Source organism: Mustela putorius, unplaced genomic scaffold (assembly GCF_011764305.1).
Source record: "Mustela putorius furo isolate JIRA1106 unplaced genomic scaffold, ASM1176430v1.1 tig00003899_pilon_pilon_pilon, whole genome shotgun sequence".
Classification (NCBI taxonomy): domain Eukaryota; kingdom Metazoa; phylum Chordata; class Mammalia; order Carnivora; family Mustelidae; genus Mustela; species Mustela putorius.
The window spans coordinates 14870592-15390012 of NW_025422048.1; the positions used below are offsets into that span (position 1 = coordinate 14870592).

General features: G+C 44.5%; 7 protein-coding genes, 2 non-coding genes and 1 pseudogene across 31 annotated transcripts; 3 read left to right on the forward strand and 7 right to left on the reverse strand.

The window, feature by feature from the left end:
• Positions 1-44554: 44554 nt before the first annotated feature.
• LOC123388505 lies at positions 44555-44661 on the forward strand. Its single transcript, XR_006603002.1, has one exon. It is a non-coding gene; the product is annotated as a U6 spliceosomal RNA (small nuclear RNA).
• A 44779-nt stretch (positions 44662-89440) lies between these two features.
• Positions 89441-119545, reverse strand: VGLL1 (vestigial like family member 1). 5 transcript variants are annotated; one of them, XM_004773657.3, is made up of 4 exons: positions 119452-119545; positions 106947-107177; positions 97072-97491; positions 89441-91157 (listed from the first exon to the last, which is right to left on the reverse strand). In XM_004773657.3, the coding sequence occupies exons 2-4, from the start codon at positions 107146-107148 to the stop codon at positions 91117-91119; spliced, it is 663 nt and encodes a 220-aa protein (XP_004773714.1). In that variant the 5' UTR covers positions 107149-107177; positions 119452-119545; the 3' UTR covers positions 89441-91116. The 5 variants fall into 5 exon arrangements, with proteins under 5 accessions (XP_004773714.1, XP_044924097.1, XP_012901854.1 ...); XM_045068162.1 differs by lacking the exon at positions 119452-119545 and adding an exon at positions 112809-113157; XM_013046400.2 differs by lacking the exon at positions 119452-119545 and adding an exon at positions 111994-112119.
• A 12600-nt stretch (positions 119546-132145) lies between these two features.
• HTATSF1 (HIV-1 Tat specific factor 1) lies at positions 132146-149739 on the reverse strand. 2 transcript variants are annotated; one of them, XM_045067995.1, is made up of 10 exons: positions 149494-149738; positions 149047-149304; positions 147142-147322; positions 146448-146495; positions 145509-145663; positions 143241-143404; positions 142183-142282; positions 136516-136605; positions 135265-135402; positions 132146-134408 (listed from the first exon to the last, which is right to left on the reverse strand). In XM_045067995.1, the coding sequence occupies exons 2-10, from the start codon at positions 149230-149232 to the stop codon at positions 133167-133169; spliced, it is 2304 nt and encodes a 767-aa protein (XP_044923930.1). In that variant the 5' UTR covers positions 149233-149304; positions 149494-149738; the 3' UTR covers positions 132146-133166. The 2 variants fall into 2 exon arrangements, with proteins under 2 accessions (XP_044923930.1, XP_044923931.1); XM_045067996.1 differs by lacking the exon at positions 136516-136605 and having other exon boundaries at positions 149494-149739.
• Positions 149740-153873: 4134 nt separating this feature from the next.
• Positions 153874-159284, reverse strand: BRS3 (bombesin receptor subtype 3). Its single transcript, XM_004773661.3, has 3 exons — positions 158725-159284; positions 156772-157123; positions 153874-155504 (listed from the first exon to the last, which is right to left on the reverse strand). The coding sequence occupies exons 1-3, from the start codon at positions 159156-159158 to the stop codon at positions 155091-155093; spliced, it is 1200 nt and encodes a 399-aa protein (XP_004773718.1). The 5' UTR covers positions 159159-159284; the 3' UTR covers positions 153874-155090.
• A 2796-nt stretch (positions 159285-162080) lies between these two features.
• Positions 162081-162152, reverse strand: TRNAE-CUC. The gene has a single exon. It is a non-coding gene; the product is annotated as a tRNA-Glu (tRNA).
• Positions 162153-209752: 47600 nt separating this feature from the next.
• ADGRG4 (adhesion G protein-coupled receptor G4) lies at positions 209753-312114 on the reverse strand. The gene is given in 24 exon segments (XM_004773685.2): positions 209753-209978; positions 212328-212495; positions 213409-213510; positions 218451-218731; positions 221079-221157; positions 224359-224627; positions 227800-227921; positions 229798-229901; positions 231564-231609; positions 235689-235808; positions 240562-240696; positions 250939-251101; positions 252074-252290; positions 260833-260951; positions 262410-262542; positions 264135-264298; positions 266378-266438; positions 267897-267928; positions 268928-268992; positions 270634-270759; positions 272168-278025; positions 294229-294843; positions 311921-311999; positions 312061-312114. Coding segments are annotated over 24 exon segments (9297 nt in total). The 3' UTR covers positions 209753-209793.
• Positions 232183-232984, forward strand: LOC106003841 (annotated as a pseudogene).
• Positions 312115-328657: 16543 nt separating the features above from the next.
• Positions 328658-382033, forward strand: MAP7D3 (MAP7 domain containing 3). 11 transcript variants are annotated; one of them, XM_045068196.1, is made up of 21 exons: positions 328658-328758; positions 329060-329126; positions 341433-341621; positions 357269-357367; positions 357463-357546; positions 358612-358775; positions 359654-359768; positions 360460-360564; positions 364050-364145; positions 365761-365886; positions 368793-369760; positions 370479-370606; positions 370865-371070; positions 372605-372734; positions 373889-374021; positions 375035-375139; positions 376104-376157; positions 377375-377477; positions 378510-378708; positions 379774-380045; positions 380630-380772. In XM_045068196.1, the coding sequence occupies exons 3-21, from the start codon at positions 341588-341590 to the stop codon at positions 380635-380637; spliced, it is 3129 nt and encodes a 1042-aa protein (XP_044924131.1). In that variant the 5' UTR covers positions 328658-328758; positions 329060-329126; positions 341433-341587; the 3' UTR covers positions 380638-380772. The 11 variants fall into 11 exon arrangements, with proteins under 11 accessions (XP_044924131.1, XP_044924129.1, XP_044924130.1 ...); XM_045068194.1 differs by lacking the exons at positions 328658-328758; positions 329060-329126; positions 341433-341621 and adding an exon at positions 352842-352999; XM_045068195.1 differs by lacking the exons at positions 328658-328758; positions 329060-329126; positions 341433-341621 and adding an exon at positions 352842-352999 and having other exon boundaries at positions 370868-371070.
• A 3520-nt stretch (positions 382034-385553) lies between these two features.
• FHL1 (four and a half LIM domains 1) lies at positions 385554-448295 on the reverse strand. Of its 8 annotated transcripts, none has more exons than XM_045068205.1 (8): positions 448159-448294; positions 425018-425090; positions 390151-390332; positions 389649-389823; positions 388903-389072; positions 388256-388442; positions 387429-387628; positions 385554-387035 (listed from the first exon to the last, which is right to left on the reverse strand). In XM_045068205.1, exons 3-8 carry the CDS (start codon positions 390304-390306, stop codon positions 386952-386954), a joined length of 972 nt encoding a protein of 323 aa, XP_044924140.1. In that variant the 5' UTR covers positions 390307-390332; positions 425018-425090; positions 448159-448294; the 3' UTR covers positions 385554-386951. The 8 variants fall into 8 exon arrangements, with proteins under 8 accessions (XP_044924140.1, XP_012901846.1, XP_044924141.1 ...); XM_013046392.2 differs by lacking the exon at positions 448159-448294 and adding an exon at positions 427067-427084; XM_045068206.1 differs by lacking the exon at positions 425018-425090 and having other exon boundaries at positions 448159-448295.
• Positions 400552-448813, reverse strand: LOC123388467 (basic proline-rich protein-like). The gene is made up of 4 exons (XM_045068084.1): positions 448752-448813; positions 448000-448588; positions 401034-401207; positions 400552-400692 (listed from the first exon to the last, which is right to left on the reverse strand). The coding sequence occupies exons 1-4, from the start codon at positions 448811-448813 to the stop codon at positions 400552-400554; spliced, it is 966 nt and encodes a 321-aa protein (XP_044924019.1).
• Positions 448814-519421: the final 70608 nt, after the last annotated feature.

The following is a 519421-nucleotide window of genomic DNA, read 5'->3' on the forward strand; positions in this document are numbered from 1 at the left end:
GCTCTGTTCCCCCAAATCCGAAAGGGGTAGTAGCACCCGCCTTGCCTATCCCACAGGCTTTGGCCAAGATCAGATAAATATGTGCATGGAAGATCTTTGACACATGTTAAGCAATAGACCAACAACTTATCCTGAATTGGGGGGGGGGTCTGTTTAGCCAAAGATAATGAGTTTTCCAAATAATGGCCACCTCCTGACATACTCGTAAAAAAAACCAAAAAAACAACAGCAACATCAAAAACACCCCAAGTTTTGGCAATGAACTGAATCATTGAGGCATGTAGGATTATGCATTTCTCAATGGCTTTTGTGTCCTCTTATCAGATCGCCTTTGAAACAAAAGCAGCCATGGAAATCCCTACCCCACCGTCCAACCTGGTCTAGAAACCATGATAAGATCACTTTGGTGATTCCTATAAAATTGTTTTGAGAGACAAATAGGAAATGTAACAAAATGCTCTGGTAGGCACACTCTCGGTATTGTTAGCACCTGCTCTCTTCCCTCCCACGCACCTGCATCCTGTCCTGGGCCCAGAGCTGGGGAGCTTTTCACTACATCTGCCAAGTAGGTGGCTTCAATGCACGTGATAAACTTTCATCAGTCAGGTCAGAAGCTTCAGTTCTTAGACAAGTAACCTGAGTACCACTGAAGGAAAATGATCACGAGAGCTAAAATGGGCTGGAGGACTTCCCTAAAGCCTGTTTCATACAATTACAGAGGACGCTGAAGGGACCACCACAGAGAAGCAGACAATGTCAGTACTTGTTCACGTGACCACCATCCAGAAAGAGTTCTCGTCCATTCTCCCTGCCTCCCAGCCTCCTGCAGGCTAACTTCCGCCCCCACATTCCCCAAAATGGTTTCCACCATGATTAGCTCAATAGATTGGGCTGAATACTTTTTAGGGTTCATTTCTAGTGACCTTTCTATTTGTCTGTTACCCTATGATTCTGTTGTCCCCCTTCTGAAAGCTTTCTCCCCTCGCCTCTTCGAATACTTCTTTGTGTGATTCCTCTTTTCCTTTTGGTATTCCTGGGGCACCCGGGTGGCTCAGTGGGTTAAGCCTCTGCCTTCGGCTCAGGTCATGATCTCAGGGACTCCGGATCGAGCCCTGCATCAGGCTCTCTGCTCAGCAGGGAGCGTGCTTCTCCCTCTCCCTCTGCCTGCCTCTCTGCCTACTTGTGATCTCTCTCTCTCGCCGTCAAATAAATAAATAAATCTTTAAAAAAAACCAACAAACTTTGGTGTTCCTTCTCCTCATCCTCACTTCCCCTCCCCCACCCCTTCTCCGCTCCTCATTCTACATGTTTTCCTCAGGAGAGTCCCATCACTCTCATGGTTTTCACTATCACCTTTGTTGTGATAAATCCCAGATCTGTAACTACAACATTGAACTTCAGATTTGTAAGTACAGCCACCTCTGAACATCTCCACTTGGATAGCCCAAAGCCGCCTCACATTTGCTTGCCCTACACTTAATTCAGCTTCCATCCCAGACCTGTTGTCCCTCGAGCTTCTTCCTATCTCGGAGTACGATGTTCCTATACCTAACTAATCATCCTGGAAGCCATCCATGACTCCTCCCTCTCTCTTGCCCAGATTCCTCCCCAATCCCAATGGCTTCTTCTTCCCCAAAGCTTCTTGACGCCACCACTTTTTTCATGCCGACATCAGAGTCCAGGCCCACATCCCCTCTCTGCTAGATTGCTGACTTGTATTCTCCTAATTTCTCTCTTTAATTCCCTTCCTGCCCTACCCCATCTAACCTTCATACCACCAGAAGAATGTTAACTCTTATAATTAAGAATTATTATAACATATAATTCTTATGGTAAATCTTACAAGTGACCTTATCTAATCTGCCTTGATCCCCTAAGACTCTGCCCCAGACGCAGGGAAACAGAACAACAGAGTGCCCTGGCATGTTCAACAGGAATGGGATTAGCTCCAGAATAGTCAGCTTGAACTTCAGTCTTTGAAACCTTATCTTTCTTCTGTCCTTCTTCTGCCTCGTCTTCTTCAACAATTGGCTATCTTTCCAGCTTCAAACTTGGGCTCTATTTTCTGATTTCTGATTCTCAAACAAACAAGCTTTGGGTCAGGATGACCCATACCTGTCTCTCCTCCAAGAAGGAATGTCCTTGCCCCTGGTGTTGGGCTCCCTTTGAAAATCTTCAGCTGCTTAACGCATCTGGAAGTCATTCTTGACCTTAGTTGCCGAGAAATCTGTAGATCTATGGAGTGCACAAAAATGCCTGCATCCAAAGTCAAATGTTGACCATCTTTTTCTTCATTAACAGAAAGAAGGAAGTTAATGCATTGAATTGTTTCAGTTTTTAGTTTTTCTTATGCAAAATTTTCTGAAATCTCTGTCCCCCCCCCCTTTTTTTTTACTACTGCTTTCCTGCAAGCTAGTGATTGAAATACAGCAAATAAGTATCAAGGGAAAAGTTCAAAAAACAATGGATCAAACTTCAACGGTTTGTTTTTGGTGTGACTATGCTTGTGGTTGTGATTTTATATTGATAACCTAGAACACAGTCATAATTTCTGCTAGGAAAATTATTTCCAGTACATACGAAAGAGTTAAATATATCACCATTTTTTTTTTGTTCTACAAATGGCCTAGTGGAGACTCTTTTCCCTGAATGTGTCTAGGAAACCATAGCCTAGAGCACAGCACCCAATTATTAGCACAGAACACGATTTGTTCCCTGTCCACTTTTCTGTCTTCATCTCTCATAACTTGGTCCTGCTCAACCCTGAGCATCAGCCATATCAATCTAGGCTTATTCCCCTAAATGTACTGTGCTTGGTTAAGCTGTTCGCTGTGCATGCCCCCCCCCTTTATCCATTATGGTTGATGAAGAGACATCCCCTCCCAGCAGACAAGCATTTGCCACATTACCTCATAATTGACTTGTTCGATTTCCCTACCATTAGCTCGTAGTGGAAAGAGACAATTAGAAAAAAAATCGCAGAATCTTTGCTTCCTGACACATGGGAAGGAATTAGTAAAATCTCTGCCAATTTACTGAATTTTCTTTTAAGGAGATCAAAAGGGGAGCTGTACAACATTCTAATCTGATGTAGTAGCCCTAGCAAGCCTCTGTGACACAAATCAGAATATATTTAAGTTTTCTTCTGGTCTTCTAGTTATCTTTCTCTCCTCTGGCATCAGTTCCCTTTGTTTATTTTGGTCCTTCTCTTTCATGTTGATCGTTTCCCTCCAATGTCTGATGACCCTTTGTTGTCTGGTCATATTTATATATGAAAAACCAAGTTTATTTTTATGGGTAGATAGCACGGGTTTCCTCTGCAATTGTACTGATCTGTTTCCCCCCACAAAGCTTTCTCCGGAATGGGAGGGCTGACTGCGGGTTCTCTTTCAGTGGGTAGAGTCTGTCAACAGGCGGGCTTCCCTTTAGGTTATGTGGGTGGAGAGGCAGGAAGGCCAGGGACCCCCACAACTGATAAAGCAAGGAGGGCTTTTCTCTGGGGGTGAAGCCCTTTAGAGGGTTTCACTCTTGACTGATGCTGGTTTTCCTTTTGTTTTCTTTTTCCTGTCTTTTGCAGAGGTCTTAACATCCTCCCTAGAGCCCTCCTCAGGCACTTCAGCCTGAGGGCAAAGGCCAAATACTCCTGCTAACAAAGAGTTCCTGGGGGAAGGGAGAGAGAGAGAGAAAAGAGCCCACCTGTCCCAGCTGTTTCCACTGCAACTCATCAAGAGTCACCATAATGATTACCTCTCAGCCTACCCCTGCTCTTTGCATTCATTGTCGCTGGGATTGGTGTTTCCTTGGGAAAACCCACTCTTACCTCTGAGTTCTGAATTGCAATGTTCTCTGCTCTGATTTCTCTTCTAGTCCAAGTTCATTGCCTTTCTTACTTGTTGGTACCACTCAAAATTTTTTTCACACTGATGTCACATTTTCTTGTTTCCCCATGGTTGCAATTTCACTTTTTTTTTACATTATTTTTGGCCAAATAATACAGTCACATGGTTAAAAAGGTAAATGATATGAAAAACTGTGCAGTGTAAAATCATCCTTCCACCTCTTTCTCCCAGTCCTCCATGGTCAACTAGTGTTGTCGATTTCTTCTGTATCTCCCAGAGATGATTTTCTTCTCATTCAAGAAAGTTCATATTCTCTTCACCCTTTTTACACACAGTAGTATACAACACACTGTTCTGCATCTTTGCTTTTCCATTTAACAGTTTATTTTGGAGATTATTCCATGTCAGCAAAGTGCTTTACACTCTCTCTCCCTCTTTTTACAACTGCCTAGTATTCCACTGTATAATGACATACCACAATGTATTTAACTAGTTCCCTATTGATAAACATTTAGGTTGTTCCCAGTCATACAGTATTGAACAATGCTGCAACAGGGGCACCCGGGTGGCTCAGTTGATTGAGCATCTGTCTCTTGGTTTCCACTTGGGTCATGATCTCATGGGCTGGGAGATTGAGCCCCCAGCCCCACTCTGAGCTCAGGGGGATGTCTGCTTGAAGATTCTCTCTCTCTCACTGCCCCTTCCCCCTTTGTTCTCTCTTCATCTTTCTCTCTCTCAAGTAAATAACTAAATCTTTTAAAAGCATAATAATGCTGCAACAAAAAGCTTGGTACTTATTCATTTTATTTAAAGTTGCTTTTCAGACATTTCTATGAAATCTGGAAGGCAAAATAAATCACATTTTTTTAAGACACTGAACAGTCAACATGTTAGCCTAAACACATCACACTCAAAGGAAGAGACTTTAAAAGTCATTGTTTATTTTCTGTTAGTCAACAGAAAATGAAAGTTTCCATTATCAATGCACAGTAAATTATTTGTGTTATATATCCTCTTCAAAGCCAGGTATTGCATTTTAAATCTTCCAACACAAAGTTCTATCTGGCCTTGAGAATTTTTGTTGCCCCATGTGGGATTCTCCATGTAGAATTGCAGCAAAGAGCCAGGAGCTCCCAGTTCAGAGCAGCCAACCAATACATGAGCCGACAAACATAAAACAGTGTGAGAAGTGCCACGGTAGAGAGGAACACAGACTGCTGTGGGAACATTTAGAAGGAGAACCTAGCAGGTGGCTGGGGTAAAAAAAATATCAGGGAAGTTTCCCTAGGAGAAGAGATACTTGTCATAACATTGAATCCTGGCTTCTAGCACTCTACCAACAAATTCCAACATTCAGTGTCCATCTACTTTGGCTTTTCTAGTCCAGAATCTTCCAACTCTTTTCATTCTGCAGTAATCTTCTCATTGACTGTATTAACTCTGACACTCCAAAGTCTCAGGAGGAGTGAGGTAGGAGGGGGTTGGGGATAATCATCTCCAGCATAGATGAATGATGTTGGCGACAGGGATGTTTGGAATATTGGCCTGGTTTTAGGTATTAGTTTTGCTAGCGTGACCAGAATCCTCAATCTCTGTTAACTACAAGTCACCTATCTCCATCCCAGATCCCCAAAGTGAATTTTGTTGACAAATGCTCACTCCTTGTTTCTGACTTGTAGGTACTCTGTCTCCACTCCCCATTTGTATAAGAAAAATAAAGCTATATTTATCCGTATGCTTAGATGGACAAGAAACACAGGTAACACTGATTACCACTGGGAAGTATGAAGCGGGAGGTGGGGAGGCAGCTTTTGCTCTTTGCTCTATACCCTCTGTACTTTTTGCATTATTTTTTACAATGAACATATTTTACATTAATAAGAATTTTTTAAAAGATTTTATTTATTTATTTGACAGACAGAGATCACAAGTAGGCAGAGAGGCAGGCAGAGAAAGAAGAAGAAGCAGGCTCCCTGCGAAGCAGAGAGCCCAATGTGGGGCTTGATCCCAGGACCCTGGGATCATGACCTGAGCCGAAGGCAGAGGCTTTAACCCACTGAGCCACCCAGGCACCCCTAAGAATTTATTTTTAATAAACTTTTATTGAGGTAAAACTTTACATACAGAAAAATGCACAGATCATAAGCTTAATGGATTTTCATGAAGTAAACATACCCATTGTAATCATCACCCAGATGTAGACCTTTATACTCCTGCTGAAACCCCCCTCTTGTCTTCTCTCAGTTACCTCTAGTTCTCACAAAGCTAACCACTATTCTGCTCTTATCACCAAAGATAGTTCTCACTGGGAGTTCCAGTTGCTTCTTATCTTTACTAGCACTTGGTATCATCTGTATTATTTATCTTAGCCATTTTAACAGGTCTATAATATTATTTCATTATAATTTTGATTTGTGTTTCCCTAAAGGTTAATGATGTTGCACATCTTTGCCTGGGCTTCTTTGATACCCACATGTCCTCTTTGTTGCTAACATTTTTCAAAAATATAGAACACAATCATCTAAAACAATTACTTGAAAAGAATAATGCCATTAACTTGACTACAGAAGAGTCCTTGGGTGTCACAATCCTAATGAGAGGCAGATGAGGGTGATGGAAATAGCCAGAACTTGGTAGCAGATATTCCAGTCTGTTCTTGCTGTGGGTTCTTAGCTGAACTATTTAATCTTTTTGTGCCTTTGTTGCCTTGTCTATGAACCAGAGGTGACAACAGTTCCTGCTTCATAGGGTTGTCCTCAGAATTAGATGAGAAAATTACATAAGGCAATCTGCTCCAAATGTTCATCAGTGTTCTCTCTACCTGTCTGGCCAAGCCTGGAAAGAGGCCAAGGGAGAGAAGTTCATCTTGAGGTAGTCGGCAGCTTAGTATATGACAGAGAATGGGTAAGTAATTCCTCTTTTTCTGGATCTAAGGATTAAAAACCCTAGACTTGTATTCTAGCTGCAAGATTCTGTCCCCTCACTCCCTTCTGTGCTCAACCCCAAAGAACAGGAACAGCCTGCTTTGAGGAAAATTCTAGAAGAAATTTCTAGTCATAACTGGGCTCTTGGATGCTGTTGCACCCCTTGGATGAGTTTGACACCTCTTTCCTACTGTATGTCTAGCAGAAAGACACAAGTCCCATGACATCTTTTGGTATAATTTCCAAGGGTTTCCCCATTGTCTTCTGTGGCAGGACTGCTTGAGGTGTCCTGTGGCTGACACCAAGTAGGCAACATCCATGTAGCAAATATTTGCCCAGCAGTTAGGAAGCACTAGTCTCTCTGATAGGTCTGGGGAGCCAAAATGAAAAAGAAAGAACTAATAGTTTAGGAGATAGGAAGGCAAGGAGTCACTGGGGAGGCATCACAAAAGGGCAAGTAGATGGGGTTTTAGGAACATGCAGGATGAGTGAGGGTGAAGTGTTAGAGGATCAGAGAAGGTTCCTGGAAGAAGTAATGTTAGAGCCCGGAGGGAATTTTGGATCATGTTGGATCAAAACCCTGCTCTGGGCTCTGTACTGCACCCCAGTGTCTTCCAATGGACCCTTAAGGTAGAACACAGAATATTAAGACTTTATAGTAAAAAAAAAAAATACCCTTTGTTCCAGAGTGAAGGATCTCTGGGATCAAGTGCTCTATGGGTGAGTATATTATCAGCACCCATTTTCCTTCAGAGATCAGCCTGATATGAGTGAACATCTAAGGCTTGTCTCTGTGGTTGTAGCCCATTTTTAACCTCCCTCATTCCAAACTTAGCCAGCCTTCTGCATCTCCCCTGGAGCTACAGAACTCTGGCAGGCTGGCCCCTAGGTCCAATGCTTCAAGACCCCACCACACAGCCTTCCCTTGGGCCTCTCTTACTTACTCCTACCCAATCCCTCTTCTTGACTTCTCAGGCTCAGGGTCCTCTCCTGTCTCTCCCCAACTTATAACTACAATTCTCCGGGCTGTCCTCTTTAGTTCTGACCCTAGGGTTGAGCAGTCCCTCTCTGATTCCTCCCTGTGGTTCATTCCTGGGGCTGTTTCTGAAATAGTGCTTCTGCTCCTAACCCATTTCCTCCATAACCCCACAGGAGACTGTCTTCTTAGCAGGACCTCACTCAGAGGACCTCTAGTTCTCCTGCAGGGTCTCCTAGGGCCTGCAGCATGTTTTCCTAAGTGGGGAAACTGAGGATCAGAGAAAGGGGATGACTTACCAAAGTCACGCAGCAAGTTAGTAGCAGAGTAGAGACTAGCCCGGGCCTCCACACTTCCAGCCAATGCTCTTTATCGGGAATCAGGCTGCCCCTCACAAGGCTCAGGGCTTCTAGGCACCATCAGCTCCCACCCACTGAGTGCAGCGCACCATCTCCGTTAGCACTTCCTTCCTGAGTCAGTTCATTAAGACTGCAGCTGGCCCGTCCAGGCTTCTGACTCAGCAGCCCACCAAAGAACATCCAACCATGTCTGCATATAATTAAGGAAATACCTGGGGCAGGAAGCATTTTTTTTCCTGGCAGAGTGGGGGTGCAAAAGGAGGTGAAGAGATTCAATTAAATGGTAAGATGTCAGGGATCATGATGAGGGTGGGGTGAGGAGCAGAAGGGTTTAGGATTAGTGGTTTAACAAATTTTGGTTCAGAAGTATATTTACTGGCTTAAAAGGACCCTTGGGATACACTGTTAGTGCAAATATCATGACAAAAATAGACTGCTTCCATAGTTCCACTTGTGTAAGTTGAGAGTGTTCCCAAAGCACCTATGAGTACTAATTACAAATGAGCTATATGCAAGGGAAACAGTCAACAAAACCAAAAGACAACTGACAGAATGGGAGAAGATATTTACAAATGTCTTATCAGATAAAGGTCTAGTATCCATAGTCCACAAAGAACTTATCAAACTCAACACCCAAAGAACAAATAGCCGAATCAAGAAATGGGCAGAAGACACGAACAGACACTTCTGTAAAGAAAACATCCAATGGCCAATACACATGAAAAAGTGCTAACATCACTCGGTATCAGGGGAATACAAATTGAAACCACAGTCAGATACCACCTCACACCAGTTAGAATGGCTAAAATAAACAAGTCAGGAAACAACAGGTGTTGGTGAGGATGCAGAGAAAGGGGAACACTCCTCCACTGTTGGTGGGAATGCAAGCTGATGCAGCCACTCTGGAAAACAGGATGGAGGTTCCTCAAAAAGTTGAAAATAAAGATACCCTATGACCCAGCAATTGCACTACTGGGTATTTATGCTAAAGATAAAAATGTAGCGATCTGAAGGGGCACATGCACCCGGATGTTTATAGCAGCAATGTCCACAATAGCCAAACTATGGAAAGAGCACAGATGTCCATCGATAGATGAATGGATAAAGAAGATGTGAGAGATATATATATATATATATATATATATATATATATATATATTCATTCCATTGTGTATATATATATATATGCATACACACATAATGGAATACTATGCAACCATCAGAAAACCTAAATCTTGCCATTTGCAATGACATGGATGAAACTAGAGGGTATTATGCTGAGCAAAATAAATCAATCAGAGAAAGACAATTATCATATGATCTCACTGATATGAGGAATTTGAGAAACAAGACAGAGGATCATAGGGGAAGGGAAGGAAAAATGAAACAAGATGAAACCAGAGAGGGAAACAAACCATAAGAGACTCTTAATCTCAGGAAACCAACTGAGGGTTGCTGGAGTGGAGGGGGGTGGGAGGATGGGGTGGCTGGGGGATGGGCATTGGGGAGGGCATGTGCTATGGGGACCTCTGTGAATTGTGTAAGACTGATGATTCACATACCTGTACCCCTGAAACAAGTAATACATTATATGTTAGTTTTAAAAAAGAAATGAGCTGTATGCTCCCTTCTGTCCTGTGCACCCATGTTAATTTTTGCCCACAAGTTAATAATTGGAAATGATTACCACACTTTTGAGAGTGGCTGTGACTCAAGGTTCACCTGCAAATACATGGAGTTGAGGACTTTTCTCCTTCACAATGTTCCCTGGTGACTGTTGCCATCTTGCTAAGTGTAGACTTAGAATAGCTCCCACCAGAGCACATCTATGTCTCATCCAGCATCTAATCCAATCAAGGATTTTTAGAATCCTTCTAAGAGAAATAGTCCCAGGGTACCTTCATTTCTCATAAGTCATAACAAGTCATCTCTACTCCCAACATGGGGCTTGAACTCACAACCCTGAGATCAAGAGCCATGTGCTCTACCAACTGAGCCAGCCAGGTGCTCCTCCAATCAAGGATTTTGACACCAAGATGTTTTTTGCCTTAGAGGAGCAGGAAGCCCTGGGTATTGTGACAGGGTCATGGATACCCTGAGACTGCTCTCATGACACTGAAGAACCAACCACATCTGAGGCATGTTTAGATAAACAATGGGGTTGACACTTGTGCTGGGTCCAATAGCATCCCCCCCAAAATTCTTGTCCACCTGGAATCGGTGAATGTGACCTTATTTGGAAACAGAAGCTTTGCAGATAGTAGTTGAGTTCAGATGAGGTCATCCTGAATGAGGCTGGGCCTTATCCAATGACTGGTGTCCTTATAAGAAGAGGATAATTTGGTCACAGACACACACCGAAGGAAGATGGCAATGTGACAGAGGCAGGGACTGAAGTGACACTGCCACTAGCCAAGTAGTGTCAAGGATGGTTGGCAACCAGCAGAGGCCAGAAGAGGCAAGAAAAGATTCTTCCTTTAGAGCCTTCAGAGGGAACAGGGACCTGTTGATGCCCTTGAACTTCTGGCCTCCGGAAATGTGAGAGAATAAATATCTGTTGTTTTAAGCGACCTGATTCGTGGTAGCTTATGTGTGGAGTGCGCAAGCTTGCTGTAGGGTTATGGAAGCCATTGGAAACGAATACAACTCCTGTATGGAAAAAGTTGGCTCCATCTTGGGAAATGCTATGCCAGTCGTGACATGAAGAGAAAGACGCTCACCAACAGAGGGCATACTCTCAAGAATAAGGACTGTGTGACCCCTCGGATTATGCTCTACATTGGTCTGCACATGCAGAAAGAAACAAGCCTGGAAGGTCCCACCAGACACGTCTCGGAGCAATAAATCCTGGAAGGTTTTTATCTACTTGCTTTAACTTGTCTGTATTTTCTAAGTGTCCCACAATGAATATGCATTACGTGGGTAAAAGATATGTGTCTCTATCTACCTGTCATCTATTTATTCACCTACCTATCTTGGATTGCTAGTACTCTCATGCACTCACAGAATCCTTCTAAGAGAAATAGTCCCAGGGTACCTTCATTTCTCATAGGCCTGAATTTAAGAATCACTCCCTAAAATTCCCACAGGAATGAAGGTAGACAAAAATGAAATAATATATATATATATATATATTTTTTAAAGATTTTATTTATTTATTTGACAGAGAGAGGCAGGGGGTGGAACAGGCTCCATACTGAGCAGAGAGCCTGATGTGGGGCTCGATCCCAGGACCCTGAGATCATGACCTGAGCCAAAGGCAGAGGCTTTAACCCACTGAGCCACCCAGGCGCCCCGAAATCATATATTTATATGGTATTTGATACCTACTTGCAGGGCATACTTTCATATCCATCCACCCACTCAACCTCAATCCCCTCTGACTGGTAAGAATTCTCAGGCTCAGAAAGCTGTTAAAGACCTTGTCCAAGGTCTCATGGCTAATAACTCATGGGACTATGACTGCACTCAGGGTCCTGACACATTTTTCAGTAGCAGGTTCTAGAATGTAAGGGACAATTAAGTCCTTGTCCATAGGGACAGCACTTGCTTCCTGTCATGTTCCCTGAACACTAATATCTCCAACCCTGAGAATGGTGCGTGGCATAGAGTAGGTGATCAGTACATTTTCCTTGAATGAATATGACAAATGAAAGCTGCCTCCTAGAAGCATTTTCTGCTACTAGGAACATTTTTGTTCAAGCCAAGCCTCTGTGCCCTGCAGAAGACCACAGCATTGCTGAAGGGATCCTATTTTTTTTTCTCAATCTCTGTCCCTCCACAGTCTGCTCCTCCACCCACACCCCTACCCCCAGGCAAAGACTAGCTACTAGGGATGACTTCTCATATCACCTACAAGAGGGCATCTATATATTCCAATGCAAGGTGAGTCTACAAAGAGCTCCTTGGGGCACCTGGCTGGTTCAATCAGTAGAGTGTATGACTCTTGATCTCGGGGTTGTGGCTTCGAGTCCCACGTTGGGTGTAGTGATTACTTAAAAATAAAAGCTTTAAAATAAATAGATAGATAAATAATACAAAGAGCTCCTTGTCAAAAACAGTACCACCCAGCAGAAAGATCCAGGACCAAGGGGAGGGCAGGCGCTGCAGATGGGTGGGCTTCTCAGTTGCAGAATGATCAATTCAAGAAACGCCAAGACACAGAGATAGACAGAGAGAGGAAATGGCAGCCAAGTGGTTACCAAAGGGTCTCGGTTCAGGAACAGAAAAAGAGATGTGCTGAAAATGTCCAAAAGGAAGTCAAAAGGGAAGACTGGTTGCAACACATAGGAAAAAGGAAGTGAGGTAGGGCAGACAGAAGACACCTCCATCCCTGGCTGTCCCTCTAGCCCAACCCAGTTCTCCTGCCTTCTTCTAAGTATATCCCCCTCGGCCTCCACACAGCTGATACCTTCCCACCATTCCCACAGGCCTTGTTGGGTGGAAGGTGCTCCCAGAGGGGAAGCTTTGTATCCAGGTTTTCTTTTTCAAGGACAAAGTCCCAGGAAGCTTTAAAGCTACAAGCTGCCCCGTCCGGGGAGGGGTGGGGGGTGGCGGGTAATGTGGTTAGTCTCAGTGCCAAGAACTGGGTCTCTGGAAGCTGGGAAGTTAGCCAAGACGTTGGAGAAGGGGAGGAAGGAGGGTCAGGGGTCTCCGAGCACTGGGATTGGGAGCAGAGCTCTGGGGACCCTGTAGGATTTCACAACTCTTCTCTTTCCTGGCCTCTTTCACACACACCAGGACAGGAAGGGGAAGCTGAAGGAGGATTATGAGGCAATTAATTGTAGGTAAGGAAGTTGCTTTAAAAAGGAAAGCTCGAATCACGATCTTAATTAAGGACCATTCCTGGCTAATTTGCTAGACAGGGAGAAGGTGCAGTTTTGATAGCAAAAGATTTTGAGAGATCATTTCTGTGTCCAGGCAGAGCCATGTGTATCCTGGGGAAGGAAGTCTTCCAGGCCTTTGAGCTATATGGGAGGGGAGTTGTGAGAGAGTTTCCTTCTTTTCCAACACCACAAACTTCTGCCCCAGCATTGCAGGATTCACAGCATTAGGAGCCTCTAGATACAAAATGTCAACCCAGGATATCACTCATGTGGCTAAGCCCAGGAATTAATGCATTCTGTCGATTGCCAATGTTCTTATTTTCATAATTCTTTTTTTAAAAAAGATTTATTTATTTATTTATTTGAGAAAGAGAGAGAGAGAGTGCACAAGTAGGGTAGAGGGAGAAGCAGACACCTCACTGAGCAGGGAGCCCGATGTGGGGTTTGATCTCAGGACCCTGGAATCATGACCTGGACTAAAGGCAGATGCTTAACTGACGGAGCCACCCAGGCACGCCTTATTTTCATAATTCCTAACAAAGACTTATCTCAAAATCTACTCCCACCTAGGAGCAAAATGTTCATTTACAGCTCAGGACTCAAGAGAACTTTCTATAAGTGGGGTGGGTTTGGGGAGTATCCCTCACAAAGCTGGTGAACAATGAAAATTACTGCCTCTTCAGAGTTAGCTCCTCTGAAACCGGAAATGTGAACAGAGCTGACTTAGTACTAATACTTTCTCTTACTCCTGTAAGAAAGAGGAAAGACGGTGCTCAAAGTAGCAATGATGTGCGAAAACCACAGTAGAGGTTTTGTAAAGAAGAGCAATTGTGGCTTTTGCACAAGTTATTCCTAAACCGAGGCTGGCGACAGCATATGACACTTTTCAAAGTAGCTGCTGGACTGGTATTTCACTGAAATGAAGACAATCTTTGAGCAAGACCGGAAGCCAAAAATCTACATTTCATGACCTCTGCAGGAAAGTAATAGTTGCATTATGGAACATTCTAGAACGGCAGGCTCAAACCATGGCCCGGAAGAAATGTTGGCCTTTTTAGGTAGGAGGGGGGAGGCAGGAAAAATCTAATTCCCAAAGAAGGTTTCTGATAGTTTTCCACTCTCTCCCCACCCCCTCACCTGGTTCCGTGGCTCTTCTTTAACCATCTCTTCTAGCACAGGAGATCTGATTCAATAGATGGGGAAAAGGAAGTAGAGGAGACAGAGAAGAAAAATTAATTTCAGTTTCAGGAAGTCCAGAACATTTTTTTAAAAGATTTTATTTATTTATTTGACAGAGGGAGAGGGAGAAGCAGGCTTCCTTCTGAGCCCTTAAGGAGCCTGATGCAGGGACCGATCCCAGGACTCTGGGATCATGACCTGAGCTGAAGGCAGATGCCCAACCGTCGGAGTCACTTTGGTGCCCTGTGTCCAGAATATTTTTAACTCAAAGGTTGCCTGAAAATGTTAGCAGAAAAGAGTAAATGACAAAGATTAGAGAAGAAATAAATGAAATAGAAAATCAATAGAAAAAATCAATAAAACTAAGCTGATTTTTTGGAAAAGATAAAATTGATGAACACCTTGCTAGACTAAAAACAGGAGTGTGCAAAGACTTAAATAAATAAATCAGAAATGAAAGAAGGGACATTACAACAGATGCCATGGAAATAAGAAGGATGATAAGAGACTAATATAGGAAGAATTATACACTGACTAACTGGATAAACTGAAAGAAATGGACAAATTCCTAGAAACATACAACCTACTAAGAATGAATCATGAAAAAAAAAAAAACAGAAAATCTGAACAGACCAATTTGAGTAAGGAGATTGAATCAATAATCAAAAACCTCCCAAGACAGTAAAGCCCAGAACCAGATGGCTTTACAGGTAAATTCTACCAAACATTAAAGAAGAATCAATTCATTCTCCAACTTTTGCAAAAAGTTGAGGAGAAGGGAGCACTTCCAAACTCATTTTATGATGTCAACACAATGATATCTGATACCATAAGGAGATGATAGGTCATTTAATGACTATAGAAGCAAAAATCCTCAACAAAATACCAGCAAACTGAGTTCAACAGCCTTTAAAAGTCTTAACTACCATGACCAAGTGGGATTTGTCCCTAGGATACAAAGATGGCTGACTATACACAAATCAACCTATATGATATTCCACATGAGTAGAATAAAGGATAAAAATCACACGATCATCTCAATGGATGCAGAAAAAGCATTTGACAAAATTCAGTATCTTTTAATGATAAAAACTCTAAATAAACTATGAATGGAAGGAAAGTACCTCAACCAAAAAAAGGGCATATACAACAAGCCCACAGCTACCATCATACTCAATGATGGAAAGCTGAAAGCTTTTACTCTAAGATCAGGAACAAGGCAGCGATGCCCACTCTTGCCACTTCTATTTGCCATAGAACTGGATATTCTAGCCAGAGTAATCAGTCAAGAAAAAGAAATCAAAGGCATCCAAATCAGATAAGACAAAGTAAAATCAACCCTGTCTGTAGATGACATATCTTATATATAGATTTAAAGATTCTTTTAAAAAAACTGTTAAAACTAATAAGCAAATTCAGTAAAGTTGTAGGATACAGAATCAATATACCAAAACTACTTGCATTTCTATATGCTAGCAATGAACTCTCTCAAAAGGAAATTAGGAAAACAAATCCATTTATAATAGCACAAAAAAGAGTAAAATGCTGAGAAATAAATAAAAGGCTTGTCTGCTGGAAACTACAAACCACTGATGAAAAAATTACGCAAGATACAAACAAATGGAAAGACTACATTGCATGTTCAAGGACTGAAAGACTTTATAATGTAAAAATGCCTATACTACCCAAAGCAATCTACAGATTCAATGATGCTCTGACAAAATTCCAATGGAGTTATTTACAGAAATAGAAAAAAAATCCTAAATACCATGTGGAACAATGAAGCACCCTGAATACCTGAAACAATCTTGAGAAAGAACAAAGCCGGAAGCCTCATATTTTCTGTTTGAAAATATATTAAAAAGCTACAGTAATCAAAACAGCAAGACACTGGCGTAAAGACAGTCCTATAGATCACTGAAAGTGAATAGAGATCCTAGAAGTAAATCCACATATATACTGTCAACTGATATTCGATAAGGATGCCAAGAATCCACAATAGGAAAGGGATAGTCTCTGTAACAAATGATGTTAGGAAAACTGGCTCTCCACATGCAAAAGAATGAAATTGGACCTTAACATACACAGAAATCAACTTAAAATGAACTTAAGACTTAAATGTAAGACCCCAAACCATAGAACTCTTTAGAAGAACACATACAGGAAAAGCCTCATGGTATTGGTCGTGGTAAGGATTTCATAGTATGACACCAAAAGCACAGGCAACAAAACCAAAAATAAGCAAGTGGGACTACATCAAACTAAAAAGCTTCTGAATAGCAAGGGAAACAATCAAGAGAGCGAGAAGGCAACCTACAGAAAGGGAGAAAACATTGGTAAACCTTATACCTAATAAAGGGTTAGTCTCTGAAATATATAAGGAAATTTTATAACTCATAGTAAAAAACAAACAAATAAAAACAAATAACAACTCTATTTAAGAATGGGCTAAGGTCTCAAATAGACACTTGTCCAAGGAAGACATAAATGGCCAACAGGTATATATATAAAAAAAATGCTCAATGTCACTCATCATCAGGGAAATGCAAATCAAAACCACAATGAGACATCACCTCACACCTATCATGATTGCTACTGTTAGAAAAAAAGGTGACAAGTGTTGATGAGAACATAGAGAGACTGGAACCCTTGCACGTGTTGCAAAACGGTGCAATGCTATAGAACACCGCATGGACATTCCTCACAAAATTAAGACTAGAACAACCATGTGATCCTGCAGTCTCACTTCTGGGTATTTATCCAAAGAATTGAAATTAGTATCTTGAATAGATATTAGCACTTCTGTGTCCATTGCAGCAATAGCCAAGATGTGGGAACAACTTAAGTATCTACTGAAAGATACATACACACAGTGGAATACTATTCAGCCTTAAAAAAAGAAGGATGGCTGAACCCTGAGGAAATTATGCTGATGGAAATAAGTCAGACACAAAAAGACAAACACTGCATGATTCCATTTATATAAGGTACCTAAAATCGTCAAACTCAGGGGCGTCTGGGTGGCATAGTTTATTTCGGCTCAAGTGATCTCAGGGTCATGAGATCAAGCCCCGCTTCAGGCTCCCTGCTGATTAAGACTTTCTCTCCCTTTGTCCCTCCCCGTCCCTGCTCTCTCTCACACTTTCTAAAAGAAATAAGTAAATCTTTTCAAAAATAATAAAATAAAATAGTCAAATTCATAGAATCAAAGACTGGAATGGTGTTTGCCAGGGGCTGGGATGGGGGAAACGGGGAGTTACTAATCAATGAACATAAATGTCCAGTTTGATCAAGATGAATAAGCTCAATAGATCTGTTGTGCACCTGCGTGGCTCACTCACTAAGCGTCTACCTTCGGCTCAGGTCATGATCCCAGGGTCCTGGGATGGAGCCCTGCATTGGGCTCTCTACAGGGCGGGAAGCCTGCTTCTCCCTCTCCCACTCCCTCTGCTTGTGTTCCCTCTCTTGCTGTGTCTCTTTCTGTCATATAAATAAATAAATAATCTTTAAAAACATTTTTTTGTTGTTGTTAAGAATAGGGGCTCCTGGTGGCTCAGTGGGTTAAGCCTCTGCCTTCAGCTCAGGTCATGATCTCAGGGACCTGGGATCAAGCCCCACATCAGGCTCCCTGCTCAGTGGACAGCCTGCTTCTCCCTCTCCCTCTCTGCTTTCTCTCGCTCTCAAATAAATGAAGTCTTTAAGAAAAATTGCTAAGAAGATAAATATCAGGTGTTCATACAATGATAAAATAAAATGTAGGGGCGCCTGGGTGGCTCGCTGGATTAAGCTGCTGCCTTCAGCTCAGGTCATGATCTCAGGGTCCTGGGATCAAGGCCCACATCGGGCTCTCTGCTCAGTGGGGAGCCTGCTTCCCGCCCGCCCTGCCTGACTCTGCCTGCTTGTGATCTCTCTCTGTCAAATAAATAAATAAAATATTTTTAAAAATAAAATAAATAAAATATAAAAACCTGCAAATGAGCATAAAACATTAAACTGCCTATCATCAGTCTCACACATAAATATTTATTGAAACTCTGCCAAGTAAAATCTCAGTAAAGGAAATCGAGGAGTATGTTAATATACCTTCACCAAGGGGCACCTGGGTGGCTCAGTGGTTTGGGCTGCTGCCTTCGGCTCGGGTCATGATCTCAGTGGCCTGGGATAGAGCCCCACATCGGGCTCCCTGCTCCGCAGGAAGCCTGCTTCCCTCTTTCTATCTCTCTCTCTCTCTCTCTCTCTCTCTGCCTGCCTCTCTGCCTACTTGCGATCTCTGTCTGTCAAATAAATAAATAAAATCTTTAAAAAATATATATATCTATATATACCTTCACCAAGAAGGACCCATTCAAGGAATGCAAGAATGTTTTAATATTAGAAAATCTGTTAATCAAGTTCATATTAATAACAGAACAAAGAAAAAATACTATTGTAATCAATCCATGGTGGAAAAGCCAAAAATTCACCATCAATTCCTGACAATGCTTTTAGAAAAGGAAGAACATTGACATTCTTCATTCATTAGGTACATGTATCTTCCAATCTTATTATCTCTATGACCTTGGGCATCTGGCATCACCTTTGTGCCTCAGTTTCCAAATATTTTCAACAAATCACAGGACACAAACTGAGGATTGCTGGAGGGAGAGGGGGTAATTGGGTGATGGACATTAAGGAGAGCATGTGATGTAATGAGCACTGGGGGTTATATAAGACTGATGAATCACTGACCTCTACCTCTGAAATCAATAATACATTATATGCTAATTAATTGAACTAATTTATTAATATAATTATATTTATAAATATAATATAAATTATATTTTATATAAACATTATTTATATAATTAACATAATTCAATTAATTAATTGAAACAAGGATAATAGTATCAGCCTCTAAGTGTTATGAGGATTCGGCAGTGTATATGGAAAGTACTATCACACGGTGCCATTTCTTCCCACCCCCTTACGTGTCTTATTTTCTCATGTGTCTATCACTCATTAACACTGTGTGGAGTGCCCTAAGGGAAGTGATGTACTATCATTTTTCTGTTCTCCTGATTTCTTTTGTTTGCACCAGTGGATGTACGATGTTTTTTTTTTTTTTTTTTAAAGATTTATTTATTTATTTATTTGACAGAGAGAAATCACAAGTAGACGGAGAGGCAGGCAGATTGCTGTCCTAGCTTGTGTTTACTCAGGCATGGTCTTGTCAACCAAGTAACCCTCTTCATGCCCACCCCTCCATGCCAACTCCTAGACCCCCTTAAAGGAAGATTGTACTAATTGGCTTTACTGGTATTAAGCCAATGGTTCCCAGCCCTGGCTACCCATTAGAATCACCTGAGCAGCTTTGTCACGTGGTCCTACCGGGGGTAGCTCGACTTCCAAGCGGGTGCAGTTCCGACACATTCACTCCTTTTAAGCATTGACCTGTACGCCACCTAATTTTGAAATTAGTTTTGATTCATTGCTCCAAAGTGACTGACTGATTCCGTAATCCCATAAAAGACCATTCGTTAGAGTGGGTGCACTTGCAGAAAGGAAGGGGACAGTAAAAAGTGGGCAGAGAGGAAGTAACCAAACCTTAGGAGAATCTCAAAATTAGGTAAAAGAAAAAAGAGAAGTAAGGAGGGGGTCGAAAGGGAATGGGGACTGGGTGGTACCATAGAAACCCAGAAGCAGCGTCCACCTTCGCACTCAAGGAAGGCTTTTCCTGGGTTCATCTGCTTGGACGGACCCTCAGCACCAGAACCACTCTGCCTAGCTTCCCAGTTCCAAGCACACAACATCAGACAAGTTAGTAAATTCATTACGTCTTCATCTCATCACCTACAAAATGGAGACAATGGTCTCTGCTCCTAGGGCTTTTGCAAGGCCTACGCAAGGCACCAGGAACAGCACCTGGAAAGAGTATACATTGTGTCGCGTATTAGCTATCATTTTATATATCTATATTATTTTATATGTAACATATTAATCTATATTATATATTTTACAATATGTTTATATATTTATAATGTATAAGGTTAAATGAATATGTAATTATATATAAATATATATAGTTAAATAGCCCCATTATAGACCTTTTTAGCACTCTACATTCCCCTTCTGTAATGTTTATCCCAATTGTCATCTGACAATTTCTTCTGCTGATTAAGTCAGCTCCACCAGAAGAATCTCCCTTTTGAGGACCCCAAAGCCAACTGATCTGAGACCTTCATTATAGCTGCAGAACCCTTCCCCTTCACCATACAGGGGTAACATAATGACAGGTTTAATAGCCCATCATACTCCTAGGTCCCGCCCACATGCATGTGGAGGGGATTATACAAGGCACGAACCTCAGGGGGTAGGAATCTCCAGGACCATCTTAGAATTGTGCCTACCAGAGTGATTCTCTCCCACTAGATCATAAAGTCCACAATGGGGGAGGCCAATTCTGTTTTCTGGAATGAATGAACAAATGAACAAAAGACGAATGAAGGAGAACTAAGGGAAAACAGTGGTGGATATCTGTGTTTTGAGTCATAGAAAGCCTTACCACTGTGTTCAAGAAGTTGAGGGACCTCTCAACTTCTTCACAGAAGGTTCCGGAAAGCTATAGAGCATATAAACCAGGTAGGCATCAGAGCTGAACCCCTCTTTGGTGCTTGTCGTGCTATCAGAGGCAATGGGGGTGTTTCCTGGGGCTTCTGCCGGCCTGAGCCGTTCCCAAAGCACAGGGTCTCCACACACCCAGCTAGCTCTTGGCCGGCACCCAGAACCTAACACCTGGCACTCCTACCATCTGATCTCGAGTGTTTATAAAGAGATCAAGGGCATTCTGCGTGAGGGAAGGAGGGGGGAGAAATGGCATCTAAGGCCAAACCGAAGAACTTCAGAGAATGAATTCGAGACCTCGCCTTAAAGGAACCCAGGTGTTTTTGCTTGGTGTGTATGAAGTTTTGCAGCTGATAAATAGTTTTTCCTGTGCAGCATTCTAGTGTCCTGCCGTTCCCTTGCCTCATTCCTCTCCTGGCAACAGGGCCCCTGTTCTGGACCAGGACCCAGGATGGGCCCCAGGGGCTTCAGTACTTTTTTAAAAACTTTATTTATTTATTTATTAGAAAGAAAGGGAGAGGAAGTGGGGAGGGGCAGTGGGAGAGTCAGAGACTCTCCAGCAGACTCCACACTGAGTGCAGAGCCCAACATGGGGCTCGACCCCAGGACCTGAGATGGTGACCTGAGCTAAAATCAGAACTCAACACTCAACCAGCTGAGCGACCCAGGCACCCCACCTCATTACTTTTTGTAACACCTTTAACAGGATACAAATCCCATACCGTATAATGCCCCCATTTAAAGTGTACAGTTCAGGGGTGCCTGGGTGGCTGAGTCCACTCGGCAGCCGACTCTTGATTTCAGCCCAGGTCATGATCTCAGGGCTGTGAGATCGAGCCCCACATCAGGCTCCACCTTCAGCGGGGACTCTGCTTGAGGGTTCTCTCTTCCTCTCCCTCTGCCCCTCCTCCCATGCATGTTCTGTCTCTCAAATAAATAAATCTCTAAAAAATAAAGTGTACAGTTCAATGGTTTTTTTTAGTATATTCACAGAGTTGTGCAACCAATGCCCACTCTTCAATTCTAGAACATCCCCTTTGGCACTCATGCCCTACTCCCTCCTCCCATCACCACTCAGTTCCAACAAAGGCACGATTCCTGACCCCCAGGCTCTCCCAGTCTTGTGCCACATCACTGGGCTCTGGGTGGGGCAGAAGGCCAAAGTTCAAAGTTCAAAGTCCTGGCTGTGCTGTTGACCAGCTGTGCCACTGTGCGGCCTTCCCCGTTTGGGTGTCAGGGTTTTTTTAGATGTAAAATGAGGGGATTGGGCCTCAAAATTTCCCCTGAGGGACTCTGCTGTTTTTATATTCTACTCACAAACTACTGCTGTACGCAAGGTATGACTTCAAGCCAACAGCCCAGCCTCCATTATGCCTCCACTTGCATTCACCTCCCCTGCAATATCTTCCTCTCTTTCCACCCACCCCCCCAACTCCTCTCACCAAGACTCAACCCTAGCTTTACCTCCTCCAGGAAGCCCCCTAGGTTTCTCTCTTTTCTCTAAGCTCCTGTGGCAGCTAAACCATCTACTGCCCCAATTGGCCTTTCCTTTTAGAGAGAAAGTCTGTGCTTCTGGTATGGATGGCTAGGGATGGATCAAATATTTGTACCGCATCCCACATTACCATGCCCTTTCTTCCTACCCAATGCCTTGTGTTACTGTTTCTGTGATTCTTTCCTGTGTGACCTCTGGCAAGATACTGCAATACTCCAGAACTTGGGAGGACAGTGGGAATAAAACAGGATGGGACTAGCATAGCTGGCGTATTTTTGATATGCCCACTCCATGCCAAAGATTTCATATGCTTTATCTCACCGGAGGCAGCTTGTGGGGTAGCACTGAAGCTGGGAAGGGTCAAGTTACTTGGCCAAGTTAGTAAGCAGCACCGAGTGGATGAAAATCCAAATTTGATTCCTGTGTTTGTGCTTTTAACCTCTGTGCTATGACGGCTTTCACTACATTAGGAAATGCAGGAGGAGGCATGGTCTGAAAAAATCCGAATTCCTCCCATAGCTAATGGGGTCTGAAATCTCTTGCAACGGAAAGAGCGACCTGTGCAGCCCCATCACACCCAGTGCAATGCTGGGCATGCCATAGGTTCTCAGCTCCTGCCTGCTCAGGCCCTGGGTGATTGGTCAAGACATTAGGGCAAGTTTGGGAGGGGGGCGGTGGCTGCGCCACTAGATCTCATCGGAAAAAGTTTACCTGAAAAAGGCTGAATTTCTGTGAAGAATTCATTTTCAATTAGCCAGAGATGTCTTTAAAATTGTTCTTAAACCCATTGTATTATTTTCACGTAGGGTTCTTCATGTTAGAATGCTTCACCGACTGAAGCCTGATGGAGCTCTAGTTTTCTGATGACAAAACAGATAAGTGCTCATTGTGGGAAACTTTAAAATGCAGAAAAATATAAAGAAGGAAACAAAAAGCACCCGCAACCCCAAGATAACCACTGATAACATTTTGGAGTATTTCCTTCTAGGCTCACAGGCTTACATGCACTCTCTCTAAAGAAAGAAAGAAATACACATGCCTTTTGCATCACTGGATTCGTAGCGGGCATACAACTTCATACCACTTTGCCCTGAACATTGGGTGGGGTGAGTGTTTTTCTATTTAAGTCGTTCCCAAACATGTTCCTATTAGGAACTGATTTTGTAAATGAAGAAAATGATTTTAGCACTGCCTCTCAGAAGCATGTTCTGGGGGCACCTGGGTGGCTCAGTGCGTTGAGCCTCTGCCTTTGGCTCAGGTCATGATCTCAGGGTCCTGGGATCGAGCTCCGCATCAGGCTCTCTGCTCAACAGGGACCCTGCTTACCCCTTTCTCTCTGCCTGCCTCTCTGCCTACTTGTGATCCCTCTCTGTCAAATAAAAAAAAAATGTTCCATAACTATTAAATACCAAATCTTAATCCAGAGCCCAGAGTGTAGCAGAGTACTTTGGAGGCTGTCCTGGTAACCTCAGAGTGCTGTTCCATTCATATGACCCTTAATTTCATAGCACCAGGCACTGGCACCTAACTGGGCTTAACACACGCTAGGTATTAAACTTCTTTGGTGCTTTGACCCCTCACTCTCTACATTTAAAAAAAAATTGTAGGATCAACTCAAATGTGCTTTTGAAATTGTGTGTGTGTGTGTGTGTGTGTAGGTAAAAGCAGCCCTCCCAAAAAGATTTTGGTGAACCTGGTGATTCACTTGATGATCTGTGGGGACAGGAAAGGTTCTAAGTGGCAAGCCTAGCCACAAAGGTCATCTTCCTTCCCAGGAAGAGGAGGCACCTTTTTTTTTTTTTTTTTTTTTTTTTTTTTTTTTTTTTTTTTACCCAGCATGCTCCATTGTCATCTCCTCATTTCTGGCCCATCCACGATGAGCCCAGATCAGGGACTTCCAATGACTCTTTATCCTCCCTGAGTCTCAGCTTTTTGTAACCCAGCTGGCAGGCACACAGAAGCATGGGTTGTACCTGGCCTCTGTTTAAAAGGATAGATAGGAATGAGGCTGCTGGACCTTGTTTCTGGGATGACTCAGTTTCTCCAGGTCTACTCACTGAAGCCAACAGCCCAGCTGAGCCCCTCTCCCAGGCAACCTCTTTAGAATGAAGATCTGCTCATTCCACTGAGATTCTCAGTTTCTGGAAGATTGGGTTAGGCAAGGGAAAAAAAATCGACTCATGCTTTCAGCTTGGAAACTGAACTTTGTAATAACCAGACAAAACCCCCTCTTTTATCCAAAAAAGTATTATTTCGTGATATTGTCAAAAAAAAAAGAGAAAAGGAACAAAATTACTCATAAACCTACCTTCCTAGCCTAACCATTATTGTCATATTTCCTTCTAGTCTTTCCTTCACATTAAATTTGTCATACTTGTGATTATAGAATCTATATAATCACTACAGGGTGCTTTTTTCACTTAGCTTTTCTTAAGCTTCATTGGGGTGTAATTGACAAATAAAATAATAAGATATGTAAAGTGTGCTTTGTGATGATTTGATGTATGCACACTGTGGAAGGATGCCCCCATCGAGTTAATTACCACATCTGTCACCTCACGCTGTTGTGTCCACTTAGCATTTTCTACTAAACATCTGACGTTGTTTCACGTTCTAATAACCACAGATTTTTAAAAAAGATTTATTTATTTATTTTAGAGGGGGGCCATGCAGAGGGAGAGAGAGAGAGAACCTCAAGCGGACTCCCCACTGAGCACGGAGCCCAATGTGGGGCTTGATTCCACAACCCTGAGCTCATGATCCGAACTGAAACCGAGAGCTTGACACTTAACCAACTGAGCCACCCTGGTGCCCCCTAACCACCATTTTAAAAGGCAACTTAACAGAATGCTTTCTTTTTAATAACATCACATCACTGTGAGATTGTGGTTTTTCTCCTACTCGCTTGCAAAAGGCACAGGGTTAGGAGATTGGAGACATGGCAACTGCTCTCAAAGAGCTTTTATTTTACCTGGTGAAGACACTCATTTCTTCCAAGACCCTTAAGTTGGAGCCCCCAAGCATGAATATCATCAAAGTCGGGACTGTCTAAACAGATACCCCTCCATGAGCAATGGAGTACATATGGGTGTAAATAGATAAGCCATTTTCAGTGGCTCAAGTTTACCACCCTCAAACTCAGATTCTATATTGGTGCCTCTATCACTTACTCCTAGCTAAAGAGATGTTTCAGGGGCCTTGATGTGGAGTCTGTATGTGTGGAAGCCCCTCCCACACCCTTTTAATCTGGCTGGTTGGTTTGATGCAGAGTGTACCCTGATGAGTTTACACCTTACTCCGTGGTAACCTAGTGAGAAGATTCTAGCATCTTGGAGGGCATCAAATGAAACCCTAAGGTGAGCAGCAGACTCTTTCTGACTTTAAGTGGCTCAGCTGATGAAGGTGTTACCCAGACTCTATAGTCCTGATAAGCGTTACTGCATTTTGTCACGTTGCTGAAAACTTCTAACCCTAAGGTTTTATTTAGAGACTGGTAAATGTTTGGAAATTTTTGCAATCTGTAACTTGTCTTTGTTGGTTTGCACAACAGTATCAATCGAAATCATTTGCATTGTGAGCTTCTTTTAGAGGTAGAGACCCTCATTATTATCGTGGATTCCATGGGAAAAAAAAAAGTATGATCTTGATTCAAGAAAATCTTCCTCATTGGCTGCCAATGGTCAGGAAATAACAAAGCTACCAGCACCAGTGTATTCTCAAATGAAAAGAGCCATTTGAACATTTGGTGGTCTTAGAAGTCAAAATGGCTGTGGTCAAAAGTACTAAACTGACTTCTAAACAGGGTACCACTCATTTAGCTAACACTCAGTTTTGCTGAGAATGAGTTTTCTTTTCTATCTCCATAGCATGTATTTATACTGAGTCCAAGATCACGTGTGTTTGTCAACTTACTATTGACTTTGATTAATAGTATCTGGCACTAGTTGAAATAAGCCTTTCCCTAAGGCACAAACCCAGATCATCTAGAAATGAAGGTTTAAATATTGAGTTATAGAAAGAGCATATAAACAGATGTTACAGAAGGGCCCAGGATATCATCCTTCAATGCCATTCCCTACAGCCTGTGATAGTCTCGAATATTCATATTTTCTCTTCTTCTTTAAAACTATCTTTCTTGTATCTCCCTGATAAAACACGGCAGATTGTACCCCACCTTGGCAAACAAACAAACAAACAAACACATTTTCCCATTTGAACTGCCTATTTGACTTCCTCAATAAAATATTTTAGTACTTTTGTCCACAGCCATTAGTCTTCCTCTAATTGCTCTGACTCAAATGGAGATTGACTTTGTGGTTGGAAATTTTGTGACATTACCAAGAAAGCTCAGTCAGTACCAAGACTCTTCTCAAACTCCTGTTTGCAAACCCAAGGAAAGACCTTTAAGCAGGAAAGGCCAAAATACTGATATGCAAAACAATTATGTGATGTTTGGTAGAACTTAAATGATTAGTGAACCCTTCTCTCCATTGTTTTTTTTTTGTTTTGTTTTGTTTTTTTGGTCAAAGGAACCCATTCAAGGAAATTTTTAGTGAGGCTACCCATGATTATTTGTGTCCATGAGGGCCAAACAAGTTCTGGAGAATTCAAAGCCAGACAATATCAAAAGTTTATGTTAAGTCAGTAGTCTCAAACTTATTCCCCACCAAACCTTTATTTTTGCTTTTCTCCTTACTTAAAAATACAAATATGGCTTATAAGCTAAAAACCCTTGAGGACATCACCAGCTACACTAAGTAGTAAGCAAACTAGCTAGCAAACTAGTAGCTAAGAGTAGCAAGAAAATTATCCTAGTTCTAAGCAGATAAGGGGGATAGGCAGAGTGGATAATAGGTCATAGACTTGTGAGATGTTGAGTTTTAGAGACCTTGGGGGCACCTGCGTGGCTCAGTCGGTTAAGCGGTTAAGCATCTGACTCTTGGTTTCGGCTCAGGTCATGATCTCACAGGTTGTGGGATGGAGCCCGGTGTCAGGCTCCATGCTCAGCAGGGAGACTGCTTGAAGATCTGCTCCCTCTGCCCCTCCCCCATTCTCTCTCTCTCTCTCTCTCAAATAAATAAATCTTTAAACAAATTAAAAGACCCTGGAAGGACAGAGTTTGTTAAGATGCAGATTCCAAGGCCCCAAGATAGGAGATTCTGATTCAGTGGGTCTGGGGTTTGGCCCAGGAATTTACTGGAAACAAATGTCCCAGATGATTGTGTTACAGCTGGTTCATACCAATTCCACCCCGAGAATCTCTGTCTTAGCAGGAAGGGGGTACAGGTATGAATGAAGAAGCCCTGAGAGGCTAGGTAATTCGTTCAAGGTTCTTGAGAAGAAGATTAAGAAGTTAGGTTTCTCAACCCAAGGCCTTTCTCTTTCTGCTGTGGCTCTAGAGTGGGTTCTTTTTCCTTCTTCTGTGCTCATTACCTGAGCCTATGCCAGTGGCCAAGGCGGTCAGGCCTATCTTTTCCAAATTGGGGCTGGTACCTCTTCACGGTAGGCCTCAGACGATGTGGGCTGTAATCTCAGGAGAGGAGCATCCGGAAAGTGGATCTGGCCCCTTAGCTTTGTTGTTCCCCAGAAACAGAAAGAAATAAGACACGGGCTTTCCTGGTGCCAGAATGCTGGATTGTAAGTACAAAGGGCTTAGGTCTATAGTCACTATTGGTTAAGCCAACCAGCTATCGCACCTTGGTGACGCTGACCTCTGGAATATATCTGTGCCATTGAAGACTTGTCCCAGGATACCTGGCCCCTCAGCATATACAGGTTATTAAAAATTTGGGTCCTTGATCACCTTATCTGTCCAAAAAGAATAATATTAATTGCCCATACATGTAGTGTATTAGTTTGCTACGACTGATTTAACAAAAGACCACCCACCATACTGGGTGGCTTAAACAATAGAAATTTAATGCCTAATGGTTCTGGAGCCTAGAAGTCCAAGGACTTTAAAGACCCTGTCTCCAAATACAGCCCTATTCTGAGGTACCAGGGCTAGGATTTCAACACCTGAGTTTTGAAGGACACAACTCAAACCATAGCAGGTTGTCTTTCTTCGTTTCTACAATAAATAGGGCTGAGCAACTGACGGTGGAAGTGGGATGAGTAGGGAGGAGGGAGTGGCGAGGAGCGGAAGGGTGGAAAGAAATCTGAGCACAGGGCTGCCTAGTGAAGGGAAAGTGTTAAGTAAGAGAAGTCAGATATCAGGGAGGCAACACCACCAACTCGATACTAAAAGCATGTACCATATACTTCTCTTTGCGCAAAATACGACATTTCATAAGAACAGATGAATGTTTCATGAAAACTCTTCATATGCATGCATTGGTCTTATAGTTTACTGATAAAATGTGCTCTTCTGAATAAAAAAAAAAACCAACAATGCCTTTAATCTTTTGGAGTTTTCTATACATATGAATTTCCCCAATCTCTCTTTTTTAAAGATTTTATTTTTAAGTAATCTCTACACCCAGGGTTGAACTCACAACCCCAAGATCAAGGGTCATATGCTCTACCAGCTGAGCCAGCCAGGCGCCCCTTCCCCAAATCTCTTAACCGTTAAAGAAAAATAGTTAATAGATTACCTCAGAAATTTATTTATTTATTTTTAAAGATTTTATTTATTTTATTTGACAGAGAGAGATCACAAGTAGGCAGAGAGGCAGGCAGAGACAGAGGGGGAAACAGGCTCCCTACTGAGCAGAGAGCCCGATGTGAGGCTCGATCCCAGGACACTGAGATCATGACCTGAGCCGAAGGCAGCGGCTTAATCCATTGAGCCAGCCAGGCGCCCCTTCCCCAAATCTCTTAACCGTTAAAGAAAAATAGTTAACAGATTACCTCAGAAATTAAAAAAAAAAAAAAAGATACAAAGGCATCCAACATTTCCAACTGAGACCATAAGCAGGGATGTTACAGTCCTATTCAGATGCTCCTACGATGTGGTTTGCTATGGCTGACTTGGGAAAAAAAGAGAGGTCATGGCTATCAGGGGTGGCCTGGCAAGAGGAAGGGGTGGAAAAACACAAATCTTGGCTCAGTCCTGCAGATCACTAATAAAGATTAGGGAGCTATTGTAGGAGGAGTTGATGTGTTTTGTGAATGAGAGCTTAAAGCAACTTGACCCCAGCCGAGGTAGGCTCGGCTCCATCAGAATCCCAGAATGGAAAGGCCTGTAGCCTGAGCGATGTCTCTGCCAGGAGCCCCGCCCAGCCAGGTTCCTATACCAAGGACCCTGAGTGCCAGGGAGATTGGAGGAGGGAGACTCTGAAAGAGTGAGAGGGGCTGCCCTGTTATACGGGGCTGTGGTTTGGGCTAGCCTCAGGCTTCAGTGCTAAGGGGGAATTAAAGCGAGTGCTGAGTCACCCCAGCAGAGTTGCTAGAAGTCAGAGGTGGGCACTTCTGAGTTTTGGTGGTCACACAGTGTGGCTTCTGGTGGGCCACAATCCATCTACGCTGGAGCTCATCTGAGTTTTGGTGGTCACACAGAGTGGCTTCTGGTGGGCCACAATCTGTCTACACTGGAGCTCACCAACAAACAGTGGAAAGAGGAAAGAGAACTACTCGATGCCGGAAGTTGTACCTTCCAGGCTTAACCTTCAACTTAACTGCCTCTGCTTTGTCTATTGGGTGCCCTATCCACGAGCCAGGTTGTCATCACAGGGTCATTTCTTACTGCAAGCAGCATAATAACTTGTGCAGGGGTTACTACATGCCATCTTCTGTTTTAAGGGCTTCACGAATAAGAACTCATTTAATCTACACAGCAGGTGAGGAAATGGAGGGCACAGAGATGAAGTATGGGCCTAAAAGTATAGTGCTCAAAAGTGGCAGAGCCAAGATTACAACCACAGCTGCCTGATGTGAGAGACTACCCTCACCATCCCTGCAACTGACCGCGGCCTCGTCCCTGTGTATAAGGGAGGACAGTGGAGGCAAGTGAGCCCGGCGATCAAGAACCGACGGAGTGGAGAGGGGGTGGGGATTCTTCCACAGAAGCTCATTTTCCATATAACTGAAGGCCAGCCCTTTATGTGTGTGGGAATGTACCAGTGACAGTGTAGTTGGATAGAGATCTTTCTAAAATTTACTTTCCAATAGAAGACTCTAAACATGTGGTCACCCTTTCTGAAAGTCAAATGGCTTCATTGCCAGCATTATTCACACATTCCCCACACACTTACTGATTGCTCGTGCTGTTGATGCCAGTGGCGATTGCGTGGGACCTGGGCTGAATGAGCTTTCTACTCTGTATGGGACGACAGAGCCCTAGTGCTCTAGCAAGATGCTGTAGTAGGCTGCTGGGTATGTCCTCAGCTGGAAACAAATGCCTTAAGGTTCCCTCCAGAAAGAGGTAGACTCAGCTGATTCCCATTTAAGTGGTCCTGCCACCTATTTGCTTTGTGACCTTGAGCAAGTCATTGAGCTTTTGTAAAGCTCTGTAAAAGGGGGATAAAGAGACTTCCTACCTCAAGCGTTAGGAGAACCCAAGGAGATAATGCAGCCTTTCCCAGTCCTGAGCTAGGCCCATCTGACTGAGAAAAAGAACATAGGCGATTGGTTGACACAGCTCGAGAGTTATGCCCATACTAAGTAGGCACTCAGCAAGTGGCAACTGGAATGGAATACACAGTAGGCCACCTCGCTGGTTCAACTCACCCACCTTGGCTGTGTTTCACTTTCTCCACCTGCACATAGATCTAATAATACTTGCCACCTACGCACCTTACTGTTGTTGTCGGGGAGCAAAAATTCCTATCCCCTTCAAGGGTCCTTCCAGCTGGACTAAGAAGCCACTGACTTGAGACAGACTGATAGGAGAAAATCACATTCAATGGCATACCTACAGGGAATCCACACAGATGTGGAAATTCTGAAGACAGACAAACGGAGGTCTGTGTGTCATCCTAAACTAAGGAGAAGGGAGTAGAGGTCTGAGACTTCAGAGGAACGGAAAGTACTTCACAGGGCGATGAGAAGAGCAGATACTGGTAATTCGATGTTTGTTCTGCTATCCAGATGGGTCACTCAGATAAAATGTATCTCTGCTAATAACCCTTATTCTGGAAAGACCTTCCAGTTTAGATTCTTCTGGGTAGTTAAGGGAGGAGCAAAAATTTCTCTTGAGCCTGCAGGGTCCTGATTGCCATGGGCTCAAAATAATCCAATAACCCTTATTCTGGAAAGACCTTCCAGTTTAGATTCTTCTGGGTAGTTAAGGGAGGAGCAAAAGTTTCTCTTGAGCCTGCAGGGTCTTGATTGCCATTGGCTCAAAATAATCCACATGCCAGAGTGGCACATTCTGGGGGGGAGGGGACTGTTCCAACCCCTTCACTGTTGTGAGGGTTATCGTAGACAAATGCCGTGGAGAGCGGGGAGTCATTAGAAGATGGACATCTAACAAAGTAGAAACCTTTGAGCTTTCAGAGCTATGGGGTTGTCATGTGGAGACCTGCTCTCTTCATCTTTCAAATTCCTCTTCAGCATTTCAGTTACGTTAGAAGTGAAGTGCTCCCATCTGGGCCCCAAGCTGGTGTACACGTATCTAGGAAAGTGTTCTGGCCTCTGGCAGCCCAAATTCCAGCTTACCTCTTGCCAAAAGTCCTTTGAGTGACAAAATAACTTCTTATTACTGCCACAGCCCTGTGCTATTTAATGTACAGGGAGCACAGGACAGTCTTATTCGCTCTGTTAAGAAAAAATTACGAGGTCTGAACTGTCAAAGACTATGTGAGGAGATGAATAATTTCCTTCCAGGAAGACTTGCTAAAAAAGCACTTCAGTTCATTATTCCTTTATTTACTTCACAAGTGTTTATGGAGCACCTATTATATGGAAGACCCTGTTCTGGGCCCTAAAGGATTTAGGAGTGGACGAACCAGACAAAGTCCCTGTCCTCATGTATAGTACATTCTTCAAAGGGTAGACAGACAATAATCAAATAAATAGATCCATTAACAAGATGATTTCAGATAGTGATAAGGATTATGAAGAAAATGAGAGGGGGTAATTGGTTAGAGGTTGACTATGGCGGGAGAAGCAGTTTAATTGGGATACTTGAGAAAAGTCTTCTCCAAACCCATTCATCTTACTCTGACTAGAAGTCCCAGGGCTCAGGTGTCCACCACTAGAGATTTGTCACTCTACCAGGGATTCCCTTCAAATCGTAAACCCTACTACCCAAAGGGGTCACACTTACAACCGCTAACACCTTAAAGTGGATTTGGTGTCAAATCCTTTCCTCCCCATCCTGAGCAATGAAGCCCTTGGGGGCCACGGGACGGAGCGGAGCGTAGGATGGGGTGGGGGTAGAGGGGAGCCCTTTGCAGTTTCTGCGTCATCATTTCCGCCTTCTCATCAAGGTGCTTTACCCCTCAGGAAAAATCTTTAGATGACGAGTGACTAGAAATCGGTTTGAGAGGTTTCCAAAGCTGTAGATCTTGTGATCACTGTTGCCATACCTGCATTCTTCCCTTCCTATCAACAAACACTGGAAAAGCTCTGATTCATGGCGTCGGGCTTGCCATGCGGGCTTCTTGTTCTGAGTCAGAGTGGAAGAGCTCAGAGGCCTTCGGTTGGTAGGGCTTAGTAATGAGGAAGGAAACGGTTACTAGGAAATGAAGAGTTGCACTCATCAAAGTGATCGGTAACCAAAGAACGGTGACTTGGTTCTTTGTTACATGGTGGAATAGAAAAGAGTAGGTGTGTGACAGAACCAGGCCCAGATGACCCCGCACTGCTCAAAGGGCCAATGCCAGCTTCCTATGAAGCCGCCTAGGAAGTAGGTGGGGACGGCCCCAGTGGTACCTCCATATTGTTTGTTTTTGCTTTTCCCGAAATAAGCAATTTCAATCTTTCATTTCCATGTGGGAACACTCCCACTTTCCCCTGTCCCCCATATGTGGGTGTGTAAAGAAACTAGACTTTGCGGGCGCTGATCAATGACCTGAATCTGGAAGTTTTCCTCAGAGCAGCTCTCCTCTCACCCACCTTTGAAGTGCCCTGTCCTTAATGACTGCTCAGTAAACTGGCATAACACCTGAGGTTGGTAGAACATTCTAGAAACATTTAGAACTCAGAAACAATAGGGATGCCTGGGTGGCTCAGAGGGTTAAGCATCTGCCTTCAGCTCAGGTCATGATCCCGGGGTCCTGGGATAGAGTTCCACATTGGGTTCTTTGCTCAGCGAGGAGCCTGCTTCTCCCTCTGCCTCTGCCCCTCCCCCTGCTTGTGCTCTTTCTCTCTCTCTCTCTCTCTCTCTGTGTCAAATAAATAAACAAAAACTTAAAAAAACCCTCAGAAACAATAATATATAGCACTTAGCACGTGCCTAGGAGATGTGCTGTTACAGTTTTCTTTTTTAAAAAAGATTAATTTATTTTAGAGAGAGAGAGCGCACGCATGCTTGAGAGCGCAGAGCAGGTTGAGGGGAAGAGGGAGAGGGAGAATCCTGGAGCACATTCCCTGCTGAGCGCCAAGCCAAGGACACAGGGTTCCATCCCAGGACACTTGAGATCATGACCTTGGTCAAAATCAGGAGTGGGCCACTTAACTGACGGAGCCCTCCAGGCATCCCTATAATTTTCTATCTAATTACACACTTCCTCTTGCAGTAACTCCATGGGGTACCTATCCTGTTATCATCTCCTTTTTCCCGATTAGGAGACTGAGGCCTGAGGAGATGAACTAAGTTGCCTGCCGTGGAACGGCATGGCAGGATCTAAATGTAGACAGCCCTCTTCCTCTGCCTGTCGCGTAATCATTATGCTATTCCCGTTTGTTCCATGGTCTGCGACAAGTGTTACCCAGCTCTCGGTGTTCCTGGCTGCTCTGTGGGTTTGAGTAAACTCTGTCTCTGTTGCTCACTCCACATATTATCTCCTTCCTAACTCCTTCCAGAAAAGATCAGAGGTGGTCACTTAGCCCCTAAGGGATTCAACCCCCTTAGAATAGTTCACCAAATGTTTCCCAGCTGACTTATAATTATTTGTTCCCCACCACACATTTCCCCCCTGCTCCTTCCTCAGAGAATCAGGGCTCCGAACTGCTGAAGCCCAAATGAGCACCATATAGCATTTTCTGGAAACTCTGAGTTGGGAGGCCCCATGCCCAGAGATGGCTTTGGCAGATATTCCGCTTTCAGAAATGACTGATTTCATTTTCAGACACTGAGCCAAGGCAAAATTTGGCCGAACACTTATGAGGACCCAGAGTTTGGTTATTATATATGTTGGGGGCCCTCAGAGAGAGCAGTTGGATCGAGGGCTTGATGGGCTTAGCTGTGCCTGGTTAGCGGGTCTTAGCAGTGTGCTTCTGATGAGAGCGCCATGAGTTTGTGTCTTGCCCCTCCAGACCTGCGCTGAGGGGGAAAATCTGAAATCTTCCAACCAAAGATCCATGCACATTCCCTGAGGAATGGGACAACACGGTTTCAGGAAGGAAGGTGCCAAACGTGTACTCATTCACCATGATCTGCAGGTCCATTTCAAGATGTCTCCTACAGAAGACAACAGTGCAGCCCTAGATTCTCCCACTGCTCAGGCCATCTGGCAGTTTTCTCTCCCTTTTCGACCACACTTTTCTTCTCAAACCCTTTCTTAAAATTCACTGATTCCATGCTAATAACCCATTAAAAGGGTTTTTACCTAGGGGAGGATTAAAAGCTTGCCTTCTTTTCCACAGGAAGAACAAGAGGACATAAGCTCACAGTTAAGCAAAGGGGATTTGTCTGATTACCACAGACTCGCTCCCAACATCCCCTCCGCTCATTAATTAGGTATTACTTCAGCACCTGAATCACTGATTTCCAGTTTATTACTTGGTACGTAGCCGTTCGTTGCTTCAAGATGGCTGTGTCTGAGTTTTGTTTGCTTGAATGTTTGCTGTTCCTGACAAAGTCTTCAAAGGGCTTCTTACAAACTTAGGTCACATTTGAAATATTCAAAAAGGTTGAATGACATGAAACAAAAACCTAGAGGCATTGTTCTCCAGTTTACAAGGGCAAACGTTACACATTCCCATCTGGGACAGAGTCGTGCATGGTTTGTGGTAGTGGTGGTTCCCGGGGCCTATGGCGGCCTTGCAGTGAGCCCTTTACACCACCGTGTGCTCTAAAAGCACTGAGAAGAGTCTAGAAAGCTTGAGCCGACTGAGGGCCGGCACTCTCTAAAGACGCTAGTCTTCACTGCGTAAGAACCACCCCCCTCACTGAACACTGGAGGGGAAGGCCCTTCATCTGAGCACTCCAGGAAGTCAAATGAGAGAGGAAAATGGTCTCCATTTACTGAGCACTTGCTGTGTTCAAAGAAGTTCACATGCATTATCTTTTTTCATTGTCACAGCAGCTCTGTGAGGTAGAAAATGTTAGGAACGGGGCACCTGGGTGGCGCAGTCGGTTAAACCTCTGACTCTTGGTTTTGACTTGGGTCCTGACCTCAGGGTCATGGGATCAAGCCCCATGTTGGGCTCTGCGCTCAGCAAGAAGTCTGCTTCTCTCCCTCTCGGTACCAATACCCCCACCCCCGCTCACACGCCCATGCACACTTTCCCTCTCTCTAAAATAAATAAAAGCTTAAAAAAACTGTTGTGATCATCCTCATCTTACAGGAAACCAAGGATCAGAGGAATTTGAAAACTCTCCTGAGCTCATTCAGCTTGTAAGTGGGATAGCTGTGACTCAAAGTGAGGTCATAAGAGGCCACTGCCTGTGCATTTTGTCACGGCCCTATTCTGTCCCTCGCAGGACCCAGTGCAAGAAGGTGGGACTGAAATTGGACTGTAGGGATGGTTTAACCACCCCTTGGGTTTCCTCAATTTTAAGATCCCATTGGGTATCTAAGAGGCACCACTCATTTAGAGATAGCCTTGGGAAAGAACACAAACGCAATGGTTTTGGTAAATTGGACGCCAGTGTCACGGTCAAGATCATGGCTATGACCACCTCTGCCTCTTTATGGATGCCTCAGTCTCCTCAACTCTCAAAGAGGGGATAATAACTGAACCTAACTCACAGGGTCATAAACAAGTTCATACAGATAAGGTACTTAGAAGAACACCTGGCACATTCAGTTGTGTATAAGTGTTAGCTGTTAGCATTACATCATCATTATTATTATTTTAGCTGCATCACCACCATCATAATGATACATTCTGATTTCAGAAATAATCCAATGTGGAAAATGTCCTTTTTGAAAGTGAAGAAATACAGTGAAGAAATGCCGTGACTGCTGGCATGGGTTACGTGGATTGTCTGACAGTATCATTATCGATGTGACCCAAGCCTTAGCCACTTGTGTCACCCCAGGAGTGTCTCTCTCTCTCTCTCTCTCTCTCAAATCCTGGGGATTTTACATTTACCCCTCAGTCAGGCGTTCACTGGGCAGCGAGATGTGTGTGGTTCTATCCCCTGTCCGGGGGCCGATCTCAGCCATTCTTCCCTATGGGCCACTGCTCACGGCTGAACTTGGCACCGCGTGGAGCTCCTGGACAGCGGCCATGGGCATCAGCTCCAAGCTGAACAAGGAGCAGGCTCTCCTCCCCTTGTAGCCTTTGCAAATTCGACCTCGCAGAGTTCTGTAGGAGTATCCAACTTCAGCGGAGGGCTGGGGCGAAGGGTAACTGGAGAGATTTCAACGAGGGACGGACGATGTGAACTATACATTAAATGTACTTTTTGCTTTTGTGTTGTGCAGCAGAGAAGCATGAAAGAATTATCTCCCACAAGGGTCTTTTGTGGACACATTGGGTTCCCGGCCTTGCTCTCCCCTATTAAAGGCTGTGCACTTCTCAATAAGGCTTCCATTTCCAAGGTGGGGATGACTGCCTTCCTATTGGGAAATCCCACCCCAGAATAGTAAACTTTAAGCACTGTAAGCTCCTTGTCGGTATTAACTACTGCACTTCATAGATTAGGAAATGTGCACACTTCTTTTTTAAATTTTTAAATTTTTTTGGAAATGTGCACATTTCATATTTTAACATTTACGAAAGCAGGGTGTCTCAAAAGCAAGGTGTTCAAGGTGTGTAGAGTTTAAGGGGTAACCTGCCTTTTCTTTTTGAGTGGTACATAAATTAATGGTCTATCTTACAACCGATGATGTCTTAGGGTCAATGAGATATAACAATTTAATCCTCACGACTCCATCATGGTGGAACCTTTTCTTTGAGATTTAATTTTTAATTTTTTTTTAGCTCCAGTGTGGAGCCCAATGTAGGGCTTGAGCTCATGACCCTGAGATCAGGACCTGAGCAGAGATGAAGAGTTAAACCCTCAACCTACTGAACCACCCAAGTGCCCCACTGAAGATTTTATTTTTTTTTAAGATTTAATTTATTTATTTGACCCAGAAAGAGAGAGCACAAGTAGGCAGAGAGGCAGGCAGAGAGAAAGGGGGAAGTAGGCTCCCTGCGGAGCAGAGAGACTGATGCGGAGCTTGATCCCAGGACCCTGAGATCATGACCTGAGCTGAAGGCAGAGGCTTAACCCACTGAGCCACCCAGACGCCCCTGAAGATTTTTTTAAATAATCTCTACACCCAATGTGGGACTTGAACTCACAACCCAGAAATCAAAAGTCACGTGCACCACCGACTGAGCCCACCAGGCGCTCACCGGGGACTACTTTTATCAACATTTGACAGATGATGTATTTGAGGCTCTGAGAGGTTACGCAGCTTGTAACCTTAAGGTTACTCAAAGCCCCACGGTTGGTAAATGGTTAATGTGAACGTAGGCAGGCTGACTCAAAAGCCCATACCCTTAGAAGGTGATCAAATCCACAGGGATCAACATGTCTCCCATGGGGCCCCATTAATTATTAAGGACCATCCAGTCCAATTCAAAGTGAGAAATAGAAACACTTTCCAAAGGGTCACAAAACCTGCCAGGTTCTCCCTGCCAAGTAATATTGTTAACACAAAGCAAGTGCTGGTGTTTTCTTTCTCCTGCATTCAGACTGTGTTCCAGAGGCAAAGAAGTAAACCAACCACAGAGCCACCTACCCCAAGAGTTGGCAGAAGCTTTGAAGTGGAAAATTTCTTGCTTTCTTTTGGAGGCTAGGTCAGCTTCAATCTCTGCAAAGGGAAGCTGGGCGAGGATTTACTAATTCTGCACTAACACCATCTCTGGGGTGACACAGCTTTGTGACACCGTTATTTTTCTTGTCTTGTCTATTCAACAGGTGTATTTCGACCACTCGTTTCCTATGAGCTCGTGACAGAAAGGAAGAAGTTTGACACCAGAAACAGAGATTGATGTCTTCAATCTGTGTCTGCATCGAACGAGCAAGAAGCCAAAACACTTCAAAGTGAGAGTGGCCCAGCCCTGCCCCACTTCGAAAACTCGGAGGAAAACAGCGTTAGAAGGTCAAATAATGCACGAGTCTTAGAGGAGTGTGTTCTAAGAGTTTCCAAATGCCGCCAGTTGTGCAGTGTGCATTCTTCCCTTTGGGACACAGGCCTTTGTAAAACAGGATTTTCTTATCATCGGGTAGCCAAAAGCAAGTTAGGAAATAATAGAAACAAAAAAAGAAATAAACTTCATACTATATCTGACATGGAGATCAGGAAACGTCATTCCTCGTATCAAGTGCATGTTGCGGGGGAGTTTTGTTTGTTTGTTTGTTTTTAAGAATGCCTCACTGTTCTCATTTCCACATGTTTTGTGATACATGTCATATTTTATACAAAAACTTAAATATGAGAGTGCCTGTGTGGCTCAGTCGGTGAAGTGTCTGCCTTCCCCTCAAGTCACAGTCCTGGGGTCCTGTGATCAAGCCCTGCATCGGGCTCACTGCTCGGCGGGAAGCCTGCTTCTCTCTCTCCCTCTCCCCCTGCTTGTCATCTCAATAGATGCATAAAAAAGTGACAAAATTCACCAATTTCTTGATAAAAACACTCAATATTCCATGAATAGAGGGAATTTCCTCATCCTGATAAAAGGAGTCTATGAAAGACTTACAGCTAATATTATAAATAATGACAAAAGACTAAATACATTTCCCTTGAAATAAGGAACAAGACAAGGATGTCCGGTCTCACTGTTTATGCTCAGCTTCGTACTGTAGGTTCTAGCCAGGGCAATCAGGAAAGAAAGAAAGAAAGAAAGAAAGAAAGAAAGAAAGAAAGAAAGAAAGAAAGAAAGAAGAGGAAGGGAGGGAGGAAGAAAAGACATTTAGGGGCGCCTGGGTGGCTCAGTGGGTTAAGCCTCTGCCTTCGGCTGGGGTGATGATCTCAGGGTCTTGGGATCGAGCCCTGCATCGGGCTCCTTGTTCAGAGCAGAGTCTGCTTCTTCTTCTGCCTGCCCCTTCCTCGCTTATACACGTGCACATTCCCTCTCTGACAAATAAATTAATAAAATCTTTTTTAAAAGCCCATAAATATGAATTGCTTTACCTTGTTCTCTGTTGTAATTTTCAGTGTCAATTAAAGTGATTCAATCTCCCTGTTTTAAAATTGTGTAATAAAGGCTATGACTCACATCTTGGTTGTTTGTTTGCTGTTTGTTTATTTAGCACCAACTAAAGGTGGAAACCGTGTTTTGCTCTTTGCTATTTGTATGAGCTCTCTGTGAGCCCGTGTTGTGTGATAGCGATAGGTTCTCATTTTATTTTATTATTATTATTTTTTTATTATGTTATGTTAGTACAAGATATATAATAGTTAAACACATTTAAAAACTTCTAACAGGGGCGCCTAGGTGGCTCAGTGGGTTAAAGCCTCTGCCTTCAGCTCAGGTCATGATCCCAGGGTCCTGGGATGGAGCCCCACATCAGGCTTTCTGCGCAGCAGGGAGCCTGCTTCTTCCTCTCTCTCTCTCTTTGCCTGCCTCTCTGCCTACTTGTGCTCTCTCTCTGTCAAATAAATAAATAAATAATCTAAAAAAAAAAAACTTATTAACAGAGGGTGCCTGGGTGGCTCAGTTGGCTAAGCAACTGCCTTCGGCTCAGTTCATGATCCTGGAGTCCCAGGATTGAGTCCTGAATTGGGCTCCCAGCTTCCCAGGCAGGTCGTAGGGAGGTCTGCTTCCTCTGACCTTCTTCCCTCTCGTGCTCTCTCTCACTGTCTCTCTCTCAAATAGATAAATAAAATCTTTTTAAAAATGTTTAAAAAATAAGTAAAAAATAAAAACTGCTAACAGAGACGCTAGACTTCTAAATTGAGAGCTAAGGAACACAGACTGACCTTTCAGAAGGTCAGACTCGGCAAAGCTATCCCCACAGTTGGTTGTGCCCCCCATGATACGCCCTGTCTGTCCTGCTCTTTTCCTTCTATTTCTTTTCTGCTATTAGTTTTGGAAGCACAGCGCTGCTCTGCTTATCTTTAAAATTACTTGGAGATAATATCCTGAAGTGCGACAAGTGCAGCTGTGGTTTGGAAAATCACTCGTTGGTCATTCCAATGAGTTGGGCCATTTTCCACTTTCTGAAAGAAATTCTGCCCTCCTGGCCACCGTCTGTCCCACGTCTAAAGGCAACACTTCCCACGGGTAAAAGCAATCGTTCTGTTCACTGTAACCACTCTTTGGGAAGGACTAATGCTATCTCCCACACGCCTATCCCCTCATGCTTTTATTCTTAAAAGTAGTGGCAGAGAATTGTGCGCTCTGGGGTGGAGTTTCACTACCACGCTTGACCACCTCTGTTGGGATTTGTGTCTCCGTGTGTGTCATGACTCATCTCATGATGAGACAACACTAATTGGAAGTTAAAGTGTCTAATATTTCTCCTTCGCTTGAACGATTTCTCACCCGTCCGAGAAAAGGGATGTTCGCAGTTCTGCCCTGTTGAGTTCTGGGGAGATGTGAATTTTAGTGTGTTCAGAGAGAGGTGCAACCGTCGCCAGAGTTCATCTTAGAAATGTGGGATTTTCATAACCTCAAAAAGAAACTCCATGCCCTTTAGCTCTCACTTCCCTTCCCCCACTCCCCACCACCCATCTTAAGCTTAACCACCAGTGTTCTCCCTGTCTCTACAGATGTCTCTCTCCTGGGCTTCCACACGAACGGAATCACAGAGTGTGTGGTCTTTTGTGACTGGCTTCTTTACCTTAGCACGTTTTCAAGGTTCCTCTCCGTTACAACATGTTCGCTAGTTCCTTCCTTTGCATGGCTGAACACATCATGAATTTACATTTTCTTTTAGTGATGGGACTGAGTGGGGACCAGTGAGTAGGGGCTAAGACAAGGTGTCAGTGGGCAGAATGAACCTTTGGACCTGACGATTCTGGGATTCTCTGAGAATAGATGGGACACATGGATATTATGTAGGATTTGTAAGTCCTTATCAGTGGACAGAGCCCTTTGGTCTGGGTTCGCATCAGACCGCAGTTTCCAGGCTTGCTGTACTAGACATGCTAATAATTTGCCTGCTTTTCCACAGAGAATCTGCATGTTGCTTCTGTGAGCCTAAATGTCTGTGGGACCCAGCCCTTCCCTATGTTGTCTGATCACAGCGGGATGGGTGGGCATTGGACCAAGGATGGCCGTTTCATAGGAAGGTCAATGCTCTCTGTGGAACTCCGTGGCCTGGCTTCAGAAGATAAACTTGAGCAATCAGATTCCTTTCTCGGGCATAGGGTAGAGGGCCGCGGAGACTCTGAGCCACCATCTGAGACTGAAAGGCTCTAAGAAAGATGCGGGATGGGGTCAAAGGTGAGGGACCATGTATGAGCAAAAGTGAGGAGAAAATCAGTCAACAGAAAGAAGTGAATGGAGCAGACCAGAGACTGGGAGAGATCCTGAGCTTCCTGTCCAGGGCTAAACGTGTGTGTGTGTCCACGTGCATGCACACACATGTGTGTCTGTGTGTGGTAGGTGTGGGTGCATTGTGGGGGGACACTAACAACAAAATCTTCACCCCAAGGTCAGATGCATATGTAGATCCTGGAGACCAAGTGGCATGAGGGATGGTCAGGCTCAGTGGGCAATGGGAGTACTCCAACCCCAGCCCTGTAAAGCTGTGCCTTTCATTAATCATTGGTTTTCTGTTTTTGAAATGCCTGTTGGGGAAAGCAGCTGTTATCAAGCAGAAAGAAACTTGGGGAGGTGGGTAAGAGAAAAGGGACTGATAAAACTATTTTTCTGGATTTTCTTCTTTCAGTATGCATCTATAGAGACCCATACGGACTATAGTCATGAACTTATTGAAGTCTCAAAACAGTGACTCCAAACTCCTTGTGATCCCACAGCCTACTGACATGGGTAAGGCTGAATGTCCAGTTTCTTTACCCAAAGTTAGCTGAAAGCATTTCCCTTGAGGCTGGCACAGGGAGGGAACTTCTGAAGTTTGAACCCCAGGGTAGCCTCCTGCTTGGCGGGGGGGGGTGTGGAAAGCAAGATTTGATACCTTTTAAAATGTTCTTTTCCAAAGGTAAAATGCTTTTCTCTTCCCTAGTCCACACATACTACATGTCATGCTGGAAAAGAAATCAAAATATACACAAAAGTGCACAGAAGACTGAAAAACTATCTGCAGTAACCCCACATCCAGATATGCCACTGATCACATGGCGCTGTGTGTTCATTGAAGCCTTGCTTGCTCTGTTCACATCATGGTCCCTGGCATTCCACCAGCACAAGCCAGCGTGCCTGTGGGCTCCGAGGCACACCAGCATGGCAGAGCCAAGCACAAGTTGAATCAACCCTGCCACCTGCTGCCCAACCTAATCTCCTAAGCAGCTTTTTGGCCCTTGAAAGCTCATTTTCTTTTCAAAATCCCTATTATTTCTATTTTTGTAATCCAAGGTTAATGTATGTTTGCTATACAAATTCAAACAGAAGAGAAGCTGACGTCAAAAATGAAAGTCCCCTTTCCATAATCACACCCCCCAGAGGTACCCCTATGACCAATTTAGTGCATATCCATCTTGATCTTGGCATTTACATGCCTATATATGGGTCATTCATTCATTTATTCAAAAAACTTTTTTTAGGGTCTCCTGTGTGCCATGCTAGACACCAGGGCTGGAGCTGTGGGAAAGAAAAAAAAAACTCTTCCTTTTCAAGTTCCTGGGTGGCTGAGTTGGTTAAGCATCTGCCTTTGTCTGGGGTCGTGATCCTAGGGTCCTGGGATGGAGCTCCCTGCTCAGCGGGGAGCCTGCTTTTCCGTCTCCCTCTGCCTGCCACTCCCCCTCTTTGTGCTTTCTCTATCTCTGTCATATAAATAAAGTATTTTTTTAAAAAAAGAAAATATTTTTTAAAAATCTCTTCTTTTTTGGAGCTTACATGTTAGTGTAGGGAGACAGGTAGTAAAGAAACAATGGATCCATAATACGCTAGGTAATGAAATGGAGAAAATAGGATGGAGTGAGAGAGCTGGGGAGTGCCCTGCAGGGTGTAGACAGGGTTGCTATTTTATAGAAAAGGAAAGACTCTCAGGGAAGGTGACATTTGGGCAGGGTCCTTTAAAAAGTGAGGCAATAATCAATGTGGGTATCTGGGCCAAAACCAAAGGGCTGAGGCAGAAATAGACCTGAGAAACATCAAGGAGGCTTGCTGGCTGGAATAGAGTGACTCCAGGGGGAGGACAATAAGAGACAAGGTCACAGAAGTAACAGTGTTGAGGTAGGGGGAAGTGACTCCTTGGCATAAAGGTGCAAGGAGAGAAAAGAACAGTCCAGAAGCCCCATGAGAACTGAACTCTGGAGGAGGGACCCTGTGACTGCAGACACTGGAAAGTTTTGAGGAGAGAAGAGAGGCAGGATCTAACCTAAGAGTTTTAAAGGATCACTCTGACTGCTGTGTTGAGAATAGACTAAAGAAGTTAGAATAGTAACAGGAAAGTCAGTCAAGGTAGACAGCAGAAGTTGAATCTGGGGCACACCAATGTGCAGAAAGAGAAAAGGAATTGAAGGGGCCCAGAAATCTGTATTTTTTTTAAAGCACTATCACAGGTAATTCTGATGCAGGTGCCTATTCCTGCCACTTTTATTCAACACAGTGCTGGCAGTCTTAGCCAGAACAGTCAAGCAAGAAAAAGAGGTAAGAGGCATCTGAAGAAGTAGTAAGAAGCAAAATTGTAAGTGAAGAAAAAAAATTGTGTATATTTGTAGACAACATGATATTAAACATCGAAAACCCTAAGGACCATAGTCAAAAAAACTGTCAGAAATAATAAAGAAGTTTAATAAGGTAGGATACAAAGTCAACATATAAAAGGCAGTCGTTTTTTTTTCAAGATTTCTTTATTGATTTTAGGGAGAGAGTGAGAGTGCGGCAGGCAGAGGGAGAGAGAAACTTCAGCAGACTCCCCACTGAGCGCAGAGCCTGGTGCGAGGTGGGGTTCCATCTTACAAACCTGAGATCATGACCTGAGCCAATATCAGAAAGAGAAATTAAGACGACAATACCACGGCGCTTGCTTCGGCAGCACTTATGCTTAAATTAGAACGATACAGAGAAGATTAGCATGAACCCTGTGCAAAGATGACATGTAAATTCATGAAGCAATCTGTATATTTTTAAAAAATATTTTATTTATTTGTTTGACAGAGAGAGACACAGTGAAAGACGGAACAGAAGTAGGGGGAGTGGGAGAGGGGGAAGCAGGTTTCCCGATGCGGGGCTCGATCCCAGGACCCCAGGACCATGTCCTGAGCTGAAGGCAGACGCTTAACGACTGAGTCACCCAGGCTCCCGCATTCTCTATATATTTTTTAAAGATTTTATTTATTTATTTGACACACAGAGATCACAAGTCGGCAGAGAGGCAGACAGTGGGGGGGGGGCAGGCTCCCTGCTGAGCAGAGAGCCCGATGCGGGGTTTGATTCCAGGACTCTGAGATCATGACCTGAGCTGAAGACAGAGGCTTAACCCACTGAGCTACCCAGGTGCCCCTCTATATTTTTTTAAAATAGAAAAATAATAAAGCATTCTAAAATACCTCAAAAAATAAAACAATACCATTTATAACATCAAAAAGAATAAAATACATAGGAATAAATGTAACCAAAGAGGTAAAAGATCTGTACACGGAGAACAGTAAGACACTGATGAAAGAAAATAAAGAAGACACAAATAAATGGAAAGATGTTCTGTGCTCATGGATTAGAAGACTTAATATTGTTCCAATGTCTATACCATCCAAAGCAATCTACAGAGTCAGTGTAATTCTTATCAAGATTCCAATGGTATTTTTCACAAAACCAGAACAAATGATCCTCAAATTTGTATGAAACCACAAAAGACTCTGAATAGCTAAAGCAATTTTTAGAAAAAAGAGGGAAGCTGGAAGCAGCACACTTCCTGATTTCAAACTGTATTACAAAGCTTTCGTAGTCAAAAGCATATGGTCCTGGCATAGAGACAGCCACGTAGTTCGATAGAACAGAATGCAGAGTGCAGAAATAAACCCATGCATCTATGGTCAATTAATTTTTAATTAACAATTAATTAACAAAGGAGTTAAGACTACGCAATGGGGAAAAGGACAGATTCCTCAGTAAATTGTGTTGGGAAAACTAGACAGCTACATGCAAAAGAATGGAACTCGACCCCCGTCTTAGAGCACACACAAAAACCAACTCAAAATGGGTTAAAGACTTGGCCATAAGATCTGAAACCATAAAACCCCAAGAAGAAAACATAGGAGAATAAGCTCCTTGACATTGGTCTTGGAAATAATTTTTTTTTTTTACAGCAAAAGCAAAAATAAACAAATGGGACTACATCAAACTAAAAAGCTTTTGCACAGCAAAGGAGACATTCAACAGGATGAAAAGGCAACCTACAGAATGGGAGATAATATTGGCAAACCACATACCTGATAAAGGGTTAATACCCAAAATACACAAGGAACACATACAACCCAGTAACAGAAACAAAAACGAAAAAAACATATAACCCAATTTAAAAATGGAAAAGGACCTGAATAGGCATTTTTCCAAAGAAGACATCCAGATGGCCAACAGGCACATGAAAAGATGCTCAACATCACTCATCATCAGGGAAATGAAAATCCAAACAACAGTGAGATTCTACCTCTAACACTGGTTAGGATGGTTATTATCAAAGAGACCAAAAAACCCCACAAAAACCCCACAAATACTGGAGAGGTTATGGAGAAAAAAATGATCCTCATGCACTGTTGGTGGGAATGCAAATTGGTACAACCACTGTGGGAAACAAGATGGAGTCTCCTCAAAAAGTTAATAGAACTACGATGTGATCCAGCGATCCTTCTTACCAAGTACATATCCAAAGGAAATGAAACCATTATCTAGAGGAGATATCTGTACTCCCATGTTCATTGCAGCATTATTTACAATAACCAAGGTGTGGAAACAAGTACCTGTTGATGGATGAAGGCATAAGAAAACGTGGTATATGTACAGATAAAATGGAATTTGATTCAGTCTTTAAAAAGAAGGAAATTGTGTCATTTACAACATGGATAAATATTACAGGATATCGCTAATATGTGAAGTCTAAAATGAAGAAAGAAAAAGAAAAAAGTCAAATTCATAGGAACAGAGAGTAGAACTGGGGGTTGCCAGGAACTGGGAAGTGGGGAAATTGAAAGGGGCTAGGAAAGGGATACAAACTTCCAGTTATAAGATGAAGTAGTTCTAAAAAAAAAAAAAAAGAAAGAAGGAAACAGTTCTGAAGATCTAATGTATAACATGCTACCTAGCTGATAATACTGTATTGTATCACTGAAATTTGCTGAGAGTAAAACTTAAGCATTCTTGCAAAAAAAAAAAAAAATCACTGTGAGGTGATGAATGCATTAATTAATCTGATAGTGAGACTCCTTTCACAGTGTATCCAACCTCCATGTTGTACACTATTTTTTTAAGATTTTATTTATTTATTTACTTGGGAGGGAGAGGACAGGGAAAGGGATAAAGGGAGAAGCAGACACCCCACTGAGCGGGGGGCCCGATGCAGGACTCGATCCCAGGACCCCGGGGATCATGACCTGAGCCAAAGGCAGATGCTTAACTAACTGAGCCACCCAAGACCCCTACACTTTAAATATACTACAATTTAATTGTCAATTATGCTTCCATAAAGATGAAAAAAAAAAACAATCAAGCGAACACACCCGCACACATCATTAGACATTTGTATTGTTTTGTAAGCTCACACTTTGTAGGAAAAAGTGTTTCACGAAGCTACATTTCCCCCATACAGCAAATGACAGAAAAAAAAGTTTTCCAAAGTGGAAGGGTAGTAAACACATGTGTTTATTTAAAGACCAATGAAAAGGGTTGGAGTAAGCCACACCCATGCTGCCTTGACTTCCATCATTATGTTTATCATGTATACTCGTGCTTTAGAAACAGAGTAGGTCAATCTGAGTCCTGCTAGGCGCTTCTTTATGAGTTCTCTTGTTGTTTGAGGCACACAGTTGAGGTAGGGGTGCAGAATGGGGATATTTGGATTTGTGTCACAACAAAAAAAAATGTCTTTCCAGTTGCCAAACTATGGAAAGAACCAAGATGTCCTTCAATGGACGAATGGATAAGGAAAATGTGGTCCATATACACTATGGAGTATTATGCCTCCATCAGGAAGGATGAATACCCAACTTTTGTAGCAACATGGACCGGACTGGAAGAGATTATGCTGAGTGAAATAAGTCAAGCAGAGAGAGTCAAGTATAATATGGTTTCACTTATTTGTGGAGCATAACAAATAGCATGGAGGACATGGGGAGTTAGAGAGGAGAAGGGAGTTGGGGTAAATTGGAAGGGGAGGTGAATCATGAGAGACTATGGACTCTGAAAAACAATCTGAGGGGTTTGAAGTGGCGGGGGGTGGGAGGTTGGGGTACCAGGTGGTGGGTATTGGAGAGGGCACGGATTGCATGGAGCACTGGGTGTGGTGCAAAAATAATGAATACTGTTATCCTGAAAATAAATAAATTAATAAAAAAATAAAATTTTAAAAACTGTCTTTCCATTCAATGACATAAATAATTATAAACCAACAACAAATAACCTTCTGAAGTTCTTTCTGATTGGCTTATTTTTGCACAAAATGATGTGTTAGGTGACAGGGATGAAATAGATTTGAAATATCGGTCAATGCAAATCTTTCCCCAGGAATTACTAGTAAGCTCTTATTTGGTGAAGGATTTATCTGATTGGTAAATTTGTGAAGAACAGACCGGACATGCTTAATTTTTAAAAATATGGCTGATAGGCAATAGAATTTTCCCTCCACACCAGAAATTGAGCAAACATGAGGATTTCAACAGTTCCTTGCATCTCATTCAGCCTTGTCCTTGGGATACGGTGAGAGGCTTTTATGTTACCGTGAAGGGAACAAAACAGACAATCCTGAGCAGAAAGAAGAAAGCTCTCCAGATGATCTTGAAGTTTCCATTTCAAAGATGAAAGTAATGGTAACGGTAAGAAGTCTTTGCTCCTTGAGAAGCAGAGCTGGGCTGTCTTTGTCCACTCTGCAGTGGGCAAGCTTCACTGTGAATGAGGCCCCCTTCTGAGGAGTCACAGAATGGGAAAGCCCTGGAATTTGTAGCCTGTTCAGAGAATCCAGATCTGCTGGTTTCAATCTGTAGCATTTCTAACAGTCCTAACCAATGGCCATGTGAATAAGATGGTCACAAATTGTGTTGATAATGGGTAATATTATGATTATTTGATTCAATAATTGAACAGTGTCATGGTATTTGCTTCCAAGAGTCTTTGCCCAAGTTGACAAGATCATCTATGTTTTCTTTGAAATTACAATGATTAGCCAGCTGATGTTGCTGGAAGCTGGTTGGTATGTTAATATGTAGTTTGGTAGAAAGGCAAAAGGTTGGGAGGTGGGCAACACCAAGATGTCTTGAGAATGAACTAGTTGACTCCAGTAAGAATCAGAGACCAATCACTTACACCATCTATTAATGGGGAGCTGTGAACACATTTTCCACTTCTGTTTTTTCCAAGAAAGGGGGAGCTTAAAACATAGCACCCAGGCACCTGGGTGGCTCAGTAGGTTAAGCTGCTGCCTTCGGCTCAGGTCATGATCCCAGGGTCCTGCATCAGACCTCTGCTCAGTGGGGAGCCTGCTTCCCCCTCTCTCTCTCTCTGCCTACTTGTGATCTCTGTCAAATAAATAAGTAATAAAATCTAAAAAACAAACAAACAAAAACCAAAAACAAAATAGCACCCAAAAACATTCCATTCAGATTCTGCTATTGCATACATTCCCTTTAAAACTGGAGTTTTGTTTTTCTTTGTTTTCCCCTAGGAAGAAAAAGTTACAGAAGAGACTGGTCGTCCTATCAAGCACCCCGGGATCCAGCCCCCCACCAGGATCTCTGCTCGGCAGGGAGCCTGCTTCCTCCTCCTCTCTCTCTCTGCCTGCCTCTCTGCCTACTTGTGATCTCTCTGTCAAACAAATAAATAAAATCTTTAAAAATAATTAAGATGAGGTCATAGTGGATTGGGGGGGATGCCTAAAGCCCATGAGTGGCATCTTTATAAGAAGGTCATGTGAAGACACAGACCCACACGGAAGACAGATATGCAATAATGGAGGCAAAAATTGAATCCATTTCTGTGGTTTCAAGCCACTATTTTGTGGTAATTTATTGTGGCAATCCTAGGAAACTAACACATATGGTCAGGGGAGGCTGGGGGGGAAGATACTGAGGTCTGATGAATGAGCCTCTTTAACTTTTCCCCTGATCTCATTTCTGCACTCATCCGATATTTGACCTTTCATGGTACGTCCACAGAGCAGCCGGCATCCAGCCTCCACTGAGGAGCCTCCCATGCAGGCAACTTTATTTTCAAATTTCTATTGAGTTTAGTCTTTCAGGTTTTCTCATGGGGATTCTGCTGTCAAGGATTCCAAGGGGACGGCCACACTCCCTTGATGTTCTGAGCGTCACATGGACTCAGGACCAACAAGTAGAACAAGGTCAAGAGACCCTGCCTTCTTGGGGTGTCTCAGCTCAGAGTCGGCTTGAGACTCTTTCTCCCTCTCCCTCTGCCCTTTCCCCTCCCTCATAAAAATAAAAAATCTTTGCAAAAAAAGAAGCCCCGCATTCTTGTTGCAGCATTTTTGTTGCACATGTTTCTGGGTGAACAAAAACATGGGTGCATCTGGACCCTCGGTGTCATCTTCTGCTCTGCCTTCATACTGCTGAACAGTAGCAAGGGGAGATGTAATATTGGATTTAAGAGATGAGCTTTGTAGCACTATTAGGCTTTGTTGATTAATTTATTAGTGGAGAGGCGCCTGAGTGGCCCAGTTGTTAAACATCTGCCTCTGGCTCAGGTCATGATCCCAGGGGCCTGGGATCAAGCCCCGCATTGGGCTCCCTGCTCAACAGGATGCCTGCTTCTCCCTCTTCCACTCCCCCTGCTTGTGTTCCCTCTCTCACTGTCTCTCTCTATATATCAAATAAATAAATAAAATCTTTAAAAAAATTTGTTAGAGGATATCGTCAAAAGATGAAAGAGGAAGAGTTAAAAAAAAAAAGACCTTGACCTTCCTTAACCAGGTGGCCTGAGAATATAGCGATATATCATCAGACATAAGCTGTATGACAGGGACATCAACTTGTAGGGAAGGACCAGGGATGTGACCCGAATATCCTGCTTTTAGATTAAGCACGTATTTTATAATAGCCTCCATTCTTCCAATCATTTGATTTCAAACATCCAAGGAGACTGTTTTCAAAATAACTTTTCAAATCTGTAAGAAATTTCGCATGAATTTTTTGGACGCTTCAGATCCAGGCTAGGCAATACGTATCTGTAGAATTGATTTCATTAGAACTGCTAAGTTTGTGAATTCCAGATTTCTGCTTTTAAGTGAATATATCAATAACGGACAATGTGGTCCTTGCTGCGAGAAACAGCGTGGTTGGAGGTAGCGACCCTAACTTAGGTGGGCAGTGTAGGGTAGAGGCTAGGAGCTCTGGCTTCTGAATCAAACAGATCTGTCTTCAAAACCCAGCTGTGCCAAGTGCCTACATTACTGAACTTCTCCTAGCCTCCCTTCCCCATATGTAAAGTGGAGAGGATGGATTACCGACCTTATAGAATCCGTATGAGTATTTCATGTGATAATGATAGCTCCAACCTTCTGAAATTCTCATTTCTGTAGGTTAAAAAAAAAAATTAAATACTAGCATTTTGCATCTTTTAACCTCTACACATCAAACATTACAAACGATTATTCCAGTGATCCGGGCTGCAACTGAGCTCCCGGGATCACTGGAGGATGTTAATTTTGCCCAGCACAGGGTGGGTATGAACTTCTGGAGGGCAGAGAACTTTGTGTTCTTTGTTGCTGTTTCCTCAGTGCACGGAAGGGTCGGCGCCTGGCACACAGGAAGGGTCCAGCTACTGATTGTGACTGAGCGAATGAAAGCACAGTCAAGGCCAGATAAAGGGGTAACTTGGTCCTAACTCACATACTTTTTGGCCTTTCCTCTTTCCAAGGCTGTCGAGACCAAGCTGGGGTAAATTGCTCCAGAGTGAGTATCCACAGTGAGGACGGATCGGACTCACAAGGTAATTGCTTGCTGCCTCTTCATTTTACTCGAAGAAATAGTTGGGGTGCTTGCTCAGAAGAGTCAGACACTTGGGGCACCTGGGGGGCTCAGTGGGTTAAAGCCTCTGCCTTCAGTTCAGGTCATGATCTCAGGGTCCTGGGATCGAGCCCCACATTGGGTCTCTGCTCAGCGGGGAGCCTGCTTCCCCCTCTCTCGGCCTGCTTCTCTGTCTAATTGTGATCTCTGTCTGTCAAATAAATAAAATCTTTAATAAAAAAGAAGAGTCAGACACTCCATATTTTTCCCCAGCTCAAGAAGCAATTAAAAGGACTAGAGAAAAAGGTCGAAATGACCGAATCACTATCACTGGAGAGGTAAAAAGGGTCTGCTATAAGCCTTTTGAAAAAAACCTGTGGAAAAACAAGAACATTTCCCGTAAAGAAAGGAAAGGAAATTTTCTACATCGTGGGAAGAAAGATAGTGTTATCAAGAATCTGAGTTACAGTGCAAATACAGTTTTTGCGGCACCGCAATTTTAGAAAGGCTATATTTTGACAAGTATTCAGTTTCAGCATTTCCCCGGGGTAAGAGGCTGATGGTAAAATACTGAATACAAAATAATAAATGAGAATTCTTACCATAGTGCACATCCCTTAACCATTCTGGGGAGGTGTTTAAAGTCACTAAGCTGTTACAAGATTTAATCTGACAGTCACTTTTAAAGAAAATGTGACAACTGCTGATCTTTTTTTAGCACAATACAAAATGTGGTAGAAAAATTTTCTTTTGGGATAGACCTGTGGTCAAATAAAATTCACTTAGAAAGCAAGCAGAAAACCGATTTCTTCTGGGTCTATCCATTATGCTACTGCAGGGGACAATTTCACTGGTATCAGATGTTAGGATGATAGGGTCGGGGGAGGAGGGAGTCCAAGGAAGGACAAGGTCCTATCTATCCGCTCCCGCCCCTAGGATGACCATCTTCACAAACCAGTTTAAAAGGAATTTCCAGTGCAGCTTTGGTGGGGAAAAAGGACTTATAGAAGATCAGTGTAGTTTGAGGGATAGAGAAAGAACTTGAGTGGACAGTGCATATGTTCATTGGTGTGTTTTTATCTGTCTCAGGTTGGGGGGGGTGTTTTTTTAACTGCACTAGAGCCTTCTCCTCCATCTCATTGAGAGGTGGCCCAGAGCAACTTTCTCACTGGTTGAAAAGGCAATGGAGGCCCAAGTCAGACCATGTTGGTTACTGCTCATTGGCCTTCCTACCTCCAGGTCTTTCTTGACAGCAGAACCCTGACTCTCAGGCCTTCAAGCCAAGAGCTCTTGATCTCACGGAAGGTGTCCCTGGCCACTGTCATTACTGCTCCAAGCCAAGCATGGTGATCCCACGTCTCTTGCCACCTTTATGGCTGGTCATGTGGCCTAGATCGGTCAGTGACACAAAGGAGAAGTCCACTGACGGGTTTGGAGGGAGGCTTCTGAGAAAGGTTTTCCTCTCTGATCAAAGAAAGAAGCATACAGAAAGTCTCCTCCTCCCACTCACTTCCTGCTTCTGGAAGTTGCTTGTGTGATGTGTGGAGCTGCTTTGTACAGTGCTGGATGGAAGACTTTGCTTTCCCACTGAAGGTGACAGAGTGGAAAGACAGAACTGAGGGCTTGAGCTGCAGTCCCTTCTCTAGAACCACCTGTTTCCAAAATTATTATTATATGAGAAAATTAAATGTATTGTTTAAACGGGTGTTAGTTACTCTACTATATGAAGCCAAAGGCAACCTAAGCAACAAGACAGATAAACGGAATGACATGTTCAAGAGCACTGAAGTCATAGCGGGCAGTGCAAGGGTCAGGTGTGGAGTGAGTATGCTGTTTGAAATTAAATAGACCCATGTTCAAATCTCTGCTTCCCCGTGTGCTCTAGAACAAGGTCTGCCCTGTTGCTGGGCCTGTTTTCTCCCCAGCAACATGGGGATAACATGGGCAATGGGAGGGTTAAGCGAGACTGTATCATGTGACTGATAGTCAATAACAGCTTTTCTTCTTCTCTTTCCTCCCTGATGCTGCATCCAGCGCCATCTTTTTTTTTGTTTGTTTAAAAGACGGACGTATTTTAGGAAAATCAATGTTAAGAATTTTAACGCAGTGACAATGTTTAAATTCATCTTATTATTATTATTTTTTACAAAATGCATCTGAAAGAGTGCGATCTTTGGACCGCCTTATCTTTCCTCTAGAACTATATGAGCCGTTGGATGTTTGTGATGAAATAGTACTTGTGTTCCATCTCAGAGTGCCTGAAGGACTAACGTCCCTTCATTGTGAACATTTCTGTGTATTGACAGTGTGTCTCTTCTCTCAAAGTCCCCCAGACACTAGAGTAGTGAAGATCTGGCTCTCTTGTTCTGAAAAAATGTTCGGCTGCTGGGAATGCAGTGTATCATCTTGAAAATCTTTAAGTGCTTTTTAGAAAGTATCCTTAAGTCTATTTTTGTACTGCTATTTCAGACCCTCATGACAAAAAGCAGATGAAATGAGTGGCTCAGTTGTTCCTACCTGTGATTGTTGGAAAGGAAATGACATCTAATGACATCTAAATAACAGGGATTTGGTAGCAGGCCATGGTGTCTCTTCAACACGGATGTGGACAACTTCACCCTCGAGCGGACGCTCTGTGCTCCATTTTTTTCCGGGTGGCATCTTACTAAACGGTGCCAACAGCTTTGGGGTAGATTCTATCCTTCTGTTATTTCCATCCAAGGACAAGAACACTGAAATCTGGGGTACCTGGGTGGCTCAGTGGGTTAAAGCCTCTGCCTTCGGCTCAGGTCATAATCTCAGGGTCCTGGGATCAAGTCCCACATCAGGCTCTCTGCTCAGCGGGGAGCCTGCTTCCTCTTTTCTCTCTCTCTGCCTGCCTCTCTGTCTACTTGTGATCTCTCTCTCTCTCTCTGTCAAATAAATAAATAAGATCTTTAAAAAAAAAGAATGCTGAGATCTGAGGAGTTTAGTGGTCTGTCCAAGGTCACATAGCCAGTGAGAGAGGTATGGCGGGGACTGAACCCCAATTCTGGCAGACTCAGGAGCTCATGCTCTTGATTGCTACACTGTACTGCCTGTTTTCCTGAGTTGTCACACTTCCGTGAACAACTGGACACAAACACGTATCATTCTTCGTAATACCCATTAGAACTTATTGAGTACTTACTATATGCCAAGTCAATGGTCGTTTCATCATCAGAACAACCCTGAAGGGTAGGTATAATTGCTAGACTAATAAATTCTTTCTTATAATAAATACCAACATCAATATCAGTTAATGTTAATATTAATTATTAATGTTAATATTAGTAACAATACTGATTAATAATATTAGCCTTGATTAATGATGTTAAGTTAAATACTAATTGACAGCATGAATTATTTGCTATTAATTAAAATGCTAATGGTACTTATCAATAACATGATTAATACATATATTATTAATTACAATAACTTTACAGATGAAGAGAATGAGGGACAGCGGTGGGCTGCAACTTGTCCAGGTTTGCACAGTTGGTGAAGTTATTTCAATTCCACCACCACTTGATTCCAAAGCCTGGGTTCTTTCCAGTCTATGGTATAGCTCCCTATTGTAAGAAGAGTCAGCCACCATGGGAAAGCTCCTGCATGTTTACAATGGAAAACATATTGGGGCGCCTGGGTGGTACAGTGGGTTAAACATCTGACTCTTGGTTTGGGCTCAGATCATGATCTCAGGATCGTGAAATTGAGCCCTGTGTAGAGCCCCAGCCCACGTCGGGCTCACACGCTCAGCACCAAGTCTACTTGATCCTTCCCTCTCCCTCTGCCCCTCCCCCTACAACATAAATAAATAAACCTTAAAAGAATAGAACAGGAAACATATCTACAGAAATGTATTTTAAGGGTCTCAGAGGCCTTACTTGTTTTATTCCACAACTTGAGCAACACTGGGTACCTACTAGGCACTCAGTGATTAATTGATTGGCCAACGAACTGATGGATAACAAGCAATAGCTTACTTGCACACATTTCCCTCTGAAGAATTATTTAAGGGCCTGACAATGATGTGAATCTCATCATCATTTGCAAAATACCTATTATGCTTTCTTTTTTTAAAAAAGAATTTTATTTATTTATTTGACAGACAGAGATCACAAGTAGGCAGAGAGGGGCAGGGGAAACAGGCTCCCTGCTGAGCAGAGAGCCCACTGTGGGGCCCTATCCCAGGACCCTGAGATCATGACCTGAGTTGAAGGCAGGCACTCAACAACCGAGCCACCCACGCGCCCCCTATTATACTTTCTTAATGGCTGCAGGAAACTTCCACAGCCATAACAATTTCATCAGTTTGTGGAAGTCTTGAGGATGCAATTATCAAAATGAAAGCTGGTTGCATCATTCTTTTAAAGGCCAAATACAGCAGAAGTTTTATAAGAGGAAACATAAAAAGGCTAAGGACCTCATCTTTCATTAGACTTTCATGCTGAAGCTGAGAATTGAATATGAGTCAAAGTAGTTTGCAGAGCTAAAATTTTAAGTGTCATGGCCATTCTCTCCAGCAGGTACATCAACTGAAATTCCTGACATTTTCTGAAATCATTAACTTGAAAGGACAGAATGAGTGGGAGCAGAGGTTGATGTATACTCTGTGAAGAAAACAAAGTGTGGTTTTTTTTTTTTTAAATGCCCTGCAATTTCCTTTATATAATTTCACATTGGGGAACTGATGGAAAACTAATGAGTTAGAAGAAATGAACAAGACCAGAATCTAGTTCTGGCTATGTTGCTGGTTTACTGTGTGACTTTGGGAACATCATCTCATCCCCTCTCTGGAGCCCCATTTCCCCAACTGTGCAATGAGGGCTTGACCATGTGATCTGTAAAGCCCTTTTCATGTGCAAGTCAGCTCCTTCTCTTTCCTTTTACACCCTCCCCAACCTCTTTTATTGCCATGGGAGAAGGAGTGGATGTTCTTGAGTTTAGAGCAAAGTCCCTTGAGTAGTAAATGCCTTGTCTCATGAACCTGGAAAGCACTATGGAAAGTGAAAAAAAGCCAGACACACAGAAGGACAAATGCTATATGATCCCACTTAAATGAGGAATCTAAAATAGTCAAACTCTTAGAAGCAGAGAGTAGAATGTTGGTTGCCAGGAGCTGGGGGCTGGTGAAACAGGGAGATATTAGTCAAAGGGTACTAAGTTTCAGTTGTAAGATGTGTAAGTCCTAGAGATCTATGGTCCAGCATGGTGCTTATAGTTAACAATGCTGTATTGTACACTGAAATTTTGCCTAAGAGGATAGATCTTGTGTTTAAGTGTTCTTATCACAAAATAATGATGATGATGGTGGTGGTGATGATGGTGATCATGATAAAAATAAAGAGGGTAGGAGGAGCCTTTGAAGGCGATGGATATGTTTATGTCAAAGATTATAAAGGGCGTCTCGCTGGCTCAGTTGGAAGAGCATGTGATTCTTGATCACATGAGTTTGAGCCCCACATTGAGTGTAGAGATGACTTAAATAAGCTTACAAAAAGATTATGATGCTTGTTTCACAGGTGTATACTTATCTCCAAACTCATCAAGTTTTATATGTTGATATTTAAAGTATAGCTCTTCATATGTGAATCATACCTCAGTAAAGTGGTTTGAAAAGGAAAATACCTTGTCTTGAGCAGAAGGTACGTGAAGGCTTAAGGCTCTTCACTCATTTCCAGAGCTAGTAGCGTGTTCCATGTGTATATTAACTCAAGATTCTTGTGGTTGCCAGTGACTTAACCCCAGCTGGAATTTTGCTTATACAAAAAAGAGAGACCTACTCATTCACATAATCAAGCCATGGGAAGGGCAGATACAACTGGAACGAAGGACCCAAATAACTGACAGGATTCGCTCTCTTGCCCTTTGCCTCCCCCTTTCTTTTTCTGACTGCCATCTCTGCCTCTCTGACAGTCAGCTTCATTCTCAGAAAATTTCTTCCACAGTGCTGGACATAGGGAAGCTGGCCACTTCTGTGCTCATACCTCCCAGAGTTTCTGCAAGAGAAGAATTTCTTCTCCCTCTTTCTAATGACAAGTATTAAAAGATCCTAGGAAGGATCGGCCTACCTTGGATCAGGTGCCCGTGTCTATCTATATCAATCCCTGTGTCCAGGTAACAGAGTTCTCTAACAACGTAGCTGTAGTGCTTCCGGTGCATGGCTGGAGCAGAGAAGAGAGCATTTCCCAGAAGGGGAGCATTGTTCTGAGTAGACAGAGCCCAGATAGCCACTGTGGTGAGGCTCCACTGTCTGGGATGGAAGTCTACTGAGTACGGCCCACAGTAACACAGAAAGGTTCTATGGCATTTTCATAATCAGGAGATGCTACAGACTGAATGTGTGTGTGTCCCCCTCAGAATGCATATGTTGGAATCCTAACCCTCAATGTGATTGTATTAGAAGATAAGACCTTTGGGAGGAGGGTAGGTCATGAGCTGCAGCCCTCGGGAATGGGATCTATGTCTTTATCACACACCCCCAGAGAGCCCTCTCAGCCTTTAGCCATGGAAGGACATAGCCAGAAGATGGCCATTTATGAAGCAGGAAGTGGGATCTCACCAGACACCAACTCTTCCAGTGCCTTAATCTTGGACTTCCCAGTCTCCAGAACTGTAAAGAGTAAGTTTCTGTTGTTTATAAGTCACCTAGTCCATGGTAATTTGTCACAACAGCTGGAATAGACTAAGACAGGAGAGTCTTGGAAAAGCAAATATGTTGCATGTTGAATTCAAAGGATCGAGGGACTGAATATGCTTTATCAGTCTCTTTTCTCCAATGCACACATGCAAGAGACAACCATTTTTTATAGTGTCACTCAAGGAGTGAGCAATAGAAACTTCATCCATTTTTTATTATTCATAACACTACTTGATACTTACACAGATGGCATTTTCATCAAAGGATTTCAGAACATAAAATTAGCAAGTATTAGTCAGTTTTCAGATGGGAAGTCAGAGGTGCTGAGAAGACAAAGCCAGGCACTGTGAGTCTGCCTGGGATGGTGAACTTCTGGAAAGTACCTTTTCTTTCTTTTTTTTTTTTTAAAGATTTTATTTATTTATTTGACAGACAGAGATCACAAGTAGGCAGAGAGGCAGGCAGAGAGAGAGAGGAGGAAGCAGGCTCCCCAGTGAGCAGAGAGCCCGATGCGGGGCTTGATCCCAGGACTCTGGGACCATGACCTGAGCCAAAGGCAGAGGCTTTAACCCACTGAGCCACCCAGGCGCCCTGGAAAGTACCTTTCCTAACCCTGGCCCAGTCAGTCAGTTCAAAGGTGACTTTTCATCCAATTCATAAGCCCTATTCCAGTCAGAAGGTAATTAAAGATGAAGGTCAAGCTTTCAGGGAATCAGAAACTCTCAGATTTGGAAGAGAACTTGGCAGCAAGATGCAGGCCAACCTCTCATCTCTTTCTAGAATATCCTCTTTCTAGAGTGGCCATGCAGTGTCTAGGGGCAAAACACTACTTAGTTTACTAAGCAACACATTTTATTGTTACAGCAAGAAACTTATTCTTTAAGTTGGAACCTGTCTTCCTCAGGGCAGTCATTCTTTTTTTTTTTTTTTTAATTCATCCTTCAAGGCCTATTCTGTGAATGACACTCACCGAGTGTAGGGATTCAGAGGTAAGAGCTGGTCCTCATTCTCCAGGATTTCAGCGCCCAGTGGAAGACACAGACAATTTTGTATATGGTCTATTCTTTACTGAAGTTGTGAACATGGAATCCCAAAAGGAGAAATGCTTATCTCTCTCCAGAGAGGTCAAAGTTCTCCTGAAGGAGCTAACCCCACAGCTGATTTTTTAAAAGAACAGTATGAATCTGCCAGATGAACTAGAATGGATTCTGCATCAGACAGAGGTGATATCTACATATACAAAGGCTCAGAGACGAGCAAGGGAATGGCCCATGAAGGGAAACCAAGGTCTGTTCTGTGTGACTGGAGATAGGGTGTTGGAGGCATAAAAGGTCAGGCTTTAGAGTTAGGTGGAGCCAAATGATGGGCTCCCATATCACAGCAAAGCCGTGCTTGCCCTATAAACTTGTGGGTCTTAGCACTTGTAGGACCACCAATTACTGGGGCTCTGATGGAAGGTTAGCAACCCAGTCTCCAGAGAAACATATGGACACAGAGGCACATGTGCACAAGTGTCACACTCATACACACACACCATATTTCTTTTTATTATTTTTAGTTTCAGAGGTAGAGCTCAGTGATTCATTAGTCTTATATAACACCCAGTGCTCATTACATCACGTGCCCTCCTTAAAGTCCAGCACCCAGTTACCCCGCCTCTCCACCCCCCTCCCCTCCAGCAACTCTAATTTGTTTCCTATGATTAAGAGACTCTTAATCTTACAAAAGAAACTGAGGACTACCAAGGGGAGGGGGGGGTGTGGAGAGAGTGGTTGGGTTATGGACATTGGGGAGGGTATGCGCTATGCTGTGAAATTTATAAGTCTGACAATTCACAGACCTGCACCGCTGGGGCAAATAATACATTATATATTAATAAAAATTATCAATTCTTTTAAAAAGGAAAAAAAAAGTCTCTCATGGTTTATCTCCCTCTCTGATTTCATCTTGTTTCATTTTCCCTCTCTTTCCCTATGATCTTGTTTTGTTTCTCAAATTCCACATATGAATGAGATCATATGATAATTGTCTCTCTCTGATTGATTTATTTCACTTAGCACAATACCCTCTAGTTCCATCCACATCATTGCAAATGGCAAGAGTTCATTTTTTTTATGGCTGAGTAGTATTCCATTGTGTATATATACTACATCTTCTTTATCCATTCATCTGTCGATGGACATCTGGGCTCTTTCCATAGTGTGGCTATTGTGGACATTGCTGCTATAAACATATGGGTGCACATGCCCCTTCAGATCACTACATTTGTATCTTTGGGGTAAATACCCAGTAGTGTGATTGCTAGATCATAGGGTAGCTCTACTTTCAATCTTTTGAGGAACCTCCATACTGTTTCCCAAAGTGGTTGCACCAGCTTGCATTCCCACCACAGTGTAAGAAGGTTCCTCTTTCTCTGCATCCTCTCCAACAACTGTCGTTTCCTAACTTGTTAATTTTAGCCATTCTGACTGATGTGAGGTGGGTGGTATCTCATTGTGGTTTTGATTTGTGTCTCCCTGATGCCAAGTGATGTGGACCACTTTTTTTTTTATGTGTCTGTTGGTCATTTGTATGTCTTCTTTGGAGAAATGTCTGTTCCTATCTTCTGCCCATTTCTTGACTGGATAATTTGTTTTTGGGTGTTGAGTTTGATAAGTTCTTTGTATATCTTGGATACTAACCCTTTATCTGATAAGATATTTGCAAATATCTTCTCCCATTCTGTCAGTTGTCTTTTGGTTTTGTTGACTGTTTCCTTTGCTGTGCAAAAGCTTTTGATCTTGATGAAGCTCCAATAGTTCATTTTTGCCTTTGTTTCCATTGCCTTTGGAGATGTGTCTAGCAAGAAGTTGCAGCGACTGAAGTCACAGAGGTTGCTTCCTGTGTTCTCCTCAAGGATTTTGATGGATTCCTGTCTCACATTTAGGTCTTCCATCCATTTTGAATCTATTTTTTTGCATGGTGTAAGGAAATGGTCCATTTTCATTCTTCTGCATGTGGGGGTCCAATTTTCCCAGCACCATTTGTTGAAAAGAAAATGTCAGGCGCCTGGGTGGCTCAATGGGTTAAAGCCTCTGCCTTCAGCTCAGGTCATGATCCCAGGGTCCTGGGATCGAGTCCCACATCAGGCTCTCTGCTCAGCAGGGAGCCTGCTTCCTCTTCTCTCTCTCTCTCTGCCTGCCTTTCTGCCTGCTTGTGATCTCTGCCTGTCAAATAAATAAATAAATAAATAAAATCTTTTTTAAAAAAGATACTTTGACCATACTCCTGCTATCCCTACTACCTCAGAATGTAACCTTGGAAATAGGGTCTTTAAAGAGGTGATAGTTAAGATTAACTCATTAGGATGGTCCTAATCCAACATGAGGAGTGTCCTTATAAAAAGGGGAACTTTGGACACAGAGACAAGCACACTGGGAGAACACCATGTGAACATGAAGGCAGAGATCTGTATGATGCCTCTATGAGTTAAGGAACGCCAAAGGTGGCAGTAAACCACCAGAAACTAAGCAAGAGGCCTGGAACAGATTTCTTCCTCACAGCCCTCAGAAGGAACCAACACCACCCACGCATGATCTCTGACTTCTAGTCTCCAGAACTGTGAGACAATACACTTTTGATGTTTGAGCTACCCAGTTTGTGGTACCTTGTAACAGTAGGCTTAGAAACATAACACAAGCAGCGAACAAGGAAAACCTAGATGCTGTCCTCATGGAGCTTATACTTTCATGAGAAAGAGAGATAATGAAACAGATACAAAAATGTATGCCACACACTGTGAGAGCGAGAGCACAGGGATTTATGGGAATACATAGAGGGGGACCTAACTTAATACAGGTGGTCAGAGAAAACAACCTAGAAGAAGTGTCCTAAAGGATGAGTAGAAGTAAGTCATGTCAGAAGGGTGATGAGGTGAGAAGTGAGTCATGAAAAGAGAGAACACCCGTGTACAAAGGTTCAGAGGTAAGAAAAACACGAGGATGAATTCCAGAAACAGAAAGAATGTCAGTATGGCTACAGTCTAATGTGTAAAGGGGAGAAAGGTCAGGGATGAGGATGTAGAATTAGGATCAGATCTTGGAGAGTCTTATAGGCCAAGTTAAGGAACTCAGACTATATAGTAAGAGCAATGAGGAATCACTGAAGAGCTTTAAGTAGGGGAATTGAGATCAGATTAACAGTTTAGGAAGATCACTCTGGCTGCATTTGAGAACACCAAGAGTGGCCACAGAGAGACCAAGTTAGGAGGCTTTTACGAGGGTCCAGTGAGCAATGCTGATGGCTTGGGCCACAGCCACAGCAAGTGGAGGTGGAGCACACTGAATGGATTTGGGATAAAATTTTGAGTTACAGCCAATAGCACCTTCAGGCAGAGCTATCCTGCATGTAGTTTGAAATATCTGTGGGGATCCCTTCTTTAATTCATCACCAATTTCTCTCTTTCTACTGCATCAAAGCCATGAGCATACAAACATACTCTAATAATTCCAATCTTAAAAAAATATACCCTTTGATTCTATATGCCCCTTCAGCTTTTCCCTCTCAAAGCAAAATTTTTGCAAAGAATTTTTGCAAAAAAAATAGTCTATCTTCTCTTTTTTCATTTCTCATTCACTCTTTTTTTTAAAAAAAAGCTTTATTAAAGATATAATTCACATTTCATACAATCCATCTATTTTAAGGGTACCTTTCAATGGTTTTTTATTATACTCATAGAGCTGGAGCATTTTCATCTTCAAAAATATTTCTGTATCCTTTACTATCACCCTTTACCTACCAAGCCCTAAGCAACCATTAGTGTACTTTCTGTTTCTGTAGAATTGCCTAGTCTGGACACTTCACATAAATGAAACTATATAATATGTGATATCTTGTGACTGGCTTCTTTCACTTAGCATAATGTCTCAAATGTAGCATGGATCAATATTTCATGGCTGAATAATACTCCATTTTACAGATATGCCACATTTTGTTTAACCACTAATCAGTTGACCTATCCACTCTTCAATACTGTCTAATTGGGCTTTCATCTCCACCACTCCACTGCAAACACATCTGTCAAAGTCATTAATGACGTCTACATTGCTTGATTCAATAGTCACTTTGCTATTCTCATATTATGCAAACTCTTAAGCATTCAACATGATTGAACATTCTTTCTTTTTTTGAAATAATTACTTCTCCTGATTTCAGTGACACCATAATTTCCTACCCAAATTGCTTGGTTCCTTCAGTTTTGTTGCTGTTTTTTTCCCTTTAATTTCATCTATAAATGTTGGTGTGTTCTAGAATTTTACCTTGAACTCTTTGATTTACCGAGGCTTTCTAAGTGGTTTCATCCAATCCCATAGCTTTATGTATTGTCTATGTATGTTAATGACTCCAAAGTTTTTATCTTCAGTCCAGACCTCTTCTCTGAGCTCCACATTCATATATACTATCTCCTGCTTAACCACTTCTTTAGATGTATAATAGATATCTCAAATTTAACATGGCCAAATAACACTTGATTCCCTATCTTCTACCCCATCCTCACAAACCTGATCCTCTCACAACCTTCCACATCTCATTGAATGGCACCATAGTCCAATAGTCATTCAAGCAAAAACCCCAAGAGTCATTCTTGATTCTTTACTTTCTCTTCATTCTTTATATCCACACCCTCAAAAATTCCAATGGACCATGTCTAAAAAGTATTCCAAAATTTTATGACTTCTCATGACCTTCATCATTACCCACCCCCCTAGTTTAAATATGGTTCAAAGAAACTGGCCATCCTTGCTTGGATCACTGTAATGGCATCTTCATTGGCTTCCCTGATTCTATTCTTGGCTTTGTTCCAAATCTCTAAATCACAGCTAGAGTGATCATTCTAAAATGTGAATCAGATCATGTCTTTCAAACTCTTTTTCAAGTCCTCCAATGCCTTGCTACCCATCTGAGTGAAATCACTTAGAATTAAATCCAAAGTCCTGATGATGGTCTATAGGATCTTCTAGGACTAACTCTTATTATTCTCTCAGATCCCATCTCTTACAACTTGCCCCATGGCTCATGCTGCTGCACCCACACTGATTGTTTTGTTGTTCCTCAAGCACACTTAGCATGTTCCCATCTCAGAGCCTTTGCACTTCTGTTTCCTTTGTCTTGTTATTCCCCCTAGCTCCGTTCTCATTGTGTCATCTCAATTCAAATGTTACCTTCTTTAGAGATAGCATTCCTTGACTAGTTTGTCTAAAATTGCACCTACTATTTTGTTTATGATGGAAGGCAAAGTAATTTTTAAACATGAGAATCTAGGGGCGCCTGGGTGGCTCAGTGGGTTAAAGCCTCTGCCTTCAGCTCAGGTAATGATCCCAGGGTCCTGGGATCGAGCCCCATGTTGGGCTCTCTGCTCAGCAGGGAGCCTGCTTCTTCATCTCCTGTTCCTCTTGCTTATGTGCTCTCTTTCTCTCTCCCTCTGTCAGATAAATAAATAAATAAAATATTTTTAAGAGTTCTAAAAATTATAAAACATGAGAGTGTAGAAAATTTGTATATTATTACTCTTCTTAGTCCAGCAGAAAAAAATATCTTTGAAAATTCTTGGTTGAAGTTAAAATGTATTTCTTTACAATAAATATATTTTTTAAAGATTTTATTTATTCATTTGACAGAAAGAGACATATAAAGAGAGGGGACACAAGCAGGGGGAGTGGGAGAGGGAGATGCAGGCCTCCTGCCAAGCAGGGAGCCCGATGCGGGGCTCGATCCCAGGATGAGATTATGACCTGAGCTGAAAGCAGATGCTTAATTGCTGAGTCACCCAAGTGCCCCTATGATAGATATTTAAGACGAATTACCATCTTTTCATGAAGCTGACAGAAGAAAGACTGTTTCAGGGTTAATTCTGTAAGAAAATCTGCTAATAAGGAAAAATATGTGCATGACATTTAGGAAGGTATAATTTTCAGCATAGGCCAACTTTAAATAGAGTGGACAAAAAGATCAAAATTACTGTGAGAAAAACCTCTGTAGTTAACATAATTTAAAAAAATACTGGCAGCTGTATTAGCAGAACAGTGGGCTTTGAGCTATATTTCTATGGTCTTGGAAAATTCTAGTTGAATAGAAACCCCTTGGACTTCATAGAAGCTTGGAACACTGAAATCAGTTTTCTTTGGGATTTTCTAAAATCTTGAGAGATGGCCTAAACCCAGAATAGACACCTACAGGGTGAAGGTTCCCAAAGGCTCAGAAAACTAACTTTTCATTGGCACTAGAGTCCACACATGTAGACCAGGACCTACATGCTAACCTAAGCGGGGCAACTACATGATAAGATAGAAGATTTAAATAAAATTAAGAGTGTCTTAACATAATAATCAAAATGTACAGGATACAATAAAAAATTACCTAAGAATCACCTGTCATACCAAATCCAAGAAAATGAAAATCTGAGTGAAATAAAAATCACAATCAACTGAGACAATTCATATGTTGGAATTACCTGACAAGGACTTTAAAACAGATGCCATAAAGATGCTTTAACAATCTATGAAAATTCTCTTGAATTTACAAGAGAAACACATAAAACATCTTTATTATAAAGAGTCCCAAGAAGAGAAGATAGACAGGGACCGAAAAAACATTCAAAGTAGTAATAGATGAAAACTCCCCCATTTTGACAAAAGATTAACTTATGGATTCAAGAAGCCAAGGAAATGTCAGTTAGGATAAATCCACACACACCCCAATTCAAACCAGGACACAGCATCATGAAACTTCCAAAAAGTGAAGACAAAGGAAAAAGTCTTGAAAGCAGCCAAAGAGAACCACAAAATTGTAGATAATTCTATAGAGAACATCCCATTATAATGGGTTTCTCATAGGCCATCCTGGAGGCCAAAAGCAAGTGGCACAACAGTTTTGAGGTACTGAAAGAAAAGACCTGTGAAGCACAAATTGTGTATCCATTGAGGCTGTCCTTCATGAATGGAGAGAAATCAAAACATTCTCCGATTATGGAGGACTAAGAGAATTTGTCACTAGCGAAACTTCCCTGACAGAATAGCTAAAGGAAGATCTCTAAAGAGGGAAAAAATGGTAACAGAAGAAGGCTGTAACCTCCAGAAAGGGAAAAACAACGTGGAATGGATAAACATAGAAGTAAACATTACAGACTAGCCTTCACCTCATGAGTTTCTTTAATAATATTTTATAGCTAAAGCAAATGATATAACACTAGCTGATAGGGGGCACATAGAGAAAATATTGAAGACAATTATATCTGAAAAGTAGGGAAGGTAAAGGGACCTAAATGGAATTCAGGTTTCCATACTTCACTCAAAGTAGTAAAATGTCAATATCAGTAATCTGTGATAATATACTTATGTATGTGGTAATGCTCACAGCAGCTATCAAGAAAGCTATACAAAGCAAGTTGCTCAAAAGCATTATAAGTAAATAAAATGGAACCCTAAAAATGTTTTTTTTTTAAGATTTTTATTTACTTGAGAGAGAGAGAGCAAGCACGAGAGGGGGTGGTGGGGAGGGGCAGGGGCAGAGGGAGAAGCAGACTCCCCGCTGAGCAAGGAGCCTAATGCAGGACTCAATCCCAGGACCCTGGGATTATGATCTGAGCTAAAGGCAGATGCTTAACCCACGGAGCCACCCGGGTGTCCCAGAATACACATTGTTTTTCAAGCACTTTTGGGACAGTCATCAAGATAACTGTATCCCTGTTCATTGAAAAAAACTTAACAAATTTAAAAGAATTGAGATACAGAGTATGTTCTTTGAACAAAATCAAACTAGAAAGCAGTAGCAGAAAGATAAAAGAGAAATCCTTGAACACTTGGAAACTAGGCAACATGCCTAATAATCCATGAGTCAAAGAGGCAGTCTCAAAAGAAACTTGAAAATACACAGAACTAAATAAAATGAAAATATAACATATCAATATGTGTGAGATGCATCTGAAGCAGTACACAAAGGGAAATTTATAGCATTAAATGCTTATATTAGAAAAGGAAAAAACTCTCAAATCCATCATCTAACCTTCTTAAGAACCTGGAAAAGGGGAGCAAGATAAACACAAAGAAAGCAGAAGGAAGGAAAGAACAACAGAGATCACTGACACTGAAAACAAGGAACCAAGAGAGAAAATTAAAGAAACAAAGAGCTGGTTCTTTAAAATAAAAAAAAAAAAAACACCTCAACAAAATTGATAAACCACTAGCCATTTTGAAAAGGTAAAAAAAGAGAAGATACAAATCACCAACCTCAGGACCGAAATAAGGATATCACAGCAGACGCTGCAGCCATCAGAAAAATGAAGGAATGCTACAAACGTCATGGTTCTAAATTCTCGTGCAAGAACTTGTACACAAACGTTGATAGCATCTTGATTCGTAAGAGCCCAAACGGGAAAGTACCCAAATGTCCTACAGGGGGTGACTGGTTACACACACTGGGGGTGGGTGAGGGGGTGGGGTGGGGAGGTCATCCCCGCTACGAGTACTGTGCGGCGATACAAAGGAATGCGGTCCTGAGAAATCCAACAACTTGAGTGAGTTTCAAGGGACTCATGCTTAAGGAGAAAAAAACAATCTCAAAAGAGTGCCTACTGAGGAAGTCCATTTATATAACCTTCTCAGAATGGCAAAAATAGAATGATGACCAGCCTGGTGTTTGCCAGGGATGAGGGGAGGGAATGGGCCTAGCTCTGGTGTAAAACAAGAGAGTTTGCGGATGGTATAGTCGAGTCTCTTGATTGTGGTGGTTTTACAAATCTTCACACGTGACTAAACGGCACAGAGACACACACACACAAACACACACGTGCGAGCACACATACACACTAGAGTGCCTGGGTATGTGTATAACGGGTAGGATTTGAACAAGTTCTGTGGATTTTACTAATGTCAATTTCTTGACTTTGATATTGTACTGGGGTTGTATCAGATATCAACATTAGGGAAAGCTAGGGGAAGGCTGCTTCAGACTTCTCTGTGCATTTCTTTGCAACCTCCTGGGGATTTATTATTTCATCATAAAACGTTATCAAAAAACTTCTGGAGACCAAGTGAGAGACTCCATATATGAAGTCCTTCATCAACTGAGGTCTGTATATATGTTCTTTATTAGTGCTTATTGTTACTCACCTCCCTTCCTGATCCGAACCCGTGCCCATGTATAAGAGCTCCAAATAGTATGGCCACAGAGAGTGGCTTTGCCCAGTGTGGTCAATCCAAGGAAAACCAAGATTCTTTTTTCAACCTGGCTAAAGAATGGGGTCCTCTATGTCTTAGCCAGGTTAAAAGGTGGACAAAAACCTACATTTTTTTCAAGTTTTCAATGATTTTTCTAAGTATAATTTGCTTATGTTCAAAATATGTTTCTGCTGGGAGTACATGATCATACAGTAAATATTTATACCATCATGAATAAGCAGTGTCTATGTGCCATTTGATAATAAAGCAATGGTACTGACAATGATATTCACTCAAGACCTGCCTTTTGATGCTTTTAAAAATTGCTATTGCATGTAGCCCAGGATGTTATATGTAAATAATGAATCTTGGAATACAACATTAAAAACTAATGATGTAATGTATAGTGACTGACATAACATAATAAAAAAAGAAAAAATTGCTAATTATAATATGGTCTTTAATGCTGTTTTTTTTAAATTTATTTTCAGCTTAACAGTATTCATTGTTTTTGCAGCACAGCCAGTGCTCCATGCAATCCGTGCCCTCCCTAACACCCACCACCTGGTTCCTCCAACCTCCCACCCCCCGCCCCTTCAAAACCCTCAGATAGTTTTTCAGAGTCCATAGTCTCTCATGATTCACCTCCCCCTCCAATTTCCCCCAACTCCCTTCTCCTCTCTAACTCCCCATGTCCTACATTTTTTAAAGATTTTATCTGTTTATTTGTCAGAGAGAGAGCACACGCAGTGAGAGCAGCAGATAGAGGGAGAAGCAGGCTTCCCCCCACCCCGAGCAGGGAGCTTGATGCAGGACAGGATCCCAGGACCCTGGGATCACGACCTGAGCCAAAGGCAGACACTTAACCAACTGATCCACCCAGATATCCCAAAACACACTTTTATTAACCCAGTAAGAAGCACTTGCATAAAGGTGAACTTCATGTCTCATCAGAACAAGAATTAACAAGAGCACCAGTGTCCTAAACTTTAGAAAGCATATATGTATATATAATTGTATATATAAGAAGTGTGATATTTGTCATTATTTCTAGGAATCCAGACATAATGGCACTCTGATCTTTTGCTTTGGAAATGAGCTTAGGATGAGTTCAACTATTTCCCACTCTACCTGACCTGGGTTAGAACACAGTCACTGTCAAGGTTAACGTGTCCAAATCCCATCTCTGACACCCACAGGCTATGATGCTCACAAATGTGAGCCATTTGTGTTGAATTCTGTAAGCCCCATTTCCTCATCTATAAAGTGGGGCCACAATCATAACTACCCCAGATGGTTGCTTGCATGAGCCAATGAGAGTTAAAAAAAAATGCTTAACATCACAGCTCCTGGCATCCTGTAAAAGCCCAACGCACAGTGGTGCTACTCGTAGTCATCATTGTGATTGTTATTAGTGGTATCGTTATAATTATTTACCACCCTCCTCCAGTGGTAGCCAAGCCTGTAGAAGCCAGGGTTTGAGAATGCAGTCCTTATTGTAAATCTGAGTAAGGCTGGTCCTTTCTGTCTGCACCCCCCAAAAACTTTTGAGAAAATCTTCAGGTTTCAAGCAAACCTTTACTTCTTTGGGGTCAACACCATGGTTTTGACTGAGTTTCACTCTGATACTTGGGTTTAGCCAAAGGTAGAATTCAAAGTGAAATGTAAAGAGGAAAGGCTCTTTTATGCAAATGTAACTGAAAAAAAAATTCTGCAAAATGGAAAGTGCTGAGGTTTACACAAACCTTGGGTCAGTTGGCTTTCCTACGTTAGACAATTCTGTTGTCTACACCACAAGAGCCGCATGGCTAAGAGAGAGAACTAGCTGGGGGAAGAGAAGAGGCCCCCTTCCCTACCCAGGAGTTGTCTTGGTGAGGGGGTGACAGACAGATGCTGGTGAGAACGGTGCAAATAGGATCCTGTCCGGTGACTCAGTGTTTGCTGATTGATGTATCCAGGCACTTATAGCTGCTTCTGTTCACCGCTCTCAGTCAGAGGCAACTTTGATGAGGCCATAGTGGGTGGGCGTCAGAGCAAATGCCTCCTCTCCCACTTCTCAGATGGGAAGTAACTATGGAAACACAGCAGTGCTCTCGAAAGCACATGACACCTGCTCTGTGAAGTATGAAACACAAATCAACAGTGTTATTAATTTCAGGAAAACGAATCACTCTTGCAATAGACTGAGTGCGTATCCCCCAAATTTATATGTTGAAACCTGCCCCCCAAAAGGTGATGGTATTACGAAAGGAAGCCTTTGAGAGATGAGGAGGTCATGAGGGGGAGTGTTCATGGATGGGGTCAGTTCCCTTCTGAAAGGGACCCTGGAGGGCTGCATTGCCTCTCCCACCACGTGACGACCCAGCAATGCAACACCATCTATCAACCAGGAAAAGGGCTCTCACCAGACGCTGAATCTGCTGGAGCCTTGATTTTGGACTTGCCAGTCTCCAGAACCATGAGAAATACATTTCTGTGCTGCGGTGTAAGGTGTTCTGTTAATACAACTTGAATAAAATAAGATAGTTGCTGGGGAAGCCAAAGAAGTACAATTTTAAAACCCAATAATGTCCCGTTTAAAGCATCTGCACTCCCAACAGCCTTTGGGTCCTGTCATTCCCATGGCTAAGGCCATTCCTTCACCAGTGAAAACTCCTTTCTGGGCTGCCGGCTGGGTATAGCGCTGTCGATGCACAGATCTGAAATGCCATATTGGACGGCATTCTGTCACGAATAGCCAAGAAATAATGTCCTGGGTGAAATGAAAGATCTGGGAGCGTAACCGAGCATTCTGATTGGAGGATCCTGCAAGAATAAAATAGATTTGGAGAAATAAAATCTTTTTTTTTTTTTTTTAGATTTTATTTATTGGGGCGCCTGGGTGGCTCAGTTGTTAAGCATCTGTCTTCAGCTCAAGTCATGATCCCAGAGTCCTGGGATCGAGCCCTGCATCAGGCTCCCTGCTCAGTGGGAAGCCTGCTTCTCCCTCTCCCACTCCCCCTGCTTGTGTTCCCTCTCTTGCTGTCTCTCTCTCTTTCTCTCTGTCAAATAAATAAATAAAATCTTTTATCTTTTTTAAAAAGATTTATTTATTTATCAGTGAGAGAGAGTGACACAGAGAGAGAGAGAGCGAGCACACAAGCAAAGGGAGCAGCAGGCAGAGGGAGAAGCAGGCTCCCTGTTATCAAGGAACCAGATTCAGAACTCTATCCCAGGACCCCTGGGATCATGACCTGAGCTGAAGGCAGATGCTTAATGGACTGAGCCACCCAGGTGTCCCTAAATAAAATCTTTAAAAAGCTGGGGGTGGGGTACCTAGATGGCTCAGTTGGTTAAGCGTCTGCCTTCAGCTCAGGTCTGCCTTCTAGCCAAGGTCCTGGGCTAGAACCCCTTCTCCCTCTGCCCCTCCCCCCATTCGTGCGCTCGCTCTCTCTCTCTCTCTCTGTCAAATAAATAAATAAAATCTTAAAATAAATAAAATAGATCTGGAAGATTATATTTCTACATTGTTTCTGAGTTTTAATTTTCCAGTTTTCATGCTCATTTTGGACTAGATGTGCCACCTTTATCCCAGCTAAAAGCAAACTCCTCTCCTAAGTGTCTCCAAATATCACTTTTATTTTAAGTTGGAGTGCAGTCACCATGTAATATTATGTTGGTTTCAGGTGTTCACCATAATGATGCAACATGTATATACATTATGAAGTGATAAATGTCACTTCTTTAGGGAATCTTTCTCTCTTTTTATTTTTAAAAAGGATTTTATTTGTGTATTTGACAAAGAAAGACACAGAAAGAGAGAAAACACAGGCAGGGGGAGTAGCAGCGGGAGAGGGAGAAGCAGGCTTCCAGCTCAGCAGGGAGCCCCATGAGGGGCTGATCCCAGGACCCTGGGACCATGACCTGAGCTGAAGGCAGATGCTTAACGACTGAGCCACCCAGGTGCCCCTAGGTGGCTTTTTTTGACCCTTCCTCCAGTAGCACTAGGTTGGGATCCTACAGGATCTCCATCTCTGGTTCCTTTCCCTCAGAGGGCACATCATGCTTACGGTTCCACGGCAAAGTGTGCAATGGTGGGTCTGGTGTGTGTGTGTGTGTGTTTTTTCTTCTAGACAGTGCACTTTCTGAGGACAGGGGCTGTGTCCACCTCAGTCACTGCTTATCGGGGACTCCTGGCGCAGAACCCGGCACCCAGTGGGTTTCTTTCCAAGAGTGTAACACGGCAGGGCGAGCATTTCACGTCCGGGTGCTTGGATAACTTGATCCGCCTCCTCTCCGCAGAGACGCAAATGGTTACACCACTCTGCCTCGCCTCCATTCGAGTTTCATTTTTAGGTTGCTAATCTGACCTTTAGTTGTTGTTTTTTTTTTTCTAAGGCCCCAAATGCAAAGAGAGAGTAGGTATTTTCCCCAAGTGTTATTATCAAAACGAGACAACATCATTTCTTAGATTCTCTGTAGGTAAGGACAAGCTCCCAGTTCAAAGGGCCTGATCTGCATGAGTATGCCAGAATGTTCCCGGAGCCAGTTCTTCTGGGATAAGTTAAGCCTTGGTGCTTATAAGAATGTATAGTATTGGGGGGGTGGGAGGTTGGGGTACCAGGTGGTGGGTATTATAGAGGGCAGGAATTGCATGGAGCACTGAGTGTGGTGCAAAAATAATGAATACTGTTTTTTCTGAAAATAAATAAATTTTTTAAAAAAAGAATGTATAGTATTGGGAAGACAATGGTGTGGTCTATGCATTGCCCATGATATGCAAACACCAGACCTCTGAATATAGAATTTAGTAATTACTCCCCCAAACAAGGAATTTGGTCCCATTTAGGTCAGAATCGAACAAATGCGCCCACTTTCTCCACTGCCACCGCCACCACGCCCATATTCAGGCAGAAGTCGGAAGCCCTTGGTCAGGACTGATTTAAAGCAAAGCCCCACATCGAGTGGGAGGATAATTATTACTCTTTTATGAAAAATATACTGGGTAACATATTTTAATATGTAAGAAGACATTACTTTTCTACCTCTGTTTCCAAGAGAGATGGCCTCTCCTAATTATCTTTTGATCTCAGCTTACGTTACCATATCCTGGAGGTAGCTGGCTGGGCTCAGTCATAAAAACATGTGCCTTTTTTTTTCCCCAAAATTTTATTTTTCAGTCATGTCCACACCCGATGTGGGCCTCAAACTTACAACTCCAAGAACAGGAGTTACATGTTCTGCAGCGGGAGCCAGCCGGGTGCCCCAGATATGCAATCCCCGCCCCAGGGTTGTGAGCTGGAGCCTGAACTTGGGTGTAGAGAGTCCATAAATAAATAAATAAATAAATAAATAAATAAATACATAAACAAGCTTTACAAAATAATTCAGCAAGAATTAAAGAAATCATTAAAAAATATATCATGTCACCTCCTCCAGGAAGCCTTCCTTTCCCCCCACTAGGGGTGTCCTCCTCTGTGCTTCCAGAGCATCCAGCCTCCCCCACCCACAGTCCCCAGCAGGGCACCTGACACTACATTTTCTTACACCTGTTTCTTCATCAGTCTCTCTCACTGCACAGAGATGCCCCAAGGGCAAGGAACACATCATTTCTGCCCAGTCTTGCTTCTGGGCCTTGGCTCCTAAGAATCCTTCAGGGGCTTGCTTAAGCACTGGTTTCTCTCTGGAGCCTTCGGGGACACTTCCTCACACTCCCCCGCAGCCTACACTGAAATCACATAGCTGTGGGGCCCGTCGGATTTACCGTAATCACCTATGTGCTAGTCTGTCTCTGGTGCGGCTCTGGTGAATGTTTAATAACTAGTTTTCTGGAAGAAAAAAAGATCCTACGTTCTAACGATGGCTGATTTCCACAATGTTAGTACTCCTGCCATGGCCCATCTTGGGCGACCAATGTGAGGTCCCTCAACACTGAGCTGGGAAGAAATGTCAGCCGCACAACATTATAGGAGATCATATTTTTATATTCTATACCATATACATATTATTATATTCTATACTGCACATATTATTTTCACTATGGAGATCCAAGAGCCATAGATTACCTCAAGAACAGAGAGAATAATAAAAGCAAGGGGGAAAAAAAGGTTAGGAAGTGATAAGCCTCGAGCCCTTGTTACCTTTGTTTTAATTCTATTTTATTTAATGGTAAGTTTATATAATTCAATTTATGACACTGGTGTGTTTCACAGTTGGTCTGCAATATTCCCGAACACTTATTAACCCTCCTGAGCCAGTAGGGGCTGGCGGCAGCTTGTCACCGTCTGTGTCCCCACCTAGACCGTGAATCTCAGGAGGTCTTCAGCTGTGACCCTCCAGCCCTCGGCGCCGAGGACACACACGACCATTCACTGCAGCCAGCCGGCGAATCCATTTTGTCATCCCTCTGAAAAAGTTAAGAGAGAGCTCAGTGTGCTGCGGAACCACAAAGGCCACTTGGCAAAGGCTCTAGAGGAAGCGAACCTGACCTCAGCTAAGAACAAGGTCAAAGCTCTGTTATATATAGCACTTCAAGACCGACTTCCTGCACACAGCGCTAATATGCCACTCCCTGTTGACAGACAGCACAAGGCTTAGGCTTTCCTTAGGGGTGCCCCCCAGCTTGTTTCCTTAACATCCAGTTATTTCAAGACCCGTTACAGTTTGCTGAATTCCAGCCCACTAAGAGAACTGAGACATCTCCCTGAGGGTTCTTGTCATGGTTTTGACTAAGCCAGCACACCAGGCCGGCCACCAGCAGGATAGAACTTTGGGAACGGTCACCGTGTGTCTGAGGCCAAGTCAGCCATTAGTGGCACCCTATGGAAATAAACATCTATTAATCAGAGCAATAGCTGACGTGCCATGGGGGCTTCCTACCTTGGTGCCAAGCCCCATAAGAGGATATCCTCACAGACTCATTAATGAAATGTCCCATGATGTCCTCCACCAGGCACATCCTCATGAAGACTGTCCCCCTCCTGGAGCTGTCGCCCATCCAGTAAGATCGGAGGGCGGTTGGGACCAACAGGTTCTGCTCTGTTATCTCAATGACTCTTTTCTTTTTGGCCAAAGGTGCCATGGGGCTTCCTCAGTAAGTGCATTTGAGTCACCTTGAAGCACTCCACTGAGAAAGAAGCATGACAGGAAGAGGTCCCACAGACTCACTTTTGCCCCTCGCTGACATCCGTTCAGAGTTGAAATCCGTTGGCTTTTCAGGGCACTGGATGACACTACCCACGGTCCCCTCCGGATCTCAATAGGTTGACATTTTACATCATTTGAATAAATCAAAGTAACAGGGGCGCACGAAGTCGCTGAGCTGGGGAGATGATCACAGAGAAGTGAAAAAGACATTTTCATGTTCTCGCTGATGAGCAAAATAAGTCAATTGTGAGAGGAGCCTTCTCGGGGACAGAGCAGCAATGCCACCTCTGTGTTGGCCGGTAATAAACAGGTGGGGAAACGCTTCAACTCCATCCATTGGGTGCCCCCCCCAAAACCCACCATGTAGCATCCACACTCTCCCGGAAAAAAAGACAGCCCTGATTTGGTAGAGTCCTGCCCTTGGAACACAAACTCAGTGTCACGTGGAAAACAGAATCTCATTTCCCTCAACTGAAGCTTCAACTTTGGACGCCATGGTTGTTGATCTCGGTCTTTTCCTCCAAAAGGAAAAAGCAGTTTTTCTACCTGTGGTGGAAACGCGAACTTGAACTTGGGCGCTCTTCTGTATGTGCGCTGAAACGGGCTAACTGCTTTCAAGCTGCATTGTTCCGAATGTGCTTCAAGGATTTGGCAAGTGAAAAGAAAAAGCCAGCAAGCGAGCAAGCAAACAACAACCCTAAATTGTCTGGCAATTTGGGTCAGAAGTTGAAAAACCCAATTGTGAGGACTCATTCAGGAAGGAAGATCTTTTTTCATGCTAATCAACTACTAATTATAAAATAGGTGATAGCTGGCGAGTGAGGAACTACAAAGGAGGGGGTGCGGGCGGTGCAAGTTCATAATTTAGTCACCCTTGATTGGAAAGTGGGCGTTGTAAGATTTTTGGCACCAGACCCCAGCGAGTCACTCCGCAGTGTGGGTTTCTCTCACTTTGGGCTTTCAGTTTGGACACAGGAAAGAGCCAGCCAGAAAGTAAAGCCAGAAGGGAGGATTTTAAGAGGCGAAGCTGCAAAGAAGAGTGGCTTTGGGGGGCTTTTTTGCACATCGAGGTGGACTAATGGGAATAAACTCTTATTAAAGGCCCAAGGGGAAGGAAACCCATGGAGGTGGCCCCCTACTGGGTCCAAATAATGCCCTTGGAGTAGCCTCTATGATAGATCCTGGGCTTAAGAGGAAGTCCTGGGCCAGGGGCCTAAAGCCATTCTAGGACCGAGTCAGAGTCACGACAGTGGCAAGGTCAGCTGGCTGGGGCTTTCTGTGTGAGGCCCGGAGGAGGGGTAAGAGATACAGATGAAGAGGGGGTCGGGAGTCAGGGGGTGAAGAATTTGGATGCTATCCTATGAGCAACAGGGAGCCACAAAAGCAACGTTTCTCTTATTTGGCTACATATTGGAATCACCCAGAGAGCTTGATGCCTGGATTCCCAACCCCCGAGATTACGATTTCATCAGCCTCGGGTGTAACTCGGGAGTCAGGATATTAGAAATCTGTCCAGGCAGGGCGCCTGGGTGGCTCAGTGGTTTAAGCATCTGCCTTCAGCTCAGTGTCCGGGGATCCACCCGAGTCAGGCTCCCGGCTTCTCCCTCTCCCTCTGCCTTTCCCCCTCCTTATGCTTTCTCTCTCTCTCTGTGTCAAATAAACAAAATCTTAAAAAAAAAATATGTCCAGGTGACTCTGATACAGCTAGAGTTAAGAGGCACTGTAGGGTTTCAAGCACTTACTGGGTTTCAAGCACAAGTAGGGCAAGGATGCGGTCAAGTGCCTGTCTTTTCCTCTGGTTTTTTTTTTTTTAAATTTTATTTTGTTTTATTTATTTATTTGACACAGAGAGGGAGAGAGAGAAGCAGGCTCCCTGCTGAGCAGACAGCCTGATAGGGGACTCGATCCCAGGACTCTGGGATCATGACCTGAGCCAAGGCAGTCGTTTAACCCACTGAGCTACCCAGGCACCCCAAAAGTGCCTGTTTTAAAGAGCCCATTGTGACAGCGAGTGGAGGACAGAATTGCAATGGTCCAGATGAGAGATAATCTGGGAAGCAGTAGTAGCAAGACCGGAGCAGAAGGCACGGTTTGGAGACATGTTGGATTTGTTCAACTGGCAGGACTTGGGTGATTAATTAGCTGCATGTGAACTCAGGGAGAGGGAAGAATCAAGATTGACTTTCCAAGAAATCTGACCCTTAAACAAGGCTGGTGGGCGTACTACAGTGCATTCATTTTAGAAAATGATTTAGCAGTTTCTCAAAAACCTAAACATAGATTACCGCATGATCCAGAAATTCCATTTCTAGGCATGCACCCAAGAGAACCGAAAATATTGTTTTTGCAAAAATTTGTAGATGAATGTTCACAGCGGCCAAAGTTTGGAAACAGTCCAAAGGGCCCTCAGCTGATGAATGGATAAATAAACTGCGGTATATCCATACAACGGAATTGTGTTCATCCATAAACCAGAATGAAATTCTGATCCTTGCAAAAACATTACACTAAGTGAGAGAAGCCAGTCACAAAAGACCACACACTGTAGGATCCCATTTATATGAAAAACCCAGAATAGGCATAATCCAAAGAGACAGAAAACAGTCTTATTGTTTTCAAGGGTAGGAAGAGCGGGAAATGGGTAAAGACTGCTAGTGGGTAAGTGGGATCTTTTGGGGAGGGTGTTGAAGAAATGTTCTAAAACTAGATTGTGGGGCCAGTTGCACAGCTGTGAATTTTCTAAAAAGTACTGAATTGAACCCTGTAAATGGGTGACTATGCAGATTACATCTCAGTTTTTTAAAGAGAATGACTTCCAAGTTCTTAACCTTGACTGGCTAGGTTAAGGATGGCTTCACTAAATGATGCAGAGAAAACAAGTGAGGGAACACATTTGGGAGGGGTTGGTATCTGTGGGACTTCTGGGTACCAGTGTCCAGAAGACAGGTGGGTGATGAGTCTGGAGCTCCCGGGAGAAGTCTTGGCAGGGGATAGGGATTCTGGAGCAATCTTCTCGGTCATCTGTGGTCACTGATGTTATGGGAAACAATGCGCTTAGGAAGAGGGATTGTCATGGCTTCCAGAGCACTGAGACAGAGGATGCCATTTCAGTGCTACTGTAGAATTAAGTTCTTGCCCACATTTCCAGGACCAATCCCTACTGACCTTGTTTTGCAGATATGGGTAAGATGAATTTTGTCTGATGATAAATTCTCTGTGGTTTAAAAAATTCTCTTGAGAATTTTCTCAAATTTTTTAAAATTCTTTTTTCCCTTCCCTTTAGCTACAAAATGCATTTACCTCCAGCCAGATAAAATCCTCTAACTGCGTATGTGTGGACGCATTATAAGGATCTTCTTTGACACATGGGCTGTTAGTCAGAGCCAATTCTAATTATTAAAATGTATACCAGGCATTTTTGTCTCTTAAAATAGAATTGAAGCAGACTGCTAACATGTAAGCCCTAAGTCTGGTCATTGACATAAATGTCAGGCGGTTCTTCACCAATGAGTCTGGAGCGACAGGTTTCCCCCATCCCGGTTCAGATAGTTTTTAACAAGAATATTTTACAGCTCTCTCTTATAAGTCCTGATCCCTCTGGCAGTTTCCCCCTGCCCCGGGAGAGGCCGATGTCACCTCTCTAGGGCAGAGTTAGTTCCTCCAGCCTCTGTAGCTCTGTTCTTTCTGCAGGAACTCTTGGAAACAAGAGGAAAAGGTGTCATCCCCCAAAGACTGAAAACTGAGCTGTTTTTCTTCGCATTGAAAAGATGGCGGGAAAGCGGCAAAGAGAAGTAGTTCGCCAGGCTACACAGCTAGAGAGCGGTAGGACTCCAGAGCATTTGGCCTTCACTGTTACCCCTTGGGAGCTGTCAGTAAGCAGCATAAAGCTGTGTGCTGCGGCGAAGGAGTGGGTTCGAAGTCACAGTCAAGGGCAAGCTCTGTAACCCGACAGCTGCCCGCGTTTCACCTGGCAACACGCACCACCTGTCTGAGCCTCACTTTGCCTAATCTATATAATGGGGCTACTCCTATTTGCTCCGTAGCCCTCACTGCTTTGTCGTGATGCTCCAAGGAGATGTGTACTCAGAGGAGAGCTACAACAATAAAACGCCGTGCACGGACTCTCACTCGGAGGCTGACACAGAGCAGGGGCTCAGTACCGCGGCTCGAAAGAGCGCAGAGATCCTGTTCCACACGAAACGCACTTGATTCTAATTCTCTGTTTGGGAAGCTGTTTTCCCCACGGGACTGAGTCTGCCAAGGACAAAGACCAGAACTTGCCATCTCTGCCTCCACGGCACCTCGCCCCGTACCTGGCATCGAGAGAGCACCTGCAAACCCGCAGAGCAGGAGGGAGTGGGAGTGCTCCCGGCCCAGCCGGGGCAGCCCCAGCGGGAGCACCGGGCCCGAGTGCCGGCCGCCGCGCCGACAGCACCCGCCTGCGGCCAGCAGAGAGCAGCAGAGACCCCGAGTCCGGCCCCCTCCGCCCACAAGCCCCCCGCACCCCCCACGCCGCGAGCATCCGGACCGGGCCTCCTTCCATCGCTAACCTTGCGCCGCACTTGGCCTCTCTCCAAAGGGGTGGAAATCGGGCCCGGTTTGACTAAAATGTTTCCCCGAACCTAAGCAGTTTGCAAATTTCGGCCTGAAACTAGGGCAACGGGAGCAGTTTTAGTCAGCAAGGCCATTCCCAGTGTGAACTTAGACGCGGCATCCTTGAGGTCTGAAACTGCGGGGCAGGACAGCTTCCCACTTCAATGCATTTGACAAAAGGTCTTGCAGAATCTGGAAAGAACTCCCGCCTTTAGAAGATTGGAAACTGGAAAGTTCTGCTTTTTTGTTGTTGTTAAATAGCGCTTTCAAAGGTCCCTTCGAGAGGGCTGCCTATCTACATATAATTTGATGTTCTACAGTGAAGTAGAGAGCCAGATGAAAGCCGCCCAGGCCCAGGTTGGGAGTCATTAAAGTGGCTGAATGAACGGTAATTATTTTAGCTGGCGGTGGGAAGAAGGGCCCAGCACACTGGTAAAGTGCATTGCCGGCTTCTGCTAACTGATGGGCCGACCTTATTATCTTTCTCGCTTGACACCGAAAGGCCGCTGGAAGTAATGGCCTTTCAAGGGAAAGCAAAAGCTTTCTATTTATTTACTTTATTCTCTGGCTTTTACAGGGTTCCATTTTAATGCTCCTTAATTATGCTACAGCAGTTGAGTGGAGGGGTTAAGAGTATGGGCTTTGGAGTCAGACAAAACCAGGACCCCCATCCCACCTCCGCAGCTTCCCAGCTGCGTGGGCCGGGTCCCTCGCTTGAGCACTCCGAGTTTCATTTTCTTTTATCTGCAAAAGAGTGACTCTAATTCATGACTCGTAGGCTTATTGTGATGATTCAATGAGCTGATGCGTCTAAGGCACTTAGGCCGGAGCCCGTGCATGGTTAAGTACGCAGGAAATCGGAGCCCTTGCTACTCAAATAGTTGAACAATTGTGCACACATGCACACTCCCACACACTTGACGCATTCACCTGGAGAGTGGGCTGTGGCAGCGGTGATAAGATGCGCTGACAAAGAAACAAGGCTCCGAAGAATGAAGTCAGTGGCCAAAGCTGGTCATAAAGCCCTGGAGACGGACCTCAACCCCTGTGTGTCTGAAGCCGATGGCTAGAACGAAATCTCCCCCATCAACTTTGTTCTAGAGGGTTAGAGTGATCTCTCAGAGCCTGGGTGTCGCGGAATGGCCTGTGCCCCCTCAGGGGGTCAGCTGCGGGTAGGGGCACCGGTGGGGGTCCAAGAAGTATCTGTAAAGTTCATTTGTTGTCCTCGTTGGCCAAGAGTAATAGCATTTTCATTCATTTACTTATTGGACAAAAATTTACTGAACGAAAAAAAATTTACTGAACGAGGTCCCTATGGCAGGCACCGTGCTAGGCATGCTAAAACAGAAATGACTCAGACATGAGGACTGCCTTTCTGAAAGCTGGTTCTTTTCTTTAGGAAGTAGGAGCAGTGATGCTTTTCAGTTTATTCAGAATGATCAAATCGATCATTGTGGTAACATAACATAAGAACTAAGACGGAAGTTGCCATGGTTGGGTTTCTGCCTGGCTTTAACATCCATTGATTATTTGTTCTTTCTACATCACAAAACACATTGGTTTGCAAGTAGGAAAGTGTACCTGAATTTCCAGAACCTGCCGGCATGGTTGTACCTTATGGTATTAGCTAATGAAGTCTCGAAGACCGACCTTCAGCTTTTGAGGTCAAGCCATGTTAACACCGAGGTTTGTTTTTTTGTTTGTTTGTTTCATTTTTCAATTCTAGACTTACGCCTTTTAGAACCTTGACATTTTACACCATAAGTTTGTTCTGCCTGGCTTTTTTTTTTAATATTTTATTTATTTATTTGACAGAGATCACAAGCAGAGAGGCAGGCAGAGGGAGAGGAGGAAGCAGGCTCCCTGCCGAGTAGAAAGCCCGATGCGGGGCTCATTCCCAGAACCCTGAGATCATGACCTGAGCCAAAAGCAGAGGCTTAACCCACTTAGCCACCCAGGTGCCCCTGGCTTTTGTTTTTAAATTGTGTATAATTTCATAATTACAATAATTCTAGAAGCTTCTGGGGATAAGCCAGTCGAATGGACATCTCACCATCGCAATTAGGATTGGACACACAAAACCCCAGCCAAAGAGTTGGAAAATTTTGAAAATGGATCCCAACCACTTTCCCCCAAAGTGCTTTTTGTCATTAGCTAGAGGAAAGCAAGCTAACAGAGAACGGGTTTCGAGTGCCTCCAACCACATACGCTGCTGTTGCCTTCACAACATGAGCAAATCATTACCAGAAATCTGGGTTTTTTGTACCATCTAGTGGTACGTCCCAATACAACGGATACGTAAATGCTTTTTTAAGTTCACGGTTCTTTAAGAGAGTCACTCTCTGAGGGCTCGGGTCAGGAGGCTGTTTCATATAGAGGTTGTTGGGGGCAAGCAGACGGTCAGCTTGCTGTTTCTCTCCCCGCTGTTATTCTGAGCTTTGTGGCTGGATTCCTCACCTGTCCTGAACAGGAGAGCTTCGGGTGTACAATGTAACAGATCTTAGGTGTGCACTAACCGCAAGAGTAAGGACAAGGGGCACACTTAACGCGGTGAGTGTTCGCTCTTCTTCCCTGGACGTTGTTTAAGGGCTCCCAGAACTAAGGGGCTTTTAAAACAATTTTTTAAAAAATGTAGCCCAAAGCATATAACATAAAATTGACTGTCTTAGCCATTTCTCAGTGCACAGTTCAGTAGTATCAAGTACATTCACCAGTGCGGTGCAACAGACCTCTAGAACTATTCATCTCGCAAAATGGAAACTCTTTCTGGGGAACCACAGCTCCCGATTTACCCAGCTCCACTAACCGCGTTTACCAATGGATCGCTTGCAGGCAGATACTCCTCTAAGGGCCGGTGTTTTTACCGTGCTTATTAAATTACAATACAGAAATATGTGAATAATGGATAACTGTCATGAAAAAACAGTCATTATCACAAAAACAAATGGCTCTCCGCCCCACCCCCCACCCAGGGGCCACTACCTCCGGAACAAAAGGATGATTTTGGCAGTCGTGGTGCCCTATCTTTTGTTAACCAAATTTCTGAGCTGAGTTCCTGTTTGCCAAGTTCCCTTGCTCCCGACGCCTAGGAGCTGGAGTTTGTAGATCTTTAGACGCAGGTATCTGTGAAAAGAAAAAGTTAAAATTATTATTTTTTAATTGCAGGATTATATCAAAGGAATTCCAGGCTCACCAGGGAAAAGGTGATCCTGGGGGCTAATGGAGGGAAAGTTTCCCTCTGGGTACCTGCTATAGGCTGCGGGTTTTGTCCACCTCTCCCCCTCCCCCACCCAGGCCCAGCCAACTTCTAGGTTTTAACCTAATCCCTGAGTATTTCGTGATGGTATTTGGAGGTGGGACCTTTGGGAGATGGTTAGGTCCTGAAGATGGAGGCTTCACGAATGGGAACTGTTCCCTTATGTAAGGGACCCAGAGCAACCTTGCCCCTCTCCCCTCCCCCCCAGTGAGGACGCAGCAAAAAGGTGACCATCTATGAGAGAGGAAGCGGGCTCTCACAAGCCTGTGCAGACTTGGACTTGCAGCCTCCAGAACTGTGAGAAATAAATTTCTGTGGCTCATAAGCCACCCAGTCTGTGCTAATTCATTATGGCAACTCTAATGGAGAGAGACAGGGGCCTTGAGGGAAATTATTGAACCGCTGACAGCCTCAATTTCCTCATCTGTTGGATGGGAATAACAACACCTACCTGTCATAAAGATAAAATGAAGTAAATTATATACTGTAACCAGCACATAGGAGGTGATCATTAAACACTCATTCCCTTCCCTCTCCCATTTATGGCAATATGTATACATACCTCCCAGAGCGTCAGTTTCCTTGTCTGTCAATTGCGTGGGTCACTGTGAGGTTCAAAATGCAGCAATGCATGTGAAAGTTACTTCGTAACAGACAATAGATGTTCTTTTAACAAATTCATTTTTATGGGGGCGCCTGGGTGGCTCAGTGGGTTAAAGTCTCTGCCTTCAGCTCAGGTCATGATCCCAGGGTCCTGGGATCGAGCCCCGCATTGAGCGCTCTGCTCAGCGGGGAGCCTGCTTCTTCCTCTCTGCCTGCCTCTCTGCCTACTTGTGATCTCTGTCTGTCAAATAAATAAATAAAATCTTTTTTTAAAAAATTCATTTTTATGTCTATAGAGTTGTAACTTATCAAGAAAGAAAATAATCATTGAATACAGGTAATTAGTATTTCCCCAAGAAGGTTATTAATATTGTCCTGATAAGCAAAGATTTGTCTTGAATCACTTAGATAATGCATGCGTCTGAAGGCAGGGCCCTGGCCTGGCCTGGGTCATCTCTGGAGGCTGTTTCTGACCCGGGGAGTGTATCACTCTCTTCCAGTCTCACAAAAAGAACAGGACTCAAAAAGAGAATGGCTCTGGGTTATCAGGGAAGCTTTGGAAGAACAAAACAGATTTTGCTGCTTCCCAATGATCACACCACTCAGGGAGAACCACTGTTGATTTTCTAAGAATTTTCTGTGTAAAACACGTATGAAAATCATTTTCTCATGAAAATAACACATGCTTGTAAAAAGTGCCAGTGGGGGCACCTGGGTGGATCAGTTGTTAAGCTTCTGCCTCCCACTCGGGTCATGATCCCGGGGTCCTGGGATCGAGCCCCACATGGGGCTCGGTGCTCATAGGGGAGCCTGCTTCTCTCTCTCAGCTCTGCCATTCCCTCCACATGTGCTATCTGGCTCTGTCTATCTCTCTGTCAAATAAATAAATAAAAATTTTTAAAAAAATCCGAACTCTTAAAAAAAAAACAAAAGCCCCAACAGCACAAAAGGGTATAACGTGAAAAGTAAAATGTCCCTGACCAACACCACCACACACAAATACACACTACACACACATCAGCTCCCCAAACCCACTCCACAAAGGAATTCACTGGTGACATATTCTCTGAGATTCTCCCAGTAAATACCCACGCATGTTCTTCCCATGTACAAACACACATATACTGGCTACACATACACATGCTTGCATATGTTTTTCAGAGTCTTAGTCATATAAAAGATCATGATAAGGGCACCCAGGTGGCTCAGTCGGTTAAGCGTCTGCCTTCCCACTTGGGTCATGATTCCAGAGTCCTGGGATGGAGCCCCACATGGGGCTCCTTGGCAGGGGAAGCCTGCTTCTCTCTCTGCCTGCAGGTCCCCCTGCTTGTGTGCTCTCACTCTCCCTCAAATAAATAAAATCTTAAAAAAAAAAAAAGATCATGATAAGGGGCATCTGGGCGGCTTGTCATTAAGCGTCTGCCTTCGGCTCAGGTCAAGATCCCAGTGTCCTGGAATCAAACTCATCATCATTATCGGGCTCCCTGCTCAGTGGGAAGCCTGCTTCTCTCTCTTCTACTCCCTCTGCTTGCATTCCTTCCCTCCTGCCTCTCTCACTGTGTCTCTGTCAAATAAATAAATAAAACCCTGTTTTAAAACAAAGAAGATCATGATAAATGTGAATGATACCCATGAAATTGTGTTAACACTGTGCAAAGCAACAACTTCCGCCTGCCCTGCACACACACACTAACATCTCCTTTTCCAAAAACACACAAAGGGATAACACCAAACTGCCGTTTTGTAGCTTGCATTTCTCAATTAATGATAATTGCTTTCCATTTCGGCGTAGAGAAATCCACCTCTCTGTACCTACTCCCCCGTGTTTGACTGTATAGATGTATTATTTATTTAGCCGATTTGTTTTTGACAGAAACTGGGGCCACTTCCAGGTTTCTTGCTACTATTAATACTGTAATAAATAATTACACCACTTCGAATCATATGCATACATTTTACAATGAGCCTTAAGCCCCTGTGTTTGTGCAGTGCATGTATGGACAGTTTGTGTACTTAATAATATGCATTTTCATGACTAAAGATCTGCAGCATTAGTTTTTAAAAAGATTTTATTTATTTATTTGACAGAGAGAGGGAGATCACAAGTAAGCAGAGAGAGAGGGGGAAGCAGGCTCCCCACTGAGCAGAGAGCCCCAGCAGCATCATTTTTTAAAGGTAGGCTGGTTGGGGTGCCTGGGGGCTCAGTGGGTTAAGCCTCTGCCTTTCACTCAGGTCATGATCTCAGGGTCCTGGGATGGAGCCCCGCATCGGGCTCTCAGGGAGACTGCTCCCTCCCCCCCGCCTGCCTCTCTGCCTACTTGTCATTTCTGTCTGTCAAATAAATAAATAAAATCTTAAAAAAAAATAAAGGTAGGTTTTTTTATTTACTTATTTATTTATGTCATCCCTTCACTCCATATGGGGCTCTAAATCACAACCCCGAAATTGGCATACTCCACTCACTGAGCCCGCCAGCCGTCCCTATAGCATCATTTTTAAAGGCTGTACATTATATGTATTGGATGGATGAAAGATAATCTCTTTAGCAAATGCCCTGCAGTTGGGGGTTTATGCTGTGCCTGATTTTTCATGATCATGAACAATGCAGCGTTGAACACCTATATGCTGCGATCTTGGTGCTTTCATCAAATTCTTTTCCTCGGATACATTCCTAGAGGTGAGGTTGTCAGGCCGAGGGGTATGCCTATGTGGAAGAGCGGTCACTTCATTTCAGGTGGTGGTCCCCGGGGCCTGGGATCGAGCCCCACTAGATTCGACTAGACTCGGGCTCCCTGCTCAGCCGGAAGTCTGCTTCTCTCCCACTCCCCCTGCTTGTGTTCCTGCTCTGCCTGTCTCTCCCTCTGTCAGATAAATAAATAAAATCCAAGAAAGAAAGAAAAGGGAGAAAAGGAAGAAAAAGAAACAAAGAAAGAAAAACGTCCAATTCTGTCCTGAGGATGTGCTACACAGAGTCCTCTCATAGGACAGCCTGGGCAGGGGCTTGGGGTTCTTTATATCAGATAGGTAGGCCGTTTCCAGCTCTCCTGTGGCTGCGAAGGTTAATAGTCCCAGGGAGTTCCAAGTTCTAACCCCAGGACTCTGTGAGTATCTTCAGCAACACGGCCAAGCGGAACTAAGGGTGCAGATGGCATTAAGGTTGCCAATCAGGCTCACTTAAAACAGGGGGATTATCCTGATTATCCCGGTGCCCAAGGGAATCACAAGGATCCCTGACAGTGGAAGAGGAAGTAGGCACTAGAGTTAGGGGTGCGAGCTTCTGGGGGGCTTCAACCTGTGAAAGGCATAAGCAGGGAGGAAGCAGAGGGGAACAGACTGGGGGACCAGGCACTCAGCAAACCGCGCTTCCCGCACCAGCGTGGCACATCTGCCCCCTCCCCCCACCCCCACTCCTGTTCTTCCTACAGCTCCTCCGTTGTTCCGACCCTGGCCTCTTCTTCGAGCCCGGGTATGGCAACTGTTGCTAAGCCTGGTTGTAAATACATTTGTTTCAAAACGTAGACGTCAGCAACGGAAATGACTTTCGGGATCATCTCATTTTCCACATAGAGAAACAGAGACCTGGCAGGGTGGGGGCCTCAATCAAGAGGACGGCGAGCGAGCTGCAGAGTCTGAGCTGCAGAGTCCGGACTGGAACGCAGGGGTGGGGGTTGGGGGTTGCGGGAGGGGGTGGGTCCTCGCTCGGGCTTTGCAGCAGCCTTAGGAGAAGGCTGCCCGGGGGTGCCTGAGTGGCTCAGAGCCTTACGGGTCTGACTCTTGGTTTCCACTAGGGTCAGGATCTCAGAATATTCCGTCTTAGGAGACTGGAAACCCTTGTCCCCTTGTCGGGCTCCCTGCTCAGCGGGGAGTCTGCTTCCCCTCCCCCCCCCCCCGCGCGCGCGCGCGCGCGCGCGCACACACACACACACACACACTCTCTCTCTCTCTCTCTCTCTCCCTAAAATAAATATATTTTTAAAAAGATTTTATTTATTTATTTGACAGAGAAAGACAGCGAAGAGAGGGAACACAAGCAGGGGGCCTGGGAGAGAGAAGCAGGCTTCCCACTGAGCAGCGAGCCTTAACTGGGGCTTGATCCCAGCACGCTGGGATCATGACCTGAGCAGAAGGCCGACGCTTAACGACGGAGACACCCAGGAGCCCCAAAATATTAAAAAAAAAAAGAGGGGCCCCTGCGTGACTCAGTCGGTTGAAGTGTCTGACTTCAGCTCAGGTCATGATCTCAGGGTCCTGGAACTGGGCCCCAGGTCAGACTCCCTGCTCAGCAGGGAGCCTGCTTCTCCCTGTCCCCCTGCGCCTCCCCCATGAGTGCTCGCCCTCCCTCCCTCTCTAATAAATAAAATCTTAGCCCCCCACCCCAAAAAGTCTGCTCATTTGGAACAATTAGTGGAAGGTCACCGTTTTCACCAAAAAAGTAACCATCACTGCTATAAATAGACTCGACTTGCGTCAAAGCCTAATCATTAAAAGGGGAAAAAAAACACAAAAAAACAAAAAACAAAACCAGACTGCTCTTTGAGGCTTAACTTAATCTTAATTAAATTTATTTAAAAATAACGATAAAACTGTAAGCCTTATAAAAATGCGAGAGCCCACTTCATTCCCACTAATGTGTAAAAATTCACAGCGACGTACAGTTTTAGTCTTACACAGTAAAGGCATTGAGATGGGCCATTGCATTATTAACTGCACATGTGGAAGATACAAATGGTTTACTAAATTGTTTTCAATTCATTATATCAAGCTAGGGAAACCATTATGGAAAGGGCAGAAATCGTGTTTGTGGAGAAGAGAGAATGATATTCTAGTTAGCATTTATTTGTGGAGATGACTTTATTTCCAGTACTACCCACGATGCTCATTTGTACAACGGAAGAGTGCTCCAGCACCACTCTCAACTGGATATGCAAACATTCTTACTTGGAACGCTTTTTTTTTTTTTTTAAGACTTTATTTTTTTAAGTAATCTCTACACCCAACATGGGGCTCCAACTCACAACCTTGAGATGTAGAGTCACAGGCTTTCCGACTGAGCCAGCCACGTACTCCTCTTACTTGGAATCCTTAAGATGGTCTTTGCTACTAGAAAAAGGAAGTTGTCACCTTTTTCTTGTTTGTTTGGGGCAGCAGCTGAAGAGTCAGTCAACCATGTCACTTGCCCATTCCCCAAAATTGTACAGAAAGAACCCATCTGCTAATTCTACACCCCTCACCCCCAAACTAGCATCTCACAAGATTATCAACGAGGAGTGTAGATGAACCCCCCAGACAACACACAGGGCCAGCCACCCCAACTTTGCATGCTAATTTTTAATTCCAAGAGCAAAATGCCAAGTGAGTCAAAGAAATGCTTTGCAAGTCAACTTTTTGCAAGTGAGATGGGACTTAAGTCCAGGCTTAAGCAGGAGTTGATCTGGGTGGGGAGTGACTGGTGTATGCTGGCAGGGCAGGGGTCTCTCAGAGGCAGGAGACCTTGCTTCCCTCTTTATTACTGTGGGGAAATGAATTTCAGCTTCATCCAAGAGAGCTTCGGAATCTGCAAGGAAGTGTTATCAGATTTTACCAGGCTGCGGAAGATGCCAACCTTCTTGGAATCATTTCTTCTTTTTCCCCAAATAGCATATTAAGAGTTCAATCCTGATGGTACATATTATCTTTGAGCGCAGATGAATCTTTCCAGCAGCAGCCAAGAGAAGCGCACACTTGTATAATTACACATCACAAGCGCTAGGACCAGCCCCCACCCTGAATTTCTCCAACCAGCACCTAAAAAAGAACATGGCTTTTGAAGGTAAATAACTCTGAAAGAAACTGTATTAGCCAAGTATCTTTTCTCTCACTAAATCTAGGAAACATATGTACCACATTGGGAAAAAACGTAGTCTCGAGACAGTTACTGTATTACACTGCCAAGGTCACACATTCACTCATGCAAGATCTGTGGTCTTTATTTACACAGCAGATGGGAGGAAAAAGATCCAAGAGTCACATTGGCGTTAACCCTCAATAAGTAGTATGATGGGGAGACCTTGTCCCTGACACTGAAAGAGCTAAGGGGAAGGTTTCATTGTTTGTGCAAGCCAGGTGGGCCCCTGGGGGTGGCTGGGAGGGGTCACCAGGGTCCAGCTTAACACCTGCGGGGGGGGGGCGATGCCAGACTCCCCAGCCTCAAAGTGAGGGCAGAAAGAAACTCAGGGAACCGCAACTAAGAAATGCTCTTGGCACGGAACTTAGTCGAGGCCCAGTCTGGAACGGGGCAGTCTGCTAACTAATTTCCAATACGTTCATTCTCAGGTTTCTCAACAACTCCATTTGGAATTACTTTTTTTTTTTTTTTTTTAAGAACGGAGGTATCAAAACTTCCAAGCAAAAGAACTTCATTCACCAGAGCCTTCCCAAACCTTCTCAGCTTCCTTCTAGACTCTGAGGATGCAGGCAATGCCTAGCCTCAACTTCCTCAATGGGTCTTGCCCACCCTGTCTTCATTCTGCCTTTGGCAGAGGCAGGAGTGCGGCTGGCCAGGGTCTGGATTAAGGCTAGAAAGCTGCCGGCCGTTCCTCGTATCTCCTCTGTTCACTGGGCAAATTGGGACCATGACCCCCCCCCCCAGGGTCAGTCTTGGTTTGAAAACCCCTGCTGGTAGAGGGTAAGGGGACTGATTTCTAAGTAGGAGGGTTAGTACAGGGAAGGTGGGAGAGGCAGGCAGGGGTCCGCTACGGTTCTCATCCCTGAACCGCTCTTTTCATGGTTCCCTGTGTTGGTGAGTCACTAAAGTGTGAAAACTCCCACCACAGGACGTAGGTGCCAAAGAAGAGAAGATCGGATTTTAAGGGGAACAGCAACGTTCTTGGCTCGATGCTCTTTAGTGATGGAAAGGAAAAAGGACACTGCCATCTCTAGACTCTGGATTCACAGTAGAAAATCATGAGCAGGTTTGGGAATAGGAGTTCTCTTCTTCGGACTGAGGTTCAATAGAAGAACACATTTCTTCGCTCTGGCGACTGGCCTTCTGGAAAACAGGATAAGCACGATGAGGAAGCAGCCATCTGAATCCCGACCCCACCGCTGCCTCGTTGTGTGACCTTAGGCGAGTTCCCTAGTCTCTCTGAGCCCCACATTCTCACCTGTTAAATGAGGCCGCTAATACCCCTCCCAAGATTCTGGAAAGGAGCAAGTGAATTAAACACACGGAAAGCCCTTCAAACAGGGCCTGGCACATATACGCTCAACCAATGTTAGCTACTATTTTATTAAAGAGGCAGGGTCTTCAGGGCACCTGGGTGGCTCAGTTGGTTAAGCCTCCAACACTTGGTTTCGGCTCAGGTCCTGATTTTGGGGTTGGGAGAGGAAGCCCAGTGCTCACAGGGAGTCTGCTAGAGATTCTCTCTCTCCCTCTCCTGCTGCCCCTTCCCCCAACATGTACACGGGCTATCTCTTTCTCTCTCTCAAATAAATAAAATCTTTATATAGACTTAAAAAAGAGGCACTGTCATTTTATGTAGTAGAGTAGAATTGGCATCGTAGGGAAGACCATGGACTCTGGTACTCACTGACCTTGACGTTGGGCTAATTATTTAACCTCCCTAAACCTCAATTTTCCTGTCCTGTGAATCAGGATAAATATAGCATCTACCTCATAGGTAGCTACTGGTTCTTCTTTTGCTTCACATCAGTGAATCTTACTGTTCTCATCTCAAATGACCTTTTACTTCCTTCTACCCCAGCCAGCCATTCCTACGGCAGGACGCTAGACTCTGTCATTGTCCAAACGCGTGGCACGTGTTTTCAATTTCAAACATCTACTCTCCCCCTCCCACCTCCCATGTCATTGGCATATTTAGTCTTAGCGCTACCTGTTTCCATAACCTAATCCTCCAGTCCTACAACCTCCACTACCCCTTTGGCTCAGGTCACGATCCCAGGCTCCTGGGATCGAGCCCCACGTCAGGCTCCCTGCTTGGCAGGGAAGCGTGCTTCTCCCTTTCCTGTTTTCCTGCTTGTGTTCTGCGTCTCACGGTCTCTGCCTCTCTGTCAAATAAATAAATAAAACAAATAAATAAATAAAACCTTTAATTTAAAAAAGGGAGCTCTGATATTTGCCTTCTATCTGTATGATAATGGGAATGATCAAACAAAGATGAAGAGATCAAATGATGACTGGCGAGGATGAGGATAGCCCCATGGGGAAGGTCACCGAGACCAGAGAAGGACCACGTGGCAGCACGGACATTGTCTGGGAGGAGGGAACACGGTAACACTGAACGGGTCCAAAAGGAGAATGAGGACACAGGTGCACGTCGATTGGCAGGTGTGTTTGTGGGGGGTCAGAAGAGTCCTAATCAGATGACCTCTGTTTTTTCCATCAACTCTGCGGCAAGAGCATCAGCTGAGGGTGCGAATCTGGGGTTGAAAAGTGGGCAAGTATGGCAGTCGTCAGTTTCCTGAGGGCCCAGCTGAAGTTTGAGGTCAGGAGTCGCAAGTACAAACAGCTGGGCGGGGTGATCTTCCCAAGGGCTGTTTGGTTGACGTGAGGCACGGAAGGGAGCCAGCAAGGTTCATGCGGGATGGAGGCTTTGGCAGATGAAGGCAGTGGTTGCAGGGTGGGGTGGGGGAGAGGTGTGGAGAAAAGTTGCTCAGGGAGGTTTAGGGAGGTTAAGTAACTTGCCTCGGCTAGCAGGAGGGGACTGGGCCCATATCGGAGGGGGACGAGGAGACTCGACCTTCCTTCCTTTGACCAATCTCTCAGATGACCTCTGGTGCCTCACACAGGAGATCTTTCAGAACTACTGATTCCTACTGAAAGTCATCCAGTTCACTCTGGATCCAGTTCACTGGTTATCCAGTTCACTGATAAAGACTCATAAAAAATATACAAATAATCAAACGTCTAGAGGCAATGGAGCTCTGTGCCAAATCTACCAGAAGTGAGAACACGGAATCTGTGCCTTTCCCAAGCTCTCCCGTGGTGCTCACCATCAGCCAAGATCTGGAAACTTGAAGAGTAGGGGCTTTGCTGGAGCGCCCAGAAGTGGCCGCTTTCCCAGTCCCCGTGCCCTGCTGCCTCCCTCTGCCCAAGGCCCCAGGGGCCGGACAGCTGACTTGGGACGGTTGGCATAACCAAGTACCCACTCCCCATCTCCCCTCAACTGTTGTTCATGTGCCCGCTTTCCCAGCATTCCCTCCCCTTATTCTAGGACAGTGTCCCGGCCACAGATAGTCAGGGAACCCATAGGCAGTGAAACGATCTTACCAGTTGCCAACTCTCACTGCGGTACACTTGATTGAACTTGGAATTGTTTTTTAGGATTTATGTGTATTGTCATTTATGACTGAAGATGGCTTTAAGATGGAGAGCAAAGAAGCAGCCACCTGCTGCTGTGTGATCTTAGGGCAAGTCCTGTCACCTGTTTGAAACTCTGTCTTCTCATCTACAAAATGAGAATATTCATTCAAACATTATTCCCCGAAGACCTGTTGTGTAAGACACCAAAGACAGGCACATACACAATTCACCAGGGCACTGTGGGCACGGAGCAGGACGGCGGGTGTGGGATCTGGCCCACAAGCCACACCCATACATGTTGTTGCTGCTATTTTTGGCGTAGGAACAATTTTAGACATCAAGTTTTCAGTAATTCTAAGGCTTAACATTGAAAAACGTACAACCTATTCACAAGTACTTAGAGGGGACTTTATAATCCTGACTTTCATTAATTAATTAATTAATTAATCTCAGGTAGAGATTGGTGTGAAGCGTGACTCAGTCACGCTAAAGCTCTTGAACCAGCCCTAAATCCAACTCTTCTCTTGGCCATGGCCAATTAATCACCGACGGTGACTTATGGCTTGTCCGTTGGTCTGTCTTACCCAAGGGCTTCAAACAAAATAATCTGTACCGTGTCAAAGATGTATTTTTACTATTTCCTTCTTCAACGTTCTGTTGTTTCCAGCACTCTCTCAAATACGTATTCCCCTCTGTGCCGGGCTCTGTTGCAGATGCTGGGATGTGGGTACACACCTCTCAGTGCCCTGGCTCTTAAGAAGCTAACATTCTAGTGAGATCTACTACTATGGGCTCCTCACGCCCATAGCCCAGAGCAGCCTGAGGCATACAAGATACCCTCCTCCCCAACGTCACTTTTTTTTTTTTATTTGACAGAGAGAGATCACAAGTAGGCAGAGAGGCAGGCAGAGAGAGAGGGAGGAAGCAGGATCCCTGCCGAGCAGGAAGCCCGATGCGGGGCTTGATCCCAGGACGCTGAGACCATGACCTGAGCCGAAGGCAGAGGCTTTAACCCACTGAGCCATCCAGGCGCCCCTCCAATGTCACTTTTTGATGGCTTACTGCGTGCCAGTCTTACTCTGTGTTCTTGGTGGCTTACTTTTAATGGCATACTGTGGCTAATTAACACTGGAATATAGATCCTAAGCATTTACACCGGGGCACACTATCTTAATCCTCATTTTACAAATAAGCCAGCCGAGGAACGGAGAGGTTAAAGAAACATGCCCAAGTTTCTGAGACTAGTACATCATGAACCCAGATTAGAACCACATTCCCATTTGGAAGTTCCTACTAACACCACTTTCAAATTGAATGTGGAGCCCAGAGTCCTGGCTTTTAGCCTCAGATGGTATTTTCCTGGGCTGCGGAGTTCCGGGGTGGCCCTCTGTGCTGGGCTGAAAACTCAACATCTGGGGCAAGCAAACTAATCTGCATGAATTCGTTCATTTCGCTGAGTCATCTGGGTTAAATCCTGCCCAGGTAAAAACTCCATAGAGCTGCTCAGATTGCAAATTGAGAAAATGGTAAAAAAAAAAAAAAAAAGGTCAAGACATTTTGCAAGGCACCAAGTACATGGGCTCTTTGAGACTAAGATGAAGCAAACTGCAACTATGAAAATACTAAGTAATAGAAATCGGGGTCATACCAGTTGAAGAGCCTGGTTTTCACACTATGAGCTTCTCCTCAAGTTGTGTTCCCAAGCTATAGGGACAAAGTATCAAAGGTAGAACCCCACACCCACTTGCACTTGCAAAGCTGGCATTGCCGGGTCCACCATCTGGGGGAAAATAAGTTTTCTTTTCTAGAAAGGAGGATTCGAAATCTCCAGGGACTCCAAATGCCTGACCCTCAGTTTATTTCTAAAGATTATTTATTTCTTTATTTGAGAGAAAGAGAGAGCGGGAATATGAGCAGGGGCAGGGGTAGAGAGGGAGAAGCAGACTCCCCGCTGAGCAAGGAGGCCGATGCGGGACTCGATCTCAGGACCCTGGATTGACTGAGCCACCACCCAGGTGCCCCCCACCCCTCAGCTGATAGACACGGGGCATATTTCCTCTCATCAGATGTTACAAAAACAGAGAAGTTTCTGGTTTTAAGGTACCTTGGGGTCTCATTCCTATCTCGTTCCCAGGCAGCATTCCTGACTTCCCCAACAGATCCTAGACCATCCAGCCCATGAATACAACTAATGTCAGTGTTAGTAGGAGAGCGTGAAGTTCTCGGTAGTCAGACTTGGTGATAAACATTTCAGAATGTGTCTAGAAGTTTCAGAAATAGGATCACGCCTGCTTCATAATTTTGCCATAATGTGCCTGGCGTATAGTAGATGTTCACTAAATATTTGCTGCATCGGGTTTGAACTGTATAGTCATTATGTTTGGGAGGTGAGGATTTGAGCCATCTGTGTTCTAACCAACTGTTGAAACAGGGCTCTGCTGTGTGTATGCACAGACATATATGGAAACACGGCTGGCCTAAGTTTTCCTCTGAATCCAGTAGGAACAGATTTTTGAGAAAGAGTACAGGGGTGGGAATTGTCATGGGCTTCCCAAGCATGACATTTTTATGATTTACTCTTGAAGCCCATTCCGAATCAAACTCTGGAAATGACAAGAGTGGTATTTTAATGGGAAGTTTGTTTTTGACATTAGGCTGGAACACGGTGCCTGACTTCAGTAGGCTACGCTGAACAGGCCCTTTATGTACTATATATTTAGTTCCACATAAAGGCAACTTCTAGCAATTTCTTTCAGGCATGGAACACTACAACTACAGACACGTGTGAAAATTCGTGCAGAGTTCGGAATGCCAGAGGATGCGGACTTGGCCCCGTGAAACCATCAAATATATATTATTACAAATATTTCATAGGAAAAGCAAATTTTGTAGATTGGGTTGTTCTGTTGGTGAAAGTGTACTTCAGGCCAGTTGTCCCTCAGCCTTTTACAAAGAAGGAAGTCTTGTTTTTTGGGTAGGCATTTGGCATCTAGTAAGCGATGATTAAACATTGGTTGGGTAAGTGAGTGAATGAAGAAGTGAATGAGCCTTAAGGGGGTGGGGGTTAGTTCAGCGGGAGGGGTGGTGCCAGGGCACAGGCGCCCGAGGGAGACTGAGCAGGAGGGGCCCAGGGCACAGGCATGAGCCACAGCCAGCCAGGCACGGTGGCGTCTCCAGGCACCCATGGGACCGCCTCTATGGTGGCTTTGAATTTTAATGCTTGGAGCAGATGGCTGGTATAGATTGCCCTTGTTTCTGCCCAGGAAATAGTCATCACGGCCAGTTGCCAACCTGTCTAGAGGATAGAGTTTGAGCCTGTAGGTATGTCAGAGAATTCTGTTTCCCAAGCAGATTATTTGGTGGCTGATGGCGAGGTGGAGGCAGGATCCTAGGATTTTAGGCAACAGCCTAAATCCTTTTTCTAGACTAAGTCCAAGTCCACAGACTGGGGTGACTATTCGGGGCCAACTAACCCTGAATCATTAGTCTACGGAACACTGCAGCAGAACATTCCATCCCTCCGAAGCCCCATGTCTGAAGAGGCAGCGATTAGCCTTGGCACCCCACCTCGTGGCCAACTCGCTCTTGACGACAGCCAATCGAAGGCGGTCCTCCGAGTATCTGGAGGCAATTTCCTTACCGTGGGCTGAGCTGGGAGGCAAGTCGCAGAGCGATCCGGGGCCTCCGGCTACCTGGGCAGAGCTGTAGTCCTCCCACACGGCAGATTCCTGAGGATGGGCGAGGTGTTGGTCTTGCTGGAGGAGACTTAAAAAGGGCTCATATTTCCCATCGGGCTGGGGTTCTAGAACCATGTGCTCACTGGAGTAGGCGTGAGAGTAGCCAGGCTCTGAGCAGCTGGGGCTGCCCAGGAAGGGGTACTGCCACGGCTCGTCAGACGGATCAGAGGGGCTCCCCGCCAGGGGCACTGGGTACTGATCCGGCATCGGGACACTGGGCCCATTCAAGCTGCAGTTGGTGGCACCATAAGCAAAAGATGCTTCTGACTCTGGCTTTGTCCACTGGGAAGAGAAACGCCACTGATTTGGAGGCATGTCACTATCTGGGAAGGAAAGATTTATAAGACATGTTAGGGGCTTATTGTTTTCAAAATGGAAATAGCAGCATTTTTTCTGGTTACTACAGACTCTTTTTTAATGTGAAGAAAATGTAGAAAAAGTAAAAAAAAAAAAAAAAAAGAGAGAGAGAGAGAGAAAGACCCCCCCAAAACAAAAAAGAAAACAAGCCCCTCTCTTGATTGCAATACCCAGAGACCACCATTGTCTCCCTTTAGGCATACTTCTTTCTGGGATTTGCTTCTATTTAGGTCCACATGGTTTTTTTTTTTTTTTTAAGATTTTATTTATTTATTTGACGGAGAGAGATCACAAGTAGGCAGAGAGGCAGGCAGAGAGAGAGAGGGAAGCAGGCTCCCCGCCAAGCAGAGAGCCTGATGTGGGACTCGATCCCAGGACCCTGAGATCATGACCTGAGCCGAAGGCAGCGGCTTAACCACTGAGCCACCCAGGTGCCCCGGTCCACATGGTTTTCACATCACATAGGATTTTTAAGGCTGCTTTGGCATCATTAAAATATCACAAATATCCGCCCACGGCAACGAGTAGAGCCCGCAGCAGCACAGTGTTTAGTTAAATTAACAAGACTGTGATGAACATCTTTGCACCCATGTCCAACAAGCCCCTCAAGGAAACTTCTATAAGTAAAATCGCTTGATTAAAAAGGTGATTTGGAAAGGAAGGAAGGAAAGAAGGGAGGGAAAGAAAAGGAAAGGTGTTTGTGTTTGGTTGTTGCTGGTTGGTTTGATTTTATAGCTCGTGGTTTGAATACACCAACTAGAACTTTATAAAGGGTTTAATGCTTGGCCATGTATAAGTCTAGGGGTCAAAACCCCATTTTCTAGAGGGACCAGGGACATGGACCAAATTAGCAAAGCAGATTAGTCAGGGTAAGGAAGTGAGTGCTTTGACCTCTTCCTGCAAAAGCAAAATGCTTGAGGTCAAAGTAGTGACTCAGTTTCTTCTTGCAAGGTTCTTGCGCACTAGCAAGGGGGCATGGAGTCTCTTCTGGTCTCAGAGATACTATTCTCATTGTGCCTAGGGTAGCAGCTGAAACCGAGTTTTCAAAAAGTCTAGGGCAGCTCGTGACATGGATGGATGTTTTCCCCATTCGCAACACCCACTCAGGCAAGAAGGGAGGGGGGACGGAGCGCTGGCAGATGGTGCTTAAAGCCTAGAGCCTCTCATCTATGGAAGATAATGAAGGGGGGCGTGGGCGTGGAGACAAAGGAAGACTGGAGGGCTGGAGAGACTGTCTGGTTCCCTTCCCCCCACCCTCCACCCCACGTGCGCCTCTCCCAGCTCCCCCAGTGTTCCACTTCCCTTGATTTCGTACAAGATAAACGCATCTTGAGTGATCTGCAGTGACACTGAAGCACCTCCCCCTCCCACACACCTGCCCTCCCATCATAGCTCGTCGTGTAATCCAGATGAGAGCAAAAGAAGTCCTAACCTACGTGACATGGACATTCTACCCAGCGTTTCACATCACTCGCAATGAGTAAGGAGCGATGGTTGGCCTCTCTTGATGAAACCAAGGGCAGAGAAACATCTTAAGATTTGTTCTTTGGTGATGAATGCTACTTTTGAAAATTGGTATCTGCAGAGCGGTAGCCATGCAGGCCACTGTGCAGCACAAAATGAGCGGTTAAGCTGACTTAGTATAATCACTAGGCATGCTTCACGTTGAGTGAGATAACTGTGCATGCTCTGAGCACAAGTTAGAAACAATGTGTAGCCCCACAAGCGGGCAGTTGCCATCCAAACTGGCCTTACAGATCTCAGATATACGACCTTGCTTGAAATGGACAAGGCAGGGTGCCAGTGGCTTTTGAATATTTAACTGCTTCCTTTCCAGAATTTTCTTTTTTCTTTTCTTTTTTTTAAGCCTTCCAGAATTTTCCGATCAAAACGTTCAGGGGAGTGGGTGGTGTGCCACTGTCCAAGGTTCCACTTGTCACTGTGTGCACCAGAGCACAGCTGGGATGGCGACAGGAAGGAGGCAGCGTCTCACATCCCAAGTTCACAGCAACCGCATGGTGGGCCTTGGATGACTTGAGGAAAGTCATTTTTCCAGAGGAGACTTGGATGTTGGTGCCTTATGGAGTGGAGGCCCTGAATTTTGGGTGGGGGGGGCACTTTTCCCGGCAGCTGTGCTCCCCTACCCTGTGAACCGTGAAAGCATTCTAAGCCACAGCCCTGACTGGCTCAAGGTGGCTGCAGCCGCTGCTAGAAGTGACCTTGGAGACACTTTCTTATCCAAGGTCCCCCCGCTCTTAATTACCTCCAGAGAAAAGAGGGAGGGAGCCCCAGGGAAGACGGCTGCTTTATCAAACCCCAAACTACATGAATGAATGGAGACCAGTCCAGGAACATTTCAGTTCTGGGACACTCAGAGCAGCCTGGATTTTCCTTTCACGTGGAATAAAAAAGGCTTCCATCCCAAACGCTCCCAGCTCTGAGCATCTAGACCATGCCTCCCAGTCCCATCCTAGCCTCGAGAGAGGGTTGGGGAGGGGCGCCGGGGTAGCTCAGTGGGTTAAAGCCTCTGCTTTCGGCTCAGGTCACGATCTCAGGGTCTTGGGACAGGGAGCCTGCTTCCCCCTCTCTCTCTGCTGGCCTCTCTGTCTACTTGTGATCTCTCTCACTGTCAAATAAAATCTTTAAAAAAAAAAAAGAGAGAGAGAGAGAGTGCTGGGGAAGGGGAGAGTCCAGGGCTGAGCGTAAGAGCCCACAGCCACAGCAGCCCTTGAAGGCTGATGTGGAGGGTTGATGGCATGGAAGAGAATTTTCAGAAGCCACTGCTCAGTGTGTGCCCATTTCCAGGAAATGATACACCAGAGGTGGGTAAGAGCGATTGCAAATCCACAAAAATTTTGTTTACTGAGCACTTATCTTGGGCAGGCACTTGGCTCAGTGCTCTGCCCACCTGAGCTCACGTGATCCTCACAGCAACCCAGCTGACAAAATAAAGACTTGGAGTGGCTAAGGTGACTTGCCCAAGGCCACGCAATGCAGCCAGCAAACGCTCTGCCTGCCTGATTCCAAAACTCATGCCCTTAGCAGCTCTGTCTCCCCAGTATTGCAAAGAAGGCAGTGCGCGCGCCGCGTGCTCTCACACACTCCTGCGTCTGGACTGTTTCTGGGGGCAACTGATATGCACCCTTTGATCCAATCATTTCCCTTACAACGATTTAGGGATGTAATCAAGGATGTGTGCAAAAATGTAGCTATGAGGATATTCAAAAGGAGATTTGTAATATAGTGACAAATTGGTAATAATCTGATGTCCAAAAATTATAATAGATTTGGTACATCTATAAAAGATACCCTGGAGCCATTAAAATGATGTTGTAGGGGTGCCTGGGGGGACTCAGTCAGTTAAGCAGCTGCCTTCGGCTCAGATCATGATCTCTGTGTCCTGGGATATTTACATGTATATATACAAGTGTGTATATGTATATATATACACACACACATGACTTATGTACAAAATGATGTCATGGTACAAAACTTAGCATGTATGCATAAGCACCGGTGCTTCTGTCCTGAATGCTTGTCTTTGTTTTCTAATTTTCAAAAAAATAACAGTACTTTTGTGATTAAAACATTTTTTTAAATAAAAACTGAGGAAGCCCCTTGACTCATTAGATCAGAGTCACGGTTGTAAAAGACCAATCCGTAACGGCCAGCTTTCCTTCCACCCATCCTTCCTTCTCGTCCTCCTCCCCTTCCTCTTTCTCTGCCTTTAATACAAATCCTGCTTTATGATGAAGGGAAAACCTAGCACCCTGAGAACACTCCCTTCTTGCACCATGACAGTCCAACCTTCGGCTCGTCTGATCTGTACGCACTGACTCTCCCTTCTCTGCCTTCCTGGCTAGTGGCACCGGCCTCTTATTCATTCACCCCAGAAACAAAGAGGATATTGTTTGTATTAGCTGAGGTTGAAACAACACCAGGGACAGAAGGACAGCTTACAGGACACGGTCCTGTGCCGGGGTGCTAGGGCGCCCTGCTGGGTCCCACTCCCTCCTTTATATCGCCTTCCTGGGGTACCCAGGCGTGTGCTGATTATCCAGAGCCTTTTCCTGGGTGGAAATGAAGACGAAACACAGAACACGGGCAGTGTTTGAGAGTGGCTGAGCGCTCAGGATCGGAGTTGAACTGGCTAGCCTCAGTTTTCTTCCCAAGATAATGGGCACAATGGAAATTAAGCAATAGCTGGTGTGAGGATTCAATGAGCGCATCCATGTGGGAGCCCCCAGCAAAGCGCCCCGCACACAAGACGTGCTCTGTAATTGTTACCCTTCGCGAAAGTCCTTCTAGCAGCCCTTTCCTGAGGCCGGAAGACCCTGTCCTCCGCCTTCTGAAGCTTCTCTGGTTACCTACTCTGAAATCCTCCATGTCCTTTTCAAAGGCAGATAATTCAAAAATGCCTTCAGCCTGCGTTTTCCAAAGTCCAGCCAGTGTGAAATATACATAAGTAAATAAAAAAATAATTTGGATTTGGGGAAAACAGCCAGGAAATTCGATGGCATTTCCTAGCCACATGGGCCCCTGTATTTGGGCTCCACATATTTTGGCTTGACAGAGCGCCCTTAGAAAGTGGCCGAGTCGTAACGGGAGCCTGTGAATGGGGGCCTGTTCTGCTGGGCACACGGTTCAGCCAGGGCTGGGCGGCCTGGGGCTGGCCTGCTGGGACTGAGAGGCTGCTAACGGTCAGTAATGAAAGGCCACTTCATGGATTTCCCACCATTTCCGAAGCTGTGGGGCTCTCACAGAACCCGTCTTGTGGGAACCACTGGGGGACGGGCCTTCTTTCACGGGACCTCCCGTGAGGCAAGAGAACTCACGAGCGATTGACTCTTAACCGTGCTGAGAGGCCTCGAGGAAGACAGGCCTTCCTCTACCCAGTCAGCTGGACCAAACTTTGCCCCACCTGCCCCGCACTCCGTGAGCAAGACATCTTCACCGTCAAGGGAGCCGGGAGATTTTCACAGGGTGAATGCAACCCGGAGACTAAGTGGAGAAGATGGCTGCCTGTCTGTTCGGCCTGGGAAGGTTGGCTTGGGCAAGAAGCAGGGCCACGTCCAAGTTCCCTTCACGCACAGGAACATCACAGAAGAGAATGAAATCAGAAGGCATAGGAAACCATATGGCCGCCACATGGCAGAAGCCCCTAGAAAATGCGTTAGGTGTCCAGGAGGGGCCTGTTGCTCTGCGATCTTAGTGCTTTGAATGCAGGCCCCCCCTATCGCTCTAGCCACTCAAAAACACATCAAGATTTCCTACGACCACACAACCAGAACGAACACCTACATAGCACTATGTGCCAGTGGACATGCACGATCTCATGGACTCCTCCTATAGTTAAATAATACTCCGCTAGAGAGAGCAGGCAGTGGAGGTATGGACAGAGGAAGGGGTGTGCCCTGAGATCACGTCGTTAATCAATGGTGGAGCTGGTTCTAAAGCCACCCGCCCCACTCTCCTCAGTGACTCCATCTACAGCAGACATCTGAATCACGATTTCATTCATTCAGACGATATTTACTGCGCACCTTCCATGTGTCTTGGGAAGTAGCAATTAACGCAGAGGCCCTGCAGGTGATTCAGAGTTTAGACGATGGGAGGAGACAAGAAAGAAAACACGTAAATGTATAATATACTAAAATAAAATAAAATAAAATAAAATAAAAATAGTGTAAGAAGACAGAGGGTGATGGGGGGAGGGTGTTTCTATTTTTTGCACAGATTGTGCAGAGAGGGCCTGGCTGGAGAGGTGACATTCCAATGGAGAGCTGAATGGAGAAAAGGGGAAAGTCATGCAGTTATCTAGGGAAAGAGCATTTCAGGGAAAGGGATGGGGAGCTCCAAAGATCCTGCGGCAGGACTGTACTTGGCATGTTCTACAAATAGTAGGAGACTAGATTGGATGAGATGAGGAGGGGGTGGCTGGATATGAAATCAGAATGAAAACAGGGCCCCATGCAAGACTTTGGATTTGATTCCGGGTGAGACAGGAAGCTACTGGAAGGTTCTGAACAGAAGAGATACAGGATGAGACTTTCCTTTTAGTGATACCATTCTGACTATCTTGAGAACAGACAGAAGGGGAGCAAAGATGCAAGCAAGGAGACCAGTCAGGAAGCTACTATAAAAATCCAGGGGTGAGGGCAACTGGGTGGCTCAGAGGGTTAAAGCTGCTGCCTTCGGCTCAGGTCATGATCTCAGGGTCCTGGGATCGAGCCCGGAGTTGGGCTCTCTGCTCAGCAGGGAGGCTGCTTCCCCCTCTTTCTCTCTGTCTGCCTCTCTGCCTACTTGTGATCTCTGTCAAATAAATAAATAAAATCTTAAAAAATATCCAGGGGTGAGATGGCAGCTTCCTGGACCAACATGATAGCAGCAGAGGGGGCAGGCATGGTCAGAGCATGGGTATATTTTGAAGGTAAAACTGACAGAATTTTTCAAAGGACTGAGCATGGCGTAGGGGACGAAGAGAGGAGTTAACCATGACTCCCAGTTAACCGGAAGGATGCAGCTGCCATGTATTGAGATGGGGAGACAGTGGACAGAACAGGTCAAGGAGTGTAAGAGCTCAATCTGAGCCTCGCTGTTGGTGATTCCTAGTAGACATGTGAAGGGATCAAATACGCAGCTGGATAGACAGGACTGAAATGCAGTCTGGGCTGAAGGTAATGCATTTGGAATGGATACAGATGGTACTTAAGACCAAGAGAGAGAAGAGATCCCTTAGGGAGTGAGTGTGGATAGAGAAATTGTCTGCAACCCGAACACTGGGGTCTCCAAATATTTAGAAGCCGAAGAGAAGAGGGCATCCAGTCAAGAAGACTGAAGAGTAGTAACCTGGAGGGAAGGAGGAAAACCAAGAGAATGTGATGTTACGAGATCCAAGTGAGGGAGGTATTTCTTTTTTTTTTTCTTTTAAGATTTTATTTATTTATTTGAGAGACAAAGCAAGAGAGAGCATGAGAGAGTAGAAGGTCAGAGGGAGAAGCAGACTCCCTGCAGAGCTGGAAGCCCGATGCGGGACTCAATCCCAGGACTCTGGGATCATGACCCGAGCTGAAGGCAGCCACTTAACCCACTGAGCCATGCAGGTGCCCAAGGGAGGCATTTCTAAGAGGGAGGAGCCACTCACTGCAGCCAATGTTGCCGACGGATCAAAAAACAAGATGGAGACGGGGAAAGACCATTGATTTGGCAACTGGAGGTCACTGGCTAACCTCAATGAGAGTGGTTAAAGAGTCATAAGGACGAAAGCCTGAGTGGAGTGAGTTCCAAAGACCAAGAGAGGAAGAGGACAGAGTGCGCGTGGGTGCCATTTTTGAGTCTCACTACCAAATGGGGCAAGAGGCCAAGAGTTGGTTTTATTTCAGGCTGGGGTTTATAGGCAAGCGGGACAGAGGATGTGAGGGACTATAGGTAGATGGCACTTACAAGGGAGCAATTATAATGAATCCAAGCCAGTGTGTTCAGAACTCAGTGAAAGCCACATAACCAAAGTCCATGCCTGTGAAGAGCTTGGGATTCTGAATCTTCCAAGGAGCAGATTAGATCCTCCGAAACCCACTTATCCCGTTTATCAGCTGTTACTACACGTTAATTCCCCCACATGACTCAGTCAGTCGTTGCTGCTCCTGCTCTGAAGTACTCACTACCCTCTTGGACATCACCCCCCACCCTCCAGCCACCCCCATTGTGCCCGTTGCAACTGCAAGCTCTACATAATTTCCTTTAGTGGCCGCTGCTACCACGCCACCTTCCATGTGTTTGCTCAACTCACAAGAGTCTCAGAAAATCATGTCACCTAACGGGAAAAATAATTTCTAAGACACAAGTAAATTCTACAAAGGCGAATATATCGGATATACACACCAACTCCCCATTCAGGCCCAAAGAGTGAAGCTGGAGTGATGGCTCCTGAAAAGAGGTAAGATCATCCCCCACAGGCAGATGCCCCCCACTTGGCATCTTTGTATAAAGCAAACACCCATTTGGAGGCATGTACATACTCCGGTGGCAGCCGGGCATTCAACACGGGTGCTGGGCAACTACAACCGAGAGTTCTTGAAATCAACCAGACCCCGGTCTATTGCACATTTCAAAATGGTGGACGGACTCCCATCCATCTCGCAGGGTGACTTCTCCATGAGGCACAGCAGGTTCAGTACCTAGGGCCCACGGATACTTTTAGGAGCCCATGAAATGTTCTAACATCTTTTAAAATTAGAAGAAAAATGAATATAACAAAACAATGAATACATAAAAAGAATCCAGCCTGAATTAAAGTTGTTTTTATACCACTGCAGTCACAATGTGTCTTTTTTCATAATTGTACTGAGGAAGAGGCCCAGAAGGGTCTAGGGTCTATGAAAGTCCTACTACAGCCCTGCCAGCTTAATTTTATAGTTTTCTGCAACCCTGGGTATTGTAATGAGCACTCCTGGACTCATCTTTCTTGAAATAATTGTTTGGAGATGGAAGAATGCTTATTTATTCATTTATTTTAGAGAGAGAAAGTGTGCACAAGTGGAGCAGGGCAGAGGGAGAGCGAGAGAGTCTTAAGCCAACTCCCCACAGGGCACAGAGCCTGACTTGGGGCTCGTTCTCACGACCCCAAGATCATAATCTGAGCCAAAACGAGGAGTGGGACACTTAACCAACTGAACTACCTAGGTGCCCCGAGAATGCTTGTTCTTTATTTTTAAATTACCAAACAGTGTGTGCAGTTGACGTCCTAATGCTATTAAGGGCGGGGAGAGAGGTGCTCCCCGAGACTCTTCATGGACCCCTCTGGAGCCCCACCCTCGCTCACTAGGTCATCTGCTATTAGTTGAAGGGAGGCTGGGTGCACCTACAGGGGACATGTGGTAGCAATCATGTCCAGTTGTAGCAATCATAATAATACATAACAAAGGCTGGGACACCTGGGTGGCTCAGTCAGTTAAGCGTCTTCAACTCAGGTCATGATCCTGGGGTCCTGGGATCGAGCCTCCCATCGGGCTCGTGCAGGTGAGGAGCCTGCTTTGCCCCCTGCCTGCCGCTCCCCCTGCTCATGCTTGCATACTCTCTCTCTCAATCTCTGACAAATAAATACATAAATAAAGATCTTTTAAATAAATAAATAAATGATGAAGGCTGATAATAGCAAACAGTCATGGCTCTCTTATTATGTACTAAGCAGTGAACCCAGCATTGAATGCAATTAAGGAAATCATGAAACAGGTGACCTAGTTGGATTATGGTGTTGATTTTCACACTAAACCTCCAAGAAATGAGTGCAGTTTCTCACTCACAGTGTGACTTGCCTTCCCAAATACACACACGTCTCAGCGCATCAAAGGCAGGGGAGAATTGGTCTTTCTGTGGTAGCCTTGACCGAGAATTCCAGCCTCCTCCCTCCCAACATGCTCACCATTCCTCAGCATCACGTCTGGGCTCTGGGTTGAGGGGCTCAAGCCCTCGGGGCTCCTGACATTGCGCAGAGCTCTGGAGAAGTGCTCATCCACCACACTGCCGATGTCCCCTTGGAAATAGGTGAAGAGGACACACCGGGGATTCCACTCTGTCTTTATAGGTCTCTGCAGCTGAATACCAGTCTTCTCCATCTCTTCCATGGTGAGCAACACAGGTAGGCGAGGGACAGCTGCGGATCAAACACAAAACGTCACTGGCACAATTTTTTCCAAGGGGCTTGGCTGTGGTTGGGATGAGAGGCACTTTGGGGGCACTGCCGTGCGATGCGGTGCTGGCCTGGGGACCAGGTGTGGAGCCTTGTCTGACCCGCATTCCAGAACAGGACAGAGCTCTACAAAGCGCCGAAGGGACTCTCAAGAGCCACACGGGAGAATTACGTGGCCACTCAGGTAGAAGAACAGTGGGATGATTTAAAAAAAAAAAAAAAAAAAGGCCATTGAAGACAAAAGAGCAACTTGCCTTTTGGGGAAATGCCTTTCTCCTCTAAAACCAAATGAGCCAAGATTGACCCAGAACTGCATGTAGATGCCCCTGGACAAAGGTCTGCAACCCACCACCCCCCGCGCCTACCCGCCCCCCCACTCTGAGAACTTGACTAAGCAATCCAGTGGGTACTTCACTTTTCATAATAAACACTGCTCTCCATGCCATCCTGACCTTTTGCGGGCGAGAGAATAAAACCCATCAAATTCCCGCACTCATTTGTTGGCTAACCCCCTCCCACCACCCCGCCCCACACTAAAAACGGGCAATGGCCAACGACACCAGTCCTCAGGCCTCCAGACAGATTCTGAACCAAATTCAGATCTCAAAGACATTCTCTGTGCTAACATATAGGGCGATATTGGTGAAAAGTTCCTGAACGATTGTCAGATCGCCAACCCCACTGACTGCCACAGCCTCTGCATCTAGAACAGTGCCTGAGACAGAGTGGATGCACGACAGCTGTCTGCCCAGTTGCCTTAAACTTGGCTTCCAACACAGAACCCTAACGGCAGGCTCCTTTGGAGCAGAGTGGGCATTCAAGAGGAGTAGCCTGTCCAGAGGTTTCTTTACCTTTGGCCATCCAACCAGACTTGGCAGTGTGCTCTGGCTTAAGGCACCCTAATTCATTCTTGGGAATCTAATGCAACTGTTTAGAGGTTCATAGTCTCTGTTCCTCTCTAGGTCTTGAGGGTGGGGGCCATTTCTTATTCACTTCCCTACCCCTAGCACCTAGCATAAGTCGGTCAGTAAACAATGGCTGAATGCCTGAGTTCCGTGTCATGCAGAGAAAGCACAATGCAAGGTTTTCCCCAGCTGTGTGATTCTGGGGGAAACACGTAGCCTCTCTGGGATTCAGATTCCTCTTGGGTAAAATTAGGAGGTTGGAGAAAGATGAATTCTGCAGCTCAGTCTTTCATGGTCCTGCTAGAAACGTCGGGAAGGAATCTGGCAGCGAGCAGAGGACCCTTCAGAAAAGGTCTCCTTTCAGACTCATTCTGGCCCCAGCCATAGCTGGGTTCTGCTGCTGTCCAGAGAAGCTTCTGCTGAGCACATCACCCTGTTTCCCCTAGTTGACAGCCATGCTAAGCATAACCAGGCACTACCTGAAAAACAAATCCACTGTATCCTTATTCCAAAAAGCATGCAAACAACAACTCTGTTGGGCAGGTTCTTATCAAGTGAAACACATGCTTATTATACGGCCCAGAAATGCTGCTTTTAGGCATATACAACCAAGAGAAACAAAAACATATGTCCCCACAAAGCCTCATTACGTGTGGTTCCCAGCAGCTATTTAAAATAGCCAAAAAAGTGGAAGCAAGCCAAATGCCCATCATCTAGAAGATGAATACACTAGCTATGACATTGTCATATAATAGACTGTCAGTCAGCAATAAAAAGGAACAAACTACCAATCTACACAACAGCAGGGAGAAATCACAAAGACATTATGTTGGATCGCAGGGTGGGGGAAGCCACACACAAAAGACCACATATTACAGGATTCCACTTACGTGGGACAGGCACAAATCCTGTGGGGACAGAGATCAGAACAGTGGCTGGCTGTGGGGTGGAGATGGGGAAGGGGCGTGAGGAACTCCCCGCGGTGTTGGAAATGCCCTACACCTTGAGGAGGGTGAAGGTTATACATGAATGGACACCTCTGTCCAAACTCATCAAGTTGTACGCTCAAGATCTGTGCATTTCACAGAAGGTAAGTGATTCCCCGATGTGAAAAAAACAACATACACACACGCTATATATTCTGATTTTTGGAGCTGTAGAAATAAAAGCAAAGGTGTTATCCTTGAACACAGTCAAAAATCTGCATAACTACGTATACCCTACTGTTGACCGACAACATAAATAGTCATTTGACAGATATTTTGTCTGTCTATGTTTTATACATTGTATTCTTACAACAACGCAAGCTAGAGAAAAGAAACGCAAAGAAAATCCCAAGGTAGAAAACATGCATTTACAGCACGACAGTGTAAAAAAATTCACATAAGTGGACCCATGTAGTTCAAACGTCCGGTCAACCGTACTTTATAATATCACTTAAGAGCGGACTTTACTGTAGCACAGTCCTCCAACTTGCAAAAAGACTAGGACTAAATTATTCCAGCTTTTAAAAAGAAAGGGTAATTATGCGAGGTGATGGGCTGCTAATTATCACCATAATGGCAACCATGTTACAATATATAAATTTATCAAATTAGCATGTAACACCTTAAATTTACACAGTCGAATGTCAAATCTATTTCCCAAACATAGTCAAAACAGAAAAAAGAAAGTGGGGGTGTTACAAATTATAAAGTCATGATAAATGTTGGAGCCAGCCTTTCTCCTACGGCTATGGTTTATAAAATCCCGCCTGTGTGCCAGAAGCTCTATGCATATTTTTCCCAATCTTTACAACTGTCAACCCAGATACTATTATCCCCATTTTAGAGAGGAGCAAATCGGGGACCAGAAAGTTAAATGAACTTCCCAAGCCTCACAGCTAGGGCTCTCTGGCTTCGATGTCTGTCCCTTCCCTGCCATTGCTGTCTACCTGGTGGGATTCCAAGAAGCCCTCTATGACCTTCAATGTCCCCATGTATCAAATGTGAAGGCTTGACTTCTGATCTCTAGGGAACCCTGCACCAGCCCATAAGCCAGCCATCAGGCTTGTGGTTGGTTTTCTTCAGGGAAAGCAGACAGAACACCCGTTCAGGCTCAGCACCTCTGTCAGACTCATCATGGTTTTACTCCTAGAGATGCCAGTGGCCAGTGCTGCAGGCTCAGGCTTGAAATGGCTTGCAAATCTATCTTGGTGGAGTCTCCCTGAAGCTACAAGGAAAGCAGCCGGCCGGACCCTTGGGACATCAGGGCCATGGAGCATGCCCTAGCCTCCTTGGGTAAGGACAACAGAGACCAGGCCACTGGCCACAGCCAGGAAAGGTTAGAGGGGGTGAAAGTCAGAGGCAATGTCTTATCCCCATCCCCTTCAGGGATCAGACCTTAGGCAACCGGGATCCTGATTAGGGTACAAATGCTACCTCTCCCCAAACACAAAGACACACCTCCCAAAGGAGAACCATGGCTTACTTCTCTGGATCTTGCTCACAAGCAATTCTCCAGGCTGCACTGAGACCTCAGCGGAGAGGATATGTCTCTCGGGGATCCTGAGATTCTGAGAACCGTTATTGGCTACAGTCTTTGCAGAAGTGCGTCTCCCCGCACCTCTGCAGAAACGTGGACAGTTCCATCCCCAAGTGAGCCTTCTGTGAGGGGGCTCGCAATGCAGGTGTGAATTGGCTGGGGTCTGGCTTAGGAGAAGGGGTGCTGCAAAGCTGGAACGAGGGGAGGGGGGAGATAGCCGCGAGGCAGAGCAGGGGTGGGAGGGAGACTTTCCGGGAGAAAGTGATCATGTCCCAGTCCCTGGCTGATAGGGAAAGCCTCTTGGCACACAAAACCCTCAGGTCAAGGTTTGCCAGTTGCCAGCTGTGCAGTTAGAATAGCACAATTCCACGAGTGCCCCGCAGCTTGCAACCTTTCCCCAACGCGCAAACATTAAGGACACCTAGCACTCCGATTCGACCTCAAAATGATGCCCCAACTTCTGCACAAATATTCTAACATGGAATCCGGTGTCAGCAGTCTGGCCTCAACTCTACCACAGTCTGCCTGCAAGGACACGGTGACCGCCTCGGGCGTGGGGTGGGGTGTGGGAGAGGTGGCCACAGCGATCACTTGGAACGAAAGCCCCAAGGGGACCAGATTGTATCTCGGTGAGCAAAGCATCCCCTTGCCCTGATTCCTGCCCAGCTGACTCCCAATCCCTCCCCGGCCCCCCAGAAATAGCCAGTTTCTCCTACCTTAATTCCCGACCATCGATGGAGACAGCAAGATGCGACAGCTGAGCAAAAGTGAGTAGTGATAATCGGAGTTGCCTGGACCCCCTAGGAGCAGCTCAGTGCTTACGGAACTAGGGCTGGGGATTTTGTACCCTCCCCTCGCTACTTTCTACCCTTCCAGCCTGGGCTATAGGAGGCATTTCCTGCTGGCTATCTATTAAGAATGCAGAAAATGCGCTCCAACAAGCCATTCGGGTTGGGCACCTGGAGGAATGAGGAAAATAGGTAGCTCTTTTTTATTTCTTTCTTTTGCATTAAAAAAAAAAGCACTTAGTGATATTGTCTCTTAAAGTAGGCAGTCAGTTGTTTGCCAGGAACCACACACAGAGTCAATAACGTCTGAAACATCGGTTATGGGACCAGCCTCAGATTGATGACACCTTTACTCTCTCGGGAACCGGGCCAGTCTGGCTAATCACAACTTTCTCCCTCTCTCCCCAGGGGAAGAGAAGGGGATCCCGGACTCCTACAATTCTGGACGTGTCGCGGGCTTCCGTGGGCGCCAGAGGGAGAGTGTGCATCTCTGAATCTGGGACAGAATGAAGCAGTTCAGGGATCACAGCTGGGAGGCTTGGAGCAGGAGGTCCTGACGCTCACCTTGAAAAATCTTCCAGATGACCTCAGGCCGTCTGAGACCCTGGAGCCGTTCTTTGCTTCATTCGTCTCTCCGTTTCAACAACAGTTCCCGAACTTTTAGGAAACATCTACTGTGGGCCCGGCACTGTTCTGGGAGTTCTGTTCTATAGTGAGTGAAACAGACCAAGCCTCTGCCTTCGCGGAAGAAACGTGCACACCGCTTATATGCCTGGGCGGTCAGGGTATGTACAGGTCAGATGGTAGGTACAACAAAGAGAAACTGACCGGGAAAATGAGGCAGGGAAGGGGAACATACAGGACCCCCGAGAAAGGCCTTTCTGACAGCGTGACATTTGAGCAAATCTTGTTGATATCTGCTTTCCTGGTAGCCAAAGGAATACCAAAAGCAGGCGGGGGCGCGCACTTGGTCTGTTCTCAGAAGGGCGAGGAGGCCAACACGGCCAAAGAGGAGGGAGGGAGGGACGGGTCTCACGGGCCCTGCTGAGACTTTTTAATTTTAAGATTTTATTTATTTATTTGACAGAGATCACAAGTAGACAGAGAGGCAGGCAGAGATGGGGAAGCAGGCTCCCCGCTGAGCAGAGAGCCCGATGCGGGGCTCGATCCCAGGACCCTGGGATCATGACCTGAGCCGAAAGCAGAGGCTTTAACCCACTGAGCCACCCAGGCGCCCCTCTGCTGAGACTTCTGATTTTTGCTCGCGGTGAAAAGGAAACCCACCGGAGGGTCTGGAGAAACCCATCAACAAATCCCAGAAGGGCTACCTTCAAAATGCATTCCAGCCTGTGCTTTCTCGCCACCTCCCCCAGGCTCACCTGAGTCTGGGCGCCTAACAGGGCTCCCTGCTTCAGTCCATTCACCTCAAGACAGCGCCAGGGATCGTTTTAGAAGACGCAGAGAATCCAGTCATTCCCAACAACTTCTCTTCCCACGTCTGGGCTACAAGGCCCCAAGGGAATGACCTGGCCCCCACTCCATCCGGACTGCACCAGCCTCCCCTTCACTCCTCCACTCCAGCCCCACAGGGCTCCTGGCCGTTCCTCGAATAGGGTCAACAACCTCCTGTCTTCCCCCTCCCATTTCCTCTCCCTGGGGTGCCCATCCCCCACACGCCCTCTCCTCGCATTTACATCTCCGCGGAGCCGGCTGGTCCCAGAGGCCTTCTCCAACTGTCCCACCCTAGTCAGCAGACTCCTGTAGTCCCCGCCCTATTACCCTACTTCCCGATTCTTCGCAGCACTTTTCACTGCTTGACGTCATCTTGTGTGTTTCTTTCTTTCCAGTGTGTCTCCCCTTCTAAAATAATGCCTGGTATACAGTAGAGGGCTGAGTAAACACTTGTTGAATGGAAAGAATGAATGAGTGGCCGGGGAGAGAAATTATTCAATCACACAATTAAACGTACACCGGCAAGGCTAGTAAGTCCGTGTCTGGTACTAGAAGAGACTCTGATAAGAAGCCCTGAGTTCATCAGGGAAGACTGGCTTCCCTGTGGGAATAATGCTGGGCCCGAGGCCTGAGAGGCTGAGAAAGGGTTAACCACACAAAGAGGGGAAATAGCTAGTGCAAAGGCCCTGTGGTGGGAGGGGCCTGGCAAATAGAGTGCTGGGGGAAAGGAAGCAGTGCTGGCGTTGGAGACAGCAGAGGGAGCACTATGTGAGAAATGAGCTAGAAAGTGAGCAGGGGCCAGAGCCAGCCAGGCTTTGCAGGCCATATCCAGGAATTTTGTCTTTCTCCTAAGAATAAAAAGAACCCACTAAAGGGCTTGCTGGAGGTCTGCATGGAGGGGGCGTGGGAAAGGGAAGGGGGAGGCAAGTGACCTAAGCAGATGTGTGCTGACGTCATCAGTCTGGTTGTGGTATACAGAAAGGATTGGGGGATCCAATCTCACCCTGGTCTAGGGGAGAGCTGAAGGGAGCAGCATTGGGCGTTGGGGAAGGAAGGGGGTGGATATAGAGAGAAGTTTCGGTGCTGAATCCGATCTAGGGGATGAGGGGTACCAAGGTTAATGCTGGTTTGAGGGTTGCATAACTTGATCGATTAGTGCGTCTTTCACCGAGCTATGAAACATTGTGAGAGAGTTCCTTCTTCAGGAGAGAGTGTTGATTTCAAGGCATCTTTGAGCCATCTAGGAAGACATGACAGCAGTCAGTGAGTGGAGAGAGAGGTCTGAGTTGGAGATCTAAATTCGGGGGCTGACAGTATATAGATGGCTATCAAAGCCTTGGGCTCTAACTCACCCAGGGAGTACAGAGAGTGAGCCATAAAGAACTAAGCTACTTTTAAAAATGAAGATAAAGAGAAACAAGACCAAGCCTTGTGTGACCACCACATTGACTGGCCAGGTAGACGGGGCGAGCCAGCAAACACTACTGAGAAGGAATGGCCAAGGAGGTGGCATAAAAGAGGGGAGGGCGTTAGTGTCCCCAAACCCAAAGAACAGGTTGCACGAGGGCAGAGCTGGTCACCTGCGTCCTTTGCTGCTGAGAATTGGGAGAACCTGGTGCCTGAAAATGTTCTGTTGGACTGAGTGGCATGGGGGTCACATGTGATCTTTTATTTTTTTAAAGATTTTATTTATTTATTTGACAGAGAGAGGTCACAAGCAGGCAGAGAGGCAGGCAGCGAGAGAGAAGGAAGCAGGCTCCCTGCTGAGCAGAAAGTCCGAAGCGGGGCTCCATCCCAGGACCCTGAGTCATGACCTGAGCCGAAGGCATCGGCTTAACCCACTGAGCCACCCAGACGCCCCTCACACGTGATCTTAATGAGGGACGTGTGCTGGAGCGATGAGGCTGGAAGCAGATGCAAGTGCGGGGGGATGAGGAGCACAATGGGGAGGGTACTTTGCAGGACTTTGGAGGCAAAAAGGAGTAGAAAGATGGAGCAGAGTCTGGGGGTAGAGGAAGGAGCCCAATAGGTCTGTTGCTCTTTTTCCTTTTCTTAAAACATGTTTTTGAAGTAATCTCTGCACCCCAGTGTGGGCTCGAACTTACAACCCCAAGATCAAGAGATAAAGAGTCGCATGCTCCGCCCACTGAGCCAGCCAGGCACCTCTGTTGTTCCTTTTTCTTTTTTTTTTTTTTAATATTTTATTTATTTATAGAGAGAGGGGGGGAGAGAGCGAGCACAGGCAGAGAGAATGGCAGGCAGAGGCAGAGGGAGAAGCAGGCTCCCTGCCGAGCAAGGAGCCCGATGTGGGACTCGATCCCAGGACGCTGGGATCATGACCTGCCTGATGTGAGACTCGATCCCAGGACGCTGGGATCATGACCTGAGCCGAAGGCAGCTGCTTAACCAACCGAGCCACCCAGGCGCCCCTGTTGTTCCTTTTTCTTAAAGGGATAGATTCCGATATGTTTAAAGGAACTAGTTAAACGCAAGAGGTTGAATATGCTACAAATAAGGTGTTACTAATAACAGAAAACACCGAAGAAAGCAGGAGAGGTTGGGGGTGACAGTCCTGGGGAAAGGATTGGCTTTAGATAGGAGGAAAGGGGAGGAAAGGGCACAAGATGGACATACGGAGTTTATCACCTTGGCACTTCTGGTAGATACTTATTTACTTATTTTTAGTGGTAGGGACATTGGACTGGGAAGCAAGGATTTGTCCCTCGAAATAGATCTGCAACCTTGGGGAAGGTATTTCTCATTTCTTTGCTCCTTTAAAGAGAGAGTACTCTATTAGGTGGTCTCCAAGGTTTAAGTAAACCAAGAATGTGAAACTCAAAATGGTAGAAAATTTACCACCTGGAGTGCTTATTTTTGCAGTTTTCAAAGACAAGTGCTCAGGTTCAGTTCAAGGTGATGGAGAGAGTTAATGGATTTCATCTCATCTTCCTTCCAAAATGCCACTAAAATGCCAGAAGAAGTATAAAAGGAACAAATCCAGAAAAGGTGTCACTAGCAGACCAGAGAAATGTAAGGGCTGATAGTTATTCAGGGTTTCCAATGGGCCCCCCACAGCACTCAGCAATTTACATGTATTAAGCCATTTAAATAAGTCTACAAAATAGATAGTATTATTATCCAAATTGAAAGATGAGTAAACAGAGGGGGTGGGCGAAAAGGGGAAGGGGATTAAAAGATACAAACTTCCAGTAATAAAATAAGTAAGTCGCCCAGGCAATATAGTTAATAATATTGAAACGACACTCTGTGGTGACAGACCATAGCTAGATTTATCACAGTGATCACAGCATAAGGTATATAAATGTTGCGTCACTATGTCGTACACCTGAAACTAATATATTTTTATGTCAATTACACTTCGACCAAAAAAAAAAAAAAAGAAAAGAAAAGAAAGAAAAAAAATGTTTGCTGATGCCAGGGTTAGCCCAATGAGGCAATATCAACAAAATAAAATTTCACACCGTAAAAACAATTAGTAAACAGAGCCACGGAGAGGATGAGTGCTGTTGTCCAAACGCTGTTAATATGGCCTTTCGAAAACAATAAGAAATTTCTGGAAATCCTAATGCAGGACCCACACCCTGCTAGTGCAAGAATAAGAGAAGGATATGGGAGAAATGATTATGAATCTTTCAAATAGAGCCCCAGAAAAAAGCTCTGCGTTAGTAGGGGCTAGAGTGAGTCATGGAGCAGAAAAGCAGAGACGTCAGTTAAAGGTCTGCCAAGGCAAATGGGCCTTTCTCCAACTCGGTGCACAGTGTCTTGCTGTAGTTTTCACCCCTGGCTACTGCCAGTGAGAACAGCTTTCTAAATAAAGCACTTCTTGTGCCCAGAGAGGGGACCCAGCATGGACTCTGTCATTGGAAAGAGGAGGGAGTGCCCAGGTAACTGGGGGGGCGGGCCGGAAGAATGTCAAGACAAAAGGCATCTTGGCAGAACAGTGAAATCCCCTGAAGCTCTTATGCGTCTGGTAAGACCCTGCAACCTGTTCCCTACCCGTGCTTCATAAACGGGAAGCCTCGGGTGGGTACGACCCCAACCACTGTCCTGCGTAGCTATGCCCCATTCCACAAATAAAAACTGCCAGGTGAACAGTGACCTTCACAACTGCAGAGGACCCTGAACCAACCAACAGCGTGGCAGAGAAAAACTAAGACAAAGGAGCAAAACCATTGAATTTTCAGGGAAAAGCTAATGTGGAAAGCATTTTAAAAATTCAAATCAGTGTCTTCAGAGAGGTCCAAGAGAATATTGCATTCATAGAACAAAGTCAGTGGGCTATGAAAAAGAAGTAACCAAGAGAGTGAGACGGAGTTTTTAAAATTGGTAACATAATTGCTGAAATACGATTAGCAATGGACATAACCTACAGTCTGTCTTAGTAACTTGGAAGCCCAAGTCCTGGAGATCGGTGAAACAATCTGTACTATAAAGTACACAGGGGTGGGGGGTTGGGGGTGCTCCTGGGTGGCTCAGTGGGTTAAGCCTCTGCCTTCGGCTCAGGTCATGATCTCAGGGTCCTGGAATCAAGCCCCAAATCGGGGGTCTCTGCTCAGCAGGGAACCTGCTTCCCTTCCTCTCTCTCTGCCTGCCTCTCTGCCGACTTGTGATTGCTCTCTCTGTGTCAAATAAATAAATTTTTAAAAAAAAGTACACAGGGGAAAGTTTCTTTATTATTTATTTATTTATATTTCTCTTTTAGAGAGAGAGGGAGCAGGGTAGAAGGGGCAGAGGGAGAAGGAGAGAGAGAATCTCAACCAGGCTCCATGCCCAGCACAGACCCCAACTCCAGGCTTAATCTCACAACCCTGAGATCACGACCCGAGCCAAAACCAAAAGAGTCAGGTGCTTAATCAACCACCCAGGCGCCCTGAAAAGTTCATATTTTTAAGTTCAAATCAGTAGAGAACAGATTGATTCATCAATCGATGGCATTGAGACAATTGCCAATTCACTTGGAGATGAATCAAGTTAGAGGCTTATCCTAAATCTCCATTATCCCCTTTCTCTTCTGCTTCTACTTCTCCATCCCTACTCTTTCCATCATCCTACAAATATGCCCACGTATCTCTGCATTCCTCTGTTCCCCTTCAGCAACACTTCCTGAACTTGTTGTCCGTGGCCGGTCACTATCTCTGCTTCCCCCACTTTCCTTTCACTCCTAAAACCTCTTTTTAAGGGAGACTGAACGTATTTGCACACTCACTCTGAGTGGTGGGGTGAGTTCTACGCCTTCTGGAGGGCAATTTGGCAGTATCAGTCAAAATGTAAAATACACTAGATTTATGATGCAGGAGAGCTACTTTATGAAGCCTATTTTAAGGAAATACTATAAAAATGCAAAAATAAACTTGCATTTAACAAAGACATATTTTTAATTTTAATGTTTCATTTTTTTTAAACAAGGCTCCCTATCTAATATGAGGCTTGAACTCACGACCGTGAGGCGGAGTCGCGCGTTCTACTGACTGAGCCAGCCAGGCATCCCAAAGACAGATTTCAGATTTATAACAAGACAATCCCAAGGCAACTGCAAGGTTTCTCCGTGATGAACACTGTTCATCTGCACGAACCTCCAGAGAGACTGATAACACTGTTGGTCTTTGCTTAATTTAAAAACAAGACCAAAAAAAATAAAAATAAAAACAAGACAAAAAAACCAAACCAAAACAAGACAAAATTAGAGGCGTCTGGGTGGTTCAGTGGGTTAAGCATCTCCCTTTTTGGCTCAGGTTGTGATCCCAGGGTCCTAGGATCCAGTGGGAGCCTGCTTCTCCCTCTCCCTGCCACTTCCCCTGCTTGTGCTCTCTCTCCCTGTGTCAAATAAATAAATAGAATCCTTAAAAAAAACACACACACAAGATAATATTAAACCAAACTAAAGAATGTCCATCGATAGGGAGGTACAGCAAAACTCTCTTCATCTGATAGGCAAGGGCCTATGGCTATTAAGGAAAGTTTTTCTGGAGGAGGTGAAGTGGATATTTATCTAAAGTATTTATTAAAATTTTATGGTAAGAAATGAAACATGCTCATCATGTTCCTCTTCTTTTCCCCTTTTATAAACGAGTTAGGGAGCACCTGGCTGGCTCAGTGGGAAAAGCATGAGGCTCTTGATTCCACGATCGTTAAGTTCAAGCCCCGTGTTGGGTGCAGAGATTACTTAAAAAAAATATTCTTTGGGGCTCCTGGGTGGCTCAGTCCATTAAGTGCTTGACTTGGGTATGATCCCAGGGTCCTGGGATGGAGTCCAACATTGGGCTCGCTGTTCAGTGGGGAGTCTGCTTCTCCCTCTCCCTCGGTCCCCAAATCATGTTTGCTCTCTCTCAAATAAATAAATAAAATCTTTAAACATAAATTAATAATAAAATAAAAATAATTTTAAAATAAAGCAAAAAAAAATACATTTAAAAAGAAGTGTTACAAATGAATTAGGATTCCCATAATCTAAATTCACAATTCAGAAATAACCAAATCTTCACTCACCATATTTACTTACTACAACTAACACATCCATTAAGATTGCCCAAAAAAAAAAGATTACATTACCTGAAATCAGTATTTCCTTGGAATGGTGGCCAGCACCATGGATGCGTTCATTACATTTATGTTAATAGCCAGTGTCAGTTGCCACATGACCAACTTAGTTTTAGCTGCCAAGACCTCGAAAGAAACGTCCTTCAACTGCTCCTGGGTTTGGCATGCCCCAAACTTATACATTGTTGCAGTTCACATACCTCTCCAGTGAAGCTTTTCCTGACCTCCTCCCCAGAGAAGGGATCTGCACTTCTTTAGGTCGCACTGGTCTCAGCTCAGACTCCTAGCAAGACCAGCAGCAGGAGTTGCACCTGGGAGCTTGTCAGAAATGCAGAATCTCAGACTCTGCCCCAGACCAACTGAATCACAGTCTCTGGGGAGCGAGTCCACTGTTCCCTAGTCCTTTGGGTTTTACATGCTAATGCTTAAGAAGCACCGACCTGAGAGCACTTCACCAGAGCCTCGACAGTCTCTGAGCACAAATGAGGTCATGTTGACATTAGTGCTCAAAGAATCTGAGCTCCCTCTATTTGCAGGACTCCCAGGTCCTTTCCGGGTCTGCTTCTTCCCCAACCCCCAGTGTCTCTGGGAGTCCTGAGGGTGTGCTCCTCCATGCACTAGAAGCGATGGGAGGCTGCTTCTCGCCTCTGTAGGGCCAGATCTCCACGGCTATTCAGCGCACGACTTTTAAGCAGACAGTTCTCAGTTCTGCACAATCCACTTAAAAGCTAGTTTGGTCCCCAACGTGAGCGAATGTACAAAATGTGTTTTGGCCTGGTAGGGTGAGATGAGAGAACTGCTGGACATGAGGCCGGGCTCTATGTGATGTTGGCCACCGGACAGCCCGCATCGATCCACAGAAGTGGCCAGCCAAAGGCTGCTTGATTGCATCCCTCCCACTGAAATAGCCTACCCTAGGGCTTCAGCTCCGCGATTATTCTCTTCTCCCGCACCTTCCTTCCTCCCTTCTGCAGCATCCCAGCAGCATACAATGTGATTTAATATAACCCACTTAAAAAAAAAATTTTTTTTCCCGTGCTGGTCTGGCAAGTAAAAAGCTTGGAGCCACCACTCTTTCCTAACAGCAAGCAAAGAGCTGAACCAACTGAAAAATTAACAACTCTTCTTAGAGATTCAGTAGAGAAGGGAGGTCACAGAACACACTGCTGCTCTGAAAACTAGAGAGACGGGCAGACAAATACAGAGAGTCACAACTTACTGGAGCAGATAGCTCCAAGGGAAGCAGCGCTGGGCAGGAAACCCTGCCGTGTAATTGACACATGGCATAATTGACACATGACTGGAGGCTGGAGGTGAGGGAAACCAAAAACTCCAGGGGAACCCAGTCATCGGCGGAACCCCACAATTCTGTGAGGTGTAGCTCTTGGAGCTTGATCAGGTTCTCACACTGCATATCCGAGAAAAATCCCACCTCCTGCCTCTGGCAGGGGGAGGGGGGACTAACCACTTTGAACACATCAGAGCGTCCTGGGTTCTTTGTTTGCTTTCTGCTTTTTCTTAACAAGGTCTGCCCTCCAGAGAAGCAAGTTATTAGTGTTTTCATCGGAGCCTAACCGACCTGGGGGAAGGGAAAGTTGACTCTTGAACAACGTGGGTTGGAACCACACAGGTCCACTTACACATGGATTTTTTTTTTTTTTCACGAAATACTACATTACTGGAACTGTGTTTTTGCTTCCTTATGACTTTCTTTTTTTTTCTTATGATTTTCTTAGCAACATTTCCCCCTCTCTAGCTGTACTTTATTGAAAGAATACAGTTTATAATACACATTTTATAATTTTAATATTTTAACTTTTTTTTAAAGATTTTATTTATTTATTTATTTGACAGAGAAAGATCACAAGTAGGCATAGAGGCAGGCAGAGAGAGTGAGAAGAGGAAGCAGGCTCCCTGCGGAGCAGAGAGCCTGATGCGGGACTCGATCCCAGGACCCTGAGATCATGACCTGAGCCGAAGGCAGCAGCCCAACCCACTGAGCCACCCAGGCGCCCCTATTTTAACATTTTATTTATTTTTTATTTTTTTTAAAGATCCCATTTAGTTATCAGAGGGGGGGAGGAGAGAGCGAGCACAGGCAGACAGAATGGCAGGCAGAGGGAGAAGCAGGCTCCCTGCTGAGCAAGGAGCCCGATGCAGGACTCGATCCCAGGACCCTAGGATCAAGACCTGAGCCGAACGCAGCTGTTTAACCAACTGAACCACCCAGTTTATAATACACCATACAAAATGTGTGTTAATTGACTTCATTTTGTTGGTAAGGCTTTCAGTCAACAGGAGGCTACTAATAGTTAAGTTTTGGGGGAATGAGGGGTGCATGGCTGGCTCAGTCAGTGGAGCACGTGACTCTTGATCTCGGGGCTGTGGGTTTGAGCCCCACGTTGGGTGTGGAGATGACTTAAAAGAACATAAAATCTTTTTAAAAAGAAAAGACAAGAAGAAATTACAAGACATATTAAAAGGCACAAGGCAGTTGGAAGAGACAGGGCGAACAGACTCAGAGTCAGATGTGGAAGGAATGTTGCAAGGCTGAAGACTCCTTACCCAGGCGCTTGGCTTTAAATATCATCTCTATGCTGAAGTCACCAAATTGAAATCTCCAGCTCTGACTTCAACCCGGAGCTTTAAAGGCGTATCAGATTGCCTGTTTGGCATCTCCTACCGATGTCATATAGACATCTCACACCATGTGGCTGGGACGGAAGCCCTCGGTATTCCTCTCCGCGAACCCAGCCCTTTCCCAGTCTTCCCTCCTATAGCCAGGAGCACCAGCAGTCACTCACTTGGCCAGGACAAAATCCTAGAAAGTCATCTTGATTCTTCTCTTGCTCTCAATCCCCACACCCACTCCATCAGCGAGTGCAGTCACCTCTACCTCCAAACTATCTGCAGAATGAACGCAATAGCTTCTCGCCGTCTCTGCTGCTAGCTATCTCGTCTGAACCACCATCATTGGTCACCCGGACCCCTGTCCTCTCCTCCATTGTTCTCCCTCTTTCCATTCGCAGTGATTTTATTTTATTTTATTTATTTTTTTAAGTAATGTCTACACCCAATGTGGGGCTTGAACTCATGAGCCCAAGATCCAGAGATGCACGCCCTACCAACTGAGCCGGCCAGGTGCTCTACAATGATCTTTCTGAAGTATAAACCAGATCACGTCTCTCATGTGCCTAAAAGCACAAAAGCCTTTCTCTTGTACAGTCTGTTTGCTATGGTGTGTGTTTCTTTGGTGGGAATTACGGAATAAGCAAATAAGCGATAGAGGACGGATGTTGTTGGAACATGGAAACTGTGTTGGTTCACATGCTGTTTTTCTAGCGTGGCAACATTCAAGGCAATCTGTGGCAAATTTCCTCACCATTTTTATTTATTGATTTATTTGACAGGCAGAGAGGCAGGCAGAGAGAGAGGAGGAAGCAGGCTCCCTGGTAAGCAGAGAGCCCTATGCAGGGTTTGATCCCAGGACTCCGGGAGTTAAGCCTCTTCCTGGAAGGCAGAGGCTTAACCCACTGAGCCACCCAGGTGCCCCAAATTTCTTCACCATTAAAAAGAAGGCCTTAGCAATAGAGGAAGACCCCCAAGCAGAAAGCAGGAAATCTACAGAGGCCTTCCTTTAGCACTAGTGTGGCTGGCTAACTTACTGGTTTCGATAATGGCTATGGTCCCTTCCATGGGAAGCTAGCTCTCGAAGCTGTAAGGGTATAAAGGTAGAGATGTAAAGGTCTAAAGGCATATCTCTCATATTAAAGTGATGAAAAATAACAAAGCCTATGTCCTGGGTTGTTTATTTAATTTCAGTGAAAATGGTCTCTATTAGGAGGGAAAGCCCTCCAGGATTCCACCGTGGAAGAGGAAGCTGACCCAAGGTTGAAGGCTGTCGGGGATGAACTGGCTGGGATCCAGGGCACAAGGACCATCAGAGGTAAAATACCTCTATCAGAGATATTATTATTATCGGAAGTGGCCTTGCTCTTCTTAATGCTTTGGTTACCCTGTTCTATGGGTTTTTTTTTTAAGGTTTTATCTATTTATTTGACAGAGATCACAAGTAGGCAGAGAGACAGGCAGAGAGATAGGAGGAAGCAGGTTCTCCGCTGTGCAGAAAGCCCGATGTGGGGCTTGATCCCAGGACCCTGGGATCATGACCTGAGTTGAAGGCAGAGGCTTAACCCACTGAGCCACCCAGGCACCCCCTGTTCTATGGGTTTTGAAGTGGTTTACCTTAATCTTATGTTTTCCCTAAACCCTATTATTTTTAGCAAACGCTTGAGCAGCATGCCAACTTTTTCAGAATCATCATTATAAGGGAAATAGCTGTACTTACAAAACCCAAGCTTCTTAACATCCTCATTCTCCACACTGTCGCTACCTCCAGAATGTGTCCTGAACCCAGTAATTTCTCACCACTTCCGCAGCTATGACCCTAGTCCAAACCGCCATCTCCACTTGCCTGGACTACCAAAACAGCCTCCTGTCTACTCTTTCTTCCAGTTCATTCTCTGCACAGCAGGTAAAAAGACCCCACTGAAACAGAAATCCACTCTGTTTACAAATCAGCTCCTGGGGCGCCTCGGTGGCTCAGTCGGTTAAACATCTGACTGTTGATTTCAGCTCAGGTCTTGTTCACAGCGTGGTGAGATGGAACCCAGCATCAGGCTCCATGCCCACCCAGAATGGAGCCTGATTAAGGTTCTCTCCCTTCTTCTCCCTCTGTCTTTTCCCCTTAAATGAATGAATGAATGAACGAATGAATGAATATATAAAAATTCACTCTGTAATGGCATCCCATGCCATTCCCAACAAACCCAGGCTCTTTCCACGGCTCTCAAACCATGCCTCAGAGTCATTTTGTTTGTTATTCTCTCTGTCCATAACCAACTTCCCCAGCTCTTCACCTGGCAGCTTGTTTTTCATCATTTAAGTGCATGTTTCTCATGCATTTAAATGTCATCACCTCAGCAATCATCCCTTCTTAGCACTCTGAGGAATGTTCTCTCTACCAAATCATCAGTAGCAAATCACCCTGATTTGATTTGTTTCCAGTACTATCTGAATATACCTTTTTTAAAAAAAGATTTTTTAACATATTTGAGAGAGAGAGAGCAGGAGCAGGGGGAGGGGCAGAGGGAGAGGGAGAAGCAGGCTCCCCACCGAGCAGGGAGCCGGATGCGGAGCTCCATCCCAGGACCCTGGGATCATGACCCGAGCCAAAGTCAGAGGCTTAACCAACTGAGGCACCCAGGCGCCCTCTGAATTTATTTTTTAAAAATACATGGGTAGGGGGCACCTGGGTGGCTCAGTGGGTTAAAGCCTCTGCCTTCAGCTCAGGTCATGATCCCAGAGTCCTGGAATCGAGCCCCACATCGGAGTCTCTGCTCAGCCGTGAGCCTGCTTCCTCCTCTCTCTCTCTTCCTGCCTCTCTGCCTACTTGTGATCTCTGTCAAATAAATAAATTTTTAAAAAATTTAAAAAATAATAAAAATCACCTGTTCTTTAAAAAAAAATACATGAGTATTTTCTATTTCTCTCCCAATTCCCTCTTCTTAAACCTTGTATTCCCAGACCTAAAACAATGTCTGGCTCGTAGTTTGGATTCACTGCATGAATGAGCAGATGAACTAATACATCAGAAAGTGTTTGTTATTTTTTTAAAGATTTTATTTATTTATTTGGCAGAGAGATCACGAGTAGACAGAGAGGCAGGCACAGGGAGAAGGGGAAGCAGGCTCCTTACTGAGCGGAGAGCCCAATGCAGGGCTCTATTCCAGGACCCTGAGATCATGACCTGAGCTGAAGGCAGAGGCTTAACACGCTGAGCCACCCAGGTGTCCCTGGCTTTTGTTTTTTTTTCCTTTAAGATTTTTTTCAAGTCATCTCTACATCCAGTGTGGAGCTGGAATTCAGTCCCATTATCTCTGTCATCATTCTGAGTGATTTCAACATCTAAGTGAAACTGGAGATGAAGTTCACTGCTTTGGTATTAAGACAGTGAATTTGTGGGGTGCCTGGGTGGCTCCGTGGGTTAAAGCCTCTGCCTTCGGCTCGGGTCATGATCCCGGGATCCTGGGATCGAGGTTCCACACTGGGCTCTCTGCTCAGCAGGGAGCCTGCTTCCTCCTCTCTCTCTGCCTGCCTCTCTGCCTGCTTGTGATCTCCGTCTGTCAAATAAATAAATAAAATCTTTTAAAAAAAGACAGTGAATTTGTAACAGAAATATCAGTAAATATATAAATGAAATACAGTCTTCTTGCCAACTGGTCCAAATCTCTACGGTAGCGTTGGCATCTGCATTTAAAACTCTGGCTCTCATTTCTTCATTGTCATCAAAGATGAAGATAGTTCCAGTGGCTAATGATAATGTGTCTTGTCAGACTGGATAGGACCCCAATGAGTCTGTAAAGTCACGGAATTTTGGTAAAATTTTCTTGCTTGCAGAGCAGGTAGAGGGAAAAAATGGCAGGGAAAAAGACAGTAGAGAAGTCAGAGAATCAAGTAATTTTATTTTATTTTTAAAGATTTTATTTATGGGGCACCTGGGTGGCTCAGTGGGTTAAAGCTTCTGTTTCGGCCCAGGTCATGATCCCAGGGTCCTGGGATCGAGTCCCGCATCGGGCTCTCTGCTCAGTGGGGAGCCTGCTTCCTCCTCTCTCTCCCCCTGCCTCTCTGCCTACTTGTGATCTCTGTCTGTCAAATAGATAAATACAATCTTAAAAAAAAAAAAAGATTTTATTTATTTATTTGACAGACAGAGATCAAAAGCAGGCAGAGAGGCAGGCAGAGAACGAGGAGGAAGCAGGCTCCCTGCTGAGCAAACAGCCTGATGTGGGGCTTGAGCCCAGGACCCTGAGATCATGACTTGAGCCAAAGGCAGAGGCTTTAACCCACTGAGCCACCCAGGCGCCCAGTCATTTTATTTTTTCCTTAAAGATTCCATCTATTCATTTGAGAGAGAACACAAGCAGGGGAGACCGGAAGAGGGAGAAGCAGGTTCCCCACTAAGCAGGGAGCCCCACACAGGGCTCGATCCGAGGACCCTGGGATCATGACCTGTGCTGAAGGCAGTTGCTCAACTGATGGAGCCACCCGGGTGTCCCTGAATCAAGTCATTTTAGGAATCAAATCAAGGTATTTTCCAAAGTAAATTGTACCTAATTCATTTAAGAAAGACATTTTATACCCCGTAAGATTTCCAGAAATGTGGATTCCATAAGCTCCTCTCTGAGAGGTCCTAGTGATTGTTAGAAAGCTTCACATGTCTTACCAAGACCTTTTGCTATAATTCAAACCCAGTTTCCCATGAAGATAACTAAGAAGAATATAATAAAACTGTACTAATATAATCTTCATGTCCCCAGATAGTGATTAACTCTACCAGTGAGCCTTGTATTTTCCAAATCTTATCTCATTGGTGTAATATTATAGATAATTGTTATTACTCCCTTTGCCTTGCCCTACTTAAACTTCTGCACATTTCTCGAAAAATGCGGGGCTCCTCATGGAATACAACCTAGACAGGATGATTATTCCCAAATCTGGAAAGGTATTTGTTGTCTGTTACATGTCAGTCACTGCCGTAGGCACTGGAGAGACAGCAGAGGCCAGGAGAAAGCCTGGCTGTCATGGGGCTTGCATACTCCTAGGGCGAGGGATAAACATATAAGCCAGATAGTGTTAGAGTGTATAATTGCTCTGAAGAGGCTTCCACCGTGGAGACATGGAGAGGGAGCTGGGTGGAGAAAAGGGGTGGGGTACCATAGATACGATGGTCAGGATTTCTAAGTAGGTGAGACTTAAAGCGGTCTGAAGGATGACAAAGACGCAGCTTGGCTGGGGCAAAGGCATCCCAGGCTGAGGCACGTGCAAAGGTCCTGAGATTAGGACGAGAAACAGCTAATCATGCCACTGAAGGGTGGTGTGCTAGGGAGAGTCCCTCTGCAATGAGTCTGGCGGGGTAGGCCAGCAGGGGCTCTCTGAGCTGCATGGGCAGGCCACAGTAAGGAGTTTGGATTGTTTTCCAAGAGCTACTGGAACACAGGAATGGAATGCTATCGGGGCATTATAGGCAGTGACTGGAAATTAAGGAAATTCATCGAAGGGGACAAGAGTGCAAATGGGGAGCCCAGCTCAGAAGTTCTCTGATGGCTGATGGTGCTTCCTGCTACTGTGGTAGAAGCGGGAGTGGGGGGAAGTATTCAGAGTCTGGCTGTTTTTGGATTTAGAAGCCCCAGCAGGGCTTGGGTGTGGGGGATGAAGGAGACCGAGAAATCAAAGACGATTCCTAGATTTTTGGTTTGCACAGCTGGGCTCCTGAGGTGGGAAGACTGGGGAGAACAGGATTGTTTACTTCAACACTGAAACCACCAGGAATGGTAACAAGGTAGTGAGGAAGCCAATGAACTTCTTCGCTGATGATGAGTGAGAGTATGCAAGTATGTCCATAGCATAAATGAATTCATTCAACAACTATTGAATGAACCTCTATTATGTGGCAGGCACTGTTCTAGGCTCTGGAAATGATATTGCTGGACAAATGCCACATTTCTGGGGGGTTGCGGTGTCCATGCCTAATCCTGCCCTCATTCCTGCCGCCCTACCGCCTCTAGTATGTTAACAGGCATGCAGTAGCCTAATCTCTACTTGCTAATTGATTGAACCAAATTATATTAAACAGATGCTTACAGTAAGTGTAAATACACTGAACCAATAGTCTAACACTACTTGTATCTCTGTATGTGATATCAAGTACAGCAGAAAGGGAAGAGTGATATCAAAAGCACTGAAGTAATATATAAATTTTTTAAGATCCTAATCTATAATTTCTTAAGAATCCCCAATAAACCAAAGTTATGGGTGGTCTGGCTGGTTCAGTTGGTAGAGCATTCAGCTCTTGACCTTGGGGTCCTAAGTTAGAGCCCCATGTGTGTGTGGGGATGTAGATTAAAGAAAACAAAACAAAACAAACAAAAAACACCCCAAAGTTTACATTGCTTAAAAGCAGTATAAAATACTTTGAGAGGGGCACCTGGGTGGCTCAGTGGGTTGAGCCTCTGCCTTCAGCTCAGGTCATGATCCCAGGGTACTGGGATGGAGCCCCACATCGGGCTCTCTGCCCAGTGGGAAGCCTGCTCCCCCCTCTCTCTCTGCCTGCCCCTCTGCCTACTTGTGACCTCTGTCTGTCAAATAAATAAAAAAATTTAAAAAAATAAATAAAATACTTTGAGAAAATAAGAGGTCAAGCTGTCACATTTTCAACTTTAGACTTATAGCTGAGTCTAGAAATTTGACATTGATGCCGCAGGCTTATCATCACGATTATTTAAATTTAATTTCTACGCAAAAGTTGGAAGTAGCAGATCAAAAAAATGCTTGTTTATTTTTAAGCAGATTAAAAAATATTTTTTAGTAACCTCTGTACTCAGTGTGGAGCTTGAAATTATGGCTTCCCAGATCAAGTCACAGGCCTCCCCCCTCAAGTGAGCCAGTCAGGCATCCCCAGGTTTTATTTTTTTCATTCCAGTATAGTTAACATACAGTGTAATATGAGTTTCAGGCGTACAATACAGGGATTCAACACTTCCATACATCACCCCGTGCTCATCACAAGTGTGCTCCTTAATCCTCCTCCCCCTCCCTCTGGTAACCATCAGTTCTCTATGGTTAAGAGTCTGTTTCTTGCTTTGTCTCTCTCTCTCTTTTTTTTTGCTCATTTTTGTTTCTTTTATTTTTAAGATTCTATTTATTTATTTGACAGAGATCACAAGTAGGCAGAGAGGCAGGCAGAGAAAGGGAAGCAGGCTCCCTGCAGAGCAGAGAGCCCGATGCGGGGCTCGATCCCAGGACCCTGAGATCATGACCTGAGCCGAAGGCAGAGGCTTAACCCACTGAGCCGCCCAGGCGCCCCTCATTTTTGTTTCTTAAACATCAGTGGAATCATATGGTATTTGTCTTTCTCTAATTTTGATTATTCTCCAGCTCCATTCATGTCATTGCAAATGGCAAAATTTCATTCTTTAAAAAAAAAAAGAGAGATTTTGTTTATTTATTTCACACACAGAGAGAGAAGACAGCCAGAGAGGGAACACAAGCAGGGAGAGTGGGAGAGGGAGAAGCAGGCTTGCCGCCGAGCAGAGAGCCCGATTCGGGAAGGCCTTGATCCAGGACCATGGGATCATGACCTGAGCCACCCAGGGGCCCCAGATTTTATTCTTTTTTTATGGCTGAAGAATATTCCATTGTATTTATATGTTATACACACACACACACACCCGGCTCTTCTCTATCCATTCCTCAGTCGATGGACACTTGGCCCGCTTCCATATCTTGGCTACTGTAGATAATGCTGCTGTAAGCATAGGGGTGCACGTATCCCTTTGAATTAGTGTTTTTGTATTCTTTGGGTAAATGCCCAGTAGTGCGATTGCTGGGTCATAGGGGAGCTCTATTTCCAACTTTTTGAGGACCCCCCCGTCCTGTTTTCCAGAGTGGCTGCACCAGCTTGCATTCCCACCAACAGTGGAGGAGGGGTCCCCTTTCTCTGCATCCTCGCCAACACCTGCTGTCTCCCGTGTTGTTTTTAGCCATTCTGACAGGTGTGAAGACATGCTTTCTGCTTAGAGCTTTACTCTTCTCATATCACCACTGCTATTTCAGCAGAAGCATGAAGAAGCGGTGGAAATGCTGGCAGTGGCCAAGCTCCCTCGGTGCGGCGGCCCCTCGAACTTTCCTTACCCAGCCCGGGACCAGCAGCACACGTTACTGTCATGGTCTGGAAGTTTCCGCAGAGAATGGGACTACGAACACGCGCTGCCCTGCTTTTGGTCTCTGTGTGCGTGTAATGCGTCAGACATCCCACGACAGCGGAATCCTCTTGGTTCCGAATGAAAAGACACATCCGTGGGACTCGGTTTCTAAGTTTACCTCAAAGTAAACTTCAAACCACGAAGTATTTTTCTCAAACAGCTGTTTCTCAAACAGCCGTGATAACTGGTGTCCAGGATTTCAGGCTGTCTGCAGTTCTGGACTTGTGATTTTTATGAAGGGCTAATTGTAATTTTGTTTTCCTACATCGGGCTAGTATTTTACTTAGAGATCAACAAGGCGGTCATGTAAATGAGGTGTGGTTAAGAGGCAAAATCATCCGAGCGGTCTATATTAAATGAAGTCACTGTCTAAACAGCAACAAAACGGCACGCAGCTTGTGAGACTCCATTAAGGAAAAGCTAGTATCTAAGAATACTGGCTAATACTCACAAGGGGCACATTTAAAAGTCTCTTCCTACTCCCCAAGCCCTGGCTTTGCTCAAATGAATTAAGAGCACTTTTGGGCATTCCTTTGAAATGGTGGGTTTACTTAAAGATTCACATTATTTGAGAAAGGCATATTCAGAAAATCTGCTAACTCCTACCAGGTCTCCAAGCCTCAGAATACCCAAATTATTGATACCAGAAAAATAATTTCTCTTAAAAGGAAGAGGCAGTGGCTTCCAAATGGACCAGATTTGGCCCCCTGGGGCTTCAGAAAGAGCCCAGGGTTATTATCACGGAAGGAGAGAAACAGAGAACTTTGCAAGAAATTACTCCAAATTTGCCCTGTCAGGTTTCTTTTGTAGAAAGCAGGAATAACTTCAAATATCTTGTGAATATTGCAAGGCCGGTAAGATCTTGCTCTCCTAATGTGGAGTTTTTTGAGTTTACTCCTACGCAAGACACTCAAGACAGCAGGGCACTCGTGCCCTGTGAAGGCATCTGTCCCTCCTGGTTCATGCCTTCTGATGGGATACATTATTGGATATTTACAGAAGCAACATAGTCTTAAGGAACATCAAGGGTAGACTGTCATGTAATTGTTGGGCTTTGCTGTGCTTAAAACCCACCCCTTGGATTGTTGTTCTTTGGCTACCAGGACATGTTGCCTCACAAAAACCTCCATCATCGGGACAAGTAAGACCCAGCTACTTAGGAAACGGGTGACTGTGTGTGTGTGGATGACTCTTAAAAGTCTGTCAATATCACCTCTGAGATCATTTACCATTTGACAGCTATTTGTGACCTTTGCTTCCAGGGTGTTTATATAAAAAGAGCATGAGTATTTCCTATCAATCAAATTAATGAGGAGAGCAAATTTAGAAAGGAAACAGCTTCCTTCCAACAGTCTTGGGAGTTCACCTGTGTTGTAATGTGTTCCCACCACTGAGTATGGAAGGGAAGCCGCAGCCCACCCCTCAAGAAACCAATCCTCCAATAAAGGGAATGTGTAAATGCTTCTGGCTTATACCTTTAAAGGGAACAAGAGTTTGGTCTGCCACTTTTTTGTATTTACCTTTCTTTAGCTCTTATGGATTTGTCCTTGGTGAAAAGACAAGATTTTATTTGACAGAGAGAGAGAGAGAGAGAGTGAGAGTGAGAGAGAGCGCAAGTAGGCAGAGAGGCAGGCAGACACAGGGAGAAGCAGGCTCCCTGCTGAGCAGAGAGCCTGATGCGGGGCTCCATCCCAGGACCCTGAGACCATGACCTGAGCCGAAGGCAGAGGCTTAACCCACTGGGCCACCCAGGTGCCCTGAAAATCCCGAGATTTTAAGAAATCCCAGACATCAACCACTAAATTCTCAGCCTTGGCTTGAAATACAAGGACTTTTTTTTTTTTTTGGTCTGAAAAGGACAATAATTACACTTACAGACGGTATAATGAAAAAGCACCAATGCAGTTTATTTTAATGCTTCTACTTCACGAGAGTCACTTCTTAATGCTACAGCAGAAGTCAATTCACCAATACTTAATTTGGAAAGCACAATCAAGAAAGACTCCAATTCTTATTGGGACTACACAACTCAGCACAGTACTAGGCACCATGTATCTAGAACAAAAAACCGAAGTATGCATGATACAAGTAGATCTTGAACTCCAGGGGACCCATGAACATCTGAAAAGTGTATACAAAAAAAGCTGTGTAGTGTGTGCACACATTTTTCTGGGGAAAGGTCCCATGGCTTCACTCAGCTTCTCAAGGGGCCCCCACAGTACACTGGAGAATTCTAATCTCCTCCGTATTTCCAGTACCGGAAGCTGGGACCTCCGGGAGTCGACTTTCGCACATCGCAGAGTCCGTTTTCGCGGCAAGGGGGTGGGAAAGAAAACAAGTGAAAGTAGCTCACAAGGACTAGGCAGGGAACAACTCCAGAGTGTTATTTACCTTGTAAGTTTAGTAACATGTTCTGGGGTAGGGAGGAAACCGGGGATTAAGTGCTGACGGAAGCTGGAAGCAAGAAGACTCCTACGAGCTTTAGCTTGATCAAGTCCTCACAAACACTACACTTTAGTATGAATAAAGCAACAGCAAGAATTTAAAATGCAACATAACGCAAGTCCAGTTCTCCAGTTTCAGCATATTAACAACTTGTTTTTATTTTGGAATTATCACAAACTTCAATCAGAATACTTTAAAAAATATTATTCTGCATGCGTTTAACAAATCTGACAAAGGACGAGTACCCAGCTGACTTGCATTATACTAGGAAGTTTTACCTGAACGGCCAATTAACACAGATTTAAGATCACCAAGTACAGGTAACAGTGAAAACTTCAATGCGTTATTCTGCTGGTTTCCTACCACTAGGCACACGTTCATGTAGCACTACTAGCAATGACCCCGGAGCGCGGGCTGAACGCGGATGGAGGAAGCTCCCTACAAAGCAAGTTGAAGGGATTAAATGTCTTCGACGTCGTCGTCGCTGCTGAGGACGAAGCTGCTGCCCGTGGACAGGGGCCCTTCATCTTTCGCATTCCCCACGCCCCTCACTGTCCCTCTCTCGTCAGAGTCGTCGAACAGCTTCTCGCTGGAATCGTCGTCGTCAAACAGCTTCCCGTTGGAATCGTCTTCTTCGAACATCTTCTCGTCCACCTCTTCATCTTCCTTTACCTCGACTCCTTCCTCGTCTTCTTTGTCGTCTGAGTCTTCAAACATCTTCTCATCAGCTTCTTCGAGCCCCTTTTCATCTGCGTAGTCTTCGTCCTCTTTTTCGTCTGACTCGTCATCGAACACCTTTTCGTACGTGTCTTCCCCTTCTTCCTTGTCATCGGACTCTTCGTCAAACTCTCTCTCGGAGACGTCCTCCTCGAACACTCTTTCGGAGCTGCTATCTCCAAATTCTGACTTGTCGGAGTCATTGTCGTCGAACTCCCGTTCAAGAAGGTTTTCGCCGAACTCCCTGTCGGAGCCCTCCTCCTCAAAATCCTTCTCCAGGCCGTTCTCTTCAAACTCTTTCTCGGAGCCCTCTTCGAACTGCTTTTCAGAGCAGTCATCTTCTTCGGATTCCCTTTCTGAGTCGTCTTCATCAGACTCCTTTTGGGGGCTCTCCTCCCCTTCGTACTCTTTGCTGGGGCCATCTTGGTCAGATTCCTTTTCAAGGCCATTCTCTTCATAATCATTTTTGAGCTTCTTCTTTTTGGATTCCTGTTCGGGGCCATTCTCTTTAGCCTCCGTTTTAGGACTACCCTCTTCAAACTCTTTTGCAGGACTGCCTTCTCCAGGCTCTCTCTCAGGGTAGTCGTCTTCACGCTCTCTCTTGGGGCAGCCTTCCTCGGACTCTGTCTTGACGCCACCTTCTTCAGGTTCTTTCTGGGGGCAGCCTTCTTCAGCCTCTTTCTCGGGGCCACTTTCTTTGGCATCTTTCTCAGAAGCATCGCCTTCTAATTCTCCTCCATCTTCAGTTTTTTCAAACTTCTTTTCATCGATAGGTTCTTCGAATGCCATTTCATTGGCGGCTTCTTGTGCATTCATTTTCGATGTACTCGGGTGCTCTGAAAAATGCCTTACCCTAGAAGGCCCTGCCCTTTCCGAAGCACAAACCGAATTTGAACGCCGAAGGCCTCTGTTGGCCTCAGGAGCATTGAGGAAAGCCTCCCATCCTCTCAGCCTCTCCTCCCTTTCCCTTGTGGTTTCTTCCACCTGTGGAGAAATGGGAATTGCCATTAAGGTAAGTTCTGGGCACAAAGAAGTAATCTCTCTACATCCTTTTTTTTTTTTTAAAGATTTTATTTATTTATTTGACAAAGAGAGATCACAAGTAGGCAGAGAGCCAGGCAGAGAGGGAAGCAGGCTCCCCACCAAGGAGAGAGCCCGATGTAGGGCTCGATCCCAGGACCCTAGGATCATGACCTGAGCCGAAGGCAGAGGCTTTAACCCGCTGAGCCACCCAGGCACCCCTCTCTACATACTTCTGATACTGACACAAGTGTCCTGATTTCATAAGGCATCTCTTCTTAGGAAATCAGAGCATTTCCTTATCTTCAGTTTTCAAAACTTTACGTATCAGTCCACTAGAGTTGGTCTTAAGATCATTTAAAAAAAAATGCCCGGGTGTCTGGGTGGCTCAAGTGGGTTAAACCCTCTGCCTTCAGGTCAGGTCATGATCTCAGGGTCCTGGGATCGAGCCCCGCATCAGGCCCCACATCGGGATCTCTGCTCAGCGGGGAGCCTGCTTCCCTTCCTCTCTCTCTGCCTGCCTCTCTGCCTACTAGTGATCTCTGTCAAATAAATAAATTTAAAAAAATGCCCAATACTGCAGTCCTGCAGAAATGTTTCACCAGTGAAAAAGTTAACACTGGAACTCTCTCCGTGCTTCACTTATAAGCTAAAAGACTGAAACATTTTTCTTTCTATGCTCTGAACACAAAGTCTAATTCAGAAGTACTGTTACATTAAATAGATTGCACTGAACCCAAAATTTATTTTGAAGGACCACTAGATCAGTGCTTTTCAGTAATGATTCAATCTATGTGCCCTCGACAGTTGCAGAATTTACCTGGTAATCTGTAGTTCCATCCCACGCCTGGGCAGTGATTTGACGGCCCCCGAACCACCTTCCGTCAAGAGTCTGGATACAATAATCAGCTTCCTCTGGATCCCTGAAGGACACAGAGGCCACACCATCTGGGTGTCTCTAGAAAGGGAGGAAAAAGAAGGAATGAATGAGAAAATAAAACATACACATCTGACAAAACCGGTACGCAGGAGTGTTCTTTCTGATGATTTAAGCTTAAAGGTTTTATGTATGAAGCCATTCTTCCTTTGTACACCAGCCAGCAACTTCAAGCTAGCTTTCTTTTCTCTTCAAGATTTTATTTACTTATTTGAAAGAGAGAGAGAGAGAGAGGAAGAGCACATGAGCAGGGGGAGGGACGGAGGGAGAAGGAGACTCCCCGCTGAGTAGGGAGCCTGATGCAGAGCTTGATCCCAGGACCCGGCAACCATGACCCAAGCAGAAGGCAGTCACTTAACGGACTGAGCCACCCAGGCGCCCCAAAGCTAGCTGCTTCTTTAGCTTAATCTTGTTTAGCAAGAACCAAGCATGGCGACCTCGGAAATGCTTCTGCTGACAACACCACCTAAAGAGAAGCAAGATGGTATAGTTGTTAATGAGTGTGAACTGTCCAGTCAAATAGCCCTGGGTTTAAATTCTGGCTCTGTGCCACTTAACAGCGGAATGACCTTGAGCAAGGAGCTCACTCAATCTCTAAAACTTCCAGCTTCCTGATCTGTAGAATGGGTATAATAGTATGCACCTACCTCAAACGATCGTGAGGATTAAAGGAGGGAACACACACAGTAGCTCATATGCAATCAATACATGGCGACTCTTTTCATTATTAGGTGTTGATCTTGGAAGTACAAAGAGTAGGAACGGGAACAGACAAATATCTTGCTTGATTGTTGTTCTTCAAACATGGAGGAGGAGAATAATTCACAAAGGTGGGGAAAGCTGGGCCAACAGGGAACCGCAAGGTCGCACACGTCTTTCTCGGACTTCCTTTCACCCGATCGTATACTCCAGAGTGATAGTAACGGGAAATCACCGAGACATACCGAGTCTACCAAGGCCCTGCCTTCCGATCCACGTTCATCTAATTATTGCTAACAGAGGACTACCACAAGATAGCAGACCTACCATACAAAAACATGAATCCAAAGTCGGGGACACACTGCCACCTGGGAAGAACTTATCAATTGGAAAGAACAATAGCTTAGGGATCATTTGTCTAAGCCACAAACTTACATCAAAGAGAAGGAGCTTCCTAATTTGTCCAAACTTTGAACACTCTACTCGAAGGTCTTCTCTGATTTCATTCAGCACCAATGGATCATCCTGCAAACATACACACGATTAAAACAGATCTGCCCCCTTCTTTAAATATAAACCCTGAGAAATCAAATTTCTTGCTTTGACAAACCAGCGTACAGAAAAAGGTTTTACTCAAAAGTAGTTACTCTTATCTGCGGGCTCCAAAATTTTAAAAAGTCAAAACCAAATGACGTCAGATCACCAAGGCTGCAGCCGCTGCTACAGGGGTGGCCCTGCTTCCAGCTGGAGGGAACGGCTAAGCATGGCTAAGCATGGGGGGCAGCGGCGGGACCGTGCTGGAGCAGAGGGGAGGGGAGCCGGAGGGAGGAGGGCTGGAAATCCCAAAGAACAGCAGCTGTAAGCGCGGGAAAAAGGTCCTCCGGCACATACAAAGTCAGACGCTGCCAATTCCTGTTCTGCACAGGCATCATGACTGTACTGACCAGAGAGCTCTCCGCTTTGGGTTTTGCATGGATTCCTATTTACAGAAACGCTGTAATGGGGAGACATCTATCCCTTGCATTGACTAAGTGTTCTAAGATAGTTCTTTGTGCTTCCAAGATTCTATTTTAACTCACAGGGTAAACCTCCCTTTTAAGGATTCCTGTTCATCTCATCTCCTACCACACTGCAACAGAACCACACAAATAAAGAGCTGCTAATAAGCACACAATACATTCCTGGGGCGCCTGGGGGGCTCAGTCCATTAAGCGTCCCTTTGGCTCAGGCTGTGATCTCAGGGTCCTGGGGTCAAGCCCCATGTTGGGCTCCCTGCTCAGCAGGGAGTCTGCTTCTCCCTCTCCCTCGGCACCCGCCCCCTCCCCAACTCCTGCTTGTGTGCTCGCTCGCTCGCTCGCAAATGAATAAAATCTTTTAAAAAATACATTCTTGGGGCCCCTGGGTGGCTCAGCAGGTTAAGCTTCTGCTTCAGCTCAGGTCATGATCCCAGGGCCCTGGGATCCAGCCCCGCATTGGGCTCTCTGCTCAGCAGGGAGCCTGCTTCCTCCTCTCTCTCTCTCTGCCTACTTGTGATCTCTGTCAAATAAAAAAAAAAAAAATCTTAAAAAAAACTTAAAAAAAATTAAAAAATAAATAAAAAATAAAAAATACATTCTTAAGCTGTTGATTTCTTGCAACTGTGAGTCTATTAGGAGCATTCAAATGCTGCTGCTTCTGGTGGTCCTGGGTTTGGGCGGACTCTCCGACCCACAACAAAAGGACTTCAGATCACCTGGAGGAATTAGCCTGTCTCTCTGCAAGTCCCAGTGCATGAAAAGGGCTCACAAAACGTTACATTAGTGACCTGAATTGCAACTACACACACATATAAACAAAACATCCTACATATGAACTTCTACTGGGGTAGACTTATGCTTTTTAGGAAACATTTAACTTCATCTTGCTCATAGGTTTTTATTTTCCTCACCAACTAAAGAAGAACTGCAAAGAACAACAAAAAAAGTGCCTTTTCCCTCCTAAAGTTCTCTCAAAAAGCAAAAATAAAGAGCTGGCAGGCAGATACTGACATCAAATTTAAAATAAAAGAGAATCCTAGAAATCGGAGCCTTCTAAAAGTACAGCTGGATTGCCCCCACTTATAAAACCTCATTTTGGAGAAGATGCTGTTGAGAGGAATGGGAACCGGAGCATAAAAGGCATGTGGTGGCCTTGAGGGGGGTGTGTGTGTGGGGGGGGGTCAGCTGCTATCAGACTGTGTGCTTTGCGAAGGCAGGAATTTGGTCTAAATGTTTCATCTGCCTCACAGAACCCAGCACAGGTGTTTCCACATGGTGAATAGTCAATAAAAAGCTTTTTTAGAGTTAGAAAAAACCACTCCAAATACCTTAACTTTATTCACCAAGGGAAATCAGTATTATAGTAAAAACATACAAAATACTATTTCAAAATATTTAACAAATTTAAGTGTGATTCCATTGTGTGTAGGGGGGGCGCACCACTCACTCTATTTCTGTAGCAAAGTCTCAGCACTTTTTCTACAAGGATATCAGATTTTAGCCAAAATCTTCCTACACTTCCGTTTTCATTTATACCAGCTTGAAAAGCTAATACAGCGTCACTGCTGTGTAGTAGCCTGAAGCTTAACGATAATAATCCCCTCCTCTAGGAAAACTCTTTAACATAGCTAAGAATGGAAAATTTTTGAACATAACACTTGGCAAGCAACAGACTTGAGATGAAAATCAGACAGATGCATCGAAACTTTCTTGCTCAACACTCCTAATTTTTTTGGGGGGTGGTGGTGGTGGTCTGTTTTCCCAGAAGAAATAAACCATATTTCTCTTTCCTTTCCAATCTAAACTTAAACTGGCCATGACGGTGGCCACTAACCACATGTGGCCACTGAGCACTTAAAATGTGGCTAGTTCCCATTCAGGTGTGTTCCAAGTGTGACACGAACACCAGATTTTGAAGATTAGTACCAAAAGTTTAACAATGTAACTCGTTAGTATTTTTATATCACATGTTAAAATTAAAAATATTTTGGTTATATTGGGTTAAATAAAGTTCATTATTAAGAGCTATTTCCCCTATTTTGTGTTCTAGTTAAACTGCGGCTCCTGGAAAAATCTAAGCTACGCGTGTGGCTCACATTGGGTTTGTTGGCCAGTGCTGGTGTGGAGAATGAGAAACTCACATCTGCAACACACAGTTTTGGTTCATCCACTCCTAGTACTCAAACTGGCCAAGTATGCAGTTTTACTTACTTATTTTTTAAAGTTTATTGATTTTTTACAGTAATGTCTGTATCCCGCGTGGGGCTTGAACCCACAAACCCGAGATCAAGCATCATACACTCTCCTGCCCAAGACAGCCAGGCACCCCCAGGCATTCCTTTTTAAATAAGGCTTTGAATTAAATATTGAAAACCCTCTGAAGTTACCTTAAAAATATTAGCCTTTGCGTTGTTCACCCTGATAACCAAAGAGTATTTTTAGGTATTTTGCTTCTCACGCTGGTCAACTGTTTGTGGGGTGAAAATACATTGCACCTGCCCCCTAAAATCTAGTTTCTTTCTGACACCCCGGGAACCCGACAAGTCTGTTTCTGCTTTCACATGGAATCTTTAGTCCAGTCAAACACTCCCCTCAGTAGCACATTTTCTGGCCTCACACCCGTACAAGTCCTACAGCGTCTACACCAGCGGTGTCCAACAGAACTTCCTGCGGTAACAAATACGAATCCGCATTATCGGATACAAAGGGCTGGCAGAACTGAGGAATTCCATTCAAGCTTTCTTTCATTTCGGTTACATTTAAATAACCACATGCGGCCGGAGTCTACCCCACTGGACAGTCACTACGCTGGAGAGATTTATACTGACGCACTTTGAAGTTCAGGTCCGCAGAGACCAGGAACAAAAACCAAGCACTTTCTCTTTCTCCCTCTGCCCTCCCCCTGGCTCGCGTGCACGCTCGCTCTCTCTTCTAAAGCAAATAAATCAACCTTTAAAAAAAAAAAAACAAAACCCAAAACCACCCAACGCATGACAAATCCCTCTGTCTGCCAGGCTCTCATGGAGCTGGCAGACCGCACAAGGGCAGGCAGACAGGCGGACAGGGACAGCACCCGAAATGATTTCCTTCATTTGCAAAGATGCTCAAGAGACAACGTGTTATCCAAGGAGTGAGGCAAAGGACTCTGCCTCGTAACAGGGCTCTTGTGCAATCATTCTTTCACTTTTTCTTCATATAAATATTGAGGGTCTGTAAAATACATGCGTATTGAGGGTCTACTGTATACCAGGCAGAATTCTAACCGCTGCGAATCCGACAGCAAACGAGGGGGCGGACCCCTGGCTCTCACGGAGCTCACATTCTAGCAGAGGAGAGCCGGTTATTTCGGGTAATGATAAACGTTATGAACAGGTTTTCAAACTGGTATAAATGAAAATAGAAGTGTAAGAGGACTTAGGCTCAACAGGTAATTTAAAGGCTCTGTAACTCCAAGGTGAAGTTTACACGAAAAAACAGTTAAGAGCGTTTGAAAAAAGAACAAAGAGGTTACAAGCGTGAACCTTCTACCCTTAAAGCGATCCACTGCAGGAATTTGTTGGGGTCAAAATAAAGTGAAGGTGGCTTTCCGGAGGAAAGGATGCTCGTGAAGCTTGGGAAAACGAGGTCTGCACAATGTAATCGCCAGATTCAGGTTACGTGGTCAATGAGCAAGGCAGGGGGCAAAACACACATACCTAATTATGCAACAGACTTCTACTTACCGAGGCTCCAGATCATTCGCCTTAAGTTTGCAGTAACATTCACATTCGAGCATTGCAAGTACGGAACGCATGCATCAAGGAGGTTAAGTCATAGACGTTAACAGGTCATGTAATTTTGAAAAAGGCAGTTATTTACGCGGCAGATAAAATGAGACGAACTGTAAGAAATCCGGACCCGCAGCTAGCGGACCAGACACCCTGATCCAGTTACAAACTCCTCTCAAATCCCTGCCTAGCAGGGAGAATGTTTCAAAGACTGTTTCAAGAGTCTTCAGAATTCTGCCCAGGAGGGACATCCAATGTTACAAAGTGACCACATATATCTCTCCAGGGACCTCGAGATACGCAGACCCCATGGGTACACCGAGAACCCAGGGTACACCCTGAACCCTATCATATCACTACTGGCCGGGACAAGCTCTACAGACCACTAGGGGGTCCTCTCCGAAGGCGCTACAATGAAACTGGTGTTCTCACTGTTTCCATGCACAGAAGGACTAAGAGGGGGCTTCAGGTGCAACCAGATCATTTGTAAACCTGGAGTGGTACAGTACGAAATTGTTTTTTTCTCATGTGTTCTCTTTATGGTTACTTGTTGCCTTTCACTATCTCGAGTGTAGCTGGTGATCGTTACTTTCAGATTCCAGGCAGAGAATAAAGCCTTGTTTTTCCACAAATGCAGCCACGGGTCTGTGGGAAACACCGACCAGAGTAAGAGGCAGGAGGCAGCGCAAGGCGCCGCGGCGGCGGTCTAGGCCTTGTACACCTCCCGCGCCCCCGAGCACCTCGTTCTGCTGTTACGTTCACTTGCTGCTCTTAGTAAGAAGTTTACACGGACAGTAAGTATCATGAAGTCCTCCCGACAGCCACGAAAACACTATGTACAAGTCAGGTCTCGAAAAGCCACCATCACCATTTAAATATCGGGAGTCGCTATTTAAATGGTGAACCCGAGGTGTTTTTTTGTTGCTGTTGTTGTTTTTTGTTTTAAGGATCAGATTTATAGTCCCAAAGTGAAGTTCCCATTTGCAAGTGGGAAATGACCCCCCACCGAAACCAGCCTGTCCTTGGGGAAATGCACTCAACATCCGCAAGCAGTGCCCAGAAATCATTCAGTGATCATGTTTTTATAATGATTTCCTCAAGTCGCTGCCACATGCAGCCAGAGTGTGGGCATTAAATGGTGTTCCCTGGGGAACTAGAAGGACACTCTGACGGACTCTTACTTCGCTCTATTTTCCTACCTTGCCAGCTATGTGGTTGTGTAGGATTGGGGCAGGAGCAACACGGGGGCGAGGCAAGCTTTGGGCTCCCTTGAAAGAAAGCACATCAACATTTCCATCAGCGGGAATATCACCTCCTACCTCAAAATCCATCGGATGGAACATATTTTTGATGATGACGACTCGCTCGTGGCGCATTCGGGATGGGCCAGCCCGTCTCTCAGGTCTCCAGTCCAACTGCCTGATGTGATAAAGCAGGAACAAGAAACTCAATTTTGTTTCATCCTTGTGGGAGAGGAGAAAAGGAGCTGCTACAATCCTCCTTTATCGAGTACTTAATGATACTAATTATTTGATTCCAAAATACCCGTATGTAGGTTAGTCCCAGTTCCCACTGGGAGACTTTTTGAAGTAGTACAGTGATGGGGGCGGCTTAAAGACGGACCCAGGGTCTGAAATCCCTGGAGTGGATCTTTTCTCGGAACTGCAGTCTGGTTACAAACATTCTAATAAGACTCTTACGGGAAAGTGCCAATTATTTAGTATTTCTGTTCTGTCTGGTATGCACGACTACACTTTGAGGGCAAAAAGTAAGTTCAAAATTGTATTGGTTTTTAGGCATTTTATGATCACACTGAAGTATGTAAAACTACCCTGTTACGCAATCTTAAATTTTACTGGACAGGTGTTTATATAAAATTGGTAGGGATCTAGTCTAACTATCCCTGTAAAAACTACAGGCAATCACAACTCAACTCTTGTGTGATCGCTGTATCTTTGGTTTGAGCAGTGTTAGAAATGTTCTCAGAACCCACTCTGATAAAAGAAAGTACTTAATGCTTTAGCTCCCAGGGGAGCTGCTGTCAATCCACATCAAAAACGAACGAAGGGCTCTGCTACACAAGCCTAAACTATTCTGTTTGGTCTGATGTTCGACTTCTTCCAAAGAGATGGCCCTCTCATCTCACTGAAGCCCGTGTGGTATTAGGAGTAAATGCCCCAGAAAAGGGAAAAAAAACTTGCCATTGCCAGATCATTCTACAGTACAGATAACTGAAGGTTTCTGATGATCTAATGAAATTCTTTGAAAATAATATATACATACATCTGATGGAACAGAACTAGGTAGGGGGCTATACCAAAGACATACTCTAGGATATTTATATGAAATCTTTCAAAAAGGGAAAAACGACACAAACTTCTGTTGCAGAGACAGCTTTTTCTTGTAGTCCTTGCACTTCTTCTTCTTCTTTGAGGCATCGTATTCCCCCTTCAGCTGAAACTTGGCCACTTCAACATGTAATTTGTAGCCTCTAATTTCATCTTCATCCAAAAGTTTTAATGCGAGATCCACAGATTCCCTCTTTGTAAAGGTAAAATGAGAGAGTCAGGAATTTACATGCTGCAATGAAACTCTGGGAGGTTTTTTTGGACGAACGAGACTATACACACAATAAAGATTTCATCATAACTACCTCCTTTGAGATAAAGAACTCTAGTTTGCCTTATCAGGAAACCTGCACTCTAGACACAGCTGTCCTCAACCAGCTTTGTGAACCTGGCAAGTTTTTCAATTTCTTCGTAAAATGGGAAGAGAAATGCCTTCTTTGCAGGGTTCTTGACAAAATCAAATGGAAGAATGCACATGAAGGATAGAGACTGGCATACAGCAGGTGCTCAGTAAATTACATTATTACTGAATAGTTAGTACTGCCTCTTGGAGTCTCAATTTCTCAAGGAGGCAGATGGACTTGTGTGATTTCTAAGGTACATTCCAGTTTTAAAATTCTAAAGTATTCCTTCTTAAAAGACTAGATGACTCAAAGAACTGGGGATAGCACAGCCAGCCTTTCACTCCTTTGTTCACCTATTAAAATGTAGGTCTGTGCCACAATGTGAAGATGATTATCTGACGACTTGTATATTAAATACATTTGTGGATCCTGTCAGCCCTAGGAGAGTCAAAGATCTGAGGACCCGAGGAAAACAAAAAATAACTAAACTTAACTGCACAGTATGGATCTTAGAACAATTGTGTATCTTTAAAAGATTGTATTTAGAGAGACAGTGGATGGCCGTGAGCATGTGAGCGTGAGTGGGTGGGGGGGGAGGGAAGGAGGGGGGGAGGGAAGGAGGAGGGGGGGAGGGAAGGGGGGGGAAGGGGGGGGGGAGAGCAGAGGGGAGAAAGAGGGAAGACTCCACAGCGAGCACAGAGCCCAACACGGGGCTCCATCTCACAACCCTGAAATCATGACCTGATCTGAAACCAAGGGTCAGATGTTTAATCGACTGAGCCACCCAGGTGTCCCTTAGTTCTATTTTTTGGGAACTTAACTCACTGGTTGGCCAATCTTGTATTTTTTATCCACTTACTCAAAACTCCATTTTTTCCTCTTTAAAAAAGTAGAAAATCCAATCAAACTGCCTAAGCATCTGTTCACAGATTTTTAATAACCCTTGAAGAACATGTAAAACTCTCAACTCTCCTTCGGCCATACTCATGGATGGGCCCATTCACATTCAAGAACCAGATTCAAAAGCTGTTGGCTTCACCCTACCCCTTTCTGATTTCACTGAAATGCTGTACCCTCAACAACACACCTGTGGTGTTGGTCCTGTTGTTTAGTAAGTTTGATTTTACTTTGTCATTATCTTCACCTTCCATGACATAGGTACACATCATCATTGTGCACATTTCTCCTGCATTCTACGATAATGCATAAAACATACCCCTAAGGTGAGAGAAGTTCTGGAAACGGTGCCTATCTTTGACTGAGCTTTCCCCGTGCAATTAACTGATGGGGCCACGAACACGTCAAGTTCTGCAAATTTCTATTAATACCGATCTCTCTTCTCTCCCATTCCAAATACATTTCAAAGAGCAGGCACGGCTATCCTCTCCTTCACAGCTGAATTCAAGGCTCAGAAAACATTTTTGTAAAGGGCCAGTTAGTATTTTAGGCTTTGCGGGCCATGTGGTATGCGCTGAAACACAAAAGCAGCCCCTGCCGAACGAGTCAAGGAACGAAGGAATGTTGCCGCGTTTGATAAAACCATATTTACAAAAATAAGCAGCAGGCTAGAGTTTGCCGAATCCCGGTCTCATTCATTCCAGTGGGTAAATGAAATGTTACCGGCTTTCTTTTCTTTGTGGATTTTTAAAATGTGTTCTGAGTCAATTATATACGACAGAGTCCTAAAGAGATCTCTGCGGTGAGAATTCTTTCAAGACAAAAGAAGCACTTCAGGCACATAACTTACATAATACCTTGGCCTGAGAACGTATTTTCTTACTACGAATAAATAACCTCACGAATGCGATACACACTGGCACAATCTGAAATTTTAGTTTTCTTCACATCCCGTTCTGTGTAGTTCTTTCTTGGTTATCATTTATACGAAATTATAGCCCTGATTCCTGAGTTATAAATGGAAATACAAAAAACGTATCTGACCACATAACTGACCTTCAAATAACAGCAAAGACCATCTCCTTTAAGATTTCCTTGATTATCTTTGTACAGTTTGACCTTAAATTCTTCCGTTTGAGGATCTCTCATAATAATGCCAAACTTGGACATGAGCTGTATAAATTCATCCACTGTAATGTCTGGAGGCAAACCTGTAACATTAGGGAGAAAATCACAAAGGCATGTACAGTAACAGTGTAGGTTACTTAAGCATTCTACCAATTAGAAATCTACAATTTAGATGAGCTCAAATCTGATTTTCTAAATGTCTATAAAAAAATCTCACACCTAGAGAATTGAAGAAATGTCATGTTTTAATGTCTTCAAGTATATACTAAAATCATGTTTTGCGGGCTGCCTGGGTGGCTCAGTCATTAAGCATCTGCCTTCGGCTCAGGTCACGATCCCGGGGTCCTGGGATAGAGTCCTGTGTCAGGTTCTCTGCTTAGCGGGAAGCTGGCTTCTCTCTCTCCCACTCCCCCTGCTTGTGATCCCTCTCTCGCTGTGTGTCTCTCTCTCAAATAAATAAATGAAATCTTTTAAAAATATCGTGTTCTGCTTAAGCCTTCTACCACTATAGGGGCAGACTGCCCTAAGTTACCTACAGCAGACAGAAAGGATGGCATACAAAATTGTATGCTTGTCATGTTTCTTAGTTTTGGAATAAAAATGCAAATGTCAACTGCTGAATGAAAAAAAAGGGCACAATGATAAAAAATAGATTTTAGAGAAGTTGAAAAGTATAAACCACTTCATGAAAAATCTCAAACCATCAAGTATTTTCTACTCTAAATCTGTTTAAAAGAGGTGGGAGGGGCACCTGGCTGGCTCAGTTGGTAGAGCACAACTCTTGGTCTAAGGGTGGTGAGTTCACACCCCATGGTGGGTGTGGAGCCTACTTAAAATAAACAAATAAAAACTTAAAAGTGCACATACCAGACACATATACATTTGTATTTCTGTCTTCTTCAACGTGAAACCATCCTAAAAATCAAAATTAAAAAAGAAAACACATGCAAGAAAAGGTTAAGAGTCACATTATGAAATCTTGACAATGCAGTAGTTTCTTGAAACTTCCAGGACTTTTCTTACCCTTAGAACAAGAGAGACTAACTCAAATCACTGTCCAGCTTTCAAAGTATTTGGATCTTTGGACATTAGATTAGTTTAAAAGCCCTGTCTACAAAAGGATGGCTAGTTATCCTGGTTCTTTATGATTCTGGTACTACCTTAAAAAGAAAAAAAACCTCATCTTTGCACTGACTTTAGGCCCTGCATGCGTAAGTTGCTTCTGACTCCAATCTACTGTGTTAGACATGGCCAAGCTGAGGCAAAACTGCCTTGAGTTCAATTTAATTAAGCTTTAAAAATATAAGAAAATTATCTTACAAACAGAACTTTTGATAACAGCTCTATTTTGCAAAGGAAAAAACGGAGGCACAGAACTGAAACAGCCTACCCAATGCCCACAAGTTAGTGTGAGAGTCACTATATGAACCCAAATAATTTTTAAAAACCCCTCATCTTATGGTTCCTTCAACCTACTATAATTTTCCAAACAGTAACCAAATATACACATACTAACATTTAAAATTTTCACATTCCTGTTTTTCAAGCTAAATCCACTTGCCTGATTCGGCCTTTCTCTTTTCTCCCTTCTTTTTGGGATCACTGGGTTCAGGGGTTTTTCTTTGTGGAGGTTCTTCTGCAGTCCTAGCACTGACTTCTTGTACATCTGCAGTAGAGCTAGATGCCCCATCGTTAGAAAAGCCATAATTGGCCTGATACGTAGCAATGAAATCCTCAGTGATCTAAACAAAAAATTCAATGCACACACAGATAACAGAAATTCAAAAATGATTTCTTCCCATAAAAAGTTTACACAGTGTTAAATTTCAGCATATTTGTTTATACAACTGAACACAGAAGTGCTTCTGCAGATAACGGTTGTAGTAAATGGTGTAAGTGCCAGAGTAGTCACCTTAGTTGAAAAATGTGCATAAAATGATTTAAAAAAATAAGAACTGGGTATTTGGGTTATCAGCACAAAATTTTAAGATACTACTGGCATTTTAAGTGATGTTGGCACGTTTTCTTGTTGCTTCATTTATAAATCACTCTACAGTCTACCTGACTAAGGCTACAAGTACATACAATAAAGGAAATACCAGATAACAATAAAACAGAACAAAAACCAACATTCAACTAATAATCTAATACCAGCACCAATTTTTCTTTTGCATAGAGATACACAAAAGTATACACACACTAAATATTTGATGATCTACAGGCAGACAGCACGCAGAACGGAACTGATCTGATAAAAAGAGACGGGGGCTAACAACTGTAAAACTAATGTTTATTTTAACTCCATCACTAATTAAAATCACACTATCATTTAGTGTCAGAAGAAACTAAGAACGAATTCAACTCAACATCTATATTCCTGGCTTTTAGGGGGGAAAAAAATAAAGCACAGTTGCACAATGAAAGAAATAGAGGAGTTCTTCCTTCATTCTGGTCAATGTTACGCGCACACACAGGAGTGGGGAAAATTTTAAACTCACAGTTCCAAGAGGTATGGGCTTCTATAATATAAAAAGATAACAGTCACAAATCAATCCATTATCAGACTACTGTTAAAGGTACTCAGAAACCAAATGTGCTCTGAAGCTGGCACGACCAGTACAAGCAAAATCATAAATTTAACAACGTGGAGGGAATGGAAAATAAAAATGGAAACACAATGGAAAATAAAAAACTTGAAATAAATAATTTTAAGGGTAGCCAACGAATTACACAATGGAGACACGGTTTATGTTACCAGCTTGCAAGTCCGTTAGTGTGCTCCTAGTATCTTTTTCCACCCACATGAGACTTTGATTAACAGGGTACTTTTACCCCAAAGTTTACAGAACCAAGTTAACACCAGTTACTTTACTTTGAAGCTGAAATAAAATACTTAACAATTTCCAAGCGCTCTAAACAAATATACATGGATCTTTTCCACCCCTATTCTGCGCCTGTGGTTACATGGTTAAAACACACATGCCTAGGGACAAAATTTGATAGGAAAGAGAGGTGCAAGACAAAGTTCAGTCCCTAAAGAGATATACACCGCTACTTTCTTTCAAACCGAGAAGCTGCCTTTTGCACAAGGTACGTAAGCTAAACAAATAGCAGAATTCCTAGGGTAAGTGAGGTTGGCTATCTGAGATTAACGGCTACTAAATTTGCTCCTGGTGTTTTTCCTCTTTGCAATAAAAAGCAGTCACCGGTGCAATAACCAACTGTGACCTTCACAGACAAAATTAACAAGGCATAGAAAAGACTTAAGAATTAAATCGCATTTAAGACATCTCTGTAAAGATTTACGTTTCTCTATACATCGGTTCTGCAACAGAAACAATAAAAAGAAACGTCACTATCCATGGGGCTCTAACTCAGGACCTCAGCAAAGAAAACGGAAAAGGGGCGCCTCGCGAGGCTGGCCAGGCGGGCCCGCGCTGCAGTGGCGCCCGTGCCCCTCTCCTACCTTGGGGAACCAAGCCTTCTTGTCCAGGTCCCACTCATAGGGGGTGTCAGCCGGCTGCTGCCCGAAAGAATCGGGTTCTCCAGTGGGATCCTTCTGGGTGTCGCCGTCCTTGGCGTCGCCGTACAATTCTTGCATTCGCAACTGCTCATCAAACTCGTCGTTCCCATCCAAGTTGTTGCCGCTCATGTTGCCGACTTAGGCAAGGGAAAGGCTTTGCGCGAGCAAAGAGGAGCACTGAGGCCGAGATGCAGCCGGAGGCTAACAGAAAGGGAGGTTAGCCGCACTCGGCCCGCGTCCCGCCGCCCCCCGGCACGCCTCCCAGCGGCGCCCCAGCAGCCCCCGGGAGGTCGGGGCCGCCCGGCGCCCGCGCCGCCCCCCGCTCCGCCCGCCCTCCCACCGCGCGCGCGCGCGCGCCGCAGCTTGCAGCCCCGCCGCGCCACCGCCCACCTGGCTCGCTCCACCGGGCCTCGGCGCAGCGGCTCGACCCAAGGCGTGGCGGGAGCGCGCACGCGCGCCGCCGCCGCCGCCGACCGGGTTTGAGACGCCTGAGGCCCCCGCGGCTCCCGCGGTCCCCACGGCCCTCGCGCCAACGTCAGGAGATTGCTGGAAAACTGAGGCCCGCTCAGGCTGACGCAGTCGCCATTGTCGGCACGTCGCGACGTCGCGGGTCGCGCCGACACGCCTCCAGTGGCGTCAACAAGCGCCGACGCTGGCAGGCGGGCGGGCGGTGCTGGGTCCTATGGGCGGGGCGTCGGGGGGCGGCGCGCGGCGGTCGCGCGCCGGTGTCGCGCGCCCGTGTCACGCGCCGTAGCCCACCCGGACTCCGGGGCGGGGCGGGGGCCGGCGGTGCCTGGGGACCTTGGGTTCCGCGGGGGCTGCGGCGGGTGGCAGCCGGGGGCGTGGGAATGTTCCCACTCGGCGGGCGCCATCTTGGGGGAGTGGATGGGGCGGGCGGGATGGGTTTGTGTTCCTGAGAAAAAGCTGGCCCTCCTTTCCCCGTTCCGCATGGGAACCGCTTGTTCTTTATGATTTCCCTAGGATCGACGCTGGCTCTTGGTCACGTTCTTGGCCTAAGCTCCTAGCACAGGGTGTGGTGTCTAGTGCGTATTGGGTGAGTGAGTGAGTGAGTGAATGAATGAATGAATGAACGAACGATGGGTGGGAACCAACCTTTTCCCAGCCTCAGGCCCCTCCTTTATCTCTCTGGTACCTTCTCAGGCTGGAGATCAAATCTGGAAAGACAGGGAATGGGGGGGCAGCAGCTGCCTTCCTCTTGAACACCATGATTCAGAGGTGCTCAGGCTCCAAACCTGAAACGTAAAACCTCCAAGTATCTAAGCACCACCTTTACTGGCCCAGTAACTTCGGGTTTTTTATTTCTTTTAGAAAAGCCCAGAATATTTTTCCTCTATGCAGCTTTTTCCCAAATTACATATTTATCGTAGAAAATAAAGAGTTTTGTAATTTTCTTTTTTATCGGGCAGATAATTTATTGAGCAACCAAGTGCCAGGGTCTGTGCTAGGCTCTGGAGAGCCAGCCATCAAGAAAACGGGCACCGCTTAAGGGAGACACACTTGTTTACGTCCATGATTTTTTTTAAAAAAGATTTTATTTATTTATTTGTCAGGGAGAGAGGGAGAGAGAGCGAGTGAGCACAGGCAGACAGAGAGGCAGGCAGAGGCAGAGGGAGAAGCAGGGTCCCTGCCGTGCAAGGAGCCCGATGTGGGACTCGATCCCCGGACGCTGGGATCATGACCTGAGCCGAAGGCAGCCGCTTCACCAACTGAGCAACCCAGGCGTCCCTATGTACATGATTCTTCTCCATACTTGTTGCACAAAAAAACAACGTTTTAAAGTTTTTGTTAATTCCTTTAAAATTAACGATAGTAAACCCATTATGTATAAAGGTAAAATTTTAAATTTAAACCAGATTTGAGGGTGGGGGAAACCTTACCAGAAGAAAGTTCTGCAATTCCAGTGACCTTTGCTTCTAAATATAGCAGTTGCGTATGGGCTCTAGAAAATCTTAACTCCCCAAATACCAGCTGTAAGAATATGGTTTCAACCCTAACAGTGGTTTTTAAATAGTATCTTGGGTTTGGGTTTCTTTTTTAAATTCCATTTCCTTTTCGTGAAGTTTTTGTTCTGTTGCAGGCTTTCAGAGAACTGAACTTGCATGCATTTTTATAATATAGATAACATGAGTTTTATTAGGCTCGCTTATTTAAGCATTGCTAAGTATTTCTTCCTGGGTCCCAAAATAGTGTACAGCTGTTTTCTGCAATGTGTTCCTGGGCTCCCATTTCATTCCTGGGTGAGTTCACAGCATAGGTGATAATATGCTACACAGCCCTACTACTGCACGTGACCCGTCGAGTGCCTGCTGTATCCACAGTCCCCTCTGAACACGTCACCAAAAAGGTTTCTTATGCCTGGGTCCCATGTGACCTAGCCACCGTGGCCCACAGGCTGCCCAGAGGCCCGTGAGGTGACCTGATAGGGTAGCTCTGTATTCTAGACCGAATTGGCCTATATGGGCCAATAAACCACCTTTCCCCAGGGACAGGAATGAGTATGGAGTGGGCGGAGACCTGGTCAGAGTGCCACAGAGGCAGGAAGGCCCACGTAGAGAAGGTAATAAGCAGAGCAGGTCCCTGCTGTGGGGAAGTTCCCCAGGGGTGAGAGGAGAAGCTGAGGCAGTGACAGGGGTCATTGAGTCACCATAATAGTGGAGCAGTAAAGTTGGGAGCTAAGCACACTTATACCTACAGTGGCACTCTGGCCATGAGACCTGACAGTTGTTTTATCAGTGCTATTGTCTCTGTGAGGCCTGGTTCCTGTGTGTTCTTATTTCCCTAACATTTCTAACTCATAGAATGAACTCCCTGGTAACAGGTAATCTGTAAGCATCTCTGTCTTTGTCACCTGTCTTTTTCAAGAGTTTTTGCAAGTCACGGAAACACTCAAGGCAACAAGCAAAAAATTATATATTTATTATTCTAATGGTCTCCCAGGATGGCGCCTGAAATGCCCGGATGGGAATGTACATGGGTCTCATGAGGCGCTGCGGGACCCAGGAAGCCCAACCAGTTCTCAGGACCTAGACAACCAGCTTCTCTCTGAATATCTTCATCTTTCTCTCTTCAACCTCTGTTAAGGGCAATAAGTGCTATACTCCTGGCTAATAGGCCATGGCCTTCTTGGTGGATAAAAATACATCATCTTGTGGCGCCTGGGTGGTTCAGTCATTGGGTGTCTGTCTTTGGCTCAGGTCATGATCCCTGGGTCCTGGGATCGAGTCCTGCATCTGGCTTCCTGCTCAGCTGGAAGCCTGCTTCTCCCTCTCCCACTTCCCCTGCTTGTGTTCCCTTTCTTGCTGTGTCTGTCTCTGTCAAATAAATAAAATCTTTTAAAAAAATAAATATACATTAACTTGTAAAAGCAGATACTCCTTGAGCAAAGAAGTCTCCTATCTGGCTTAGGAACTCTGGAAGATTACTGAACTATACCAAACTAGATTTTTTTGTCCCCTGTTCAGGAATTTTCCTGTGCCCATTTCCTGTAATCTCAACACTTAGCGGAAACAAAAGAAACTACTTTTGACAAAAAGATTGATGGATCCCTGACCTAAAATGGTTGAAACCACAGAAATTCTTTGAACCGAAACTTGCTACTTTCAGTGGCTATGCTAGTGTTAAAATGTTTCCTGGCACTTTCAACTTCAATGACGGAGACTTACCCATTGCCCAGTTTGGCTATATCTAAATATGTGATTTTTGTTTTCCTGCTTTGTAGCATATTATTATGGTCCTTTATTCGAAGTCTGGGGTCAGGGCAGACCCTGAGCAAGATTAGGAAGTATACAGAATTTGTTTTTCAGGTACCTACCTTTTCTCCATTTAGGACACTCTCCAAAGAAATGCAGTCTTCCATAGTCACATTTCTGGAATAATAGTCACACCACAATAGGTAGTGTGAAAGAGATTGTGGATATTGGGGCCTAGTTATAAGGTTGGCTCCAATTAGGATCATCTTTTGAGAAAAAAAAAAGAGAGAGAGAGACCACCCCCCTCCAAAAAACAAAACAAAATGAAACCATGGATTTTAATCCCAAATTCCCCAACTCTAGGAGGGGGGCTGATGCCCTATAAAACCATTTAGGGGATTATTTTATGTCAGATCCCCTAAGTCAGAAATTACTAAGAGTGAGCAAAATGAAAGCTCTTTGAGTTCTAGTTCTATCAATTGCTAAACAGCTTTCTTGGCTTTTGTTATCTGCTACTTCTACAAGTTATTTCTAAAATGCTGTGCGTTAAGACGTAGTTTTTATTTGGAGTGAGGAAATAGTAAAATCTCTGGGAGATTCGTGACTTGAAAATAATTTAGGGGCATCTACGTTGGCTGGCCCTTGATTTGCGCTCAGGTCATGATCTTGGGGTCCTGGGATCGTGTTCTGAGTCAGGCTCCAAGCTCAGCAGGGAGTCTGCTTGAGATTCTCTCTCTCTCTCTCTTCCCCCTCCCCTGCCTCGAGCCCTCCCCCTCCTCCTGCTAGCATGCACACACATGCTCTCTCTCTAAAATAATTTTTTTTAAAAGAAAAGACCTTAAATTTTATTATTAAATTGGGTTCTCATTTATATTCTGTCAGTACTATTGTTTTTAGAATATAAAGTTACACAAACTCATTTTTAAAGATTTATTTAATATTTATTTGTTTCCCACCACTTATTACAATGTCCAGCCTAACGCTAATACAATATTGGCACCCCGACTTTTGGTAAAACAATTTTACAGAAATGTGAAGTTTAGTGTTAATACGTATTCCTTTTCTGGCCACATCATTAGCAAAAGTTCACAATGACACAAGCAAAACATATACTTTAATTTTCCCCGAGAAAACATTTTCTAAAACCACAAATCTAAATTTGACACATCTATTGACAACAGGTTGTTTGAAATCACAATTATTAAGCTCACAGCATTTAGCAAGTAGGAGTAGAGGATAGAAAATCAGAACCTTCCGTCTGATTTCCAAGGGCAGAGATTAATTAGGTCACACTCTTACAGGACTTAGGCACCCATTGGGTTTAAAGAAGCTAAGCAGAAAGATGATCTGGTACCAACTACACGCCCACATGTTAGGGATCTCATGTGGTATTTCTCCATTTTTTAGAAAGAGGGCACTGCTTACCAGAAAGAAATGGATTTCCTTAAAGGAAAAATTGCAGACACTGGCAGGTTCGCAGGTTTTTCAACAGGGGTCCTTCTCTGGGGCCTTCAAAATGACAATAAACGTGGCCGCTTCGTCTGCCTGTGGATAAGGCGAGTTCTTCACAATGTTTGTGAAAGATAGCTTTGCTCGATTATCAATGGTAGTCAAAAGTAGAACTACATTAAGTCACTAAGTGTTGACCCGGTAAGGCAAACACCCTGCCCCAGATTCTTACTCAGTACTTCATGCTCGCTGACTCCGAAACATTTTCATTGTAATCGCAGAGCTTTGCCATGGAATAGAGATGAATGGGAAAGAGCAGTCCAAAACTCCGGCAAAGGTTTATTTTTTTTAGGACTTAGTTTTTTAAGAAAACTGCAGAAAGTTATGTTGTATCTCTTCTCGATCCCCTTTTCATATGCAAAGTATAATCTCTAGAATTACACCACATAATAAACACGAACACAGTTTTACGCAAATCACAGGAGTATAGGAGAAATTAGAAGCATAGATGTGATGGGAACAAATTCAATTTTACAGTGTCATCTTGTTTATTTCACCTTCTCTCCCATACAACCTCCTGTAGGACCCACTGACAAATGGACTTGTCTTTCTACACCTAGTGGGGCTTCGTTTTATGTAGAAAGCCCGATAATGTTAACGTTTGTACGTTGACAAAAAAAATCACGGTCTGTCTTTTACTTTACAAGATCTCTCACTCAGATTTCAGCACAATTCACAGACAACAAAAATCCTGACACCATACACCTACACACAGCTCAGAGTCAGATACACATGCTGGGAGGAAAAATACCGTTTTTAATGGAAAAGCTAGACTCTGTCATCTTCCCTCTTTGCACTGCACCCAGTGAACAAGGTCACACTAATTTCAGACACCTGCGAGCTTCCAGCGCCTGGGACCCTTCCCATCACAGCCAGGTTGTTAAGGGGGGTATCCGCGGGAGGAGAGTCGGGCAGCTCTGCCTTGCAGCAGAGTAATTGAGCTTTAAAATGCTGCTGGAAGGTTTTGCTCAGCCAGTACAGAGCAAAGGGGTTTACGCAAGAATTGCTGAAAGCCAGAACCCGGGAGAAAATGGTGACAATAAAATGAATGGCGGAGGGGTCCACGTAGGTCTGATAGGTGAAGGAGTGGTAGAGATACAAGAGGTGATTCGGCAACCAGCAGAGAGCAAACAGAGCCACAAGCACCAAGACGGTTTTGGCAATTCTCTTCCGGGATTCGATCTGCAGGGGCGGGGGCGGAGATGAGAAAAATGACCACAAAAACAATCATTTAGCTGGCAGAGATTTTTTAAAAGCTGTTCTCTAGATTTACATAGAAATTTACTGCTAACAGGCTGGAGTCCCTTTGAGCATGCGTCTGAAAGCACTGCTTGGGAGCTGGGGGAAGGCAGCCGGTTCCTATAGAATACAGCTAGTTAATTGGCATGGTAACCCTGGTCTCATTAGCTCTAATGCAGAGACTCCCAGCCGTGGTTTTGAGAGACTCTAGGATGCCTCCAATTAGCTCAAGGAGTGTTGTGGAATTCTTGAGATTTTAATTTAATTAGAAATAGAGATCTCTCTATGCGGTTAGAATATTCTTCCCGGTATGGAAGTTGCCAAGTCGGGACCCCAAATGGTTTATAATCTGTAGGAATTCGGACCATACAGTCAGAGGAATGAAAACCAATGTGTCATCCTATCTACACCTGTGAAAACATTCCTGCCTGTATCCCTTCGCGCAAGAAACGAACGAGGCTAAGTGAAGACATTGCCTACTGTCACAGAGCAAAGAGAACTGTTCACACGGGCATGAAATAGGCCATGTTAGCCTCACAAGCAGCCCTGCTGAACTAACTAAAGGGACTGGTCAAGAGGTCAATGGGAGCCTCTCCCCCCTCCAACCCCCACCCGTGAAAGATAGAACTCCTGGTGGTTTGTTTTTTTTTTTTTTTAAACGGAATGGAACAATGTTTTGGCAACATTCTTTTCTTCTGTTCATATTTATGCAAGGAGAGCACACCTGGCTCTTGCAATGGTGAGTCACCGTGTTCTCCGGCCACTGGCACTTACCTTATCCCTTGAGCCCTCCGTTTGCTCCTCTGTGTGTAAGTGGTTTGCTTTGAATAATGTGAGGGCTGCTCACCAGTTCTAGCATCCTGTGTCTATCATTCTGTTACACTTTCTAAAACAAAAGATGCTTGCCTTCATAGTCTCACCTTGAGTGTTGTTCCTCGCTGCTCCACGGGGTACCCAATTTTGGTTGCTCAAACCAGACTGTCACCCAGTCCCCAGCTGCATTATTACAGATAAGGAAATAGGCTCAGAGAGGTTAAGTAACTTGCCCGAGATTGCTCAGCTAGTATGTGGTAGAACCAGAGTGAAATCGTGGGTCTGACACACTCCAGAGCCTATGACCCGAACCACAGTACTGTACTGCTATTCCTCACAGGGGCACAAGTAGGAATTTCATTTCTCAATTCATGTGAGAGTCCTGATTAATACATACCTGCTTGCGGGCATGGGTTTGTTCCTCAGTAGGGATGTTCAAGGTGCTTTTGTAAAGAGTCCTAGCAATCAGAGAATAATAGACAGAGATAATCGAGAGTGGGATAATATAGAACACCAAGAAACACAGCAGAGAATGTATCTCTTGCATGAGCTTCTCAGAAACGGGATATGAGGTACACGCTTCAAGGGTCATATTTTTGTTGGGATCTTCAAGAGTATATACATTGGAAAATATAGCCTCGGGCAGAGCAATGATCATAGACACAATCCAGACGCAGCCAGCTTTAACACAGGTCTTCAGGATGGCATTGGAGGGCTGCCGCTCCAGTGGCTTCACAACTGCCTTGTACCTAGAAACATATAACCATAGGCAAAAGTCAAAATAAATATCAGAACTGTAGAATCTCAAGGTTAGAAGTGACCTTAGGGGTCCTCCAGTTCTGCCTCCGATCCACCGACTGGAATCAGTCATGATTTCAAATACACAGTATGTCCCAATATTTGATATTTATACTAATCATCCTTTTCTCTGATTCACTGATAGGAAATAGCTCAGGGTTGCAGTTTTAGAATTTTATGTGTAGATCCTCTATTTAGGATGAATAAATTGTTTTCGGCATGATTTTTGTGTGTGGTTAGGGGGAATTCATTACCTGTGTATTACCTTACTTGTTCTAAAAAACTTCGTTTTGGTGTAAGTGACTGATTTTAAACCCAATTCTCCTTCCTTTGCAAGTGAGCAGTCATCAGCCTTCCTAGAAAAGATTTCCCCGAGTTTGTGCAGTGAAGAGAAGAGGGTTAATTTCTTCCCTGTTCATAAGTGCTACTTTGTTACCCAAGCTGCTCTATAGGTAGATTTAGAGCAAGGCAAAGGTGAAACCGTACACCCTATGCCCATGCAAAGGTGCCTCCTTATTCCGACAAATTCACCTTTAAATCTATAGCCTTTAAGTAAATCTGCCCTCAAATAGAATATAAAACCAGCCAAAGCGAAAATCCATAAAAGACCCCAGGGAAGATTTTCCTTTTCTCTGATTCCAGAATTTGAAGAAGCTATTGATTACTTACAGGCTTCTCATAGGCTTTTTAAAGCATCACTTTTAACATTTGGAGCCTCAAACTGCACCCCCCCACACTCGGCTTTCACAGTTATTCAACAATAGGAACACAGAAAAATATAGTACTTATAGACTGAAAATATCCTAACGGAGCCTGAATACACGGACTGCCCGAGGTTCTCACACGCTCTATCAACAGAGCTCTAAAAGTCAACCGGATTAATTTATTTCTCCGAGTTCAAGACTGTCATTGAATGCCTATAGAGACAACAAATACAATTAAGTGATGACATTATACTGAGTTACCAGGCAGTCAAAAACCTCACCGTTTTTCTGCCATTGATTAATTTAATGAATTTCAAATAAATTAAATGCATGCATCTTTTTACCATTCTTCCGGTAGACAGTAATGTATATATGGTCAATTTCACACCTATGCTGATGTTCTAATGCTAACAGTATTGTACCACTAGGCTGCACTAATGTATAAAGCATGAATTGTTTTTCTTTTACACCTGGAACGATTTGCCTTACTTACTTAATAAATAAACGGGGAGGGGGGAGAACATCATTTAGAATTCTTTCAAGCAAACAATTACACTTCAAAGAGAATACATTATTCCTAAAGCATACAATTTCTGCCTTTCCTCCGATGCTAACACAGGAATCTTAACATTCTTACAACAACTTTTATTTTCAATTACCCCCCCCTCTGATTTTCTAATATTACATCCAGCTTATAGACTGTAAGAAAGCAGAATAGTAGCTCATGAATGCTAAGTAGAAGCTTTCCTTTCTTTTTTTCTTTTTTCTTTTCTTTTCTTTCTTTCTTTCTTCTTCTTTTTTTGCCTAATTTCACATCCTGGCAAATAAAACTGAGAAAAGAAACCCACCTGTCAGCGCTGAGAATTGTTAACGTGAACACTGATACACCAACAGAAGTGAGCCGGATAAAAGAAAGCACCTTACAGCCAATTCTCCCGAACAGCCATCCTTCTGCAAGGTAGTGGGTTGCATCCACAGGCACACAAGTTAGCAGAAGTAGCAGATCTCCGAAAGCCAGGCTGGTGATGAAAATATTTGGAACGGTTTGCATGGATTTGGTCTTGAAAAACACTTTGATGAGAATAGCATTTCCAAGGATGCCCACTGAAATGATCACAGCATAAGTGATGTAGATGGCACACAAAGCTTCTATTCCTGGAGAGTTGTCTCCGGTCCGTCCTTTATTTGTGGTATCATTGGGAACGAGAGAGCTTGATGATTCTGTGTCATTTGTGATTGGAATTAAAGTCTCATTAGGTGACTGAGGCTGTCTTTGAGACATTTCTTCTGAAGACTCTGCCTTTAATATTTCTTCTGCTCAGTTTAAATGTAGTTGATTGTCACGTCTAATGCCTACGTCTAGTAACGAGATGGTAGAACAGAGCAGAATGGCAAGCAAATTCAAGACACCCGGATACGCCTTTCCTTCAGTTGTTCTGTGTCTCCCAGCATGCTTGGCTAAATGCTTGCCGATCTGGCATTGAAGGGTGGGAGGTGGAGGAGTTTTATTGGCGTTTCCGTGACAGAGGGAGGGGGGTTTGGGAAATGCTCTGCAGTTGCTTGTTCTTCCCTGTTGGGGAATCCTATGAGTAACTAGTCATCATCAAATACCCCCTATTGTTTATTAGAATCACCCTGTCTCCTTGTCTGCCCATGAAAATCTATACAGGTCTTGTCCGTTTTTTCCCCGAACTCATTCAAGTCTCTGCCATCAGAAGATGGTCTAATGCATTTTCCTTTACCTGGTGAATAAGTATGTGTGTCTCCTGAAGCGCAAACTTGAATCCACTCCTCTAGATTTAATATCAGAGAGGCGCTGAAGCAACAAATCATTCACACTTTGACAGGGCTGATGTCACTCCCGAGGAGGAATAATTCAGGTGACCCTAGGCTTATCACCTTGCTCTGACACGGTAATTCCCCACTCTGTGCCCGTTACCCAGGCCGCACTGCAGAATTAGCGAAGCAACCCTTAAGAGACAAAAAATCCAGGCAAACCACCAGTTGCTTTGCCTCTAAATGTCCCAGTCAAGCAGTTTTTACTGTTTGGCTGTCTGTCTGAACGCCATATACATTTTGAAATGCTGTTTCAGGGTTCTCTCCTCAGCAGTGGCTGAAATGAACCTGCTTTGTTCCAAAACAAAGTAAGACAGGACCCTGCCTGGAGGTCCCCACACAAAAGGGCTTCTAAGAATGAAAGTCATGCTTTTCAAATGAAGGAATGCTGTAGGTTACTCCAGAGGTGACGTGAAGTAGATGATGTTTGCAGCAAGTGGAGGAAGGAGAAAAGTAAGGAAATCCCTTTAGCAGCGGCAAGAAAAGTCCCTTGTTGTAGAGAATGTAAGTATGTGATTTCTGTGCCTGTCTGTGGGGGTGGGGGGTCACTTGGGGGAGAGAGAAGCCAGCAGTCTGAAGGCATTTAATAATATAGCCTGCTTTGAGATAATCCCTGAAGTGATCAAATTTAAAGGATGATCTCCCAGCTAGGAGAAACTCTGTGTAGTGAGGTTTTTCATAAACACGTCCATATCAGAGTTAGTCTGGGAAGTGAAATGAAAAACAGCCAAGTATTTGGAGGAGCAAGGAAGGTTTACTCTTTCTACCTGACAGAGCACGTGCGGTCAATGCTACGGGAAAGGAAATGGGATGAAATGCATCAGTTATTTTGGTTCATTCGACCTCTCCCCCCAAAGCCACGCCCATCCCCCACCCTTTGTGAACCGACCCCCTCCTCCACCCCGCCTGAATTACTCCTCAGCCAAATAACTAACTGTTCTTGATGGAAATGGGGAGGGGAAGTGTTTGAATCAACCCAACTCCTTTAGCTTTTAAGTATCCACACAAATAATTCCATGCACTGGGCTGGCTCTTTAAAATCATCTCTCCAGAAAACGACTGTCTATTCAGCTCCTATCCTGTTCTCACAAGCCAATGATAAAATCTCTCTGGGATTCCTGTGTGTCATGTAGCAAAGAGCAAACAGTATCTTCCAATTCACACCTCGGCGCATGGCCACACAGCACTGTTTCGTAAGAAACAAACTCTTGCGCATGAGTTCCAAAATTATCTGAATTCCAGAGATCTCGGGCATGCTTTCATGAGGCTGCGGCCCCCCAGCGTGCCTTTCTTCCTCCCCGTTCCTCCTGGGCAGGGGACAGCAGGGGTGTGGGGCTGCTGCTGGAACATGGGTGTTCTTGGATCTCTGGAATTCCAAAATTCCAGAATATCAGAGATGGAAGTGAACTTTCTCAGGGGCAGAAATGAGGTTCTAGAGGGGCGGGGAAGAATTTCAGGCAAGGTCACATAAGTTACTCAGTAGCAGAGCTGAGATGAAACAGGTTCTCTTTGAATTCTGAGAGGTTAAAAATCAGCTACGAGAGCAGACAACACTCAGTTCCTGACAGTTACCCATATTTGCTCATTTGGCATCAGGGACTTGGGTTTTCTGTGTGTTCTGTTAACCAAGGGACAAGGGGTTTCCAGGCTAACAAGCAAACGATGATAGGTATAGATAATTTCAATGCATTTGCCTCTCTCTCTACTTATTTTACCTTATAACTCACCCATGAAACATAAAGTCTAGTTAATTGTTCCTAGTTCAAGTTGCAGGTCACTTAGTCTAGGCAGAAGGATGAAATCCTTTGTTGCTCATGTTTAACACAAGATCGGTCAGTATTATTACGCCAGTTTTTCAAAACCAACTGCTCCTTAGAGATTAAGCAATCGTAATATGATCTTAATGTAGCCTTTTAACTCCAAGTTAAGTGTTTGATATTGAGCAAATAAACTACCAGTTCTCTGAGGTTGGGTTTCCTGGTTGGGTCCCATTCAGTTAGCGTTGCTAAAATCTTTTTTTAAGATTTTAAAGAGCTGGGGCTCTAAGGGGGCTACAAAGCCCCTCTCTGCTTCTGAGTTGGGGATGGTGGAGAGGGATTAGAAAGCAGTTGCTGGAGAGAAGCTGCAGATTTGGTGCCAACCTTCTCAGCCATCAGTGAAGCAGAGCAGTGGTTCCCAAAGTCGTTCACAAAGCCTTGTGCACGAATTACCAGGAAAGCTTATCAGAGCAGATCGCTGAATCTCACCTCCAGAGGTTCTGACTTGGATAGGTCTGCGATGGGGCCCCAACATTTGTATTGTGTTTTTTTTTTTTTCAGATTTTATTTTGATTTTTTAAAAGATTTTATTTTAAAGTCATCTCTATCTACACCCAGCATGGGGCTTGAACTCCTAACCCCATGATCGAGAGTCATACGCTCTACCACTGAGCCAGCCAGGTGCCCCCAAATCTTTTTTTTTTTAAAGTAAGCTCTACCCCCAATTAGGGGTTCGAACTCACAACCCCAAGATCAAGAGCTGCATGCCGGACTGACTGAGCCAGACAGGTGTCCCAAACATTCGCGTTTCTAGCAAGTTCCCAGGCAATACTGATGCTGTTGGTCAGGGACTACACTCTGAGAACCACTGATTCAGGATGAGAGTAATCCAGCTGTTGAAGAGAAGCCTGGCTTTTCCTGATATTAAGATCAAAAAGATATTTCTGTAGTTCTTCATTAGAGGCAAGGAAATTCTGTGAGGTGATGAATACTTCAAACATGGTGCGTATATCTCTCAGTCCCTGGTGAGCCTTATTTCCAAGTCACCCAAGGGGCTTGGGGTGATCTTTCCAACGGGAGAAAGATGAAGTGATTAAGCTTTTTGCCTGCAACTCAAAGACAGTTTGTATATTTGAGAACTGACGAATGAATAAAAAACCAGAACTCTCAAACTCTCAAGTCTCTAGTTACAGAGGTTCCTTTAAAAAAAAAAAAAAAAAGTCTTATGCCAGAAAACAGGATGAATTTCTTTGTTATTAACTAACTAGGCTAGATCAATTGTGAGACGACACAATTTAACTTGTGGGCGTATTGGGATCTATATAATAGATCCTGTTGTTGTCACTGTTCTCTGTTCTCCCTCATAATTTCTTGCTTCAAAACTTTATACCAGTAGAGTTTCACTATTTCCAGGGGAGACTGCTATTCAGAATGACCTCTGCAGAGACCAGGGAGAATAAAAAAACAACTATGCAAAGAGTAGAAATGCCAATCGACTCTTTTAAGTGGAATTTTTTGTTTAAAGCCAATTTTTGTTACGATTAAACTTAATAGCTCCCTAAAAGTGCACGTCCCAGTCACCGTACTTGTCCACGCATGCGTGCCCGATAGTGTGTGCTATGGTCTGTGTGGAGTTCCACAATTACACGAGATCGAGGTGGTTTTGCATCAGATAAAATGTTTGGATTTCCTAAATATTGAGGTATCAATTATGAAGTAAACAACATTATCTCTTAGTGCATTTCTACGTCCCTTGTCAGTAATTCCCCTTTTCTGAAAATTCTCTTGCATCACCCTAACCATGTGTCCTGTCCCCACAGGGCTTAGTTTCAGCCTCCTACAGATTAATCCCTGCCATGATGCTTCAGATCAATGGAGACCATACATTTACCCTTTGGCCCCACAGTTCCATTCCTATGTGTCTACCCAAGATAAATTAATAGCTGTGTCCACCAAAAGACTTGTATGCAAATGCGCATGGAAGCATTGTTCAGAAAAATCAACCGGGAACAACCTAAATGTCCATCACTTAGCAAAGAATAAACAAAATGGGGCTTCTCCCCACAGTGGAATACTACTCAGCAAAAAAAAAAAAGAACAAACTATTTTTTTAATCCAGTTCATTGGTTATCAAGTTTATTTTTTTCTGAGACATAAATATTAGCATTTTGTGTCTATTTAGTTAGCAATGGGAATCCCTTTCACGATCTGTAATTTGTAGTGGGAATTGTTCTAAAGAAGAATGATGACTTGCAAAATTAGAAATTGGAGATTACCAGAAACACAAAGGATTAAATGCATTTTTGTTGTTCCCCTCTCAACTTCACTGTACGATTGGAGTAGCTTGAGGAAGCTGGTTTTCCTGCATATTAACACTGAACTTTTCTGAGTTCAGACTGCTCACTAATCCCAAGTGAGAACAAGCTATCCATACAGGTCACAGCATGAATGAGCCTCCAATGTACACAATGCAAGACACCACATCCTCCCTTTGATTCCTTCATACGAAATTTCTAGAAAAGGCCAAACACTAGTCATGGAAGGCACGTCCGTGATTGCTGGGTTTGGAGGTCGGAGTAATGGCGACTGCTAAAGAGCACAAGGGAAAATTGGGGCGTAATGGAAGTGTTCTAAAATGACATGGTGAGCATAGTCACATGGTTGTTTAAATCTAGTAAACTCCAACTGTACACTTAAAATGGATGGCGTTTACTCCAGTCGTACAGTGAAGCCGAGGGGGGAACAACGAAATGCATGTGGTGGCAAATGTTAATTAGGCTTTTTTTTTTGCTTTTTTATTTTTATTTTTATGTTTTTAAGATTTTATTTATTGGGGCACCTGGGTGGCTCAGTGGGTTAAAGCCTCTGCCTTCGACCCAGGTCATGAACGCAGGGTCCTGGGATTGAGCCCCACATCGGGCTCTCCGCTTGGCGGGGAGCCTGCTTCCTCCTCTCTCTCTGCCTGCCTCTCTGCCTACTTGTGATCTCTGTCAAATAAATAAGTAAAATCTTTTTTTTTTTAAAGATTTTGTTTATTTATTTGACACCCAGAGAGAGAGAGAGAGAGAGAGAGAGAGAATGAGCATGAGTTTGGGGGACAGAGGGAGAGAGAGAGAGGGACTCTTAAGCAGACTCCTCATTGAGCACAGAGCCAGACCCGGACCTCGTGCTCATGACCCTGAGATCATGACCTTAACTGAAATCAAGAATCAGACGCTTCACCGAAGACCGAGTCACCTAGGTGCGCCCCCACGCCCCCTCCCCACTGTTCCCCCAAGTTACCAGGCTGCTGAGTATGTCTGAAACCCAGCAGGAGTCACAACTTTGGCTCAAACTAGAACCCACGTCACAAGTGAGGTAGAGAGTAAAGTCTATCACGGTTCAGAGGGGAGAGAGATCACATCCAGCTGGGGAGACTCTGAAGGATTTCAGCAGGTAGAGAGAGGGGACAGGAAAGAAGTCTTGCAGAAACACAAACAGCGAAGACACAGGGGTGGGAGGGTTCGGGGAATAAACAGTCCATTTTGGCAGAAGTGTGGTCGTGAATAGGGAAGCAAGGCGGAATAAGCCTGGCAAGGCAGGTTGAGGTTAACCTGCAGAAAACACCTGAAGGCTCATGGCCCCTCTCCATGATCTCAGACCAGAAACCCCAGGACATTCTCATAGATTTTGGCTGGCACTGTGGGAGTACAGCGTCCACACTATGCTTGTGGCTAGGCTGTGCAGTTGGGCAAATTCAAGTGTGTATCTGGATTATCTTGGCTTCTTTCAAAACATACAAGGTATACCTTGTGCCGCATGAGAAGCCCTGACCCGTGCCCACGGGGTATACCCTGGCAGATGGCTTGTGTCCCTGGAATCATTTCTGAGCATCCCCTTGACCTGCCTGTACCTCGTCTTATCTTTGACCACGTTGTCTCCTTACTTGGTCTTAAATTTGAGTCTTGTTTTGCTTTTCCAGTTGCCCTTTCTCTGGGTCCACTCAGGACCCACAGGGCTTGTGAGGGTAAGAGTGAGGAGCTGGAAATGAAGAGGAGCTTCAAAGGGGGTTCCTAAGGCCACCCCCATTTATAAAAAGGCCTGTTTGCTGGAGCTGATGAAAGAACCTATATAATGGCAGTGAAAAGTGTTCTGGCTAAAATAAAACTCATTCCTGGGTTCAAATATATAGAGCATTTGGGCATCTGGGTGGCTCAGTGGGTTAAACCTCTGCCTTCAGCTTGGGTCATGATCTCAGGGTCGTCCTGGGACTGAGCCCCACAGCAGGCTCTCTGCTCAGCAGGGAGCCTGCTTCCCTCTTTCCCTGTGCCTGCCTCTCTGCCTGCTTGTGACCTGTCAAATAAATAAAATCTTAAAAAAAAATGTACAGAGCAGAATATGCATTTCCTTGGCCTTCTTATTTGGTCACAACCAGCCTTATGTTAGGTGGCTTGATCTGAAGTGGAACCATAGCCACCATGCATTTGAGCACTGTGCCTACTGTATGCTGGGTGCTATAAAATATTCCTACTGTATACCTACTGTATACTGGGTGCTTCTGTATGCTATATGTCTACTATATGCTGGGTGCTATAAAATATGTCTACTGTATACCTACTGTATACTGGGTGCTACTATATGGTATATGCCTACTGTATGCTGGGTGCTACAAAATACGTTATCTAATTTAATCCAGAGCCAGCTTGGAGAGGTAGAGGATACGCTTTTGCATTTCATTGGTGAAGAAACTAAGGCTCATAAGGTCAAGAAATTTGCTTAAGGTCACACACAGTGGTAAGTGGAAGAGTCAGAATTCAAATCCAGAACCTGCTAGTATAAAGGTCTGTTTTCTTTTTAAAGATTTGTTTATTTATTTATTTGACAGACAGAGATCACAAGCAGGCAGAGAGGCAGGCAGAGAAAGAGGGGGAAGCAGGCTCCCCGTTGAGCAGAGAGCCAGATGTGGGGCTTGATCCCAGGACCCTGAGATCATGACCTGAGCCTAAGGCAGAGGCTTAACCCTCTGAGCCACCCAGGCACCCCTGTTTTCTTTTTATTCATCTACAAGGCCAGACAGAAAAGTAAGAAGCATAACTATCAGGTGGAAACAAGACAAAATCAGAAGCAAGAAGTGCAGGCTGGTCACAGCTGGGTCTGGGCTAGAGCTTCCCTTTTCTGGGCAGGCACATGGTACACAGTACAGGGACAGATGTGGCTGTTTAAAAGGCCTAGGATCCTACTTTTTGAGTTGTGACCTAAATGGTCTTCAACTGAGATTCCTTTGGCACCATCTTGGGACCCTGCCCTTCCCCCACCCATCCCTTGTGAGCAGCTTTGACGAGTTGGATCTGGCCTGGTTTCTCTGATTTGGGCTCATATTTGGGGGAACAAGTGGATAATAAAAAACAGCTAGAGCTTCTTAACTGATTCTAGGAGAAAGGAGAGTGTGCATGTCAGAGAATATGGAATACATAAAAGGGGGATGGTGATCCAGAGCTTGTTTAGGGAATCTTCCAGAATCTCACAGTAACATTTCGAACCTGTGATTCATCCATCTCTACCTACCCTTTATTTGATAATTATCAAGAGAAAGATTTGGACAGGCTTACCTCAATAAGCAAGAAAAGTCTCAAAAACACAACCTAGTCTTACACTTAAAGCAGCTAGAAAAAAAAAACAGCAAATAAAGCCTAAAGCCAGCAGAAGAAGGAAATAATAAAGATTGGAGCTGAAGTAAGTGATATAAAAACAAACAAACAAACAAAAAACAGTAGAAGGGATTAATGAAACTAAGAATAGGTTCTTCAAAAGAATTTAACAAAATTGATAGACCCATAGCTAGACTTATCAAAAAGAGAAGAGAAAGGACCCAAATAGATAAAATCACAAATGAAAGAGGAGAGATCACAACCAACACCACAGAAATACAATTGTAAGAGAGTGCTGTGAAAAATTATATGCCAACAAACTGAGCAACTTGGAAGAAATGGACAAATTCCTAGAAACCTACAAACTACCAATACTGAAACAGGAAGAAATAGAAAATTTGAATAGACCCATAACCAGCAAAGAAATTGAATCAGTAATCAAAAATCTCCCAAAAAACAAAAGTTCTGGGCCAGATGGATTCCCCGGGGAATTCTACCAGACATTTATTTTATTTATTTTTTTAAAGATTTATTTATTTATTTGACAGGCAGAGATCACAAGCAGGCAGAGAGGTAGAGGAGGAAGCAGGCTCCCCGCTGAGCAGAGAGCCCGATGCGGGGCTTGATTCCAGAACCCTGAGATCTTGACCTGAGCCGAAGGCAGAGGCTTTAACCCACTGAGCCATCCAGGCGTCCCCTACCAGACATTTTAAGAAGAGTTAGTACTTAGTACCTATTCTTCTCAAACTGTTTAAGAAATAGAAATGGAAGGAAAACTTCCAAACCCATTCTACCAAGCCAGCATTACCTTGATTTCAAAATTAGACAAAGACCCCACTAAAAAGGAGAATTATAGGCCAATATCCCTGATGAACATGGATTCTCAATAAAATACTAGCGAGGGCACCTGGGATGCTCAGTTGGTTAGACAACTGCCTTCGGCTCAGGTCATGATCCTGGAGTCCCGGGATCGAGTCCTGCCTTGGGCTCCCAGCTCCCTGGGGAGCCTGCTACGCCCTCCAATCTTCTCCCCTCTCATGCTCTCTCTCACTCTCTCTCTCAAATGGATAAATAAAATCTTAAAAGATAAAAACAAAATAAAATACTAGTGAATCAATTTCAACAGTACATTAAAAGAATTATTCATCATGATCAAGTGGGATTTATTCCTGGGCTGCAGGGTGGTTCAATATTTGCAAATCGATCAACATGATACACCATATTAATAAAAGAAAGCATGAGAACCATATCATCATGTCAATAGATGCAGCAAAAGCATTTGCCAAAATACAGCATCCTTTCTTGACAAAAACCCTCAACATAGTAGGATAGATGGAACATACCTCAGCATCAAAAAGGCCATATATGAAAGACCCACAGCTAATACCATCCGCAATGGGGGAAAATCTGATAGCTTCTCCTCTGTGGTCAGGCACAAGACAGGAATGCCCACTCTCACGTTTACTACTTAACATAGTGCTGGAAGTCTTAGCCTCAGCAATCAGACAACAAAAAGAAAGAATGAAAGAGAGAGACAGGAAGGAAGGAAGCAAGGAAGGAAGGAAGGAAGGAAGAAAGATGGGCACATGGGTGGCTTAGTCACTAGGTGTCTGACTTTAGCTCAGGTGATAATCCCAGGGTCCTGGGATGGAGTCCCGAGTCAGGCTCCCTGCTGGGCAGGGAGAGTGCTTCTCCCTCTCCATCTGCTTGCTGCTCCCCCTGCTTGTGTTCTGTCCCTCTCTCTCTCAAATAAATAAAATCTAAAAAAGGAAAAGAAAAGAAAATTGCATGTTTTAGTTCCAAGGAAGGAAGAAAATGCACCCAAATTGGCAAGGAAGAATTCAAACTTTCACTATTTGCAGACAACATGACACTCTATGCAGAAAACCTGAAAGACTCCACCGAAAAATTGGTAGAACAGATACATGAGTTCAGCAAAGTTGCAGGATATAAAAGTCAATGTGCAGAAATCTGTTGCCTTTCTATATACCAATAATGAAGTGGCAGAAAAAGAAATCAAGGAATCAATCCTATTTGCTTTTTCAACCAATAAGATACCTAGGAGTAAACCTAACTAAAGAGATAGAAGATCTATTCTTTGAAAACTATAGGTTACTTATGAAAGAAATTGAAGAGAACGTAAAGAACTTGAAAAACATTCCACGCCCTTGGACTAGAAAAACAAACATTGTTAAAATGTCTATACTACCCAAAGCAATCTACATATTTAATCCAATCCCTATCAAAATGTCCCAGCATTTTTCACAGAGCTAGAACAAACAATCCTAAAAATTTGTATGGAACTGCAAAAGACCCCAAAGAGCCAAAGCAATCCTGAAAAAAGGGAAGTAAAGCTGGAGGCATCAGGATTCCAGACTTCAAGCTACGTTATAAAGCTGTCATCATTAAGACAGTACGGTACCGGCACAAAACAGACACAGATCAATGGAACAGAATAGAAAACCCAGAAATGGACCCACAACTCTACGGTCATCTAATCTTTGACAAAGCAGGAAAGAATATCCAGTGGAAAAAAGATAGTCTCAACAAATGATGTTGGGAAGACAGGACAGCAACAGGCAAAAGAATGAACCTGGACTGCTTTCTAACACCATACACAAAAATAGATTCCAAATGGATGAAAGACCTAAATGTGAGACAGGAAAGCACAGAAAACCTAGACAACACAGGCAGAAGCCTCTTGGATCTTGGCCATAGCAACTTCTTTCTAGACAGTTTGCTGGAGGCAAGAGAAACAGAAGCAAAAATGAACTATTGAGACTTCGTCAAGAAAAAAACTTCTGCACAGGGAAGGAAACAATCAACAAAACTGAAAGGCAGCTTACAGAATGGGAGAAGCTATTTGCAAATGACATGTCTGATAAAGGGTTAGTATCCAGAATCTATGAAAACTTATCAACTCAGTGCCCCCAAAAAACAAATAACCCTGGCAAGAAATGGGCAGAAGACATGAACAGACATTTCTCCAAAGAAGACATACAGATGCCAACAGACACATGAAAAGATGTTCCACATCACTCATCATCAGGGAAATGCAAATCAAAACCACAGTGAGCTACTACTCATCTGTCACCATTCTGACAATGGTCAGAATGGCTAAAATTAACAGCACAAGAAACAACAGGTGTTGGCGAGGATGCAGAGAAAGGGGAGCCCTCTCATACCGTCGTTGGGAATGCAAACTGGTGCAGCCACTCTGGAGAACAGGATGGAGGTTAAAAATGGAGCTCAGAACATTAAAAATGGAGCTATCCTATGATCCAGCCATTTCATCACTAGGGATTTACCTGAAGGAGACAAGCATAGTGATTTGAAGGGGTACGTGCACTCTGATGTTTATAGCGGCATTATCAATAATAGCCGAACTATGGAGAGAGCCCTGATGTCCATCCACAGATCAATGGATAAAGAAGAGGTGGTCTGTATATACAATGGAATACTATGCAGCCATCAAAAGAAAGGATATCTTGCCATTTGTAACAACGTGGCGGAACTAGAGGGTATTAAGCTGAGCAAAATAAGTCACTCGGAGAAAGACAAATACTGTATGATCTCCCTCATATGTGGAATTTAAGAAAGAAAACAGAGGGACATATGGGAAGGGTGAAAGGAAAAAAAGAGAGAGGGAAACAAATCATAAGAGATTCTTAACAATAGAGGACTAACTGAAGGTTGGCGGAGGGAGGTGGGTGGGGGATGGGCTAGATGGGGGATGGGGATCAAGGAGGGCACTTGTGATGAGCAAGGGGTCTTGTATGTTAAGTGGTGAAACACTGAAGTCTACTCCAGAAACCAATATCGCACTCCATGTTCACTAACTAAAATTTAAATTAAAAAAAAGAAGAAGAAGAAGAAGGAGAGAGAGGGAGAGAAGGATTCGGGCCCATGTTTAGACAAGGTAGGGTTGAGATCATCTAAATTAAAGGCAAAGGCAGAACCACAACGGTAAGAAAAGAGGCTTGAAGCCAAGCCCCGAATGCTGACCGGGAGCTTCTTAAATATGTCTTGGCCTCAAAGGCAGTACTGCTCTTATGAGCTAGGGGTTGGGACTGAATGCACAGGTGGGGGTCCTACAGTCCCAGGAATACTTTAGGAAGGGGACACTCACTCTTACAGGCCATAAGAAGTGCTCAAGAGTCCGGTGCAAGAAATGGTCTTCCATGGTTGGGTCGCGCTTACCTCCAAAGCAGCTCTCTCTCAGAACAGGGACTCCCAGGCTCAAGGGACCATGACCTTGGTGCCTTTACTAGGGAGTGTTATCTGTGGTTGGGGATGTGGAGCAGAAGTCCAGAGGAACTGAATAATAGAATATCACATACCATGAGAAAAAAAAAAAAAGTCAATCCTAGGAAAACAAACATGTAGATGAGCAGAGCAGATAGTTGTGAGTGTTAAAGAGAGTTTGAAACTTTGGAGAAGCACATAAATAATAACAAGTGGATCATGGACTCCTGACAAGCAAAACAAATTGCTTGGCATTGTGCATTGGTAATTATGCTTCAATTCACATTTTCTTTCCTTTGTTAGTTATGAGATGTTATTCCCTCAGATTTCACATGATCTGCTTTCTTTCCTGAAAAATGCTGTGGTAAATGGCTCTCTGTACCACCTAGGGTATATAAAAGCAAGGGGTCCTGGTCCCTCTCCCTCCCCGGGGGAGAGCCCACGGCCCACCAGCAGCAGCGGCAGGAGGCAGTTAGGAAGGGCTGGGCTTCGGCTGGCAGGGGCGGGGGGTGTCACCTCCCAACTGGCGTCTCCTGAACCAAAGCCCACCTCATCCAGGAGATGGCTTCCCACCGCGCTTTGTTAGGCAAACCCAAGTGTTCATTCTTCCTTCCTGGTTAACGGATTCAGGTTGGCCCTGCCTGCTTCTGGAAGAGTTCTGTGTTCTAGGCCACTAAGCAGGACGGCTGTATGGACTTGGATGCCAGTCCGGGTCTCACGGCCCTTAGCCCACTCAGGGTCCATGGTGGACATGAGGTTGGGGAACAAACACAATCAGACGAACCTGAGATCTGTTAACAGAGGCAGGGTAAGAAAAAGGCTGCCCGAGCAAGCTTCCCCTGCACCTCCAAGATCCCTTGTCTTCCAGAATATGCGACAAGCCTGCCTTAGTCATGTCTGTACAGGGGTAATGGAATGAGCTGTTTTGTAGATCTCTCTCATACACAACACCTCTTGGAGCCCACATCAGTATGCAAAGTTACTTACATAATCTCGGAGATGATCTCTTAGAAGACTTTGAAAAGATTATATGATACTGACAATGCTGAGTTTGGAAGGGGGATACAAGGCGGTGAGCTCCTCGGAAACCAAAGCAGTGATGTTCGGGTCTTTACTGGGCTAGAGTAAAGGATTGAGGTTAACGTTTTACTCTTTCTGCTCAATCTACCTGAACAAGTGGACACCACTTCTCTTGGCTTCTAACATGAAGAAGCCGGGACTAATTTTTGAATCTTTGGCCATGACCCTCAGTGGAGTATAAAGATGAAGGACAGGGTGTCATGAGTTTGGGGAGGATAAGAACAGAAGCCAGAAGATCTCTTTCCCCAAGGATCAATGCACTGTCTACACGATCTCCCCCATTCAGTCCAGACTTCGGGGTCCTCAGGCCCCTTCTCTCCGTGGGCTAGACTACAACTCCTTTCACAGGAGCTGGGGAGGCAGAGACACCAGCAGTTTTCTGTTTTCCTAGAGCCGGACCTCTTTTCCTTCCAAAGAGTCTATGAGGGAGAGAGCGGAAGACCCATGTCCCCTTGTCAAACGGCCCTGACAAGGACATCTGGTATTAGTCCAGAAACAATGGTGGAACGTCAGAGACAAATCTGCAGTCTTGTTCCACAGTAACAAGAGGGAGGTTCAGCGTGAAGCCCCACACAGGGAGCTCTGATATCGGCCCTCCAGAGTAGGGTAGACACGACAGAAAACGCATTTCGGCTTTGGACCAGAGGGTGTAGAGACCCCCTTTGTGGGACACAGCCGCTGTGTTCTTGTCTTTACAGATGCAGGTGCCTGGAATTACTCATAGCGCTTCTATCATCGTGAGCTTTAACTGTGTGGAAGGGATAAGTGTGGGTGGTGATTTGTGTTAGAAAAATTTGTATCGGTAGTGATCCGTGCCTTGTGTGGTGGGCAGGGAGAGAGCTCAGAGGCTCGTTTGCCAGAAGCTGGTCCTGTTTAGGGGCCTCTGGAAGTTTCTACCGTGCCAATAGACCCACTGGTTCTACACCGCCTATCCTTGCTCCTTTTACCAACACTTCTGGGTTTTTGCCTTATGGACCCAGGGGCCTGGAGCACCTTCCGCCCTTTCCATTTTCCTGCTTTATCATTTTTGGAGGGAACCTGTGTGTTGGTTCATCAGGGAAATGGATCAGTTTGCAGATGATTCCTTCTAGGGCTTTAAAAAGGACCCACCCAAGGGAGGATAGAGCCCAGGGACACTTGGGTATGTACCCCAGGACGGAATCAGCAGTGGTAGAACTGAAGTTCGACACGTCACAGAAATGGGATTGATCTGTGGCTCATGGTCTTTGCAAAGCCCACTTCCGCTGAGCCAGCAGAGGCTACAACGACTCTTTCGGAGGCTAGCCACGGTTCGGGGTCGCTGTGCCGCCCCTCCCCTGCCTTGCTTCCCTCTGCTTTCACCCCAACCCATTCTGTCAGAGACTCTCTAAAACTAAAACCGGCCCAAAGTGAGAGATCCTGAGCTCAGAAGGAAGAGATTCTGTGGTTGCTGAGGAAAACCCAGACCAACCCCCCCCCCTCTCCCCTACCACTCCCCAAGGCCTCCCAACCCTTTCTGACTGGTGGCTCCCACTGAGGGGCTAGTCATACTCAGAAGGATGTGTGGCCTAGGGGTCAAGGGCAAGGAGTCCCTTCCCTAACCCCACCCCACACCCACTCCTCCCTTCCTCCATGCTAAGGCTTTGGGAGCAGGAAGGGGAGCACTCATGTGGGACACCGTGGGATCTGGCTCAGGCACTAGCCTCCGGGGACCCTCCTGCCTTCAGGGTTGCTGCGTGGCCCTGTCTCTAAGAGTCACCCCGCCTCTTCTTCTCAGGGCGCAGAGCCCCTCAGGCCCGCCCCATTGCTTGGCTGTGCAGCAGGTGGTCTGGGCACATCACCCAGAGCAGGGCCTCCTGAAGGTGGGTGCGGCCTTGGTGCTTTAAAGAGGACCTTCTCTGTCGGGCTTCTTCGGGAACATTCTCTATCCCAGAACTGCCCTGAGCTGGGAGGGTCTGAGGAGCGCCCTGAGCGAGCTAGAGTGGGAGCAGGTAGAGCCAGAGACCATCAGGAGAAGGGGGCAACATGTAATGCAAACATCTGTGTTTGCTTTACCTCAGGCCTGAGTTTAAGATGGCTTTGAAATTTAAAAAATTTAAAATTTAAAAAATTTTTGAAATAAAAAATTTTAAAAATTAAAAAAAAAAAAAAAAAGAGAGAGAGAAAGAAAAAACAGTTGGGGGAGAGGGACCCTGTCCAGAATCCAGTAGTCCTGAAAGGGGGACCCTATCTGACATGAGAGCCCACCTCACCCCACCATGGCCGGACTTGGCATAAGGGCCCTTAGTCACTAGACCTCATGAGAACAAGGCAGGCAGCTGCTGAGTGGAACTGGCGCGCTCTGGTAGGTCTACCATCCTCGTGAGCACCTAGAAAGCAGAAATGCCCTCCCTGGCCTGGAAAGGGCCCCCTCAGGGGCAGACGCCTTACAGCTCTTTCTTGGGAATGTTCCCCTAAATTATAGGCTGTGCTTGCTGCCCCCAATTGGACAAGTAACAGGGACCCTTGAAGGATTAGAATTACAGGGGACCACGAGGCTGTCCCAATGCTTCAATCTACCCAATTCCAGTACAAAAGAAGCTCTTTAAGCAAAGGTACTGATAAGGGCTTCTAGGGCCCACATTGCAGGACCTCCAGCAGACTCATGGGTCCTGGAAACGTAGAAACGGAGGCTTTGGCATCTAGTAAATCTCAGTGAAAACCATCTCGGAAGGATAGTCCGTCTTAGAATTGGCCATACAAATAGCCCGAGGGGTGGACCGCCAACCCCAAATAGCTAACAAGATAATAAAATTTCACACGAGGTGCCCTGAACTCTCATGGACCTTTTCTCCTGGGTGACCCCCTCCTGGGTGGCCTTCTCCTACCCGCCACCTCCTGGCTCTGCCTAGAGATTCCTCTCACTTTTGCCTCCTGCTGGGTGAGAAGACCCACTGGTTAGAAGGCTCTGATGTTCAGGCAGAGGAAAAGAGAAAGTGCCTGGTCCCAGGGACACACACACACACACACACACCCCACCCCATCCCCCCCACCACCCCACACCTGCACACACACACACACACACACACACCCCACCCCCCCACCCCCCCCAGACCTGCACACACACACACACACACACCACCACCCCCACCCGACCCCCCCCCCAGACCTGCAGGATTTTTTCAATCATGTCGGGCACTCATTCTGATGTGGGGCAGGAACTGGGCGGGGTGGGGGTGGGCGGAGTCAAAAGAATCAGGGCGGTTTGTCTTACAAGGGGGACTGATTGGACATAGGGAGTACAGCTGGGGCTTCAGGCAGTTTCCAACAGGACAGGTGTAAATGGTTTGGTCAAATGTCATTTTCTAGGACTGCCTTATCGAGCTCAACTCTGTTTTCCCACAAGTCACCCCCAACATTTGGTTCACCTTGCCAGGACCCTTGGAAGTAGCCTTGTGTATCCGTGGCGCTGGTTTTCCATGCCTGGCTAAGTATGTAAGTCCACCTGCCAGCGGGAGGGACCCTGGACTAAGAGACACAGCCCGTCAACCCAGGGCACAGGTATCAGCCTGCAGGAGAATTTATTTGGAGTTATTTTTGAGAATCTGATGGGAATGGGGGAGGAAGGTTAAAGCACCCCCAGTCCCTCAAGCTACTTCTTGACCCAAACACTTTGGGAGAATAAGACAAAACAACAGTGTGTGTAAAGTATCAATCCCAGTGCCTGGCAGGGGGCCAGTAGAAGCCTAACAAAATACCATTATACAATGTGACCCACAGAGCCTGGACATACGCCCCCACGATCAGCAGATTGGACTAGATTTACAGCGATTCTTAGTTTTCACTATGCCCCAGAGTCATCTGGGGAGCTTTTAACAGATACCTGTGCCTAGGCCCCAGTCCCAAAGGCTCTGAATCAGTTGGTCTGGTGTGGGTCCTTAGCATCTGTATTTTTTAAAAAAATCTCACAGTGATTCCCGAAGAGCAGCGAGAGTCAAGACCAATGTTAGGGCTTGGAGATACAGCTAAGGCCCCAGCTAGGGTCAGATTATTCTAGCTGAAGAAGAAAGGAGTCCTGAAGGCCCTGGGGATGGGACAGAACCTTCAGAGGTAGGGGTGGGGGGATGGTAAGTGACCACACGGATCAAACCACCGGGTGCTCCCTTTTCCTTGCTTTTGCTTCTGAGATACAGCATTGTGTCAATAACATGATAACCACAGTGGTTTTTTTTTTTTTTTCCATGCTCTTCCCAGTGAAAATGCCATCTCATAAGATACTCTGGGAACACACTGGTTAAATGAATGAATAATTCAATCTTCAGGAAATTAGAAGCAGCACAAACAGCCTTTTTAAAAATTTCTACTTTGAGCTCAAGATGTTGCTTGGCAAATGCATTTGAGAATATCTCTATCTTGTTTATTTCTGGGTCCATAGGATCTATTCTGGTGACTTATACAGAGTAGGTTCTCAGTAATTATTTAATTATTTGTTGAACGAATTAATGAATGAACAAATGAAATGAAAAGAAATGAACATCGCTCCCTCCCCACACTTATCAATGGACCTGAGCTTACCTGTTAAGACATATTCTAGTTCAGAAATGCATACATGCAAGGCCTGTCTCTTATCTTTCTATTAGAGAGTTAATGAGTTAATGTTACTTTAAAACAAGTTATTGTAGCAGAATTTTCATGTGTGCTGCCACTTGAATGAAGAGGAGGTAGAATTATGATTCTGAGCTTGTCTCTGGGTAGTTCTGATACTTCCTTCTTGAATATGTGCCACTAGATCTGTGCAAACTCGCATATTGATTATTGAAAAAATACTTGGGTCAGTGTATACAAAATACTAAGGAATCAACGAAGAAAGCTTGTAAAATTATTGTGTTAGCTAGGTTGTAGGATATGAGATCAACAGGCAAGATTCCATTGCTTCCTCACGTAGTAGGAGCACACATGTGGAATAGAATTTAAAAATATAATACCCATTTTTAATCACCCCAAAGAAAAGGTGATACTTTGGTAGAAATCTGACAAAATGTGCATAGGATCTCTATGCTGAAAATTATAAAATGCTGATATAAGACATCAAAGATTTAAATAAAGAGACATATCTTGTTCACAGATTGGAAGACTCAATATATTAAAAATGTAAATCCTCCCCCAGTTGGGCTATAGGCTTAATGTATTTCCTTCCTTTTAAGTAGGTTCCACACCCAGCATGGAGCCCAATGTGGGACTTGAACTCATGACTCTGAGATCAAGATCTGAACTGAGATTAAGAGTCAGATGCTTAACTGAGCCACCCAGGTGCCCTATTTAATGCATTTCTTATCAAAGTCCTAGCAAGATGTTTTGTAGATATAGACAAGATTATTTCAAAAATATAGATGGAAAGGCAAAGAAACTAGAATAGCTACATTAATTCTGAAAAAGACTAAAGTGTAAGGAATCATTCCACCTAATGTTAAGACTTACTATATCTCTACGTAACCAAGACTGCAGGGTATTGGCAAAGAAATAGACACTTAGATTACCAGAACAAAATAAGGATCCTAGAGTATGAACTCCAATATGACCAATTGATTTTTTTCTTTTTTTACAAAGATGCAAAAGCAATCCAATGGGGAAAAGATAGCATTTTCAATAAACGGTGCTAGGATCATTGCAAGTCTGTCCACAAAACCAAAATGGACCTCAGTGTAAACCCCCAGATTAATTAAAAAATGGATAATAGATTTAGATAAAAACATAAGATCCGTTAAATGTTTTTAGAAGAAGCCATAGGAGAAAAGTCTTTGGGATCTAGGGCTAATAGGCAAAGCGTCCTTAGGCACAATGATAAAAGCATGATCCAGAAAAGGAAAAGCTTAAGAAGTTGGACTTCTTCACAATTAAATCTTTTCTCTGGAAAGATGCTGTCAAGAGGGTGAAAAGACCAGAAAAAGACTGGGAGAACATATTTACAGACTGGATTCTTTTCCCAAGGTTGCCATAACAAATCACCACAACCTTGGTGATTTAAGAGAGCAAAAATGCATTGTGTCACAGTTCTAGAGGCCAAAAGTCCAAGACAGAGGGGTCAGCAATTTTCTCTCAAGGCTGTGCACGAAGGATCCTTCCTCGCTTCTTCCTGGCTTCTGGTGTTGGCTGGCATGCCTTGGCACTCCTTGACTGTAAACATGGCGCTCCAATCCCAGTTTTCTTTGTCCCATGGCTTTCCCCTCTATTATAAGGATACCAGTTACTGGATTAGGGCCTATCCTAATCCAGTAGGACCTCATTTTAACTTGATTATGGCTGCAAAGACCCTATTTGCAAATAAGGTCACATTTATAGGTATCGGGGTTTGACTTGAACATATCTGTTTGGGGAATACAATTAAGTCCATGGCATAAACCATATATTCAACAAAATCCTTATGATAATGATATGTAAAGAACTTTCAAAACTCAACAGTAAAAATCCAATACATCCAGTTATAAAATGGGCAAAAGCCATCAACAGATATGTCACCAAAGAAGAGACATGTCTGGCAAATAAACACAGGAAAAAATATTGAACACTATCACCCACCTGGGAAATGCAGATTAAACCCAAAAGGTGTGCTCACTACATACCTATTAGAATAGAATAAATAATAGTCATAATACTAAATGCTGGTGAGGATGTGGAGAAATTGAACCATTCATGCACTACTGGTGGGATGGTAAAATGGTACAGACACTCTAGAGAACAGTTTGTTAGTTTCCTATAAATTTAAACATACCCTTAAACCATATGACCCAGCAATCACACTTCTGGGCATAAGTAAATGGAAACTTCTATCTATACCCCAAAAAAGTGTGCACTATTATTCATAGCAGCTTTATTTGTAATAGCCAAATATTGGAAATGTTCAAACGTTCTTCAGTGAGTGAGGGTTGCACAAATTCTAGTATATCCATATAGTGGAATATAGCAATGAAAAGAAATGACCTATTATTGATACACACAACTTGGATGGACCTCAGTGGTATCACGTTTAGTGAAAAAAAAAATCAGTTTCAAAAAGGTACATACTGATTCCATTTATTTAACATTTTGAAACGACAAAACTTCAGAGATGGAGAACAGGTTGCCAAGGGACAGGGATGGGGGTAAGATGCAAATCCACAGAAGTTATTTTAAAGTAATGGAAAGAGTTCTGCATCTTTGTAGGGGCAGTTGTAGGTCTCCATACTTGGGGTAAAATGCACCCATACGTGAATGAAAGTTTAAAAATTGTGAAAACTGAGGCTCCAGGATGGCTCAGTCTGTTAAGCCTCCGACTCTTGATTTCAGCTCAGGTCGTGATCTCCGGGATGTGAGATCAAGCCCCATGTCCAAATCCATGCTGGACATGGATCCTGCTTAAGATTTTCTCTCTCCCTCCTCCCCTGCCCCTCCCCTGCCCCTGCTTGCATGCACGTGCTCTCTCTCTCTGTCTAAAAGAAAAAGAAAAAATGTGAAAATTGAATAAAATCTTTAATCTAGTTAACAGCATTATACCAATGTCAATTTTCTGATTTTGATATTATACTACAGCTAGAGAAGATGTCACTGTTGGGGGAAGCTGGGGGCATGGCGGGCAGATCTTTTTGCAACTTCCTATGAGTATATAATTATTTCAAAGTACAAGTTGTTCTTTTTTTTTTTTTTTTGAGGTCTGCATGCTAGGTGTGTGGATTCTATTAAGGTATTGTAATCATCTTTAGCAGGATGATCAGAGGTATTATAAGATCTATGTAGTAATAATAAAGATTTACTGAGCACTTAGTATGGGAGAGCCACTGTGCTAAGCTTTTTATACTCACCCATTTGATCTATGCCAAAGCTGGGAGAAGTAGGTAGTGTTACGGCACCAGGCTTTTATAAATCAGGAAACTGGAAATCAGAGAATTTCAGTAACTTGCCCCAAATCACAGAGCTATAAATGGCAGAAGTAAGTCTTGGATCTAGGGCTCTCCAACTCCAAAGCTAGTGATCAAAAATGCCATCATGAGTCTTATACTTGGGCGGCTGGGAGGCTCCGTGTCTGGAACATAGCCGACATCCCGGGACCAGCACGCTTTTCCTCTCCTCATCTCCATCACTATTCTTTGCAGACTGTGGTCTTACCCTTAGCATTAAGGGGCGTCTCTCTGGTCCTTACACTCAGGACAGTATGAATCGTGCCAGAAGAAAACTCAGATCCTTCTTGGTAAAATAGTAACAACGCCTACCCACAAAGGGTTACTGTGCATTTTGGGTAGAATTAAAGGTGATAATATATGTGAAAAGTGCTCTGTAAACAGTGAAGCTCTCACTGCATGCTAGCTGCATTGCATTTTGTTCTATTACCTTACCTTGAGCTTGGCAGCTAAAAAGCTTTTTGCTCTCAGCCGTGCTGCAATTCATAAGCTCATCACCCTGCTCGCTCGCTGTGTGTTTCTATGGCATCAATCACCATAGTTTCTAGATTCTCTGACAGAAATATTAGGTGAAAGGCAGTTTAACAGAAGGAATTGGTGAATTTGATTCAAAGAACTCCATTCTCTCCACCTCGAAGCGGTGTTTAGCTGAGCTGCTGTGGGTCACATATTCATTCCTTCCCCATTCACTGCTTCTAGATTCCTTTTGCAAAACTTAAAAACAAAGTGATGAATTTAGAGTTATTTGTGAGGCTTTTCATAATTGCTAGGTTTCTCTCAAATCAGCTTTTTCTCCCGGGATAGAATTTCACAGTGGTTTTCAGGGGCTGGCAAACTAGGACCCGTGGGTCAAACCTGGCCTGCCCTCTGTTTTTGTATGGTCCTCAAGCTGAGAACTTTTTTTTTTTAAATATTTTTTTAATGCTTGGAAAGAAAACACACAGAAGGACACTATTTCACCACCCATGGAAATTACATGAAATTCACACTTCCGTGTCCTTCCGTAAAGTTACATTGGAGCATAGACTCTCATTGTTCAGGCAGAACTGAGTAGTTGTAAAGCTGGAGATATTGGCTATCTGATCCTTTACATCTAAAGCTTGCTGATTACTGCTCGACATAATGAGAACATCAGTGGCCTAACATGGAGGCCAAGAAAGACTAACTAGGTCTATACTCGACCTACGTTTGTCCCCACCCCTTCCCCCTACACACCATTCTCCTCTCCCATATCTTGAAGCATACCCATCCTCCACACTCTAACGCAAGCTCTTTGGATGGAAGGATGCATTTTGTCTTTCTCTCTTTTTTCTTTAAGACTTTATTTACTTATTTGACAGACATGGATCACAAGTAGGCAGAGAGGGAGGTGGGGGGTGGGGGTGGGGAACCAGGCTCCCTGCTGAGCAGAGAGCCCATGCGGGGCTTGACCCCAGGACCCTGGGACCATGACCTGAGCGGAAGGCAGAGGCTTTAACCCACTGAGCCACCCAGGTGCCCTTTGTCTTTCATCTTTGTATCCACCGAGGTGCTTAACACAGTGTTTCACTCTTAAAGAAGACCTCTCTCAATATGCCAGAAAACCTGGAACCACAAAAGAAAAGATTGATGCATTTGACTACATGCTAATAAGGAATTTCTGCATGGCAAAACATCCTAAACAAAGCAAAAACACAAACAAACTGGGGGTAAGTGGGTTAATATAGGATAAAGAACAGATTTCCCTTGAGGAATACCTTTTATGAGTAAATAGGAAGACCAACAAGACTTATAGAAAAATAGGCGAAGGAGAATGAGCAGTTCACAGAAGAGCAAATACACATGACTATTGTCATACGAAAAAGTGTTTAACTTTAGTAATAATAAGACAAATGCAAATTCAAAGTCCACCATGATGCCGTTTTCACCTTCAACATTGACAAAGCTAAATGGCACATTTCATTCACCAAGTTCTGGGGAGACAAGCACTGACGTGCTTTGTTGATGGAAGTTTAAATTTTCTCTCTATTAAAATACCCATGCCTTTTGGCTGATGTCCTCCATTTCTAGGAATTTATTCTATGGATATTCCCAGGTATGCATTAAATAATTTACATACGAGGCTAGTCACCACAGCACTTTTTATAACAACAAACTATTAGCCAGTAGTTAAATGAATGATGTTAAGTTCATACAACAGAATACTAGGCAGCCATTAAAAAGAGTAAGGGAGTGCTTTGAAGACCAGGGACAGGAAAAATCATAGAATTCTCTGCGTATAACCTTTTATAAATTTGGAATTTGTACCATCTGATGCCTTACTTATACAAAACTAAATTTAATTTTTTACAACTATGTGGCTATTTTCAGCATTGTTTTCTATCCCTTATGCCTATGCCATACATTTCTATCTATTCAGTAGTTAATAAAACCCATTAACAATAAATGTCTGTTTTGAAGGGTAAGGATTTGCTAATTTAAGGAAGACTGTAGGATACTGGTAATAAATGTTACCTCATAAAAATTGAGTCTGAGGCTTTGTAATGAAAATCAAGGTTTGTGGAAATATAAACACATTTTCATTTAGTCATGGCACTGATGGTGATGAGTATAGGCAAAACCTCTCACTTATACTGAGTCATTAATTTTGACAATGGAAGTGTAAATAAGACCATAAATAGAATTTCCAATTATTCTCCAGTGCGAAATACAGCAGATAGGGCTTAATTATGACATATTTACAAAGAGTTTTATTTCTCCCTTATTTTCTGTGCCCTGCTCTGTGCAACCCAGTATTGATCATAGAAGCATGAAGGACTGACTCCCTGAGTGTTTGCTTTGTTATTTTTCCAGACAAATATCAGACAAATTGGGATCATTAATGGCTACTGCATAAGCTAATGACATGAGAAAAATTCTTTATTCTCTGAGTGTATTGTTTCTAGGGATGGAATTCGATTTAAAGCACATCTATACACATATTAAATTAACTGTTGGGGTGCCTGGGTGGCTCAGTTGGTCGAGCGACTAACTCATGATTTCGGCTCAGGCCATGATCTCAGGGTGGTGAGATCGAGCCCCACACTGTGCTCCCCGCTGGGCATGGTGCTTGCCTAAGATTCTCTCTCTTTGCCCCTCTCCCTACTCATGCTCTCTTGCTTTCTCAAATAAATAAATACACTAAATAAAATAAAGATGAACTGTCATAATACCAATTAATTTTATTTACACTAACTACTAGATCTGAACTTCCTCAAGGTCCAATGTAAGTCTCCAGTATCCAAATAATATACTATATGATTTTATTTTATTTTTTTACTTTTTAAAGAGATTTTATTTATTTATTTGACAGAGAGAGAGAGACAGTGAGACTGAGAACACAAGCAGGGGCAGGTTTCCCTCTGAGCAGGGAGCCTGATGTGGGGCTCGATCCCAGGACCCTGGGATCATGACCTGAGCCAAAGGCAGACGCTTAACCAACTGAGCCACCAGGGCACCCCTACTATGTGATTTTAAAACTCTAGACCACTGTACTCTTGGGTCCCACACTGCTTTATGTCTCGTTCATTTTGTATCGGCTTCTGAAGCTTGATTCATTTACCAGCATGGGTAAAATAGAGCCAAACAACATCCAACAGAAAAGCTCAGAATTCAGACCAAGTTGTTTGTGGAGTAAACTTGTGCTCATTAGTTTAGTGGAAATTAAATGCTTGCAATTCATTTGAGCACGCGTTCCTAGATAGACTTCCTGCTTTTATTCATTTTGATCTCTAAGGCTCTTGCCACATAATAAACCAGAAGCGGGCAAACTGTGACCCATGCATTTCACCTGGTTTTGTAAATAAAGCTTGATGGGAACAAAGACACATCCATGAGTCGATGATTGTGGCTATTTTCACAGCAGGAGCTGAACAGCTGTGACAGAGTGTTTGGCCCACAGGCCTCAGATACTTACTATTTGACGCTTTACAGAAAAACTTCACTGAGTCTTGCTATTTCTGCGTGATCATATAACAAAGGGTCCAAAGGAGGGTACATTCAGTCAACAAAGAACTAATATTTAACTGAACTCTATTATGTGCCAGACACTAGGAATTAAAAGAAGAGTAAGTTGAGTAATGTTTGTACAAGACATACTTTTGGCACCAAAGGAAGTACCCGTTTTCCTTCCCGGTGACAAGGGAAACAACACTGCATTTGAAATCTAAATGTTAACTATGAGTGAGGGGCTTTTTAAAATTGAAGTATGATTCAGAAAAGATGTTAAATTAGTGTCAGGCATGCAATGTAGTGATTCAACAATTCTATATATTGCTTGGTGCTCCCCATAAAAACACAATCCCCACCTGTCACCAAACAATATTATTACATTATTATAGACTATAATCCCTGTGCACCTGCATGTCACGCATAGGGAAACTGAGGTGCAGAGCAGTGAAATAACTCACTCAAATCACACAGCTAGTAAGTGGGAGGAAGGATTTGAACCCTCGTCTTCTGGCTTTCCGGTCTGGGCTCTTCATCATCGATACCACTTTTTTTTTTTTTTAAAGATTTTATTTATTTACTTAACAGAGAGAGAGATCATAAGTAGGCAGAGAGGCAGGCAGAGAGAGAGGAAGGGAAGCAGGCTCCATGCTGAGCAGAGAGCCCGATGTGGGGCTTGATCCCAGGACCCTGAGATCATGACCTGAGCCGAAGGCAGAAGCTTTAACCCACTGAGCCACCCAGGCGCCCCATCACTGATACCACCTTTAACTGCTTCTCTGACTTTGGACAACGCACCTCCTCTCCCTGAGCCTCAGTTTCCTTCTCTGTAAGATGAAAATGTGGTCTCTATCTCTCAGGCATTTGTAGCTCTCATATTCCAGGATTCTTGGTTTTTTAAGAGACGCTTGCACGTACCTAACACTGTGGCAATTGCAAAAGACAACATGAGACACACATGATCTCTTCAACGAACAATTAATGAGTCTCTGCTATGTACCAAACTGTGTTTCAGTCACTGGGGATACAGGAAGGAACAAAACAGAAAACGCTGTTCCTGTGGTGCTCGCATTCTAGCGGAGGACAGTAATAATCCTGACAAATGCTTGAGGAGCACTGACATCGCGCTCTGTTATTTACATGGGTTGTCTCTTTTCATCTTTACGGCAGTCATGAGCCCTATTGTACAGATGACAAACCGACACACTCGGAGAGGTTAGGTACTTAGCAGAGGTGGCAGCTGGTGAGTGGCAGAGCCCGGACCTGCCTTCTCGCTGAGTTCGTGTGCTAGCTCGTGTTATGCCATTTTCCTTGGAAGGATTTTATAACCAATTATTTGACAACATCCAGTTACAGTGACCTGGCTTAAAAAGAATTTCTTGGTATTTTGATCATTTTTCAAAAGCAAAGCAAGTAATCTGCAAAGTCACATCAGAAACTCAGAACTGACCAGCCAGAACACAAGGATTCCTATCTATGATGACCTCTGGCCTCTTGAGAGAAATCACAAAAGGGATATGGAGATTGATACAGTCTCCCGTATTAGGATTGAAAAACATTCTGCATTAAAGCAGGAAGGCAAACTGTGCCCTCATATACGGTGGAGTGGGGTCAGGCCCCAGGATGACAGGGATTGTATGCTGAGGGAAAAGAGAGAGCAAGCAAGCAAGCAAGCAAGCAAGAAAATATACTTGTGGTGATTTGGGTCTTGAGTTTGAAGTCATCAAAGAATGCATTGTGATCCCAAGGGGTCTCAGTCAAAGGCTCTCCAGCCGTGATCCTGGAGGAACTACAGAGCGTACCATAAAAGACTCAGTCCAATTTTGTGAATGTCCTCAAATTGGGTGGGACATTAGGGAACGGTGTTTGCAGAACCTGAATAAATTCGACCCTTAGTGGACTTTAGGAGATCTTTAAGTTTTTCATACTTGTGGGTCTATAGCTAAAGTAAAGCCAAATGCTATAAAAGTATCCAGTGAATTTAAAACGTTACATTGTCTCAACCATTTTATGAATGCCTTAACAATCAATTATTGCACCAGGGATCCAATTAGCTGAGTAGATGCTAGGATTTGGTTCTGTCAGTGGGATGTGCATGTGTGTATCGGGGGGCATCATTCAGGTTTGAATCTAAGTGAGCACTCAGGCATGTTTACATTCTTTGGCCTCATGGAAACCTGTAATCCACTGTTCCATTGTTCTTCCTCTTGATTCTTAAGCTACCTTGAAACCTCTCTTCATTGTTGTGCTCAGGTTCCACGAACCATTATTATAACCACTTCTTTGCAACTTTACAACACCATTTCTCTCCCCCTTTCTCTCGCTCTCTCTCTATGACCCCTCCACTGCACTGTAGCATTCATCTGGCAGATCATCAACTCTGATTGAACTCAGCACCTGAGCCTCTAAATGTTTCTGGACATAATCCCAGAATTGGGATGCCTGCCTTTCCCTTTAAAGACGTGATCACAAGGATCAAATGTCAGTTAATACCAGCAGGTGATCCTGATACATTTCCTCCGAAAATTCGCTTTCTCGCTCTCCTCCATACTCCTACACTCCCCATTCTCAGCTGGCGACCTCACTTTATATGTCATAGAGATAACGGAAGCCATCCTGAAACATTCTTCTCTCGTACTCTTTTAGGTCTTCGCTCCTTACAGAGGTCTTCTGTAGTTATCCTTGAAAAAAGAACCACTTCACTTCCCTGCACACACAACTAGCCACTAACAATTTATCCCATTTTATGGCTTTTCATAATGCTTCTGTCTCTGAACTTGTATTACATATTATGTGTTTTACATATTATGTGTCTTCTTCCTTTGAATGAAAACTCCATGCCATGAAAGTGGGAACGTTGTCTGTTTCAAAGTATCCTTAGATATAGCCCCAAAGAATGCCTGGTATGTGTTCATTGAATAAATGAGTCTTTTCATCACTGAATCCATGTTTCTAATCTGCAACTGTCCCTCTTTCCTCTTGATAGGAAGAACGATATCTCCCTCTTCCAAACAAAGACCAAACTCACCATTGTGATCTGTATCCCACTCTTCCTACCCGCTCGAGGCTTTGCTTCCTTTAATTAGCTCCCTCTTTTCTACATCTTCAACCACTCCATCTCTAGTAGAACATTCCCATTCACCATTTGAACATACTCTATTATCTTCCTTCGTAGAAAGATCATATAACTCTATACCCCCTCCAAGATCTTCCCTGCTCCCCTTCGTGGCAAAAGTCTTTTAGAGAGTTGTCTTCCCATGATGGCCTGTCTCCACTTCCTGACCTCCCGTCCATCCCCCAGCAACCTCAGAATCCAGCTTCTTTTCCTATCAGTCCATTGACACAGCCCTGAATAATGTTATCAACAATCTTTGTGTTCCCAACTTCGATGGGCACTTTGGAGTCCTCGAATGACTTGACCAGCCAATGGCGTGTGAGACCATCCACTATTCACTCCTCGAAACTCTCTCCATTCTTGACGTCTGTGAATGACATCATACTTTCTGCTTTTCCTCCTACCTTACTGGTCATTCTTTCTGGGTGTCCTTTGTAGGCTTCTTTTTGCCTACCTGACCTCTAAATGTCATGATTCCTTAGAGCCCTCTTTCTCTCTGACCAGGTGATATTGTCTGGTCCCATGGCTTTAAGGACCATCTTTGCGTCAATAAGAGCTCTTGGAAGCATTGGAGCTCAACATCTGTCTTTTAAGTTCCACTCCAATAAGGTGTAACAACAGAACCAAAAGAGAAGAGGGTCCTCTTTTACCACTGGGAAGCAAGGTAGTAGAGCTTTGGTATGCTAGCTGCGATGGAAAATACCCAGAACTACTACCTATTTTTTATCTGTGCTTTTCAGGATATGGACATGAGCAAAGGAAGGGCAAAATCTGTGTCTGACTCTCTCTTGCTAAGGTGCTTCTCACTTCTTGCCCAGCAATACTGGTAAATAGAAGAGAAGGTTAGTCTCTTTGCAGTCATTATGTCCTTGAGGAAATTTTAAGGGACACCGTCAGCTGGAAAAAAAGAAAAAAGTTATGAGGCAGTAAGTACATTTAGTCCATTAGTTTGCAAAGCTTTCTAAACAACCTAGATACAATTAAGTAAGCGTTCTAAATAACTATGGCCCTCCACTTGGATTCACTAGCAGTGGCTTGTGATTTTTACAATGGGTGTTTTCGAGTAAAGGTTTCTACAATTTTATCAAAGGACCAATTACCGGGGCCAAGCTGTCTTCCTTAAGACAGAGGAACAGAATGCCTCAGTGGGCTCTGTGGGTTAAGCGTCCTACCCTTCATTTTGGCTTGAGATTCTCTCTTCCTCTGCCCCTCTGCTCCAGCTCTCTCTCTCTAAAAGAAAAAAAAAAAAAAGACAGAGGAGCAATTGTGTCCAACAAAAGTCATTGCCTGTGTTGTTAGATGCAAGTAGCAAACTTTTGTGCAGAAATCCAAGGGTATGTTGACAGCTCCCTTGAAACTACGGGACCTTAAGAGATTATTAAATTAACTCTGGCCAATGAAACGGGTATTTCCTATTTATGTCTACAGTATATTTTTCCTGAACTCTTATTTATTTATTTATTTATAAAAGATTTATCCACTTACTCATTAGAGAGAGAGTGTGTGTACCAGCAGCAGGCAGAGGGAGAGGGAGAAGCAGGCTCTCCACTTAGCAGGGAACCCGATGTGGGGCTCCATCCCAGGACTCTGAGATTACGACCTGAGCTGAAGGCAGACATTTAACCCACTGGGCCACCCAGGGGCACCTTATCTTTATTATTTTCTTGTTGTTGTTTAAATTTTAGTTAGGGAACATACAGTGCAATGTGGGTTTCTGGAGTAGAATTCAGTGGTTCATCAGTTATATACAACACCCAGCAATGAGATTTTAGGGATACAGGGGACGGGGGAAATTTTGGGGACGCATCATTGGTATCTTTGTGTGTCCATCACTCATGGATCTTCTCTTGGAGATAATATCAGATAAACTCATCTTGGTCAATGGCTGTTCTCTAATCTCTCTAACTCAGTTACACAGTTTTTTAAAAAATAGATTTATTTATTTGAGAGAGAACGAGTGCACAAGGGGGAGGGTATAGAGGTAAAGAATCTCAAGCAGACTCCGCACTGAGCTCAGACCTTGACACGGGGCTCCTTCTCACGACCCCGAGATCATGACCTGCGGCCAGAACCAAGAGTCTCCCGCATACCCGACTGCGTCTCCCAGGTGCCCCTGTAGTACTGAACTTCTAAGTAGAGATGACCTTATGTTTCATTCAATTGGTGAGACCTGTGAGCCACTTTGTCCTCAGCCATCCTAATTGGTCACCCTGGGGATAACTCTTTAAGAATAGAATTGAGAATGTAAATATTTAAAAAAAAGGGCATAATGAAACGATCACAATGACGACAGCAATGACAAATACATTGTGTACCGGCCACGTGCGGAGTGCTTCGTGTACCTTATTCTCTTTCCTCGCCGCATCTCCTAAAAGGCAGGTGATCCTTATTGACTTCATATTACAGGAAGAGCCATTAAATCTTCAAGATTCAGTAATGACTCGAGATCATAGGACTAACACACGGCAGAGCCTGAATCCAAATCCAGAACTGTCTCGTCTGAACCCACGCTGCGTGGCGTTCACTATGCTAAGAAAGGAAAAAGAAGTGAAGGAGGGGGCGCCTGGGTGGCTCAGTTGGTTAGGCAGCTGCCTTCGGCTCAGGTCATGATCCTGGAGTCCCAGGATCAATTTCCACATCAGGCCCTCTGCTCATCAGGGAGCCGGCTTCTCCCTCTGCCCCTCGCCTCTTTTATGCTTTCTCTCTCTCTCAAATAAATAAAATCTTAAAATCCATACTGATATGCCTGACTCCCCTCCTCCCCCCGCAACATAACTAAAAATCCTGAGGAAAAATAAATCTATTTCCAGTGAAAGTCAGGTCTTGGTGGAAATCAAGAGCCAGGCACCTAACTGACTGAGCCACTCAGGCACCCCAGACTCATTGGATTCTTCTTATTCTGTCTCTGGGGTGATCTTTGGTGCAAGAACTGTCAAGTGTCTAGCTAGGACAAGGTAGACTGCCAGGAGCGCTACACTAGTCCTGTAGCACCATGCCAACCAGCAGAGTTCCTGTCTGAGCACATTGTCCCTCCTTGCCAGTGTAGGGAAGTTGGCGACGGAGGATGCAGACCCCAAGTGGTTGGACTTGGATCCCAAAGGCTGGAGGCTCTGACACGGCATATCCCAAGGCGGACAGAAGTGGAAAGAAGCAGGACCAGTGTACGTCTTCGCTGGTCACTGAGAACCAGACTGGGGAAGCAGGTGCAATCCCTGTAACAGCCCAGCTGAAGTGGGGAGGAATGTGGGGGCAGCCAGAACAGAATGGGAAGAAGGCCGGGAGCCAACTGAGAAGGTCCCCGAGGCCGAGTAGTGCTTACAGACACCTGGGCTCAGCATTTTCAGAAACCAACTCATCTTCCAGGGATCTGCTTAAAAGCCACCTCCTCTGTGAAGCCTACTTCAGCCTCCTTGACTGAGAATTAGTGACCACTGCACCCCGTCTGCTGTCAGCAGCTTTAATCGATCTGGCACACAGTGAGGCTCTCGCTGAGTGTTTATCAAATGAATGAATGAATGGCTTTGAATGATGAGCTAAAGAAGGAATGATGGAGACAAATCATGGCATGTAAAATGTGAAAACAGCAGACCAACCCCCCTTCCGACAAAAACCTGTTTTATTTGCACACATCTTGTTTCTAAAAAGAAATTGATGTGGCCTAAAAGTCACATATATTCAGAGGAGGGCAAATATATAATTAGGACGTTGCTGAATAGGACAGCAAGGGAGTGATTTTGTTGTAACCACTAATCTTCTGGTTTAACAGTAAGAAATAAAAATCCATCTTCAAAATCCCATTTTCTGCTTTTTCACTCTCGGCAGAAGCACACTGGTCTCAGCTCAGATACACGGGATACGAAACACACATTGCCCTTTCCATTAAATTTTCGTTATTCCCTTTTCAGAGTTAACTGGCAGCGTACGTAGGTGAGAAAACAAACAGCAAGTAAAGATGAAGAAGAGAAGTGTCAAAAAGAAATGAAGACTCAAGGAAGAAGATGAAGTAACCTTTGCCCGCTGGGATATGGTGTGGGGTGAGTCACCCGGGTATAAACCTAACTTCCAACCCAACTTCACTTAAACCAACTTCTAAAGAGGATTTGGGGGGCGCCTGGATGGCTCAGTGGGTTAAGCCTCTGCCTTCAGCTCAGGTCATGATCTCAGGGTCCTGGGATCGAGCCCCACATTGGGGTCTCTTGCGGGGAGCCTGCTTGCCTCTCTCTGCCTGCCTCTGCCTACTTGTGATCTCTATCAAATAAATAAATAAAATCTTTGAAAAAAATAAAGAGGATTCAGAGGGGCTTACTCTGTGTGTGTGTGTGTGTGTGAGAGAGAGAGAGAGAGAGACAGACAGACAGACAGAGACAGACACACACATACAGAGAACATAAACCCAGATCAATCAGAGGAAAGACAAGAAGGAAAAATCAGCTACTCCCATCAGGAAAGGAGCAACAGGGCAGGGACTGAACATAGGGAAGTTACTGCCACCTGAAGCTGAAGACGCTCTGGTTTTTCGGGCCATCAAGAAGACAGTGATTCATGGTGGGCTGAAAATCTCTCCCTGTCTTAAGAAAATGTGGCACTGAGAGCCATCGAGTTGGGTCTGTCTCTCCCAGGGAGGACAGCTCTGTTTGAAGTCCTCCCCTACCTTCGCCAGTGCCCTCTGTGAGCTCTGGCACACACTGGTGGGGTTGGCCGTGGCCGTGGCCTCGGAGTTGGGGGGGGGCACCGAGCATTGATAGCTCTGTGCATCCCACCCACTGAGTTGCACAGCCATGGACTTTGACAAGCGCTAGATAAGAAACATCTCCCTGAAGAACCATATTTTTAAAACAAAGATTAATATTTAAAATACGTGTCGATTATTTACCGTGGCTTCCTTTTTTAAAGCAAACTTGAAAATTACAGAAATGATTTATTTTACTTCTCAATTTAGAAAACCTTTGCAGAAAAGAGGGAAGTAATAACTGAAATTTTCTATTTCTTAATTAACTTTCCCCATTGCCAACAGCTTAAACCTAACCCCCTCCTCCCCAGAAAGACAAGTTACAGCTAATGCTTAAACACTCATCTCCCCCTCCTAATTGCTGTGTAGGAGTACTTCTGTGATTCTGGAAGGAAACTTCAGTGAATAAATGAACGACTCTCTCATTTGCTATTTGGAAGTTATAAAAATTACAAGACATCATTCCATTATATTCTCTCATTTCCTTGTCATTGGAAAAGGTTCCAACCTTTCATCATATTAAAAAGCAATTATCAAAATGTTTTATTCCATAATAAATTTGACTACTAGGAGAGAAAGTATTCCGAGATCAAAATAAGGGGGTTCTTTTTAGCATATAAACAGGTGAGTCAACCCTCTGAATTTGAAAAAAAAAAAAAATCTTTCGGAACTTGGTGTCTTTTCCTTGGTGTTTCTCTACCGCCTGTTCCTGGTGAGGTCCTGTGCTTGTCTTCTTGCTGACTCTGTCAGCCGATGGAGTCGAGTGACAGTTCCTTCCCAAGTTGGCACAGTGCTGTTCACCGCCATACGCTGCACTTTGTTAGAAAGAGTGCAGAGAGGACCCACTCCCGCAGCCGGTCAACGAGTCGTGGGCTCTGAAGCCACTGTGGGCCGGGCACTGTGCTTCTGAGCCAGGGAGAATTTCAAAGGGATTTAAAGATATGCCACCTAACCCCTTTGTAATAATCCTTAACATTTGTACAGAACCTTACAATTTACAAAGGGCTTTCCCCTAGGTTATCACTTTTGATCCTCACAATAACCCAGAGAAAGCCAGTACAGCAGGTCTTGCCAGTCCTCATTTGATAAGTGAGGAACCAAGGCTCAGAGGGTTTATGCGCCCTGCCTGAAGTCACGAAGCGAGTAAAAAGGGAGCCCCCGTCCTGTGATGAAGAGTACTCCGCTGTTTCTTTCATATCCACAAATGCAGGGGCCGCATGATAGTGGCCAAGCAAAATCCAGCTGTACACAGAAGCGTCAACCTGGGTGATCCGTCAGAAAGGAGCAAAGGATAAAGCGTGCAGTGGGCTGGGCTATCACCCATCTGGCACTTTTGTATGAATCAGGGAAAAGGTGCCTGCTTCTGATGGGTATGGTCCCCGCGGGAGCTTCCTGAGCCTTTGTGGGTCACAGAAACAAAGGGAGGGAAGGTGTCCCTTCCTTCTAGCACATGTGGCCAGTACCATGGTGCAAGCGTTGGTGGACAGGGTTCAGATTTCAACCCTCGTCACCCTCCTGGGCAGGGCCCCTTGGTACTTGGCATCTCTACCCAACTGAACACGGGGGCCTTGACTCCAGTGACTAGAAGGCCTGAAGACAGATAGGGAAGGTGACCTGGAGTCATCACTACTCAAAGTGTGGTCTTTGGCTTGTTAGAGAGAGACTCTCAGTTACCCCTTCCAGAACGCTCCAGAACTTTCCAGACTGCCAGCCTGAGCTCTAATATGACCCATGGCCCTCAGATTGCAGCTTAGTTTAGCATTTATTTAGACTCTTCTGGGGGCCACTAAGCCCTATGTGTCCCACAGTCCCTGTTCTCAAGGAGGTCACTGTCACAAGATAAGAGAGAGTGTCCAATCTGATGAAAGGAGTACCCCCTATGAGGTGTACACAAAGCATTGGGGGCAGGGCAGATGGGCAGCAGACACCCATGCCTGTGAGGAGCTGCTCACACATAGAAGGTGTCTGTCCATGCAGAGGTGATATTTGGGGACACCTGGTTTCCAGGTATCTCCCACTCCTTCCCCAATCTCCTTGGGGGTGGGGTGGTGTCAATCCAGAGCTGTTCCTCAGTTAGTTCTTGTTAACCTGTTACTCAATGAATCCTTGTTAAGGGACAGGCCCCTGCAGAAGCACGTGATCAGATGGGGGGAGGAGCCATGCAAATATGGGAGGTGGAGAGACCTTATAAATGCCCAGGAATGACGTTATTAAGATCAGTACTGGGATGATGGCTAGAGAACTGAGGGAAAGATCCAAGAAATACTGTACTCTGCTAGGATCTCTCTTGAAAGAAAAATGTAACAATGAGACAAAGACATTTTTTAAAATACACCTTTGTTAAATCTGAATGCTCCTTAATGATGAGCTGAGCGAATGGCAATCATATCTATTCTCTCCAAATGGGTTGAGTGGAGAGTGCTGGGAAAGGCTGCTGTCAGGAATTAGACCTGCTTTTTCTAGCTCGCTGTGGGGTTCCTTTTTTGCTTTAGGGGAGAGAATGGGCATTTTCTTTTTACATACCTCCACTGCACAGAACAAGGCAGGAGTCCCTTGAATGAAATCTGGCCATTAGTCTTTCTTTTGTAATCTGCATAATACTTCTGGGAAGGGACAGAGGGAGACCTGTCCCAGACCAATGAGCCCGGGACCCCAAAGGAGCTCCTCCAGGCCCTCAGGCCCTGTTAGCTCAACAAAGCACATCGCATCCACCAGCCCATAGAGCCTCCCTGCACTGAATATTCAGTTACGTAGCATAATTGGCTTAGAGCCTGCATATACTGTAGGTTAAACACAGATGGCGTTTTCTACAGTATAAGAAATACATTTCAGAAATGTAAGTAAGATAGATTCGGCTTCTTAGTGTAAGAGATGATCGGACATTGGGGGAAGGCTGTGTAGTTCAGTGTGGTTGCAGTCAGCAGAGTTGGGGGTGGGGTGGAAGGGGCAGGAAGAACTTTGCTTAAAATATGTGGAGACCCTGAACCCAGCCCATGGCACCCGTGGAAGGAGATGGCAGTAAGCATTCCAGAGTCATTTCAGAACTGTGGAACATTTCAGATGTGGGTGACCAGATGTTGGAGGGAAAGGAGACGTACTCTCAGCTTTCCGGTTTGGGCACTGGCACAGACTGGGGCAGGCGGGGATGAAGCTAATGAGTTTGGATGTGAACACGTGGTGTTTGAAGCGTCTATGAGTCATTTAGGGGCAGGTGTCCAATAAAAGTTGGAAATATGGGGCTGGAGTTCAGTGGAGAGCTTTGGGCTGCAGATATGGACATGAAAGTTACAAGCCTTTTCCTGATAAGGAAAGCCCTGGAAGTGAAGTCTCTTTCCCAGGGAAAATACACAAAGCAAGAGAACAAGACTAAAGAGAGGGCTCCCGAAAGAAGCCGAGATCCAGGACAGAATAGTTAGTTGTCAAGGAAGCTGAGGGAGGACCATGTGTCAGCACGGAGGAGTTGTCCCCAGTTTGGAATGCTACAAGAGATTGGAAAGGATAGAGGCTGGGGAGGGGGGTTGGGCAGTCATCAGATCGGCCAATCAGTGGGTCCTCGGTAATGATTACCAGAGCAGTTTCGGTGGTGCAGGGGACCACGAAGCCAGGTTTCAGGGGAAGGAAGAGTGGTGGGGACTGTGACGGGTTGGGTGTTGGCAGAAAGAAGGGGGGAGGGTCGGCTCGAGGAGGAGCTAGGGCCCGGGGGCCGGAAGCTCCATGTGCCAAAGATTTGGGCATTATGAGTAGAGAGGGACGGGCTTTTGTCACCGGCCGATGGTAGGTTGCTGAGGGGGTGACGGGAGGGTGTGTGTTAGAAAGGAAGAACTACTTCTCTTTGAAACAGGAAGGAATTAATAAATAAACACACACAATAGAATGTGGTATGTTGGAACACATCCTCATCATCAATAGAAATATGAGTGCCTGGAAAATTAACAGAGGAAAGATGCAATCAGTCTTGGCTGTGCAAAAGAATAACTAATTCAAATCACTCATGCCAACTGCTCACCAGTTATGCCTAATTAACATACGACACCCTAACTGTTCTGTGTAACTGAGAAGTACCGGTCAAATTCACTTCTTTTCAAGTTGTGTTTCCTTTCACAACTAAACTCTCTTCCGGACTGTTCAGTCTTCATAATGCTTATGTAATATTGTTAATATTGTTTTTAATATCTTAAAAAAGGGGGAGCGGTTAGAGGGAGCATCGGCTTGGACAGGAAAAAAAAGTCTCAAATGTCAGTTTCCTTCTATGCCATTTAACGTGGCAATTAGGAGATGAGAGAGGGAAAAAATATTGTATGTACAGGAAAAAAGGAGGCAACTTTACAGCCTTGTGATACTCAAGAGACATGCTCACTAATGGAGATGCTTGTCCCATTTTGAGAGAAGATTGTGTTTTCGAAAGAAGCTTTTTTCTTAGGCCTCTGGTAGTTACATATAATTACTACATCCTAGGGAACACAAATGTGATGAAAACTGAGCAGATGTGTTCTTTGGAGGTCATCTTGTGAGAGGTGGTTTGACGTGTTCTACAGCAGAACTTATTTCTGAGATGTGTGTTTGTTTGTTTCCCTCACACAGTGACTCACCTAAGACATTAGTCTAAGACATTAAAGTCTGGATTATGTAAAAAGGTGCCAGAACATGCTTCTGATGCCGGTGTAAACAGTGTAAAGATAATGGCTTCCGTTTATTGAGGACCTACTGTGTGACACGTTACTTGTACTGTCTCAGAACGCAAAATCATTTTGAGTTTCGTCATTTTTTTCAATAACACTGAGAGATAGGCAAGACGATTCGTCCTTTTTGACAGGCGAGCAAGCTAGGGCTACCACCCATTTCTTTGTTCTCATTCACAGCACATTTCATGAAAGACTTGTCTCTATTCCCTGTCTCCAGTTTTTTTCTTAGAGCTACTCCGGTTAGGTTCTTGTCTCCATTACTCCATAAAACCCGCTCTAATTAAGTCACCGAGAGCCCTCCCATTCCCAGCCCAGGGGTCCTCCGTTCTCAGTCCTTGTCTTTCTTGATCCATCGGCAGCGTTGAAGATGGTGAATCGCTCCCTTCTTCTTGCCTCACTCCCTTCCCTTGGCTTTCAGGACCCCGTGCTGTCTTGGTTTTCCTCCAACTTCTCAGACACTCCTTAGTCTCCTTTGCCGGTTGGGCCCCTCCCTGACTTCTCCAGGCTGTGGGGCCTCAGGACCCAGTCCTTGGGGCTCTTCTCTTATTTCTACTCACTCGTCTGGTGGTCTCATCTAGTCTCAAACTCATCTCTACACCAATGACTCCCAAATGTATAGCTCTAGCCCAGACTTCCCCCTTGACCTTGTGTATCTAACTTCCTACTCAACATCAGCTTCACTAGGATTTCCAGTAGACGTCTTAATATGTCCAAAATACTGTTCCTGATCTTGCTCCATGATGAAAAAGTAAGACAAAAGAGAAACCTGCTCCAAACTGTACCCTTTTTGGGAAGTAGGCAGTATCTCCATTCTTCTCATCGTTTAGGTCAAAAAACTTGGGGGGGGGTCATTCTTGATATATTTTTTTCTCAATCACTATACCCCAATCTGTCATGAAATTATGATGGATCTACTTGCAAAATAGATCCAGAATTCAACTATTTATCACTGTTACCCTCCCGCTGCTACCTCCCCGTTCATTAATCTTGCCAAGAAAACTTCTGCCTACCATGGGTAGCCATGTGGCTAATTCCCTTTTCTCTTTGTTCAGAGGTCACCTTCTCAATAAAACCTACCCTAATCACCCCATTTAATACTGCCACCTGTGCCCTCTCCCCAGCAACCCAGTGTCCAAGTAATCTTCTCAACTTTTTCTTTAACCCATGACACCACCTCCTACCACGTCACTTAATTTACTTATTACGTTAATTGTTTGTTGTCTATTTCCCCCTATTAGAATGTCAGCTCCATGAGGGCAGGTGTTTTCATCTGTTTGGCTTCCTACCCTACCCCCAAGCACCTGGAACAGCACCTTGCATATGGCAGAACCATTTATGTCCATTGGTTTGAATTAAAAAGCCTAAGTATCTTGCCAAAGGTTGGTTGCCCGGTGATGGGTGTCGCATCTAAACTCTGGAGTCTCCAATACTAAAGCTCGTGCCCTTAAAGACTCCATTCCGCTATACCGCATCACAGCCTGGAGCAGTGGTTCTCAGCAGGTGTGCCCCGAAACCCTTTCTGTGGGCCAAGAAAGCAGGGTAGTTTTGTGACAACCAAGCATACAACACGTTATGATGATGACTGTCCTAAAGAACATTGAGTTGAGTAGGTCATGCAATATAGAACCGACCAGAATTTAGTCTGTGTAAGGCGGGGAGGAGGCATACGGCAACATCAAATAAGAATGTTGCAGAAAAGTAGCACCAGGTCTCCAGAAAGCTTTCATGCTCACTTGTGTCCTGGGTACATAAGCGAGGGTGATCGGGGCAGGGAACTGATCTACTGAAACCATGACCCAAGGCTGACACGTGTTGAGAAGCACATAGATAAACATTCTGCCTCCTCGGGCCCCGTGAGGCATTGTTATTAATTCAGAAGGGACAGCATGCTTAGTACACTTTTGAAACCCCTGGAAGCCTGCTGCTGCAAATTCTAGCATTCAGTAGTATACAATAAACTAAAAAAAAAAAAAAAAAAAAAAGGCAGTTGAGAACTCTTGCAGGTCACGATGGTACACTCTTTTTCTGCTTTTAATTTTAAATTAAAAAAAAAAATGAAGGAAGCAGAAACCCCAGGATGGAGTCGAATTCATTTCAGAAGCAAACAACAGCAGCAAAACATGGGAGAATTCTCCCGAGTGGGTATGTGTGGTCACAAGAAGGGAGTCCTGGGCCCAGGAGGCCTGGGTTTGCAACTGAGGGCATGACTTTGACCATCAAACCCAGCCAGCGACGCATTTCTCAGGGGGATCTGGTTTACTTTATTATTGCCTGTCATCCCCACACCCCATCGATGGTCTCCCCTCCCCCTCACTGGCAACCTTTCTCTTCTGTTTAACGACTCTTTTTTTTTTTTTGGTATGGGTTCTTACAAAGTGTGTAGTCTCATTTTCAGTAAATGTCTTTTTAAATTTCTGTAAATGATATGGCTATCCATATTATTCTGTCTCTTGTTATTTATTTATTTTTTTTACACCCAACACGATGCTTGAAAAGCCTCTGCATGTTGCTCGTGTACACTGAATCCTCTGGTTCTAATTGCTGAGAACAGCTCTGGAGCGTGCCTCCAACCACACTTCGCCTCTCCACTCTCTTGGTGATGAATATGTCAGATTGCTTCCAACTTCCCGTCACCATAAATAATGCTGCGGTAAGAAGCTTTCCAATTTAGAACAGAATTGTAAGTGCAGGCGTGAAGAGGAAAGGGGCCACTTCAGAGCTGTGACTAGAATGGCGAAGTGCTACTGGTAGGGTCGCCTTGGCTCTGACACCGGTGACAGAATGACATCCACATGCTTCAGCTAGGGCAGTAAACAGGATTGGGACTCTTGCGGTGCTGAGGAGCTGTGGGAGTAGGTTTTCTTCACTCAATCGACTCGGGGTTTGAATCCATCCACCCAGTCGGTCAGAGTTTTCGCCGTTGTGTAGACCTGCTATCTCTTCCCTTCCTCCCGGGAGACGGGCTCCCATAATCCCCCCAATGACACAGACCATGGTCCTTCACGGCAACTAGGGCTGTAAGGAGGCCTCCCAATTCTCGTTTCCCTCCTGAGCGCTTCCTTCTGTTCTCCATCTCGTCACTTCTTCCCCACACTCCCAGCAGGTCCTGTCACCTCCTACTTCCTGGAGAAAATCGTTGCTATCAGATGAGAGCGCCCTTGAAGTCCTTCTCTACTCTTCTACTAGCTACCGCCCATCACCGTGTCAAGGTGTTTAAATCTTTCTGATTTTAAGACTACATTTTAAAAACCTCTCTCGGGGCACCTGGCTTCCATCTCTTGATCTCGGGGTTGTGAGTTCGAGCTCCATATTGGGTGTAGAGACTACTTAAAAATAAAATCTTTTAAAAAACGATGTAAAAAGAGATCTTTCTCAACCTCAGTCCCTTCTTGTGACCATCGTCTCCACCATCAACCCCTGCCACTTAGCAACTGCATTTAATAAAAGAGCTACATTGGCCCCCCAATGCACACAACCTCCTGGACCTCACCGAAGCTCTCTTGTCACTCACTCCAGGACACATGTTTCTCTCCTTAGTGCATGTCCATTCACACCAACATTTGTCACCACTGAGTACTTTGTCCATCATGAACTTCTTTTTCCTTGGCTTGCATGACACCTCGTGCTCCTGATTTTCTGCCTACCTCTCTAGCCAGTCCTTCAAGGCATCCTTTGCAGGCTGATCCAATTCTGTCTGCTCCTTGTGTTCTTCATTTCTGAACCCCTTTGCTCCCCTTTGTAATCTCATCCAGTCCGACAGTGGCATGGATTGCCATTCATACCCTCGAATCTTGAGCTCCATCCCTAATTTCTCTCCTCTGCCCCAGACCTACACGTCACCTCCCTTCCAGATGTGTACATCTCAAAACCAGATGTCCAAGACTGAATGTATCATCTTTCTCAGCAACCCCCCTTCGATCACTTCCACTATTATGATCTTAGTGAGCAAAGAGCATCATCGGCCATTTGATTTCCCAAGTCAGGGAAACTCACAGCCCTGTGTATATTCCAATCCTTATGAAAATTTTAAATTATAAAAGTCATAGAGGCTTGTTATAAACATGAAAACAATACTTAAGTATTTAAATTAAAAACTGAAAGCCCCCACCAATCATTCTTCCCAGAGGTAAGCCTCTATTGACCAGGAAGTTAGCGTTCACCACACAGTTTTATTTGTACACATACTTTATTACACTTTATGTACTGTTTGGCAATTTGTTTTTTAGAATAAAAATATATTGTGGATATCCTTACAGTTTTAATCATATTGATATAACCTATTCTTTTTATCAGCTGAATATCATCCCATATTACACACAGGCCATGTTTATTTACCTATTACAATATCACTGGACTTTAGTTTATCCCCTGTTTTCACTATTCCAGGGTTTCAGTAAATAACTTTGCCCACGGACAAAAACAGATAAAAGGGATTAAGAAGTACAAACTTCCAGCTGGAGAATAAATAAGTCACGGAGACGAAAAGTACAGCAGAGGGACTACAGTCAATAATATTGTACTATTATTATTATTATTATTTTTTAAAGATTTTATTTATTTATTTGACAGACAGAGATCACAAGTAGCAGAGAGGCGGGCAGAGAGACAGAGAGAGAGAAGCAAACTTCCCGCTGAGCAGAGAGCCCAATGCGGGGCTCAATGCCATGACACCAGGATCATGACCCGAGCCAAAGGCAGAGGCTCAACCCACTGAGCCACCCAGGTGCCCCATTATTATTGTTGTTATTATTATTGTAATAACAATTTAACTCATATTAAAAACTTAAAAGGTGAACATATAGAAAAATAAATATAACTGAAAAAGAAAAAAACTTTGTCCATAAATCTTTGCATTCCTGAGCTGGATAGACTGTTGGAAATGGGATTTCTGGGGTGAGTGTAGGTACATACACATTTGGACAGGTCCTGCAAACGTGCCTTCAAAGAAAGTGTGTGGTTTTTTTCTTCTACTTTTCAACTGAGACACAGCATACACACAGTAAATGTGTAAAGGGCACTATTTCTAGTGTGCAACTGGATGAACTCTATAGGTGTATAGACCTGTGTACCCACCACGTGGATCAGGATCCACACCATTTCTAGCATCCCAGAAATTCCCTCCTGCACCTTCCCAGCATGTCCTCCTCCCGCAGAGGCCACCACTCTTGTGATTTCTAGAATTGTCAGTTATTTTTCTCTTTATAAAACAATTGTGGGCGCCTGGGTGGCTCAGTGGGTTAAGCCTCTGCCTCCGGCTCAGGTCACGATCCCAGGGTCCTGGGATCAAACCCCGCATTGGGCTCTCTGTTCAGCAGGGAGCCTGCTTCCTCCTCTCTCTCTGCTGGCCTCTCTGCTTACTTACTGCTTACTGTTACATAGTAGTCCATTGTACAAGCAACCTGCAGTTTGTCTGTCCGTTCACCTGTTGTGAGCGATTTCAGTTGTGTGCCCTTTCTTGGCTGTTACGAGAAGGTGGCTGTGAACCTCTGTGTGCAAGTCTTTTTGTGGATGTATGTTTGCATTTTTCTAGGAGTGGAAGGGTGGGATCACGGAGTATGTTTAACTTCTTGTTAGAAGCTACAAAACAGTTTTCCAGAGAGGCTCTACCTGTTTGTCTTCTCACCAGCCGTGTAAATCGGAACCCTCAGTCGTAATGGATGAGAGTATCCCATACGGGATAGTGATTGCACATGTTCACTTTCTATCTCCCCAGATGATTGTAGGAACTGTGTCTGTCTTGGTCAGTTCCTCAGTCAGAGTGAAGGCTCAGTAAGTATTTGTGGGATTAGATTAGTAATTAAGGGGCTACTGTGTATTATGCCTAAAGGTCCCTATCACACAATTAAAGTATGTTACCGTGGACAAATTGTCACAAGTGTGAATGTTTTATAATCCCAAGGATGGTCCCAGCTTGTTATGGGTAGAACTGTGACTTAATTCATTGCTCTATCTTCCATGGCATAGAGCTGGGCACAGAGGAATGGCCTATAATACCCAGCATGCTGTATTTGGTTAGATAGTGGGTAGAAAGAACATCAGACCTTCCTCAAATCTTCACTTGCTCTCAGTTCTGGACTCAGGATAAAAGAAGGAAGAGAAGGAATCTTCTTCTACCACTCATTAGCTACATAGCTGCTGGCCCCAATGCTAGGAAATATTCCCCCAACCTCAGGTCCACAACCTGATTTCTGTTTTTCTCCCGCAGGTATAAAGCTATGTGTTGCAGCATTTATTTGAAAGAACAGAAGTTTGGAAACTATCATTAGGGAATCTGCTTCAAAAAATGGCTATCAGACATATGAAAAAATGTTCATCATCACTAGCCCTCAGGGAGATTAAAATTAAAACCACATTGAGATATCACCTTACACCAGTTAGAATGGCCAAAATTAACAAGACAGGAAACAACATGTTTTGGAGGGAATGCGGAGAAAGGGGAACCCTCTTACACTGTTGGTGGGAATGCAGGTTGGTGCAGCCTATTTGGAGAACAGTGTGGAGATTCCTCAAGAAATTAAAAATAGAACTTTCCTATGACCCTGCAATTGTACTCCTGGGTATTTACCCCAAAGATACAGATGTCGTGAAAAGAAGGGCCATCTGTACCCCAATGTTTATAGCAGCAATGGCCACGGTCACCAAACTATGGAAAGAACCAAGATGCCCTTCAACGGACGAATGGATAAGGAAGATGTGGCCCATATACACTCTGGAGTATTATGCCTCCATCAGAAAGGACGAATACCCAACTTTTGTAGCAACATGGACCGGACTGGAAGAGATTATGCTGAGTGAAGTAAGTCAAGCAGAGAGAGTCAATTATCATATGGTTTCACTTATTTGTAGAGCATAACAAATAGCATGGAGGACATGGGGAGTTAGAGAGGAGAAGGGAGTTGGGAGAAATTGGAAGGGGAGGTGAATCATGAGAGACTATGGACTCTGAAAAACAATCTGAGGGGTTTGAAGTGGTGGGGGGGTGGGAGGTTGGGGTACCAGGTGGTGGGTATTATAGAGGGCACGGATTGCATGGAGCACTGGATGTGGTGAAAAAATAATGAATACTGTTATGCTGAAAATAAATAAATTTAATTAAAAAAAGAGTACAATGCAGCCTTTAGAAAAAAATGAAGCTCTTTCTGTCCTGATATATAACAAAATAAAAACAATAACAAAAAAAGAGTATGTCTATGACACTGCCATCTGTGGTCAGTACAGCATGGGGAGAGGACTTGGAAGAATTTTTCCTGGATGGAAGACAGCTAGGGTCTGAGCCAGCCTGCTGTCAGTCTTCATAACCTCATTCCTTCGGCCTATGAAATGGACCCAGGTGATGCTGGCTGGGGGAGTCTGACCCACTACAAAGTATCCCCCTTTATCTCTACCCCTGAAAGGACCAGAGTCTGAAGATTGGATGGAGCCTGTTACACTAGGTCATCATTCTTCCCCTGTAGCTATCTCTAAAGATTTCCATTCCTCTGGGAATTTGTGGGCTGAGGATTTTTTTTTCCAATCTTTATTGCATGAACTAGGCCTTCATCAAAATTCACTGCAATTCAGATTCATTTCTATTTCTTGTCCCATTGCTGCCCACAACCAAGCATGATGGATGAGGTGGCCAACATTTTGAAGGGAAAAACTATGATCAGTCTATCAATCAATCTATCTATCCATCCATCCATCCATCCACCCTTCCATCCATAATTCCATCCATCCATCCATCCATCCATCCATCCATCCATCCATCCATCCATCTAACCATCTATCCAGCATGTCCTTCAACACTGTTGATGTAACATGTCATTCTATCTTGCCTCCCCCCACACATCTAAGTGCTTTGGGATATAAGCAAAAATCCTCAACCTTGTTTCTATGACGAATACTAGGTTAACATAAAATCTTGGAAACCTGAGAATTTGCCAGTTCCAACTTTTTGTTTAATTTACATAATCATTTGCATAGGACTGCATATGTTAAAGGAACATCTGTAGTTTTCTTATATATTTAGATGAGATGAATTTTTTTCAATATTTGAAGTTACCACTTACTCATGTCTTCTGGTTCTTTCTTTCTTTCTTTCTTTCTTTTTTTTTTTTAAATATACTCACACCAGAGTCTTCCAATGCAGGACCCTGAGTGTCATATGTCTCCCCCTTTCCTATGAACCTCACTTTTTTACTATCCTGCAAATGGTATAGTCAGCTGGATAATGTAAGCAGCATTCCTTCTCATTGCTTTATCAAACTGAGCCCTCCTTAATCAGAGATGAAGGGTCCTAGAAGTCGAATATGTGGGGGAAATTTTAGAGAGCAGTACGGTGAAGCAGCTTCACATAAGAATGTAATGAGTTGTTTAAAAAAGTATTTATTTATTTGAGGGGGGCAGGGAGAGGGAGAGGAAGAAGCAGACTCCCTGCTGAGCAGAGAGCCCCATGCGGGTTTGATCCCAGGACCCGAGGATCATGACCAGAGCTGAAGGCAGACTCTTAACTAATGGAGCCACCCAGGCATCCCAAGAATGTAATGAGTTGTGAAGTTTTCTGGAGAGATTGTGCAACACCATAGACAATGAAGGTTGTTTTCATATATCGATTTTCCTCACAGGTCAACCTGTATACCCAAGAACTCTTAAAATCACCATTTGTAACAGCACTCTTCTCCATCATTCTGGGATGCTTATTTTGAACTCCCCAGATTTCCCAGCATGTCCTGATATGCCCCAGCCTTTGAAAAACAAGTGAGGGGCACCTCGGCGGTTCAGTGGGTTGAAGCCTCTGCCTTTGGCTCAGGTCATGATCCCAGGGTCCTGGGATCGAGGCCCACATCGGGCTCTCTGCTTGGTGAGGAGCCTCCCTCCCCCTCTCTCTCTGCCTGACTCTCTGCCTACTTGTGATCTCTGTCTGTCAAATAAATTAATAAAATCTTTAAAAAAACCAAAAAAACCCCAAGTGAATACACGAATGAGGTGTGGCGGGGGTGGGGCACTCCTTTTCCAAGCATGGTTGCACCCACATTGAAGAAGTATGTTCCTGAATGAGGCATTCATTCAACAAAAATACATTCAGTCCTATATTGTGTGTAGTGGGCAAATGTGGGATTTCCCCCAACTACTTGTCCATTCTTAACAGCACCCTAATTTCTTTTAAACATTTTTTTTAAAGATTTTATTTATTTATTTGACAGAGAGAGATCACAAGTAAGCAGAGAGGCAGGCAGAGAGAGAGGAGGAAGCAGGCTCCCCACTGAACAGAGAACCCGATGTGGGGCTCGATCCCAGGAGCCTGAGATCATGACCTGAGCTGAAGGCAGAGGCTTTAACCCACTGAGCCACCCAGGCGCCCCCAGCACCCTAATTTCTTTTTGCAGAATGACTTCTCCCCCACTGTGGGTGTTCTTGGTGGGATGGTAAATCCACGCTCCTGTCCTACCACTATCAAAACCAGAAGGTTCCCTGAAGGTTTCTTCTGACATATCCCTCATCTGACTACTTAGTACAGCCCAGAATTCAAGCTCAGTTGATCACAGGCAGTCTGGTGAGACTCTGAATCTTAAGCTGGTAACATGAGGTAAAAGAAATTACTCTTTATTTTTCCCACAATTGATGCCCTTACAAGATGTGTCCTGGCTAGGAAGCTACCCCTATGGTTCCTGATCTGTAGAACTCTTTTTTTTAAGCCCCATTCTTTAAACTTCCCATAAAGTATTTGAGTTCCCCAAGTCCATTCCACCGGTTCCCTTTCCCTTGGGTAACCAGAAGTGACAATATTGTCAATTTAAAGACCAGCCACCAAAGAGCCTTGACTGAAACAGCGTGTCAGGCACTGACTGTAGAGCAACTGACAAGCTAGACAAGGATTCTGCTCCCATGAAGCTCATGTATGAGTGGGTAACATAGGTTTACTTAACACGAAGATAAGAATCCCTAGATAAGGAAGTCAGCCATTGTTTTCATTTATTCTGTATTGTAGACTGTTCATTCATCCATGCATATGATGAATATGTACGGAGGGCCTACAAGGTGCCAGACATTATAAGAATGAATGTAATCCATCTCATTTATTTCGTCTAATCGACAGAAATATAACTAAGTCTTTTCTCCATTGCTCCAGACTCATCATGTCCCTTAAATAGCTGAGGGTCAGGACCAGAAGGACATGTTTTAACGATAGGCCTGAGCTGTCAAAAAGATGAGCCTTACCTCCTCTTACCCTTCCAGCCACCACCCTTCTTATGTTTCTGGGTTCAGGGGAGGGAGACCATTGCAGATGGTCACCGTCACCTTTGGGACTTCTGACAAAACAGGTAAAGATTCAGGTGCTCGGCAGGAGTGTCCTCAAACTTGGTCCAGATAAAGTGTAGTCCTGGTCAGTGTTTTCAAGCTTTCCCCCAGGGTGCCTAAGACACTACAGAGAATCAGAAGACAGAGCCCATGCCCTGAAGCTCCAAAGGGGCTTTGTAAATTTTCTGACTCGTACTTCATACACAACATTGGTCTGTGGTATTGAGAAATGAAATCCTGCTTTACCAAAGATGCCACCCTCCAAACCTAGAATACTCCACCTTCAGCTGGACTAAAAAGCACATCATTTACTGCCTGGGAAGCACTACTCCACCATATCCTCGCTGCTTTGATCGTTGACTATTCTAGTGTGAGTATCTGGTCTCCCCAAGTAAAGACGGTAAGCTGTTGGATGCAGTGACCTACAGATGTCAGATCTGAATCTTTCTCTCCGTGTCACCGCTCAACAAATACTTGGGGGTAGATTGTTGATTGAAAGCAGCACCAAGGTTCTAGAGCCTCTTTTCCATAATCATGTGGGCCTGCCTTCACACAAGTGTCAGCCATTTGGGGGGCTCAGGAAGAGCAAACCAAAGGGTGCCTGAAAGATGTTTAATCATTGTTTTCCCTATAATTTCATATTGTTTTCTCATTTGTGGAAAACCCATGTTTTACTAATTAGTAGGAGGAGTCATGACAGGAATCATAATATTTACTATAAAATATTTCTGTTCTTGACAGCATGTACATTCATTACTCCAGCAGAAGCAGAACAGGCATGGGCATTTTCACAGCCAAAATGATCCCCCAAGTCAAAGAATTTGCAGAATATATATATATATATATATATATATATATATATATTTGTTAATTATACACAAGCCCTGTTCCTAAATTTGTTTTTTGAATGAAGGTGACAATATTTTCAGTTCTAAGACATTTTCCAACATTCAAGACACAGTTTCTTCATTCTGTGGTAGTCCTCACACACACACACACACAAACACTCTCTCTCTCTCTCATGCACTCACCTTCCCCTACAACAAAAGTACACAAGCGGACCTATGGAGAACAATGGTTGCGGAATTACCTCAAGAGCAAAATTTCATAGGCAAGGGGACTGACCCTGAGGCAGGTATCCAGGGGCCTGAGGACCTTCCTACATTTTTTTATGTTGCCTCAGGTGGTAGAGGGGGCAAAAGGGAGTCTAGGAGCTTCATACCAGTGACTGGACTGGCACTACTGCTCTGGTCCATTTAGTGGTCAGCATTAACTCTTGTGTACAGGGGCTCCTGGGTGGCTCAGTCGGTTAAGCAGCTGCTTTCGGCTCAGGTCATGATCCCAGGGTCCTGGAATCGAGGCCCGCATCAGGCTCTCTGCTCAGCGGGGATCTTGCTTCCTCCTCTCTCTCTGCCTGCCTTCTCCCTGCCTACTTGTGATCTCTGTCTATCAAATAAATAAATAAAATTTTAAAAAAAAGAGAGAAAGCTTGAAAAAATAAAGACCCACAAAAAACCCCTTGCTTACAGGATCCAACGTGGTAATTTTAATACCATCTGTGGGTCACGAGGGGTTGAGAGGTAAGAGGGTGTGAGTTATAAAGAGAAAAGGGTGAAGATGTACTGTGTTTCACTGTGCTTGAAAATATGTAGCCTTCGAGTCTCTATAACAAATGTACTATCACTCTTATTTCCCTGGGTTTCAACTCGAAGGAGTGACAAAGCTGGGATTTGAAGCTAGTTCTGCTGTCTCTACAGCCCACTATATCATACGTGTCCCCAAGGATGATGGGGGACTTGATTTATGGTATTGAATCGCAGGAGTTTATCTTTCTTTCTCATTGGAAAGGTCCGATCCCCCATTTATTGCCTGAAAAGAGCAATATATTTTCTCAATACAATATTCAAACAATATCAAGAGGGTGAAAAGTCCTTCTCCCTTCTCTCCAGATACCCGGCTCCCCTTCCTGAAGGCAATCACTGATACCCGTTGCTTGTGTGTCCTTCCAAAGTGTTCATCTCTTTATTCCTTGCTACCCTAGGCCATATGGGAGAAACCAGCCTGGCTGGGAAGACTTAGAAGCAATATCTGGGGGAGAATTAAGAAGGCCACGCATCGATCGCATCGAGCTTAGCCACAGAGCAACAAGAAGGCAGAAGTCATCATCAGCGCTCACTCTGTTGCCTCTGGGTGACTCTTGTTCACCTCTGTCCCGGCACTGTCCTGGTCACCCTGGCTTGTCCTTTCCTCCCAAAAGAGAACCGCCAGCCTCAAACAGCTCCTGCTGCTACATTCCTCAGAAACCAGCTCTCTGTCCAGCCACACTAAGGATGATGATCTTCACAAAACGTGGTTACATGTCAACAGGTATGACCTTGAGACTCTTCCTACTTCCCTGTGGGTGTCAAGCCAACTGAATATCCGAAAACTGGGACTGCCTGAAATTATTTCATTCCTAGTGAAGTTAAGGACTCTGATCTTAATTCTTTTCTTTCAGGGTGGGACACTTAGTGTTTTGAAACAAAATCTCCAGTGCTGTGGAAATGTGTCCCCCAATATCCCACGACTATACGCTCAAATCTTACCTAGAAAAAGAAAGAAACAGCTATAACAATGAATAGGAGAATTATTCTGACTTTAATAGCCACGAAACGCTATTTCATTCTGCGCCTTCCAAAATAATACTTAGAATACAAAGTCGAAGCAGATGGTTTCACAAACTCAACATTTTCCCTAATCTGGGGCTAGGGGGAGGTGGGTATCTCTGTTGGGAATTATTCAAGAAATCTTTGTGAGTGGAATTCGTTTTGACTTCCACAGGTAATATTCTTCCCACATAATTGGGCACAACTTTACAACTCAAGGGAGAGAAACAGTAGGGATCTTCATCAAAGTCACCTGCGTTAAAGAAAAAAAGAACATTTTCAGTTGTTGCACTGGGGACTTCGCAGATAGTAGAAGTAACAGACTTTTTTTTTTTTTAACCAAATGAAGGAGTGAATAGAGGAATAGAAAGGAAGTAAAGGTTGTGGGGCTTGTCTTGGGTAGTTCATGTGGACCCAGGGTAAATTCGTTCATCTTGACAGCACTGTTTGGGCAATTACAGAAGGCACGTCTTTACTCCGTGTTCATGGAAATGAAACTGCTGGCTCTGACCATCCGAGGGCCACATCCAGACTGCAGATTTGGAACCTGTGGCCAAGAGGCTAGACTACCTGTCTCACCAGCTGTGTCATGGTCACAACCCCAGGCCCTTGGCTCTCTGGATCTGTTACTTGATACAACACTAAAATGCTGGGCATGTTATTAAAAACAAACCTAAAATTCTAGGTACAGGGGGCTGCCATCCCCCCTGAAGAAAGACATGCACATTTGAGCCATATATTTGATAATGAAACAGTATCCCCCAGGGACAGCAAGAGAGCCAATGCCAATGAACTCTTTTGCAAAAATGGTATTTCCCTATCGGCCTCAACTATTATCTACTAAGCAGCTTCCACAACTTCTTCCCTCTATTATATGCTATGGCTCCCCAGTGCCTCCATATGAGCACCGGAATGTATCTGCAAGTTAGCTGGCCAGAGTAATGAACACTTGGGGGCATGGAAAGAGTCTTTCCATATGCACCAACTTTCCCATACAGAGAAGGAGACTGAGACTGTACACTAGACAATCAGCCTAAACTGGGAAACAATGTTGCCCCACACAGTCCAGAAGCTGGTAGGAACTTTGGAGATTATCTGTCCATCCTAGCCTCCTCACGTTGAAGGTAGAAAGAATGTAGCTCCCACTAAGGGAGAGATGTGCCCAAGGTTACAGAGTTAGTGACAGAGCTGGGAGTTGAACCAAAGCCTTCTGACTCCAAGTTTGGTGCCTTATTATTTTTTAAAGATTTTATTATTTATTATTTTTTTTATTTTTGAAGTCATCTCTATACCCAATGTGGGGCTTGAACTCATGACCCCGCGATCAAGAGTTGCATGTTCTACCAACCGAGCCAGCCAGGTGACTCTTGGTGGCTTTATTTATTTATTTATTTATTTATTTTTTACCCACCATGCTGATTTCAGATTGGCTGCAGACCTTGGAAATAGAACAGCTGTGTGGAGCCAATATAATGAAAAATACAAGCAGCAGTTCCACCAGCACTGAGGTGTAAGAATGGCTACAGCCGGGCCACCAGAGGTGTTCTGTATGTGTGAACTGGAATCAACTTTGGTCCTTAAGTAAGCATCATTGTCCAGGGCAGTACACAAACAGAGGCATCACAACATCAGCTTGAGTTCTCAAGTTCTTGTTCCCTTTGCCTTTCTCTTTACTTTAGGCTTTTAGATCAAACCTTTCCTGGGACGCCTGGGTGGCTCAGTAGGTTAAGGGTCTGCTTTTGGCTCAGGTCATGATCCCAGGGTCCTGGGATTGAGCCCTGCATCAATGGGCAGTCTGCTTCTCCCTCTCTACTTGTGCTCTCTTATGAGCTCTATCTCATAAGAGATAGATATCTCTATCTCAAATAAATAAATATCTTATCTCTATAGATATATCTCTTATCTATATATAATATATAATATCTATATCTATCTATATATCTCTTATCTCTATGGATAAGATATCTATCATAAGAGATAGATATCTCTATCTCAAATAAATAAAATCTCTAAAAAAAGATCAACCCTTTCCTTACATTTTCCCTTCCAATAACCACCTCCACCTCAACAGCTGTCTCTGTACCTAGAAATTTCTCTTCCTATGGAAGAAGCTGAGCAACTAAGAACGTTGTGCTGCTCAGTAGGTGTTCTTGGTGGCGTGCAATGTGCCCCAGCCGGAGAGCCAGGTCACCTGAGTTCTGACCCCAGTTCTGCTGCTGATGGTGAGTAAGCATCTGTAAGACATTTTCCTTTCCCTGCTTAAGGTTCCTCATCTGGAAAATGACATCACTCTGGACATTGTCTAAGGTTTGTTCCTTCTGGCTTTCACAGTCTCTGACCATTGTTTTGAATCACACATGAATTTGTTTTGACTTCTAGTCTCTTCCCTCCCATTTCAGTGGAATAACCTACCAGGTTTGCATGTACCAAGTTCACTAGGTGCTTCTATACACACTTTCTCAGCCAGAAATGAGCCCAGGTATACACGTGCACACGTGCTTTTAGTTTTGAGGAGGAACCAACTCCCAAGACCACATATGTCGCCTCACATTAATTTGATATTTTTGGAATGTAAGAGTAGACAGCATAGTTTTCCCCTCACCATTTGGGAAGCTGATTTCTGAAAGCATGCATTGCGCAGAGCCTAAAGGTTTGAAGGTAGAACTTGTGGTAGTTGACTTGAAGGATGGTGTCAACAATTTGTCTTGGAAGGTTTTCTTCAGTCTCTCTTGTTTATACCCAACTCGTAGCCCGCACCTGCTGTCCCCATCTGAAATGACACCATAAAAGTTAAAACCAAAAAATACATCAAATTCAACACTTAACATGGGCAAATTGCATGATGTATGAATTGTACCTCAATCATCTTGTTAAAAATATGAAGCTCAATGCAGAAAGTATCTGTTCTAGGTACCTCAAGGGGTCCGCTTCTCTATGAAGTTGTGAGAAGGAAATTTATATTGTAATGTATGACACAGCCAGAGCTAATTCACTTACCAAGGATGCCTCCTTTCCTTAGAGTTTGGCACAGAGACCTGTGGGTTACTGACATGCCCAGGATAAAGGAGGGAGATCTCTGTTCCATTTATAAAATCTTCAAGTTCAAGCACTTGCCTTCCCTAAAACAGACTGAGCTTTGCATTGAGGCTGAGAGAAGTTGTCTGAATTGAATGGAAGAGACTCTGATACACAGAAAATCAATTTGCCTGGACTGGAGATAATCTCAGAGACAACGTCGGAGTCCACCACATCTCTAACTGTGTAGGACGGGCCACTGCTCCATTCAGCTAGGATTCTCCCTGCCTCTGCTGCCTCTCTTTGTTCCCTCATCCACTCAACCCGCTATTGGCTACAGGCCAGAAAGCCCCTGTGACCCAGGGCCTGAAACATAGTAGGGCACTAAATCAACATTCTTTTTAATTGAGTTGAGATTGAGGTAACAGTGACGACAAGCAATTCAAGAATCTGGGCCAAAAGAGAAGCTTCACTAAGTTAAAATATGGCTGAATCACATTCTTCACTTGACTTCATTCATCTCAAAACAAAAGTACAAATCAAGTTCATGACATGCAAACAGCCTCCATGTTGCCAGTGCTCTATGAATTCAAGTCAGGAGTCAAGTTAATCAGATCAGTTGTGGGAAACCCGTGAAATTCAAAACCTTACCCAAAGTGGCATCTTACCCGAAGAATTATCCAGTCGTAACCACCCACAACAGAGGTGTATCTGCCACTGCTCCCGCACACTCTCCTTCATCAGGCAGTAAAACACGAAAATGAGGAATCCTATGTCAAAAGAAGAAGGTCAGTCTGTTTCAGCTTCTTTCACCAACAGTCACCAACACCCAGACCCAGATCTACTCTTATCACCATAAACAGTCCTCCTAAGGAACCCCAGAGCCATTATGGCTTTCTGAGCTCATCTTTCTAACTTCCCTGTCAAAAGCAGTGATGGTAAGAAGGTCTGTTTCAAGACTTTCTATCAACCACAGTGTTTCCCCCAGGGCTGCTGTCAATCATAGAGCTCGAGAGAGCAGCCCTGCAAAGGTAGTCCACCTCCAAAATAGTTCTTAATGATCCTTACATCCTGGCATTTGTATCTTTGTGTCATCTCTTTCCACAACATATCAATAGAATATGGCAGAAGTGATGCCATGTCACTTCCAAGAAAAGCTTATAAAAGACATTGTGGCTTCTATCTCTGATTACTCCCTCCAAAGGAACCTAAGTTTTGTAGTGTGAGGACATTCTACAGCCCTGTGGAGAGGCCCACATGGTGAGGAAGTGAGGCTTCCAGTCCCCAGTCATATGAGTGAGGCTTCCTAGAAGCAGATTTTCCAGAACCAGTCAAATTTCCACATGACTACATCCTTGGCTGACAGCTTGACTGCAATTTCCTAAGAGTCCCCAAGCCACGGGCACCTGGGTGACACAGTTGGTTAAGTGCTCAACTCTTGATCTCAGCTCAGGTCTTGATCTCAGAGTCATGAGATTAAGCTCTGCTGGAACCCACTTAAAAAAAAAAAAAAAAAAAAAGAGTCCCTGAGCCAGAACTACCCAGCTAAGCTGCTCCTAAATTCCCAACCCAGTAACCGGGTATGGTAATATGTGCTGTTGTTTTAGGCTGCTAAACTTTGGGAGTAATTTGTTACATGGCAATAGATAACTAATACACACACTCTTTGGCACAGTTACACCACGTAGAAGCCATAAATTTGGTGTCCTCATTTTCCACTGCCAGTCCTGATTTTGTCCTGAAAGTGGGATCGAGAGGGGTTGAGGGCATCCATCAGCAGCCCTGGCCATTTCTCATCCCCTCTCTCTAAAATACCGCCTTGGGAGAAAAAAAGTAGGACTTGAGATTTTCCTGATGGTAAATGCTCTGAAGGGCAAATTGGATCTCCTATAGTCTGGGTGTGGAATTGGCAGAAATATCTCCCATTAACAAAGCCTTTCCAGGTGCCTCAAACTGAAACTCATCTTTCCCACCTCTGAGGTCCCATAGCATTGTTTCTTCTATGAGTTGCTATATGTGGCCACAGTCTCCCTGTATTGCCCATCTCCTCACCCAGCTGTAAAGACTTTTCATCCTTATATTACTTCTCTCTTTGCCTCCAGTACTATGTGGCAGCTCAACAGATGTTTGTTGACTTGAACTCCAAGGCACTCGAGACACAAACTCTCAGTTTCTGCAGCCTTCGTATTATGTTCTCTGGCCTCAAAATCTTTCTTTTGACCCAAGTGCAGTTTGCAACCCTTTGTTCTCTATATAAGGTTCAGCTTGCCTCCTCACTGGTCAGTTGTGCTGAAGTAACTGATTAATAATGGGTTGGAGTGGTCCTAACTCATTGCAAGTTGAGCATGAGTCAATAGTAAATGTCCCCAAAGCTCACTTCAGCTAGGGCATCAGTGGAAGTCAAGAATGTTGGTTGAGGCAGGTAAGAATATTCCGCCATCCTGACCCAGCTTGGCCCTTTCTCCCTACCAGTACAATATTCAGGTTGGGAGACTTCATTTTGAAATGATGACGACAAATCAAAGTATTCAAGAATAGAGAAGACTTGGAGTGGGAACACGGGGTGGGGAGAGATGGTAGCTATAGCTACAGACGTAGAAGGGCTGGTATGAAGAGGACAAACTAGGTAATCGAAGCTAGTGTTTACTAAGTAATGATTATGTCATAGGCATTGTGCTGCTAGTGTCATTTTTCTAGTTGAGAGATCTCAGAGTTCTGGAAATCTAGTAAATCTGACCGACTCACGAGGCTAATATTGAAATGGCAGCCTCAAGACCAAACGCAGGAAGTCTGGTTGCAGAGCCCAAGGTCTTAACCACTGCACTGCACATTCTACCCTCAGAAAAGGGGGACCTGGATAAGATGCAGAGCAGATTGGAAGCTACAGCGGTAATCATACTACAATATATCAGTGTATCAAATCAACATGTTGTACCCCTTAAATTTACACTATGTTAAATGTCAAATATCTTTCCATTAGACAAAGAGAGAAACTGAATGCTCTGCTTTACAGAACAGTGAGCTCTCCGTATCTGGAAAGTTCCAGGTAGAGGTACGTGACTTTCTGTCACTCCAGGGGAAGTTGGATTGGGAGGACCTTGGGTCCCCAGCCCCATCCCTGAGACTCTCTGATTCCAGGTGGGAGGTAACAGTCTGGAGGCTAAATGGGATGACCTGTCTCACTCACTCCCCTGAGGGCTTTATCTCTGTGTAACCGAGTCGAGCAGCGCTCACTCCTTCCGAGCAGCAGCCACCTGGAAGGGGGTGCAGCAACCTGGTGAGAGCAAACCCCAGTCTCGGAGCATGTAAAACTCCTCCAGCTTCAGCAGGAACAAGGGGCAACAGAGACCACAAGCACGTATTACCATGCTGATTTCCTGCATGGAGTTTAGTTTGTTCTCAGACTTAAAGGTTATTATATGAATTCCAATGAGCTGCCTCCCAGCTCTCCCTCTCTGCCTGTCAGCCTTCCCTTTTCCTTCCAATAACAGATTGATCTGCTTACTCACTAGCACACAGGCGTGAGGGAAGATATCCGGTTTTTGTCACCTGCCTTTTTATTTGTGCAACCCTTCTTCAGAAATGGCTCACTGTGCACATTTTTCACACCTGACCACAGGGCAACCCCCTTCAGCCAGAACTGCAAACTTGCCACCTGTCGTTTAAATGGCTCATTCGTTCACTTGTTCCGTTGCAGGCTTGCTCAGAGGGCGCATGCGCGTGCGTGCGTGTGTGCGTGTATGTGTGTGCGTGTGTGTGCGTGCGTGTGGTAACTTTAGCTTGAAACTCAGGACGCTGCAAACCCACCCTCTGGAGGAGGGCACCTTCTATCTTGTAAGGCAGGACTAGGAGAACCAGAAACGCTTGGTGCTTGGTTGCCATAAAACGTATCTGACAGACAGACAACTGGGCTCTGTCCATGCGGGATCTGTGGGACTTTGGGTTTAGTCCTCAGGAGATCCCCCACTGGATTCTGCTTTGAAGCCACGGAGGCTTTCTGCTTAGAAACCACTTTCCCTTTCTACCTCAGGAATGGAGCCCTTGCTTTGGTTTTAGTCTTGGGTTTTGCTCCAAACTGACTAGACTTCCTCCTCCCTTTGTAAGCCTTAAACTGCTTTGCTCTCTTGTTCTTTCCAGCAGCTTCCCCGTTAGCCCCTCTTGGCATAGGGTGAGTGTGTTTCTCGTCAGAATTAGTGAGCAGACATACTGCTGAGGAAGAAATCTGCCCCAGGGATGTGGTTCCTAATCCACTCCTGCATATGTTCTATACCCAGGCTTTCTGTGCCTTTTTACATTCCAATCGGAACATGCTTGGAAGAATCTGGTGGAACAGAAATTTCGGCTGATACACTTCATTGCTCTAAAATGAGATGGTTTCTTGAATCGAAAGACATGAGAGCAAATGTTGTGCCTTATTCTAGATTGCCACTCCATCTCCCTGCAAATGCCTGCCATAGAGTAACTACACACCAAGTCATACTTCCCAAGGTTCTGCAAGGGTTAATAATGATACGACAAAGTGCTCTGAGGCTTAAAAAAAAAAAGTTTGGTTAAAACAAATCTTTTTTTTTTTTTTCGAGCAGAAGATCTCAGAACTTTCACCATGATAATATAGATGGTGCCATTTTAAGAATGGGGGAATATAGTTTGCTGCATTTCCTGAAATTCTTTGACCATGGAACTCTTCTATTGCTGGAACATCTTATGGACTACCAATGGCCTGGAGTCTGGTAAAGGGGTTCAGTGAGTGGATAAGTAGTTTGGAGCACTCAGGGAGACCCTCATTCAATGCACTGCCCAAGCTCCTCCCAGCTGCCCTAGTAGTTTAAATGAACTGGGCCAAATTTGAGGACAAGAAGAGCATGGAGCAGAGTCCAACACTCCCAGGAAATCATTCTGCATGCCTCTTCCCCTGAAGATTTGTAACAGGCAAAGTCAGGTTAAAATGAACATAACAGTGAGTCAGAGGTGTATTAACCAGACCCCTCACTCTTACTGCTCGTGACGTCTTTGGCCTACCACGCAATCACCTACCACATCACTATCATTTCCTTCTTTCAGCAGAAAATGGGAATAAAATTAAAGAGCTATAGAGGCATTAGCTTACGATCATCTAATTCAACCAGCTGTGGCGACTTGTTCAAGGTCAGTTTGGAGCAAAACCCAAGACTAGAACCTTGGCCTCTTGCCTTGACCCACGGCTCTTTGCTCTTCATCTTCATTCCTTTAATTTCCTAACCTGGCTCCTTCCCACCATATTTGGATGTCTGATGTAGCCAGAGTCTAGGGGGTCAACAGTTTAATGTGTCTGCTGTTCAGTGATTATTGTGTTCGATGGGATCGTGTGCTTCAGAATATCAACACAAGTGTGGACCCAAACACTTACGAGAACCATGTGGTTTTGGTATGCAGTGTTCAGTATTCTACAGTATTCAGAGAATACTGGGAATACTGTAGAAAGTATCACCAGCCAGTGTTTGATATAAACATTGCCAACTAGCTGGAGTTGAGTTGGCTCTCTGGGCTCTTGTCTATATCCCCAAGTAAGAGTGAGCTCATTTCATGACGTCCGAACATCTGGGTAATGTTTCCAATGACTGTCTATCACTTGATCGATACCAGAAGCCTCTTGGAGTATCTTTTCCAAAGCAGCAAAGCTTTGGTGGGGAGCTCTGGCTAGCCACGGAAAGGACAAAGAAGAAGAAGTTACCTTGCAACGTGTTGAAAATGGCAAAAAGATACAAAAACAAAATCCTTACAGGTCCCCAGGCAAAAAAAGCAAACCCCCAGGTGAGGCCAAGTAAGAATGTCAGGCTCATTGTGCCTTTGAGGTCATGCAGGATCGTCTGCCGCCGAGTCTTCCGGCTTTGGGAGTTCATGGAATTCAGCTGAACGAGGACAGTGCAGAACATGGAGAGATTCAGTAGAAATATGAGGCAAAAATAAGCCACAACTGAGGTGTAAAAGATAGAATCGTCTTTAATCCAACAACTGTAAGAGACAAGGAAGAGAAGACCATTGTGAGGCAGAGAAACACACATGTGTACTTTTCAATGAGACTCTGAAGATCACCTTGTCAGCTTTAGTTCACCTGAGAGCATCTGCACTAGAGAGAGGGACTGCCTTGACAAGAGTTCACGCACGCTCACTGGGGGCAGGTTGGGGCTCAAACCCCAATCTCCTGAGCCCCAGTCCAGGGTTCTTTCCAGTGCCAGAAATCCTAGAGGATATGCAGGCACTTCTCAGTCCAATTCCCTGGGAGGCTTTTTTGTTCCTCAACAGCAGAAAAACAAGTGATGTATTTTCCTCCAAAATGGCTCTTCCCAGCCCCCCACCCCATCCCACCCCACCACCTTACACCTGAGCTTTTGTTTGCAGGATGAATTCTGTTTTGCATGATAAATATCACAGTAAAAGGACACGAGCAATGACTGGCTTTCCTGAATGCTATGTCAAACAATGAAGAGATCATCAGTGTTAATGATGTATATTTTAAACCTCCCTCCACATCCTCGGGTTTGGACGACAAAAGGCAACCCTGGCCACTGGACTCTTAATGGCTCTACCATTTCTATTAAAGAAGAAATAAGTGATGATTCCTATGAATAAATATCTCATCTGATACATTTCCCATGACTAGAGGCATTACCTCTGAGTTTTGAACAGGGACAAGGTTGCCAATTGAACTCTGTGTCAACTTAGCTGAGACCTCTTGTTTAGAACCAGGAAAATCCGTTGCCATCGTACTGTTCACACTGGTGTGGATACGTTCATATGTGTGAGTTTGCGTGTGTTTGTGCACACGTTGGGAGGGAGTGAGGGAAAAAAAGCGTTGAATTTCCCTAATAAAGTTTAATATTTAGGGTTCCCTGAATATCATCTTCAGCCTTAACGGAGGCTATAGAAAACATTTTAAAAAGGGACAGTGCTGGTGTATGTTTGGTTAGAGAATTATCCCTAAAACATATTGTTAAGTATGGAACAGTGTATATCTACCATTTGGATAACAGAGTGTCCAAGAGAATATCTATACATATCTGATTGTTGGTAATAATAGTTGCATCAAGGAAAAGAGACAGTGTGGCTGGGGGTTGGGAAAAGGGCTTACTTTTCATCCTCTACCCGTTTGTGTGTTTGAATTTTGTACCATGTGCATGTATTACTTCTTCAAAATATAATTACCAAAGGAAAAAAAAAAGCTCTTAGAGCACTCTGCCTCTTACTAACCAATTCACATATGAAAGGGCTCTTTTCAGGAGGAGTGGAGTTGGTTTTGTTCTGGTTTTGTTTTTGCTTTTGATCTTTGAAGAAGAATCACCAATATGTAGGCACTGGGGGCCCTTTATGCCACGGAACAGCGAGGAGCAAGGCCAGAGGAGAAGGAAAGGAAGAGAAAAGAGAGAGAAAGGAAGGATAATAAGAAATCATATAATTAGAAAGCACCTGCTGGCAGGTGGAACTCAACACAAAAGATGGAGGCGTCTGGGGGGGTGAGACCTCCCACATTTCATTGCAGTCCGATGAGAGAGGAAATCTGTAGTTAAAAAAACCAGCTTGAGAGGCAACAATAAAGAGAATGGATCTGGGTAAGTAAAAAACAATCAGAAGCATGAAAGGAAAGCACGCTATCTAAAGGGCTACATAATAACTGGCTATGCACCTATAAAAGAAGGTTCTGGAAAGATAAAGAAGAAACAAAAGAAGAAAACAAAAGATGGCAAACACAGCATAATGTATAAACTTGTCCAAACACTAAGTTGTACACCAGAAGCTAATGTAACATTGTGTGTCAACTGTACTCAAATAAAAGTAAAATAAAATATTTTTAAAAATTAAAAGAAGAGAGGAAAACAAGGCTGAGCCAATTTACAAAGGAAGGTAGTGGAGTCTTTCGGGGAGACTGTTGTTGATGGTGGAAAATGTCTCCCAACCGTCTCCCTATTCCTTACAGTGCTCACTACAACTCCTCCCGGGTTCTGTGAGCTTTCTAATTGTAATCACGGCCCGTTATGTAGAACATGTGGAACAGGCCATATGCTGAACATTTTATATATGTGATGTCATTTTAATTACACACTACATGGACAGCAAACATTATTGTCCCCCATTTTCCAGTGGAGGAAATGGAAGGAAGAGGTAAAGTAAGTTGCCCAAGGTCACACAGAGCCAGTCACCTAATCGTTATATGAGTTTGACTGTGACTGTGTTTAAGCCAAAAAAGGCTGAGGCTGAGTGTCCCCCCCCACCCCGAGCCAATGTCAAGACCAAGCCACAGGTCAGAAACACTCCCCGCCCCTGAGACCCTGATCACATCATCACCTGAGATGCTGGTACTTACAATGGAGTCGTTGAGCTCAGAGATCCATACAGATCTTTTTTCACACATAATGTTATCGCCACCATGATCCCCGGGATTCCTAGAGGGGGAAGCAAGCCAAAGGCATCCCATTAGGAAGTGGGAGAAGTCCTGATCATTGACGGTGAGCCCTGATACACCAAGACACTGTTTAATTGAGCCACAGATGTGCGGGCATCAAAATACCATTGTTTGCAAAATGTTTGTGAATTTTCCCAAGTTAAACATTTCTAGGAGTGCTCCAATCTGCTAAACTAAACAGCATGCCAAAGGCTCCAATACAACGCCCACTGGTTATTAAAAATAGCTCAAGTGCCAAAAAATCAACTTGGCAATAGAAGTATCTAGTTCATCGTAAGAAAGGTTCGCATCAAGCATTTCTTCCCAGATGATGGGCTGCCAATTCTTTTCTCCTTTTCGATAAAGCCCCTTAGTTCCCAGGATCTTTTTGTCTAGGTCACCTTGGAGGAAGGGCAGAGACAATCAGCTGCAGCCTTCAGTGCTTTCTGACAGGGGGGCTGTTTCCACACTCGTTACTAGTTTGACATTTTGACTAGATCGACCAGTTAACGACCAGTCAGTTCAGCCAGACTATAATAAAGCAATCAGTTCCGTCAAAGTGGTCAAACGTGATGTGAGTGTAGACACAGGATTTAAAAATCCAATTGTGTGTACATTTGCAAAACTTACATGATTTCTTCATTTCTAACAATGTATTTGTCCTCAACTAAGAGCATTATACCTGCACATGGTTTAGGGATTTCGTAAGATGCTTTGCAAGGCTGTTCTGAATCCCAGAGTGCCAAGCATCTTGAAAAATCCTCCACTGTCCTGTTCTGTGAGAGACAGGACAGTCCCACCTGATCTGTATATCACACAGTTAGCACAGTGCCTGGCGTCATGTAGATATTTACAAAAGTACCTGTTGAAAAAACAAACAAACAAACAAAACAAAACTGGGACAGACCCATAAATAGAAAGAACAAACTAAGGGTTGCCGGAGGAGAGAGGTTGGGGGTGGGCAACACAGGTGAAGGGGAGCGGGAGGGTGGGCTTCCAGTCATGGAATGAGTAAGTCACAGGGATGGAAGGCACAGCCTAGGGAATGTCTCGAATGGTATCTGGAATGGCGCTGTATGGGGACAGATTGCAGGGAGCATGGCAGAACGTGTAGACTTGTCCAGTCACGATGTCGCACACCTGAAACTCATGTAACATTGAGTGTTAAAAAAGGTTTTTTTAATCTGTTGGAAGCCAGAAAGGGGGGATGGAGGGAAGCCTCACATCTACAGTGTGAGTTGTGAGGTGGTCCCCAAGCTGTGTTTACCCTTTGGTAATGAACAGATCAATCCATAACTGGTTACTGCACAAAAAGATCCCCTACTGGTTATTAAAGAAAAAATGAGGACCGATCAACTGCCTTGGACAGGGATTTAAATGCAGGAGTAAAAACTTTTCAACAGGTTGCTTTGGCATTAAGAAGACAGAACTTCAAACATAAGAAGATTGCATTTGTTTAAGATTTAAATGCTCCGAAAGTCCCCTTAGCGGGACAGCTCTGCAGTGGCTCCCTGGTGACCTTACAGGTACCCAATGGGCAGAGCAGGCAAAGTCTGGACTAGCAGGGGACCTGAGCTTGGGCAGAAAGCCCGTGAGCCCGCACAAGTTGGAAGAGACTCCAGGTGTGTGAGGAGGTGCCGAGGCTGTCCCCTACTCGCCTCTCCATCTCCTCCAGAGGCTGTCGTGAGGCAGTTTCTTGTGCCTCCCAGGTTCGGGGAAGGTGTGGGGCTTTGCACCCCGCCCCCTCAGCACAGAGCTGCAGAATAGAAAAGTGCAGAGCTCCAGCTCATAACTGGCTCTTTGGCTACAGGGAATCCCTCAACTCATGTGGCAGCCATCTGCTCCCTTTTGTTTTGGTGTCACTCTTTTATAGTGTGGGGGACAAGGACCTGGGAGCTGGCGCCTTTAGCTACTCTTCCGTTAGCTGGATAAGAAAGCCATCAGCTGAATCTGAAAGCAGCTTGTTACATCTGGACTGGTCCAGGCGGTCGGGCCTTGGCCTTGACTTTGGCTTGGGTGTGTCCTTGACACTCCCTAGGTTTATCCCACCTCCAGGTTCCAAGTCTTCGCCTTCGCTGCTGCTCCTTGCACCCCGGAAAGTGTGTGTGGAACGAGATCAAGAGAAAAAAGCGAGCCTTGGGGAACCCCGCCACCGGAGGAGCGAGTGAAGGAGGGGACTGAGACGGAAACCACAGATGAGAGATGACAAGGGGGAAGGAAAGCCAGGACCGAGTGTGATTTCCAGCCCCTTTACAGTGTGGGTTATCTGCTTTGGGGATTATTCATGAAGCCTCTTCTGCAAGGTTTTTCAATCTCCTGGTTGACTTGAGATGAGGGCTGCCAGGCACCGGAGTGTGCTGACTGCTTTGGGCTCCGTGTTTCTGATGGATTGCAAAGTGTGCTAAAACAACTTTAGATTATGCTCTGCTTAGTATTTGCCTGTCTCTGCTCCCCACATTAGCATGGATAATAGCACTGACTGTGTATCCTGTGAAAGCATGTGCTATGTTAATGAACTCATTAAAAGGATGAGGAGCTAATTGGGAAGCTATTGTCTTTACAAAGGCAGTGGAAGATAAAATCTATCTTCGCATGGATCCTGTGTCCCACTTCACATACGCCTCCTGTGTCTCCAACACATACTCTGAACTCAATATCTATTTTGAACAGGCAAAGGGGGGTCAGGAACTGAGCTGACTGTGTCAGAAATACAGGACAGCAAACCAATGAAGAAACATTTAAATTAGGGAATTGTCATGCTGGGTTCCCTTCCTGGCTTCTTCTATCGGGGAACAGCCACAATGACCACCATGGGGTGTAGTGGGAATCAGGGCGTGTTTGACCCAGCACCCCTCCGCACATTCCAAGCCCTTTCCCTGTCCCGTCAACAATATGGCTGCATCATAGAGGTTATGTGTCCAAACTATGGAGCCAAATCTCTGGTTCAAATCCCAGTTCTGCCGCATACCAGCTGTGTACACTGGTGAATTACCTAACCTCTCTGCACCTCAGTGTCCTCACCATGAGATGGGAATAATGATGAAATCCTTCTCTTGGAAGTATTGTGAATGCTGAATAAGGATGCAGCATCCTTACTGATGACAATAACAGAATTTGGTCCTGAATACTGTGTCTCAGGAAGCCGGAATTAGAAATAAACACAGGCCTAAAATAGAGACATCAGACAAGCAGATATCCTTACCCCAACCAACGAGACAAAATTTAAGGATATAATTGGGGACATATATGTTGAAGACTCTGACGAGAGACAAGTACATGTGGACCCCCTCTAGGCCCATCCAAGTCAAAGAGACGAGCAGGAAGTAATGGAGGGCCACTGCAGCTGTGACACAGAGTCCGGCTTTCTGAAATGATGAGGACCAGGAATTGACCAGAAACGTCAGGTTTAACATCAGTAGTGCCATGCACAGGTTGATCAGGATTTTGGAAGGATGATCTTTTCGGAGTTTGCTAAAAGAAAAGGCACAGTGTTTGGTTAGGGAGGGTCTCTGGTTTTAATGAAGCATTGCCACATCTTATCTGCCTGAGAAGGGAAAGAATAAAAGAAGCGCCTGGGGACACCTGCGTGCCTCGGTCGGTTCAAGTTAAGCAGCCAACTGTGGATTTCAGCTGAGCTGGTGATCTTGGGGTCATGAGATTGAGCCGTGCATCAGGCTCTGCACACAGGAGTCTGCTTGAGATTCTCTCTCCCTCTGCACCCCCCCTTTCTCTGTCTTTAAAATAAATAAATCTTTTTTTAAAAAATCAAAGAAAAGTAGTATCTATTAAAATTAACTTGCTCACAGACTCCTGGGTGGCTCAGTGTGTTAAGTGTCTGCCTCCGGCTGGGGTCATAATCCCAGGGTCCTGGAATCAAGTCCTGTATTGGGCTCCCTGCTGCACGGGGAGCCTGCTTCTCTCTCTGCCTCTGCCCCTGCTTGTGCTCTCTCTCGCTCTCTGTCTGACAAACAAATAAATAAAATCTTTAAAAAAACTAACTTACTCATTTTACCTTACATGTAATGGATTTTTCGAGCTCCCCACCCTTTTTCCAGGTAGAGTCAAAGTATCCTAAATACCGTGACCTTCACTAACAGTAATAATAGTAGCCTCTCTGAGCTAAGCAGCACCCTTTTTTCTTTTTCCTTTTCTTTTTGTCTTTTGGGGAGAAGGAAGGAAGGAGTTTCCTGGATACCACCATTGTGTTATTATGCCTTCAGCAGACTTGGGGCTGGATCCACTTGTTGTTTCTTCTGTTGTTGATTTTAGTCCTTCTGACAGGTGTGAGGTAATAATCTCACTGTAGTTTTGATTAGCAGTTCCCTGATGCTGAGGGATGTCGAGCATCTTTTCAGATGTCTGTTGGTTCCCTGGATGTCTTCTTCGGAGAAATGTCTGTTCATGTCTTCTGCCCATTTTTTAAAAAATATTTTATTTATTTATTTGACAGAGAAAGAGAGAGATCACAAGCAGGCAGAGAGGCAGGCAGAGGGAGAGGGGGAAGCAGGCTCCCTGCTGAGCAGAGAGCCAAATGTGGGGCTCGATCCCGGGACCCTGAGACCATAACCCAAGCCGAAGGCAGAGGCTTCAACCCACTGAACCACCCAGGTGCCCCTCTTCTGCCCATTTTTAACTGGATTACTGTTTTTTGGGGGGTGTTGAGTTTTATCACTTTTTGTATATATTTTTAAACTGTTGAATTGTTTTAAAAGTTTATTTCTTTTTTTTAAAGTAATCTCTATTCCCAACGTGGAGCTTAAACTCACGACCCTGAGATCAAGAGCTGCGTGCTCCACTGACTGAACCAGCCAGATGCCCCATTTTTTTTTAAGATTTCATTTATTTATTTAAAAGAAAGAGATCACAAGTAGACAAAGAGGCAGGCAGAGAGAGGGGGGGAAGCAAGTTGAGCAGAGCAGAGAGCCTGATGTGGGGCTCGATCCCAGGACCCTGAGATCATGACCTGAGCAGAAGGCAGAGACTTAACCCACTGAGCCACCCAGGCACCCCACCCCATTTTTTAAATATATATTTTGAATACCAACCTTTTATCAGATACGTCATTTGCAAATATCTTCTCTAGAGGGAATATTTTCAAATTTCAGAAGGCTCCTTTATTCTTTCTCCCATTCGATAACCTCCCCTCACCCCCCGCACTCAACACACATGGTAGAAGTAATCAATAGTCTAACTTTTGTTAGACTTAGCTTGGCCTGTACTTAAAACTTCATATAAATGGAACCATGCAGTATGCTCTCGGCTTTTTCTGGATTCTGCTTCCTTTTGTTCAACAATACACCTCAGAGTTTGGATATTACGTTCCGTGTTGTACAGAAGTCCATTCTTTTTTATTGCTGTGAAGTATTCCATTTTATGAGTATACCACAATTTATTCATCTAGTCAACTGCTAATGTGCATTGGGGTTGTTTTCAATTTGTAGCCACTACAAATGAAGCTAATGTGAATATTCTTTTTTTTTTTTAAGATTTTTACTTATTTAATTTGAAAGAGAGAGTAGAGTGAGAGCGAGAGAGAGAGCATGAGTAGGGGTGAGGGGCAGAGGGAGAGGGAGAAGCAGACTCTCTCCACTGAACAGGGAGTCTGACACGGGCCTGGATCCCAGGACCCTGGGATCATGATCTGAGCTGAAGGCAGATGTTTAACTGACTGAGCGACCCAGGTGCCCCTGCTGTGCATATTCTTGTATAGATCTTCCGGTGGATATATGCACTTATTTCTCTCTAATAGTGAAGTTTCTGGTCAACAGATAGATAGGTATTTATCTTCAGCAGGTATTGCCAAAGAACTTTTGGAAGTATCTGTGCCATTTTACACACCCTTGTTGGCACTTGCTCTTGTTAGTACTATTAATTTTAGCCATTCTGGTAGGTGTATAGAAGTATAACTGTGCTTTTCATTAACACTTCTCTGATGAGTAATGATGTTGAGAACGTTGTCGTATGGATATTAGCCATTTGGGTAAGGATTAAGGTTAAGCATGGATATCCTCTTTTGTGAGGTCTCTTTCAAATTCTTTGCCTACTTTTAATTGTATTGTCTATCTTTTTCATTTGTAAGAGTATATATATTATTATATAAAATTATTATAATTATTAATTTATTACATTTATTATATATTATATAACTGTATAATTATTAATTACACAATTATATACAATATATAGTATATATATAATACAGATAGATAGATACTCTGCATAAAAGTCCTTTGTCAGATATCAGCATTGCAATTATCTTCTCCCAGTTTATGGTTTGCCTTTTCACTACCTTGATTGTGTCTTTTGGTGAAAGAAGTTCATAAGTTCAATGAAGTTCAATTTATCAACTTTTCCTTTCATGGTTAGCATTTTGTACCCCATTAGAGAAATCTTACCCTACCCCAAACCTCTTTCTTTTTAAAAATCCAATTACAATCACTCTCTTGCTCTCTCCCTCTCTTTTTTTTGAAAGAGCCTTGGTCATTTAAAAAAAAAAAAAATCTGTCCACTTCATAATCTAATGGATTTGACCTCTTCCTATTGTGATGAGTAGGAACATTTTATGAAATTAACGTGGTTACAATGACAATAGCATCCATCAAATCAAATTAAACCTACTCGGAGAAAGACTGTATCAACTTACTGAAAAGCTATGTATGTCACTATTGCAACTCCCAGGAAAATGGAGGAGATTCCACATCCAATGTACGTTATCAGCACTAATATCCGTTCATTCACTGTATCCATTGCAGACCTGGATAAATCCTAGGAAATGCAATATGTTGTATTTTACACGTTTGCCAGAGCAAGTTTATGGTAAAACGTTTCCTGGGTTCACCAACAGGAGGTTCTCAGGATATACAGCCTCTCTGCTACAGCTCTTATAAAACCAGAATATGTGGATGAATATACAATAAGACTGTATACTGTTTGTTGGCTATGCCTGGTGCAACTTACTGTGTACAGGTAATGGAGAGCCATCAACAGCCCTGGAAGAACATTTAGTCTTGGCTTTATTGTCATTAACATGTTCCACACTTAAAATATACCCAAACTAACAGATGTGAATTTGGGATGCAAGGTGAATCAGTATTTGAACTAAGCATCCCGAAACACTACACAGAATATTTAAAAAAAAAAGTTCCTTTCCCTTAGACCTTAAATAACTTTCATAAAATTAAGAGACAAAGTGGATCTTAGAGATCACATAATCCCAAAATTTCCTAACCCGGGGATCATAAAAGACTTGAAATGGCAGGCAAAATCATTTGACTGTATGTGTGCATTGTTCTGGGGAGAAGGTCCAGAGCTTTCCTCGGATAGTAATAGAGATTCACGAATCATAAAAGGCTAAGAAGCACTGGTCTACCCTGGTTGTTCTTAACTGAAGCGATATCGCCCCTCTCCTCCACCCTGGATATCGGCAATGTCTAGACATTTTTGGTTGTCTCAGCTGGGAAAGGGAATATGGGCATCTAGTGGGTAGAGAGGCCAGAGATGTTGCTAAACATCTGACCATGCACAGAACAGTCCCCCACAAGGAAAAATATTTGGCTCAGAATATCAACAGTGTGCACAAGAAACAACTCAAGCACAATGCATTCCGATGACAGTATACAGTATATATAATAAAGTAACTCAGGAGAGCTAAGAAAGTACTCAGAGAGGGGTAGAGAAGAAGGAACACATTTAAGAGTCATTTTCTTTCTTTTCTTTTATCAGTAAACTCTGCCCAACGTGGGGCTCGAACTCCTGACCCCAAGATCAAGAGTCAGGCGTTCTTCTGTCTGAGCCAGCCAGGCACTATTTTGAAGGAAAACTCATCAAGTCCCTATGTTGGGGAGCGCCATGGGGAACTAAAGAGATGGAAGAGTTAATTACTGATGACTCTGAAGCTCTAAGCCTGAATAAGAGAACTGATGAGATGAGTCTTTTTTGGTAAGTACTGCAAGAATTTAAAACAAATTATATCTTTCCTACACTGCAATCTGACAATTAAAAAATTTAATGACCATACCCTTTGACCCAGCATTTCTGCTTCCATCAATTTATCCCACAGAAGTAGTTACACCAAGGTCAGAAGAGAAATGAATAAAAATGTGTATTACAGCATTGTTCATAATGGAAAAAAACAGTAACAGCTAAAATGCCTACATGTAGGGGATTGGCTACATTCATCATGTTAAATCCACAATATAGAGAATTCTATAAAGGCATTTTGAAAATTGAAGTAGATGGATAGATCTTTGCCAGAAAGATGCCCCACTGCATTGTTAATACAAAGAAAGTGGTAAACAGCGTGAATAATTTGATCCTGTTTCTATAAAACAAAAACATATACTAATATACACGTAGGGAAAGAATGTGAAAGAATTTACATAAAGGTGTTAAAGGCAGTGATTTCTTGGGAGGGGATTATAAGGACCTTTTCTGTAATGTTTGAATTTTGAAGAGCAGGCATTACTTTGATAAGGAGAGAAATATTTATTTCAATCTGCTCTACTTTGTGTGAAAAAAGAGGTGGATTTTTTTTCCAACTCATACACCCCTTTTCCATCACAGTTCACACATGTTATTTCTAGTCTTCAATCTAATAAAAGTTGTCCAAACTCTATCAAGGAGTGATTAGCAGACAACTCACCATTAAGACTCCAAAATGGGTGAGGTGGTCACACTGACAGATTGTGTGATTTACGTTCGTTTCTTTTACTTTACAGCCTGACGAATTCCATCCACCTTGCCCATCTGCAGGAGACAGAAGGGAATTTCAAAGCAATTTTGTTTTTCTCAGATATGTTTAACTTTTCATTATATGCACCTTCGGAGCATGTGTTCTAATTAGTATTTTTTGTTAAGAGAGCAAGATAGAGGTATAGTTGAACATTGCAATCAAATAAATTCTAATAGGCAAAATAGACTTTGGGGGGACTTCATGCATGGCATTCCATCTTGGGCTCTCACTTCCTGTCCCAAAACAAGAACTCCTACAGATTCCTTCTACAGATCAGGACAGACTTTAATCATAAACCACAGTCCTGCCACCATGCTGGAGTGACAGAGTTAGGACTGTTTTCTTAAGTAGCACAAATAGGGAGCAGGTAGATCTAGAACTTTCTGAAGGACATGAGCTACAGAATCTAGGCTGACATCTGGGCCTGCTTGGTGGTGTTGGAAGAAACATCTGAAACCACCAGTTCCAGCCGGATCATGGGCTGTCTGTCACTCCTTAGGGTCAACTAAAGCCTCTGCTTTACTTGACACTTGCCTCGTTTCTCACTCCTGAGTTTATTCAGGGTTCTAAAACCAACCTCCACAATTCCACGTAACCTGTAGACCTCAGATACTAGACCAGATCTGGAGTAGAACCTCCAGGGCGGCACTAGACCAGAGAGGTTATTGTAAAGCAGGGAGCTAAATGCAATCAAAATTTGTCCATCCAAGATAACCCCATAGATTCCAGAGGTTCTGGATCCATGGACAGAGGGTGGGGACAACGGGTGACCTGGGAGGAATCTGGCCACTGGCTCAATTTATTGAGGCTGTCAGTGACAAGGTTTACCATTTAAGAGGAATCTTATCCTGGGAGACTTGAAGAGGACCAGGAAAGGATGTGCCATCTCTGTTGTAGGGAAGGAATAGTAGTCCCACATCCTAGGGAGTCCAACAGGAGGAGAATTTCCTTTTTCTCCCAGAATTTCAAGGATACTGAAAAGGAAAAAGTTCCCAGGCTGAGGGGCACATAGCCCCTGGCATTCCAGGGAAAATGGGTTCTGGATGGGAGCACTTTGACATTTGACCATATCTCTGGAGATTCCAATGGAGCAGTCAGACCGAAGAGGAACCCATTCTATGATTCCCGTTCCCAACCCCTTCTCTTATTGTCCCCAAAGATTCATACCTAGCCAAACAGGAAGGGCCCTTCAAGCCCACCCAGCAAGTCTTACCCCCTTGGTGAAAAGATAAAAAGATTGGGGCCCCTAGAGAGTAAATGGACTCCTCAAGGTCACACAGTCAGTCTAGAGGAGATGAGGGAAAAAGGGAAGAAGAGAGTAGATGTTGCAAATCTCCACAGGAAAACATAGATGGGGAGCCAGGTGTTTATTTCTCAACTTGCTTTAAACAACTCAAGGCTACCCTGCACCGGGTCTTCCAAATTCCCTTATTCTCAAGTTGTATGACTTTTCTGATCCCCCAAATAAGTCTCTTATCAAAAAGAAAGGCTTTTTTTAACCCTCCATGCCCTAACTAGATATAAAACTCATATTCATAATCTTGGTCAGTCAGAGTTCTCTGTAGGGTCTGGTAAGGCAGTACGGCTTCCTGTCATCCAACTGCCAACTAGGAAAATGGTCAGGAGAAAAGTCTCATTGAGGGCTGAAGACAAAGCTTGCTCAGAAAAATACTTACTGTTACTCCCAAAGTCCCAAAAGGCACAGTGAACTCGATCATAATTCTAGAAAAAAGAAAAATCAGGGGTAAACAACTTTTCTTGTGATAGTTACCACACAATGATGTGTACACAGAAGCATTTTCTTCTCAATGTTTTTACAAACAGTAGACAGACAGACAAATACACACACACACACACACACACTCACTCGGACCATTTGCTAGTTGGCGTTAAGACTAACCCCAAGTGACTTGGGGTTTATAAGTGAGAAAACAGCATGCTACTGCATGGTGGTCTAGTATGTGTCCTTTAAAATGTTTGGTACGGGCTTCTGGGTGGCTCCGTTGGTCAAGCATCTGATTCTTGGTTTCAGCAGAAGTCATGATCTCAGGGTATTGGGATCGAGCCCCACGTCAGGTTGTGTGCTCAGCTGAGAGTCTACTTCTCTCCCTCTTCCTCTGCCCCTCCCCGTGCTTATGTGTGCTCTCTCTCTCCCTCAAATAAATACATAAAATCTTTAAAATAAATTAATACATAAACAAACAAATAAGCAAATACAATATGTCATAATGTAAGAGTAATCAGAACATCTTCCAGATGTGCGTCTTGCTTTGTTCCATGGACCTTCCTCATAGCATGGCCCCAAAATGGCAGTCTTCGCTCCTGCCTCAGATGAAGACAGAGAGTCCACCTCCTGCCCCTAGGCCAGAGGAGCTGTTGACCTCTAAGCACTTGCTAAAGGGAAAAAAAGAGCAGCAGGAAGCAACTGCACATACTGATGAAGTACAAAATGACATAGACAGACTTATGAACAACCCAGCATGGAGATCTTGAAACTAGAACAGAAATAAAACAAACTCCACCAACCACGTTTTTCAGAAAAGATCAGAACTGATGGCCAAGAGTCAACCATCCACAGGTGTCTGCACTGCTCGGGGAGGGGGATGAAGAGATGCTGAGCCGAGGTGACAGAACTCGAAGATATGAAATCAGGTAGGTTTCAGAACAGATTTTTACTTTGATGAAATCTCTTCCTTCAAAAATAAAGTTCTCTCCAAAGAATTTCATCTGACCGAGAGTGGTGATTTCCTCTTCCAAGTCCACTGAAATCAAATGGAAATCCAGAAAGGATTTGATGAAACATACAGGTCCAAAACAGAATGGAGTCAGCAGGAAGAGACTGCATGACGAGCCCGAGAGCTTCTTCCCCTGGTTTCCTGATGATTCCGATGCCGTTGCAGATGAACCAGCAGAGGTCATTGAAGATAACACTTGGCCAAATCCATGACTGCACTACTTTGTTCTCGATATGGATGATGAAGGAGGGGAAGAAGAAGTAGATGGTGATGAAGAAGGAGGATTGGAAGATATTGATGAAGGGGAGGAGGAAGGAGAAACTGAGTCATGGAACAGTCATGGATCCCAACCTTCTTTTTAAAAATTTCTCCAGTCCTTGGCAGCAAGTTGCAGCCCACATGCCCCCATCTTGTGCCCTGTTTTTTCAAGTATCTCTTCTCTCCATCTATACCATGGTTCTCAACTTGTTTTGGGGGGAAATGCCTCAAGAGGAATACAGTGGGGGAAAGAATCTCTACCCTTTCTGTTCCAAATTCATTTTTAGCCCTTCCTGTCTCAACACAAACATTCTGGAATGAATACCACCATGTTCTGTGGGAAAAAAAGGAAACCTTTCAGCTCCCCTAGCTCTGCAGGAAACTGAAAGGTGTGGGACCCACGTGTGGGAGTGCCTCGAGTTCCAGTTTTCCTCCTTTCTCTGGATATTGGGCTTAGAGATTACAGCGTTTCTACTTGAGTATGGAGTATGGACAGTATTGAGCAACATGCATCTGTCTACTTTCTCTTGGTTAAAAAAAAAAAAAAAGAAAGAAAGAAAATTTAAAAATGAAGTACAAGGGCACCTGGGTAGCTCAGTTGGTTGAGCATCTGCCTTAGGCTCAGGTCTTGCTCCCAGGATCCTGGGATCGAGTTCCGCATCAAGCTCCCTGCTCAGCGGGGACTCTGCTTCTCCCTCTGCCCACGACTCTGCTATGCTCATACTCTCTCCCTCTGCAACACTCTCTCTCTAAAATAATTAAAACCTTAAAAAAATAAAATAAAATTTTAAAATGGGGTTATAGAAAGTCACCAAAGGTTGGGTTTGAGATGTTTGGGTGAGTTAAGTGGGCATTCTGACCACATGGCTTTTTCTCCGATATCTTCGGTTGTGATGTTTAATGCACATCCTTGCAGTTTAAGATGGCAATTTTATTTTTTTAAAGATTTTGTTTATTTGACAGACAGAGATCACAAGTAGGCAGAGAGGTAGGCAGAGAGTGGGAGGGAAGCAGGCTCCCTGCTGAGCAGAGAGCCGGATGCGGGGCTCGATTCCAGGACCCTGGGATCATGACCTGAGCCGAAGGCAGAGGCTTTAACCCACTGAGCCACCCAGGCTCCCCGAGATGTCAAATTTTTTCTTTAAAGATTTTATTTATTTATTTGACAGACAGAGATCACAAGTAGGCAGAGAGGCAGGCAGAGAGAGAGGAAGGGAAACAGCCTCCCTGCTGAGCAGAGAGCCTGATGCGGGGCTCAATCCCACGACCCTGAGATCATGACCTGAGCCAAAGGCAGAGGCGTAACGTACTGAGCCACCCAGGTGCCCCCAAGATGGCAATTTTAAAATAACATTCTCTCCTAATGGTGACTTGAGCCCTGCCACTGAATGGGAGAATTAGCAGTACCTGTAGGATATTACTTGGAATTGACATTCTCTATTATATCTTTGTTCCTGTTTATTCTTCCATCTGTTTGTTTGTTTCACTGCAAAGGAAAAATGATGCTCAGGGTTTGGGTTTTTTTTTTTTAATATTTTATTTATTTATTTGAGAGAGAGCATGGACAGGGGGAGGGGCATAGGGAGAGGGCCCAGATGACTCCCTACTGAGCCCAACATGGGACTCAGTCCCAGGATTCCAGGATCATGACCTGTGCTTAAAGTCAGATGCTTAACAGACTGAGACACCCAGGGGCCCCAAGATGATGCTTGGTTTTAAATATTAAAAGTGTACAAGTTGCTTTGTTACAATAAAACTCAGTGTGTACACACATACACACAAATATCTGGTAACAGAGGAATTTGCCGCACCCTCCTGGTGGAAGAGCCAGGAGGAGTTCTATGAAAGGTCAGGGGAGGTCCAATGTGGGGTAGGTGTTCCTTGCAGAACTTTGGAATTTGGTTGCTGGAGGATGCTCGGAGAGCTGCGGCCTGTGTTGGAATTGAGAGATCTTATCCATCTAACATGTTTCTTTGGTATCTGGTGTTTCTTACATCCTTTCCCACCCTTCCTCCTTCCCTCCTAGAATTAAGACCTGTGAAAAATATGCTGTACCATATGGTCGTTTCGATTGGGAATGAAGGAAGCTATTAAGACTTCACACTGGACATACATTAACATCAAAGAATGGAATAGTAGCTCATTCTTATACTACAGCTAAATTTGATCATTTAGTAATATATTCCGTATGTTATGCCATATGACTACGGTTTTAATTCGTTGGTGATAATTAATACATATTTTAATGCTCTTAGTGGCAATTCAAAAGGATCAAAATGTTCAATTATTTTAAATTGTTCGCCTCACTCAAAAACAAATGGAATTCAATATAATTTAGTGTAATGGGACCAGCAAAACATCCACCTGCCCTAGTCAGTCCTCTGCCGATCTGTCACTGTGCTAGAAGCCCACCATTACTTATCCCTTTAAGCCAAGGCAATATGTCTAGAAGGTCTCAACTACAACACACCTCTACTGCCTAAAATGGGATGATCTTCTTTAAGTCTTAGAACCACATCTGTTAAATAGTCCAGTTTTTAAAGATTTTATTTACTGGACACACACAGAGTGAGAGCACACACAAGCAAGGGGAGCAGCAGGCAGAGAAAGAGGGAGAAGCAGGCTCCCCGTTGAGCCAGGAGCCAGATGTGGGACTCGATCCCAGGACCCTGGGATCATGACCTGAGCTGAAGGCAGAGACTTAACCCACTGAGCCACCAAGTGCCCCACTACTCCATTATTTTTAACAGAAAGCCCAAGGAGGGTTTCGGAGTCCTTCCTATCCTGAGATGAAAAAGGGTACACTACCTGGTTTCCTTCAACATGCTGCAGAGTGATAACCACCGGCTCAGCCAAGTTTTCAAGGGATGTGTCTGAAACGCTGGCACTCACCACGAAGGTGCTTAGTGCTTTAGTGACACTTCCGGTCTGTGGGTGAGACATAACGAAGAGTTCAGCTTATAAATCCCCAATTTCTGGCACGTCAACAATTAGTTCAGAGTTACTAATGCATGGCAGGAGGTACAGAAATACAGAAAATAAAATCACAAGCTGAAGAAAAATTTTTATTTGTATTTATTCATTTATTTTTATTAGTTTGCTTCTTTTTTAAGTAAAAACTCTACACTCCACTTGAGGCTCGAACTCATGACCCCAATATCAAGAATTGCATGCTTTACTGACAGAGCCGGCTAGGCGGCCTGTGAGAAAACGTTTTAGATATGATTTAGCTCATCTCCTGTCTTCGCATAAGGTCTCAAATCGACCAAGCTGAAACCGTTCACTAACCCGAGCCCTACATCCAAATATATACCCAGCAAGCATCGGCTTTGCTGCTACTTTGTTGATAGTTGCTACTCAGTACCTCACTAGCTGCGAGGTGAAACCATTCCCTACTTCCATAACTCCCAACACTGACATTTCACAGCATATCTTAGCTCTAACTCTTAACCACCTGTACTTATTTTTAGAGGGGCCGCTCCCCCTAAGAAACACAAATTCGTCATGGGTTAGTTATAAGCCACCCTTTTGTTCCTCCCCCTTGAAGTTGGAAGCAGGAGGATAAATATCCAGGTTGAAATAAGTTTCTGAGGGCCATCATCTCCTCCCTAGGGGACTGTGAGATCTGAGGTCAGAGCAGAGATGTCGCGTCACCTCGTGTCCCCCCTCATGGCCGGACATAGAGCAAGCATTTCGTCTTGTGCCCAGAGCGAGCCGGTTACATTGTTAGGTGCTTTCCACATACACTCTCTTCCGTCCTCACTGAAACAATATACAGGTTTTCTGGATAAACAGAAGGTTGGGGAGGCTCAAAGGCTTGGGCAAAGATCCCACAGCTAGGGCACGATGGCGCAAGGATGTTTCATAAATATTGGTTCAAAGGAGATCCCATAGAATGTAGCTAATTCAGGATGTGGCAACTTGCTAATTCTCAGGGCCAAAGGGCCACAGGCCAAGGCCCCATGGGGCGAGGCAGCTGGGAGATTGCCTCTTCTGGGGCACAAGTGAAGAGACAAGAGGTAAGGCAGGCACAGGACAGGAGGGCTGGGGAGAAAGTCCTCTGAGGACTTGACAAGAAAGCCTAGATGAGGTGAGCCCAGACGATGTTCCTTGCAGAGCCTGCTGGGCCATTTTCAGAAGATGCCCGGCGCTCCTATTTCTGAGCCCTGAAGCCCCTGAGAACTGGGTAACTGTGAACACAGCCTGGGGTTCCGCTAGGAAGCTACTCCCTTCCCGTTCCTGATCAGCTCTGTTCCTCTAAAGCCAGCCGGGTGGTCCCATGCTCTTTTCCCAGAGAAATTCCGGTGCGGTGGCCTGAGGCCGAGGTGGATCTACAGCACAATATGGTGCCCAGGGCCCCGGATGACCATCCAAAGACCAAGCGCTAGCCCAAGCCCTCTTGTTCCTTAAAATCTCTTCCCCTCTGGTACACTGATAACAGGAAGAAAAGTGGACCAGTGGACATCAAACAATCTTCTCAACTTAGGAAGAGATACAGTTTCCTGCAGTGGAAATGCCAAAAGAGGGGAAACACACCACAACTCAGGACTTAATTAACCTGTCCTCTGGTTTTACTTCTCTTCCCTACAAAATGGCAGCCACGCAAGAAAAGGTGCTACATCATTTCTCCCTCTTCCACACGTTGGCTCAAGGCTCAAGTTTTACCTGTTTCACTTCTGAACCTTTTAGAGAAGTTGTTCCCTCTACCGGAAGCCCTCCTCCACACTTCTCCCTGCCCCTTTTATCTCCTACCTTCTACTCAACCTTGGGTTCCAGCCCACACCATTCTAGGTTTTTCCTGATCTCCTCAATCTTTCCACTATGCTCCCAGAGCCCCTGTGCCATATTGTACTTGCCTAACATTTTGTCCTTCCAGAGACCCTCCTCTCGTGGTAGAGGAGGTATGTGTTTTCCAAGAGTAGTGTCTTCTCAACAATTTTTTTCCAATATTTTGTTTTTACATCATCTCTACACCCAACGTGGGGCTGGAACTCACAACCCCAAGATCCAGGGTCGTCCGCTCCACTGACGGAACCAGCCGGCCTCCCCTTATCAAGCATTAAAGTAAAATGTTACAGTGGCTGTTAAGATTTTGATAAAAAGATCGGAGGAAGCAACGTGAAAGCAGGGCTAACTTGGGACTTAGGGGAAAAGGTAGTTAAAGAGAGGCATGTCTTATAAGCACTCCCTCCCTAGTGATCAGTGGCATCAGACCCAGGCTCAAGGTCACCCCCTTCAAGGTTAGAATCTGTCGGTATCTGTTCTCCCCCCTCACACCGAGTTCCATGAGGACCCACACCATGTCTCTGTCACTCGCTGTTGTATCTCCAGCACCCAGCATGACACAAGACCCCTCGCAAGATCTCGATCACTGTTTGCTGGTTGAGTAATAACTGTGTGACCAACTGAATACGTTGTGTCACTTCTAGCAGGTGCCTTCCCCTCTCTGAGTCTCAACATGGTCATCGGTAAAAAGAGACGGGCCACTAAGAGTTACAAGGGCCCTTCCGGTTCTGAATGTGACGGCAGGCTACTTCTAATCCATTATCTGGCACTATGACGTCCGTAGGCTAATTTTGTCAAAGATCTTTAATCCCCTTCCGTGGAAGATGTTAGTGAATAAAAATTACTTATTAGGTGTTAAATCTATGCAAAATAAGTTTATCTTCTCTTCTATGCGACAAGCACAACTCTCTCAAGGAGAGAAATTAAGACAAAAATAATGGTATATCAAATGAGGCAGAGAAATTTCAAGTTTACCAAAAGGATCAGAGTGCTATGAACCACATTCATCCTTTTTATTAAAGTTTTTGTTCACTGTCTTGTCCCCAGTCTAACCAATTTTTTCCCAATTAAAAAAAAAGGCTCAATAAATATGTATCTACTGAAAATTTGTTGGATACCTAGCCCTGTGCCAGGGCCATGAAAATAAAATATGTCTGACCTACGACATCTGCCAGTCGACTTAGGGAAACCAGACTAGAGACTAGGTGGATACAGAAGACAAGAAAGCAAGCGGTGGGTGTGGAGGAAAGCAGGGGCTCATGACTTTCTGGGTGGGATTTGAGCTGAACCCACAGGAATAAATAGAATATACATAGAAAGGGGAGCCACTAGAGAATTCCAGGAGAACAGGACATCCTACAGATATAACTGGAGACAATGTGTTATATTTGAGTTGGTATGTGGTATATTTAAGTTGGCCTGGTGCAATCTCCCTGCAATAACTCTCTGTATATCTGACCATTATGAATTCATTCCTTTGGATAGCCTCTCTAAAAAATGCAAATACACATGGGTGTTAATGTATGGATCTCTTAAAAACTTGAACTTTGGAGTCAGACAGCCCGGATTTGATTACCAGTTATGCCACTTCCTAGCTGTGTGGCCTTGAGCAAAATAACTTAGCCTCTTCGTCTAGGTCTGTTCAAGCTGTTAGAACAAAATATCAGATTGAGCGGCTTCTAAATAACAGAAACATCTTTGTCCCAGCTCTGGAAGTTGGAAGTCCAAGATCAGGGTGCCTACATGGTCAGGTTCTGGTGAAGGCTTGCTTTCCAGTTCAGAGAAGGCAGCTTCCTGCTCCATCTTCACATGGAGGAAGGATCAAGCAAGCTCTCTGGGGCCTCACCCCATTATGATGGCTCCGCCCTTATGAACTCATCCCCTCCCAAAGGCTCCATCTCCTAATACCATCATCTCGGGGGTTAGGATGTCAATGCATGAATTCTGGGGGGACACAAACATTCAGACCACAGCACTCTTTGAATCAAGGTTCCTCATAAGTAAATGAGATAATAAAGTGTGAACATTAACAATTAATAGTGATCATCAACCATTTCATGCTGTCTCTGGCTGCTGTCTTCCCAACAGCTACATGGGATAGAGTGGGCCGAATGAAGGAACCTTTTATTAGGCACAGCCCCCAAAGAGGCAAATAATAATAGTGACGCAGTTACTTGTTGATAATGACAGGCTAGGCAATGTTCTAAGCACTTTCTGTGTATTAACTCCTTTAATTCTTAATAGCCCAGTGAGGCACTGTTATTATCCTATTCTACACAAGGCCCATGGAGGTTGGGTAACCCACCCAAGGCCCCACAGCTAGACGATGGCACAGCCGGCTTTAAATTCAGCCGGTCCCAGATCCATGCCCACAACCACCACATCATACTCTCTCTTGGTTTTAAATGGGTAAGGACTGGAGCCCTCAGAGATGGTTCTGTGAAAGCGGTGGTAAGGAGTGACACATGCTCTAGGGCAAGTGTCCTACTGGCCACTGCTCAGCTTCAAATGAGTTGGCCCAAAACAAGGGGTGTGGAGGCTCAGAGGAAACAAGGGAGATTTGGGAAGAAAGCATGAACAAGTTGGAACAACACTCATCAGGAGGACTTGCTGTTCTTTTCTGGTTTTAAAACCATCCTGAGGTCTCTGTCTGGTCACCACAGGATCTGTAAGGTCCCTTGCAGAGCCGAGAAGCTGTGAAATTTTAAAAAACTGGGAACATCATTAAAGAAGTCATTGATTCATGTTGAGGGCCGGGGTTGTGCCAGGAGACTTGCAGAATAAATCAGAGAGCATATTCTAAAATAAACAGAACATCATGAAAATAGCAAGAGCTCATAATTACAATGAGTCACCATACGTCAGCTCATGACAGTTTCCAGAGGCAAGAACTTACCTTAAAGAGTGAAGTTTGGCCAAAAAAATTAAACAGGATGGTCTGTAAGTTGCTAACAGGAATTCTCTCCCTCAGTGATTTAGGCAAATATATGGAAGCCAAAATCCTTCCCAGAGGGACCTCACCCAGGTAAATCTGCCAAAACAAGGCGGGAAGTGGAAGCGGAAATCATCACCCATGAGCCCGAACCACCCCCTCCTCCCACCCCAACCCCAGCTCCAACCTCCAGAGCATCACGCTGTAGGGCTGAAGGGTGGGAGCTAGTTGCATAAGCTATGCAACACCTTTTTTTCTGAAAGATTTTATTTATTTTTTGACAGAAAGGGAGACAGAGAGAGAGGAGACATGAGCAGGGGGAGTGGGAGAGGGAGAAGCAGGCTCCCCGCTGAACAGGGGGCCCGATTCGGGGCTCCATCTCAGGACTCTGACATCATGACCTGAGCTGAAGGCAAATGCTTAACGACTGAGCCACCCAAGTACCCTGTATGCAACACATTTTATGTACACACACACACACACACTCTCTCACACACACACACACACACACACACACACACACACCCATTTTTCTTCCCAAACTTATCTCTGGTCTACTTGCACCTGGGTATGTATAGAGGTAGAAAGGGGAATGACAAATCAGGGGATTTGCCCTAATTCTCAGAAATAAAAGCCAGTCTTTGAAAGTAGGCCCCCTTCACCCATACAGTTCTGAGAGGGAAAAAAATGAAACAAAAAACCGATACAATAGACATTACTGATACATTAGGCATTGCCCCGTATTTTATTGGGCAATGCTTTTGTTGAAAAGACAGGGAAGTAAAGCAGTAAGGCCTTAGGAATTCCGCTAGAGACTCGATAGTAGGAAAATTCACTGATTTGATCGGTAATAGTATTTTATAAGTATTAGAGCATTTTTGAGAGTGAAAGGGGGCTTTACCACTAAACTGGGGACCACAGTTGTAAACCTGGACTCTACCAGGCAAGACAGGGTATATGGGCACCTTGTGTTCACTCATGTATTAGCTCTGAATTGTATGTTGTATGATATCAGGAAATGGTGGCTCAGAGAGGTTAAGAGATTTGCCTAGGGTCACACAGCTGGGATATAGTTGAACAAAGACATGTGTAATTTGGACCTCCATTTCCCCCATTATACATGTGGTCTATCAAGGAACTATTACCTAGCCAGCTGTGGAAGTGGGGGAGATAAGAGTTTACAATATTTTAAAAAATTATTTGTGAACCCTAGAGCAATATGACTCTTCTGCCAGCACAAATAAACTCCACTAAGGCAATGAAGGACCGTGGAGAGGTCCTGATTGTCTTTAAGATTTTAGTTATTTATCCAACAGAGAAAGCCACAGTGCGAGAGGGAACTCAAGCAGGGGGAGTGGGAGAGGGAGAAGCAGGCTTCTGGCCGAGCAGGGAGCCTGATGCGGGCTCAATCCCAGGACCGTGGGATCATGACCTGAGCCAAAGGCATACGCTTAACCCATTGAGCCCCCCAGGCAGCCTGGAGAAGTTCTGATTTAGCTTCAATATGAAAGCAGTTTGGTACCAAGAATGTGATTGGGGATGGTTGACTTGCTTCTCCCCCAAAGTCTATAACAGAAAACCCCATATGTAACCAAAATACAATGGGAAGTCAACATCTGCCTCTGGCAAGACTAAGTAGCTCTGAATGGACTTGACCCTCCTGTGCGCGACAACAATACGAAATAACCACAACTCGAAAGCACTGGGAAATGAACAAAAGCAGGCTGATTCCGGACCAGAGCAGAGATTTGGAAAAAGGTAACATTACAAGGAGAGTTATCTATTTTTACAGCTTTTAACCTGATGGCAAGGTGAAACTAATGTTGTAAAGAACACTCAAAATTCTGATAGAAAACCTGCAGTCTTAGTGACATGAAGAACCATAAAACAAAGGTCAGGGTAACCACAACCTGTCACTGGAAACTCTGCACGTCAGGGGAGGACCATGGAATTATGGGAAAGAGGAAGCTAGACAGGAGGAGCCAAAACTCTTTTTTTTTTTTTTTAAGATTTATTTGTTTAAGAGAGAGAGTGTACCCAGGTACACCTAGCACAGTGTGAAGGGGCAGAGGGAGATGAAGACAAGCAGACCTGGCAGGGAGCCCATGCTGGGCTGGATCCCAGGACCCAGGCATCATGACCTGAGCTGAAGTTAGACACTTAACCTACTGAGCTACCCAGGCACCCTACCAGGAGGAGAGATAATTATGAGTATAGTTTCTGCCTGGCCTCCGAACCATTAATGTACAAGACAGACACAGACTCCAACTAAGGATAAAGAAACTTTACTGATTTAGGCTGCCATCCAAGAGATGGAATCTGCAGTTCAGTTCCAACAGAGTCATTTGCCTGGTATAACAAAAGGCAATAGTCTTCCAAAGAATATAGTGGAATCTGGAATTTCTGCAACATAACATTCACAATATCCAGGACATAATTCAAACTCACCCCCTGTGTGAAGGAAGCATGAATATGACTCATTTTGAAGTGAAAAGACAATCAGTGGAGATCAACCTGCAGATGACCACAATGTTGGAGTCAATAAACAAGGATTTTTAAGCACCTGGTGTAATTATGCTCAGGTATTTAAAAGAAAATATGCTTGCAGTTAAAACAAAAAGAAGAAATACCAGCGGAGAAGCAAGCAGAAAAAGGACAAAAATGGAAATTCTAGAACAAAAAATACAGTATCAAAAATGTTTAAATTGCTTTGGATGGGTCCAAGAGTAACATGAAGATAACAGATGTCAGTGAACTTGGAGAGAAATCAGTAGAAATTACAGTCTCAGAAAAATAAATAGTAAAGGGCACCTGGATGGCTCAGTGGGTTAAAGCCTCTGCCTTCAGCTCAGGTCATGATCCCAGGGTCCTGGGATCAAGCCCCGCATCGGGCTCTCTGCTCAGCGGGGAGCCTGCTTCCTCCTCCCTCTCTGCCTGCTTCTCTGCCTACTTGTGATCTCCGTCTGTCAAATAAATAAATAAAATCTTTAAAAAATTGTAAAATGATTAAAAACATGAACACAGCTCCAGGGACTTGTGGGGGCAACATCCCAAAATTTTATATACATGTAACTGGGGTCCCAAAAGGAGAGGAGAGAAAGAATGGTGAAGAAGCAATATTTAAAGAAATAAAGATGGAGGGGAGGGGCTCCTGGGTGGCTCAGTGGGTTAAAGCCTCTACCTTCGGCTCAGGTCATGATCTTGGGGTCCTGGAATCGAGCCCCACATCGGGCTCTCTGCTCAGCAGGGAGCCTGCTTCCCCCTCTCTCTCTGCCTGCCTCTCTGCCTAGTTGTGATCTCTGTCAAATAAACAAATAAAAAATCTTAAAAAAAAAGAAATAAAGATGGAAAATTCCCCCAATTTGATAAAAGACATCAATTTACAGGTTCAGAAATCTCAGCAAACCTCAAGCAGGAGAAATGCAGAGAAAATACACCTACACACATAATGCTAAACTGCAAAGAAACAATGAAAACACTAAGAACAATCAGAGAGGGGGAGCCTGGGTGGCTCAGTCATTTAAGCATCCAGCTCTTGATTTCAGCACAGGTCATGATCTCAGAGTCGTGGGATCCAGCCCCACATCGCCTTGGCCTCCACACTCAGAGGGGAATCTGTATCTCCCTCCCCCTCTGCCCCTTCCCCTGCTTGTGTTCTTTAAAATAAACATAAATATTATAAAAAGGAGAATAAAGGCAAAATAAAGACATTCTCAGATAAATGAAAATTAAGAAAATTCACCATCAGACCTGTACTATGAGAAATTCTTAGTAAATTTCTTCAAGTTGAAGGGAAATATTACTAGATGGAACTCTTTTAGGGAACAAGGAAGAATATTGAAAATTATAAGTATCTACATAAATATAGGAGACTATTTTTTCTTTCAATTTCACAAGACTCTTAAAATAATGATGATAACATTGTCTTGTGGGGGTTCTGATTTTAGATGTAATATATATGACAACTATAACATAAGATCCAGAGGGTGTAAATGGATGTGTATGGTCAAAGTTTGTGTGTTTTACATGAATTGGTACAATGTTGCCTTGAAGCAGACTACAAAAATAAAAGGATGCATATTATAATCTCTAGAGCAACCATCAAGAAAACAATGCAAATAGTGTAGCTAAGGAGTTAGTAAAAAATTGAAGTTCAATTGTAATAAATATTAAAATAAATGAAAACGCATCAGGAAAAGAGGAACAAAAACCAGAAGGGACAGGTAGAAAATAAAATAAAACGTTACTCCTAAATCCAACCAGATCAAAAAATACATTAAATGTTAAAAGAATTATGCACTCTAATTCAAAGGCAGATATTTTCAGGATGGATAAAAAAGTGAAACACAAACTGTATGCTCTCTACAAGAAGTGTACTTTAAATACAAAGAAATAGAAAGTAAGTGGGTGCAAAAAATATATATACATATATATCAGATAAAATGGACTTCAAGACAAAGCATATTACCGAAAATAAAGAGAACTATTTCATAATGATAAATAAGTTAGTATTAGAGTTATTATGAGGAAGACATAACAACATACATGTATAGAAACCTTATAGCAGAGCCCCCAAATAAAGCAAAATTTGATACAGCTAAAGGGAGAAATAGACAATTTCACAATCAACGTCAGAGATTTTAACACCTCTCTAAACTAGGAAACAACTAAGAAAAAAAATCAGCGAAGACTTAGATGATCTGAGTAACATTATCGACCCCTTTGAGATCTAATCGATATTTGTAGGACAACATATCCAATAACGGTAGAATACCAAGTGTTTCAAGTGTATGAAACATCAAAATAGATCACACACTGGGTCATAAAACAGGTCTCAACAGATTTAAATGGATTGAAATTATTCTGAGTGCATTCTGTGATCCATGTGAAATAAACAAGAAATCAACAACGATAAGTCTTGGATGTTCCTCAAATGTTTGAGACTGAAAGAACATAGTTCTGAATAATCCACAGAACAAAGAAGAAAGTAGGAAATATTCTGAACTGACTGCTCATGAAAATACAGCATATCAGGGTGCTGGGTGGCTCAGTCTGTTGATGGACCAATTCTTGGTTTTGGCTCAGGTCATGATCTTGGGTGGTGGGATCAAGCCTGAGCTGGGCTCCACTCAGAGCCTGCTTGAGGGATTCTCTCTCTCCCTTTCTCTCTGCCCCTCCCCTTGCTCATGTCCCCTCTCTCTTGCTGAAAGAAAGAAAGAAAGAAAGAAAAGTGAAAAGAAAATACAACATCAAAATTTGCAGATCACAGCTGAAATTGCTTTGCAAGATATTTATAGCTTTTTATGATTATATTGGAAAAGAAGAAACATCTAAAATCAATGGCCTATGGATCCACCTTAAGAAACTCGATAAAGGGGGTGCCTGGGTGGCTCTGATGGTTGAGCATCTGCCTTCATTCAGCTCAGGTCATAAACTGTGAGTCCTAGGATGGAGCCCCACATCAGGCTCCCTGCTCTGCAGGGAGTCTGCTTCTCCCTTTCCCTCTGCTCCTCCCCCTGCTTGCACTCCTTCCCTCCTTATGTCAAATAAATAAACAGAATCTTAAGAAAAGAAAGTAGATAAGGAAGAGCAAAATAAACACAAAGTAAGTACACAGAGGGAAATAATAAAGCTAAAGCAGATGGTAACAAAAATAGACAAGTGATAAAGAACATTAATGAAGTTGGTTCTTAAAAAGGATCCACAAAATTGAAAAATCTCTAGTTACACTGATTGAGAGGGAATGAAAAGAAGAAGTTAACATTATCAAGAATTTTGGACGCCTGGGTGGCTCAGACGGTTAAGCGTCAGCCTTTGGCTCAATTCATGATCCCAGGGTCCTGGGATTGAGTCCCGCATTGGCTTCCCTGCAGAGCGGGGAGCCTGCTTCCCCCTCTGCCTGCCGCTTTCCCTGCTTGCATGCTCTCACTCTCTCTCTCTCTCTGACAAATAAATAAAATCTAAAAAAAAATTATCAAGAATTAAAGAGAGATTGATAAATTAGTCAGCAGGACAAACCCTACCCAAGGCTTGTTTTCATATGCCTCAAGCTAAGAATAGCTTTAATATTTCTTTTTTTTTTTTTAAATGTGACAGGGGCACCTGGGTGGCTCAGTGGGTTAAGCCTCTAGCTTCGGCTCAGGTCATGATCTCAGGGTCCCAGGATCGAGCCCAGCATCAAGCCCCGCATTGGGCTCTCAGGGAGCCTGCTTCCCCCTACTCTCTGCCTGCCTCTCTGTCGACTTGTGATCTCTCCCTCTGTCAAATAAATAAATCTTTAAGAAAAATGAAGAATGTGACAATGGGGGACGACTGGGTGGCTCAGTGGGTTAAGCCCCTGCCTTCAGCTCAGGTCATGATCCTGGAGAGCTGGGATCGAGTCCTGCATCGGGCTCTCTGCTCAGCAGGGAACCTGCTTCCTCCTCTCTCTCTGCCTGCCTCTCTGCCTACTTGTGATCTCCGTTTGTCAAATGAATAAATAAAATCTTAAAAAAAAAGAATGTGACGATGGAAGGAAGGAAAGGAGGGAGGAAGAGAGAAAGAGAAGAAGGAAGAAAAAGAGAAACAATAAAAATGTTCGTCAGACAGAAACTACCTGGGACTTATAAAGCCTAAAATATTTATTACCTTTTACAGAAAAAGTTTGCTGACCACCCCTACAAATCATACAGACATTAAGAAATCATTAGGAAATACTATGAACAGCCGTTGTCAACAAGCTTGATAAGTTAGATGAAATAAATTCTCAAAAAAATATAAATAATCAAAACAGACACAAGATGAATCAGAACATTGAATGACTCTTTATCCATTAAATTAATTGAGTTTGCTATCAAAATACTTTCCACAGAGAAATTCTAGACCCAGAGAGTTTCCTAGTGAAACTATCAAGCCTTTGATGAAGGAATAACACCAAAGTTACAGAAACTTTTTCCAAAAGTAGAACAGGGACCATTTCCCAACTCACTTTTATGAAATTGGCATGACCCTAACCTAAAGCCTGATTTAAAAATAAAATCAGAAAAAAATTCTAGATCAACATCCTTCATGAGTATTACTGTAAAAATACTTGAAATACAAGCAAGTTGAAAATAGCAGTATATAAACGTGATAATACATCATTACCAGTAAGTTTTCTTCCAGAACTGCAAGATTGGTTTAACATCCTAAAATCAGTGTAATTCACTGGATTAGAAGGATAAAAGAGAGAAGCCCAACGATTGCTTCAAGAGATACAGGAAAAAAAATTTTTTTCCCACAAAATTCGGCAACCAATCACACTAAAATCTCTCAGCAAACTAGAAAGAGAAGGTAGTATCCTCAATCAAATAAGGGGGATCTAAAAACAAAACAACAATTAAAAAACATGGCTAACATCACAGTAATTGTAAAATAGTGAATACTTTTTTCTGATATCAAGAACAAGACAAAGATGTCAATTTAACTACTTCAATTCAGCATTTTATTGGAGGCACTAATAGCAGAAATGAATAAAAATCAATAAGAAAGACATTAAACTGGGGCGCCTGGGTGGCTCAGTGGGTTAAGCCTCTGCCTTCGGCTCAGGTCATGATCCCAGGGTCCTGGGATCGAGCCCCGCATCGGGCTCTCTGCTCAGCGGGAAGCCTGCTTCCTCCTCTCTCTCTCTGCCTGCCTCTCTGCCTACTTGTGATCTCTCTGTGTCAAATAAATAAATAAAATCTTTAAAAAAAAAAAAGAAAGACATTAAACTGTCTCTATTGCCAGATGACATTACAACTAACAGGTGAGATTAGCGAATTCATAGGATTCAATAGATGATGATACACAGATAGACAGACAGACATAGACATAGATCTAGACATAGACTATCAACTTTATTTTTTTATTTAACAAAAGACATGTTATTCTGCTCCACTTAAAACTTTAAAACATGCTGATACTATTCTTCTAAAAAATATTTATGTATTTATTTATCTGACAGAGAGAGGTCATGCGTAGGCAGAGAGGCAGGTGGGAGGAGGGGGAAGCAGGCTCCCTGTTGAGCAGAGAGCCCTTTGCAAGGCTCGAGCCCAGGACCCTGAGATCATGACCTGAGCTGAAGGCAGAGGCTTTAACCCACTGAGCCACCCAGGCGCCCCCATACTGATACTATTCTGCTTAAAACTACAAAACAAAGGGGCGCATGCATGGCTCTGTCAGTTAAGTGTCCAACTCTTGATCTCAGCTGAGGTCTCGATCTCACCATGATGAATTCCAGCCTCACGTTGGGCTCCACACTGGGTGTAAATAAATAAATTTATTCCTAAATATTTTGTGTTTTCTGATGCTGTTGCAAATGGAATTTTTTTAATATAATTTTTTAATTATTTGCTGGAAGTATATAAAAATAAAGTTGATGGTCTAGGTCTCTCTCATCTAGGAGTAAGTATGCTTGTGATGAGCAGAGGGTGATGTATGGAAGTGTTGAATCATTACATTGTACACCTGAAACTAATATAACACTGTATGTTAACTAACTGGAATGAAAATAAAAACTTCAAATAATAAATAAATAAATAAGGTACAAAACATTGCTAAGGGACATTAAAATCAACCTGAGTATATGTTCCTGGATGAGAAGACTTAATAATGCTGAGAAATCAGTTCTCCCAAAATTAATCAATCTCAATCACTCTCAACACACTTCTTTTTGTACAAATTGATAAAGATGTTTGAAAATTCCTATGGACACGGGAAAGGTCTAAAATAACCAAAGCTATCTTGAAAAAGAACAAAGTTGAAGGACTCCCACTACCTGACTTCAAGGCTGTAGGAATCAACTGGGTGCCTGGGTGGCTCAGTTGGTTAAACATCTGCCTTCAGCTCAGGTCATGATCCCAGGGTCCTGAGATGGAGCCCCACGTTGGGCTCTCTGCTCAGTGGGAAGCCTGCTTCCCCCTCTCCCACTCCCCCTGCTTGTGTTCCCTCTTTTGCTATGTCTCTCTCTGTCAAATAAATAAATAAAATATTTTTTAAAAATGAAAAATAAAACTAATGTAGCATTGTGTGACAACTATACTTGTATTTAATTCATTTTTTTGAAGATTTCATTTATTATTTGTCAGAGAGCGAGACAGCACAAGCAGGGGGAGTGGCAAAGGGAGAGGGAGAAGCAGGCTCCCTGCTAAGTAAGGAGCCTGATGTGGGAGGCAGTCCCAGGACCCTGAGATCATGACCTGAGCTGAAGGTAGACGCTTAACTGACTGAGCTACCCAGGGGCCCTACACTTCAATTAAAAAAAAAAAATGAAAAATCACTCCATGATCCACTTTATAGAACAGCATGATAGGTTCTTACAAACTTAAACTTACATCTTATGAGCCAGCAATCCCTTTCCTGAGTATTCATTCATGATATATGAAGACATATGTCTACACAGAGACTGTTACATCAATGTTCAGTATTTATCATTCATAATAGCCCAAAACTGGAAACAATCTGCTGTTCATGAACAGCAGACTAGATACACGATCTTTGGTATATTCGTACAATGGAATATTATTCAGCAATAAAAAAAGAATAAACTACAGAAACAGAAGAATGTACATATTTTACAATTCCACTTATATCAAGTTCTAGAACAGGCAAAACTCTGGTGGCAGGATACCAGAACAGTGATTGCTAGGGGAGGTGGTAGCTGTGGGGATTGACTAGGAAGGGGCAGGAGGGGGATTTTAGGGGTGACAGTAACATTCTGTATCTTGATAGGGGTTTTAGTTACACAGACATATGCAACTGTTGGAATTCAGAAAACAGATCCTTAAAATTTGTGCATTTCCCCATATGTAAATTTTATAATTTTTTTAAACTATAAATTTTTTTTAAAAATGGTACCGTTCCCAATTGTTTTCTGCAGGGGTTGATGGCCTGTGGCCTGCCGAAGGCTGAGGTATTGTGGTGTGATGGAAAGGGCCCAGACTTTAAAGCCAGACAAACATAACTTCGAATCCTGACTCTGCCATTAGGCTGTCTGTCCTAGAGCAAGTTACTTAACTACTCTGTTTCCTTATCCACTCAGGTAGTAGCTCAGTGTCCTGACATGTAATAAGCACTCTAGAAGTGGTAGCTAACAATGAAGTAACATGTGAGATGATTTCGGGCCACAGGGGCCAAAGATGGTGTTGCTGAACACCTCACGGACACCATTCTGACCAAGCTGTTAGGCTTCTGAAGTTTCTATATGAATCTTCTCTGGGATATTTGTAGTTTCATAAGGTCCCCTAAAGACTAAAACCTTTAAAAAGTATCCCCTCTCTCTCCCAAGGAGTCAGTGAATGAAGACGTGTCTGATTGGTTCTTAGTTCCTGGAGGTAGACTTACCTCGGGGTCTGTACCTTCTTCATAGGAGCGAATGGCGAATGCCATGCCTTCAAACATGTGGTCCACCCGCAGGATGGCCAATGCCAACCTGGCCACCGTCAGATTTGCTGTCCTCCCAGAAAACTCCATCTTGTGACCCACACGCTCGATTATCCTCAGAATTCTGCAAGGAACCGCAGGGAGAGAAGAGCATCCCTATCGCTGTAATAATATAAGACCCATACTCCTTGCGACATGTCCTCAATGTCAGATTTTTCCTTCCATTTTAATCACTGTCTTTATACTGTGGAAGGGACTATCAAATCAGAGCACTGGCTTTGGAGTCAACAGGCTGCGGTTTAAAGCTTAGCTCCTCTAATTTCTAACTGTGTGGGCAAATACGGTAATGTGGTTGAGCTTCTGTTTACTTACCTGCAACCCAGAGGGAAGCCTAGCACTCCTCTCGCAAGTGGTTCTCGAGATTAAATGACGTTGTTGTATGTAAAGCCAGATGCTGCATGGCGTCATAGGCCAAGAAATTTGGATCTATTCCATGTGTAACAGAAAGCCACTGAGGGGTTTTAAAGCAAGAGAATGACATGAGCTGATATGTGCGTGAAAAGATGTGGGAGGAGCCCAGTTAGGAGGTTACTGTAGAAGGTCAGTGGAGAGATAGGAGGCTGGGACATAGGTGACAGTGGGTTTGGGGATGGACGGAAGTAGATGGGTTTGAGGAGTATTTCAGGGATTAAAAACCGCATGTCCAGTGCCTCCTGCAAGACTTGGTTACTGACTGGCTGTGAAGTAGAGGGAGGTAGCTAGTATTATTCCCAAGCTTTTTGCTTCAGCAATGGGTGGGTGCATTTCATAGAACGTGGGGGAGCACCAGGGCTGGGAAAATAGAGTGGAGGTTCGGTTTGGGGCAACTATTTACTTGAAACTCTGCAACAATTCATTCGAATTTTGAATACGAATCTTGCAAAGCATCCCTCCGCAATGGGGACTTGTATGCGATGACCCCACTGCGTCATACTAATGCAGCTTTCCATGCATAGCTACCTGACCTTGACAATCTGGTGGCTGTAGGCAAAGGAATGAATAACAAATATTATAGATTTTACGAAATAACATATTTTATCAAAGCATTAGTACTTACTCGTTTCTCACTTCATGCAGATCAGATGCTGAATTGTTTTGTTTTTCCAAAACAGCATTGATTATTTGTAATATAATCTGGGTTAGATTCATACTTATCTCATCACATTGTGAAATATCAGATACTTTAGAAACAATAATCTTTGTTTCTTCTTCATCCAGAGGGGGGGATTCATTTATTAAATTTAAAACGTGCTCTGCGACATCATCTGCATTCTCTGGGGAAAGAAAATTGAAATAGAAAACCCGCATTATTTCCTTTGGGACCATGCTGGTCTGCTTCCTTCCCTTTCAAAAGTAAAGGCAGTCGGGGCGCCTGGGTGGCTCAGTGGGTTAAGCCTCTGCCTTTGGCCCAGGTCATGATCCCAGGGTTCTAGGATAAAGCCCCGAACTGGGCTCTCTGCTCAGCAGGGAGCCTGCTTCCTCCTCTCTCTCTGCCTGCCTCTCTGCCTACTTGTGGTCTCTGTCTGTCAAATAAATAAATAAAATCTTTAAAAAAAAAAAAGTTAAGGCAGTCAAATGCAAATATCTACACAGGCGGCAAAATTTACAGTAAAAAAAAAAAAATGCTGGACCTCAATTTCTACAATAGGCAGAGTCCCAGAAAATAGCACACAAGTCAAGTTTTTATTCATTAAATCCTTTTTAAAATACACCAGGGAAACCTTTTTGTCATTGAAGATTATCTTGCAATTAGATTCTAATTAAGTTAAGACTTTTGAGTATTGGATTGAGTTAAGTAGATCCCACCTGTACAAAAATATCTGCAAACACTCAGTCTGTGTTTTCCTAATCAAGGGTGGTAGTGATATTTTTCTGTCAAGAACCAGCAATCACAGAAAAAAAAAAGCAACTATGGACCATGTATAATAAGAAGCAATTTCATTTAGATTTTTTTTTAAGAGAAGAGGAACAATAGATATTAACTCGCCCACTTTTTTCTTCACTTTTTATTATGGAAATTTTCAAACATGCACAAAAGTAGAAAGACTAGTATAATGAATCCCCATATACCTCATGAATCACCGAGCTTCAACAAGTGTCAATGAAGAGCTAATCTTATTTTACTGACACTCTCACCCACCTTCCTGCAACCCCAGATTATTTTATTTTATTTTAAAGATTTTATTTACTTATTTAACAGACAGAGATCACAAGTAGGCAGAGAGGCAGGCAGAGAGAGAGAGAGAGGAGGGAGCAGGCTCCCCATTGAGCGGAGAGCCCAAGGTGGGGCTTGATCCCAGGACCCTGGGATCATGACCTGAGCCAAAGGCAGACACTTAACCCACTGAGCCACCCAGGCGCCCCACTCCAGATTATTTTAAAGCAAATCCCAGACATATCATTTCATCCATAAATCCTTCAGTATGCATCTCTACAATGAAAGACCCCCGTTTGTCGTCACCACAGTGCCAGTATTTGTTAAAACAAATCCAACACAAATTAGATTTTAGTTCGATATAACCCACAGAAAGCTAAGCTCCTTGGGGTGCCCTCCCAGCTTAAAGCCCTCATATTTAAGTCCAGTAACTAAAATATAATGGAAAAAAATATCGAGAAATACAATCTGTTGAGGAAAAAGTCCAGAGAGAGAGATTATATTCATAACTTAACCTGGTTTACATGACAAATAACCAAGTCTGTTTGGAAAAACAAAAGAAATTACCATAAACATCACCTGCCCCTCCAATCCCCCTCTCTTTCTCTCTCTCTCTCTCTCTGCAAACAATTCCCTGTCCTTGTCTACGTAAATTAAGCAATCTTAACTGAGATTCTCTCAATTTTCCCACCCCTTCAACTATTACTTCAATCTGCCCAACAATGGCCTAGGAACTGAGGTGGAAGAAAGGGGGAGGTTGAACAAGGTTGTAATTACTTCTAAATTAATATTTTGTCCTTGGTACATCTGTCTTCTGGTCAGTTAAAGAAACTGAGAGAACAATAAGACAGGGGACAGAAGAAAAATATAGTGCTCTCATTCACAAGTCTTTCTATTGCTTTATTAAATTTTCAGGCTTTGCTGTAAATGGGATAGCCAGAGCTGCTGACCTGGAGTCATTCTTTGGGCCTTGGTGGTGTGACTTTACTTCCTGCAGTCCCTGCTGTCACAGGAGGAAAGTAAACAACAGGTGAATGGGAGAATAACTATAATGTGGAAAGTAATTGTAGACTTTCCAGCTAGAGTTATACGGTTTTTAAGTCAAACTCAGGACAAACTACACTCATTGTGTAAAAATTCTAAGTCCTCGAGGAAAAGCAATAAAAGGAATACCCCCTTATTCATTGTAAAATATATAAATCCCCCATTGCTTGAAATAATCTGCCAATAATTGCAGCCATCAAGACAATTATCATATCTGTTATTGACTGAGCAATTCCTATGGGTCAGTATGGGCATTGTCTACAGCTGCGTAACAAACCACCCTTAACGTAACGGCTTCGAACAAGAATTCATTATTATCCCTCATGGTTCTGTGTGTTGACCGGTTTTAGCTGAGTGGTTCTGATTATGGCCTCTCATGTAGTTGTGCTCAAATGGCAGCTGGAACTGGAGTCATCTGAAGACTAGACTGGTCTGGAAGTCCAAGGGCTCGCTCACATGGCTGGCAGTTTATACACAGGCAACAGTCAAGTTGGGGCTGTTGTGCTCTGGGGGTCAGTCATTTGAGGCTATTCCCAGCACATGGTCTCTCCCAGTAGTTTAGGCTCAGCGGTATGTTGGATCCAGCCTGGTGTCAACTTGTCAGAATGAACTGTTAAATTTTCGGGAATTTTGTGAGCTGGTTGTTAAACATAGCCATTATTGAAAATTAAATTATATCAACTCTTAATCAAATAAATAATATTAAAAACAATGGTGATACCCATGATACCCAAGACTGATCAATTCCTAATGATTTTGTTACATCTTAATAATGTATGCTTTGGTGATTATTTATAGCTATGGTATCTGTGTATCGCTTACCAACTCATGTCCATCTCTTAACAACTCCATGTTGTAGTTTGTATCCAGCCATCAGGGGAGAATTACACCAAGGAAATCAGCAAGTGTGACAAAATTACTTTTTTTTTTTTTTTTTGGCAGAGCTAGTAGTTTAAACATTTTCCAGGCTCCTTATAGCATGCTGTCTGGGTTCCGAGAGGAAGAATCCCCACTGAGAGCATACAGAGAACAGAAGCAAAAATTTCCCGTCCTCTTAAAAGTTCATCCCATGATAGGCACAGAGTCACTGCTGCTGAATTCTACTGGGCTAAGTAGCGACAAGGCAGCCCTGATTCAACTTCTAATTGACAAGGAGGGAATAAATGGATGGTGGGCATTTTGGAGACAAGATACCATTTAGACATACATTCTCCAATTTCATTGTCGTGATAGCCCTGTGTGATGGGTACTGACATTATTCCCTTTATACAGATTAAGGAATTGTGCCATAGACGTTCTAACCCAGCTTTTAATCCAGGCCTGTTTGAGTCCAAAGTTAGTGTTCTTTAATATCACTTTCTACTACACATCTGTGCCTTTGTCCCTTTGCTCCACTGTTTTGGGGTTGGAACCTCTGTGCTTTACAGGCCTTCTCCCTGACATCCTGGAAATTACATTGCTTTCTCTCTACCATCCATGATCCTGCCCAGGCTGTGGATGGACACACCCACGTGAAAAGTTCCAGTCAACTTCATTAGAGTGTGATGCATCTTCAGTGTTTTGGAGGTCACAAAGACAAGGCAAAGCAAAGAACCCACAGGCTTTTGAAATAAGGGTAATTTTTGAACCCTGCAATATTAAGGGGTTACATGAAGTGAGCATTTAACTGGAGGAACTGACAAGTTTTTCTCCAACCAAGATATCTAATGCTAGTCAGCAAGATTGAAGGCTAAAGAAAAATTGTCTCAACGTGAATGCATTTTCTTTCCCTTACACTGTGCTCATTTTTCATCAAGCTAACTTATAAGAAGCATTGCTCTGAAGCTAATAAATTTGATAATTTATTTTCAGTTATATCCATTACAGCCACTGTGCAGCTCTTCTCATCCTCCATGGATTTTTTTTAAACAAAGTGATTTCTGACAGTTAATTTTCTAAAAATCCTAACTCAGTGCAATGCTTCTCTTGTTGTTAAGGTTGTTTAACTTTTTCTCCTATGGAGAAAATTCTATTATCATGTCTAAGAAAAATGTGTCACTCAGAGGAGGGAGGTCAGCATGAAACACAGACCTCTGTAACTCGCTGTCCACTTGCTTCAAGCTACAACCCTCCCTAGTGTACTGACTTATGATTTTGGATCCAGAAACCATCAGACCTGTGCTTACTTTTCTAATTCTTCTAGATATTCCTTGGCAAGGATCTCAAATTTCCATCTTCTGCAAGGAAGACAAGTTTGAGGAGTTCACTGCCTCAAGGTAATTCCCTAGCTGTCCTGGAAGGCAATGGAATACCTGCACCTCAGTTTTCAACTAGTCATCATGGTGCGGGGAGATGGGGGGGGCATTCACATGGTAGAGTTACACATGACAAGGTGTGTAAAGGCTGAGAGTTGATGAGGGAAACTTAGGCACACTTTCAAAACACAATAAGTTAGGTAGGACTTTAAGAATAGACTGAAAGGAGGGGTTGGGGGAAAATTCACCAAGAGCAACCTCAATTACACTGGTCAAAGTTAGCAAAAACAACAATTCACAGTCCCTGGTGGTTGATGAGAGCTCTTCCAACCAATTGACAGGCAATTTAATCAACAAAATCTATGGAAACTTGGTCAATACAGTGGGAGGTCATGGCATTTGAGCTAGGGACTGGCCCCATCTCCCAGAGCTCTGCCTTATGGAAAAATTGCTCTACTGGGCTAGGTAGCTGAGTGGTAGTTACCATCTCCCCCAGTTCCCAGAGGTAGAAGAACTATCTGAGTGGATTTGAGAGCCAGTGGACCTTGGAAGTTCCCATATTTCTGGCTCGGGTCTGTGGAAGGTCCCTCCCGGGCAGTGGCAGCTCCTAAGTGCCAGTGGTAAGTGCCCCTTCCCCTCAAATTCACACACAGCCCCTGCTCCATAGGGAAGACTCTGGTGAAGCATCTTGTGAAGGACACATTCATCACTCTACCATCTCCCGAGCTCTTGCCCTATAGGACAGATATATTTTCATAGAGAAGGGTGAGGAAAAGCCTCAAAAACTGGCAATACTCTGTCCCAGTAAAGGGGATAGACTATAATGCGATCAAACTATGGAGCAATTTATGTCACAAGGTTTTGTCAAGAACAACAGAGCCGTCAACTAGCAATTCGGAGGCTAACAGCTGGGTGTGATACCAAGACAGGCACGCCATCCAGAAGCTCGGCAAGGAGATCAGAGAAAGAAACAGTGAGAACCTAGCTAGAACCACAGTCATCCTGATTGTCAGAGAGAATTAGTCCAAGCCCAAGCCTGCATCTCCTAAGGAGAAGCATCAGAAGATCTACACTGCAGGGACAATAGGCTTCACTGAACTAGTTTAACCAATGGTATCTTGGACAGAAATTTTTTTTGAAAAGGCAATTCCAAAATTCATTAGAAACACACACACACACACACACACACACACACAAACCAAATAGCCAAATCAATCTTGAGAAAGCAGAACAAAGAAATCACACTCCTTGATATCAAAATATAAAACAAAGCTACAGTAATCAAAACAGACCTATAAACCAATGGAACAGAATAGAGAGCCCAGAAACAAATCCATACATGCACCATTAACAGATCTTCAGTAAGAGCACAAAGAACACACAATGGGAAAAGCATAATCTCTTCCATAAATGGTGTTGCGAAAACTGAAAATTCAAATGCCAAAGAATGAAATTGGCCCTCCTGTTACACCATACACAAAAATCAACTCAAAATTATTCTAGACTTATATGCAAGACCTGAAACTCAAAAACCCCTAGAAGAGACCATAATGGAAAATCTTCATGACCTTGATCCTGACAACAATTTCATGGATATGACACCAAAGGCACAGGCAACAGAAACAAGAATAAACAAGCGGGACTACATCAAATAAAAAGTGTCTCACAACAAGGGAAATAATCAATCAACAGACTGAAAGGCGAACTTACTAAAAAATATTTGCAAACCATATGTTTGATAAGGAGTTCATCTCCAAAATATACAAAGAATTTCTGTAACTGATGGGGCACCTGCTGGCTTAGTCAGTAGAGCATAGGTCATGAGTTCAAGCCCCACATTGGGCATGGAGCCTACTTTAAAATAAAAGGATAAACCTGGAGAGCATTATGCTAAGTGAAATAAGCCAGACACAGAAAAACAAATACTGCATGATCTCACTTACCTGGGGAATCTAACATAATCCAACTCACAAAAGCACAGAGTGGAATGGTACTTGCCAAGGGCCAGGGGTAGGGGAAATGGAGAGTTGCTAATCAACAGGGATAAAGTTTCAGTTAAGCAAGATGAATAAGTTCTGGTGGTCAGCCATACCACATTGTATTTTTTAAAAAAGATTTTTTTAATTTATTCATTTATTTGAGAGAGAGAGAGAGAGAGAGAGCATGAGAAGGGAGAGATCAGAAGGAGAAACAGACTCCCCCGCTGAGCAGGGAGCCGGATGCGGGACTCAAACCTAGGACTCCAGGATCATGACCTGAGCCAAAGGCAGATGCTTAACAAACTGAGCCATCCAGGCACCCCAACATTGTACTTTATTTTTATTTTTTTCAACATTGTACTTTAAAAATATGTCAAGAGGATGGGCCTCATGTTAAATGTTCTTACTACAACAAAATAAAATTAAAAGAAGAAAGAAAGTAGATTAGAGGTTTCCAGGGGCTGTGGGAGGGGTTAATGAGAGTGCCTGCTAATGTGTATGGGGCTTCTCTTTGGAGAGATCAAAATCAAAATGTTCTGGAACTAGTTGACAGTTGCGCAATCTAGTGAATACACTAAAAACCTTGGAATTATACCCAGGAAGTGGGTAAAATGTTATGCTCTGTGAATATCTTCATAAGAAAATTTTTAAGCCACAATGAGATATCCATTTCTGCTCATCAAATCACCAAAGACCCAGAAGTCTGATAGCATGCTGCATTGATAAAAGTACTCCAAAAGAGGTGCTTTCTTACCTTCAAGTGGGAGTATGCACTGCTCCAAGCAAGCCTTGCAGAAAGCCTTTTGACACCATCAAAAGGACGACTGACCCAGAAATTCTACTTTTAGAAATTTATGCTTCAAGTATATCCTACTTATGCAAAATGACATATGTACAGTCTCCATTGCAGCAGTTTGGTAAAGATAAAATGTTATTAACAGCATAAATGCCCACCCACAGGAAGCAGGTTAAAGAAATAAATTGTGGCACATCCACGCAGTATAATATAATGTAGTGATAAAAAACATGAGAAAGCTCTTCGTATACTAAACTGATCATTTCTGTAATATACTGACAGAAGAAAAAAGCAAGGTGCAGAGTGGTATGGATAGCATACACTTTGTGTACTAGGAGGAAGAAAGAATATATGTGTATATGTATATGTATCTGTATGATATGTATGTGTGTGTGTGTGAATTTCCTAATAAAGACATGAAATATCTCTGTGGATATTTATTTGATGGCTGGGGTCAGCAGTGGGAAGATGTTTCACTGTATTTCCTTTTTGGTTTTGCAATATTGAACTACATAAAGAATTACCTATTAAAACTGTTTTTTAAAAATATTTTATTTAGGGGTGCCTAGATGGCTCAGTGGGTTAAGCCTCTGCCTTCAGCTCAGGTCATGATCCCAGGGTCCTGGAGTCGAGGCCAGCATCAGCCTCTCTGCTCAGCGGTGAGCCTGCTTCCCCCTCTCACTCTCTGCCTGCCTCTCTGCCTACTTGTGATCTCTGTCAAATAAATAAATAAAATCTTTTTAAAATTTATTTATTCATTTATTTATTTATTTGAGTGCGAGAGAGAGAGAGCAGGAAAGTGACGGAGGGAGAGGGAGGAACCTCCAGCAGACTCTGAGCTGAGCACAGAGCCAGAAGCGGGGCTGGATCCCACAACTCTGAGATCATGACGTGAGCCGAAACCAAGAGTTAGACACTTAGCTGACTGAGCCACGCAGGTGCCCCGAAATTGTTTTTTGTAAATATTTATTTATTTATTATTTGAAATAGAGAGTGTATGTGGGAGTGAGCAGGGGAAGGGGCAGAGGGAGAGGCAGAGAGAGAGTCTTAAGCAGACTCCCCCATGAGCACGGAGCTGAACTTGGGCTTGATCCCATGACTCTGAAATCATGACCTCAGCCAAAACCAAGAGTCAGACTTTTAACTGAGTCCCCCAGAGGTCCCCCTGTTAAAACTGTTTTAAGATGAAAAATAGTGGGGCACCTGGGTGGTGGCTCCGTTGTTAAGCATCTGCCTTCAGCTCAGGTCATGACCACAAGGTCCTGGGATCACGCTCTGGGTCGGGATCCCTGCTCAATGGGGAGCCTGCTTCTCCGTCTTCCTCTGCCCCTCAACCTGCTCATTCTCTCTCTTTAGAATAAATAAATAAAATCTTTTTTAAAAATTATAAAATAAAAGCACTAGAAAGCAAAAAACACTGACGGTCCCACCTTAGCATGCCCCACTCCCACCTCCACCAACATTAACTTCCTAGTTCCTGAAATTGGATCGTTGTAAGGTAAGATTTTCCTACATGAGTCTTGCCTGTACCCTTTCATCTCAGGTCAAGCAGACCAACTAAGCAAGGTTCCATTATGTCATTAATGTGTACAGAACAGTCTTACTTACCATCACTGATAGTAATGTTAGCAAGATCCACAATCTTATCAGGGAGTCCTTGAAGCAGTTTGCATTGTTTCAACTTTGGCTTTTCCCACTGAGATTTGCCAGTATGGATACTGATTGAGCTGAAAAAGAGAGGGGGGAGGGAGGGGCAAAAAGCTTTCTCATTGGAAGACGAGGCCAGAAAAGTCTCAGAGCAAACAAAGGAACACAATGTAGCCAGGGCATGCCTCCCTCTACCCACTCCCAGCCTCTGGGCTCAGATAGCAAAGGTGGGAGCCCCGTGGAAGAACACTTTGCACTTGGGAAACAAGGGAATGGGGGGTTCCAATGCAGGAGGTGTAAAAAGGCAAGAGAGTATGAGATGAAGTCTGGCAATGTTCTCAAGGAGGACATGTTGGCCCTTGGCCATGGCTGCTTACCCTCACTTTCCCTTCGAATCCCCATTTTAAGAGGAAATTCCTGATAGAATTTGGTCCCTAGCTCCGCACAGCATTTCCTGAAGGCAGTGAGCATAGCATCCTCTGTAGCTCATCGGCCTCCAACATCCACCCTCCCCTATGCCTCATCCAACTCAGTCGAGTGCATTTCATGATGAGCGAGCACATTTACTGAGCACCCCGGACGTGCCAGGACGACTGACACGAGATGCAGACAAATAGGGCGGGGTCCGGGAGAAAGGCCTCTCCCACCCCGAAACAGAGCAGATAACACGGGTGGAGAGCGAGACACAGGGAGGTACCCACTGGGGTCCACAAGAGCGAAAGGCCGTTTTTGGCTGGCATGCTTGGTAAACAGAAGGCCTGTGAGCCTTGAGCTCCGCATTTAAGGGTTTGGACTTCATACTTGAGGCAATGTGGAACCAGAGTGGGGGAAGGGAAGGGGACTGCTCTAAGAGCAGATGAGGGATGATAGCAAGGATCTGCACCAGGGTCATGCTGTAGGGATGGAAAGGTAAGGTTACATTCGAGCTCTGACTGTGATCACAAAACCAGCATGATTTGCTGACTGATTAGATGTATGAAGAGAGTAGGACCCAGTCCAAGATATTGCCTTCCAGCAGAGAGCTTTTAAGCCTCTGTCAAAACCTGCTGCCCTTCTGGTCTGCCTACTTAAGGTAATGGCATAAACCATTAACAGCAGAGAGTCAGAGAAGAGGGACTGATGATTTAAAGAAGGAAAATGATAAGGCAACAATAGAAGGGTGATTTAGTAAATTATTATGGCCCATCAACGAGGTAGCTTCTGAGGCAATTTTTCGAAATGGTCATTAAGAAGAAGAACATAAAACATGGAAAAATGTTTGATCAACTATTGAGTGAAAAGGTAAATCCCATTATTGAGATGAGGACAGTGATTACCACTACATAAAACTACATAAAACTTAAAGGCACACAGGAAACAGGGAGATGTAAAAAATACGCCAACCTAAAACCAGCGGTGGGGAGGGATTGTATTTTTCTCTTTTGTCTCCTTGAACATCTTTTCAGAATGCTCTCATGTTAACTGTGCATGCTGAAGTAGGTCCAAAGGGCGAGAGAAGGGCAGGGTAGAGGGGTAATAACAACTTGGCCAATACGTACCAGATTCTAGTAGCGCTGCCATGCCTGTTTTTTATGCATCTAATTTGGGCTGTCTCAGTAGGGTTGGTTAAGAGCCACTTATAGGTCCCTTTGTATTTAGAGACTGTTTCCTGGGCTTCGCACCTTCCTGGCTCTATGGAGAAAATGTATGCATAAGGCACTTAAAAGAGTCATGAGCATATCCATTATGACCTATCATTATTTCCCGACACGTAAACACTAGCCAATAAAAGAGGAAACTTTTTCTACCAGGCCATTTAAATCAGGCTTCACTGAAAGTACATGAAATACTGTCTTTTTTTTTTTTTTTTTTTTAGTAAGCCTCCTGGGAAAAACTCACACTTAGTCCGTTTCATTAAAACCACAAGCTGACAGGACTGTTTTTTTGGTCTCAGTTTTTAAAAATGTTACATCTGCCTTGATAAAAGGTCAAGCCACACACACAAAAGTTTAGATGTCCTCACCTGCCAGCTGCCCTCCTTCTGAGACTCCCCCATGGTCAATGACAGGAAACCAAAGGCTGACTTCTCCTTCTGGATGGTTCCTCCCTTCCTAATGGACTCTGGGGTGGGTTTGGTTTTAGTAAACTCAAAGCATCTGCCATCGCCAGTATTAGACACAGGAGCTCTGCTCTGTTGGTGGTGCCAAAGGCAAGGTTTTGTTGCCAAGTGTGGTCACATTAATGGAGAAGTGACCTGGGCTAAGTGTGTATGATAAGTTCCCAGGTTCTACTGACCACCCACTGGGTCCGTGACCCTGATTCCGGAAATCTTTCCTTCATGTGTTGATACAGTGGCCGGGAGGAGTGGAGAGCCAGGAGAATCCCAGCTTCCTCTGAAGGCAGCCATCATCAGTGCCATTTGCACGGAGGGCTCTCCCTGTGGCTTCTGTACTTCTCTGCCTCCCATCTCACTGTTGCTAGCAATCACAGCCTGCCCTCTGCTACCTGATCACTTTGTTGCCAAGGACCGTGTGTTCTAATTGCCTCTGCATGTCATCTGGCTTAGCCCGTTGTTTTTACCGTAGTCCACTGGCAGCCACGGCAAGGGGATGGAGTAATCCAATAGCCTTTCTCTTTACCATTAAAGGAAAGAGATGCCCGTTAGAAAAATTCTGGACTGTACCCAGATCATTTTCTCAGTTGACTGGCCTGGCTGTATCAATCCATAAATCAGTAAGCCTCTATTGGGCAATTATTGTGTGGAATGAGGAACTCCCCAGGCCTCTGGGTATTTATGCAAGAGGGACAGTCCCCCCACTCCGCTGATGTCCTGGCCACTGCTGATACCCAGAGTGGACCGATGGTCTCCAGGAACCCCTCTGTGTTTTTCATAAGCTCTAACAGGTGGAAAGGGCAAGTGAGCACTGAGGATGTGGAAAGGAACATGAAGACACCTCCTCTCCCTCCAGATCTCAGGATGTCTTACTGCGCATGCGTTATGAGCTCTCTAAAAAAGGGGAGTGAATGGGGCGCCTGGGTGGCTCAGTCGTTAAGCCTCTGCCTTCGGCTCAGGTCAGGATCTGGGATCGAGCCAGGATCCTGGGATCGAGCTCCATATTAGGCTCCATGCTCAGCGGGAAGACTGCTATTCCCTCTCCCTCTCCCCGCTGCTTGTGTTCCCTCTCTCGCTGTGTCTCTCTGTCAAATACATAAATAAAATCTTTAAAAATAAATAAATACAAAGGGGGACTGAATGTGTATGGAATACCCCTGCCCCCAATTACCTAGTTTTTTCACCGCAACGTGTTCAGATTTTACTAATAACGTCAGTTGACCCTTGGTGAAGTTTCCATGGGTGAGGTTGCCCTGTATTTTACTTTTGATTCTGTTAATCAGCTCGGAGGCTGCTAACGAAGAGCTGGCCTTCAGGATGGTCTGACAAAGATAGCTAAAAAGCAGAGCAAAAGAGAACGATGTTGCATTTATGTCAACAAAGTGCAACCTGCACACGGTGTTGAAATTCCACACACGTGATTTAACTGGGAGTCTATCAATATCAAACATTTTACATCTATCAACAGGCAAATCTTAAGAAATGATGGAAGACAGCATATTGAAATCTGATAAATTTTCTCGTATGCAGAACAAACAACTCATAACCCATTTTCTCTCTCTCTCTTTTTAAGATTTTACTTATTTATTTATTTGACAGAGAGAGACACAGCAAGGGAAGGGACACAAGCAGAGGAGTGGGAGAGGGAGAAGCAGGCTTCCTGCTAAGCAGGAAGCCCGAGGCAGGGACCCTGGGATCATGACCTGAGCCAAAGGCAGATACCCAACGACTAAGCCATGCAGGCACCCCTCAAAACCCATTTTCAAAAGAACAGTCAGCAACAGTTGCATTATATTAAAATCAATGAAGGGTGCCTGGGTGGCTCAGTGGATTAAGTGGTTAAGCATCTGACTCTTGGCTTTGGCTCTGGTCATTGATTTTAGGGTCACAGGATTAATCCCTGAGTCTGTCCGCACTCAGTGAGGAGTCTGCTCAATCCCTCTGCCCCTCCCCCCTCAAATAAATAAATAAATCTTTAAAAAATGAAATAAACAAAATAAAATAAAATGAACCAGCCATGTGTTCTCTAGGAGCTTGTACTAATTAATAGAGAAGATGGAGTACTCAGAATTTATAACTTTGGAGAAAACCTTTTATCCTTCTGGTCTCCAATTTATCCATCATTAGTGCAAGAAGGCAAATGGCACATGTTCAATTAGTCTCTAAAGATGTGTTCTGCAGAAGGCCTATTTCTATAATAGAATAATAATGGAGATAATGGTGGTGATAGTAGCTAACATTTGTAGCACTCTCGCTCCTTGTATTTTGACTAATTTTACCTTCACAACAGCCTCATAAGTAGAGCTATTACGGTCCCCATTCCACATACGAGGGAGCTGAGACTTATCCAAGGTCACAAATACCTAGTACATCCCTAGAATATTCTGTCCACTCAAATATACGTTCCAAAAGAATGGCTGTTCTTGACCTCAACGGCTGGAGCGATGTCCTCAGGTGTTCCAGTCATCTCATTACAGAGCATCCTTAAGCTTAGGGGCACCTGGATGGTTGGTTGGTTCAGTTGGTTAAGCGGCTGACTGGCTCAGCTCACGATCCTGGGATCAAGCCCCAGGTCCCGCTCCCCGCTGAGTGGGAAGTCTGCTTTTCCCACTCCCTCTGTCCCTCTTGCCCTGCTCGTGTCCTCTTTCTCTCTCAAATAAACAAAATCTTAAAAAAAAAAAAAGAGTCACAAGCTTACCTAGATATTTTCTCCATTTCTATTTGCCAGTATGTCTTTTTGAAGCACGCATTTCCTAGGTTTCATACGGCTGTTGAAAGTTAGATGTGCCTGTGCTAACTCAAAATTTCTTTGTCCAACCCACGCCACTGATCCACAGTAAGCAGGGTCCCTGCTCACCCTGCCCTTCCATGAGGTGCCCGTCTTTTCCCAGCTCTCATTTTGCCACTCTTAAAAGGACTCCTTTTTTTAACCTCTCCCTTTGCTGCAACAGACTCTCTGCTCTTAGCACTCTGAACTTGTCAGTGACCTTCCCGTGAGCCTCTCTGAATTGCATCAGGCAGGGCAGCAATAGCCAGTGTTCTGGAAGGAGCCGGACCATGCATCTGAACAGAACCAAGGATGCTTTCCATGTTGTTTTCCACTTCTTTGCTCAGTATTTCCAGTATTTTTTTGACGACAACAAACACTTTATTTTCCATCCCCAAATTATGGCCACTTTGGACCCCATTTTCTCTTCACTACAAAGAGGCAGAAGGCAGGCTGCTAGGCTACACCATGACCAACTGAAACAACTTATTTCATGAAGGCAAGAGCCCAATTACAGCATCTGTAAAATAACCACTGGGTACTTTGATTTCCTTCTGACAGCTCTGACCAACAGGCTGCAAATACAGAATTAAATGGAAAGAAAATCAGAACTAAATGTACTAGCTATGAATAAACTCAGCTCTTACCTGGATGGTACATGGGAAATTGTAGCCATTCCTTGCCCTTCTCTCTGTTCCAAAATAATGCAAAACAAAAGTACATCATCACTGAAATCTTGAAACAAACATCACATTTGAGTACAGGGTTTATTGTCAACAACGGCGATCATAATTATGCTTTACATTTACGTAACTCGTTTTTGTCATTTGCAAATCAGACTCAGAAAAGTCAAGCATCTAGTCCTCGCCTCACCCCTGTAGTGTGAGCAATGCAGGGATTATCACCCCATTTCCTAGATGGGGAAGCTAAGTCTCAGAGAAGTTCAATCATCTGACCAGTATCACACAGCTGATGAGTCAGAACTGAGAGCAGTCTGAGCCTTCTGGATCTGTACCCTAACATGGTGATGACAAGGAAACATTATCGAGCTTTTACTTATCATTCCATTCCATCTTTCCAACAGCCCTATGAGGAATGATAATATTGTCATCCCCATCCCCATTTCCTCAGATGAGGAAACTGAGGCACAGGGAGTTTAATTAGGTTGCCCAATGTCTCCCAGTCAGGAAGTGGAAGAACAGGGGTTCCAATGCAGGCAGCCTGATTCTGGGGACCTCATTGTCACCAAAAGGCTTTTGACACCTATTATTTGAGAGGGATTTTACTTAGGTCCTGTAATCTATCATTTATTAAATTAAGAAATTCAGACTCAAAGGCGTCTGGGTGGCTCAGTGGATTAAAGCCTCTGCCTTCGGCTCAGGTCATGATCCCAGAGTCCTGGGATCAAGCCCCACATCGGGCTCTCTGTTCAGTGGGGGGACTGTTTCCCCACCTCTCTCTCCCTGTCTGCCTCTCTGCCTACTTGTGATCTCTGTCTGTCAAATAAATAAAGTCTTCAAAAAAAAAAAAAAAGAAAGAAAGAAATTCAGACTCAACTCTTTCCAGAAAGCATTTTAAATCATGGTAGATAATTTGGAAGGCACTGTGGTCTTGATTGTACTTCGTAGAATCAAAATATTTCCCTCATATTTAAATACCTTACAAGGTCTGTGCTTGCTGATCCTTTCAGAGTCATGGTAAAGCTTGGAGGCACTGGAATAAGGACTGAGTATTGGGGCAAGGATGGTGGGAGATAGTTTGGTCACACCCTGATTTCAAATCTATAGAGATAAAGAGGGGATTGATTATATGAATGCCAGTCTTGCAAAAAATGTGTCATTCTTGGAAGAACTGGGCTTCTTTCCAAGAAGTCTATAACCAAGACACTTCATTTGCCATTGACAATACCCAAGTCATTCCACTCTCCCATAGCCCACAAAATGTGCCTCCAAAAGTCCCCACAGAGACCTCAGAAAAATCAGAGGATGGTTTTCCTACTGGCTTCTAGTGCAGATGCCAAAGAAGGTAATGTAAGTTGACCCTCGATGACCACAGTTGAGCTTGGCCTGGTGTCCACTTAGGTAGGAGCACTATTTTACTCACATCTACTCAGGTATTAGAAGAGTCACAAGTAGATTCATTCTGAAAAATTACTTACTATAGTTTGGTCCATGGTAATTTCTCCTTCAGAAGTGCCTCTGTACCAAAAGCATAAAAAATTTATAAATATGAAATATGGTGCCCACTACAGTAGGACAAAATCTCGGAAGAAAGATAACTGTGAGGCAGAACAGTGGAACTCCCCAGGTTGGATTTCAAATACTAGGGCTCTAAGGAGACACTTCAGAAGCCTGGTCATTATCTATGTACCCAAATAGTGATAAGTCATTGAGTAACCCCGCTTCCAGGAATCTATCCCATAATAGTACAGCAAGAGTGCATACAAACATATGGACAAGGGTGGAAATAATGGAAAGGTCCATCACTAGGTAATTGGTAAATACACCATGGCACACCCATGCAAAAGAATTCTATGTGGTCATTAAAATGAATAAGCTAAATTTGTACGTATTGGCCTGAAAAGATATACATGGTGTATTTTCGAGGCATGAACCAGAGTTCTTTGAGAGGGTGGGGGAAAGCATGTATTTTCTTTGTCGTCCGCTCCTTGATACTACTCAATGCCGGCCCTTGGCAATGTAATCACCGCTCCAACTTTGTGTCCTAGGTGACTCTTAGACTAGTCCGTGTTCCTCACTTTAAACATTTCAAGTTCTCTTTGGAATTTCTAACTCTTGAAAGTGCATTATTGGAAAATAAAGGGTCTTCACCATTGGCCATCCCTCTCCTTACATACTTTTAAGGAATGATTTTTTTCCCCCCAAAATCACAGAATCATAGCATTTTAAAGCTAAGAGGGGCATTAAAGGTAATTGAATCCAATTCAACCATTTCCCCAATTTATTTCCTTCTGTTTTGTTCTCCCATTGGCTTTACATCCTACAATGATGATAGAATTTCTTCCTTATTCCAAAGAGAAGGTACACTCAGAAGGGAAGATGCAACTTAAAATGCAGTCCCTAAATCTCAGACAGGAAAAAAAAGAAAAGAAAAAAAAAAAGAAATTCCCCCTGGATAGGAACATTCCCAGAATCCCTCAAACTGCCTTTGACCCACAATAAATGACACTCACATACCTGGTTTTAGTTTGAATAGCCAGATTAGCAAGAGCAAATTCACTGTCCTGAAATATAGAATTCAACTGTAAAAGATAAAACATATCAGGTTTAGTATTCTCACTCCTCTATCTTAATCCAGGAAATTTACCAGAGACGATGTCATCATTGAGCTGCATTTATAATTTGGGTTGGTTCAACATTTCCATCTGCTTCACTCAGTTTTTCTATTTGGGAGCTGAATTGTGTCCCCCCCCCCCAAATTCGTATATTGAAGTCTGAACGCCCTAATGACTATATTGGGAAGTAGGGCCTTTAAAGGAGGAAATTGATGCTAAATATGGTCAAAAGGGTGGAACCCTAATTTGATAGGATTGGTGTTCCTGTAAGAAGAGAAGGAGACCCCAGATATCTCTTTCTTTCTCTGGTATGTGTGTGTGTGTGTGCGCGCACGTGCGGGTGCTATGTGAGGACCCAGAGAGAAGTTGGTCCATCTGCAAGCCAAGGAGAGAGTCCTCAGGAGAAACCAATGCCTCGATCTTAGACTTCCAGCCTCTAAAACTGTAAGAAAGGAGATGTCTGTTGTTCATGTCCCCTAGTGCATCCTATTTTGTTATGGCGGACCTAGTGAACAAATACACCCCCCAACTTTCAAGTGCTTATAATCATGTCATATACACTTGCAAAGAAATGCTGATGGACCAAGAGAGGAAACAGACATGATCTTTTACTGTTGGTGGGATGCAAGTTGGTATCATCTGTCTGGGAGGCCACTTAGCTCTAGTTATTAAAATGTGAAATGATCATGTCATTTGATCCAACAATTCCAGTTCTGGGAATTTATCTTCTAGAAAAACTCAAGTATCCCCCAAATTTATTGCAAGGGCATTAATGTCAGCATTGTTTCTAAATAGGGAAAAAAATAAAAGCAACCTAAATGTCCACCAATGGATGTCTGTATTTAAATATATATATATTACTTTATAACCATCTAGTGAAATCCTTGTTATCTTTAAAGTATATGAGGTAGATCGATTCTGTGGCAGGAATATGCTCAAAGATATATGGTTACGTGAGAAAAAGCAAGCTGCAGAACAGCACAATGGTATGAGTCCAGTTATTTTTGTCAAAGAACATACTTGCATCAGTGTTATCACAGGTAGAAAAAAATCTGAACAAATATACCTCAGACTGTTAAGAGGAGTCAATACAGGGAGAAGACATTTACTTTCTGAGTTTCAGATTTCAGAGTCTGAACTTTTATACAGAGGGTATGTACAACTCCTATAATCAGAAAAATGTGAGGATCAATAAAACATTTCTTGTGTAGGAGAGAAAACAGTTAAAATGCAAAAAATGAACATATGTAAATATAATAGCATAGACTGTGTTATCTCCGCTCTCCTACTTTTCTCCAAATAGGAAAAATTTGGCAAAGGCCCAGAATTTGTGTCAGTGGAGGGAAATGTACAGTTCTAAACAAATTAAAATAATAACATCCCATAAAAGCTTTCAGCATTGGCGCGATGAAAGAGAGACCACATACATCTTTACGGTGTTACTCACAGAGTGGATAAATTTGCAGCAAAAAAAATCAAAACCAATTAGGTGTGAAATGTATTGTGGGTAGAAAAAAAGTAGAGCCTAGTTTTTCATCTGCTCAGTCCCTGATATAGATATATTCACATATTTTATATGTACCATAAATATTTAAAAGATTATTTTACCCAATTTTCTGCAAATTCATTTACAACACTGATAACAGGGATCCTTGGCTCTTCATCAAACACAGAGAAGCTCATTTCAATATTGTAGAAGGAAACTGTAATTAAAAATGAGATAAATTTCATTCACTTAGTTCAAGAAATTTAACTTCCATAAATCTGGTGAAAATTGCTTGTCATTTTAAAGAGACTAACAATGAAATCTCATTCCTAAATTTTGCTTAATTTAACTCCAAGGTCAAGAACCAGCACTTTGGGCTCCATATCCAAAAGCAAAACTGATGTACTATTACATTTTTGCTTTAATTATTTGGGCAGTTTCCTGACAGCTACACAGTTGACGGGCGTTCTGCAAATCCCCCAAATCCTCAGTTTTCATTAGCCAACACATTTCCTAGTCCATTTCGTGGTCAAGCTGAACATTATCTCACAAGATCATTTGCCCTGAGAAAATATTTATTTCTTCCTGTGACTTTCCTTCTGCTTCAGGTTTTTCTCTCTTTTCCTCCTTCTCTTGTCTGGTCCTGTCAGATTTCAATTTTGGAATGTTAGAAGTTGAAAGGACATCCAATATTGGAATGACATGGAAGGTAAACACTCCCCAGCCATGGATAAGCTTTCCAAGCCGGCTGGAGGTGGAGAATGTAGAAACTTGAGGCCTACGAGGCATTCAAACAAACAGGCTAGAGTATCTCCTGGTGTTTGTTGGTATGTAGTCATCATGTCAGACCTAAGGCCATGTAGTTCAATACTGGGAGAGACAGAAGTTCCTGATCCATGTTCACACTGGCAGAGACAGAGTATCGGGAACAAAATGGGTAAAAAGTGTGTTTAGAAATGTCACCATGAGGGAGCCTGCGTGACTCAGTTGGTTAAGCGACTGCCTTCAGCTCTGGTCATGATTCCGCAGTCCCAGAATCAAGTCCCACAACCAGCTCCCTGCTCAGTGGGGAGTCTGCTTCTCCCTCTGACCCTCTCCCCTCTCATGCTCTCTCTCATTCTCTCTCTCAAATAAATAAATAAATAAAATCTTAAAAAAAAAAAAAAAGAGGGGCGCCTGGGTGGCTCAGTCAATAAGCGTCTGCCTTCGGCTCAGGTCATGATCCCGGGGTCCTGGGATTGAGCTTTGCATTGGGCTCTCTGTTTGGCAGGAAGCCGGCTTCTCCCTCTCCCACTCCCCTTGCTTGTGTTCCCTCTTTCACTGTGTCTCTGTCAAATGAATAATTAAATCTTTAAAGAAAAGAAAAGAAATGTCACCGTGAATGAAAAGATACATTTACATAATATTTCAATAAAGCAAAGCGAAGCAAGATGGCTAGAGAAGTCTGTGTTTGGACAGGGTATCCCCTGCACCCACTGTCTGAAGGAGAGAGGCAATGTCTATACCATTCCTTATCTTTTTCTGCCTTCAGAGAAATAGCTGCCTTAGAGAACATGTGACCCATTGTGCATGCGTTCTGCAGTCAAATGCTCTACCACTGAGCTATAACCCCATGTGCATGTGTTCTGTTAGCGATGCGGACTCCTATTGCAGAACAATAGGAGTGGCAGTAAGGGAAGTCACTGTTTCCATAAGCAGAAAAGAAGATGTGGACTCCAGCCGGGCTGTCTCAGAAGAGGAAGAGAGTAGTGAAGACACAGACGCTGTGGAAGGATGCGTTACTCCAGTGGATGTGAGTGGAAATAAAGCTGTGGTAGCAGTAAGTGTAGTGGTAGTTATATTTGGAAGGGGGTCCAGCGTGGGCTTAGGAAGAACTAAAGAAGGGGACACTGATGCAGCTGGGATTCTGCTCCAAGCAGACGTTCCCATGGGGCTAGGTGGAAGCTCAGAACTGATAGATAGAGTGTGGTGTGTAGCAGGAGGCGACCTACTCATTCTGCTAAAGGGTAGAGGTTGAGACACGGTCCTGGAGTTGGCAGCCACAGAGGTTCTGGAAGATGCCTCAGGGGATTTGGAAATATATGCACCATCAGCTGTGATTTTTATAGATATGGGGAGAGAAACTGGGAAGCCAGTAGTGATACTGCTCACTGTAGGTTCAAGAGTGGTTTGGGTGAGTGCAGTGCTTATGGCAGCAATAGGTAGTGTTGTAAAGTTAGTGAATGAGCGTGCTGGCATGGTGTCAGAAGTCAGAAAGGAGGACTTTGACACCTCTACTGGAGAAGAAGTTACAGTGTGAGGGGTACCAGATACAGTTGCCGGTAGAGAAGCCGGAGGGAGAACAGGTAAAATCCAAGCCAGTGTAGATGAAATAGCAGCCTCTGAAAGTACAGATCCTGAAGTGGCACCGGAAGGAGTCCATGCGAGTGTGTTCCCAGGAGTCATAAGTGTAGCTGTCTTCTCAAGTGTGTGCTTAATGTCAGCCAAAGTGATAGGAGTAGATCTTGAAGATGTTGGTGGTGAAGGGCTGTCAGACATCCCCGAGGTAGGAAGAATTCCTGACATGGAAATTGATGACTTTGCCGTAACATCTCCAGACACAAGACCAGTCTGAGAGGGTGTGGATGTTGACAAAGACCCAGGAACTAGGTATGGAGTCTCTGTTTCCACCTTACGGGGTGTAGATATATGAGTACTGGTGGAAATTGGAAATTGAGAACCTTTAGCTGTGGGTGTGTTCCAGGAAGTCATAAGCAGAGATTGGGTGTTACCAGATGTGATCCTTGTTCCCAGAACTGGAAATTCAACCATTTGGGTTGTAAGAGGGAAAAAAGTCTCTGAAGTGGAGAGCTTGGCTTTAGTACTACGAGGTGAAGAAAGAAATGATGTCAACGAAGGTGCCATTGTAATGGATGGAGTCCATGGAGGATGCGAAACAGGGGTATCCACAGATGTGGTTCCTTTTGTTAGTCCAGCTGCTGAAGCATTTTCTGACAAGGATGTCATCTTTTCTGTACTTGAAGAAAGGTAGGTGGTCGCTTTTACCCTTTCTGTGGGGCCAGAAGTGCTCTTAAGGCTCGTCAGAGATGGGGAAACCTGAATATTCAGTGAAGTATGGAGATTATCTGATGGAGTAGATGAAAGCACACTTTCAAGGGCAGCAGTTCTGGAATAAGTATCTGTGAGAGCAGTTACTGTACTACTGCCTCTGGGAGTAAAGGATCCATTCATAGTCCCAGATAATATGCCCAGAGCTGTGGTCTCATCTCTTTGTGATGACTGTTGAGTTGTTGATCGAAATGGTGAAAATGTGGTCGTTTGAATGGAAGAAATAGCTTCAGTGTTCCTAGAACCGAGCTCTACTCGTAGAGCAGTGGTGCCTATGGATGGAGTCGCTATCCCCGCCATAACAGTGGTTGGAATGGTTTTCACAGAGGGAAAATTTGACTGTGTCAGAGAGGAAAAGGATGTAGGTGTGATCCTGGAGGACACCTCTGTCATTCCTGAAGTAATGGAAGCAGAAGAAGATGGTGCGCTTTTTGAAGTAGGCCCAGGTGCAACATCCAGTGTCAATGTTAGGGTCGTCATAGTCCTAGGGGCAGTTGAGGACAATAATGAAGACAATGGTCCAACTCTTGTGGAAGTGTCAAAAGAAACAGCTGGAGGTAAGAAAGCAGAGCCATTAACTGACATTGAGGGCATCTCAGACATGGGCCCAGAAGTGGCTGAAGAGGAACTTTTCAAAGAATCTGGATGTGTTGTTTTAGAAGATTTCATTATTGGTATCGTGGGAGTGTCAGAAACTCTTTTGGAGCTGAAGGCAGCGATACTAACCGGCAGTGAGGACATCTGATAGATAGGAGTGAACGTCGCCACAGAGGTTTTCCCATGAAGTGTCGTAGGTGCATTTGGAGCAGACAGGGCTGTAGTGATCCCATCAGTGGAGATGACTATAAAATCAGCACTAGATGGTCCAGTTGTGGAAAGAGACAGGAACTCAGGGGAGGTATGTGTGCTTTCAGAAATGGGAGAGGCAACTGAAGTCACCTTAGTTGGAGTCTTAGGGGAAAGCAAGTATGAAAGAGTTGTGTTGACATTTACAGGATTGGACATTCTAGTTGTCCTGGAAGTTACGGTGTCTACAAATGAAGTATCCTGGTGATTTGAGAAAGGGTGAGTCACAGAGGTGGCACTCACTATCATTTTCTCAGTCCTGGGTGTATATACTGAAAGGGCACTGATGCCTTCTTTTTCAGGAGACAGAAATCTGGTAATTGTCAGAGATTGTGAAGGGAGGGCTGTTTTCCCAACACTGGTAGACATTTCTGGAATGTGAGCATCTACTGTGTGACTTGAGATAGAAGTAGGTGTAGTCTGTATAGTCCCAGAAGTGGGAGAAGAAGCTAAAATCCTGTCAGGTGGAGTTGCAAGTGGAAGCTCTGAAGGTGAATGTGTTTGGTGACTGGAAATTGTTGGGCTCTCAGCAAATCCCGTATCTGTTGTTTTCACGGATGAAGTACTCTGGGAGTCTGAAACAAAAGGATTCTGTGATGGGGACATTTCTGTCACCTTCATAGTTCTCGAGGTGTTTCCCAGGAGTGTGGTCATCTGCTCTTTGTCAGAAGATAAGGCAGAAACATCAGTCACTAATAGGGTGGGGACCAGTGTGTTTCCAAGACCTGTTGAAGATTGAGAAATGGGACCATCTACTGTAAGCTTATTGGCAGAGGTGTGTGAAGATACGGTCTCATCAACAACAGAAGTTTCTGTGGAGCCAGGAGCCAAGCTAACAATAGCCCCGCTGTTGCTGAAAGTGTACGGAAGGCTGAGAGCATGGGTAGAGGTCTCCTTCCCTTGTGATATGGGGTGGGTTGCTACTGGTGTAAACATAGTTGAGGTCACATGGGTAGGGGACACAACAGGAATGTTGTCCGGAAGAGATTTAGAGCAGACAAGAGTGGGTGTAAATGGGGTTACTGTGTCAGCTGAGGTGAAGAGAAAGGTGGTCTCAGCCTTAGTTGCCACGGGAGTGGGATGTCTCCATGAGGGGACTGGAGTCTCTGTCAGAGAGGGAACTGTCATGGGTGTCATCCTGACAGAGAACGCTGTGGTTTCTGAAGTGGTGGGAATTGACTGTCTGTGGGTAGGCACAGGATCGCTGGTTGTTGAAGCAGTCTGATCCAATGGTGACGCTGAGGTTGTGGTCACCGTAACTGATGGGACAGGGGCTGCTGAGGAACGGGTAGCAGTAGGCTGTGGAGGCAAGATGCCAGCAGACAAGGACATAGCTGTAGGGACAGTAGCAAAACTGGTCCCCGATATCCTTGTGGTAGAAGCGCCCAGGGGCTCAGGGAATGTCTGTGTGCTTCCAGAAATGGGAGATAGAGTTGGATTTCCCTCAGGTGGAGTTTCTGAAGTCCAACATGCTTTGTGGGTGTGGACGGAATTAAAGATTTCTGTGGTTCCATCATATGGGCTCTTATGTGTGGTTTTCATGGATTTTGTGGAAAGCCAACTTCCTCTCACCTCAGTGGTTGCAGTTTTAGTATCCAATGGGGTGGTCAACTTTTCTACATCAGGAAAAGGGGAAATGGTGACAGAAGCTGTTACCATTTGTGCAGATTCATCTGCTGCTTCCAGCCTTGTTGCAAATGAGGAAAGCTCAGTTGTCACTGCTATAGTTGATTTTCCCTCAAGATAACGGGAAGTTGTTTCTGTCCTTGTCGCAGGACCATTACATCCTTGTATTGTTGCAGACTCTGGTACAAGAGTTGTCTCTCCAAATGCAACTGTGGCATTTGTCTCTGTTAGCGTGGTCTCAGAAGTGCTCTCCTCAGTAGAGACATTTGGTTCAGTGTTAGCAAGGGTAGATATTATATCTACTGGTGGAACAAATGTCTCCCTCGGTGTTGAAAGAGGCTTGCTTCCACCTGCTGTGGGCAGAGACGTAGTTTTTAGTCGTAAGGTGTTAAGTTTAAACTCAGGCAATTTGGTTATAGATGTCATTCCCGAAACTGTGGAAAAATTAACAAACCATGAAGTCATCAATGTGGATAGAGCTGTCGTGTGTCTGTCTGTACTAGCACCAGCAGTAATACTAGCATCAGTGATTGTGGCAGCCTCGCTTTTTGAGGGGCCTTCTGGTGGGATAATAGCAGTACTAGTAGGGGATGAATGTCCTGCATTAGAATCGCTCCTGTAGAAGGCTGATGTCTGCAGGGTCTGGTCTGGCCTGGGAGTCCACGTGGTTTCATTGGTAGAGAACAGATGGGCACCATCATGAGTTATCCATGTGGGACCAGACTCAGATGCCTTAAACGTGGAAGTTGACCTAGTGGAATTCAAAAGAAGCATGTTTCCACCACCTGTGGGTGTGTTGTGGGTATATACTGGCCCAGGTGTTATGGGGGGAAGAAGAGTGTCAGCCACCACTGGTGCAAGTGTGACCCCAAGAGTCAAGGCTGTATGTGTAGTCTCAGTGTCAACTGGCTGTGCACTCTGAGCTCCGGCGAATGGGGAGGATGTCCTGAAAGAAAGGGCCACAGAAGAGGCCCTTTTTGGTATGTAGGTAGAGACTAGATCCTCCATTCTGGATGAAGAGACGTCCTGGAAATTCGTAGATGTCAATTCTGTTTCAGCCGTGAGCATAGGCATCACCTCAGTAGGCCTAGTTGGGAGAATTTTTGATGCTGGAGATGCTATTTCCATGTCAGTTGTTGCCAACGTGGGTGCTGTCTGATTTCTAGGAAATACGGAATCCACTGGAGCAACCGTGGAGTTGAGCACAGACTTGGGTGGGAATGTCGATGCAGTCCCAACGTGAGTAGTTGTAGCTGAAGTCTCTTCCACTGAACACCAAGGTACTGTTCCACCAGCTGTAGAGGCAAGAAGTTCCTGGCTAGCTGTGGAGATTGAAAGTACATCAATACCTGGGGATTCATGTTTGGGCCAAGATATTGTAGATACGGGTTTTGACTCAGCAGAGGAGAATGAAGGTGTTGTCTTCATAATGGTTGACTGAGATCCAGTCACTGAAGTTTTGGATATAATTGAATTCTTGGTCAGTCCAGAAGTGTATAGAAAATTCGTAGCTGTAGTTGGATGGAAAGTCTCAGTAGCAATGGGTTCAGCCACTTTTGTTGTCCTTATGCTCTCTGAAGATGGAGACTTAGTTATTTTCATGGAATTGTTAGTAGTGCCTATGGAGGTGCTCTTGGTAGGCAGAGGGACAGCTGCTGAAGTAGACAAAATGTGCGCCTTGAATCTGGTTGTCTCAGCTATGGGTGTCTTTAAAAATTTTGGTACAGTCATTGTTTTCAGAGGTGGAGATGTTGTATTGGAATATGCTATGGTTGTATAATCAGTTGCAAACACAGGCATGCTTTTAAACGTCACTGTAGAAGAATATATTGTCTCTTGTGGTTTTAGTCCAGTAACTTGGGATGGAGTTGTCAAATCTATTTGTTGTGGAAGAGTTGTGCTCATTTCTTGAATTGTTATATTTTCAGAAACAACTGAAAATCAGAAAGCATGTGTTACTTTGGATTTGGCTTTAGAAATCAGAGACAATTCTGTTAGAGCTCTATAATTTTTTCTCATGTTTTTAAGAGGAGATAAGTATCAGATATAATCAAGTCACTTGATTACTTGGTTTTTCTTAAGATGATTTTCTACTTTCTAAAATCTCTATATGGTTATCAAAATGCCTTCATTATGTAACAAGTAGAAGGACATCCATTTCAGGGTTGCCTGGGTGGCTCAGTTGGTTGTGTCCAACTCTTGATTTCAGCTCAGTTCATGATCTCATGGTCATGAGATCGAGCCCCACATTGGGCTCAGTGCTATTCATAGAGCCTGCTTAAGATTCTCTCTCTCTCTCCTCTGCCCCTTTCCAACCCCGCTGGTATACTTGCTTCCTCTCTCTCTCTTTCTCAAAAAAAAAAAAAAAAAAAAAGAATTTCATATACAGGATGGGTAGGAACAGAAAGACAGTGAAAGCTAGGAAACTTCTCATTCCCACCAACTCTGGGCCAGCACAACTCTCCATCACCTCTGTACCTGCATATGAGCAGTCAAGTACTGCTGGACATGGTCACACAAGGGGATGAACTAGTACTTCTATCAATTCATCATCACCAAACCCAAATAAGCCTTTCACACTGCTCAGTCTACTTTACTCTGGTCAATTTTGCTACTGTTCTGTGCAGTAACCATTTAAAACCTTCCTCACTGGAGTGCTTGGGTGGCTCAGTCGGTTAAGCATCTGCCTTTGGCTCAGGTCAAGATCCCAGGGTCTTGGGATCGAGTCCTGCATTGGGCTCTCTGCTCAGTGGAGAGCCTGCTTCTCCCTCTCCCGCTGCCCCTTCCCCTGTTTGTGCTCTCTCTCTCTTTTGTCAAATAAATAAATAAAATGTTAAAAAAATAAATACATAAAATAAAACCTTCCTCATTATCGAACTCTGCCCCCACATGTTTATTAAGTACCTGTGCCCCTTCCTTCATAGAAAAACATAACTGGTCAGAAACTCAGCACCACCTCACTTAGCCCTCATCAGAAGTTATCTCTCCTTTCCCTAAGGAGCATTTTCTTCCTGATTTAAAATATCTTCCAATCTCTTCCAACATTAAAATAAAAGCCTCACATCTCTCTGCAGGTACTGCCCTATCTCCCTCCTCCCCATCACATCACTTTAAGAAAGGTTATCTATCCTGACTCTCTCCACCCTCCTCAGCCCCATTCTTTAGCCCACATTAGTCTGGGTTTTGTCTTCATTCCTCTGCACAGCACCCACTAAGGCCACCAATGGCCTCCCTGAGAACACATACTTCTCAAGTCTTCATCTTACTTGATCTCTCAACAGCTTCTGATAATGTCGACCATTCTGTCCTTCTTAAAATGCTCTTTTCATTGATTTCCATGACATAACATGTTCTTGCGCTTTCTCCTAACCCTCCAGGCACTCCTATTCTATGTCCTTTGCAGATCCATCCTATTTAATCCAGTCATTAAGTAATAGAGTTCTTCAAGCCTTGGTCCCAGCACCTCTTCTCTCCTTACCCTGTGGTTCCTCCATACACCTCCATATTCGAGTTTACACCTGCACACAAATGAAAGTCAAAGCTATATCTCTAGACCAGATCTCTATTCTGAACTCCACAACTGCTTACTTGACATCTCTTGGGTATCTCATTAACCCCTCAAACTCTATCATATGCCTCAATTTGAACACATTGTCTTCTCTCCAAACTGGGTCCTCTCAGTACTCTCTCAGTGAATGGCATGATCACACATTCAATTATGCAAGCCAAAACCCTCTCCCTTGGTCTCCTTCCATTTCTCTCTCACCTGCCATAGCCAACCCATAATTTTGCTCTATGACTCTTATCTCCTAAATAGCTCTTGACTCTGTTTCTCTCCATCTTGATCACTTACCACCCTCACCAAACCACCATCAGTCTCTTCACCTAAACTCTGCAATAGCCTCCCAACTGAACCCTCTGCCTTTACTCTTGGCCCCCTGCAATCTGTTCCATAGTTCCATCAGGATGATCTTTTTGAAATACTAATTTGATCACGTCTCTCTCTCTCTCTCTCTCTCTCTCTCTCTCTCTCACACACACACACACACACACACACACACACACACAAACTTAGCTCCCTTTAGTGCCCTTCCATTACTCCTAGGATTAAAAAAAAAGTGTGTTTCTTAATAGAGCTTATAAAGCTATGCGCAGTTTGCTCCCTACCCAACCTGTCCAGCCTCACTCTGTGTGAGAAGCTTTCTCTCTTGTTTCTTGGACTCCATCCTACCAGTCTTATTTTAATCCTCCAATACTTGATGTTCTCTTGCCCACCACAGGAACACTACCTCCCTGTTACCTGTACTGGGAGTGTGCTTCCCATCTCTCTTGATCTGATTAACTTCTCATCCTTCAGAGTTCAGCTCATGCATTGCTTCCTCAAGGAGGCTGCTACCTTCCTTAGCTTCCATGACTAGGTCAAACCAATCTATTCTAGGCTGTTGGGACACCCCACACCTCTTCTTCAGAGTAGTTGTCACTGCTGCAGGTTTATATCAGTGCGTGCTTATTCCCGGCTGTCCTCCTCACTACGCCGTATGCGCAGGGCCTGGCACATGGGAGATGTCCCGCAAAATTTGCAGGCTGACAGACTAAGGGGATGACGAGGACTTGGAATGAAAGAAGAGTAGTGTGGGGATTCCTAAAGGAAGAAGCAACAGGTTATGGTAACAAAGCTTACAAGATGAAGAAGACAAAGAAATCTCAGAGGACGCAAATTTTGCTTTTGGGCTACTTGGAGAAGGTTGATAATAGGAAATAGGGAAATTGGGAAGGTGGCCTCTTTCCGAAGAAAAATATGCACTTCTGACTTGGATAAGTGGAACTTAGGGTGATGGAACATTCAAGCGAAAATGGCACATAGTAAAATTCAAGACTGAGTCATAATTTTTCTCCAGTTCAGATCACCCAGAATTAAATCATGCATATTTACCATTGGGAAATTAGCATTTTGAATTTATCCACCTGGGAAGCATATTACTTATGATGTAGAAATAATTATGGTGGTAGACAATCTACTAACTTGTTTCACTGTCTTGAGCATTCAAATTGCTTTTAATTTGCATAGATAGAAATTCTGAGATGTGTGTAGGATGTTCTTTAGGATTTTGTGGTCATTATGAAGTGGGATGAATGACACTCAGAAGCCTGCAACTGACTGTATAGACAGAGTTGACAAAAGTCACACACGTATGAAGTCACAACACATGCACGAAAAGGGAAAAGTCAGAGTTAGTAGAAGTACTCTCCCACTTAATTTTACAACATCATTTCAATGATCAGAGGTCACATTCTGCTAGGCTTTACCAAGAAACTGCTATACTTCTGCAGCACAACATTTATGTCAAGACTTCTGCCTTCAAATGTGTCCATAACTACAAGTAGAGGGAGAATAGTCAGGATTTTGGTTTCCATTTTTGCAGAAGGCTTTACCACAGCCGACTGGCTTTGCAAATTTTTTAAAGGGTCACTTATACCACACTCGAGGAGTGTGGCATCCCAGCTCCTGAATCACTCTCCAAGAATACACTCATTCTCGCTCTTTTACAAGTGATTCATGATGGAGCTGCACTCACTTTTTAGGAAAACGATAAAATACCGAATACCACAGAAGTCCATCTTCTTTGATACAATATTCAAAGAGCACTGTTCCAGGAGTCTTAATGGGTAATGAGAAACTCAGAACACAGAGGCTGGGAGTTAGGTATGGTATTTGTACCTAAAGATGGCTGAGCTATAGATATTAATTGTAAGTAATTGTAAATGCTTCCAGTAAGCATTTGAAAAAGACGCATAAGGGGCGACTGGGTGTCTCAGTGGGTTAAAGCTGACCCGCTGCCTGCGGGTCAGGTCATGATCCCAGGGTCCTGGGATTGAGCCCCACATCGGGCTCTCTGCTCAGCAAGGTGCCTGCTTCCCTTCCTCTCTCTCTCTGCCTGCTTCTCTGTCTACTTGTGATCTCTCTCTGTCAAATAAATAAATAAAATCTTTAAAAAAAAAAGAAAGAAAGAAAAAGACGCATAAAACTTAGGAAAGGAAGGGCATGCCTGGCTGGCTCAGTCAGTGTAGCGTGGGATTCCTCATTTCGGGGTTGTGAGTTTGAGCCCTACATTGGGTGTAGAGATTATTTTTAAAAAAGTCTTAAGGGACCCCTGGGTGGCTCAGTTCATTAAGCATCCAACCCTTGGTTTTAGCTCAGGTCATGATCTCAGGGTCATGAGAGTCAGCCTCTCATCAGGTTCTGCACTCAGCAAGGAGTCTGCTTGAGATTCTCTCCTTCTCCCTCTCCCTCCCCTGGTCCCCTCCTCCCTCCTTCTCTCTCTCTCTCTCTCTATCTCTCTCTCTCTGTAAAATAAATAAATAAACAAAATTTTTTAAAGCATAATTTTTTTAAAAAAATTTATTTGACACAGAGAGAGAGAGAGAGATCACAAGTAGGCAGAGAGGCAGGCAGAGAGAGAGGCAGAAGCAGGCTCCCTGCTTAGCAGGGAGCCTGATGTGGGGCTCGATCTCAGGACCCTGAGATCATGACCTGAGCCAAAGGCAGAGGCTTAACCCACTGAGCCATCCTGGTACCCCCCAAAATAAAATCTTAAAAAATACTTAGAAAAGAAAAAACAAATGAGTTGAACAAAAATTGCCAAGCAGGTAACAGTTTCAGTAGCAAGTATCCCTTAGGAAATAGTGCAATTTACATTGCCTCACTTGAACCCAAAGCCTGGATTTCTCTATTTCAACCGCCCTCCCATTGAATCTTTCAGGTGAGAGGTTTTCTCCAGAAGGACTGGTGTACCAAATTTCTCCTCTAATGTCTTTTATTTTTATGATTTTGTTTATTTGACAGAGAGATAGAGAGCACAAGTAAGCAGAGCAGCAGGCAGAGGGAGAGGGAGAAGCAGACTCCCCACTGAGCAAGAAGCCAAATGCGGGGCTCGATCCCAGGACCCTGGAATCATGACCTGAGCTGAAGGCAGAGGCTTAACCAACTGAGCCACCCAGGCGCCCCTCCTCTAATGTCTTTATTCACAAAGACTCCAGTCTTCCTTAATTAAAATCACAGAATCATAGAACTAACTCTTGGCAATTGTGTTCAATCCCTTCCTTTAGAGACGAGGCACAGAGAGGTACAGTGCCGACAGGATGAGATTTCCACAGATGAAACATGTAGAGAAGTAAGACATTGTGTGTCAGAGTTTTAATTTTCTAGCACCCATAAGGGCATGCCCTCAATTTATACAGAACCACCACAAACCTAGGAGAAAGAAGAGACTCTTCCTTAAAAAAATAAAAAAAAACTTAGATAATAAAAGCCAAGTTCTGCAAGTGCTGAACAGCTCAAGAATAAGCAATCACCCAAAACTACACGACATAAACCATAGAGAAGAGTATCACTGTGCTAAACTAAAATGTGAAGATTCCCTTGCAAGCCTGGGCATCGAAACCCAATGGGGATCCCAAATTACAGCCATTCCCTGAGACAACATCTGCCTTAAAGAGTCATCCATATCCCAAATAAAGTCAATCCAATCAAATGTCTGTACTTTTTAACCAAGACTTATAGGAATTAAAGATTCTTTCAAACCCCAAGTCTGGCAATTAATTACGATGGGTTAGGAAACACATTCAATTGATATGGAAAAAGCATTTGACAAAATCCGATGTACCTTCATGATAAAATCCCTTGGCAAGTTGGAAACCGAGGGTATTTATGTCAATTTGATAAAGAACATCACCAAGAGGGGCACCTGGGTGGCTTAGGGGGTTAAGCTGCTCAGCAGAGAGTCTGCTTCTCCCTCTCCCTCTGCCTCTCCCCCTCCCTGGGCTCTCTCTGTCTGTCTGTCTCTCTCTCTGTCAGATGAATAAGTAAAAAAAAAAAAAAAATCTTAAAAAAAAAAATAAAATATACTTCTTTTAATGTGATATCTAATTAAATATAATAGATGCCATTAAACATAAGCATTTAGTATTATATAAAGATGTTATTGATTGATTGATTGATTGATTGATTGATTTAAGAGAGAGCAAGAGCAGGAGAACACAAAGTAGAGGGAGAGGCAGAGGGGTCAGGAGAAGCAGGCTCATGAACTGAGCCAAAGGCAGATGTTGAACTAATTGAACCACCCTGGTGCCCCACATTTACTATTATAAAATTCTTTATAAGTTTTGCTTAGATGAGGAGTGCCTGGGTGGCTCAGTGGGTTAAGCCTCTGCCTTTGGCTCAGGTCATGATCTCAGGGTCCTGGGATCGAGTCCTGCATTGGGCTCTCTGCTCAGCAGGGAGCCTGCATCCCCCCTCTCTCTCCCTGGCACTCTGCCTACTTGTGATCTCTGTCTGTCAAATAAATAAATAAAATCTTGAAAAAAAAAGAACATCACCAAGAAACCTCCATTTAACATCAACGGGGGGCGGGGTGGGGCGTGGGTGGCTCCATCAGCTAGGCTGATTCTTGATTTTGGCTCACATCACGATCTCAGGGTCGGGGGATTGAGCCCTACGTCAGGCTCTGAACTCAGCGGGGAATCTGCTTGAGAGGTTCTCGCTCCCTCTCCCTCTGCCCCTCCCCTCACTTGTGCACATGATCTCTCCCCCCTCTCTCTCTCAAATAAATAAATAAATAGTTCTTTTAATAAAACCCATAAAATCAACCATAATGGTGAAAGACTAAATGTCTTCCCTCTAAGACAGGAAGCAAAGCAAGAATGTCCACTCTAACCACTTTTAGTCAACATAGTACTGCAAGTCAGAGGCATTCCAGTAAGGAAAGAAAAAGAAATAAAAGACAGTGCAATGGCCCTGGGCAGGCTCAGTCAGTAGAGCATGCAACTCTTGATCTCAGGATTGTGAGTTTGAGTCCCATATTGAGGGCAGAGTTTATTTAATAAAAAATTTAAAAAAAAAATTTAAGCATTGCAGATGACATGATTGTCCATGTAGAAAATCCCAAGTAATCTTAAAAAAAAATCTGAAACTTAGAAGTGAGTTCAGCGAGGTTAGAGGGTACAAAATTAGCACTAAACAAAGTGTTCTTCGACTTGACACCAAAAGAAAAATTGATAAATTCAACTTCACCAAAACTAAAAGCTTTTGCTCAATGAAAGCCCATGTGAAAAGGCTTTTTAAGAGCAATCTGTAAACTAGGAGAGAATATTTGCAAAACATATATCCAACTAAGGACTAGAATATATATAAAGACTTCTCAAGACTCAACAGTAAAACGAATGTAAATTTAAAAAACGTAGGTGGAGCACCTGGGTGGCTCAGTAGGTTAAGCATCTGCCTTCGGCTCAGGTCCTGCTACTGAGTCCTGGGATGGAGCCCCACAACAGGCTCCCTGCTCAGTGGGGAGTCTATTTCTCCCTCTTCCACTCCCCCTGCTTGTGCTCTCTCTCTCTCTCTAATAAATAAATAAAATCTTTTTAAAAATGGGCAAAAGACACGAAGAGTTCACTAAAGAGGTTGTATAAATGGCAAATAATCATAGAAAAGAACATCCAATGTCATTAGGTACCAGGGAGATGCCAATGAAAACCATAATGAAACCGCACTACACACTTAACAGAATGGCTAAAACAAAAAGTAGTGGCAACACCAAATGCTGGCAAGGATGGGAGAAACTGGATCACTCATCCATTGCTGGTGGAAATATTAAGAAGGTACAGCCACTTTGGAAAACAGCCTGAAAATTTTGTGCAAAACTAAGTGGGTGCGGTGCCTGGGTGACTCAGTCGGTTAAGCGTCTGCCTTCTGCTCAGGTCATGGTCCCAGAGTCCTGGGATCAAGCCCCGAATTGAGCTCCCTGCTCAGCAGGGAGCCTGCTTCTCCCTCTCCAACTCCCCCTGCTTGTGTTCCCTCTCTCGGTGTGTCTCTGTGTCAAATAAATAAATAAATAAATAAAATCTTTAGAAATCTAAAACATAAAGTTTAAAAAAATAAAAATAAATGGGCAACTACCATACAGCTCAGCAATGGCACTCCTGGGCATTTATCCTGGAGAAATGAAAATTTGTGTTTACACAAAATCCTATACACAGAGACTCATAACAGGGTGTGGGTGTTTTTAGGGGGAGGGAGTGGCTACAGGCAAAAACTGGAATCAGTCCAAATGTCTTTCATCAGGTGAATGTTTAAGCACACTGTGGTGCATCCATACCATGGAAGCTTGCTCCACAATGGAAAAGGATAAACTATGGATACATATAAGCTGGGCAGATCTCAAGGGGGGGGTGACGCTGAGTGAAAAAATTTTGATGCCAAAAGGTTACCTACCATCTGATTTCATTTACTAACATTTTTGAAAATGACAGACTCCTACAAACGGCAGACAGATTAGTGGTTGTCAAGGGTTAGGGATGTGGAGAGCCGAGGGAGGTGGAGAGAAAGGACAGGAGGGAGGTAAGTGAGGGAGGTAAGTGAGGACCCTGAGATACTGAAAGTGTCCACTACCTTGACCATGTTGGTAGATGTACAAATCAACACAGGTGATAGAATTATATAGAACTCAATACACACACACACACACACACACACACACACACACACACGAGTCCAAGTAGAACTAGGGAAATCTGAATAAGATTAGTGAATTGTATCAACATCAATATTCTGGTCATTATACCAACAACTTTGTGAGATGTTAGTCTTGGGGGAAACTGCGCAAATTGTACAAGGGATCTCCAGCCACATATGAATCTACAATTCTCACAATTAAAAAAAGGCAAATGCAAAAACCCACGTCATGCATGTAGCTGAGTGATAACCGAATGTCCATCCCTACTGGAGGGACCACAGAAACCATGGAGTCAGGCCTCCATCGTTGAAGGGCTTGCAAACGTGTTTTGCCACATTCATTCTGGTCCCGTTTATGAACAAGTGATCATTTGCACAATTGATTTGCATGAGCTTTGCTATCTCTGTAGTTTAAAGTGGGGATAATCCATGCTAATTCACAGCGGCCTGTGGGCTTAATTGCCATTTGCTCCTTCACTCTAGACAAAATTGTATTATTGTAATCATTGGGAGCTGGAGAACAGAGGTATAGAGTCGCTGAATATTTATGAGGCATTTTGTTGCAGATGTACCTGCCAAGAGAATATTAACTAGAACATTTGCTAAGGTACCAAATTCTGCCTGTAATTTGGGTATATCACCTCATATTAAATCTTTGTGTTTTTCTAGCCTACATATTGCATCTGTTTTTTTTCTTTCAACCATGAGTGTGTTTATTAGATTTGTGAGATAATAGTGACCAGGAACCGCCACAGACAGATCTGCCTGTGGGGTAGAAAAAATATGAAATGAGTATCTTTAAGATGATGAAAAAAATATATATATGTATATACATATATATATATGTATATATATATATACATATATATATGTATATGTATATACATATATATTTTTTTTTTTTCAAAATGGTGTCTGTGTTCAGTTTCCAGGCAAGGACATGAAAAATGAATTCTGAGATAGGGCTAGAGCTTCCATCTCTGAATCTATAGGAGAACGTCACTCTGTGCATGGGAATACAAATAAGAAGGTTCGAGCAAACTACAAACAGCTCTTGCTTATCTTTTGTGATAAAAACAAGGATAGCACAGAGAATTGATACACAAGGGCCAAACCAAATTGCCTTTTAGCTAATAGAGCCCACGACCATGGAACCTTTCCTATCAGAGCTGACAATTGCTTAGAGGGCTTCCTAGTGGGCCAAACAAAGGTCTTAGAAAGTGCATAAACTATATAATCAATTTCTGCATATTCGAAGAATGGTTAATTTATAAAGTGATTCAAAGTCACTGGAACACGAGATCAATTAATACCTCTTAGCAACTCAATACCTCCACAGATACAGGGACCCTGGGTTTTGATACAGTCCGGATTTCCCAGGGTGGACTCAGCTCATGTAATTTCATTCTTTCCAAAGGTGATTTCTCCAGTACGTATCTAGGAGTCATTTCATCTGCATATCTTTGGGAAGACTCTTCATCTTCTTACATCCTCAAGTCCGAACAAATCCTTCGTTGGGCCATGTGTCTGGGCTAACATGAAGCAATTATGCTAAACATACTTGGAGAGGAATTTGAGCTTGTGATCTGTCCCTAATGGTCACTTCAAGAATTTCCTGTCACCATCCATTCCTTTTCAAAATACGACAGACTTTTGTCATGGCTAAAACCTGGAAACAGCTTAAAAGTCCTTCAAAGGGAGCTCAATGAATAAATTATAGGAGATCCCTACTCTGTCGTACTAATCAGCATCCCCCTCCCCAATAAGCAGGCAGCTCTATATTCTTTATTTTCTGATATGGGAGTGCCTCCAAAATATATAACTAAATGGATAAAAGAAGATGAAGACTATGAGCATATAATGATGATCCTAACTTTGAAAAAGAAAAACAAAGACTATATTCACGTAAACCCAAGTTTTCAGTTGTTCCTGCAAAGATAAGTAAGAAATTGTTAAAAATCGTCACTTTTAGGGAGAGGACTTAGGGTAAGGGCAATATTGATGAGAAAGGAGGCTTTTACTTTTAATTTCTATCTTTGTGCATTGTTCAAATTTTTACCAGCCTATCTACTACTTTTACTTTAAAAATAAATCCATTTTAATGAATAAAGTAATAAACTAGTAAAAGTGGTGACAGTTTAAATTGTAAAACTTCTATCTTTTGCCTTGAAATTCTACTCTTACAAACGTGTCCTATGAAAAAGCAAACCCACATATACTAAGATGTATGTACAAAGATATTTGTCACAGCATTATTTAAAACTATAAAAAAAAACCTATAAAAAATCCTATTAAAAAAAAAAAACTTTAGGGGCGCCTGGGTGGCTCAGTGGGTTAAGCCGCTGCCTTCGGCTCAGGTCATGATCCCAGGGTCCTGGGATCGAGCCCCGCATTGGGCTCTCTGCTCAGCAGGGAGCCTGCTTCCTCCTCTCTCTCTGCCTGCCTCTCTGCCTGCTTATGATCTCTCTCTGTCAAATAAATAAATAAAATCTTAAAAAAAAAAAAAACTTTAATGCCCGTCAGTGGTGAGTTAAAGAAATCAGAGCACATCTGTAAAATGGGTATATGCAGCACTAAACATGCATGAGGTTGATCTAAATGAACTGATGTGCCCATGATAATATTAAGTTATAAAATACATCGAGTGTAAAACATTCTGTACATACGTACATATTATTTTGGTTTTTTTAAAATCTTGTATATTGGCTTTTTTAAAAAAAGATTTTATTTATTTATTTGACAAACAGAGATCACAAGTAGGTAGAGAGGCAGGCAGAGACAGAGAGGGGAAAGCAGGCTCCCTGCTGAGCAGAGAGCCCAATGTGGGGCTCTATCCCAGGACCCTGGGATCATGACCTGAGCTGAAGACAGAGGTTTTAACCCACTGAGCCACCCAGGTGCCCCTTATTTTGTTTTTTTTAGGACTATACACATAGGTGAACACTTGTTATAAAGCCATTTAAAAAAATCTAAAAGAACAGACACCTCTGTGGAGAGGTTTTACTTCATAGTTCATGCACTTTGTATTGTTTGAGTTTATAATAAATTCCATATAATTAATAACCATAATGTATTGCACTCATGATTTTTTTTTAAGATTTTGTTTTTGGGGGGTGCCTGGGTGGCTCAGTGGGTTAAGCCTCTGCCTTTGGCTCAGGTCATGATCTCAGGGTCCTGGGATCGAGCACAGCATCAGGCTCTCTGCTCAGCAGGGAGCCTGCTTTCCCCCCTTTCTCTGCCTGTCTCTGCCTACGGGTGATCTCTCTCTCTCTCTCTCTCTGTGTCAAATAAATAAATAAAATATTTAAAAAAAGATTTTGTTTTTTGGGGGCACCCAGGTGGCTCAGTCAGCTCCAAGTCTGACTTTGGCTCAGGTCATGATCTCAGGATCCTGGAATTGAGAGCCTTCATTAAGATCCACACACAACGTGGGGTGGCGTTGCTTGCCCTTCTCTTGTTCCCTCTGCCCCTTCCCCCACTCATGAGTGCACACTCTTTCTCTCTCTTTCAAACAAATAAATATTTTTTAAAAAGATATTTTTTGGGGCACCTGGGTGGCTCAGTGGGTTAAGTCTCTGCCTTCAGCTCAGGTCATGATCTCAGGGTCCTGGGATCCAGGCCGAATCGGGCTCTCTGCTCAGCAGGGAGCCTGCTTCCCCTTCCCCCTCTGCCTGCCTCTCTGCCTACTTGTGATCTCTCTGTGTCAAATAAATAAATAAAATCTTTTAAAAAAAAAAGATATTTTTCTTTTAAGTAGACTCCACGTCCAACATGACGATTGAACTCATGACCCTGAGATCAAGAGTGACATGCCCCCTTGCCTGAGCTAGCCAGGCGTCTCTAAAGGTGTTGTTTTTAAGTCATCTCTACACCCAAAGTGTACACTGAACTTACAACCCTGAGTTCAAGAGTCCCATGCTCCACCAACTGAGCCAGCCAGGTTGCCTCCTGCATTTGTAATTTGTAAAAGTAAAGAAAAGATGCTTAAAAACACCTCCACAACTAAATCCCTAATGACTGGCAACTTTGCTGTTGTTATTATTTATTACTGTGTTGTTTAAATATTCCTGAGACATCGCCAACTCTTGTGAATACTTGTTTATTAAATCCAGGTAGGGTTCATGGTTTTCAGCAAATGTTCCCCAAAAGCCTTGTTCTCATGAATATATAAATATATACATATATAATTTATGGGTAAATAGATTTATTGAGATTTGTAACCTAGCAATGTGCTCATTAAAATTTATTCCTTAAAGGTCATAATCCTTCTGTAGACCATAAATACCAATTTATTAGGCAAAAGCTGAGCTAGCCGTGTTGTAATCAGTCGTATTTATTCATGTAAGTGTCCCCTCTCCCCCAGATGTCACACAGCCAGGGCAGAGGTAGAAGAAATTCTATGGTGTTACAGCTCCTTCAGTGGTGAGCAGGTAGAAGTGAAAAGAGCACAAGCTTTGCAACCGGATAACTTTTTGCTCAAATCCTGGCCCCACTGTTTATTTAATAGGTGACATTAAGCAGTTTTTTCTAACCTCTTTGAGCCTCTCTTTCCTCATCTATAAAATGCCTGGCATGTGGAAAGAACTTCATAAAAAGTAGCAATTACCGTGTTATTTTTGAATAGGAGGGAAACTATAGACTCTGTCCTCGGAAAGAGGAATCCATCTTGCCTTTTTAGTACACTTTCAAGCCTTCCAAGAGCTCTGCCCAACTATCGAGGCCATTCCGGACCTCAGGTTAGAAAGCCCTGGTCTAAGGTTTAGAAAGAACATCTAGGGGCGCCTGGGTGGCTCAGTGGATTAAGCCGCTGCCTTCAGCTCAGGTCATGATCTCAGGGTCCTGGGATCGAGTTCCGCCTTGGGCTCTCTGCTCAGAGGGGAGCCTGCTTCCCTCTCTCTCTCTCTCTGCCTGCCTCTCCGACTACTTGTGATTTCTCTCTGTCAAATAAATAAATAAAATCTTTAAAAAAAAAAAAAAAGAAAGAAAGAACATCTGAAGACACCTGAAAAGTAAAAATAATATTTTCTACTCCTTTTCCAGGTTGTCATTTTAGGGTGTGCTTTCTTTTCCTTTTTGTTGTGCTGGAGTATTGGTGTATTGTGCCTACCGGAACCCTATCAGCCCAAGAGGCTAGGATGTTCATTAAAGAGGATACAAAAGACCAAAGTAAATGAGGGCTGTTTTGCACTTTAACAACATCAGCTAGATTTTGTGATTTACTAGCAAAGTGGTAGGAAAGGCCATGGCAATTCACTGGCCAGATTAGGTTTTCAAAGACCACTGCTAAGCATAAGGATTTAATAGAGCCAGACTTCCGGTTCTTTAGATCAAAGATTAAGTAACTTTAAACTGCTCTGGGTGAGCTGTTCAGGCTTAACCTACTAGTCCCTAGCTCCATTTTGTAATCAGAGCTAGCTAACACTGCTCTCTTTTATATTTTCAAGGCTTCAGAAAAGAGAAAAACCAAATGTCTCCAGGTAGTCACTCAAAGGAATAGCTTTCCTGTTTCTTTGCTTTAGTCTCATCTCAAAGAAACCCAGAAGCCCCCTGGCATGTGCCTCTGCCATTAATTCAAACTGCTGGTGGAAATACATCCCCAAAGTCTGTGAGAACTTATTAGGCGTGGATCTGACCCGCATTCCCTCGACACGACCCTCAATCCCCAAGAATCGTGAATAAAACCTGAGAATGAGTACACATTTCAGGAAGTGAGGGGGAAAAAATCTCATCTTGATCCTGTTATCACAGACTTTACCCACGCTCAGGACCACTGCCGCCGAGGTTGGAAAAGTTTGGATTTGAGGGGAGAACAGGGTTGGACAGAGAAAACCAATCGTTTATTCTCTCTTCGAAATTAGAAAGAAGGAGAAAAATATATGTGTCGCTCCAAGCAGCCTTTCCAAGAACGCCATCCCCAAAAGTTCCTAACATAATCATTGCTCATGAAAGAAAAATGAATTGGTTTATAAATCCCATTCCTTGCTAAAAGGAACCAGGACTCTTTGGTAAAAATGGTTGATTCTTGCTCTGAGCAGAGAAAGTACAAGATGAGCCTATAACATCTTGTGCTGAAAGTAAGGAAGTACTCAAAAAATGATGGGAACGTGTCAAAAGGACACAAGAGCCAGATGGAAGGACTCCCACTGGCCCAAACTGGGCCAATTTGAACATCAAAATAAATGATGGCAACAGATTGTAACCCATTGAATAAGGTAAGAATCCATGAGTTCATGCTGGTACAGACATATAACAACTGAAGGAATATCAAAGTAAATGTGGAAGAAGAAAACATTCTTCCTTGCAATAGAATACTACCTAATAAACATTGAAAAATGACAGAGTTTTAAAAATCAGTGTTTTGTGACTATTGTATAAGCCATTGAGGCAAGCATCTATAATAGATGTAAAACGACTAGGTGAAAGGTTGTTAACAGGGGCGCCTGGGTGGCTCAGTTGCTTGAGCATCTGCCTTTCATTCTGATCATGATCCCAGATTCCTGGGATCGAGTCCCTCACTGGGCTCCTTGTTCAGCCGGGAGCCTGCTTCTTCCTTTGCCTGCTGTTCCCCATGCTTGTGCTCGCTCTCTCTGACAAATAAATAAAACCTTTTTTAAAAAAAAGTTTGAGAAGGGGGCACCTGGGTGGCTCAGTGGGTTAAAGCCTCTGCCTTCGGCTTAGGTCATGATCCCAGGGTCCTGGGATAGAGCCGGGCATCGGGCTCTCTACTCTACAGGGAACCTGCTTCCTCCTCTCTCTCTCTGCCTGCCTCTTTGCCTACTTGTGATCTCTTTCTCTGTCAAATAAATAAATAAAATCTTAAAAAAAAAATGATCAGTCCTTTAAAAAAAAAAGTTTGAGAAGAACAGGATCTTTACATAGCCTCCAAATATCTCTCCCTAAATTGGGTTTTTAAAAAAAGATTTATTTATTTGAGGGGAGAGGAGGCAGAGGGAGAGAATCCTCAAGCAGACTCCCCACTGAGTGCAAAGCCCAATCCCACGACCCATGAGCTCATGACCTGAGCGGAAACCAAGAGTCAGACCCTTACCGACTGAGCCTCCCAGGGGCCCTTTCCAGAAATTGGTTATTAATTTCAGAGGGAGAAATAGTAACAGTGGAGAAATCTAGAAAAAATAGCTATAAAAGAAATTAGTAGGATAATTTGAATATTAATGATGGATTAAATACTGATATTATATCAAGGTACAGCAGTAAGAGAATGTCCTTATTCTAAGGAAATACACACTGAGCTATTTAGGGGTAATGAGGCGCTATGTCCATAACTTATTCCTAAAGGATTAAGAAAGTGTGGGGGGGGGAGGAGGAAAGAGAGAGAGAGGAAGAATAATAAAATCCGGGGAAACAAAGTAACAATCGGTGAATCTGGGTAAAGAACTTGTATAAATTCCTTGTCCTGTTGTAATTTTCTGCAAGTTTTAAATGATATCAAAACAAAAGACAAAACACAAAGAGAAAGAAAATAGTTTAGCTCTACGTTAAAAAGCAGATGAAAAAACTGGCAACCTTGGGCCCCTCTGAGGAAGACAGAGCCTTGGCCCAGAGTGGATTATTTAGACTAGCGAGCAGAAGATCAACCCTTGCCAAGGAGGGTAGTTCAGAAGTTACTCACAGCAGCGCAGTCTCGTGTCAACAGTTGTGGTGATCTCGTTGATGAGCCAAACATCTTCTTCCCAGCTAACAATGTTTCCACTCACGCACTTCAGAAACTCCTCATTCTCCAGGATGTGGTCCCAGAGCTGAAAGTAATACAAGCTGCCAGTGAAGCCAGGCAGGGCCCTTCCTACCTGGCTGTTCCGGTTCGTAAGAAAATGTCCTAGAATCAGAGTCCCATTAGGTGTCAGGCTTTGTGGTTGATCCCTCATTACCAGTATCCTTTCAGTATTCAGGAAGAGCTCTAATCTGCCCTTCACACCATCCCACACCAAGCATACCGTATGCCATTGAAAGGGAGTCAGGGAGTAACGGATATAAAAGGTCTTGCCCAAGTTGTATAGTATTAGCTGCTGATGGTCTCCTCCAAGTCCAAGGTCTATGGCTTCTCTGCCCAGGAAGGCATTATTAGCAATATAGGAGAAGGCCATCCAATCACTTAATTTGTCCTCCACGAACACCAGGTCAATGCATGCTGTGAGTCGACTGAGTTCAGGAACCGTGTTGGCCAGGCTCACATACGTGTCAGCTCTTCCATAAAAATCCAATCTTTTTCCTTTTAGGGAAAGTGCCTCTGCCCAAATTTGGGGAAGGGGAAAGAGAAAGCAAATGAAATTTTGATAACAAAAATTCAATTGTATCTTCTTTGGCCACATAGTCAATCCCAGATGACACAATGCTATTTATTATGAGTCAATAAAACTTTATTTTATTTTGCAAAAAAAAAAAAAACAAACAAAAAACCCAACCCCAAGTAGTGGATACATAAAAATCATCTCTATTTGACACTGGCATGTGACATTTTCTGGCAGAAGAGTCTCTTCGTAATTATATTTTGCCTGGGCTAATATGAAAAGTCAGATTAGTGCTCCCAGAGCACACACCAGCTGGACAGTGTGGGGAGGCAGCTAGAAGTATTTAGCTAAGTTGGCAGAGAGGCGGCCAAGGAAAAGGCAGCTTGGATTTAAAAAATCTGCTGCACATAACCTTCACTCGTGTAATCAAAGGATAGCTCTTTCCATCTACCTAACCTTCACTCGTGTAATCAAAGGATAGCTCTTTCCATCTACCTAACTGGCTTATTATATTCATGGTGCAACAGCAATTTATTTCTCCAATGCCTTTTCCTGAGCCAAATTACCTGATTTATTTGTTCTCTGGAGACTGTTTCTCACTGAAGGCTCCGACAGAGGCCTGGAGGATGACCAGTTGGACAATACTGAAGCAGCAAGGCTTCTGTTTATCCTCAGGAATGGGAGAAATGGCACTGCCCTGAGTGTACCCCGACTCCTTCCTTCTGTCTCCTCACCAAAAGGCCTGCATATCTTTAAGAGGTTCCTGGTGGGGGGCGCCTGCGAGGCTCAATTGGATGAATGTCGGACTCTTGATTTCTGCTCAGGTCAGGATCTCAGGGTCATGGGATTGAGCCCCACATCAGGCTCCCCACTCAGCAGGGAATCTGCTGGTTTCCCTCTCCCTTTGCCCCTCCCCCTGCTATCTCTCTGTGTCTCTGAAATAAACAAATCTTTTTTTAAAAAGATTTTATTTATTTATTTGACATACAGAGATCATAAGTAGGCAGAGAGGCAGGCAGAGAGAGAGGGGCAAGCAGGCTCCTTGCTGAGCAGAGAGCCTGATGTGGGGCTTGATCCCAGGACCCTGGGATCATGACCTGAACCGAAGGCAGAGGCTTTAACCCACTGAGCCACCCAGGCACCCCTAAACAAATCTTTTTTTATAAAAGTTTTCAGGTGGCCTTGGACCCAGTTACCACTGACTCTGGAGTCAAAGAACCTGAGTTGGAATCTCAGGTCTGATGTTCATCTGCTGCGTAACTTTGAGCAAGGACCTTAACCTCCTGATGCCTCAACCTTTGCTTCAGTAAAATGGGGATTCCAGGCCATACAACTCAGGAAGCCACCATTTGCATCATAATCTATGCCAGATAATAGCCTTATCTACTGACCATACAAAACTGTTTGAAAATTAAGGGCTTTAAAGTCTAAAAAAAAAAAAAAACAAAAAAAAAAAACAAAACTTGTGAAATAAATAAATAAAAATCTTTAAAGTCTTAAAAAAAAAACTTGTGATCTCTCTCTCTCTCTATCAAATAAATAAATAAAAATCTTTAAAGTCTAAAAAAAAAAAAGAAAAGAAAAGAAAATTAAGGGCAATGATGCCTGCAAAGCCCTCTCGAACATTCTTGAAGAACACGGCCGTCTGCCATCAGCTGGGTCAGCTCGCCGTCCTGGAGTCCCAGGATCGAGCCCCACATTGGGCTCGCTGCTCTGCAGGGAGTCTGCTACCCTCTCCCTGCTCCTTATGCTGTTCATGCTCACTCTCTTTTGCTCTCCCTCGCTCTCAAATAAATAAATGAAGTCTTAAGAAAAAAAGAACATGCCCATCACCACAGACATTTGGTGGGCAATTTGGCAATATCTATAAAAATTTTAATTGAGTGTGCCCTTTGCTTCCTGGGAAGCTATTGGTGAATCATGATACTATCACTGTGACAAAGCTTGCACCCCAGGACCCGAGGCAAATAGCTGAGAACAGCTCAACATCCACGCAATTCCAGTCCCAGCACAGCCCAAGACAAACTGAAAAGGTCTTTATGGCAGAATGGAATTCCAACCTCTCTCTAAATTAGGGCTGTGACCTTGGGACCAGCACTCTAAAAGTGACAGCCAAAACAGCACATAGAGGGGCTGACCAGAAGTGACCACTTTCCTGCTTCGGAGAGACGGCCCCAGGTGCGAGCTTCGAGATATTCTCTAGCTCTACACGATTGTCTCCCTCCATTCCTGCACTGAGTATCTTTCAAAGGCAAGCAAGGCCTTGCCTCCCCGCGCACATATGCATGCGTGTGCGCTCGCACCCCGCTCCCTGTGCGGGAGCCCCTGCCATCCACCTGCCGGGGAGCTATTTCTGAACTGTCCATGGTGGGTGAGCAAACGTTTATTTCTGTCCCTGGCTTATGTGATTATATTATCTTACCATATTTCATGTGGCTAATAAATCAAAAGGTAACCCTACAAGGTGATAATCACTAAGAAACCGAATATCGATTATGGTTGGCCAACTGTATTTCTGCTCAGCCCTCCAATATGACGTCAAGCACAATGTTTAAGAACAGGTTTTATTGTGAGTGTAAATCTCCAGGGCTTATTTGTCCCTTAAAAGAGAATGTACCACAATCCCCTATTGTCTACAGGGCTTCTCCTCTCTGTAATACACGAATACAAAGCCAGTTGCCATAGGACACAAGCAAGCAACTTACTGAATCAGAAATACAAAAAGATGGCCTCTTCCTAGTTTTAAAACACAAGCTACAATGAGATACTATTTTTACTGCTTTGAAATGATAGCATTTTAGGCTGAGAATACCCAGCAATGACGAGCTTCTGAGGAAACAAGTAATTTTATTTATTTTTTTTCATATTTTTTTTAACTTATAATGTATTATTTGGCCCAGGGGAACAGATCTGTGAACAGATCTGTGAATAGGCTTACACATTTCACAGCACTCACCACAGCACCTACCCTCCCCACTGTCCAAAACCCAGCTACCCTATCCCTACTCCCCCACCCCCTAGCAACCCTCAGTTTGTTTCATGATATTAAGAATCTCCTAAGGTTTGTCTTCCTCCCGATCCCATCTTCTTTCATTTTTTCCTTCCTTACCTCCCAAAACAACCCCCACCTCTCAAATTCCTCAGATCAGAGAGATCATATGACAATTGTCTTTCTCTGATTGACTTCTTTCACTCAGCATAATACCTAGTTCCATCCCCATTGTTGCAAATGACAAGATTTCATTTCTTTTGATGGCTGCATAGTATTCCATTGTGTGTGTGTGTGTGTGTGTGTGTGTGTGTGTGTGTGTGTGTATACCACATCTTCTTTATCCATTCATCTGTTGATGGACATCTAGGTTCTTTCCATAGTTTGGCTATTGTGGACATTGCTGCTATAAACATTCGGGTGCACGTCCCCTTCAGATTTCTACATTTGTATCTTTAAGGTAAATACCCAGTAGTGTGAATGCTGGGTTGTAGGGTAGCTCTGTTTTCAACTTTTTGAGGAACTTCCATGCTGTTTTCCAGAGTGGCTGCACTAGCTTACATTCCCACCAACAGTGGAGGAGGGTTCCCCTTCCTCTGCATCCTCGCCAACATCTGTCAAAACAAGTCATTTTAATACACTGTTGGTGGGAGCACCAATTAATACAGTCCTTTTTTTTTAAAGGTTACTTATTTACTTTTTAGTAATCTCTACACCCCACTCAGGACTGGAACTTGCAACCCCGAGATCTAGAATCACATGCTCCACTGGCTGAGCCTGCCAGGGACCCCAGTAGTCTTTTTATCTGAAGGGCAATCTATCAGTATCTATGAACATTTTCATCATGTATGGCTGTGTATATACTTTTGACCCAGCAATTCCATTTATATCCATTTATCCTAGACAAATATACGTGTATACAAAGATGCATGTACAAAGATATTTATTGCAGTATTGTTTGTATGGAGAAAAAGTAAGAAGACCTTTACATCTATCCGTAAGTGACTAGCTAAAGCAATTGTTACCTCTATATAATGGAGAATTAAAACAAATCTGGTAGATCTATACAATCATGGAGAGATTTCCAAGGCTTCGTACTCCATGAAATGCGGATTGCATAAGTGTAGATACAGTATTATCCTACTTTTTAAAATAAGAGGAAAATGTGTGCATTAGCATAGCATAGAAAAAATCTGGAAGAACACACATCAAGCAGTTAAGAATGAGTATCTTTAGGGGTGCCTGGGTGGCTCAGTCAGTTAAGTGTCTGCCTTCGGCTCAGGTCATGATCCCAGGGTCGTGGGATCAAGTCTTACACTGGGCTCCTTGCCAAGCAAGGAGCCTGCTTCTCTCTCTGACTGCCATTCCCCCAACGTGTGCACTCTATCTCCTTCTGTCTTTGACAAATTAATAAATAAAATCTTTTTTAAAAAGGAATGAATATCTTCAGGTGTGAGATTTAGGGGGACTTATGCTTTCTATGCTATTTATTTCAGTAATTTTTGTACTTTTTATGCAATCATATGTCAAATTTAAAATCAGAAAAATAGGGGCACCTGAGTGGCCCAGTGGGTTGAGCCTCTGCTTTCAGCTCAGGTCATGATCCCAGGGTCCTGGGATCGAGCCCCGAGTTGGGCTCTCTGCTCGGCAGGGAGCTTGCTTCCTCCTCTCTCTGCCTGCCTCTCTGCCTACTTATGATCTCTCTCTCTCTCTTTCTAAGAAATAAATAAAATCTTTAAAAAAAATAAAATCAGAAAAATAAAGATGGATGGACAGATGGGTGGATGGACAGAACCACTTGGGGCCATACTTGAGATTCTGTGGGCAGAGCTAAGTCCTACTTAGATATCAGCAGAGGCGTAGTGTAGTGGAATCCCAAAACGCACCTTTGAGTCCCAGTTTTGTCCCTTACTAGCTGCATCAACGTGGACAATTAATGCACGAGAAAGCTTTGAGGACAGCGGCGCATAGTGAGCGCTATGCGAGTGTGCACCAAACCCACGTCATTTCTCTGTGTCTCCTTCCTCCATGGTTAAGATCGGAATACTAATTAGTTTCCTGGCAGGGCCATCACGAAGGATAATGCAGTAATGTAACTGCCATTTATGTTATGTATGTGAAATGTTTATCAGCTGTGAAGCCCCAGGTAAACGTCAGCTGCTATGTTTGCCACTGTCATGATTAGAAGTCTCTTTTTTCTCCCATAACCTCTTTTGTACCCTTACACAGCCAAGCACATCTGCACGGAGCCCTGCTGCTGTAGCGCCCCCCACCCCACCCCACCCCCGACCCGGGCTCCCAGCAAGGGCTCAGAGGAGGCCAGTTTGCAACGAGGTGGGGGCAAAGGCTTTGCCCTTCTGTTTGGCCAGGCAAGCAGCTTTCTCTGCTGGGCCTCTCCAGGGCCTGCTTCAAAGGCCACTTGTGTCTTTGCATATGATTTAACTATCCATTGCAGATGTCTGCTTGGACACTGCCATCTGTTTCCTGGCAATTTTCAAGTCCAAATTGCATGATTGCTCCCCTGAAGCGTGTTCTCTCTTCATTTGGCTCCTCTGTGTCTCCTTGCCTCTATCCTGTTTCCTTTTATTTTAAATTACATTTATTGTTGTCCGTGCTTTCAAAAAAAGGTGTTTTGCCCATTATAAAAGTGATACTGTACATGCTTTCTTAAAAGAAAACATGGCAAACATTAGAAAAGTAAAAAGATGAGAACAAAGTCAGCTGGAGTCCCACCACCCAGAGACAACATTTTGGTAAATTTCCTTTGGCGTTTCTTTTCTTCCGGGTACAGGTTTTGTTTGTTTCTACGTGGCCAAGATCACATTGCACGGAAAGTTTGGTACCCTGCTTTTCTCACTTAACAAGGTGACAGAAATGTTTTTCCATGTTTGGAAAACCTTATCACAAGCCTCTACAAATGGCTATGTTACAGCCCTTGGAGTCCCAGGCACCATTTTATTTGTACTGTTTCACATAATACAAAATTCGCCATTTTACTCATTTTAAGGTGTGCAACTCATTTGGCACTTAGAACATTCATGATGGTATCTGACCATCATATGATCTAGTTCCAGAACATTTTCATTATCCCAAAAGGAAACCCCAGATCCATTAAGCAGTCATGGCCCTTTCTCCCCTCCCTCCCACTGGCAACCACTAATCTACTTTTCTGTCTGTATGGATTTGACTATCTTCATATAAATGGAAACATACAAGTGACTTTTTGTTTCTAGTTTCTTTCACTTTGCATAATGTTTCCAAATTCATCCATGTTTTAGCATGCACCAGTAGATCGTTATTTTTTTAAGACCTTCTTTTTAAGCCATCTCTCTACCCAACATGGGGCTCAAACCCACAACCCTGAAATCCAGTCGCACGCTCTACCCATTGAATCAGGCAGACATCCCAGTACATCATTTTTAATGGCTGAATGATATTCCATTGTATGTATATGCTACATTTTATTTACTGATTAATCTGTTAATGGACACATTAATGGTTTTTCCCCACCTTTTAGTTACTATGAACAGTGTTGTTGTGGACATCCATGATATTTGTTCAATTTGAACATGCATTCATTTCTTTGGGCTATATATCTAGGATGGGTCATTTAGTAATTTTATGTTTAACTTTTATGCATAACAGACACTGTTTTCCACAGCAGCCATTCAACATTCTCACCACCAGTTTATAAGGGTTCTAATTTCTCTACCTCTTCACCAGCACTTGTTGTTTTCCATTTTTTTAATTAGTATTATAACCATTGCAGAGGGTGCAGAGTGGTATTTCATCATGGTTTTGATTTGCATTTCCCTAATGACTAATGACATTGAGCATCTTTTCATGTGCTTGTTGACTATCTGCATATCTTCTTTGGAGAAATGTCTATTCAAATCCTTTACCCATTTTTAAATTGGGCTGTTCCTGTTTTTGTTGTTGAGTTGTAAGCACTCTTTATATATTCTAGATACTAGAACCTTATGAGATATGTAACCTGAAGATACTTTCTCCCCTTCTCTAGGCTGTCTCTTCACTGTCTTGATGGTGTCCTGTGATACACACATCTTTAATCTTGATGAAATCCAATGATCTGTTTTTTTTCTTTTGCTGCTCATTCTTTTGGTGTCAGTTCTAAGACTCCTTTGCCAAATCCAAGGTCATCCAAGCCCAAAGGTCATCCAAGGCCAAATCCGAGCCCATGTCTGTGCTTTCTTCTAATTTCTATAGTGGTAGTTCTTACATTTAGGAATTTCATCCATTTTGAGTTAATTTTTGTACATGGTGTGAAGACAAGAGTCCAACTTCATTCTTTTTATGTGTTTATGTGTATACACATGTATACATGTGTACATGGATATGTATTTACACATCCAGCTGGGCCAGCACCATTTGTTGAAGAGATTATTTTTCCCCATTGAATGTTCTTGGCACCCTTATGGAAAATTAATTGACCATATGTATATGCATGGTTTTCTTCCTGGACTCTCAATTCTGTTCCATTAATCTGTATCTGTCCCTATGCCAATAACACAGTTTTGATTACCATAGCTTTGCAGTTAGCATTGAAATCTAGATGTATGGTTTCTCCAACTTTGTTCTTTTTCAAGATCGTTTTGGCTATTCAGGGTCCCTTGCAATTCCATATGAATTGCACAATCAGCTTTTACATATCTGTTAAAAAAAAAAAAGCCAGGGGCACCTGGGTGACTCAGTGGGTTAAGCCTCTGCCTTTGGCTCAGGTCATAATCTCAGGGTCCTGGGATGGAGCCCAGCATCAGGATCTCTGCTCAGCAGAGAGCCTGCTTCCCCCCCGCCTCTCTGCCTACTTGTGATCTCTGTCTATCAAACAAATAAATAAAATCTTTAAAGAAAAAAAAGACATTGGATTTTGATATGGCTTGCATTGAATCTCTTTGGGGGAATATTGACATATTAATATTATATCTTGTTATCTTTTATTAACTCCGTGAACATGGGATCTTTTCCATTTACTTAGGTCTTTTTTAATTTCTTTCAGCAATGTTTGTAATTTGAGTGTAGAAGTCTTTCAACTACTTGGTTAAATTTATTCCTAGATATTTTACTCTTTTAGATGCTATTGTAAATAAAATTGTTTTCTTAAACTTTATTTCAGATTGTTCATTGCCGGCACATAGAAATACCACTGATTTTTTTGTGTTGATCTTATATCTTGCAGCTTTGCTGAATGTGTTTATTAACTTAAATATATTTTTTGTGGATTCTTTAGGATGTTCTATTTGTAAAATCATATCATCTACAAATAGACATAGTACTATTTTTTCTTTCCCATTTGGATGACTTTTATATCTATTTCGTGCCCAAATGCTCTGGCTAGATCTTCCAGTGTAATGTTGAATACAAGTGGGGAACCTGGGCAATCTGATCATAGGGGAAAGCTTTCAGTTTTTCACCATGAAGTATAATGGTTACTGTGGGTTTTTCACAGATGCTCGTTTTTTAAGATTTTTTATTTCTTTATTTGACAGACAGATCACAAGTAGGCAGAGAGGCAAGCAGAGACAGAGAGAGGGGGAAGCAGGCTCCCCGCTGAGCAGAGAGCCAGATGCAGGGCTCAATCCCAGGACCCTGAGATCTCGACCTGAGCTGAAGGCAGAGGCTTTAACCCACTGAGCCACCCAGGTGCCCCATCGATGCTCTTATTACATTGATGCTCTTATTTCATTACATTTTTATCATGAAAGGGTGTTGGGTTTTGTCATACTGTTTTCCTGTATCAGTTAAAATGATCATATGTTTACCCCCCCTTAAGTTTGCAAATGTGATTTAGTACATTAATTGATCAATTTTTACATGTTGAACCACCTTTGCATTCATTTGTCGGATAAATTCCACTTGGTCAGGTTATATAATCCTCTAAATATATTGCTGGATTCAGTCTGCTATACTTCGTTAAGAATTTTTTTAAAGATTTTATTTTTATTTTATTTGAGAGAGAGAGAGAACGAGAGAGAGAGAGCATGAGCCAGGGGAGGTGGGGAAGAGGCAGAGGGAGAAACAGACTCCCTGTGGAGCAGGGAACCAGATGCAGGGCTTGATCCCAGGACCTTGGGATCATGACCAGAGCAGAAAGCAGACAATTAATTGACTGAGCCACCCAGGCACCCCTGTTAAGAATTTTTGCATCTATGGGTGCCTAGGTGGCTCAGTGGTTAAGTGTCTGCCTTCGGCTCAGGTCATGATCCTGGAGTCCTGGTATGGAGCCCTGCATCAGGCTCCCTGCACAGTGGGGAGACTGCTTCTCCTTCTCCTGCTCCCCCCTGCTTGTGCTCTCTCTCTAATAAATAAAATCTTTTTTTAAAAAAAGAATTTTTGCATCTAACTGGGTGTGATATGCAACTGATGAATTACTGAACTCTACCTCTGAAACTAATAATGTACTCTATGTTGGCTAATTGAATTTAAATTTTAAAAAATATTTTTTAAAAAATTTGCACCTAGGGGAAGCTGACTGGCTTAATCAGTAGAGCATGCAACTCTAAATGTCAGGTTTGTGAGCTTAAGCCTCACATTGAGCATATAGTTTACTTTTTTAAAAAAGGGATGGGGGAGGTACACCTGACTGGCTCAATCTGTGGAGCACGTGACTCTAGATCTCAGGGTTCTGGGTTCAAGTCCCACGTTGAATGTAGAGATTATGTAAAAATTTTTTTAAATCCTTTTTAAAACAGAATTTTGCATCTATATTCATAAGGGATCTTGGTCTGCAGATTTCTTTTCTTGTGATGGCTGTGTCTGCCAGCTACCGCTTTTTAACTCTCTAGCAGAGTGATATAGCAAAACATTGTGCTCCAGGCCTATCTCTGGCAGAGCCTGGGGAAAAGAAAATAAAACTCTTGCCACAATTGTTACTCAATATGTAATTTTATTTTGCCTTTTGTGAGGTTCCCAAGCTGCTTTGCCTGGTGATGCGGTGTTTACACAATTTTTAAGCAGACCTGAATTCGTGAAGCATTAAACAGTGTTTTTTCCCAGAATCCTTCAACTTTCATGTTCTCTGATTCTTCACGGCGGGGGCCTAACCTGAGTCTTGGCCCCCTAGTGTCAGTTTCCAGTGCCCAGCAAAACGATTGGCACATAGTGGGTCCTTTATAGCTATTTTCTGAATAAATGGTTTGCCCTGCTTTTAGGGCACTGAGTTGGACTCTAGGACGGTTCCTCGTGCAAAGGTATCAGGGAAGTGGGTGAAGCATTTGGCATAGAATGAGAAGTTCTGGACTGCAACCTGAACTTGCGCCTTGCCCAAGAACTTTCCAGAAAATTTCTGGGGAAAGCTCCCTCTTCCTATCAGACCCCGAAAGTAATAAATACAGTCATTTTAAAAGTCAGTGAGTAAAAGGTTTAGAACCTCAAGAGAGAGGCAATCCAAGGGATTCTTTTTTTAAAACCAGGAAAGTCCCTGAATTTTCTGAAGACAGCACTGAATAAAATCTTCAGATATATTCTGTATTTCCTTCTCTGTCCTCTCTTGTCCGAGTGTCTCCTCACGATGTTAAAGTGTTTCAGAGGGTAGGGGACGGAGATGTTACAGTGCATTGCCCTGAACCATCTCAGGAGGAGTGGACAGACAAAGCTCATCGTGGTCAGATACTGGAGGCATGACCCGGTCACAGTTTCTCCCCCGTGAGGTGACCTGCTTTCCTCTGTTTTACTCAGAGAGTCTGACTGAGCAGTGATGCATGTGTTGTTTAGGTGCTATAACGAAGTACCATAGGCCGGTGGGGTTAAACCACAGCCATTTGTTGTCCCACAGTTCTGGAGCCTACAAGCTGAGGTCAAAGTCTCGGCAGGGTCTTTTCCTTCTAAGAGTTCTGGAGGGAAGATCTGTTCCACGCCTCTCTCCTAGTTTCTAGTTCACTAGCAATATTTGGTGTTCTGAGACCTACTGTTTTATCTCCCCAGTCTCTGCCTGTATCTCCGCCTGGCCCTCTCCCGGTATGTGTGTCTATGTCCACATTTTCCCCCTTTATAAGGACACCAGTCATGTCCGATTAGGGGCCGTCATATTCCAGTATGACCTTGTCTTTGCTTGACTAATTACAGTTGTAATGACCCTACTTCCAACTGTGATTACCTTCTGAGGGGCTGAGGGAAAGGACTTCAACATGTGAATTTGGGGGGATGCAATTCAACTCATCTTACTGAATAAGGCTCAAGGCCCGACTAATCACCTGGAGATACTTCCTTTCAGAAGAGGGAGATAAGAGAGAGCAAATTTTAGGGAAAGGACTCACCAGAGGCATTGGCTGCATGGATACTGTCAAGAATCTGGCCACTCTGGGGATGGGGATTCTGCCAAGGGTACACCAAGCCTACCTCAACTGGGAAATGTCACTAGTCACTCATAAAATGGGAGTGGGCAGGGGCACCTGGGATATCTCAGTTGGTTAAGTGTCTGACTCTGGATTTCAGCTCAGGTCATGATCTCAGGGTCCTGGGTTCAAGCCCTGTGTTGGGCTCCCTGCTGAGTGGAGAGTCTGCTTCTCCCTCTGCCCCTCCCCCTGTTTGTGTTTGCTCGTGCTCTCTCTCTCTCTCTCTCTCTCAAATAAAATCTTTTAAAAAGTGAGGGGATAGTGGGCAGACGCTCTCATTTCCATAGTTTACAAAACCTATACTTGCACAGGGAGTCTTTTGGCTCTTAGTATCACAAACCCTTTCAAATGAATGGTCAGGAGCTTTGAAAAATTTTGTAGACCTGGTCCCAGTCTAGCAGACCCATGGCTGTCTGAGTTAATATAAGGGATAGATGCCTGATACTGGGCAGCTCCATTACCCACAACACCGTGGTTATCATGTGAACAGCCACAGAGAACTGGAGTTATGCCTGCCGCCCACTGTCTATGCTTCCCACTGGTCTTGTGAGTAACCAGGTAATATGGTAAACCAGATCTGCCAACTATAAAAACATCCAACTTTGAGCCTCATTTCTTTTTTTTTTTAAGATTTTATTTATTTATGTATTTGACAGAGAGAGAGAGAGAGAGAGAGAGATCACAAAGAAGCAGAGAAGCAGGCGGGGCGGGGAGGGGGGGCGGAGCAGGCTCCCTGCCGAGCAGTAAGCCCTATGTGGGGCTTGATCCTAGGACTCTGAGATCATGACCTGAGCCGAAGGCAGAGACTTAACCCACTGAGCCACGCAGGTGCCCCTTGAGCCTCATTTCTGTCACCAGTCAATAGTCACTGACTTATCCAACACATCCCCTCCACCAGGACCCAGGTTGCTGACCACATATGTGGCCTGCCAGGCGTTCTTCTCAGAATAAGAAGCAGAAAATTACCCCCACATAGGTAATGTGATTTTCCTTCCAATTTTGCACCCAAAGCCTATGTCTCACCTAACAAAATGGATGTCCTTACTCATAAAACCAGAAGCACCCTGGAAAATTCATTTACTCAACCATGATGGTCACTGAGCACCAACTATGTGTCAGTGCTAGAGGACAGTGATAGAGTGAACTCACGTTCACACCAGGTCCTTGGCCCTAGTCAGCTTAAATTCCAAAGAGAGAGGTAGTTGATAAACAAATATAAGAATTACAACTTGTGGGACACCTGGCTGGCTCAGTTGGTGGAGTATGAGACTGTGGATCTCAGTGTTGTGAGTTCAGGCTCCATGTTGGGTTTAGAGATTATTTAAAAATAAAATCTTTTTTTTAAAGGATTACCAACTGTGAAAAGCCCTCTGAAGGAAATTAATAGGCTGATGAGTTAGCTAATGGGAGGGACAGGGATGAGGTGATGGGAATACCTATAGTAGATACGATAGTTAAGGAAGACCTCCTTGAGGGAAAAGTCTTTTTTACTTATTTCTAGGAGACTAAAAACAACTAGGGTTACAAAGGTGTGGAATAAGATTCACCCAGACATGGGCAATAGCATATGTAAAGGCCTCGAAGTAGAGTTGTGCTTGGAATGTTCAAGGAATAGGAAGGCAGCCGGTGTGTCTGGAGTGGAGTGAGAGTGGAAGTATGGGAGGAAATGAGACCCAAGAAGCAGTGGGAGACCAGATCATGCAGTGCTTTTTAGGTCTTATGAAAGAGTTTGGATTGTGTTCTAATTGTCATGGAAACGTATTGGCAGGTTTTGAGTAGAAGGGTGACATGATCTAAGTTGACACAGGAAAGGATTGTTCTGGACGCCATGTTGAGAATGGGCTAGAGCAGAACAAGAGTGGAGGCAGGGAGACCAGTGAGGAGGCTGTTGCAGCTTCATTCCTTATCTCCTGCTCCATTCTGCACCTGTTCAGCCCCTGACCTGGCCTTCATCCCTCCTTGCTGGCTCTGCTCTCAACCCTTAGACTTTATGACAGGGTTCATTTCTTCTTCTTGACCCTGGGTATTCTTCCAAGAACATGGTTTTGCTCCACACTCTGGCTCCATCCAGTTAGAGCATCTGAGTCACCCTCTGCCTGGTCTAGTGTTGACCCTGGCCCTCTATCTCACAATCACCCTCACAGTTGGGAAGCTGGTGACTTATCTGGAGACTGAAGGAGACTGAACCTTAGTGATGCCATTGTTTCAAGGACAGGATCTTCCCCGCACCACCCCCCACTCCACTCCCCAGGGAAGAAAACGATGAGTTTCTTACCAATTGAAGAACAATTAGAATTAATTCTTTGATAACCTAGAAAAGTCATTGTCTTGATTTATGGTTTTGAGACTTAGCCTGCAAAACCTTATGAATGTTTTAAAGTGATCTCTTCAGGGTTCAGATTTGCATATCTATCATAATTTCCATTGACCAATGATATTGCTCTCAAACTCATTCTAATTTTCCAGTACGACACACTCCCACTTTTTCTTTCATGACTATACTAAAGACTTCCAGATCGCCCTCTTCCTGGATCCCTCTATTTCATGCCCCATGAGCCCTCAAAAAACAAAACAAAACAAAACAAAACAAAAAGAACAACCCGGGGCGCGCCTGGGTGGCTCAGTGGGTTAAAGCCTCTGCCTTCAGCTCAGGCCATGATCCCAGGGTCCTGGGATCAAGCCCCACATCGGGCTTTCTGCTCAGCAGGGAGCCTGCTTCCTCCTCTCTCTCTCTCTCTCTCTCTCTGCCTGCCTCTCTGCCTACTTGTGATCTCTATCTGTCAAATAAATAAATAAAATCTTTTAAAAAAATAATAACCCATTTAGAGTCTGTGTCTTATATACTACCACCGTACAGGTGTTCAAAGTTGTCCGACTTCAAATTGCATCGATTTATTAAATAAAACAAATCTATTAAATCAGCAAATAAGTACTGAATGTCTAACCTGCATGTCAAGACCTGTGCTGGATGTTCTGGATAAAGAAATGGCAAAAATAGTTTCTTGCCTTTGAGGAAACAGACAGGGGAAAAGATAAATCAACATCTTAGCAGGTAGTCAAGGCCAGGTGACAGAGTTGCCACTGTGCCCCATAGGTCCCATTTCAAGCTTTATTATGAGAAATGTGGTTTCCCATCAGGCCCTGCACACAGCAAGAAGGCAGTCAGTGTTTGTTGTTGATGGTGATGATGATTTGGTATTTTTCCAGAAGATTAGCTCTCAATGTGAGGACTATTCAAATTAAACCACAGGTCTATTTCATCAGGAATTGTCACTCACTGACATGTATGACCTTTTAGCTAAAGACTGATGTGCTAAATGAACAATGTTATCAACTGAATTTACTTAATATGGACAAGATTGCAATTTTTCAAGGCAACCTTTTCCTTAAGTCTCTAAATTATGAGCTACTAAAGTTGAACTGTCTTAATCATCTAGTCACTGCAGAATAGACACAGAGATAGAATCTACCTCCATTCCTGTCACAGAGCCTAAGCAAGATCTGGGCCACTGCAAAACAGACGCCTGTTTGTCCCTGTGAATTGGTGACCAGCTTTTGGCATACTTTGGTTTCCCCATCTCTAGTCTATGCTTGTTGCCATGTACAAATAAAGGACAGAAAGATGATCTCATAATAAAATAAAGTAAAATACAAGAAAAGAAAAGAATAGTGACCAAACAAAACAATTCAAAAAATTGTTGCACTTAAAATATATGTCTTAGGGGCACGTGGATGGCACGGTAGGTTGAGCATCTGACTCTTGATTTGGCTCAGGTCATGATCTCAGGGTTATGGGATCAAGCCCTGCCACCCGCTTCCTGCTCAGAGCAGAGTCGGCTTGAGACTCTCCTTCTCCCTCGGCCCTCCCCTGACCCACACTCTCTCTTTCAAAATAAATAAATACATCTTTTAAAAATATAAGATATATATCTTAAAAAAAGAAAAATGGTGGGGCGCCTGGGTGGCTCAGTGGGTTAAGCCTCTGCCTTTGGCTCAGGTCATGATCTCAGGGTCCTGGGATCGAGCCCCACATCCGGCTCTTTGCTCAGCAGGGAGCCTGCTTCTCCCTCTCTCTCTGCCTCTGCCTACTTGTGATCTCTGCCTGTCAAATAAATAAATAAAATCTTTTTAAAAATGGTATCATCATGCTCTAGGGAGCATTAATTTTTTTAAAGATTTGTTTGTTTATTTCAGAGAGAGAGAGGAGAGAGAGTGCGCGCGCACACACTTGCAAATGGGGGAGGGATAGAAGGAGAAGGAGAGGGACAAGCAGACTCCCTGCTGAGTGCAGAGCCTGACCTGGGGCTCTAGCTCTTGACCCTGAGATCATGACCTGAGCTGAAATCAAGAGTCCAAAGCTTGGGACGCCTGAGTGGCTCAGTTGGTTAAGCGTCTGCCTTCAGCTCTGGTCATGATCCCAGGGTCCTGGGGTGAGTCAGTCTCCTTGCTCAGCAAGCGGTCTGCTTGTCCCGCTCCCTCTGCCCCTCCCTGCCCTCGTGCTTGCACTCTCTCTCTCTCTAATAAATAAATAAATAAAATCTGAAATAAATAAATAAAACATTTGTATGAGGAAAAACAGCCCAAGAGAGAACTCAAAGCTTCTACTGGGTGTGCATTAGCTACCAAATGGCATTTCAGAGTTGCACTAAGAAATGTCAAGGACAGGGGTGCCTGAGTGGCTCAGTGGATTGGGCCTCTGCCTTTGGCTCTGGTCATGATCTCAGGGTCCTGGGATCGAGCTCCGCCTCGGGCTCTCTGCTCAGCGGGAGCCTGCTTCCCCCTCTCTCTCTGCCTGCCTCTCTGCCTACTTGTGATCGCTCTCTGTCAAATAAATAAATAAAATCTTTAAGAAAAAAGAAAAAAAAGAAATGTCAAGGACATGGGGCACCTGGGCGGCTCAGTGGGTTAAAGCCTCTGCCTTCAGCTCTGGTCATGGCCCCCGGGTCCTGGGATGGAGCCCCGCATCAGGCTCTCTGTTCAGCAGAGATCCTGCTTCCCTCTCTCTCTGTCTGCCTCTCTGCCTACTTGTGATCTCTCTCTGTCAAATAAAGAAATAAAATCTTAAAAAAAAAAAGAAATGTCAAGGACAGGGATACCTGGGGGGCTCAGTCTGTTAAGCATCTGCCTTCAGCTCAGGTTATGATTCCAGAGTCATGGGATCAAGCCCCACATTGGTTCCCTGCTCAGCAGGGAGCCTGCTTCTCCCTCTCCCTCTGCCTACTGCTCCCCCTGCTTGTGCATGCTCTCTTTCTTGGTCTCTGACAAATAAATAAATAAAATCTTAAAAAAAAAATGTCAAGGACAGAGACAGGCGGCTCATTCAGTAGAGCATGCAACTCTTGATCTCAGGGTTGTGAGTTCAAACCCCATGTTGGGTGTTGAGCCTACTTAAAAAAAGAAAAGAAAAGAAAAAAAGAATGAAGGAAAGAAAGAAAGAGAGAGAGAAAGGAAGAAAAAAGAAAAAGAGAGAGAAAAAAGAAAGGAAGGAAGGAAGGAAGAAAGAAAGAAATGTCAAAGACAATAGTCCAAACTACTGTCCACTTGAGGCCAATTTTCGATCAGTCTTACACAATCTTGAGTGAATGGATTCATTTACTGAAGTTTCAACCTGTCCTACAGCCATATTGATCACAAGGAAGCCATTGAGAGGCAACCCCACAACTTCTCAAATGGTCTATTTCTGTAAGCTACTGTATATGAGACATTGAAAGAAATCGTAAGAATCCATTTTCTTACCTGAGAGAAAGATAAAACTCAACATGAGGACCAATCCATGAAGCCTCTGACATGTGATATGTTCTTTCATTGTGTAAACCTGTGTTCAAAAAGTCAGAAATTCACCCGGCTGAGATTCAGAACAAACAATTTCTAAGTACGTGAGCACACTTTTCCTCTCCCGACGCCAGGCTTTTCCTATCGATTAAAGCCATGTCCGCCAGCTGCAATATTGACGCTTGCCTGAGTTATGCAGCCTTGCTGAAACCTCACAGATTGATTTATGTGCCTATCCTTCCAACAAACTCCACTGAGGGCCTATATGTGCCAGACTTTGTGTCGCACACACACGCGTACGCGCACACATGCACTGACAGTACAGCACTGGGAAGACAAGTTGGCCCAGACGGAAAGACAGACATCGAATGCATAATTACAAAATGAGATGCATTCCACCTTAATGCACACAACTTAACCCAACGACTTGCAAATTTAATGATCCTAAATATTTTGAAGGAAGCACCATGCAAGAAGGCTTTATTGGCAAAAGTAACTCATCAAATCATTTCTAATTTTAAAGCAGATCTGCTTAGAGAAACCTGATCATCTCCTTACATTTACCCAGATTTCTCCTTTAAAAAGTGTAATGAGGAGGGCACGTGGGTGGCTCAGTCAATGAAGTGTCTGCTTTTGGCTCAGGTCATGATCCCAGGGTCCTGGGATCAAGTTCCGCATTGGGCTCCCTGCTCAGCGAGGAGCCTGCTTCCCCCTCTCCCTCTGCTGCTCCTCCCTGCTCATGCACTCTCTCTCTCAAGTAAATGAGTAAAATATTTATAAATAAATAAATAGGGGGCTCTGGGTAGCTCAGTGTGTTAAGCCTCTGCCCTTGACTCAGGTCATGATCTCAGAGTCCTGGGATTGAGCCCAGCATCGGGCTCTCTGTTCAGCAGGGATCCTGCTTCCCCCGACCCCACCTGCCTCTCTGCCTACTTGTGATCTCTGTCTGTTAAATAAATAAATAAAATCTTTAAAAAAAAATCCTATTACTTGTGATCCCTTTCAAATAAATAAATAAAATCTTTTTATTAGGTTTTTTTTTTTAAAGATTTTGTTTATTTATTTGACAGAGAGAAATCACAGGTAGATGGAGAGGCATGCAGAGAGAGAGGGAGGGGGAAGCAGGCTCCCCGCTGAGCAGAGAGCCCGATGCGGGACTTGATCCCAGGACCCTGAGATCATGACCCGAGCCAAAGGCAGCGGCTTAACCCACTGAGCCACCCAGGCGCCCTTTTTATTAGTTTTTAAAAATAAAAATAAATAAATAATCAGTGGCGTAACAGCATCTGCCTTTAGCTCGTTATGATCCTAGAGTCCCAGGATTGAGCCCCGAGTCAGGCTTCCTGCTCCGTCTGCTTCTCCGTCTGCCCCTTACCCTGCTCGTGCTTGCTCTCTCTCAAATAAATAAATTAATTAATAAATGAAATCTTTAAAAATATATAAGCAAATAGATAAGTAAAGCAAAATAAAATAAAAAGTGTAATTAGGGGCTCCTGGGTGGTTCAGTTGGTTCAGCGTCCGACTCTTGGTCTCAGCTCAGGTCATGATCTCAGGGTCTTGAGATGGAGCTCCACATCTCAAGGGAGTCTGCTTGACATTCTTTCCCCCTCCCCCTCCTTCCACTCCAAAAATAGAAATTAGTCATTTTTTTTTAAAAAAGTGTAATTAAAGCTGCTTATTTGGGAAATACACTGGAGATCCCCTTTTCTCCAGCCAAAACGCCGTTAAAACTATGAATCTTACAGAACTATATTACAGAAGCTTGGCAGTAGGGCGCTGATGGGCCTTTTCTGATTTTAAATAAAATGCACTTCTGAATGATTTACTACTGATTTAAACATCTCTTTTCCTGTAGGATAATGCGACACATTGTATTTCTTACCACTTCTAAGTGGGATTTGGAGTGAATAGACCGGCTTTACATTTAAAGTAACAGAACCCAATTACAAAACCAAATGAATCTTGGGCTCGCTCCGAGCCCCAACCATTAATATAGTTCTTCATATTTACAAAGTGGTCTACTGCCATTCTCATTAGAATAATAACGGAATTTGTATGACTCGGATGGATTTCCCAAACTGCAAGCTTAGAAGTAGGGGATGTCTAAATCTTTTATGACTTGTAAGATGAAATTCAGCTTAAATTTACAGTGCTGGAGGAGGACCGGACTGAGAATCCATAAGTAGCTGTGGGACTGTATTTCTGTTCCTTCGTTTCCCTGGGCCTCAGTTTCCTTATCTGTAAAAATGGAGATAATAATCTGCCTATTTCCCAGAGCTGCTGTGGAAGAGGATCAAATGAGGTGATATTTCAAAGGCAATTTTCAAAGTCTAAAGTGCTATAGAAATGGATATGATTGCTATCTATAAAATGGAATTTTCAGTGGCAAACAATCCAATTTATATCTTTCTGGCATTTCCTCTAAACTTTAATAACAATTGCAAAGTATGTTTCATAGACTTACCTGGCTCCCAGTAAATAACTCACGGGACACGCTACAGAATACTATGCAGCCACTAAAAGGAATCGGGTAAGTCTTAAGTCCGTCAGGTATGAAAAGGTTGGGGAATGGGCACTGAGGACTTTCCTTTGTATAGCAGACAATTCTGTACTGCTTGGTCCTTGTATGGTTATCGTTGGTTACATACGTGATTTTTATAATTGAAGGAGACAGGAAGGGAGGAAGGGAGGGGAGAGGGGAAGAAGACTAGACAGGATGGAAGAATGCAGACACAACAGGCTTCCTCTATAGCTAATACCGTTCGGTATGGTTTGAGAATTTTATACTAAACATGCATTACTTTCATATTTTTTCCAAAATGGGAGAAAGAAAAGAAGGAGGAAAAAAGAGGTAATTGGGTTCTTCTGTGAGGAATATGTGCTTTTTTCATCATTTAAAAAAAGGTAAAGGCAGGAAGAAAGGCAGGAGAGAAGGAAGGAAAGAGGGAGGGAGAGCAGAAGGAAGGAAGCGTAGAAGAGAGGAAGAAAGACACTTACCTGAGAGCTGGATTCCTTTAACTGCCCACCGTGTGTCACTATGGAGTCCAGAAGAATTTACTCTACGAATGACCAGGTCTGGTCTCCAAATCCCTATGCTTGATGTGAAATGGGACAAGCAAGATGCAGGAAGCCTCCTCATCAGCTGGTCCTGCCTCGGCCACTGGCTTGTTGTTCTGTTTTGTTTTTTGGTTTTTGTTTTTTTTTTTTTTCCTGGATCAACCCAGCCTCTCTGCTCTTAGCTTTATGGGGCTAATTGACCAGGGCAGATCCTCTTTCTGCCGCTGACAGTACGTCATGGGGCTGCTCTCCTGAGCATGAAATCAGCCTGAGCAAAGTTCTCAGGTTATTACATACCTACAATAACCCATTCATTTCAGGGTTCTTTCCCGGTGTTCACTAAGGATTATCTGCAGTTGCTAGTTGATTATCACTTTAATTAAATTGGATCTATTAAACCGGTACTTGCTCACTTATCCAAGGCTCATTTCACTTTATTGAGAAAATCGGGATTGGGGAGAGTGCTCAGAACTATGAGCAGAAATAGGGGGCCAAGGAAGTACCAGCACGTTCATGCCTCAGGCCTTCAGTGGGACGGAGGCAGCTTCTTACCCTCACTGCCAATCCATTCTTCAAGTTGCTTCGAAAGTAGATTTACAGAACTGGTTTTATGTCATTCTCAAGGTGGGGAAATGCAGCTTTTGCCCCCAGAGGTGTCCTTATAACCGTTTGGAATGATGGAAATATCGTCAAATCCCATCAAGCCTCCGGAGAGGATTCCCTCCAACCTCCCCGTTTCCAAGGTCAGGACCCAGAATTCAGAGGGTACCATGACTTGCTCAAGGTCACAGAGATTATGAGAGCAGGAGTTAGGACAGAGGGTCCTTGGTTCCCAGGCCAACGTGTTTTCCCCTCATCCACACCTTAAATGGGAAAATTCCGTCTAATGATGAACTGAGACAGCCTGTTATCTGTAGGCTAGTGGCTCTCCTGGGGGGGGGGGGGCAAGGGGAGGAGGGGGCATATAAGAATCATCCATTACTCATCTCCAAGCCCAGAAACTGTGAGTGGTGTGGATGAGAGCCCAGGCTTTCCAGAAAGGTAGACTAGAGTTTCTCAGTTGTGTGATGCGGAGCCCCCAGCGTCCTCATTTGTAAACTGTGGCTAATGACATTCCCGTCATATCCCTGTGATGATTATAGGAGACAGTGGATGTCAAGGGCTGAGCTCAGGGTCTGACCCGGGGTACCTGGGCCACTCACCGCTGCTTTCTCTTCCCACTGTGTGCAAGGCTGAGCTTTTGTGGCCCACGACCCACGTGGTCCACACAGCGTACGGGGGGGCGGTGGCCAAGGATCATCTTCCCACTTCCTTGGCATTGGCTTCTACTTCACACCAGGTCTGCTCACTGGTCTGCCTCCCCCACCCCCACGACACTATGAGCTCTGGAAGGACAGAACCCCATGTTGTTCAGTGGCACACACACTGCCTGGCACAGAGGGAGGGCTTGTTGGATATTTAATAAACAAATGAATACATGACTATGCCTTCCCCCCACCCACTAAAGTGTGCCCTTGCTAAGGACAGGGAAGCCATCTCTGTTCCCCTCAGGCCCAGCCCCAGGAGCTGGCACAGTGCCAGGCACATAGTAGATGCTTCATGCATGTTTGTTGAACTGGAAAAGAATTTCAAGGAGAAGAATATATTCATATGTACTTGGATATGTTAGGAAAATTCCGTGGGAGAAGACCCTGATGAGAAGAGCTGATTCTAGAAAAGGAGACTGAGAAGGGTTTGGATGGGAGCAAAACTTACTTTTCTCTGCGTATGTTTTTGTTCTGCTAGAAGTTTCATCATTTGCATCTGTTACTTTTTCCCCAAAAATCACTATGTTTACTTTTTTTTTAAAGATATTATTTATTTATTTGACAGAGATAGAGATCACAAGTCAGCAGAGAGGTGGGCAGAGAGAGGGGGTGAGAAGCAGGTCCCCCGCTGAGCTGGGACCCCAACGTGGGGCTCAATCCCAAGACCCTGAGATCATGACCTGAGCCAAAGGCAGAGGCTCAACCCATTGAGCCAACCAGGTGCCCCACTATGTTTACTTTTTTTTTTTTTAAGATTTTATTTATTTATTTGACAGAGGGAGAGAGATCACAAGTAGGCAGAGAGGCAGGCAGAGAGAGAGGAGGAAGCAGGCTCCCTGCTGAGCAGAGAGCCCAATATGGGGCTCGATCCCAGGACACTGGGATCATGACCCGAGCTGATGGCAGAGGCTTAACCCACTGAGCCACCCAGGCGCCCCCACTATGTTTACTTTTATTTAAAAATCCAATATAGTGCGGGATGCCCGGCCGGCTCAGTCGGCGGAGCATGTGACTCTTGATCTCAGGGTCAAGCCGCACACTGGGAGTAGAGCCCACTAAAAAAAAAAAAAAAAAAAAAAAACCAGTGTGGCACAAACGAAACAACTGGTTGAAAAATGAAACATGCATAAAAATGAAGAGGCTGGAAGTCTTTGGTCAGGAAAAAAAAATGCCACCTGAGGACGGAGGGCTTCAGTGGTTATCTTCCACTCTCTGGAAGGTTAGGAGAAAGTTGACCATCTGTTCTCTGTATCTACAGAGTAATAGGAAATGGGCTGAAATTGTAGTGGGAGATAAGAGTTAAACATAAGTAAGTCATTACTGCTGATAGGAGTTGATAAACACCAGAAAAGGCTGTCACGGGATGTGATGAGCCATCCTGGAAACTCGAAGGTCTAGAGAGCTCATGTGGCTCTGCTGATTTGCTTGTCCTCCCACAGAGCGAGATGGCTGAGCTTACTGAGACTCTGTCCCTGTTTCTGACGCTAGAAGAGACCTTTAATCTGGTGAAGGTCCGTGCTATTATCATTCCCTCTTCCCTTCCTGGTGTGACTATTACCAGGCCAACCGAGAGGCAGGTGATTTCCATCCAACATGGCCCCCAACCGCAAATTAGCCATTGAGTTTGGGTCTGAACCATAGAAATAAGGAAAGGATCCAATGCTGGAGGAAAAAAATCATCAGTGTTGGGGACTTGCTAAGCGATTTTCAAGGGGAATTTTGATTAGGTCTGCCTGCTACCTTAAACACTCCCATCCAGCCGACTCCCTGCTGGTTGTCATTCCCATCGTAACTTCATAGATTTGCTACATAAGTGGGCGTCCTTTATCAACACATTTTTAGACATCACCTAAATGTGCATGCTTTTTTAAAAAAGATTTCATTTATTTGACAGACAGAGATCACAAGTAGGCAGAGAGAGAGGAAAGGAAGCAGCCTCCCCACCGAACAGAGAGCCCAATGCGGGGCTCAATCCCAGGACCCTGGGATCATGACCTGAGCCGAAGACAGAGGCTTTAACCCACTGAGCCACCCAGGTGCCCAATGTGCATGCTTTTAAACAACATAGAAGGGACCGTACCACAAGAGAGGCAGCACAGCAGCGTAGTTAGTAAAAAAGACTCTGAAAGCAGACTGCTTGGGTTCTTTCTTGTCGCAACACCTCAGCTTCTTCCTCTGCAAAATGGGGATGTTGATGATGATGATGACGGAGATAATGCTGATGCTGATGATGACGATCGTATCCACATCGAGTATTTTTTTTTAACGTATAAATGAGGTAATATATGTAATGCACTTAGAATACTGCATGGTTCATAGTAAATTTATTTTTCGACCTCACCAGCATTTAGTCAAGAACACTTGATGAGGGGCACCTGGGTGGCTCAGTGGGTTAAGCCTCTGCCTTCAGCTCAGGTCATGATCTCAGGGTCCTGGGATCGAGCCCTGTGTCGGGCTCTCTGCTCAGCAGGGAGCCTGCTTACCCCCTCTCTCTGCCTGCCTCTCTGCCTATGTGATCTCTGTCTGTCAAATAAATAAATAAAATCCTTTAAGAAAAAAAAAAGAACACTTGATGAGTCTAAGATGCTGGCAATTTGGCAGTAAACAAAACAGATAACTCTCTCTCCTCAAAAAATTTATGTTCGGATGTTCTAGAAACAGAGCTGAGGTCAGTGTGCCAGGAGCAGAACAAGGTAAGGGGACCACAGTGAGAGGAGAGACATACTGGAGAGCCAAAGCACACACACAGGCTCTGGTGGGCCATTTTCAGAACTTTGACCTTATTCTGGAGAAACAGAGAGCCATCCTTGCAGAGTTTCGTTTGTTGTTTGTTTGGTTGTTTGTTTTTTAACATGTGACTTCAAAAGGACATCAAACCTGAGGAAGAAAGTTGTAAGAAAATTGCAATTAAGGTTCCCTAGGTGGCTCAGTGGGTTAAAGCCTCTGCCTTCGGCTCAGGTCATGATCCCAAGGACCTGAGTTCAGGCCCTGCATCTGGCTCTCCGCTCAACAGGGAGCCTGCTTCCTCCTCTCTCTCTGCCTGCCTCACTGCCTACTTGTGATCTTTATATGTCAAACAAATAAATAAAATCTTTAAAACAAACAACAAAAAAAGGCATTTGACCTTCTCCCCTAACGTTTTGACAGTAAAAAAAGAGAACAGTTTGTTAAAGGAATGGAAGACAACCATCAGCCTACTTGTGCTTTCTGTCTGTCACATAAATAAATTAAATCTTTTTTTAAAAATTGCAATTAGTTAACATTTTGACTTGCTGGATCATCTCTCTTTACTTTTTTTTTTAAACACTTCAGCGGTGGCACATGGGATACATGATCTCGAGGTTGTGAGTTCGAGCCCCACATTGGGGGTGGAGAATACTTGAAAAGAAAGTTCCTCTTTAAAAAAAAAATACTTAAGAGTAAATTGGAGCTCCGGTGCCCTTTTACCCCAAACACCTCAGCTGGCATTTTCCTAAGAACAGAAAGAGTTTCTTACATAGCCACAGTATAATTATCAAAATTGGGAAATTTACCTTGATGTAATTCCATCCCCTCTATGGTCCATGTTAACATTAAGCTACTGCCTCACTACGATCATCTATCGAAGCCTTACCCTCTGATCCAGGAGCAATCAAGGATGACTAGTTGTTTGTAGCTGTCATTATGTCTTAGTGCACTTTAATCTGGAAATATTCTTCAGACTTACCTTGACTTTCATGACATCAACATTTTTGAAGTGTACAGGACAGCCATTTTACAGAAAATCCCTCAGTTTGGGTTTGTCTAATCTTTTCTCCTAGTTCCGGTGATGTATTTCCGGCAGGAAGAACACAAAAGGGTTGTTGTGACCTCAGGGCATCATGAAGACACAGGATGTCACTCTGTCCCATGACTGAAGATGCAAAATTTGATCAGTTGGTTAAGGTGAACATTCACCAGATTCCTCCTAAAATCTGAGAAGTTTTAATTTTTCCACTTGTAATTCACAAGTGATCTACAGGAAATTACTTAGAGTCTGCTTAGATTTATTTACTTAAGAGTAAATACCCTGTTCCTCCCTGTCTTAGTCTTCTGGAGCTACTATAACAAAATACCAGAGACAGGGTAACTTATAAACAACACACATTTATTTCTCACAGTTCTATAGACTGGGAAGTGCAGCATCAAGACACTGGCCAATTCAGCATCTGGTGACAGCCCACCTTGTGGCTCACAGATGGCCATTTCTTGCTGGGTCCACACATGGCAGAAGGAACGGGGAAGCTATTGGGGGGGGGTCTAATCCCATTCAAGAGAGCTTCATCCTAATGACCTCCCAAAGGCCTCCAAATACTGTCACAGTGGGGATTGGGATTTTGACATATAAACTTTGGTTCCTCTGAATTCTGTTAACAATAGTGGAATTAAAACTAAAAAAAAAAAAGCATGGCATTGCAAAGAAAGCCCTTCCAGAGCCGGGTCCCAGTGGACTTCTTCCTCTTCCTCCCCTACTGCTCCATGTCCTCAAGTCCTATACTTAGCCTATAGTGAACCATTTAGAAATCCAAGCTATTGTGGGACGAGAGTTCCTCTCCTTTGGTGCCATCTTTCTGGACTTCTAGGAGAGATAAAAGTCACCTTTTCAGCTCCCTTTTGTCCTAATGTATCAGGGTAATAATTGGCCCTGTTGATAAAAGTGAAGCCCCAATACCCGAGTGCTGGCATCCCTAAGGCTTTGCGATGGTAGGATTCCCAGGAGAGCAAAGGCCTGGGGATATGGGTAGACCCGAGCTCAAAGGAACTTGGAGCACAAGGAAGAAGGAGACAGTCTTAGTTAACTAGGAGAGACAATTCAGTTGAGTTTTGAGGCTTCTATAAGGGCACACCTTATCCCTTAGTGACCTCCAGATCTTTTATAAATTTTTTGAATGTAACCTTTACACCCAGCATGGGGCTTGAACACACAACCCAGGGTCAGAAGCTGCATGCTCTACTGTGTCCTCCAGATCTTCTTTTTTCTTCTTTTTCTTCTTATCTGACAGTGAGCTGAGAACCTCCAAGTCAGTCACACCCCTCACCTCAGCTGAAAAACTGTGTAAGATACTTTAAGTTCATCCTCCTGCAAAGGTCTATAGCTTCCTGGGGCGCCTGGGTGGCTCAGTGGGTTAAGCCTCTGCCTTTGGCTCAGGTCATGATCTCAGGAGTCCAAGGATCGAGCCCCACATCAGGCTCTCTGCTCAGCAGGGAGCCTGCTTTCCCCTCTTTCTCTGCCTGCCTCTCTGCCTACTTGTTTGTTTGTTTTTTAAGATTTTATTTATTTATTTGACACAGAGAGAGAGATCACAAGTAGGCAGTGAGGCAGGCAGAGAGAGAGGAGGAGGCAGGCTCCCCGCTGAGCAGAGAGCCTGATGCAGGACTCGATCCCAGCACCCTGAGATCATGACCTGAGCCTAAAGCAGAGGCTTTAACCTACTGAGCCACCCAGGTGCCCCCTCTCTGCCTATTTGTGATCTCTCTCTCTCTCTCTCTCTCTTTGTCAAATAAATAAATAAAATCTTTTTTAAAAGAAGGTCTATCACTTCCTGAAACATTTCCTTCAGGGTTTTTTTTTTTAAGATTTTATTTATCCATTGGACAGACAGTAGTAGTAGACACAAGTAGGCAGAGAGGCAGGCAGAGAGAGGAAGGGAAGCAGGCTCCCCGCTGAGCAGAGAGCCTGATGCGGGGCTCGATCCCAGGACCCTGGGATCATGACCTGAGCTGAAACAGAGGCTTTAACCCACTGAGCTACCCAGGCACCCCTTTCAGGGCTTTTGGAGATGAGTCTCATTAGCAGCTCTCAGGTCCCACCAAAGTTCTCTGGTGTTCAGCGCCCTCCTGTTGAAGGCCACTAGGAACACATCTGTATTTGAACAAGTTGCCTTCATGACTTGTTGCAACAAGAGAGAACACAAGCAGTGGACGAACTGTGAGGTATCTCAGCAAAAGAGAGTTAGGAAAGACTTCTGACAGGATTTGGGCTTTGGTTGGGGAATCTGCGGATGGTATAAGGAAGCAAGAGTTTGCTTTAGGTTAGCAGCCGGCCGAAAGCAGGGACAATTGCATGACTGGGCATCTCAGTAAGTCTGAGCTACAGAGAGAACCCACTACCACAGGAATAAAGCTGTAGTTGTCCCCTCTGACCCACAGGGGATCCGTTCCAAGATCTCCAGTGGATGCCTGAAACCATGGACAGTATCGAACCCTACATAGACCATGTTTGTTCCTACACATATATATATCTATGACAGTGTTTAATTTATATATTGGGCATGGGAAGAGATGAACAACAATAACTAATAATAAAATAGAACAATGATGACAATACACTGTAATAAAAGTTCTGTGAATGTAGTCTCTCTCTCTCTCTTTCTCTTAAAATATCTTATTGTCCTCTTTTTTGTGATGACGTGAGATGTTTAAACACCTAGCAATGAGACGCAGTGAGATGAATGATGTAGGCATTGTCACGCAGCGTCAGGCTACTGGGGACCTTCTCATGATTCATCAGGAGGGTCATCTGCTTCTCGACTATGGTTGACCATGGGTAACAAACTGTGGAAAGCAGAACTGAGGGTAAGAGGGGTTCCTTTACCTTAATTTGTAGAGAGGCAGCAGTCACTCACAATAACCAGGAGAGGGAGATGTTTGGCACTTTGCGGGCTACAGGGTAATCTTGTTTTTGTCTCTACTTAAACAGAATTGTGAAACAGCCTTGTTTGATCTTACTCTATCGTGATCTTAGAGTAACCTTGGCTGACACCGGTTTTCTGTAAGATTGTTTGTGTCTAACGGGAGAATAACGTAGTCTAGCGGTGAGTACCGAGCCAGCTTGTACCAACACTCAGGCCTCTCTGTGAGCATTAGACCACTGCCTGGATGACAGGGCTGCTTTTCTCTCTCTTGGCCAAGGACAGATGAGGTCCAGCTACAGGCCATTTCTCCATGACACCCAGATTTCCCTACTGCTGGTCAGGGTGGCAATCTAGAAAACGTAGTCTGTAGTTGGGCTGGGGTTAGTCTTTCCCTCCTGCTTGCTGTGGGAAGAACTTTTGCATTCTCTGAGATCAAAATAACTGCACAGGGGCGCCTGGATGGCTCAGTGGTTTAAAGCCTCTGCCTTCTGTTCAGGTCATGATTCCAGGTTTCTGGGATCGAGCCCCACATAAGGTTCTCTGCTCAGTGGGGAGCCTGCTTCCTCCTCTCTCTCTGCCTGCCTCTCTGCCTGCTTGTGATCTCTGTCTGTCAAATAAATAATAAAACCTTTTAAAAAATGACTACACAGTAATAACTCAGTGTCCTAAGACCGGGAGGTTTGCATCAGCCAATGTAACACAAGCAATTATCCAAAGCGAGTATCAGTAAACAAGTCTTGAAGGTAGGGGCTTAGATTATGAAACCCAGCTAATGAAAACATGCCGCAGAATCCAATCAAGTCTGTGGTCGACTAGAAGGTGGCTTTTTTCTTTAGCTTAGTCACAAACTTTTTTGCCTGCCCTGTACTATTTACATAAACATAACAAGTGGTATTTGCTATAGTACAAACTCTCCCTTGGCTGGCTAAGAGGAAATCAGAGGCTAGGTGATCATTTGTGATAACACCAGCTAATTAATTTAGATGAGTCTGTTGGGCTTCCAAAGCAGAAGTGTGTCATTTATTATTTCTATCAGTGCAGGGACAAGTTTGGGACCACTTATCTAGATCTACTTCCACCCCCTTACAGAATTGCAGCTCACGGTGTAGGCATGATTATAAGTTCTCTTGAATAACCTGTTTTTGCTTCATGTGGGAGGCTTCTGGGTGTCCTCCTCAAGGTGTAGGGCTGATATCCTCATAAAAGTGGTACTCTAGGAGCACAGATTATATTAGACTTGTAACAATTGGGGGCACCTGGGTGGCTCAGTCTGTTAAGCACCTGCCTTCAGCTCAGGTTGTGATCCCAGGGTCCAGGGATCAAACCCCATGTCAGGCTTCCTGCTCAGCCAGGAGCCAGCTTCTCCCTCTCTCTCTGCGGCTCTCCCTGCTTGTGCTCCCTCTCTGTCAAACAAATAAGTAAAATGGTGTGTGTGTGTGTGTGTGTGTGTGTGTGTGTGTGTGTGTATATATATATATATATATATATATATAACATATATATATATATGTTACATTTATGTAAATAGTACAGGACAGTCATATATATAATTTATGTCCCTGGAGATGGACAAATCCCTTTAGTGGAGTTAAACAGTTCTTCCAAAGTAAGTTGAAAAGATCAGACCATTGCAACAGGAAAATCCCCAATATCATTGTCTACTCCTGATTGACCAGGACTTGATAAGATCCTAAGGACTTCAGCAGAAGCATTTTGTTTATGTGAGGTCAAGGTCCAATTTTTAAAAGACCAAAGGTCAGAGTTAACACTGGGAAGGAAACCAGAAGGGACCTGTCAAAGAGAGGCTTCCTCCAAGGTATTTAAAGGCATAGCTATTAAATTTTTGTCAGCAGTGATAGTCAAAGGGTAACAGATCCGCCGGTCCATGAAATTCAGGGCAGTGGGTACAGAAAAAAAACATGACGGAGTTTAAGTTTTTTCTTAAGAGGCAGAAGGAGACGTAAGGAAGCAAAATAATCGGATGGAGACCAGGGATGTCACATCTAGAGGGCATCAAAGTAGAGTAATAAGCAAGGTTAGTAGGAGAATAAAAGAACAAAAAGAGTGTTGGAGAATCAGAAAATTAATCTTGTTCAGTTATCTTGGGCAGAAGCTGTCCGCCTCTCAAGTCAGCAGCTTCTGGAGATTCCCAAGAATCCGAAGATGAAGGTCTCTGGGCGGAACAGATGTCTGGTGATCAGGATGGAGCGACACACATCTTTTGAGTTGGAAACGGCAAACCCAAGGATCAATACCTTGAGTGTCTACTGCTATGACAGCTGTTAACAGGACCTGATAAGGTCTTTTCTGTGAAGGCTCAAGAGCAGTTTTTCTCCAGTCTTTTCCAGAAGACAAACTATCCAGCTGCCTAGGTAGATATTTGGAAATGTGGCTGGCACCTGTCGGCGATAAAGCCGGAAGTATGGTTTGAATGTCTCACAAGAACTAATCATGTCTGCTTGTAATAGGGTAGAATCCAAGGCTAGGGAGGGGGTAAAATTCCCAAACACATAGGGCTTATTATGTCAATAGTCTTTATTAATTCATGAGATAACTTGTGGGTCCCAGAGGGTGCTGACCTTACAGATATTAAAGCTAATGGTAATACCTGAAGCCGTAGAAGTGTTAAGGTTTCTGAGAGCTTTGCTAGTTTTACTATTGGAGTTCCATTAATTCTATTTACTTTTTATAGGACTGTGGATGATAAGGACAGTGGAGTTTCTGGGTAAAAGGGAGACATTTACAGAGTTCCTTAATAACAGCTGGTGAGTAAGTTTCCCAGTCACCAGAGAGATAAGTTAGAATGCCCCAGATTGGGAAAAAATGAAATCAGCATTTTATTTTGTCGCATTTAGGGCCAGTTATGTATTGAATAGTGACCCCAAAATTCACAAGTTGAAGTCCTAACCCCCAGGACCTCAGAACATGATCTTATTTGCATATAGGGCCTTTGCAGAAATAATTAGCTAAGTTAAAATGAGGTCATCAGGGTAGGCCCTAATCCACTATGACCAGTGTCCTTACAAGAAGGAGAGACTTGGACACAGAAACAGGCACACAGAAAGGGAAATTGATGTGAAAAAAAACATAGGGAAAGGCAGCCAGCTACAAGTCAAGGAGGGAGGCCTGGAACAGACCCTTCCCTCACAGCCTCAGGAGAAAGCAACCCAGGGTACCTGGCCAGCCCAGTCTGTGGAGCTGCAACTCTTAATCTCAAGGTTGTGAGTTCAAGCCCCATGTTGGGCAGAGAGCTAACTTCGCTCAGTCAACAGTGCAAGAAGAAAAACCAACCCTGCCTTCGTCTTGATTTCAGACTTCTTGCCTTCAGAACTGTGAGACAACCAATCTCTGTTATGTAAGCTATCCAATGTATGGTACCTTAGTACACAGCCCTAGGACACAAAAACAGGGCGGTACTCTCTCACAGGCAGAGCATTAACCCACCCTGAAAACAATGACCAGACATATTTATAGCCTACCAAGGAGACATTTGTATAAAGTCTATTCAGAGGGGCGCCTGGGTGGCTCAGTGGGTTAAGCCTCTGCCTTTGGCTCAGGTCATGGTCTCAGGGTCCTGGGATTGGGCCCTGCATTGGGCTCTCTGCTCAGCGGGGAGCCTGCTTCCCCCTCTCCCTCTGCCTGCCTCTCTGTCTATTTGTGATCTCTGTCAAATACATTTTAAAAATCTTTTTTTTTAAAAAACCCTCTTTATAAAAAGAATAAATAAATGAAGTCTATTTGGAGGTGTTCAAAGGACCCTCCAGGCTTTGCTACCTGTCCATGACCCACTTTACTGTTTAACCAGGACTAGCTTGTTAGCTGCTAGGGCATGTTTTGGAAACAATTTGACAATACCTCTAAAATTACCCCATGGATGGTAATGTAATATGGCCAATTTATCTCTGCCGTTGTGGATAATATCATGAAGAATTATTGCTAAAATCCATTTGAAAGGCTACCAAGTAAGCACACTGACAAGTGCCAAATATTCTCTTTAAGCAATGAGGCTTCAAGTATTTCCCAGGTATCTTTTTTCCAAATTAAAGGCTTCTCTCCGGCAGTTAACAACAGTTAATGGCAATCTGTCTCTGACAGTTAACAACAATCTCAGAAGATCTATTAATTCCTTCAATGTCGTCTCCTTTCTGAGTGATTGCAGGAGCAATTATCTGGGCCAAAGCTGCTTGTCTAGCGTAGCGGTCAGCTAAGGTTTTCTTAGAAGACCCTGGGTCCTTGCACTTTGAACTGCGCTCCTCTTTTATTATAGTTCTTGACTTGGTCCATTTTTACAGGTGTTTCTGTCAAGGTCAGTAAACCTCTTTGTTTCAAAGCATTTCAAAGTCAGATTAACCTAAAACCATATGCTATCAATATAAACCTTTGTCTCTTGGCATTTGGTCAATTTAGGAAAAGACCACCAATTTAGCTCTTAGGACTCATTTAATTTCTCTGATAAGTTTATATTTTAAGAGTAAATTTAAGTCTACAATAACACATCCTGTTTGTCAATTTTGGGTTTTTGCTTTTCATGTATGAACAATTAACAAGCAAAGTTAAATTGGCATTACTCAAGGGAGTCTCTAGACGGTCTGTGCAGTGTATGGGTAGTTGCTTGTTATTTTTTTTTTTAAACAGAGACGAGCAGTTTCAGGGTTTCCTTTTTTAGGCAAAGGAAGGAGGTTGGGTTTATAGTGCTGTAGCAATGGACAGTGGTGTCCGAAGGAGAAGGGAACACCCAATGGGAGGTAGGTAACAAGCTTAAAAGTAGTGAGCATTGTTTTAGAGAGAAAGAGAGAGAGTAAGCCTATGTAAGCAGGGGGGAGGGGCAGAGAAAGAGGGAGAGAGAATCTTTTCTTCTTTTAGGATTTTATTTATTTTATTTGACAGAGAGAGACTGTGAGAGAGGGAACACAAGCAGGAGGAGTGGGAGAGGGAGAAGCAGGCCTCCCGCTGAGCAGAGAGCTCCATGGGCCACTCGATCCCAGAACCCCAGGATCATGACCCAAGCCCGAATACAGATGCTTAACAACTGAGCCACCGAGGTGCCCAAGGTAGAGAATATCTTAAGCCAGTCCCATGCCCAGTTCAGAGCCTGATGCAGGGCTTGATCTCAGACCATGATTGGAGCAGACATCAAGAGTCAGTCCCTTAACCGATTGAGCCACCCAGGCACCCACAAGTGACCACTGCTTTTTATTTAATACAAGAAGGGTATGTTTTTTAGCACAAAAGCATGAAGAGCCATTAGGTTTAATTAGAACTAACTTAACTGAAGTGTCATGTTTAGCTACTGCTAGTATAGCTCTGAAACTAGGGGTATGTGGCTTGGCTATGGGGTCTGATGAAAAACTGAAATAAATAGGCCTCTGAAGAGTGTCATGGAGCTTGTCAGGCAGCAGCTCCAGTGCCAGTTCACACACTTTATGAACAGAAAGAGTGATGGGATTGTGAATCCAGAATTCTGAACAAGTTTGTGGGAACATTATTGTATCAGTCTTTGTGCTTATACGTAACTATGTTTCCTCTACCTTGAAAAGTATTCAGTCATTGAAATACATCCATCTACAAGTAGTCCTGGTCTACCTATGTCATAGTGCAGGCTAGGTCATAGTGGGGTGATGAGCACACAATAGGGCAATCTGGGTGGGGCTAGGGTATAAATACTGGTGGACTCCCTGGGACAGCTCAGACACTGGAGAAGAGCCTTGATGAAGACGTCTGGAACCCTCCTTCGTGGAGGCAAGGCTTGTATCCAGAGAACGAACAACATCCATCCAACTACCAGGTGAGTAGTCCCATCAGAAAATCAAGGTAATGGCAGAGGTGGAAGATAGGGAACAAATAGGGCTTAGAGGTGCAACTTAGAGGTGAAAGAGACTATTTTCTTTACTATTTCTTTATTCATTTATTCTATTTGTTCCACAATGAATTGGAGATAGTTTATAAGGACTCATTCAATATAGCGATTTTTTTTTTCCCAATATAGCCATCTAAACAAATTTTAGAGGGCCAAGGGATAAATGTACTAAGCTGGTAAACTAGTTAAAGATCCAGTACTAACACTGATGCTCTGTTCAAACACACAGCAAAGGGGAACATTTCAACCCGGAGCAAGAGGGCTCCGAAGAAGACGGTGAAGCTGGCGTTGGAAGGGTAAGTAGCACTCGAATGGGTGTAGATGAAGTAAAGTGAGTTCAGGCCCCGGGGGAGCCCTGATACCTATGTGCCCACAGCGGAGGTGGTGGGGAGAAGCCTTGGTGGGGGCGTGGAGGGGGCCGATCAAGCCACATGGGATCCTGAAAGCCTGCTAAAGAACAAGACTGGGCTCCTTTGTAAAGGTACAGCAGTTTCCAAAGGCGCCAAGGTATGAAAAACTGAGATACAGCATAGAAAATGTCGGACTCATAAGGTAAGTGACTTATCTCCATGTAACTGCACATAAATCCCTGGGTATGGGAACAGGCAGAGACAAGTATCTTCAATAAGGGTTACCTGGCTACTGTGATGTAAGAAGTCTATGACATCACACCATAGCAGCAGGGACAGGGTGGGGATACCAGGGTGGGAAATACTTCGGGGACCTCTTAATTGATAGTGACCCATTTATTTGCACTTTTGCCCCCAAGGGAAGCTGTTCAGAGAGGGAGATACATTTCCTGACATTACTATTCAGGTGTCAGCACAAGGTGTTCTCTTGAGTGGCTGAGGGACCCATGGGAGAAAGGAGCCATGATGCCTCCATGGTGAGGCATTGATGACCTAACAAACTAAGGACTCCCATTGGTGGAAGCTGGCCAATGGCTGCTTCCTACCTAATCACATACTCTGTATCAGCAACCAGTAGGCTTGATTGCCACTAAAGCACCCATATCATAGGGTAGGACTGTGAAGAGGAATAAAGAGGGACCTAGAAGTTAGTGCTCCCCACCCCACCTCACACACTTAATCTTGCTTGTTCTGGGGGAGGAAATACAGGGTAGCATTAATCATCCCTAACATCACTTTTAACACGTCAGCACCAGATTTTGTCACAATAGATGTAGGACTCCTGGAGGGCAGTGGGAGAGGGAGGGGGAGGAGTCATGATGCCTCCATTGTGAGGCACTGATGGCCTGGCAAACAAAGGTCACCCATTGGTGGAAGCTGGTCAATGGCTGCCCTTCTACTTAATCACACCCTCAGGATCAGCTAACAATGTCCTTGACTCCCAACTCAGCACCAGTATCATAAGGTAAGACTGCTAAGAGGATGGCCCTGGAAGGGGGTGTTCCTCTCCCACTACCTTTCCACCTCACACACTGAATCCTGCTCTAGGGGAAGGAATGGAGAGTAGCCTTAGTTATTCCGACGTCACAACTCACATTGGTGGGGGGGGGCAGTCATGATGCCTCCATTGTGAGGCATTGATGACCCCTCACAGTAAGGCCTCCCATTGGTGGAAGCTGGCCAATGGCTGCCCTTCTACTTAAGCACACCCTCAGGATCAGCAGACAATGTACTCAGTTACCACCCAAGCATTCCAAATCATAGGGTCAAGCCATTATGAGGAATAGGGGTGGACTTAGAAGGTGGTAGGCCCCCATGACAGCCATATGTGTCAGGTTTCATCCTAGGAAAAGGACTTGAGAGGATGGCAGAAATCGTCCCGTACGTCACTATTCACATGTCAATACAAGGTGCTGTCTGATTGGCTAAAGCACCCACGGAGAGGCAGATGATGCCTCTATTGTGAGGTGATGCCACTCGCTCAAACCAAGCGCTCCCATTGGTGGAAGCTGGCCAATGGCTGCCCTTCTACTTAAGCACACCCTCAGGATCAGCAGACGACGTCCTTGACTCCCACCTCAGCTCCCATATCATACAGAAAGACTGTTAAGAGGCATAGGGATGGCCCTGGAAAGTAGTGTTCCTCTCCCACTACCTTTCCACCTCACACACTGAATCCTGCTCTAGGGGAAGGAATGGAGAGTAGCCTTAGTTATTCCGACGTCACGACTCACATTTGTGGGGGGGGGCAGTCATGATGCCTCCCATTGTGAGGCATTGATGACCCCTCACAGTAAGGCCTCCCATTGGTGGAAGCTGGCCAATGGCTGCCCTTCTACTTAAGCACACCCTCAGGATCAGCAGACAATGTACTCAGTTACCACCCAAGCATTCCAAATCATAGGGTCAAGCCATTATGAGGAATAGGGGTGGACTTAGAAGGTGGTAGGCCCCCATGACAGCCATATGTGTCAGGTTTCATCCTAGGAAAAGGACTTGAGAGGATGGCAGAAATCGTCCCGTACGTCACTATTCACATGTCAATACAAGGTGCTGTCTGATTGGCTAAAGCACCCACGGAGAGGCAGATGATGCCTCTATTGTGAGGTGATGCCACTCGCTCAAACCAAGCGCTCCCATTGGTGGAAGCTGGCCAATGGCTGCCCTTCTACTTAAGCACACCCTCAGGATCAGCAGACGACGTCCTTGACTCCCACCTCAGCTCCCATATCATACAGAAAGACTGTTAAGAGGCATAGGGATGGCCCTGGAAAGTAGTGTTCCTCTCCCACTACCTTTCCACCTCACACACTGAATCCTGCTCTAGGGGAAGGAATGGAGAGTAGCCTTAGTTATTCCGACGTCACAACTCACATTTGTGGGGGGGGGGCAGTCATGATGCCTCCATTGTGAGGCATTGATGACCCCTCACAGTAAGGCCTCCCATTGGTGGAAGCTGGCCAATGGCTGCCCTTCTACTTAAGCACACCCTCAGGATCAGCAGACAATGTACTCAGTTACCACCCAAGCATTCCAAATCATAGGGTCAAGCCATTATGAGGAATAGGGGTGGACTTAGAAGGTGGTAGGCCCCCATGACAGCCATATGTGTCAGGTTTCATCCTAGGAAAAGGACTTGAGAGGATGGCAGAAATCGTCCCGTACGTCACTATTCACATGTCAATACAAGGTGCTGTCTGATTGGCTAAAGCACCCACGGAGAGGCAGATGATGCCTCTATTGTGAGGTGATGCCACTCGCTCAAACCAAGCGCTCCCATTGGTGGAAGCTGGCCAATGGCTGCCCTTCTACTTAAGCACACCCTCAGGATCAGCAGACGACGTCCTTGACTCCCACCTCAGCTCCCATATCATACAGAAAGACTGTTAAGAGGCATAGGGATGGCCCTGGAAAGTAGTGTTCCTCTCCCACTACCTTTCCACCTCACACACTGAATCCTGCTCTAGGGGAAGGAATGGAGAGTAGCCTTAGTTATTCCGACGTCACGACTCACATTTGTGGGGGGGGCAGTCATGATGCCTCCATTGTGAGGCATTGATGACCCCTCACAGTAAGGCCTCCCATTGGTGGAAGCTGACCAATGGCTGCCCTTCTACTTAAGCACACCCTCGGGATCAGCAGACAATGTACTCAGTTACCACCCAAGCATTCTAAATCATAAGGTCAAGCCCCGTGACACATTCACTTTCAGTCACTAAACCTCATCTGAGGAGAAAGACCTGAGAAGGTAGTGTTAGTCATCCCTGATATTAGATAATACTCGTATGTCAGCAACAAAGTATTCTCTTAGTGGCTGAGGGACTCATGGTGGGGAGGAGCCTCCATTGTGAGGTATTGTTGGTCCTATATAGTACGGCTTCCCATTGGTCGTTGCTGCTCAGTGGCAGCTGCATCCTGAATCAGACACCTGTATCAGCAGCCAATTAACTTGTTTATCATCCCAGCACCTCAAATCATAAGACCTGACCATAGACAAATAGGGGTGACCTTGGAAGGTAGTGCTCCCCCGCCCTGTGACACCTCCACCTCTGCACAGTAGGATCCATGCTGGGGAAGGAATTCAGAGGGTTACAGAAGTCACTCTGACATTACTATTCGCATGTCTGACCAAGGTTCTTTCTGATTGGCTGAAGGGGGCAAAGAGCCATGACGCCTTATTGTGAGTTGTTGCTTGGCCTCTGAAGTCACGCATTCCCATTGGTGGAAGCTAGGCCAATAGCTTCCCTCCTACAGCATAATGATCTCTCTGCCAACCACAGTGGGGGTTTGTGTTAGATCCAAAGGTGAAAAGGTCTCTCCTCCATTACCATTCTCCTGAGTATACAAAAAGCATAAGTGGGTTTTAATGAAGGGATTATTATGTCTTGAGACATTAAGTGATAAATGTCTCTAAGAGTTTGTGGAATAGGAAAGACAATATTACGCAAAATGGGAAAGTGATTTTTAAACCTTTTCTGTGTAATTATGTATAAATGTATATAATATATGATCTATATAATTTATATATTATATAAACATACAACGTAAAAACCTCGCCAGTCAGGAAAGGTATGGGACTTTTCCTGACCCCATTTGAATCTGTTGAAAGGGATTTTAATTTCCTTTTGGGATATATATATGAACTGGGTCGTGGTTGCTATGGAGATCTCAAAGCTCATCCTAACTTCTCCGTGGTTATGTCTGAAATTATGTCTTTGGGGAGATTCAAATTATGAGAATGAGGACTGTGGGTGTCTGCCTCTCAAGCTGCCACTTGTTCTCAGCTCCCCTCATCTACTAAACCAGAAAGACTCATAGATTCCTAATCTTAATAGATGATTACATTTCATAGTAGATCTTTTATCCTGTCAACCATCCTGAATAACACACCAAATTAATTTGGGGGCATAAATGGATGTGCTTTTTAGGAGAGTTTGGCTCTATTTTCAGCTGTGAATTATGCATTAGTAAGAATTATTTGGACAGCATTCATCATCATTTCCGAAGTTAATGAAATTCCATTACACTTCAGTACATTTTCATTTCACCCAGTGGTAAATTAATTCTCTCTCCCTCTTTCTGTCTCTGTCTCTTGCTCCTCTTTTGCATCATTTACAGTAGTTACGGAGTGGGAACATGGAGAGGATGCCTAAGTAGAATAAGTTAAATAAGGGCCAGGAAAGACAGATGTTACTGATTCCCTCCATAATGATGATGTGCTCTATAACTCAATGCCAAGATGAGCAAGGCAGCTTGTTTTCACAGCTGTCACTGCTGTTCTAGTGCTCGAGGATTTGGGGCAGGGTCTGGGTTCAGGGACATAGCTAGGCTACAACTTAGACGTTTGACATACAGCTCATCTCCTTAACACACAGCTCCCACTTGTGAGCTGCCCACAGCAGTGCATGCCGCCCTGTCACATCACTGAACACATTGCTTGACCTGGGGGAGCTCTCTGGGCAAAAGGCAGGACCAAGAGAGTTGCCAGGTCCAGCTTTGCCCCAACAGAAGAGAAGCCCGGAGCTCTCCTAGGTGCTGGATATTTTCCTTTAATTGTTATTGGTCTCCTTCCTGGTCCCACCCCTCTTCCAGCCTAGTCAGGGGCTCAGGCCAGATCTTCCTCCCACAGGTCCCCTGCCCAGTGGCCAATAAGTCTATCTCTTCAGTTGGGCTCTCTAGCAACTGATCAAAGTGCACCCTGGAAGCTACTTTGACACCCCGCTCCCCACCTCCCAGTAGGCTTTGCATGTTTCTAGACTCTTTTTTGGCTAATAGTGCAATGGTTAAAAGGGAGTTCTGGCTCTGAACTCAGACAGACCAGGGTTAGAGTGCCTTGGACTTCCGTGGGAACACTGCCAAGCTCTGTACCAACTTTCAGCCTTCAGACAGGTGTGTGCTTTATCTAAGAAAAAGAATGGAACCTTTGGGACACTTGGGTGGCTCATTTGGTTAAGCATCTGCCTTCGGCTCAGGTTAGGATCCCAGGGTCCAGCTCCCTCCTTGCTCAGCGGGGAGCCTGCTGTTCCCTCTGGCTGTGGCTCCCCCTGCTTGTGCTCCTTCTCTCTCTTTCCGACAAATGAATAAAATCTTTTTTAAAAATAATAAAAAAATTAAAAAGAAAAAAGAATGGAAACTTTGAATCCTTTGTAGAGGAAAAGAGCTCCAAATTCCTAAATATCAAAACCATACAAAAACAAGTCTGTCTCCATGGGTGAAAAAAATCCTCAATCAATCAATTCTGTCAGAACAATTAGAAATGATCACAGTCAGATGGATTGTTTTCTGGTCAATGGTATTTGGCCAAACCAACCAGAATGAAATCAATCAGCTGGCAATCCCATTGATTGTACCATCATAGGTCATTTTCTGGTCCAAAAAAAATGACCTCCACATGAGCAATTCAGGCATGTAATAACAACACAGACTGTCGCTTCTCTACAGTAGTTATCACTTTAGATAACTCTTCGGCATGATTTAGTTGCCCCGTGCAACACAATGTATATTTATTCAGATTATTTGGCGTTCTCTATTTCAATTAACTCCAGACAGGTCCCCTCCAAAGGTAAAAGGCAGAGAGTATAAGTGTATTTACCCACATTAACCAAATTGGCAGGTAGTCAGGCAAACAGAACCATGGCAACATCTGTCTAGAAAGCTGCCCAGAGCTCCCAAGCCAGGAGGGTGATTTGAATCCGGTGGAGATTAAGAGCATAACCTTGACTGTAATTCATAGTTGTTAGGGAAATGGCAGAACTGGGGAGGCGCCTAATTCTTGCTGAAAGCAGAAGCCATTAATGCAGGGAAGTCATTAGCATTGATTGAGATAGGTACAGTAAATCCTGGGACCACGTGCAGCCCCCTTATGAGGAAATGGTTTCCAAGGGTCACCAATCCTAGGAAGCTCAGTAAATCTGTACATGAACCTGAAGGCTAAAAGGCTGCAGTAGGCATTCATTAGAGGGGGCCCTGAACTGGACCGGGTGCCCAGAAGGAGAGTTCAACCACCTGATCACAAGGTCTCTCCCTCTGTCTTTCTCCCTCAGGCCTCCCGCCTCCCCATTCCACAAACTTCTCCCTACTAATAGCAATCTACAGAAGTGATCAATTTCTTAAAATTAAAAGGAGACATGTTCTTTCAGTGGTGGAAATTAGGTTTCCAGAGGGGCGCCTGGCTGGCTCAGTCAGTAGGGCATGCAACTCTTGATCTCGGGGTTGTGAATTCAAGCCCCAGCTTGGGCACAGATCTTATTGTAAATTAAAAAAAAAAAAAAAAAAAAGGTTTTGGCGTGCCTGGGTGGCTCAGTGGGTTAAGCCTTTGCCTTTGTCTCATTCATGATCACAGGGTTCTGGGACAAAGTCCCACATCAGGCAGGGAGCCTGCTTCCCCCTCTATCCCTGCCTGCCTCTCTGCCTGCTTGTGATCTCTGTGTCAAATAAATAAATAAAATCTTAATTTTTTTTTTAAATAGGTTTCCAGGGGCACCTGGGTGGCTCTGTGGGTTGAGCCTCTGCCTTTGGCTCAGGTCATGATCTCAGGGTCATGGGATCGAGCCCTGCATCGGGAATCTCTGCTCAGCGGGGAGCCTGCTACCTGCCACCCTCCTCTGCCTGCCTTTCTGCCTACTTGTGATCTCTCTCTCCCTGTCAAATAAATAAATAAAATCTTTTAAAAAATAGGTTTCCAGGGACACCGAGCTGGCTCAGTCAGTGAGGCAGGCGAGTCTTGATCTTGGGGTTGTGGGTTCGAGCCTCTTGTTGGGTGTAGAGATTGCTTAAAAATAGAATCTTGAAAAAAATTAGGTTTCCAGAAGTAATTCTAATAGAAAGAACATCAAACTCCCCATCTTTGGAACAGGTTTCAGGCTGAGACCAGGAATTTAAGTGTCTCTCCAGAGTTCTTCATTTTGCTCTGAATGATTTAGTCACTACATAATACATAGCCACTAGTGTTTTTAGCTACAGCCCTGGTCAGGACCTGCTTATAACAATCCTTTATTTTAGCCACCGCCAAAGGTCCATTCTAGATAAGAGACCAAATTAGTACACATTTTCATCTTGCTCTCCTTGAATATTTCTCTTCTCACCAGCAATATTCAAGAGATCCAAATACTCTGCATCTTTGTCAGCATGTTGATAGTATCAGTTTTGGTTTTGCTTTGTCTCTATTTTAACCAACTTGATCGGGTATGCAGTGGAATCTCACTGTGGCTTTAATTTGCATTTCCCTCATGACTAATGAGGTTGAGTATCTTTTCATATGCATGTTTGCTAGCATTATGCTTGGCACATAATAATTGCTTCCTGCCAAGATTTCAGGTGTTTTTTGTTTTTGTTTTTTTTACCCTCTTCTTTCCAAATGCATGATTTTACCAGAGGCCACCAAGAGACAAGATCTTCACCTCCCTGCTGGGGGGGGCGTTGGTTTAAGTAGCTGTCACGTGCTGTAGGTGGAAGGCAGGGGGGCGTTAGGGAGACAAAGGGGTGTCTTAGGGAACTTCTCACACACCACAGTACGTAAGTTGAGCACAGACTTCTGGTAGTGAGAATTGTCCTAATTCTAAAAATGCTTTGTATGGTGACTAACATAATTTAAAAAATTATTTAAAACAATTAAAAAATAAAAACGATTTTCAATACTAAAAATTCTTTTCAATTCTAACTTGTCTGGATTAAACATACAGACAACACACACGCACATGCACACACGTGCACACACACGCGCGCACGCACGCGCACACAGCAGTTTTCTCTTTTTAATTGAACAGTTGTTTCCGTGAATTGTACCCTACAGGTAGACAGTTGGATTGGAAGCTGGCTATAACCAGCCACTGCAGAGTTGCCCATGCCATGGCTGGCTGCATTATTACACTTACGATTCATATAAAATAGGATGAGAACATTCACTTATCTTTACAGCCCCCCCTTCACGCTCTGAAATCAAGTCTCTATAGTTCCTCATTTCTTTTGCTGCTTAACAAGAAAAAAGCAACTTGATTCTTGAAGGCTGAAACCTGATTGCATTTTGACTCACTCAATATTAGCTAAAACATTTTAAAACTAGGCTAGACTAGGCGGGGGGTGGGATTTAATGAAATATGAGACAAGATCTCAACCCCAGGAGTGAAATTTGTGGTCCTATACCTTGGGTTTATTTCAGGAAACAGCTGAAAATTCCTTGTAGTCCAGACTTGGTGCATGGGGCCTAGACACGAGCGAGAGGCAAGGCATCTTAAAAAAAAAAAAAAAAAAAAAAGGCTTCTTCTTTTCTTTCTGAACACAAAGTTTCCTTTGGTCCCCGACTCACTTTTTAACAGCATTCTCAACTTGTGCTCAACTGTTTCCTGTTCACATTTTCCAAATGCCCTTGTTTATTATTCTCTGCCTTAAAAAAAGCTATAGAGAGACAGCATAAAATGTTATCTAAGCCTTAATATGTATTCATAGCCCAAGGAATCAACAAAAGTCAAAAGTGTGGAGAAAGGAGGGGCGAGAGTAATATTACTATTGTTCAAATTACAGAGATGTAATTCCTCTATTACATATAGAGGAGTGATAGATAGATGTTCTTTTTTTTTTTTTTTTTTTAAAGATTCTATCTATTTACTTGACAAAGATCACAAGTAGGCAGAGAGGCAGAGAAAGCGAGAGATAGAGAGGGAAGCAGGCTCACCGAGCAGAGAGCCCGATGCGGGGCTCCATCCCGGGACCCTGAGATCATGACCCGAGCCGAAGGCAGAGGCTTAACCCACTGAGCCACCCAGGCGCCCCTAGATAGATGTTCTTGTTTAAGGAAGCTCTTCACCTAACTGATAAATTAATCGGAGGAGATCGGGATTATACCTGAAAACAAACACTGGAAGAAAGTCCATCCTTTTCAATGAATAATTCTGTGCCTATTACCAAAGAGAATTTTATGTGAGCGGGGGAAGGTTTGCCCCACTTAACTACGCAGTCAGTTCTTAATTATCCATGTTAAGAGAGAGAAGCAATTGCTCTGATAAGCTGAAACAACAGATAATCAAAAATTCTTCCCCTTAATTAATCACCTGTCCTCCTACAGTCTGTCTCCCCCTCCGCCTGAGCCCAGCAAACATTTGTTGTTAATTAGGGAAAATGTTTTCCCGAGCTAATCTCTCCCCCTACAGGCAACCAGCCTACCAAGCCTGTGGATCAGTTCCCCAAGGGGAGGCTGTTATCACCCGAGGCCAAGGTGGCAGGGAGGAGGTGGTGCGGGGTAGTGATCACGGGCTGAGAACATCAGGGTGAGCTGAGGGACTCTGGGCACAGTGCTCTCTGAGCCTCAGCTTACTCGGTTGTAAAATGAGGATCATAATAATTATTACCTCATTGGGCTGTTGTCAGATGTAAATGGGAGACAGTGCAAAGCCCCTGACTCAATGGGTGCCCTTGGTGACGTCAGCCACTTTAGTCTGCTTATTAAAAAGATTGTTGATTGTGCCAAGAAGAGAGTAAGTGGATCCGCTCAACGAGGCGCCCGTGGTTTGGCTGCAAGTGATTCATTGGACTCGTACTAAATAAAAACTTTTGACTGCTTAAAATACATTCTATCGGCTGCCGGCTGGCCTGCAAGAACCACTGCTTCAGTTCTCACGTCTGAGAACGTTCTGGGAGTTCTCCCAGGGTGGGAAAGGTCTCTCCGGAAATTGAGATTCCCGGGCTGGAGGCCTCAGGGAGTCCCGGGGAGCACTTCCTTCCGCACTGAGCACCCTGTTGAGCTTAAAGCTCCGGTAAGCGAGGGCTCCTGGGGTGGGGGATTCCGGCCTGACCACCCCCACTTCCCCACCGGAACTACTCTGGCTTTGTTTAATATGTAAATATCATTGATTCCATCTCCATACCTTGCTGCGGGCCTGGGAGCTATTCTCCTGGGAAGGTGATTTTGCAAATAATTTAATCTCGTCCCTTCCGGGTGGGTTTCAGACCACCTTTGGGAATTCTGGGACCGGTCTACAGTCACCGCTGCATACGTTAACTACCTGTGTGACCTCGGTCAAAACACTTGTCCTCTGGACTATGAAATGAGTTGCCCTAGAAATTCTCTGAGGGTGGTTCTTTCCTGCTCAGACCTAGCGTTCTAGGATTACAGGTGCTGGTGGGGGTGGGGGAGGTATGGGAAACAACACAATAACTCGCACATTTGAAGGAGGACCGGGATGGGTCACACGTACATTTAATAATACCGTCCAGAGAAGCTCTTCTCCTAACCTCATTTTATTTATTTGTTTTTAAAGCTAATCTTTTTTTAAGAGAGAGAGAAAAGGAGCAGAGGGAGAGGGAGAGAGACTCTTAAACAGGCTCCACATCCAGCACGCAGCTGCGAGCAAGCCAGGCTGGATGGCAGGACCCCCAAGATCATGACCTGAGCCAAAATCAAGAGTCCGGGGCTTAACCAACTGAGCCACCCAGGCGCCCCTCTCCTAATCTCATTTTAGTTAAAGGTAGAGACTAGCTTGCAGAAACACCATAAAGTTTAGCATATCTGAAGTCCCACAAATTATTTGGTCAATGGAATGATTTTTTCCTAGTTTTTCCCTAGGCCACCCCAGGGACCAGAAAGACCAGACCTTGCAAGGAGGCTATGCTCCTTTTCCTCACTAGGTGGCAGCAACACTTAGCTTTGTCAAAGAGAAAAAGGGTCTATTGTCCCTGGTAGGATCTCTATCTCATGTTTGATTTTGGAGCATCGCCATACTGTCTGTTTCTATTTCTATTTTATTTTCCTGAACAACCAGTAATCGTAAATAATGATACAGGTTTCGTGGGGGGGGGGGCATAAAAGAACCAAAGCAAGAACTGAGTAGGACCCTTTAACTCGCAGATGATGAAACAGCTCTAGCCAAGGTCATAGGTGTAGGGTGAAGTGGCAAAGTAGGAACTAGAGCTCCAGTCTTTTAACTCTGCATCCCAATCTCTTCCACTTTCCTTCTTCGGGGAGGTAAATATTGCCCAAAGATTTCATTTAGCAACTGTGCGTGCTGAGGCAGATTAGTTCATCTCTCTGGGCCAGAGTTCCTCATCTGTAGTAAGGCCGTAATAATAATAATATCGACTTCCTAGGATTTTACAAGAATTAGAGACCAGGGACGCCTGCCTGGCTCAGTCAGTGAAGCATGCAATTCTCGATCTTGGGGTCATGAATGGAAGCCACACATTGGGGGTAGAGATGACTTCAGGAAATACAAGGAAAAAAAAACAGAATTAGAGACCATGTGTGTAAGGGACAGAGAGGCATGTGACAGAGTCTGTATGTGTACATACGACATACACATGCTTTTTTTTTTTTTTTTTTAACAAAAGCAGTAAAGCCATCCTCAGGAAATCAGGAATGGCAGAGGAATTCAAGGCTCCTGCAGAGGAATTCAAGGCTCCTTTCAAAGCTAACTTTTTTGCAATAATATAGCCTCTCGTCACTAGTGACACACAAACACAGTAAGCTGGTGGTATTTCTCTGGAGAGCAATCTGGTTTGAGAGCTCTTTCTGTGTCTCATTCCATTTTTGAGAACATATCGAGGAAACCACCCCAAAAGGGGTACAGGGGTGGGAGGGCGGTAAGCTATGTAAGATTGTTCCAAGTCCCACTATTTATAATGGTAAAAAACGGAAAACTTCCCAACAGTCACTGATTTGGTATGGAGATGAACTGTGTGTCTAACTCCAGGTCTCTTCCTTAGGAAAACAAGTGAGAGACAGAGGTTCCTTCCGTTGTTACCCCCTAACCACATCATTCGCCCACTGCAATAAGACCTGCGGTGGAGAGCCGGGCTTGCTCAGAAGATGAGTCTCTGAGTACCACATCCTGTCTAGTTCATTGAACTCAACTGGAAACATGCAAAAGGTCAAGAAAAAACCCCCCAATTCAGGTGAGTGCTGTCTTCCTCTGCAGAGCCCCACGATTGGAGAACACTGTGTTTGCAGATCGCATAGGGTAACTCTAATCAGAGACCCATTTCACAGAAGTTGTTCTTAGGATAGAAACCACTAAGTCTCTCCAGAAAGTGTAGGGCTGGGTTAGGTGATGTGGCCTGGTAGAGTCCTATAGAGTCACCATAGCTAAATTAAATCCAAGTGATAATAATGGCTGACACTGATAAAATGCCTACCCATCTATACGATGTTTTGTCTACTCTTTACAAAGCACTTGGGGATTCTGGTCTCATTTAATCCTTGAAACAACACTGGAGTCAGCGTGGCAGGTAAGTCACCATGTCATAAATGAGAGCGTGAGAAGCAGGACAAGAGGAAGCACAAAGGCCTTGGAGTCAAACAGACCTGAATCCATGTCACAGCTCCGGTGGTTCCTAGCCATGTGACTCTTTTTAAGCTTGTATTTCTTCATTCATAAAATAGGGATGATAATAGTGTTCACTCCAAGGATGGCTGTGAGGATTAAATGAGATGCCGCATGGAGGCAAAGGGCCTTGACACTCAAAAATGTAACTTATTGTTATTGAATCAGTGACAATTTGTAAGTGACAGAAGTCAGAACAGGCACCCCAAGCCCAGAGGGCTGAAAGTTTTTAATTCAAGCCCACAAATATATAGAGCCACAGTTAGATTTTCTTATTGAAATGGCAGGCTTTTCTTCAAAACCCAGATCGCTGTTTTGTTTGTGATCGAAATTCACAAGTGAACCTCTGGCATTCCTTTGATTTGGTGAAGCCCTTGGGATGTCACACTCCATGTGAGGCTTTTCTTAGATTTTAATACAGAAATTATTCATCCTGTTCTGTATTAGCACGTTTACTTTTGGTCCAAGACACTGAACAGGAGGAGGAAGTCAGAAAAAGGCCAGGAAAGCATGATCACTGCCAAGAGTACAGGGGTGGGGAGAGTTGGGGGGAGGAGGGGTTGCTGGGAAAGGAAGTTTCAGGCAAGAATCCTCAAGTTCCTTTTCTATGCCTAGACAGAACAGTTAAACCACTTTTTTTTTTTTTTTTGCAATAATATAGCCTCTCGTCACTAGTGACACACAAACACAGTAAACTGGTGGTATTTCTCTGGAGAGCAATCTGGTTTGAGAGCTCTTTCTGTGTCTCATTCCATTTTTGAGAACATATTCCGAGGAAACAACACCAAAAGGGGTACAGGGGTGGGAGGGCGGTAAGCTATGTAAGATTGTTCCAAGTCCCACTATTTATAATGGTAAAAAACGGAAAACAACCCAAATGTTCAATAATGGTAAAGTGTCTAAAAAAAAAAGTAGTCTACCGACCAGATGGAACATTCTTCAGACATCAAAATGGTAAGTATGCGGGCTGTGTTAAGTGAAAAAAAGATCACAATGTGGCATAGACACAAACATTACAACTATGTAAACCTAAAATATATGTGGATGTGAATATAAAGGAAGGAAAATGTGTAGTGGCTAGAATATGTTCATTCAGTTTTGTGCAGCTGCTATGAACACTGCTTTATATCCCGTTTAATCCTCGAGGCAACTAATCATTTTGTCAATTTCCACACACAAAAAGATAACAGAATTTTGAAAATGGGGTGTTAAAACATATGACTCTGCCATTTACTAGCCGGGTGACCTTGGACAAGTCTCCCTCTAAATTGTTTTCTTTGCAAAATAAAGAGGAAGCTGACTAAGGATTAAATCTCAAGCTCTTAAAATCCAGTGCCTTTGAGCTAGCAAATAAGTCATCATTTAAGTTTTTCTCTCTCTGGTGTTTCTGAGGAATCCTAGCTCAGAATGCTCACCTGAAAGTGTTCCTTAACTTGTTGTTTTGAAAAGTATGGCGCAAAATGCCACCGGAGAAAAATATAACTGACTTTCCTATTTTGAAACAATACACAATTCCAAATAGCATATTACTGTCATTCGTATTTCCATGACTTTTGTTGGAGACCAGACTGAAAGCGCTTCCTTTCTCCCACACCCAGAGAATTGGCAGAGGTTAGGGGAAGGGGAGTGGGAAATGTAGTCAGAAAGAATTTGGAACCATGCACAGACAGGGTAAGCAAAAAATGTCAAAATTTTGTGCTGATACCTCCTCAAGGCCGAAGGGAAATTTGAACCTGCTTTGGTTTCAGTTAGTATTAAAATAATCTTGCCCTGAAAGAGACACTCTGTGTCCCACAAGTGCAAGCTGTCCTTCTGGGATGCGGGGGCGGGGGGTGGTATTTTACCAGACCCTACCCCTTTCTAGAAAAGGCCTTCTCCTCCCCTTACAGCAGAGGAAAACAGAGAAGGAAGGTGGGTGAGGAACAGAGACATAAAGGGTAGTGACCCTTCTGGTTCATTATAAGATTTCAAGTGCGTGGATGATTCCTATGGTTGTTTCTCCCCAAACAAGCCTCTTTGTTAGATAGTTACACACAATTATTCTTTGTCTGAAAACCTGGCCACTGCTTGGCTCTGACTGCAAACCCCTTTTCCAGCATTTGAGCTCCAAAATGCTTTGTTCTCTTGGTCTCCTATCTTCATTATTCTATTGCCTTGTGAAACATCTCCCGCCTTCTGGCCACAAATGAAAACCCAGTAGTGGAAGGTGTGGGTGTGAATGGATTAGAGAGCATGGAATTATCTATTCCAATCTGTGCTGTGTGCTGTATTGTCATTATTAATGGTATTAATGGTATTCTATTGGTTTCGTAGCCTGTCAAGAGTAAGTGAGACAACATGAAAAAAGCATGTGATATTTGCCTCTAAGATATTAGCTGTTGTTATTACTATTTTACATTGAGCTCATACTGAGAACTGTACCTGATCCTCTCTATCAACAAAATGGGTTTTTTTTTTAAGATTTATTTATTTGAGAGACTGAAGGAGAGAGAGAGAGAACACAAGTGGAGTGGCAAGGGTCAGAGGGAGAAGCAGGCTCCTCACTGAGCGGGGAGCCCAATGCAGGACTCAACCCCAGGACCCTGAGATCGTGACTTGAGTGGAAGTCAGACACTTCACTGACTGAGCAACTGTTCTTACCCTCATTTTACAGATGCAAAAACCTAGACTTTTCATTGAATAGTCTAAGTGGCAGGGCTGGGACCCAAGCCACCACACGGTAATGGGTAAAGGTCATGTTTGGGTACTTTACAAGTTAGCCAATCTGTTACTCTCCTAGCCAGTCAGTTACTAAATTTTGAAAGCTTACATAATGACAGCATTTCTCCCAGAACCGATTTTCTTCAAATGTCATTTCCTCCTTCTATAAACAGACTGAACACATCCCTGACTCACATTTGAACAAATTCATTTCACATTTCGAATTTTCTTTCCCCTGCAGTCAGCCCTATGGCAATTCCACAGGCCCAGGGCCAAATTCCAGCTCATAGTGGAGGATGTGTGAATACCATAGGCTAGGAAAATAGCATGAGACCAACTGACAGTGGTCCCCAAAGTGCTATGCTACCCAGCTCTTCCCCAGCAGGCCGTGGATTAAGATATAAATGAAACATATGGAGATGGGAAAAAGCATATGTCTGGCCTGCTGTGGCCCATGTTCCTGTCAAGCTCACGCACTGGGTCATTTTTAATCATGAAAACACCACCAAGCAGGCTTCCCAAATATTTCTACAGAACTAAAATTGAAATCAGTGCTGTATTTCTCACACCTTCCTTCTGAAGTCAGACTTAGCTGCTGTATCCCAGGATTTGGCACACACCCTCCTCCCCCCAGAGAAAGAACTAGTTAGTTCCTCCTGGGTACGTTTTAGTCGAATTAATCATCCCCAGGCATAATAATATCAATAACAGCACAAACCCTCTACCGAACACCATGCAGAGTTCTGAGGGTAACACTTGTTGTAAGAGCAACTTTTCCGGGAAGCCTCTCAAGCTACGTTGGCCCTTGGCCAACTCCCCCATTCCCATGTCGTCCACTCCCAGATTCAAAGAGTGATTCGATTTTGCTGGGTTTTTTTGCCCTTGGCCTAGGCTGCCAGGCAGTGTTTTTAGGGGCCCTCTTTTGCTCTGGCTCCTGCTACTTCTGGAAAGCTCAAGAACTCTGGAATCAGATTATCCCGAATCTGAATCCTGCCTCTGTGAGGTGGGGAAGAGTCAGGAGGGGCCTGAGAGCCAAGGTATTTGCCCAGTTCTGCTGCTGCAAAAAAGAGTTCCCAGGAGGGAGCTGAGTCCGGAGCAGCAGACAGGGACCAACTCATTGGACCCCTCACAAAAATCATGGTGGTTCAACATCCTTTTAAGCTTGCCTTTGCCAGTGTAGCCATATCTCAATCTGTTTCCCTCCCGTGTCCCTTTTCCGTTTCATTGGGAGGATATGGGGCAAATTCCAGCTGGATTACGTAATGGTTCCAGCACCAGATCAGGAATTGTCACTTTTTTCCTCCCAAAAGATTATCTGGACAGCCTTTCACGGATGTGCAGGGAAAGGAGCTGGAGTCAAAGTGAAGGCCTGAAGTTTGTGACCTTGCTGGTCATCCCTAGCTCTCACCTTTTGTGGCTATCTTGACAGCAACATCTACAAACTACAGAAAAGCAAAGTCAAGGGTGTGTGTCTTTCATGAGGAACAGAGAACTGTGGTCTGTGTACCCATTGGCCTCAGGGATAACCTGTACTTTCTCTTCTCTGCCCCATCCACGCTAAGAGTCTTCTCTGAAAACACTCCTCAGGGGCCTGGAGGGGCTGGCTGTTGAGCGAACCTGGCCCTGAAGGTTTGCTCTGTGTTGCTGAGTCCTTCACCCCAGCCACACACATGGATGAGAACCCAGTGGCGCAACTTGCCTGGGCTCTTGGCTGCGCAAGTGTGCATTCCGCTAGACCCACGTGGCCTGAGGAGTGTGCACACAAGGTTCCCTTGTACTCTCAGCCCCCTTTTTAAAATCTGAAAGCACACATTCTCTAAATAGATCTGCAAGCTGGCCCTCAAGGAACAATGGGCTTTATAGTGTAGACTTTCCACTACAACTGTATCAGCCCATTGACAATTGAATTTTGCAAAGGGAAATTTTTTTAAAGATTTAAAAAAAAATGTTGAAGTAATTTCTACACCCAATGTGGGGCTCAAGCCCATATCCCCAAGATCAAGAGTCACACGCTCGTAACTAGTAGAGCCAGCCCTCCCCCCCCAACTCCAGCAGAGGGAAATTCTTAAGAGCCAGAGTAAGGGGGGTGCCTGGGGGGCTCAGTGGGTTAAGCCTCTGCCTTTGGCTCAGGTCATGATCTCAGGGTCCTGGGATGGAGCCCCACATCCGGCTTTCTGCTTAGCAGGGAGCCTGCTTCCCCGCCTCTCTGCCTACTTGTGATCTATGTCAAATAAATAAATCTTAAAAAAAAAAAGAATAGCCAGAATAAGGATGGATTTTTTTTTCAGAGAGGGAGAGAGGAGAGGTAGAGGGAGAGAGAGAATCTTGAAAAGACTCCTTACCCAGTCAGGAGGACAACATGGGGCTGGATCTCGCAACCCTGAGATCATGACCTGAGCTGAAATCAAGGTTTGGACACTTAACTGACTGAACCATCCAGGCCCCCCAAGGATGGAATTTTTAAATCACTGACAATGGTTTTATTCTTTCTTAAGTAAACCCTACCCCCAAAGTGAGGCTCGAACTCCCAGCTCTGAGATTAAGAACTCGCAGCTCTACAGATTGGGCCAGCTAGGAGCCCCACGTCTCAAAATCTTAAAGACCTAAGAGCTTTTAGAATAGTATGTAGTCCCAGATAAAACTTGATGATTAACGAAGAGCGATATATAAATATACATGAGATTCCTTCCATGGCTTTTGCATTTCACTTTCTGTGTGTGATCTGGATGTTTCTCCCCTCGGTCATTCAACTAGCTCCTTTTAAAATGTAGGTGCATATGTGCGTACAGTGTGCTGTGGGATGGAGAGAAAGCGAGGGAAAACCGAGTATGTTGTGTGTTGTATCAGAGACCAGCGTAGGAGACTGTGGTACAAACCTCCCTCAGGCTTCCCGGCCACGCCTCCTCCCTCTGTGAGGTGCTCCTCCCTCCACTGTGATGCCCTTCCCTGTGTGATGCTTCGCGCCGTTGCCATGACAATACCTTGGCTTTCAATGTACTCTAGGGCAAAGCATCTGCCTGCCCTTAGTGAAAAAAACAAAAAGAAAGAAAAAAAAGGTTAAGGATCAGGAAATCAGGAACTAGGAGACACTAGGTCTGTATTAGAATTTTTCAGATTTATTATCATCAAAGAGAAATAACATTAGGTACTCAGGTGTACTTGACATCACACTAGACATCATTTAGTATATTTCCTTAGAGTTATATGTTATACAACTAATAACACTTAAAGAATCAGAAACTCTGGGAATGAGGCCCGACAATGTGGGTTCTAATAAACTATCTCGACTCCTCTTTTCTTCCCATTTTCTCCCATCTGGATTTCACCAATATTTAGCTCTATTAGAAATTCCTAAGTGTCTGTAAAGGGCACTCCTTGATATTTTAGGCTTTTTGGCATCCTCTGAAGCTTCCTTTATGTTACAAGGCCTGTATTTAGAATGAGAAGACCCAGCCCATGTTTGCTCTACCTTATTTGAAGTTAAGGGGGAAAAATGAGGACATTTACTTGCCCTTTAATAATTTTAAGTCTAGATCTTTTCAAACCACCCCCCCACCCCAGTGGCCATCCAGAATATTTTCATTTCTTCCTCCAGTACATAGAAGCTTTTAGTATTTGCTCTCATTCATTCAGCCAACATTCATTGCAAGATAGACTACAAGAGATGTGGTGTCTTTCCCTTTACACATGCATTTTTTTAACGTGTATTTTGAATCCAGTCCTGAATACTCAGCATTTATTGATTTTGCTGAGTCTTTCTAGAAGAAAGCTGTTTAAGAGGAGACCTACGGGTCTCCACTGTAAGACCTATATTAAACACCTATTTACAATGGTTTCTTACTCAAGAGTTTGAATCAAAAAAAATTTTTTTAAAAGATTTTATTTATTTATTTGACAGACAGAGATCACAAGTAGGCAGAGAGGCAGGCAGAGAGAGAGAGAGAGAGAGAGAGAGAAGCAGGCTTCCTGCGGAGCAGAGAGCCCGATGCGGGGCTCGATCCCAGGACCCTGAGATCATGACCCGAGCCAAAGGCAGCAGCCCAAACCACTGAGCCACCCAGGTGCCCCTGAATAAAAAATTTTTAACAGTTCATTTATTTATTTTGGAGAGAGAGCCTGTGGCAAGGAGGGGCAGAGGGGGAGGGAGAGAGAAACCTAAGCAGGCTCTGTGTGTTGGGCCTGGAGGCTGACACCCGACCGGGGCAGTGCTTGATCTCAGGACCCCGAGATCACTACGGGAGCTGAAACCAAGATTCAGACACTTAACCGGCTCCGCTGCCCAGGCGTCCAGAGTCAATTCTATTAAAGGCTTAAGAAACAGCTATCGACACTTGAGTTGGGAGGTGTAGTAAGACTACTAACTATAGAAAGTGTAGCTTTGAAAAGGCTCAGGTGCCTGAGTGGGAGGACTGGATCAATGAAAAGCAGGAGGTATGGGTTAGGAGTAAAGAGTGGACTGGAGATCAGCACCTAGTAAACTGGGAGACACAGCGGAAGGCTTAGTAGACATACGTGGGCTTGGGTCCTGGCTCTGCCCCTTGCTGGCTGTGCTAACCATGGATGGGCAGGTTAGTCAACCTCCCCATGCCTATTTCTTCATCTGTAAAATGAGGATGAGAATAGAAGCTGTCTCATAAAAGTACTATAAGGGTTAAATGAAGGGATCAGTGCAAAGCCTTTAGGACTGTGCCTGCCATTGGGTAGGCAATGGATAAATGACAGCTCTTACTATCTCCCCTAAGTGTCCAAGACTCATCACCCAATGCTCCGAGCAGAGGGCCACCACTGCCACCACACCCTTTCCCCTCGGAGGTTTATCTGAATTTCCAGTTTGGAGGGAAATACCTCTTCTTCCTCTCCTCAGAAGCTTACTGCCTTCACCCTGGTGAGCTTAGGCCATGATGATCAACCCCCCAGACCACCCCAGGAGGGCCCAGGGACTCCCTAAAAAGGAGAGGGCACACAGAGCAAGGCCACCCCAGTTCTCCAGGCAAAGAGAAAGGAGGAGAGATGGAGTGAGGAGGGGTGGCTGTGAAGGGTTGTGGCATGGGTGGGTGGAAGGTGCTCCTGGGGTGGGAATTCCAGAGCTGAGAAAGCTTTGAGAAATGACCAGAGCCTGAGGTAAGCCTGTAGCTTAGGAGGGAAGAAAAGTGCAGATTTGGGGAAAGAAAGGAAAATGTGAATAGATTTGGCAAGAGATGAGTCCAGAATGAAACCCCCCCTTTCCCCCCCAACCCTGGCATCACAGCCAAGCTGCAACAGATGGGAAGTAAGAGTCAGAAATGAAAGGCCAAGTGCCTCCACTGTGGGCCTGCCGGGCGAATCTGACAGGTAGTTCAGGGATGGAGAGGAGAGCCATCTCATGGCTATGAAGCTTAAAACTCCCAGTACAGTGCCGCGGTGGTGGGAGTTGCAGTGGAAATTTGTTAGACTCGGGCAGTCCGCCGAGTGTTTATTACATGTGAATTCCATTTTTTTAAAAACTTCATGGTTGATAGAAAAAAAAATGTGACGAATTCTAGACCTGTTGTGCCTGTGGTTTCTGAATGTTCTTCCTGCTGGTGTCAGGTTTAAGGGGAAAAAATAACCAAGGGGGAAAAAAGTGAGCAGGATTCCAGTTCTTTTTTTTGCTCACTGGGGAACTTACACGCTTTCCAAACACAGGAGGAGAGGAGCCGCCTGGGTTCCTTCCCAGCTGAGTCTGGGTTGGCCCCAGAAGAATTAGACTCACTCTACCCAAACGGATGCCCTTTAGTTCTAATATTTTTCCGAGAAATATACAGTCTTGTGGGGGCTCCTTAGGGAGCTGCTCTAGTTCCAAGAAAACCCCTAAGGCTGGACCCTGACATCGAATAATCAGCATAGAATCAATGGAGGGCAGGGCTCCTTTCCTGTCTCCCCCCGCCACGTGCCAGGCACAGAGCAGATGACAGTTTGAGTGATTCCGCCTTTGAAATGAACAAATGAATTATCTAATTATCTAATACATGGTTCCTATTTAAATTTTCCCCATTGCTACAATAATCAATGCTCTTTAAAGCTATTTTTTAAAAATCTAGTTTTTTAAAAAAAAATTTTTTTTATTTATTTGAAAGAGAGAGAGAGAGAGAGAGAGAGAGCGAGCGCGCGCAAAAGCAGGGGGAGTGGCAAGCAGAAGGAGAGAGATAAGCAGGCTCCTGACAGAGCAGGGAGCCTGACTTGGGGCTGGATCCCAGAACCCTGGGATCATGACCTGAGCTGAGGGTAGATGCTTAACCAACTGAGCCTCCCAGGTGCCCTTTAATATTGGTCGCTTTAGTCTCCTGTGATCCAAAACACTCTCCAATGTTTGTTTTTAATCTTTGATGATAACATTTTGAAGCATCCAGGCCAGTTGTTTCATAGAATACGTCACAGTCTGGATTTGTCTGAAATTTCCTCATTATTAGATAGGTCCAGCATCTCACAATGGATTCAACATCTTGAGCATTTGCAAGAAACCATAAAGGTGGGGTGCCTGGGTAGCTCAATCAGTTAAGCGTCTACTTTTGGCTCAGATCATGATCCCAGGGTCCTGGGATGGAGCTCTGAGTCAGTCGGGGTCAGGCTCCCTGTTCTGCTGGGAGCCTGCTTCTTCCTCTCACTTTGTTGCTCCCCCTGCTTGTGTGTTCACCCTCCCTCTCCCTCAAGTAAATAAATAAAATCTTAAAAAAAAAATAGAAAGAAACCATAAAGGTGATGTTGCATTTTTCTAGATTGTCCATTTGTGGAGTTCCAGATAAATCATCAAAGCTGAATTTATGTGTCTCTGCTTTGCTGGTGTCTTAATCACATGTGTGTCATATTAACAATCATGGCTACCATCATGTGCATCATGGAAAACTTTGCTCTCTGGGTACATACAGGAGCAGGATTTCGGATACTTTATAATGCTAAACTTCCTCCCCCCCACTCCCACTCTACCCCTGACTCGCATAGCAGCCCCCACTCTCCTACCTCCACCCCCAGTATTTTTTTTCCTCCATCCCCAGTATTAATCTACAGCCTCACCAACACTTATTGTTCACTCTTTAAATTTGCTAAATCTGTAGGTATAACATGATATCTTCTGGGTTTTGTTTGTATTCTCTCGGACTGCTGAAGAGTGTGAGCATCTTTTCTCATGTTTCTTGATCATTTGTGATTTTTCTCTTGTGGGAGGCCTGTTTATGCCTTTTGCTCACTTCTTGGAGGTTTTTTTCCTTATGTATTTTTAGATCTTTGTGGATTCTGGATGCTAATCATTTATGAACTATGTATGAATCTCCAGCTTTTATGAAACAGTATTGCTTAAGGCTAAGCACATGGAGGAGGCTACTGGTCAGACATTTTGGGTTCAAATTCCAGTTCTGATAGTAACTGTGTGACTGTGAATAGTTTAACTTCTCTCTGCTTTAGTTTCCTTATCTACGAGATGGGAGTGATAATGGTGCCTGGGCCTGGCACATAGTAAGAGTCAATAAATGTTTGCTATTAGCTCCTTCCCCTTTACAGCTCCCTGAAATCTTGAGGTATAGAGGGCTCATCAAAGTGCATGTCCCACAAGCCCTCTCCTTCACTTAAAGATCCACAAACACCGTAGAGACAATTCATGCAACTTTGAGACCTGACAGTGTCATGATTTATTTTGCAAAGATTTAAAGAAAGGCTCTACTCTTGATTGGGCCCCTAGTGCCTTCCAGGAACATCTCTAACCTGCCTCTGGGCCTCTTGTCCCTCACTTAGGCCTTTCTGTAGTGTTTCAAAGACTAGCAAACTCCGGATACAAGCGAACCCAGGAGGCGCTCGGTATAATGCTCCCTAAAAGAACGAAGGAACAAATGAAGAAAGGAAGGAACGTTACTGCGTTGCTATGTAGACGGGATGAAAGGGAAAAAGGAATGTTGGACGGCCAAGCCGGCTGACGATTGGCTGGCCCCCCGCACACCGATGCGAGGAGAACTTGGAACGCAGGAGAGGGTTCTTTAGACCAGAGGTCCCCGCCCAGCGGCTCAGGACGTGGTGTGTAGTGAGCAGCGCTGCAGGGCTTGCGGGTCTCAGGCGGGCGCGGCGGCTCTGCGGGCCCCGCCCCGCCCCGCCCCCCGGCGCCGCGGCCGAAGCCGGCCAGACGGCGGCGCCGGAGCCTGCGCACTGGACCCCCAGCGCCGCCAGCGGTTTCAGACGCGGCGGCTTGGAAGATGGCGGAGCGCGCCGGCGGCGGCACCTCCCTGAGGGGGATGCGCGAACGCATGGGTGAGCGGCCTGGCGTCTCCCGGGGGAACTCGGAACCGCGCGGGAGGCGGGCGTCTCGTGGCCCCGGGGGCCGTTGAAGCGGCGCGGAGGGCGTCAGAAAACTTTACTCCGGAGTGGCCTCGCGCCGTCCGGTCCTCCCCTCACCCGCCCCGGAGTTTCCCTGGACGGGACAGAGAACCGTTGTGAGACGGGGGTGGGGAGGAGGAACGGCCGGCCGGCCGGCATCACCGACGGCCGAAGTCCCGCGGCCAGCGTTCCAACGGTCGCCGCCACCGGCCGAACCCCGCGGGCGGGGCGTGAGGGAACTAACGGACGCTGTGGGCGCGGGGGGGGGGGTGGAGGGGCCTGTGACCCCGGACCCGGAGGACGGTCCTGAGCTGCGCCTGCCGTTGGGGGGCGGCGGGCGCCCGCGCGGCCATCGAATGGACGCGCCACAGCCCGGGATGTGCGGGCGCCCGCCAAGACCCCGCGCGCCAGGGCAGCCTTTCCAGGCGCCGGGAGCCGGGCGTTTTCTCTCTGCGCGGGGCGCTCGCATCCTCTCCCACGGTCGCAGTCCTTGCCTCTCCCAAGGACTTAATCTACTGCACCCTCCCGGCCAACGTCCGGTGAGGAGGGAGCCTTGGGGGCTGTTCCTTTGAAAGTTGGGAGAAACTTGCCTCTCCGCTCCTCCTGATTTGCCTGCTGTAGCACATGACTTCGTCAAGATGTCACCTTCCGTGGGACATCTTGCAGACCCTAGGCGGCAATGAACGGGAAGCAGCACTTCAGTGTGCTTTCTTCTGAACTGCCCCCAAAGCGTTAATTTTCTAAAGTTTGGCAGCGCATTGCTTAGCCCAGGAGGCTGCTCCGCTCGCGGAGCGAAATGGTATTTCTCGCTTGTGGGAGGTTACTTGGTTTTCTCAGGCCAGTTGCTATTACTATGAGCTTGAGAATAAAACGATCTTAATTGATTTTATCGAAAGCCTTGGGGATTTTTCATTTGCACTTGAAAAATTGGCTGCGATTGAGAGGCTTTGTGTTACTTCAGAATACTTTGAATCCACTCCCCAAACAACGTATTAGAAGCAAATACACTTTCATCTTTACCTAGAGAGAGAGTGCATTAAATTCGGATTGTTTCATTACTTGTCGACACCTAAGGCTCTCTGCCATTTGTTTATTTCAGTGATTTAAAGTAACCAGCATTCTGGATAACCCCCTTCCCCAGCATTTTTGGATATTGAATGTTGTGAAGTATTTTAAAATCTTTTATGAAACAGTTGCTTGGATTCACAGTATTTCAAGCCAAAAACTTAGTCATGCAAAAAGGGCTTAACCCAGAACCCTAATTGACCTCCTTGTTGCCCATTTCCTATTAGGAATTGAAAACATCACATGTTATATGTTAGAATTTTCACAGACTTCGGGCTTCAACAAGATTTGCCCTCATGGTCTCAGCGTTTTCCTGAAGGGGACAAGGAGTCACTGAAATGTTTTGCCACTTAGTGGCAAATGAGATGCCACTGTGACAGTTGCTTCTTTTTATTCTGTTATCCAAGTAACCATGAGTAGCCCTGAATCTGTTAATCTGGTTAATTTCATTTACTGCTGGGAGCCTGGCTCCAAGAGTTAAAATGTTGTCCCTGAACAAGTGACTTCTAAGGGGGCATGAATTATGTACATTCATTTTATTATGTTTTCTGTGCATAGTACTGCGCTAAGATTGTAACATACTGAAGAAATACACTTTTTAAAAATTCTTATTTACCTGAAAGAGATAGGGGTCAGGAGCATGGGGGGTGGTGGGGAGTGGGCAGGGGCAGGGCAGAGAGAGGGGGAGAAACAGACTCCCCTGAGAGCATGACCTGAGTAGAAGGCAGATTTTAACCCAATGAACCATCCAGGCATCCCTAAATACACTTAACAGAAAATGTTTTATACTTTTACACATAATTGTAAGATAATTTATATGAATTTTTCAATCTGATGAGCATAAGAAACTTTGCCACTGATCTGTCACCTTGTTTTTCTAAATTCACAAGTAATTTCTTTAGACAAATGCAGAAAAAGCTACTAAGGTTGAGTGAGAGGATTATAGAATTTTAGAGCTGGAGAAACCTTAAGATTCTCAAGTCTAATACCCAGAGTCCCAGCTATAAAATCCTGGGCAGCTTCTACAACTTGGATGTATAGTCTAACAGCTTAATATTTTTCCAAGTAGCCATTCCACTGTAGGCAGCTCTGACTGGTAGGAAACTGTAATTTACTTTAAGACATGATATCTTTGAGGAATATTTTGTTGTGTCTTGTTTATTTTTTAGTAATCTCTACCCACTTTGGGGCTCAAACACAAGACCCAGAGTTACTACCTCCGTGATCTGGGACAATAATGTTTAGCTTCAGTTTTTCCTACCTGTAAAAAATATGGAAAATAATAATATCCATTTTATAGGGTTGCTAGAATTTAATGAAGTTATACAAATGTAAAGAATTTCGTAAATGGTGAGGTTGATATACGGTATTTGTTATAGCAATTTTTAGGAAAGTACCATAAATACAGATTCAGGTTCTTCAGTTCTGGTAATAAACTCTACCCTATTCATTAACCTCCAGGCAAAAGGTGACTCTTTAAGATTTTATTTGAGAGAGAGAACATGACTGGGACTGGGGTGGACAGAGACAGAGGTAGAGAGGGAGATAACAAATATGGTAAAATTATACATTTCAAGAGATTGTCCTTATGGTCAAGTAATTTGTGCTAAAATATGAACTTTCTTTGGGATTTCTAATCAGGAAAATGGAATGTGCAAAACTAACTTTTTTTTCTGTGCTCACATAGAGATGTTATAAGCGGGAGAGAGTATATAAGAGGGTTTAATTAATTTATAGACTATATGTAAGAATTGTTCTAATACACTAGTATGCAAATTCAGAGGATAATCTGTGGTCCACAGAATTGCTGGTAGTTGAACTATGAAGGAAGCTGAGAAGAGTCTAATCTTCAAATTTAGCTAAATCATGGATTATCTGAGCTGTTAGGTCTCTGTGGTTAAAAAAAAATCCTTTTTCCTTTTTGAAATAGTGGTCCCTATGGCAGCAATTATGAGCTCACTTTCAAGGTTACTCTGTAAAATGACTCCCAGATCTCTTTTCCTCCCAGACAAGAAACATCTCAGAGTCCTTTCATTCTTTAAGTACAATGACAGATACTCTGTTCCTTTAATTATTTTAACCGTCATCTTCAACTGTTAAATTTTTTCCTGATATATAGAAAACAAAAGTGTATGCAATATCACAGGGACATATTTCCTGTGCATTCACAGAGGTAGAAGGAGAGTTTTCAGTGTTAATCTCCAGATTCTTCCTGAAGATGCCCAGCATTGTGGGACATTTTAGATGCAGCCATAAATGGAATTCAAGGGCTCCGGAATCCCCTATAATAATTGCTGTGTGTGTCATCCTGGCATTTGTTTTTCTTACTCTCCCCCAAATTGTGCTCCCCTAATCTTGTATTTCACCCTTATTGAAGTTTATTTACCACTTTTGGGCACATTTTACAAGGCATGTGTAAATTTATCTTTGTTTGCCGGACATTTTTCTACCTGGAATAATACTATCTCAATGGAAATTCCTTGAGTGCTTCTCCACCTTCACTGCATTAGAATAGAGCTTTTAGCAACTGGAAGTGCCTGGGCCTCCACCCAGACAGAGACTGGGGGTGGGGAAAGGCAGGCATTGCTGGTATCTTTAAAGCAACGTGGGTAAAGAAAACCCCACATCTACGTAATTTATAAATGTACTTTTTAATATTGGGTCCAGTCTCTGAGGATCTCACTGTTGACACTTCTGCTTCCAAATTCAGACCTGTAAACAACCACGTCTTTTCAAAATTCTCAATTTATGATGAAACAGTTTTTCCGTTTCTGTGCCAGCTCAGTTTTTCCAGTACTTGGTGTGATATCTTGTCTGAGGCATTTTTGAAAGTTATTAATCATTAGCTCCTACTTATCCACAAGATGGTGCTGCCACTCCCACTAACAAGCTCTAAGTCCTCAGATAAACTGGCACACCCACAGTAAACAGCCTTAATTCTTTTGTAAAGTGTTGTTGAACATAGGTACTCAATATGTCTTTGTTGTTGACCTGGATTAATCTGTCCTGATTTTGTCTTCTAGATAAGAGATGCTGTCCTGTATCATCAAGGACGATTGCCCAGGCTTTGCCTCCCCCTGTATTAGCTGTTTGCATTCATAATATCTAATCCCTTCCTTTTCTCTCCCTGTATTATAGTTGCGGCTGCTCACGCCATTGCCGAAGAAAGACGGAATCAAAGTAGTTTCAGCACTCATCCATCTCAATCTGCAAATATAAGATCTGCTTTCAAACCAGGTATAATTTCTAGAATGCTTTTTTATAGATGTCAGAGTGTCAAGTCAATAAAACCAGATCTATTAATGCCTTACTATATATTTTTTTGTTTTTAGTAATAGATGGATCCGTGCTTAAAAATGATGTGAAGCAGAGGTTGGCAAAGGAGCGAAGAGAGGAGACCAAAAGACAACAAGAAGGTATATTTTAGACTTAAAATCGGAATGAATAAATTTTCTGTTGAGGTTACATATTTTCAAAGTGATTTTATCTACTTTTCCTGATCTGTTTATACATAGATTACATTTTTTCTGGGATGTATTATGTTGGATTGAATATTTATACTAAGGCAGATAAAGGAGGCCTTAAAAATAGTTGATTGTTTAATTTTTGAAGTAGTTTCTGTTAGCTCTAATTTTCTGAAAACTAAGGTGTGAAAATTTCAGCATTTGTAGGAACAAGCAGAATGGGGTTTCAATAAAAATGACTCTAAAAAGGAAAATGAAGTTGTTAATAATCCTAATTTAGGCTTCATAAGTGTAAATTTGGACCTAAAAGAATAATCTTTTTACACCTCAAGAGAATGCCTTTCTCAACGAGGCATTTTTCTCTGGCCTTTGAAATCCCTTGACAAAATTTGTGCTCAGCTTCATTCAAATGGATATCATTTTTCTTTGTTTTGGTGAGGAGTTATTTCTTCCTGGAGCTCTTGGGGAGTGCATTTTAGAACTGCATAGATGCTGTCCAGGCTTTAGTGAGGGAAAATTTGAAATAGGAAAACATCATGCTGTTCCATAGTGTGGTGTCTTAACTCCATGAATGTAAAACGGGCATGATTAAATATGGTCTGGGTAGCTGAGGCCTTTGAGAGAAGTTTCCTAGTAGAAGAAAAAAAACCTCTTCTGGCCATGTGTTTTCTTTTTAGTTCTTATTTTAATGTATATAGCATGTTAATCTGTGGGGTTTAATTTTGCCTCAAATCAGCAGAAATATCACATGAAAGAAAATACTTGTTTTTAATTCAGAATTTTAGCTTGGACAGGATATGAGGGTCATCTATGCCATCTCTGTTCTCTAGAATTAAATGAACACTCAGTGCAAATGATTCTTGTTCACTTATATAATCGTTTGTTATTGGCATGGGTCATGTTATTTTTAAGAAAGAGGAGGAGATATATTAACTTTCTCCTTCTTTGTGAGTACTGTAGAAAACTTAAATATTTTCTTGGCTCTTATGCCTCGAAAATGTATTTGGAATATTTCAGCTACTAAGGAAACACAACTGCTTGAAAAAGAAAGAAAATCACGGATCCAATATGAAAAACAGATGGAGGAGAAACAACGGAAGCTGAAAGAACAAAAAGAGAAGGATGAGCAGCGGAGAATATCTGCAGAAGAAAAAAGGAAACAAAAACTACAGGAAGAAAGGGTACAGTACATGTTTCCTAGCCTGTTCCATAAGATGCCACGTGGTGTCACCTGGCACTGGAATACTTTTTTCTTAGCCTTTCACTGCCTTTCCTGCCCCCTCTCCTGCCAAGGGATCCAGTCCCAGTTCTCTCTCCCCTTCAGCGGTAGAGCCTCTTGTTCCTGTGCTCTCAGATCCCTGAGTTTCGACCTGCTATCTGAGGTAAAGCGGAGCCTCGAAGGCCTGGGAAGAGAGCCCTTCCATGCTCTGGGTTGCGGCTCACTTGGGTCTCTGCGCTCTATGCCAGTGGTCTCATGCTCAGAGACCCCTCACTCAGTAGGCCGCGGTCTCACTTCTCACAGCTGCTCCTCTGACTTGAGCGCAGGCCAGTCAGAAGACCGCGCTTGCTCTCCTATCTGGCTTCCACTGCCTTTCTGCCCTGTGCACTCTTCCTCTCAGCTGTGCTGGGGCCCTGCCTCTCTCTCTACCTCCCTGGACTCTTTTGTTGTCTGGCACTCTAGGCTCATGTCGGGCTCCCTGCTTCTCCTCCTCCCTCTGTCTGCTGCTCCCCTTGCATGTGCACGTTCTTTCTCTCAGATTAATTAATTAATTAATTTCCTCATGATACAAGCAGAGGTAAGCACAGTCTGTTTTTCAGTTCATATCCATAAGATTAAAGTCTGTTACTCAGGAGAAGCATTGACATTGATTGATACCAGAAATAGGGTCTTCGGTTGTTTTTTTGGTCTTCATTTTTAACTATTACCTAACCTCATACCCCCCCAAATTTTGCTTGATACAAAAATTTGGTAATGGGTTAGTGTTCTAACCCACAGATCTAAATTACACTATCCAGTATGTTGAATAGGTAAAAATTTGTTGGTATTTATTTTAAATAGGAGAGATTCAAGGCTGTTCTCTGTCGGACATTGGAACGGAGCAACCGTGTTGATCATCGTCAAAAAAGATGGTCCTGGGAAGGTTCGACAGCTGTGAACCCAGAAACCAAAACTGGTAATTAATAAACTGTTAAACTTTTAAGTTATTCATGCTCATATTTAGATATTGGCTGTTGCTGCAAGGTTGCATTTACAGTGGGGATTTGAGCTTTGTGTTTTAAGTGAAAATGCTGCCAATGCTGCCATGTACTCTTTGGTGTGCCCAGTAAAACATTTGTATCATGTAAGATTACAAAAGAAATTTTTTTAAAGATTTTATTTGTTTATTAGACAGAGATCACAAGTAGGCAGAGGGAGAGGAAGAAGCAGGGAGCCTGATGCGGGGCTTGATCCCAGGACCCTGGGATCATGACCTGAGCCGAAGGCAGAGGCTTTAACCCACTGAGCCACCCAGGCGCCCCTGCAAAAGAAATTTTAATATTTTATCCAGTATATACAAAATCTTACCGTTTACATTTGTAATCTATAAAAATGATTGAATTTTATATAGCTTTATCCAATGCATATTTTATCCAGTGCCTATTTTAAAAATAGTCTCATTTACTATTGCAGCTACTATAAATTTTCCTATAAATGGACAGAGCTCTACAGTTCCATAAAACTTAAATTTATATCATGCATAAGGAATGACAGTTAACATTGTGCACCTAACTAGTGCACATACTCTATAGAACTACATCATGAACTTACTTTGTTGCAGCTAGTGATGTTTTAAGTATGAGTACAGTAAATATATCTTTCCTCAGCCAGTAAACGTTCTGTATCGACTGAGAAACTTGAACAAGAGACATCTGGTTTACAGAAACAAATGTCTGTGTCATCTGCAGGTCTTCAAAGTTCTGTTGCCAAGAGTAAGTAGTTATTTCATGTATTCTCCTGAATTTTAAACCAATGAAATAAATTCTTTTAAATGTCTTTTCACAGTACCACTTATCCTTTAGATTGTGGAACATTTAGATTTATTTCAGAAGAGAATCACCTGGTTTTGTTGTTGGTGGAGGTGGTCATTACTGTTTTGTATTTTCATCAGTGAAACGGATTCAAATTCTACCTACCAGTAAATGAGATCCTTTTTCCTAGAGAGTAACTAGACTGGTCATTTAATTTCTGTTAAGTTTCTTGAATATCACCTCATTTAAGGAAAATGTTAGCATATATGCAGCAGTGGACAGGTTGATCTGCTTCACATAATGTCGTACTTGTTACTCATGACAACCTTGTAAAGGTGAAAGGCAAGTGTAATTACCTTCCTGGCTTTATAGTTAAGACCCCAAGAAATTCAGTGCTCTTCACTCTGTCATGCTTGTTTTTGGCTTATATTTTGGTCATTTGATAGATAGATCGTGATGTTGAAATTGTACATTTCAGTAATCCCGTGTTTTCCTCCAAAGCAAATAACATGGTACCCATGTTTAATGAGCAAAGCATTGCTAACCTCCTCTTTACAACTCTTTGTAGTGCTAATGTGATGTTCTTTAAACAAAAAAGAAATTATCTACCATGACTACCTCAATACCTTTGTTTTTGTTTTTAAAGATTTTACTTATTTGACAGAGATCACAAGTAGGCAGAGAAGCAGGCAGAGAGGTGGGGGGGAGCAGACTCCCTGCTTAGCAGAGAGCCCGATGGGGCTCGATCCTAGGACCCTATGACTATGACCTGAGCTGAAGGCAGAGGCTTGAACCCACTGAGCCACCCAGGCGCTTCAACCTCAATACCTTTTGCTTCTAGTGTTTGCCCTTTTAATTAGTGTTCCTTTTTTAAAAAAATCCTTCACCTGGGGCGCCTGGGTGGCTTAGTCTTTAAGTGTCTGCCTTCCTTTCGGGGTCGTGATCCCAAAGTCCTGGGATCGAACCCTATGTCAGGGCTCCCTGCTCAGTGGGGAGCCTGCTTCTCCCTCTCTAGCTCTCTTGTGCTTTTGTTCCCTCTTTCACTATTTCTCTCTGTAATAAATAAATAAAATCTTAAAAAAAAATCCTTCACCTGACTGTCAGTGACCATTTCTGGCTTGTTGTGCATGTTGTTTCCCACTGATAATTGAAATGGATTAGGCAAACCATACCCATCAATCAATTTAAAAAAGTCCTTTCTGGAGGCAAAAACAGAAGTGACTTGGCACGAAGAAGACAGAGCAAACATATTCCACATCATTCCCACTTCAGTGCCTTATGAATTGAAGAAAAAAAGGCATAATTATGGTTTCAATTTAAAAATCTTTTTAAAAACGTTTTATTTATTTGAGAGCAAGTGAGAGAGTGATAGAACACAAGTGGTGAGTGGGGCAAAGGGAGAGGGAGACACAGATTCCCTGCTGTGGTCTAACAAAAGTTGATCCACTTACCACCCTAATCCTTGATAGGCTTTCCCAAAGCACTTAAGGTGTAGCCTGGGATCATTTGTAGATTAATGTGGGAAGGTTTTCTCTAGCACCTTCCTTGTCATATAATGAAATTAATTTATTATTCACCATTTCAATCCTTTAGAAAAACTAGAATTCATTGCAGTGTTGTATTTATATACTTTCATGTATACACAAAAACATTCATTTTGATATATTTTACTTGTTTAACTAGCATTCACTCTGTTTCAGAAACTATCTAATTGCTTTGAGGAGTTAGCACATATTTCTTCCACAGACATGTATGACATTTTTAGTATAACGAGCAAATACTAGTATGCTTTCATTCATAGGCCTCATGCTATTAAAAGAGATTTGTAAAGAGGAGGAATAGGCGATGCCTTTTAGGATAATAATTAGTTAAATTGCACTGAAAGAGCAATTCCAAGTAATTTTAAAAAAGATTTTATTTATTTGACAGAGAAACAGCAAGAGAGGGAGCATAGCAGGGGGAGTGGGAGAGGGAGAGAAGCAGACTTCCTGCTGAGCAAGGAGCCTGATACAGGGCTCTATCCCAGGACCCTGCAATCGTGATCTGAGCTGAAGGCAGATGCTTAATGACTGAGCCACCCAGGCGCCCCTAAATGATTTTTTTTGACAGAGATCACAAGTAGGCAGAGAGAAAGAGGGGAAAGCAGGCTCGCCGCCAAGCAGAGAGCCCCATGTGGGGCTTGATCCCAGGACCCTGAGATCATGACCTGAGCCAAAGATAGGCCTTAACCTACTGAGCCACTCAGGCGCCCCTAAATGATTTTTTTAAAATGATTTTTTTACTAGTGTTTTAAAAAAGATTTTATTTATTTGACAGAGAGATCACAAGTAGGCAGAGAGGCAGGCAGAGAGAGAGGAAGGGATGCAGGCTCCCCGCTGAGCAGAGAGCCCGATGCGGGGCTTGATCCCATGACCCTGAGATCATGACCCAAGCCAAAGGCAGAGGCCTAACCCACTGAGTCACCCAGGAGCCCCTTTTTACTAGTTTTTAATATGAGAAGGTATGATGGAAGATACTTTGTGAAATAGCTTACTTATAGGTATAGTATTACTGCACACTCTGAAACAATGATGACAGGGAAAATAAAGTCTATATTGGTGGTGGCTTACCTTTGTAAAATCTCTTCAGATTGAAATGAAACCTTTTTGATCCAGAGAGATGAATATTTCACACACAAATGAAGTTCATAATCTGATAACCTGTAATATTTTAAGTAGCCCTGTTTTACAAAGCTTGGCTTATTGAAATTGTCTGTTTTTCTTCTGCTCATTACTGACTCGAACTGTTCACACTATCTTGTCTTTTCTTGCAGTATGAAAATAAAGGATGTGTGATTTAATCACATGATTGAATTGATTATACCTCTGGTTCATGCTGTTCAATTACATTATCAGTTCAGGAATTTTCAAATGATGCTATGTTGTCAATATCTACAGGTCCCCACATTTAATATATAGGTTCCCAAAAGAGAAGTTATTCTTTAAACAGATAAGTCTCAGTATCCTGAGTCAGAATTTGTTTGTGTCTACACTGACCATGTTTTTCATTAGGTTGCTAAAATTGTGACATCTGTGCCAAAGGTTAATGATCATTTTTGTTTAAAAAAATAACCATTATAACTAAAGTATACATTACTTTAGTAATAGATGTCATGGATTGTGTCCAGAATTAAGGGTTGTATAGTCCCAATTTGGGAATGGTGATCTTGTAAGGTAGCATTAGACATTATCCTCTTAATTTTTAACTATTTTTTTCCTAATAAATTTTATTGTCCAGATCACCTAAAGAGCAAATGAGCTTTAAATTGGGGATATACAGAAGATTGGAAATTTAGATTTTTATAAGCAAAAGTAAAGATAAAAAAATGTGTGAAGAGTGACTCACTTCTGAAATAATACATTTAAATAATTTGTAAAAAGTAATATTCCTTTGCCTTTGATCTCCAGAAAATATAGAAAAGAAGAGAAGCTCATCCTTGACGAGAAGATCTAACAAACTGCAGGCACCTTCAGAAACTGTACAAGTAGAAGAAAAACCAACTGGTTAGTTATTTCTAAGTACCAGTCTTAAATAGTGGTTTAAAAGAGATCTTTTGTGGTACTGTGTGGCTCAGTCAGTTGAGCACCAACTCCTGATTTTGGCTCAGGCCATGATCCTGAGTTGGGCTCCAAGCTAAACTTGGAACCTGCTCAAGATCGTCTCTCTCTGCACTTCCCTATACCCGCACTTCTTGTCATTCTCCCAAAAAAGATCTGTGTCAACATTTGGTTGCCTGAGAAGTCGTTCCTAAAATTTGAAGCCAGAATATCCTTTCTTTAACTGCAAAATGTCCTTTGATGTCATACTTATTTGGCTGAAGCCAAGAGTCTGTCTTCATTTTTTAAATTTTTTTAAAGATTTTATTTATTACAGAGATCACAAGTGGGCAGAGAGGCAGGCAGAGACCGAGAGAAGGGGAAGGCAGAGGCTTTAACTCACTGAGCCACCCAGATGCCCAAAGAGTCTGTCTTTAAGTGAAATAGGTAGTTCTGTTGTCATCTGAGCAGGAGGTATATAATGAACCTGAGGGACTAGATCACAGAGTGTTGGTATAGATAAAGATTTGTGGTGGAAGACTTAATTCTCTTCAGACATTTCATTAGCTAGTGTTAAGAAATTCTTAAGTTACTGGCCATAATTTGAACTTCAAAGCTTTGTTGCGTTTCATAGCATTACCCACATCTAACCTTTGTGCATGTGTTCACTGCTGATTATTATACACAAAATTTCATACTTATTACTGAAGTACTTCTTTTTTAAAAAATACGTTATTTCTTTGAGAGAGTGCACAAGCAGGAGTGGAAGGGCAGAGGGAGAGAGAGAAGCAGACTCCATGCTGAGCAGGGAGCCTGACATGGGGCTCGATCTCAGGACTCTGAGATCATGACCTGAGCCGAAGGCAGAGGCTTTAACCCACTGAGCCACCCAGGCGCCCCTACAAGATGCACTTTTTTTTTTAAGACTTTTATTTATTTATTTGACAGAGAGAGATCACAAGTAGGCAGAGAGGCAGGCAGAGAGAGGGTGGGGGAAGCAGGCTCCCAGAGAGCCCGATGCGGGGCTCAATCCCAGGACCCTGGGATCATGACCCGAGCCGAAGGCAGAGGCTTTAACCCAGTGAGCCACCCAGGCGCCCCTACAAGATGCACTTTTAACAAAATAAGTTAGTCAGTCCCTTGGAGCTTTTGGTAATGAACTTGACCACTATGACTGTCAGTGGCATATATCTGTAGAAGTCCACCTCAAAGTTGTTTTGCCACATACAACGTTGTGAATTCCCGTAGAGATGATACGTTGGGATAGGGCTTTGTTAGATATGTTACCTGGATTTCTTCACTGGGGTTATTGAGTATGCCAATATTGAGTATTGGCAAATACTGAGTATTTGACCCTTAATTCAGGTACTCTCTTCCCTAGCAAGGCAGTCGGATCCAGTGGTGATGTTCAGTCCCATTATTTATATTTATATATATACATATGTATGTGTGTGTGTGTATATATATATATTGCTCTCATTTCCTCTACTTGTAGGCTGGGAAAGTTCTCATGTGCAGTTCATATGCTGTGCATTTATTTGTGAGACTTCAACTTGAATTCTTTTTGTTTGTTCTCATTTAGCTCGTCAGTCTTATACCAGTCTTCGGGAGAGTAATTTAATCACTCGCCTGCTTGTCCCTACCAAAGCGTCAATAGCCAGGAGCAAAAGTGCTGCTTCCTTGTCAGTTCCTGGCAAAGATACTTCAGGTAACAGGCATAGGGTGGAAAGCCTAAAAGTGTTCGTATTTGCACTTATAAAGCAGGTTATATATCATTTAATTTGTTGCAGTAAGGCATAAAAATAATTTGAATCAGTAGTTTCCAGATGACTGATATTTGCGTTACATATTTGTTTTATGCCTTCTAGCATGGTAGGTTGAGTTATCTGAATGATAGTTGATTGATAGGATGAAATAAGGTAGTTGTGGTGGTGGTTGTTAAATTTTTAAGTGATTTTTTAAAAAAAGTACTAGATGTTCAGAGTATCAAAAATTTTTATAATAGCAAGGGGGAGGAAGTTTCCTACTCCACTCTTTTTCCCCCTAAAATGTGGAAGAGTGACTTTGAGCTGCTCTTCAGCTTTTTATAAATAATAAAATAAAACCCATTTTCAGGCTTATGTGGATTTTCTCAGAGGTCACATAGAGTGTTAGATATGCCTGTGGGTAGTAAGAAGTCCTCAGTAGTGGAGAGCTCAAATGCACTATTCCCATTATTCTTTTTTCCTCCACTTTTTTCTTCCCACCACTTTTATTCTTTTATTTTTTTCTTCTGTTAATATTCATATAATTAGTAAAATAATACAGTGCTATCATAGACTTTCTGGGAGTGCAGCTTTACTACTTTTGGTTCAGATTCCTGACTTTGTTTTTGCCCTATTATATATATGTCAAATTATTTTCTGCCAGTCTTCCCCCAGTCTCCTGTAAGATCGTTCTTATATTAACTTCCATTCTTGTTAAATAATCTGTTACTTCCATCAAAAATATAATACTTATCTTAAATTCCTCTAGCTGTACTTAATATATTCTTTGTAGCACAAACTGTCAGTGTTAAATAATGTGACCATTTAGATACATACAGATCTGTGAATAAAATGCTTTTTCCACCAAAAGTGGGTGTCTAAAAGAAAAAATGTCAGATTATACATGAGTAGTCAGTCTTTGGTAATTTGTTTTATTTTGATTACTTGATGAGATCATGTAAAAGTTCACCACCCAGTTAAAGAAGAGGTGACAAATTTACCAAGTCTTATAAAAGCTACCACCAAATACTTACTAAAAAATATTTACTTTTCTTTATTATACAAGCAATAAATATTTAGTTAGCACAAATTTTAAATATAATTTATTATCTCAGTAACTCACTGGGAACTGAATATTTAGTGTTTTCTTTACAAAATGGGATTATAACTTGTTTTTGTTTTTTTGATTTGCTTTTGTCTATACTCAATATGTACCATTTTCTGGGGGCACCTGGGGGGCTCAGTTGGTTAAGCATCTGACTTTGGCACAAGTCATGATCTCTGGGTCTTGGTATCCAGCCCTGCATTGGGCTCCCCTCTCAGCAGGGAATCTCCTTTGTCCCTGTCCCTCTCTGCCCCTCCCCTTGTGTGCCTGTGTGTGGAGGCACTCTCTCAAATAAATAAAACTTTTTAAAAGATTTATTTATTTATTTGACAGAAAGAGAGAGAGCGCGCGCACACACGAGTAGGCGGAGAGGCAGGCAGAGAAAGAGAGAAGGGGAAGCTGGGGCTGGATTTGGGGCTGGATCCCAGGACCCTGAGATCATGACCTGAGCCAAAGGCAGAGGCTTAACCCACTGAGCCACCCAGGTGCCCTAAATAAAATCTTTTTTAAAAAAGTATATATATATTTATCATTTTCTAGGTCTGGAAATTGTATATTATTACTGTGAATGACTGCCTTAGTATTTTCTTTTCTTCTTCTTTTTTTTTTAAAGATTCACTCATTTGACAGAGATCACTAGTAGGCATAAGAGGCAGGCAGAGAAAGAGGGGGAAGCAGGCTCCCTGCTGAGCACAAAGCCCGATGTGGGGCTCGATCCCAGGACCCCAAGATCATGACCTGAGCCAAAGGCAGAGGCTTTAACCCACTGAGCCACCCAGGCGCCCCTGCCTTAGTATTTTCTAAATTTCTTGTTGAATATTTGGATTATAGTTTTGTTTCAGTATTATCAATAATGCTGTAAGTTCATGTCTGATTTTTTTCCTAAGGCTAGATCTTGAAGTAAAATTGTGGGAACAAAGACTGTGTCCTAATGGCTTTTAATGCCTTATTGCCCCAATCCCCCCTATCAGGAGCATATACAGATCTACACCCCACCACTAGTGTGGGGCTGCCTGGTTCCCAACATTGGCATTACCACTTTCTTCCTCTTTTTTATCCATTTTTATCCATTTATTAGGCAAAAATAAATTATTTATTTTAGAGATTTTTATTTATTTGACAGGGAGAGAGGGAATACAAGCAGGGGGGGAGTGGGACCTGAGCCAAAGGCAGATATTTAATGACCGAGCCACCCAGGAGCCCTGGCAAAAAATTTAGATTGTTAAAGCTGGAAGAGACCTTGAAAATCTAGCCCATTCTGATTAATGTCTTATTATAGTTTTTAGAATGGGTGAGAAATGCTCTTCTTACATTTAAATCACCATATACGGAGTTTCTTACCTGATCACTTGAAATGGTAAGGTCTCTGGCCCTAGTGAAGTTGTTCTAGATTACTTTTTCAAAGTGTTGAATATTTTATAATGTGTTATAAAAATCATTCAAAACTGTGATATTAAAAGAGAAATGACTTATTGCAGACATCAACTTTGAAGAAGCATCCTCTTCGCCTGTAGTGGACTTTTGCTTTCACTACACCTCTTAAAGGTGGTGCTTCTGAAGTAACCAACTTCGAGATGTTTCTGTCCGGTGTGTGGGTTCCATTTCACTAGACACTTCCATGTTGTGGGGCAATCCCTGCAATTTACTAATGAACACATAGTCTCTCTTTTTTCTCTTCCTGTTCTTGTACTGTTACGTGGCGCATTTGTGTCTTGTCTGGTTTCGGTGTATAGGCAGTCTCATCCTGTCCTCGTTCACCCACAGGTACCCACAGTGCCTTAATCCAGTATATAAACATGCCCTTGCGGAGCCACAGCAGTGACGAACTGAAGAATACCATGGCGCTTCGCAAGGCAGCGGCGGCAGGGCCTCCCCAGGAGAAGGTGGAAGCACCCCCTGACGTGAGCGTGGAGGCGGCCCCTCACGTGAAGGTGGAAGCCACCCCCGAGGCGACCGTGGAAGCGGCCCCCGAGGTGACCGTGGAAGCGGCCTCCGAGGCGACCGTGGAAGCGGCCTCCGAGGTGACCGTGGAAGCGGCCCCCGAGGTGACCGTGGAAGCGGCCCCCGAGGCGACCGTGGAAGCGGCCCCCGAGGCGACCGTGGAAGCGGCCCCCGAGGCGACCGTGGAAGCGACCCCCGAGGTGACCGTGGAAGCGGCCCCCGAGGTGACCGTGGAAGCGGCCTTCGAGGCGACTGTGGAAGCGGCCTCCGAGGTGACTGTGGAAGCGACCCCCAAAGCGACCGTGGAAGTGGCCCCCGAGGCGAATGCAGAAGCCACCCCCAAGGTGAGCGTGGAAGGGCCCCCTGAAGGGAGCGTGGAAGCACCGTGTGAAGCAGGTGTGGAAGCACTCCCCGAGAGCATGGAAACATCACCAGAAGTGAGTGTGGACGTGTCCCCCGAGGCAAGTGTGGACCCATCATCCCCCGAGGCGAGCGTGGACCCGTCGTCCCCGGAGGTGAGCGTGGATCCGTCCCCCGAGGTGAGCCTAGACTCATCTCCTGAGGTTAGCATGGATGCATCCCCTGATGTGAGCATGGAAGCATCGTCTGAGGCCAGTGTGGAAGCGTCTCCCAAGGCTAGTGTGGGAGTGTCACCTGAGGCCAGTTTGGACACATCGCCTGGGGCTAGTGTGAAAGCATTCCCCAAAGAGAGTGTGGAAGCGTCCTCCAAGGCATCCCCCAAGGTGGGCGCGGAAGCATCTTCCAAGGTGAAAGTGAAAGACTCTCCACAGGTTTGTCAAGTGCCTTTTATTGACAAAGTTTCTATTAAAATCTATATTTAGTTGTGTAGGTTATGATAGGTCAGGTTTCACAACATAAGCAGCTTCTTTTTTTTTTAGATTTATTTGTTTATTTGACAGAGAGAGAGAGAGAGATCACAAGTAGGCAGAGAGGCAGGCAGAGAGAGAGGGGGAAGCAGGCTCCCCGCTGAGCAGAGAGCCCGATGCGGGGCTCGATCCCAGGACCCTGAGATCATGACCAGAACCGAAGGAAGAAGCTTAACCCACTGAGCCACCCAGGCGCCCCCATAAGCAGCTTCTTAATATTTATAGCATTCTGGAAAAAATTAGTAAAACAGGATAATTTACTTTAATGATTTAAAATTCTGATATTTGTTGTACAGTTTCCCTCAAAGCTGGAGTATTAGTTCATTTTTGGTAGTAGGGAGTAACTGTTATATGAACTCTAAACTCTGAAGAGAAATTTTTTGAGAAATATAGCAAACCTTTTAATCAGGATTTAGAAATAGAATAAGGTTTTGAAGTTAAAGATGTTTTAAGGTAATTATTTCTGTGACCTTGAATTTTGTAATCTGAATTGTTATGCTAAAAGAAAATGGGGAGTTTAAGGAGCTATAATTGTACTATGTTCATGGTATTTTTGTCCAAAAAAAGCCAGCTGCAGTAAGGTAAATGCTAATTTATTAATCTGATCATATGCTTTGTTCAGAAATCAGAAATGGACAAACAGGCTTCAAACCCTGCTACCAAGAAGCGCCCACCATCGCATATACCGTGTTATAAATGGCCGTCATCTCCTGCAAGCGGGTGGCGTCCACCTTCTCCCATCAGTATTAAGTAAGTTTATTTGCAGCTGTTCCTGGTAGGTACTTTACCAGGACAAATTTCACATCGGTGTTTCATAAATGAAATAATGTAGTATGTATCGTAATGTAAAGAGAAAAAAACTTTTAAAATGGATTTACCCCATCATAAAATATTATCTTATAATATCAAGACATTGTATTTATGAAATGACACTTTATAAACTTAATTAGCACATATCTATTAAAAAACTATACCAGATTTCCCCCATTAATGGTTACTTTTTCCCAGCAGGCAAATGCAAAAGAATCGCCCGCCATCACCATCACCTGTCATGTCAAAACAGTCCCAGTCTTCTCTTTCCTATAAAGTAATCCCTGTTCAGCGTAGCCTTTTGGCACAAAATGCTTTGGGTAGTCTTGGAAAGAAAAGAGAAGGAGTGCCTAAAGCTGCTAGCAGCGCTGAGGCTGTGAGCCCAAAGCAGATGGTCTCTGAGGGTAAGTTCCTTTACTAAGAAGTTTATTTTGGCAACATGGAAAATCTTAGGTAGTTTGGGGGTGGTTGCCTTTGTTTTATTCTCCATTTCTGAGAACTTTAGGGGGTGCGTGAGCCTTTTTTGATAGAGAATTTAACCAGTCATTGGCACATTGTTTTCTTTTTTTCCTTGCCGGAGCTGCTTACTCACCCCCACCCCCTTGTTGTTTAGGAAAAACCACTTTCGGAACTGATTTTTTTTTAAGATTTTATTTATTTATTTGACAGTCAGAGATCACAAGTAGGCAGAGAGGTAGGGGAGGAAGCAGGCTCCCTGCCGAGCAGAGAGCCCGATGCGGGGCTCGATCCCAGGACCCTAGGATCATGACCTGAGCCGAAGACAGAGGCCTTAACCCACTGAGCCACCCAGGCACCCCTGGAACTAATGTTAAAAGTACTGGTTGGGGGCCACCTGGGTGGCGTAGTCAGTTAAGCATCTGATTCTTGGTCTGGGCTCTGGTCCTGATCTCAGGATCCTGAGATTGAGTCCCGTGGCAGGCTCTGTGCTTGGCATGGAGTTTGCTTGGGATTCTCTCTCTTCCCCTGCCTGCCCTCCCCTCAAATAAATAAACCTTAACAAAACCAATAAAAGCACAGCTTGGATGAGCTCTAGGTGATCCTTGGGGTCCCGTCCAGCTCTGATAGCGGATGGTTCCGTGAATGGCCATAAGGTGTTGTCCATCCTTGGAGAGAGCACATCTGGCCATTTGTGGCCCTGCAGGTGTCCATAAAGTGTTGACCGTCATTTCTATACATGGGCCATGACATTTTAAATACACTAGTAAATTCTTTTTTGAAGGATTTCCACAGTGATTTTTTAAAATCATAGGAATAATCTTTTTATTACAAATTATTCATTCCTGATTCCTTAAGATCCTTGCTTTTATATGTGATCTATTTAAAATAGTCATTATGTGGACTGAAATATTACAGTATGCTTCTGCGTGATCTCCTTATTTTACTGATAGTCTTGGTTTCTTTGGTTATGTAGTTTGCCACTTTATGATCAGTCAGATCCAGTTTACTATTACCATGTTCATCTAAACAGTAATTATTTAGTAAAAATTCTGCACAAATTTCAAAATGCATGCTGGATTTATTTTTCTTTAGTCCGGTTATTTGTATGCTTCATATAGACTGAGCATAAGTTTGTCTTCCTGAGTATTCACTGTGTCTTCATCTTTGTCCCCCAGAAGGTCACTTTAGTCTGATGTCTCTCAAAGCGACTAAACCAAAGTGGGAGTACATTATTTCATTTGGAGCAAGTAGTTAACAAGAGATAAACTGCTACTTATGTTATTGGGAGTGGGGTTGGGTTTTTGAACCAAACTTGTTCTGTTGTAACCACTTACTTATACGTTGCTAGTTATTTATCAATTTTAGACCATGGGCTTATTGTTTGGGTTTTTAATGTTGTTGGTTGTCTTGCACCTCTTTATTGGACTTAAGGGTGTTAAGTTCCCTCAGCTAACTGTTTTACATGTTAATCTTAACTAGAGTCTAGTAATAAAAGCACACCAGGGACTATGAATGCCAAGGAGGCAACAAAAATTTTGGCAGAGAAACGACGGCTTGCTCGTGAACAGAGAGAGAGAGAAGAAAGAATACAAAAGGAAAGGGAACAGAGGTGAGCACAAGTCCGCTCTTTCCGTACTCAGTCTCGGCCGGGGCCCAGATTTTGATAGTCAAAATGCACCTTCAGGTTCGATGTATTATAAATAATCAAAGAGTGACTGACTTTTTAGAGTGAATCAGAAATGACTTGTTGCCTTCGAAACAAATGTGGGAAGCATCTCCAGCAGAGAGGACTCTGGTTTATAGAGAGAGATGGTGTAGTCTGGTAGCCGTGCGTCACGCGTGAAGACGCGCAAGGTGTCCAGCACTTGGGTCAGGGTCCCCCATCGGCAGGAACACCCAAGTTGTCCTGCCAGGCTGTTGCTGTGGGCATTCACTGGGGCCAGCCCCTTTCTTTGTTTCGGAAGTCTTTCTTAACTTTAGACTTTGTAAGCTTGGAAAGTGTACTACCTCGTGTTTTGCTAGGACTTTCCAGTGACTTTTGTGATACCTGAGTGTCACCAGGCCTTGCCGAAATGCTTTCCTGGGGCAGCAAACCTCGTGTACACTTGAGTTCATTCTAACTCCATCTCAAGGTTTCTTGACCGTCAGTCTTGAGCTCACTTGACTTAGGGCCCTAGAATATAAATCTCTGTCCACAGCCTGCACAGAATAGCTATAGTCCTGAGGTCGTTTTGAAGTAGTAAGTATTTGAAACGCAGTCACGTGCTTTCAGTACTCTTTATGTGGGTTTGGAAAAAAAGGGATGTTGTGAATAACAAAAATAACATGTTAACTTGAAGAACATCATTGCTTCGTGTAAACAGCTCATTTAACATTTTAAAAGCCCTGTTAGTTTCCCCCATTTAAAAATGGTAAAATTGGAGTGCCTCGGTGGCTCAGTCGGTTGAGTGTCTGACTCCTGGTTTCAACTCAAGTCATATCTCAGCCTCAGGTTGGGCTCTGTGCTGAGTTTGGAGCCTGCTTGGGATTCTCTCTCTCCCTCTCCCTCTGCCCCCCCCCCACCTCATGCGTGCGTGTGTGCAGCCTCTAGAATAGACTGGCTGCCTCAGTTGGGGCACCATGTGACTCTTGATCTCGGGGTCGGGAGTTTGAGCCACATGTAGGACTTAAAGATGACTTTAAAAATGTGCATATTACTGTCAGCTGTATATGGTAGAGACTGAGACAAATGCTAAGAGTTGTTTGAATGTGCTGTGTTATTAGCAAACCGAAGGACGCAGCAGAGAAAGCAGCGGAAGTCCAACGAGAAGAATTCTCGAAACTGGAAGATGGGCAACAACAGAAGGAGGTGAAGGAAGGCTCTCCGGATCCAGAAGACCCGAACGTGTTACTGCAGGTTTGCTGGCTCTCCACTTTATAAGAGGTTGAGGACCAGATTCTGAAATTCATTTAAAACCCAAGGCAAAAATCTGTTTTCCCCAGAAAGATGATGAACAGATGCAGCCTTGTGTGGCTGTGTTTTTCCATTATCATCTAGCTGCTACCCGGGGCCACTACAAGTCATTCCCAGCTACCCTTGGCAAAATTCTAGAATATCTTCCAAGTGAAACAGAAGCAGAAAGCTGAGAATTACAAATTATTAGTTTTTTAATTTTGTCTAGATAAACAGCATTGCAACTCGGTTTCAGGAAGTCCCATTGCTTGCACAGATTAAGTGTGCTACGTGAGTTTTCCCAGTCCTGCACTCTGTGGCACTCACAACTGCACTCCACATACCCGCCAACAGAGATGATAAAAATTATGAGTGCCTCCAAAAGTTTAAAGTCCTCCAGTTCCCCAGTAAGAGTGTCTCACCCATGCAAATTCAAATCCTCTGGTGAATAAGTCCACAAACTGAGCTCAGACTATACACTCACTTTGAATTGCTAACACAGCCTACTTAATATTCCAGTTTTAGTGTATCACTTAATAGAATCAGTTGTGTGTCGCATTAGCGGTTGTGTGCATTTGCATTCCCCGGGAAGCTGTCTTTAAGGATCCTCTCCATGCTTTCGAAAGGTGTGAGACTTTTGGCTCCTGTTGCTGTGTTAATGGATAGCTGTATAATTCCTGATTTGGGGACCATAGTGGCCTGATAACCACGGTGCTGGAATGGTGACCCTGAGGTCCTGGAGGGGACAGACATGGCTTCTAAATCTTCCAAGACGATGGTTAGCCTGGTTTTGTGCATTTTTAGCTGATGTTTTGAAAAGTCAGAATTCATGAATGCTGTGTGTATAGGTACTTGTCAATCAGAAGGTTACATTCTTTTATGCTGGATAACCTTTAACTGTTTAACTTTCTCAGCTGTTGTTCTCAGTTATCACTTGTATATTGAGAGTAAGTGGTATTTTTATGCAAATTTTCTAGAAAGGGGACGCCAAAATAAAAGCTCAGGAGGAGGCTGACAAACGCAAGAAGGAACAGGAGAGAATTATGTTACAGAATTTGCAGGAGAGATTAGAGAGAAAAAAGGTACTGTTTCTGTTTTGGGAGTTTGGTTCGTTTCGAAAACAATGTTGGGCACATGATACCAAAACATGTTCTTCAAAATCACAAGTAAGTGGGATGTTAGCCTCTGGTGGTTTTCCCACTGCAGCTCTCTTCCCTATCCAAGGATCTCACCCTTCCTGTGTAGAAGGGTCTCCTCTTGCTGACCTGACCTCTCCGTGGCAGACCACTGATGACCAGTACAGTGACACAGCGGTATCACAAACCTCTGGGAACAAAGCTCCTTTGAGCAGAATCACTCTGGTCCTGGGAGGAGTTGGTGGGAGCTAGTGTCTTCTGGACTGGGCTGGAAACCATAGCAGCCGAGTGGGAGGGAGCACCAGGTGTAGGCATCTCTCAAAAGCCAAGGTGTAGTCTGTTTGTCATGTGGGACCTCACTTTGTGCAACTCCGTTTGGCTCGTCTGGGACCAGGAGGCCCCAGTCCAGGCTGCAAGGCCTCTCTGTTGGGAGTGGCTCACCCTGAGGAGGCCAGGTGTGTACCAGGGAGGAAATTCCCTCCTTTGTGTGTGTTCTTTGCAGCCTCAGCCTTCTGACAATGTTACATCATTGGGGTGCGTTCTTTTTGTTACTGTCCGCTTCAGTCATGATCTGTTCAGACTAAAACATTAAAAAGTCCTAACTGGCTCGCAGTATGTGCTTTTAAGTCATGAATTTCTGAGTCTACAAAATGAGGAGTGAAAGGTAATTGGATTTCTGGGTTAAGATGGCTAGTTCGGCTGCTACCCCTCCAGATGTTTTCAGGATGACTGATGTTGGGATTGGAGGGCCCCTGGCAGCCACCCTGAGCTCTCAAAGTGGTGAAAGCTGTGGCTTGGGGCCAGTTCTGGTGCGTCTGCTTGTGGAAAATGGAAGTAATCAACTTCCTCGGGACTGTTGGTTTGTTTTTAATCTGTTTTCACGTTTGAATTTTTATTTTCCCTTAAATAGAGAATTGAGGAGATTATGAAGCGGACAAGAAAGACAGATTCGAATACCGCAAAGGTAGTCTATGTGTCCCCACCAGCAGTGCGTAAGAAGTCCTGTTGCTTCAGCTGCTTGCCGCCTTTCGGCCAGTCTGGCGGTAACGCGAGCATCACGCGTGCGTGTCCCTCATTATGGGAGGTGGAGCACGTTCTGTCCTTAATGAGCTGTCCTGCTTTTTCTTGTGCGAAATGCTTGTTCGGGTCTGTGCCCAGAGCCTTTGGGCTGATACTGTCTTTCTCTCACTGACTTGTGGTTCTTCCCCTGTTCTGGATGCTCCTACTTTCCTGCTCGTTTGTGCTGCATGTGTCCTCTGCCCGTTCACGGCCTGTCTTAACGCGTGGCCTCCTGCTGCACAGAAGTTCTTACTTTGCACACTACCGAGCTGATTGGTAGTTTTTGATGATTAATGAACTCGAGTGCCTTTTCATCTACTTTTTGGCCATTTGGAGATCTGCTTTGGTGAAGTGCCTTGTCAAGTCCTTCATCCATGTTTCCATTCACCGGCTTGCTTCTTACTGTTGTGTAGTTTTTACCTCCTCTGCTTCTGTGCATGTGTAGGTATTGCTCTAATTTGCCTCATACTCTCATAATGCTTTTTGATGAACAGACGTTCATTTTCATGAATTCAGATTCAGTTTTTTCCTTTATGGTAAGTGCTTTTTGGGGTTGCTCTCAAAAGTATTTGCTTACCCCAGCATCCTGTCTTTTGAGGCATCAGATGCCTCTAAGGCCTTTTCCCTCCAAATTCTGTGCCCTTTACCCTTTGTGCTACCACACTGGTATTTTAGCTCTTTCCAGTTCCCCAGTGTGGTCATTCATATCGTGGCAATGTAGAATACAAATGTCCTTCCTGGAAAGTGCAGCGAGTCACCATCTGAAAGATCAGTTAGCCTGCTGGCCTGGGAAGTTTCCCCTTAAGAGACAGCCAAGAATTTTTTTTAGCTGTTCCATCAGTTGGCCCTACCTTAGCTTAGTCCGGACCCTGCATCCCAACCCAGAGCCATGGCCCCCTTGGCTCCCACTTGGGGAAGTCTTTCATTCCTGAGTGTCTTTCCCTAACCGAAAGACACAACTAGGGCACAACTGTTGTCTTTGGGCCCAAGACATTAGACTTTTTAATTGAAATGATGAAAAATAACCATCAATCAGTCCATCATGAAACCTTTTCTCTCTGAAACAGGCAAGTCAGGCTGACAGAATGTTAGATGTAATCCTGACTTCTTTTCTCATCCTAGGCTGCAGAACCATTTGTTGATAACACGTACGAGGAGGACGAGGCGGACGATGAGGATGAGTCCGAAAGTGATGACAATTCGTTTGATGACCTGCGTCCATCAGGTTTGCTTGCCTTTTGAATTTTGTTAGTCACTGTGTAGGAATTGGACTATCTGGGTTCATCTAGGGGCTCCTCTGCTTCTGAGCTGTGTGGCTGTGGGCAACTTACCGAACCTCTCTGTACTCAGTTTTCCTACCTGAAAAAGGGGAAGCAAATGTGGTCCTCCTAGGGTAGCAGCAGGCAGCCCATTGTGAGAGGCTGATCCATGTCGTGCTGAGAATAGTACCTGGCGCGTAGACAACTCGGGAAAGCCTGCTGCTGTGGCGTCCATTAGTCGGGTGCAGCTTGTGCCGTCAGGCTGCAGGTAGTAGCTCTTACCCGAACGTGAGGCTTAACGAGCATCTCGTGGCTCCCAGCCTTGGACGGCATCCGTGATTAACCGCAGGAGGAATGCCGCTGTGCACCTCCCGGAGAAAAACGTCACACCCGTCATGACCTGAGAACCCCCTGAGATGTGCGGCCGAGTCCCTCATGGGTAGGCACCGCTGCATGGCAGCAGAACTAGGCACTCTTTAATCCCACAAATGGAAACGAACATGCGTTTCTCTCTCCTGGGCTAGCTGGGATACAGAGAGGGGGAGCCCTAGCCTCAGGGCAGCCCGTGGCAAAACAGAGGCACGCGGTGATACTGCCGCCGCCGGCTTGGCCCGAACGCGGTGAGAATAGAGCCGTCAGAGCGGGGCCAGGGGCACGGAGGAGGCAGCCCTGGAATTGAGGGTGAAAGAAGAGGCGGGATTGGCCAAGTGGCTGGGCAGGAGGAGGGGTAAGAAGCCTGCTGCCCGCTACCCTGCGGCCTCGCTACTCTTGCCTGGCAGAGGAAGGAGGCAGGTTCCTCAGAGGTGGCTCCTTTGTGCTTTGAGGCCCAAGCAGGCCTGTGCGCCGGGCGGCACCCTGCACCCCAGCATCCCGCTGCATGGCCCCCCCTTGCCTGTAGGCGGCCGCTGTGTCCCGACGCGCCACCATCACAGCCTTCACCTTCTCTTGCCTTCGTTGTCGAAACTCCAGTTTTAATCTTCTTCCTTTTGTTTTCCAAGCCTTTATAAATGGCATGGATTCATCCACAAAACTCAAAACACATTTTAAAAACATGAAGAAGAACACTCCCAAGCTGGTGTTTTTAGACGCCACTTCTGGCCAAGTCCGTAGAGAGACAAAAACATTTTTTAATGGCGACATGAAAAACTCCAGACAAAAAAGTGCGAAAGACCCTTTGGCTCAGGCAAAGGGTACCAGGTGAGTCACTCAGCAAAAGCTTCTCAGAATAAACTTGGTGGGAGTCATACACAAGATTACTGACTGAGCGCTTAGTTTTTACTGAGCACTGTGTCAAGTACTTCCAGAAGTAAATTGATCCCCACAGCAGCCTTGCTAGGTAAGGGCTATCATCTTCACTTTTACAGATGAGGAAACTGAGGCACGGAGAGTCGACGGGCCTTATTTGCCCAACATCCCATTGTGATAAGGCAGAGCCCACATTCAAACCAGATACATCCGGCCCTAAGCTGTGCTTTTGTGCACACTGGTGTTGCTCCTAAGATCTGGGAGGGGGGCACTGAGTGACTGCTGCATACCATGTTGGATGTTGCCTGTTCTGATGCTCGTTGCAGCTCTGACTTCGGGTGTGGATGTCGTTTTACATGTGGGGAAACTGAGGGCAGGAGTTGGGTTGGGAGAGTGGCAGTAGATTCTCAGGAAGGCTCCCTGGGGATTGCCTAAGAAGAGGTGAGCCTGGGGTGCCTGGGTGGCTCAGTCATGAAGCATCTGCCTTCTGGCGCAGCTCATGATCCCAGGGTCCTGCTCAGTGGGAAGCCTGCTTCTCCTTCTCCCACTCCCCACTGCTTGTGTTCCCTCTCTCACTCGGTTTCTGTGTCAAATAAATAAAATCTTAAAAGACAACGCGCCTCCAAGGCCAGCGTGAACACAAGGGGCCAAGAGGCTCAGTGATGGGCTGGACTACTGAGCCCTGGAGCCGGGAGAGCCAGTCTGTCCTCACTCCATGGTTCTGGCCACGTCCTAGGCCCACGTGAAGTGGGGGATGGGGCTTCTGGAGGCCTGCGTGCTCAGCTTCTCCTTGGCCTTGCTTAGTGTTTGCTGAACACTGGGACTTGGCAGGACACAATTTGGAAACCAGTGTGTTCTGTGATTTCCAGGGTCTCTTCCCGCTTTCCCTTGCTAGGATTCTGAAGGATAAGTTACTTATCCTAAGCTACTTATCCTTCATTTAAGGATAAAGCTTCTTTCAGGACAAAACCTTGGCTTTGGGATAGTCAGGGTTCTAACCTAAGCATCTCTTTCCAGATCGCCCACCAAAAGAATGACTAGCCGTGCAGCCAATACCAGAAAGGCAAGTGAAACCTGTAGCACCGTGGGACCTTCCAAGAGTTTAGACCCAGAGGCACAGGAGTGGATCTGTGACAAAATTATTGACATCAGAAATGAGGCAGAGTCCCTTATGTCCAGTACCCCTCCTGATAGCCAAAAATACCATCCGAAAGGTTCCAGGACATTCCACCAGAGTCCCCCGTTGCCTTTAGACGACAAGAAAAACAATTCTGTTCCTGCTCCGTCGGGTAAGGCCTCCTCCTGTCTTTACCTTGCTTGAACGGCAGTTGGCCATGAACTCTCCTGCTTCTGGCTCTTCCCAGGCCTTCTTGGCACCCTGTAACTTTGAGGCAAGTAGGGAGACAGTGGTGGGTCTGAAGGCTAAGGTGCATATCAAAGGGTCTTCCACTGAGTTGGCTTTGAGAGCATAAAGGGCTTGATCCGAGCTCTGATGCCCTGCCGTTCCTAACAGATACACGACGTGGGTTCTCGTCAGTGCCCCGTACATCAGCTGCTTTACAGCATACAGATAGATAATCATGTAGGGCGCAAGGTTTGTCAGCCCTTTGGACTTAGTCTCTCAACCTGATTTCCCAAAACCAAAAGGCCTTTGCTTTTCTTTCCTTTAAGAAGCTTTTTTTTTTTTTTTTTTTGCAATTGAGAGGCAGCTTGGGCCTGGTTGGGGGTTGGGATCCTGGGGGCACTGTGTGTCAGGAACGATGGATCAGGGAGGGGGTTGCCAAAGGTCCTGGACCCACCACGAAGAGAGGCTGGGGCCCAGCAGCAGTGCGACCGGCATCATCCTGTTCTTTTTCTTTTTCCCTCCGGTCAGATATGTAAACTTCGTGCAGCCCAGAAGAGAAATCACCATCTCTGGATCTCATCTTCCAGACCCCCTAATTTTTCAGCCTCTGACTTGAACCTCACCACTAAAATGACCATCAGAAACAGGGAACACAACAGACAGACGCCTTAATGTGTATCATCTCAGAAGATGCACAATATCATCTTGACTCTTAACAACATCAGGGGTTCTGAGTAAAGTCACTTTCGTTTCCCTGTAAAGACCTCTGCTGTCTCGTTCTTGTTCTCCAGCCGGGCTGTGTGAGTGCGCGGCGGGAGTGCCTTTCAGAAGTGGTCACTCTTTAAGTCTCTAAACTGGGGAGGAATTTTCTCTCTTAAAATACTGCTTATTCTGTTTAATAGTTACATTACTTTAGAAATTGCAGAGCAGATGTTTGATCTCATAGAGACCTTATGGGGTGGGCGAGGGGTTCAAGATTGCTCCTAAGAGCTTTGTTGGGTTGTTTCTAATAAACAAGCAGGAGGTTGCAAAATACAGTAGGTTACATGTTACCGTTATGTGTGTATGTTCTTAACTCTGCCATCACCTGAGTACACAGGCCCTGGCACCCCTCAAATGCTCTGGGTTCTAGAAAGTGCTCTCAGGACAGTGTTGGCACCTTCCGTGCTTATCGGTGTTACCTTTTTTGAAGTGCACCTTGGGGATTTATTTCCAAAACCGTGCAGTGTTTTTATTGTACCTAAGACAGTACGTGCTGCTGTCTGGCAGGGCACGTGTCGTGCTCCTAGTTGTTTGCGATATGTCTTCTTTTGTTCTTGTGCCTGCCAGGCCTGCACTTTGTTTACACACTCAGCCTTGGGATGTAGGGACCAGAGCTGCTTGCCTTGCCCTAGCCGCTGGCTGCAAGTGAGCACAGGAGCGGTGCCATTCTTTGGTCTCCGCGACAGATAGTGTGCGCGCGCACACGCACGTACGCATGTGCATACACACTTGAGCACACACATCCCGCACGCACGCAGAATAGGTTTCCTGAAATCTGTCAAATTCTGCTTACACACTCCATCAATTAAAACTTGAATGCGGGATAGTCCTACTGCTAATGAGTTTGCTGGCGAGTCCCAATGAGTTTCAAGCAAGTTTCAAGCAAGCCTGTGTTCCTTTCTAGCCACCAGCCTTGGATCAGTAAGAGGAAGGGATTCTTTCTGATTCTTTAATTCTTGGGCATTCAGAGTACTGTACCATTGTTATGGGTTAGAACTTGGTGGCTTAGATTTGAAAACTGTTTTTATACACTAGCTCCTTTGTGTAGAAGGCAGAGACAGTCATCCCGACAAAGAGTTTCTGGTATTTTTCTGCACAAATGTCACATGTTGAAACACTGTTATACCCACGTTTGTATGTGTGCTCTGTGAAATAAACTTTGCAGATAAAGCAAGTTTCCTTTATCATTCTTTTTTTAAAAGATTTTATTTATTTATCAGAGAGAGATCACAAGTAGGCAGAGAGGCAGGCAGAGAGAGAGAGGAGGAAGCAGGCTCCCTGCTGAGCAGAGAGCCCGCTGTGGGGCTGGATCCGTGACTTGAGCAGAAGGCAGAGGCTGTAACCCACTGAGCCACCCAGGCGCCCCTTCTTTTCCATTCTAATCATAAAACCCTTTCTGCTGGTGGTGTGAAGGTGGCCCTGATTGTTAACCAGGCTGTGAGTGGCGGCAAGTGGCGGGTTCAGTAAAAGGTGAGCGGACCCTCCGCTGTCCCCCCTCAGTCACCTGTGGGGCACAGAGGTGCGGATCTTCAAATTCTGTGCCTTTTTGCTTGTTACTCTCCAGTGGTGGCTCTTGGCTTCTCCAGGAGGCCAGTGGTCATACAGTATTTTTCTCCAGGGCACGTCAGGTGTTCAGTGAAGTGGCTGCTTTGGGCTCCGGTCATGATCCCGGGCTCCCTGCTCATCGGGGAGTCTGCCTCTCCCTCTGTCCCTCCCTCCCCCCACCTCACCTGCTCAGGTGCTTGCTCTCTCAATTAAATAAAATCTTGGAAAAAAATACCCAAGTATCTTTAGATTTACTGTGGTAAAATTCACATTTATGTTGTTGGGCAACTATCTGGTTCCAGAACATTTTCATCACTCTCAAAACACCCGTCCCCTTTAAGCAATCACTCCTCACCCCCTAACGCAGCCCTTCAGGGGCCTCACTTGGGGTGCCTGCCACAGGGGACAGTGCTCTGTCTGCCTCCCCCAAATGTGGGGGCGCACGCGCGGGCAGTGGCTGGGCAGTAGCTGGGCAGTAGCTGGGCGCATGTCCTGACTTCCCGACCCCTCCCCAGTCCTGTGCATGGCTAAACCCCGCATTCTGACCCGCCCGTAGGTGTCTGGTCCCCCTGCCCCAGAACATTCTGTTCTGCTAGGTTTTGCTTCCGACAGGCGAGGTCCCTGTTTATCCCGTCTCGGGGTCCGGGGCCGAGAACCGCGGCAGCCAGCCCTGCTCGGCCTTGCACGTTGCTGGTCCGGCTGCAGCCGCCGACCCCGATGCCCCCGGTGCGTGCCACCTGCAGCCACTCCCAGCTCCCAGGTGGTGGACACTGGCTGAGCCCCTTGAACTCAGTGGGGGTATAGGACACCGTGGTTACCTCTCGTGTTCCTTCCTCTCTAGATCGTCTCTTAGTGTCCCTGTCCCTGAGGGACGGGTCCCTAACTTCTGCCAGCGGGTTCTGCCTAGGAGCCCGTTTCCTGTACCTGTGTCCTCACGCAGGTATGATGCCTTGGGACAGCTCTGTTCCCAGGCTGCCACAGCGGTGCGGTAGGGACTGCTGGACAGAGTGCTGGACAGGGACTGGAAGTACCAAAGTCCGGCTTCTTAGCTGAGGTGACTGTGCGCTTGCTCCAGGACTTGGCTTGTGTTTTCACATGGCCCTGCTATGGTCTCGGAGTCCCTCGTGGTGAGAGAGGAAAGAGCAGCAGGAGCTCGTGCCAAGAAGCAAAAACCTGGAGGCAGGCTGGACCCCACAATTCCATCGGGGGTCCATTCCTGGTGGCCTGGTGGTGCCCTCCCCTCACCCCCCTGACCTGCCACCCCAGCGCCATGGAGGCCTGGTCTGTAGAAGCAGGCCCTGGAGAGGCCGCCTCGCTGTTGCTCTCCCTTCCCGCCCATCCGGCCGCGGGGTTCCTGGCTGGGTGCATCCAGGGGCTTCCCCAAGTCTGGTAATAACTATAGTTACATCTACACGTGCCATATGCCAGGGACTCTGTTATTAGGCATCTTTAAACCCTGTGAGGATGGGTATTCATTTTGACCTAGGACGACACAGATTGGTGGAGATTGACACTTGTTCAACATCGTACAACCAGGAAGAGGCAGAGCGGATGCTCCAATTCAAGTATGATCGTAAAGCCGACAACCCCGTCTTGCTTTGCGAGTGGGAAGTGTCCTGTGGCCTGCATGGTGGGTAACAGACTGCCTTTGATGCCGGAGGGATGAGCAAATTGCTAACATTTATCGAGTGCTTTTACTGGATGTCAGTTGTCCTGCTAAGCACTTATGATGTCACCTGCCTGTGATTCCAGGAGGTAGGAATTTGGTCACATTTTACAGGCGAGGAAAGCCCAGAGAGGTCAGGTCTCAGTGGCATAGTGAGTGGCAGAGCAGCTGGGATTTGAACCCAGGCCACCAGCTCCAGAACACACCCTATGAACCACAATATGGTCTTGATACTCCGATCCCTGTAGTTAGCAGGGAGAAGAGGGTTCTCTGATGAAAAGCTGACATCTCCCCTCCCTCCTCCTGTGCCTTTATAGCGTCCATCTGCAAATGGAGTACTGAGTAGACCTGATGGTTTTCGCATTGTGATGCGACAGACACAGCCTCTGCCGCGGGGGGCTCACAATGACCTCTCTGACCTTCCGCCTTCTCACCTGGAAAATGGGGCCATCGTGCCATCAGCGGAGGCTGTGAGGGTTAGCTATCAAGCCAGACCTGTTCACGGGTGAGGATTAGGGAGGAAGCAGCGGACCCTGGCCCTGGTGTGGGCTGGAGTTCTGCAGGCCAAGGGGGATAGGAAGGCCAAAGGGTGACACAGGATGGAAGAGGAGTGTAGAAGCTAGGGCAGATGAGAGAAGTTAGGAAGGGCATGGGCTGGGAGCGGTCCGTGCCCTGGGGGGCCAAGCCTTTGATGCTGGAGGGATGATGCCTCCCTCCACTGGGTCCCTGAAGGAAGTCCCCACTCCACGCCAGGCTGGTCTCCTCCGGGCTCTGCCCCTTACCGCAGTCTCCATAACCCGGCCAGCTCCCTTGGGAGGCGGGGCGGTGCCGGTGGGAGGATCACCCCAATTCCCCAACCCACCCTGCTCCCTTGGGGCTCCAGATGACTCAGCGCTTCCGTGGTTTTAACTGCTCATTTCTCTAGGGAGACAGACACAAGGGGCTGTCACCTGTTCATAAAAATACCGTGGTCTCTTGCTGACAGGTTGATTCCCTGCTAACACGGTCAGGTCCACGTTAGCACGAGAGCGGGCCTGCCCTTTGCTTTCAGGACGACGGCCCCGATGCTCATCAGACCATCGCCCCATCCCCGGGCCGGCCACAAGGGGGAGCGAGTTTCTCCCGCTGGCCCGAGGGTGGAGGGAGCCCTTGACAGCGGGCGCTCCGCGGGGCACAGGGTAAGGGCAGCCTTCAGCTGCCATTCTCTTCCTACTCCCCGCCTCCCCCCGCCCAGCCCCCCCCCTTTCTTTCAGGGATGTGAGCATCTATGAAATGCTTCTTTGGGATCAGAGTGGGATTTGGTTGTTTTTAACTGGGTCCGAGGGCTCTTACAGGTTCTATCTTGCTTGGAATTCCTATTCTATGCTGCACTGAATGGAGTCTGCACTTGAAGGAAGGAAAACAGTCACTGGGGTTCTGGGATCCCCAGTCCTGTCCCCTTACAACAACCCCAGCGGCAAAATGAACAGACCAGGCCAGTTATTTATATGCTGCTTTATTTCTGTAAGGATACACTGAAACGTTAGAGAATAGCTAATGACAAAATGCAGAAATGAGGCGTCGGCTTCGCTAACCACTCTTACGAGAATGTTCGTATGCACTGGCATTACGTGTTCACTTGTGGTACTGTCTCATTATACTACGTCCTAGAACAATGTTGATGAGAGTGCGGTGAGGTGAGACTACAAGGGCGTCCGGCTGGCCCAGGAGGGTGGCCGCCACGCCCCCAGAGATCCCGCTAAGCTCTGAGGGGCAGTCCTTTAAGAGTCATAAGAAGAGGGACTGAACGGGGCTCTTCACCACGGGGACCAAGAGCAGACAACTACTAACATTACATCACTGTTCGGAGACATCCTGTCGGGTCAGTGACCGTCCCGGTGGCTGCTCAGCTACCCCTCTCAGGTGTTGGGGTTACTTCTGTAGGATGGATTTCAAAACTGCAGGAACGCTGGAGGGGGCAAAAATACTGACATGCAAGTCTCCAAACCCATAAACTATGTTACTATTCATATTAAAACAAAAATATTAAAAAAATAAAAGAGAAAGGGCAGCTGGGTTAGTTCTGTTAAGCTTCCAGAAGCATTCGCGGTGACGATGTTCCTGTGCAACAGGCTCGTTCTCTCGGGTCTGCCTACACTTTGCAAATCACCTGCACGTTCCACGCTTGAAAGTAGGAACGTTCAGAAAACACGCCACACAGGGAAATTGGAAGTTAGTATGGGGGGGGGGGTCAGTTTAGAGTTACTTAACAGCTAAGTTCAAATGTTAACTTTCCGGAAATTCGTATCAGTCGTTCGAAAGCACAAAAGAACAGAAGAGACTCTGATGAGCAAGTTCAACCATGCATTTCGCTAAGTTTGCTTTCTGCTCACCAAAGACATGAGCAGCCTAGTTGCAGCAGCCGCTGCAACTCTCACATGGCCCGGGAACATGGGGACATGGCAGGTCCTGGCTGAGCCGCGAGACGCAGCTCGGCAGGGGCTTCGTGGGGTACGCCGCTTGCTTGCGTCACTAAGCAGCTACATGGTCAGCACTTTTCTGCTCTAGGATAAACATGCAGAAGAGTCGGTCTACCTAAGTGTGTGTGTTCTCATGGCAGCTATGGAGAAGTGTACTTGGCTGCTAGACCCTAGCGCAAGCACTGTGCGCCCTGGTGGGAGTGACAGCGTAGAATGGGGGCAAAGGCAGGAGGAGGACTTCAGAGGCGAGAGGCCACTCTGGCCCGGGGGGGTGGCGCTGGCCAGAGGGCGAGGACACAGAGAACAAGACTCGATTCCATTATTACAGGACAGGAGCCCCTGTCACTTTACAGCTTTTTGGCACAGTCGGGGCAATACACTTGCTCCTCGTGGAAAACAAAGCGCTTGTTGGCCAGGTTCACGGAGCACTTTTTGCAGTGGAAGCAGTAGTCGTGCCAGGATTGTCCTTCATAGGCCACCACACTGGAGCCTTTACCAAACCCTGGGGAGACAACAAAGCAAACAGGGGAGCCGGCTGAGTGCGGGCGAGAGGCAGGCCGCTGCCTGGCCTGTTCACGTTCACGGAGCCGACAAGCACGCGGGGGCCGCATCGGTCCGGCCCGCCCTGCCCCCACTCCCCGCCGGCCGCCGCCCCCACCCAACCGCGCACTGCCCCCCCTCCCCTCAGTGCGCCGCCGCCACCCTGCTTCGGCTCTCCAGGACCTGAGAAGATGCCAGAGCTCGGCCACGAGCCCACACTCCCCTGCCACCACTATTGCCCTGTGACGCGCACCGACCTCCCAGCATAACCAGTTTCTTTGATTTAGGTCAGGGCCATGGCATCAAAGTGGCCACCAGGAGGCAAACTTGGGCTGTTCGTGGGGTGTGCACTTACCGGGCCTCGAGGAGCTGCTAAGCTTCGATTTTTTCTATAAAGAACCACCACCCACGAGGGACAAGTCCTCTCTCCACCCGGATGCCTGCCCCGGAGGTTGGCGCTGGGAAACAGGGTGAGAGGCAAGCGTTTCCCGTGGCACACTGGGGGCTTCCTAGCTTTAGAGACTGGGTGGCTCACTCTTGACACAGTCCTTTTCCCTGAGGATGGCAAAAGTCTTCTCAAATGTACATTTCAAGGCTCCCCGGGGAGATGGGAAAATTGGAGGTGGGGAAAGGGCCCAGGGCGCGTGGACCGCGGCCGCGAGATGAGGAATGAAGTGATTAGCTCTGCTCTGATCGCAAAGAAGCTGCCCGCAGCGTCCCCTCAACTAGCCTGCCGCTAGGGGCACTCTAATCCCAGCTTGCCACTCGCCAGCTTCCCCCCCCCCCCACCTCCCCCCCCCCCCCACAACCCTGCCACACACCCCCCCCCCCCCGGCCTCTCCCTACCCCGCCGGACCCCCCCCCCCACCTCACCGCTCCCCTCCCTGCGCGTGCGTGCACACGGTGCCTGCCTGCCCGTGGCCGTGGCCGTGGGTCTCAGGCTCGTGAACTCCAGCAGCGTCGTTAGTCAGCAGTAGTCAGGAGGTGTTCTGTATGGCAAAGGCTAAACTGGCCTGAGGGAGAATCCAAACTATTGGGGGGGGGGCTTCAGGATCACAATGGCAGGGGGAGAGGACATTCTCTGGGGCCTTTGTGGATGAAACCGACGACGGAGGAAAATGAGAGATGGTTACCATGCGCAAGACCTAGCCTGGCAGACTTAGCAAGGACTCTTTAGCCTACCAGTGATGGGGTTCTTGCATCCAGCACACTTCTTGGCCACAAAGTTCTTGTAGCAATCCACGCAGTAATACTGGTCCTCCACAGCGGTGAAACGCTGCCCAGCCAGCTTCTTAGAGCAGGTAACACACACAAAGCACTCGGCATGCCAGGGCTGATCCTGGTAAGTGATTCCTCCAGATGTGATGGCCTAGACCAGGGAGTGTAGCACCGGATTCAGATTCAACAACCATTTTGTTGAATGCCTACTATGTGCCAGGCACTGTGCTGGGCGCTTTGGTATACAATATCTCATTTAATCGCCACAACAGCCATGGGAGGCAGGTGCCATTATTATCCCCGGGTTCCAGATGAAGACACCGAGGCTCAGAGAGGGCGAGCACCTGCGTGAGGTCACGCACAGCCAACCAGGTGGCAGAGGCAGGCCTCTAGAGCTGGGGCCGCCAGGGGCCTCCACAGTGAATGTGTCCCCGGACAGCAGGCCGGGGCCCGGGCGCCACTTTCTCCTGCCACAGTCTCCTCATCTGCAAACCGAGAATAATAATTCCCACATCGCAGGGCTGTCGTGAGGATGGAATGGGATAGTGTGTGTGCAAGTGCTCTGCAAACTGTCCAACGCTTCTAGAAACAGCAGTCCCTTGACAACGTACCTTGTTGCACTTGACGCAATGCTTGGCAAATTTGGTCTCGTGGCAAGTCACGCAGTAGAAGTCCTCCCCTTTAGGGAAGAAGCTTCCAGTCCCGATGACTTGCTTGCAGTTGCTGCAGGTGAAGCAGTCTTTGTGCCAGATGGTCTTCTTGTACTCCACGTTCTGATCTCCTGCGGTGGGGGGGAAGCCAGCGAGAGCCCCCCTGTCGGTGCCCTGCAAGGGGCTGCAATCCATGCCCCCCGCCACCCTGGGCCCTCCAGAGGGGAGGGAATGTAGGCCCCGCAGGTCTCGGCCTCGTGCTTCCAAAGACCCTCCCCGTGGGGGCCTCTCTCTCCACCGGCCTACCTACGAGGGTGGTGTGGACCCAGCTTCTATCAGGGAAGGAGTTGATGCCTGAAGCCCCGCCCCACGCCCCAGCCTTGGCGGACCTGACCTGGCTCAGAATTCCACCCTGAGGAGGTTGCATGCTTTGCTCACTCACTCTACCCAAATGAGAAAGCGCAACATACTTTTCACTTCTTTCTCTTGCCACAGACCGCTCTCTCCAGGGTTCTTTAGCTGCCGAGTGTGTGCGTGTGTGCGAGCATATATGTGTACGCAGATATACGTGTACGTATATGCGTGCATATATACGCTAAGACCTAAGTGCGGCTCACAGCAGCATCACCCCACCACCACGAGCCCCGGCATCAGCTCAGCCTGTGGGCCTCCTCCCTGGCTGCCCTGGTGGGGAGAGGGGACACTACCTGCCACGATCGGCTTGAAGCACCCCTTGCACTTGGGGGCATCCTCCCGAGTGGTGCACTTGTTGCAAAAGATCTTGTTGTCCTTGGCCACAAAGGTCTCGTTGGCCAAGGGGTGAAGGCACTTGGCACAGCGGAAGCAGGTGTCATGCCAGTAGCGGTTCTTATAGTGAACCTCCTGGAAACCAAGCAGAAGGAGACGGGCTGCTGTGAGAGATGCTGGTGGGGGGGCAGGGGCCCTCCCATCAAGCCCAACATCTCTGGGGCAGACTACAGTGACAACACAGTCCCTTACACCTGGAGTCCCTGAGGGGTTCTTGTGAGCCACATGAGAACACCGAGGCGAGGAAGAGCCACTGGGGACCCCCAGACTGGGGCCGGAGCGGTGGGGGGAGCTGGGGACTCGTGCTGGAAGCCGGGGCCTCCACTCCCTCACCACCACATCCCTGCCGGCCCTGCCCTGTACAGGTGTCCCCCGCCCCACACACCGGGCCAGCCCGGTCACCTTGGAGTCGGCGCCGATGGGCTTCCGGCACTCTGCACAGGTGTTGGCGCAGAACTTGTCGAAGCACTTCAGGCAGCAGTGGTGGCCATCCTTCTGCACGTATTTCTTGCCCTGCAGGTTGTCCCTGCAGTAGTGGCAGTCGAACTTCTCAGTCATGGTGCCCACCTTGTAGCTGGATGGACCTGCGGGGAAAGGAGGCAGAGCAAATGAGCCCCAGGAGGAGGGAGCGCGCCGCCGCCGAGGCTCCGGGGGACAGCTGCGCGGTGCCACCAGGACCTGGAGGTCAGGTCCCCGCTGCCGCTGAGCCTGGCTGGCCACGGGCGCCAGGACCGGACGTCCTTCACTGGGACCCTGGGAAGAAACAGCCTCCCCACTGGCCGGGGATCAGAGTCCGCGGCCGGTGGGTCCCTGGGAACATGAGAGAAAGTCCTGCTGGAGGAGGAGAGAAGTGGGTCAGGGCTTGTGTTGGCCAGACAGGGCTTCTAGAAAGGTGTGGTGCCTTCGAGCTGTGGACGCACAGCTTGGGACGCATGCCAGCGGCCGCTCCGGGAGGCAAGCTGCTCGGCAGCCCGAGGAAGGAGGAGCCGCTGCTCTGCTCCCCCCACCGCCAGCCTCGGGCTCTTCCTCCCAGAGCCCGCTCCCATCTGCAGGAGTCAGCACGCCGGACAGACAGACTGGGGCTCACTGCCCAGAGAGGAGAGGACGCTGGCCCCGTGAACAGCCCTTATGGATCGGTTCAAAATGCCTGCATCTGATCCTTCAAATCCAGCAGAGCACTTTTAAATCCCAAATGGACCCTAAAGAGCTCCATCCAACAGAGGTCACGGACCCCCGAGGCCTGAGCCATGACCACGGAGAGGACCCTTCACAACAGCATTCTCCATCCGTACCGGCAAGGTCTGCCAGCATGAGCACTTGTCACGGTGATGTGCCGTTCTGTGACATGCCAAAACCCAGGCCCCCCTTTGTTCAAGCAAGTGAGCCTCGAGACTCAACGAAGCATTTGCGGTTTTAAAAATTGCGACGTGAAAGTATGATTGCAGTGGGGGGTGGGGCAGGAGAGAAAGGCTTTTTAAAAGTGTTAAGCTGATCCTTCCAAGAACCCCTTCCACTGCCTTCATATGGAACAACTCCCCTTGTCCCCGAGCCCCCACCACCCCCTCCAGACCCCAGACTGCACGTCTGTAATCGCTGCGAGCTAAGGCACTCCGTTCCTCCACCACCAGAAAGCTGCCAGATCTATGAGCTCCCAATTTCTTGAAACATATGCTAATTTTCCCCGCTCCTCCTGAAAAGAACCGTACGTGGGTAAGTAGATAGCAATTATTTAATTTGCGCAGGAAACATGAGAATGGAGAGAATTTTCTCCAATTACCCACCAACACGGTTCTTGCGCTAGCGAATACCCCCGCGGAATGTAGCGAGGGAACGTGGCGAGATGAACGAGCAGCTGCCCGGTACTCACCGTGGCTCTTCCACTAGCTGAATGGCCCCGGACTCCCACTCTGGGTCCCATTCCCAGTTTTTTTATACGAACACATGTCCAAGTTGTTTGGATCCTGTTGCCACAGACAACCAAATAGCACAGAGTGAGCTAAGGAAACCACACCCTGCGTCTCCGAGCCCGCCTCGGCCAAGGCTGGTGAACTCTCCCTCAGAGCTGGGCGCATTTTGGAAGCTGGCCTCCAGACAAAGCAGATCGCACCACGGACGGGTAGAATGTTCTGGGCCAGCTGCAGCCCCTGCTCAGGCTGGCCCTTGCACAGACCCCCTCATCTCCAGGGAGCGAATGACGGAAAGCAAGTGGGTAGCAAAGACAGTTGCCTGAGACAGTTGTGCCAGAGCTCAGAGGTTCAGAGAATGGTCCTTAGCGGCACTTTCTCCCCCAAAAGGCCAGCGGGATGTTCCCTTACGTAAACGGGCTAGAGAGGAAAAGCAGAGATGCAGGGGGACCGAGGCCTGGTCTCCTTGAGCAGCACGCTGTTTACCCAAGGCAGCTTCGAAAGTGCCATTAGCCTCTATGCAGACAGAAAAAAGTGCCTGTCACCGTGGGAGCACGCGGACAATCACGCTCCTCCTCTCGGCCCTGCCGGTCTTTCACAGGCCACGCAAAATCCTCGTCTCATTAGCTTTTCCATATTGAAATTGTGCCCTCAACCAAGATGGACTTCCTTGTTAAGAGCCGAGTAGAGAAACCAAGTAAATGCCAGGAAGTTCAATTATCAGCAGCTCCGAAATGCCATTTGGCAGGAAATCAGAACTTGTAAGATTAGACGGCACCGGCTTCCTGCGCGGCGAGGAATCGTGGCTGCCTTAGCCCTTCGGAGACTATCTTCCTGGACCATACGGGGACATCCCTCCTCCTCCCTCACCAAAGTCCCTATTTAGCATAGAACTTGGAGGCACACTCCTTTTCCTATCATTCCTTTGACGTCTGCTGAAGAGGAAATGGCCTCCAAATATTTCTATATGTGACGGCACGACCGCCTGACGGAGTCCCGTCTCGTGCTTTATGGCAGAAACTGGGGGTCAGTGTCCCACAGAAAAGCACCGCCAGGAAGCACAGGGAGGCCCCTTTAGGTATTCGGAGCTTGGGGGAGAAGGAGAACCACTACAGTAAGAGAGATCTTACTCCCGAGCCTCTTTCACTTGAAAACTTCCTACTTTCAGATAGTCAAGGGGCGCCTGGGTGGCTCAGTGGGTTAAAGCCTCTGCCTTCTGCTTGGGTCATGATCTCAGGGTCCTGGGATCGAGCCCCACATCGGGCTCTATGTTCAGCGGGGAGCCTGCTTCCCCCTCTTTCTCTGCCTGCCTCTCTGCCTACTTGTGATCTCTGTCAAATAAATTAAAAAGTAAAAAGAAACAGTCACTTTGCCAATGCCAAGTTCTTCACTGGTTACTTTCATGGTTCTAGAACATGACTTGCTTGGAGTTTTTACATGTCCAGCTGGTGAAATAACCCCACGGCTCACCAGCTGAACACACAAGCACCAGGACAGGGTCCTGAAGTCGGTGAAAGGGAAATTAAAGTCACCCCGAGTTAAGGGTGCCGCTGTGGAGACTCCCACCTCTTCGAGGTTTCGAGTCCCGGCTTTTGGGCATTATTAGTTTATCTTTCTGCAGAATGAAAGCCCAGGGCCACCCTCTGTTCCCCCGCACTGCACACCTGAACCCGAGCCTGCACCCAGAGGGACAGATTTCAAAGGGCATGTCCTCTTAGGGCTCATTTCCACAGTGGATTCATGCCTTTTTTGTGTGTGTGGAAACACTTATTTGTCAAGATAAAATAGGCACTTCTAGGAACGTTAGCTTTTATTGCCTAATAAGTAAACAGGCTGGAAACACTCGAGGCATGTTAACAATGCCGATGTCAAATTCATGAACTTTAGTACTTTTTTTGCAATGATTCCAATGAAGTCGAACTCTGGATAACCTGAATTAGTTTACCTCGTGTTTTTTTTCTTTCTTTCTTTCTTTTTTTTTTTTTTAAGATTTTATTTATTTATTTGACTGACAGAGATCCCAGGCAGGTGAGAGAGAGAGAGAGAGAGAGAGAGGGAAGCAGGCTCCCTGCGGAGCAGAGAGCCTGATGCGGGGCTCGATCCCAGGACTCTGAGATCATGACCTGAGCCGAAGGCAGAGGCTTTAACCCACTGAGCCACCCACGTGCCCCTACCTCGTGTTTTTCTAAACCAAGATTATTGGGTCCCAAACTGTTTCAAGCCTTCATGGCAGCGTGCTTAGGAGGAAGCCGGAGGGGTACGTTCCTGCTGATGAGATAGTCCCCGTGTCAGAACTGTGCATGAAGCATGAATGGGCAGGAGGGCAGAGGAGTCTGTTACTGCTCGTCTTCAGAGCCGCTAATAGCTCAGGGAGAACAACGCTGGAACACACAGAGGTTCCCAAAAGACAGCCAGCGCTCTGGTGTGTGGGCTCCCTGAAAATGAGCCACAGTGAAATTCTGACTTCACGAGGAGACAGTTTGTGCCTCCCTGTTTCCCCTTTCTTAGAAATCAGAGACTGGACAAAAATGAAGAGAGCATTTCACCTGTCTTGGAGGCTCCCTTTAATCTTACTAAATTAACATATACTTAAAGCGTTTATCTCTTAGGGGGTACTTTTTTTTTCTTATCTCCCTACCCAGGTCGCCTTCTAACCTTCCAAAACTTCCAGATCTGCTTCCCCTGACCTGCGGCTGTTATCTGGGAAAGGTACTGGGTACAAAGTTACTTCCCTTCCTGCTGGTCCCCGCCCGCCCTGTGGCTGCGTCTCAGGCTCCGACGTGTGCCCCGCAGCTGTGGGCAGGAATGAGGGTTGTCTAGCACAGAAGAAGTTTGCAAATTCCCGGGGCCTCTTGTCCACTAAGTCACATGCTATGGCCGTGGATGGACAGATTGGGGAGCGGGTTAGATCACTGCCACAAAGCTCCTAAAATCTCTTTCATTCAAAGCATTTTATAACAGATTTTTTTTTAAAAAACCAGGGCACAGCTCCTGCCACCCTAAGGGGCTGATGTCTGACCCTCTGGCCTTCAGAGAATCAGCAGGTTCAAATGCGGTTGGAAATGTGACTGGCTGATCGCATTTTAGAGACCGCTTCCAGGATGGCAGACTGACTTTCTTGCCATGCCTGCTTCAAAGGACACATCATTCTTCACTTAATAAGTAAGCTTCCTCTTTCAGAAAATTCCTGAACGACAGCCAACATGCTAAGAGGTACCTACATAAACCTCAGTATCTCAGTAAGAAGTTTTGGCTCTGATGCCATCACGTACACATCAGGGAAACGTCTCAGAGAAGACTCAATTTGTATTCAATAACCTCTCACTTGTGTTTTTATATGGATTTTCTCACGTATTTCTTGCTAATGTCCACTTTCCCCCTCATGCCTGAGTGGCTCCAAATTGGAAGGTTTAAGGAAACCGTGACCAGGAGGGCAAAGGAACATTCTTTGACGAATAGTGCAAAAGATGAACTGCAACCCAGAGGGGGAAAAAAATTCAGGTTATTTCTGGTCTGTTAATTGCTAAGTCCAACGTACCGGTCTGTTAGTCACCCCATGTATAAATACTGGCTTGCAAAGAAAGGGTATATTGCTTTCCCAAGAGGTGTCGTCAGACATTTGGGAATAAATACCTAACTTGCTGCGATGAGACGGAGGTCATGAGTCATGGCTGAAAAGTGCTCTCTCACAGAATTTCATAGAAAATCAGAAAGTGGTTTTTACCCCTTACAAACAGAAACGCCTCAATGCTATTTGCAAGTTCGCTTGTATGCTGCATTTAGAGAAAAACCCATAATCTCTATCCCAGTCCTACTTTGTCCAGATATGAAGCTTTTCTTAAGGTTGTGCACAAAAAGGGGCTCCCCTTCCCTTGATTTTCTACCCTGGCAGCAAGAGAACGGGGTTCTTAGTTTTTCTGGTTGTGCTAAAGTCACTGGCGGCCGTTACATGGTCATTAGAAGTACACATCGCTCAGGTTTCACCCTTGACCAGCTCTTCTGACTACCATTTTTCAGTTATTTTAAGAACCCAACCCAGTGTGATTACTAGCTCACCCCACCATGCCATTTTCTATCCCTGCCCCCCCAAAAAGACTGCCGGGTGTGTGTGACCCACTGGGCAGTGGCTGGCAAAGGGAACGAATGGCCTTACTTGCCCTTCCATCACGCCCAGTCTGGCCCTCAACTTGCAAGGCCAAGGGTAAAGGAACTGAATCTACATAATCTTGAAGCCTGAAAGCATTCCATAACAAAAGTAGACATTCTTGCCCTTGAAATGTCCTTTCAGTATAGGGACAGCCACCAAAAACAGATCCTGAACCAATGATCTGAGCCTCTCCTTTGTCCATACAAAACCCATTTCAGGGCAATGAGCAATTTCTTCACGTGAGGTCAACTCTCTCGTCTGCTTCACGGACCTATAAACCTAATGCAATACAAAATGACAGCTCCTGGTTTTAAAAATCATCTAAAATGTGTCAATAATCTAATTTAGTCACGTTTATTGTCTCCAGATTTATATAAAGCAAGAATCGTGTCTGGATTTGGTGCAAAGTAAAACCAGAGGTTGGTATGTTGTAAACAGGTCACCTTTTGAATGTATTTAAATGTATTTTCAAATGTATCTCCTGGGCGCCTGGGTGGCTCAGTGGGTTAAGCCGCTGCCTTCGGCTCAGGTCATGATCTCAGGGTCCTGGGATCGAGTCCCGTATTGGGCTCTCTGCTCAGCAGGGAGCCTGCTTCCCTCTCTCTCTCTGCCTGCCTCTCCGACTACTTGTGGTTTCTCTCTGTCAAATAAATAAATAAAATCTTAAAGAAAAAATGTATCTCCTAATCCATCCCTTAATTTGTAAACATAATGGGGAGTTACTCTACCAGTTACCACGTGTTCAAGGTCCACTGGAACAAGTGGCAAAGCTGAACACTCTGCCTGCACCCAGAGAACGTGTATGTTGGCTGATCAGCACGATCTCAGGCATGTGCTACCCTGTTCGTAAAATGGCTCCTGGAGGTGGGGGGCGGGAAGACAGCTCTTCAACATTTGGAAACAACAAAGACATTGCATATTAATTCATTAAAGCATAGAATGCATTGCAGTGCATTTGTTTTAAAATATCTGAGGAGAAATTTCTCAAAGAATTCTCATTACTTAAATTTTGATGAGCGGGCCCCTGGGGCGCTCAGTCAGTTAAGTATCTGCCTTGGGCTCAGGTTGGGATCCTGGGGTCGTGGGATCAAGTCCCCACACCAGGTTCTCTGCTCAGCGGACAGCCTGCTTCTCCCTCTTCCCTCTGTGCTCGCTCTCTCATGTAAATAAATGAAATCTTTACAAAAAAAATACATTTTCGTGGGCAATTACAAGTTTTCAAAAATCATTTTTCCAAAAGACTGCCACCAAAAATTACTTTGTCCCGTAATCTGAAAGCCAGGAGAGAGGACGAAGTGCCTGTTTGTAAGAGAGGGGACCGTTCCTTAGGCAGAGAGGGCAAAAGAGCCACAGCGACATTCGTGGCTTTAGAGGAAAGACAGGCAAGCAGGGTGACTTCAGAGAGCCGAGCTTTCTGGGGAAGATGGCCTGTCCTTCAGTCCTTTCGCCCCTGTTCCACGGGTGTCTGTCCACGGCCCAAAGGGCTTCCTTCATGTCAGGTTGCAAAACAAGAAGACGACTCTCACGATCATGACGTTCTGGAGATTCTGAAATGTTGCCCCTTTTCTGATAAGAACAATTCCTAACCTGTTATATCAAGAGGATCATAGCTGCTTCTCTGCGGCAGGACTAAGCCCACCGCTCAGGAAGGGGAAGATGTGGTGAGTCATTTATGGACTTTCTCCAGCCTCATACTCAGCGGCCCTTCCCCACACATCTTAAATTCGATTTAAAGCACTCAAGATGAACATTCCTATCTTACAAATAACAAAGAATCGGTCCCCCCCACCGCCCACCACCACAAAATCTTTTCTCGCACAATGTCTTACAATTTCACAGGATGTCCTGAAAAATGTAAACTATAGTCATAAGTTTAGATTAAAAAAAAACCACACACACACACACAAGCCACTCACACTGCCTTTTGTCTCTGAAACAACAATAGAAAGCAAGGACAGAACAGAGATGAACTAGGACTTATTTAGCCTCTAGACAAGCCTAAAATCATTTCATTACAAAGTATGTTGAAGTCGAGTGATGGATTCACTGCTGTAAGAAAACGGTGCTCGGCAAAAGATAAAGAACAGGAAGCTTTACCTGAGTGCCTATGGGAAGCCATGGCTTAGAGACCAAGTTCAGGAGCAGCACCTAGACCCGTCTTCCCTCGACCCCAGCTGATAAGGCTGTGGCTCATTTGTGAACATACATTTAAGGGGAAGCGGCTAACACAAAAATAACCGAGAGCAGATGGCCCACCCCTCCCCAGAGATCACAACCTTAATCCCACTAGAAAATTCTTAACCATTTTAGGTGATCCAAGGGAGAAGAATAGGACCCAGTAAAAATACCAAACACTACATATAAATACCTGTGGAGCTACTCAGCATCCAAATTAGCTCCAGAGCCAGAGAGGCCACATAGAAAGTCATCCCTGTACCGGAATAAAATTTGGACTCGGCTCTGGCATAGCTTAACGCTGAGCCACCCCTGTGAATCCACTTCATATGCCTAAACAGCCTGCGCTGGGCCCTAGGAAGAACTTATTTTTGTGCTGTTAATGAGAGAAAGAATCGTAAGGGACAGACTTATGCTAACCAGTGTAATTAAAAGGTGTTAGACACTAGGAATACAGAGGTCCTTGCTATGTACCAGACACCAGCAGAACAGTGAAAGAGCCACTCTAGCCACACATCTCCTCACTGTCAGAGGACAGACGGACACCTGTATAGTCGCCATGTACACAAGGAAGATACTTTGTCCCACAGATGAAATCTCTTGCTTTCAGTGTTAGGGACAACAAAAGTAAAAAAAAAAAAAAAAAAAAAAAAAGAAAGAAAAAAGGATGAAAATGAAGAGGGTGACCTAACATGTTGTAACAGCTGGAGGGTGGCCTCGAAGTCCCTCCAGGACCCCGTGCCCGTTCCTTCTCTGCCCTCATCCCACCCGCCCGCACCCTTCACTCGAGCCTCACGCTAGCTTCCCTGCGGGCCTCTGCACCCTCCAGACACGCCCCACCTCGGACCCCGACACCCGCTCCCCCAGCATGGGGTGCTCCTCTACCTTCTTCCTGGCTTTGCTCCAAGTCCCTTTCAGGGACATCTCGCCGCACCACTTATTTAAACCTGCAACCGTGCTCCCCACCCCCACTCTCTATCCGTTTCCCCAGTGTATTCCCCACAGTAAGTGTCTGCTGAGAAATGAAATAAGAGAAGCAGAAAGTGTTCATCAAGCCCCATATCAAACTAACACACAGTCCCACCTGGAACCTGAAAGTGTCTTCGGTGGCTGAACATCAAGGAAGGCCTCCGACCTTCACTCACGGGCAGGCCCTGGGCTCAGTACCATATAGACACTGCCTTGTCTAGTGCATGTCACCGGGTTTCAGCCCAGTTCTGTGCCCCCACCCACCCCCAGCAGGCTGGGGGCTGGTCTTGTCTCCTCTCCCCAGCCTGTAGCAGCTGAACCAGAACTGCTTCACGGATATGTACGTGAATGAGTTTTATGATGATTGTGCTCTTCAAATGTTTAGTGAAAAAGTTATTCTTGGGGCGCTTGGGTCTCGCAGTCTGTTAAGCAACCAACTCTTGGTTTTGGCACAGGTCGGGATCTCAGGGTCATGAGATCGAGCCCCGTGGCAGGCTCTGTGCTCAGTACAGAGTCTGCTGCCTCTCTCTCTGTCTCTCCCTCTGCCCCTCCCCTAGCTCACGCTCCCTCTCTCAAATAAATACATCTCAAAAAAAAAAAGAATGCACATGAGCAGGGGGAGGCACAGAGGGAGAAGGAGAGGGAGAGAGTCTCAAGCAGGCTCCCTGCTGAGCCCAGAGCCAGAGGTGGGGCTTGATCTCCCAACCCTGAGATCAACACCTGAGCCGTAACCAAGAGTCAGACTCTTAACCAACTGTGCCACCCAGGCGTCCTGAGTAAGTTTATTCTGAAAGATAGCTGAAGCTGTAAGTCCTAGTTAGCTAGAAAATGCCAGAACAACAAAAACTGGGAGGTCACAGGCAAATTTATCATGTGTTCGGTCCAGGAATCAGCCTGGGAGAAGGGGGTGACTCCCGACCCGCCACATCCCCTTTCTCAGTGGCCTGATGAATCGTGACAGGGAGACTGGCCAGCTGGACCATGCGGCACCCCTGAAGTAAAGGTCCCTGAAATAAAGGTCGCCTGGCGGAACCACGTGTGTCATAGCAGATAATTGACCTTTATGAACCGGAAACCAGACTTGAGCGAGGAGCATTCGAGGCTGAGCTTCCCCGCAGGAAGCCAGTCCTGGCTTCAGGCCCCGCATGAGGACAAGGGCGGGAGCTCGTCAGCGTTCTGAAAAGTCCCAACAGACCACAGACAGACGGACGGCCTCACCGAGTTAGCAAACCACCGGAAACCTATTTTGTCCGAAACACGAGAGAAAATACATAAACCAGAGTCTCTTTCTGACCCGTTATTAGCTGGCGGCCGAGGACAAGCCGGCCGGAGCGGGAGCCGGGCCCTGCGGCTCCCCTCACCCCGCCCCGCCCGCCCCTCGCTCCTTCCCAAGCCTCAGGAAGCACGGAGAGGGGTCCCCCGGCTCGGGGCCTCAAGTCAGAGCCACACTTTCACAAAACCCAGACAGAAAAGGGCCCTGGTGAGGTGACGAAGGGCTCCTCGTGCGGAGGGCGGGTGACTCTGCCCTGCCTGGAGCCGGAGGGGGGGGGGGGAGGGGGTCACGGACCAGAACAGTCGCTGCTTTCGTTAGCATCCGAGCCAAGTTCATCACACGTTACCAGTGTGATGCTTAACAATCTCTGCGATCGCCATGGGGTTCACAAGGCGCCGGCGCGGACCGCTGCGGTCTGAGGAACGGACCCCATCACTGCCCGAAGGCCGCGCTCCGGCCTTCTCTCCCCTCTCGCTCTGGGGGGCGATCTTCCAGGGAGCGTCAGGCCTCAGAACCCCTGAGCTTCCTCTCATGTGCGATCCTCTGAGAACCACTCGGTTCCGTCGGTTCCGCGGCTGTCTGTCTGTCCGCTTCGGCCTTCCAGCTGCTCTGCAGCCTGGCCGCCGCCCACCCGGGGCTCCGCCACCCCCGCCTTCGTGTACTTTAGAGGCAAACACTGCCCTGATGTCCCGCTGTGTGGCACTAGCCATTTTTCTGGCCACAAAGAGCACGAGGCCATCCTTCCTTCCAAAGCGCATGGACACTGGGCACGAGGTGCCGCGAGGGCGAGGAAGGGCACAGAAGCCTCCCCGCACACACAGGGGGGCCCCGAGACTCGGCAGTGGCCGAGCTCCGCGTGCGGGCTCAGGTAAGGCTTGGGGGACCTGAGGGCCTGGGAGCCGGCCCCGGAGGACGGGTCCGAGGGGCGCTCCGAGGACAGGCATGGCGCGAGCAGGGCTGGAGAGCGCGGGCGCTCCGGAGGCATCAGGAGCTGGCAGCAGGGGGTGGGAGGGGGTGGGGGGTAGGGGGGGAGGCGGGGTGATGGGGGAATAGGGGGGTGGTGTGGGGGGCGCTGCAAGAAGTGGGGGAGGGAGGAGGGGAGGGAGGCCAGAGGCAGGGAGATAGCCTGGAAGGGTACCGCTGGGGCTTGATGGGGTGACAGGAGCGGATGGCGGGCAGGAGGCGAAGGGCCCGGGAAGACAGGGAAGCACGAGGATATGCGGGACACCAGCAGAGGCCAGTGCAGGGGGGAACCCTCCAAGGTGCGGGGTCGTGGGGGTCAGGTCAACCCGGGGGGAGCCTGGGACACAGAGCCAGACAGCAGGAGGAACAGTGGCACTGTGTCTGGGCCCTTGTGAGGAGGTTCTTCTGAGGGGTCCATGGCTCGACCCCTTGGGGATGAAGACTGGAGTTGCTGCGCTGAGAGAGAGAGAGGGGACAGGGGCCTGACAGTGTGGTGCCGGGGGAGTCGCGTTTGTGGGCCTTCCCACGGGGCAACCCGACCCCGCAGTCTCTACCTCAGGGACACCACACCCCGGGGACCCAAGAGTCCAACACAGCCAATTCGGTGACCCGGGTGGCCCACACCGCGGGAGCTTCCACATCTCACAGCCTGGCTGGTGGCGCCCTCCTCCCTCCCCTATAGTCTCCTCTGACCAAAGAAATTTCCAAAGGGCTGAAAACGTATTCCCATGAGTACGGTCAGAGGCCAGAGCCCGACAACCACGTGGGATGGAGCGTACACACACCAGGGGCCTCATCCTTGCTCATTTGCACACCTGCCCTCGTCTGCCCAAGCCCACAACTGATGAAAACACTTGGACCAGGGCTTTTTTCCTCCACAGAACTCTGTCTGGCTACTAGGCCCTCTGCCAACAATTTTACTGAGTGACTCTCCAACCGCGAGCTTCGGGCAGCTAGTCATGTACTATGATACGATGGGATTCCATGGCGGGCTCTCCGGAGTATCTCTTGTCCTGTGTGCTCTTGCCAGCAAAGGCCCAGTACAGCTTCAGCCATCTCATGTTCCTGTCAATCTGTAGGGCGGGAAGAGGACTTTTTCCGACTGACAAGTCAAATTTTGCAAAGTCACTGCGCTTAAATGTCATAGTCATAATTCGGGGCAAACATGTCAAGGTGTAAAAGGAGGGAGGCCCTCCCCGAGAACCACAAAGGGGGCAACTTCATCATGCAAGATCCAAAAGAAAGCAAAGCCCCAGAAAACTGTGCCTCCCCAAAGGCTCCCCGAATTGCAAGGCAAAGGAAAAGGAAGGCCCACAAAAGGCAAAGGCCTGCCACCAACGAGGTCAGCTATGGGCAGTGGAAGACCCCGTACACAGCCAAGCACCTAAAAATGCTCATCATGCCAGAGAAGACCTGTCTACCTCATACTGCACCAGGGCTCACGTCGTTTCCTTGTAATCCTCACCTGGAGAGAACTGAAACACAAGCCATGGCATGCACTATTTGATTTTTGAAAATGTCATTCTAGAATTAGGAAGAGTTTTATTTTTTTTTATTTGTTAAGATTTTATTTATTTATTTGATATAGATAGCAAGAGAGGGAACACAAGCAGGGGGAGAGGCAGAGGGAAAAGCAGGCTTCCCGCTGAAAAGGGAGCCCGATATGGGGCTTGATCCCAGGACCCTGGGATCATGACCTGAGCCGAAGGCAGATGTTTAAGGACTGAGCCACCCAGGCACCCCTAGTAAGAGTTTTAAATGTCTCCTCCTCCTGGAGTCTGCCCCCTAGAGTCTCACATGTAGGAATGAGCCCAACCACATCCTATAGATATTTTTATGGGCCTCTGACCAGAAATCGCCATTGGGACAATCAATGTTGAACAAATGATTTTCAAAGTAAGCCACTATAATGACTTCAGATTAAAAAAACAAAAAGGAGTGGCACTTAAAACAGACAATAAAGAGGAAAATGACTTAAGCAAAGAAACAGAAACCAGGAAGAGTTTTAGAAGGAAATACGTAATGTGAATGCAGAATCTCAGATCAGATGAAAATAAATGTTTCATGAAACTGAGAAGCTAGCCAGGATAAATCTTTGTCATATTTTAGGTGTTAAAATTCTCTTCCAGTCTATTTCTACCACCCACTTGTGATGTTTCTGTTTTATTTCCATGTTGCCATGTGCCATGACTCAAAACACCCTTTCAATCATGCTAAGTCCTGGCATTCACCGAGCCCACCTGTTAGGGACATTTCAAGCCTCGGATAGACGCTCGAGGGCGAGACATTCCGTGACCCTAGTCTATAATTCACCCGGCTGATTAATACCCACAACAGGAAAGGACAGGACCTCAAATAAGCTCCCATGTCTTCATTCTTAATGCTGTTAACTGGGATCGACTGCCTTGACCAGAGGTGTCCTCACCGCACCGCACGAGCCCTGCTTCCTGATGGGAGAGCTCACCTAGTAACACATACCCTGTCTTCACCTACCAAAAGACTTTAACTACCACGCTACCCTATCATGCACCACTGTGGCCCTGGAATTCAGGGCAAAGGTCAGGAACCCTTGTGAGTAGCTCTGTGGGGTACAGTCACGGGGCACAGAGTGGCAGTGAGGGCACAGGAGGAAGATGAAGCAGGGATCTGGGGGTCACGCAAGAAGTCCACAGGCAACAGCGCTGACTGAGAGGATGATCCAGGTTTCTGGAGGGTCGGAAGGACATCAAGGTGAAAGCCTCGCTTAGTCCCCACCTGCCAGGTCTCCCGAGGGCCATGATCTGGCTGCCTGAGCAGTACTGCAGCCCAGATTCGAAGGCCACACTCACAGGCAGACCCAGGAGGGTGGTGGCCCCCTGTGATTCACGTCTGAGGGAGCAAACATGAATGGCTTTCTGGGACAAGGGCTGCTCTGTGTGCAAGGACGGGCCTTATACGGTGAAAATGCCACAGTGAGACCAGAGTGAAGGCCGGTGTGATCCCGTGGGTGGCCTGCCATGACCTCACTGCCCTGAAGGGTAGCTTGTTTTCTCTGTCAGTCCACATGGTGAGGACGGAGTCTAGCGGGCGGGGTCTGTGCGCGATGCCCCCCTGTCACAGAGACGGCATAACGACACAGTTGGAAATGACCAGGCCCAGCCACCCCACTTGACAGGCAGGAATACTAAAGCCCAGAGATGGGACATGACCTGCTTCACTGCCTTAGCAGCAGCTCCAGACCTGGAAGCTGAGCGTCCGGACCCCCGACGCCCTGTCCCCCACACATCAGGCTGCTCAGTCACGCCACTGTCAAACTTGGGAATGCAGCTGATGGTCCCCTGACTTCTGAGGGTCATCAGCAGGGGCGAGCTGTCTGGGTCACAGACCTCCAGGCTCAGGGACAGTGGTCCGATTCACAGGTGAAACAGTCGGCAGGTCCTCTCCTGCTACTGCAACAGTCCAGTCAGAGACCAGACACTTGAGCTGAGGCAACCGGGAAGGAGCCAAGACAGGGAAGGTACAGGTTGATGGAGGAGCAAAGGACCCACCTACAACAGCTGACACACAAGGAGCACGAGTGAGTGGTTCCAAACCTCTTGAAGTCAAGCAATGCGCTCACCATGCCAGGCCGCGGGTACATGAATAGAATGACGGGAACACAAAGTCCGGCAAATAGAACACGAGAAGGAGTCCGCAGCTAGAGTGGCAGGAGCCACCAAAGGTCACACACTTGGAACGATGACCTCACATTTACCTCAAATTCCAAGCTTTCTTGTTCGTGTTCAAGCTGTGTGAGAGTCAAAGAACAAATACGTGAATATGGACCAAGTGTAGAGGAGCCCCGCCGGTCTCAGGTATGGAGAAGGAAACCAGGGCCCAGGGCGAAGATGCCACTGCATTCCATGCAATGCAGATCAGATGGTGTAGACCGGGCCGTCATGATTTTTGAGGGCATCCATGAAAGAAATTCAAGCCTTAATTTTTATACGAGACTGTCTGAACTAATATTGTTCTAAGACAAACAACATGGGATTTGCCCTGAGTTTAATACAGCTGTATCTATTTTCTCAAGTTTCAGGAGAAGAGTGTAGTGGCTAAGGGCATGGACTTTGGAGACAGAAGGCCTAGAATCGAATCCCATCTCCACCACTTACTGGCTGTGTGCCAGCAAATTCTACTTAATGTCTCTGTGACTCAGTTTGCTCCTCTGTAGAATGGGGATAACAGGAGCACCTGTGTCAATAGGGTTGCTGTAAGCACAATATACTGCTATTCATTCAATTATATTCTACAAGTGAGGATTCCTGAACAGCAGATTCCTGCAAAAGAAAAACTTCTTTTCGAGCTTACCACTTCACAGAGGACATGTGGAAAAGAGGTAAGAGCCCACCTATAAGGGTTACAGCGTGAGAGGTCTCCATGAGGACAGTTTTAAATGTCCTAAAGACTCAGGGCAATTAGCCTCTGGCAGCACAACAGCCCAGGCATGGACACAGAGGGTCTAGGAGCAGATGGCGGACACCTAGGGAGAATGAGACTGCTCCCTTGATCCTCTAGTGAAAACAGAAGACCCCTTATGTCTCAGGGTGGGGAAGGATTTTTCCCTACATCCCTCCAACCAGTGAGGCCCAGTGAGCCCAATGGATGATGAGACTTCCCAACACAACAAATGAAGGCTTTCTCTGATGGGACTACTTAATGAGGAAGGCCATCCGTGTATCGCATCTCTGATCTTAAGTTGGCCCTTGAAGAGGCGTACCATCAGAAACAGTAGCTCTGGCCATAACATAGGTTAGGTTTATATGTAATACACAGATTAATTCTGAACGAATGCCAAGGGCATGGGTCTCAAAGACCTGTCTTAGGGGTGTCCAGGTGGCTCAGTCAGTTAAGCGTTTTGACTCTTGGTTTTGGCTCAGATCCTGATCTTAAGGTTGTGGGATCGAGCCCCGCATCAGGCTCCACACTCAGCACGGAGTCCAGTTAGGTTTCTCTCCCTTTCCCTCTCCCTCTGCCCCTTTCTCCACTCATGTTCTCTCTAAAATAAATAAGTAAAATCTTCAAAAAAAAAAAAGGGAAAAAAGAAACCACCATCTTATCATCTTACTAGGCCACACAGAGGAAGGGCTCAGCAGCAGACCTGAGGTGAACTGGAGTGTAGAGAGACTTGGCTTGAGTGAGCACAGTAAGGCCTGAGGTCTCGGGGGTGTCAGAACTGAAAGACACATCATCTCCCTTGTTCCTGACCAAAGACACGTTGTGGTCAACTTCCCATGCCCACCCCAAGAGGAATTTGGGTTTAAGTTCCCAGAGTTGGGAACACTGACACAACACTGTTACCTGCCCAACCCACAGACGGGCCAGCTGCCATGATGGGAACTGTCCTGCTGGGGGACAGTCCATAGTGCCACAGCACCTGTGAAGGCGAGCGACTAGGGGGAGGAGGAGTTATGTCTGTCAGGCCCACAGGTCTCCCCTCCTTTTACAAAGGGCTCCTTAAACCCTATGACTCAGCTCAACCCAGGGGAATACAAGAAAGGGAAAGGGAGTGGCTCCTGGGAACAGGGAGGCAGGATGGGGCCAGGGGCCCCTCTGAGATCAGTTACTGGGAGAGAAAGGGCAGAGTAGTCCGAACGGTTCCCTGTGGCTCCCTTCCAAGTGGCCGTGGCCTACTGTCCCAGTGGCATGGACCGGGGAAGGCCTCTAGCCGTGACACCTCGAGCCCATGTACCACAAGTCCTTAATATGGAGCAGGGTTTCCTTCATAGGGGTTACCAATATTCCCCAATGAAATGAGATCACTGGCGAGTGTCAGGGAAAGCAGCTCAAGGACAGAAGGCCCCTGGTGTCATCAGCGACACTATGTGAAATATTTTACAATGGAAATATTTCTTAAGTGGGAACAGAAGGAAGTTGTTCACGGCTTCATATGTTCACGGTGATTCTTAAAGTTTCCACGTTCCTGACTCTACCAAGTTGCCGTCCAGTTTATGTATTAAGGTCCAATTTATGCACCATAAAATTCACCGTCACAAAGCGCACACCTCAGTGATTTTTAGCATCTTTGTAAAGTTGTGCAAACATCGCCCTCATTTGATTCCGGAACATTTTCGACACCAAGAAAAATGCCCTGTGGCCATCAGCAGTCACTCCGCACCCCCCCCCCCCGGCTTTCCTCCAGCCCCCCAGCAACCACTCGTCTGCTTCCTGTGTGGGGAGCTGTCGATTCTGGACACTTCATACCAATGCAATCCTACGATGTGTGTGATCTTCTGTGCCTGCCTTCCTTTCACAAAGCCTGCTCTTTCCAAGTTTCCTCCATGCTGTAGCAGGTACGGCCCTTCGTTGTATCTTACCGCCAAATAATAGTGCATTGTATAGCTACGCCGCACCCTGTTTATTCACTCGTCTGGTGACAGACAGGAGCTGTTTTGGCTTTCTCACTGTTAGGAATAATGCTACTGCTGAACCTTTTGTTTTGTGTATGGATTTACTTTATTTTTGAAATAGCAAAATGTTTTTTTAAAAGGTACAAGAGAGTCTATAGTGAAAAATCTTTCTGTCCTGCCTGTCCCCAGACACCCACTTTGTCTCTCTCGAGTCACCAATGATACCAGTGTCTTCTTAGGGTTCCAGAGATACTGGGCCTAGGAAAACAGGGAGCTGTATACATTTGGTCTTTTTCCCTTTTTAAAAATATAATGGTCGTGTACTACACATACTCTATTCTACACCTTGCCTTTTGGACTTAATATATTTTCAAGAGTTTTGCATGTGAGAGCATAAAGAGCTTCCTACTTTTACAAGGTACCTAGTATTCGGCTGGGCAGACACACCGCAATTGTCTTAATTGGTCCCTTACTGAAAGACACTTGAGTTGTTCTCAGTCTGTTATTACAAACAACGAACCAACTCATAAAAGTAGTCCGTTCATTTCATCGGATTGCCTTCCCCTCACCCCCATCAGGGGTCCGACGCACGGAAGAGTTGCGATTTACACGGGATGCAAGGGAGCAAGAGAGAAAAAGGAAAAGGATGAAAGGCTCTCAAGTGGACTGGGTGGCACTCCCCCCCAAAGCTTACTGAAATGGCAGATTATTTTTGTCCTCGAGGAGAGGATGCCATCTGGAAGTCCCATGCCAACTATGCTAAGGTTACCCTGAGTTAATAAGCCACCCAGACAGGAAGTGGCTTTTGATTCCAAGTTTAGTGATCTTTGCACCAAACCTTAATGCCTCGCCAGTGAATTACAAAACAAGAAAGGGAGTAAAACACTTATCCGGACAACCTACACGTACGCTCACATTGCCGGCCATTGGCGGCGTAGGGGGGGGGTGTCCCCCAGCCCGACACTGACGAGGCACTCTGTGCTCATCAAGTCTTTGGGCTGAGAAGCTATAAAGTATATATGGTACCTGACTTTCAAATGTTTGTGTTCTCCTCTTTGTTTTTAAAAAAACGCAAGGCAGCTGCTGGGCTAGGGGTTACAATGGAGCGACCCGAGGCGGCCACGAAGCCTGGCAGGTGATTAGACCGGGACCATGTCCCTGGTGTGCACCGCCTGCCCAGTGCCTGGCTCTGACTCACAGGCCTGACCTTCAGGCCACACACTGGTAAAAGAGAACCCCAGCCTCGTTCCTCGCAGAAACCGGGTAGGAGTTTTCTGGCCTCTATCTGCAGCAGGGTTTTAAATGAACCCCGTGAGTGTTCCTTCTTGAAAGCAAGAGAGCAGCTCGATGTCTGTGGCCTCAAAAGTCTGTCTTTCCTGAAATGGGCGCTTATTCTAAGGTCACATCACTAATCCAGGGCCAGGTGACCTGGGTTCTCTTCGTCCCTGACTTACCAGCTGAGACCAATGAGAGAAAGAAATGTCCCCAGCACCGCACTCTGATCTCCCAGCGGACACTGGACAAGTTAACTCTTTGGAGATCAGGAAAGGGGCAAACGTTTATGAATCAGCGTTAATATATGCAAACTTATCTAGAAGCATGCTTCCCAGTTATTTCAGTTAGATGTAAAAACGGGTCCTCAGTCATAGGGTTGTAGCAATTCAGGGTGGCAAACTGGGAGTATTATAAAAATTATGAAACCAAGTTAATTTTAATTCACTTCAAACCGTCTATTCGTTTATCATCACAAATTAATGCTGAAGCCCATATAAGCGATCATACTGGGTCAGGAAGTGGGCAGGGAAGAGCTTAACTCAGGAGCTGAGCCACAGCAAAGCCAATTACAAGTGGACTTTGTGAAAACAGAGAGAAGAGTATAAAAGTGAAATTAACTTTAAGCTTTCATTTAATGAAAAGACCTGGGAGTGTTTTGTTGACTTGACTGTTTTGTAACTCAAGGAACGAGCAATAGACGTGGAATCAGAAATCCCAGAGAGAATTCTCGGATTGTTGGTTCATTTTCCTTCCCGATTGATATGATGGCAAGGTTAATACCGATCTGATTGTTTAGGAACCGAATTAAATTGTCTGTGCCCTGGTACTGTCCGAAATGAAAAGGAACACTGAAAAGACAGATGTGTCAAAGAAAAGAAAAATATATACATCTGTCATGCTTTGTACCCGAGCAGGTAGTGTCTGCTCACTTTTCAAGTGGATCTAAGTTTTCACATGATTTATCCCCCATGAGTCTCACAAAAAGATACACCTATTTATCATGCACCATGAAATCTAGGAGCAGGTCACTGGGAAGAGAATAACAACCTCCATGATGGGGATTCTCTGTGTCATGAGCCCACACCTCTCAGGACAGAGAATTCAGAAAGGATTCATATGGGCATTTCACTTTCAATTAAGGTCTAGCTCTTTAATCCTCTTGCATTTTGTTACAATTTCATTCTCTGCAAAGACTCAAGGGCCTGGGAACAAATGTGTAATAGGCAAGCTCCACATAATCTTGGCTCTTGGCTTTGATCTACTAATCAAAGGCATACCTCCCCTTCTGCACACTTGGAGAGGGGCAATTTCAGTTGCTTTGGGTCTCTGACATGGTTTACCCTTCCATCTCCACAAAGAGAATAATTCGGAAAACACTGAATGACAGAAAAAATTACCCCAAGGTTAGTCTGAAGACTTTTATCCTGGAAACAGCAAAGAAAACAAGGAGCACTTTTTATTTCTGTTGTGGAAAGGGCTGGAGATTTAGTAACAACTTGAAGAAGTGAGTTAATCCCTTTGTAACATGGCCAAGACAGGGTTTATTTTCCTACTGTTATGATGGTAACTTAGAACACACAGGACAACAATATCAAATATCAATTCCCTTCAGAGCTGTAACTTTCTAAATGTAGTTAAGTAGTAATTTGTCAAGATCATCATTCAACATACAAATAATTTCTACATAGTCATTTGAACCTCCATGCCACGTTCTGTATCACATCCTCAAATGCTATATAAACCAGGTACTGTTTTCGTGAAAGAAGACTACAGGCGGTACAGACGGATAAACTGAGTCATTAAAAAGATTAAGTGTCTTGCCTTAAGTGAGGGGGGCGAGGTCAACCCAAGAATAGAAGCACAAGTTTTGTCACCTGTCCTAATCATAAATCTAGACAACTGTCCACCTTCACGCTAGCAGTAAGTACACAGTCTGACCAATTTCGATGTGTTTTAAAAACACGTTTTTGCAGGGAGAAGACACATCTTCTGAACAGATCTGTGGAAATGTCTAATGAAGGTGGTACTGTACATGGGACGACAGAACATCAAGTATACGTGCCTAGAACAGCCCTTTTCAAAAATTAAACCTGAGGGCACCTGGGTGGCTCAGGGGGTTAAAGCCTCTACCTTTGGCTCAGGTCGTGATCCCAGGGTCCTGGGATCGAGCCCCACATCAGGCTCTCTGCTCGGCAGGGAGCCTGCTTCCCCCCCACCCCTAATCTCTCTCTGCCTACCTGTGATCTCTGTCAAATAAATAAATAAATAAATAAATAAATAAATCTTTTTAAAAAAATCAAACCTGATTCATGATAGCCCCTGATCGTTAATGAAATAATTCAAGCACCTGAACTGTAACAAAATCTAGAAGCAGTTGTAACCTGCTCTAGTATAGCGAAGACAACTCGTCCGCTGTGATGTCGGGTTCATGCCATGGACTCCAAACAGGCCAGTCACATTCTGAGATCAAAGACCCAATTCGGGGTGCCTGTGGGGCTCAGTTGGTTGGGCATCTGCCTTCGGCTTGGGTTGTGATCCCAGGGTCCTGGGATCCAGTCCCACGTCAGGCTCCTTGCTTGATGGGGAGCCTGCTTCTCCCTCTGCCTCTGCCTCTGCGTCTGCCTCTCCCTCTGCTTGTGTGAGTGTTTCCCCCATCTCTCTCCCCGCTCAGACAAATAAATAAACGAATAAAATCCTTAGAAAGAAAAACAATCAAACAGAAGAGCGATTAGGGACACCCAGGTGGCTCAGTGGGTTAAGTGTCTGCCTTCAGCTCAGGACATTATTCCAGAGTCCCAGGACTGAGTCCCGTGTTAGGCTCCCTGCTCAGCAGGGAATCTGTTTCTCCCTCTCCCTCTGCTTCCTGCTTCCCCTGTTTATACTGTCTCTCTCTCTGTCAAATAAATAAAAATCTTAAAAAACAAACCGACTAACCAAAGAGCAAATCAGTGGTAGAGAGGAATCACAACCTCTGCGACCTAATAGTCTCTTCCGAGATCAAAGTATAAATTGTTCTATGGTGCCAAGGAGTTTTTAAGAGCTGGAAAGGGTGGTATGTCCATCTGCGGAGCTCAGTAAAGTATGTACAAGTCCCTATGCAGAATTTGGTCCTAGTCAATTTATGACACATTTAATATATATCTCATTGCCCAGTTCGCCACCCACATCCCCCACCTACTCCCCGCCCCCAAAGATCTCCTCTCCTAACTTTTCTTTCATCTACACTAACATTTCTTGGAAGGTCACAGCAGGGACCTGCTTCTTCCCAAGCAACAGCAGCTGGAACTGGGGTGGAAGCTACAGGAATTGCCCCTATGGGGAGTGGGAAAAGCTGCTTGGAAATGCTTTTAAGGGATCTGCCAGCTAACTCAAGAGTGCAAGTGAAGACTTCCAGAAGGAAGTATACCCAGCCAACCCCCTGGGCCAAGGGAGAGCGTTTGGACAGGATTCTGGGGATTGAGAATAAAGGGAGCAACAACACAGCTTTGCAAGAATGTACAGTGCTTTCTGTGCAAAGAGGGGCAAAAGCCATACACTCAAACTCTCATCTGCACCCTGGTCTCACCGCTCCAATTGTAACAGGAGTGTTTTATAATAATTTGCACTTAACACCTTGACACCAGCGTTTGGGATCGGGTCCAGTGGAGACCAATTTAGTCATCAGTTAACTGCTCCCCTCTGCTTTCCAAATACAATAGATTTTGTTGGAGTGACCAACACTTGCCATTCATAACAGATTTAAAGATGATCCTGCCTCTCTGTAAGAGCTGGAAGGTATTCGGCTCCTGTCTCAACAATGAAAACAAAATTTACAAGGATACCCCCCTTCTTTATTAGGGTTCAGTAACGTATGAGTCACGAGAAAGTTCAGATTTAAAAATACGCCACTGTTCTTTTCCAACACCAGGCCAGAATTCCAGAAAATCTGTTACTTTTAAAATAAGGCTTCTAAGATTTTTCCCAGTAAAACCGAGCATTTCTTTTATGTCTTTCATGGGCCTCTACGCCAATGTATGCATGTTACACAAACGTGTTCAAAAAGCCAGACTCCAAGGGTGTAAAATACGTAAAACTCCTTAACTGGCGAAATCTACTGCATTTACTTTGAAATGCATCCAAAGAGAACGTGAATTTATGGATAGACAGTGGGATGCGTAGAAATGGTGACGGAAGAAAGCAAAACCTTAATGGTGGACCTAGATGATGGGTACATAAGTGTGCACCACAAAGTCACTTCAGCTTGGAAAGTCATCATAAGATGTTAGGGGAGAATAAAGTCTACATAAGCAAACATTTCAAAACACAACTGCAGCCACATACAAGCGGGTACTGGCTTCGGAAACGCATCTTAGATGACAAGCACAGAACGTGGTACGGTCTGGAACGAAGGGACGGTGAGTACCACCGCCTCCAGCTCAAAGAAACCTGCCAAAGCCACCAGAAAGCTTTTCGGGCATAATCCAAGAAGCCCTGAAAAATCTCACTGGGAACTGCAACGCTGCGGACTTAGGTTGAGCAGTCTGAGCTATGGGCCAAGAGAGAGACCTTTTAGAAGGTTCTCTGATCCATTTACTCGGCCCCATCTGAGGAATGAGACAGGAGCCAGCCTCTGGCTTCTTAACTACCTTTCCCCCTTTTATGGCCATTTCAAGCTAAAAGTATATACTTACCACTTTCCAGATTCCTAAAGGTACTAGAAAAAAAAAAAATCTAAATATAACAGATGGCTAAGCGCTCATGGTAACTAGAAACCAAACTGTAACTTCAGCTTTCTTAGGCCAAGGCCTTAACACCAGGGCTTTAGTGCAATGCTCTTGCTGAAGACCTTTTGTCTTTATTCCCGTAACAGAAATATTACCCTGGCTTTGATGGATGACAGATAGGTGTTAACCAAAATTTTATTTTAAGTTGACATGAATAACCTTTACTTATTTTCAAGTCAACTGGTAAGTGTTCCCCAGTATGTTAAAATTTAATATAAAACACCGCTGATGTGGTGCTGAAGAGGTCTGCTGCTTTTTGTCAGTTTTTTAATTTTTATTTTTTAATTTTTTACAAAGATTTTATTTACTTATTTGACAGAGAGAGAGAGATCACAAGTAGGCAGAGAGGCAGGCAAAGAGAGAGGGGAGGAAGCAGGCTTCCCGCTGAGCAGGTATCATGACCTGAGCTAAAGGCAGAGGCTTAACCCACTGAGGCACCAGGCACCCATTGTCAGTTTTTTTTAATAGTTCAGTACACTTTGAAAAGTCTAATTTCAACGTTGGTGAAACCTCTGCCACATTTCTATGAATTCTAGGGTTCCACGGAATGTAATGGGAAAATCAATGGAATGGAGGGACCCATGAGGTACCTGGCAGGCTCAATCGCTAGAGTGCGTGACTCTTGATCTCGGGTTATGAGTTTGAGCCCCACACTGGGCACGGAGATGACTTAATAATAAAATCTTGGGGGGGGGGGGGAAGAACGGAAGGACACTATACGCGTACTGTTAGCGTTTATGAGACCCATGGCCACTGAGCCTTCCCCAGACAGTATGAGAGGTAGTGCACTGCTTCTGAACCTCCTTCCCCATCCCTTGTCAGACCTACCTCGAACCTTCTGCCCCACTAGCCTCGACCCTAATTCTCCAGTTTTCCTCATAGAAACGAGACCCTCAAACTCTACATCCTCAGCTGGCGTTCCAAGTCTCAATAATACAAATCATGTGACCATGCCGCGGGTGGGGAGAGGGGGCGGTGGCATGTACAGGTCGGTGTGCTTGCTGTACTTAGACAACAAACAAAAACCCCCACGTCTGAAAAGGGAGCTTATTTCACATTCGACTTACCGTCTCTTCTTAGCCACTGCCCCAACAAGTGCCAGGACCTTACACATCTGAAAGCAGCCCTAAGGTCAAGGCTGAAACCACATAATGACATGCATGCTGAAGTGTTTGGGGGTGGAGTATAAGGGTGCTGGCGGTTTATGCTGAAATGCCTCCAGAAATGAAGGCAGACTAACACATGGATGGATACATAGATGAAACCGTGAACACAGTGAAATGCTTAATCATAGAATCCGGGGGGTGCGCATATGAACATTTCCTATATAGCTTCAACTTTCCTGCCTATTTAAAAAACTGCATGATAAAAGGTTGGAAACCAATGATGCCCTGCCACAGTGAGGTAGGAGGGACTCTTCTATTCGAGAACTCGCTCCAGTGATGGCTGGTATTAGAGGAATGGGGAGTCAAACAATGATCCTGGGGCAGTCCTCAGTAATAACATGGTAATGCTCTGTAGGGTTTCTAATTCATAAAATGCCCTTCATTCAATTAACGGTTTCTCTAGTCACTGCCTGCAAAGCCTTTAGCACTGAGTCAGAGCTGACATGGAGGGTATCAGAGAAAACAGTACTTCCAGTTTCCTGGGGGGAGGACAGGGGCGCCCGCTCACCTGCAGAGGATCTGTTCCATGACCCTCCATGGATGCCTGAAGCCACAGACAGTACTGGTCCCGACATGGACTGTTTTTTCCTGAATACATACCGATGGTCAAGTTTCATTTGTAAATTAAGCACAATAAGAGATGAATGCCAAAAACTAATAATAAAATTGACCGATGAGAATGATCTACCGTCATAAAGGTTATGCGAACGTGGTCCCTCTCGCAGTATCTTATCGTGGCATGCTCTTCCTCCATGTGGTGCTGGTGGGAAGGAAAATGCCTCCGTGATGAGACAAAGTGAGGAGAAGGACGGAGGCACCCTGATGTGGCATCAGGCTACTTCTGATATTCTGATACCACGTCAGGAGGAGGATCACCTGCTTCCAGGTCACGGCTGACCGCAGGTGACAAAAACCCCAGAAAGTGGAACGTAGTTCAGAGACGGCAGCTCCAAGCAAATCCCTAACTCCCTTTGGGCCTTCGATTGTCCCAGTGCCAAAAAGGGAACACCCAGGAGAGGACCAAAGGAGCTGGGCAAGGTCCTATGTAAAATCCGTAAGGACTGGGGATATGGAGGACACAGCTGGGAACACGAAGGAAGGGTTAAAATAACGGAACACACTGGGTTGTCTCCGGGTTCAAACCTGTCTTGTGAGTCCAATGCCAAGAGGGGAACTCACTTTCTCCATTCCGTGAGCATATGAACCACTTCCGTGAGCAGAAGGCACTATCGATTATGAATCCCCTACCACACGGACACTGACAACTGTGTACACAAACCCATCATAGAATCCACAGAAAAAGCACCACTAGCAAATGTTAAACTTAAAAAAAAAAAAAAAAGAAAAAAAGCACCACTGGCTCTGGAATAGAAACAATTGGTATATCTTATGTAAATGACTAATTCGTAGCCCTGAGGAATGTATAAAAATGGTCCTATCGTATACACACATGACATGGTTAGAGAGGAAGACCACAGATTTTCACCAAACTCCCTTAGGACTGCTGCTTGATATCTTAGGTGAGGACACGTTACGAAACTGTTCACCAGCTACCCGGCTACCCCTGTGGAAGACACGGGATAGGAAGGACGGAGCTCATCTGGAGGACGGCACAAGAGAGGGAGGCGGCTGTTCTACATAAATTTTTGAATATTTCATCCTTTTTAGTTACATTGATCTGATTCCTAGAGCTGTTTCAACAAAATGGAAATACTCACAATTATAATAAATTACGACTAGCATTAGCATGGTTCTCCACGCCGGGCTTTCACGTAAGGCTGACAGGATAAGCATGATGGTGACAATGACAATAAGGAGGATAAAAAGTGCTACTCTTTCTCAAAAGCACTGTCAAGGGCTTCAGCCTTCAGGGTTTGAGGTCTGCGAAAGCTCTGACCTCAGCTGGGCTTATTGTACTGACCACGATAAAATGTACATGATTTAGCTGTGTGTGACCTTAATCTGAGAAGTTTCAAACCTAGGACTTAAGTGACTATCCAACATTCATCTCCCAAGTATGGATCTCTTTACAGGCGAGCATCTGTTGTTGGCTTCTCAAGACTTTGTCCTATTAATAGACGAGTTGATGATGGAGAAAAGTCTTAACACAACTTCCACATCCATGGAGTTTTACGATGTTAAAAAGTCTTAATAAAAACATTAAATATTCACAAGTTCCTACTCGACCTGGACTGAATTTGATGACATATCTAATCCCTAATATTTCACTGTGGAATAAGGATGCAACACACTTATGTCACCTCCTGCCTTGGCCTTCACGCCATGCGTGTTAGTCATGGATGGGCTCCTTTGCTATGGTTTAAAAGAGAATTTGCATATATGAATTTGCTCCTAGAAAAGATATAAGGACCTGCAAACAGGTAAATTCTCCACGAAAAGATTAACACAGTATATACAAGCCTTATATAAAGGAAAGAACTCTGATGTGATTATGGATAAATCATTAAACTTCCTAAAACGGGAGTATCCTTCAAAGTCTCAAAGCATCGTATGGGAGATGATGCAAAATTTTAACAGTCTGAACCAACTTTAGTCCAAGATGGCTTGACACGAGCTACCTTGGAGGTCAGACTTCCCAGGCCTTTGTTTTACATCGAGTGGATACATTAGACTTAAATTGCAGTGTACAAATCTAGCTTCTTCCATGGGAATCCTTGTCCAACCCAACCTTTATTATGGACCTCCATGCCTCAGTTCAATATGCTTAAAGTCTGAAATGTGGTTTAAACATGTACATGCATGTGGATTTATAATCCTAGAATGGATAAAGAAGATATGTTTTAAAAATAAAGAAATGCGTAACGTCCAATCAACGTTCCTTCCCATTGACTTAACTTTTCTTACAAATGGTTCTCTTATAGAAAGTTCTTATGGACTGTTCCTTCACATTATCTATATAGTACTTTATTTCACTGAAAAGAAAATGGTTTCCTGGGGCTATCAGTAATGTTGTGTGTATGTGCACATTTCTGTAGAAGATTTCTCATTTCTTTACAAGTGCTACACGAACTTTGAAGACGGCCAAAGAGTCCAAGACTCTGGAGATCCCACTTTTCAAGAGACCTGTGAGGACCCTTCCTCTAAGTGAGGTAGTATCCCTCCCCCAGGGAAAATGAATTCCTTCTACATCAGAGGCTGGGAAAGCTAGGCCGTGTACAAGAGGTCAAAATTAAGTCCATTAAATCTCAGCACTGGACTTAGTCACCATAGAGACAGGGGAGATAAATAAACCAGTAACCTTAACAAATGGGCTGCACCTTTGCCAGACAGATCTCTGACTTACCATTATTTTTACTTAAGCATCTCTCAGTCCAAACATAACGGACGAGGAAGACTACAAAACCAAACAGAACTGGGCCCAAAAGCAATAGGAACGCTCATGCAGGCAAAGGGCAGGCAAAGAGTCAAGAGCTACCCGCCCCCCCACCCAGTAATGTGCTCTCTGTTCCCCTTGAACAACGATTGCAACATGAAGCTCTAGAGGCAATGACATATGGGGAAAATATGCGGTGCTCAAGCCAGAGGAAACCATGTCAGAAAAGAAAAACAGACATGAAGTAACTGACCTAATTAAAGGAGAAGAGTACACTTCCAGCAGGGAAACAAGTCGATCTGCCACAGGGAACCCGGCTGGGTAGGGGGCGCTGTACAGAGGCTCAGGACGGCAGAGGGGACTCTGTAACTTAGCTCAAGGCCACCAGAAGAGGAACCAGGCATAGTCCTTGCATTGCGGCCCCACTGATGCTCTACTTATGGGCACCCAGAGCCTTCAGACAGCGAGATTTGCGCCCTGGCACTGCTACCCGGGAAGAGAAAGCTCGGAGACAAAGATTTACACTCGACCACGTAGGTCACCAAGATGCCTCTCTACCAACCACAGAGAACAGAAGAAAAATGGGGAAAGAGAAGGAAAAGGGAAGAAAACCGAGAGTGGAAGATGATGGAACAAAGCAGCAAGTAGGAACTCTATCCTCAGAACCCCAGGCCTAGGCTCTAGGCAGGAGTCCCCACCAGATCTCGTAGTCTCATAGGTATTTACTCAACACCAACAGCTTGTGACACCGGTGGAGGAGGTGAAAGCTGGGGAAGCTCGACCTCGAGGCGGGCCATAGACCTGCGGTACAATGTACAAACCGCAGACAGTAATATGGAGAAAACCTCAAACGACGTGATCCCTCTCGCTCTTGTCCACATGCACGTGGCTCTTTACCAGGCTGTCATCACAGCACACAGACAGATGTGCATGGCGTGTGTTAGGAAGGCCGTGTTGTTCAGTCCTTCCATACCGCTCTGTATGCCTCAAGATGATCATCTCAGGCCGATTCGTGGAATTCCACCGCACAGCTGTATCCTAATGGCTTAACCAAGACTCCTTCTAGAGTCCTTAAACCAATTCTCTAATGTTGGACATGTAAATCCTTTCTTTTTGTCCATGAGAATACCTGTGATAAATACCTTCATTCTCTTCTTAGAACAACCTGTTTCTTAGAACACAGTTCCCAGCATAGGATCACGGGACCAAGGGTACCAAACTTTGGGACCTTGGCCACAAACTGCCAAATCATGTTCCAGAAGGCTTATTACCAGCTTCCAGCACCACCAGCAGTAAGTGTTTCTCAGTTTCGAGGCAACCAACTGTATGAGCACTAGGTTTTCCTTTTGTTTCTGTTGACTTAATAGGTGAAAAATATATCTTCGAGATGTTTGAATATGCTTTACCTTTGCACACCAAAGAGGCTGAACGTTTCTGCAGGCATTTATTTGCTCTGCAAGATAACAGTGCATTTCTCACCCTTCTACCTCGCTACAGAATTCACTCAAACAGCAGTTAGGCAGTACCTACCACTGTACCTAGCTGCAGAATTCATTCACCTGGAGGTTACAGAACACCTACCATCCCACCTACCTGGAAAATTCAATCAGCTGCTGGTTCGGGAACACCTACCATCGTACCTAGTAGCAGAATTCATTCAGCCGGTGGTTAGGGAGTATCTACCATTGTACCTAGCTGCAGAATTCACTCAGCCAGTGGTTAGGGAGCACCTACCATCAGGCGGCACTATCTCGGCACATTCTGTGCATGATATGGAAATTAACTATCTTACCAAAGGCACCACACTTTTCTCCTGGTGTTTTCCTTTCCTGAGTTTTTCCTAGCTTTCCTGAGATTTAATTAACAAGAAATATACACGCTGCAGGTAGAGAGCATGATGACCTGACATGGGCTTATGCTGTGCGCTGATTACCACTGCCGAGTTAGTTAACATATCCGCCACCCCAGAGTTCCTGTTTCTTGTGTGGGTGCTTAACAACACTGAAGATCTACTCTCAGAAAATTTTATGTATTTGAGCCTGTTGATACTCTTCCTTTCTGACTACCACTCTCACTATATAGCTTACAAGGCTAACATTTATCCAGGGACTTGGTAACTGTCCTATTTTCTGTGGTCTTACTTACAAGTTTTCTAAGCGTCTCATAAATCTATTCTCTTACAAAATTCACAATTCCAATTCCTACTTCACTATTCTTGAGCTTTAACACATGTAGCTATTTTACTGTAGATACTTAAAGCATGTTTTAAAATAAAAAAATTATCTTTTATATGGCTATGTTATATTAAAAAACTGACTTCTGGGGTGCCTGGTTGGCTCAGTTGGTTGGGTATACAGCTCTTAATTTCAGCTCGGGTCATGATCTCAGAGTTGTGAGACAGAGCCTGGGGTCGGGCTCCACATTCACCAAGGAGTCTGCTTGGGATTCTCTCTCTCCCTCTCCTTCTGCCCCAACCCACCTCACCCCCCTCCTCAAATAAATAAATCTTTAAAAAAAAAAATAGCTGACTTTCTAAACTTACCCTACTGGTGGACTAAACTAGAAGAGAACTAGAAGTGAACTCAGGTTTACCTATGAAGAATCAACCACAAACAGCCTGTCCAAGATCTCCTCTCTTTCTTGGGCCAAAGAAAAATATACATAGAAATGTCACTACGTGAGGGGCATCTGGGTGGCTCAGTTGGCTGGGCATCTGCCTTCAGCTCAGGTCATGATCCCGGGGTCCTGGGATCGAGCCTCACATTGGGCTCCCTGCTTAGTGAACTGGCTTCTCCCTCTCCCTCTGTCTGCTGCTCCCCCTGCCGTGCGCATGCTTGCTCACTCTCTCTCTCTGTCAAATAAATAAATAAAATCTTAATAAAAAAGAAAGAAAAGAAACATCACTGCATGAGCTTTTCCTTAGGATTTCTTTAGGGTTGAGTCCCCTTGCTGGTCCAAGGGGCATGCGTCCTCGGACTAGCCAGTGGTACAATCCAGTGTTTACTGGAACTGGGAAATCTCAGGCCCTTCTCCCAGACTTCCTGTGTTAGAATCCAAGTATGAAAGTTTGAGAAAAGCTGGGGGAAAGAGCACAGGAATCCCCCAAACTCTGTTGATGCTCAATCAGATACCATGAGGAGGTAGCTCTCTCCTCAAATGTTTACCCTCAACTCTTTTGGTGGAACCAATCTCTACACCCAACGTGGGGCTCGGACTCACAACCCCACCCAGGATAAGAGTGGCATGTTCTACTGACTGAACCAGCCAGGTGCCCGACCCTCAACCCTTTCAATGCAGTCTCTTAAGTTAAAATGAGTACCACCCAACCTCATGTACCTGAAAATTAAAAGCTAATACTTTGAGAGAAAGGATGGCTCTCCATCTGGAACCTCAACTTCATCTAAACCGGAGGCTGAAAACTCACACGCCTCTAAGAGCCAAGCAGCTCTTCAAAATGAGTAAAACACTCCGATAACAGCCACCAACGCCTGTCCCTGGCGACGGGGAGGTTGAGAGAGTGGCAGAGGCTCTGGCAAACTTCGGAGCCTGCCTTCCACCTGAAGACACAGCAACTACTCGGCTCCTCAGCCGGCTGTTGCCCAACAGGAATGCAGGCTCCATGTGGCCAGATCTTCTGATATTTCAAAAGAAGCTGGAAGTCTGAGTCTTTAAAACATGTGCAATCTCTCAATTTTTAAATGCTGGCAATTCACTTAAAATTTTAAAAAGAACACCTCTGTGTGCCAGATTCAGCCCACCAGTTTGAGACCTTGGCTCTAGACTGACGATTTCCAAATTCCTTAAGCTTGTGAACCCATCTGTGCTGGTTTTCATGCTTACTTGCCAGGGCACCAAGAAGAGAGGTCACATCAATATAAATGGTACAAACCAAATCACTATGACTACTATACTTTAAATTTTTGTTTTGTGAATATTACTAACTGCCAAATAAATCAATAATGAAAGTGACCATATGTCAGTGATACAAATATTTCCTAGATGTGAAATACATGTTTAATTCATTAACAACATTGTCACTACAACAGAAACAAATACATAGAATACACAGCTCAAGGGTGCCTGGGTGGCTCAATCGTTAAACGTCTGCCTTCGGCTCAAGTCATGATCCTAGGGTCCTGGGATGGAGCCCTGCACTGGGCTCCCTGCCTGGCGGGGAGCCTGCTTCCCCTTCTCCCACTCCCCCGGCTTGTATTCCCTCTCTTGATGTCTCTCTCTGTCAAATAAATTAAAAAAAAATCTTAAAAAAAAATACCCAGCTCATGGGTGTGTTAAGAATTATGGTGGGTTCAGAGCACCTGGCCAGCTCAGTCAGAGGAATATAAGACTGCTGATTTCGTGGTTGTGAGTTCAAGCCCCATGCTGGGTGTAGAAAGGACTTCAGTGAACAAATGAATGAATGAATCGGTGAACAAACAAGTAAATAAATACAAAGTTTAAAAGAAAGAAAAAAAGAGTTATGTTGGGTTGAAGTTTTTGCTCCAAGTAATTTCATAATTAAAAGGGGGTCAAATGACAAATAGCGTATTAAACATAAGTTGGGGGACGCCTGGGTGGCTCAGTTGGTTAAGCAGCTGCCTTCGGCTCAGGTCATGATCCCAGCATCCTGGGATCGAATCCCACATCGGGCTCCTTGCTCGGCAGGGAGCCTGCTTCTCCCTCTGCCTCTGCCTGCCATTCTGTCTGCCTGTGCTCGCTCTCCCCCCCCCTCTGATAAATAAATAAAATCTTTAAACATAAGTTGGGATTCATTATTATCTAAAAACCAAAATATCCTCATATGAAAACTGCAAAGTCCATTTTCCTAAACTGTTCAATTGTTTCGAAGCAACCTTAAACAACAGAGTGTGAAATACACAATTTACATTTGTTTCCATTTTAGGGCATGTGGGTTCCAGGCAGGGCTGCTCCCCCAGCATTAGGCTTACATACTTCACTATCTGCATGTGTCTCACCCAAGGCGGCATAAATCACAGGCCCAGAGAGCACACCGGCAACAGGCACGTTGAACTGCGCCCCTGAACCTACCCGGGCCTACACGATACTGGGCAATTGAATTAAAAAGGAAAACCAACTGTCAGCTTCCCCATCTGCAGGCAGGAAAAGCATCCAGGGATGGCCTACACTTGGGGAGCACCAGACCAAAATGTAGTACTACTGTCCTTGGCCCGTGCCTACACGCTTGGCCTCGTACACAGTAGGGCTGAAGGAATGAATCCACCAGGATGAAGCAAGTTACAGCAAGCAGCGCGGGGGCCGCTGTGCTGCTTCCCGTCAAGCCTGTAGATTCCCGCCGTGGGGAAACCGCATTCGACAGCCTCCATGAAGCCGCCTGTTAAACTCACTGCTCTAGAAGGAAACCCACAGATGCTGAGCTTTGGTGAAATTAAAGATGCCGCCGGGGTGGTTTAATATCACAAGACCACTCTGAGTACGTACTCAAAAGCCTCCAGTGAAAATGTTTCCCTCCCAGAATACACACTTTCCACGGAAGTGGCCCCAGTGCGGCAGCCTCTGCTCCTCAGACAGAGGGCACCGGGCTTCCAGCTGCCCTCAGGGTCCTCAGAGGACACTGGGAGTCACGGTTCTGCTCTGGTGTTCTCTGGGGCAGGGTGGAGGGACCTAAGATTTCATTTGAAGACAGGTTTCTATCATTAGAAAAAACAAAGTTTGAAAACCACCCTTCTAGGTAAAGGCTACAGATGGCAGCCACGGCAGGGTTGGGACCCTCGGAGGGGAGAATCGAGCACTGGTGGCCAAGAAGCTGCAGATGCTTTGGTCTGTGGCCAGCTGGAAGCCCCAGGCCCCGGGAAGATGTTCCAGCTTCCATGTAATTGAGGAAACTGACAAACCTCGCATTCAACAGTCCTAAAAATCTGTCCTACTTTTTTTTTTTATTCTTTAAGGTGTGAATATATAGATTTCAAAACGTGTGAAGAATTCTCCAGCAAGTGGGTGTCAAGGAAACAGCAAGGGCCAGCTTGCGAGCCTCTACCCTCACTGAAATCAACGGCACACACTGCATGTGAGAGTCCTGAGTAGTCTGGGGCCGGCACACACTGCATGTGAGAGTCCTGAGTAGTCTGGGGCCGGCACATGTCAGCTCCTCTCCCACAAACGTGGGGGGTGGGAGAAGGCTGGGGCCCGGAAAGCACAAAGCCGGGGGCCCCTGACTACTCTGGGCCTGGATGAGCCATCTCTGAGATGTGCAAAGGTGACTATGCCGACTTTCCGGGAGAGCCCTGAGCCACCGAGTCGTCCCAGAGGACTGGGACGTTTTGGCCACAGGACTAAAGGAAGCCAACCGAGGATGTGTGCTAATGAGACGGTTGCCCAATCTGGCCCTTCACACCCATGCAGCGGTGCTCTGAACTTCGGTTCCCATCCGCAAACAGCACGCTGGCCCCTGCCGATGTAACCCCTTGGAAGCCCCCTCGGGCACTCCTACCCCAGATCCTGCAAGGCCAGCAGCGCACACCTTGGCTCGCTGCACCCAGGACAGCTGACTGAGTCAGCCCGACCCTCCCACGAGGTCGCCTGGGCACCAAGCCCCTCCCTCGATGCCACCGCTGCTTTGCGGAGCTTTCCTGCTCCCTACTGTCCACGTTGGGACATGAGCGCCTCGGGGTTCCCGGGCAGCTCTTCTAACACTTCTGTTGTACCTGGCACAATCACTTTTCATGGCCCCAAATTAAAAGCAAGTGAGATTTTTTTTCTCCCCCTTGAAAAGACATTCCCCAGAGCTAATATTTAGGATAAGTAGGGATACTGGTCGGATCAATTAAAATGAATCCTCTTCAATCTACTATACAAATAAAGCTTTTTTTTTTTTTTTTAAACAGTGTTGACCCCAACATCACCTATTGGAAGAATGAAAATCAGTGTTTGAATTTGTGGCCATCGGTAAAACTTACCTTGCACTGGACACAAGGAGACTAGGATGTGTCAGCAAGGGCGGAACACAGTGGACGACAACTTCCAATGTGCCTGAGTCAGGAAAAAAATGCGAAGCAAGATGCGAAGTTACCTTTTCAGAAAAGTTAAGAGAATCTTAAAAAAAAAAAAAAACCCACAATAAAAACCCAAAAAATACCCCAAAGTCTACTTCCTTCGAAATGGCTCACAGTAACACCTTCTACTTTGTATTTACAACCCTCAAAGTTAAACTGCCAAGATGTTCCGCATATTTCCCCACTGTCTGTTTATCGCATAACATTCGCACCAGCAGGCGGATCTGGCCCCCTCATTATCAGGCTGCATTAACTCAAACACTCAGCTTTGTTAGCACAGTGAGCTCATGGCCTATTTCAGTTTTAAATTAACATTTGGCAATCACCCGGGTAATCAAAACAAATGACTCAGTCGTTTAGAATAGATTTATTAGTTGAGCCTTACCCCCCCCCCCTTAACATCTTTAGAATATTTTGCCACAGGAGGGATACGATCCAGGCAGAATGTAGAGCACAAGTCACCAGAGGAATATTTAGAGGTGTTGCCATGGAGACAAGGGGCCGCGTGACCACCGAAGTTATCTCCAATCAACAACGGCATTAGGACATTAGGATGCTAGGACATTAGGATGCGGGCTGACAAGGGGGCTCATCCCTGCCTGGGGTGGAGGGGTGGAGGGCTCGCATCGCTAGCAAACAGGTGTGCCCTGTGTTCTTCCTGTCATCCAAGCAAAGACAGTCCCCTGACATGCTGCGCCCAAGCCCTTGACGCCTCCTCAGAGGCACCTCGATGCTCCCTCCCCCCAATTCAGAAGGGCTGGCTGGGGCTAAGGAGAAAAGAGGTGCGTGAAATCCTGAAACCCAGCCCAAGAGTACCTTTAAAACAACTGTGAAAGGGACATGAGCAAATGAGACCGGAGGAAAAGATGGCTCCCTGAAGGGAGGGCCCCTCTGTTCTGTTCCCTGCTCCATCTCCATGCCCGAACAGGGTCTGAGGACACACGGGACACTCTCAAGAGGGATCTATGGAGCCGTGTCCGATGGTGCTCAGTGCACTAAGCCTCTGCCTCTTGGTTTCCGCTTATGGGTAGTGCGATCAAGATCCGGAGGGCCTGACACGGGGGACTCTCTCCCCCTCTGCTCCTCCCCCTGTCCTACCTGTCTAAAATAAATAAATAAGTATTTTTTCCCCCCTGAATAAGTATTATGGAGGGGCGCCTGGGTGGCTCAGTCCTTAAGCATCTGCCTTCGGCTCAGGTCATGATCCCAAGGTCCTGGGATCAAGGCCTGCATCAGGCTCCCCTGCTCAGTGGGAAGCCTGCTTCTCCCTCTTCCACTCCCCCTGCTTGTGTTCCCTCTCTCGCGCTCTCTCTCTCTCTGTCAAATAAATAAATAAAATCCTTTAAAAAAATATCGAACATAGACCGTGGATTATAACCAGGGTCGTGAACGCCCACCTCCCGCCCCCCAACCAACGTTTCCTTGGGCTGCTCACCAAACAAGCAGGGGTTAGAGAGTTTTAAAAGGGTTCGCATACTGGAAAAGAAGTAGCTGGCCCAGTTAGTCCAACAGGCCGACGGGTTCATCTGTGTAGGGATCTTAAAGACAACTGTCATGCTGAAGACAACTACACCCAACTCTAGACGGACAAGGATGCTGACCACAGGGACAGGTTCTTGTCTGCCAGATCCAAAGCCCAGAGGAAGGCCATATGCACCAGCGACCAGAACAAGTCTCTAGCATTCAAAAGCACACGTCTGAAAGTGACTGACTTCAAATACCTTCTAGTCCTCTTCCCACGACTGTTTACCTGGAGCTACATACGAATACGCACGACTCGCTCCATGTTGTGTCTCCTCGGTACTACAGAACCTGCAGGGTCTGTCTCGGAGGCAGGGCCGGAAACCCCACCTTTCTTTCCTGACGGTACTTAGCAGGGCACAAAAACATATACCAAAAGGCTTCAGCCAGTCTCCTTTCCCACTACCCACAACTCATTCACACGGAACTCACGGTTTCTAGAAGGTGCCACACCCTTTCAAGCAACTGGGGTGCGAATGCCGCATGGCACAGCTGTTCACACAAGGGTGCCGGAGTCAGACTGCCTGGGCCCAATCACCCGCCCGGCCTCACGGCCGCTGTATAAACCCCTCTGAGCCTCACAATGGGGAGCCGCCTCACAGAGCGGCTGTCTGGCAGGAGGGCCAGACATGGGAAGCCCCTGCCAGTGCCTCACCGAATAGGAGAGGGGCCCAGATCACCCCCAGGATAGCAGGTGCACAGTAAAAATGTTATCAAACTCGGGTAACGATTTCCTGCGCTGCCATAAGCACTTGGCACCACCTACGCCCCTGCTCAGATTCAGCCCAACGTAAACTTCAAACCCAAACCCATCACACACAAGCATTAATGACCTATTTCATTTTACTCCCCCCTTGTGGAATGGATTTCTCCTGGAACTGGGATTCCATATACACGGGGCTCCACTTGAGGGAATGGGTTCTGGGCTTAAAGAACTGGAAGAACTTCCTCCCACCCTGCCAGTACATTTCCTGCCTCCTTGGTCGGCTCCCCATCTCTACAAGTTCAGGCTTGGAGAGGCTGGATGCGGGGTTGGGGGGGCAGCAAAAGACTGACTTCCCACAGGGAGTCTTTGCCTGCCATGTTCCCACACACCCTCCAGAGGGCAGGAGAGAGAAAGGCCCAAAGGCTGGGCAGGCGGGGCTCTCACACTGGGGCCCACCTTGGGGCCCCCCCACCCCCCAAGTCGGCCGTGCCACAGCTCATGCTTCCCCCTGTCAAGTGCTAGACCACCAAGGACAGGAACAACATGCAGGGAGATAATAACGACCAGCCTCTGCGTCTCCCCTTCCCTTCTCTGTGCTGCTGTGGTCCCGCTGGGGAGGATGAGACACTTGGGGCAGGTGGGAGCCATGTACCCTTCCCGATGTGCGGTGTGTAACCGCGCCTCTGGACACACACGACACGGACTGTACTGACGACTGTGCACAAGTCAAAGAATAAAAACCCAATGGCAGCCAAACATACTGGGTAAAACGTTGATGACAGCGAAGTCAAACCCAAACAATCCAGGGTTAGTCATGCTTTAAAAAAAAACATGTTCGTCTCATCCCACCCTGACAGCATTAATAAGTGCTCATTTCACCATTCACAGGATTCCAGAAGGAGCCAGCAGGTTTATCCAGGTGACATTTAACATACGTAAGCATTCTCCTGCGGGTTTAACAACAGTCTGTCGCGGTCACAGCCAGGGGTGACCCTGTCACTACTGGCAGCCAAGCTTCAGCGGTCCCCAAATCACCCATCAATTGGGTGAATTACGTGGAAAAAATAAAATCCAGAGCCAGCAGCTGTTGGAATGAACCGAAAAGACCAGTTGAATCAATCACAACGGATGAGTCCCACAGATTCATTGTCTCCTCTAAATTCTCTGAAACGTGATTGTCATGGTAACCGCTCCTTAATCACGCTCTTCAGACTATTCTCTCTTACCTCTGAAACCAGAAAAAGACCGGTGAAGCTCAAACATCTTCATCAGGTCCACTCAGCCTGGCAACGGGCAGCTCAGATGGCTCGCTTTTCCTACCTTTTTTTTTTTTTTAAAAAGATTTTATTTATTTATTTGACAGAGAGATCACAAGTAGGCAGAGAGGCAGGCAGAGAGAGAGGAAGGGAAGCAGGCTCCTGGCTGAGCAGAGAGCCCGATGCGGGGCTCCATCCCAGGACCCTGAGATCATGACCTGAGCCAAAGGCAGATGCTTAACCCACTGAGCCACCCAGGTGCCCCCACTTTTCCTACTTTTATCGGGGTGCTCACACTACGGTGGTCAGAGACACTGGCCTATGTACCATTCAGAACACACTTTAAATGCAGTTTCATAAATGCAATAAATACAAATGAGTTGGCCACGGGCTGGTTTATCTGGAGAACTGATAAGCTGGCTCTCATTCAGCAAAATAATTTATTGACAAAAATTAACACAGAAGAAAGATGCCTCGTTTAGCAGTAATTTCAACATAAGCAAGATCTGGAACATCAGCCAATCTCTAACAATATATTAACTTAATAAACAAAAACTGAAAGGATGTTACATTACAGAAACACAGTAAAATCTAATTTTGTGTCTTTATATCAGAATTTAGTATAGAGTATATCACAAAACATACTCTGGAAGATCATTTATTTATTCTACACAAGTTTCTAATCCTCGTTATATATAACAGAATCATAATATTCTTCACAATTTTTTCTTTGTTTTACTTATCTATTATACACAGAGCTGCCTCATTTTCAAATGGCTTGCTTAATGGTAAGTCCATTGTATGAAAGTACTATTTTAGCTTTTTTAAAATTAAAAAAATATTTTAAACTATCCTAGCTGGGTTTTTTGAGACAGAGAGCAAATGGTGGTAGGGGGCAGAGGGAGAGAGAGAATCCTAAGCATGATCTATTCCTCAGGGCTCAATCCCATGACCCTGAGATCACGACAGGAACCGAAATTGAGTCAGATGCTTAATGAACTGAGACACCCAGGCATCCCATTTTATTTTTTTTTTTAAAGATTTTACTTATTTAGCAAAGAAGACATCCAGATGGCCACCAGACACATGAAAAAGTGCTCCATATCACTCAGCATCAGGGAAATACAAATCAAAACCACAATGAGATATCACCTCACACCAGTCAGAATGGCTAAAATCAAGAAGTCAGGAAATGACAGATGCTGGCGAGGATGCGGAGAAAGGGGAACCCTCCTCCACTGTTGGTGGGAATGCAAGCTGGTGCAGCCACTCTGGAAAACAGCATGGAGGTTCCTCAAAATGTTGAAAATAGAACTGCCCTATGACCCAGCAATTGCACTATTGGGTATTTACCCTAAAGATACAAACGTAGTGATCCAAAGGGGCACGTGCACCCGAATGTTTATAGCAGCAATGTCCACAATAGCCAAACTATGGAAAGAACCTAGATGTCCATCAACAGATGAATGGATCAAGAAGATGTGGTATATATACACAATGGAATACTATGCAGCCATCAAAAGAAATGAAATCTTGCCATTTGCAACAACATGGATGGAACTAGAGCGTATCATGCTTAGCGAAGTAAGTCAAGCACAGAGAAAGACAACTGTCATATGATCTCCCTGATATGAGGAAGTGGTGATGCAACATGGGGGCTTAAGTGGGTAGGAGAAGAATCAATGAAACAAGATGGGATTGGGAGGGAGACAAACCATAAGTGACTCTTAATCTCACAAAACAAACTGAGGGTTGCTGGGGGGAGGGGGTTTGGGAGAAGGGGGTGGTATTATGGACATTGGGGAGGGTATGTGCTTTGGTGAGTGCTGTGAAGTGTGTAAACCTGGTGATTCACAGACCTGTACCCCTGGGGATAAAAATATATGTTTATAAAAAATAAAAAATTTAAAAAAAAAGATTTTACTTATTTATTTGACAGATAAAGATCCCAAGTAGGGGCAGAGAGGCAGGCAGGGAGGGGGGAAGCAGGCTCCCTGCTAAGCAGAGAGCCTGATTCGGGGCTCGATCTCAAGACCCCGGGATCAATCACAAGAACCCGGGATCATGACTTGAGCCAAACACAGAGGCTTTAACCCACTGAGCCACCCAGGTGCCCCCCCCACTTTATTTTTATGAATTTATTTTTATTTTTTGAGTCTAGTTGACACACAATATTACATTAGTTTCAGGTGTGTAACATGGGCTCCCCATTATTCTCCACAATTTGGAAAGAGAAAGTTTTGATCCTTACTCAGTTTCAGAAAAGACAGGCTCTATTTTTAAGAGATATCCACTAGATATACTACACGTTTAAAGTTGTGATCACTCTAGATTTTTCCCCAGATTTTTATAGTTCCTTTGGAAAACTAAAAAGTACACACCTTTACCAAAGTTGGAGCAATGAGCCATTTTTTAAACCTTGCACTGAAAGACATGTAACACTTCTAAGAAATATTGAATTTGTTTTTATAGGTTGCCAAACAAGGTAAGAAAAGGTGCCTTGCCTTCCAGATATAGCATGACCTATAAACTAACAAAAGGGGGAAAGGTGAGTGATGCCCCCACCATGACCCAAATAAACACTAAGAAGCTCTTTCCATGGGCCATTTCTGGATGCAAATTTAAAGAATTTTTTGGTCATAAAGGAGGAGATATTAAATACAAATATATTTTTTTATTTTTTGACTGGGCTACGAAAAACATTAAGAATACTTTTGCAACAAAAACAAAAAACAGGGACACCTGGGCGGCTCAGTGGGTTAAGCCTGTGCCTTCGGCTCAGTTCATGATCCCAGGGTGCTGGGATCGAGCCCCATATCAGGCTCCCTGCTGAGCAGAGCTTCTCCCTCTGCCTCTGCCTCTCCCCCTGGTTGTGCCCCCTCGCTCTCTCAAACAAATAAATAAATAAATAAATAAAATCTTAAAAACAACACACAAAAAATAAACAAGTGGGACTACATCATACTAAAATGCTTGAGCACAGCAGAGGAAACCCGTCAACAAAACGAAAAGGCAACCTATTGAATGGGAGAAGACAGGTGCAAAACATGTATCCGATGGAAGCGCATATCCATTACAGAAAGCATTCCCACCGCTTCAGGGCCCAAAGCAAACAATCCAATTAAAAGATGGGCAGAAGGGGCGCCTGGGTGGCTCAGTGGGTTAAGCCTCTGCCTTCGGCTCAGGTCATGATCCCAGGGTCCTGGGATTGAGCCCACGTTGGGCTCTCTGCTCAGTGGGGAGCCTGCTTCCTCCTCTCTCTCTACCTGCCTCTCTACCTACTTGTAACCTCTGTCTGTCAAATAAATAAATAAATAACTCTTAAAAAAAAAATAAAAGATGGGCAGAAGATTTCAAAAGACATTTTCCCAAAGAAGTCATCCAGATGGCCAACAGGTACATGAAAAGATGCTCAACCCCATTCAGCATCAGAGAAATGCAAATCCAAACAATAGTGAGCTTCCACCTCACAGCTGGCAGAACAGCCGTCTGCCGTTAGGAAGAAGACAAGAAACAACAAGCATTGGTGGGGATGTGGAGAAAGGGGCTCCCTTGTGTGCTGTGGGTGGGAGTGGAAATTGATGTGGCCGCTGTGGAAAATACTATGGAGATGCCTTAAAAAAATAAAAAAGGAACTATCGTCTGGCAATTCCACTTCTGGGTATTTAGCCAAAGAAAATGCAAACAGAAACTTGAAAAGGTATCTGCAGCCCCACATTCACTGCAGCATCATCTATGACAACCAAGACATGGGATAAAGAAAATGTGGTAAGGGGCACCTGGGTGGCTCAGAGGGTTAAAGCCTCTGCCTTCGGCTCGGGTCAGATCCTAGGGTCCTGGGATCGAGCCCCGCATTGGGCTCTCGGCTCAGTGGGAAGCCTGCTTCCTCCTCTCTCTCTCTCTCCCTCTCTCTCTCTGCCTACTTGTGATCTCTCTCTGTCAAGTGGGTGAATAAAATCTAAAAAAAAAAAAAAAAGAAAAGAAAATGTGGTAAGATGCAGAGTGGAATATTACTCAACCATTAAAAAGAATGGAATCCTGCCACTTGCAATGACAGGGAATGTAGCTCGAGGGCATTGTGCAGAGGGAAGTCAGAGAAAGACAAATACCAAATGATCTCCCACATTATATGTGGAATCTTTAAAAAAAAAAAAAAAGCTTATAGAGGACAGACAGGTGGTTGCCAGAGGCAGGGGGTTGGGGGTGGGAGAAATGGGTGAAAGGTTAAGAAATAAAACAACAAAGACCAGAGCTATTTTTCTGCATAGATCATTCACAATTGCCAGCAAATGAGCTTGATGAGAATAAAGTAGAAAATGAAAAAATGTAATGAGATTTCAAGAATACATAAAGAATAGGGCTGTCTGGATGGCTCAGTAGGTTAAGCATCTACCTTCAGCTCAGGTCATGATCCTGGGGTCCTGGGACTGAGCCCCACGTCGGGCTCCCTGCTCAGGGGGAAGTCTGCTTCTCCCTCTATCTGTGTTGCTCCCCTCGCTTGTGCTCACTCTCTCTTCAAGTAAGTAAAATCTTTTAAAAAAGCGGAACACTTAAGAATAAAAAAGCCATCTATAACAGAAGAGGGGACACTAAAATTATCAGGCATTGGGAACAAATGTGAATAATGCAAAACCACCAAAGCAAAACAAATCAAAAGGCAAAATCCAGCAAGAAAAATGGAGTGGCAAATATTTGCTAAAGTCAAAAGGTAAAACCTTAACATTCTTGTCCTTTGCCCTAATGTTCAATGGTATTTTTGTTTTGTTTTAAAAATATGAAGATTGATGGCCCTTCAATGACTATTACAACAGCTCCCAGATAAAACAAATGATAAAATAAAAATTCACTTAATTGACTGAGAGGCTCGAATTACTCATTGCCAAGTTTGTGATTTTCCCACAACTCCAAGCATTCTTTCCTTAAGAAATAGGATTGTTTCCCCTGCCATGATGACTGTGGGTAGTTTTCTGGGGGACTACAGTTCTGTATTTTTACATAACTCACTGGGGAATACCTGCTCCTCAAATCAAAGCAACAAGGGACAAAGGATGAACTCAGATCCACAGAATGTGACAGTTCTGATAGAAGCATCTGGAGAGCACCGGCTATCTCAGAAGTTTGAGAGGAAGTACTGGGCAAAGACATTCTAATACTGCCCTCACTCCCACGAACCATCACCCAGTCATGTCTACTCAATCTGCAAAAGAGCCTCCAGACCTTCTCTTCCCTATAATCTCAAGTCCACAACCCTAATTTGGCCCATTATCACTTCACACCTAAACCAACTTCATCAGACATGCCCCTTCTTCATAGAGCTGCCAGAATAATTTTTCAAATGTACCACCGGGAATGCATCCCTCCCTTTTCCCTCAACCTTCCTCCATCGTAATCTAAAGACCAAATTTCCAGCATGAAATTCAAGACCTTCCCATCAGACCCATTTCACCTTTCCCCATTCTCAACTCTAGACTTCTGGCCAAAAGTTTTATCACTGCTGGAGAAGAGCAGGTGCTTTGGCTCATGCCCCCCTCCCCTTAAACCAGAGATTCTCAAATTCTGGCTGCCCCTGCAGAGCTAGAACCACTAGCGATATCTGGGTGCCCCCCCCCAGCCAAATTCCCTCCAAGGAATCTAATGTGTAACCAAATCTGAGAACGACTACCCCGAATGCCTACAGCCTGTAGCTGTGAAAGTTTAGTGGGCATCAGAGTCTCCAGGGGGCATGGGAGTTATTCACACACAAAGTGTTGGGACCCATCCCCAGTGTTCCTGGCTCATTTGGTCTGGGGTGGGCCAATGAATCCGCATTTCTAACAAGTTCTCCGGTGATGCTGCTGGTCCAAAGACCAGCAGTGGCTAAAATTAGGACAGTGATACATATAGATATGTTCTGTAGACACACAACAGTAACTATTGTAGTTACACCTCAGTTGGTAAAAGAGAATGTACCATCTTCTGGAACCTCTTCCATGGTTGGCAAACTTGGGCTAAGAGTCCAGACTTCCGACTCTCTCCTCCTCCCCGTCAGTTCCATACTCTCCCCCACACCCTTCCCGTGTCTCTAACATCTTCTGCAATTAGAATAGAAGTTTTCTTGCTTGAAGAGGTCACTTTTGTTTTTAATAACTCCCCACAGCACCTAGGAAGCTTAGCCAAGTGCCTTACATATAAAGTAAGCGCACAACAAATATTTGCATGATTTCATTTTATGATGTTCTCTGGTTCCTACTTTAGAAAGCTGGGTCTGGCACCCCATGAACTGTTTCCTCACATGTGGGCAACCAGGCGGCCCTGCTTCCATCAATTAGCCACAGAGTAAATCCTTCACATCAGTGTGCACTCTGCTGGATCCACTACAGGGACAAGAATAAGCACACAAAGAAGAATGACAGGGGTTTATAAGGGGACACGACTCAACTTTTGAGCTGTGTCTCAGAAAACATTTACAAAGTACCCCTGGGTTCCATCGTCTCACAGCCCAGTACTGCAGGACAAACCCCATCACCAGGGTAGAGCACTGCTCTAGTAGTGCAAATGCTTAGGCCAACAGTTCCCCAGCTCTTCTGTGATGAGGTCCTCCTTGTTCCTTAACAGAAAATCCACAAGTAACTGAATTACAGGTAAAGAGGAGACAGACGGGAAGGAGGAGATGAGGGGCCGAAGGCTGGGGAAGCACTCAAGCAAGCAACAAAGGGCCAGAGGAGCCAGACTATTGGAGGCCTCAAGACTCGTCACGCCTGTCTCTACCTATAATGCAGATACATCACAATATGGTCAGATGTTTAACTGATCACACCGATGATGGCCAGAAATTCCTGTACCATCAAGTCTGCTGCAGTACACGGTATCCATGACGAGGGTGGCCACAAGGAACGCGCTGGCTCGGCCTGTATTTGGTCACCACTGGCAGAGAGGGACCTGTGATCTTGGCAATGGAACTGGAACCCCCTGGCCTCCACATGGACTGTGACTCAGGGAAGAGTTCTTTTCTGTGCCTAACGGAGGGGGCGGCACAGGTAGAGTTGGTCAGTGCGACCACATGGTGGCATCGGGAAGAAAATACAAAGAAGTCTATCTAGCAACAGGTGTAATGATGAGTATACACACAAAAAATTACTTCTGACATATAAAACATGTTTATGTTTATTCGCATTTTTTCAGGCAACTCTGGAGTTCTTCTCTCTGGGTCTAATGACAGACCCAACGGGATGGACACAATCTGTGACCAACCACATCCCCAAGGCATCCATTCCTTGGGTGGTCACCTTCATTTATGCTCTAATCCTGGATGTCTCATCAGTTGTTGCTCTTCTAGTCTCCCTCAGTCTCAACACCCCTCTCAGAACCCAACCCCTGACCTCTGCTTACTACCACCTGTCATAAAACACTCTGTGGTTTTGTTTTTAAGTACACTCTATCCCCGACTTGGGGTTCAAACTCATGACCCTGAGAGTAAGAGTGGCACGTTCCACCCACTGAGCTGGCCAGGTGCCCCTAGAATGTTCTGTTTCTATAGCCAACTCAAGAAAGCAACACATACTTGCAGTTGGCTCGTAATAATCACCCGGTTCCAACATATAGAAACCAATTACAATAAGACCTTAAAAACCTCAATCTTCTCACCAGAGTTTCCTGGACAGCTGGCTGCAGTGAGTAACGGTGCGGAGGTTCTGATGGTAAGTTTCTACCCTATCTCACGCCATGCGAGAGCGTCTGGGCCAAAGCCGCCAGACTGACCTGGATATTGGCTCAGAGTCGGCGTGAGCTCACCAATGATCACTGCTGCTCGTAACACCATAAATACAAGGGTCAAAAAAGGGCACATGGAGTTGTAGGGCGGGGAATTTGTTAAGTCCGGGACCCTACTCCACCACAAAGATGGCGTGATGTCCCCCACTGGTGACAAAGCAAGCAAGACCCAACCCAATGCTCCCACAGACCTCTCCAGAAACTACTGTGCAACCAGGCAGCTGGAACTGGCCCACTCCCTCGGAAGCTCCCCCTTCCACTTGGCGGGGAGAGGGGGCCCAGGATACCAGTTACTGCCTCCCAGAAGCACGTCTCTTATGTTACTAGCACTGAAACACACACACGGCCCTTCTATCTGCAAGTTCACAGTAAAAAAGTGCCTGATACAGTCTTGGTATTTCTGAATCCTAAAGCGTTTTTAAATAGATTTGGGGAGCAGTTTTAGGTTTGCAGAGAAACTGAGCAGAAAGTACGGCTCCAGTTTACCTCAACACCTGCCTCCTGGTTTCCCTGGTTAACATCCTGTATCCCGCAGCACGTCCGTCACAACCCATGAGGCGGTAGTCAGGCGTTATCATTCCTTCAAGTCCATAGTGTACACTGGTGCTGTGCATTCTACAGATTTTGACAAATGTTGAAGGTTTTCTCCCCTTTACAGTACGTGCTGAGGTGCGATGAATCACCTGCCTTACCTCGAGAGAACATTGTAAAAGGAAGTCTCCTAGGATTATAACGTAAATCATTTGCTTCTTTTGAATGATTCATGGTTTCAAAGCCTGTCCCCTCCCCACCCCATAGCCCACAAACACATTCAACTCTGATTATCTGGAAGCCAACTGTTCACCACTCCCAAACCTCTAGAGCGGCCCCGACCTTGAAAAGAGTCTGGAGAAATGACAGGACCACGGAACAAAAAGTAAGAAAAACAGCCTCTGAAATGATAGCTGATGTGTTGGAATGAGTCAGTCTGTTGATAACTCGGGCTGGAGAGGTTTACAAAAACAGCTTTGGTAGCAGAACGCGGGGCAGCGGAAGAGCAGCGGCATCAGGAGACAGAAAAGCCGAGGAAGAAGAAACCGGGGAGAGGAAGACGGGGCGGGCCGGACGCAGTGGCACGCAGGAGCGACAGCTGGACACTAGCCGGACAGCGTGATGGCAGTGAAACCGACCGCCAGCTAGACGCACGCAACAGTGACCTGGACGGTTTTCCAAGGAGCGAGGGAGGAAGGGACAAGGTGCGTCTCAGTACTCTGGCCCCGAAACTGCCTAATTCTTCTTCCATCTCAATCTGTCAATGGGAAGGCAACGTTTAACATACTAAAAGCTTTTCACACGAGCGTGGAAAGATGGCACTCCTTCCACCCATGGAAAATGCCTTCCGAAACCTTTTCGAAGGCTCAAGGGACAGGGTTTCTTTATTCCTGTCTATCGATGATGTACAGACACTAGCTAGAGGTATAAATATATAGACAGGCAAAATATTTTCTAGTGCGAAGCAACATTCAAATTATTTCATCTGTCCTGCTCTTGGGGGATGTGACAGAGCACATGGTAACTACTTCAGAAGAACACGGCCACTCTTCTGTTTTTATCAGCATCATTTCCCTCTGGGCTGGAATCTAAGCTTACAAAGCAGCTCTCACACGAAAGCACATTAGTGGTTGCCTGGCGATGGGGGCAGAGGGTAGAATGTAAGGGCCGAAGGAGCACAAGGAAAGTTTTGGGAGAATGATAAAAATATCCTACCTCCTGCTGGTGGCAGTGGCTTCACGGGCGCATACGTCTGCCCAAGCTCAACAAAGCGCACGCCTTAAGTGGATGCACTTGACAGTCCATAATGATAAGCAATGAAGTGGATTTTAAATAATCTCGATCATTCTACAGCGTACATATGCACCACATAATGATGTGGTACCCTTTACACAATTGTGGTACCCTCTATGCAATTTGATTATTCCTTAATAAAGTAGGGAAAACATTTGATATTAAAAAGGGGGCCCTAGGGGCACCTGGGTGGCTCAGTGGGTTAAAGCCTCTGCTTTCGGCTCGGGTCATGATCCCAGGGTCTTGGGATCGAGCCCTGAATCAGGCTCTCTGCTCAGCAGGGAACCTGCTTCCTCCTCTCTCTCTGCTTGCTTCTCTGCCTACTTGTGATCTCTGTCAAATAAATAAATAAAATCTTAAAAAGGGGTGGGGGTCTAACAAGGGCAGACAGCTTTAGCTGTAGAAGCAAGTATAAACATTCACCTCCTATTAGGTACACGGCTGCCTGGTTTCTTTCCTTCGCGTGGTTCGCTGTGCTTACCACATTGCAAAATTCCTTCCCACGTCCTTCCTTAAAAGATGCAGGGCTTTTTTGTAGCCTAGAAGGGAAGCTCCCAGGATTTAAATATTTGAACTGATCCTGGAATCTGGAGATGCAGAATCATTGACAAGGAACTTAGTGTCCCTTTAGCTTCCAGAAGCTACCTGGCTGAGGAACTGATCATTTTAGGAATTTGAGACTACAGTTATTTATAGGCTGTTTCTTAGAAGCTGCTGAAAAACATAAAATTGTGTTAATTCAAATCTGTGAATCTACTACCATGGCTTACTGATGCAGAAATGTCTGGACTTTATGGCTCCTGTGTGTGTGCTTGTGTATACTTTGTGGTCTCTAAGAGACCTGTGGGGAGGGGAGAACACCTGTTACTTCCCTTCACCTGGCCACATATAGTGCACATGATGGATTAGGCCTGGGCAGATGCTAGCCATCAGCTTCAAAAACAAGAATGCAAAACCAAGCTTCGATGTCTTCCTAGTAAATCACGCATTTCCAATGTGACATGAATCAAGCAGTCTTACCCACACCCTAAAACTGAAAGTAACAAGTCTTAGTCCAATATAGAAATTTAGTTTTGTCCCAGCCTCATCAAAAGCACCTTGCTGATAAAACCTCTGTAACTCCCAGCTAGCATTTTCTTAGTATTGAGAAATAAATGTAAACCCTTGTGGCTATTACAAAGTCTTGTGATTACAGAGCGTATGGTGAACGTTTCCTGGCTTGGAATATATGTAAGACCCACAGAGTTTATGTCGGTAAAGAAAATATGAATTCGGGCACCTGGGTGGCCCAGGGGGTTAATGCCTCAGCTCAGGTCATGATCTCAGGGTCCTGGGATCGAGTCCCACATCAGGCTATTTGCTCAGCAGGGAGCCTGCTTCCCCCGGCCCGTCTCTCTGCCTACTTGCTATCTCTCTCTGTCAAATAAATAAATAAAATCTTTAAATAAAAGAAAATATGAATTCTACAAGCACTGAAGTGCTGACAGCAGACTTACTTTGATTGTTCTTTTTCTAGGTTTCGCCGCATTTAAAAACCAGTACACATGTATCTTCTGTGCATTTTATATCTATGGCTGTTCAAAAATGAAGCCCTAGCAGATCTCGCTGGTTTAAATACAGAAGAAAACCCATTTTCCGAAGAGAGAGCCGGTGTACTCCAGGACGCCGGGAAGCGCCGTTTGCACCCCGATAACGTGCGCAGTCATTAGCAGGCGGCAATGAGAAGCAAGAGCAAAACCTACTTAAGAACACACCCCTAGGCAAGGGTTCAATTTTCTAATTTGTTCAAATGGTAAGCCCTTGGCAATGAGTATCCGATCCATATTCATTATCTCACGGAGCTGCCGCTTCGCTGGGGTCTGGGCCTTAGACAGGGAGGAGGTGGTGTTTGCAGGTTTCCGTGTCTACGCAGCAGGCGTGATCTCTACGCAGAGTGTGTGCTTAATGCTCGTCCACCAGGGAGGTTTCTCTACCCAGTGGCACCGGCTCTCTTTATCCCACGCCTGCTCTGGGGAGCCGCTTCCCTGCCCGGCCCGGGGTTGGGGGAACCCTAACACTGTCAAGTGGGGTCAGCGGAAGACTCGGCGGCAGACGAGCGGAACGATGTGGCTATACCCAGAGCCCAGTAAAAGGCAAGTGGGGAGAGTCTGCTGGGCTGAAAAGAGAGTGACCCCAAGAGTAACAGAGACACACAGACAAAGGAGATGCAGAAAGAGGGAGCTACAGGAAGAAAGGAAGCAGGGTAGGCGAGGAAAGGGAGGGAAGCTTGTGGATGGTTTTCCCAGGACCACATTACAACTCCTCTGTGGGTCGGTGTTAATGACGCCACACGGCCAGCATCTGCTATGATTTTAACTTCCTACCTAAGTCAAAGCAGATGCCACCTTTATTTTTTAAATAGATTTTGATGTATTTGACAGGGAGAGATGGAACGCAAGCAGGGGGAGCGGGAGAGGGAGAAGCAGGTTTCGTGCCAAGCAGGGAGCCCGATGCGGGGCTCGATCCCAGGACCCTGGGATCATGACCTGAGTGGAAGGCAGACGCTTAATGACTGAGCCACCCAGGTGCCCCAGACACAATCTTTAAAATTTCCTTCCTAACAGACATCCCATTTTACAAAGAAAAAGAATACATTCATGCAACAATAGCCCCGTGGTCTTCCAGACTATCATGCAGAAAGACTCTCAAAAAGTCAATTTTCACTTCTGCGACTATAGATAGGCAGCTTTGACATTTGGTACTTGCCCCGTAGGCCAGGGGAAATTAAATGGAGAGCTAGATGCAAGAAAGAGGTTCCCCACCACTAATGCTCAATTTCAATAAAGCAAACAAGAGGACAAATTCCTATAAAGCTTCCAGCTGATTTTTTTTTTTTTTTTTTTTTTTTTTTTGGTGAGGAGTTTTTTTTTTTTTAAGTTATCTCCACGCCTAGTGTGGGGCTCGAACTCACAACCCTGAGATCAAGCTTGGTAGGCTCTACGGACTGCGTCAGCCAGGCGCCCCTACTCCCAGTTGTTCTGATCATTTTCTGAAGTTGGGAAATACTTGGCCTTTTTGGTATCCTTTTGTATAGTTAACATACTTCCACCATAAAAGTCTTCTTTTGAGGGACAGGCCACCAAAGTTTGTGACTGTAAAGAGTTTTTATTTAGGAAATAAAAACTTAACTCTGTACGCAGGACCTAAAACTTCAAACTAGAACCCCATTAACACGTTATATTTTTATATCTGGAAGCAGATGCTCCACACCTCTTTGTGCCTCAGTTTACTTATCCATAAAATGAAGGCGAATGGGTCTTGACAGCCCTTTCTAGCGTGGGAATGCCATGGCTCAAGTTGGAGGAGGAGAAATTTAAAGGAGCTTATGTGATCCTTCTCTAACTCCCCGGCACGGCTCCCATCTCACTCCCATGACCATGACTTCTCTCTAGAGAAGTAACAGTAACTCAAAATCTTTTAGTAAAGTTTTTTTAAAAAAATAGTTTAGGCTATGTTTGTAAGTTGGAGACTTTGCAGTTGGACTCCCTCGAGCGTATCATTAAAAAAAACCACTACATTTTAAAAACAATACAAAACGCTGTCACTAATTTCTGGGCAGTGGGTTATAACCAATTTTTCTATTCTTTTTTAGGGTTTTCTGTGTTTTTCTGAACTTCCCTACAATGAAAGAGTACCAGTACTGTCATTAAAAAGTTGGATTTTTGAAAGGGATTAGTGCATTCTTGCAAGTTTTATCAGATCTCCCAAGTCTACTCTAAAATCATGAAGGGGGGGTACAAAATCCCTATCACAATGCGTGCCCACGCTCAGGGGCTGATTGCCGCAGCCTGAGTCATGACATTATTATTATAATCAGAATCTATGGTTCCCAGACCTCTGTGGAAATCAAAACATGCATTTTATCTAAATAACATTCCCCCCCCCCAGCATCCTGGCCCTTGAGAATCATGGTTAAAATTCCTTTCCAATTTAAAGTAAATGAAATGAAACATGAAGTCCTCCTTCTACACACACACACACACACACACACACAACCCCCCCCAAAAAAACTGCTTGCCAGACAAATGATTGCTATTGGGCTGTTTTTTTTCCCCTCTTGTTATGCTCGAAAACACAACACATCAAAAGTTAAAATAAATATTTAGCTGTCAAAACAAAACACACCCCCCATATGGAAAACACAAGTATGAGTTTGATGACGTTTATTATAAAAACAACTTCCACAGCATAAACAAATGTTTAAATTGTTTAAAAAGATGACAAAACCAGATGATGTCATTACTAAGTTCTACATGACAGTCCCATGAAAGGTAGCAGGTGCACCACAGAAAGAATATGAACACCACCAGCTAACTTCCAGGGTCATGGTCATCAAAACAGTGTTCGAAAAATTCAAGTCAGGGGTGCCTGGGTGGCTCAGTGGGTTAAGCCGCTGCCTTCGGCTCAGGTCATGATCCCAGGGTCCTGGGATCGAGTCCCGCATCTGGCTCTCTGCTCAGCAGGGAGCCTGCTTCCCTCTCTCTCTCTCTGCCTGCCTCTCCATCTACTTGTGATCTCTCTCTGTCAAATAAATAAATAAAATCTTAAAAAAAAAAAGAAAAATTCAAGCCAGACAGCAAATGAATTTCTCCAAAATGACAATTACAGGCTTAGTTCGGGTAGATCCCTAGAACAAATTTGCTGCTGAACTCATTTCTCATTAGTGGAGGAAAGTGCAGTGATTCGGCTCCCCATTCTCTTCCTGGATACAATCCATCATCTATGACACGTTACCTCTGAAGCCTCTTTTTATCCAGGACCAGTAACTCACCTTCGTGCAGCATGCTCAGCTCACCACCCCCCCCTTCACTGACCCCAAGATTCAGAAAGCAGCAAGGCACCGGTGCAGCAAGGCACCGGGGCTTAGTCATGGGACTTACCTTCAAATCCCAACCACTGGTTGTGCAATCTTAGACAAGCTACTTCGCTAGCCTCATCAGTGAAATGCACATCGCTACTTTGCAGAGTTGCCAGGAGGATCAAATTACACAATGGGTGTAAATTCAGCAGAGCGTAATTTCTAGAACTATAGCAGGCCTTCAAGGAATGTCAGTTCCCTTTCTCCCCCTACTCCTGGCCATTTACTTCCAAGTATGATCAAATTTAACGTTCATGATTTTAATTACTCTCAAGCAAGCTCAATGGTATATAGGGCATGCAGTAATTTTAATTTGGTTAAGTAAAATTTTGAATGGAGCACGCCACGAGGGAGATGGTACAATAAGGTTGTGCTCAAAAACCATGAACTTCTGAAGAGTAAGATGATCTTAACATTGATGTCTGCTTCCACCCCTGACCAGCTGTACAACCTAAAGCAAGTCCCTTTGCATTCTGAGCCTGGTTCTTCATGTATAAGATGAAAAGAATATAGAATGTATACAAAGGCCCAGCACAGCGCAAGTGCCATACATGGTAGCTCTTACTGGTCTTTTAATTATTCAGGTCGATGTATTGGGACTAGTCACTTTTAAGACTAGTAGGGTGAGCTCAGCCAACATTAAATGTCATGTCAAGACGCTGTTACTGCTTTCTACTCTGCCTGAAATTACATTTTACTGCCTCTTGTAGAGGGAATTCTACCAACCTCAGTACGACTGACATTCTGGGCCAGGTAATTCTTTGGTGTGGGGGTTGCCCTGGGTGACACAGACTGCTGAGGCCGAATCCTTGGTCTCTACCCACTAGACACCAGCAGGTGCCGCATCCCAATTCACGACAGCCAAAAATGTCTCCAGACATTGTACAGGGTCCCATAGGGGGCCAAAATGCCCCAGTTAAAAACCACTGGTCTAACACTATCCACAAACAGCGCAATGCACAAGGATCTTGGGAGGCAGCCCTGCAGGAGGGCGAAGGTTTACCAGACCTACTGTTCAGTATCATCCCCTCTTCTGTGTTCCAACGTCCATTATCCATAACTCAAAGTTGACCACAGAAGAATAATTCTGCTTGGCCCCATTTGCTGTTTGAAGATGACTTTAAGTCACAGGAAGGAATGCTGGCCTAGCCACTATCTCCTCACGGCTCCATGAAGTGACATAAAATGCTGACCTTAAAGAGCAGAAGTCTATGTCCTAAGCACTTCATGTCAAACGTATCTTTTTTTTTTTTTTAACGCCATAGGCCTTAAGACCCTTAAAACTTGTAAACCAGGTGCTTGGGTGGCTCAGTAGGTTAAGCATCTGCCTTCCGCTCCGGTCATGATCTCGGGGTCCTGGGATTGAGCCCCACATCAGGCTCTCTGCTCAGTGGGGTCTGCTTCTCCCTCTCCCTCTGCCCCTTCCCTGCTTGTGCTCGCCCTCTCATTCTCTCAAATAAATAAATAAAATCTTTTTTTAGAAAGATGACTTATGAACCAAATTATTACCCAAACTGAAAAAGTACATCTTCGTCAGGAAGGTGTGGTACTATTTATACAATGAATATTTCCCTGGCAAGAAACGGCTCCACTGTGCGTACCGCAGAAGCATGCTTAATGTGTATAAAGTGCTATGTTAATGCCCAAAAGACCCTGCACACCCCTTGATTGTTCACAACAAATTCATGGTCTGTTTTTCATTCTAATAACTGCCCCAGAAGGCGGGAACCATTTCTTATCCACCATGTATCCCTGGATCTCGTGCAGAGCCTCCAACCCAGGCGGCAACTCAGTAAATGTTTGTTGAATAAATAAATGGTCATATATTCTGCTTAATTAAGTACTCTGTTGACAACGGGAAAAAAAAGAACCTTTCTTTGCTCTCATCCAACAGGAGCTGAAAGAAAAGATCTTTTTAGGAGAAAATAATTACAGTCTACTCCCTTTTACCCCAAATCCAAACAACTGGAAAGTTCAATTAACCAAAAAAAAATTTTGTAGGCAAAAGTTGGGGAAAGCAGCCAAAGAGATAAGGCCTAAAGTTCAAGCAAGCACAAACATTTGTTCAGCTCCCAATGTCGCTGGCACCAGAGGGGGAAAAAGGGAGGGGTGTAGGGCAGAAGGGAACCAGGAGGTGGAGAGCAGGAAAGCAGGGATCAGCCTCTGACGGTTGCTTCCATTCCTTCAACAAACTGTTTTCTTTTTTTATTGTCAAAACTTTAGGGGTGAGAATCAAATTTCTTTTTTTTAAAAAAGATTTTATTTATTTATTTTACAGAGAGAGAGAGAGAAAGAGATCACAAGTAAGCAGAGAAACAGGCAGAGAGAGAGGGGGAAGCAGTCTCCCTGACTAGCAGAGAGCCTGATGCGGGACTCGATCCCAGAACCCTGAGATCATGACCTGAGCCAAAGGCAGAGGCTTAACCCACTGAGCCACCCAAGTGTCCCAGAGGGTCAAATTTCTACTGCAAAGACTTGATTTGCCAATTATTCTTCAAATGGCTATACGCAAAAATCTTCAAGACTGTTTAGAATGATTCTTGATCATTCTTTCATTAATTTCTGAAATTTCTTCATCTTTTTTCCTCCTCCAGTCCTGCAGGGCAAACAACAGGTTCTCGAAAAGCTGGCTAAAGACATCCATTTATTCCTTTTCTCTGGAGAAACTGTAAGCCCCCTCCACCCATCAAAATGCTTCCCTCTGTAAAAGATTTTACCATTCTTAGCATTCTATTCCTACGAGAGAAAACAATCAGACTTAAATTATATTTTTAAATGCACAAGTTTTAGATTGTTGCCTGTATACAGAACGTGTATCAGAGTAACATTAGAAATGGTGCACTTAAAAAAAGAGAGAAAGAAATGGTGCACTTAATAATGCTTTTTTAAACGCATTTTCATCAGTCTCTGAGAGGAGAATCTCTATTTCCACTTAAAACATTTTCAGTTTTGCATTTCCAGTAAACAAAATAATTACTTAAGTGGTCCATTCATTTAGTAGATACTAAATTAGCTCCAATACACTGGTATCATACCAGAGGAATCTTACACAAATTTTTTTGAAAATTTCACTCAAAAATCTAGACTTGGTTGAAAATTTAAAAAAACCACAGAAATTCAATATGGGCATGGAAACAGAATTCTAAAAACCATATATGGTTACAGATCCTATATGGTAGTCTTTGATACAAACTTATTGCAAGGCAATATGAACAAATCATGGCCTATCTGACCAATTTCCCCTTGCATAAAGATTATACTTGCTCTTAAAAATGTTAAATAACCATTTTTAAAGACTGAAGGTAAAGACTAGATTGGAACCTTATGTAGCCAAAATGGGAAGGCACATATAGCCTCACCACATTAAAGGCAGATGCCTTTTTAGTATGCACCCTTCTTAAGCAAATATGAGCATGAGTTTCCGAAGGCAAAGCTACCATCCCAGAAGCCCTTGCTTCTTCAGTGTAAAGAATGGGGAGGGTTCTGTTCCCGAAGAGGAGTTGGGGAGGGAAAGGCTTTGCACAATTCCAAGGGAACTTATAGTTGAAACTTATGCTATTTTGTAAATGTTCACATTTCCAAGGAACAACATCAAATTTACATTAAAACTGTCTTAATCAAGATAACGAAAAAAATTATTCCTACTGCTCTATAGGCTTGCCATAGATTTGATAACCGAGGGAAGAATTACAGGCAATTACAAAATGATGGCTCCAATTAGGAAAACTGGATCTATTCCAAATTTAAATCATAGGGGGGCTCAGATAATCCCGATGGAATAATTTAAACGAATATAGGGGACTTTCAGCAAAAACGTACATTTATTCCATTTCTATTTCGTCCAAAAGCCAAGCCAAAAAGAAAAAAAAATGTCAAGCAAAATGCTAACACGACGTATCTCTTGCCCTTCAGGAAATTAAAAAACCAAACCCGGAGTCCCCTATATAAACCTCGTTCTCTTTTCTTTTCCCAAGGGGTCTTCCTAGCACAGGGTTTTTATTGTAAAGGGCAATTCAAACAAACCTGAGAAACTCGCACAGTCCCCAGTGCAGAAAATAATATAGCACTGAACACGAACCACACACATTCTTCCCTTGCTCATTTGCAAACCTCTACCTAGTCCTGGACGGCTGGGAAGAGGCCACCAGTAACGGAAGAGAAAGAGAAGGAATGGAAGAGAATGGAAAAACTTCGAAAGCACAAACCTCTCTCCCAGAACCTAGAACAGACAGCACCTTGTAGGGATTTCACGCTTTCGAAACGGAAAGGTCACACCCTGCAGTTTTGAAAATCCACCTTCTAAGGCTCAACCCACGTGACAGAACGTTCCTCTGGCTTCTTCTCTAGGTTCCACGCTGGAGCTGAAATCTCCCACTCTCCCCACCCCCATTCACCCACCCCCGCCATCCCCTCAGTAAGAAGAACCGCTGCGGACCCTCCCCGCCCCCCTCACTCTCTCTGCACCCCACCCCCAGCTCCTCCAACTGCCCCCCCAGCATCCCCGTCGAGAAAAGCCCGACTAGCCCGCTCACCTCCACGCCCGCTCGTCCCCACCCCAGTCCTCCTCGTTGTGCGAAGCCGGGCAGGTCCCCCCTCGCTCCCGCCCCATCCCCGCCACCCCGGAGGTGCATGCCCCGGGAGGGGGGCCCCGCCTCGCCCCGCGCCCCCCAGCCATCCTGGCGGAGAACACCAATGGGTGCCCCCACCTCACCCCGCCCCCACCGCCCTCCAGTCTCGAGAGGAAAACCAGGGGCCCCTTCCCCTCCCCCCTCCCCACTCCTCACCATTCCGCGGAGAAAGCACCGGGAGACCCCCCCCTCCCGGCACGCCCGCTCCCCCGCCCCCGCGCCACTCCCTCCCCAGTCGCTCCCCTTCCCCACGCCCGCCACCGGGGTGGCCGAGGCACGCACCCGAGGGACCCCCCGGCCCCCACCCGGGCCGGGCGGCCGAAGCCCCAGGCCGCAGGTACCCGCCGCGGCAGGCCGGGCGGCCCGGGCGGCGGCGGGGCTGGAGGGCGGCCGCTCCCCCGGGCTGCGGGGCCGGCGGGCGGGAGGCGCACACGCACGCACACGCGGGGAGAAAGCGGGCTTACTGCCTGGCGATGCTCGCCCGCGCAGCTGTCTCGGCGGCGGCCGCTGCCTGCACCGAGGCCGAGGCGCAGCGGCGGCGGCGGCGTCGGCGGCGGCTGCGGACTGAGCCCCCTGGGCCGGGCGCTGGATGTAGGGCGCGGGAGGGGCGCGAGAGGAGGGGCGCGCGGGGGAGGCGGGGAGGGGGCGGGCGCGCGCGCGTGGGGGCGGGGCGCGGCGCGCGCCTGCCAGGGCTCTGCCGGCCGGGGCTGCGGGGCGCGGCGCGCGCGGGAGCCGGCCCGGCAGGGGGCGGGGGCGCCACGCACCCCGCGCGGGCACGTGCCCCCGCCTTGGGAGCGGCCGGGCTGCTGGCGCGGCGCGAGCACGCGGGGAAGGAGGCTGCGGGAAGGCGGGGACGAGCGTCCCCCTCCTCCCCCGCCAAGGGGCGTCTCTGGTCTGGAGACCGAGGGGAGGGCAGGCGGGCGGGGGGCGCTCGGTCCCCCCCCCCCTCGCGCTGCAGCCCTCGAGGCCGGCGGGGAGTCACGAGTCACTGCAGGCAGCCGCGGCCAGGGCAGGGGAGGTGGGAGCAACAAAGAGAGTCCAGCGAAGGTGGCCTCACCGGCGGCCTCCGCTAACCTGCGCACTCCCTGCAAAGCGGTCGGGGTCCAGGGTGCGCCCCATTTCGGCCGCAGACTGCGGAACCCCGTGGGTAGGAACGCTGTGGGAGGATCCACCGGCGACCCTTCCGCTTAGTAACAAGCTGGTGGGAGCGAAAGGAGCTCCATGCATACGCCTAATGCCACCATCCATCCAGAAGGCTTTTTACATCACCCAGAAAAGCACTGATGGCTAAGCGGCACGTGTCTACTCCTTCACTGGACATTTGGTTTCCTGCGCCCTCACCACGTGCCAAGCCTAGTGCCAGGTGCTGGGGATACAGCGGAGAGTCATACGAAGCACCATCCGCCCTGCCCTGGGAAGCTTGCAATCTAGAGTGGGGAGACAGATGAAAAAGAAGGGAGAAAATAATCAGATTTGGGCTAAGGTCTGTGCAGGAAAAGAAGAGGTTGCAAAATGGGTGGTTGGGAGAGGAAGGAGGAGGTGACGTTTAAGTCGAGCCCTGGAAGTTCTCACAGAAGCAACCATAGAAATAGCCAAGGAAGAGCCTTCCAGAAAGAGGGAGCAGATGTGTGAAGGCCAGAAGGAGGGGGCAGATCTTGATGCCTTGGAATTAAGAGGTGGTGACTGATCGGCACCAGCAGAGCCCGGGAGAGAAGCATAATATAAAGCTGGACAGGACAGGCTGGCAGGGACCAGATTTTGCACTGTGTGCTAGGCCATGGGCAGACTATTTTATTCCAAAAACAATGGGAGGCCGTTGAATGAATGGCTTTATCCCAGGGCATGACATGTTCTCATTTATATTTCTTTTACATTTCTTTTCCTCTTGGAATAATTGTGAATTCACATACATTTGTAAGCACTTATACAGAGAGATGCTACGTACAGCTTATCCCACTGCAGAACTATCGTACAAGATCACAACCACAATATTGACATTAGTGCAATATACCAATCTTACTCAGATTTCCCTGGTTTTACTGGTACTCATGGGTGTGTGTGTTTAATTCATACAATTTTATCACCTTTAAGCGCATGTATCCACCACCACCATCAAAATGCAAAACAGTCCCCATCAATACAAGAATCCATCCTGTTCCTCGTTCATGGCCACACCCACTGCCCTAGACCCCAAGTTCTTCCCTGCTGGTGACCATTTGCCGATTTGCAGATTTGCCCTCCATTTCTATACTTTTGTTATTTCTAGAATGTTATGTAAATGAACCCTACATCTATAACCTCTGGGGATTGGCTTTTTTCCTCCCCATCTGCTTAATTCTCTTGAGCTTCATCCAAATTGTTGCATGTATCCATAGCTCTTTCTTTTTTACTGCTGACTAGTATTCCTGGTCTGATTTATATTTTTAAAAAGATCGCCTTGGTTTTGGACTTGATGGAGCTGAATGAAAGAGGAAATTGGAACTCAAGTGGAGACAGCGTAGTGTAGATAATTGTCTTGAGAACTTTCACTGTAAAAGAGGAACAGAAGTCCAGTGGAATAGGAGAGACAAGCATGGAGCAGAGAAGGTTCCCTTCTCTCTTTTGACTTTTGAGAGATGCAAGCATGTTTAGGCATAAGCAGGAGGGAGACATTGCTGATGAGAGAAGGGCTCCCTAAAGACCCTGCCCAGGCGAGATGAAATGAGAGCTGGATTCTGTGCAGAGGATGGGCCCTCCACCTGCTCAAAGGCATTCTCCACTGTGACCCTAAAGGTATATTGGGAGCGGGGTTGGGAGAGGGGCAGCTGGCTGTATGTATAGATCAATCAAATCCAGTCTGATGACTTCTGTTTTCTCCCGTGATGCACAAACTGGGTGCTGGCCTCCTTTAAGAGAGACCATAAGCCCTTGCAAAGTTCCCCTCTCTCTCCCTGGCACCAGTGACCTGGGCCTTCCCTTTTCCCATTCCAAGCTCGCAGAAGCACTGAACTTTGGTCCTTCTAGATGGCAGAAGAGACTCCGGGTTCGCACTTGCTAGGAAGAGAAGCAGCTGATCTGCCCCACTCTCATGCCTAGAAGGCTCTGAATGAGAAGGCAACTCCCTGAATAGAATACCAGCCCAGCATCCAGCCCAAATATAGCCAAGAGGTACCCAGAGATGGAGGGCTGTGAATGGAGGGCCCTCTCCCAGCACCCTCCTGGCCATACTTAGGTATGCAATCAGTAGTATTTGTGGTTCGTTTCTCACCAGACACCTTTCTCCACCCCTTTCCTTTCTCCATCTTTTCTTCCTTCTTTCTCCTTCCTTCCTACTACCCAGCCTCTTTCCTGCCTCCTCCACTCCCCTGCTTCCTCTTTTCCACAGATCTTCACGATGTGCTCCTTGTAGGTACAAGGCACGGCTCTCCCACATTGCCCCCGCTGGGTCTACAACGCAAGGCCAGTCAGTCCTGTCTGCCTCTTCACACTTCATCTCCTTGGATGTGAACTCAACTTCTGTGGGTCATGGAAACACATTGTTCCACTCAAAGTATGTAGGGGACTGTGTTGCAGAATCAGCAAAATGAATAAAAGGAAAAAGGTGGCCCAAATTGTGAACTCGTGTGCTACATTCTGGTAATGTTTCCAGCATTAGAAAGCAAAAATAAATTACACAGACTAAAATCAGATGGTGTGATCTCAGATCTGATCTTCTTTTCCCTTTTTGTTTTAGTAAAGAAATAGGCAGGAGGAGAAAGTTCTTAGATTTCAACAGAACTTAAAACATCTTTGGAAGGAATTATGAAGCAGTTATCAGCATACAGAATAATCAAGTCCTTTGCCTTGTCTTCAAAAAGTACCATCATGACTAATGAGTCTAAGTTCTTGAGAGGGTATTACTATACTGCTGTATTATTATACCAGTTTATATGCATTCTTTTATTTTCTCATTTTCTTTACTCTTCACATTAGATACTCATCCCCACTGTACAGATGGGAAGACCGATACTCAAAGAGATTCAACTACTTTGGAGACAGGGCTTAAAACCAAGCAGTGTGGCCCCAGAGCCCACAGTCCAAAGCAGTATACTATACTTCTGAAACGATGAAAGAGGGGAGTTCATCACTTTCACTGTGGTCATCCAAAGTGGCTGATTCTTACCAGGTCAGTGGTTCTTTTTTCCAAAGTGATGCCAAGTCTTTGATCTCAGTGACCTTTGCCTATCAACGAAACCCATGGGGTGCAAATGTCTTCTTCCACAAGGGCCTCAAGCCTACTGACCATCGCTCTGTTCATGACCTTTACACGTGGTGGAGATGCGTGGTGGCGCATCTCCCAGGGAGCAGATCTGTTTCTCTGGTCTGCCTTACGTCCCACTTCTTCCTTCTCAGATGCAATGTGTCAGCAGCCTGGGCTCTTTGAGGATCTTGAAATACATCCTGTGCAGTCCCCTGTGGAAAATGTTGTTCCTGCAGTTCCTTCGATGACAACAGGGCTTCAGCAATTTCCTGGACATCCCCACACTGCCTGCACACACCCTGACCTGTTTTTCTTTTTCTTTTTTTTTTTTAAGATTTTACTTATTTATTTGACAGAGAGAGAGAGATCACAAGTAGGCAGAGAGACAGGCAGAGACAGAGGGGGAAGCAGGTTCCCTGCTGAGCAGAAAGCCCGACACAGGGCTTGATCCCAGGACCCTGAGACCATGATCTGAGCCCAAGGCAGAGGCTTAACCCACTGAGCCACCCAGGTGCCCCCTGACCTGTTTTTCTCCTCACATTCCCTGTCTTAGTTAATGGCATGCCACCCACCCGGGTACCCACGGCAAAAGCTTCCATTGGCTTTTTTTTTTTAAAGCTTTTATTTATTTATCTGAGAGAGAGAGAGCATGCACAGAGGGAGAAGCAGATTCCCCACTGAGCAGAGTCCAATATGGGGCTTGATCCCATGACCCCCGGATCATGACCCACAGCCCCGAAATCATGACCCAAGCCAAATGTAGGTGCCAAACCAGCTGAGTCACCCAGGCGCCTCTTCCACCACCTTTGACTCCTTCACATCCATTTAAGTTGCCAAATCCTGTAAAATCAGCTTAGGGGGCACCCGGCTGGCTCAGTCAGTAGAGCATGTGACTCTTGATCTCAGGTCCTGAGTGTGAGCCCCATGTTGGGCATGGAACCTACTTAAAAAAATAAATACATAAATTCTGCTTGTGAAATACTCAAACCTCACCTCCTTTCCAAGTCAACCCTGACAAACTCTGGCAGAATTCGTTGCTCCCATGGCAATAGGTTTATACTGTTAGTACAGCAGGGAATCATTAACAATCCTGCTGATTTCAGGGGTCTGTTTCCCTCAAACAGATCATAGGCTTCTCGAGGGCAGGTGATGTGTCTTTCCTGTTTATATTTCCAGTTTCTTGGAACACAGTCGGCATTAAATTAATATTAAACGTAGGGGTGCCTGGGTGGTTCAGTGGGTTAAAGCCTCTGCCTTCGGCTCAGGTCATGATCCCAGGGTCCTGGGATCGAGCCCCACATCGGGCTCTCTGCTCGGCAGGGAGCCTGCTTCCCCCTCTCTCTCTGCCTGCCTCTCTGCCTACTTGTGATCTCTGTCTGTCAAATAAATAAATAAAATCTTTTAAAAAATATTAAACTTAAAAATTATCTCATTATGGTAAAATGTAGACATATACGAAATAGAGAAAATAGTGTAATGAACTTACATGTATCCGACAAGCCTTAACAATTATCAGCATTTGACCAATTTTGTGTTACTTACATTCCCCACCTACTCCCTCCAACGCACACACGCACAATGGACTACTTTAAAGCAAATGCAATACATCATATTCCATGTAGAAATAATTTAGTATACATTGCTGAAAGATAGAGACTTTTCTCTCTCTCTTTTTTAAGATTTTATATTCACCCAAAGTGGGGGTCGAACTTACAACCTCGAGATCAAGAGTTGCTTGCTCCGACGACTGAGCCAGCCAGGCACCCCCAACTTTCTCCTTTTGTTTTCTTAACAGAAGTGCAGCATCATTATCACACCTAAAAGCGATGAACTAAAATTCCTTAATATCAACAAATCCCCTGTCCAGATTCAAAATCCCCCAAAGTCTGCCCAGTTGTTTTTTTTTTTTTTACAGTTTGTTGATTCCAACCAGGGCATTTAAAAAGTCTCATTTATTATATTTGGTTAATGTCTCTAGTTAGTGGTTCTTGGATGAATGGATGTGTGGATAAGTGAATGAATGAATGAGTCTGTGAATGCTCCTTACCTTTTCTCACTAACACACCTTCAGTCGTCCAAATTCTACCCATTTTACAGAGACCCATCTATCTGATGCCAGAATATGCTCAAGCTCCCCTCTGAGACCCCAGCTCAAAGCAAACTCTCCCTTGTCTCATAACATTTCTCAAAATATCTGTTTCTTTTATTACATTCAATCTTATTTTAATAATTTTGTGAAGACAGCTTATCTCTCCTGTAATGTTTTTAGCTCCAAGAAGTAATACGCCTTAATCACTGTTTTGTGTCTAGTGGTACCAAGCACAGCACCTTGCTCATATTAAACAACTAAATAAATTCTTTCTAAACTGAATGGAGCTTAATAAAGACCAACATTCATAGACACCCCCCCCCCTTGTCTCCCTCAGGTACACTGAAAGGACCACACTCTCTGGAATCTTCCAGACATGAGTTCAAATTCAAGCTTGGCCACCTGATGGTTGTGGCCCAGGGCAAGTTACAAATGCAGGTGTCTTCAAAGTTTTTTGCTGGTGACTATAGCAAGAAGGAAAAAAAAAACAAAACCTTCAACCAAAACCCAAAAACCATTTTTGCTCTCACGCTCCCTAAGATATCTAAAAGTTTTCCATCCATGTTTAGTTACAAAAGAAGTTATTTTTTTAAAAGATTTTATTTATTTATTTGACAGAGAGAGAGAGATCACAAGTAGGCAGAGAGGCAGGCAGAGAGAGAAGGGGAAGCAGGCTCCCTGCTGAGCAGAGAGCCAGACGCGGGGCTCGAACCCAGGACCCTGAGATCATGACCCGAGCTGAAAGCAGAGACTTAACCCACAGGGCCACCCAGGCACCCCAAAAGAAGTTATTTTCAGTGTATAGTAAATATTGACATTTAAAATAGTTGCATAACTTTTTTTAGTCTGCCCAATTGAATCTGAATACAATGGCCATTTCATACCCACCATCAGCTACTGTAAAAATCCATGATTAAGATCTTTAGCAGTTGGAAATTTTATATCTTTTCCCTTTTCCCCTTTCCACCTACAGAATGTTGTCCTAATGTCATATATTTTATACTTTTAAGTCTATTTTTGATCACTCTGTACTTCTCTGGGTTTCAGCAACTTCAGTAACTCCACCAGTACCACCCCACCCTCCCCCTACCTCTAGCAACCACCAAACCTTCAGTTCTCAGGATCTATGGGCTTGGGGTGCTTTTTTTTTTTTTTTAATTTGACAGAGGCCACAGAGAAGCAGGCAGAGAGAGAGGAGGAAGCAGGCTCCCCACTGAGCAGAGATCCCGATGCGGGGCTCAATCCCAAGGACCCTGAGATCAGACCTGAGCCAGAGGCAGAGGCTTTAACCCACTGAGCCACCCAGGCACCCCTTGGGGTGCTTTTTGTTTGTTTAGATTCTTTCTTCCTTTCTCTATCTTATTTCACTTAGTGTAATGCCCTTAACGTCCACCCAGGTTGTCACAAATGGGAAGACTTCATCCTTTTTTATGGCCAGGTAATATTTCATTTTATTCCATATTATTTTGTTTGATACCGCAATTTCTTTTTTTCTTTTTAAAAAGATTTTATTTATTTATTTGACAGAGATCACAGGTAAGCAGAGAGTCAGGCAGAGAGCGAGGGGGAAGCAGGCTCCTTGCTGAGCAGAGAGCCCGATGCGGGGCTTGATCCCAGGACCCTGAGATCATGACCTGAGCCGAAGGCAGAGGCTTAACCCACTGAGCCATCCAGGTGCCCCTCAAGTTAGTGTTTTCAATTAAATACCCAGAAGTGGAATTACTAAATCATTCGGTGGTTCTATTATTAATTTTTTTTGAGAAACCTCCATATTGTTTTCTATAATGGCTGCATCAATTTACATTTCCACCAATAAAGCCAGGGCAGTTAAAATAGATTTTTAAAATGTCTTATCACCAAACCCTGAAGCAAATAATACATTATATGTTAATAAAAATAAAATAAAATAAATCTATAAAAATGTCTTATCACCATAAAGCTCTATGTGTTAAAAAAAGAAAGTTTTCGGGATAGAGTTAGTCTTAGTACACAACTGATCAAAAGAACAAATATTTTTTAAAAAGAACAAATATTTTATGAAATTTGAAAAATAATTTAAATATACAATGTATGGAATGTTTTTTTAAAATTTTTTTATTTTTTATTAACGTATAATATATTATTAGCCCCAGGGGTACAGGTCTGTGAATCTACAATGTAAGGAATGTTTTGAAAACGTTTGTCTTAGGGATGGGTGAGGTGTTTTTTCAATTGGTTCGTGCATTTGTGAATAAATATTCCTTTTTGCTAGAATGAAACAGAATTCAGTATTGATTTTATTTTGATCCTTTTTTTACGTTTTAAAAAATGTAAATGTTAAGAAGCTTTGTTCACAGAAACAGTAAGAATGAAATGAATCTTTTCTGCTCACAGCATGACCACAGAATTATTTGTATTTCTTCTGAGTTATGTACCAAAAATCCCAATGAGATCTATCATCAAAAATTAATTTTAATGATGTATTAGCTGACAATTCCATTAGCGCCTTCAGCAGTTTTGCTGAAAGCAAAGAATTAGAAACCACCTGTGTTGCAAAAGGGCTTGTTAGGCGGTGATTAGGGTCATTCATTTTTCCACACCAACACCCTGATTTTAGCCATTTCCTTTGTTTGGTACCGGCAGGCTGCTCCCCCCCTACCCCCAGGCTATGCACCAAAGTCAGATTAATGACAGAAAGGAGGGGAGTCGGGACAGGATTGTCTTTCTTTTATAAAATGGGAGAAAGGCTGTTGAGCCAGAGGAGGTGAGAAAGAGAATCCACCTGGCAGAGACTCCGTGTTCTCAGGAGATCAGTTTTAGTCCAGAAATTGATTTCTTTACAACTGAATGTGCCCAGGGACTCCTGGCAATTCTTCACGTATGCCCATTGATATTCCCGACCTAGTTTGACTTAATTTACCTCATCCCTGTTTCCACAGCTGCAATTTGGGACTGGCCTTACCTGACTCATAGGATTAATATGAGGATGGAATTAAATTACACACCACATGTAAAGTACTTAGCACAATGTCAGCCGTAGAGTAGATACTCAGCAAATATTAGCTTCCTCCCCGACCTTTCCACCTTGACTTGCCCATTTTTACACAAGTACTGTTGATAATCTTTTCTTTCTTTCTTTCTTTCTTTTTTTTTTTTTTTACAGCCTAAGAAGCATGTTGAAAAATGTTATGTGGCCAAGATGACACATGAAATCAATAAAAGTGGGCTGAAAATCCAATTCAGGACATTTCCCTGTGCATTATTTTTTAACTTTTAGACATTTTTAAAAAGAAAAACACAAAGAATAATAATAGAACACATACTCATGCTTCCATTACTCAGAATTAACAGCTGATAACACTTTATATTTACTTTAAGTCTCTCTTTGGAGACACAAAGGAATTAAACATTATAGATAAATATTCAATATTGGCCACTGACGTCAGTCCAACGCCCTTCTCTTCCTTGTGTCAACCAATTTTATGAGTTGGTTTTGTTTTATGATTTTATGTTTAATGTACATTAGTGGTACCATTATATATCATTCTGCAACTTATTTTTGATGATCTACTTGACTGATATCATGGCTTTATATATTCCTCTCCTTCTTCCCCGCCATCATCACTTTTGGAAGTTATAAATACTATTTATATTATTTGGTCCAATATACTGTGTATCTCTATCCTTCTCCCAGTTTCTCCTCCTCCACCCTCAACTCTGGTATTTTTGTTGTTTGTGACTTTAGTTCCAGTTTTTTGTTCTGTTTTTGTATGGCATGTTGATCAAATACATTTCCATACTGCAGCATGATTGCCATTGTAGCCTTAGTTAACACCTGTCTGTTTTCGAATTATGATATATTTTATCAACCATAAAATCCATGTTCAAGTGTATAATTCATTGGTTTTCAGAGGATGTACCGAAACTCCACTAGCAATCAGTCTCTCCATCATTTCCTGTCCCCCACCTCCAGCTCCAGCAAGCACTTATCTACTTCCTCTCCCCATATATTTGTCTATTCTGGATGTTTCATATAAATGAAACTATACAGTACGTGGCCTTTTGTGTCTGGCTTCTTTCACTTAGCTTAATCTTCTCAAGGTTCATCCTTTATATTGCTGAATAATAGGCATCCTATGGATATTTCGTTCATCCATTTCATTTTGTTTATCTACTCATCAGTTGAAGGGCATTTGAGTTATTTCCTCCTTTTGGCTATGCATAATACTTTATGAATATTTGTATGTAACTTATTGTATGGACATATGTTTCAGCTCTCTTGGATATGTGAAAATTAATAAGGGAAACCTCCTTTAGAGTGGAGTCAATTGTCATTGTCAGTTACAGACCCAACAGGAAGAGAGAGACCTTACATCAGGTTACGATTTTACTACCCCAGAGCGAGGAAAGAAGGCTTCCTTCTCACCCTGGCAACTGCCCAGCCAATGAGAAACTGTCACAGCTCAGCCAATGAGAAGCCACTATACTTAGAGCTCCCAGTTTACTCCAATGGACTCCTTGTTTATAAGAGCCCTCCCAACTGCCCCCTTTCCTCTATTAAAGAGTCTTCCTCTCTTTTCTTCTCTGGTCTTGCCTGGGATTTCGTATTAATTTGCTTGTCCTAGATTGCAACTCTGTGCTATTCCTGAAGAAATCCATGTTTGCTGGTAAAATAACTGGCAGTTTTATTTTTAAGGTTAACAAGTACATACCTAGGAGTGGAGTTGCTGGGTCAAATGGTAACTGTATCTTTAAGCTTTGGGGGGAACTACCAAAACTTTTTCCAAAGTGACTGCACTATTTTACACTCCCGATGGAAATGTATAAGTGTTTGGAATTCTCCATATTCTCATCAACACTTATCTTTTTTAGTATAGCCATGCTGGTATGTGTGAAGTGGTATTTCATTGTAGATTTTGCATTTCCCCACAATGACTAATGACGTTGGTCAGTTTTTTGCAGAAAAGCTAGCTGGGATTTTGATAGGAATTGCATTGAATTTGTAGATCAATTTGGGGAGTATTGTCATCTTCACAAATTAAGTCTTCTAATGCATAAACATGGGATGTCTTTCAATTTCTTTAGGCCTTCTTTAAACGATGTTTTCTGGTTTCCAGAGTATAGGTTTTATGCTTTTTTTGGTCAAATTAATTCCTGGGTTTTTTTTTTTTTTGATGCTGTCATAAATGGAATTGTTTTCTTAATTTCACCAGTGGATTGTTAGTTGTTAGTGTGTAGTATTATGATTGATTTTAAAATATTGATCTTGTACCTGCAGCTTTGTTGCCCTCGTTTATTAGTTCTGATATGTTTATTTGTTCTGTAGGATATTTCATACACAAAATCATGTCATATACAAGTAAATATAGTTTTACTTCTTTCTTTCCAATCTGGATGTCTTTTGTTTCTTTTTTCTTGCCTGATGACAGTGGCCAGAACTTCCAGAACAATGTTGAGTCAAAGTGGTAAGAACGGACATCTTGTCCTATATCTGAGCTTAGAGGGAAAGCTTCCAGGTTTTCATCATTCAGTATAATGTTAGCTGTAGATTTTTGTAGTGGAAAGCCCTCTCCATTACTAGTTTATTCAGTGTTTTTATCATGAAGAGATGTTGGATTTTGTCAGTTGCTTTTTCTGGATGTATTGAGATGATCATGTGTCCTTTATTCTATTGTTACAGATATTCTACCTTAATCCTATTGATATGCTGTAGGATATTGTTTGTCTGATGTTAAATTATCCTTGCATTCTTGGAATAAATCCCACTTGGCCAGATACATAATAGTTCTTATGTGCATATATATTGCCAGATTCAGTTTGCTAGTATTATGTCAAGGATTTTTGCATCTACATTCATAGGAAATATTGATTATAGTTTTTTTGTGGGGTCTTTGTTTGGCTTTGGTATCAGTATCAGAATACTGGCCTGACTGAATGAGTTAGGGAAAGTTTCCTCCTCTTCAATCTTTTGCAAGAGCTTGTGAAGAATTGTTATTAATTCTTCTTTAAATGTTTGATGAAGTTCATCAGTGAAGCCAGCTGGTCCTGGGCTTTTCTTCGTGTGGAATTTAAAAATTACTAAATCAATCTCATTACTTATTATAGCTGTATCCAGATTTCTTTCTTTTTTTTTTTTTGAGTCAGTTTCAGTAGTTTGTGTCTTTCTAGGAATCCACTGGTATGCCTTATAATTTCTTTAAAATCAGTAGTAATGTATCTTCGTTTATTTCTGACTTCAGTAATCTGAGTCTTCTCTCTTTTTCCTTTGGTCAGTCTCACAAAAGGCTTGTGAATTTTATTGATATTTTCATTTAAAAAAACCCGACTTTTTGTTTGGTTGTATTGTTTTTCTGTTCTTTACCCAATTAGATTCTTCTTTTTTTTTTTTTCAATTCATTTCTTATTGTATGCTCCTACTTCATAATCTATTAAAATTTTATGTGCTAATTTTCCTTTTTTATCTTTGGAAATTATATTTGTTTTTGGTTTATATTTTTGTTTTCCTCAGCTTTTAATTTTGGAATATTTTAAACCTTTAGAAAAATTGCAAAACCAGTATCATGAAAACCCATATACCCCTCACCTAGATTCATCTATTGTTAATATTTTAAATATATTTAAATTAAAATATTAATATTTAATATTTTTCACATTTGCTTTACCTGTTACAAAGTTTACCTGAAACAAAGTTATAGTTGCATTTAATTTGATGCTTCACCCCTAAATACTTCAAACATGCGTTTCCTAAAAACTAGGGCATATGCTCTCATAACCAGTATACAATGATCACACTTGGGAAATTTAATATTGGTATAATAATATCATTGAATTTTCATCCACAATCAAATTTCCCCAGTTGTCCCAGTAATATCCTTTAGAGCTGTTTGTATTTATTTATTTCATTAAAGACTTTTTTAAAAAAGATTTTATTTTTAAGTAATCTCTACACCCAGTGTAGGGCTCAAACTTACAACCCCGAGATCAAGAGTCTGGGCTCTAGTGAGTCAGCTGGGCGCCCTTAGAGCTGTTTTAAAATCAGAATCCAATTGAGAATTAATCATTGCATGTTGTGTCTCTTTAGTCTACTTAAATCTAGAATAACTTCCCAGCCTTTTTTTTTTTTTTTTTTGCTTTCATAATATTGACATTTTGAAGAGTTCAGATCAGTTACCTTCTAGAAAGTCCCTCAATTTGGATTTGTCTGACTGTTTACATATTGGCAAATATACAACATATGTGTTCTTGGTGCATCATATCAGAAGGCTCATGATGTCAGCTTGTCCCATTATTGTAATGTGAGGTTTGATCGCTTGGATTTGAGTGGTTTCCAGCAGACTTCTCCAGTGAAAAGGTTCTTTTCCTTCTTGTACTTAGTGAGGGATCTGTGAAGCGATATTTTGAGACTGTGTGAACACCCTATTCCTCAACCTGCTTTCACTTGATAGTTTTAGCAACCACTGATGAATTTCACTTGAGTCAGTTATTACTTTGGCAGTTATAAAATGATGATTTGCTATTTCTATCATCCCTTCCACTTTCTTAGTTGGAATTCTGTCGATAAGAGCTCTCCCTTCTCCCACTTTTTTTGAACTTTTTTTTTCAGTATCTGTATGGATTCATGGGTTCTTTATTATTATTCAGTGTGTTACAATCCATTGCTGTCCTTATCCATTTTTATGCTCAAATGATCTCAAATGGGTCTAGTGGGGGACCCCTTCTAGCTGGCGCCTGTGTCCCTTTTACATAGTCTATCCATTTTTGAGCATTTCCTTGCTTTCTGGCACAATAAGATATTCCAAGCTCAGTTCATTCTTTCCTAGCCCTGGACATAGGATGAGTCGGTTCTCCAAGGAGATCTAGCACCTTTTAGTGGGGCATAGTGTGGTGTACATGGACAGGTACAGATCACCCTTCAGGAAAGGACTTGTGTGGGCACCTTGGTGGCTCAGTCGGTTGAGCATCTGACTCCTGATCTCGGCTCAGGTCTTGATCTCATGGTCGTGAGTTCAAGCTCCACGCTGGGTATGGAGCCTACTTTAAAAAAAAAAAAAAAAGGAAAGGAAAGGAAAGGACTTGCTGTCCAGCGGTGGGGAGTGTGGTTAGTGGGGTACCTCCAGCTCTCAGCTCCTCCAAGGCCTGGCTCAGATGCCGAACCACTTCACCTAAAGTGCATGCCTTTCCTGGGGCAACCCACACCCAGTGACTGAGTGAAGCAGCAGTATAAAGGCCCAGTTTTTCAACTTGATCCAAGACCCTCTGTTAGGACAAAAATGCAGCTTCCAAGCTCCCTGCTGGGTTGAATGAAGCTTTGTCAGGCCTGAATCTTGTTTATCCTCTCAATCCTGTTTCCCCATACATCTTTTTTTCAAAGATTTTTAAAATTTATTTGATAGAGAGAGAGGTGGGGAGCACAAGTAGGCAGAGTGGCTGCCAGAGGGAGAGGGAGCAGCAGGCTCTCCACTGAGCAGGGAACCCGATGCAGGGCTCGATCCCAGGACCCTGGGATCACAACCTGAGCCGAAGGCAGACTCTTAACCCACTGAGCCACCCAGGCGCCCCCCTACATCTTTATATACTTGTTGATCCCTGTAAATATTTTGTACTTCACACTCCATCCCAGCACTGTTTCCAGAGAACCCAACTTGAGGCATGTAGTGTTTAGTAAATGAGATCTAGGTGTGTGCTCATTGCAAATGGGATGTCATTGTTTCTAGGCCCTTCCAGTAGACAGATACCTATTTTTAAGTCATGAGTTCACACTACTAGCTGTGTTCAGTTCAACATCTCATGGTTCTTCCTCTCCTTTCCTCATTATATAGTTTGTATTTCCTTTTACTCATGGCAAGAAACCCTGACTCCCAGGGTATGTACTCATTAGCAATGCACTGAATTATTTTCTATATCTAATGAGACACACAAAATAGCTTCAGAATTGTTGCAGCAATATATTACCCATAATAAGACTGCTAAAAATCTTCAAGATTGCTTTACAGGTGTTTTAAAAGTCTATATCATGTATCCCACTGAAGGAGTAAAGTGAGAGTACTGGATCAACAGTTATTGGGCTAAATATTCTGCTGTGTAGTTATACCTTCAGTTTTTTGTGCAGTTAGATTAATTTGTTCATATTGAATTTTGGGTTTTTCCTCACATTGATTTGATTTTTTGAATATATAAAATATAAATGTAAGTAACAGACAAAATATACAAAAATATACCGGAAGAGTTCCATCGCCCTTTCTTGCATTCTATTTGCATCTATTCCCTTTAGGTAATCAATGTTTTTTTAAATTTTTTTAAAGATTTTATTTATTCATTTGACAGACAGAGATCACAAGTAGGCAGAGAGGCAGTCAGAAAGAGGAGGAAGCAGGCTCCCTGCTGAGCAGAGAGCCCGACGTGGGGCTCGATCCCAGGACCCTGGGATCATGACCTGAGCCGAAGGCAGAGGCTTTAACCCACTGAGCCACCCAGGCACCCCGGTAATCAATGTTTTTGTTAAAGATTTTATTTATTTATTTGACAGGGAGAGACATAGCGAGAGAAGGAACACAAGCTGGGGGAGTAGGAGAGGGAGAAGCAGGCTTCCTGCTGAGTGAGGAGCCCTGTGCAGGGCTGGATCCCAGGACCCTGGGATCATGACCTGAGCCAAAGTTGTATGCTTAATGACTGAGCCACCCAGGAACCCCTAAGTAATTAATTTTCTTAATTTCTGGTTTATCCTTCCCGCAAAATGTATTTTGCAGATACTAGCAGATACATAAAAAGATATCCTTTTACACAAAAGGTAGCATACTGTATAGAATATTTCGCATCTTGCAAACACAATGCAGTCTATGAAGTTATAATACAAGGTTACTTGAAAATCCTTTTTTGATTGTTCTGTTGTCTCCATTTTTCAGATACTGGGTCTGCTGAGCACTGGTCATAGTGCCCAACTTCCCATAAATTTTGCAGATTCGGTTTTAGAGCGAATTGTCTATGGGGATTTTCTGGCATGCCCATTCCTGTGTGGGGGGAGGGTTTCTCAGTTGCCTCAGGTCTGGCCCCTCAAGTTAGCAGCAGCTCAGCTCATGGAGTCTTTCTGAAAGATTTAATGGTTCTAATGCCCATACCCACATGGCACAAACCCAGACGTAAGTGCTAGGTTGGTTAGGGTTTTCTGATTCAGCTGTTCCCTAAAGCATGAAGGAGATCCTGGCCCAACCCTGGTGGGTAGACAGAACTCTTTCAACCATTGCTCTCAGGCGAAAGCATGGTTCTAAGCCCTGGCTTCACACTGGGTTCCTGGTTCCAAGCCTGTACCACATACTGAGCAAGTCTGGCTCCATTGCCCCATGGACTTGAAGCCCTGGTCTCCACTGCTCATGGTTTCCCACTGTAGTTTGCTTCTTGGTGTTGGTCCATGCCAATTTTCCTCTCAACATTTGATTGCTATGTACTTTTAAATACATCTTTAAAGACCTTATGGATCATTCCCATGTGTTTGAAATGGGAGGGGGGAGAATTTTGCGTGTATTTGCCTCACCATCTTGATGTGAAACCACGTTCATTTGTTCAATGAATATTTATTGAGACCTACTATGTGCCCAGCACTGGTCCAGAGTCTTGGGACACCAAAACAAATTCAAGAAATGATCAGAAGTAGTCAAAGCTCACGTTTCTTTTGCTTTAGGCTTTGTTTATTAACATGTGCACTTTGCCTTCATAATCCAATAAAGCCTTTCAAAAACATTGGGGTTGCTAGGATCCTCAGAAGGAGTGCTCACCTCACCTTTTCCTCCTCCCTCATCTCCACCAGAATACACACTCTCAAAATAAAAGAAGCTTTCCTATAGAAAATAAAAACTCACCCTGAGAAGAAAAGCTTTTCCTTTATTCCTTTATTCCTTCCATTAGATGCCCAGGAGACCTGAAATGGTGAAGTAGCCCGTACGAATCTGTTTCTGGTAAAAATAGTTATATAAGGGGCGCCTGGATAGCTCAGTGGATTAAGGCTCTGCCTTCGGCTCGGGTTGTGATCTCGGGGTCCTGGGATCGAGCCCCGCATCGGGTTCTCTGCTCAATGGGGAGCCTGCTTCCCCCCTTTCTGCCTGCCTTTCTGCCTGCTTGTGATCTCTGTCTGCCAAATAAATAAATAAAATCATAAATAAATAACAGCCTACTCAGTGCCCTGTATCACCCTCTAAGACCTCTTATGTAGACGGAGTCTTGGCTTTTTTTTTAATAGTAAATTATCTTAAGAAACCTACTTGTGATGGTGAATTCTGGCTTCCGGGCAGACTTCTTACTTATGTGGCCACCCGTCCAGAATTTCTCCCCTGACGGATGTGTGCTTAGGTCATGCGTGACATTTTCCTTGATTATTGTGTTTTACATCTTCTTATCCTCCTCTGGAAATGCTAAAATTGGATGTGTTTTCAGTCTCTGGTTCAAGGCTGAGACAAAGGGCCTCCTCTGCTCTTTGATAGTTAACAAGCTGATGTGCTGACTAATTCTGCAGCGTTTTTCTATGTTAGTTCAGTCGCTAAATATAGCAGTGGCCATGCGTCTGATAAAAGCAAGTTAATTAAACATTACTCTTCAGCCATTAATACTTCAGTTGTTCACTGTGGAAGCACAACCAGTATTGTTGTAGAAAAAGCGATTCATAGCAACAACACACACATCTTCAGGACACATAAATGTCCTAGTCTACCATTTTCCTGCTACTTCAGAACTGAGAGCCACTGATAACTGCAAAACTTTTCTCCCCCCAAAATGCGGTCTCCCACACATCAGAGGTTGATGTTCCCATTTAGAATACTGAGGGCCGAGGGAAGCCAGACCCACCGAAGCTTGGGAGGGTTGCTCTGGCTGGTCTTAAATCATGTCACTGTAATTGTTTTCTTAGTCTGGGCTGTACAAATTGACAATATTGAACAAAAATGGAGGCAAATGAAGTCTTGACTTATTTTCTAGACTGGAATGATTTAGGAGTGAGAACCCATGCCAGTGGCAGTTAGACCTATATTTGGGAACTGGGTGTGAATGGTTCTCTGTAAAGCTCACCGAGAAGACAACCATGAAGTCGGCGGGGGGCGGGGGATGGTGCAGTGACTGAAGATACCGTTCGCTGGAGCCACTTTTTCTTTTCTGGGTCCTTCACCCCCATATCTCAGCTCAGAGAGTATGTCATCAACGGCTGTGAATTTAGTACAGATGTCAATTGCCTTATTTCTATGTGTTTTTTGTTTTTGTTTTTGTTTTTTTGCAAACAAGGCAGGAATAAAGAAAGAAAACCAGTACATGTTTGTTGATGTAAAGTAGAACTTTACATGTTGGTCTCACTGAAACTTTACAGTAACCCTATGAAGGAGGTGCTATATTGTCCTGTTTCCTAGATGATGAAACTGAAGGCCCAGAGAAGTTAAGCAACTTGCCGAGGGTCACACAGTTGTTAAGAGGGTTGTGAGTATTCAAACCCCGACCACTCTGACCATTAAGCTGGCATAGATAGATTTCTTTTCATTGATGTGTTCCTCACCATCATATATAATGTTTTTTTTTTTAACAAGAGTCTATATATTTTTTATTTGAGATAGAGAGCGGGGGGAGAGGGAGAGAACAAGTGGGAATAGGGAGAGGGACAAGCAGACTTTGTGTCGAGCACAGAGACCGACTCAGGGCTCGATCTTACCACCCTGAGGTCATGACCTGAGCTGAAAGGGAGAATTGGCTGCTCCACCAGCTGAGCCACCCAGGCGCCCCTCATAGAATGTTATTTTAGGGGTGCCTGGATGGCTCAGTGGGTTAGAGCCTCTGCTTTCGGCTCAGGTTGTGATCCCAGGGTCCTGGAATCGAGCCCCGCATCGGGCTCTCTGCTCAGTAGGGAGCCTGCTTCCTCCTCTCTCCCTTTCTCTCTCTGCCTGCCTCTCTGCCTACTTGTGATCTCTCTGTCAAATAAATAAATAAAGTCTTAAAAAAAAAGAATGTTTTTTAGCAGTGTTGGACCATGATTTACCATTGACTTAAGTCATTGTTTGGTGGAATGTTTGATCAAAAATTGGCATGATTGCCTTCTTCCTGTCACTTTCAATAAATCAGTGAATGGGGAAGTTCAGAACTCTGCGAGAGCAGCCAGGAACTCTCAGTGGAAACCCTTTAGTTTTTTTGTTGTTCATTTTAAGTTTTTTTAATTTATTTTCTCTATTATTATTATTTTTATCTTATTTATTATTGAAGCATAGTTGACATACAATGTTTCAGGTGTACAACATAGTGATATGACAATTCTACACACTACTCAATGCTCACCACAATAAGTGTAGTCACCATACAATATTATTTTATTATAATACTATTATAATTAATTAGCCAATGAATCAGTAAGTATTTATTCACTCACTACTACTATATCTGCTATGGAAGACTCAGAAAAAATTTAAGGGATGACCGGTATAATGAAAAGCCCTCCAATGGCTTCTAAAGCAGAATTAAATCTGAACCTCTTGCCATCACCTACAAGACCTTGCATGTCTGGCCCCTGCCTCGCTTCACCATCACAACTCCTACCAGCCTCCCCCCTCCCTGTGCTCCAGCTATACTGCCTTTTCCTTCGTGGAACACACTTAGCTTATTTCTACCTCAGGGCCTTTGCACTTACTTTTCTCTCTGCCCAGAACAATCTTCTTCTACAACCTCATATGGCTGTTTTCTTGCCATCAAGTCTTCTCTAAACACCCTATCTCAGTAGTACCCAGCCCAGGTCACTGTCACAGATCTTCCTTTTATATATTCATAGTGTGTGTAACTAACGGACCTAGTTTTATTCATTTGCTTATTGTTTCTTTCTCCCATGAGAATGTGAACTGCACAAGGGATTTTTGTCTCTTGTTCTCTGTGCTGTCCCAAGTGCCTAGAACAGCACTTGGCATCTAGCAAGTACTCAAATAAATATTGATTGAGTGAATAAATGATTGAGTGCTAACTTATTACCCAGAGATGTAAGTAAATCCCAGGGATTTCAAGGAAAAGGGGAGAAATGAAAGAAAATTTTAAAGAGGAGGTCAGAGTTCAACTGGGAGATAGGGTTTTTAAAAAGTTTCATTTATTTATTTGAGAGAGAAGGAGAGAGAGAGAGAGAGAGAGAACATGTAAGTGGGGAAAGAGGTAGAGGGAGAGGGGGAGAGAGAATCCTCAAGGAGACTCCCAGCTGAGCAGGGAGCCTGACGCAGGGCTGGATCCCAGGACCCTGAGATCATAACCCGAATTGAAACTGAGAGTTGGATGTTTAACTGACTGAGCCACCCAGATGCCCTTCAACTGGGAGACGGGTTTTTAAAAAATGATGATTCAGGGACACCTGGGTGGTGCAGTCGGTTGGGTGCCTGACTCTTGGTTTCGGCTCAGGTCACGACTTCAGGATCTTGAGATAGAGCCCCGCATTGGGCTTGGGGCTGGGAGTGGAGCTTGCTTGAGATTCTTCCTTGTTTGTTCTTGCTCTCTCAAAATAAATAAAGAAATCCTTAAAAAATAAAAAATGGTGATTCAGAGCCCATTTTCCTGATTTTAGATGTGACTGATCTTTGTTTAGCTGTGGTTCCTCTAGCTCCTCTGTTGGTTAAACATATTTAAAAAGGCCAAGGACAGGGCGCCTGGGTGGCTCAGTCATTAAGCCTCTGCCTTCGGTTCAGGTCAGGATCCCAGGGTCCTGGTATCAAGCCCCGCATCGGGCTCCCTGCTCAGCGGGGAGTCTGCTTCTCCCTTTCCCACTCCCCCTGCTTGTGTTCCCTCTCTGGCTCTCTCTCTCTCTCTCTCTCTGTCAAATAAATAAATAAAATCGTTGAAAAAATAAAAAGCCCAAGGACATCATGAGGATGCTATCACACAAGAAAAGCTTCTGACATTTTAGAATCATTAGCCCTGCTTGATAAATAATGCTTTTGGTGTCTGAGTCAAAATAAATTGAGAAATTAATAACTAGTGAATTGTTGCCGAATTTTGAGCAATGATGTTTTCTCTGCATCTCAGGCGAGGACTGAATGTGCTTGGGAGTCACAGGCTCAGAGGCCTGGGGGGGTGGTTATCAGGGGACTCCTGCAGGGACAACTTGACGACCTGGGCCATGCATGCCCCCATAGGTGCCATAGGGCAGTGTGGGCCTAACATGGCTAACTTTACCCCTTTTTTTTCCAAGGGAGGCCATAAATCCAGGTTTTTGTGTGAAACTGCTTGATTTTTCAATGTTGGCAACTAATCTAAATAGTTTTAAAATACCACAGGGGCCAAATAAAACATGTCTACAGGCTGAACTTGGCTGACGGTCCCCTGCCCTGGCTTTCTAAAGTTCTTTCCAAGTTCTCAAATGCCTCTAGTCCATGAAATTTCTTTTCTAGAGTTGACACATAATCTGGGTAAACATTTTAAAACACTGATTAGCAGAGGAAACCTTTTTATTTTATAAGATCGAAAAAAGACATAGTTTCAAGTCAAATAAGTTAATATTCACTGTGTACTTCTGACCAATATACTAGATGTTTCGATAGTTGTTTTTTATTTAATTAAGCGCAGAGCAAGGGGAGCCAGCAATCTAAAGAGAGAAGGAGTTTGCTAGTTGGGATGTCTTCAAGCCAAGATGAGGAAGACATGGGGAGACCAGCCTCCCTAGGTGAAGGGTTGCTGTGAATTTATGTTTTGTGCGAAACCCAGAATTCATCCAAAACTTCTTAACAGCAGAGTTCTCATCTTGGTCTTTGAGAAAATTTTAACCAATACTGGAACGGACTCTCGGTTCATTTTTTTTTTTTAAGATTTTATTTATTTATTTGACAGACAGAGAGAGAGAGATCACAAGTAGGCAGAGAGGGAGGGGGAAGCAGGCCCCCCGCTGAGCAGAGAGCTGATGTGGGGCTCGATTCCAGGACCCTGGGATCATGACCTGAGCCGAAAGCAAAGGCTTTAACCCACTGAGCTACCCAGGCCTCCTTAAATAAATACAATCTTAAAAAACAAAAAAAAGAAAGAAAGGAGGAGACCGATACCAACACCCAGGTATTTTCTATGCCCTTTAGAAGAATGATACAGAAATTTTCACCCATTCAGGAAGCATACTGAATACTTTAACTATCACAATTGCCATATAACTTCCCAGAAGAACCAAAGAAAGCAGTTTCACATTAACTTTTCTCAGATAGGATGGGATTGGCTTGGAATTTTTTTGATAATATTAACTCCATTAGGGAAGTCAATTGTTTCCATATTACCAAAACATAATAATAGGATAATTTTTTCAGTTTTATTACTGCACAGACCATTGCAAAACATTGGGACCCCTGAAAATAGCAACCTAAAAATATTACCAACCTTTGATTTTAAACTTGGAGGTTGACTGTGGTGATTTTTTAAACCTCTTATTCAAAATATTACAGTAGCAGAAACTGGGGTTGGTGAGGATGTGGAGAAAAAGGAACCCTCTTGTACTGTTGGTGGGAATGCAAACTGGTGCAGCCATTCTGGAAAACCATATGGAAGTTCCTCAAAAAGTTAAAAATAGAACTACCCTACGATCCAGTAATTCCACTACTGGGTATGTAGCCTAAAAATTAAAAAAAAAAAAAAAAGAGCAACAATGCTAATTCAAAGGGATACGTGCACTCCTATGTTTATAGCAACACTATTTACAATAACCAAGATATAGAAGCAACCCAAGTGCCCATAGACTGAAGAATTAATAAAGAAAAGCCGGTATGTGTGTGTTTCTATTTATCCAATGGAATGTTATTCAGCCATAAAAAATAACGAAATCTCGCCATTTGCAACAACACAGATGGAACTAGATAGTATTATGTTAAGCAAGATAAGTCAGTCAGAGAAAGACAAATACCATATGATTTCATTCATATGTGGAACTTAAGAAACAAGACAAATGAGCAAAGGAAAGAGAGAGAGAGAAACCAAGAGACAGACTCTTAACTCTAGAGAACAACCTTAACGGTTACCAGAGGGGAGGTGGGTGGGGCGATGGCTCAAGTAGGTGGTGGGGGTTAAGGAGGGCCCTTGCTGTGATGAGCATGGGGTGATGTATGAAATCTTGAATCCCTATTCTGTACACCTGAAACTCATATTACACATACATTAACTATACCAGAATTAAAATAAAAAAGAAATGTAAAAAGTTACAGTAACAATTTGAAAATAAAATTAAGGAAAATTCCATTTACAATATCATCAAAAAGAATAAATTACTAAGGAATAAATTTAACAAAAAAGGTATGATACTTGTACTCTGGAAAGTACAAAGCACTGTACAAATTAAAGAAGACCTAAATAGGTGAAAGGCATTCCACATTCATGGAAGCAAAAGATTTCATATTGTTAAGAGGGTAGTACTCCCCAACTGATCTACAAGTTCAAGGCAATGCTTATCAAAATTCCAACAATCTTTTTTTTTTCTTTTTCAGAAATGGCAAAGCCCATTCTCAAATCCATATGTAATCACTAGGGGCCCTGAATAGTCAAAACAATAGTGAGAAAGAATACAGTTGGAATACTAACACTTCCCAACATCAAAATTTATTACAAAGCTATAACAATGGAAACTGTGGTACTGGTGTAAGGAGAGACATGGAGAACAATGGAATGAAATTGCGAGTTAAGAAATTAACCCATACATCTATGATTGATTGATTTTATTTTTTAGAGAGAGAAAGAGAGAGGGGCAAGGAGGGGCAGAGGCAGAGGAGGAGGAAAGAGAAACTTGAGCAAACTCAGCACACAGTCCAATGCAGGGCTCAATCTCATGACCCTGAGATCGGGACCTGAGCTGAAACCAAGAGTTGGACACCTAACTGCACCACCCGGGTGCCCTGGAGAGAGAGAATCTTAAGCAGGCTTCACACTGGGGGGCTAAATCTCACGACCCTGACTGAGATCATGACCTGAGCCAAAATGAAAAGTTAGATGGTTAACCAACTGAGCCACCCAGGTGCCCCTATGATCAACTGATTTTCAACAAGGGTGCCAAGATTATTCCATGGGGAAAGAGTAGTCTCTTCAACAAATGGTGGTGGGACAACTGAATGTCCACACGTAAAAGGATAAAGTTGGACCCCTACCTCATACCATATACAAGTATTAACTCAGAATTCATTAAAGACCTAAACATAAGAGCTAAGCTATAAAACTTTTGAAAGAAAATATAGGAGTAAATCTTGGTGACTTTTGGGTAGAGAAAACCTTCTTAAATATGACACAAAAGGCACAAGTGACCAAAAAAATAGGCAAATTGGACATCATTAAAACTAACTACTTTTGTGCTTCAAAAGGGCACCATCAAGGAAGTGAAAAAACAGCCAACAAAATGTGAAAACACATTTGCAAATCGTAGACCTTGGAGGGTATTTGTATACAGAACATATAAAGAACACTTACAACACAATAATAAAAAGACAAGCCTTGGACAAAGGACTTGAACAGACATTTCTCCAAATAAGGCCTACAAATGGCCAATAAGCACATGAAAAGATACTCAAAATCACTAATTATTAGGGAAATGCAAATCAAAACCACAAGGAGAGACTACATCTTAAAAATTGCCATCTCTGGGGCTTCTGGCTGGCTCAGTAGGGAGAACATGCAGCTCCTGATCTCAGGGTCATGAGTTCGGACCCCATGTTGGGTGTAGAGATTGCTTAAGCGATAAACTTTAAAAAATTCCCCTCACAAGGAAAAACGAATTGTAACTATGTGAGGTAATGGATGTCAACTAAACTTATCATGCTAATCATTTTGCAACATACATATTATTGTCATTATGTCCTATATCTGAAAGTAATACAATGTTATATGTCAATTACATCTTAATATAACTGGAAAAAAATAAGAGTGAAAAAGCATTTTAAAAAGAATATGGAGACATTAGAACCCTTGTGCACTGTTAGTGGGAATATAAAAATGATGTAACCGGTATGGAAAACAGTATGACAGTTTCCCCAAAAATTAAATGTAAAATTACCATATGATGCAGCATTTCCGCTTCTTGGTACATACCCAAAAGAATTTAAAGCAGGTTGTCGAAGAGATATTTGTACATGCCTTATTCCCAATAGCCAAGTATCTGTAGATGGATGAATGGGTAAATGAAATGCAGTGCAGACATACAATGGAATATTATTCAGCCTTCAGAAGAAAATTGTGACGCATGTAGAACCTAGATGAACCTTGAGGAATTATGCTAAGTGATACAAGCCAGTCACAAAAAGATGAATACTGCATTATTCCACTTAAATGAGGTACTAAGAGTAGTTTAATTCATAGAAACAGAAAGTAGAACAGAGACTTCCAGGGGCTGAGGGGAGGGGAGAGTGGGGAGTTGTTTGATGGGAACAGAGTTTCAGTTTTGCAAAATGAAGAAAGTTCTGGAGGTGGATAGTGGTGATGTTTGCACAACAGTGTGAGCGTGCTTAATGCCCCTGAGCTGTACACTTAAAAATGGTGAAGGTGTGGGGCACCTGGGTGGCTCAGTGGGTTAAAGCCTCTGCCTTCAGCTCAGGTCATGATCCCAGGATCCTGGGATCGAGCCCCTCTTCAGGCTCTCTGCTCAGTGGGGAGCCTGCTTCCCCCTCTCTCTCTGCCTGCCTCTCTACCTACTTGTGATCTCTGTCAAATAAATAAATAAAATCTTAAAAATAATGGTGAAGGTGGTCAATTTTCTGTTATGTGTATTTTACATGATTAGAAATACTGTTTCTGGAATAATTTTTAAAATATTGGCAAAAGGGGCACCGGGTGGCTCAGTGGGTTAAGGATCTGCCTTCAGCTCAGGTCATGATCCCAGGGTCCTGGGATCCAGTCCTGCATTGGGCTCCCTGCTCAGTGAGGAGTCTGCTTCTCCTTCTACCCCTCCCCCCTGCTCATGATCTCGCTCTCTCAAATAAGTAAATAAATAAATAAATAAAAATTGGCAGGGGATTTGAATAGATATTTCTCCAAGGAGGGTATGCAAATGGCCAATAAGCATAGGAAAGATGCTCTGCATCTTTTGCCGGGATCATGACCTGAGCCGAAGGCAGCCGCTCAACCAACTGAGCCACCCAGGTGTCCCAGGTGATGCTTATTTTAGAAAATGAATGTATCCTCTGATGGCAACCGAACCATAGTGCCTTGCCCTGTCTCTGCTTTCCTAGGAGAAGACGAGATCGAGCGGAGCCGGTGAATCAGACAGAAAGCAGGACCCAGCTGGCTTCAGGTGCACAGATGAGATCCATTCCCAGGTAGAGGGTTAGAGGGGAGGAAGCACAGGGCTTGTTCTATTTGCCCCTAAGTGCTCGAGGCCTTCCAAGATCCCATTCTCTTTATCTTTAGCAAATAGACCCTGATCCAATGCAGAGTTGAAAAACCCAGATCCAGATGTTTTCAAACAAGGCATTATAATAGAATTGTGTAGAGAATCCTCACAGGCTTAACTGGAGTTTGAGCAAGTGGTAGTTCGAGAGGCCGGGCGCCTGAGAAGTATGATATCAAGTTAGACAACTATCTATCAGCAGTGCCAAAGGACTTCGGCATCAGAGCGTTATGAAATGAGGAAGATGTTGGTTACCTCATGACTGAAAACAACTGAGCGTATGTTTGGTCTATAAACCCACCTCCTGAATCTTCCGGGAACTCTAAAGATTTAACTTAAAAAACATTTTTTTTAATGTATTTATTTTAGAGAGAGAGCTAGGAGGAGGGGCGGAGTGAGAGGGAGACAGTCTCCAAGCAGACTCTGCACCCGGCACAGAGCCCTGGGCGGTGCTCGAGCTCATGACCCTGAGATCAGGACGTGAGCTGAAACCAAGAGCTGACCACTTGACCACCTGTGCCACCCACACATACCTGAAGATCTGAAGGTTTTTTTTTTTTGTCATTGTTGTTTTAATTTAAATATTTTAATTTTTATTTATTTGGCAGAGATCACAAGTAGGCAGAGAGGCAGGCAGAGAGAGAGGGGCAAACAGGCTCCCTGCTGAGCAGAGAGCGTGACTCGGGGCTCGATCCCAGGACCCTGAGATCATGACCTGAGCTGAAGGCAGAGGCTTAACCCACTGAGCCACCCAGGCATCCCTTGGGTCTGATGATTTGAATGGGACATGATGTTGTATGTACAAACTAAAAAATATCTGTTAACTGCACGAAGATAAGCTCCCAAGGCAGGCAGCCAGCGGCAGGGGAGGAAGATGACAATCATGGCTGTGGCAGAGCGGAGCGGGGTAGGGACTGGGCTTGGTTTCCATCCCTCCCTCCCCACTTGCTCTCATCGGTTTCTCAATATCCCAGCCAGGTCCTCTCTGCCACAACTCTGAGTGGCAACTCCAACCCAAAGATTATCTCCCTTGAATCTTGGGATCCTTCCAGCTTGCTCCAAATTGTAGCAGTTAACCCGGCTCATTCCCATTAATCTCTGGAATTTCTAAGCTAGTCAATGCAGCTTGTATGATATGGTTTGCGTTCATTGTTACTTTCATAACATGAAAAATATTTTTTAAATTAGGAGTTGGGAGAAAGCTCAAGAATGAGAGACTGTTTGTATTTTCACAGTGCACACAAGGCATAAAATATGTTTCTCAACTTTGCAGCTGCTAAGTAACACAGACAGTTTTCCAGTCTCCCAAACATTTGCTTATGCACTTCTGCATTCCTGCGATACCGCTCAAATGTTGTGCTGAAGGCCTCCACGATTTAGGTGCACAACAGAGAAGATCATTTCTCATTTATTCTAATTCCTTTTGCTATAGACTGAATTTTTAAAAGATTTTGTTGATTTATTTGACAGCAAGAGAGAGAACAGAAGCCAGTGGGGAGGGGCAGAGGGAGAAGCAGACTCCCTGCTGAGCAGGGATCCCGATGCAGGGCTTGATCCCAGGACTCTGGGATCATGACCTGAGCCGAAGGCAGACTGTTAACCCACTGAGCCCCCAGGAGCCCTATAGACTGAATATTTGTGTGCCTCCTCCCATCACCTTCATTCATATGTTTAAGCCTAACTCCCAGTGTGATGTATTATGAGGCAGGACTTTGGGAGATGATGAGATCATGAAGTGGAGCCCCCATGATGGGTTTCACGTCCTTATAAAAGAGACCCCAGAGAGCTCCCTCATCCCTCCCACCATGGGAGGACACAGCGAGAAGATGTTGGTTACCTCATGACTGAAAACAACTGTCTGGGAACCAGGAAGTGGCTCCTCCAAGACACCGAACCTGTCCGTTCCTTGATCTTGGACTGCCAGCTTCCAAAGCCGTGAGTAATACATTTGTACTCTTTGTAGAGCCACCCAGTCTGTGGTCATTTGTTCTAGCAGCCCAAATGGTCCAAAGCATCTTGGGAATCAGGAGCCATAACCATCATGATTCTAGACTAGACTGTTCAAAGCAGAAAGTGTTAACTCAAGAAGGGGTGAGCACGGGGTTTTGTCCTAAACACAAAAGCTAAGGTTCTGTCATTTGTCCAGTGTTGGGGCCTGTGCTGGGTACTGGGTGTATGGAAGCTAACGAGATATACTTGTTCCCTGCCCTCATAATGCTCACGGTCCATTAAGAAGAGCCAGACCATAAACAAGAAAACAAAGGAAGAACATTTGAAGTTGTGAGCAGAGCTATGGCAGACATAAATAGGGAGGTATGGTAAGAGTCACTGGTGTGTGTTGGGGGGTAGCTACTATAGAGGTTCAACATTTTTCATTTGACTATGATAGCCTTGCCCTGAGAGCTTTTCAGTCTGGTGAGGGAGACAGACTAAAAACAAGTAAACCAAAAAAAAAAAAAAAAAAAAAAAAAAAAAGAACCTAATTGTGGGTTATGATAAAAGAAACAAACAAAGCAACAAAGCGTGGTCAGAGGTCTCTCGGGGGTCGGGGAGAGGTTGCTAATTCAACAGAGGCCTTGTGGGGGAGAGGAAACACAAGCGAAGGAAAGAACATTCCAAGCAGTGGGAACAGAAAATTGAGAGTTTCCAAGATGGGGAGAAGATGAAAAGATGGTGAACAAAAGGCAGATTGGAAGGAAACAGGTTAGACAAGGACCAGCTCCAGCTCACGGTGAGGGGGTGGGTCTTCTTCTAGCTAAAGTGCACTGAGAAAATGTAAATGTTGCTTATACTCTACTGTTCCTTGACTTTGTTTCAGACTGGCTCTTTCTCTATAAACTTTCATGGGGGACGTGGGTACAGGGTGTTAGTGAGAAAATATGTTAGCCTTAGCCTTCAACATTTCATAGATATCCAACTGAATCTTTGAAGACAGTGGTTATATGCAGACCTATCCTTGTAGATCATTATGGCCAAGCAACCTGGTCAGCCGAGTGAAGTCTGTTCCCCCCTCACTTTTGTTGAAATGTCTAGCAAGGATGGCATTTTCAACAGGGAGTAATATTACGTTCACACTGTTTTCCTCTATCAATAGGTGACTGACATAGTAGTTTGGTCAGTAACATAAGGGGATGTAAGGTGGGTCACTTAAATCCATGTAATATAACAGAATAAAAAATAATCAACAGATAAAGTTCACGACCAAGGGAAACCAAGAGTGGGGAAAAAACATGACACTGGAAAGCTAAAACACTGTGCTGAAATTCTACAAGTGGTTCAGAAACCTACATACGGGCTGTCTGGTAGGCAAAGAAACAAGGAAGCAGCACCAAATTCATAATGTCTACAAGAGAAACCGTAGTTTTGCTCAGGATAACTGCAGCTTTCCCTGGTTTGGAAGCCTGAGAGAAATTCACTCATAGGTCCTTCTAGATTGGGGACATTTGTGCTCAGGTGGACCTGGGTTTTTGTTGTTGTTTGCTTGTTTTTTTAAAGCAGCTGTATCAAGGTACCATTTACATACCATAAAGTCACCTTTTTTTTTTTTTTTTAAAGATTTCCTTTTTTTTAAGTAATCTCTGCACCCAACTTGGGGCTTGAACTCACAACCCCAAGATCAAGAGTCGTACACTCTACCACTGGAGCCAGCCAGGTGCCCCAAAATTCACTTTTTTTTTTTTTTTAAGATTTTTATTTATTTGACAAACAGAGATCACAGGTAGGCAGAGAGGTAGGCAGAGAGAGAGAGAGAGAGAGAGAGAGAGAGAGAGGAGGGAGGAAGCAGGCACCCCGCTAAGCAGAGAGCCTGATGCAGAGCTAGATCCCAGGACCCAGGGATCATGACCTGAGCCAAAGGCAGAGACTTTAACCCACTGAGCCACCCAGGTGCCCCTCACCTCGTTTCTTTTTTAAAGTTTTATTGATTTATTTATTTGAGGTAGGGGTGGGAGGAACAGAAGGGGAGGAAAAGGGTGGGGGAAAGAATCTCAAGTAGACACCTCACTGAGCGTGGAGCCCCATGTGAGGTTTAATCTCAGGACCCTGAGATGATGACCTGGGCCCAAACTGAGTGTGCCAGCCAGGTGCCCCCCAAATGCATCTGTTTTAAGTTCCCAGTGTCCCTATGTCTTCGGCAAGTCTTCTACATGTGACACTTAAGGAGGTTTTATAATTGGGGCACAGAATTCTCTTTTCTTCAGATAAAGGGATTCATGTGAGGAATCATACTTTCTCTTAGCAAACAGCTTGATAATTGTTAGCATATGCCTTCTAATTACTAATCTTAAGAATTACTGTATTCATTCCATTTTATAAGATGGAGAGCCTAAGGAGCAAGGAAATTGAACAATTTAGCTGAAGTCAGACATTTAGTCAGGGCTAGATTTCAAAACTGGACTGTTACACAAGCCATATTCTGATTCTAATTGCTTAATATGGGTTGATTTTCCCGGTTTACAGATGGTTACTCTTGTAGTGTGTACATCTCACTCAATTGAAGTCTGGAAATGTGAAAGGGCTCCAGGAATTTAAACACCCTTAAGGCCCCATTTCAAATTGCTAAACACAGATTAACTGCGAGTAATACACTCCAATGCTATAAATGAAGAAAGAAGATGTTTGCTTCCTTATTTTTGGAAGACATGAAAATGTCATTACGAACTTTAAAAAAGTAGGTAAAAAATTCCATCACACTGGTCCAGAAATTAGTTTCTCAGAACTTTGCTCTTTGTTAATGACATGGGGCCCAACAGGAATGTATAGATAATCGCTCGCAAGCACAGTGTGAAATATCAACATATTATTGCAAAAGACCTTGCTGTTTTCCAGAATATATTAACAGAAGTATAACATGCAGTCCCAAACATTTGTAAATTCATCCTCTTTGTTTATCTAGCATTTTTTTTGAACTCCTTGTAAAGTATTCTACAGAGCCAAACAAGGATTCGACCATTTTGGAGTCTACAGTTCTCAAACAGGACATGTTTATGATCTCTCCAGACTCTAGCCATCATAGATTAAGAGGTAGAGAGGGACATAGAGGCCAAGGGGTGCTTGCTGGGATCATCTAAGAGCCTAGCACAGTGCTGAGAACATAGTAAGTGCTCAATAATTGGATTTTATCCCAAAGATACTGAGGTGGGAAGTTAAAAAAATTTTTTTTTTATCTTCCTGTGCATTAAAAACCAACCTTTTTGTTGAGTTCAAAAGTATAGAGCTTGGTGAATTTTCACAAGCTGACCACACCTGCTTGACCACTTACCCATTTCCAGTGGAGGATTTTTGGCAGGAAATGCACAAAAAATGGGCAAGACCTACCCTTTGCACTGGAAGGCATAGTCTGATACAGGAGATGGATGACAAGCAAAATGGTGCCATTATCATCCACGTGCTGAGTGCTCCAATAGAGGTGTGCACGTGGTACCTAGAGACACGGTGGAGAAAGAAACTCATTTTACCTTGATTTACTGAAGTCCTCAGAGAGGAGGGGACATCTGAGGTGGCTCTTAAAGGGTAAGAGCTTCTTGGGTAGAGAAGGGTGGAGGCAGAATTTTGCATGTGAAAAGAACATCATGGACAGAGCCAAGTTTGGGAGAACTATGGGAAGGAAAATGTGGCAGGAACATAGTCAGCAGAAACATTTCTCCGTTGACCCCACAGCCTTCTCCATCTGATACTCTTCTTTCCTGCCTCCCACACAGTGCACGTTCTCCAAATAATTGCCTCTTATCCAACCTTTCTCAGCCCCCATCCACTCCTCAACCCACTCTAATCAGTCTTTCTCTCTCTCTACTTGACTGAAACCACTCCTGCCAAGGCAGCCAGCTTCCATGATGGCAAAGGAGAGGAACATTCTTCTATCCTATTATTTAACCTCTCAGCAATAACCAGAAGTCAGTCCTTATTCATAGGACAATCTCTTTTCTTGGTTTTGGTACCATCCCACATCCTGGCTTTTTTCAAGCTTCTCCTTCAGTGCCTTTTGCTAGATCCCACCTCTTCCTCTACTCTTACAGAGAGTGACTAAAATAATGCATGAAAAGTGCTTAGAATAGTTCATGGTAAATAGTAAGCCCTCAGTAAATGGTACATACTATTATTTCAAGTTTTCCTGCTGCATCTTTTTCTTCCTTTTTTTCCCCCCAAATCTGCTATTGATTTTTTCTTATTTTAAGTTATTATCCAACCTCTTAGTTTTGTTATTCTTCAGGACTCATGGTTTAAAAACCCTCCATCTAGTTATGAATCACAAATTTCCAACTCTAGTCTTTTTTATCTACTGAGCCTCCTTTCCTCACAGCAGCCAGAGTATTCTTCTTGAGACTTATATATCATCATATTTACTGGTGATATATAGAGTACTAAGATTGGTCACAAGGCAAGGATATCTACTCTTTTTTCCTTTTTTTTTTTTTAAGTAAACTCTATGCCCAATGTGGGACTTGAACTCACAACCCTGAGATCAAGAGTCACATGCTCAACAGAGCCAGCCAGGCACCCCAAAGGTATCTACTCTTACCACTTTTATTCAACATCATCCTGGAAGTTCTAGCCAGTGCAATAAGTCAAGAAAAAGAAATAAAAGGCATACAAATTGGGGAGGAAAAATAAAACTTTTTATTCAGATACCATAATTGTGTAAAGAAAAAAATTTAAGGACCCTACCAAAAAAAAACCTACTAGAGGTAATAGGCATATTAAGCAAGGTCACAGATACAAGATCAATATACAAAATAATTGTATTTCTATAGACTAGCAAGGAGAAATTCAGAAATAAAAATTAAAAACACATTATTATTTATGTTATCATCAAAAAACCCTTCAAACACCCAGAAAAAAATCCAATAAAAGACATTCAAGATCTCTAGAGTGAACAATAGAACACATTGCCAAAATAAATTAAAGAAGACCTAAATAAATAGAGAGATATATCATGTTGATGGATTGGAAGAATCTGTATGGTTGGAATTTCCATTTTCTCCAAATGGATCTATGAATTTAATGCTTAATGCAGTCCCACTTGTAATTGCAGCAAATTTCTCTGGTAGAAATTAACAAGCTGATTATAAAATTTATTTTTATTTTATTTTAAAAAATATTTATTTCAGAGAGAGTGGGTGAGAGAGAGAGAGAGCACGCACATGTGCCAGCAAGTTGGGGGAGGGGGCAGAAAGAAAGGGAGAGGAGAAGCAGACTCCTCCCTTACCATGGAGTCAGACATGGGATTTGATCTCCCAACCCAGAGATCATGGCCGGAACCAAAAACACCAAGAGTTGGACACTTAACCAACTGAGCCACACAGGACTCTGATTGACTATAAAATTTATATGAAAATGTGAATAATTTGGCCAAAACAGTCTTAAAAGAGAAAAACTTTGGATGTTACACAGTGAATTAATGCTTAATTCTAAAGCTACCGGCATAGAAGTTGGTAAATAGATAAGTGGAACAAGTTAGAGAGTCCAGACACGTATGCTCAGTTGATTTTCAACAAAAGTGCAAAGGCAATTAAATGGGGGGAAAAGATAGTCTCTTCAGTGAATGATACTGGGAACACCTAGATATTCTTATGGGAAAAAAATGAACATTGCCCCCCACCTCATTTCTTACTTAAAAATTAATCTAAGGGGTGCCTGGGTGGCTCAGTTGGTTAAGTGTCTGACTCCTGATTTTGACTCAGGTCATGATCTCAGGGTTGTGGGATCGAGCCCTGTGTGGGGCTCTGCACTCAGCAGGGAGTCTGCTTGAATTTCTCTCCCTCTTCTCTGGCCCCTCCCCTCACTTGTGCTCTCTCTCTTTCTCTAAAATAAATTAATTAATTAAAAAATTATTTTGAGATATATCACGTACCTAATGTAGTTAGGTGTAGTTAAAACTATAAAGTTGCTAGAAGAATATGTAGGAGAATATTTTCATGAACTAGAGAAAGGCAATAGTTTCTTAGACAAGATATAGAAAACACTGACATGGGGCACCTGACTGATGTAGCCAGTGGACCATACAACTCTTGAATTCAGGGTTGTGAGTTCAAGCCCCATGTTAGGTGGAGAGATCACTTTAAAAAGAAACAAAAAGAAAAAAGCTACCAAAAAGTTGAAAAAAAAGAGAGCAGTACATATTTCTTTTATGTCAGTACATAAAAGAAACACAAAGATAAGCAAAACTTCATCAAAATTAAAAAATTTCTCCTCATAGAAATGTAGGAAAATGAACAATCAAGTCACAGAGTGAGATAAAAGTATTCACAATATATATCGCTGACAAAATACAAAAGAAAAAAAAAACCAAAGAAAAATGGGCAAAAGACTTGAATGAGTTAGAGAGGAGAAGGGAGTTGTGGGAAATTGGAAGGGGAAGTCAATCATGAGAGACTATGGTCTCTGAAAAACAATCTGAGGGTTTTGAAGGGGCGGGGGGTGGGAGGCGGGGAACCAGGTGGTGGGTATTAGGGAGGGCACCGATTGCATGGAGCACTGGGTGTGGTGCAAAAATAATGGATACTGTTATGCTGAAAATAAATAAAAAATAAATTAAAAAAAAAGACTTGAATGACACTTTACAAAAGAAGATAGGTGAAGTAAACATGCGAAAATAAACACAACAGACGCATGAAAAGGTTCTAAACATATAGTCATCAGGGTGACACACACTACAACTGCAGTGAAATACCACTTCACACGCCTTAGAATGGCCACATAAAATGACAGCATAAAATGTTAGCAAAAATGCGGAGCTAGAGGAAACCTCACACGTTGCTGCTGGGAATATAAAATGGTAAAATATTTGGAAAATGGCTTAGCAGATCCTTATAAAGTCAAACACAGATCTTGCCTATGACCTAACACTTCCATTCCTAGGTATTTATCCAAAATAAATGTAAGCTGATATCCACACAAAGATTGCTATAAGAATACTCATAGTAGCCTTATTCATATAGTTAAAAACTAGGGGGAGAGGACCAAAACATACATACACCATCAGGAGAAGGGCAAACTGTGGACTGTATTTATTGAAATATCAGTCACCAGTAAAAGGAGCGAACTGCTAAACCATGCAACAGCATGGGTAAATCTCAAAAAATAATTTTTTAAAAAGATTTTATTTATTTATTGGGGGGGGGGGAGAGCGAGCACAGGCAGACAGAATGGCAGGCAGAGGCAGAGGGAGAAGCAGGCTCCCTGATGAGCAAGGAGCCCGATGTGGGACTCGATCCCAGGACGCTGGGATCATGACCTGAGCCGAAGGCAGCTGCTTAACCAACTGAGCCACCCAGGCGTCCCTCAAAAAATAATTTTGAACAAAAGAAGCTGGACTTAAGAGTTTATATGCTATGAGTTCATATCTATAAAGTTCAGGAACAGAAAAAAACTAATCTATAGGTGGGGGAAGAGCATGATAGAACTTTCTGGAGTGATGGATAGGTTTTATTTTATTTATTTCTTTAACTTTTAAATTTTAATTCCAGCGTAGTTAACCAACAGTGTTATATTAGTTTAAGGTGTACAATACCATGATTCCACAGTTGTGTGCATTATTCAGCGCTCGTTTAAGAGATGTTTTATGGCTTGATTGGGGTGTATAATGGTCTAAACTCATTGAGCTTCAGATTAATGAATTGTTACAAGTTTATAATTAAAATTTAATTAAAAGTATAAGTTAAAATTCAATTAAAATAAAAAATGTAGCCCCGAAGCTTGAAACAGCCACAAAAGGACCTCATGTATCCAACTACTTAATTGACATTGCTACTTGGATGATTATTTGGGAATCTCAAATGGAACTCAGATACTGAATGGTAGTCTCAAAGTCCTTTGATACCATGAAGAAAATAAAATAAGGTCATGTGATAGAGTGACTGGACAAGGGACTATTTTAGTTTGGGTAATTAGGAAGCCATGTGGTGAGCTGAGAGAAGAAAGTTCCAGACAGAGGGAAAGTAAATGCAAAGACTCTTAAGATAGGAATGAGCTTGGTATGTGCTTGAACTTTGTGAGCAAGGGAAAAGTGGTAGTGGGTGGTAGACATCAAAGACGCAGGGCTGGAACATGTAGGGCCATATGGATTTGGATTTTCTTTTGTGTGGGATGAGAAGTCCTTGGAGGGGTTTAAACAGGCCCATGGTGTGACTTGCATGGTGAAAGATCTCCCTGGCTGCTCTGTGGAGAGTAGATTTGGGAAATCAGGAAGAGTGGATGCAAGTGGCCAGTCAGAAGCCATGTTGGTTATTCTCTTTCAGCTCTTCACCTCTTACCCCATGACATTCTCTGGCTTCTCTGACCCTGAAAGCTGAACCCTAGAGAGAGAATCTTTAGGGCTCCTTTGCTGGCTGGTTTCCTGTTGAGTTTAGCCAATGGTAGGCACTGGGAGGAGATCAGAAGGAGAGAGAAGAGAGATCAGGGTCCTCACTACCATTCCCTCTGCCCCACTTCCTTTCTTTCTCAACCAGGTCCTGGCTGTGGCTGTTCCTAAAGCTCTTGGTGCTCGTTCCTGGTGCTTCATGACCTTTTGGTTCTTTCCTTTTTCTTTTTCCCTTTTAAGATTTTTATTCATTTATTTTAGAGAAAGTTAGGGAGAGAGCATGAGTGAGGAGAGGGACCGAGGGAGAGGAAGAGAGAGAATCCCAAGCAGACTGCACTGAGCATGGAGCCGGAAGCGGGGCTTGATCTCAGGTCCCTGAGATCACAACCTGAGCAGAAATCCAGAGTCAGACGCTTAACAGACTGAGCCCCCCGGTGAGCCCCCACTACCTTTTGTTTGTTTGCTTATACCTGCTCATACCTTGGTTAATGGTCAGTAGTTAATAGCTTATATATACTGGTTAAGTAAGACTATATTATATATATAGTAATAATAATATATAGTGGTAATAGACAATGATTTACAGGTAATAGTTAACTAGTTACAGACTCTCTTTGGAAATGTCTTTTGAGTGTGCCTCTATTTCCTGTCAGTGCTCTGAGTGCTGCCAGTGGCTGTTGTAAGCAGAAAAACCCTGGCATGGATGGCAATAGTAGTAGTAGTAGTGGTGGTGGTGGTGGTGGTAGTAGTATTGGAGGTGGTGACCAGAAGGCCGATCTGAGTTATGTTTTGAAGGTAGAAACCACAGGTTGTCCTTACATGTTGGATGTGGAGGCTGAGAAAGGAGGGATGGAGGGAAGTTCTGAAGATTTGGGCTTGAGTGATTGGTGATATTCTTTACTGGGGCAGGAAAGTCTGAAGCAGATGCAGGCTTGTAGGGTGAAGCAAGAATTTCTTGTTTGCTGTGATTAATTTGAATTGTTGATGAGACATTCGAATGGAAATGTCACATAGGCATGCAGACATAGGAATCTGGAGCTCAGTACAGATGTTGGCTAGAAATAGAAATTTGGAGAAAAGAAAAAGGGAAAGAGACAGGAATTGGGGGCCATCGGTGTGTTGTAGTATCTAAAGTCAAGGGGCAGGATGAGATCCTCCCCTGGGGAAACTGAAAATGCCAGACACTCAACTTCCCTGACCCTTGGCAGCTGGGGTACGGACATGTGACCTAGGACTCCCGTCCAGGACTTTGAATCTGGGGCCAGTGTTGCAAAGGAGCAAGGGACAGTTTGAAATTTGTTCTGATGGCAGCCGCTATGGCATCAAAGTGGTCACCGGCTGTGGTTGGTGGTGACGGTGTCAGCATTCAGCATCCAGTGAAGATGGCAGAGGCACCTAACCAGTCTGTTTTTGTGGTGTGAGCTTGGCTGGGACTCCGACCCCTGAGCTTCCCTCAGTCTCCAGTTGTTTCCAAGCTTGGTTCTCTGGTTTTCCTGTTAGTTCTGTTTGCTACCTGATTTCCTGCCAGTGAATTCCTTTACTCTTTCGGTTCACCAGAGTGGGTTTCTGTAGATTGCAGCTAAGAACCCTTTTACACAATGCCTTGAACTTGGTGGACACTCAACAAGTTTTTGCTGATCAAGTGTCTGAATAATTTCCCCCTAACTAAAAATTACTCAGCAAGGAGTCCCCTGCTTTTCCACCATCGCTGCCGTGGTCTAATGGCGAGTTCTCTCTCTCCCTCTCTCTCTCTCTCTCTCTCTCTGTCGGTTAATTGACATCTTTCCTTGGAGTCTTTGAAGGACTGAGAAACAAGAGGTCAGCAGCTGAAGTAACTGTCATCCTAATCTAACAGGAATAAACATATTGACTCACGGGTGAAGTCAGTTTCTATCTAAAAATAACACGTGGGAATTATTATTCATGGGGAAGAACCTTCTTTGGAGACTCTTTTACTTAATGATGAACCCACTCACCATTTGCCATATTTCTAACAGCAGCTATAGAAACCCATGACCTCCCGATCTTAAGAAATGTATCCACAATGGAAGCAAGGATGCCTTTGGTGCTTTGCCACTAGAATCAAGGGATCACATTTTGCTTTTCCAAACTTCTCAAGGTAATTCAATTCCTCCCTCCCCTCCAGTGCTTTTAAATGAAAGTCAACTGTTGTCTTTGAGGAGATTTAAAGACATTATTGAAACAGCTGGAGTCTAAATCTGCTTTGGCAAAAACAAAAAAAAAATAATGTGAAATTTGCCTTCACTGTTCTGTCTTACATTTTATTGATTTTGAGCCGCGTAAGAGGCCATCTGCTGGGACTCCTGAAAAGAAACCAACTTTCTGTCCACACATGACTCCAAATCCGAAATGAAGGCCAGCTATTCAGCTGTGGTGGGAAGCCAGTCCAGGAGAGTGTGCGGTCACTTGGAGCCCTAGCTGATGGAAAAGGGGAAATGTCAGCAGATGGAGGAATGAACTCATTGAAGAAGAATCGCTACATCAGATGCTAAATTCTGTGTGTTCCACCTAAAATAGCTGTCTCCCATCTATACCCTCCTGCCCATCCTGGTTTGGTCTTGGCCAGTGTTTCTCCAGTTTCAATACAGACCTCAGTTACCTGGGGATCTTCTCATAATGCAGATCAGATTCAGCAGGTATGTGTGTGGTGGGACCCGAGATCCAACACGTGTGACAAGTTCCCAAGTGATGCCTGTCCTGCGGGTCTCAGACCATACTACTGAGCAGCCAGGGTCTAGGCAGCCAGAGTCTAGGCAGCCAGAGCATTCCATAACATGCCTGGATATTTAGAGCATCTTTCTGGCTGGTCTCCTGCCTCCACCCTTGATCTTATTTTCAATTCATTCTTCATAGAGAAGATAGGAATAAATAATTGATTTTTAAAAAAATTTTATGAGAGGGAGAGAGAAAGTGAGTGAGCAGAGGGAAGGGCAGAGGGAGAGGGAGAGAGAGAATCCCAAGCAGACTGCACTGAGCGTGGAGCCTGATGTCAGCTGGATCTCATGACCCTAAGATCCTGACCTGAACTGAAATCAAGAATTGGACTTAAGAGTCGCTTAAGCGACTGAACCACCCAGGCACACTGACATAATTGATTTAGAAGCTAAGCCTAGATCTTTAACATTGCCTTGGCCTCTCTCCACTTAAATTTCCCCAATAATGCCCAATGTTCTTGCAATACAATCTAGACCCAATACTATTGCACCAAAGTTCTCTAAGCCTATGAGATTCTAGGCGCCAATTAAAAAAATTTATTTATTTGAGAGAGAAAGAGAGACAGTAACAGAGATAGTGAGAGAAATCACAGGTGGGGAGGGGAGGGAGAAGCAGGTCCTTGCTCAGGACCCTGGGATCATGACCCAATTCAAAATCAAGAGCCAGATTCTCAACTGACTGGGCCACCAAGGCACCCTCTTCTTTTTTTTTCTTTGAAATATTTTATTTATTTATTGGGAGAGAAAGAGCTGGCGAGTGTGAGCAGGGGGAGGGGCAGAGGGAGAGGAAGAACCTCAACCCAACTCTCTACAGAACATGGCGCCCACTGTGGGGCTTGATCCCACAACCCTGAGATCATGACCTGAGCCGAAATCAAGAGCTGACACCCAACTGACTGAGCCACCCTGGTGCCCCTTTCCCTCATTTCTTTCTTTCTGTCACACTGAACTATCTGAAATGTCTAAAATCTCTGGGTCTATCTCTGGGACTTTGCAACATTATTTTATCTTCCTAGAATATCCTTTCCCCACCTTCTAGACCTAGAAAGTCCTATTCATTCAGTTGAGGTGGCACATGCTCCAAGGAGCTTCCATTAATATTTCTTACCCCCAGTCCACCTTCTAGCCTGACAAGGGCCCCCCACAATACTCCAAGCAATCATTGCATGGATGTTTTTCTTAAAAGATTTTATTTATTTATTTGAGATAGAGTGAGAGAGCAGGAGCAAGGGAGCAGCGGGAAAGCGAGAAGGAGGCTTCCTGCCGAGCAGGGAGGCCAATCTGGGGCTCCATCCCAGGACCCTGGGATCATGACCTGAGCTGAAGGCATATGCTTAACTGACTGAGCCACCCAGGTGCCCCAATAGCATGGCTTATACTATAACTGAATGTTTACTTCTCTGCTCAGACTGTGTGCTTATTTATTCATTTATTCATATATTTGTTCATTTATTCAATATTTATTGAGTCCCACTGTGCTTGGCACTGGGGATAGAGCAGTTTACATAAAAGACAAACTCTCATCTCCTGCTCTTTGGAGCTTACATTCTAGTGGAGGGAGACATATAATAGACAAAAAAAAAAAAGAATGTTTACAGCCATCCATCAGGGTGGCACCCCCATAATCAACAGGCCCCCCCTTTTTAAAAAGATTTTTTAAATTTATTCATTTGACAGATCACAAGCAGGCAGAGAGGCAGGCAGAGAGAGAGGGAAGCAGGCTCCCCACTGAGCAGAGAGCCCGATACGGGGCTCGATCCCAGGACCCTGAAATCATGACCCGAGCTAAAGGCAGAGGCTCAGCCCACTGAGCCACCCAGGTGCTCCTCAACAGGCCCTTTTTAAAAAAGATTTTATTTATTTATTTGACAGTGAAACAGTGAGAGGGAACACAGACAGGGGGAGTGGGAGAAGGAGAAGCAGGCTTCCTGCCAAGCAGGGAGCCCATTGCTTGGCTCGATCCCAGGATCCTGGGATCATGACCTGAGCCGAAGGCAGACGCTTAACGACTGAGCCACACAAACGCCCTTCACCAGGCACTTCTATGCTGGTGTCTACTAGCAGAAGAGCAGTAGTAACTAATTACTAACCCCTCACATCCGGAAAGTCTCTTCATTTCAGAGGTTCTTTCATATTATTTATACTATTTGGTTTCTGCAATAACCCTGTGAGCATAGCAGAGCACGTTATCTTACAGATGAACAAACCAAATCAGAGAAGTTAGCTGACCTTTCTGAGATACTCGGTTGTGTGTGTGTCAGATGTGGGCCTTGAATATTTCTTTTTAAAAAGATATTATTTGTTTATTGGAAAGGGAGAGAGCACAAGCATGGTGAGGAGCAGGCAGGGGAAAAGCAATCTTCCCACTGAGCAGGGAGCCCGATGCGGAGCCTGCTGTGGGGCTCGATGCAGGGCTCCATCCCAGGACCCTGGATCATGACCTGAGCCAAAGGCAGATGCTTAACCCACTGAGCCACCTGGGCACCCCAACCCTTCTGGTTCTTAGTCCAGTATTTGTTCCACATCACCAGGCTTTGTCTGTTAGGGTAGACTTAGTTTATTTTGTAATGAACATAACATTCATGGAAGATTATTCATGGACTGAATATCTCTTCAGGAAATTGAATGGAGGAGCCAGGCCAGTGGTCAAGACCTAGAATCCCTTCAGGAGGTGGCAGGTTAACTAAGAGGCACTTCCAGGGGTCTGGGTGTGAAACAGAGAGCATGATGGAGCCTGCATTGATCTGGAAAGCACATATTTTCCCTTAAGGTGTTTAAAATGAAATTTTTTTTATAACACCAAGCTATCCCAACACAACATATCTGCTGACTTTATTCAGTCCACAGGACACCTGTGCGTACTCTGTGATACTCCAACTATCTCAACACAGATGACAACCTGAGATTCAGAGGGCCCAAGCAGTTCACCCCAAATCAAACAGCTTGTTACTGACAACTGAGATGAACACTGAGCTCTACTTACTCTCTGCTGCACTTGACCCTACGGTGCCCCAAGAAGCCTACCAGCACAGGACAGTGACTCATAATCCAAGCTTCGACTATTACTGTGGCACCAAACTCCCTTGGTCCTCACAATCAATTCCCCAAACCTTCTCCCTGTTTCATTATGGCCTTGCTCCATGCTTGGCCTAAACCCGAATAAAGAAATTATGCCGAAGTAGCCATGTGGGGCAGTGGCTTAGTGTGAATCAGCACAACCAGTTATGTCAGCTGGTTACGCCAAGTCAAGGACAAGTCCCTCTGGAGCAAAGTCATTAGGTAAGGGTAACATCATGACTAACAGTTCAGGAGCTCTGGTTGTAGAGACCTGGGTTCGAATTCTGACTCTGTTACTTTGCAAAAGGTACTTATCTTCTCGATGACTTAGTTTTATTCTCTGCAAAATGGTTTTCAGATGCTAGTTCCTACTTCACAGCACTACAGTGAGGAGTAGAGAGTACATGCGAAGTTCTTAACATAGTGTCTGACATATGGTAATTCACCACAAGTGACAGACTTTGGGGAAAAAAAAATCAGCAACAAAAAAATATGTCCCATGATGGGTTTTCCTTGGCAGTCTGGGCTGCTTCTGTGTTCCAGGTCTGACTGGAGTTCAAAGAAGAAAGTGGCGAGAAGGGAGAAAAATGTCTTCTAGGTCAAATGTGTTCTCATGTGTGAATGTGTATAGCCAGATTATTTTTATGTAAAGAGGAGCTCTTCCATATACTTGACCTGTAAATAGGGGTTACTTGACAGGGCTTGGTGCACCAGGAATAAATTTGTAGAAAAGACAGGAATAGGAATTCCTTTGGTACACCAGGAATAAATTTACAGAAATAGAATAATCATGGAATAGACAAATTGGAGCCAATATGTAGAATTGGGGGTGTCAGCCAGGAAACTAGAAGAGGCCAGAGGTGACTGGGAATAAACCACAGTGAAAGAAAACAGGAGGCAGACTTCTTATCCTCTTGTTCTGCTCAACATCTCTTATTGGTAACTGGAATAAAGACTAGAGGGAAAGTTAGTTGAATTTGGAAGTAGCATGCAGCTTGGAAGGGATGGTTAAACAACTTGCATGACAGAATAAGGTTTCAAAAAGACCCAGGGGGCATCTGGATGGCTCAGTCAGTGGAGCATGTGATTCTTGATCTTGGGGTTTTAAGTTTGAGTGCCACATTGGGGGTAGAGATTACTTAAAAATAGAATCTTTAAGAAAAAACCTGTAAAGAAATCTGACTTCCTGCTCTAATAAGATAGTATTTACAATGAAAAAAACCCTAGACACAACAGAACAAACAAACATATGAAGACTCTAAAAGGTGTCAAGAAGATGGCAGACTTGGCTAGGGACCTTGAGACTTCAGGAATGACATGGCGTTGAGTTCTCTGGGTTTCCTTTGCCTCCCATGTATCTGGAATGGGCACTGCAGAAGCCTGTAACCTGGAACAACCAACAGGCAGAGATGAAAAGATCTCCAAGAAGGGTCTCCTCTTTATACCAAAGGACTAGAAAAGGCTGGCCTACAAGAATAGAAAATCTTTTTGACAATACCTGTCCTCCTCCAGCTAAACACCAGTTTGTGTGTCTGTCTCTCCACCAATACCACACTGTCCTGATGACCACAGTTATGTAGTTCAACTTACATTGGGTAGAATGATCCCTCCCACTTCATACTCCTTTTTTGAAACTCTTTTAAGCTATTCTAAGTTCTTGCCTTTCCATTTCAATTTGAGCGGGCACTTTTATTATTGATTTGGGACAACTTTTCTAATGTGTGAATTTAGTGCTACAAATTTCCCTTTGGCACTGCTGTAGCTGTGGCCCATAAATTTTGATGTGTTGTACTTCATTGTCATTTTTGGGAATGTATTATTTGATTTCCCTTGAGACTTCCTTTTTTATTTATTTATTTTTAAACTCGTGGATTAGTTAGAAGGGTGTTACTTAGTTTCCAAGCATTGAGGATTTTTCTGTTTGGGCTCCTTGTTTCTGCTTGGTTTCTGGTTTGATTCCACTGTGGCTGGAGAACACACTCTGTATGATCTGAATTCTTTTAAATTTGTGAATGTTCTTGGGGAATGTTCCATGGGCACTTGAAAATAATGTGTATTCTGCTTTTATTGGGTGGAGTGTCCAATAAGTGTTGATTAGGTACTGTTGGTTAATGGTCTTGTTGAGGTCTCCAATATCATTGCTGATTTTCTGTCTAATTGTTCTACCCATTGCTGAAAGTAAGATGTTGAAGTCTCCCAACTATAATTGTGGATTTTCTATTCATCTTTCCAGTTCTTTCAGTTTCTGCTTCATGTATTTTGAAGCTTTGTTGTTTGATGAATACATTTAGGAGCGCTATGTCTAATTGGTGATTATGTAATTTCCCCTTTCACCTGGTAGTTTTTATTTTTGTCTAAAGTCTCCTGGATATGATATTAACATAGCCACTCCCACTTTTTAAAAATTCATGTTTGTACAATATATCTTTTCCTACACTTTTTTTCAACCTCTTTGTGTCTTTATGTTTGAAGTGGATTTCTTGTAGAGTTGGGTTGTGTTTTTTGATTCACTCAGCCATTCTTCTTTTTTTAATTGATATACTTAGATCATTTACATGTAATACAGTTATTGATATGTTAGGATTTAAGTCCACAATTTTATTATTTTTTTCTCTTTGTTCTTTTTGTTTCCTTTTTCCTGCCTTCCTGTGGATCACTTGAACATTTTTTTAGAATTACATTTTGATTTATCTATGTTTAAAAAATGAAGAGGATAAAGAATCTTACCAACAGTCTTTCTATGATGGCATATGAATTCTCTAAGGTAATTTAGGCTTTCTTTACCATGCCCTTGACTTCCTCCTGAGCCCTCCCTGGCAGAATGTTTAACACCTATACTTCTATCAACAATTTGTCCAAACCGATGTAGGATTTTTCTATCATGCTTTTCAAAATTCTTCCAGCTTCTACCCATTGCCCAATTCCCAAGTCACTTCCACGTGTTTAGGCATTTGTTGTGGCAGCACCCTCCTGATACAAAATCTGTATCAGTCAAGGTTCATCCAGAGAAATAAAACCAGGATGAAATGTATATTGAGATTTATGGGAAGAAAGTGGCTAATGCAATTGTGGAAGCTGGCTACGCAAGTCTGAAACAGACCAATAGCCTTCCTCTTTCAGTCTGGAGTTCTTGGTCATGAGCTGAAGATGATATCTGCAGGCAGGATTTCTTCTTCAGGGAAACCTCAGCTCTGCTCTTAAGGTCTTCTACCTGACTGAATCAGGCCCACCCAAATTATCTGGGTTAATGTCCCTTACTTAAAAGTCAACTGCTTAAGGATTTTCATCGCATCTACAAAATACTTTCAGAGCAACACATTAGATAAGTATTTGACTGAATGGGGACTGTAGGGCCCGTAAAACTGGTCATCACAGACTTTAAATTGCCACAATCACATTTTAAAACTGTTTGACATCATAAACTAAAGCTAAGCATACAGGTACCCTATAACGCAGCAAGTATCCTTCCAGGTTTATACCTAATATGAATCCATATATCCACCAAAAGTTATGTAGCAGAATGTTCATAAGAACATTAATGTGTTAGTCTGAAATTGGAAACATCCCAAATTTCCATCCACAGGAGAATGGATAAAGAAATTATGGCATATCCACACAATAGACTACTACTTAGCAATGGCAAAGAACAACTTACTGTTATATGCGAGAGTATAGATGAATGTCACAGATACAATGGTTGAGCAAAGCAAGCCATTCACAAATGAGCACATTCTGTATGATTTCTTTGGTCCATATACACTATGGAGTACTATATGAAGTTCAAAAACAGGCACAACTCATCTGCACTGTTAGAAATCAGGATACTATTTACCTTGGGTGGGAGCTATTGACTGGAAGCCTTCTAGGTACTGGCAGTGTTCGATTTCTTGATCTGAGTGCTGATTAAAAGTGTGTGTGTGTGTGTGTGTGTGTGTGTGTGTGAAGAACAGTGAAACTGTACACTTAAGGACCCATACACTTTACTTAATTTATACCTTAATAAAATTGCTTTAAATAATAAGATCCAGACAGGCCAGAATAATGAGTTGAAACCAACAAATTGAGATCTTTAATGTCTGGCAGTTTTAAAGTAGAGCATGAGGAAGAGCTGACTGGCAGCATGGAGAAAAATTTGGGGGCTTCAGTTGACCACAAGTTCTGTATGAGTCAGCGATTTTAAAAGTGCATGTAATTTAAGCTGCTTTAGCAAAAGCAAAAACTCTGTTATGTTTCATCTTTTTGGTTCTAGCCCATCATTTTCAGATCTCTTTGGATCTTCATTCTGTCATGTAGGACAGAATGAAGTTGGAAAAAGAACTCCTAGCTAGGAAAATAAAGCAAAGCCTTGAAACTCTTCCTAATTAAGACAACTGTTTTTAATGTTGAGCAAGAATCCAACGCGTTGTTTTCTTTATACCTGGACTTCGAGTTAGAGACCAAATGCAAAGCCATTCAAAAGTTCTCAACAAATTTAAGAGGACCCAGAGGCCAGTAATTAGGATGGTAATGAGAATTAACTCTGGCATATATGGAGGAACTTGAGACAAAAAACAAAGGGACATGGAAGGTTCCCTTCATTTTGAATATTGGAAGGGCTGACATGCAGAAGAGGGCAGGTCTGTTTATTCCTGAGGACAGAGCTAAACCTGCACATGATGGGGACGTTTGCCTACGTTCTATATTAAGAAGGGACCACTTAATGTCAGGGGTCCTGAGAAAGAAACAGAGCTGGCCATGATGGAAGAATTTAGGCAATCACTCAGAGACCACAGGCTGGCTAGTGCTCAGAGGACAGCTGCGGCACAGTGCCTGTTTGCAGATGTGAAGAAACAAAGAATGGCATTGGGGGAAGGGAGGTGAAACGTTGCAGATCATGAGAAAGGACACATGTTAATACCTATGCTGCACCACTATTCCCCATTTGCCATCTCTTACAAGTGGGGGGGGGTGTCCAGTGGGGAACCCCGTAAAGATAAAGCATCAAATGTTTATAGCTGGAAATGGACCAGAAGTATAAGGTCAGGTTGTTGCAGCTTCCCCAAGTCACCTCTGTAAAATGGAGCTAAGATTGGGGAACCTGGGTGGCTCAGTGGGTTAAGCATCTGCCTTGGGCTCAGGTCATGATCTCAGGGTCCTGGGATGGATGGAGCCCCACATCCAGCTCTTTGCTCAGCGGGAAGTCTGTATCTCCCTCTCCCTCTGACCCTCCCCCCTGCTCTGCTCTCTCTCAGATGAATAAATAAAAAATATTTTTAAAAGAATGGAGTTAGGTGGTTGGTTGGTTAAGCGACAGTTGGTTAAGCGACTCAGTTTAAGGTCGCTCAGTTGGTTAAGCGACTGCCTTCAGCTCAGGTCATGATCCCAGAGTTCTGGGATTGAGTCCCACTTCGGGCTCCCAGCTCCACAGGGAGTCTGCTTCTCCCTCTGACCTTCTCCTTGCTCATGCTATCTCTTACTGTCTCTGTCTCTCTATAATAAATAAACTAAATCTTAAAAAAAAAAGAATGGAGCTAAGATCAGTCACCAGTGTTATGTTTTCAGAAGAGAGAGAGACCGGTTCCAAGTGCTGTCCAGACTCTCCAGTCCATTTATGGGGTCACCCATTTCAAAATCTTGACTCTGTCAAGCAGCATAGAGAACACCTTATTTATTACCCTTTAAAAAACATCCCCATCAACCACACTCCCATTTACCCCCCCCCCCAAAACTCAAGTCTGGCCATGTGGAAGACCCACCAGATCTTTATGTTTATAATAAAGTGATTTTGCTTTAACCGTATTTAATTTAGCAGAGCTGGCATCAAATATAAAGGATTATGCCAACAAGTGTTGGTCAATCTGACCCTGTCCAGAATGCAATGCTTATTTTATTATCCGGCTACAAAAATATTGTCATAACGATCTGTGACTATCTATAAAATACATAAAGTTATTAAAACACATTCTCTTACTAAAGCGGTATAAAAAATTGCATAAACAAAGCTAGAAGCAAACACATTTCATTTGCTTAAATAACACTAAGGAAGCCAGTGAAGCAAATCTTCTGATAGGCTGGCAGGCAGCAGGGAGATAATTTCAGTGATGATATGACATGATAAATTGCCTCCGCTGTACACAATTTTCACTCCAGAAAATGATTCATCTTCTACTCCTGTCACATTGTTCTTTCCCACTCAAGCGTGTGTCAGTTCCATCATCTCTGGTGTCTGAGCAGGACCACATTTGTCCTTTGTGGCTGTAGCTTCAAAGATGCAAACCCATGAAAGGAAAATAAACCCACAAAGCACAGCCTGCTTTTGGACAACTTCTAAAATGTAAAAATCATTATTTGGGCCCCATTTACATGTTCACATCAACAGTCTCATAGATACCCATAGAAGAATACTCTCTCGAGACAAGATACCTTGAGAGGAAGCAGAAGCAGCCACACTGTGACCCTCTGGAAGCTTGACTGGGAAGTCTAGCACTTACCAGAAGTGTGAGTTTCAGTAATTCACTTAACTCTCCAGTTTCCACATTTGCAAAATATGGATATAATACAACTTTGTAGGGTTCTTAGGAAAATTTGGTGGTCATAATTGTTGGGTGTCTAGTTGCACTGTTTGTGTCTGTGAATTGGCATTACCTGGTATGATCATTTGGTCATTTAATGAATATTTATTGAGTACCTATTTTCCAAGCACTGCTCTAGTGGCTGAGAATACAGCAGTTAATAAAGAAACCAAAACCTTGGGGCTCTTGGCTGGCTCAGTTGGTGGAGCATACAACTCTTGATCTCAGGGTCATGAGTTCGAGCATCATCTTGGGTGTAGAGATGACTCAAACATATAAAAATTTTTTTTTAAGAAAAGAAACCAAAATTTATTCTCCGATGGATCTTTAGTCTACTGAAAACCAGTAGTTTGTCAGAAGGTGATGATTACTGTGGAGAAAAACATAGCAGGAGAAGGAGACTGGCGAGTGCCAGGATTGAGTGTGGGGTTGTAAGTTTTGATGAGGTGGTCACCTAAGACAATGAATGGTGTGTGAGCTAATACCTGAAGGAAGTGAAAGAGTGAGCCATGAGCCATGAACCATGAGGATATCTAGGGCAAGTAGGTTTCCAGCAGAGGGGATGCAACTTAAAAAGCCTGGAAACAGAAGCATGAATGGGGTGTTCAGCACAGCAGGCTGTGTAGAGTGTAGAGTGGTGTGAATGATGGGCAGAGTAGTAGGAAATGAGGTCAGAGAAGTAATGGGGCCAGATCACGTGAGGCCTTGCAGTGCCTGACATGTAATAGGTCTTACTATACGATGCCATCATTATCACCAAACTTAAATATTTAAAGAACCATCCTTTTGTGGGTTGAAAACTGTAGAAAGCACAAGGGTGGCAGCAGGGAGATTCTTGACATCATCAGATGAGAAATGATGGCAGCTTGGACAGGAGTAATAGCAGTGGAGGATGGGAGACATGGTCGGGTTCTGGATATGTTTTAAAGTTAGAGCCAAGAGGATTTCTGGATTTAGTAAATGTTGGGTGTGAGTGGAAGAGAGGAGTCAAAGATGACTTCAAGGTTTTGGTGCCTGAGCAACTGGAAAGATGGGATTTTCATAATCTGAGGTGAGGACTGTACAGGGTGAGCAGATTCGAGGTGCTCAGCAGCTGGTTTTGCGAAGTCTATTAGACATCTGTATGGACAAGCTAATTAGGAAGATGGATATCAAGTTGAAAATTCAGGGGAGAGGCCCATGATGGTGGTATCAGTATATGGATTGTATTTAAATCCATGGACCTGGATGAGATCACCAAAGGGTAAGGATAGATAAAGAGGAAGAGGAACTGAACTCTAGAGCACTCCAATGCTAAGAAGTCAGAAAAAAGAATGGGTCAATCCAAAGAGATGGAAAATAGATTCATGGGTGGGTGGGGGTGGGGACAGAGAGTGACTGTTCATAAATAAGGGTTACTTTTTGCAGTGATGAGAATGCTCTGGAATTAGATCATTGTGATGATTACCAACTCTGTGAGTACACTAAAACCCACTTAATTGTACAGTACAAAAGGGTAAATTTTATGGTATGTGAATTATATCTCAATTAAAAAAAAAAAGAAGTCGGATGGGGCACCTAGCTGGCTCAGAACTCTTCATCTCGGGGTCATGAGTTCAAGCTCCATGTTGTATGTAGAGATTACTTAAAAATTAATTTAAAAAAAGAAGTCAGAAGAGGAGGAATCAACAGAGGAGACTGAAGAGCAGTCAGTGAGGTGGGAAGAAAATCAGGAAAGTGGAATGTTCTGGAATAAAAGAGAAGAAAAATTTCAATAAGAGTGTCAGATGCTGTTGAGATTTAACCTAGGTTGAGCCTGTATCATTGGATTTAACATCATGCAGATCATTGATGACCTTGACCAGAGCCATTAAGGTGAGATGATGGGTGTGAAAGCTTGACTGGCGTGAGATGGTGAAGAAATCATTGGTCACCCTTAGAGGCTGCTAAGGATACAACTAATTATTTTGAGAACTGGTAAATAGAGGGAGAGAATCAAGCATCCTTCCTGCCTTTCTACAGAAATGGTACCACTATAAAACCATATAGTAGATGAGGGGACATTTCTCTTTATTGAAGTATTTCCAGCTAATAACTGAAGATGGGATGGTAGAATTCTAATATCACCACATTGTAATCCTCAGTGGAAATCTATGCATGAGATTAGCCATATTAGTAATAGCTGCTAACATCACACAAAGAGGCATTATCACCTTTTCGTACCTCTCAATGTAAGCACACACACCGCCACAGAAGTGGTCTGGCAAATAAATAAATAATAGATGGATAGTTAGATAGATAGATAGATAGATAGACCGACCAACCAACCAACCCACACACCCAAATCTGGTTAAACCTCAAGATCCAATCTCTAGTATACAAAAAATATAGGAGACACAGGAGCATGTTTTTATTAAAGACTTTATTTATTTGGGAGAGAGAGAGAGCACACGCACATGCACAAGCACAGGGGAGGGGTAAAGAGAGAGGGAGAAGTAGACTCCCTACTGATCAGGGAGGGACTCAATCCCAGGACCTTGGGATCATGACCTGAGTCAAAGGCAGATGCTTAACAGACTGAGTCACCCAGGCGCCCCACATATTTAATGAGCAGGTTAAATATCTCGTGAATCTCGTCTCCAACCAACACCCTGATCTAAGCCAACATCATCTCTCACCTGGGTAACTGGACACACCTCCTAACTGATCTTCCTGCCTCCATTCTCACTCCCCCAAAGCCCAGTTTCCCCATAGCAGCCGGAACCATAGTCTTTTCAAAGCAGATTGGATTATGTCTCTCCCTCTCTTAGTGCTGTTTGGTGGTTCTTCCACCATCATCAAAATATGAATCCCAAATCTATAACATGACTGGGTCTACTTCTCCAGTACCCCCTCTCAGGACTCCCTCCCATTCCTCAAGCTCTGGGAACTTCCCATTGTCCCTTAGACATGCCTAGGCACTATGAGCACTGGCCCTTCAAGTATGTTGCCCCTTCTCTTAACCTCACCTTCACCCTGTTGACCTGGCTGACCTTCATGTCACAGCTTACATGTCACTTTCTCCAGAAAGCCCACTTTGGCCCTCACACGCAGCCTTTGGGGCCCTTGCTGTGTGTTTCCAGAGCTCTCTACATATTCTTCCTGTCATAGTTTTGATCTAACTGGATTGTAACTCCCTCTTTTCTGTCTCTCCATCTAGAGTAGAAACTCTGGAGAGCAGCGACCTCTTCTCTCTTGTTCCTCTCTGTATGCTGGGTGTCGAGCTCATAGTTAGCTCTTTGTTCCAGCTCGGCCTTATACCCTCATTTTAGAAAGTCTGTCCACACATCCTCACATCTCATGGTCATCTCATGGCTTCATGGTTATCTCCTCATGGTCTCATCCCATGGTCATCTCCTCATGGATGATGCTCACCCAGTCACTCTACCTCATTACCCCCTCATTACCCTACTTTCTTTCTTTCTTCTTTTTTTTTTTTAAGATTTATCCATTTATTTGAGAGAAAGAGAGAGAGCAAGCATGAGCAGGAGGGGCAGAAGGAGAGAGAAAATCTCAAGCAGAGTCCCCACTGAGCACAGAGCCCCATGCAGGGCTCCATCCCAGGACCCCGAGATCACGACCCAAGCTTAAACCAACAGTTGGATGCTTAACCAACTGAGACACCCAGGTGCCCCCATATTACCCTGCTTTTATTTGCTGCGTGGCACCTGTCACTGTTGAATCTTTTCTGTGCGTGTGTGTGTGCTTGTCTGTTTATTGTCCATCTTTTCGGGCAGAAACATATACTCCATGGGACCAGCGACCTTGTCTGGTTTTGCCCTACACCATAACGTGGTGCCTGGGTTAAAGCTTGGTACATGGTAGGGTGAATATTGGATGAATACATGATGGGTGAATGGAATGAATGAACCAATGAATGAATGAATCAGATGGAACCCTCAGAGAGCAGCAGTCCGCAGGCAGAAGCAGTAAACTAAGTGAGGAGCCCATGACACCGGAGCTGGGGCCTAAGATGGGTCCTTAGTGGTTTCCTAAGGGCCAGGGCCTACTTTCTAGCCTGAACTGCCTCTGGCACTCATGAAAGGTGCTCTTTTAAAATTTCCAGATGGGACACACCCTTGATATGGAAAGAAAAAAAATAGCCTCCCCCCGTGGCTGGCTGGAAAAAAAGGGGCTGGCGGGAAGTGGGTTCTCAAAACTTCCAGTGGCTGCTGGAGACTGGTTAATCAGTGACAGGTAAGGCCTGGGACACAGATGTCAGATGTCCCATGAACACTCATGGAAACCAGCATGTCATTGGCTAGTGGTAAGACCCAGGGCAGGACAGAATGGCCTGGATGTCTGGTGGCCCTTTTGAATAGTCTCAGCTTTTCTGGAGAGCAGTGCAGAGGAATTTTGGCCAACAGGCCCCGCATTCCATCCTTGGCCCCCATCTTCAGCCCCCCCCCCCAGCAGGAACAGAAAGTCATTGTTCCACCTCCAGGAGTTCTGTCCACAGGAACGTGTCCAACCTACTAAACGGAGCTCTTCACTCCCGTGAATACTAAGGAGGGAACCCAAACGGAGCCCGTGCCAACATCACTTCTCCCTTGCTCGACATCAAAATTGAGGTTCTGAGCTTTCCAACAAACATTTCTGAAGCCACCCCCTTCCTTTTGTCAAAACTGAAAAGTAAAGAGCTCTCGCGTGAAAAGCCTCTCTTCCGCCTCTCCCTTAGCTGGAGAGCCATGCCAGTTTGGACATCTCCCAAGGACCAGACTTTCTATGCCAGGCTTTTTATGAACAAAGCACAAGTTCCCTCAAATGCTGCTTGATGGCTGGAAGTCCTGTGGGATTCAACCCTCGGAGGATTCACACCCAAAGTCCTCTTGCTTATTAAGAACTAGCAGAGCGAACACTACATTCCAAGGATAAAACCCAACCCCCAAAGGCCCATTTTCTTGCTATTTCCTGTACCACTGTGGACAGTTTGGCCCTTTATGTGCCCTGGTTCAGGAGACCCTATGTTGTACTGCCTGAACAATAGAAGACCTCATTCCTACCCCCAAGAGAGTCAAGGTGGGCCAGATCGACATACTTGGAAAGGCAGACACGTTAATGCAGAATCTTGTAGAGCGGACGCGGGGACAGGGCGGCCAGCATCTCCCTCTGCATTGCCTCTGGTGAGTGGTCAGAGACTCCTGGTGTCCTTGGGACTCCGGAACATGAGGACCAGGCCCCACCCCTCATCCAGGGCTAGACATAACAGCTCAAGTTTAAATTCGGGTCCCTGGAGCAAGAAGATCTCTGAAGAGCACCAGAGCCTCCTGTCTGAAATCTCTGTTAGATCTCCATTCTTCGGGAATGGAGAGTGGGTTGGAGAGCCCCAGCCTCACCCCCTCGGAGCCAGGGCAGGGCGCGAACCCAGGACTCATGGCTCCTATCCTAATCCTTCTCACCTCTCAGTAATCCATTCGATCGTACTTCTCCACGCCAGCTCGTGGCAAGTCTAAGTACAAACACGGATCTGAGTGACTCCCCACCACCTCCCCGGAGGCAGGCATCTGAGATGCAGCCGAGCAGCAATCAGTGAAGTGACTGCGAGCTCAGAAAATGCAGACATTTTGTGTGGGAGGCAGCGGCTCTTGGGGAAAAAAAAAGGAAAGAAAGAAAGAAAGACGGTCAGGAAGAAAGAACACACCAAAAAGCAACTTGTTGAGCTGGTTATCTTCTTCTTCTTCTTTTTTTTTTTTTTTTTAAGAGACAGAGATCACAAGTAGGCAGAGAGGCAGGCAGAGAGAAAGGGAGAAGCAGGTTCCCTGCTGATCAGAGAGCCCAATGCGGGGCTCGATCCCAGGACCCTGAGACCATGACCTGAGTTCAAGGCAGAGGCTTAACCCTCTGAGCCACCCAGGTGCCCCTAAAGATTTTATGTATTTAGTTGACAGGGAGATCACAAGTAGGCAGAGAGGCAGGCAGAGAGAGAGGAAGGGAAACAGGCTCCCCGCTGAGCAGAGAGCCCGATGTGGGGCTCGATCCCAGGACCCTGGGATCCTGACCTGAGCCGAAGGCAGAGGCTTTAACCCACTGAGCCACCCAGGCGCCCCAAGCTGGTTATCTTCCTACCAGGCAATATCCCCATGGCAGAATGAGCTCCAGGAAGAGGAGAAAGCAGGTATGTCGTGGTTTTCAGAAACCATCCAACTCCAGACAGCCCCCCAAATGTTGACGCCACCCCACAGCAGTCCCTGCAGGGGGAGAGAAAGCCCCCGCTGAGAAATTGCATGGCCCAAATGCTGAAAACATACACCCAAATCCCAAAACGTGTTTCTGAAATAGAACCCTGACACCTGATCCCTTGGGTAAGGCTGACCACACACTCACTCTCTCTCTCTCTTTTTCTCTGAAGAAATCCTCTACGGAGTGCTTTTTAGGGAACTTGCTTCATTCAGAACCTGTAGCCAATTCCTTGAGATAGCCCGAGTGCTATATTGATTTTTTTTTTTAATTGGCCAGTGTTTGATCCATGGCCACGAGGCCGATGTCCCAATAAGGCCACACTTCTTTGGGTCCAAAAGGGTGAAGTGGGTGTTCTCAGGTGTCACAGAGCTGGGCTCTGAGGAGCAGCCCCCTGAGATGTCCAGGGCACTGGCAGCTGCATTGGAATAAGTGTGCAATCTCCCTAGGGAACTTCTTGGAAGGACAACGCTCATTTACTAAATGTAAAAATTCTGATGTCAATGAATAAATATGAAAGCTTTTTTTTTTTTTTTTTTTTTTTTTTTTTTTTTTTTTGCGTGCTGTGTGTTTCGGGAGCAGGGGAAGGGAACAGGACATGCCACTAAATTCACATGCTCTCTTCCGGGGCTGGGAGGCTTGGTAAACTTTTCCTGAAAGGGCCACAGAGTAGATATTTTCAGCTTTGTGGGCCATTTGGGCTCTGTCACATGGGCTCAGCCCTGCCTTTGTAGTGTAAAAGCTGCCACAGGTGGTGTCCGAACCAACAAGCGTGGCTGTGTGCCAATAAAACTTTATTTACAAAAACAGCCGGCCCGGCCTTGGTCTGTGGGCCGACTCCGGTTCGCAGGCTGTATGTCGTTCACGACCTCTGCTCTCCGTAGAGCGAACACCCCTTTGCAGACTTCTCGTTGAACGTCTCCAAACTACTTGCTGAAAGGTAAGGGACGAGCTTGGTCCCTGGGCTCCCATAATCACTTCTCTTCAGCCGTTCTCAGTTTAATCCCATGATGTCATTCTGCAATGCAGTGGGTCACCGACAGGGTCACATTACTCAGAAAAACAGGATGTTTGACACCTAAAATATTCAGAACAAGCCCAGAGCTCATCTCTGCAAAAACGCTCTTACATAATGGGAAGCCGGGACAAAGGGGAGGCAGCAAGCGGTGATTCGAGGGACAGTCACTCCCACGGAGGAGGCACACTGGGCACCTCTCTACTTGCAGCTGTCACTCTAGTGGACAGATGACTTCATTTCAGCTCCCCTCAAATAAAGGGGTAATCATCTCTCACTTGGGAGAAACACCATATGGTAGATGCTTTGAGAAGTTGTAAGAAAAGTAGAAAGTACTTAGGCGGGGAAAGCTTCATCTAAAAGCATGAAATTTGTCTAGAAAGGGATCAGGCTGTTCCTTTGAAATGCTTACTAGAAAACCGAGTCTAAACCAGTAGGATTAGGTAACAAGAGCAGCATTATCGAGGCAGAGCCCCAGGGGAGATCTGTTTCTGGTGTTTACCTACCTTTAGTGCAGCTCAAATCCCGAACATGCATCCGCAAGGGCTTCCCGTGACCTGCTCCTGCTGAAACCTTGGTGCCTACCACTCTCCGCTGTGTGCTCCAGGCTCCAAAATACAGCACGGAATGGCTTCTCGTTCCCCAGAGGCCCAGAGGTATGTGGCCCCCTGCTCCCTGGGGTTCCTTGTTCTCGAAGTCCTGTCTCCCCTTCAAAATTCAGTTACCTTGGGCTGTTCCCTGCCCCTCGCAAGTGTGTCCAGCACCACCCCCTTTCTGTGCTACCCTGGGCTCTTACACATGGTTCTCCTATTGTACGTACCACACTCTCCAGTCCTTTATTTGCTTATCTGACTGATTTCTTCCAAAAGAGCGCGAGCTCCTTGAGGTCCGATTTGTCTCTGGATCCCCAGGGCAGAGAGCATGCTGGTGCTCGGGAAGAACTCCAGAAACCTCTGTGAGGGTAGATGCCCAATCATGGAGACACCTTATGTGCCCAGCTGTTCTCTTTTGAACCACAGCTGTGTTTTCAGGGCTATCCTCAGTTAGGGCTCCAGATGAAGGCCTCTAGAATACACAGCCTTGGCTTCCTCAGCACAAAGCTCCCGTCAACTGTATCACTCACATAGCTCTTCCGTTAACTACCTACCTTATTTTCTTTCTTTCTTTCTTCCTTCCTTCCTTCCTTCCTTCCTTTCTTTCTTTCCTTCTTTCTCTCTTTTTAAAGAGAGAAAGCTAGGGGAGGGGTAGAGGGAGAGAGAGAGGATCTCAAGCAGACTCTGCACTGAGCTTGGAGCCCGACGCAGGGCTTGATCGCACAACCATGAGGTCATGACCCTGAGATCTTGACCTCAGCTGAAACCACGAGTCAGACACTCAACCGACTGTGCTGCCCAGGCACCCCTTCCGTTAACTTTCTTAACTGAGCTCTTATATTCCAAGACTTTCTGTCCATCTCCTGGAAGTCTCCCAGCCAGCTCCCTCTTATGCTCCAGGGGGCTTCTCTTCAGGGTCTCCTCTTTCAAGAGGCTGTCCCTGACTCCCCAGTCACGGGTAGGTCTCCCCACGACTCTGTCCTGGCCCACAGTTCTTTTGCTTTGTCCCGCTCAACACCATCTGTAATGACTGGTCATATGTCTTGACTTGTGCGTGATTTGCTTCTCCCTACTGGTGGGTTAGCTCCATGAGGACACAGGCCGTCCTTCTTACCCACTGTCATGGCCTTGGCCTAGCACAGCACTTGGCACGTCAGCCAGCTTTCAGCAGCTATGTGTGGGATGAATGAAGGAATGCAGTGAGGTCTGAGTATCGTAAGCCAACCCACCCGGAATGCCTCACACAGTACCCACGGCCTGTAGGCACTCTGTGAATGTTCTCTTCGTCAACATCTCTTCAACCCCGTGAATCCCAGGAAACAGCTAGGATAATGAAGCCACATTCACCCCACTTCAGTGCTTCCAAAGATGCTTCCCTTCACCCTCAGACAAACATAAAGGGAGAGGACTGCCCCCCCAAAAAAGGTTAATTGTCATCTTTCGTGTCCAAATGAGACGGGCACAGAGTTGACAGCATTCGTGTTTCCTTCAAGTGTGGCAGCAGTGAACTCCCCCACAGCCCGAGCAAAGGGAAAGACCAGAAATGGTCACACATAACCTTAAAAGTGGCTCTGGCCAGGCTGCAGAGCGAGACAAGGCCGGGTTAGGAGATGATGCCCATATAAGGCCCTGCAGGCAGCTCCCAGTGGAGCCTGAGATAATTTGGCACCTCTCGGCAAAGGCCAACAGGGTTGCTTTCGGGGCTTTGTTCACAAATAATTCTCGCTCTGCTGTCTACATTTTCATCTAAACATTTGAGGAAAAACCTAATACCACCCTACATATCCCAGGCCTCAAAGATTCTTGAAAGAAGTGCTGAAAATAACCCAAAGGCAGCCGTCATGGAGATGTTCATTGGAGGCTCCCTGGAGCTCGCCCTGGGTGGCTGGGGAAGAGGCTGGGAGAGACTGGGAGAGGAGGCCAGGGCTCTGGAAACCACCTGAATTCAGGCTGAGACCTGCTTTTTTTTTTTTTTTTTCTTTCTGCCAGTGACCTGCAAGGTGATGGGAAGGGCGGTTGGGCAAACTTCCTGTGAAGAGCTAGATAGCATTTTCGACTTTGCGGGCCATAAGGTCTCTGTCACGACTCCTCGACTCCACTGTTGCAGAGGAAAGGCCTTCCGCCATGTGTAACCGAATGGGTGTGGCCGTGTCTCAATAAAACTTTATCGATCAACATTGAAATCTGAATCTCATGTAATGTTCACTTCAGAAAACATTCTTCTTTCGATTTTTTTTTTAACCATTTAAAAACGTAAAAGCCACGCTTAGCTCTGGGCAGTACAAATACAGACAATGGGCCATATCTGGACTATGGGCTACAGGGGACTGACCCCTGCAGTAGGCAGGATTGCACAAAACAGCCACAGGCCTTTGGACTCACTTGGATTTTTCAAGCTTACTTCTGCCACTTTTTGGTCGGGTGGCCTCTGAGCCTTAGTTTCCCCATCTTGCCAGCTCTGGAATGAGGCTTCAAAAAGACAAGGCATGGACAGCACTCGGCATAGTCTTCGGCACACAGCAAGGACTCAAACAGCGTCAGCTACTATTATCTGAGATTCCCTTCGATTCGTGTTGGGATTCTCCCTTCTCATGAGCCAAGCGCCTAGCATAGTACCTGACACACAGTAGACACGTGAATTGTTGAATGAATGAAAGGCCCCCCACAGAAATGCAGCATGCGATGCCTTGACTCACTATGCCTAGGCTGGCGAATTTCCATCTGCCTCACTTCCAAACTCTCAGTTTGGGCCCAGTGGCCTGGTTGGGTCATCACTGGGGACCGGAGCCTGAGGCTAGACTACGTGCCATATCGGAACTTGGAGGGAGTAGGTGCTCAATAATTCCTTGGCAAATGAACGAATGAATGGATGAACCAATGAACAAATGAAAGAACAGCTATCGCCCAAGCCAAGTCCTTTGGTGCTTGAAATCCAAGAAAAGAGACCTCTCCTCTGTCATCTCTAGAGCTCATGATGTTGGGGAGCACTAGACAAAGGGACCCCTCTGAAAATCCACTTGCGGAGGCAGGTCATGGCCCAGCACTACCTGTCTGCCTTCCGGTCCCGACTTCTGCTGGTCCCACTGGGGCTGCCGGCCCGCCCGCCACCTGCCTCCCCAGGAGACACAGCTCTTGCACAAACAGACTGGGGCTTTTCGGAGCCAAACTGCTCTCTACAGACGTATCCCCATCCAGAGGGCCGCTGCTCCAGCTGCTAAGGTAAAAGAGGGGTTAGCCAGTGATTCAGGCCCGTGTGCTTCATTGGGGGGAAGCCATTTATTTTTCTATAAACAGCATATGGTGCTCATCTCCCCCTCAGCTGGAGGCTGTGGGGATTTCTGGCACGGGGGTCATTTTAAGTTTCAAAGTTTCTCCCAGGTTCTGGGGAAAAAAAAAAAAAAACCTGCAGAAAACATGGGGGGGGGGATCATCTTGAGCCACCCGTGGCAGTTCTGAAACCACGAAGAGCATCGTGAGCAGATCAGAGGCTCCAGCAAAGAGTTTGCTGGAGAAATGCCCCGGCAAGGCCCTGCCAGGCCGATACGGTGCCGGTTTCCCCACCCGGAGACACGGCGCGGGCGTCAATGGGCGCACTGTCTCGGCGGCTGCCTGCCCGGAAAGCCTCAGCCTCGGGGGACACTGGGAAGGGGCCTGTGGGCTACGTGAGCATTGACAAGACCCTTAGAGGCTTCCAGCTCTCCTCCAGAGGAAGGCTTGACTTGGCTCCGACTACAAATACTGTCAACCACATCATAGCTGTTTCACAAAAGCACTCAGAAAATGGAAAATGTTCAGGGCATTTGTGGGAACCAAGAAGGAGCCAAACACAGGCGTGGCATCATTTTTCCCACCACCCAAGGAGCCACCTTCCCAAGTCTCGAAGAGGCAGAAAGGGGGGTCGGGAGTCTCGTGCCCACTGAGCAGGCCTCTGTGAGCCCATGGCATCAGCCACTGCTTAGGATGAATAATAGTGATAAAGCCCATAACAGCTACCACTGAGTGTTCCTGGTGGCCCCAGGCGCCGTCCTAAGTAGCTGTGTGACCTCGGACATTCCCTGACCCTCTCTGAGCCTCAGTTTGTAGTTTATCTGGAAAAGAGGGGTAATATCAGTGCTTCACTCAGAGGGCTGTTGTAGGGCTTCATTGGGGCCACGTGTGTGAGGGGCTTAACCATGCCCCTGGCCCCATTAGGCACTCTGTACATGGGCGGCAACTGTTCCACGTGAAAAATATCCAGTGATTAGGATCGAAGGGGGTAATGAGAATAGTCTTAGCTCCGTATGACTTCTGTCCTCTCTCGCCTTCCCTCTTCTCTCCTTCCCCCCAACCCCCGAAGAGGGTGGGCAGAGGGCAAGGGCTGAACCATCAGAGCGGGAAGCACAAAGCCATCCTTTGTGGCTCTGTCGGCCCGTAAGCGGCGACTCTGAGCAGCCTGCCTCTTCCTTCCTCCTGGCCAGGTCCGCCTTCTGCATCTCCCTGGACAATGTGACTTTGGCCTGCTTCCCCAGGAGAAGTTGGCAGTGGGCTACCTTGCCGGGCTGTGTAGCTGTCAATCAGAAATGCCAAGGCATCCGAAAAGAAAACCCACCCCTTCTGTGATGGCCCACCTCAAATAGTGCCCCCAGAGGTGTTTCTGGAGGTAAGGCGGAAGAGGGAACAAAAATGAGGGGTAGCAACAGCTCCAGGGGAGGGAGTGTTTTGTCTTGGTGCGTAGTTCTGCTCATTCTTTCCATTCTCAGGAAGCATCTACTCTTCGCTGAGTAATCTGCCTCAGGCACAGGGGAAAGGGGCAAACAGGACGAGGTGACCGTGCCCGAGGGGCGCACCATCTAGTGGGGGAGCTGGACAAAATAAGCGCTTCCAACAGGCTCTGCAAAGTTCTCCGCAGGAGAGGAGCACAGGGGGGCGGCGGGCCCCAGAGGAACAGGTCCTGAGCTCATCGCGAAGCGTGTCTGTTTTAGTCCAAGAAAAAGCCAGCAGCCGCAGCAACAAAAAAATAGGCTCTCATGAAAACAAGCGGAACTCAGCAGCCCAGGAAACCAAATGCAGCTGGTGCCGAACTTGCAAACGAGCCTGTTCGTCTGGCTCCTGGTGATTCGGGTTTTCCTTCTTGTCCACCATTCCTGAGCCTGCCGATTAGGCTCAAGCCTCCAACCCGCCAGCAGTTCATCTTTAAGAAAATGCTCATGATTTGAGGTTATGAAATACAAAGTAAAAAGGCAAAATCCTGTAGACTGGGGGGATTCCAATTGTATAGAATAGTTTGTTTCTGTACATGGGAGAGCAGGTGCATATCCAGCAAAAGCGGTGGGAAGGAAACACATCGAAATATTAATGAGGGCTGTCTTTGGGAAGTATTTTTATATCTTCCTGTTTCTTAAACATTTAAGTGTTCCCACACTGAACATTACTAATCTTTATTATCTGAAAAACACTGTAAATTTCGAAAGTGGAGCGCCAGCCAAAGGCCCATGCTGTATGACTCTGTTTATGTGACATTCTGGAAAAGGCAAAACTATAGGGACAGAAAAACGGGTCAGTGGTTGCCAGGAGTCTGGTGTGGGGACTCAAGGGAATTTTTTGGAGTGATTAAAAACATTCTGTATCCTTCTTGTAGTGATTACATGACTGTGTGTTTTTCAAGACTCATAGAACTATACACAAAAAATGATAAATTTTACTGTATATAAATTGTTCCTTAATACATCAGAGTTGGTTTTTTTTTTTAATGTCGGAGTGTGGCTCATTTCTCCAGTTCTATTATCTCGGGACAGTCCAATAAACATAGGAAGATAATGAATATTTTGGAGTATACAATTTCGAAAAGAAGATCAGAGAAAAAAAGAATTTTCCTATGCCTGTCAATCTCCCCACGTTCAGCCTTAGATGGCTGGGGCTTGAGTTTTGTTTTTCATTCTTTGCTCCTTTTTTTTTAAAAAAGTCACTTGAGACCAGGATTTATGTGAAAGACATAGTTTTTCTTGGTATTTAATGAGGTGACTTTAGTATGAATTCAAGTATATGATTTACAACTGGAGTGGTATCTTTATGAAACATTTACATCTGTGACAACACCTAATAAAACTTTTTATTGGAAACATCACTTGTATGGTTAGAGCAGACGGTTAAAGTCATCCCCCTTGGACCGGACGCATCACAAATTGATCATTTATACTGTTGCTCTAGCCAATCTCATACCTACAATCAGTCAGATGGGGAATCCAGAAAAGGGCAAGGCAATTACATCATTTTCTTTACGAAGCTTGGAGTTTTCATTTACTGCAAGGGACACAACATAAAAACTATCTTAGAGTAGGAAATTATATGAGCCTGAATTTGGCAAGAAATACCTAGACACAGACCCTCCCTCATACATAAAAGGACCCGAGGGCTTAGTATATCTACAGCATAGAGACAGGCACTGTGATTCCTGTCCTGAATGACCAGGGTAGGCCCTGTCCAACCCAGTCACGTCATTTAAATATTTGTGACTGCTTTGTGCTTTATTTAATAGAGAACAGGTCATTGTCCATCATTACGACATCTGCTGCTGTATAACTGAGATAGAATCTGGGGATGCCTGGGTGGCTCAGATGGTTAAGCCTCTGCCTTCGCTGAGGTTGTGATCTCCAGGTCCTGAGATGGAGCCCCATGTTGGGCTCCTGGCTCAGCAGGGAGCCTGCTTTCCCTTGTCTCTCTCTGCCTGCCTCTCTGCCTACTTGTGATCTCTCTCTCTGTCAAATAAATAAATAAATAAAATCTTTAAAAAAATTGAGATAGAATCTAAAGCTACCCTTTGGTTTCTTCCTAAGGTGAGCAACAAGAGAGAGTTCTAATGCAATCTGTCAATGCTATGGGGGGGGTGATTGCCTTAGTACAGAGAGGGGGGCTGTTCCAGCTCCTCCTTAATTTGCCTGTAAATTCTTCTGTTCTTCCTTACAAGTGGCTCCAAATGTGTGGTACAGAAACTACATGTACAGATGCTTTTGCTTCAAATAAAATCAGTTGAGAACTCGCAGAGAAATACTGAGAATCAGAAAATAATCTAAGTGACTGATCCTGGAAAGGGGCATAATAAAAATGGAGTGGCATGGAGTTACCCACAGGGAAAAAAAAAAAAACTGGCCATGTTAGTCTGCTTGATTTACAAACCAGGATTTTGAAACTCCAGACCCATCTAGCTAATGGCCCCCTGGCCATGCTCGCTTGGAGAGCCACGCGTACCTCATGCTCAATGTGTCCCAACCTGAACTCCTTCCTTCTCCCTCTCCCTGCTCTTCCTGAGTTCCACATTGTGGAGAATGGACCCACCACTCACCACTCACTTGGGCCAAAAACGTGGTCGTTATCCTGAATGTTCCCCTCTCCCTCACTCTTCCATCTGTCAGTAGGGTCTCTCCTAAACCTGCTTTGACCGTCCCCTTACCATCACTGTTGGTCAGTGATGTCTCCATATTCCTGGACCCAGTGGATGCCTTTCGGTCTATTACTTGACCTCTTGACTGATTTTGACATTTTTGACCATCCCTTCCTTATGAAAATTCTTTTTCTCCCTTGTATCTGTAACCACACCACTTTCTTACTGTTTCTCACCAACCCCCCAAGTTCAACTTGAATACATGACCTGAGCCCAAGGCAGGCGCTTAAGTGACTGAGCCACCCAGGCATCCCTCTACTTGCCCTTTAAATGTCACTGGTTTTCGTTTGCTCTGGTTTGGTTTTGGTTTATTTCCTATTTTATTTCTAGGACTCTTTCTGTTGCAGACCAGGTTCTCTTGGTGATCTCATCCACACCCAAAGCCGAGATCTCTCTCCTGTGCTTTGGGCTCAGAGATCTAATGTGTCCTTTAAAGCTGAACTTAGTGCCCCCTTACTGCAGCTCTGTCTCTATCACTAATGTGTGGTCTCCTCGCAAGCACAAACCTCACCTTATTCACCTCTGAATTCCCAGTACCCAGGGTAGGCACTCAAAGTTTGCTCAATAAATAATGACAAATCGAATCAAGTAATTAGCCACCTATGAGAGGTAGAGGTTTGACTCCCACTACTGACGTCTCTACCAACAGGTCAGAAAAAGTAGAGCTCAGCTGGTTAGAGTACAGAGTAATGAGAGCAAAGTTGCCGGCTCCATCATTCCACAACCAGTCAGCTTGTCCTGGATGGTAGCCATAGGCCAACTTTGAACTCTAACTGGCCATCTTGGAAATGTAACGATGGTCACAAAGGGCTGTGGGTGAGAGCAGAGAATCATCAGCCCCAAGGGCGGTAGGGTCTGACCCCAGCCCATCATCATCATCTCTCTTTGGTGTCTCCACCTGAGCTCCCTTTGTGGGGTGTGGTTGGTGTTGGTTCAAGAAAACCTTGGAAAGATGGAGAGAGAGAGAGAGAGAGAGGGAGAGAGAGAGAGAGAGAGAGATTGATTTTCTCCTTCCGCAGCATTTCCAGGGGCTATGCATCTCACTCCTGCCTCTCCCAGGAAAGTCTAAGGTGAGCCAAGAAAATTTTCTTTATAGTGTGAAGGGCATACTTCGTGAGATTCTGAGTTTAATGCACATTTTTAGGTCAGCACATTAGTCCTACAATTTCTGGGCGGAGGACTTAAATCCTGCTGTGGAAGGACTGTAATCCTGAGTTAACATAAAAGCAATTTTAGGAAATATCTATCAGGACCAACATTACATTGAAAAACAAAAACAAAAACAAAAACAAACCAAAAAACCCAAAACCTGACACCTCTCTGCAGATCATTGTTCTCTCCAGGTAGTTCTGAAGTAACTTTTCCCAATGACCCTGGAGGCAAAGAAGACTCCATTTTGGAAACATTGGCTGGGTGAGCTGGTGACTCACACCTCAGATGAATTAATAAAACTTAAGAAAACAAAACCAGATGTTTCCTTCACTTTACTATAGGCCTCTATGCTTTCGTTGGTCAGTTACACTGTCCGTTGTTGATTTCCTTCTATTGAGGCAAGAATCAATTTTTTAAAAAGCTTGAGTCCCTGCTATTTGGCTTGAACTTCCACAAAGACTGCAGCTTCAGCACTGACCGTTTCAGCAAAGCTACAGCAGACCAGAGAGCTTGGAACTTGCTAGAGAACGCTTGCGACAACCTTTGCGGAAAAGCAGGGTGAAGCAGGCTCTGTGCTCGCAGATCAACCTCCATGGAATCAGCAAGGGTCTGGCAAACTAGCTGTGGCTTCCTCTCCAGATCCAATATTCATTCCTTGGCCCTTGACCCTCCCAGAAAATGCTAAGGACTGCATTTTAGCGAACCCACAACATATATTTTCATTCTTCTGGCCAGACCAGTGGAGGATACAACGAAATCCAGAGTGACGCACTTTTAAAATTCCTAATCACACCGCCCATCGTTCCCTGAGAACTTCGGAAGCTTTCTGCTTTTTGTAAGGAGGGAAAATAATTTATTTTTTCCTCCATCTATTGTACTTGGGTTAGAGCAATTATTTTCCCCAGACACCACCCACAGCAGAAAACTCCAGATGTTCTTGGGTTATAACGGGAGAATGGATTACAAGTGCTGGCGTTTCTCAAACTTGGCATCCTCCCTCAACTTTCTCGCTGGGGGCCCTCAGTCCCCTTCTCCACACCTTTTCCAGCTGGGCTCTGTCTTCTCTTACCTCAAGGATCCAGGGGCAAACCTAGCTCTGTACCTTGACAGCTCCATCCCTTAACTTGTCATGAAAGTATTTTCTAGAACTGCAGTTACTGTCATTCTGCCCCCTCATTTGCCCAGCTCCAGGTGGCAGGGTGTCACCGTAACCACCTCCCCCCCCGCCCCACCCCCCAGGCATTTGCTATAGTTAGTCACTGAGTCCTGCTGAGTCTACCTGCTAAATGACTTTTTTCTCCCCTGGGCCAGCAGTCTCACCTGCCAGGTATTCTAACCATTACCCCTGCATCCACTTTTGCCCCATCTTGATAATCCATCTTTCCTACTGCATCCGCAAGGAGAGAGATCTTTCTAGAACCCAAATGTGGTCAATGTCTTCCATATACTGCCACTCCCCAGGAATGTAGTGGGCATGGTGGCCCAGAAAAATTCCTTGCACCAGTGAGCAATGTGTAAGTGCTCAAGTCATAGGAACGGCAGGGCCTTCCCAGGCTTCCCAGCCTCCTGATCCTTCCCCTCCCTGTGCGTTTACCATCTGGACTTCCTTCCATCATGGTGCCATGTTGGCCCTTTACTTGCTAGTCTTCCCCACTGGGCTGTGGGCCGTGGACCTGTTTCAGTGATGGGTCTGCAACACCGGGCACAGTGCCTGGCACAGACCAGACATTCAGAACTAAATAGTAACAGAGACGACACTCTCTCCCTCCAAGGCAGCATGTTAGCCCCCCACTACGGCCCTAACAAATTAGCATAGACTCAGGGGCTTGTCCTCTTATGCTTCTGGAGGGCAGAAGTCTGAGCTGGTTTTACTGGGCTGAAGTCAAGTTGTCAGCCGGTTGCATTCCCTCCAGAGGCTGTAACGGGAGAATCCACTTCCTTGCCTTTTCCAGCTTCCAGAGATGGCCTTCCTTTCTCTTCCGATTTAGCAACATAGCATCTCTCTGACCCTGTTTCTGTTGTCCCAGCTCTTTCTCTGAACACGGCCTGGAAAGGGTCTCTGGTTTTGTGAGACTGTGTGATTAGTCTGGGCCCAGGATAATCTCCCCGTCTCTTGAAATCAGCTGGTTAGCAACCCAACCTATAGTCTTAATTCTCTTTGCCAGGTAACCTAACAGACACAGGTTCCCGGGATGTCCTACAGACGTCTTTAGGGACCATTAGTCTGCCCATCAGAAGCAGAAGTGGGGGGCGCCTGGGTGGCTCAGTTGGTTAAGCCGCTGCCTTCGGCTCAGGTCATGATCTCAGGGTCCTGGGATCGAGCCCCATATCAGGCTCTCTGCTCAGCGGGGAGCCTGCTTCCTCCTCTCTCTCTCTGCCTGCCTCTCTGCCTACTTGTGAGCTCTCTCTGTCAAATAAATAAATAAAATCTAAAAAAAAAAAAAAAAAGAAGCAGAAGTGGGTGAGGAAATTCCATCTGAAGTCCCTTGCTAATGCTTTTCACACAATTGCAATGCTTTGACCTAATGGGCCACAGTGGCCTGGAGATCAAAATTGTGACTGAGTCCCCTCTGTGGTCCCAGTGCCTGGCCCAGGGCTCAGCCCATTTGACATGTTCAGTGTTTGCCGACTGGAAATCAGGGACAAAAGGATCGGTTGGCCGGAATGTTTAAATCAACCTCTTGGCTCCCCTTAGAAAATGGAACTTTGAGGGTCGAGGTTTCAAGCAAGTGTTAAAAAAACAATTTTGTAGCACAATGAGGGGTCCAGTTGCCATTGTCTTGCTTTCTCACACTAAACCAGCTTTACAGTTAAAAAAACAAAACCCAAAAAATAGGCATCTTCCATAATTCGACAGAAGTCTTCCAGATTTTTTCAGACGAAAAAAACAGCTCACATGCTTTTTGCCTAGGCTACATGGGAACACAGCTGTATAGGAAATTGAAATGAATAAAAGAAAAAAAAAAAAGCATGTCATAAAGCCTCGTGACTCCCAGAGCAACCAAGAATTGAATCCTTCTCAAGCAATTTTTGTAAGATTAGTATTTAAACACAGAGCAAGCCACTTCGGTTCCAACAAATCTGGAGAAATTAAACCTTGTTTCCAAGAAGTGCTCACTGAGCCTTCGATGCATTTTTTCATCACTGCAAAAGAAATAACTCGCACAAATACATCGTGTCACCTTAGGGGGCCTGAGCGCCCATCAGCCAGCACCAAGTGGAAAATGAATAGACCTGGGGTCCAGGCAGACGCCAGGGGCAGGACTCCCTGGCCACAATTGCAGTATGGTGTGTGGCAAAGGAGAGAAGGTCTTTTACTAGGCAGACAGAATTGTCCAGCAACTGTCGGGTCTCACAGAGTTCCGGCTACAGCCAAGACAGCCCCAACTAAGCCAGTTCTCAAGAGTTCAGTCTGCACCGTGGCAACGGCTTGGGACCCCTCCAACTTGCTGAACGGGAGATTTCAAGAAAAGCAGCCCGGAGTCGAATCATGGTCTGTAAAGTGTTTTCCATATTTTACTTATACAGCACCTCGTCAGCAAAACCTTACAGGGTATGCAACCTCAGTTTCAAGAGCCTTCGGAATCCTGGTCAAAATGTTCCGATGTACATCACTTCATCTGCTCCCCTGAGCACGGCTGGCAGCTGCACGGGGGCCGGAATCAGAATCCAGCACCTACCACAGTGTTGGCAGCCGGCAGTAGCTCAATGAATGTTTACTGAATCAGTCAGCTGGCATCATTTCATGAGGGAAGAAACAGGCTCAGAGAGGTTTAGGTGGCTTCCGGAGAGTGCCCAGTGGCCGGCAGGGTAGGGCCTTAGGCCTATCGATTCTCCTGCCCCATGCTTCGAAGGCCTTCCAGACCCAGCTCAGTAAAAGGTCAGGAGGACGTTGTGCTTCTTTTCAGCACATTCACTGAGCATTTACCCTAAACCAGGCCTCTCCGCCACGCTTCCCGTTTGCTGTCTGCCTGGCTGGTTCCTTAAAGCCTTCGTGTTAACGTTACCTCCCGAACCTTCCCACATTCCCCTGCCGCTCCTCGTGCCCATCGCCCTCCACCGTGTTCCCTACCTGTCCCCGATCCCAATCTCTAATTATTTTGTACGTATTTTGCGTATTTGTGGTTGGCCTGCTCTGCCGGGAATATAAGCTCTGTGAGGGCAGGGGGCCCGCCCAGACTTTCTGGGGACAGTCAACCCACTGTAAGACGAGGGAGATGTGGCCACTGAAACAAAGAGCCAACATGGGCTCAGGCGCATTCATGAAAAAGTCTAGAACAACAGACTCCTGGTGCATGTCCAGAAGATAGGAAGAGAATAAGGCTGTAAGTTTGGGAGCAGAAAGGCCCAGAAGACATACCAGCTCCTCTTTTCAAATGTCTGAAGGCTGCAAGGGAACAGAGGGCACAACTTGCCTAGCAGGTGCAGCCCGAAAGGGCTGACTGAGAGGAAGTCACAAGGGTAGGTTTGGCTTCGAGGTGCCCCTCGTTACAATTGCTGGGTACTGTCTTCCATACGGATATTAAGGGCTAGGAGGGTGACCTGTGTCAATTTTATTCTTCACTGTGTATACAGCATAGCACATGGTATGTCTGTCGCTCAAGGAACCATTTGATTGGATGAATGTTGTGTGGAAGATCGAGTCCAGGTGGTGAGTTGTCACTGCTCACTCTGCTCAGAACTGCTCCTCGTCCTCACCACCCTTCATCTGGGTGACCCCCTGCTTAGCTTCGAGGTCTGTTTAAATGTCACTTCATTAGAAGATCTGCCTTATTCCCCTACCAGCAGGCAGCAGTCCCCTCTCCCAGCCTCCAGTACTCTGCCATCACAGTCTTTATGGCGATTGCATTTTATGTTCTTTGCCAATTATTTAAGATAGATATTCCCCTACTGGAAGGCAATCAGTGTTTCTGTAGCATATGCTCTGTGAAAGCAGGGATGGTTGTACAACTGTCTGCACTATAGCCACTGTGTGTGGCACAAAGTAAGCTCTCAAATATTTCTTGAATGAATTCACTTTATAGCTAAGGAAGCAGAAAGGCTCAGCAAAGTCAAGTAACCAGCTGACACTGTGTAACAGTGGCGCCTGGGTTTGAAACCAGATCTGTGTAACTCCAAAGCCTGGGATTTTTCTACTTCATCATGCTATGTGGGCACAGAGCCACTCTTTAGGACCACATGCTCTGCCACAAAAGATGCCCCCCTCCGGCGAAAATAGTGGAAGGCAGATTGGGGAGGCATGGTGCTAGCCAGGCTGCCTTGCTTATGGACACAGGAGGGCACTTCACTAAGAATTCGAGAAACTTCCCAGTCGGGCAAACTTGTGTTTGGCAGCCAACAGTGCAGCGAATGGAGGGACAGAGCTGAGACTTCATGCCTTTCCCTGGCCTCATGTCAAGCAGGTGGTGGGCAGCAGAATGGAAGCCCGCAATTTTCTGCAGCCTCCTTCTAGTTCTCCAGATGGATTAGCCCGCGGACCGCCACTGGAGCCACTAGAGGAGTGGCTAACAATCTAGACTTTGGATCAAGCCTGGACTTGAGTCCTGGCTCTGTCCTGCACCTTACCTTCCACGTCTGTGAAATGAAAAGAACAGAATGTGTTCCCACAGCATGATTTGGATTACGTTAAAATGCAGCTCTTCAAGAAGACCATGTATACACACAGCCTGTATCCAAGAGGGGCTCCAAAAAATGGGAATTAGTATTGCTATCATTTCCAATTTATTCCAAGCTTCATACCTTACGCTGCATCATCTGTGTGGGGTGCCTCCTATCAAGGACTGCCTGATGGAGTTAAAACATCAGTACTTCTATCTCTTTTTGTTAAATAAACTTAAGTTGAAGAAACTAAGCTGAAGTAACTTAAGTGAACTCAAGAAAACAATGCTCCCAACATGGGGCTCAAATGTACTTAATGTACTCAATGTACTTACTCAGATCGAATGTCAGATTCGATCTGTGAATTAGAAAACATGGTTTGTTCAAGAAAAGAGGGGTGTGTAGGCCCACCACCTGCGTCTCTCACTGGACCATGAATAAGAAAGCTGGCAACAAAACAGAGTGCTAGTGTGCTTGGTGCCTTTACTAGACAAAGTTGCTGTGAGC

Bases quoted from the DNA above. Each gene is read 5' to 3' on its own strand.
- VGLL1 (XM_004773657.3), bottom strand. From the start codon at position 107,148: ATGGAAGAGATGGAGAAGACTGGTATTCAGCTGCAGAGACCTATAAAG. The intron at 97,492-106,946 runs GTGAGCATGTTG...TTTCCTTCCCAG, and splicing joins AGACGTGATGCTGAGGAATG to ATAGTGACATGCCTCCAAAT. The intron at 91,158-97,071 runs GTAAGGAAATTG...CCTGTTTTCCAG, and splicing joins GCCTCCCAGCTCAGCCCACG to AAGGCCAGTCGCCAGAGCGA.
- HTATSF1 (XM_045067995.1), bottom strand. From the start codon at position 149,232: ATGAGCGGCAACAACTTGGATGGGAACGACGAGTTTGATGAGCAGTTG. The intron at 145,664-146,447 runs GTATGTGCACTT...CTAATGTTACAG, and splicing joins TACAAATGTATATGTGTCTG to GTTTGCCTCCAGACATTACA. The intron at 136,606-142,182 runs GTAGGAGGTGAT...GTATGTTTGCAG, and splicing joins TCCATCCGATGGATTTTGAG to GATGATCCATTGGTGCTGAA.
- BRS3 (XM_004773661.3), bottom strand. From the start codon at position 159,158: ATGTCTCAAAGACAGCCTCAGTCACCTAATGAGACTTTAATTCCAATC. The intron at 157,124-158,724 runs GTGGGTTTCTTT...ATATGTTTCTAG, and splicing joins ACAATTCTCAGCGCTGACAG to GTACAAGGCAGTTGTGAAGC. The intron at 155,505-156,771 runs GTATGTATTAAT...CCGCCCCTGCAG, and splicing joins AAACCCATGCCCGCAAGCAG to ATCGAATCCCGGAAGAGAAT.
- MAP7D3 (XM_045068194.1), top strand. From the start codon at position 352,945: ATGGCGGAGCGCGCCGGCGGCGGCACCTCCCTGAGGGGGATGCGCGAA. The intron at 358,776-359,653 runs GTACAGTACATG...TATTTTAAATAG, and splicing joins AAAAACTACAGGAAGAAAGG to GAGAGATTCAAGGCTGTTCT. The intron at 374,022-375,034 runs GTTTGCTGGCTC...CAAATTTTCTAG, and splicing joins ACCCGAACGTGTTACTGCAG to AAAGGGGACGCCAAAATAAA.
- FHL1 (XM_004773666.3), bottom strand. From the start codon at position 397,918: ATGGCTTCCCATAGGCACTCAG. The intron at 390,333-397,896 runs GTAAAGCTTCCT...CTTTCCCCGCAG, and splicing joins GGCTTCCCATAGGCACTCAG to GTCCATCCAGCTACAAGGTG. The intron at 389,824-390,150 runs GTGACCGGGCTG...CTTGGTTTCCAG, and splicing joins CCATCGGCGCCGACTCCAAG to GAGGTTCACTATAAGAACCG.
- LOC123388467 (XM_045068084.1), bottom strand. From the start codon at position 448,813: ATGGGGCGCACCCTGGACCCCGACCGCTTTGCAGGGAGTGCGCAGGTT. The intron at 401,208-447,999 runs GTGGGGGCCGGG...CCCTGCTGCCAG, and splicing joins GCTTCGGCCGCCCGGCCCGG to CTCCTGATGCCTCCGGAGCG. The intron at 400,693-401,033 runs GTGTGCGGGGAG...ATCGCCCCCCAG, and splicing joins GAGTCTCGGGGCCCCCCTGT to AGCGAGAGGGGAGAGAAGGC.